Raw genomic sequence first — 576,716 nt, 5'->3', positions numbered from 1 at the left:
GCGCTAGCGGTCTTTTTTAACATTATTAACGGGTTTATCTGTCCACCACGTTTCATCTCATTATTTCACCATTATTAAGGGGAAAAAATGTGTTACCTTACTTTTCGGAAACCCCTCATGTTTTGCACACAGAAGTCAAGCTTAGAGCTCTATAATTACTCATTTTGCCTTTTGATCCCCCTTGAGTTTATCTGTCCACCACGTTTCATCTCATTATTTCACGATTATTAAGGGGAAAAAATGTGTTACCTTACTTTTCGGAAACCCCTCGTGTTTTGCACACAGAAGTCAAGCTTAGAGCTCTGTAATTACTCATTTTGCCTTTTGATCCCCCTTGAGATAAGAGGGACGTTTTCACTTGAATCTAAAGATGCGCTATATTTATTATCCCCCTTGAGATAAGAGGGACGTTTTCACTTGAATCTAAAGATGCGCTATATTTATTATTATTATTATTATTATTATATTACCCGTAATTCATTACACAAACCTCCTGCATTTGTCTGTAAAGTGCTATTAGCCCTCGATTTGCCTGTTTTGCTGGAGGAAAAAACCTTGCTATCTACGCCCGAGACCTATTAACTCAGCCACAAATTGAAAAAAGCCCATTAAAGTTCCTCGCGTCATTGAGGGGATTCGAACCTGGACCTTTTCCACCCGGTGTGTGGAGGACAGTGACAATGCCACTGTGCTACACGCGCAGACCGCCATTTTTATGGCTAACGATCTGCTTACCTTTCAATATAATTTCATACATTTCATCATCCCCAGGTGCCTTATTTAGTTTCGCATATTAATGTTAGAAATATTAGACTTGAACTTACTACAGAAACTGAATTCTAGTTCAATAAATCTTCCCATTTTAATTGGTGTAATTAACTCTATCACTCGGACCACCAAGAAACACGTTCTTTTTTTTATATGTCAGAACAAATCACTTTTATTATCAGTTCTTCAAAAGAATTGTGAGAATCATCAACAATAAAAGTTCAGATATATTTAATGAAACGGCCAATTTCAAAAATAGTGAGAAAATTTAATTTTTGATAAACTGAACAAGCAAAATGGTGGTATCTATAAGTTCCAGGGGCATTTCAATGCAGTAATTGAAATACTACTGCAACCTCAATCATACAGAGACTTCCAGCTCTCACAGAAGGCTGAGCGCTGAGTCCTAAGACTTGATCACTCAACTTAAAGACAAACAATAAATGCATCTTTGGCAGAACAGTGAAAATGGTTTTGCTTACGTTGTTAACATCTTTTTAAACTGCGTATCACATAATAGGTGAATCCTCTATACACTTAAAAATCTTAGATAGCACCAGGACGCTTTGCCTAAGCTCACTGGCTTTTCATCACCTGGATAGTGGTCTCTATTGTGCCGAACTGTAAAAAATGTATTTTGTCTAAGTGAACAGCCAAGCAGAGTATACACCGATGAGCCAAAACATTATGACCACCTACCTAATATGATGTTGGTCCTCCACGTGCAGTCAAATCAGCTCGTACCCGGCAAGGCATGGACGCTACAAGCTTTCTAAATGTTTTTTTGGTATCTGGTACCAACACGTAACCAATAGATCCTTTAACTCCTGTAAAGTCCATGGTTGAAACGGCGCAGATCGGAGTTGCTGTTCCAACAGAAACCACAGATGCTCGATGGGATTGATGTCTGGGGAATTTGAAGGCCAGGGCAATACCTAGAAGTCTTCCTCATGTTCTGTGAACCAGTCTCGAACAATCCGGGTGGTGAGGCATGGCACAATATTCTGCTGAAGGACGGCACTGCCAGAGGGGAAGGCCGTTGCCATGAAAGGGTGTACCTGGTCAGCAATGATGTTTAAGTAGGTGGTAGACATCAGAGTGCCTGGCACAGGGATTACTGGACCCAGGGTATCCCAGCAGAACATCACCCAAACATGACACCACTGCCACCAGCTTGTTTTCGTCCCACAGTGCATCCAGGCACCATTACTTCCCCAGGTAAACGATGCATACATACCTGGCTGTCCACATGGTGCAACGAGAAATGTGATTCATCGACCAGACGACCTTCCAATCACTCAAGGTCCAGTTTCGATGCTTGCGTGCCCATTGTAGGTGCTGTCACTGGTGAACCATGGTTAGCATGGGCACACGGAGCGGCCTGCGGCTACGCAGCCCCATTTTCAGCAGGATTCAAAGTACTGTGTTGTGACACATTACTCCCATCACCAGGATTCAAATTACCGCTCAGTCGTGCCACAGTCACCCTTCTGTTGCCATGTACCATCTGGGAGAGCCTTCGCACACCTCGAGCATCAATGAACCGTGGTCATCCAACACCTCGTTGGCAGTTCATGGGTTTCCCCTCCTAGGGCCACTTTCAGTAAGTACTAACCACATCTGACCTGTGAGCACCCCACAGCCATGCCATTTCGGATATGTTCTAACCCAGTCGTCTGGCCATTACAATTTGGCCTTCGTCAAACTCACTAAGTCTGCTGCTTTTCCCATCTGAAGAACAAGAGTAATACTGATTAATGGAGCTCGGTATCAGGTGTTTTTTATATGGTGCCCGACCTGCGCGAGCACTGTACTTCACGTACTGTTGCTTTGATTTCTATAACGACTCGCTGCTCATAATGTTTTGGCTCATTGGTGTAGGAGTAGAACATCCATTAGAAACACATAACAACTTCTATCTTTACTAGTAACTCCTTGAAATTGGGCAAATGTGGCCCAGTTCCTGGGGGATAAAGGCAGGGCCAGCTTCAGGGGCAATCAAGCGATGCGACCACACATGGCACCAAAATTTAGGGGCACAAAACACCCCACAAATTCATTCATTTTCTGTAAATCTCATGTCAAAATCTTCTGAAATTTGCGATATGAAGTCATTCTTACATTCCAATTCAAGCAATTCGGAAGAGTTTAAGAAAATATTAAAAATATAATGCATAAACCTAAAGAAGTTGGAGAGTGTGCACCAAAAAATCTCGCACAGAGCACTGATAGACCTGGGGCCAGTTCTAGATAAAGGTAACATGTTTGCTAATATAGACAGTCCTCAATTTGATGAGAATTCAGTTAAGTTTTGAAATAGATATCCTGATGACGTCTCAGATTTTTAAATGTATTGGTGATGCTGTACAATTTAAAAAGATATTAGCAACTCTGGCAGAGCAGAGTATAATAGTAGTTGTCTTCAAGTTGAACTTATACTCAAGTCTAAGTGCTCGGTCTACAGTGAGAGCAGAAAGTCTCTATGACAGAAATCGAACGCTAGTGACACTAATTTTGATTTGATATGTTACACTCCTTGAAGTTTGGCATTTACAGTATAGTAAATGGCAAACTAAAAAAGTACAAACTGATAAATCACTTTGATGTTTTTAGATATTTGTATTATGTTGTAGCATATTTGTAACTATTGTAAGGTTGCCTAAATATATGATATTGTATTCTATTGAGATAACTAAAAAAACAAAAAAATAGTATACATGATTCAGTATCATATATACCCTACCCTACCATTAATATCCAGACAACCATCCGATCGTAGTTGGCCATGTTCTGCCCAACACCAAGTGTCCCACACAACTATAAATACTTTGAGGCCTTCGAGGAGAGAGTAGTATCCCGGCACCTTGCCACGATACTGTTTTCTCCTCAAAGGTTTATCCATGGCTTTTCCTCCAAAAAACTTGGGTTTTTCGTCCAAAAAAAACAGAAAATCGACTTCAGAACACACGAAATTTACAGACAATATACACACAACAACATGGCTTTAGTCGTCGATGATGCCACAATTGATGAACAGACTTCCAGTACAGAATGATTAATAGGGTGCCATATAAGTAATTCATCTATGTGACATTTCAATGGCATTGATAATGCATAGGTGGATGACTGATAATGTAATCCACAGGTGGAAAAGTACTAGTGCTCAAACAATCACGAAATGAACCAGAAAACTTCCAAAGCTGACAGAACATGACAGGAGAGCCCTGAAAAGAATCATGTCATCCACTCAGAATGCAGATGATGGCTCACAAGTGTCCCATCATCTCAGTGAGATGATGGGACACTTGTGAGCACCAGTAGAGTGCACAGAATGGTGCATGAAATGAGTTAACACAGTCGTGCAGGTGCCCACTAACCACTCTAATTCCAGACACCAGCTTGCTTACCAGATGCTAGATTGGCATATGGCCCATCGTTCTTGGACTGTAGACCAGTGGTGTATTCAGGCCGAAACACACCAGTACTTTTTCTAAATGTCATAATCAAAGGGGAGGGAGAAATATCATTTTACCCATTGCTACTAAAAATATATATTAATAGTAATCTTTAAAATTAATAGATTTCTTTAAAAATTTATTTAAAAACAAAAAATTTTGCAATGAAACTTGAACGTTTCTTATTAAAATACAATGTGTTAGATAAATAGATCCAACAAATGAGATATTCTGTGATATATGCAAACACTGCATTTTGATTTGCCATGAGCTGAATGCTAGAACTGGTTGTTCTATGAACCGTGAATCTGAAGTCTGATTCAGTTACTGTACAGTTGATATGGCGTTATCATATAGTCTTCTGGAGAACGAGCGTTCCGGTACTATTTTTTTTTATTAAGAGCGTTCCAGTACTATTTTTTTTAGCAATACACCTCTGCTGTAGACCAATGGAAAGTGCTTTAGAGTGACAAGACAAGTACATGATCTTCTAGTCTGATGCTCATGTCTGGGTGTGTATAGCACACAATGTCCAGAGAAAGCTACCTGCCAGTCTGTACTGTCCCAAAAGAGAGTTTGGCAGAGGCAGCGTGATGGTTGGCTGTTCTTCATGGTTTGGCCTGAGACCATTGGTTGTTTTGGATAAAACCGTTGAATGATTAGGTCTATGTAGATGTTTTGATAATAATGTGTTATATCGTTTGTCAGCACAGTTGGTAGGATTGCCGTCCTCCCCACACTGGGTGGAAAAGTCCCAAGTTCGAATCTCTCGATGATGGGAGGAATTTTTATGGTGGGTCTTTTTCACAACATGGCTGTCAGTCAGTCTCAGGTAAGGGTACCATGGTTTTTCATAAAAAAAAAACAGAAAATCGACCTTAGAACACATGAAATTTACAGACAATGTACACGCAACAACATGGCTTTAGTTGTCGATGATCCTTAAACCCAATAACAGTAGCAGCAGGTAAATGCTCCAAGTCATAATACTTGCATTGTGATGGACTGGTGTGAAGACATGAGCATTGAGAAGTTGGACTAGCTAGCCTAGAGCATTGGCCTCAGTCCTATAGAGAACCTTTCTGATCAATTGGATCATCAGATGAGTGAATAAAGGCTGCCGAAAAAACATAGCCAAACTAGTTGCCAAGGGTATTTCCAGAAACTGGTGGTGTTCCATAGAGACTAGTTGTTGTTGTGTTTTAGGAGCATTGGCAACTAAGGCCATGCTGTTCAGTGTATATTTTCTGTAAATTGCATGTGTTCTGAGGTCGATTTTCTGTTTGCTGGACGAAAAACTTGAGTATCCAGGAGGAGAAAACCATGCTACCCTCGCCTGAAACCGACTAATTCAACCACATTGTGAAAAAAGCCTATAAAAATTCCTTCCATCATCAACAGGATTCAAACTCAGGCCTTTTCCACCCAGTGTGCGGAGGACAGTGATCCTACCAACTGTGCTACACACGAGGGCATGGAGACTAGAAGCTGTCATAAAGACTAAAGATTTCAGCATACATTATTAATTTTCCTGTAAATAAGTTATTTTTAATTATGTGTTCAGATATTAAGTGGATCAATGGTTGGTGGTTTAGGTTTCTTTGGTGCATTAACTACTTTGGTCACTGTAACCAATTCGTATGATACTATGTTTACTGCATTTACAATTGGTGGTCACCACGGCCATGTTATCATGGAAGTTCATGGATGGGGGCACCAACTCTTGGGGGTGCATCTTTTTGTGTAGGGAGGAAGTTTTCCCATTTGCATCCTAGCAATTGGCAAGCTTAACAGAGTTCTGGGTGCCATGCAGCTGGCTCAGTAGAACTAGTTAAAAATTTTATAAAAATGTCAGTCGACTATACAGTTCTTATTGCTATCTCTCTAAGTGGAATGGAACTATAAAAAAAAAAACTGGATGACTTTCCTTATATAAAAATGTGAACTGAGGTTGATTTTCATGTTGTGTGGGCTAAAAAGCTCAATAAATAGCAGCTATTACTTGTCTTAAATCACCTAACTTCCTCTGATTTGATGAGGCTTCTAAAAAGTTCTCCAGTCTGACAGGAATCAAATAAAGACCTCATCAAATTAGTGAGAAATGGCAAATGCACTATACTGCCAGGACCTAGATGAGCTTCTAATAGCCAACTTTTGACAATATATAGCATTAGAATTAGTAGAGGCATATGATGCAAAAAAGCAAGCTTATGCAGCATCAGCCAAAAAAAAAAAAAAAAGCTTCCACTTCACCCCTCCGATCGTTCAAAATACCTGTCCAGCTGAGCCTTAAATTTATTTAGGCTATCAACTTCCACAACAAGGGATGGAAGCCTGTTCCACCAAACAACCAACTACCCGCTGGCTAAAGGCAAATTTCCGCACATCTATCCTACATCTGTCTTTGCTCAATTTCAATTTATGCCCTCTCAGGCGATTATTCTGAGCAAGAAGCAGAATCCCATCAGCATTGAGCATGCTCAAACCATTCAAGGCTTTAAACACCTCTATCAGATCACTTTGCCGGTGCCTAGTTCCAGACACTGTAATTTGCAAAACTTAAGCCTTTCTTTGTAAGAGCAACCCTTTGTTCCATTCACTAATCTTGTTGCCCTTCTCTGTACTTGTTCCAGCAACTCTACATCCTTCTTGAAATGAGGCCTCCAGACCTGTATACAGTACTCAAGGTGTGGACTGACCATTGCCTTATACAAGGGAATAATCACCTCCTTATCCCTGCTAGAAAAATTCCTGTATATCATTGATAAGACACCATGAGCTACTCTTGCAGCCCGTCTGCACTGCTCAGAGAACTTCATATCTGCCTGCACAATTACCCCCAGGTCCTTTTCATTCTCTACTGTCAGTGTAGTACCACAGAGTTGATACATTGCTCTGGGTTGCTGTTTCCCATATGTAGTACTTTACATATGGGAAACAGCAATGTTAAACTTGTCAATGTTAAACTTCATTTGCCACCTCTCAGCCCATCTGCTCAACCTTTCCAGATGCTGTTGCAGCAGCTTAGCATCAGTAAAATATAGCACATGATGTTGTTTGTTTGTTTGTTATTTGGTTTTTAGGAGCATTAGCAACTAAGGCCATATTGCTCCGGGATATGCGGTGGTCATTCCCTGACCTTTCCGCATCCTCTGTATTTGGTGGTGACGGGCTCGAACCCCGGTCTAATCAAGAAGCGTGTGCTACGCACTGCTGCTCCTTCCCACCTGGCTACGGAGGCACCTAAAAATAATAAATAAAATAAAATAAAAATAAATAATAATAATAATAAAAATTAATAAAAGAAAAGGAAATAGACAACCTATGTGTTTCCCTCCTCCTGTAGGTAATTATCCAGCTGACCTCTGAATCTCCCCAACCATCAGCCTCTACCACCCATGTGGGTAACTTATTCCAGTAATTTATAACTCACTGGCTAAAATAAAACTTCCTGCAGTCCAGTCTAAACATCTCTCCCTAGAACTTGAAATTTGATCCCTTGTTCTAGGATCATTTATAACCGTGAAAAGTTTATCCTCATTCATTTTTCTTATACCTCTCAGAGCCCTAAACACATCAATCAAGTCTCCTCTAAGGTGCCTAGTTTCCAAGCTCTGCAAGCCAGAGCTTGGAAACTAGGCATCGTAAAGTGACAAAAACACTTTACAATGGACACTCCAAAACAAAATACCGTTCACTATATAATATGTGGCAAGCACTGGCCATTGTGATCATGTTTATGAATTGAATTTTAATTCTATTAACGGCGATTCTAATAAGCGAAAACAGGAAGAATATTATCCACAGGCTATAAAAGTAAAGATATAAAGAGATATAAAGCACAGATTTACATTTTATTACCTTACTAATTAACAAAATTAAATGATATGTGAAAATCAAAAGAATATTTTCCATAGGTTAACAAAAAAAAAAAAAACAGAAAGGAAGGCAAAAAGTCAATTTCACCAGGTAATCACCCTCCCCATTACTAACCGTGACTAATGCTGCTTAACTTAGTGATCACTAGAACCAGGGCATTTATCGTAATACAGTAGTTGGATGTTCTGAGTGCCTGTAATGCATTTACTTATGGTAATGGTCATATTTTCATTGCGTTTTTTGTCAATCCACGAACACAAGTTACTCCCATCTTAAAACTGCCTGGAGTGCGCCTAAAGAAGTTTCACTTAAAGTAAAAAACTCATTTATCCCACTGTCAGCTGAATACGGTATACAGCTTGAATGCTCTCAGCTGTTGACTGTTAGCTGAATACTTCTCTCTTTGGTGGATAGCTTCACCTTCCTCCAGTGATTTCTCGTAACTGGTTTTACCTGAGCCTGGAAGTTATTTAAACACAAACCGTAGGAAATCAGCATGACAATCAAAAAACTGCATAATCTTTTTTTTTTAATAAAAAAAAATTCCATGTGCCACATGGAACAGGGAATAGGAAGTTTGTTCTGAGAGCAGAAACACTTCAAATGAGCAGGCAGCTAATGCCAGGGAAGTGAGCTTAAATAACTTTAAGGGGTGTGTCAGGGTAGTTAACTATACAAGAACACTAAGTCTTCATTGTTTATACAGTAATGTCAGAAGTGTCATCAATAAAATTTGTGAATTCAAACTGCTGGTTAGGGCAGGTAATGCTGACATAATAGGGCTTACAGACCCGTGGTGCCACCTGGAGATAGGGGGTGATGAGTTTCAGTATGGTATGTATAATGTATTTAAGAAGGATAGGGAAGATAGAAGGGCTGATGGGGTCATGCTTCTTATCAAAAGCAGCCTGAGCACGATGGAAGCTTTCCCAGATTCAGATGTTTCGCATGCTAGTATAGAATCTGTATGGTGTGAGATAGTTGGAAGCAAAGGTATAATGAGAGTGGGAGTAATCTACAGGCCAGGTGATTGTGAAGATTATGATGAGAGCCTCTACATGCAAATGGAATGGGCAAGTAAGTGTGAATGTCTTATTATGGGTAATTTTAATTTGCCTTTAACTGATTGGAGAAAATGGGAAGGAAACTCCACATGGGGGACAAAATTTTTAAATTAACTAGATGATTGTTATTTGCATCAACATGTCTGGGAAAGTACTAGGGAAAAGAATATTCTAGACCTCCATCACTCATGAACCAGATGACAATAGGGCTGACAGTACAGGAACCAGTAGCAGGAAGTGATCACAGATTTCTATGATGGATGGATGTTGAAGAGAGAGATGGCAGTAGTTAAAGGCAAAGTAATGGGTTATAATTTCGGGAAAGGAAATTACCACAGCTTAAGATGCTACCTGGCCTCTTAATTGGGTAGATATCTTACAGAAAGCAAACACAATTGAATTATGGTATACCTTTAAAACATTAATCACAGAAGCAGCCTTGAATGCTTACATACCATTAAAAAAATACCCCAAGTTGGATGAATAATGAGGTTGCCAGATTACTTGAGCAGAAAAAGACTGCACAGAAAAGTTACAGAGCAATGAAAAGCATATAAGCCTATAACAGCTACAAATTGATCTGTAATAGTGCCATAGAAAACGTTATGCTGGCAAACAGGGGTGGGGGGAGGATAAGGAATTCTTGACATATATAAATGCAAAGAAGAGAAGGATAAACCAGATTGGACCGTTATGTAAAGGACTTGGGCTAGTATTAGATACCCCAGCTGAAATTGCAGATGACCTCAACAGTTACTTTGCATCGATATTTACAGAAGAAAAACCCTTTACGTCAATGGAAAATTATGGGAATGAAGTTGAAAAAAATGTAATTAATGATGTTGAAATTTCGCATGTTTAATGAAAAAACTTTCAAGCCTACAGGTCAGTAAGGCCCCTGGGGTTGATGACATATACCCTATAATCTTAAGGGAGGTGGCAAGTGAGTGCATTGAACCATTGAGGAGCTAATTATGAGAGCATCACTGGACTTGGGAGTGATTCCATTGGATTGGAAAAATGCCAATGTATCTCCAATACATAAGAGCTGTTCTAAGAATGGAGTGGGAAATTATTGGCTGGTTAGTCTAACTTCAGTAGTATTGAAAATCATGGAGACAATGATCAAGAGTGGAATTCAGGATCATTTAGATAGAAATAGAATTCTGAAGGATACTCAGCATGGTTCTGTAAAGGGAAAATCATGTTTAACTAATCTGGTTAGCTATTTTGACAGGGTCACTCAAGACCTGGACTTAGAGAATAATTTTGACATTATTTATTTGGATTTCAGTAAAGCATTTGACTAAGTCCCATATGAGCAGTTACTTTATAAGCTGGAACAGATTGGAATCACAGGGAAAATCCTTAGATGGATAGCTGGATGGCTTCAGGGTAGGAAGCAGAGGGTTGGGATAAATGGTTATTCCTCAGATTGGGTTGACGTAAGAAGTGGGGTTCCCCAAGGATCAGTTTTAGGACCACTATTGATTTTGATTTTCATAAATGACATCGATGAAGGGATAGGGGGCATGATGTCTAGATTTGCAGATGACATAAAGATTGGTAGAGTAGTTAATGATCACTGCCAAGTAGAGCTTCTTCTTCTACCTAGATAGACTTCAGGAATAGTCAGAAAAATGGCAGCTATGCTTTAAACCAGAAAAGTGTAAGGTATTGTACCTGGAGAACAGTAACCCCAAAATAACTTATACACTTGGCAGAGTTTAACTAAAGCTGGTAGTCAAAAAAAGGGACTTGGGAATTACGATATGGTCAGACATGAAGTTTGAACATTGTAGGCTGGTTACAAAGAAGGCCCATGGTATCCTATCGATGATTTATCAAACAATTTCGAGTAGAGATAAGGACGTCATAATTCCATTATATGTAAGGCTATTATTAGACCATACTTGGAATACTGTGTTCAAGTATGGAGACTGCACCTAAAGAAAGACATTGTGATTCTTCAAAGGGGCCAAAGACGGTTAACTCGCCTAGTGAGATCGGCAAAAGGGAGTCCATACGAGGAAAGACTGAATGTCTTTCAGTTTTTGTCATTCATCATGCTGTTGTATGTAATTTAATACAATGTTTGTTAAACTGTAACATGGCATCCCAATATATGCTCAAAAATTTCACATGAGTTTGTAAGGGTGCTGTACCTGAGAATTGAGATTTGAAGCAGCCTAGAAACCATGGAGAAGAAATATTCAGTAGAATTCCACAAATCTGACATCCTCAAGACCAAGCATATGATATGCTTAATTTTTGAAAATTAAAGTTTTTTAGAAGTTGTGAAGCCTAAATATTCAGGGGTAATTCATTAGTTGCCAGCATTAAGCAAAAATATTTACCTGCACTGCTGGATTGGTTCAGCAAGTAACATACCTGCCTAAGAATAAATGTAACAGATTCAAATGCTACCTCCAATATGGATGTTGTGATTGTTCAATACTTTTTAACAGGAGAAATTTAAAAAATTTCAACAATCAAACTGCCTTAAAAATAGTATGGTACACAGTACAGTACTTAACAATACTACTGTACTATACTGCACATTAGTATTAAATGTCTCACAAAAAGAATGATTTTATACATTGCAAATACAATGATATAGTCTAGGAAATTGGTAAAACAGAGAAAGTGGTGTTTGGAAATTATTAAAGGAACATAAAGCTAGTAGATGACTCTCATTGACTGGTGCAATACCACCACTTTGTTTATTGGAGGCTTGAAGTGGTGGAACCCATGTTTAGTCTCCAGAGCTAAGTTCCGGTCAACCCTTCCACATTTCTTCCATCATGCAGTATGACTGATGACTTTTGAGATTATGATGGACATTATGGCGAGATTAAATCTTCCTTACATTTCAAGGGTATAGCTCTAAAACGGCGTTCGCAGACCGGCCACTAGTTAGTACACCAGACCGAACGTATTGATAACTCTTTAGGAGGCTTCTGGATCAGCTAGTGTATAATCTTGCTACCTCTACTCTGCCAAATAGTGACTGGAGAGAGTCCGAGTAGTGTGTGTGCGGGGGACATTGTCGAGGCCACGTTATGTCAAGGATCTCGGTATATTCTTACCATGTGTACGCCGTATCCAAAACTTCCATTACTTCATACAGCATGTCCCGCCTAATTTTTTCTTACTATTGAATACACCATGAATTGTCAAACTAATAGAGTAAGCTTATCTGCGAAAAAATCTAAACCTCCCAAACACTTTATAGTCCATTTAACAAATATATGTCGTCTCAATTCTAATTTCAACGATGTCCATTTCCACTTGCAGTCTGCCAAACCCCATGTACTTTTTCTGACAGTCTCAGTTATCAGTTGATTCAACTACTGCTCATCTCAGTTGCCCAAATTATTCGATGTATGATTCCTTTCGTCTCAAAGATGGTACTTGTGCATGTGTCCGTTCAAATATTCCCTGTCAGAGACTTGGTAATTTGGAATCTCCGCTTTTCGATCTTCTCTGGCTTAAAATCTCTCTACCTCATTGCATCAAATTAATCTGTTGTCTCTACTGTTCTCCCAACTCCACTAATCACTTGAAGCTCTTTGACTTCCTCTCTTTGCAACTTGACTTTCTCCAGTCCAACTTTCCTAACAGTGAGGTAATTTTCTTTGGTGATTTTAATGTTCACAACTCCAGCTTGGTTCCGTTTTCCAGTGACACCAACTCAGCTGGTAGAGATGCTGAGGCTTTTGCAATTACTAATGACCTTGCCCAGATTGTTCATTTACCTACCAGAATACCGGACAATCTTAACCATACAGCCAATACACTTGATGTTTTTCTCACAAACAACCCTTCTAAGTACACGGTCGAAGTGAGTGGTCCATTAGGTACCTCAGACCACAACTCGGTGATTGTCTCTTCTCCAATGGAGCCTTTATCTCATGGCTATTCCCAACCTCGTATTGTTTGGCATTACAAGAATGCAAAATGGGATGACCTGAGAGATTTCTTTTCCTTGGTCAGATTACTGTTTCAAGACTTCTGATGACGTTTGTTCAGATCTTGTCAGTCAAATTATTCTTGTAGGAATGGAATCCTTTATTCCACACTCCACTTTAAAATCTCGTCCTTTAGCTAAACCTTGGTTTTCCAATAAATGTGCTAAGGCTGTTCAAGAAAAGAACGTTGCATATCGTAAATGGCCTTGTTTCCAATTCTTCAGTTTCATTTTCTGCTTACAGGAAACCGGTAACAATTGTAAAGCAGTTATTAATCAATCCAAACTAGATTCTGAACAGGCTAAGAGTAGAAAACATGCTTCTTGCCCTAATGGCAGCCGAGCATTCTGGTCTCTTGCCAAAGCTATTTGGCCACAAATTTTGCCCATCTCTGCTCCCACCTCTGTCAAAACCAGATAGTTCTGTTGTCACTTCAGCCAAGGATAAAGCTGATCTGCCAGCATCCTATTTTTCTTCCAACTCATGTATTAATGATCTTGGTAAAACACCTCCCACCATTCCCAATACGCTCCATTCAATGCCTCCTGTGGTCTTCTGTCAGAAGGATTTTGACGAATTTTGATGCTAAGAAAGCTCCAGGTCCTGATGGTATTTCTCCACTTGTTCTCAAAACCTGTGCTCCTGAACGTGCTCCTGTTATTTGCCACATTTTTTCACTTTCTTATTCTAAAGGTGTTTTTCCTTCTGCTTCGAAATTTGCTCATATCCAGCCAGTTCCTAAAAAGGATGACAAATCCCTCCCATCCAATTATCATCCCATTGCAATTACTTCTACTCTTTCTAAACTAATGGAGAAATCAATTAACTGCCAACTCTTAAACTACCTAGAAACCTTCCATCTGATCAACAATCGCCAGTATGAATTCCATCAGTGTTGATCCACTGGTGATATTCTGGCTTATGTTACCCATTTAATGGACAAATTCAATGGAAAAGTTCGGTGAAACACAAGCAGTTGCTATTAACATTTCAAAGGCTTTCGATTGTGTTTGTCATAAAGGTCTTCTAAACAAGCTTCCATCTTATGGTTTGCCAACTGTTTTTTGTAATTGGTTATCCAGTTTTCTCTCTGATTGCTCACTGAGGGTGATGGTAGATGGCTCTACCTTTTTGGTAGATGGCTCTGTCTTTTAACTTCTCCACTAGTGCTGGTGTCCCCCAAGGTTCAGTTCTTTCCTCCACTCTTTTCCTCTTGTATATTAATGACCTTCTTCCATTGACTGGAAATCCTATCCATAGTTTTGCCGATGATAGCATATTGCATTCCACTTTCCATTTTGAGAAACCTCGCCCTGCTCAATCAGCTTCAACTTCTCAAATATTTGCTACCAATTCCTTAAATGCCGATCTCCAGTGGGGCAAAGACAACTTAATTCTTCTAAAACTCAATCTTGTCTTATATCTCAGAAAAAGGATTCTTCTACTCCTATGCTTATCTTTGGTGACACTTCGATTTCTAGGCAAAATGATATATCTCTTTTGGGGATTACCATGACTTCTAATCTCTCTTGGCACAAGCACATTACAAATATTGCCTCCTCTGCATCTAAAAAACTTGGTTTTCTCTTTCGTTCTCAGCGTTAATTTTCTTTCCAAACAGCTGTTCACTCTGTACAAATTGCAAATCCGCCCTACCATGGAATATTGTTCCCACATCTGGGGCAGTGCCCCCAAAACCTCTCTTGGGCTTCTAGATTTCATTCCGAAGAGGGCAGTTAGGTTAATTAATGACTCATCTCTAACAGAGTTGAGATGAGTCATTAATCTACAGATACTTCAATGGGCACTGTTCTTCTGAATTGTCTTCTATAATTCCTGCTCTCTCTTTCAAAGCAGTCTGAACACATGTCACCACCAGCCAACATCCATTTACTGTCCAACTTCAAACTCACAGAACCAACTTTTCATCTTCCTTGTTTATTCATTCAATTGCCATTTTCTGGAACACCTGGAAACCTACTGAAGGAAACAGCTTCTCAATGCTGGTACTTATTGCGTTTCAAAGGTCAAACATGGAATTAGTATCAAATAATTCAAGTTGATTCATCATTTTGTAAATATGGAGGAGACTACCCTTCATACGTATTTCCTGAAAATTACAGTCTACAGAAGTTCAAGTTTAATGTCAACAAATATCTTCTTTCGTCTTCTCAACCTCCAACCCAAGCATGGTACTAATACCTCTCGTGTTTTGGGTTTTCACAAAAAATAAATAAATAAATAAAAATAAATCTGACATGGGTTTTTTTCTTCTTTTTTTTTTTTAAGCCTGGCTTTCAGCCTGTACAAAAGCAAATAGGTTAGCCAGCAACAGGGAAACTGGTGCTGCCGACAGCTCTTGAAGAAATATACAAGTGCTGGATTTTTGAATGCCAGATTTTTCTACTGTACTTAACTTTGTTGGATTGTGGAAAGGTAATCTGTTATACTTTCTTTTTGCTGCCACTTCAACCAGCACAATAACTATGACTGCCATTTTTCAGAGTAGTTTGTTCCACACCATGTGAAAGAGGACTGAGTTTGATTTCCATTGGATGGAACTTTCATGGAGATTTTAAAAAGAATGGCACAGTAAATCTTGGACAAGGTTGGATGGATTTGTGGGTGTTAGCTGGGAAGGGACTCTAGCTGAGTGACAATTCAACCCACTATAAAAAATCCATTTAAGTAAATTTTGTCCATATATTGTGTGCATTCTAAGATCAATTTTCACAATGTTCCTTGATTCACCATTCTTCAATGATGGGAATCTAATTCATTTCACTTGGCCACCACTGCATTATAATGAATAATAGATTTGCCTCTTTTGGTAATGTTACCAAATTAAAAACAATATAATTTTAGGTTGACTTAGTATAAGCAAAGCCAAATGATGCAAGGAAGCAGGTTTTTTCTGCATCAATCAAAAAAACAATAATACTAATAAAATAAAAAATAATAATAATCCTATAGAATATTCCTATTATTCTCATTTCCTCATCCAATTCTGCTTTAAACTTAACCAGACTCATTGCCACTAATGCACTAATTCAATAACCTGCTGCCCATAGATGAACTTTATGAGACTTGTGGACAATAATATCAGATGATCTCCAAGATATCAAGCCAGAACAACAGAAGACAGAGCAGCATTTATTATCTAACTAAGGGGTGCTCTTACCAAGAAGCTGTGCAAACTGCAGCATCTGGAGACTAAGCACTTGAGGGAATCTGATTGCATGGTTTGACAAAGCTCAATGCTGATAGGATTCTTCCTCTTGCTCAGATTACACACGTGAGGGGGCATAAATTCAAAATGAGGAAACACAGTTGCAGAATAGATATGTGCAAATTTGCCTTTAGCCAGCGAATGGTAGGTTGCTGCAACAAACTTTCATTTGTTGTTGTGGAAGTTGATAGCTTAAACAGATTCAAGGAAGAACTGGACAAACTTTTGGAGCGAATGGATAGGTGAAATGGGAAGGGGTTTTTTTTTTTTTTTTTTGATAATGCTCTATAAGCTTGCTTTCTTGTATCATATGCCACTACTAATACTACTGCTAAAAGCTTTAAACTTTTCCAGCGCTATTTGGATTAAAATAAAAATGAACATGAAGATTTCAAATATACTACAACCTTGTCTGATTTAACTGTTCTGCTGCTTGATGAAATTCAAAAAGTGTGCACTACTAACAACAATGATCTTTATAATCAATCTGGGGAGTTCTTAAGGTGGGAAAATGCTAAAACAACACAGTTTTGGCTTATGGATGTTGATTGAATTGCAGAATTTGGATGATTAGACCTAAAATATGTAATATGCAATACATCTCTTCAGTTTTTCTGTTTCTAACCAATAACTGATTGTTGTTTATGGAATCTTTCATACCTCTTAGGGATCTGTTGACTATTATAAACATTGTGATTCCCACAGAAATATGATCCTTCCAGAATATTTTATCAGTTCATTACACAGCACAGTGACAACTGTCTGCTGGTAGCACTGCAATAGTTGTGATTCCATTTGAGCTTTCAAATGGTATCAACTGTTGACGGCATACTGTCTTCACAAGTGTGATCAACGGCGTGAAGTATTGTCCGCAATTCAACTATTTGCAAAACAGAAGGAAATCTAAATTGAATACTTTTATTTTTGCTCAAATGTTCATTTAAGTCTAATAATTGCCAACTTTAATTCATTCTTTATACTGTTTCAAGCTGAAATGAGAGGGGGGGGGACAAGAGGACATGTCATCTATGGTACCATTTGGGATGGCCTTGTCAGAAGGTATAATAGTAGTAGTAGTAATAATGGCAAATGATGCATGAAAACAAGCTTATATAGCATTAGTGAAAAAAAAAACCTGAATAGTTCACCCATCTATACCCTCCAAGAATTTGTCTAGTTCTTCCTTGATTTTATTCAACCCATCCACTTCCACAACAACAGATGGAATTGTTGCAACAATCAATTGCACACTGGCTGAAGGCAAACTTCCACACATCTATCCTGCAACCACTCTTCCTCAACTTGAATTTATGCCCTCTCATTGTGTAGTCTCAGCAAGTGGAAGAATGCCATTAACATTCAGCTTACTCAGTCCAGTCAAGGCTTTGAACACCTCAATCAGATCTCTCAATAGGTGCCTAGTGTCTCAAGAAGCTGCAATATAACAAAACAAAAATATCAAAGAAAAAGAAACAAATATTCATTTATATCTTTGCCAGAGAATTTTACACAAAATTTAATTCTATATAAACTACCAAGGAAATACATATAACTACAAAGAAATTAGAAAACCAGAGCGTTTGTTTATATATCTAGTAGAAAATCATAGAAGCAAAATACAGTACTTTTAACATTGTAACATAAACTAAAAATATGCAATGAAGGTGTATTATTTTGATCGAATTTTTCTCGCTTTGAAGGAGCTTTTACAAGAAGCTACTGTTACAGGCAGGGTAAGAAAAATTCATAGCGTTATTTCTATTAGACAATACTCGTGAATGAACTGGAGAAGTTGTAAAGGGGTTACAGATTTTATATCCTGTAGAATTTATAAAACATGATTTTTCAAATATCTGTTGAAATATTAGCATTAGTAGAGGCATACGATGCAAGAAAGCAAGCTTACGCAGCATCAGCCAAAAAAAAAAAAAAAAAAAACTCCCATTTCACCCCTCCATTAGTTCCAAATGCCTGTCCAGCTCAGCCTTAAATTTATTTAGGCTATCAACTTCCACAACAAAATATGGAAGTCTGTTCCACCAATCAACTACCACTGGCTAAAGGCAAATTTCTGCACATTTATTCTACAACCGTCTTTCCTCAATTTGAACCTGAGCAAGAGGAAGAATCCCATCAGCATTCAGCCTGCTCAACCCATTCAAGGCCTTATACACCTCGATCAGATCACTTTGCAGGTGCTACTCTCCAGACGCTGCAATTTTCAGAACTTAAGCCTTTCTTGGTAAGAGGACCCCTTTGTTTCCAATCTTGTTGCTCTTCTTTGTACTCATTTTAGCAACTCTACATCCTTCTTAAAATGAGGCCTCCAGACCTGTACACAGTACTCTAGGTGTGGCCTAACCATTGCCTTGTATAATGGGATAATCACCTTCCTTTCCCAAAATTTTTCAAATATCAACAGATATTTGAAAAATTTTGTTTGTCTTCCAATGGTGAGCACTGGAGGACAAACCAAAAAGCTTAGAGGTGTGACGTCTCAAAACGGGTCATACTTTTTAGAAGTTTGTAATTGGAGTTTCTCTGTTATTTTCAAAATTTGTAAAACACTGTTCCTCCCTGATTTTTTTTTCAATAAGTGATTATAAATACCGAATTTATAATTTTTTTCACTCACAAATATTTCTGGAATCATAAGTAGCACGTACAAAGATAATGCAGTATTTCTACTAATAAAATTTTTATAGGTGGCTGTGTTTAAAGCAAACACAGCCACCTATAAATGTAAGCGGAACGTAAAATGTTCCACTTACATTTTGGAATGGTAATCCCTTTAATTCTTAATTTGCACTTTCTAATTGCTTATATTGCCTAAAGGCTAGAGGTGGAAACAAAGCATACAAAGTTAAGTCTCTCTTAATCCATTTGTAATATGGAAATTTTCTTCATTCTACAGAAACTTTTAAATGTAATTACCAAAAGGAATTCAAAAAATTCACTATAAAGAAGTTCGTTAAACACAGGTCCGGCTGTAATTAAATCAAAAATTAAGCCATTTTAAAATGTATAACTGGTCGAATGCGCCCTTAAAATGCTGCACCAGGGGCTGGCGCCCCAGTGTAGTTCCAGCTGTATGGTTCATAAAAATTTTACAGAAATAAACACTCAAGTCCACTACCACATTCCAGTAATCAGTGTAGACATGGCAATAAAATTGTCTCCTTATTCATATCTAACTCATCAGCCATCATTCTGAGGGTCAAACAATGATTTCTTTCCATAATTTCCCATACTTTTGCAACTTTGTCTTCATTTCAAGAGGTGACAGACACCCAGTACTTTGTTTATCAAGAACGTTTTCAATCTTTGAACTGCTTATACCATCCAAACATATTGGTAAGACGTAACGTTTCATCACCATAAACAATTTTTAACACATTGTATGTTTCTGTTGCATATTTTTCCACTTTAAAGCAAAATTTGATATTACTTTTTTGCTTCATTGCAAAATCATGACATGGAACATTAATGCTACTAACAAAACTGGTTCATCATCATCATCATCAGCCATTTTCAATCCACTGCAGGATGAAGGCCTCTCCAGCAACTTTCCAGGTCCTTCTGTTTTGAGCACTGGCCATCCATTTACTACTCAAAAACTCATGAATTTCATCTATCCATCTCCACCTTTGTCTTCCAGGTTTTCTTCTAGCTCCTCTTGGGTACCATTCTGTTATTTTCTTAGTCCATCTGTCATCATGTCTTCGAGCTATGTGTCCTGCCCAAGACCATTTCAGTTCTTTAGTTTTGATAAGAATGTCCTTTACTTGAGTTTGCTGCCTAATTCATGTGTTTCTCTTCTTATCTAACAGTCTGATTCCCAATATAATTCGTTCCATTCTTCGCTGTGTAGTTCTTAGCTTCTCTTCCATTCTTTTGGTGAGTGCCCAAGTTTCACTTCCATAAGTCATGGTGGGGAGTATACATTGATTCATTATTTTACGTTTCGGACAAACTGGGATATTGCTCTTCAGTATGTGACTATATTTCCTGAATGCTATCCATCCAAAATTTATTCTTCTCTTGACTTCCAGCCATTTATCATTATTACAGCTAATAACTTGTCCCAGATAAGTATATGACTCCACCTTTTCAATTACTGCTCCTTCAATCATTATTTCCCTTTCCGTGGCATACTTGTTCATCATTACTTTTGTTTTAGCCATATTCATCTTTAGTCCAAAATCCTTACTAACTGTGCATAACTGATTAAGATTTTCCTCTAATTCTTTGGGATCATGGCTTATGACCACAATGTCATCTGCAAATCATAAATGGTTTAGGTACTCTCCGTTCACATTGACTCCTTTCTGCGACCAGTCTAATCTTCTGAAAGCTTCCTCAAGGGCAGCAGTAAACAGCTTCGGAGATATTGTGTCTCCTTGTCGAACTCCTTTCTCGATTTTAAATTTGCTACTGTCTTTGTGTAGTCTGATAAAGGATGTAGCACTCTCATATATTTTCTTCAAAATCATAATATATGGAGTATCTATGTCTTGTCTTTCCAGGGCACGAAACATTGCCTTATGCTGTATGGAGTCAAATGCCTTTTCATAATCCACAAATGCCAGGCATAATGGTGTTTTATATTCATTTGCTTTCTCCATTAGCTGTGATATTACGTGAAGGTGATCCATAGTTGAGAATCCTGTCCTAAAGCCAGCTTGCTCTTTCGGTTGATTCTCATCAAGTATTTTTTCTAATCTGTTAGTAATGACCCTTGTGAACAACTTGTAGATATGGGATAACAAGCTAATTGGTCTATAATTTCCAATTTCTGATTTATCTCCTTTCTTATGCAGCAAAACTATGATTGCATTATTCCACTGCTTAGGCATCACACCTTTTCTAATGCACTTTGTGAAGAGCCTTGCCAGTTTTTGTGTTATGTCTCTTCCTCCCAATTTTAACAACTCTACAGTAACTTCATCTTCCCCCGGGGCTTTCCGATTCTTCATTTTCTTCAATGCATGTTCTACCTCATCAGGAAGAATATCGGGTATGTCGTATGTGTTGCTACTTTGCAATCCATGTTCCCCACTGCTGGTATCATTCCCTCGCTCCTTGTATAATTCTCTATAGTAGTCTTCTGCTATTTGAATTATGCCTTCTCTGCTGTTTATAAGTACACCATCGCTATTCTTCAGTTTCAGTATCATTTGTCTTTCTGTATTACTGCTCATGGCTGCTGATTTAAATCCTTTGTTTTCCCTTAATGCTTGTTCTACTTTTCTTGTGTTAAATCTTCTTATGTCCTCTCTGAGTCTCTTTCTAATGGCTTTGCATAACTCAGTATACTCAATTTTCTCCCTGTCAGTGTTTTTCTTGCTCTTCATTTGTCATCTTTGGTTCATCATGACAAGTGTTTCTTGACTAATTTTTTCTTCTTTGGATTTCTGTTTCCCTATAGGTTTCTTGGGCTTTATAACTTTCAGAAAGTTGTAATATTCCTCGTCGATATCTTGGTCCTGAGCAGTCTGCAGAAGCTCAAACTTGTTCTTAAGTTCCAGTACATACTGCTTTTCTCCTCCTCTGTTATTTCAAAGACCTTTGTATTATTTACTCGAGTCAGTTTTTTCCTTTCCTTTCCTACATCTATATCAAGTGTACATCTTACCATTCTGTGATCACTTCCAACATTTACCTTATTCAGGACGGTAACATCATTCACAATATATCTTCTGTTAGTGAGGATGAAGTCGATTTCATTAGTTGTTAATCCATTTGGACTCTTCCATGTCCACTTTCTGTTCACCCTTTTCTTGAAAAAAGTGTTCATTACTGACATTCCTTGAGATTCTGCAAATTCCACAAGTCTTTCACCTCTTTTATTTCTTTCACCAATTCCAAAATTTCCTATAGTTCCTCTTTCTGCGCTGTTTTGCCTTTTTCCAACCTTAGCATTGAAGTCCCCCATAATAATAGTATAGTGGGTTTTCTGCTCATCTAGAAGACTCTCAATTTCAGTGTACATTTCTTCAACCTCTTCATCATCATGGCTCGATGTTGGTGCATAAATCATTATAATCTTTAGCTTGTACCTCTTAGAAATCTTGAGTATTAGTCTTGACACCCTTGGTGATGTACTTTTGAATTCCAAAATGTTGTTTTTAAAATCTTTATGGACCAGAAACCCAACTCCACCTTCACTCCTTTCACTGTTTCCATTGGTGTACAGCAGATTTCCACTTGATAAACTTATAAGTGATTCATTTCTTCTTCTTGTTTCAGCCAAACCGATGATATTCCAATTCACATTTTCTAATTCCTTTTCCAGCTCTAATAACTGGTTATTACTTGCAATCTGTCAGCCGAGTGGACAATCTCTGTATCACTATCCGTTTGAACTACATCTTATTACGACACTTCCATTTATTTTCAAACTCATCAAATATGACTGCAACAGCACCATTCTGGAACTTTATTGTCACACCTCATATATATATATATATACACACCGATGAGCCAAAACATTATGACCAGCGAGTTGTTATACAAACTACGGCGCTTGCATAGGTCGGGACACGGTATAAAAAACACCTATTACTGAGCTCCGTTAATCAGTGTTAATCTTGTTTTTCAGATGGGAAAGACAGCGGACTTAAGCGAGTTTACAAAGGCCAAATTGTAATGGCCAGACGACTGGGTCAGAGCATATCCGAAATGGCTTGGCTGGTGGGATGCTTATGGTCAGCCATGATTAGTACCTACTGAAAGTGGTCCGAGGAGGGAAAATCCACGAATCATCGGCGAGGTGTTGGACGACCACAGCTCATGGATGCTCAAGGTGAGCGAAGGCTCTCCCGGATGGTAAATGGCAACAGAAGGGCGACTGTAGTGCAACTCGCCGGTAATTGGAATGCTGGTGATGGGAGTAAGTTGTTGTTTTTATTCGGTTTTTAGGAGCATTAGCAACTAAGGCCATATTGCTCCGGGGATATACAGTGGTAATTCCCTGACCTTTCCGCATCCTCCGTATTTGGTGGTCACGGGCTTGAACCCTGGTCTAATCAAGAAGCGTGTACTATGCACTGCCACTCCTGCCCACCTGGCTACAGAGGTGCCTGATGGGAGTAAGGTGGCACAACACACACACAGTAAATCGAACCCTGCTGAAAATGGGGGTGCATAGCCAAAGGCTGCTCCAAGTGCCCATGCTGACCACGGTTCACCGGCAACAGCACCTACAATGGGCACACAAGCATTGAAACTGGACCTTGAGTGATTGGAAGGTCGTCTGGTCCAATGAATCATGTTTCCTGTTGCACCATGTGGACGGCTGGGTACGTGTGCATTGTTTACCTGGGGAAGTGATGGCACCTGGATGCACCGTGGGACAAAATAAGCTGGTGGCAGCAGTGTCATGCTTTGGGCGGTGTTCTACTGGGATACCCTGGGTCTATTCATCCATGTGCCGGGCACTCTGACATCTACCACCTACCTAAACATCATTGCTGACTAAGTACACCCTTTCATGGCAATGGTCTTCCCCTCTGGCGGTGGTATCTTTCAGCAGGATAATGCACCATGCCACACTGCCCTGATTGTTCGAGACTAGTTTGCAGAACATGAGGAAGACTTCCAGGTATTGCCCTGGCCTCCAAATTCCCCAGACATCAATCCCATCAAGCATGTGATTTGTGTTGGAACAGCAACTCCGATCTGCGGCATCTCAACCACGGACCTTACAGGAGTTAAAGGATCTGCTGGTTACCAGATACCACAAGACACATTTAGAAATCTTGTATGGTCCATGCCTCGCCAGGTACGAGCTGTTTTGGCTGCACGTGGAGGACCAACATCATGTTAGGTAGGTGGTCATAATGTTTTGGCTCATCAGTGTATATATATAATTTATTGCCTTTAGTGAGTATGGGCTTGGAACACCCAGGGTCCTGAGCTGGATATCATTATTCTTTTTCTTGGTAATTCCCTTCTACTTTTCTCTCTCTCTCTCTCTCTTTCTCTGGGTAATTCAGAAAAATTTTTTTTTGGCTGGTGCAGCATAAGCCTCAGGCTTCCTTGCACCATATGGCTAATAATAATAATAAGTCCCAGCATTGAAATTCTCCATGATATAAACTGCAAAAGAGGAAATCCATTCACTCTATTGTTTAAGTGCTTCATCAGCCAGTCTATTGTCTTTTTTGCCATTGCACTGACACTGGTTTGATATGCAACTGCTGACATAATTGATGCCTGGAAAAAGCTGGGGGAAACTTTGACTTAAAATTTAACCACTTTGGAGATAAATATTCTATTCCCAAAATAGGCTTTGTCACAGAAGACCATATGATGGACCCATACAAAAATAATGAATCCATGAACAAGTTAAATACTTCATAATAGCTTGCAATCAGAGATTAAAACTTTTCACAGCAAAGTTTGGAATTCAATCTAAATCAATGGTGGAATTCTCTCTCAATGAATTAACCACCTGTTTTAAATTTTTATTCAAACCTCCACAACAGCATGAGAACAGTCAATAGACACATCAATATAACTGTCAATGTTAAATTCTGACAGAACAGGAGATTTTGCCTTATTTATCCATTCAATTAAATCAAAATCAAAAGAAGTACTTGATATTATCAGTAAAATCCCTCTTTACCCTTAGCAGCTTTTTATCAGCATACTCTTGAATTGCAGATTTCTTTGTAATATTAAAATTAACACAAGCCAAATAGAATCATATTCTGTTGATGTCCCTCCAACCAACCCTTCTGCAGCATTTGGTTTCTCTTTTGTTTTTTGTAAAAACAAAAGAAAACCATAAGATGGAAGCTTATTTAGTGGCTCTTTGTGCCAAATATGATGAAACGCATTAGGAACGTTGAAAGCAGCTGCTTGAATTTCTCTCAACTTTTCCAGGAAATACTAAGATGAATAACATAAGTCTGGGTATCATACTGAATGAATTCTGATTGACAGATCATTAACCTGACTGAGGGTTCCCAGGTAGTGTAGGAGTTGGCACTTGCTTTTAAATCAGTTCAGGTAAGTGCAATAGGACAACAATTTGAAGGGAAAAGTCTGTTAAGCTTTTAGGTGAAATGAATATTAGCAAATTTCAATAAAACACCAGTGGAAAAAAAGCAAGATAAAACAGGAGTTCTTGGCATCAAAAAAATATGTAAGTAACAAGTAAACGCTATCTATAGATGGAAATTGAAGAAAACCATTAGAACATAACAGCGGTATAAGTATGGCTGGATAGAAGTTGTAGCCAGTCCAATAGCCCTGGAAAGAAACCAGATGACCTGATTACCACTTGGACAAATAGCAAGTTTCCTACTCATAACCCTTTCAGAACAGGGTTTAAATTTATTAGACTTGTTTACAACTAGTGCAAGCTTTCGTGCAGGCAAAAAATTAAACCAGAGATTTGGGTACAAGCCATTTGAAGTATAATGTATTCCTATCTTCAATGGCCTTAGCACATTTATCAGAAAACATGGTTTAGATAAAGGATGAGCATTTAAGATGGAATGAGTAACAAAGGATTTCATTCCTACCAAACTACTTTCACTAATACAATCCAAGCAAATATTAGGATCAGAAGGCTTAAACAGCAATCCAATCAAAGAAAAGAGGAATGGAAATTGCACAGATCCCATTTGATACTCTTCTAATACCAAACAGAGGCTGAGAACAGCCATAGTATGGAAGCTCTACTTCAGGAGACCATCAAGTTGTGATCTAAGGTACCTAAAGAACTGCTACTACTAATAGTGTACTTTGAAGAGATCATGGTTAGGAAGACAAGAGTGTTCAGTGCATACACTCTGTTCACTCCTACATAAACAAATATACATCATCGAGTAAAGTTCTCACTGGTCAGTTTCTAAAAATATTATAGTGGTACTTCAGCAACTGATCAATTTGAGAGCTTAATCAAGGAAGTGTATTTGCTTGTCAGGATTAAAGATTTGATAGGTTGGTTGTTTTTAGTTTACAGGTGCAAAAGCTACTGAGACTTTGTACATTTCAAATGATTTTGCACAATACCAGAATTACACATTTTTCAGTCAGCTGATATTCCTACCAGATTTTCCAGTCATTTTTTAGGTACCTTTTTCTGTTTACTTCACTCTTCTTTGTTCTACATCATCTCTGCTGATAAAAATTTTACTTTAGGCATTTGAAAAGTTCTAGCACATTAGATTTGTCTTCTTTAAGTTTTTTTTGGGCGAGATCTGGTATTTTGGATAGGAAACTAAAAGCTATTCGCCGCATTCTCGTAAACCATGAATGAACTGTTCGTAGTGCATGGCTGCCACTGCACTGAGGTTAAATTAAGAGTGCCATTACTAATGATCTAATGCAACTTGTTCATTTACCTACTAGAATATCAGACAGTTCTAATGGCAAAAGCCTTTGCATGAATGCCAGCTGGGTTAGTCAACTGAAGCCTGCTATAGCTGGAACATTAAAATTGCTTCACTGTTAGGAAAGCTAGAGTAAAGAAAGTTCAGAAGTTCCAAGTGATTTGTTTTTTTTTTTTTTTTTTTTGTTTGGTAGTTGTTGGCACATCAGCTTCTGTGGCCATAGTGCACCTCCCAAGGTTTTTGCAGTACTTTGATCCAAGCCCGAGGCGGGATTCGAACCCACGACCTTTAGGTTGCCAGGCAGGCACTTTACCCACCCGGCTAGCCCGATCGGCTCCAAGTGATTTGTAGGGCTGAGAGAACAACAGGGGTATAAAATGGATCTGACAGAATGGAATTAAGAGCCAAAGAAAACAGAGAGATATCCCTGATAAGGAGTCTTCAACAAGATACATCAGAGCAAATATATGCATAAACACCACCCTTAAAGAAGAAAGCCCAGATTGAATGATTAGGATATATGAACAAAATTGTCATTGAGACAACTGACAAATGGGTCATGTGAAACTGTAGATGTAAATAGATAACATTAAGATTAGGACCAAGATAATGTATATTTGAGAAATAAATTAGAAATATTTTGGGAGGTTTGATTTTTTTCATAGATAAGTCTGTTCCATTTGTTTGACTATTAGTAATGAAATGATAAAATTGAAATTTTTGGATATTCCATACATACACAAGATATACTTAGCCCTTTAACCATACCTTGGCCTTGGCAACATTCCCTACTTATGTTGGTTCACACCATTTATTATAACTTATTTTCAAAGGCTTCCTTACAAAACCAAGCCACTAGTCTTTATCATTAATGCATTCATCAAATAAATTAAAATTGTCTTGCAATGGTAGAAAATGAGTACTTTCAAAAGTTTGATCTAGACTGGTGTGAAATAGTGTAATACTAGAAAAATTATGCATGAACTTGGCACATTATAGCTTTCAGTTGTCCATGCACCATAAGGCTTTTAACATCAAGCAATATATATATATTATCCACTTCATTTGGCCATTCCTTATAATTTGTCCAATTCCTCTTTAAACATATTCAAACAACCTACCACAACATTAACATGGAAATTTATTCGCAGTCATCTGCTGACATCAATTTCCATACATCTATTTTGCAACTATCCTTTTCCAATTTTAATTTGACTTGTATGTGCATCAACAAAGAAAGAGCAATGTTGCCATTGGCATCAGTTTACCAAACTATTTTAAAGCTTTAAATACTTCAATTAGATCTCCCTGTAGATGCCTAGTTTCTAGGTGCTGCAATTTATAGAACAAGTTATTTTTTAATTGGAATACCCATTTGTGTCCCCACCCAACTTGTTGCTCCTCTCTATACTATCCAGCAGATCTACACCTTTCCTAAAGCATTCAAACAATTAATTAGGCTGAACTCCTTCATTAAAACTGTATTCATTCTTTATAGGAACAGCCCTTGCAAATAACCAATCATGTTCAACAGAAATCAACCAAAGGATAGCATTTGTGCTCAGTGCAACAGAAGAATAACATTCACATGTTAATAGCACACAGTAATTAACACAGCTATGCACTATTGAAGAGAGTTTTGAATTTAGGTGTTGTTTCACATAAATGGTTATTTGCAAAAAAAAAAAAAAAAAAAAAAAAACAGTTTTAATAAAAGATTTCAGTCCAACTGCAATTGGAGCAGTACTGGTAAAATCATTTTAATAACTTTGACTACACTATTTCACACATTTGTTGAATCTCAGGCCATATTCATTGCCGTGGCCTAGCAAAACATTTTACGTTAACTTATCTTCTTAGCTTGCTAATGGGCAATTTGACTTGATACCCAGTTGGTATCAAGTCATCTGACATGGACAGCACAAAAATATTTAATCCTGGTGATTCACTACTTGTGGATTAACAGTTGTTACTTTTTGTACCTTTTAAGTCTTGTATGTGCTGTTTTTTTTTTTGTCTGCTTATATTGTTGTTCACTTTGTGTAAGCTGAGTGGACCTGTGAAGCAATGTGATATCATTTATGTTAACTCCACTGTATCCAGCCAATTACCTTCTGTTGTGTAGTGACACTGCTTTTCATAATGACATATTTCCACTATCCAAAAGCTTCTCATAGTTCACCAGTTGACTAAATAGGTATTCTCATAGAAAATAAGAGGAATTGTGGTAGTGTTTGTGGCCATGATAAATCAATTAACTCCAAGGAATTTTCACATAACACAAAAAATCTCAGGGGAAAAAAAAAAAATGTGAACGATTTCACATTACTATTTCATATTTATAATATCTGTTACATATACAGGGATCAATGGAAATTTATTATTTATTTTTTCATTGAAATACAATTTCAGTGTTTTTTCAATAAATATTGGCTTAATTTTTGTGTTGGTGTAATGCCTCTACAAACTTAAATTTGATAGAGATTGTTTCATATTTATATTTTGTGATACAAACATTTTTATGAAAATTTAAATATGATATTTTTTTTTTCATTAAACCTAACAAGTACTTTTAAAAATCAAAGAACAACTTTCCAAAATTAAATTATTATTAAAAAAATGATGAAATAAAATCACTATGCACTGCAATCTACTGATAAAAGGCCCAACATTAGTATGCTCCAAGTAATATTAAAAAAAAAAACTCTACTTTTTTACAAATATTAAAGTTAAAATCTGGGGCCTATCAGATGACACAATATCACAAGTTTAGAGGATACTGCATTATGTTTTAAAATGTTTTTATAGCCTTCTTTTCTTAAAATTCCTTCAATTCTGATGTCACCCATTCAAGAAAAATGGAAGCAACCCCAGTTCATGGAACCACCACTGTGCTTGACTTAGGCACCAAACAATGTGGCACTATTTTTTCTTCAGTTGATCATCTCGCAAACTATACTTGGATCCAAAAATTTTAAATTTGGATTCAACTATCTACAATATGTTTTTCCACTCTTCAATTGTCCATTACTGGCTCTTAGCCCAAGCCAACTGTTTCTTTTGATTTTCCTGTTTTAATAAGGGTTTTCAGAACACTATACAACCATGAAGTCCTTCCTGTTCAAGATGAAGTTTACAGTGGATGTAGATACAGGAGTTTCTCTGTTCCTATTGAACTCAGCTCAGATTTCAGGTTCAGTAAGTCATTGATTGCATTTAGAAATCAGTGTTATGGTCTTATCTTGTGCTTCCATTGTTATGTGCAGTCATCCTGTTTGTCCTTTAAACTGTCAGTCTCCTTGAATTGTTTGAATGGTAGTTCATATTCCTTTAAAACACCTAATTTTTTTGCCAATACTTCTGAAGGAATAACTTTTGTTTATACAGAATTATAATAACATTTCTTTTTTCAACACCCAGTTCCTTATTTCTTGCCACATTTATCATGAAACAAACTTACGCCAAACACTTTCTGAATGACAGGTGTTCCGATTTTTATAAGTTACAACTCTTACTCCTAAAGTTATATTATTGCAAAACACTCTAGACTCATCTACAATCTTCTATAATATTGAAATATTACTCCCACTTTCTGGACTATTCTGGAATCACCTACAATGCTCTACCACATTCAGGAATCTTCAACGTCTTCCTGGAATAGTCTTGAACATTCTAGAAATTGCCTGAATATTTCTTAAGTTTTTTGATTTTTATATATAACAAAATATTTAAATGGAAATTGGTAAACAAATTGGTTCTATTTTAATAAAAACTTTGTAAATTAAGAAAAATAAAATGTGATTGCAAATTTTTGGGTGGGAGTATACATGGAATAAACTTTTGAGGTTTGTTCTTATTTATAGCTCGGCTCAAAGGTGAGTGTTTGCTTTTAGCTATGAATTACAAACTTCCACTTTACACACTTCATTTATTTATAGGCAGATATTAAAGAAGTTACTTCTCAACATACCAAAAATTACAGCACATCAAATATACCCGATAAAATACAGGCTGTAGTGAATGTGTTAAAAGTTCATAGTTATTCACAGCAATTGCTCAGTACAATGTACAACAAGAGGAAGATCCTATGGAAACGCAAGTTTGGATTAGCTCACAAAATAATTCACTTACAAAGCAAAACTTGACCTTATAATAAATAATTACTTATATTTAGATGCTTGTTTACATAAAAATATACGACATGACTAAACTAAGACCACCATTATCCATATTATTTCCCCCATTCAGATGATTCTGCATGAAGAAAATCATCCTGTCTAGCAGGAATAAGTGAGGGTGAAATGTTTGGAACAGCTGCCAAAACTGGTAGCAGCTTGAAAGGAGGTGGGGGTTCTAGCGTTGGTTTCTTCTCTTTTTGTTTTTTCTCTTTCCATTTGTCTAACCATGTACTCAAGGAGACCTCACTAGCTTTCTTTTTTTTATTCTGCATGTTGATAGTATCTTGATACACTTGTTCCTGAAGTTGCCTTATATCTTCAGCTGTAAGGTGACCGTATTTACAACCAGAGCCATAATCACAGTTACCAGTTTGCTGAAATTTCCGACATGGTTTCTTTACTGTTTCTTCTTCCAAGATTGTGCCTGCATCTCTGAAGGTGTTATAATGAAGCTTGCGAAGTTTCTGGTGATATACTCCCTGCAGATGTTTTTTCCTATTTTCAGCACTGTCGGGAAACGCTCTGTCACAATAATCACAGTAATATCGCTTCCCCATTAATCTATGAAATTCTATATAAATGAAACAAAGTTGGTTAAAAATAAAAGCAGAATTTAAAACTAATATAAAAACTCAGAACTTCTTACTAGGAAACACATACAATTGCCAAAACAAGTGAAGTCCATTTACTCATACAACATTACCTAGAAAACGCATTCCATGCGACGCTAATCCCTCTAACAAAAATATTTTAAACCTAAATTATCTGCTTAACTTTCCCTGTTTACAAAATTAAATAAAAAATTATAAACAAATAAAATAACTAAACAAAAAATAATAATAATTTTTAAAATTTTAAAAAGCCATAAAAAATTCAATGATTTCTCATTGTTGTTACATATGAGGTAAAAACTAGAAAGTTCCAGTAATGACGTTATATTAGCATTAGTAGAGGCATTTGATGCAAGAAAGCAAGCTTATGCAGCATCAGCCAAAAAAAAAAAAAAAAAAAAAACAACTTCCACTTCACCCCTCTGTTCGTTCAAAATACCTGTCCAGCTGAGCCTTAAACTTATTTAGGCTATCAACTTCCACGATAAGGGATGGAAGTCTGCTCCACCAACCAACCACCCGCTGGCTAAAAGCAAATTTCCGCACATCTATCCTACATCTGTCTTTCCTCAATTTGAATTTATGCCCTCTCAGGTGATTATTCTGAGCGAGAGGAAGAATCCCATCAGCATTGAGCATGCTCAAACCATTCAAGGCTTTTACACCTCTATCAGATCACCTCGCTGGTGCCTAGTCTCCAGAGACTGTAATTAGCAAAACTTAAGCCTTTCTTCGTAAGAGCACCCCTTTCTTCTATTCACAATTCTTGTTGCCCTTCTCTGTACTCGTTCCAGCAGCTCTACATCCTTCTTGAAATGAGGCCTCCAGACCTGTACACAGTACTCTAGGTGTGGCCTGACAATTGCCTTATACAAGGGAATAATCACCTCCTTATCCCTGCTAGAAACATTCCTATATATCATTGACAATACACCATGAGCTACTCTTGCAACCCGTCTGCACTGCTCAGAGAACTTCATATCTGCCTGCACAACCACCCCCAGGTCCCTTTCATTCTCTACCACTGTCAGTGTAGTACCACAGAGTTGATACATTGCTCTGGGGTTGCTGTTTCCCATGTGTAGTACTTTACATTTGTCAATGTTAAACTTCATTTGCCACCTCTCAGCCTATCTGCTCAACCTTTCCAGATCCTGTTGCAGCAGCATAGTGTCAGTAGTGTCCTTGACAACCCTGCCTACCTTTGTATCGTCTGCAAACTTCGACATTAAGCTTGATATACCATCATCAATATCATTTATGAATACAGAAAACAATAATGGACCCAACACTGAGCCCTGAGGGACTCCACTAATAACATTAGTCCACGACGAGCAGTGTCCATTGATTACCACTCTCTGTCTTTCCCCTCTCAGCCACCCCTTTATCCACAGCAGCAATTTGCCTCCAATGTCACACTGCTCCAATTTGTGCAGCAGCCTTCCATGTGCAACAGTATCAAAAGCCCTTCTAAGATCCAAGTATATAATATCAAAGTTATTCCCTGCATCCAGTTCCTTTGTGACTGCATCATAGTATCCAATCAAATTGGTCAGGCAAGACTTCCCCTTAACAAAACCATGCTGTGTCCGAGCTATAACTGAAGTCTTGTCTAAATGATCCTGCAGTGCTTCTTTAACTAGTGCCTCCATTAATTTTCCTGGAACAGAAGTTAAACTCACAGGTCTATAATTACTTGTGTCAGCCTTTGATCCTCCTTTGTGAATTGGGGTGACATTTGCACATCTCCAATCTGTGGGTAACTCCCCTGAGTCCAAGGAAGCTCTCATAATTATGGATAATTACATGCTAATTACAACTCAAATTATTTATCATTGTCACCTTCAGTGTAGTTCCTTTGGGCATCTCTTCTGCCACGATTACAGGACTTTCTGGAGTTCTTTTATCGATATAATGTTTAGTGCCCACACACGTTGCTGGACTTCCTCTAAACACCAAAAAAGTGCCCCGTTCAGATTTTACACTTGGGAATAGAATGAAGTTAGATTGAACTAAATCGAAAGAGTACGGAAGCTATTTCAACTCAAAGACCCGTTTTTTCGTCAGAAATTGCTTCACCGATAATGCAGTGCGAGCTAGCACTACCTTGATGAGAAAAAACAAATAATTGATAAGTCAATTTTAAAGCACTTATTATAGTCATTCCTGGAAATTTTTGGCCATATTTTTTATCATACAACAGTTCAGTCTACGAACTGTTGCTTGAACTAAAAATGCGAATTAGCTGAGGTTATGAGATTATATACCGTATTATGGGTAACAAGTAACTACAGACCTGTCAGTTTAACTTGTGTTCCGGAGAAAATAATGGAGTCACTAGTTAAAAAAACATTGCAGGATCATATAGACAAGACTGCATTAATAGTTAAGACACAGCATGGGTTTGTTAAAGGAAGGTCTTGTCTGACCAATTTGATTGGATACTGTGATATGGGCTCAAAGGAACTGAATATCAAAAATAATTTTGATATCATATACTTAGATTCAGGAAAGCTTTGATACTGTTGCACATGGAAGACGGCTGTAAAAATTGGAGAGGTATGGCATTAAGGGTAAGTTGCTACAATGGATAAAGGGACAGTTGAGAGGAAGACGACAGAGAGTGCTAATCAATGGACACTGCTCTTCGTGGACAAACGTTATTAGTGGGGTTCCCCAGGGTTCGGTGCTGGCCCATTGTTATTTTGTGTATTCATCAATGATATTGATGAAGGTATATCAGAATTAATGTCCAAGTTTCTGATTGATACAAAGGTTGGCAAGGTTGTTAATGACAGTAAAGACAGTTTGCTACTTCAACTGGATCTAGATAAGTTGGGCAAATGGGCTGAGAAGTGGCAACAGAAGTTTAACATTGACAAATGCAAAGTACTGCATACGAGTAGCAATAAGAGAAACGAAGAAAATAAGAGAAACCCAAGAGAAACGTACCAACTGTGTGGTACTACAGTTGGAAAGTGAAAAAGACCTGGGGGTAATTGTGCAGTCAAATATGAAGTTTGCTGAGCAGTGCAGACGGGCTGCCAGGGCAGGTCATGGAGTCTTGTCAATGATATATAGGAATTTTGCTAGCAGGGACAGGGAGGTGATTAGCCAGTTGTACAAGGCAATGGTCAGACCACACCAAGAGTACTATGTACAGGTCTGGATGCCTCATTTTAGGAAAGATGTAGAGATGCCAGAACGAGTACAAAGAAGGGCAACAAGATTGGTGAGGGGAAGAAGGGGGTGCTCTTACCAAGAAAGGCTTAAGTTCTGCAAATTGCAGCACCTGGAGAGTAGGCACCTGCGAGATGATCTGATTGAGGTGTATAAGGCCTTGAATGGGTTAAGCAAGCTGAATGCTGATGGGAGTCTTTCTCTTGCTCAGATTAAGAACCTGAGTGGGCATAGATTTAAATTGAGGAAAGACTTGTAGAATGGATGTGCGGAAGTTTGCCTTTAGCCAGTGGGTGGTTGTTTGGTGAGACAGACTTCCATCTTTTATTGTAGAAGTTGATAGCCTAAATAAATTTAAGGTTGAGCTGGTCAGGCATTTGGAACGAATGGAGGGGTGAAATAGGAGGGGGGGGTTTGGCTGATGTTGCATAATCTTGCTTTCATGCATCGTATGCGTCTACTAATGCTAATGTCCCCAAGTCAGTTCATAACTCATGTCAGCTTCTAGGGAGGGAAGAATTGACGACTACAATTTTATCTGTCCAGGGTTTCTCATACATATTCAATGGGACTCGAGTCCAAAAACCCTGGGCGACAATCTATTCGGAAAATTTTTTCACTCCTTAAAAATTCTCAGCCAGTCAGTTTCGCTCTAAGAAGGAGAACATTGCATTCATTAGGAGGAACTATGGACCTACTACTCCTTTAATTTTTCAAATACAGAGTTCAGGATTCTTGCAGCACACAGCGCTTGCACTTCCTCTCGTAAGGAAGAACAGCTCTGTAGATGCACTGCGTATTATGCTTGTCCAGATTACTGCTTCTGAGCACTCTTTTTTTTAATTAATATTGATTGGTTGTTTCCAGCACTTCTCTTTCTCAGCAGCTACACGTAATAAGGGATGGATAGCGGGGCCTTCCTGTATGGACGACATTTCTGTTCGTGTTAAAAGAGATCCTATGGCAGCTGGCCGATATTAGCGAGTAATAGCAAATGTACCGATATCCACCATCGATTTTTCAACCACCCAGAAGAATATCAGAGCATGAGGACCGAATAATCAATTCGAATTTACAGCAACAAAGATGCAGAGATAGAGCCAGTCTGACTAAAGAATAGCTATTATCTTTGTAAAGGCTCTTCTTCGGAGAAATAACAGAAGAATTCGTGTATGATAACATTCTGGTGAAAGGTTTTCTGCACACAGGTGTTTGATTCCTCCAGTACGTTTTATTTTATATTATATAATTGTACAGTTACATGTTAGAGTTTATAAAATATTCTACACTGGTAGCTTATAAGCAACAAGTGAGGAACGGATGAGTTGTCATTGTTGTCGTTGCAGTAGGGTTTTAAAAGCATTAGCGACTAAGGCCATATTGCTCCGTGTATACCGTCTGTAAAGTGCATGTGTTCTGTGGTCGATTTTCTGTTTTCTGGACGAAAAACCCAAGTTTCAGGGGAAAAACCATGCTAGCCTCGTTTGACACCGACTACCTCAGCTACTTTTTGAAAAAGGTTCATAAAATTCCTCACGTCATTGACGGGACTTGAACTCAGATCTTTTTCACCTGTGTGGGGAGGACTGCGACTCTACCAACTGTGCTACCCATGAGGGCCAACGGATTAGTTCCCCTCCCCCCTCGCAAAAAAATTTGTGCGGGCCACTCTTCCTGCATGTAATCAACAAAGATTTGTAGACTGAACACCAGGAATCATAATTTGTCATACTATTTTTTAAGGTAGTTCTGACAGCCATTCACCACTGATTTTTGTTCAGTGCAATCTCACACGTCGACATTACAATAACTCCATCGGTTACGTTTTTAAAATGGGCTATGCTCGCCTCCTAACTTTTTCAGTTCCACTATAATATTAATACATTTCCTTGACACTGCCTTGAGTAACACAGTAATTACGGTCATGGTCCTATCACACCGTTCATTAGGAACACCCTGTGAGAACATTCATTATCATCCATTATAAGAGAGTCTGAGTTAATTGCGCATGCAATTAATCCAGAATTTTTTTTGATGGAAAACATAAATATTCAGGATCTCATCTCGATACCTTACAGCTAAGAGGGCTCCTCGCTTGGAAATCTCTACAGCGATTGAAGGTGATTTCGCCACCCCCCACTTAAAACACTACTTCCAATTCCCTCTTCATACGATTTTAGTACAATTGAATCTAGTTTTCCACTTCTTCCAGATGAAGGTGTATCGATAACCTGATTGAAGGCTGAATGGGCATCCAGATGATGGTGCATCGATAACCTGATTGAAGACTGAATGGGCATCCAGATGATGGTGCATCGACAATCTGATCCTAGCCATGTCGTCATAAAAAGCATTATTGCTTCTAGTACCCTGTACCGTACTTAGCAGCAATAAAGTGGGTTCTTTCCTGGAGAGGTGATAAAAATACATAGATACCTGATCATTCACATAACCCCATAAAGTTTTCCATAGGTGGTATGCCTAGATAAAGCCCTACTGATGATCCAACAAGCTCAGAATAAAGAGTTGAAATATTGTGAAATCTCTATCTCTCCTTGAAGTTAGGGTGAGAAAACAATATTTTTCCAATTAAATTTTAGGTTTTATTTTAATACTAGGATTAATTTACGTATAGTTAGTACTTCTTATTATAAATATAAAAATACTGAATTGTTAGTCATTACAACGAGATCAAATTGGTCCAGAGAATAACTTGTATAAGTTTTTCACAACGTTTCTTGGGCGAAAAGAAACTTGGAGAACATTTACATTCTGCTTGAAATCCGTTTTATAACTCCTACTGAGAATCCTGTAGCTACACTAGCACACTTTGATGCTTGTTTGATTGCTATACTCAATTTACCATTTCATTCTTCTTTATCAAAATGTTCAATCACGTTGAATACAATTTTCTTTGATATATACTTGTTTTCCTTTGATACAGACACTGGTTCATCCATTTATATATTTTTATGATACCAATCATTTGTGTATAATCATGTGCACACAATAACTTATACGACCATGGGTTTAAATCTCCCGCTATGACGTGGCACCGCCTATTTCGCCTCGTGAGTAGCACAGTTGGTATATTCACCGTCCTCCCCACACAGGGTGGAAAAAATTCTGAGTTTGAATTCTGTGAATGAAGCCAGAAATTTTAATGGATCTTTTTCACAACGTGGCTGAGTTAGTGGGTCTCAGGCGAGGATAGCATGGTTTTTTCTCCCCAAAACTCGGGTTTTCGTCCAGAAAAATGGCAAATCGATCACAGAATGCCAGCAATTTACAGACATGATATATATATACGCTGCAATATGACCTAAGTTGCTGATAAAACCCTACAACAACCTCTGTTTCACAAATGGAAATCCCTGGAACGTGGTGCCTAACTAAAGTGAGCACGCAGCGTGTATGCACCTTTTTGGTTGAACTATTTTGTTCTTCGTATACTGGCGCCATCTGCAGCTAAAAATATTCATCATTTATTTATATTTATTAACTGGAATAAGTCAAAATTACAGTATCTTCTGGTGTGTCCTACCCATACAGCCTACTTTAAATTAAACGTCACTGGGATGCCAGTTGACAGAAATTGGTTAATCATGCGCATGTACAATTCAGAACGGACAGCATTTTAAACTACGTCTGCCTTTCCCATGGTATACTTTTAAAACCCAACTAAAAGGTACAGTATCCAGGGCGGTGTTTATCCCGTCGGGACACCTTGTTACCTTTGCAGTGTTTCTTCGTTTCGTAATTAATATTTGTAATATTGTTTACAAAGAGCTCTCTACTGTGTTAACATGCAAACATTTAAGATTTTGTAACGAATTGTTATAATTGTTATATCAAAAAGATAATACAGTAAATTAAAATGTACGTGTATACACCAGAGCTTGGAAGGAACAGGTTCATATTATTATTATTATTATTATTATTATTATTATTAGCCATATGGTGCAAGGAAGTCTGAGGCTTTTGCTGCACCAGCCAAAAAAAAAAAAAAAAAAAAAATGAACTAGTTCCTTTCAGGCTTTTAAGTTGGAACGAGTTCATATCTTTACGAAGGAACTATTTTGAAACTAAGTTCCTTTCCAGTATGATTCCATAGTTCCAACTTGAACTATGTGTTTTTTAGCGTCAAGTTCCTGTTTGTTATCATTCGGAAAAATTTCTGCCAAAAGTTACCTACATTTCACCCTTTTTGCATTGTGTGATTGCCTTACGTGACATTCTGAAAGTGTTTGTGTTGCCAATCGTTTTGACTGCTAATGTGGTAAGGAGGGATTTTCACCGAAATGGGTAACTAACCAAGAGGTTAGTTACCCATTTCGGTGAAGGGTTGGCTCAGAGATAGGTTTAACAGGTGTCTCCTGAGTCAGCCTTCCGAGAACACTTTTTTGTCCTACGAAGGGTGATTCATAAGAAGTGTAAATCACGTACTTCAGACTACTTTTTTTTTTTTCTAGGTTAATATTTTGCACATCACGTAGCGAGCTCTTCCCAAATGGTCAGCGATGACATTCGCTTACCAGTACTATGAATGCATTAATGCGAACGTGAGTGGCATAAGTATCAAATGACAAATGTGGCTTCGAACCACAGAACAAGCTTTGTCTTCACAGTGAGTTTCCCAGATATTGCACAGGTTTCAAACACATTTGTTCTTAATTTTAAACTCTCTGCTGATTAACCTTTCGCATATGATATTAAATCGAAAAAAAAATAATAAATTTTCCATTTATCCCATTTTTTAAATAAAGGGAAGATTTCTTTCTATCTGTGATGCCATTTGTTTGAAAGTAATGCAATACCATTGCAACTCGTTGTGGAGGCAAAGTTTGTTCTGCTCTTAAAATTAAAATTGTTGCAGCACTATGCAATTTAAATCCTGTTGACCAATAAAAACAAAAAAGGCAGGACCGGATACTCTTCATAATTCCGTATAATTTAGTGATTATTTTATTTCATTTTTATTATATATTAAACTTGTAACTAATTAATATTGAAATATCTCTGCTATTAATTAATTAATTAAAAATAAATTGAATTGCATATCATTAATAAGATAATCTAACTATAATCTATACAACACGCAGGATGTGGCTTTACTATTACCTTATTCAATAATATAATGGCCTTCTTATCCCTACGGAAAAAATTCTTGCATATCCCAGAATAACATGCTAACTGTTTTACCACACAGTTGATTTGTTATTGTGGGATTTTTGCTTCCAATTGCCAGTATCTTGCATTTATCAATGTTTAACTTCAATTGCCACTTCTCAGCCCATTTGTCTAAATCTTTTTTGCAGTAGCACACCCTGATTACTGTGCTTAATCCCTCTGCCAACCTTCATACCATCTGCAAACTGTATGCCTGATATACCTCCATCAATATCATTAATAATTATATAAAACAACAATGGGCCGCACTGAACCTTGGGGGACTCCGCTAATAACATTAGTCCAAGGAGATCAGTGCCTATTGATAACCACTCTCTATATTCAACCCCCCTTTGTCCCATTCAACCCCCGCTTTGTCCATAGCAGCAACTCTTAATGCCACACTGCTTTAATTTGTATTGCAGTCTTTTAAGCGAAACAGTTTCAAAAACTGTTCTGAAATCTAAGTATAAATTATTTTTGGATCCAGTTTCTTTGTTACTGTGTCATAATATCCAATCAAATTGGTCAGACAAGATCGCTCCTTAACAAATCCATGCTGTGACCTTAGTATAAATGCATTCCTGTCTAGATGATCCTGCATTATATCTTTTATCAGCGATTCCATTATTTTCCTGGAAAAGAAGTCAGGCTAACAGGTCTGTAATTATTACTCATGTCTCCCTTTGATCCCGTTTGTGGATTTAGAATACTTTTTCACATCTCCAGACCACAGGTACCGGCTCTGAATCCAGATATGTTATCATAATTATGGCTAAGGGTTTGGTTGCCTCCTTTGCTGCTTCCCTTAATATAATTTGATAGATCCTATCCACCTCAGGCACTTTTTTTATGTTTAGCTCAACAATTTGCCTTCCACTTTCCTCTCAGTTGTCACAAAATCATTTAGCTCCCTATTAAAGTTTGATAAACTTTTGGCATTCCCTTCTCTAATGAATTTCTCATATGTGAATATAAATGCAAAATACCTATTCAGTTTGTTTGCTGATGATCCTGCAATATACCTTTGCAGGATCATCAACAATTAAACCATCGATATCAAGTGGACCAATGTGATTCAACCTTTTCCTTCTATTGTTAACACAAGTAAAGAAGTCTTTGCCAGAGACTTCTCGTAATATGCCTTGACTTGCTTAACCTCTTTTGTGACTTGATTGCAGATTAGTTTATATCTACCACAGGCTCCTGTACCACCTGATAATTTATAATCAACCCATGCATTTTTCTTCTCTGCGATAATCTCATTAGTTCATCTGACTCCATTTAGGTCTAAGCTTTGAACAGTATAGTCGAGTGGTCAGGAGCGAGGGTGCATAAGTACACGTGGTTTGAGTTACTGGGATTCAAGCTCGTGACTGCTAAATACGGTACCTCGCGAACTCCTCTGACCGTGTGGTTGATCTGGAGTATAAACAGAAAATGTATTTAGTTATGGTTAGTGATATTAAACAAATCATATAATAGTTAGCGATTTCAGTTATCATCTTAGTGGTATTAAATAAGTCACGTCAGCAATTGCCCAGATAAAATATAGCACTTGTTGCGCTACTAAACTGAACTGCAGAAAGTTATTTGAGAGGGATGTCGACTAAAAAAAAAAAATTTCTTTCTTTTACAGTTTTTCCAAAAATCATACACTTTACCTATAAATTGTTAAAATGGATAGACCATGGACTTAGGAAAGCGGACTTCCTTCATTAGTCATTATCTTTGATGTCACCTGCTGATGCCACTTCCGCATTGCTTTTTTTATTTTTTTTTTATCGTGAATTACATTCAGAGAAACTCATCACTCATTATTTTTTTTATCGTGAATTACACTCAAAGAAACTCGTGACATTTGTTGTTTACGCACTTCCTGTAGGAAGTTCGTAAACAATAAATTCTAAGAAAGTCACATCAAGCAAGTGTTTTAACTAAAAAAAAAAAATGTTTATATTCTGTTTATGGCTGCCACAATTAGTTCGGTAAACAATGGGCCTTTTAAAAAAATAAATAAATAAGTGAATACTGTAATAAAAAAAAAACGGTGTCGCTAAAAAAAAAAAATTTTGTGGACACCGTTTTGACGGGACGAAATAACCTCTCCAAAAAAAGTTTTGGGAACACTATTTTTCATACAGAGCTATAATCTCGAAATAAATATAAGTGATTAAAATTAATAATACATAAGTATGTTCATTTAACATAACAGTTAATATTATCACAATAAAGAGCAGACACACGTACATTTTACATCGATACGAACCATATATTCGCCTGATCATCCAATACTTATTGACATTGCATTGCATTATTTTCAAGACTAAAATACGGTATGTAGATGTATTTTATAATTATTATAAAAATAGAGGAAAATAAAAAAAATAATCTATAATAAAAGGACCTTTTATTGTATACATTTATATGGAGGTTTGAAACGCTGTTCCCACATAGATTGTGTGGCTGTAGTCCCCTGAAGAAGTTCCCTATTACACACTATCTTCCAATTTCCATTGTATTAACAACATACAGTAGTTTATTGTTTTAGAACAATTCCATTATTAAACCTAATAAAATCTTTATTTATATTAATTTATACGCAAATACTAACTCCTAATACATCTAACCATTAATTTGTATTTGATTTATGTAATTTAATTATTTCTATAACGTTTATTTCCCCTTTGGAAATAATTTACTGAAAACACTGCACCCCTTTTCCAATACTTTCTTAAGTTTGCATATATCTTATATTTAGTGCAGTGTTCTTAATTGCATAGTCTCTTGTTTTGCATTCATACATCCCTACAGAGATTTCAAAATACTCGAAACAATTTTCAAGGTCACTTTTTACTCGTATTTTAAAAAAAAAATATGGCATAACGACTGTAGCATCTACTATGTTCTCAAGAAACAGCTTTGCGCCTAATTTCAAAAAATAATTAATGTAGCAAAGCCTGTAGCAAATCATTGGCCCTGCAAAATTACGTGCCCTAGACAATTGCCTGACTTGACAAGGCATAAATTTATCCCTGAATACAGCCAATAAAAACATTGCAAGAAAGGAAGTTTAATTTTTTAAACTCAGAATTAATTTAAATAAATAAATAATATTTTAAATGTGTAAACAGCCATGGAGATCTCCTGCATCCCTTTTCTTGAAAACATGCATCCGCATCTAACTTATCTATTATCCAGTGCAACAGCTGAATAAATATTCAGTACGCAGTGGAAAAACAAGCTGACCAATGAGATTTGATAAGCTAGTTACACAAGTAACGCACAATTTAACAATAAAAATCTGAAGTGCCTACGAATAATGTCATCCTCCCTCCCCCCAAAAAGTAAAAAGAAATACAGAGAACTTACTCTAGACTATCGAGAAAGCAATCAGTACAGTCAGGAAAATCATTTGTTTGTAGTTAGAAAAGGCATTAATCCTATATATTAACTGCAACCTCAATGAGAATTGACATAACTTTTATATAAATAGTTTAAATTTAGTAGGTAAGTTTCTGAGAGAGTTTTGTAATCATATGTGCCTTTTCGTCACTGTCTTTATTCACCAAACTATGAATTCTTCCACTCCCTCCTTTTTAAAGAAAATGATGTACAGTAGACTTCCGATTATCCAGGGCTCGCTACGACCCGGAAGTCTAAGTATAAGTCAGATAACAGAAAGAATTATGCGGAATCTATTACAGGTGTTCTTTGTTTATATTTTTAATGTTTCTTACAATAAGTCCCTTGTATTTTTCTGAGAAACTGCATCACCCACCTTTGCTTTCTGTCTATTAGCTTGTCCTAGTCAAATTTCAGTAATCCTTCAGTTTTACTACCATACAGCTAATTTTAATATTCTTCTTCGAGTTTTCTTTAATTTATGTTCGTGTGCGTCCCTCATGTTAAAGAAGAAAAAGGGGTTTTCTTTCTATTGACCAAAAAATTCAACTTGTCAATAAACATGAAAAAAGTGTTACAGTGCGCACGTTAATGAGTCTCTACTCGACTACATGGAAAAAAGACATGTCGCGCTCACTGACAAGACAATGTTTCGAAATTTATGTAGTATCATTCGCAGGACGGCACACCAAAGGAAAAAGTACGAGGCACATTCAAAAAGTTCCCGGAATTTTATTTTTTGTGATTAGGTTAGTAAACAGTTGAGTTTACTGACCTGGTCACTTTCAAAGTACTTTCCATCTGCACGTGCCCGCGCGCGCGCGCACACACACACACATGCTCCAACGGTCTTCCCAAGCTTTGAAACATCCTTTTAAAATCGTGTTGTTTTAGTGCACGTAGGGTCGCTTCGGCGTTTTCTTTGATGCCATCCACTCTAGCGAAACGACGACCCGGAGCCCCATTTTCCGTTTAGGGAACAGCCAGAAGGGTACGCTGCTGCATGACCGATTTTTTCCCCCATGCCAATACACCCAATTGTGATTGGGTGTATTGGCATGGTGCAGAATCCAGCCATCCTACCATTTTGAGGTCATCTTGGTCTCACATTCTTACGCAAACGTGTCAAAACGTCAACGTAGTAAGCAGCAGTAACGCTTCTCCCCTAGTCACAAATTCGTCTTGCACTACGAATCATACGACCAGCATGGCTTCGATATTGGATTTTCTTACACGAGACTTCTCCGGCCGTGGGGACATTTTTGTGTGCAATTCGGATGATTTCACCTTGGTTTTGGGGACATAGGAGAACACCTAACTCTCATCCTCAATGACCACTTTTCTTAGGAAGCTCGGATCTTGTTATTATTATTATTTATTTATTATTATTTTTTTTAGCCATATGGTGCAAGGGAGCCTGAGGCATATGCTGCACCAGCCAAAAAAAAAAAAAAAAAAAAATTGAGTACCCTGAGAGAGAGAGAGAGAGAGAGGGGGGGTAGGAGGGAATCACCAAAAAAGAGAAGAATAATGATATCCAGCTCAGAACCCTGGGTGTGCCAAGCCCATACTCGCGAGATGTGAGCCCTGGAGTAGAGTTTCCGAACAAATCACCTGCGACGATTTTCCTGCAGTCCATTTGATCGACCGACAGCAAACGCGGAACAAACTTTGCATACAAGCGACGCATCTCTAAATCTTACGTCAGGATTGTGCGTACTGAGCCTACAGAGAGTCATTCGCCTATCAATTCTCACGAGTTCCTTCACTTTCGTGACATTTTCTTGTTTCGTGAAGTCCACTGCGAGGTTCATCTTCCAGTATTTTCTGTCTGTTTTTAAACTGATCAAGCCACTCGTAAATTGCTGTTTTCTTCAAAGCACCATCTCCATAAACTTTCTGCAATGCCTGTAGCTTCTATGTAGCACGTTTCCAAGTTTAAAGAAGAACTTGATGTTAGCACGCTGCACATTCCGCAATCAATCGGTTGTGACCAAGAGTAAAATTGTCGAGCCAGCTGCCACTTGGCATGCGTGTGCACCAAAGTCAACGTAAACGCCCCATGAAACCTTACGGCCGTAGCGCAACAATTTAAATACCAGTGTGCGATTCCAGGAACTTTTTGAATGTACTACTTAACTTCATTTTTTTGGTTTTTTTCAAAAAAATCATGTATGTAATAACATTAATTTGCCATCCACTCTGTATAATCGGGCGTCTACTGTACCCTCTTCCATAAAAATAATATATATGTTAGTACTGTATTAAATTTTATGTAAAATCTTCTCATGCCATGGTATATTTTTATAAATATGAACACGGTATTTACGTAAATAAATTTCCCTTTTTGTCACACGATTTTTTTAATTTTCTTTGCAGATTATCCGTAAAATTTATTTCTCGTATTATATGCGGATAATCGGGAGTCTAACTGTACTCTCCTCTAAAGTTGTTTCAATGAGTACAGAAAAAATCTGGGTTCCCAATCGTATTGTACATTACTCGGAGTGGACCGGTTTGGTTAAGTTTGACAATACTGTAATTCTCGTATGATGTCTTCACCATCCTCTCATATAGATGTTTTGTGCAGGCTACATTATAATGTAATGCAGTCGCCCGAGGGAAGAGCAGTAATTATCTACTAACGTAGATAATTACTCCCCCTATTGCTGATGTGATTGCCAGTTGCCGAACTAGCTGTTCATGTTTGCCAGCTCCACCAAGTGCCAAACTTAATACCTAGCGTTAAATTAGTATTGAGGTATTTGTTCGGTTACCACAGCACAAAGTTTAGTACGTGACGAACTAGAAGTATAACTGTAACCAGCATGGAAATTAAATAAATTACATTTGGGGTAGGCCTCGAAGAACAGCATGCGCTTAACCTTCCCAGTGCTGTGGTCAAGGCGTGTGGATATGTGTTGTCTCGTAGTATATTATAATAGAAGTCAGTTTAGAAGAGATTTATTTGTTAATTAAAATAAAACACATGTAATCTAATATGTGCAAGGGTACGTGTATGTAGGCATGTGCGTTCCAGCCTGGTTTGCTGTTGGAGGAAAGATAAAGATCTCTGAATAACTCATGGTGGAAAACTCCTCACCTCCTCATTAGAACCGAGTAACTCAAATGAGGAGACCATGAAAAATATTTTCGCCAGGATTCGAATTGAGTTCATTTCAGCTAGTACTAAGTTACTATACTGACAAGTAGGTCTTACTGCTATGGGCATATTTGCCTAATAAATGGATTTCTTTTTTTTTACTAAGAAACTAACAATAACTAACACTTTATGCTGCTCTGCTGAGTAAAATAAGTATCATAGTCATAATGTACCTCTTAGCTACCGTATATTTTTAATTTACTTTAAAAGGCAATCAAAGCAATACTGTATAATAAAATTTTGTCCTTTTTACCACTTAAAGCATATTTTTAGTAATAAAAATGTGGTGACATACTGTATTCAGAATATGGAATTTTTAATCTATGTTTAAGTAAATGAAGCAATCTCATTACGAAACATGGAATTTAACCAGTCAAGGTCCTGTTTACAAGGATACCAATGTCAATCATAAATAACTCGTAAGATTGTGTTCACAACAAAGACAAAAAACTAACTTAAATATAAAAATTCATTATTCATCACTGTAGTTCTAAATAATCATTATTGAATAATTTTTATTAACATCATATCAGCGAAATATTAATTTTAAATTGACATATTAAAAGACTTAATTAAAAAGGAACCGCTTTGAAATTTGTGGTTGGAACCTGTAGCTAATGCTTTTTTTTTTTTATAATGCAATTGGTTGACAATGATCATGTGACAATTCGTCTTGCTCTTCGATAGTTGCTTTGGGGAAATAAATGAACAAAAGCTCCCCCTCTCGGATGCATAGTGTAGCAAATTGTTTCATATCCTCTTTAGTATATATAATTCGAGGAAATGACCTCTTAGCTGCACTCTTGCTTCTAACTTTCCAAGCGCATGCGTATTGAATGTTTTCGTTCAAGAAGCCGCCTCAGTTTGGTGTGTTGCTTCGGTAGTGTGGGCATAATTCCGTGGAGGCGATAACGCTGTCAGCGAGTGAAACGACAGTACCAAACGATAAGGGAAGCGGCACGTACGGTACAGTGCCCGTCGACTTTGTAGTAAATTGGTTATTAGCATTTCATTATCGTGCTGCTAAGAAAGTATCCCTTCCCACCTCTCGAATGATATGATCATAACAAACGCCATAAAAATCTGAAAATCTTTGAGGAAATTGCAGTTTAAAGTACCCAGGAAAATAATAATAATAAGGAAAATGGGGAAGATGAGAGGATGCGCCCGGCACAGCGTTTGTTTCCTGTCCTTCGTGACGTGGGTGAGTACAGTTTTTTTTATTTAACATTATTATATACATACACCTCCAGACACTGGAGGTGTATGTATATAAAAGAATTGCCTCATAAACAACCTACGTTAATTGCTAAAAGGGTGAGTGCTAGTGAAGGGGGTATTAAAATTCGTGCGTCAACACCTTCCCGTGCTACTCAAAGCTGTTTTCTCCGACATCCTTGAAGTGTAGACAAGCTCTAGCTTATATCAGCTGTTCTGAGGAGCAACAAGTTCACCTACTGTATGTGGTTTTTTTTTTTTCTCTCTCTCTCCTTTCCTTCCGGATTTCAAGATTAGCAGGTCTCCCACCTCAAAATTTCGTTTTGTTTATTTACATGACGTAAGCACTCCGGGAGAAAAATTAGGACAGGTCTATTCCTCAGCTGCTTTTAGGATATTAATTAATCTTGTTAAGTATTTCTTAGGATGCATTCAAAAATAAAATAGCAAAATAACTTCCAAAATAAATTTACCGCGATTTTTAAAATTATGACATAATTAGTATAAACATATCTTGTAGTTTTTAACATTCTCAGTACTTTCTATTTTGTTTTAATACTTCGTTTTTGCCAAGAGATATCGCTGCTACTATGGCAACTTTAATATAAATAAGCCTATATTTTTTATGTTAAATAATTAAATGCAATTTTGCTTTCTTCATTTTAATAGTTAATAAACATACAGACACCGTTTTCTTTTTTCTGAGATTGTCTTCCAATTAAATTTTAAAATAGTAATACAACTTTAGTAAGAGTGGAAAAACGATTTCCGTTTCAGCTTTTACAAATGTCTTTTATAAAGTGTTTTTAGTTTTGTTGTTGGAAAAGGCTATTTGTATATTGATTCTAGTTTGGGGTTTCTGGGGGAAAGGTCTTGAAATATCGAGTTTTTTCTCTTAATTTTCCGTATTGTATTGAAGTGTAGACCTATAGCAGAGTTGATATCTTCAATACTTTTTGTAGATCAAAGTCGTTTGACTGTACTCTTGTTTAAGATTCAAAATTAAATTTAAAAAATAAATAAATTCAGAGACTTTATATATTAATTTTTAATAACCGATTTACGCTTGGAACTGACTACACTTTCGTGGCTATAGTTTGCTGTGTGAAACGTACTAAAATATAACAGAAAATATCAAAGAAAGGAAATTATGTGGTTATTGCACCATAATTAAATCAAAGTTAATTATTATTTTAACACTTTGAACGTATTGCTGAAACTACAGCAAGCGTTATATTTGTCCGGAATTGCTGTTATCTGTGTGCAAACAAAATTAATAACTTTCATAATTAATTCAGCTTTTCTATTATAATTAATTAATTACGTTCACCTGGTAATATAGTGATTTAATTAAATTAAGAAATATAACATTTCGACGTCTAGTAAAATATTTTTTTAGATTGTTCGCGATCCAAGTAGGTAGCAACTGAGGTGCGTCAGTAAATCTTGCTGTTCATCTCGGTAACATTTTTAAATCAAAGAAATAATAATTTAAACACGGGCACAAGTAAAGGGAGTTTCTGGTTCTGAATGCTTCAAATGCCTTATTTTGACTTGGCTTCTCTGAATTTCATGTGTTAAAAATAGGTCGCAATTCCCAGTGTTTGAAACGTATTCAGGCATTTTAAGATTTCGCATCTCGTCACCCTCTTGGTATTTGCTTTAGGCACGAACTCCGGTCACTCCATCACTTGTTAGCTGCCACCTTAACCATTCTCGATGCGTAGGTGCGTGTTTTTCCAGCATTCATTCAGTAATTTATATTTATTGTAATATTATTGTTTAGTATAAAATCTCTTTTTAAATACTGTAAGTTGTATTATTTAAATTCAGATTTACTTAAATTCGAATTGAAAGAAACAGAATACAGTATATCAGTTCTCCACATTTGGTGAGTTAGATCAAAGCAATCTTCGTAAGAAAAGGCAGTTCTGTACACGTAAATATCCAGGCTTTTGTAAAAAAACACATTTCTAAATGAAAGTTATTTTTGCTCTTTTCGAATTAATTTATACTGAGTTCATTTAGCCATAGCTGTTTTGTACATTTGGTAACTATTCAATATTGGGTACTGAATCTCGACCGTACATTTTAATTAGAATATCGTAATTTAACTACTGTAGTGTGTGTATGAGAAGTTGAATCGTTTCAATATATCATGTGAGTCTAAAGATTGTATCTTCCACCGTGGATGTAGGCATTTCCAAGGAAATGTGCCTGCTTCCCAACATTTACGAAATACCCCACCCAGTTACAATTTATATATATTTTTTCATCCGTATTTATATAATCTTAATTTAAATTAGGTGGGTTTATTGTTGTCTTGGTATGGAAATAAACTAAGCATCCTATTTATGTTATATATATATATATATATATATATATATATATCTGATAATTAAAATAAAATATGATATTTAAAATAAAAACATCAGCCAGTAGTACGGCAATAATGCAGAGCGAAACAAAACGCAAAATAATATAAAATAAACAAACAGGGAAGGGAAAGTAGAGATAATAGGACAAAAAGGTAGTCGATAATCCCCTATATAATTTAGTCAATTAAGTCATTAATCCCAATTAATAAAACATGATGTAAATTTAAAATAATGCCAATTATAAATAATTTAGCGGAACCCCCTCGAAGGTACCAGTTCCAAAAGACGTGAAATCTCACCAAAAAAGGGTTAAAGAAACTACCAAAAAACTAAAATATCAAAATAATAGACTGACCATCATGCCCCATATCGACAGAGGACCACGAGGCCAATAATGGTCATGGAATCGCTGCATTTCAACTACTACTGGCTGATGTTTTTATTTTAAATATCATATTTATTTTAATTATCAGATATAATTAGGCATCATGTGGAAGATGTGCATTTGCTGCCTCTAATGATAGCTACATAGCCATATTTATTTATTATTTATTACTTTTGCCTAATTTTTACTTCACATAATATATATATATATATATATATATATATATATATACTACAAAGAATTATTATTTTAAATTTGTTTTTACTTAATCGTTCATTTTTGTTTTTGAGTAAATTTATTATCCTGTTTAATGACTATATCGGGGTCTCCAGCCTTTTAATAAATAAATAAATATATATATATATATATATATATATATATATATATATATATATATATACTGTACTAATTTGTTGTCTTCAGGAACACGGGGTTCAACTTTTTTTTTCCTTTTTTTTTTTGTTGGCGTATTCTTTCAAGCGTTTTCGAAACGCTCCCCCCCCCTCTCGTATAGAGGGGAGCGTTTATAAAATCGCCTACAAAAGTGGGGGGAGCGTGTTAGAATTAAATAATAAATTAATTATTATGAATATGTATTCGAATTGCCTCCTTGCTTAGTTAAAACTTCTATACTTTTAGTAATCAAATAATAAGCATGCAATCTTTTATGTAAATTTGTATAATTTCTTTTGCCACCTGCAAAAAGGGTATACAGTATATAGATCTTTATTGCATATTTTAAACGAATAAAATTTTATTGTCACGTTTATAAACGCCTAAATAAAATTTCAAATTAACTAATTTTTTATTTCCAGCGCGTTTGCATGTTTAGGAACCTTGTCTTATCACATGATATGGAGATCCAAGAACACTCAAGAGTGCAATGTATGTCGATTGTAATGCTATCGGGGTAAAATCGCCAATATGGGTAGCTTATGACTCTCCCCATGCAACTAAACTATTTTTTATGGCCCTCGTTAGAGAGGGGTTGGAAAGGGTTAGTTAATTTCCCGCCTGGACTTTCAGTAACATACAAATAACTAAAAACATAAGAACTTGATTGAGATGTCCGTTATATCTCAAGAAAGACTCACTGACTAGTCTTCTTCTGTAAATCACAAGTAGTAGCAATAAAGAGCATTTAATTTTGTGATTAAGTAAGATTAAAATTAAATTAATTCTCACGGTTTAGAAACTGCTGTTCGCTTAAAGATTAGTGCATTCCTAGAACTAGAGGTTAGAACCAGGCTGGGGATATACACATCAGCTGTAATTTCCCTGTTAATCATGACGCATTAAGTAAACGACTCATCGGGCAGACTGACCTTCAAACTGCAAAGCGAGAAATGAGAGTAGCGCCGTTCCAGCTTTTTCAAAGAGATGCATTTCGTCTCTTTTTACTTCAGCCATTCAAAATTACTGATTATCCATGGCAGATCCATGTAACGGGATTAGTTGTAGTAATTACCCTTTATGATTATTCCAAATCATGTTCTTGCATGTTTTATTTTTTCATTATGTGTAAACAGAACAAATTTCCTCTGCCTTTACTCATTCTGTATCTCCCTCCACTAAAAGATGGCTTTATCTGCCCTTGTGTTTACCCTCACCAGTTCAAATCAGTTAATACAATCTGCACACATAAAATGATTGCCATGGCGAAAAAGTTTTCACCCATCTGAATTTAATTCTTTGTAAAACCGTCTTTTTGCATATTTTTGATGTTTCTTCAAAAAAGTTTAAACTTTACATTAATGTTATCTTTGTACAATATTTTAACATTTTGTAATAGATACAACAAAAAATAGTACGCAGTCTTTCGACTGCAATTCTTAAGTAATTACTTTTATTTCTTAAGGCTGGTTGTGGCCTGGGGGTGAGGTACGTAAACTACAATACGTACAGTATATTGCTAGTCTATTATGTGCATACGATGTTACAAAAAATGCACGGCCTAATGTTACTATTGCATCACTTCTCGGCCTTTTGGCTAAGATCAAAGTGTAGTGTTATTGTTGCATGCCATATTGGCTGCAATGAAACAGTTAAAAAATAAATTTCATTTTATTCTCTAGATGGCAGAGGCTTACGAGTTTACATATTCATTGTCTGCATACGTACTGAATTATTAAGGGCAGCTGTCTTTTTCAGTGCCACAGTTCACAATGGGCTGTGCATCTTTTGTGGCAGCGTAACGGCTGGAACCAGCAACCTCCTTACTTGCGACCGTGCACTCTAATCGAGACCAGAGGGGATTACAATAAAGTTGGAAGCTCCTTTGGTACTGGCCGTACAGCATACAAATGGAAATTTATTTAATTTTAATTAGTTTTAAAGATGTAAGATAGTTTTAATTATTGCTTTTACGGAGTGTCATATAGACTCATATTGATATTGGGTTTATTTCCTGGGCTCTCTCCGATTGGCTGTTGGGACTAGGCTCTATGGTCAGTGATAGTCATATCGCATGGTCGAATCATCGCACCACCACAAAAAAAAAAAAAAAAGAAAAAAAAAGCTGGGCTCTGTTATATCGACTGCCATAATTTGCAGTGACATGCCTAGTACAGGGCCTGCACATGGACAGAATAGTAGAGAAAAATTGCCATAAAAAAAGATATATACAGTATTATACACACACACACAGACTATATATATAACTCGACACGCGACGTTTTAACGAAATAAAGTGAGGTCAATTAGTGTACTAACTTTCTGTGATAGCACCCAACGTTCGCTGACCGGACAATTTACTGCAATTTGGCCTTAATCGCGGTTCTTCTTCTTCTTGTAAAGAAATGTTTCTCGGCATATGTTGACTCATCTCTTACAAAAAAAAAGAAGGGGGGGGGGGTGTTGAGAAAAGAAGCCCGATAGCATCTGTAGGGATTTTAAGCTTTTTTTCCCCTATCAATATTTGCAGAACAAGATCAAGTTCGCAAAGTTAATTAAGTGAAATTTAGTGCTTTTAGTGAAATTTAATTATATTGTAAGACAAAAAAAAACTGACTCCCAATCAAATTTATAGTCTGATATACCGATTATAGTGATTTACCGTTTTAATACAATATTTTACACTTAAAACTGACATGCAGATTTTTGTGTTTGGCACAGTTTGGATTCTAATCAAACTGCCTCATAAACATAATATTTGTGTTTATGAAGGATAGGTTCGTTTAACATGTCAGGTTTCTACTTTGGCAGAAACACTCATTGAACAAACGTAGAAGAGCTAATTAACATCTGCGCTCTGAAATAACGACACTAAATGTGACACGATCTTATCTATTTATAACAGTAAATCCGAAACCTTTCTGCCGCAAGGGGACAATGCCACGTGAAAAACTGCATTGCATAGAGGTCAAGGCCGTTACATTTGAAACATTTACTGAGAGCAAAGTCACCCACAGTGGAAGTTGAACAGTAACAATGGTGCAGTGTAATGTTTTACCATGTGCCATTTACGATTATCGAACGTTTTTACCAAAGGGTTCAAACATAAACGACACAAAGCAAGTGTCGTTTCTACACGTATACTTTCGCCTAAACGTTTGGAATCACGTTCCATTTTTCTTAATTTTCAAAAGATTTTATTAAAACAGGACAGACTTGTTTAACAATTTTTATTAAAATATTTTAAAGAAATTTCTAGAATATTCGAGACTATACCAGAAAGGTATAGAAGAGTATTAAATGTGGTAGAACGTTGTAGACGGGGTCGGCTCAAGGGTACTTTGCGCCACTAGGCCACATTGATTTTTCTTGCGAGCTTTGTTTTTGAGAGGAGGAGGAGACGGTGTTGGCGCCCTCTAAACCTTGCGACCCTAGGCCAGTGCTTATTCGACCTTACCCTAAAGCCGGCCCTTGTTGTAGATGATCTAGAGTCAGAGTATTGTTTCAATATTATAGACGGTTGTAGATTATTCTAGAATGTTTTGCAATAATATAAATTGAGATGTAAGAGCTGTAACTTATAAAATTGAACATAGTCATTCAGAAAGAGTGTTTGGTGGTGGTTTTGGGTGTTTCGTGATAAGCATGGCAAGAAATAAGGAACTGAGTGCCTTTTTTCTTGCCATGAAAAAAAAAAAAAAGGTACTATTATAACTCTGTATAAAGAAAGTTATTCCACGAGAAGTATTCTCAATAAACTAGGTGTTTCATTTAAAGGAGTAAAAACTACCATTCCGCGGTGTAAAGAATACACTGTAAACCACGATCAGGACGACCGCGCTTAACAACAAAAGCACAAGATAAAACCAAAACACTGATTTCTAAACGCAATCGACGACTTACTGCACCTACAATTCGAGTTCAGTTCAATTGGAACAGAGAAATTCTTGTTTCTACATCCACCGTAAAACTTCGTCGTGTAAGTGGTCCGAAAACCCTTATTAAAAACTGGAAAATCCAAAGAAACTGTTAGTTTGGGCTAAGAGCCAACAAAATTGGACAATTGAAGAGTGGAAAAACGTATGCTGGATGGACGAATACAAATTTGAAATTTGTAAATCCAAACGTAGTTTGTGACACGATCGATTAAAAAAAAAAAAAAATGGTGCCACTTTTTAGTGCATACAGTCACTCACGGTGGTGGTCCATCATTACCTTCAGTTGATTCTGTTTTTCTGGAGTGGATGACATCGTCGGGATTGAAGGAATTTTAAGAAATGAAGGCTATTAAAACATTCTTCAACACAATGCATTATCCTCTGGACTTGGACTTTGTGAAAGAAATTATATTGCAACACGATAATGACCTAAAGCACAAGTCTAAGCTGTGTATGGACTTTCTAGCAACTAAACAATAGGAGGGAGAGGCATTGCAAATTGTGGTGTGGCCGCCCCAATCACCTGACTTAAACCCAATTGAGCTTTTATAGGATCATCTAGAGTTCTAGACTGTCAAGTTCGTTAAAGGGCGGCTTCTGGAGCGTCAGTTCAAATCCCCCTGGTGTTTCTGTGAAGAATAGTAAAATGTTTTGTTCTGGCATCTTGGCTACCCAGAAGCGTCAGTCACCTGAAGAGATGATTCTGAGTACACGTCCACACCAGGGGAAGATGGGCCAGTCTCAGTTGTGCACGTACCGTCTCAATTCGAGACTCTGTCCGACCCGATGTTACCAAGCGGTGAGGAAGATTCCTCTCGGGGCCCCACTTCAGAGGGAAAAAAAATATAAATAAATTATATGGCGTTAGGTTAAAAAAAACTTGGGAGCATTCCCAAGGGAGGAAAAAATTATACGCTATTATAAAATTAATAGCCCGAATGCCAAGTCTGTGTAAGGCAGTGGTAAAATAGCAAGGGTATATTTTGATGAAAAATCAGTATAGTTATTAATATTAATCATTTCAGTATTTTTTTTTCTGTAAATTTTTCAGTGCTTAATAAAAAAAAAAAAAAAAGTTTTTTGTTTTTATATTCAACCGTACATTGTTATAGCTAATTTAAAAAAAAAAAATAACAAAAATCGTTGTCATACGCTGTGATTTCAAACTTTTAGGCATGAGTGTATGTTACATTTTTATTTGTGTTTTTTGACTTCAAATGATAAAGAATAAGAGAAAACTGTTGAAGCAACAGCTGGTTCAACAGACAAACCAGCTTCCGATTTATTCTGCCAGCCGGTGGGGACGCCGGGAAATTTCCCAGTAATTTCCACTACCCCTTCCCATGGTTTCTAAACAGCAAGATTACGTGTAGGCGGTTGATAGACCAAACTGAACGAACCCTGTATGGAATTTCCTACGAACCATGGACAGTTTCCTCTCATTCGCTATATACTAAGGAATTTTTTCTATGATTGTATAATAAAATAAACCTGAGTACCAAGAGAAACATGTGCAAAACTAGGGAACAGCATGTGGTAGCAATTAGAGTTACCAGGTGTTTGGTTTGACCCTGACAGACTGGCATTCAAAATTCAGTATTTACTCAGTTTGTAAAATAAATAAATCTTGGATCTACCGGACATATACGAAACAACTTTATTTTGTTATATTTTAAAAATACTGTACCTCTAAATTATTTGGGTATGCGAAAGATGTTTTTTTTTTTTTTTTTTTTCAATACAAAATTGATAAAAGTTGTGGAGCCAAATTAATTTATAAATTGTATATTATCATTTTGTACGCAGTTTCAATTTAGTGTCATTATATTTTAAATAACGGTTTCTTGCTATGATCTGTCCCCTTCCAATGAGTTTTCTTTTGCGTCAAATTTTTCTAATTTATCCGATATCTTACCTAAAAAAAAATCGTAAGCTGTAGATAGGTGAAACCGATAGTCACACATCTTTTTAGACGCTGTTTTCACCTTTACTAAAAGTGGTGATAACCATAGCTGTAATATATATATTTTTTTTTTATTTTTCTCTTGTTTGCGACTTTTTATAAAAATCCCAGTTTGAATCCTTCTTCGCGTGCTGCTTCAATAATCAGGGTCGGCGGAATCGAGCCTGCATTGAAGGCGGGCGCCGTTTCAAAGTGTTAGTATGAAGTTTGATATGTTTGGGGGCGCCCGCCTTGCAATGCAGGGGTGCCCATTTTCAGCTTTTCAGGTGGGCGACGTCCAGCCTAGCGCCCGCCCTGTCAATAATAATAGCTTAAAACAGTTTTTGCGTTTATTGCAATTATCAGTAACTATAATAATGGTTATTACGTGAACTAAATGCTGCCTGCGTCATGGCGATCTCTCTTCTTCTGTACCTCTTTGCCTTATTGACTTTCTGCTATCTTCATGCCATCTTTCTATTAGGATGTTCCCCACTAGTCGTTTCTTGTCCTCCTGCTCGTCTTTAGGACCCCCTCCCTGTGGTCTCAACCTTGTCTTACACTTTACTATCCCTATCCTCTTCCCCATTTCTTTTCGTTTCTCTCCCTCCTTGCTGTGCTGGGGGACATGCGTCCTTGTACTGATCTGCCCGGCTCCTCGTGCCGTGGACGGATGCTGGAATGCTCCTTCCTGGTGATGGGGCTTTCCAGTAACTAAGTGGCCAGTGGAACAATACTATTCACAATATCCACATTGCTCACACCCTCATCTGACCTTGGCAGATTTTGCTTCTTCAGAGTGACACACCTCGCGGTTTTGTGGGAACCACTGGGACCGCTTACAGATACACACAATGTTTACACAATGAACTAAAATACGTCAATTTAATCGATTTCTAAAGTGAATTTCTAAAATTTCTGTTAAATTTGATTGCAACATCTATTCTAACCACATCAAACCAAGTTGCAGTAATGACACCTCAGCATAAATTACGAACATAGTCAATTTAAAAATGGTATTTCGTACTGTTTTTATAAGGAAACTGAAAAAAAAAGCAAAGTTCGTTTTATATGAATTTATAAAATGTATAAATGGCCGCTGTAGCCGAGTGGTCAGGCACAAAGTACGTTAAGTACACGTGCTTTGAATAACCGGGGTTCAAGACCGTGACTGCTAAATACGGTGCTGTTACTTGTATTCCCTCTATTTTGTGATCTCCTTTGACCATGTGGTTGTCCCAGAGTATAAACAGAAAGTTTTTATTTATTATATACTGTTATTTTCATCACGAATGGAGGCACGTACGGAGTGACAAATCTCTTCAATAATTCGATACTCAGTGTGTAATGTCGGCTTTCAAATACTTCTGCAGAGACTAGTGATTGAATATTGGCTGCCTTGTATTGACAAGTCGATAAACCGTGTGTGTGTGTGTGTGTGTTATAATCGTTTTTAGCAGGTTATTATATACTGTATGTAATAAGCCTGTTGTAACACAATGTTCGTCAGTCCGCATGTAATAATTCGGCTCCTAGTGGATGGATTTTATGAAAATTTGTGCCTTTTTTAAAAATATTTGTCAAGCATCCCAAATTTCATTAAAATCGCACCAATAGAAATCAGACAGTTATTTCTTTGTCTGTCCGCATGTAATAACTCGACTCAGTCGGTGGATTTTTAGGAAATTGTATATTTCACCCTGTTAGAACTATATATGTCAAGCCTTCCCAGATTTCATTAAAACGGGAAACTTTTTTCATACATACTCCAGGGGCTCGCATCTGATTGAGTTATGGGTTTGGCACACCCAGGGTCCTGAGCTGGATATCATTATTTTTCTCTTTCTTGATGATTCCCTTCTCTCTCACTCAGGGTAACTCAGGAATTTTTTTTTTTTTTTTGGCTGGTGCAGCAAAAGCCTCAGGCTTCCTTGCACCATATGGCTAATTGTAATAATATCAGATTCGCAACGGTGTTCCATGGCTGAAAAAAGGTTGACAAATAATTATAAAATTATTAATAACGCGATTTCGCATCACACTTGGAGAGAAATATTTCTGTGTGTGTGTTTTAACTAGTTCTTTTAAGAAATTTATTTTAAAAAGATTTTTTTTTCCCACATTCTGACGTTAGTTCCCCGTTTCGTTTAGCGGTTCAATTTACCCTCCACCGTGCCTATCATGCTGACATCGATGCGTGAATGCTTACATTAGGAAATGGCGGTTTGCGATTCTGCCCTGAATACCTGAAATGCATCACGAACTATCAACGCCAGAGGAAACCGGGCCTTTCCTGGTTTTCAGTGATGCGAATAAGCTGATTATATTTGGACAAATCCTTCTGTAATCCGCACAAAGACAATACATTTCAAATGCTACTCGCCACTGGAACTATCAAGACATAAGTTAAATTCTGGCCGTTATGATAGCGTTTTCGGTAATTTGGTTTCATGATATGTGATGGAATTCACTTATAATATTTAAAGGACCAGGAAATTTATGAGAATGCCATTTTCATAAATCATGGTATCAAGCTTTACGACTATAGAAATAACCTTCAAAAATTTAAGTGGTAATCGTATAAAAACATTCATGCAGCTTTCTGCTGAAATCATAGAAGATTTATAAGAATCGTGCAAGGATAACCAAAATAAATGAACAATCTAGTCATAATTTAAATCTTAAGATGAGAAGTTCAAAAGACGTTTCGATTAAGTTTTTATAAAAGTTGGATTGTAATGATCTTTAAGTCTATTATTATTTTATTTTATTTTGATAAATAATCTTCATGTTAATATATTCAGAATATCCAGAAAAAAATGTAATATACACTACTTTGAAGGAAACAGCTTCTCAATGATGATACTTATTGTGTTTCAAAGGTCAGACATGGAATTAGCATCAAATAATTCAAGTCGATCCTTCATTTTGTAAATATGGAGGAGACTACCCTTCATACGTATTTCCTGAAAATTACAGTCTACAGAAGTTCAAGTCTAATGTCAATAAATATCTTCTTTAGTCCTCTCAACCTCCAATCCCAGCACAGTACTAAGTACTATAGGTTCTAATACCTCTCGTGTTTGGGGTTGTCCAACAATTAAACTATTGCGAGACATTGTTTTTCAGAAAATATAAATAAAAAATATGAAAAAATACCAGTGGTGAAACTAATGTTACAGAGATATCAATGAGTATGGGATGAGTAATCCTGATAGATTTTTCTTCGAATGCGCACATCTATATTTCAACTGATACAGATTAATGAGGACCACGCGAATACACTTTTTTCCAGCAAGATTACTCACCCTTCCCTCCCCCTTCTTCAAAGATCATAACGTAAGGGGTCCAAAGCGTTCCTGATCTGTACATGACCCCTGGTATGGTGCCGTGAAGGGTATTGTATGGTCGTGGTACCTGCGTGTACCGGTGAACTGTACAATAAAGATCTTATTTATTTACATGGCTGAAACGAACCAATGAAACCTCTTTAGCCCGTTAGCATATATCCATAACGCGCCTGTAGTCTTCACCATATCCTTCCGTCCCCGTGTGTCCGTCTACTCGACTCGACTCTCAGAGGATGGCTTTGCCTGAAATGTTATACTTGGCCCTTATATTTGTCGTGCCTTCTCAAACTTCATTAAAATCGGGTGAATAGAAATCTGAGTTTTGTTTTTTTTTTTCATATAGGCCCATATATTTTATAATGTGGCTGAAGCACTGATATTATGTTTGTTGCCGTGCACTGATTGGAGGAATGAATGTGCAATATGGCGAATGCCCAGAAGTAAAGTGTCATTTTCAAATGGATCTTGAAGATAAATTTGAGTAGACTTCTGTTTTCATTCCATACAGTAGTGTAATTAATTCATAGCGTTATTGGCTTTCGGCCGAAATAACGTTTAACAGTCTTGTTGACTGCGTAGTTGCTAAAAAAAAAAAAAAAAAAAAAAACGAAATGAATTTACTTGGAAACTTGTCTAAGCGCGTAAATTGTGCCACAAATTATATTTAATCAAAAGCCTTTCTGCCGACAGACCTGTTATTTAAAGGAAGTCTTCAAATTAACGAGCCGAAAGGAAGTTCCACTAAGATAAATTATATATATAATTAAATTTTTTTACTTATATGATACCTAGTAAATCGCATATTGTTTGTATTGTGTTTTGACAGAACGCTATACTTAGTGAGCCAATTTTGGTGGTAAATTAATTTCAATGCTTAGCATATTGCATAGTATGAACTTTATGCAAAGACCAGTGTTATTAAATTGCTACCTTAATCTTTCTGTCCCCCTTAACAATATCATTTTGCATCTCTGATTTGTGTGAAATAATTGGATGGGTGTTCCCAGCTGGACCGATTGTTGTTGGTGCCTATTTCCGTCCAGGAAATTGGACCTCATCTGATTACATGTAGGCCATCGACCTCTTTTCAGATAGGTCTACAAAAGGATGATAGTTGTCTAACGCTCTATATACTCAATTGTAACGGTTTTTTATTTTTTTATAATTTTAATTTTCGCCAGTTTTAACATTTTGTTATATTAAAATGTGTATATACAGTATATATTTTTTTATCTTATGTTATACGCATTCAGTTAACATCAAGACAGATGGAAAGTCCCGGAAAAAAATCCATGAACATTGCTTTCTGAGTGCTAAAGCTTCTGGTCATTTGACAATAGGTCTTTCGGACCATCATTTTGTAGAAACTGACTCCCTTCTAAAAGAAAATAAATAAGGCGGCCCCTGAAGGCTTCATACCCTTGTCACTTTACAATCGGCTATCTGTATATATATATGTGTATTTGTTCTCCTTTAATGAATGACCAGGTTATTCAAGTTTATTATGAAAAACAATACCTTCCTTACCAATATCGTGTTTCAGGCTAGCCTGGGATTTTCCAGCGGAAACTCTTGACACCAATTACAAAGCATGCTATGGGGTATCCCTTCCCCTCCACGTCTGCATACTTCCCACGTTCTTCTAAGGAGCCTGTCTCTGCGAAGACAATAAAAGACGTCATTGTTTGATGCGAAAGTTACTCTGAGTACTTTTTATATTACAACTTTGGTTGTAGAGTAGGACTTCTCTGATTTTGCATTTCTGAAAATCTTCAGAAAAGGTGATCGGCAAACTTGTTAGGATCGCAAGGTGTTGTGTTTTTTTTTTTTTGCATAAAATATTATTAATATTGTTTTTGTTTCATTCACACTAACTTTTCCAGGTATCTCGAATACAAATATAGAGAGATTAAGGACTATAGAGTTTATTTTATTATTCGTCGGAGATTTTTAATATTAGTGAGGTTTGTGAAATTCACATTTGATATTTTTCTTAAAATTGATTATTAAGGTAACAGCTTTATGTAATATATGGTTTATAAATAAAATAAAATATTAGTCACTCATTCTACATATTGCAGTGTATATTTATATATACTTTGTCCATGTTTTCTTCCACGGTGATTTCTACATCTGCTTTCCCTAAGTATTTATACTGTCGAGTTTCATGACTGTCTCAAGCTGCTACGAAGCACACAAGACTCCGTCACACCCTTAGTAACTATTAAGTTACTCCTTATGGGCCCCATAATTATAAACTCATTTCCCTTTCCCCTTCTTGTTGCCGAGAGAATTTACAGCATGGGTCATAAGCTTATAATAGGGGAAAAGGGAAACACAACGAATATCATTGTGTATTTTTAACGGGATAGTCTATATGATGACTGCTTACCATATTCAGCCCCAAAATCACGTTATATTACCGAATTCCTTTTCTAAATGTGCAGATTTATTTTTTGCATCAACACTATCAAATATACAACTTGGTTGTACGAAAAGCAAAGTTTGGCAGTATTGCAGACGATAAAGACGAATGTGAAGCTATGCGTAGTTATTACACTCAAGGGAGTCATTTGAGTAAGCTGCCAACCCAGTCGCCACCCAGGCTTTACCCCATATGCTACTAGTTCTCATCTGTGTCTTTAAACAGAAAACCAAACACAAAGACTCCACTTGGGTAAATTCAATTAACAAACAAAACGGAATTAATCTGCCTTAGAGCGACCATTTAGTTTCGCGGCGGGAATGAGCCACCCCCCCCCCCCCACTACATGAGGAGGAAGGTTTGTTTGTTATTTGGTTTTTAGGAGCATTAGCAACTAAGGCCATGTTGCTCCGGGGATATGCGGTGGTCATTCCCTGACCGTTCCGCATCCTCCGTATTTGGTGGTCACGGGCTAGAACCCCGGTCTAATCAAGAAGCGTGTGCTACACACTGCTGCTCCTGCCCACCTGGCTACGGAGGCGCAACGAAGAGGAAGGACACTACTGTCTAACCAAGTTTGTTCTTCTTTGAATAACATTAAACACAAATTCAGAAAATCTGAAAAACTCCAAGCTACCAAAGAGCTCAGCCAGAAGAGACTCTTGAAGAGCGAGCGTCCCTCACTCCTGAGTCCTCATAACAAGGACAATCAAGCACAATGTCGAGGCCAGTCTCTGGCTCCCCAAATAAGCAAATTTCTGAGGGAGCTAACCCCATCGATGCAGCCTCAAGCCATGCCCCGTCAGGAGCAGGCCAACAACACAAACTGAAGCCAGGGCCGTCGTCGTCGGTCAACGATGGAAACAGAGGAATAAAGGAGAATAAGTGTCTTCCTTTCCTAGAGTTGTTCCATTGGGTATAGTCTCCAGCTCATCGTTGACTCGCCTCCTCTCAGATGTTGAGGCCATTGGTCGCCGACACGACCGGATTCCCAAAATCTGTCTAGGTACTCCTTTTTTAAGAGCATATTGGAGGTAGGACCTCCCCACTACCAGTTCTGCGAGGATCATCCCTGCGAGAACACCAACGTTCCAGTGGCGACCGTTCTACAAGCCCTAGTGATGCCTAGCAAAGCGCTGAGTAGAGAGGACTATGGACGTGCGAGTTGTCAACACGTCCTCCCCAAGCCACAACCACGTAAGTCATGATTGGGACACAGGTGTTATCATAAAGGAGGTTGGGAGCATCTCTCCCTTTATGCCCCAATCAATGTGGGTGACTCGCTGGAGCTTGGCATATATCCGTTTCACCCTCTCTCTCGAATATAATTGGCATGCGCCAAAAAAAAAAAAGGTCGCGGGTTCGAATCCCGCCTCGGGCTTGGATCAAAGTACTGCAAAAAAAAAAAAAAAAACCTTGTTAGGTGCACTATGGTCACAGAAGCCGATGCGCCAACAACTACCAAAAAAAAAAAAAAAAAAAAATCAGCTGAGGCGCCCCATCGGTAGCACAGCCTCAGACTTTTGCGCAGAGACTTCCAGCTTATGCAAGTCTGCCCATGATAGCAGTTGGGAGAGGCAGGGAGTTTCCTTGCTTTCTAGCTCCCTGCGGGAGTGCCCCCACAAGGAACACTAGGTCATCCTTATAAGCCATGATGTCCATACTATGTTGTACCAGGTATTCATCTAGTACTCAGTTCCACAGTTATTCATGCTTCATGTCGCTACTATGCTCATTTCATCTACACATAGTAACGAGCATGTTGCAACAAGTCACAACTTTGCCACGATGTCGCTGTTTTAAGGTGCAAAGTCAGTTCCCGAACTTTTTGATTACATCTCGTATGAATAAAAATAAGTCCTTTTCGGCACACTGAGCAAGAAAGGAGTATATGTATTATATTATTTATAGGCGGGCCGCGAGACATTTTTATTGGTTGAGTCGTGTTATTAAAAAGATTAAATGCTGGTTTTAAGGATTTCCTGCATAAAATGCTTAATTTTAACACTATGATAGGATTTTTTACACTATGTCTACAAGATAGGATTTATACCATGTCTACAAGATAGATAGGATTTAAATAATAAAATATTGTGCAACTAAAATTATTAAATGATATAAAAGATTATTTAAATTTTATTATAAATTACGGTTACTAAAAAATAAAAATTGAAAAAGGGATGTTACTTGCTGGCGTACGAAACTGTCGCATTGATAACGATTGGGAATGTTCGTTATAGGCAGTAACAAGAGCAGACGAGTGGTCGTTGTTAGCACTACATCCTGCTCAAATATCCTTCGATATGTTTGAAAGAGGAAGGAGGGCAAAAAAAAAAAAATCGAAGCGACGTATTGAATACCAGTATCATAGTGATTCAAAACGTTACTAGCCACGAAATAATGCGCAATTCTTGTGACATTTATTTAAACTTTTAATGATGAGAAGATAAAGGGGGAAAAAAGTGCTATCGTAGTTTGAACAATGGAAATAAATGTCACGAGGAAGCGAAGCTATAATTTATTTCCAGTGTGTATTATCTTAATCAAAACTGCTATATAGGCGTGCGTGGTGTTTAATAACCCGATGTTAATAGAGAATGCTGTTTCAACAGCGTTTGAGATTGCTTTGGATAACTACGCTGGTGGACACAAGTTATCTTTGGCGTGTACGTGCAAAACAGATTCAAGTAAATAAAATTTGGTGTGGAAGTACGTCATATGACTTGAGAGCATCATTTGCGAACTTGTGGATAAGGCATTTCATTTCTGAAATATGCAAATTAGCTCATGCTTACCTGAAAATTATCTAGCAGAGAATGTTGTAGACATTGGCATGATTACCTCTGAAACATTTCCAATGGACTCGCATTCTGTTCATGAAAGTGCTTACGATCCTGAGTATTTCAGCCCATTCTTCCAAGGAAGCAGTTGGCGACTCATGGAACGTTCTGGCAGGGGAGAAAAGGGAAAATGGTGGTGACTCGAAATTTCTCATCAGAGCATGTCGTACATGCCCGATGGTATTGGACCCCAAGTTGTGTTCTACGGGTAGGAGAGGATGTAATCGTCCAAAGTTAACTGTATTTTAACTGTTTTCCATCATTTTAATAAAGTACACGTGCAAGGAACTTGTAACTACTATAAATTGCATTTTGTGGGAGGTTGCCTTTAGTGAATTGAAGTGCAGGAAACTCCAGAAGAAATATTCCTTAGTTTAGTATTGAGTGCAAGAATTCTAAAACAAAAATTCTGAGGCTTTGTAATCGGATTGGAACTTATTTCTTCCACGTATTAAGCACATGCACTACCGCTAATTTACTTTTCTTTCTCCAGAAAGAACAAAATGGTGACTGGTACAACATTATTCACTTATAAGACCACAAGCTAGAGGGGTATACATCAGTCAACAGTACATGAAATAGATTGTATATGTAAAATCCTTTATTGCCAAGTTAAGATTTAAAAAAAGAAAATATAAACAATGGATCCTAAAATATAAAAGTTAACATTACATCAAGGTACATTGAGCATGCTTACTACTCTCCAAAAATTATACCGCAGTCCACTGGACCTTCCCAGATGAACAAGTGATTCACGCCGGTATACAGTATAGGAGGCGTATGAACTATAAAAGTTACTCATCATGGCATGGAGAGTAGAGATGACTGATTTCGAAAAGGGCGCTATTATTGGCTTGTGGATTAGTGAAATTGCTGCTGCTGTGTACGCTATCTGAGGTCGATTGTCGATGATGGGTATCATGAAATTGAAGCGTGACAGGGCCACTACTGTCCACCACGCACAGGAAGGTCACAGAAGCTCATTCAATGGGACAATACGATATCTTAAAAGGTATAGTATGGCAATCTCTTCAGACATCCCTGCAAACATCAAACAAGAGTTTAAGGCGCCAACAATATATTGCATACGGAATTCCACAGCCTTGATTTTCATATAGAGCGGCCGCGCTGAAGACAAAGCTCACTAATTGCAATCGGCAGTCTCATCTTGCACCGTGCAACGAATGCCATAATTTGTCCATAGAACAGTGAAACTCTGTTCCGTGGAGTGACGAATCTAGCTATTCCGATCAGATATATGTTGGTGTGAAGGACACTTGAAGAACGCCAGTTGCTGGAGTGCATTGTGGCCAGCAATGAAGTTCAGAGGAGGTATGGTCCTGTTTCTCGTGGCATGACTAGGACTTTTGATAGCTGCGTGAGAATCCGTACATCTTTGTATGAATTTCATATTTTCATCTTAACAATGAGCTATTCCTTCTAAGATCAACGGTCGTATTGTAGAAGACATCAATTGTTTCTAGTCATATTTCACTTTTTATATGTTTATTCTTCAAACATATAATGTGCCTCAGTTTTATATTAGTAATATTTGTTTCACTGTTATGGAGTTTTCGCATCAGCAGCCTGCTCCTGAATTATCCAATGTTCGGAGCAATATTGGTTACACCTGATCTCGTAAATACTTTGCCCAATTATTATGTATTGGCGTGACCAGTTGGTTGTAGTATGGACAGGCCGCGTTAACGCTACGGCCAAACCGGCTATGGCCGGAAGCCTCATCGGAAGAGGGGCGCTTCATTTTTAGTGTAAATATTTTCCACAGAGTAGTGATAAAAATTTCTATTAATAATAAAAAACCAAGAAAACGTACGTGTAATATAAAAGAATACTTAACTTGTTAAGTGTTTAAATTTTATTCTTATACCTTTTCATTGTACAATAAATATGCTAAAAGTTTCTATTAAAATTGTTTTTATTATTACTTTATTTTTCAAGTTAAAAAAATAAAATTTCTGACCTCTTATTTTACATTTTTATCAAGGAATTATTATTCAAAATATAAATATAAAAAAACTATGTAGTACACTGGTGTTCAAAGAAAGTGCATCACCTATGAATTTCAAATTTCTAACCCTTTTTCGCGATGATATGTTACATTAATGACTAGCATAGAAATATAAACAAAAGATATTTATTAATAGTTAAGGCGAAGCTAAGTAATATTTTACAGGTGCGCTCAAAATATTACAAAATGAGCATTTGCAACCTTTATACAACAGTTTTGGTAAACACGGCAATTATGGCTGAAATGTTATCAGAAGCCCTCAGTTTGCTTCAGTTTATCATTTTAAATGGAAAACAAAATGAAAAGTTCACCAGGTGCAAACTAATATTTAGTTGAACCGCCACTGGCCCTGATGACAGCAGCACACAGTCGAGGCATTGACAGGATCAATTTCTGAAGATAATCAACTGATAGTTCGTGGTTCCAAACACGAATTACGGCTTCCTGAAGTTCACGAAGGGTCTTTAGTTTTTTTCTGACAACTGCAGATTCCATACGATGCCAACAGTTCTCTATAGGATACAGGTCCGGGCTGTTTCCTGGCCAGCTAAGAGTTGTAATGGACCGTTATTTCAAATATTTTTTCACCTGTAACAAATGTAAACACTTTACTGTCGAACCTCTAATGCAGAAATGAAGATAAAGTAACTACAAAAGTGCCTACTTACACTTTTCGCCCGATGACAAGGAGCAGAGTCGTCCTGAAAGATGCAGTTACTTGGCAGGTTGAAATGGACTCTAATGGTTGGCAGCAATTTGCCTTCCAGTATAGTCAGGAACCTTTTATAAACTGCAGGTAAACCACTGCACGATACGAAATGCACCCCCATATTATTTGGCTGGTAGGGAATTTCACTGTAGACACCATGTCTACGGCGAATCGTTTATCTTCCATCAGAGCCATGCAGGTTGAATTTCTTCTCATCCGAGAAAATAACTGACTTCCACTGCTCTGGGGGTCCATTTGACATGCTCCTTACACCAAATTAATCGGGCCTTTTTCATTTTTTTGTGTGAGGAGGGGACAATGGGCTAAAAGTCCATTTTTGAAGAGGCGTCTTCTGACTGTTACTGCACTTGCTACCACTCCTGTATGTTCTTCTCATTCTCTTTTCTTTTCAGCTCAGACGAAGAAGCTTTACGGTTTTTAAGGCATAAGCGCTTCAAAACGCGGTCCTCTTTTGGCGTAGACTCATTTGCGTCTGGTTCCTTTTTTTCCTATCAGCAGAACCAGTATTCTTGAGTTTGGAAAGAAATCTACTCACTGTCGACTGATTACAAGACACTCGATAAGCAATATGACGGGAAGAACATCCTTCCTCACGTACAGCAACAATAGCACTTTCTTCGTGGCGTCAACTGCACGTAACTCGCCATCCTGACACAGTCAAGGAATGACTGCAACTCTTGCAGAGCATGCTTATATAGCTGAAAGTAACAGCTGATGCAATATTGCGTCATCACCTATGCGTGTCAATCTTATCTGATGCAATCTGTAAGAAATATTGCCGCATACTTGCGTTATTCGGACGACAATTACAATTTTAAGGGGTGATGCACTTTCTTTGAACACCAGTGTACGATCGTCATGGACCGGTAATGAAAGAATCGTCGCAGACCGGCGCCGGACCACACTTTGTTTGAGTAGCACTGTTCTAGAGTAGTAGTCTCTTCAATCGAAGTTGTGGAGTAGATAATTTCAAATTCGGACTAAATCAGATTATCCACCCAGAATAACCCACCCCTTAAGTTATTCTGGATTTTCAATTCTCATAACATAAAAATTACCTACGAACACACTTGTACATAATGGTAGATTTTTGTTTTCTTTACTAGCTTAGAAAATCAATTGTAATATGTCTAGTACCATTCGTTAAACGACTAAATTCATATTTATTATGCCTTTCAATTATACTCGAAAGGAAAAGGTGTACTAATACAATTTGGCATTTAGCAACTATCGAAATAAAAAATTCAGAAAGTAAATTTTAAAAAATGCGCTTCAATTTAAATTTTCAATGAATGTTATAAATAGTCTTATAACCAATATTCTAGCGACGTCCCTTCACATTGTTATACAAGGCACAGAACGATAAGTACAACGAAGTTTTCAAATGTCTTTTTAGAGCTAATTGGAAACGATTCTCATTTTAAAATAAAGAAAACTGATGCCTTTCATAAAAAAAAGGGTTTTTTTCCCCCTCTAGCCCCTAGTCAGGGCTTGAAATTAATTTTACGAAACGGAACGCTCGTTAATGGTTTTTTTTTTTTTAATAATCACATTTTGCGATTACGTATTTGTCGATACATATTATTTTCAATAGACATTTCAAATACAGTACTGTAATTGTTTTCATATCTCATAAGCAACTATGAGATGTGAAAGTTAGCCTAAAGAGTCGCTATGAACATCGACTCTTTAGGCTAACTGTTATTTGTAATTATTTCGTTCTTGGGACCTATCGGCAGTTACAGTCCTAGTGAACTAAGACTACACCTTTTGTCGGCGCACTGAGCAAAATTTACGCTGTGTGCTTTTCCGCATATATCGAATTTTATAAATTCTTTTTTTTTTTTTTCTGTGTTGAATAGGTGTTGATATTAGGCGAGCTGCGTCTTCAATTATGGCATACAGTTGTCCTTGTATCATAAAAACTTAGCGCTTTGCGTGATAAGAATCGTGCAAGATTCCTCCCTGCGTGTCACCGTAATGGGAAGTCAAAGAAGCTCATCAACCGTATCATGTTGCAAGCGTGCCAGTTTAACACCTAAAGTTTAGGTAGAGTTTTTTGCGTGTTTGTAACCCTTCAACGGTCAAGTTTATTTGAAACGATGCACGGTTATTTTTTTTTTTTTGTGTCGTCTACAAAAAATGCGGTAGGGAAGTATGTCACACTGCCTGTCCAATTCTTTCTAAGATTAGGGTTTAAAAAAAAAAAAAGTACACGAACGCTGAAAGCAAACCACAGTTAGCTCACTTTGCCAAACAGTTGTCAAAGTATTTATGGAAATAGCATACGCAATGAGAATTATTTCGTTTCATAATTTACAATACTACATATAAAGAAAACTTGTTTTAAGCTATAGGACTCGTTTTCTGAGCTTTTCCAGAAACTCTATCCGAAGTACTGAACAGTAAGTTTGTCAGATTTCAGACTTTCCACAGAAGCGATAGCAGCGCTCTCTAGTAGTCGTTCAAAACGTTTCCATCTTGCTAAATTATTATTATTATTATTATTATTAGCCATGTGGTGCAAGGAAGCCTGGTGCTTCTGCTGCACCAGCCAAAAAAAAAAAAAAAAAAAAAAAAAAATAATAATAAATATTACAGAGAGAGAGAGAGAGAGAGAGAGAGAGAGAGAGAGAGAGATGATATCCAGCTCAGGACCCTGAGTGTGCCGAGCCCCTGGGGTTATATTCTTAATACTTGTTCCCTTAACGGTTGGTAATTTCAACTGCATTGAACTGAAAGTAGGCTTTGAGTTACATTTTTAGCACTTAAACTGAAAATCGGATATTCTGAATTTACAACGATCCCATAAACTATGATAATCTTAATGGCGACTTAAACGACCTCTCTTAAATTGGCGCAATGCTCTCCTTTATTAATCTTTTGTTGGGCGTTTCCTGTCTGGACTTATGTTCAGCTGTGTGTAAAAGATTTCCCCATATCTAATCTTGTCTCTTTTCTTTTCTTTTTAAAAATTAAATTAAGTTAGGATTAAAAAGGTCAACGAACACTTCATGTTGCTCTGAAATCAACAACAATATTAAAATAATAATACGAGTAAAATTAAATCACGTTGCCAAGCCTGACGGAACTACGTGGGGATTGGTTTGAGTTAGCAAACAATAAAATTAGAGATTGCTCAAGATACTCAAACATAATGGACTGTACATATTTAACGTACAGAAAAAAAAAAAAAAATCTCAGTCTAAGTTTGCAATGCGCATCTTTGTTATGACATGTAAATAACTACCATTTATTTAAAAGAGCTCACCTTACTAGGTGAGCTCTTTTAAATAAATGGTAGTTATTTATAATCGTCTCATCTGTTAATGAAAAGCAGGCTAACCTTTTGGCGATGCCATTTTGTTTGAAAGTAGTGCAATATCAGAACAACTCGTTGTGAAGGCAAGATTTATTGAATTAACGAGATGACAGTGCTAAACTGAAAATGTATTGTATGTGAGTATGGAATCTTCACCGGGATACTTGAAGACGCATTCGGCCGCCATAATCTAGAGCTCTGCTGAAATTGCGCACACGGTGTGATATGTTTGTAGATTGCATGCTTTCCCAGGTCGACTGGTACGTTGTGCCGGTTGAAAAATCTGGAATAACTGATGCATAACTCGATTCTCTCTTCCTGATATCGGCTAAACAGTCCTGTTTGAAGAGGCCTTTACGAATTTCTCCAGTTACCGACAAGATTTGACCCAGACATCTCCAAACGAGTGACAAGTAATAAAATTTCGGTACCGTTACGTAGGTCATTATTAATGATCATTTAGTGGGACAAGTGATCGATTTCCATTTTTAATAAATCAAAAAAGGATATGTGCACATGTTTACAAATTGATGCATATCCTATACACCGTAAGCAAGTAGTAATGATTTAGCATTAGTAGTGGTATGTGATGCTAGAAAGCAAGCTTATATCGAACTTGCTAGAAAGCAAGTTCGATAACCGGGCATCTCATTTTCCAGCACAGCCAAAAAAACCTTTTCATTTCACTTATCCATTCACTCCAGTAGCGTAGCCAGGGTAGGGTCAGCAGGTACAGTGTACCCCCTGACGCCAAAATATGATATCGTAGTGCTTTTTTTTTAGAAAAAAATTGGCGCTTTTTTGCTTTTTGTGAATGTACCTGCTGACAAATTCTGGCTACGCGACTGATTCACTCCAAAAGTCTGTCCAGTTCTTCTTTGAATTTATTTAAACTATCAACTTCCACAACGACAGATGGAAGTTTGTTCCAGCAATCAACCACTCGTAGGATAAAGACAAATTTCCGCAAATAAATTTTTCAACTATCCTTCCTCATTTTGAATTTATACCTTCAAGTGCGAAATCTGAGCAAGAGGAAGAATCCCATCAGCATTGCGCAAGTGATGTGAACTTTTACAAGCTGGCATGAGTGAAAGAGACGTTCCTTGGATCATTGCGAATAAGGTCAAGGATTCAAACATTCTTTTAATAAATTACATACAAGCTATACAGTGGTGGCGAACCTTGGCGAAATTTGTTACAAAGAAAATGCAACTAAAAAAAAAAACAAATCTTCGCTTGCCAATACAGTAATATAGTTGGAATCTCTACTGATACCAATGATTCTTCATTAAATACGAAGCTACTCTTCGGAGTCGGTGGTTCGCCAGTCGTATTGTACAACATGATGGTCATAATTCATATTTCCGGAACTATGTTGATATAAAATATTTGTATTGTCTACATATAAGGAACTCATTCCTAAAGTTATGCAGTGTATTTTTGAGACACCCTGTATACTGTAGTCTGTTGAACTCAAAAGTAAAAGCTGAACCTGTGTAATTTCAAATAATACAGTAAATTTCGATAACCGGGCATCTCATTTTCCAGAAAATCCGATATCTGAACTTGCAAACCAGCAATTTTATTCTTAGAAGTCTGGCATCCGATATGTTTCTGGTAGCGTGGCATTCCCAATCATTAGAGCCATAAAATTTCTTAGTGTTCCGTAGTAAACTACAATGTTTAAGGGGTGTAATTATGGTGGGTCATGAGATTTCCTTGCTATTTGTGAGCAAGATTAGTGATTAATAAATAGTACTAAAAAACTGTAAAGAGTTTCTCGGTCCTCCAGATCTTAGCATTAGGTTGATATAAGGCATTTCTTGAACACCGAACAAGTTTTTCAGTTTTCGCAATAATTGTGTTTTTAAACAACGCTATTGACTCTGGAACTGTTATACAGTTGTACGCATGTGGGATCATTTATACTGTTATACATTTATACTGTTATCTAGTTAATACAATGGCTGTATCGAAAACAGCAGAACAAACTTTGCCTTCACAACGAGTTGCCCTGTGTGCATTTTTTTAAAATAATTAGCATCGGCAAAGATTAATCCTTATTTATCTAAACGAAACTCTATTTATCTCATATCTTATGAGAGATGAATAAGTCACGAAACTGCTGCCAAAGCACCGTCTCATGGGCATTATTGAGAGGGCTATTCGAGTGATCTCGAATTAAGATCAAACGATTTTAATAATAGAATATTCGATTATGCTTATCACTAGTCTCACCTTTAAAATGAATAGTAGGTTAACCTTATGGCGATGCCATTGTTTGAAAGTAGTGCAAATCAGGGCAATTTGTTGTAAAAGCAAAATTTGTTTTGCTGTAAGCGATCACCATTGAAACAACAGTCTTCTCAACTTCATCTGATTTCAATTAGGCCAAAATAGCATTACTTATTTTATAATTTTAATGCTCCATCTGTGTTTATTTTAGTTGGAGCAGAATATCCAAAAATAAAATTTTATACTTTCTGAGATATTGCCCGTGCTAGTCATTCAGCGTGAGATAGTTATGGCCCAATTGAAATCTTATGAAACTTTTTTGCGTGTTTAATCTACCTCATTCGTTTATAACTACTGGCTCAATATTTATTTACTGTTATTATTTTTTTAAGATAAGATAATTCTATGGATACGACCAGGTCGCCTTTCAGTGGTGGTAGTATTGCGCCATGACGTAGTACAGTCCAAGGAAATGGTTCGTCCAAATAAAATCCAAGCATGTGCCTATTACAAAATGACCACTATTGTTGAGGATGGTTTGCATTATTAGAGAATGCTGGTATTAACTTCCGGTTAAACAGTATTACAGTACTTGTAAGCCTTTAGAATTGTCTGTGAGTGTAGTTTTCTTTATGGCTTAATAAAGACATTGAATGAATGTCTTTGGCAAGGTGTGTCCCCTCATGGGTGTACAGTGGGTACTCTCCGCCGCTGAGTGAAAATGGCCATGGCTTAATTCTGTAACCCTTTCCCTTAAGGAACGGAAGGACTTCTTTTGGACTATTTTCACTCAACGAGTACAACCCGAGCTACAGATTTCAACCATCCCCAAATCCCAACGAAGTGCCCCCTTCTGTCCAGGGAAGGAGATCTTTTAGTCCTCGCGGAATAGCACAGTAGTTATAATCATCGTTCTTCCCACACCTGGCCGAAAAGCCTCGGTTCAAATCCTGTCAGTGACGCGAGGAACTTTTATGGCTTTTTTTTTCTTTCCGTGGTTGAGTTAGTTATTATCGGGTGAGGATAGCAAGGTTGCCCTCCCCTCCGGAAACTCCTGTCGGTAGTGCCTGTTAGTTCGTCAGTATGAAGCCCATGCAATGGGCAAAGGGAGGCCCTGACTGAGTTTGAATGGGGAATGATTTGCTAAGCTAGAAAGGCGGGGGGCCACCATCTCATCAACTGCAAGAATTGTCGGATGTTCCGAGGGCCGCTGCAGTGAATATGGTAGGAATGGTCCGAAGAGGACCACATAACCGCCCAACGTACCGGGATGGGGAGACCACACTGGTTGACGTTAGAGATGAATGGTTGTTGGTATGTGCTGTCCCGGACAACAGACTGATTACGATCCCTCAGTTAATGGCCGACTATTACAAGCGCGCACACCATGCAGCGGATGCGCTTGTGGATAGGCCTCAGGAGTAAGCGACCTGTTCATGTGCACGTGTTGACCGACCATCATGGACACCTCCGCCTGCAGTGGGTATGGAAACACCGTCTCCGGACGACGTATACTATGTATTAATGTACGTCTGATCGGGACTTCATAAAAGTGATCACATTATCCATGACCACAATAAACGGTGTGCGCTGTTACATTTTAGTCAACACGTAATTTGTGGCAGTAGTACCTTTCTTGATTACTGCACTTGTAGTGCAGAAATATCATTCTAAGTTCGTAGAATATCATTCTAAGTTCTAAATTCACAAATTCATCACATTGTCGCGAATTAACTCGGCTTTGCACTACAAAAATAGTATTATTCCCTGATGATAAAGCATATTGCTATTTCTTTGTAATGTGTGATCTTTATGTCTGCACGCGTGGAACATGTACGGACATACGAAGCAGTGACCTGTGGTCCACTGCTTCGTATGTCCGTACTGTTGGTTTCATGATTAGCAGAACACTGCTAATCAATTAAGTGAAATCAACTTCGGTTTATTAAAGGTAGAAATAGTGCTACCACCCTGACTGCATTATCATTGACATGTCAAAAGACTCTCTCTCTCTCTCTCTCTCTCTCTCTCTCCAGATTTATGTAGTTTGGTTTAGTTCTGTAAATGAATTCATAACTTTGACTCTAGAACTTTTAAGAGTGCGTGGAGAGAGGCACATTCAAATGTGTCCACATAGTCATGGAGCATCTATGGGATCCGTTTTGGGCCCTCTTGTTTTTTCAGTGACCTTTACAATATTTACGTGATCACCAAAATTTATCTTGAGTATATCGTTCAGAGGCGAATTAGAATATGCAAATATTGTCCTGACCAGTTCTCCAAAAATTGAAATAACATTTGGAGAATGTTTTAACTGTCCATCCAGACCACTGAGACTGTTGAGGTCACGTTACTGAAATTATGAGTGACTGGAATAAATTCCTTATGTTTTTTTAAAACTGCCCTTGGATTTACTTCTATTGTTGCTCTGACTAGCATTCCTTTTATAAAATTCTTGCGTAGCAACAGAGACTAGATCCTGCTGACATAGTTTTTAAATAGGCTCGTTCCTAACGATATTGAAACCCAGTGAAGTCATTTCCAGATCTTTAACAGCCCATCCAGACCGCTGAGGCATGCTGCTCTTTTTGCTCAGTTGACTTTCTAAACTAATTACCTCTACTATGATTACTTCAACCGTGCTGCGATTTAAATGAAACAGATAATTCTCTCTACATCAGCCTTTAATAGAGAGTTAAGGCGACTTTATCCTGCTTCTGTCGTAAGTCAAGTCATGCTTTCTTAAATTCCTTTTCTTTTGCTCTTTGTTTCATTCATCCTATTTTTGTAGATTTATTTTTTATAGAATTGATATAGTTGATATTTTTATAGAATTTACACAGCATTTATGTTAATGTAAGTGCTGTGTCAATTGTGGTACACATTGTTCGTGGTAAATTGGGATTACCCTAGCAGGCACTAAAAAAAATAAAAATAAAAATATCCTCACTTAATACATTGAATAAAGATATTGTACTAAAATCCGTTAAAAAAGAACTACTAAGGTTGAAGAGTGATTTAGTCACTACGTTGAGTCGAAGTTTTACTAATGAATATCGCTTAAACTTGTTAGAAATAACCCATTATTTGTTCAAATAAATTCTGCTGCATTTTTCTAATATACAGGGTGTCCACAAACCCCTTTTACAAAACTTAAAACGTTATTACAAACCTCAAAACACGTCCAGTTGACAGTGGATATCTTCATGTTTTAATTAGAGATGTTATGGGTGCCTTTAGTTACCAGCAGATGTACCATGTATAATCCAATTCCTCCCATATTAGGCAAACATATTTCTGTCAACGCCGCCGGTTGCTTGAAAAAATGTGTTATTTAAGTTTCATAATGGTTCTGACATGGAACAATACCCGGTCTTTAATGAATGCTCAGAAAGTAAAATCTAAAAGAGCCGGGTTAGGGGATCGCGGGGGGCGGAGTCAAAGTTCGTACTCCTCTTCCAGTCCACTTTCTAGGCGTGTTTAGGCATGCACGAACTTCTTTGTAGTAATGTAGAGGAGCTGAGTCTTGAAAAATCAAGTCTCCATCAGTGTCATCCTACAGTTGGAGCATGTTAAGAAACTTCTGCCACATGTCCGGATACACGATGGCTGTGACTGTAGCTTCTTCAAAGAAGAAAGTCCATACCCTTTGCAGCAACTTTTTGTACACTCGCGCAAAAGCTATGATTGCAGTTTTGCGATCAAATGTACGCACTGCAGCGCGTACATTTTTTGGTGAATAAAAAATTGTAGAGATTCTCTATCACCTGGAAGCGGTTTTAAGTTTGCATCGTGTATCCTATCCACACAGCAATGTTTTAGTTTTGTAAAATAGTTTTCGTGTTCATGTTTCATTTTTAAGTGTATCAGCGACTTTGATCATATTGGGAAAGGTTTGTGGACTGTACAGAAGTAGCATTTTCCACTTCGTTTTAGTTAAACATCGACTTTAAAATAAATAATAAAATATGTACTAAAAAGTAAAAATTTGCTCAGAGATCGTTTCGAAAACATATAGTATTCATAAAAAATACTGTATCGTATAAAATTTTAATAATCCTCGCCTCCAGAAGTACAGTACCGTAAATATAACTTACTGTAATAATATGATCTTTATTGTAAGGTGCAAAGATACACGCAGGTACCCAGACTTGACAAACCCTTCACGGCACTAAGCCAGGAGTTACTTTACATGTATTAATATGTCAATTTTCGCTTTAAAAATATTTAATTTTTCCCCGCTCATTAATAAAAAAAATTCCACTTCAGTGCAATCAAAAATTTGTGGATTCTGGTTGCACTTAGTTAACTTAATTACCAATTCTAAGACTTATTACTTAAAGCCTTCCATAGCTGTATTCATAATATTCAGTATTCGCTGAACATATTTATTACATATTGATATTCAGTAAATACACAAATGGTCTTGTGTTTTTAAATACACTGATAACCGTCCTCAACTTTTCAACTTCAAGTAATTGTTCAGTGGTGCTAGCCGTCTGTATCTGAGTGGTCAGGTACCGAAGGCGACTTTGCCTGTTCCCATCTGTACGCGTGTTCGAATCTGCACGATTCCACAAAATACATTTTCTATTATTACCTACTGCACGTTGTGAAAACCAGTGCCGTATCCAGGTATCATCGTAACGGGGGACATGGCGACCATGTCCAGGTGTCATCGTAAGAAGAAGGGGGCATGGCGACCAGTGAGATTTTTAGAACGCAGGAGACGTTAAAAAAAAAAAAAATAGTGTTATGGAGGGGCATACGCCCCTGGTGAAAACTATAGTTGGAGATTTCTCTCGTCCTCTGTGGCTATTCCTGATTATAAATACAAAATTTACATGGTGGGAAATCCTGTAATTGCAAGTTGCTCTATCATGTTTTTGGCCTTCAGCTGAAAAGTTTCGCCTTGTGAGCCTGGACTTTTTGTGCATGCCTGCAAGGATGGTAAAGGGAGTAGGCAAGCAGTGATATTTTTTTATGGTGTTTTGGTTTGGGATAGTCTGGTTGGTACAAAATACAACAATCAAGCAAGCTTGGAAATGTATTAACTCTAAAAAAAAAAAAAAAAAAAAAAAAAAAAAAAAAAAAAACATGGATTCTCTTGTAGACCTGTTAAAACTGCTAATTTATACTGAATAAAAAATCTTACATTATTCAAAAGATTGAACTCCTGTTGATGATCCAGTCACCTTCAAGGTAAAAGATGTCGCTGATATTAAGAAAACATCTTGAAGCGAGTGTATTTATAGTCTGCACATAGTTCTTGCTTAATGTCCAAATGCTTTGATTAATTTAGGTCAATGTTTTCCTGTCTGGGATACACAGGTCTAACGCGTAAAAGTGAGAGGGGAAAACAGACACTTTGTAGCCATTTTCTAGATTTAATTGTACTTGTTTGGCATTCTTTATTAATTTTATGTTTCGTTTCAGGTTAGGTTACTTTAATTTACTTTGCTATGTCATATGCCTTTTATCTGAGTTAATTGCTCTTTAAATCGACCTCCACCATATAACCTTCATTGCTCGAATGCTTTTATTCTCTTGCAGTTATTCCTGATATAATAAAAACAATTTAGGTAATGTACTCATTGCGTTACATTTCAGGCGCGCCAATTTTTGTTATTAAATAAATTTGAACCTTTCCTTTTCTTTTTGTAAGTTTTATAGAAGTGAAAAATTTCAATTACAAATTAATTAATGTATAAAAGTATTCCTCTTCGCTGCACTTCACAACATAATAGTTATTCAACTTACTATAATGTACTTCACTTATTTTCTTGTGGATTTTTAATAATAATTGACATGTATTTCACGGATCTTCTGTGGTTAAAAGAATAAAATAGTAATTCATTATATATTACTATTAAAACAAAAAAAAAAAAAACATTTTAATATGCGCAGTGCTTAAACCAAGGATTTTTTCTTTCCTGCATATATTGCAGGAAAAAAATGGCAGTGGGGGGGGGTTTAAGTTTCTTTATTTTCTCTTTTTATCTTATATCTCACACAAGATTTTTCTTAGGTGCCCTCACACCTACAAACCCCCACCTTTTTTGCCACCTGACTGCTATACTCTGTATATATATCACAGAAGATTCTCAAGATCTTGAGGGTAATTTCTTTTGATTTCCCCTTAATCAGAGACCAGGATTCTCTCACTAATTTGTGTGAGAGCAAACTCTTAACTAGGCAAGCAAAGCGTGTGTTACTTAGAATAGCTAGACTCAAAGTGAAAACAAAACATGAAATTTATTACATACACATATACAATTGAATTAAAATAGCATACAGTCCTAATATTATTATTATTATTATTATTATTATTATTATTATTATCAGCTATATGGTGCAAGGAAGCCTGAGGCTTATGCTGCACCAGCCAAAAAAAAAAAAAAAAATTCCCAAGTTACCCTAAGAGAGAGAGAGAGAGAGAGAGAGAGAGAGAGAGAGAGAGAGAGAGAGAGAGAGAGTCAAAAGGGAATCACCAAGAAAGAGAAGAATGATGATATCCAGCTCAGGCAAAGTCAACTCACAGATACCTTGCATATATTATTCTAATTAGTTTCCATTCACTAGCTAATCTGAGTTGACCATTATATGAAAACACCTGATTCATTCTTCTAGCCCTAACTAACTTCTAACACTTGTACATTCACTATACTTATTTCATTTACTCCTGGATACAATTCTGTTTCAATATTAACAATTCAAATATGCTACATTCATCATTCAGCTCTGTGTTCTCACCACACTGTTACAATATACTTGTTAACCAATCTTCAGCATCCTAAAGTTCCTATTTGTTATTAATCGTTCAGATAAACCAACAAACCTTCATCAATTAAAACACTATATTCAGAGTTACTCATGTAACTTAATTATCTATAACTTTAACACATTCAGAATCCTTCTTTATAAGTTTTACTACCCTTCTAACACATATCAATTTCATCTATTACTCATTCCTTAGTTTCCCTTGCATTATACACTAACCCTTTTTAACATAATGTTAGTGTATCTACCTCAGAGATAATTTATCTTTCACTTTACTCTCTAGTGCTACCCCCTTTTCATTAATTACTATATTATTTCACTAACAGTCCTTCTTGCTAACTTAGTGTACTTAATATATTGCTCATCTACTTCTATCTTTTTCCTTTTCTTTTCTAGGGAGGTTTCAGGTTTCCATCTTAGGCTTCTCCAGGCTATCTTCTAAGGCTTCCCTTCATCTGCTTTCTCCTGAATCTGCTTCAGATGATTTTTCCGGAACTCTTGGCTGCATGGGTCTGGCATCCTTTCTCCTGCCTTGAATACACAACTCCTCCTTTAATACGGATCATTCGGATGTATCTTTCTCCAAGAGGTCGTTATCGTTCCTGGTTCACTTAACTGTCCTTCATAATCTTTTTCTTATCATCCTTAGCCTTCCCGTTACTTTTCTACTCTTAACTATTTTTCCCCTTTGTCTAGAGCCCTTTTTTTGGCACTCCCTACATTTCTGCACTGCCCGATTTTCTTTTCTCACTCTCTCTGCCATCCCCCTTTAGCCATACACACTCCCTCTTACACTTGCCACTTCTGTCCTTTCTCACCCTGTGTCTTTTTCCCACTGTCTCCTCACCCTGACGACCCTAACTTTTTTTTCTCCACCGTTTGAACCTCCTTCCTCATCCTCTCTACCTATCCCAGGAATTCACCTAATCGTCCGACCTTTCTATTCGTTAAAGAATTTACCATAATTATTTTGCTCCGTGTGCAAATCAAGTCTTGTTCCGTAATTTCCTTGTTTAGTTCTCAGGGTAGCACAATCCTTTCATGTCTACCGTCGTCTCCCAGGATAGCCATTTTCGTCCTTTCACATTTGCGAAAATGTTGACAACTTACCAAAAAGCCGCCACAGTGACCTGGTCTTTTTTCGATCCAAACGCTAGCCCATCGGGACTCATGTCCAGATAATGAACCATTTATTCACTTCCTCTGTAATTTGCATTTACTACGGAAAGCATCTCATTTATAGGAGACAACTGTTAATTGAGAAGAACTTTAGCTTTGGTACACTACTACATGCAGTTTATAAATAAATTTGTGCCAATTGGTAACGAGCATTATGCATCCTCGTTGGATGATGTCTGAAACTGGCTAAATGATGTTCTCGACCTTGAACTTACTGGAGGGGAAATTCCAATGTTGTTAGGAGAGACAGAAAGGGAAACGAGGGGGGACGGAGCGGTTATTGCTAATGCAAAACGATTGCGGTATGAAATGGATGGCATGTTAAATACTGTATGAATCAAGTGTTGGAAGATTATGACCTTTGGAGCCGTCTCTACATAGATTCGTTATACCTTGAAATAGCTAATTTAAATATCGGAAATGAGGCCTAATTTCTGACAAGCTCGTCTCCCATCCGGACGGAGAAACAATTTTGAAGCTCCGGTACAAAATGCAAGGACGAGGATATGTATAAGTTGTAAGTGGAAAATCTACTGTCCTTAGTGGTTCAGTCAATTTGTTACTCCCTATCCGTTTGGAAAGATCCTGGTTTTAATCTCTTTGATGAAAATAGGAATTTAGGATGGATTTTTTTTTTTTTTTTTCAAGGAGGGCAGAGGGGTTTTGTCCCCCTTTTTTTTTTTTTTTAAGGTTTTTTTTTTTTTATCCCATAAACTGGATTTAGGTCCGCTATCAGCCTGAGGCTTAAATTTGGTGTGTTCAAAGTGGATTTTTGACGCAATACCAAGTCTTAAAATGTCAAGTGTGCGTGCGTGTGTGCGCGCGTATCAATGCTTTAGATGTGCCTATGTTTGTGACACTTGTGTTCATTGCGTCCTCTGTACAAGTCATGATTCTGCCCTGCTCAGGATGCAGTTTTCAGATACGGAACATACATACATACATACATACATACACACACATGGAAAGCAAGCCGGAAAATGAATCGATGTCTTGAGGATGCAACAAACATTATGCGACTTTCGCTCTCCCTAAACAGTCGGCAAGGCTGATTATATTAGGAGAGGATAAAATAATTAGCAGCGTCTGTCAGAGATTGTCACTCTCGATTGCCTTGAAGTAAATGTTTCTATCATGGATTTGTAATCTGAAGTTTTGCAAACTTCACCTAGTGTTGACTGACTAGAACACAGACGACAAATTATTTAGATGTATACATAAAGCGGAAACTTGAGGGTCTAAAGGAGAACCTTGTAGGACTTGAAAGGAATCGAAGTCTTTCCTTCAACAACAGATAAATAATGATTGTTGAATCTGCTTGAACAGCTACTTAGTAAAGAAGGGGATTATACAAATGAACAGCATAAATTCCTCTATATATCTCTTGATGGATATCATCATTCTTTTTCTTGGTGATTCCCCTCTCTCTCTCTCTCTCTCTCTCTCTCTCTCTCTGGATAAATCGGGAATTTTTTTTTGCTGGTGCAGCAAAAGCTTCAGGCTTCCTTGCACCATATAGCTAATAATAATATATAGTGAATAAATATTGCAAGAATGAAGAGTCGATAAAAAAAATGGAGAGATACTTAGTTTGGTTTTTTTTTTTTTTTTTTTTTGGGACAGCCCTGAATAAAGTGTGTTGAGACCAGTTTTTTTTTAATCGGAATTATGAGGGTTTGCTTAAAAGCAAAAGGATGAACAGGAGAGTAGCTGATCAAAATGTTTAGAACAGTAGAGACGTTTTTTTTTTTTTAATTTAAGAATTAGGCAAAGCATCTGGATCAAGACCAGTAGAATATTGTAGTGACATGAATAAAAGTTATGCAGCATTATTTTATAATCCTTTGAAGGATAAAGTCCTGCTAGCAAAATCTTTTCACATTAATTTTCCATCAGTTTTTGTTGCAATCGACGACCCTTATACATGTTACTTTTGACTCGCACACGAAGACAGTTTTTATGTGTGTGTGTGTGTGTGGTGTTTTTTTTTTTTTTGTGAAAATCTTCACACAACACAGCTGTGAGATAAATAAACGTTATGTTCTTTTGAAGGTGATCTACAATCACAAAGGAACAGCCTTTCTTGTACGTAAATTTCTTCATTCAATCAGAAGCCTAACTTGGAATTTTGACACCTACGACGAAATATTAGAAATGCGCCTTTGTGAATCAATAATAAATCAACACTCGTCGACTAACTATTTTTCCACTCAAACAGAATATTTTTTAATTGGGCAGGTGATGTTGCTCTTTGCGGATAAACCCCCTTTCATGTATTTCTAATTCAACCTTAATGGTTCTGTTGGGTTCAGACTAACCTGTTTGAATCCTGAACCATCAAGTTTTTATTCTCCTTAAATGAAGGGATAACATACTGAGCCTTTGTGACTGGAGGCAGTTTCATCTTAAAAAAATACTTAAAATAATTTATTTGTACTGTGTATTAATAGAAAGAGTAAAGGTTGGCATAAAGATTTTTCATAAACGTACATGTTTATGATTTCACGAGAGTAAAATTGTTTCCAGCAACACTGTAATTGTAGTCACTTTGAACATTAGGTATATCAAAATATTATCTGTCTAAATTTAAAATTTTTGTTCTGTTATTAGGCCAGTACATTTTTTTTTAATCAAGATATTTATCTAAACGTGGGTATATTAATAATAGAAACAATTTTTCTTAGAGGAATGATTTCAACATAGTGTGGTTTTAATTATACGTGACTTGCTGTGAAACCTTATCCAACATCGATGTCTGTAGTTCAATTATCCAAAGCAAGTTTAACTTTTTTTAATCCTGGAAGGGTTGCAATTTTCAAATGACCTTAATCATTCTGTTAAAACTAATCACAAGCGTATCATCTCACTGCATACATACGAAATACTAGTGTCACACTCCATTATTTGGCGAACGGTATTATGGATGCATTATTTAACCTCGCATCCTGCCTCCACCAGGAACCTTGCAGGTACGGTTGCGGGTCAGTACACTGCAAGGTTCTTTCACAAAACGCTCTGTTTACGGAGCTAGTAAACAAACTGTTTTAGTAACTAACGTGTAAAATACCGTATTGTCAGGTGACCTTATGATTAAGCACTTTCCGAAGTGGGAAATTCAAAGTGCTTAGCGGGATTATTTTGGTACAGTTTTGGTCTAATAAGAAAATAGTAAAACCAGCGAATTTACTTTAAAATGTCAGTTGAAATTATACTTGCAACTTACACGTGTACTATACCTGCTTTCTTTTATGAATGGAGATCATTTCTTGGCTATCTAATTTTAATAAAATTTTCATTCTTAAGGTTCTGGTTTTAACAGTACTTTCAAAATCTTTGAAAGTATGTATTGTTCATAATACCAGCTTCTTTACGAAGTACAGTAACTTTTGTTCCTTAAGAACAGTTTCCTTAACGATATCCCTATTCCCTCTTATTTCTTTCAATGGCGCACGTAAGACCACAGCAACTAATTGATATGTTTGTTGCCTGTATGTTTATACATCATAAACTTAAATTGTGTATTATAAATTTAAGTTGTCCCGATTTTTAATTTCTCTTTTATAAAAATAAGAAACAATGTATAAATTAATCAATGTATAAATCACAACAAAAGTCCCATGGTTGAAATTTAGTATCATGTATGAAAAAAAGCTTTAAAAAAAGCTGAATGATTCTTTTACTCACCTTCATAATGTACAGGCTAACCTTTAAAGAAAGGCTTTAGTAGTGAAAGATTTCATGATAAATTCAGTTTGCTGGAATTGTATTAATAACCCTTGTCTACGTATGTAAGTAAAGCCTAGGCTACGCTGCTCCCGAGGCAACTGTTCAGAAGTATTCTCCTCCCTCCACTTCCCCAAATAAGTATGGCTTTAAGTTGTCCCGACTTTTGGTTCATAAAAATGAAAATTTAAACTTATCTAACCTTGTGTACTTCTTATTATTGTTTTTATGGAGAGTCGGCATCTTAGGATAAATTGCACTATATGTATATACCTGTATTAAGTGAAATCGGTAACAACATCCCCAATTGAAGAATCTTTAAGTCTCCTAGGATTAGAATCCGTACCTCTCTAAACGCGTGACAGGTGCTAAACCACTATGCTGTTACTGCTAGCCTTTCTGGAGTAGCTTGAGGTGTTTTTGCCTTTCGTTGCACAATAAGCTGATTTTATTATTTTTATTAGGGCTGTGATGAGACATTTTTCCATTTTTAGAAAATAAACTTAGTTGTCTTAAGTGCATTTTATTTTGTTGCCTCAAGCAGCAAAAGTTTTTCCTACTACAGTGATTTTTATTATGAAGTAGGGCCATTGTTCTCTACAAGATTTGCAGAACAGACCTGAAATGAAACCTCTGGCGATTGCAAAACTTTGTTCTTTTATGTAAGTTCTGATAGAGCAGTCCGAAAGATTTTCAAACTTGTTTGAAAATTGATGGATAAAATTAGCTGCTCTATAATTTTAGTTGCATTCTGTTGCGGTCGTGGCAGGCGTAACTGAAGGTGCAAAACGTGTATTTGCAAGGGCGGCAGCTTATGAGGGACGAAAATGTGTATTTTAAACCTGAAGTCAACCTTCAAGAACTGACTGGGGGGGGGGGAGCATTCAGAGGACGTCGAAACAGGTAGCACTGACAATGCTTCCTCTAAGTCTCCGAAGTGTAACGTGAACAACTTATTTTTTCTGGTAATTTTAATTGCTTTTTGATATTATAATAGGTCTATTATTATTTTAATTTCTGTGTAATTTTTGTATGGGCGATTTTAATGATAAACATTCCGCATTTCAGGAATTTTGTACCATATAAGAAATACATGAACATGAGTTTAATAATAAAACGGGAAATGTTTCAAAATTCGATTTTTTTTCCCCCATTTAAAAAAAAAATCTTTGTAAAGTGAAATTAGCAACAGTGCCTTTAAAACTAGTAAAGTTGGAAGTTAAGTTTGACGGCCGAAACCTGGGGATAGAAATACATGCTAGAAAATTTAAAGCAGTGGGGAGTAGCACTATGATGAAGTTAAACTTGTTCAGCAGATAGAAACACATTTTCAGCTGCAAGGAATAATTAAACATATGGAAATTCCAATCAGTGAGCGAGTGCAGTAGAAGCTCTGCCATTTTATAAATTTGCGTTTCTTTATCATGGAATCATAAGCCCCCTTACTCTCTTCAAAGTTTATTTTAAAAGCTCAGTACAATTATTAATCTCTTCACAATAAAATGAAGCTTTTTATTTTCGCTTGTCCAATGAAATTTAACTTTTCTTAACGTAGGAGGTTTGCAATAGTTAAGACGAAAAAGTTGAATCAGTTGCTAAGAATGTTTATCTGCACACTGGTTTCTCTTGTGTCCTTGGTGACAACTTAAGTAGTAGAATGGTGGCTAGACCACCTATCACCTATTTCAGCACGTCCAGATACAAATGTCATCAATTGTGAGAAGAATTTATGGAGGCATTTTCAAGCTGGAGTGATTTAATCTGCCTGAAGATATGTGCAAGTTATTTCCTAATACTGTATTGCCCTTTCCCTATTTTTGAACAGACATCTTAGAGGGCATGCAGTTTACGAAAACAGACTCCTCATAACCTTTTGTGTTCAATCAAAATAGCCCAAAATCGTTCTCCTACAATGCACTATAACAACACAAAGTACTGGGCTGAGTTGAACAAACTTAAGGGCTATTTGCTGGAAATTGGGTTTTCCCAGAACGGGATTGCCTTTATTTTATTTATTTTTTGATCTGGTACCATTGGTTGAACGCCAAATGGGGATTGCCGGCATTCATAAGTTTTGCACTACTTCATATATGAAGCATTTTGTCATGTCTTCCTAGAGGTCAGCAGGAATAGTTGTGGCCGGCATCCTGGTGGCATGGACGGGTGCCGGAAATTTGTAGCCTTCCTGGTAACAGTAGCTCTGCGACCCTATGTGCCGCTAGTAGGCGAAATAAAATTTGTCGCCCTAAACGTGAATACCGATAAACGTTAACCGATCAGAAAGCAATGTCAAAATTTTTTGGCTCTCCCTTGAAATGTCTCCCTCGCCTACCCACTTGAGGTGGCCCTGTCTGGTAATCGTTGCTCTCTGGTAGCAAAGCAGCCAGAAGAAACACTTTAAACACAACAATATACACACGACACAAACTTCTGGCCCTTTTACAGAGCTGTGTGTCATCCCAGAGAGTTGCAAGACGTTCAAGAGTTGCACACATGAAACAACTGAGATATTTCAAAGGTCGGCTGTGGTTCTGGGTAACGTAGGCGAAAATTAGTGGGCACATTGAGCTCGGACCCGTACTCAACACATCCTTTTTTATAATTCTCCGCAATCCTCTGACTGTATTAATTATTCTAGTAAAGTCTAAGTGAATTAATACAGTTAGAGGACTGCATTCAAGGTTTGTGTTAAACGCCAAAGCAACTAAGGCCACGAGGCGTAACAGTATATTTTGTCTGTAATTGCGTGTATGCTTTGTTCGGTTTGCTGGAAGAAAAATCATGTAACCCTCGCTTGAGATCGACTAATTCAGCCACGTTGTGAAAGAAACCATAAAAAATGCTTCGTGTCAGTTAACTCGACTAGTATCTACGTGAGAGTGAAAGACATTAGTTTTCTACCCGCCTCCTCACTGATGGCAGCGCGCATTTTTATACATTCATAAATTACGTAACACAAGCGGGGTATGAAAAAATGCTACTAGACTAGCAGTGAACCCCTGTAAGAACAAAATTCTTACACTTATCCTAGCGAATGTTATGTTATAAATATTATAACATAACAAGAAAACAATGTATATATTAAATAATATTATGTACATAGGATGATTTCAGCTTAGATTGCGATCGCTCTGTCCATACAGTCAAGTAGGGGAGGATTAACGTAACAACGGGAGGTAGCAGGACGGTACACAAGACAATGGGAGCACTGGAACACTAGTACAAAGGGAGCACCGCAAGGCCAGTTCATGGTCGCATAAACAGAAAGTGAGCAGCTCTTTGGAAGGAAAGAACAAGGGAACCGACTCCCCCTTGTGGAGAGGAAGATTTTAAGAACTAGGAGGGTGAAGAAAACCCTGGATGCGATATACACTATGTAGAAATGGCTGCCGCTATTTGAAACAGACCGACTCCTTGAGCACTTACTGATTTCAAGGAGCGGTAGAGAAGAAACAGAGTGGACTAATGGCGGTAAGTGAATCGGGAATGATCACAAGGAAATATCTAGAAATTGCTAGACGCCCTGTAGTTCATCGAAGTTGATGAAAATTTCGTAAACAGGAAGTTACCGCAGGAGAGGGAAGGGCCAAGAAAAACGGAAGAAGTGGGAGAGAGCGAATGAGAATAATGAGATGATGGAGAACGAACGACGATTGGATCAAAATACTGTAGAATGAGCGGCTGAAACAAAAGGCAGATGCAAGACAGGAAAGGAAAGTTTTTTGTGGGAGAGTGGTGAGTTTTGGCAGTGTGGAAGTTTGGAGAGTTCCCGTGGAGATGCCTGAGTGATGTGCGGCTGGAAAGAAATCCCGAGAAGTGCCGGGAGAATCGCCAGAAAGTAGCGGCCAGAGTAATGAGTTGTGGGAGATGCTGTTTAAGAGTTGTTGAAATAGGAAGGAGATAATCCTTGAAAGATGGAAACACCTATGCTGGAGCTGAGTAAAAAGGATCGAAAAGCCTCACCATAGAACGATAAGGAAGAGCTACATAGCCAGGCTTCTTAATAAAGCAGTAAGAAGAGTCCTGATAATCCTATTATGCTTCCCAGTTTCGTCGAACTGATCAGACGCCCAAAAAGCAGGCCGGAGCAACTTATTTAATAGCCGTATGTAAAGAAGAGCGAGTTCCTGAACGTAGGAGAATCCCTGTAGATGAACAGCAGTACTTTGCCGATGAATAATTCCAGTTGGAGCCTGATGATGCCCTATGCTGTCGATGATGAGTCGCCCCTGAACTGAGAAAAGGTAGTGTAAGGAGTGATTCCCTAAGTTAATATGTAAGTACGAGATAATAATTTTAAACTAGATTTGAAGAGAAGGACTTTAGAAAAATGTTTATTTAGTTGATAGTAGATTTGAAGAGAAGGACTTTAGAAAAATGTTTATTTAGTTGATAGTAGATTTGGTATTGATTAGTATAAAAGGGAGAAAAGGGTTCATAGATGTATGTACTTCATCTCAAGGATAAGTTAAAGCAAGGAAGATTTAGATACATGTACTTGAGACTGGTATGTTCTAAGTTAAGATGTAAAGGTGTTCTATGTACTTGAAACGTTACAAGATAATATGATTGAATTATTTTGGAAGGGATAAATTAATGAAAGATTACAGCGGGGATTTATAATCTAGGACATAGAGGTGTTAAGCCCACTGAGGTAATTCCAGTTGGGAAGTTTAACTGTTAGAAAATAAAAATAATGTTATGAGATGTAACCTAAACCAGAAGGAAAAAAGGCAGAAAGACACGAAGAGACATATTATATCATTTGCTATTAATTTTACATCTTAACACACATATAATGCCAGTTATTAACATTATACCAATTGATGTTGTATGATACAATTCTTTAATGTATATACTGTGAAATAAACAAATTTGTATATGTTTATCATGTGTAGTATTGAGTCATTCTGAATACTCAGCCAGTCCAGAGGAGACATACACGAACTATTATTCCCCCAGAATCTGTGATCTTCTGTGCAATATACAAGTCAGGTGTTAACGTGGAGGGGAGGTAAATTAAGGGGGAAATTTAATTAAGGAATACAAAGTTAAAAGAGGTGGGTCTGGAAGGATAACGTGATTTATTATTAAAGAAATTTATTAATAAGTAATAAATAAATAAAAAATAATAAATAATAAAAGAAAAATTATTATCCCCCCAGAATCTAACTTCCACAAACCACCCCCCACAATTGGCGAGCAAAGCCAGGATATATCCTCACGACGGAAGGCTGGTGTTCAGAACGACAGAATAAAAAGTAATTCAGTTGCTGAAACTGAGGAAAAAATTCAGCTGGCGAGCCAGAAAAAAGAATAGTAAGTATAATAGGTTGATTAATTTGAGGTAATGTGCATATAGTTGTGAATTGATTAAGATATATATATAATTTTGGAATTAAAGAGGAATTAGATTGTTAGTTAAGTTAAACCCCCAAAGATAAGTCATGGCTACAAGGAGAGCGAACAGCAGTAGGGATAGAGAAATGGAAAATAATAATGGACGGGAGACATCAGTAGAAACTATTATTTCCAGTGTAGGGAACGATAATAGGGGGACACTCAAACTAAGTAAGTTTTTAAAAACATTTAGGGGCGAGCCATCAGAAAGCATAGACTATTTTCTACGGAGACTAAAACTGATTAAAGAAAAGGAAGGCCTGTCTGAACTGGAAATAGTCATGATGGCGGAATTCAAGCTGGAGGGCAGGGCCCAGACTAAATATTTAGAGGAGACCCAAGCGATGGAGGTGGAAACCCTAGATGAATTTGAAAAGATATTAAGAAAGCTATTTTCCCCGAAAAACTCTTTTCTAGAAGGAATAGGTATATTAAATAACTACTCTCAAACAAGTCGGGAAACAGTAGAAGAGTATCATAAAAGATTTATAAATGTAAAATTAAATACAGAAGTATCGGAAAAAGAAAGTAGCGCTTTTGACAAAATCCTGATGGGGCAGTTTTTGATGGGGGTCAGGGATAAATACAAAAAAGAAATTTTGAGGAGAAAACCAAATTCATTAGCAGAGGCCCTGGTACTGGCTGTAGAAGAACAAAAATTAGATTTCCAAAGTCGGGGGGCAATAAGAGGGGACATAAATGCATTAGCGACAGGAGAAGAGACAAAACCGAAAGGTAATAAAGAAAGGGAAGGCGAAATTAAGCTAGAGGGGCTAGAGAGACAGATAGCTGGGATGGAAGTTAAATTAAATAGATTATTAGGTGAATTGAACACAAAAAAGAACTCTCAAGATCAAAATAATAGACAGTGGGGCGAAAACACTCAAACGGGGCAGATCACAAGAGGTGGATACAGCAGGGGGTGTAAAGGAGAAGTCAGAGAAGATAGGCGAAACGGGCAGAGGCGTTGTTACATCTGTGGGGGCAAGGAACACCTCGCAAGAGATTGTCCACACTGGAAAAGCCAGGGGAGATACTGGGGAGGTGGCAACTACCGCCATGAGCAAGACGCTGGGCGGCGTGAACAAGCCCTGAGAGTAGACCGTGATGGACTTGAAGGTGACGGAGTAGTAAACAGAGGTGGGGAAAGGAGATGGAAACATAGCGGCAGGGAAAGGGCTATCGATAAAAGAAATATAGAACAGAGGGATTTAAACTAAACAGGTCTCTCAAGAGCGCCCGCAATGGGAGACCAGTACCAGAAGCAAGTTCAGTTAAGACGGGTGAGTATTTGTTTGAAATGTTAAGTGACACAGATAGGATAAACGGCCTAATTTACATAAAGGGGAAGTTAAAGGGAATAAAAGGGAAATTCCTTATAGACACGGGAGCCTCTAGGTCCATATTAATGTGGCATTACTTCTCGCGATATTATAAAACATCCGGGAAAGGGGGAATAAAGCGGTGCCGGGAGTTTTCTTTGAAGGGTGTAGGTGAGGGGGAGATCCGCACTGATTACGTGGTCGAAGGCGAAACCCAACTAGAGGGGTGTAAAAGGAAGGTAGCACACACCTATTTGGTATCTGAAAGGATAGATAGCTATAAACACGATGCAATCTTAGGGATAGACCTACTCAAGAAGTTAGGCGTTAGGATAGATGTGAGGAGAGGCAGCATTAGTTTTGGCAAAGATGTTATAGTTGATACTGAAACAGAAGAGAATTCAGAGGAGTTGGATAGAGACAGCGTGAGAGATTGGGAGGAGGAATGCGCTGTAAACATGACGGAGATGGTGGAAGAACCACGGTTAAGAGCGTTAATAGAACAGTACCAGCAAGTGTTCGCTAAGAAAATGACTGATCTGCTATGTACTAAATTGGTAGAACATGAAGTGCACATCAGACAAGAAATCCCCATCTATACCCCGCAATACAGGATACCGCAATCACAACTGCCCGCATTAAAGGAAGAGATCGGGGAAATGGAAAGGGCTGGCATTATTGAGAAGTCTGTGTCTAAATGGAACAGCCCTTTACTAATGGTTAAGAAGGGGGATGGAGGCGTTAGAATAGTACTAGACCTACGAAAGGTAAATGCTGTCACTCATCCAATAGACTTTCCTTTGCCCAATATAACGGAACTGCTCTGCAGTCTGAAGGGAGCCAAGTACCTGTCTAAGCTGGATTTGCATTCAGGGTACTTCCAAATACCTCTTAGGAAGGAAGACAGGAAGTATTTTGCCTTTTCAACGCCCTTCGGCAAGTACAATATGACAAGGATGCCACAAGGAGCGAGAAACTCTGCCGCTTCTTTCCAGTGTCTGATGAACACCATCCTGGCAGACTTGCTGGAAAAAGGGGTGCTGTGCTTCCTGGATGATATTTTGGTATACTCGCGGACGTTAGAGGAACACTTGGAGCTATTAGAGGATATATTCCAAAGGTTAAACGAAGTAAACCTAAAGTTGAAAGGATCAAAATGCAGTTTCCTCGTGCCAGAGGTAGAGTATTTAGGCCACGTAATATCCGAAAGGGGGATAACGCCAAACGCAAAAAATACAGTAGCTATTAGCAAACTCAAGCCCCCTGCGAACGTAAGGGAAGTGCGCCGTCTACTAGGGATGGTTAATTACTATAAGAGATTCATCAGGGATAGGGCCCAGTTGATGAAGCCCCTAACTGATTTAACCAAGAAGGGTAGGAAATTTAGGTGGACCGAGGAGGCAGATAAATCTTTCATATCCCTAAAGCAAGTAATGATGAGCAAACCCCTGCTGAGACACCCAGATGGGGGGCAGCCTTTCCTTTTAACTTGTGATGCTTCGGGGGAAACTATAGCAGCAGTTTTAGAACAGGGGGAGGACACTGAAAGAGGAACCATTGGCTATTGCAGCAGACCACTGAACCCTCACGAAAAAAACTACTCTACTATAGAGCGTGAGGCATTGGCTATAGTCTTCGCCTTAGAACAATTCAGGTATCTAGTTTACGGCAGGAAGACAGTGGTGCTGTCAGATCACCAGCCTTTACAGATACTGAGGAGCATTAAAGATAGGAATAGCAGATTAATTAGGTGGAGCCTGCAGGTGCAGGAGTTTGATATAGAAGTGCGATACATTCCTGGGAAGAAAAACACTGTGGCTGATTTTTTTAGTAGAGCCAAGTATGAAATTATTAAAGAAGGGGAAGATAAGCAGGATAACAATACCGTACTTGAGGCATGCGTAGCAACGGAAAGAAATACAGGGCTAGTACGGGAAGTGGAAGAATTAAAAGGGGCCCAGGAGACTGACCCAGAGTGCTGCGACATCAGGAGAAATCTAATGCAAGCGACCAGGGCTAACCAGACCCAAGGTAGGGGTTACTCACTAGATGACAGGGGGATATTAGTGTGGGAAAGCGGGGCTAAGAAGGTGAGCAAGGCTAGAAAAAAAATTGTCTTACCAAAAATAATGCGCCTTGAGATCCTAAACGCATTTCATTCTAACAAGATGGCTGGGCACATGGGTTACAGGAAGACGCTGCAAAGAATTAGGGAGCGGTACACGTGGCGTGGGATGGATAAGGATATAGAACAGTTTTGCAAAACCTGCCACGAATGCCAGATGAGGGCCACGCACATTGGCAAAGCTCCTATGCAACAACACTTGGACCCAGGGAGCCCGTTTGAAGCGATTGCGTTAGATATCATAGGGCCCTTACCGGTCACACAAAAGGGGAACAGGTACATCCTAACCATAATAGACATGTTCACCAGATACCCTGAGGCTTTCCCCTTAAAAGATCAAACAGCACAAGCAATTGCTGAGGCCTATCTGAAGGGAGTAGTGTGCAGATATGGGTGCAGTAAACACATGTTAACTGACAATGCGGCTAATTTTCAGTCTGAGCTAGTATTACAGCTGTGTGAGATGCTGCAAGTAAAGAAACTCAGCACTGTGCCCTATAGGCCTGAGGCTAACGGGTTATGTGAGAGGTTCAACAGGACATTGAAGAGCGTGCTCTCTCACATTTCTGATACCTCTGCTAAAGATTGGGATGAACAATTGCCCTATGCTTTGTTCGCTGTACGGACTTGTGTACACAAAAGTGTAAAAGATACCCCGGCCTATCTGTTGATGGGTTTTGACCCAAAATTTCCGACAGACCTATGCCTCAAGGGAAATAGGGAAGAGTTCCCTGATATCACGGAGTATAAGGAGGAGATAATTAGGAATTTTGAAGAAGCACGATTAGATGCGAGGAAAGCGAGTTTGGAGGCAAGCAAAGGGAACAGAGCACGGCTAAATATGGGCAGGAAACACAAGACGCTGGAAGTAGGAGACTGGGTAGTACGGAAGAACCACAGGAAAGGGAAGGGGAAATGGAATAAACTATCCATAGGACCTTACCGTATAATGGAGAAACTGTCCCCTGTTAATTATAGGATAAAGCTAACTCGGCCCCCATACACTGTTAAAGTGGAACATGAGAATCATCTGAGACGATACCACCTGAGGGGGGGAGAATACTTGAATGACCAATCACCCAAGGATCTCAGAATGGGGAAGACACTGGCAACATCCCCTCAAGTCAGAGATGAGGGCAGAGGCGAGACTCTCACGAGCCTGGGAGAGGTGCTGAGAAGGAGAAAAAGAGTGGATTACCAAGGACTCCATAGAGGTAATTTTTGCGTAAGGGGGGAGTAAGGGAGTCGGAGGGTGCTTGGAGACAGATCAAAAGGGAATATACAGTTGTTGTTAATAAGTAGGCCATGGAAGAAGACGCACAAGCAGGGAACCTGTAGAAAATTTATAATGGGGATATAAATTTTAAAGGGAGGCGGAAGGAATGTAAGAACAAAATTCTTACACTTATCCTAGCGAATGTTATGTTATAAATATTATAACATAACAAGAAAACAATGTATATATTAAATAATATTATGTACATAGGATGATTTCAGCTTAGATTGCGATCGCTCTGTCCATACAGTCAAGTAGGGGAGGATTAACGTAACAACGGGAGGTAGCAGGACGGTACACAAGACAATGGGAGCACTGGAACACTAGTACAAAGGGAGCACCGCAAGGCCAGTTCATGGTCGCATAAACAGAAAGTGAGCAGCTCTTTGGAAGGAAAGAACAAGGGAACCGACTCCCCCTTGTGGAGAGGAAGATTTTAAGAACTAGGAGGGTGAAGAAAACCCTGGATGCGATATACACTATGTAGAAATGGCTGCCGCTATTTGAAACAGACCGACTCCTTGAGCACTTACTGATTTCAAGGAGCGGTAGAGAAGAAACAGAGTGGACTAATGGCGGTAAGTGAATCGGGAATGATCACAAGGAAATATCTAGAAATTGCTAGACGCCCTGTAGTTCATCGAAGTTGATGAAAATTTCGTAAACAGGAAGTTACCGCAGGAGAGGGAAGGGCCAAGAAAAACGGAAGAAGTGGGAGAGAGCGAATGAGAATAATGAGATGATGGAGAACGAACGACGATTGGATCAAAATACTGTAGAATGAGCGGCTGAAACAAAAGGCAGATGCAAGACAGGAAAGGAAAGTTTTTTGTGGGAGAGTGGTGAGTTTTGGCAGTGTGGAAGTTTGGAGAGTTCCCGTGGAGATGCCTGAGTGATGTGCGGCTGGAAAGAAATCCCGAGAAGTGCCGGGAGAATCGCCAGAAAGTAGCGGCCAGAGTAATGAGTTGTGGGAGATGCTGTTTAAGAGTTGTTGAAATAGGAAGGAGATAATCCTTGAAAGATGGAAACACCTATGCTGGAGCTGAGTAAAAAGGATCGAAAAGCCTCACCATAGAACGATAAGGAAGAGCTACATAGCCAGGCTTCTTAATAAAGCAGTAAGAAGAGTCCTGATAATCCTATTATGCTTCCCAGTTTCGTCGAACTGATCAGACGCCCAAAAAGCAGGCCGGAGCAACTTATTTAATAGCCGTATGTAAAGAAGAGCGAGTTCCTGAACGTAGGAGAATCCCTGTAGATGAACAGCAGTACTTTGCCGATGAATAATTCCAGTTGGAGCCTGATGATGCCCTATGCTGTCGATGATGAGTCGCCCCTGAACTGAGAAAAGGTAGTGTAAGGAGTGATTCCCTAAGTTAATATGTAAGTACGAGATAATAATTTTAAACTAGATTTGAAGAGAAGGACTTTAGAAAAATGTTTATTTAGTTGATAGTAGATTTGAAGAGAAGGACTTTAGAAAAATGTTTATTTAGTTGATAGTAGATTTGGTATTGATTAGTATAAAAGGGAGAAAAGGGTTCATAGATGTATGTACTTCATCTCAAGGATAAGTTAAAGCAAGGAAGATTTAGATACATGTACTTGAGACTGGTATGTTCTAAGTTAAGATGTAAAGGTGTTCTATGTACTTGAAACGTTACAAGATAATATGATTGAATTATTTTGGAAGGGATAAATTAATGAAAGATTACAGCGGGGATTTATAATCTAGGACATAGAGGTGTTAAGCCCACTGAGGTAATTCCAGTTGGGAAGTTTAACTGTTAGAAAATAAAAATAATGTTATGAGATGTAACCTAAACCAGAAGGAAAAAAGGCAGAAAGACACGAAGAGACATATTATATCATTTGCTATTAATTTTACATCTTAACACACATATAATGCCAGTTATTAACATTATACCAATTGATGTTGTATGATACAATTCTTTAATGTATATACTGTGAAATAAACAAATTTGTATATGTTTATCATGTGTAGTATTGAGTCATTCTGAATACTCAGCCAGTCCAGAGGAGACATACACGAACTATTATTCCCCCAGAATCTGTGATCTTCTGTGCAATATACAAGTCAGGTGTTAACGTGGAGGGGAGGTAAATTAAGGGGGAAATTTAATTAAGGAATACAAAGTTAAAAGAGGTGGGTCTGGAAGGATAACGTGATTTATTATTAAAGAAATTTATTAATAAGTAATAAATAAATAAAAAATAATAAATAATAAAAGAAAAATTATTATCCCCCCAGAATCTAACTTCCACAAACCACCCCCCACACCCCCATCCTTTTCTCACAGGCTATGTGATATGTAAATGACCTCACTTCCTCATACATCTCTTCTTAAAATTAGAAAGTTCATTTTATTCTTCCAATTTTTAATTAAATCGACATTGATAAGGAGAATTAAATGATTACTCAGCTATAATCAGTCTGTTATTTCTTAATCATTTAATTCATTTTTCAGGAGTCTAAAATTAATCAGTTTTTTGTTTATTTTTATAATTGTAATTTAAATTATCTTTGTAATATTCTATAATTTATAAAAGTTAATTAAACATATACTGACGAAGGAAGTTAAAATGACATTTCTTCTGATTTTTGTATTGAAGATTAACGCTTTTTTGGCATTTCAAATGGTTATTTCTTCTCGCTTGCTCAGTTTCTTCACAGATGTTTTGTTTTTTATTATTTTCACCCAATTTCCTTTTAGAGCACTCCCGATAATTCCAGTTCATTAGAACTGAAATTTCCAAACGAAATATACTGAACTTTGATACCTCTTAACCTTTTGCTAAACTGTGATCTTGTAACGCTTGTGCGATACTGACTGAATCTCGATCTGACTTTAATGGAACCTGTACGTGTAGGAGCTGCATTGGTTTGATTTTATGTGGGGGGGGGGGGGGGTTTAGCCGGTCTTTTAAAAAATAAATTTTCTGTTTATACTCCGGGACGACTACACGGTCAGAGGAATTTTTTGTTGCTCTTTTTTTTTTTTTTTTTTCCTTCTTGTAATTAAGTTTCTAATACGCAATTTTGCCCTAGCTACATGAGTGATTAATGTTGAATCACATTGCACAGAAACGAGCTTTCCCTCCCAGTGCTTAATCATTTATTCCTGTGCGGAATGGAGGGGAAAATACAGCTGGGAGAGGGCGGGTTGCACGAAAAAATTGCTACGAGTAGTATTTTGCTAAAGTATTACGAGGGGGGGGGGTACAAAGTTAAAACACGTTATGTAATTAATTGCCTATTAGTGTTTTAGATGTAATGAACGGGACCTCTAGAGAGGGAGGGGGAAGTATATTATACTGTGTAATATTGTCACCTGTTGATGTTTGTAAAAGCTATGAATGTCGAACGTTCGCTTCCCCACCACAAACTCAGGGTTGCACAACTGCCATAAATTACAGAAAATGGAGGGGAAAGGCGAACCCGTGCTGGCTTTCGACGCTTCTATATACAGTAGAACCCGGATAGGAATTTTTTCAAGGGACTGGAGGTTTAGAACTTCTTAGAAGGGAAAATGACCTAAGGATATGAAATATTAACTGCACATAAAAATTAAAAGATTTACATACATAACTTAAAGATCATTTTTAAGTACTATTTTAGAATTTATAAATATTTTATTCTGCCAATGAGAAATATTTTTAAACTGAGGATTTCTAATTGCTTTACATTCTGTTCATTAAACTCATTACCAAATTCGAAGAAAGCTCATTTGGAGTTTCAACATATCTTAAAATGTTACAAAAAGACAGAGCATCAGTCTACTAAGTAATTCAGAAAATTGTTCACAACCATCAGAACTTAACGCGGTCTACGTATCCGATTATGGATATCGATTAAAACAATTGCACTATGTCACTTCCATTATATCAAAATGTTTATACTAAAAAAGGTTTTAGGGCTGAAAGCTTCAGACTATGGAAAATTCACTAATCGAGCAAGTTAGTGCCAAGCATCATCTTAGTTCAAATAAACCACCGAAGTAGGTGAAATGGCATCGTTTTTGTGATCTCATATTGAGTGCCTTCACAACGAGTTGCCCTCATATTGAACTACCTCGAATAAGCAAAGCTCCGACAATGGATTCTTGAATAGGCGACACTTCGCCAATGAATTCTCCGCGGATATCATCACCCCACAACCACTGGGTGGTGGTATCCGCCGAGAATTCATTGGCGAAGCGTTGCTTATTGGATGTAGTGCAATATCAGGGCAACTCGTTGTGAAAATGAACAGACTGTTTTTGATTTGGAGAGGGGGGAATAAATAGTGGGGTATTTTCGTGTTTGGGGAAGAAGTGAGGCATTTTGTGGTTTGCATCTAGGCACTTGTTTTGACCCAGCCGTACCCAGCCTTATAACAAAAAGTCTGTGTTTGTTGGAAGGGGGTTTCTACAAACCAGCCCCACACCTGGGCTTCAAAATATTGCTGGGTCCTCTTATTTCTACCTTTTTTTTGCATTTGTAGAACTTTCTTTCAGTGAGAAATATGAACGGAAAAGAGTACTGCGATTTGGCACAGTTTAATTCCTTTCTAATCTATAGGGTGATAATGCTGATAATCATTATATTCGACCTTGAAGCCTAAAGGAAGAGCTACCAGTTATAAATGTAACTCAGGAAGTAATGACAGGGATGATAATGAAATCATTAACCAGCTGTAAAACAAGGAAATCGTAGTGTGTATGCTCTCTACCGGCTAACATGATTCCATGCTTTCCGCTCATGTGGGAATAAGGAAGTGGAGGTGGTGTTATGTATTCTAAGTGCTACTGTTGCGAGGATGCTTATATGGCTCGAGGATTACCTACGTCACCTTTGTTGGAGGACGCAGATCAGTGAGTACGTAAACCATTCGCGTGTAGTATTAGATACCTTCCGGATGGCGTTCACTATGTTTTGTTAAAGAGTTTGAATTCTATCGGAGGTTGGCAATATTGTTAAAAGAAAATTATTTTATTGAAATAACAATATTCAGATTTTAAAATTTGCGATTTGATTATGTCAAAACAACTTGGGTTTTGTTTAGGTTCAAGCCAATTAAACTATGAAAGAAAGGTTTTGCTGCCGAGATTATTTTGCTATAACATTCAAAATATAGCTGTGCAATGTTACGCTTCATTAACCTGTAAAATATGCAGTGGCCGATTAAGGATAGTTGGGCCCCCTAGCCAAATTATATTTGAAGGCCTCCCCAAAAAATAATAATAATAATAAAAAAAGACTAAAAAATAAAAGTTAGGTGGCAAATAAATGAAATTTTGTACTTTTGAATTTTTTGCTTAAATTTTCGCTTAAATTAATCAAGATTTTTATTATGTTTACTGAAAACAATCTATTTTAGAACACTATAGGAAAATGTCTTGGCTTGGGGGTCCCCCAAAGCCTGGGGCCCCGAGGCATGTGCCTCATTGCCTTAATGGGTAATCTGCCACTGAAAATATGCATCCATTTATTAATTTATGTACGTTTTTTGTGTGTGTTTGTGTGGCATATATTTTAGTGCAAGGCATGCCACTCATTATTATTATTATTATTATTAGCCATATGGTACAAGGAAGCCTGAGGCTTATGCTGCACCAGCCAAAAAAAAAATTCCCGAGTTACCCCCCCCCCCCCGTGTGTGTGAGAGAGAGAGAGAGAGAGAGAGAGAGAGAGAGAGAGAGAAGAAGTAGAAAGGCATCACCAAGAAAGAGAAGAATGATGATATCCAGCTCAGGACCCTGGGTTTGCTAAGCCCATACTCACCAGATGTGAGCCCCCGGGGTAAATTATAAATCACTTCATAATAATCCCTTGCAGTGCTTATTATCAGGTTATTAGAATGGGGTTATTTTATTATTATTAGCCATACAGTGCAAGAAAGCCTGAGGCTGATGCTGCACCAGCCAAAAAAAAAAAAATTTTTTTTTTTTTTCTGAATTTACGAGAGAGAGAGGCCAAGAAAAAGAAGAATGATGACATCCAGCTCAGGACCCTGGGTGTGCCAAGCCCATACTCACCAGATGGGAGCCCATGGGGTTAATATTAGTCACATATGAGAATCTTTTTTTTTTTTTTCATGTATCTAGAACAGAAATCAGTATATCATAAGAATTGAAAATATAGGAACTTCTGCCAGTAAACAGTATATTGATGTATGTTATTTAATTATGCTGTCACATTTTGACACTTGCAAAAGCTACCAAAAGCATGAGTCCCCTTCAAAAAAAATTATTGGTGCACCACTGGATGTTGTATACTTAATTAAACATTTGAAGATAAGGCTGGTCAGTGGTGGATTAAGGATAGTTGGGCCCCTAGGCAAATTATATTTGGGGCCCCCCAAAAAAGAATAAAAAATAAATAAAAGTTAGGTGGCAAATAAATGAAATTTGTACTTTTGAATTTTTTGCTTAAATTAATCAAGATTTTTTATGATGTTTACTGAAAAAACATTAATCTATTTTAGAACACTGTACGAAAATGTCTTGGCTTGGGGCCCCCCTAGGCACGTGCCTCATTGCCTTAATGGGTAATCCACCACCGAGGCTGGTCATTATGGTGGGTGAGGGGGAATTAGTTTATGATTACATGCCCTAATATTTGAAGTAGCATTAATCCTAGACCTGTGTGTGAGCCTGCACAAAGTGCTGTTTTTTTTTTTCTCCAGAATTTAATTCCGAAGTTGAATAAACTCAAAACCACGTGGTGCTAATTTTGATCAGTTGCAAGTTCATCCTGTAAGGGGAACACTTTACCCCTCACTTCCTCTTCCCCGTGAATTGAGCACATTCCATAATTCCAAGTCAATAATTACAGTCATAAACAGAAAATGGCAGATTTTATGGAATTTGTTCATTTTTTTTTTTTTTTTTTGTAAAAGTTGCTAATTTGAATTAACTTGCATAATTTACTTTTATAAACATTTTTAGTAAATTTTATTCACCAGGGTAGGATGGTTATTAATGATAGTCAAGATATGTTACTTCAACAAGAAGTCATAACAGTTGCAAAAAGAGGTCATATTACTGATAAATGCAACGTGCTGCATTTGGGTAGCAGTAATCCCAGGATAATACCATTTTGGATAGCAAAATAATTGATACTCAAGGTAATTGATAATGAAAATGACCTGAGGGTAATTGTACAGTGTGACATGTAAGTTTTCTGAACATTGCAGGCAGACTATTGAATTCTGTCAGTGGAACTTGTCCAGCAAGAACAGAGGTAATTATTCCATTATATAAAGTAGTGGTTAGGTCACCCTTTGAATTTATAATATTGCATGCAGGTTAGAAAACGTCATTTTAGGAAGAATGTAGATTTATTGAAAATGACGTACAGAAGAGCAAAATATTAATTGGAACACAAAAGGATATTCTTACCAAGAAAGGCTTTCAATACCTAAATTGTAATACCTGGAAACTAGGGATTTGCACGGAGACCTAATTGAGGTATTTTGAGGCTTTAAGAGGATTGAGTAAACTATGGGATCTTTACATTTTCTCATGTGACATGTGTGCAGAATAGATTTGCAATCTGCCAGAATAAAGTGGGTAAAAGTTTTTTTATTTTTTTGTTGAGCTATAATAGCTTGTTTTCTTACATATTTTTGTGATTACTAGTGCCATTTCTTATAGCCTGAAAAATTGCAAATAACCTTATAAGCAGTGTTTTGAAGTGGGATGCAGTCTCTTTTCAGAAGACCTCAATCATCTAGCTACCATTTTTATACACTTGACACTTCTCCAGAGCTTTTGCAGTTGTCTGAAACTATTTTCAAAAGCTCTGTTTTTATTCTCTTTATTAACAAGATGGACAGTATGATGAAATACTTTTTCCTCCCTCTCACCACACTTCCCAAAATTTTGTAACCTACTACCTAAGGCATATCACATTTTATTTATCACTTTTAATGGTAGTAAAAGTGATAAATAAATAAAATGCAGAAGAAATAGTTTTAAAATAACTATAAATAAATTTCTACAAAGGGAAATAGAAAAGTTGAAGTAATATTTGAAGGATGTAACTATATTTTTCTTAATTTTACATAAAGGCAGTGTAGGAACACAACAAAATTGTAAGCTGAATCAATATTATGATCTCCTAGAACCTAAAGAAGTTGCCATCTCATTTTTTGAAGGGAAGATTTCCATTAATTTTCCAAGTTCAAGAAATATACAACCCATCCCATAACTTCTTTTTCTCCCCTCAGATTTGAAAGAAGTTCATCATGTTTTCCCCTCCAACTTTATATACTACCTATATTTATATTAATAAACATTTTATAAATTCTGTATACTATTACCATCTACAGTCTCTGAACTCCATTTTTTTATAAGAATCTCAACCATTGCTTTCATCAACTGCTATTAATCTCACTTAAATAATTATTCTTTTATGTAGTACTAGTAATGACAAATGATGCAAGAAAGCAAGCTTATATAGCATCAGTAAAAGGAAAAAAAAAAAAACCTCACAGTTGACCTATCCATACCCCCCCAAGAATTTGCCTAGTTCTCCCTTGAATTTATTCAACCCATCCACTTCCACAACAACAGATGGAAGCTTGTTCCAACAATCAACCACTTGTTGGCTGAAGGCAAACTTCCGTACATCTATCCTGCAACCATCCTTCATCATGAACTCCCCCCCCCCCCACAAATGTGTGTAGTCTCAGCAAGTGAAAGAATACCATTTAACATTCAGCTTACTTAATCCATTCAAGGCTTTAAACACATCAGTCAAATCTCCCCGGAGCTGCCTGGTCTCGAGATGCTGCAATTTGCAGAACTGATGCCTTTCTAGGTAAGAGCACCCTTTTTGTTCCCTTCACCAATCTGGTTTTCCTTCTCTGCACCTATCCCAGTGAATCTACATCCTTCCTAAAGTGAGGCTTGTAAACCTGTATACAGTACTCAAGATGCAGCTTAACCATGGCCTTATACAAAGGGATAATCGCCTGCTCATCCCTGCTATCAAAGTTTCTGTATATCATTGACAAAACCCCATGATCTGTTCTGGCAGCATGTCTGCACTGCTTAAAGAAGTTCATATCTGACTGCTCAATTACCCCCAGGTCTGTTTCATTCTCCACTATCTTGAATGTAGTGCCACACAGTTGATAAGTTACTCTGGGGTTACTGCTGCCCCAGTACCTTGCATTTGTCAATGTTAGAAACTTCAGTTGCCATTTCTCAGCCCATCAACCCAATATTTCTAGATCTTGTTGCAGTAGCTCACCCTGATGACTGTCGTTAACCACCCTGCCAACATTTGTATCATCTGCAAAATGTATGTAAGTAATGCATGTAATTTAAAGAAATGATTTCTTTACTTACATTTTAAAAGCAGTATTTGTGTGTATGCTTGCTCTGATATTCCATGTCAGAGGCTTCTTAATTTAGAGTATTCCCCTTTTTGACCCTTGTTTAAAATTCTCTTACTCCATTCTTTCGTATTCATTTGGTGACCTTGTTGCTCTTCCATCACTAAAAATCATCATTCAACTTTGACTTGCTTTCCTTGATTCTCTTCTTTTCTCAGCTCAACTTCCCTAATAGTGAATTAATTTTCTCTGACTCCAGTATTAATTGCTCTAGTTGATGTAAATTAGCCAATTGTAGTGACTTAGCTTGTAGGGCTGCTGATAGTTCTGCTTTCCTAATGATCATAAGCATATTTTTTAATTACCTTGTAGAATACTAGACAGTTTAACTGCTCTCATACTTCTTTACAGCAACTCTTCTGGATTTATTTTAATTTAAATCAGACAAAACAAAAGAAAGCTATTGTACACACACACACAGCTGTATTCAGGCATGAGTGAATTGGGAGGCTGCCTGTGGCCCAAACAGTGGAGGGGGGCAAGGAGTAACAAGAATGAGAAAAAAAAAAGCTTTGCCAACTTGTGAGATCCAGTCACATCTTTATGGGTCACAGCTGGGTTATTACAAGTAAAAATGTGTGAACAAATAGTGTTGATCTCATTATTATATTTTAACTAAGGGGGCCAATAATAAGTGTCTGAGGCAAGCACCAGTCAGAACCTCAGTATTTCAATTAAAGGTTAATGTCAATGCATTGAGTGAAAAGCATGACTTAGAAATTAACAGTTAAAATGAATTAAAGTGCTTTAAGTTTTGATTAATTTTGGAGTGTTTTAATACTACACATTTGAAAAGCAACAATTTGCTTATTGACTCTGTATTGTTGAGAAACCTTACATCCAGAGTATTCAATATACTAAACTAATGCCAATTTATAAACATTTCTGAATCCAGTTTGGGATTCTATTATCAAGCAAGTCAAAATTTTGACTTTTCAGACAGAGGGAAGAAAGCTGTTTCCATTCCTTTCTTTTCCATTTTTGCTTTGATTTAATGACAGATTCTTAAAGTGGATTTAGGAATATTGTCTGTAAATAAGCAATTAGTTTAGAATATTGAGGAGTTTCTCAATAATACAGAGTCAAACGAATTGTTACTTTTTAAAATGTCTAGTTTTATTTTAATTTTAAAAGTTAATGTCAGCTGTCTTCTAGGTATTTTAGATCATAATTTGATTTCTACTCCAATGAAACCTTTTCTTTTGTGGCCATTCCCCTCTTGCCTTGTTGACTTCTGAAATCTAATGGACACTCCAAAACTCAATTTATTCAACTGTTTATTTTTTTCCTTTTTTTTTTTAAACCACCCATTATAATTATAAAAATAATTTAATTTCATGTGTTTAGCAAATTATTTAGCTGTAATTAATGCTTTAAAACATGTTTGTTTGTTTCTTTTGTAGCTTACCTACTTAAAATGATTTTTCTACTTTAAACCTAGTCATGAATATTTTAAGTTGATTGTTTTTCAATTGTCAGAAGGGCATAAGAAGCTAGTCCATTCCAAAAGCAACTGACTTTAATTTTTACATCTCTGCTTTCCACTAACTTAGAATTTGGACATCAAAAACAGTTTCATGAATTTTTATAAATAGATTACATGAACTTATTATATGATTTTAAGTAGGATAATCACTAAAACAGTTGGGGCTGTATTATAAGTAGGAACAAGTTCTCAGAAAGAAGATGACTAAGGGGGAAGGTAGTACACCATATTACTTTATATATCCCACTGAGCCATCTTAAGTGAACAACAATTTAAATATGATCCACTTTACTCTTTGTATATGTAATGCAGATTTTACTGGTTTGCAGTGCAAAAATGTAAAGGCTAAGTCAGAAAGTAAGGTCTCTAATGTTTTATTTTCAAAAGTTAGATACAGAAAAATTGTGTAGTTAAAAAGAGACATGTAGTCTATTTTTCAATGTAATCACCACATTCATTCACTTATATTTTTGAAACCCCATTACACTGGTAACATTGTCCCGCTACTGATGTAACTTCATTATTCTTAAGAAAATCTTTCCCTGTAAAATCCCACTTGAGGCAAAAAAAACAGATGAAAATCTGGAGTTGCAAAATCAGTGTAATATGGGGGATGCTTAAGATGTTCTATCATGTCTGTTCCAACAACTCTGCTGTCCGCTGTGTGGTGAGGCATTGTTATGCAAGAACTTGAATTTTTCTCGTGGCATTTTTCAGTGTCTATAGAGTTAGACCAAGGATTCTCAATGGGGCAAAAAAATCATGGGTATTACAATGGTTTGTGTCCCTCCAAAGTTCAACCCTACCCGACGACATCTTATTCTTTAATATTTAATTTCTCACATTGGGTTTTCTTTTCCCCTGAGGCAACTGATTTTTAACATACAGGTATATTATATTAGGAGTCAATGTGAAATTTTGATAAAAGGAAGATGGTGGGCATGATTTAATTCAATGATCTTTGCCTTTCGCAGGCGATAAATGCCTAAGTGCTTTCAGAGGTAGTCTCCACAATCCTTGGTGTTTGTGCCTTTCTGACAGCTGTGACGGTGTGGTGGGTGTTTGTTTATTTATTTTGTTTTTTTTTGGTCATTATGGGATGAGGAAATGTTTCAGTCTATTGTTTCTACTTTCTAAGTGACAATTACTATTGATTTATTGTTTCCTTGTGAAAGTTTATTTTTGATCTATGGTGCTTAGACACAAAATGGGCTATGAGAGTTAAACAAAAATATTATATTTAATTCTTTCTAGTTATTCAACCCATCATCAGTCATGTCAAGTTTTGAAAAGAAAGTGTCGACAGCATCTGGATGAATATCTAGCTTATGGTTTTATTGAAAGCCCACTCGACTCAAGCGCCTCCGTAGCCAGGTGGGAAGGAGCAGCAGTGCGTAGCACACGCTTCTTGATTAGACCGGGGTTCGAGCCCGTCACCACCAAATACGGAGGATGCGGAAAGGTCAGGGAATGACCACCGCATATCCCGGAGCAATATGGCCCTAGTTGCTAATGCTCCTAAAAAAAACCAAAAATAACAAAAAAAAAAAAAAACTCGACTCAAGACGCCTATGTGTCTTATGTGTAATAATTTTTTCTCAAATGAGGCTATGAAACCATCAAGATTTTTAGATCACTTAAAAAGGAAACATCCTGATTGGTAAACATATCGTATATTTTAAAAATTTTAAACACAATTTTGAGCAACATAACACTGTTACTTCCTTATTTGAGAAGAACATGCAAACAAATGATGATGAAATGATTGCATCTTATAAAATATCAGGAATCATTGCAAAAATGGTGCCTCCGTAGCCAGGTGGGCAGGAGCAGCAGTGCATAACACACGCTTCTTGATTAGATTGGGGTTCGAGCCCATGACCACCAAATATGGAGGATGTGGAAAAGCCAGGGAATGGCCACCGCATATCCCCGGAGCAATATGGCCTTAGTTGCTAATGCTCCTAAAAACCAAACAAACAACAACACCACTGCAAAAACTGATAGTGCTCATACAGTTTCTGAGACTGTTATACGACCTGCATTAGAGACTGTAATTTCAATAGTAATGCATCAAAATCCTTCCAGCATTTTAAAAGCATTGCCATTGAACAACGATTCAATTCGAAGACTAATCGATGAGATGTCAGTTAACATTGAAGAGCAGCTAGTTGACAAACTAAAAACGAGAAAATTTTCTATTCAGATTGATGAATCCACAGTTACTGACAATAAGGCCCTTTTAATGGCATATGTTTGTTATTTTGATGATGATTGTAAATTGAAAGAAGAGATGTTTGTAAAATCTATAGAAACTGACTGTACTGGAGCATCCATTTTTGCTGCTGTAAAAACATGGTTTGATGAAAATCGAGTACCATTTGAAAATATGGTATCCTGTGCTACCTCTGTGGTTGGAAGACAATGGTTTTATAGCCCTGCAACTGTTGAGACCTTGTTTTCTGATTTACTCTCATATTAATGGTTATCATTGATTAATAGTTCAAAATTTATTGATTGAAATTTGATTTACAGAAAATTATAAGATGTATTTGATATGATTATTTGTTAAATAATGTCATTTATTTTTTGCAGTTACTGGGCTGTGGTTTAATTGGAATTATATTATGGATTCTTGCTACCTCTCCAGCTGTACGGCAATTCTTTATAGGAACCACGGTATGCAAACAAATTTTTTTCCAGTAAAAAAAGTCCATGCCTTTATATGCTCAGTTAATATTTTTTATTTTATGAAAATCATGTATAATTACAACTACCATCGAGGAAAAAACCCAAATGTGAAAATAGGTTAGTGTTCTCTGTTCCACTTCATGGATAATTGAAACTGTCAGGAAATCCTCTAGACTGAAGGTTCATAGTAGGCAACTCTCTTTTTTGCATATCAGGTAATTGGAGTTTGTGGAAAAACAATGTGGTGTGGGTAAATCCTTCCTTTTCTTTAACACAATGAGTAGGACCTGCGTGTTTCCTACAGAAGCCACCATAATGACATTTCAGGGAAGTTAAAAGTTGCTGCTGCTGTGTGTGTCCTGCACAGTGTTATTAGTCATTGCAAGTTGGTATTCTCGACGTTCTGATTGCAGGGTTCCGTTAGTTTCTAATTTTCAGACCATCTTCTGGATAACAGTTGCTTTTGTTACGTTTGTGTTTGTATGGCAGCAACATCCAGATGTTCTGGATGTTGCAAACTGTTTGAATGAGCCCATCCCCTGGTACTAGCATACAGGGAACATGTGCTGTGCTGCATAATGGTATACATTCTGCACCATAATGTATTCACTAACAGACTGCAAGGAAATGATGTGAACTTGTGGGTTCCTGGTCAGTGTTGCCAATGTCAGAATACATATATCACATGTGTTTTCTCCAAGTTTCATTTGCTTTTATACAATATTGCATGACTTACTTGATTATCCATCAAGTAAGTCATGCAATACAACCAAAAGAAAAAAAAAATTGCAAGGTCCAGGAGTACAGCATTACACTGATTTGTGGATTACAAGCAACAAATTTGTTGAAAACCACAGGGAACATTTTAGATGCAGCCTACATGAAAACAAGGCATGTTTTGGGTTGGATTGAAGAACTGGGTGTGGAGATTCTTCTGGTGATCATTTTAAACACTAGTTTTTTTAAATGAATTATTGATGGAGTATGAAAGGGTCAAATGCTTTGGCTATTAGTATAGTTCACAGCTAGAGGTGGAAGTTAACATTTCCATGTAGCTCATTTCAGCAGCTGGTATTACGTGGCATATAACTGTTTCAGCATGATGATTGTTGCAGAGCTTCATAGCTTGGCACCACAGAGAATATTTTCATGAAATATGTTCTGATGGTAGTATATGATTTGATTGTTTTCATGCAGATAACAAATACTTGAATTATGGAAATACTAAACTGTATGTTGGTAATTTTTTAATGCACGCACTATTTTTATTTTGTCTTCTGCAGTTATTTAAAAATTACCTAACTAAGTTAATTCTTGTTAAATGACTAAAGCACAGTCCAGAAAAATCGGCACATGCACTGTCACATTTTGACTGCTATGTCACAGCATTTGACTAATAAAAACAAATATCTGAAGTTTTTGGTTTTTATGAGGGGAAAAATATCCTTTGTTTTCCAACTGCTAAGTAAATGCATTCTCCCTTGGGATTGCACAAAAAAGTGTTGATTATTTTTTGCCTTGATAAGCTATTGTAGGGTATGTAAGTCATAGTCAAAAATTGTTTTATAGACAGCCTTGAAGCTATGCAAAAAGGGGATGTAGTGGGGAAGTAAAACTGTATCTTGAATTAGTGAAAAAAATAATTTTGACATTATATGCTTAGATTTTGGAAAAGCTGTTTATTGTTCTGCATGAAAGACTGCTGTACAACTTGAAGCAGTGTGGCATTAGGGGCAAGTTACTGCTATGAATAAAGGATTGATTGAGTGGGAGGAGAAAGAGTGGTTATTAGTGGGCACTGTTTTTCTTAGACTGCGATTGAATGTAGTCCCTCAGGGTTCAGTGGTGATTTTCAACACTTATTAATGATATTGATGAAGATGTACTAGGTTTAATGTCTAAGCTTGTGCATGATAGAAAGGTTGGCTAATGACAGTAATCAGGGTATGCCAGAGCAACAAGATCTAGAAAAATTAGGCAAGTGGGCTGAGAAGTGACAGTTGAAGTTTTAATTTGAAAAATGCAAGGTGCTGCATATGGGAGCAGTATTCCCAGAATAACATACTAATTTTGTGGTGCAGCATTGAGGGTAGTGAAAGACAAAACTGAAGTTTTCTGAGCAGTGCAGACAGGTTGCTAGGACAGCTCATGTTACTTTTTCAATGATATACAGGAATTTTGCCAGTAGGGATGAAAAAGTGATTATCCCATTGTATAAAGCAGTGACCTGGAGTATTGCATAAAGGTTTGGAAGCCTCATTTTAGGAAGGATGTGGATCTCTTAGGAGTGCAGAGAAGATTAACAAGATAAATTAGGGAGAGCAAAAGGGTACTTTTACAAGAAAGACTTCAATTCTGCAAGTTGCAGAATGTCAAAACTAGGTACCTGCAAGGAATCAGGCTTTGAAGGGATTGAGTTACTAAATGTTGATGGCATCCTTACTCTTGCTCAGACAGCACACATAAAAGAACAAATTCAAATTGAAGGATGGATGCAGGCTAGATGCACAGACAATTTGCTTTCAGTTAGCAGGTAGTTGATTGTTGGAAGAAACTGCAATCTGATGTTGTGGAAGTGGGTAGTGCGAATAAATTTAAGAAAGAATTAGACAAATTATTAGGATGGGATGGACAGATGATGTGGAGAATTTTTTTTTTTTTTTTTTTTTTTTTTGCTGATACTGTATAAATTTGCTTCCTTGAACCACTTGCTACTACTAATACTAGACAGCCTCAAGCTGTACAAAGAAGGGATGTAGTGAGGAAAGAAGACCTGACCCTCAGAACTGAAGGTCCCTGAAAATTTTGTTAAATCATTATGACAAAAATTGGAACACCCCAAAACAAGCCATGATCCAAGATGCCATTGAATAGTTCTGGTCTACACATTAGTTGTGTTTATAATTATCTGAAAAACATGTAAAAAATTGCTATTCAAATTAGTTTGTAAAACTATATATTGGCTTTTATTTACTTATTGCATATGTAAATTTTTAAAGATTTATTTTTATTCGAGACCAAAAAGCACTGTATAAAGTATAAATTGTAAAATACTTCATTACATATATGCTTGATTGCAATAAATTACTAAATTTCTTTTTTTTCTTAACTATTTTTATTGCAGATTGTAACTTATGTTGTGCTTGTGCTTGGTACCTTGTTGTTTACTAATGGTAAGTAATGCAGCCATAAATATGAATCGTATAGTTTGCATTGCTAAAGTTTGTTATTCATTTATTTCTTAGGTGTAAAGTACATACAAGAAAAGCAGGGGAAAAAAGGCCATAAAGTTTAAAAGAATAAAGATTGAAATATAATTTTACTTAAGTTTTCAGTTTTCCCTTTTGTGTAATTACAGTATAAAAAAGAAACTGATATTAAAATTCATGTATGGATATACAGCATGGGAAAAATTTTTTTTTTTCTTTTAAATAGTTTATTCTATTTCTACTTTCCTATGCAAGTTTTCTCCTTAGTTTAACTGGAATATTTTTCTAAAATAGTTCTTTTCAACTCCAAAGGGATTTTTCCCAAAAAAAGAAAGAAAGAGGAATACTAATTCCATCACCTTGTCATCTAAGTGTGGAGATATGATCAGAAATGCATAGGAATACATCTTAGGCAAATAATTTTCCATATGCTGAAAAAAGGTGGCTATAAATGTAATGCATACTTGTATAATAGTAACCATGTAATGCATTGCAAATAATCAGGTAATATACCATTGTTTAATTTGCTAAAGTGCACTACATGTAAATTTTACAATATTATGTAAAAAAAATGGGTAATTGACAGACTAAACTTATTTGGTAAATAATGGATGAATAACTTCATTAGGTAAATAGTTGATAATGGACCAATGATGGATATGAATCTAAAGAAATGCTATGGGAATAGGACTGATGGGGGAAAAATACACATGGTATTTTTCCTGTTCATTTTGAAACAAAATGTTGGATCAGTTCAGTATGAAAGAACTGAAGGACAACAGTGAGAATGCAGGGATGAACAATTTGTAAAACAAATGCTACACTATATTGGAAAGACAATTTAGAAAATTAATTAAAATTTACTTGTAGATAAGCCAAATCTTTTAGAACTGTTTAGTTCCCTTTTCAGGCACAAATAACATCAAATGTAAAAGCAAGAGAAAAAAAAAGACAATCCCTTTCATGTTGCTAATCTGGAAAATATCAAGAAAAGTAAAGAATAACAATTCTAGAAAGTTATACAACAAAAAAGTCAGGTGATTTTTCACAATGAAATTTTATTAGCCAGCATGAGAAGCTTAAGGGTTGACTTGAAGGCAGGAGCACTCTAAGGTCCTCTTGGCTGCAAATCATGCCACCTAGGAAGGGAATGAAAGAGAACTTGGGAGACAATCAGCTCTGGCTATATTGGAATTTCCTGGGGGAGAATGTCTGTAGTTGGCAGAAGCTGGGAGATCTATCCACTGTATGTTCAGTATGCTGCTTGCCTTGTGCAGACAGAGCTATTCTATTCTTCTGGTAGAGAATGGAGTTTTTGTGTGTATACACATTTGTTTCCTCTGGAAGAGAGGGATAACCAAGCTGAGGATGGAATGGAAACTCTTACCTGAGTTTCTGTTGACTGTTTTAGCAGAAATCCATCTGTGGTGTGACTACTCACCACACAGAAGAATTTTTGCTAAAACAGTATATGGGGACATGGTGTTACAAACTGGATTTAGGTGTGGAAAATATTACATTGGGGATATTCTCATTTTTAATTTTACCCTTTGCAGATTAAGAATGAGAATAAAGAGCATGCAAACCACACAGAGGGAGGGAATGCCAAATGAAGTGATGCGGCACAAAAATTGCAAAGAATTGCAGCTTTAGCATCTCTAGTCTGAAGGTTCTGAATGTCGTGCCATAAGAGAGAGGACTTTTTGGATGCTAGTTGTACACAGATGGATTTTGGAAAAACAGTGAACAGAAACATAGTTCCCCCCCCCCCCCATTAATGAAGATATTTTAAATCTTGTGTATGGTATGCCTTCAAAAAGTCCCAGAGCTGGGTCTCCTTTTGGAAGTTCTAATTATTTATTCTAAGCACTGAAAATGTTTATCATAACCATTGGTTCTAAGTTTCTTTGATTGAACAAATCACTCACTTGACATTGCTCTGCACTATACAATAATTAAAATGATAAAATCCATTAAATGGCAGATAGCAATCACTGCCCTGCAGATTTGTTCTGTTTTTTTTTGCTTACTGATTTGAATGGATAGGTTATTGCTTATCTACTGTACAGTTTCCTTCTTACAGACTGAACGTTCTGACAACATAATACTCTTGGTATATTATTACTAAGGAAGTAATCTGTGGGTTTGCTGGCTGCTATGAAAGCACTGAGATCAGATAAAATAGCTGACAATTGGACTGGATATGAGTGTTTTTAGATGAAACTGATAAGGAAGTGTGGGCATTAGAGTTCAGAGTATGAGAGTGGGAGGTTGTGAAAACTGTGGGTGTCAGAGAATAATGGCATGGGAGTGACTGATGAGTGAGACTTTGTTCTTGGTTGGCTGTTAGCTGATATAATAAATAATTACTATAATAAATATAGTAATTATATTTATTACATCACATCAAGTATTTATATATACTGTATATAGTGACTATTGTATAATGCCAGTATATGTAAGTGAACATGGCAGTAATATTTTTATTAATTTGTTTTTAATTATCTTATTTTCATTGCTGTTAATTGTTTATTTGCAAATTTAAAAAATATTAAAGAAACCAATATAATGACATACTGAGTGATCACTGAATTATGATCACCCCTATGAAAACTGAATACGACCCGTTGACCATGTGAGGTACAAGAGTGCACAGTTAGTTGACCTACATAGCACAGATAAGGTGTCAGTGGATCAGTAGGTAGTAAAATTCTGAGCATGATGGGTAAAAGGAAGGATTCATTGGACTTTGATAAAGGACAGATTGTGGGAGTTCGAGCTGATGCCTCAATTTCCCAAACGGCTGAACTGGAGGGGTGTTCGAGAGACGCCATTGTTAAAATGTACCAGGACTGGTGTCAAAATGGTCAAACAACAAACAGATGACAAAACTGCAAAGGTCAGCGAAAGGTTGATATTAGAGGTGAGCGCCAGGTCCGACGACTCGAACAGGTGCAGTACTGTTGAAGACTTGAATACCCAATACAACATGGGCCAAACCAGAACAATATCTGGCATGACCATGTGTCGCATGCTTGTACATATGTGCTATACCCAGAGACGATCCCTACGGCATCCTCTCCTAACCAAGACTCATCAGCATAAAAGATGCCAGGTGCAAAGAGCATGCAAGTTGGACATTGGAAGAAGGTGTGGTGGTTGGATGAGTCACGTTATTTACTCCACACCATGGATGATTGTGTACGGATTTGGCGTCAACAACATGAGGCTCTTCATCCATCATGCATGGTATCAAAAGTGCAGGCCGGTGGAGGTAGTTGTATGGTGTGGGGCATGTTTCACTGGCAAGAACTTGGAGCCCTGGTGCATGTGGAACAATGTATCAGTGGTCTCTGCTATCGTCAACTGCTTGCTGACTGTGTACACCCTGCTATGTTACATTTTTTCCCGAATGGTGATGGTGTCTTCCAAGATGACAATGCGCTGAGCCATCGGGCACTTTGTGCAGGAATGGTTTGAGGAACACAGTTCTGACTTCCAGCATATCGATTGGCCTCAGAACTCCTCCAATATCAATCCCATAGAGCACTTGTGGGACATTATGGAAAGGCATATCAGATATCTGGATACACCAATCACCTCCATACCTGCATTGCTAGCTGCATTACACACAGCTTGGTTGGCCATACCTCCTGAACGCTTCCAACATCTTGTTGAATAAATGCCACGTTGGATAGCTGCTGTACTGAGGGCAAAAGAAGGATCTATGAAGTATTAGTATGTTGTCATAATTCAGTGATCACTCAGTGTAATATAATACAATAAGGAATAAAATAATGAGACAGTAAAATACAGTAGAACCTCATAAATCCTGCATCCTCAGAATGTAACACATGTTGGATTTTTGCAAATTTAAGTTTTTGAAAGTTATATACATAGCCTAAATATTTAGTGGTAATCCAGTAGCATAATTTATTGCAGTTATGATGGGCATTTGGAAAATTCATGGGCTGAGTATGAAGGGTTTATTTCAGGAGTCTGGTAACATGTTACTTTTCAACTTAGTTCCCCTTTGGAATCAATATACTTTTGCTGCATTTTGTTGATTCCAGCTGTGTAGAAGAAGTTAGCGAATATGGGGGATGGTCCAAGATTTTGCAGCTGTGCAATGACAGGCTTGTGGGCAGCTCATTGTCCTGGTGGAACAAGATTCCGTTGAGTTTTCCTCGGCACTTGTCTTTGTTTTCATGCAAATGCCTCACAAGGTATGTGTAATATACCCCTGTGACTGTCTGGCCCTTCCTGAAGCTAATCCACTAGCAACGCTCCATCGGCATCTCAAAAAACTGATGCTGTCACCTTGTCAGCAGAAAGAATTGACTTTGCTTCCTCTGGAGGGGAGAAGAGTTGTTTCCACTGTTTAAGCTGCTCCTTTATCTTTGGCTGAAAGTGATGGATCCATGTCTCATCTGTGGCCTTTCGAGAAATTTGCTGGATCATCTCGAAATGATGCAAATGTTCACTTGACAATTCTTGTGTGTTTTTGTGTGTGCCGACACCTTTTTTAAATATAAGAACTTCTGTTATTATGTGGTACACACATTCAGATGAATTGCCCAAGATGCTGGCAATGTATGAACTGTAACTTGTTGATCACCTCAACTTCTGGAGTGATGGACTTTGCAGGTCTTCCACAGTGTGGGTCATCTTCCAGATCTCCCTCTCTTGTTTAAATACTTCTTAACCATGGAATAGGAAGAGGCATCGTACCCCCAATGTTGTAACTATATCCTTATGCATTGCCTTTGGTGTTATCATTATCTTTTTCAGTCAGACTGTCAGTCTCTTATTTTCTCAAATAATGAATGAGTGCACAGTAACTGATTTTGTCCATCTTTCCTCATTCACATAACTTTGACTTCAGGACCTGTAATTAAAAAGATGTTACATAAACAATTCAGTACACCTGGTAAGAACAGCAACTAAGTTCAAGTAATAACAGGAACTTTCGAGATTAAGTATCTCTTTGTCAGCTGTGAGAATACATATATAAAATGTTGCAAAATGGAATATGCAGAGAGTGATCATGTTGAGTAGAAAGAGCATGTGCATGAGGATGTTAAACCTTTTTGTTGGGCAGAACTGGGTGATTGTTGTTGATGTATAGTGCGTACATGGGCTGAGTGCCAGTGTTTGTCATGCTGTAACACTGCAGACTCCATGAGTGGGTGTAGCAGCACACCTCTATTGCGATTTAAAATCCTACGACACCAGCTGTGTGCATTGACTCAAGCCACAGTCATTGATGGTAGTGGCAGGATTGGTCAACCACCTCACTACCGCATCTGTGATTGAGGTCCTGTTGCATCAACCAATAATGAACTGCAATTGTGCAGAGCCAGCTAATCAAATGGCCCTTTCATGTTCTGAGAGGTGATCCTTGGAGCCTTTTGGCAGTTTCTCCCACATAGTAGCTGCCACAATTGTGGCATGTGATGCTGGTATATTGCACCACTGCATAAAAGAGGGGGGAACGGGTGTCTTCACTCTCGAGACAAGAGATCGTAATCATCTACCTGGAAGTTGCAGGCACTTTATCTGGTACCCACGTAAGATCTTAGAAATGTGATCTGAAGTGTCTGGGTAATATGGGATGTAAGCACTAGATGTTGTCTCGTCGCTATGGGGGACCTCAGATGTGCGGAAAGCTCATGGGCTTGTAGGCCACACTTATCCTAGGCATAGGTAGGATAACCACAGTTGGTGAGGTTGGCTCTTATCTTAGATACTTTGTTGCACCTGGTGTCCATGGAACTGGAATGACTCCAATCTTGAGAGAGAGTAGTGCGTGCGCAGTACTGAATAGGTGGCAGGGGGCATACGCTGACCTGTTTTTGGTAAATTGGTTAGAGGATGTGGGCTTTCGGTTTACCGAAGTTTACAGATGTGAGCCTACACTCTTCACCAGAACATCCAGGAAAGAAAGGGTGTTGCTCGAATCTAATTTTATCCAATTCACAATAGAATTAGAACCATCTAATAAGAATGTTATTAGTGTCATATAATAATAGTGTTAGTTTTTTTATTAATTTAAATATTAATAAATAATTAAATGTTAAATATAAATGTTGATCAACAGAAATTAAATCCTATTTTGAAAAATGCATAATTAGTGATAAGGAGAACTGTTCATTTGGGCTGTGGCCCACCACTTAGGAGAATTCATGTAGCCTGTGACTTTTTAGCATTTTATCTGTTTTAACTGCTAGGGGGGGAAAAAAAGGTTGGATGTCCCTGCTTTAATGGAACCTGAGATAATTTAATAATTTTATATCTTTTATTGTTATTCTATTCAACATATATTTTATTTTTTTCATACATTACAGGAATGATTGGTTGGATTGGTTCCTACAGAAGAGGCAATTGCGTAATGAAATTTGTAAGTGCAGTGTAAACTAAAAATCAATATAGTGTATTTGTAACTAAAATACTAAAGTTTGTTTAAAGGAATCCTTCATATTTAGTTATTGCTTATTTTGTATTGAGATCTTTGTATCTAAATCACTTAAAATTGCCAATTTATTTCCTACTTTTCATTGCTTAGATTAGTATAACTTTGTTTAGGTTAGTTTTACTTTGTGCTTTCAAGACTGAAAGCACAAATGTGCAATGCATCGAATGAGTAGTATAGGCATTTTAACTTGAGGCTGTGAGGAAGGGAGGCCTAAAAACCTAATACTTTGTGTGAAAGTAGATAGCAGTATATATTTAGTTTACCTGTTTAGTATATTAAATAATATTAAATAATATAAAATTAAATAATAGTAAATAATATTAAATGATGCAAGAAATCATCAGAAAAAAAAAACAAAAAACAAACATACTTCCCACGTTTGTTTGTTATTTGTTTTTTAGGAGATTAGCAACTAAGGCCATATTGCTCCGGGATATGCGGTGGTCATTCCCTGACCTTTCCGTATCCTCCATATTTGGTGGTGACGGGCTCGAACCCCGGTCTAATCAAGAAGTGTGTGCTACGCACTGCTGTTCCTTCCCACCTGGCTACGGAGGTGCCATACTTCCCACATCACCTGTTTGAATCCTCCTAATAATTTCTCTACTTCCTCTTTAAATTTATCCACACTACCAATTTTCCACAATACTAGATGGAAATTTGTTCCAACAGTTGACTACCTGCTGGCTGAAAGCAAATTTCTGCACACCTGCAGCCATTCTTCCTAAATTTAAATTTATGTCCTCTAATGTGCATTGTCTCAGGAAGAGGAAGGATGGCATCAGCATTTATATCACTCAATCCATTCAAAACCTTAAACACCTCAGTCAGGTCTCCTTGCAGGTCCCTAGTTTCCAGATACTGAAACTTGCAGAACTGAAGCCTTTCTTGGTAAGAGTATCCTTTTATTCCCTCACTAATTTCATTGCTCTTCTCTGCACCCATTCGAACAAGTCCACATCCTTCCCAAATTGAGCCTTCTGAACCTGTATGCAGTACTTAAAATGTGGCCTAACCATTTGCCTTGTACAACAGGATAATTGCCTCCTTTTCCCTGCTGCAAAATTCCTGTGTATCATTGATGAAACCCCATCTGTCCTAGCAGCCTGTCTGCTCTGCTCAGAGAACTTCATGTGTAACTATACAGTTATCCCCAGGTGTTCTTTGTTTTCCACTGTCCTCAGGGTTGTATCACACAGTATGTTATTCTGAGATTGCTGCTACCCATATGCAATATCTCACAATTGTCAACGTTAAACTGCAATTGACACTTCTCAGCCTGTCTGCTTAATTTGTTTAGATTTTGTTGCAGTACATATCCTGATTAGTCACTAACCACTCTGTTAACCTTTGTATCATCTGCAAACTTAAACATTCAGCCTGATATGCTCAATTGTATTAATAAATATTGAAAACATTATGCCAGAACTGAATGCTGGGAGACTCCACTAATAACATCAGTCCAAAAAAAAGAGCAGTGCCCATTGATACCCTCTTTGTCTCCTGCTCAGCCATTCCTTATCCCTGACATAGCTGAGTGATCATGAGAAAAATTGCTGTAGCACATGCTCTTTGAGAGAATAGATGTATGTAGTTCAAGCTGTGACTACTAAATATGATTTAAAGTTTTTGTATTCATGATTTATTTTCAACTCCTCTGACCCCAGTGTCATGCTGGAGTACAAGCAAGAACATTTTTTCCCCCTTTATCCATAGTAGTAAGTTGCCCCTAATATCACATTGCTCCAATTTGTGTAGCAATCTTTAATGTGCAACAGTATCAAAAGCTTTTCTGAAATCTAAGTATGTGATGTCAAAGTTATTTTTTGCATCCAGCTACAGTTCCTGCATGGCTTCTCTAACCAGCGAGTCCATTATTTTCCCTGGAACAGAAGTCAAAATTTTAGGTCTGTAATTACAGTAGACATTCAGAATAACGGCACCTTCAGAGATTCAAGGTGCCATTATTTCATTTTTTCTGATATCTAGAAAGTTTTATTTTTAATATATTTAATGCAGAAATAATGAGTCTAAATAAGATAAAGAATGAAAATACAGAGATTAACAATTTTATTAACTCCACATCAAAAACATTAAACCTCTTGACGATCCAATGTTATATTCTGCCATTAATACACTCCTGCTTATGCCCTGTTCTATTTTCTTTATTATATCAAGGTTAGTCTGTGTGGTTACTCAACAGTGGCATTGTCACCATCCTCCCCATACCAGGTGGAAAAGGCCTGGGTTCGGATCTCGTCGATGACGTGAGAAACTTTCATGGATTTTTTTCACTCTGTGGCCGAGTTAGTTGGTCTCAGGTGTAGATAGCAAGGTTTTTTCCACAGAAACTGTGGTTTTTTTTTCTCCAACAAAACAGGAAAATTGACCAGAGAACACACACAATTTATGGACACAATACACATGGTTATATGAATTAACTTTCTGGGTGACCCTAATGTTGTAAGTTTGGATTATATAAAGTTTGTCAGTAAGCTTTAATGTTTTTCTTCTCTGTACGAGGTTTATTAACTTTAGAAGCCATAGTGAGGGATGTTTAATTTAAAATAAATGTAAAACAGTGTACAATCCATGATATCAGCACAGAATTCACTTTCAAAATGGTGAATGTAAACAAATAACAGTAATCACGTGACTTGCTGTTTTCTTTTTTGGGGCAATCAAGAAATCTGCGCTGTATGTAAATATCCGATCTGAATGTGCCATTAGCTCTCGGATGTTCCGTTATTTGGGGTGCTGTTATTTCGACAGTCAACTGTACTCACTTCAATCTTTGATCTCTCGTTTTGAATTAGGGATGCATATGCACATCTTTGGTCATAAAGACCACCTATGAATGCAAGGATACTCTCATAATTATAGCTAAAAGTTTGCTCACCTCTCTCTCTCTCAATATAACTGGATAGATCCAATCTGCCCCAGGCGCCATATTTACATTTAGTTTCAATTTTTCTTCCACTTGTTCCTCTCAGTTATCACAAAATAATTTAGCTCCTTGTAATTTGATATACTTCTGATATCCCTATGCCTAAAAAAAATTCCTCATGTGTGAATGTAGATCCAAAATAGTTGTTTACAAACTTCAGTTTGTCAGCAAACCTGAGCAGATTATTAACTGTTATACCATCCATATCTAGCTGACTAATGTGATTTTACTAGTCATTAGTCAGCATTACTAATGTAATGCTGACTAATAATTGTTATATCATCCCTTACCTTCTAGTGTTTATGTAAGTAAAGATGTCTTTGCTACTTTTCTTTGCCAGAAACTTCTTACAATCTGTCTTAGTTTGCCTAAGCCCCTTTTTTGACTTGATTGCAGACTAGTTTGTACCTATTTGCAGATAATGGAACGATTAGGTGACAGTGATCAAAGTGTACTGATGTGGGATTTGCTTAAATATGTAACTACTATCAGGGGTAAAGAGAAGGGTTTTTGTTTTCTTAAAGGTGACTACAGTGGTCTCAGACAGTTTTTAAAATGATGTTACTAAGAGCAAATTCTAAATGGGAAGCATTCAAGGAATTAGCCTTGGAAGCTATTAGGCTTTTCATACCAAGTAAGAAATACTGTTCAAGGTTTAGGCCTAAATGGATGTCAGATTAACTAATGGGACTCGTGGCAGAGAAGAAAAATGCATGGGATGCATATAAATTATGAGGCAACAGAGAAGTTTGTGGTAGATATAAGCTAGCCTGCAATCAAGTTACAAAGGAGGCTAGGGAAGCAAAGCCAGTTTACAAGAAATTCTTTGCAAAGGATGCAAAGAAAAACAACAGACTTCTTTATTTATGCAAACTCTAGAAGGAAGGGGATGAATCAAATTGGTCCACTTGATATTGATGGTTCGACTGGTGATGATCCTGTTCAGATAGCTGACAAACTGAATGGGTATTTTGCATCTACATTCACACAGGATGACTTTTATAGGGAAGTGGAGGATAGAAGCTTATTAAACTCTAACAGGGAGCTAAATGATTTTATAATAACCAAGAGCAAAGTGGAGGAGAGATTGTTGAAGTTAAACATAAGAAAGGCAATTGGGGTGGATGGGATCTATCCAGTTATATTAAAGGAGGCGGAAAAGGAAGTAAGCAAACAAACCCTTAGCCATAATTATGAGAGCATCCTTGGACTCAGGGGAGGTCCCCATGGAGATGTGCAAATGTAACCCCAATTCACAAAGGGTGGGACGAAGTATGGGGTTTGTTAAGGGGAAGTCTTTCTGGCCAATTTAATTGGATACTATGATGTGGTCACAAAGGAACTGGATGCAAACAATAATTTTGATATCAATACAGTCAATCTGAACTAATTGAGACCAAGGTGGTCCCAATATGAAACAAAGTATAATTAGGCCTACTATTAAATTATTGTACACAAGGTATTTTGAAATATGATACTGTATTTTGATATATGAAGTATTATAAAAAATAGATTTAGGAAATGGTTTGTAAATACATGTAATAACCAAAATGTTTTGGAGAAACATTTTGGTTATTACATGTATGTTATATTTATTTTGAACTTAATTGTTTTATGATTTCAACTATAAACTATACTTTTTTTTTTTTTACATAAACACAAGTAATTGCACACAAATAAGAGTATAATGAATCTTGGGAAGGTTTATTTTTTAAATTATGTAAACTTGACTTTTTCTTTGAACCATGCGAGATTGTCTTTTTGTGGCGAGATCTCATTCTCTTTAATAGCAGTATTTCTGTAGAACTGCATTCAGACTGTTACTCACACTATGCCATTGCAGTTTATAGCACAGTGAAGGGCTCCACATGAGTGGGCCTTCAAATGTCTTATAACGGCAGGAGTAATATTTCAGCATAACAACCGGTGCACTAAAACTAGATACTATAATTTTTTTATTGGGGGTGGCGGTGGTTTCGATAATTGACGGTTCGGATAATCTGCGTTCTACTGTACAGTCAGTCCTTATATAGCATGATAGTTGTGTTCCTAGAAACCCTCGTGCAATATAAATAACAGGCCCTATGGGGAAAAATAGGGTTAGGTGCCAACCACCCAAGATTGAACACACATTTGTAACCAAAACATTATCAAACACAATAAATAATCGTAATAAAAAATTAATAAATAAATAATCGTAATAAAAAATTGTAATATAGCAATATTTTATTATATAATAGTAGTAATAAAATACTTACATATTTTATTACTACTATTACGTAATAAAATATTGCTAATGCTTTTGCTTCTATCGTAAGCAAACTTGTTCTTTGTTTGATCTTCTATCCAAACAGACGTTCCATCTCTTATAATTCTTTGTGTCTTGATCTAATGGATTTTGTTATACTTTGAGTTGTTCCTGCTATGAAAGTTGTTTTTATTTTCTCTGCATTCTTTCTAATTCTCGGCATTGCCTCATTTAGGCCCATAGCACGTTCAATATCGCATGGTCTTTCATTTCGCTCAGAGTGTTTCACAATTTCATATTTTTTCTCTATCGACAGAGGCAGACTGGCCATAAGCTTTAATGGGGAAACCCCGGTGGGCCAGAAGACTATGGAGGCCAGTGTGATTTTGGCCATAAATTTTCCTGGGTAAGAATTTTTGACCCAGTCTGCCTGCCTGTGTGTATCCATAGTGTTTTTCTTTTTCTCTGTGAATCTGTAGTGTTTTCACCAGGAAGCTTCCTTTTCACACCTTTTTAAGTGTTTTACTCATTTTTTGGGTTAAAGTAAAGTAAACTGCAGCCATTATCAACCCACTGCAGGATGGAAGCCTCCTCAACAATTCATGCTGAGGGAAATGGACCATAATCTGCCAGTGTGGGTTGGCAGATTGACTGTATTTGACAGTCAGGGGCTTGAACCCCAGTCTACTTAAAGAGCGTGTGCTACTGCACTCCTGCTCCTGGCCACTCGGCTACAGTCTTTTTAGGGAATAAAGCTCAATTAAAAAATGAGGAGGCACACTTGATACACATAAACAAAGCCGTGCATGTGTAGCAACTGAATAAATAACACCATAAAAGCAGAGACACACTATTAACACCTCACTAGCTCACATTTTACTAAAGCACATTTCTGGCAGTTACTGCTATAAAACAATAAAAACAATTTCTAGTTGCATTTCTGCTAGTGGAATCTGTTACTGGTAGCAAACTCAATCTAATTGCATTTGCAATAATACCGATAGCTGGAATTGTGTGAGTTTTTACGTTATTATGGTGAAATGTAAATACATTTTCAGAATCTTCTCTTTATTCCTACCATGTTGCGTTCAGTTGGGGTGATTCCGTGTTCGACTACCGTTTCTTGTAAACACAAAGGCGAATCATGCATAACCAAATTCGGTCGCGTTATATATGATATCGTTCCCCTATATATAAATCGTGTATGATCGAATTCGTGTAATGTAAATACGTGTTATACGAGGACTGACTGTACTTGGATTTCAGGAAAGCTTATGATACCCTTGATGAAAGAGTATCAAAAGTGTTTAAGTATTAAAAGTGTTAAAGTGTGGCATCAAGGGCAAGTTGCTACAATGAATAAAGGGATGGTTGAGTGGGAAAAAGGTAGAGTGGTAATCAATGGACAATCTTTTGTATATTTATCAATGATATGATGAAGGTATATCGGGCTTAATGTCGAAGTTTGCAGATGACACAAAGGTTGGCAGGGTTGTTAATGACAGTTTGCTACTGCAGCAGGATCTAGAAAAGTTGGAAAGATGGGCTGAGAAGTGGCAACTGAAGTTTAACATTGACAAATGCAAAGTACTGCGTATGGGTAACAGTAGCCTCAGAGAAATGTACCAATTGTATGGTACTACACTCGGGATAGTAGAGACCTGGTTAAAGAAGTAACCAGGGGGTAATTGTGCAGTCAGATATGAAGTTTTCTGAGTGGTGCAGACAGGCTGCCATCAGGGCATGGGGTCTTGTCAGTGATATATAGAAATTTTGCTAGCAGGGATAAGGAGATGATTATCCCTTTGTATAAGGCAATGGTCAGGCCACACCTTGAGTATTGCATACAGGTTTGGAAGCCTTATTTTAGGAAGGATTTAGTGTTGCTAAGAAAAAGTACAGAGAAGGGCAACAAGATTGGTGAGGGGGGAAAAAAAAGAGGTGCTTTTACCAAGAAAGGCTTAAGTTCTGCAAATTGCAGCAGTTGGAGACTAGGCACCTGCAAGGTGATCTGATTGAGGTGCATAAGGCCTTGAATGGTTTGAGCAGGCTCAGTGCTGATGGTATTCTTCCTCTTGCTCAGATTACGAACCTGAGGGGGCATAAACTCAAATTGAGGAAAGACCATTGTAGAATAGATGTGCAGAAATTTGCCTTTAGTCAGAGGGTAGTTGATTGCTGGAATAAACTGTTGTTGTGGAAGTTGATAGCTTAAATAAATTCAAGGAAGAAGTGGACCATCTTTTGGAGTGAATAGATGGGTGAAATGGGAAGTTTTTTTTTTTTTTAGCAGATTCTGAATAAGCTTGCTTTCTTGTATCATGTCTCTGTTAATGCTATTCTAGGTTTCTGTATCCCCTGATAATTAATTTATATGCATCTCATGTATTTTTATCCTCTTTACTAGTCTCATCAGGTTGTCTGGCATCCATTTAGTTCTAAAACTTGAAGGGTGTCTTTTTTTGATATAAAAAGCCTAGTAGCTTCTATGATTACTTCCATGAATGCTTTCAATTTACAATTTAGTAATGTCATCAGTTGGTCTCACCAATTCTTAATGTGTGAATAGATTTTATAAACTGTGAAACTATTGTAGCCACCTTTATGAAAGCAAATGCCCTTCCCTTTGCTGTTGATAGTAGTTGTAGCTTTAACTCCCACATCAAGATACTGTGATCACTGCCACCTAGTGGGTCTCATAACTGCAGATTTTTAATGTATGAAAGGCTGTTGCTGATAATAAGATTAAGGGTATTGCTTTCTCTCTAACATGCTTTTGTAGAAAATCCAATAAATCCAGTAAAGACTTGGCTACTGTGTGAGTGACCAAACCACAAGTTCCAGTCTATATCTGGAAAGTTAAAATCCACCATTCTATAAGACATTCTGATTTACTGGTCTACTCTATATGTCAGGGCCGCCTCTGTAGCCAGGTGGGAAGGAGCAGCAGTGCGTAGCACACACTTCTTGATTAGACCAGGGTTCAAGCCCGCCACCACCAAATACGGAGGATGCGGAAAGGCCAGGGAATGACCACTGCATATTCTTGGAGCAATATGGCCTTAGTTGCTAATGCTCCTAAAAACCAAATAACAACAACTCTATATGTCTGTGTAGTTGTTGATTACGCTCATCACAGTCATTAGGCCTGCAACATGCTCCTACTTTCATTTTTGTTTTCTCAGTGGTTACATGACACCAAAGTTGATATGGAGAACAAAAACCATTTAAGGGAAACTAAGTTGTTGGGAACTCAAATGTTCCTAACGCAGTCAAAGCTTTTCAAACTTTTCTCCAAATCTGTTTTGGTTTAATGCATGAAAGTAAAGAATTAAACTATTAACTAGAAACCTAATATTATAAAATATTATCATTAACTGTTGCTGAAGGGGACACCTTTGCATGGTGGACTGTCATTGCTGTAAAATTAAAGTTGAACACTAAAATAATAAAAGTTGGTTTCTCTAAGTTTTTTAAATTGGATGTTTGGGAAGTGACAATCCACCAATGGTGGTATACCTTAATTAGGGAATTAGCTTTCTAGTAAATAGTTTATTTCTTCACTTTTATGCATTAAACAAAACAGCATCTGGAGGAGAGGTGGTTTTTTTTTTTTTTTTTAAATATATGAAGTTTTGGCAGAGTTAGTATAGATTAATAGTGTCATTTAATTTAAGTCTTACAGCTGAAAAATCTATACACTGAACTCAGTATAAAAAAAAAAAGTAATTCAAATCCTGACATCTAGGTTATCATGTTTGAAGTTTTTGATTTATATTTCCATAAGAAAAACAAACTCGGTGTTAAATGAGATCATCATTAGGTATTGATCTTCTTTTACTGGAAATGTGCTAATATCTCCCCAGTCCCTAAAGGAGGTGCAAAAGAAATGATATGCAATACGGACTAAATTTGAATTCTGTGGCGGGTAAGATCATGGAGTCTTTGGTTAAGGATACAGGACCATATGAATAAGAATGGTATTCTTAATGGAGCATAGCATGGATTTGTGAAGGGAGGTTTGCCTGATCAGTCTGGTTAATTACTATTACAAAGTCATAAAAGCAGTTAGATTAACCTTGACATGCTTTACCTCTTGATAGGTTTTCATGAATGTCTATTATATGAATTAAATCAAATTGGAATTACTGTTGAGATCCTTTTGATGGAATGTTCATTAATTTCCTATATATAAAAAAAATGCATTTTTATATATATGTTTCTATATATATGTATGAAACACATTAATCAGGATAATGAATTTCTTTAAAATTTGAGCTCACATATCAACTTATCTATTATAGTCTATTTCTATAATGAGTTTTCTGCCATTCTCAGATGTGTATAATTGAACAATAATCTTGACTTCATTATAATTTTCCTTTCTGTTTTTAGTTCCTGCTGACTTCTGTTTTAACTGTTGCTGCAGAAGTAGGAGGAACAATAGCGCTCAATATTTTGGACCTGAAGGTGAGAATTTTGATATGTGCTGTTTTATTTATAAAAGTTTTAATTATAAGATGGAACAAGATGCACAAATATGTTAAATCAATGTGTGTATTTTCCTTTTTTTTTATACTTAACATTTTTATTTGCATAAATTTAAGACCAAAATTTTTATTAGCAAAGAAAGCTTAATTTATTTATCATATATAGAAACCAATTTGTTTTAAAATCTTTGTTATTATAATAGTGTTCACTTTTAATGACACACAGAGGTACTTGATTTTGTTAATTGTGAATTTTACTAGAAGTGAGAATGTGTACTCCATAAAAATTGTTTCCTGGATTTATTTCATTAACAATTGGCATTGCTGCCATAACTACTGTGGTTACTACAGAATTCATTAATTTTTCATTTAGTTGAATATTTTAATGTCATCTCACCAAATATTCTTTTCTTGGTTATTGTGATGAATATTTTCATTACCTTTTATAATTCAAATACAATATATTATCACTAGAAATTAATGAATTCACTGTAACACTTCGTTGTTATATTATTTATTCATTAATCCAAAATGTGAACATATATTGAAACTGATGGTATTCTAGTAACCTGACTGGGTTGAACTGGGACTCCAGGAGAAACCTGTTATTGAACTTGAATTACTTAACAAATACACTTAATTACTTAATAAATACACCTAACAAATTTTGGTGTGCTATTCAAGTAAAATTCTTTCAGTTGAGATAACAACCCTCTCTTCATTGGTGATACATATGTTGCCTCAAATGTTCTTTTAAGCTTTGGGAATAAAAAAAAAAAAAAAAAAAAAAAAATCACTTGGGGTCAAATACGGAATATAGGGAGGATGCAGAACAACTTAAAATCCCAGCAACAAAATTCTTGCCAATTTTGTACAGGTGCAATGAGGCTTAATTAATGTATCGACAGACCTTACTCTTGATTCTCATTTGATTTTTTTTTTTTTTTTTTTTTTTTTTTTGAAGTTTTTCCAATGTCAGTGTACAAATCTGAATTGATTATGAGCCTTTTTCCAAAATATTGGTGTGTATATCACCTATAGGATAATTCAAACTCAATAATTGCATGTTCAAAGCAGTTTCCATTTAAAACAATTAATTTTTAAATACATTACACATATATGCTACTGTACAGATACAAACTAGAAACTACTAGCTATATGGAGAACCTAGTTGGAACTGAATTCTCTATAGTAATAGGGGCGCCTCCGTAGCCAGGTGGGAAGGAGCAGCAGTGCGTAGCACACGCTTCTTGATTAGACCGGGGTTCGAGCCCGTCACCACCAAATACGGAGGATGCGGAAAGGTCAGGGTATGACCACCGCATATCCCGGAGCAATATGGCCTTAGTTGCTAATGCTCCTAAAAACCAAATAACAACAACAACAACATCTATAGTAATAGAACAACATAGTGCTGAGATTATGAACTGTGAGTCGTTAGTTTGCAGCTTGCCCTGATATTTGTAGGAAAGGAATGCAATGTGAACTGAATATCTGTAATAGTGGATGGAACTAATGTTTACCATTTATATCAGCCTGTAAAATATAAATATATGCATCTAACTAATAGAGAATTAATATATGTAATTAGCTAAGCAAGTCATAAACTCTTACATGAGCAAAGAAAAAATTATGTTCATATTTCAGCAAATAAGTAACCAGTATGTGTGCTGAGATCCAAAGCAGTGCACAGAGCTCTGCATAAGAAAAAAAATAAAATCAATAAATTATACAGAGGCCAATTATAAATAGAATACATTGAATGGTATGTCAAGGGCTAGCTAAAATAGGCCTAAAAATTGGCCTCGTTTTGTATATGAGTAAATTAAGAGCAAATTTACTCCTATACAAAAGAGTACATGAGTAAATTATGCTACATTTACTGGCTTATGTCTTTTGTTTTCTGTTTCTATACTCCACAATCTCTTAGAGTACTCAAGGGAGAGCTGAATGTTATTTCTGTTCTACTTTTACCAATTATTTTATTTACTTTTGGCATTTGCTTATAACACCTTCCTCTTCTCCCATTCAGGATTTAGAATGGTGGTTGGCTCTAATTTGTAAATACAGTGCAAATATACTGCAGTTTCAGATATAATGTGAGTGGGATCATGTCCTTGAGAGGGATGTTAAAAAGTTGCAGTTATGGCAAAATATAAGTTTCACAATAGCTACTAGTGGAAGCAAACTCGATACCTTACAGAGTTGAACCAGCTAGTGCAATGGAACCACTGAGCAATTATATATTCTCTTCTGTGGTATATTCCCTCAGTGAGATGATTAAATTTTTATGAACAGTAGTTTTCCAAGAGTAATTACTGTAGATGCTTTCCTTCTCCCTTGTCTTGCTTCAATTAAAAATGCAATAAAAAAAATCAGTGAAATATTAATTGCAGATGGAACACTTGCAAATATAAACATTTTCCTCTGAGAGAGGATCCAGCTACCATATTTGTTTATTTTGATATATTCGGTTGTAAATTTTTCCGAACAGCAATATGTAACATTCCTTTCAAGGATGAAATCACATTTAGAATGGCAAAATTTAGAATAGCTAAAGGCATAATGAAAAATGTTTATGAATTGACAAATGTTTTATATATTTTTATAAGTTGCTGCTGCTATTATCCACAATTTTACTGCAGTACTGTAAAATTCACTTATGGTATCCTAAAGTAGTTCCATAGTCTGATCCAGAATGTAACCCAACCAATTACACTATTTTGTTTGTTTGTTATTTGGTTTTTAGGAGCATTAGCAACTAAGGCCATATTGCTCCGGGATATGCGGTGGTCATTCGCTGACCTTTCCACATCTTCCGTATTTGGTGGTGATCGGCTTGAACCCCAGTCTAATCAAGAAGCATATACTACGCACTGCTGCTCCTTCCCACCTGGCTACGGAGACACCACACTATTTTGTATGTAAAACAATTTGAGGGGTTGATTTTCACTTGCATGATTTCCAGAAATACCTTAATTGTGTAACTAGAGTACTTTTTAGAGGGGAAGAAGCTTTTTTTTTTTTTTTTACTCATGTATGACCACTCAGCTAAAGTGATTGTGGCCTGTGATTAATGTGGCTGAGTTGTTCCTTATTTCCTATTTATGTGCTATATGTGAATTAGATTCCCTGCAAATGTGTTTCATTTAGAAGCGTGAGATCATTATAAAAATATGACAGTTTTGAAATTTTATTTTTTTATGTATATGATTGTTATTTAATTTTAATGATTGTTAATAAGCATTGTTATTTAATATTTTGTATTTTACAGCATTATATTAAAAAAACTACAGTTGTGGTGCATTTGCCATTTAAAACAATTAACCCATTTTGTCCACTGACAGAAAAAATAGTAAAATAAAAAAAAACATAGTGACAAATGGGCCTGGAGTACTGGGGTCCATAGTTTAACAGATATTTATTTAAAGTATACCCAGTAAAATAAAATAAAATAAAATATTTCCAGAAGCTTTCGGAACTCGTGTCCCTTTCTCAACTGACAGAATTTTTTTTTTTAAATACATTACAAGCAAACTGTGGCACGTTACTCATTCGTCATTGTTGTAGCACGGACGTGTGCTGCCTTGCGCCAGTGATCATCCATCAATAAAACGGTTGTCTCCAGGATTGGATGTATACGCATGCCTTTCTGGCGATTTAATGCCTTAGGGTTGTTCATTATGTTTAGTGACTCTAGCCATAGGCGGTGGCGAAAGTGTCGCGCGTGGTCCACTATCTCAAAGTCGCGCTTGGGGTCAAGATCGTGGTTGGTAGCCCAAAAAATGTTCTGCAAGCGCGGACTGGTCAGTTTCGGCAAGCCGGATTGCTCTGTCGTGTTCCGTGAGGCGATCCTGGAGACGTCTCGATGTCTCACCTACGTAGCAACTGTTACAGGCCCTACAGGTGATACGGTACACTACATTGCTGCGTAAGACAGGTGTGACAGGGGTCTTCACACTGGAGACAAGTGAACGTAGGTTCCTACCTGGTAATTGTACACATTTTATGTTGTAACTTCTCAGGATCTTCGAGATACGTCCTGACACTCCTGGATAGTACGGAATGTAGGCGGATGATATGCCGACTTGCTTCGGAGGTCTTGGGTTGGAAGTAAGCTCTTGTGCCTGTAACAAGCATCTGTTTAGTACATGGGATGGATAACCGCATCTGGTTAAGTCCGCCTTCACACGGGAGATCTCGTTACGTCTAATTGTGTCGGTGCTGGAATGGCTCCAGGCCCTGGAGAACAGGGTGCGGGCAGTGCTATTGAGATGGCTTGGAGCGTGGCCGGACCCGTAGTTGGTGAATTGACCGCACCACATGGGTTTGCGGTATACTGAGGTCTCTAGATGTGGGCCTACGCGATGCACTAGCACGTCCAGAAACGGGAGCGAACCGTCCACCTCTGATTCTACGGTAAACTTGATGAAATTGGATAGAGAGTTGAGGTATTCTAGTAGTACCGTTTCAGAACCACGTGGTATTATGGTAAAAATATCGTCGACATATCTACACCACGTTGTAATAGGTGTAGGTGGGTTCTGGTGTATCTGCTTCTCCAGATCTTCCATGGCGATGTTAGCTACTACGGAACTGACAGGGGCACCCATAGCAGTGCCATGTACTTGTTTGTAGAGTGAGTCTTCAAAGGTGAAGATGCTGCTAGAGAGGCATAGGTTGAGGGCGGTACAGATGTCATCAGTGGATAGTGACGTCCTGGATTGGAGGCTTAAGTCGCTCTCAAGGAGCCTTCTGGCGCAGTGCACGGCCTGTTGGACGGGAATCGAGGTGAATAAAGAAACCACGTCAAATGATGCCATGACAGAGTTATCAGGGATTGAAATGTCCTTAATGGTGTTAATGAATTCACTGCTGTTTTTAACGGTGTGAGATGTATTACCTATAAGAGGCGAGAGGAGGCTCGCGATGTGTTTGGACAGTTCATACGTTGGGGCACTGCAGCAAGACACTATAGGTCTGAGAGGAATACCCGGTTTATGGATCTTTGGTAATCCGTAGAATTGTGGTAGTTGACAGCCAGTACCACGCAGAAGATGGTGAGTCGCGGTCGGGATCTTCTTATCTTTAAGCCATGCGTGGACAAGTTTATTAACATTTGCTTCCAGACGTTTCAAGACTTTAACGGGAGGATCAGGTAGAGGTTCATATACGTTAGGATCGAGTAATAGGGCCAAGGCTTTCTCTCGGTAGGCTGATCGGTCCAGCACAACAGTCCGGCGCCCTTTATCCGCAGGAAGTACAACGATGGAGTTGTCTTTTCTTATAGATGACAGGGCGGCACGTTGGCGGTGGTTGAGGTTTGAGCACGTTTTTCGAGTGTTGCGGAGGACTGCGGCAGTCTTGAATCGGATCTCGTTGGCAGTTTCTTCGGGAAGGTTGGTAATACTGGCTTCTATGCCCATAGCGAGCTGTGTGATGGGAGGTTTCGATGGTATAACGGCGAATTTCATACCGTTTGATAAAACACTCAGCTGCTCGTTGGACAGTTGTTTGTTACTTAGATTCAAGACGAAAGAAGTCGTGTCGTCTGAACGAGTGTTCGTCTTTAAGGAGTTGGTTTCTATGCTCAAGTTGAGCATAGAAACCAACTCCTTAAAAGACGAACACTCGTTCAGACGACACGACTTCTTTCGTCTTGAATCTAAGTAACAAACAACTGTCCAACGAGCAGCTGAGTGTTTTATCAAACGGTATGAAATTCGCCGTTATACCATCGAAACCTCCCATCACACAGCTCGCTATGGGCATAGAAGCCAGTATTACCAACCTTCCCGAAGAAACTGCCAACGAGATCCGATTCAAGACTGCCGCAGTCCTCCGCAACACTCGAAAAACGTGCTCAAACCTCAACCACCGCCAACGTGCCGCCCTGTCATCTATAAGAAAAGACAACTCCATCGTTGTACTTCCTGCGGATAAAGGGCGCCGGACTGTTGTGCTGGACCGATCAGCCTACCGAGAGAAAGCCTTGGCCCTATTACTCGATCCTAACGTATATGAACCTCTACCTGATCCTCCCGTTAAAGTCTTGAAACGTCTGGAAGCAAATGTTAATAAACTTGTCCACGCATGGCTTAAAGATAAGAAGATCCCGACCGCGACTCACCATCTTCTGCGTGGTACTGGCTGTCAACTACCACAATTCTACGGATTACCAAAGATCCATAAACCGGGTATTCCTCTCAGACCTATAGTGTCTTGCTGCAGTGCCCCAACGTATGAACTGTCCAAACACATCGCGAGCCTCCTCTCGCCTCTTATAGGTAATACATCTCACACCGTTAAAAACAGCAGTGAATTCATTAACACCATTAAGGACATTTCAATCCCTGATAACTCTGTCATGGCATCATTTGACGTGGTTTCTTTATTCACCTCGATTCCCGTCCAACAGGCCGTGCACTGCGCCAGAAGGCTCCTTGAGAGCGACTTAAGCCTCCAATCCAGGACGTCACTATCCACTGATGACATCTGTACCGCCCTCAACCTATGCCTCTCTAGCAGCATCTTCACCTTTGAAGACTCACTCTACAAACAAGTACATGGCACTGCTATGGGTGCCCCTGTCAGTTCCGTAGTAGCTAACATCGCCATGGAAGATCTGGAGAAGCAGATACACCAGAACCCACCTACACCTATTACAACGTGGTGTAGATATGTCGACGATATTTTTACCATAATACCACGTGGTTCTGAAACAGTACTACTAGAATACCTCAACTCTCTATCCAATTTCATCAAGTTTACCGTAGAATCAGAGGTGGACGGTTCGCTCCCGTTTCTGGACGTGCTAGTGCATCGCGTAGGCCCACATCTAGAGACCTCAGTATACCGCAAACCCATGTGGTGCGGTCAATTCACCAACTACGGGTCCGGCCACGCTCCAAGCCATCTCAATAGCACTGCCCGCACCCTGTTCTCCAGGGCCTGGAGCCATTCCAGCACCGACACAATTAGACGTAACGAGATCTCCCGTGTGAAGGCGGACTTAACCAGATGCGGTTATCCATCCCATGTACTAAACAGATGCTTGTTACAGGCACAAGAGCTTACTTCCAACCCAAGACCTCCGAAGCAAGTCGGCATATCATCCGCCTACATTCCGTACTATCCAGGAGTGTCAGGACGTATCTCGAAGATCCTGAGAAGTTACAACATAAAATGTGTACAATTACCAGGTAGGAACCTACGTTCACTTGTCTCCAGTGTGAAGACCCCTGTCACACCTGTCTTACGCAGCAATGTAGTGTACCGTATCACCTGTAGGGCCTGTAACAGTTGCTACGTAGGTGAGACATCGAGACGTCTCCAGGATCGCCTCACGGAACACGACAGAGCAATCCGGCTTGCCGAAACTGACCAGTCCGCGCTTGCAGAACATTTTTGGGCTACCAACCACGATCTTGACCCCAAGCGCGACTTTGAGATAGTGGACCACGCGCGACACTTTCGCCACCGCCTATGGCTAGAGTCACTAAACATAATGAACAACCCTAAGGCATTAAATCGCCAGAAAGGCATGCGTATACATCCAATCCTGGAGACAACCGTTTTATTGATGGATGATCACTGGCGCAAGGCAGCACACGTCCGTGCTACAACAATGACGAATGAGTAACGTGCCACAGTTTGCTTGTAATGTATTTAAAAAAAAAAAAAAAAAAAAAAAAATTCTGTCAGTTGAGAAAGGGACACGAGTTCCGAAAGCTTCTGGAAATATTTTATTTTATTTTATTTTACTGGGTATACTTTAAATAAATATCTGTTAAAAAAAAACATGTGAAATGAAATTTGATTATGTAAAAATGCTTGCGTAGTAGGTCATCTTTTTAGTTATTTTATATTCATGTTAAAATATTTTGGAAAAAAAAAAAAAAAAGCTGGTTAAATTTTATTTTTGACTGTAATATGCTTCACTTTTAACAAGGGTGTTAAAAGTTGTCCCCTTTGAGGGGACAACTTTATTGAGGTTGCATGTTGTATAGTTTTCTCTGGGTTTGGGCTAGTTGTTAGTGAGCTTCTAAATTGTTGCAAATAGAGTATATTTTATTCTTTATACAGAGCCAATCTTAGACCTAGTTATAAGTGGTAGATAGCAATCAGAAACAGATAGCTTTGGCTAATTGTGATTTTGATGTATTGAATGGCGCTAGCTCTTTATAACATATCATCCAACATATTCTATTTATAATTGGTCTTTTATGTATATAATTTATTGATTTTATTGTATTTTTTATTTTTTTTTATTTAACAATGGGCTCCGCACATTGTTTTGGATCATGGCACATATCTGGCTACTTATTTGCTCAAATGTGATCCTATTTCTCTTTGCTCATGTAAGAGCTTACTTCTTTCTTAGCTAATTACATATATTGCATACCAATGCCTAAAATGCATTGGTTTACAATGAAAGAAAAACTTGATTGGAAAATTATGAATGATACTATGCAGCCCAAATCATAAATATGGTACATCTGAGCAGATTCCCCTTGAATGCAGCATATAACTGCAGAGCTGCGTGCCATAGTTAGCCTTGAACCACATTAGAACTTGACAACACCAACAATTTATTATATATACAGATTCATTGAGTGTGCTACAGGTTTTATCAGTGATGAGACACACTACTCATCCAATCCTGTCCCAGGTTCTGCAGATGATACACACCCTCTATGAAGGTGGTTTCGATATCCGCAGCCACATTGGAATTAAAGGAAACAATTTGGCTGACAATTCAGACAACTTGTCAAATAATCTTAGCCTGTCAATCCCCTATACAGACTCCGTGCAAATAATCCATAATAAGATATATTTGCATTGAAAAGATTTGTGGCATGGGCAGGTAACAAACAAACTATATCAGATTAAGCCTGTAATCAAACCATGGCAGTCTTGTCTGTGCAGGGTTTGTAAAGAGGAAGTTGCTGTTACTCAGCTCCACATAGGACATAGTCATCAGGCACGTTTCTTTCTGCTGAGGGATGATGACCCTCCTGTGTGTGAGCAATGTGACACCATATTATCAATCAAGCATATTTTAACTGAATGTATTAATTTTAACAGTGAGTGTTTTAACACTTTTATCCATCTGACTGAGCCTTTTACATTTGGTCAGATTTTATCTGACAATGACCGTGTGTCAGCAGTTTTTAATTTGTTAAAAGCCGTCAACATGTATACATTTATTTTATGTAAATACCTTGCTTTTATTGCTGTACTAATTTTTATATATTGATGTAGATATATAACTTTTCGACGAGGTAACCTTTTTATAGGTTACCAAAATCTTCACCTTTTTTAAATTTAATTGTGACATAGAGCACTATAACCATAGTTGTTTTTGTGCCATAAAAATCTAAACCAACCAACCAATCAAAAATATGGCTATGGAAGAATTGGCTTAAAGGAAAATAGAAAATTCAAAACGATGCAGTAAAAGAATTCATTATAATGTCTTCATTTTTAATTTGAATTCATTCATTCATTTGAATGATTGTGGTTTAATTTTTTTTGAACTTCTCCAGTACCCACATTTTCAGTTTTATTGAAACCGAATTTTCATATTAATACAAAGGAAAAAGTTGTAAAGCATCACAAACAAGCTTGATGTATTGATTGGTAAAGTAACAAAAAAGTTGTATTTACTGTACCATATTTCTTATAAATAAAATATGCTTTCAAAACAACACTCTGAACAAAATATTTTTACTCTTGTAGTAGTGTATTAAATAATGATCTGTTGATGTAATTTTCATTGGTGATATTTATTAGAACAAAATGAATTGATTCATGCACCTTTAAGAAGTTCATTGTAATGGGATTCTACTATAAAATTTCACCAAGGAATAAAAATATATTTTCAAACATTGCACTGGTTTTACATCTCGCACATAATACACATTAAAACTTAAAAAAAATTAAAAAGCTTAGATATAGCATAGTGTAGCCCAACGCCCAGGCTAAACTGCAACAACAGGAATATATATGAATAATCATAGTTTTTCAGTATAAAAACCTGAACAGCTTTGTGCACTAGAACAGCTGTAATTTGCATCTGGTTGTTGCTAGTCTGTGATAAAGTAGCAGTTATGGGATGTAGTAAAGATATCACAGGGTTTCTGAAGGACGTGATCGTGGGAGTTTGTGCATTGGATGCTTCCATCAGAAATGGCATGTTTTGTCAGTTGCTCCTGGCCCACTGCAGTTAGGGTGTACAAAGAATGGTGACAAACAGGTCAAACCACCTCCTGCCAACAGAACTGTAAAGGATTGTGCAAGGTGTATGTTCATAGTGAGTGAAGGGTGCAGCACAATGTATGGGCTCAATGGCGACAGTTGACATCACAATACAATATGGGGAATGCAAGAATAATATCCAAAACGATGATGTGTCACACTCGGGCATATGGGGTTCCACAGCAGATGGCTCAAGGGACACCCTCTCCTCATTGCTGATCATCATCGATGGCAAATTCTCTAGCATCAACAACATGCTGGTTGGACACTGGAGGCTGGAAACAAGTGTCCTGGTCAGATGAGTTCAAATACTTGGTGCAACACACTGATGGATGCCTTCACGTGTAGTACAAGCAACTTGAGTCCATGGACCCATTGTGCATGGTGCCCACTATCCAGACAGGTAGCAGTTGTTCCTTAATATGGAGCATCTTTTTCTGGCAAGAACTAGGATCCTGCTGTGTATGGCCCAATGTTTCACTGGTGAAGTCTACTGGCAGCTCTTAGTAGACCATGTGCACCCTGCCACTCGGAACACAGTGAAGATATTGCTCATCTTGATTGGCCTCCAAATTCGCCTGATCTCAATCCAGTCTAACACCTGTGGGATGTTTTGGAATGGGAAGTGTGGCATATGGACAAGCACCAGTCATCTATTTTAACACTGTATTGCAGGCAGCATGGCTGCAGATCCCAACAGATGTCTTCAGACACCTAGTAGAGTCAATGCCTAGGCAAAAAGTGGCTATTATCTATGAGAATGGTGGCCCAACATGGTATTAGATTGGTGGTCATAATTCAGTGATCACTCAGTTTATGTATGCAAGTTATAGTGATACAATGTGTATACTGAGCCAGCAGAGACACACAAACTCAGACAAAAATGGATGTCAGCCAGGTACATGTGCCATGAGCTTAAACAATATGCTATAGCCCTGCCTAAGAAAAATAAAATAAATGCAATTTATTTAATTATCAAAGTAATGGTATGTTATCAAGGATTAACATCACTTGATATACCTAAACCATAATTGGCTGTAGATATCTGTTTTTAATTGCAATCTAACAGTTATAGCTAGTTTTTTAAAGATACATAGCTAGCAGGGTTCAGGAGTATATTATACTTTTAACGGTTTAGTAGTTTACTCGCAGAATAACAGGTAGCCCAGTAGATTGTAAACTATATGGGTATATACGAAGAAGAGACAATTTCAAGCTGTATATACATATATATATCTTCTCTTTATGGAGCTGTGATTGTTTTATTTAATTAACATTCAAATTAATATTTAAAAACTTATATACAATTTTAATTTTTTTCATAAAACTTAAATTCCATAAAAAAACTTATGCCACAGAGCCAGTCCCTAGTGGGAAACGCACTTCAAGTATACACATCTTGGAAACTTATTCTTGAAAGGATTAATGGTAATAGAAATCTAATTACATGAAATTTTATTCATTATAATAGTGTCTGAGTATTGAAAAGGTTGGTTTATAATATAATTGGATTAAAATGCTGTTACTCTTTTTTCTTCCCCCTTCAGATAACTGATATCCTGGAAAAGGCTTGGAATGAGATGAATCAGAATACTAGAAATATAATCCAAGAGCAGGTTTAAAACTCTTATTTTGATATTTAAAAAGTTTTTAGATAAAATATTGAAATGAGCAAGAGATGCTATTTTTAGCATCTCTGCTTATTTTGATTGAATTTTGATAAGAAACATGGGTGACACTAATTATTATTGAACTTATAAAATATCCTTTTATATAGTATGAGTGGTATTCAGAATCTTGCTCCAATAAAATATTAGAATTTAATGAGTGAAAGTTCAGTTGTGGTGTAGATCATCACTTAAACTATATTCTGTGGACTGCAGGAGATTCATGAATAATTTCAAGAATTCTTATTACTATTTAAAAACTTATAAAGAATTTAGTTTTTCTAAACATGGGTCTGTGTAAAGTTTTTAAAACAAAGGGGGAGTCAGGTCACTAACCTTTTAGAACAGGACATGATACATACAGAATTGCCAAAAATTTAGACAGGATACTGTCTGCATTTTTAGCATTTAGTCAGATAGTATCGAAATTTATAGTATTTCCTCCTTGTATTGAAAATATCCAGTATATGTTGGGAGTTAAAAATGGAGAATTGATTAGTAACAACAGAATGATGAAAGTTACACCAATAGAGAAAGAAGTGAAGTGAAGTGAAGTAAAGGTAGGTCTGGTTTGGAGTCAGGCAGCAGAAAGATGTAATTCTGTATGGAAAATAGTAAGTCTCCCAAATATTGGATTATGGATACCCAAACATTGCTGTTGGACTTTCTCCATGTTATTCAATTTCATTCAGAGTTGGACGTTGATTGGGACATTTGCAGGCCCGTGGATCATATGTTGAATTGTATGGAGTTTAGCAGTTGCTTGAGTTCATAAAAAAGTATGCTGTTGCTTAGTTGTAATTTTTACTTAAGATCTAAAGTTATATTTAAAATGGAAGTTTTGTTTTTCATTGTGATTTATTTTGAAAAGTTTTTTAATTAATTTTAAACTTTAATTTGTGAGCCAGATTTGCTCTTGCCATTTTCCATGCTTGATTGAATTTCAGCATTCAAGTGCATAATATAGGGTGTTCATTTTAAAAGTAAACCAACTTATTTGTATTATGTATAGTGCTACAAGTAATGATTTTTTGTAATTGTGCGGGGGCTCTAGTGGAGGATGCTGTGTAACTGAAAGAAGTGACAGTTTTGCATTTCAAGTGTTCAGTTTGTCATAGTGTGTGTTTTGAAGTTGCATGCATCATTACCAGTAAATAAATGTCATGTTGCATACTATTAAGCAATGCATTTTTTTAAATGGACTCTTATTTGGAAATGAAATCTTACAGTGAATATCTTTCTTAGAGTGAAAATTTATTTTACTGACAAACTGTGGTTTTACTTTTGTGGCAACAATGACAATCAAAAATTGGAGAAGATGGAGCACTGAGAATCTGCAAATTTTTTATAAGACCTTACATGCCCAAAAGATCAGTGGTTTGTATGGAATATCTTGATGGATAGTTGGGCCCATATTTCTTGAACTAACTGTCACCTCTTATATTTATGAAGGCATGATAATGCAGTTTATTGCACTGCTAAAGAAAAATGAGAGACATCTAGTTCTAATAGGATGGGGCAGTTTTCTTACTGCATGTGCAACTACTAAAATGTTGAGTTTTGAGGATTGAATCATATCACAAGGACTTTGGTTATATAGGTTTCCTGATTTAACATCCCCAGACTTCTTTTGTATGGGAGTTATTAAAACAGAATGCTTATGAGTAATCCATGAGGCATTCAGCAGCTTAGAATTAATATTGTAATTGAAAATATAGTCAGGAGTGCCTCAACACAAACTCTGTCATGCCACTTGTAACATGATAAAAAGAGTGAATTTATGTATAGCTAACAATAGAGGGCACTTCCAGCATTGTTTATAAACTATTATTTAATTATCCTGATAATTTGTATTTTCCTTTGATCGTTTTTGGATTTACTTTTAAAAAGAACATCCTATATTTGTGAATCAGATTACAAACAAAAATTGATAATGAATCTGAAAATTAAATAGATAATGGAATTTGATGTAATAATAAAAGTTTACTTCATTATTTTTTAGTACTAGTGACAATGATTGTGCATGGGGAATGGGACAATTACAAAATGATGGGATATCAGTTTTTGTATAACGATATGTTTAAAAAAAAAACCCACAAAGAGAGCCTAGTGTAGAGACAAGGTTTATTCATACTTTAACACAGAGTAAATCAGATAGGACCTTTGTACAGTGGAAATGGTACAATCATTAATAATCCAGTTAATGTGGCTGGGAATGAATAAATACTTTTCTGCTGATCTTCAGAGCAGAAAGACCCTTTGGGGCTAGATGACATTGTAAATGATATTTCTCTGTAATATTTACAATGATATTACATGACTTCCCAGGTACCTATGGTATTTACTTAGTTACACTGAAGGAGGATGCAAAGCAGTACATCACACTATTAGGGTTAATGGTGTGGCCATCCTTGTGGCCAAAAAAAACAAAAACGTAAACATAGTCAAACTATGTTTATCTTTTTTCATAAGAATTAAATTTTTGTCACATTGAAAATAGGAGTCAAAAAATACATAAATTTTTAACTAAAAACATAAAATTGCATTTAATAAGTATTGCAATTGATTTGTAAAAGGCCAAGTATTGGTATACCTGACAGAATTAAAAAAAAAATTTTTTTTTTTTGTAATTTGTTGGATGCTATGCTACTGTTTTTATTACATATGCAGCACCACAACTGATGGGCTAAGCTTATACACCACTTTCACTTTGTGGGTAGAAATTTTTTTTTTAACTGTTTTGTGGCAAGTACTGTATGAGAAACTAATTTTGGCTGCAAGTTTCTAAGGGAATTTTAAGGAGCTTGTTTGCAAATGCTGTATCAAACCATTATGCGTAATGCTAATCATTCAGATTTCCTGTTTCCCTAATTTTTTTTTTCTCTAATTTCCGAATGCTCTTCTTTCCTGGTGTGGTTTTTTTTTTTTGTCATGTGAATGCCATATTTAAGTTATTTTCATGAATGAATACACGGAATTAAAATAATTCCCTTAGACACATCTATACATGTTTCTTGTGGTGCCACCTCTATTTTATTGATGAATATACTTGTACATGAAATCTGATATTTTTGCATCTGCTCATTTCAGGTTTATAGCAATTCTGGTTGTCCCAACTAAATAATTGCCCTGTGCCTCCACAGAAGGCAATTCTTTGCCTTCTATGGAGTCATAACTTCCATATAGGACAATTCTATTGTCCTATATGGAAGTTTTAATAGACTTGTCTTAATTATTTTTCAATTATTTATGAATTAATAGACTTCTTTCAATTATTTTGCTGCCTGTTGTGTTTTACATTTATACTTTAACTTCTCTCCACTAGCTTATATAATTATGTATATATGCAGAAAAATATTGTTAAATATAATTATGTTAGCTTGGCTCATTTTAAATTCACTGCAGTTAATGTTGCCAGTCTGCCTTTTTATCAAGTGAATATTAATTTATTAAAATTAAGGGGCTAGCAAAGGGTCTTGTGCCATGAATTAATATAAGCGAAACAAGATATCCTTTCTTAGGAAACTGGCTAATATTTAAATTTATTTTTTTAATTTAAAGCATCACATCAGGTTACAAGTTACTTTTAGAGTATTTTCCTTTAAATATCTGTTCTGAGTGTGTTTAAACTTTTTTTTTTTTTTTCCCACACCAAAACTTCTTGTGTACCCATGGTAAATTATAATACTTTCCAAGAAAATATTTTTCTCAATTTCTTTCTTAAATTCTAGAAATCTTTATTGAATAACTTAAAACTGACCAAATATACCTGCAGTTTCACTTGAGGCAACTGCCTTACTACTTCTCCAGTACGGCCACTGCAGTTAATTGTCATTGTTATACTGCTGCTCCAAAAGAGGGAAGAATTGATCCATTTTCATTTCTTGTCTCAAACATGTGCAAAGCATCTTGGGAATTCATGATTCATTAATATAAAATTTATTACTTAGTTTATATATTAATGTAATTAATATAGAAATTAAGTGGTAGCTTTGCTCAAAAGAAAGGGATGAGATACTTATCTGTGATTATCCTATTTAGTATATCTTATTGCACAATACTTATATTATGTATATATTTTTTACAGTTACTTTGTTGTGGTTTTACTGGTCCTGAGGAGTTTGCTCATAACACAGAATCTATTCCTGACAGTTGCCGAAATAAATTGAGAGATGTAAATTCCACTGTGGAAGTGGGGAAACTAAATAGAGTATGTTAAAATTCTTTGATATATATATTTTTTTTATTCAAATTTTTTGGCTCCTGCAAATTTATTGGATACAATGTCCAGTAAATTAGAATAGACAGTATTTGCCTTTAGGAAGTATAACAAAGTAGATAATAAAATACTGGTATCAAATTATAAATATCTGGAATATGAACTGACAGTTATAAAAATGGCATTTACAGACACCAAAACACATTAAATGTTGTACTACAGTTATTGGCCACAATATTAGAAAGCCTTTGTAATTGCAGTCAAAAGATAAATGAAATGTTTGGTATGCAAATATAAGCTGTCACATTGTATGATCACAAGTTCTTGCATTAGATAAATATTGTTTGCTTTCTTGGGGCTTTGTTGATGTAGTTGTAAGGAAGACGGGTGATCTTTCTGATTTTCAAAAAGGTGTTATTGTTGTTGGAGTATTGTTTTTTTTTTCCAGTTTCCACAATTGAGAAAAACAAAGGAAATAAATAGTGGGTTGAAATAAATTCTCAACAGTATATAATGAAGATCCAGTGTGCATGTAAATGACCTGAAAAATTCAATCTGGGCAAAGAAAGACCCACTTCCAACTGAACTATGCAATGGAGTTGAAGAATCTAGGATTTGTTAGTCATATTCCTATATGAAAGTCACTTCTGTCTCGTGCTCCTTACTTACTGTACCACTCTCAGTTACTTGATGGCTATTCTTAGTATTAAAGATTTATCTAAAATTGCATTGTAGATGATTTGAAATTTTGAGAGGGAAGATGGGTCTACAAGTGCACAATTTTTTTTTTTTTTTTTTTTTAATATTATTTTTTTTAAACGTTAAGATGCTGATTTTTATTTTCCCTGTTGCAATTCATCTCAACAATTGGAAGAAAAATGAGTTTGACAGATGAACAAAGAATTGTGATATTCTTGGCCTTATGAGGAAAAAGAACAGCTGAGATACATAAGGAACTGAAGGTAATTTTGTGATGCAGCATTGCATGATAATGCAATGCTGCATCACAAATAATGCTTCTTGCAAATGAGTCAATCATTTTAAAGATTGCCAAACAATTTTTTGCTGATCAAAATACTATAAACACTAAAATATCACACTCATAAAGGTTGTATTTAAAATTACACTTATAAAAACAATTGTATGATGTATTTTTCAACCCAACTTCTAGAAGTTGGATATAAATATATAAATTTTTGCTCCCAGTCAATAAACTTATTCTTTTAAGTTTTTTTTTTTTAAACCAATTGAAATGATTTGATTTAAAAAAAAATAAAATAAAACAAAAAGCTTCTAATAAGTCTATCACTGGATATAAAGAAATATATTTTGCACTATAAAAACTTTTCACATTCATGTTTGTAGCCTTTGCAGCTTACATAGTGGTAATGTCCACTGATCTTTCCTTTCCACTGTGTGGAAAAGGCCAGAGTTCAAATCTTATATAAGAGGAATTTGACTTTATTTTTATACCAAGGTGAAGTTAATTCATCTCAAACAAGTGAGGACTGTATGGTTTCACCTCCAGAAAATTCATCGCAAATGGATCTTAAATGCAAATTGCTGATAGATACATTGATACTTCATGGCCTTAGTTTCTTTGTGCAAGTACAGAATAAGAAAACAAACATAAATTTAATAGAATTTTAAAAAACACCTCCATTCCCATCTTTAGAAACTTTTGGAGATTAAGAACTGATATTTTTTATACATTCTTTTATATGTTCAAATACACATGGACAAAGGAAACAGCATTATTTTCAAAAACTTTTTTGAAGTAATAAAAAATAATTGCCAATTTTTGGACTCATTTTAAGGAATCACTGTGTTAATATCTTGGGATTAAAAATCAAAATTTGATTTTTAATCCCAAGATTTTACCTGCAACTAGATACAGCTCTATTATAAAATAACCGCATTTCCTGCAGGAAATATAGCAGTAGTGACATGATGTAAGAAAGCATCATATGTCACTACATCATACCCTCCAAACATCTGTCTAGTTCTTCCTTGAATTTATTCAACCTATCCACTTTCACAACAACAGATTGAAGTCTGTGCCAACAATCAACCATTTGTTGGCTGAAGGTAAATTGCCACATGTTTCCTGCAACCATCCTTCCTCAACTTGAATTTATGTCCCCCCTCCTGTGTGTAGTCTCAGCAAGAGGAAAAATGCCATTCACATTCAGCTTACTCAATCCATTCAAGGAATTAAACACTTCAATCAGATTATCCTGCGGAAGCTGCAATTTGCAGAACTGAAGCCTTTCTAGGTAAGAGCACCCTTTTGTTCCTGACACCAATCTGGTTGACCTCTGCACCTGTTCCAGCAGATCTACATCCTTCCTAAATTGAAGCCTCCAGACCCGTATACAATACACAAAATGTGGCCTAACCATGACCTTGTACAAAGGAATAATCACCTCCTTATCCTGTTAGGAAAGTTTGTATATCATTGTAAACCCCATGACCTGTTCTGACAGCATGTCTGCACTGCCCAAAGAATTTCATATCTGATTGCATAATTACCCCCAGGTCTGTTTCATTTTCCATTCCCCTGTGTAAGTTACTCTGGTGTTACTGCACCCATATTCAATAACTTGCATTTGTCAATGTTAAACTTCAACTGTCATTCCTCAGCTTATTGACCCAATTTTCTTAGATCTTGTTGCAGTAGCTCACCCTGATTACTGTTGTTTACTACTCTGCCAGTGCTTATATCACACCAAACTGACTCCATGTTTCACTGGCTGGATGCACTGCCTTAGATTTAATATGCATCTTAACTAAAAGCATAATCCCTCCACCCTCCTATATGCATTTGTAATCCTCATAAAATTCAGCAACAGTCTGAGTGACACCATATCTCTGCTATTCCTACAATGTCTCCATTTAATGACTTAATTAGTACTTCAAATTTATTTACAATGCTCCTAGCATTAGTGTACATTCAAGTATACATGCGGTTGTTCTTACTTCTGCTTACCCTAATACAGCTTTTGTATATACTTTTTCTGTAATATCCCACAGCAGGGCGTGAAATTCCCAACACATTGCTTTCCATGCCACTGCTTGTTTCAATAAAGCAGTGCAAGAATCACTTTCACCTCTGCTTGCAGCCCTAGTCAATCTGTTTGCATTTTCCTCCAAACTAGCAGTCTTCTGATCCATCTATCACTACCTCAATAGCATCAGCAAATGATCTTGCACCCCTTCTATTTAAGTGTATCCCATCCGTGTAAAAACATCTCATCTGTTAACAAGAACAGACCAAGCTGAGAAAAATTCTCCCCCACAACCCTTGCACATTCTCTCCAGGGCTGAATTGATTGACAAGGCTCTCAACATGTATTACCTCCTATTGTCTGTGCAGAATTGCAGACACTTTCAAATTTAATCCAAACTTGCAACTTTTTCTCAACATTGCCCTGTACTTGTTAAGTCCTCTGATCTGCTATTCTTAATATCATTAGTGTCAATGTGTACAACAATATCACCTTTTGTTATTATTAGCCATATGGTGCAAGGAAGCAAGAGGCTTATGCTGCACCAGCCAAAAAAAAAAAAAAAAAAATCTGAATTACCCCGAGAGAGAAGTAGAAGGGAATCACCAAGAAAAAGAATGATGATATCCAGCTCAGAATCCTGGGTGTGCCAAGCCCATACTCACCAGATGTGAGCTCCTGGGGTAATTTGTTGTACATGTCATAGGTAATATTATTGTACCAACACTATCACACCACTTATGTCTCCCAGGGGCAAAAGTAGTGACACTATGTGGGGTGACTTAAATTTTTCAAGGCCATATCAGTTATAAATGTGAAATTAACTTTGATTACAGTACAATGAAAACAATTGGTTGACACCATAAGCAGATCTCCTTCTTTAATATGTACAACCTACATCCACAATATGCCTTGAAATGTTTGTCAGTTTCTTGCATTATTGTTGCTCCATTAAATAGAATTATGCTTCTGGTGAAAGAAGAAATCAGTGCCAGAAGATATACAAGCATTTAAGTCCCTGTGACCCTGGCTGTGTAGATGATATTACTCTTGCTGCCAATTTGTTCTTTTTGTTGTCCCTGAAGGTTAAGTAATCAAAGTTTCACTATGACTTTAGTGCAGGGGTTAACTACTATTGCTCACAGGTCAGCATCTATTGGGTTAAGTGTGTATGTAAATTTTTTATGGTTTTAATTATTGTCTAAAGACAAGATGATTTTGCATCAGTAATATTCTGCCTAGTACTTTGTCACCAAAGAAAGTGAAGAAACATCTGAGCACTGAGATCAAATTGTTTAAAATGGCTACTAAGCTTATTGGAGGATAATATTTTTACCTAATATCATAGTCGCAAAATATGCATGGCATAAATAAGTTATATTTGCAATTTTAAACACAGTCTATAGTATACTATCTGAATTTATAGAGTACATATTAAGTTACTAGCACATTTGTGTTGGCTGAATTAAGTTTTATATTTTATCACTTTGACTCAAAAGATTGCCATTTATCATGTTTAGGTTGGATGCAAAGAAACATTGCTGGATTGGTTTTATAGCAACAAGTATATCTGGATTTCAGCTCTGGGGGCAGTTCTTTTATTTCAGGTAATTGAGTTAAATTTTTAATATAATCATTAATGTAATCAAATGAGAAAGCATGCTGAATGAATATGGTTACTCCTAACCCTGCTGGGCAAATTACTAATAAGTGAATTAATCATAGCAAATAACTTTTTGAATTAAAGCACTCAACTCTCCATTACTTGCATCCCAAATTGAACAACAATTGCATGACCTCACTTTTATACCTTTTTTTTTTTTTAAATTTCAATTATATTAACCTTCAGATTTTTTTTACTGAATCAAAAACTATTATGATTTGCTAAATTACTATCAAACAAAATAATTTTGTTCGATAATTTAGCAAATTATTGAACAAAAATATAAGAGAAACAAATCATTTTCATTGTATATTTTTTAGAATTTATTTGTTCCCAAATTGAACAAATATTTTTTAATTATAAAAAATTAATCTTTAGATTTTTTTTTACTGAATTTAAAATTGTGTTCTATTATGATTTATTAAACTTAATTACAAAATTAAGGTTCTTTATTTATTTTTTCCAAAGTAGCCAAGATCTCTGCTTCAAGTAAACTTACCCTAAAGTGGGTTTTTTTTTTGGTGGAAGGTATTAACAAAAATATTGAGTTGCAATCTGCATGTACTGAGAAAGATTTTTATGCTTATAGGTTAATTTTTAGCAGAGGTGTTGCTCTTCTATTGGATGGAGATGCTAAAGCCAGATAATTTTTGAATGAAGGTTGAGGTCTCTAATTTGTACAGGTTCTGCTGCTTTAGAGTCACTACTTAAGCCTGAACAAGATGTTTTTTGTTCCTTGAACTCACCTGGGTACCTTGGCTAGTAACTGGCCAGTCTCCATCCTACTTATTGCTCACCATTCCAAATTGCTAAGTAAATATCATATAAAGGACAACAAAGAACACAAAAGATTCTGCAACAAATTGAACTTATTAAAACCACTCTGCCATTTCATTTGAAGCTAAAAAATATTCTCTGTGGAACTAATTATGGAATTGAACATATTTTACTCTACAGTATGCTGAAGTGCATGTATAAAATACAGTTTCCTGGGACTATCTTGTCTTCACTGCAGGTTGTCTCTAAAGTTTGCAAAATATAATAACATAAAAAATATAAAAGAGAATGTATTGTGGAAAAGAACTTAAATTTTATGTAAGGAAATACATGAATGGCTATGTTGTTGACAATTTCTTTTTTGAATGGCTGTTTTTGGCAATATAAGTTCAAATGCAGCACCCCTTCTTCATGATTCAATTTCAGAAGGGCTGAAATTGAATGCTACTTTTCAACATAAGTCCCCTATGGAGTCAATATGGTTTTGCTACCAATGTGTTTATTCCAGCTGTGAAGAAAGTTTTCTCTTGGGCCTCCACCAATGACATTACTGCCAGTGGGAAAATGGGTGCCAGTCCAAGATTTCAAAGCTGCACTCGTGCAGTATAGCCATGGCAGTGACAGACTTTTGAGTGGACAAGTTGTCCTGGACAGTCTCCTTTGCTCAGTTTTCCTTGGCATCTATCTTTGTTTTCATGCAAATGCCTCACACGGTCTACGTAATATGTCCCTGACTAGCTGGTCTTTCTGAAGGTAATCCACTAGCAACACTCCACCTTGCTAGCAGGAGTTGGCTTGACTTTTGTTGGAGGGGTGGAAGGGCTGCATTTACACTGGATGAAAGTAATTGACTTGCATCTCATCTATGGTCACAGTGGTGCCATCATGCTGACACCTTTTTCATAGAAAGAAACTCTGTTATTATGCAGTATACACACATTGAGATGAGATGCTGGCAGTGTACCAAACTAGCACTAGACCATGCACACTATCAACGACTAGAGTGATGGACATTGCAGGTCATCTTCTAGGCTCTTCCTCCTTTGTTTAAATTCTGTTGCTCACTTTTTAACCATGAAACGGGCATCCTCCCCAAAGTTGTAACCATATACTTGTGAATTGACTATGGTATTATTCCCCCCTTTTTTTCATATATTGGATAACTGCATGCTGACTCGTTTTGTTCCTCTTTTGACTTCAATCTCTGTTATTGATACCCACAAAACTCGGTGGATTATTATTTCAAGTGTAAGTTGGTTTGCCTGTGAATGTCCATTTATAGCTTGTTTAATTTCACTAAATTAAATCAGCTATAAACAATGTTCTTTAAAAAGAGTATATATGTTTATTTGCAATTTTTTCTTCCAGGTTGCAAGTGTTTTGTTTGCCGTATATTTGGTGAACCAGCGAAAGCGATCAGCTCACTCATCTTCACATTCACTTGCTATGGATAGCACAAGACATCCTCATCCATACTTTTAAGACTACTGTTGTATTTTCAAACATGCCCCTGGATCGATCTTGAAAACAAATGTTGCCCAAATGAAAAATTCCACAAAGAAAACGTTTCATTCCATCTAAAACTACCTCTGGCTATTTCTATCGGAACTTTTGCTAGAAATTGTGAATAACGATTTTATCAAAGTTAATTTTATGTAAATAGTATCTTTTTCTTTAATTGTTCTGTAGTGTTTGTCAAAGTGTATTGACGTTTTAAGTGCGTCATAATTAATGTAACTGATTGGATTACATCTCCAGGTTGCATTCATTTATGCATACTAGAGACTGTAAATTGTTTTATTATTTTTAAATATTAGTGTATTAGAAACTACCGTGTTTTATTTAAGAATATTTTGTAGATAGTGACAGGTTGACTAGAAGTGATATGCACATAGACTTCTTTTATAAATTGAGAATAAGTTTTCATATATACACTTCCATCTTTCTAAAACTTTTTTTTTTTAAATAGTAATCATAAAATAGTTATAATTTTAATAATAGTAACTGTATAAATTGCCAATTGCAAAAACACACAATTTTATAAAACAAATTGTATGTAATTTAGCAAAATCCAAACTATAAAGAAAAGTTGGACTAAATTTAAACATCTAATAAAAAAAGTGTTGGAGAGAGAGATTTCCTAGAGCAGTTATGTTTTTTAGTTTTGACTTTGCCTTCTAACATAATAAAACAGTTACCCATTAGATGCTACTAAAAATTATGTATGTTTTGAATATCTGGTTGTTTTTTGGAAGCACTTCTTGTCAATAAAATTAGCTTGGAAAAAAATACCAAATAAAAATTTTCTAATATGACCATAATTTACTTTTATAGAATGTCAGAGTTGTTCATTAGAAGTGTCTAATTTACCACTGTTGTAAAGTATATGTCAAACAAACTATATATTTTGTAAAGAAATGTTTCCAATCTAGTGTGTCTAAAGTTGAGAAATATTGAGATGTATTATATTACTGTAAAGAGAAGTTTATGTAATGTAATGTATCACTGTAAAGTGTTCAGAAGTTTTTTTTTTTTAAATAAGCCCTTTATTAAAAATGAATTTTTCTCAAAAAAATTGTAATGAGTTTTTTAAAAAAATGAATCAATATCAGTTAACTAATAGATTGCCTTTTGCTTATTCAGGCAAGAAATCTTTTAGTAATGATTAAAAAAAAGTGTGCGCTACCAATATCAATTTATTTCTAGAGTGGTTCAGGATTCATGCAACTCCAATTGTGTTACTTTATTGATGACAATATGATGGAACTTTGTTTGATAATAATGGTTCACTAGTCATTGCCAGAAGTTTGACAGCTGTTTTTATATTTTAATAAAAGGTTTTATGATATGTACCTCCCATTTTATAAGGAGTGTGGCATGTCTTTTTCACCAAGCAAAATTTATGGTAGCCATAGTCTCAAGATTCAACTTCCTCAAATTTTTATCTTTGGGGATACTTAAGAAGTCTATATATCAATAACCCTCACACATTGGAAAAATTTAAAGTATCAGAGCAGAAATTTCAAATATAACTACTAAAACACCCAAGTTTGAGTGTCAGGGACTTGAACCCAAGCCTTTGCACACAGTGTGGAAGGATGGCAATTATGTGCTAGCTGTGACACATCCTAAGAGAAACACAACATTTATTGTATTCTATATTATAATTAAATTTATGTAATAAATTGAATTATAATATAGGTTACAATAAATGTTAACCTATATTAAAATCACACAAACCATTAATATATAATGGGTTGTGATTTTTGAACTACCCTGTATTTGTATCACTTTCAAAGACTGCTATATTCATTACATTTTGTGTTAGGTGGGTCTAGCCACCATTTGGTTTCCCTGCCATCTGTCATACAAATCAATCACCAAGGTAGCACAATGAGCCATCATTCAGGTTCTGTCACTCACAACATACCCTGCTAATACTAATAATTTGTATTATTAGTATTAGTTGACTTTTGAACTACTCTGTATTTGTACCACTTTCAGAGACCATGATATTCTGTATTCGTTACATTTTGTGTTAGGTGGGTTGAACCAACTTGGTTTCCCTGCCATCTATCATACAAATCAATCAATACGGTAGCACAATGAATTATCATTCAGTCACTCAACATACCCCGCTAATACTAATAATTCGTATTAGCAGTAGTCAAATTTTTTATAGATCTAAGTATCACCTAAAAACTTAGGCACTGGGAAAAAAAATTCTATGTTCTGTGACATCATATGTTCATCAAAAAGAACCTTTGGTAGGTTTTTTTTTTTTTTGACAACTGTATACTTTAGTTCCCTGCTGCAATGTGTTTACCAGTGTCAGACTAAAACAGTAATATAATCAAAAATATACTATTTAGAAATGCAAAATTATGTTAATATCTATTAACAAATTCATATTAGAATTTTGTTTTTAAAGGATTTGTAACTACCAATTTCATAAGTTATGGACTCTTAAAAGGCATGCTGTCAATAATTTGTAGGTTCATAAGGTGTGGGACTCATGACTCTTATGAACACTTAAGTCAAAATAAAGTGCTGTAAGCTGGTGACAGCACTTTATTTTGGTTTTGAAAATAAGTGTATACAGTAAGAACCTTCAAGCTATGAGATGAGGTTGGATTTTAAATATGGAACAATGATTTGGTTTAGAAGGCTGATTCATACTAGTTGAGTATATGTTGGTGATGGGGACTAGACTCCACTCTTAATTTGCATTTTAATACTACAGTAGAAGAGACCAGAAACACTTCACATTTAGGAATAACACCAAATGTCACAGATGCTGCTTGAAAAAAGCAGTTTCAATCATAATTAAGTTAACATAAAGCTAAAGGCAGACATCTGGAATTGAATGTGGGACAACTGGTTGGTTATAATGCAACCACATTATAAGTAAATGTTTAGGTCATGAAAGTTATCTATTACCTAAACTTTAGAATGTGTGGTTATTTCTAGTAGAAATATAACTCAGAAGAAGCTATATTTCTGAGTAGATATGGGGAAAGATCCAAGGGGGAAAAAAGCTTGCAGGGGCCACTTCTCATGACAGAAGTTACAAGAGATTTTTTTGTAAAGTAGCACCTGCATACCATATATGATCTGTGACAGAGTTCCACTTGGCCCATGCATAAAAAAAAAGTAGTCCTTTGGCTAAGGTAACTCTTTTTTATAAAGAAAAGAGTGGAATAAAATCTTTAACATATCTATTTTTATAAACCCAACTGTATTGTTAGAAACTAACTCAGATTAAAGTGATCAGACACTTTCCCTCTTTTTTGTTAAACTAGAAAAAGGCTACAGTTACTACCAGCATTTAGTTTACTTAATACTTTTAAAGCCCGATACACCTCAATTAGGTGACCACATACTTTCCTAGTTTTCAGGGAATGCGATTTACAGAACTCCAATCTTACCTGGTAAGAATATCCTTATATTCCTCTAACCAATCTTGTTCTCCCTGAAAAGAGTTTCCAAACTTATATACAGTAATCTACCCTTCTCAGCCTGTTTGTATTTTCATATTGGCTACAATTACTCCTAGGTCTTTCTCATTATCAAGTGCCTTGAGTTTTGTGCTACCCAAATGCATTTATTACTGTCAAACCTCAACTGGCATCTTCTAGCCCACCTAGATTCTTCTGAAATAGTCCCTCCTACTATTACTGTCATTAACTACTGTGCCCATCTTTAAATCATTTATCCTAAAATAATAATAATGGGAAAGATTAGTAATTCCAGCTGAGCACATGGCAAGTCAACAGTTCAGGTCTAAGAAAACATTTTGCCTCTTTATCACGTCTGTTAATCTACAATGGGACATTGGAACAATGCCAATAAATGATGTTCAGATTGGCTGGCCATTGCTTTCCAGGCTTTGTCTCACTCTGTGTATCCTGCTTTAAATATTTGTTCAGGAGTTTTGAAATATTTGGGAAGTTTTTTTAAATAACTTTTGTAATGTAAAGGAGAAGATTTTATTTGAAACTAAATCGAGCATAAGTTTTATTTTCTTTGTGCAAGAATCAATGTAAATATAAGTACAATTATAAACTTCTCTTTCACATAGCTTATAGAGGGGCTATATGAAAATACAGGGTGTCCCCAAAAAGATGTAATCAATTTTAAATGTTTGTAACAAATGTAATTTTAGAAACACAACTTGTGCTAAATGTGAGAAAAACAGTTAAGTTTTTACTGACACTCAACATGTGCACCACTTGTCACATGAACAATATCTAATCGGTAATAAAGTTCATCCCATTTTTTTCAAGGATGTCATGCTTAATCATGGTAATTGCATTTGTAATCCTGTGCTTTAAGTCTGCAATGTCTGCTTGTTTGTTATTTGGTTTTTAGGAGCATTAGCAACTAAGGCCATATTGCTCAGGGGATATGCGGTGGTCATTCCCTGACCTTTCTGCATCCTCCGTATTTTGGTGGTCACGGGCTTGAACCCCGGTCTAATCAAGAAGCGTGTGCTACGCACTGCTGCACCTTGCTACGGAAGTGCCGCAATGTCTGCAACAGGGGTCTTAGACTGTCTTTAATGAATCCCCATAAGAAGAAATAACAAGGGGATAAATCTGGTGAACGTGGTGGCCATGCAATGGGACCATCACTCCCCATCCAACGGCCAGGAAACTTGTCATCAAGAGACCTCCTCACACTCAAAGCCCAATGTGGTGGTGCTCCATCCTGGTGGAAAATAATACCATTTGGCAGTTTAGTAGAAATCTTTGTGTATCCAATTGAGGATACACAAAACACAAGCATGTCCTGGTAATCATCTGCTCTCACAGTTGTTTCTTGAAAGAAAAAGGGTCAAACAACATGATCAACCATGATGCCACACCACACATTCACCTTTGGGCTATCTCGCTGATACTCCTGCACGCAGCGTGGGTTTTTAGTTCCCCCAAATTCTGACATTTTGCTTATTCACCTTTCCCGAAACACGAAATGTGCATTCGTCCATGAGACAAATAAGTGTCATTACATGTTCATCTTTTTCCATATTCTCCAACGTGTCTTCTGCAAATTTTCACACGGTCATCCCGGGTTATGTGCTGGAGAATCTGCAGTTGATAAGGGTGAATTTTCAATTTTATTTGCAACACTATGCACTGAAGTCTTGGGGATGGCCAGTTGCTGTGCTGCTGTTCTAACGGATTTTCGAGGACTACGAACGAATAAATCTCTCACAACTTCCACTCTTTCCTGCATCAATGCTGGTTGACCAGGGCTTTTCTTAGGATGGACGCTGCCTGTTTCCTTGAATAGCTGATACCACTTTCTGATGCTGTTACGGGTTGGTGGTTTTATCCCATATTTACTCCTGAAATTACGCTGAACATGTGTTTCAGACTGGGTTTCAATAAACCACTCCACTACCTGTGCTTTGGTCACTGGATCCATTTGTTACCTCTCTACTTAAACTTCAGGACAACCATCACAATCTGCAAAAGAAAAGAATGGATTATTAGTTTCCTATTGTTTGTATTGCTCATTTTAAATTGGTTACACCATTTTGGTCGTGTGACAAGTGGTGCACATATTGAATGTCAGTAAAAACCAACTGTTTTTCTCACATTTAGTGCAGGTTTTGTGTTTCTATCATTAAAATTACATTTGTTACATGGTTACACCTTTTTGGGACACCCTATAGATGTTCATTTACTGAAGTGTTATGTATTCTCCATTTTGGATATGATCTGTACAGTTTGGAATAGTTTCTGAGCTATCTAAATAAGAACAATCTGTATAATTGTAGGCTTCTTGACAACATTTTTCATCCACAGAATCTCTGGAGTGAGGGGATTCAAATTTTTGACCCAGAGGAGTGAATTATTTTGAGGGTGGATTAATACCAGCATATGCAATTCTGGTTAATATAAATGGCAATTAATACGTATACTTCCACAATTATTAATTAAATTTATTCATTAACAATAACTGAAGAAATTTGAAACAGATGATTAAAAAAAAAAAGACAAAATATGATTAAACTATAAGAGAAAATATAAAAATAAAATAGCAATAATAAAATTATGAAACTTAAGAAATCTCTTCTTAGACTTTGCTTATTCAGTGGTATGTATCCTGTTACACAATGTACTTAGCCGACCGGGCTAGCCGAGTGGGTAAAGTACCTGCCCGGCAACCCAAAGGTCGCGGGTTCGATTCCCGCCTCGGGCTTGGATCAAAGTACTGCAAAAACCTTGGGAGGTGCAATATGGCCATAGAAGCCGATGCGCCAACAACTACCAAATCAAAAAAAAAAAAAAAAACACAATGTACTTTGTCTACATACCATAGCTCATTGTGATGTCCTAATATCAATAATTAAAAGAATAATTTCCTGCTTCAATATTATTCCAAAGAGTGTGTGTCAACCATACTGAAGCAAACCCTTTACATTTCTAAAATAAGCCTGCTTTGCATTTTTCAGATTGAGAAATAATCTAGGTTTTCTGAATTTTATCTGAAATGGCATTGTGCAGTTCAATGGAGCTGTAACATATAATGGAATTTATATAGTGTACTAAATGCACTGTGTTTGGTGCTAAAGATATTGAAAACATAATTTTTTTAAGCATTAAGTACTTTTTCATTTTTTATCTATATCTTTTCCATAGTTCCAATTCCCATTATATGTTACATCTCCCCTGGAATGGTTTTCTTATATTTATAGTATACTGTAAAAAGCAAAGCAAATACAGGATTTCAATAAAAGAATGCCAGTATTGTAAAACTGAAATACTTATCCTACCCTATGATATAAATGTTCTCACCAGTCCTTTATGTGTATGCACATACCTTGCATGGCTATGCTGCTAGGCACTGTGGCAGTTAGTTTCAGCATGAAAATACAAAGAGTGAGTATACAATGTTTCATAGTATTCTAAATTTGTCTGTGATGAAAGTGCAGCAGAATTCAAGTTATGACTAATACACCTGATGTGGAAGAGGTAGTATAAGCAATTATAACAGACTGGAAGAACTTTGAAACATAACTCTACAGGATGGTCATGAACCACCCAAGAAAGTGTCACATTCATGAGACATTTTTACACAGTCCTAAGAAGTATGCTGTTCATGCAAGTAGAGTTCGGTATTCTTTGGTTTGCAGTTCATAAAGAGCTAATGAAAACAACGTCCTATAAGAGAGTTTCTGACCAATGTTTACAGATTTCTCCATCTCTTGCTACATTATGTATGAAGATAGATGACTGAGCAAAGTTATTTTTTGATGAATCACATTCCCTGTCAATAGGAAATCTGTCTTCTGTAAGTAGACAGAATTGTTGGATCTGATTATTCAAGAAATACTGAGCACATGAAAGAGATGGTCCTCAAAATGTTTGTCTATAGATACAAAAGTAAAAGGCCACTTTTATCCAGAGAGAGAGAGACACTAATGTTAATTTATATATGCTGATTTTCCACAATTTGAGAGATATTCAAAGAGCAAGAGGCCAAATAAGTGTCACCGTATAGTAATCACTGAGGGCTTAGTTTCTGATTCTGAATAAGTGGATGGATTTCCTCCACACTCTGTTCACTTGATGACTTGGTCTATTAGATTTATTTTTTGAGTTATGTAAATGCATACCCCCCCCACACTTTCACTATGAACAACTAAAAGGAGGAATATTAGATACAAGATATATTAGTGCAACCAGCTGAATTAAAGGTTCGATGTGTGATAAGCTACAGACGAAACTCTTACAGAAATAATACACTAAGAATTAAAAAAAAAAAAAAAAACCCTCTGTTACTAAGCATCACAGAATGCAAACCAAGTTGTGCACCAAGTATCAAAACTATACAAAAAGTAAATACTAATTTATTAAAATTAATAATACATTATACATCACTGCTAATAAGCACAATGTTAAACAATGAAAAATTTTGAAATGTTAATTATTGTTTAACACATGATGGCCTTTGCCCTCAATAAAATATTTCTTATTCAACAATTAAAATCAACAAAAGATTTTTTAACCAAACAATCATAATTAAGTGGAGTGAAATTTTTATATTTTAATTAAAAACTGTGCATATCAACATTATAAATAATTTTAACATTTCACACCATCTGGTTTATATAAACAAAAACATTAATATTAAATCTAAGAACTGTAAATTATGAATTTGCTTTATTTTTTATAGCAGAATTGGAGCAGAATTTATATAATTTACTGCCTGTAATATTTCTGAGAGATGAACCCTTGATAATAAAGACTGCCGTAACTGGAATTCCACAGGGATCATTTTTGTAACTTGATGTTTGGACTGTGCCTGACACACAGTTACAGCAGCTAAGTTAACTAACCATTGAACTATCACTTTGTGATTTGCAAAATCAGATATCTTCACTTGCGATGGTGCATGAAGTAACAGCTGACAAACTGTAGCAGCCAGTGCTGGATTTGGTCGCTATATGTTATAGATGAAGGGGGGAAAAAATAAAAACTTGTAAACACGTGAGAATAAATTTTTATTAAAATACACAGCCATGCTTACAAACGTAATTTAAAGAAAATACCCCAAAGGGAATCATTTAATATATCTGTAAAGAAAATTATATTAACTAGTTAAAGGAGTGGTTTTCAACTGGGGTGCCGCAACAACATTCCAGGGTAATTTGGGTTTAAGTTACTTAAACTTATTTTTTTTTAAATGTATATATTTATTTCATTATAAAAAGTTGCACAGTATCTTTTTAATTTTGTAAGCATCTATAATTGATGTTTATTTAATACCTCTATATAAAGAATAAAATTTTATATATATATATATACACAAAGGGTACTAGGAAAGTTTTGCAATACAGCTTTGTTTATTTAATTTTTTCAAAGTAATTTCCTCTACATTCAATACACCTCTCCATCCTCCGAAACCAATCTTTAAACCAGTTCTGCCAAGTTTCACTAGGGAGTAAAGCACACTCGTTGCCCCAAGCCCGTAGAAGGTCCTCATCACTGGAAAACCGCCTCCCTTTTAGCTTCATTTTCACATGCGGGAACAGTGCAAAGTCGCAGGGAGCAAGGTCTGGACTGTAGGGAGGGTGCTCGAGAAGTTTCAGTCCTGTCGTGGTCAAATATTCGGTGCAGGCTTTGGCGCGGTGAGCTGGAGCATTATCGTGATGGAGGTACCAGGTGTCCATTCTTGACTTTGGCCGCAGGTTCTTCATAGATCCAATGACTTTAGGCAGGCATTGTTCAGTATACCACTTAGTTGTGACTGTCTTCTGTGTGTCCAAAACGACACGTTCCACAATTCCACTCGATTTGAAAAATACAGTTATCATTTTCTTCTTTACAGATCGGGATTTTCTGACAATTACGGGTGTGTCGTCATCATCAAAGACCCAAACTTTGTTTTGAGCCTTGGTCAGCAGATCGTAATAGTACAGCCAAGTCTCGTCACCTGTCATGATGTTGTTCACATACCGAGATTGTCCCTTATCAAACTTTTTTAACATCTCTCGGCACCAAGTCACACGTCGTGTCATCTGCTCTTCAGTCAGTTGATGCGGCACCCAGAGAGAACAAAGTTTCTTCACGTGCAAATGATCCTGCAGAATCGAACGAATTGCTGGTGCATTTAGGCCCAAAGTATCCTCTATCTGTTGGTAGGTCACTCGCCTGTTTTCGTCAAGCATTTTCCTCACAGCAGTAACGTTTTCCTCCGTAACTGACATTCGTGGCCTTCCCGGCCTCTCAGAATCCTCCAGAGTGAAATTTCCCATTTGGAATTCTCTATACCACTTGAATATCGTTGTACGATGTGGACAATCATCATCTAGTGCAAGAGTCATTTCTTCTAAGCACTGGTCTATGGTTAAACCACGCATGAAATTATACCGCAAAACTGTCCTTATCTCATTTCGTGACCACGATGCCATCGCAAGCACTTTACACTCTCACTACTAATGAATAACTGAGCCCATCGACTTGGTGCGGCGGCTACTATGCACGTATGAACATGTCTCAACATGCAGCAACAAGCAGCTTCCTGTGATTCATTGTTGCGTCATATTGCAAAACTTTCCTAGTACCCTTTGTATATATATGCAGGGTGTCTCAAAAATATTGGTACAAACGTTTAGGGGAGGCAGGTAACATCTAAAGGAATGTGAATTGCATAGGAACCCATAACCGGAAACAGCACCATAAGTTGGTAGACGGTGCAGTAGTCGCCGCACAAAGAGCATGCATCAATATACAAACTGGGAGCTGGCAGACATGCACCTAGTGTGTGGATTAGCAGAGGGCAATGGACGAGCCACTCAACGAATTTATGGAGTACGCTTCCCAGACAGACATGTACCAGACCACCATTTGTTTGTGCGTGTGCATCAAAATTTGTGCAATTATGGGTCATTTAGAGGTAACAGGAGTAGTGCAGGCAGACCACGTTCAACGCGAACTCCCGCCATGGAAGAAAGTGTGTTGAATGTTGTCCAGAATAATCCTATTACCAGCACATGCGCCATTGCCTCTGCCTTAGGAGTGTCTCGTTGCAGTGTACAGCATGTCTGGCACGATGATTTCTTACACTACACCCCTTTCATCTCCAAAGGGTTCAGTTACTGCTCCCCCAAGATAATCCTGCACGTGTGACTTTTGCACAGTGGTTTCTCCAAGAAAGTGTTCAAGACTTGAATTTTCCAGCCTATGTTTTGTTCACGGATGAAGCTTATTTCACTCGGGAAGGCTTATTCAATCAGCACAATGCTCATGTGTGGGCTCACGACAACCCATGCGGCACAACATTGCTTTGCAATAAATGTGTGGGCAGGTATGGTTGGTGACTGCTTAGTCGGCCCATACCTGTTACCATCCCGCATGAACTCCACTAAATATTGGATCTTTCTTGAACAAGTTCTACCAGAGTTACTTGACGATGTTCCAGAAAATGTGAGACACAACATTTGGTTTCAACATGACGGGGCACCTGCCCATTATGGAAGGTGTGTTCATGACCATTTGAACAGGTGTTTTTGGCGTCGATGGATTGGCCATGGTGGACCTGTTGCCTGGTCCCCACACTCACCTGATTTATCGAGCCTTGATTTCTTTCTATGGGGGGGGCCCTCAAATCTATCGTGTATGAATTGCCTGTGGAGACAGAAATGGATCTCATGGCAAGACTCGTCTGCACTGCTGCTACTGTCAAAGAAACTTCACGTGTGTTCGACCGTGTCCGCCAATCCATGCTGCGTCGGTGTCACGCATGCATCGCGCCTCATGGTGGAACCTTCGAGCATCTGTTGTAACATCATGAAATGCATCCATCTTGTACTCCATTGTTAATATTATGTCAAATAAATGTTTGCCGCTAATTACTGTCGTGTGTCATTTCTGCTGCTTGTGCCTCTGCTACTATTTTCCTGCGATGTTTCCGGTTATGGGTTCCTATGCGATTCACATTCCTTTAGATTTTACCTACCTCCCCTAAACATTTGTACCAATATTTTTGAGACACCCTGTGTGTGTGTGTGTGTGTGTGTGTGTGTGTGTGTGTGTGTGTGTGTGTGTGTATATATATATATATATATATATATATATATATATAAAAAATTTGTATTATTAATTGTAATTTTGTTTATAGTTATATTATTGTAAAAAACTATCATATAACACATATTTTTAATATTAGATATATAAATACACAGAGAGAGAGAGAGAGAGAAAATCAGATCTAACAGATAGAAAATTGAGTAGGGGTGCCACAAAATAAAATAAATTACTTAGGGGTGCTGTTATTAAAAAAAGGTTGAAAACCACTGAATTAAAGCAACAATGCAAGTGATATGACTAAATGCAAATATAAATCTATTCACAATCACGTTACTAATCCAGATTAACTGGGGGAAGAGGTTAGCCGGATTAAGCGAAAATCTGAATTAGTGAAGCTTATTTATAAAGCATATCAAGTGTTGTTGGCATGCAACACCAATGACACTTGATCACTGCTGTGAATAGCACTTAAATACGGCTTCTTCCAGCAACACTTCTTTTGGCTTTTTTAATGTCCGTATGTTTTGATACTTGACAACATATTTTATGGATGACTGGCAGTTGACTGATAGATTGTTGGTAGGTAGGCTGAACACGAGTCACCAAGTCATCTATGACATTTTAACAGAGTATCTGGGAATGTGCAAAATTTGTGTTAAAGTGGTGCCAAAAAATCTTGCTGAAGGACAAGCAAAATTGGAAGAACATCTACCTCAGCCTTCTTAATCATGTTGAAAGTGAGCCAAAATTCCTTCAATGAGTGACAAAGAAAGCCTTCCTGCATGTGGTTCATCTTCAGTGGCTTTCTGTCCTTCCAAAAAGGCCTTGTGCCCAAGATGAAACTTGATCTCCATAAGCTTTGTTTCACATTTCCACCATGCTTCCATCACGTTTGATGCACAATTTGGTGGCATAATGTTGCTTGACATTCTTATACTCCATTTTTTGTGAAACAATCAGCAACCATGTCATTGCTTACTTCACAATGACCTTTGGTGCACTGAAAGCAACAATACACAACTACTTGCATCGTGTAGCAGGGGTACAAGCTACTATTTGGTATGCATGCTAAATGCTGCCATGTTGCATTTTATAAAATCAGTCTAATTTTACATAATGTACAATTTTAGTTATGTAGTCTGAAGAAATTAAATGTCTTTTCAAATCACTGAAAAGGGGATGCTGGGCATTTCTATACCAAACAAATTTGAGGATGAAGCCAACCATTAGTGAAGAGTCCCAAAAAAAAAAAAAAAAAAAAAAAATACACTACACAATGTCTTGAAAACACAAATAAAAGCCATAGAGGAGTGAGAAATTTATCATTCTGATTTAATGGCATAACCTTACAAGATACAGTTTCTCAATCTTTAACTGAAAAACATTTAAAGTGCTTTGTAATGAGATTGCCAACGTCTTTGGGAATGACCTACACATTAAAAGCAATAAAGTTTTCTGATGTTCAGTTTCATTTAGATAGTCATGTGAACAAACAAAAATGTTTTTATAGAATTTATAAAAGAACTTATTTATTTTGACCTTGCATTCTCAATGATATGTGCCATTCCTAGTTTTGGTATCTTTGCACCTGTGCTCTCAATGGTCATGGAGATGATGCCACTAAAACTTGGTTCTAAATAAGATGGTGCAAGGCCTCATCAATATTTTATTATACTCCAATATTAAGGAAGATTAGAAATGAGGGAATCCAGCATTGATTTGTGATGGCCCTCACTTGTTACATTAGCCTATTTGTAAGAACCTTCTTTCTCCTGTGCTTCCTTCTCTGTAATTCTAATCTACTACAGTTCACACAACATGCTCTTAGTGGGGGGGGGGATCATAAAAAATTTTGGTTTATACAACAAATTTTTTTGCATGTTTTATTGTCTTGCTAATTAATCACACTGATTAATTAAGACCTCCACTTCACAAATCCATACTGTGATTCTTTTAGTAGTCCATTCTTACCAATGTTATTTGGTAATGACACTGGCCTGAAACCAACTAACTCAGCCATGATGTGAAAAAGACCCATAAAAATTCCTTCTGTCATTGATGGAATTTTACCTCAGGTCTTTTCCACCCAATGTGATGATGACAAGGGATCCTACCAACTGTACTACCCACTAGGGCAGGTGACAAGGAAGGTGGGGTGAAGCTATAATGGGCAACAATATCTGGGATGATCACACTGACCACAAAAGATAAAGATGTTCAATATGAGGAGGGTTTCAACTTTTTTGTAATTTTTTTAGCTTGTTATTTACTTGTATAAAATATTAATAATACATTCTGTACAGAATGTGTTATTAATCTTTGATTATTAATCAAAACTAAGATATATCTGGTATCCATGTATGCAAATTTATACAGAAACACTAAGAAATGAATATAAAGAGAATGTTTTTGAAAATTCGTTGAATATTGTAATCAATGCATACTATTATGAATTTAGATGAATACATCATTTCCAAGCTGCTAAAATTTCTCAGTAAGTGTAAATGGTTAAAATGCACACTTTAAGTCCAAAATAATTAAAATCAATAAAACAATATCTTATTTTTCTCCAGGGATAGAAGCAGAGATGCATCTATCTTGTGGTGAAGATTCAAACTGTCATGAAACTCAGTTTACCAAACCTGAGTTGGATAAATTCCCAAGATATGAAAATTGATACTTTCCATTGTACCTCATCTTAGCAGTCTTTAACTGATGTTTTATCAGAGGTCTGAGTTTCCCTTTCCTGGCTTGAATACAGTAACTTCAGTGATTAACACATCCCATCAGCTTGCCTATTTAACTTCATCTGATTTCAGGATATTTATCTCAACTGAATATCTCTTTATATCTTTTATCCATTTAAATAATCTAAATAAGGCCTTGGTGGGGGGGGGGGAGTGGAATTGACAAGTTATTAGTCTTTCAAATACTCTTAAAGAAAAATTCACACACATTATGGAATGCAGACCCTTCACGTACTTGCCTCAAACATAACTGTTGCATTTGACTAGGTGTTGATAAATTCTATACTACAACAATTCTACCTAGTGAAATAAGTTAATATTAACTAACAGGATTCTTAATTTCAGAGCTAAGGATCAATAAACAAAAAACAGGAGGATTATTATCAGTACTTAGGATTATTATAGATTCCTGCAAAACTAACATTCCAGCCCATTTTGAGTCAGAAGGGCAAAAAAAGTCTATACTGCAATTGCAATATTTGACAGTTACCTTTCTTTCTTCAACTTCAAGTTGAATTCAGCAGAATCTCAATACATTGATTTCTCATTAACCTTGATACCACTTACTTTACCAATTTTTATACTGGACTAACCAGCATTCTCTAAAGTTACTTGGAATACACCTGGACCCAAAGCCCCCCCCCCCACAAATCCCATGTCAAGTTTCTTAACAAATGAATGCTGAGAAACTTTTCACTGGTCAAGTTATACTTAATTAAAGACAAAACAAAAAAAAAAAAAAACCTATCTTGAAATATATAAATGAGGAGAAATACATATTCAGATTCCTGTATGGAGCAGACATCTGCTGTCTTAAATCTTTTACGTATGTCAATTGAACTTTGCATTTTAAATGTGGGCTTCGAAACAAGCTGAATGTCCAATGATCCTGTCTAGATGATGGCTCTTAGAAGAATAACTTTCTCTCCATTGCCCATCACTTTTCACTAACTAAAATCAATTTTATGAAAGAAAAAAAAAAAAAAACAAATGATAAGGTTTCTCGATCATGCTATTGAAATCTTATCAGCACTGGAATACCTATGGCCACTCTGTAAATCATTGAATTTTGATAGGCTGACAATCTGATTGATTTTCATGAAATCATTGTCAAACTAATGACAGTGACTTGAATGCTGACTTTTGAACTCAACTCAGATTACAGAAAAATTTATTAACACTCACTCTACTCTGTCAACTTTGTCCGAACTATAGTTTTGTAATCTATTCCTTTCAACTCAGTCTCCTGTTTATTTTATGTGAGAGCTTTGCTGACCTCTGTTCTGGGGTCTCCACGTTGCTGTTTTGTATTCAGGTTGACATTACACATTATTATTATTAATAAAAATGGAAACCCACAATCATTACAGGATTTATTGTATTTTATCAACAGATAATGCATCACCCAGAAATTACGAGACAAGTATTGGACAAGCAGTTGGTAGGAAATTAGCACAACTGGATATATTTAGGATATATATATATATATATATATCTGGGTGCAGAAACTATGCTATATATCCAGATACCATAAGGTGTCTATGTGGAGATAATTTTGCATTTCCAAATCAGTTAACCTAATATTATATTTTTCTTCTTCTTTTTAGTTTTGGATGAACTGACAAACAGTTAGTGTACAAAACACTAGCAAAATATCAAATGAGTATATTATAAAGTGACCAGCAGAGGTGGAATAAAATAAATTGTAATGCAGTTAGAGGGACAGTGGATCCATGTCAATTCGTTGAACAATAGTTTAATGCAGGACAATTCAATGTATGCAACAATTTGGTGGATGACAGTTCAGTGTAAAAGACAATTGGTGACTATAACTATTTGGTGTATCACACATAGAAATAAGAAATTAATAAAATCAATGAATTAAAAGGTTTAGGAAACAAGAGAAATTTTGGCGACTTAGAAAGGAGGTATGTAGAAATTTAGAAAAAAGAAAAATTTTTTTATCCATTTATTTTGTATAAAAGGATTCATGCCAATCCTTCTCATAGGCAGGTTGGAAAGTGAGTACATGCCTATTTCAGCATGATTCCATGCAACACCTTTAATACCTTATTAACACCTTTAATCCAGATAAGATTATTTTTTATTTCTTTTTAACATACTTCCTCAGTTGCATCCTACGCTTTTCCAAGTGTAGGAGGGTTGGGAAGCTAGAAGAAAATTTCGGGCACAGAAACCAGGTTAAAAGGAACAGACCACTGTATCATCCCTTAGTCAGGAGTGTTAAAAACCGCCACAGGCCTAGTGAAAACGCCTCACTGGTCAAGAGTGCTTTTCCATGTAGGGGAAAAACTCCAATTCTGACCCATACAATCTCCAGGGAAGCTTACCCGCCTACCCTTAACTCATCCCCCTGTACTAACTTCTTTAAATAAAAACTACAGTGCAAGTTGCAAACAATATCAGAAGCTGTGTATTTTCGGTCTTTGGAAAACTACCACGTCTCCTAAAAAATGCAACTTACAGAAGCGAAAGTAAAGTGCAAACAAGGTTCTCTTGAATTCCAATCTTTAATGTGCCCATGGCATGTTTTAGCATTATCAGAGGCATATGATGCAAGAAAGCAAACTTATGCAGCATCAGCCAAAAAAAAAAAAAAAAAAAAACCCACTCCCATTTCACCCCTCCGTTCGTTCGAAATACCTGTCCAGCTGAGCGTTAAATTTATTTAGGCTATCAACTTCCACAACAAGGGATGGAAGTCTGTTCCATAAACCAACCACCCACTGGCTAAAGGCAAATTTCCGCACATCTATCCTACATCTGTCTTTCCTCAATTTGAATTTATGCCCTCTCAGGTGATTATTCTGAGCAAGAGGAAGAATCCCATCAGCATTGAGCATGCTCAAACTATTCATGGCTTTATACACCTCTATCAGATCACCTCGACGGTGTCTATTCTCCAGACACTGTAATTTGCAAAACTTAAGCCTTTCTTTGTAAGAGCAACCCTTTTTTTTTTTTTTTTTTGATTTGGTAGTTGTTGGCGCATCGGCTTCTGTGGCCATATTGCACCTCCCAAGGTTTTTGCAGTACTTTGATCCAAGCCCGAGGCGGGAATCGAACCCGCGACCTTTGGGTTGCCGGGCAGGTACTTTACCCACTCGGCTAGCCCGGTCGGCTCAGCAACCCTTTGTTCCAATCACTAATCATGTTGCCCTTCTCTGTACTCATTCCAGCAGCTCTACATCCTTCTTGAAATGAGGCCTCTAGACTTGTATACAGTACTCAAGGTGTGGCCTGACCATTGCCTTATACAACGGAATAATCACCTCCTTATCCCTGCTAGAAAAATTCCTGTATATCATTGACAAGACACCATGAGCTACTCTTGCAGCCCGTCTGCACTGCTCAGAAAACTTCATATCTGCCTGCACAATTACCCCCAGGTCCTTTTCTTTCTACAAGGAAAATTATCTTTTAGTCTGTGAATCCCCCCCCCCCAAACTAGCAGTTTTCTGACCAACCTAATACTGCCTCGATAGCATCAGCAAATATGCTTGCACCCTTTCTATTTAAGTATAATCTCATCCCTGTAGAAGCAGTCTCTCCTGTTAGCAAACACAGACCATGCTGAAAAAAATTCTACCCCATGAGCCTTGCACAAAATCTCCAGGGCAGAATTGATTGACAAGGCTCTCATCATATACTCCCTTCTATAGTGTCTGGGCAGAATTGCAGACGCTTTCAAATTTAACCCTAACTCGCGACTTTTTTTCAGCATTGACCTGTACATGTTAACTAAAAGTTAAGGTCATTAGTGACAATGTGTACAACAATATCATCTTTTGTGCCCTTAAAAGATGATATCTGCTCTATGTCATCAACTTTTGCCCCTGGCAGACATACCCTGGTCCTGTTCCACCTATCCTTTTACATACCATGTTCCCTGTTTCCCTGACAAACGAGTCCCCAACTACTAGTTCCTGCAGGACCAGCGCATTCTGCCTTAGGGGTTGCCATTGTGTTGCGTGATGATCAAGTGCAAGCTCTGGCATTGATGTGGGCAGCTGAGAGCTTGATGGGCCCCTCAATTTAGATCCTTCGAGGGCATCCACCCCATCCTTCAAGCCCTCCTCATATAGGCCCATAACAATGCTGAGTTGTCGCCTGATTTCCTTACACTCCTTACATCGCGCGCGCACACATAAAGGCATCCCCCATGGCAATATCATGTCTTGTACCCGATTGCTCCACAAACATCAAGCAAGCAAGCAGTGCATTTTAAAAGGTTGTGATTCAGAGGGCAACTGCCCCCCTCAGTTCTCCCCTGAGGCACAGCACTCCCATTAGCTTGAGCCTTTTGCTTTGCTGCTCTGGTCTGAGTCATGATTTCGATTTAATTTCAATAAAATTTCAATTTTGTTGGGATACAAGTTTAGGGTTATTACAAAATTATAACCCTAAACTTGTATCCCAACACAGTTATAACACTATATATCTATATATATTTTTCAGTATTGAGTATTATTTACGAGTTCCATTTATATAACTTCCATATAAAGTTATGTATTAATTAATTATATTACATTTGTAAAATCTAAGTCGTTATATGTATTTAGTTAAAAAGTACAATTTAATTGACAATGAAGTTTAACAAGATTAATAGATTTTACTGATTAATTGGCTATATTATATAATATACTATACTATACTAAGCTAACGCTATCTAGTTCGGGATATAACATATCGTATAATAATGGTGGCAAGTTACAAACGGTAAATCTACAGAACACTTAAGTATTAATTAACTTCCAAAATCTCGCTGTCTCAATTCAGAATAAACCAAGAATCTTGACTAGGTCAGAATAAACCAAGGATCTTGACTATAAGCTACTTATAGAAAATAATTTAATATAACAATTGGATTGTTTTTTAATAGGATCTCATATAAAAAAGTAGAATGTGCATTAAAAAAAAGGTGGATATTATGCTCTATCAAAAACATCTTGATATAAAATATCAAAGTATCATGATCATTAAATTCATCATTTACATTCACCGAATTGTTACGTACAGTGAATTGTCATGGACTGAATTGTCCATGACAATTCAGTCATACAACAAATTGACATGATCCTGAAGGGCAGTATATAACAGTGACCAAACAGGAGGCAGTGAGAAAGAAAAAAAAAAAAAGCAGAGAATGTGGTGGTACAAAGGAAATGAGGGCTGATGAAACAGTCAGAAAAGGCCTTAATAGGATGATGATAAAAAGTTTATTAACAAGCAATGCAATAGTTTTCTACTGCTGTATACTTTACTTATTATAATCTTAACTAAATGATTAACTTGACATGTTGGTTAAACATAAAATCAATTATGCTAATAATTTATTCCCAATAAAACTTTCCTGCTTAGTATACAAATGAAATGCACATTATATATCACTTAATTTTACCTTCTTAGGATTTCTATTCAACATATCTCTCACAAGTTTTGCCACAGCAGAAGGTACATAAGAGGGTAAAGATGGTAAGTCTTCATCCTTACAGGTATGGCTCTGTAAATGAAGTCCAGACTTATCATAGAAGGGGTTAGCTGCACCATATATTTCATAAGCAATTGTTCCCAGTGTCCACAAGTCTGCTTTGCTGTAATCAATCACAGAGAAAGATCCAGGTTTTGCTTCAAGTACCTAAAATTAAATCAATTCTATATAAAATAACCAAAAATACTTCATGCAATATATTCAAAGCTATCACTATTATGCTTTATATTGATTTAAAAAGGGGTTTAGGGCTGGAAGCCTCAGACTACGGGAAGTTTACTAGACAGACAAGTTAGTGGCAAGCATCATTTCAGTTTGTAGTAAATCACCAAAGTAAGTGAAATGGCATTGATTTTGTTACATCTCATATTGTGAACTAAAATGATGCTTTGGACTAACTTGTTTGGCTTTATTCTGATTTAATATTTTAATCAACTGAACCACAAAATAACTAGACAAATCACACTATTTAGATTTTAAAAATGCAGGAATTGAAGGACATAACAGTGAATGAAAGGATAAACAATATGACAGATAAACAACAAACTATACTGTTTCATAATTCAGTTCATTTTAATAATTTAATTTAATGGTAAATTAAGCAACCATATGTTTCAGAGGGGGGTCTTTGCTTCCTTCATTATAAGTTTAATAATAAATTTTAACAATAAAATAATAAGTTTCTGGTGTGAAGGCACTACATCTTCCACAAAACACAAAGAACATTATGAAAAGGCTGAAGGGAATACCGGGTTACATGTGATGGAATGGCCTGGTATTAGCATTAGTTGAGACATATGAGCAAGAAAGCAAGCTTATAGAGCATCAGCCAAAAAAAAAAAAAAAACACCTTCCCATTTCACCCACCCGGTCACTCCAAATGTTTGTTTAGTTCAGCCTTAAATTTATTTAAGCTATCAACTACCACAACAACAGATGGAAGTCTGTTCCAGCAATCAACTACCCACTGTCTATTCTACAACTGTCTTTCCTCGATTTGAATCTATGACCCCCTCAGGTTCTTAATCTGAGCAAGTGGAAGTATCCCACCAGCATTGTGCCTGCTCAAACCATTCAAGGCCTTGTACACCTCAATCAGATCACCTCGCAGGTGCCTAGTCTCCAGATGCTGCAACTTACAGAATTCAAGCCTCTCCTGGTAAGAGAACTCCCTTTGTTCCTCTCACCAATCTTGTTGCCCTTCTCTGTACTCATTCTAGTAACTCTACATCCTTCTTAAAATGAGGCTATAAAATAAAATGAGAGAATATTCTATTCTATTATTCTGCAGATGCCTAAGCATCTATGGGAGGGAAGAATATAGTGGGTGTCTACATTGGTTGCTCCCAGTTCACTGAATATATGTTGATGGGTATACAATTACAGTTGTTATTGTTGATTGGTGTTGAATAGTTTCTTCTTTGAGTAAATTTTAACAAAGCCTGTGAGCAAGTTGGTGATACTCCTGTGGAATGGTTTCCTCTAACTTTGAACAGGGTGAGTTCTGCAGGAGGAATAGTTACTCTGTTAATGTTCCCTATTGATGGTTTGCCATAATCCTTTTGTATATGGAAAGCTTTCATGAATACATGTCATTTTTAGTGGTGAGTTATAGTTAATATCTTGATATTAGTTCAAGAGAAAAGAAATTCAAGACAAAATCCCAAGGTATTAGATATAACTCATCACCAAAAATGGTCCAACATTATGGAAGTCTTCCATATACAAATGGATTACTGTAAAATCCATCAATAGGAACAAGGTAATCATCTCACAGCAGTATTATCAACCTACTCACAGGCTCAGTTAAAATTACATGAAGAAACAACCAATCAACAATAACAACACATTTGTACATCCATCAGTTAATCAATCAGAAGCAACCAGAGTGGACACGCACAACATACTCTCCGTGGTGAGGCTGGCTGCAAAGCAAAGGCTTCCTCTTGCAAATACAAAGGCATCTGCAAGATAAGAGAATGGAACATAAGGCCACCTCATTATATGATAAGTTACCAGGATACCATTGAACCTTTTTCTAGTGATCTTCATGTTCTGTGGAAGAAGATGTAGTGTCTTTGCACTGGAAACTTATTACTATATTACAGGCATACCTCGGTTAACGTTACCTCTGATAACGAAGCTTCGATATAACGAAGTCGGCAATTTCAAGCCCCATTTAACATTAAAAAAATATATTCCAGTTTAATCACCTGAAATCTAAACAAACTGAAGAAATTACGGAAACCTTTGGGGCTTCTCGTGGTTGGTTCGAGAAATTTAAAAAACGGGCCAGGATTCATAGTGTAAAATTAACAGGAGAAGCTGCAAATAAGTTTCCAGAAAAACTAAAGGAAATAATTGAACTTGAAATTTTCCAAATTTGGTGTTCAGTGTTGACGAAAGCGGTTTGTTCTGGAAACGGCTACCAACAAAAAGCTTAATTTCTATTGAAGAAAAATCAGCTGCTGGGTTCAAAGCAGCCAAAGACCGTTTAACGTTACTCTTTGGATCAAATGCCTCTGGCGATTATAAATTAAAATTGTTATTAGTTTACCATTCAGAAAATCCGAGGGCGTTAAAAGGTAACATAAAAATGAATTTACCTGTAATATGGAAAGCAAATAGAAAAGCGTGGGTTACCAAGGAGTTATTTACTGATTGGTTTGTTAACCACTTTTGTCCTGAAGTAAAACGGTATTGTCAAAAAAACAACTTTGAAGAAAAAGCTCTTTTGTTGTTAGACAATGCTCTGGGACATCCTACTGATCTTAACACATTGGACACATGCATTCCTGTCAAAGTTGTTTCTTCCAGCAAATACAACTTCCCTGATTCAACCATTGGATCAGGGAGTAATAGCATCATTTAAAGCTTATTATCTGCGTCGAACATTAAGCAGTTTAACTGAACTAGAGGATAAAGAGGAAATGACAGTTAAAACTTTTTGGAAAAACTACACCATTAAAAACGCAATTGAAAACATTGATAGTTCTTGGAAAGAAGTCACTAAGAAATGCTTAAATGGAGTTTGGCGCAAAGTATGGCCAGAAGTTGTACTAGAAGAAGAAAATAACATCCAAGAAATTAGAAATGAAGTTATCCAGATGGCTCAATCAATAGGTTTCGAAAATGTCGATGAGGAGGATGTTAGAAATTTATTGAATGCAGAAGATGATGGTTTTTCAGTGGAAGATTTAGTAAACCTTGTTAGCAACGAAGACAAAGATAATGAAGACGAAGTTAAAGAAGTTCCTGCCGAAAACGTGTTAACAACCAAAGATTTAAAAAGGTGCTTTAAATGACATTGAAAACGTTTTTAAATTTTTTTAGTGAAAATGATCCTGATTTAGGAAGAAGTGTTATTGTTAAGCGATCAGTGTTAAATGCAATAACTCCGTATAGGCAATTGTTAAATGAAAGAGAAAAAGAGCATAAACAATCAACTTTAGACTCGTATTTTAAAATGTGATTTCACTGTGTATGTAAGTTGACTGTTTATTTAATAAAACTTTTCTTTGTTCGAAAAAAAAGCTCTTCATTTTCTTTATGTAGGAACGTATCCCTATTCTGGCCATAGTATTTTTACCTCTGAAAACGAAGTTTCGCTTAACGAAGTAATTTCGTGGAACGCATCCTATTCGTTATTCGAGGTATGCCTGTATTGTTAAATTTATGCATTTTTATCATGAAAGGAGGCAGACTTCTGAAATGTAAGGTTGCTTAATATATTGTTAAATTTATTAAATTAATTTAAATTATGAAGAAATGCAGTGTAATGTGTTTATTTATCATATCTTATTTCATTTTAATGAACAGTTATGATAAAGTTAAATAAGTAATGTGATACACATATACCAGGAAATTTATGCAGGAACAATAAATGTTAGAACAGCATCTGTTATTCCTTTTTGCAATACTTTTATTTGTCACTTTAACGTCTTTTCTAATCATTCATGTCTGTTGGAGAACCAATAACAATGGACAGGTGCACTGTGGGCCTCCCTCAGTTTCCAATCCCTCACATATAAATAATAATCTAAGAACAACTTATTATTGTAGAATAGCATGCAGTAATTTATTTCACTGGAAAAACATCACACTTTAATTTATGTTTTAGTTGTCTTCATTAGGTAAATAGTCTCACAAATTGAACATCTTTTCAAATCTGCAAGATTTATATCCTTCTTTACCTTGATTGGATTACTGTTTTAAATCTTCATGTAAATATCTGCTCAGGTCATAATCAGTGCAATTATTTTTGTGGGGATAAAATCCTTTATTTCACACTCCACCTTAAAAATCTTGTCCTTTATCTAAACTTTGGTTTTCCAATAAATGTGCTAAGGCTGTTCAAAATAAGAATGTTGCACATTGCAATTCGCTCACATCCAAATTTCCAGGTTAATTTTTTGCCTACACTAAAGCTTGCAACAATTGTAAAGCAATTATTAATCAATCTAAACAAGATTTTGAACAGGCTAAGAGTAGAAAACTTGCTTCTTGTCTGTCCAATTGGTAGTCGAGCATTGAGGTCCCTTGAGAATGCTATTGGCCACAACTTTTACCCATTCTATACCTCACCTCTGTCAAAACCTGATGGTTCTATTGCCACCTAAGCTAAATAAAGCTGACTCACTAGCATTCTACTTTTCTTCTAATTCTTGTATTGTTGATCTTGATAAACCACCTCTTGCCATTCCCAAGTACACTTCACTCAAGGCTTCCTGTAGTCTTTGGTCAAAAGGATATCAAAAGAATTTTTAATAACCTTGATGCCAAGAAAGCTACAGTTCCTGATGGTATTTCTCCACTTGTCCCCAGAACGTAAGCTTCTGAGCTTGCTAGTAGCATAGAAAATGAGGATTCTAGGACAAATGTACTTTTATGAATGCAAAAAAACATGATTAAGAAACACCTCACCCCTTTCCTCTTAAAAGTCATCCAATTTACTAAAATAAATTGCTAAAATCAAAAAAATAAAATAAAATTATTTACATTTCCAATGAAATAACGTTTTTAAACTCACTTCTTAATTAAAAAACCATATTCTATTCCTATACATCTCTTTCTCTCTCAATCTTCTAATAATACAGTAACTCTACTGTTGCCCACATAACTTATAAAATAGACTTCTCTTATCACTAATAACATGTCTTTACTTCTGCCCATACAGGTAGTTCCCAATTTATGAGTTAATTCATTTCTAGCGCATGCTCGTAAAGCGGGAATTTCCCATAGACAATGTTAAAAACAGGGGTTACGTTCTCAACAATGAAATTAGTTAGCTAATTAATTTGTTTAAACAATGATTGATTTATCCAAAGAAATAAAAACGTAGCCTGTAAAACCAAGCAAATTATAATAATAAAGAAATTAATGACTTACAAATGTTAAAGAATATTTATTCTTCATCAATTAAATGCACACTTGTTGATCACTCATTATTGGCTCAGCACTCGGTTTGTTGAAGAAGGAGAAATGTTTCAAGAGGCATTTGTTTCCAAGATAATCTTCTCTTTTATTTATAAATTTCACAATTCCATAAGCATTTTTTGACGGCATACACAAATTGCAACTAACACGATTCGCACGAAGTAACAAGTTTACAAAGCTTAAAAAAAAAAAAATATGAAGAGAAGATTCTGAAAATTTATTTATCTGTTTTATACGATTGAAGATTTCAGTAAAGGAAACACATTTCACTACAAAAACATAGAAAACCACACAATTCCAGCTATCGGTATTTTCACAAATGCAATAACATCTAGTTTAGCATTAGCATAGGCATATGATGGAAGAAATCAAACTTATGCAGCATCAGCCAAAAAAAAAAAAAAAAAAAAAAAACATGCTCCCATTTCACCCCTCCGTTCGTTCCAAGTACCTGTCCAGCTCAGCCTTAAATTCATTTAGGCTATCAACTTCCACAACAAAGGATGGAAGTCTGTTCCACCAACCAACCACCCGCTGACTAAAGGCAAACTTCCACACATCTATCCTACATCTGTCTTTCCTCAATTTGAATTTATGCCCTCTCAAATGATTATTCTGAACAAGAGGAAGAATTCCATCAGTATTGAGCATGCTCAAACCATTCAAGGATTTATACACCTCAATCAGATCACCTCGCAGGTGCCTAGTCTCCAGACACTATAATCTGCAAAATTTAAGCCTTTCTGCGTAAGAGCAACCCTTTGTTCCATTCACTAATCTTGTTGCCCTTCTCTGTACTCGTTCCAACAGCTCTACATCCTTCTTAAAATGAGGTCTCCAGACCTGTATACAGTACTCAAGATGTGGCCTGACCATTGCCTTATATAAGGGGATAATCACCTCCTTATCCCTGCTAGAAAAATTCCTGTATATCATTGATAAGACACTATGAGCTACTCTTGCAGACCGTCTGCATTGCTCAGAAAACTTCATATCTGCCTGCACAATTACCCTCAGGTCCTTTTCATTCCCTACCACTGTCAGTGTAGTACCACAGAGTTGATACATCACTCTGGGGTTGCTGCTTCCCATATGTAGTAGAGTAAACCCCCCGCTATTTGCGGAAACTGTATTCGCGGTCGCTGATTTAATATAAAACGAAGCCTTAAAAAATGTGAATTTTAAAGCGCCATGAACATTTTCTGCCATAAAAAAACGTGGGCGTGGCTAAAATTATCTTTCCCAGTCAAAACAGCGCTCAGTGGGTGGGGGTGGGGGGTAACAAAATCGCAAGCATGGATGTTCCATGCTAATCCTTGTTCAGTATGTGTTATGCGCTTGTCATGGAAAGTTTCGTCATTTGCTTTTAATTTATATGCTTATAAATTGAATAAATTTATAAATTGATATGCTTACAAAAATGATAAATCTACCATTTTGCAGTGTAAAACAGACTTTTTCGAGTGTGTTAACGGAAGAAAGTGACTTTATTGTGGACAAATTCTTTCTAACCCATACAAAAATATGGCTACGAATAACAAGGGAAATATGAAAAGATCAAAGAAGGTGATGACATTGGTGAATAAAATTGAGTTATTAGACAAAATTTCTAATGGTGAAAGTGTCTCCACAGTGGCAAAACATTATAAAATCAATGAGTCAACGGTACAATCACTCAAAAGATCGGAAGAAAAAATCCGCCGTAGTGTCCATGAAAATGCGCTAATTGCTTCAAAATTTTGCTCTGTAACTCGTGATGTTAAATTAGAAAAAATGGAAAAAGCTTTAAATCTGTGGATAGAAGATCGAACTCAAAATAAAATTCTGTTAAGTTCACTCATCATTCATGAAAAGGTAAAACACCTTTATCAACACTTTAGCAAAACTGGTGATAGCACTGGCGGGATAAGTTTTTTAGCTAGCAAAAACGCTGGTTTGAAAGATTTGTTTGAAATTTCTAATAAATATTACATTTAATATTAAATTGTTTCTTATTTTCATTTTGATGCCATATGCTTGCATTTCACTATGTACTGTCTATGTACATAGTCATATTATGAAGGTACATATAATACATACATACATAGACAAAATTTTAGACTAGTTTTTCTTATATATTTCATACTTTGGAACGGAACCTCTTTATTACTATGGGAGCCATAACTCAGTATCCGCGGCATTTCTCAGGAACGTAACCCCCGCGAATAGCAGGGGGTTTACTGTACTTTACATTTGTCAATGTTAAACTTCATTTGCCACCTCTCAGCCCATCTGCTCAACTTTTCTAGATCCTGTTGCAGCAGCGTACTGTCATTAGTGTCCTTAACAACCGTGACAACCTTCATATCATCTGCAAACTTGGACATTAAGCTTGATATACCATCATCAATATCATTTATAAATACAGAAAACAATAATGGACCCAATACTGAACCCAAGGGACTCCACTAATAACATTAGTCTAAGATGAGCAGTGTCCATTGAAAAAAAAAAAAAAAAAAAAAAAAAAAAAACCCTCCCATTTCATCCGTCCATTTGCTCCAAATGGATGTCTAGTTCTGCCCTGAATTTATTTAAGCTGTCAACTTCTACAATAACAAATGGAAGTTTGTTCCAGCAGTCAACCACCCGCTGGCTAAAGGCAAATTTCTGCACATCTATTCTACAACTGTCTTTCCTCAATTTGAATGAATTTATGTTCCCTTAAGCGATTAATGTGGGCAAGAGGAAGAATCCCATCAGCACTGAGCATGCTCAAACCATACAAGGCCTTATACACTTCAATCAGATCACCTCGCAGGTGCCTAGTCTCCAGACACTGTAATTTGCAAAATTTAAGCCTTTCTTCATAAGAGCAACCCTTTTGTTTCTTCACAAATCTTGCTGCCCTTCTCTGTACTCATTCCAGCAGCCCTACATCCTTTCTAAAATGTGGCCTCCAGACAGTACTCAAGGTGTGGCCTGACCATTGCCTTATATGAGGGGATAATCACATCCTTTTCCCTGCTAGAAAAATTCCTGTATATCATTGACAAGACATGAGCTACTCTTGCAGACCATCTGCACTGCTTAGAAAACTTCATATCTGACTGCACAATTACCCCCAGGTCCTTTTCATTCTCTACCACCCTCAGTGTAGTACCACACATTTGATATGTTACTCTGGGGTTACTGCTACCCACGTGCAGTACTTTACATTTGTCATGTTAAACTTCAGCTGGCGCCTCTCAGCCCATCTGCCCAAATTCACCAGGACAGGTGATTTGATGTACATCATGGCATTCATGATGATGAATGTCATGATGATTCATTCAAAAGATAGAGAAACTCTATGATACCAACTCTAGCATAATGGCAAGATGGAAAAGGGATCAAATCGAGTGAAAAAGACATTCTCCTCAAATCCAGAGTTGGCAGCTATGCACATCAACAGATTATGATTATTATTATCTCATGGTTCTTTTATCTGGTGATTCTTGATGCACGAAGAGTCACTGCTGATAATCAGATCAAGAATAATGCTTTCTCTTGTTGCTTCTCTAACATGCCGGTGTAGAAAACAGTCATCCAATAAATCTAGAAAACTTTTGTTACTCTATGTACGGTGACCAACCCACAAGTTTGAGTCAATATCTAGAAAGTTAAAATCCCACATAAGACATTCTGGTGTACTGGTTCATTCTCTTTGTGTAGTTGTTCACTATACTCATCTTGATCATTTTACCTATAACATATTCCTAGTCCAATTTTTGTTTTCCCAGTGCTTGTCACACCAGATTGCCTCAATATGCACTGACCACTGAGAAGCATAACCACTGCATTCAAATTCTCCATGTCTGAGTGGCACCAAGTTTTTGATAACAAAGATGTAAAATATTTTTGTCACACATCCTCCCAAATTATGAACCTCAGTTAATAAATTATTTGTCAGGAATGTATGGTATTTATAAATCAAGACATCACTAAGTATTTATGATTTTTAGTGTATATTATCAGATTTTTCAACAAATAAAAACTACCTGATTATTATTATTATTTTTTTTGTGCCTCAGCATACACTTTCTACTGAGTACAATTTTAGTTTTCTATCTCCTAATTTCAATAATATTTTAAGTGAAGAGAAATTACAAAACATACCTCTGGAGCCATTAATGCCACATTTCCTCCCTTATCAGTCTCCTCTGTTGAAAAAGGAAGTGATAAACTTTCCAAACAGCAACCAAAATCAGTGATTGCGACCAATGGATTAGACATACCTGTAATTATTTGAAAGGATAACTTTCAAGAAAAATATTTAAGTGTTAGAAATAAAGTCATGTAGGACAAAATGTTGGCCAATTACGAAAAAAGTTAAGTAATAAAGAAAAAAAGTAATACATAATTATGAAAAATAAAAGAGTACACCACATATTGAAAAATGAAAGATTTTTAATTAAACCAAATGTTTCTAGAACTATTTACTTGGTATTTTCCTCAGTAGTATTAAGAAGAAAAATTAATGACAGGGTTAAATATCTATATATCATAAATTCTCTCATTGGTTTTTTGTAATTGACAAGGAGGTAGTGCTTTGTTTGGCTTATTATTTCTGGACTATCACCAATGAAAGTTAGGAATTGAAAATGTAATTCATTTTCATATAATTTTCATTTAATATCTTTACAAAAAACCAATGAAGGAGATATTGTTGCACAACCTTTGTTGTGTGCTATGCAACAATATCTCTTTCCTTAGTATTTTATTAGTATGTATTTTATCTTTTATTCCCTCTATTTTCTTTTCTATTGCTCTCCTACTTTTATTTTTGTCATTAAACTAATTTTACACCTTTTCTTTACGACTTTTATATATCCCTTCAATTTCTAATTTTTTTCCCCTTCTCCTCTAAACTAATTTCAAAACTAATACTCATGGTTGTTTGGTTTGTCTCTTTATCAGTAGCCCTAGTCTATGAATAATCTCTTTCCCCCTCCTTTTATTTATATTTATAAATAAACTTTATTTTATGTTTCATGTGCTATAAAGGAATAAACTGTTAATTTTCAGATTGGTGCTGTAGATATGCTATTGTAATAGTTATCAATTGAAAATTATATGCACATTATGTGACTGAAAGTTAATTTTATTTTATGTTTGGCCCTTACAGCAAACTGGGAGTGGAACCCAAAGTCCAACAGGTATGCAGCATAAAATACTGCAGTATTTACCTGAAATCTCTGAAAAACATTTTTTCTATCCCTATGGTGAACTGGAATCAATTTTTGACTATTTGGGAAAATCTATAATTAACCCCTTCATGGATTATCCCGAGATATCTCGTTTTAAGTTTTAAAAGTTATTTGGAACTACATGAAATATCACGGGATACAATAATACCCGAACCAAACAATACCTCCAAAATTAGGATTGAAACATATTTTCTCGGGCATTTATCTGGCTAATTTTGCATTAGCCAGATAAATCCCGAGATTTCTCGGGATTTTCTTACATCTGGCAGCAGACGACTGGCTTTCATTTTACTTATATTTACTTATTATACAGCAATGTCAGAACAGTAGCACGTGTTCCTGTGTCGCCAGTAAGCAAAATAAAATTTGCTATCCTAAAAGCTGAATACTGATAAGCGTTAACCAATTAGAAAACTATATCGAAAAATATTTTGGCACCCTCTTGAACTGCCGCCCGTAAGCGATGCTTACCTCGCCTATCCACTTGCGGCGGCCATGTGTCAGAATGTAGTTAGTTCATGATTATTGCTTGTGGTGGGAGGTTACCGCTTGTGCATTCCACTTGATTTTTTAAATTTATTTATATAATGAGTAATGAAGAGTGTTTTTCTGTTCCTTTCTTTTAGCTCAAGCACTAATTTATTAAAAAAAATCTGTATAATTTGCAAACTTTTTGGCATACACAAGATAACTTGGGATAGCCCAAATGGGTTAATTACTCCCATGTATTTTCTATTAAAAATGAGTATTTGCATTATGCATACTTTTAATCTGTGAAATAAAAAAAGACAATATGTTATGGCACATTTTCAGGAAAAAATGTTCCGGGAAGGGGTTAAACAGACTGAATTGAATAGTGGGATATTTAAGTTTATATATACATAAACTTAAATAAAATTTTTCTTTTTTATTCTTATTTATTATGTTAGCTTTTCTACTATTTTTACTTATTTTTTTTTATTACTTTTGCTTTTTACCCCACTATTTAATTTTTGGATTATATATATATATTACAAAAGAAATAAAATCTCTAATTTCTAAATGATATAAACGACTGAAAAATAAAATTGTCAGGACGAATTAATGCCATCATATTTGATTAAACATTACACACGCCTGCGAAAATATAAGAACTATGTTTTTATTTTTAACAATATAGCCTAAGATATGTGTGTAACCATAACCTACCAGGCCCCTAACAGTCACTATAATTAGCGAAGTTATACTAAATCAAAAATTAACAAAATAACAAATCAAAAGTATCAATGTTATTACTGCATAAGGCTTACATTAAAGGCACGTCAACTGGGGCTAACGCCTCTCAATATATGCCATCAATAACAACATGAGCCATCTGTTTCTGCAAGTTATATGCCAGTCTCACCTTATTAATATATACTAAATATAATATACATAATAGCTTTAAGATCAAATTTAAGATTAAATTTAAGTCAAGTTAAGAATAGCATAATATGCTAAACATGCAAAACATGACACTCGCAATAAAAAATATGAACAACTGACTGGAGAAATATAACTGCTAGCCCTACAGATAGCTTTACTCTTACATTATTAGAATATTTACATGAGCGTTTCTGTTTATGTAGCTTAATGGGCAGGAAAGAGCAAAGCAAAGCAAGGACTTAGGCCCAAGAAACAGGCAAAAGGAAAGGGCAACAAGAATAGTAGTAGTGCTTCAATTTCCCTCGAATTACTCTAATAGATTTTGAGGCATAAGATACGAGTTAGATAGCAAATATATAAAAGTAGAGGCAAAGACAGGACACTACTTCAGAAAATTACCGGGGGTGTAAATCCCAGTCCCTTAGTAGGGTTCCTGGTAATTTGTTGTGTAAAGAAACTTGTAACATTACAACTAAGATTAAACAACTTAAATGCATAAATCAACGTCATAGTAATAACTAGTATCAAGTACCGCAAGACAATCTTTCAGGAAAATGGAAAAATTTTACCGATACATCAGAGCTATCAAAACACGAACTGACCCGAGCTTCAGAGTGAGACACAGATCAACAGTTCTATGAGAAGTACCTAATGTTTACTTATATACATAAGCTCAACATAAGACATCTCTTTAGTGAAACCCCAAATTCTTAACTATATCTTGTAGGCAAATATTGACATGCCATAATTTTATGGCAATAAAAATAGTTCTACTTAGATACTTAAATATAAATTTAAGAGGGAAGCTATTTTTACATAGCTTGTTGATAAAATTGGTCAGTGATACTAAAATATTAACTCGACTATTACATATTCTTAATCCTTGTGATATAATTATATTGCTATGAATTCTAACGTGAGCTGTTTGAATGCCAATGTGTGAGGTTTCTAGTCTCAAATTTAAAATCTGTACGTTTGTCGTAAACATTAGTATCAACCTTCCCAGCTGTAATTTTTTTTATATCAATATCTAAAAATGTGGTAGTGATAAAACTATCATTATTGGTACATTCAAGCTCCAGATCTGAAGGATAAAAAACTGTCATTTCTTGCAAAAAATTTGGCTCATTAATTGGGATAAGGTCATCAATATATCTATAAAGTATGGCACTGTTATTAAACTTACTTTCAAAGTGGTGCAAATATATGCAGTAATGACATTATGATACTTTTGATTTGTTATTTTGTTAATTTTTGATTTAGTATGACTTCGATAGTTATAGTGACTATTAGGGGCATGGTAGGTTATGGTTACACACATACGTTAGGCTATATTGTTAAAAATAAAAAACATAGTTCTTATAATATACTGTAATACCTTGTGTAATGCAGTTTTGATACAATGCGATTTATAATTTTAAAACAAATCTAAATGTCAAAATCAGTTGTCGGCTGTAACCGCTACATTGCCGCATGCAACAACACTGCGTGTGGCAACGTTCCTGCATGCAGTTCACACTTCAGTGTTGTATTAGCATAGTTGGAGGACAGTTGTGTTTGCTCTTTATCGTCTCAGTTTCTCGTGGTTGTACTGACTATCTTGTGGTTTCTATTGTGAAAATTATTTTATTAATACAGTAATTATGAGTGAAAAAAGGAAAGGCCAACAAGATAGTGCATCAAACAAACATAAATGGTTATCACTAGAACAAAAACTTGAAATTATAAAGAGTTATGAAGATGGTGCATCATTTGCTAAAATAGCACGTGATAAAGGAATGATGAGTCATTAGTTAGAACTGTAATTAAAAACAAAACGAAAATTAAAGAACATGGAATAGCCACTTCATCATATATGGGAAAAGTGACTTTTAAACAAAGGACTTCTACTATGGATCATATGGAACGTCTTTTAATGATTTGGATCGAAGACTGAAACCAAAATAGGATCCCTTTAAGTCAAATGACCATTCAAGCCAAAGAATGGTAACCTATGGAAAGTGATAAAAGAAAATGAAAAAGACTGAGATCGTACTAATGAAATTTTTCTTGCAAGTCATGGATGGTTTTATAACTTTAAAAAAGTTATGGGACTTCACAATGTTCGAACTGCAGGCGAAAATGCGAGTGCAGACAATGATGCTGCTTCAAAATTCCCTAGTGAGTTAAAAGAAATTGTTGAAAAAGTGTTTCACAAGGATGAGCAAATATTCAACGCAGACGAAACAGAGTTATTCTGGAAGAAAATGTCTTTGAGAACTTATTTAACAGCAAATGAGAAGTCGCAGAAATTATATAAACCTTCAAAAGACCGGCTGACACTATTAGGAGGAAACGCATGTGGTTATTGTAAATTAAGGCCTATGTTTGTTTAACGTACAGAAAATCCACAAGCCCTCAAAGTATATGCAAAAAGAACTCTACCCGTTATATGCTGTTCAAATAAAAAAGTGTGGGTAATGTGTGCATTACTTTAAGATTGGTTCACAACTTATTTTTGTCCTGCAGTCAAACATTATTCCAGACTAATGACATAGATTTTAAAATTTCTCTTAGTTTCATTGGCAACTTGAATGAAAATGTTAAAATTGTTTTCCTACCACCCAATACATTATTATTGCAGCCAATGGACCAAGGAGTCATTGCTGCGTTTAAGGCCTATTATTTGAGCCTACCCTTTTCTCAAGCTACAAGGGCTACAACAAGAAATGGTGCAATAACATGACGGAATTTTGGAAGAATTACAGTATCAAAAATGCTATTTGACAGCACAAACCAGAGCTGTAATGCTCAAAACGAAAAAAATCGCAAATCTTACATTACAGAAAAAATAAAAAATAATTAAAACTCAATTGAACAATTGTGTTCAATTGAGTTTTAATTATTTTTTATTTTTTCTGTAATGTAAGATTTGCGATTTTTTTCGTTTTAATTGCTGGTGAGGGAAGTGTTCTACATATTATATTGAGGTAAACTTCTCTTATTATTTTACAAAAATGCTATTGAAAATATTGGTGACTCATGACTTGAAGTAATGGCAAGAAATAGGCGGGTTGTATGGCACCCGTGTTTTACCACACTGTGCTAAAGATTCTACAGAATTTGAAACGTAAATTAATAACATTTCTGAAAACGTCACTCAGCTTGGAAATGATCTCAGATTTGAGAATTTAAATGCCACAGATATGGCAATATGTGGAATCGCATTCACAAGAGCTTGACGATGAAACTCTTCTGCAAATTGAGGACCAGCGAGCATATGAAGATGAAGAAGAAAAAATGATGTTGTCCAGGTGTCTACAAGGGAATTTTTATTAAATGATCTTTCGATGTTGCTCAAGAAGGTTTAAGATGTTTCCGATTTTCTTATGAATGCTGATCCTAACATAGAACGAAGTTCTAGAGCTCGACATGCATAGTGAGAAACAGAAGAAAAAGTGTGTACAAACTTCATTGTTGAACTTTTTTTCAAAACAATAAAAAAAAAAAAAAAAAACTGGTGAAGGTAAAGAAAGCTCACATAGAAGCACACAAAAGTTCAATAAATTCACTGGTAAAAGTACTTTGCCGTAATGGCATTTGTATTGTTGCTCGCTTGGCAAACATACAGTGGGTGTTATCAGTCAGGAGGAGAAATTGAATCCCATTAGAGCTTGAACCCCTCCCGAAGTGGAGGGGTAACCTGACCTTTTTTCTTTAGAATCACTGGTGGACTAATGGATAAATTGTTTATTAAGAAAAAAAAAAGGCAAAAAGGTAAAGGAAGCCCACACGAGAAGCACAGCAAACTTCGAAAAATTTACTGTGCTTCCAGTGAAACTATGTTACGAACATTTTTTTACGATGCCAGAACTTCTGATATGATTCTGTTCGTGAGTCAATTAGTATTAGTGAATCTAAAGAAAAAAGATCAGGTTACCCCCCCTCCACTTTGGGAGGGTTTCAAGCGACCATGGGATTCAACTTCTACTCCAGACCGATAACACCCACCATCTGTTTACCGAGCAAGCAACAATACAAATGCCATTACGACAAAATACATTTTTACAGGTAAATTTCATTGAACTTTTGCGTGCTTTTTGTGTGGGCTTTCTCTACCTTAGCCAAAATTGATTCTGGCTTTCAGTAATAAACATTTCTAAAAATACATGTTTTTAATTTTTTGGTACCAAATAATAAATCGCCGGTAAGGCATAACAGTGTAATTAAAGGCCAGCAAGACTTACGTTTGGCAAAATAAAAAAAAAAAACAAAACAAACAAACAATAATCCATTGCATGCAATAATGTATTGATTAGTGCGGTACTTCTTGGAGCCAATTAACCATATTATACAAGGTATTACAGTATATACAGGGTGATTCACTACCAGTGCGACAAACTTGTAGGAGGTGTAGGGGGCAAAGACGAATCGGAATCACATAGCATTGCAGGGTCTGAAATGCCTGTCATGCGGTAGAGGACGTTGAACGGGAGGTCGCGTGAACAGCGATCCCGCTGGAAGTCAGCATTTGTGAACTGTTTCTGTTGAAGAAACCAAGTAGCAAAGTCCTCCGGAGTGGATAATCCGCAGGCTCCAATAATTGGACGCGTTGCAGATGGTATGAACTCATTTGGTTTGTCGACAGTATTCTCCATACAGTGGATTGGGAAATACCCAATCGTTGGCCTATGGCTCGAGTACTCGTACTCTGATTGCCTTCTGCAAGACGTAGGACATTCTCCTCATTGTCTGGCGTCCTCGTCGTTCGCTCTCGATTCATGGTACCTCTCGTGAAATAACCAGTCTCACATAACCTTCTGTGCACACGTGCGAAAATCGTATGATGAGGAGCACACCTGTGCGTGAAACGTTCCTGGTACAAGCGCAGAGCAGCACGCCTGTTACAGTCCGCAGCTCCATATGCGAGGTGCATGTCAGCCAGTTCAACATTTGAATACTCGTCCATACTACTGCCTCGGGAACTGGTTCGCAAATGCTGACTTCCAGCGGGATCGCTGTTCACACGACCTCCCGTTCAATGTCCTCTACTGCATGACGAAGGCATTTCGGACCCTGCAATGCTATGTGATTCCAATTCGTCTTTGTGCCTCCCTACACCTCCTGCAAGTTTGTCACACTGGTAGTGAATCACCCTGTATATACATATTAACTATATAATATCGGTGTAAATACACCATAGTTTACCCATAAATTTGAACTATGTATGTAGTGTAATTGGCATCGTTTTAATTGTATCTCATACTATGGTTGCCTTCACAACGAGATAGCTGCTATTGCATTACTTCAAATAAATAATGCTTCTCTAGTAGAGAAGACTGCTGTTATTTATTTTCAGCAGATACCACCACCCAACGATCGTTTTGAAGCTAGTGGGTTTCATCATCAACTGTGGCGGGCAGGTACCCTGGTAATGCAACATGGCATCACAGTTGCGAAGTTATTTTCACAATATGGGTGGTGGTATCCACTGAAAATAAATAACAGCAGTCTTCTCCACTAGAGAAGCGTTATTTATTTGAAGTAATGCAATAGCAGCTATCTCATTGTAAAGGCAACCATAATATGAGATACAATTAAAACGATGCCAATTACACTACATACGTAGTTCAAATTTATGGGTTAACTATGGTGTATTTACACCGATATTATATAGTTAATACTTAAACCCATAAGGAATTATGCCGTGCGCATTTATTTTTCTAATATATACATATATATAATACCGTTCCATAAACAGAAGCCATAATGAAGTACTCTGTGCCTCCCTTTCCAATGTCATGTTGCTTTGGCAAGCATTTTACACTGCCACTTATATATGTCGCATAGTATGATTAAACAATCATTGCCAAATATGACTGCCATATGTGATGCAAGTGGTTCTATTTAACTCTAAATTTTTCATTCATTTTTTTACCTATTCAATGATACATGTTGTTAAAAATAACATATTTAAAATGAGAGCAGTTTTTCTTTAAAAATTTTTTTAACCAAGTGATGATTTCTAGTATGCAGCTACATATGAATATTCCCATTTGAATTTTTATTTACTTATGCTATACTTGTTTGTTTGTTATTTGGTTTTTAGGAGCATTAGCAACTAATGCCATATTGCTCCTGGGAAATGCAGTGGTCATTCCCTGACCTTTCCGCATCCTCCGTATTTGGTGGTCACGGGCTCGAACCCCAGTCTAATCAAGAAGCATGTGCTACGCACTGCTGCTCCTGCCCACCTGGCTACCGAGGCACCTAGCATTAGCATTAGTAGAGGCATTGGATGCAAGAAAGCAAGCTTATGCAGCATCAGCCAAAAAAAAAAAAAAACCCACTTCCACTTCACCCCTCTGTTCGTTCAAAATACCTGTCCAGCTGAGCCTTAAACTTATTTAGGCTATCAATCTCCACCACAGGGGATGGCAGTCTGTTCCACCAACCAACCACCCGCTGGCTAAAGGCAAATTTCCGCACGTCTATCCTACATCTGTCTTTCCTCAATTTGAATTTATGCCCTCTCAGGTGATTTTTCTGAGCTAGAGGAAGAATCCCATCAGCATTGAGCATGCTTAAACCATTCAAGGCTTTATACACCTCTATCAGATCACCTCGCTGGTGCCTAGTCTCCAGACACTGTAATTTGCAAAACTTAAGCCTTTCTTCGTAAGAGCACCCCTTTGTTCCATTCACTAATCTTGTTGCCCTTCTCTGTACTCGTTCCAGCAGCTCTACATCCTTCTTGAAATGAGGCCTCCAGACCTGTATACAGTACTCTAGGTGTGGCCTGACCATTGCCTTATACAATGGAATAATCACCTCCTTATCCCTGCTGGAAAAATTCCTGTATATCATTGACAATACTCCATGAGCTACTCTTGCAGCCCGTCTGCACTGCTCAGAGAACTTCATATCTGCCTGCACAATCACCCCCAAGTCCCTTTCATTCTCTACCACTGTCAGTGTAGTACCACAGAGTTGATACGTTGCTCTGGGGTTGCTGTTTCCCATGTGTAGTACTTTACATTTGTCAATGTTAAACTTCATTTGCCACCTCTCAGCCCATCTGCTCAACATTTCCAGATCCTGTTGCAGCAGCATAGTGTCAGTAGTGTCCTTGACAACCCTGGCAACCTTTGTATCATCTGCAATCTTGGACATTAAGCTTGATATACCATCATCAATATCATTTATAAATACAGAAAACAATAATGGACCCAACACTGAGCCCTGAGGGACTCCACTAATAACATTAGTCCACGATGAGCAGTGTCCATTGATTACCACTCTCTGTCTTCTCCCCCTCAACCACCCCTTTATCCATAGCAGCAATTTGCCTCCAATGTCACACTGCTCCAATTTGTGTAGCAGTCTTCCATGTGCAACAGTATCAAAAGCCTTTCTAAGATCCAAGTATATAATATCAAAGTTATTCCCTGCATTCAGTTCTTTTGTGACTGCATCATAGTATCCAATCAAGTTGGTCAGGCAAGACTTCCCCTTAACAAAACCATGCTGTGTCTGAGCTATAACTGAAGTCTTGTCTAAATGATCCTGCAGTGCTTCTTTAACCAGTGCCTCCATTAATTTTCCTGCAACAGAAGTTAAGCTCACAGGTCTATAATTACTTGTGTCAGCCTTTGATCATCCTTTGTGAATTGGGGTCACATTTGCACATTTCCAGTCTATGGGTACCTCCCCCGAGTCCAAGGAAGCTCTCATAATTATGGCTAAGGGTTTGCTTACTTCCTTTGCTGCCTCCTTTAATATAACTGGATAGATCCCATCCACCCCGGGTGCCTTTCTTGTGTTTATCTTCAACAGTTTCTCCTCCACTTTACTCCCAGTTATTTCAAGATTCTGTAGCTTACTGCTAGAGTTGAATACACCTCTGGCATTCCCCTTGCTGAATAACTCCTCATGTGTGAATGTCGATGCAAAATATTCATTTAGTTTGCTAGCTACCTGAGCAGGATCATCAACAGTTGATCCATCAATATCAAGTGGACCAATCTGATTCATCCCCTTCCTTCTAGAGTTTACATAAGTAAAGAACTCTTTGCTGTTTTTCTTTGCATCCCTTGCCAAGGATTTCTCGTAATCTGCCTTCGCCTGCCTAACCTCCTTTGTAACTTGGTTGCATATCAACTTGTATCTATCATAGGCTTCTGTGTCATGTGTTAATTTGTAAGTATCCCATGCATTTTTCTTCTCTGCCATATGTCTCATTAGTTCATCTGACATCCACTTAGGACTAAACCTTGAACAATATTTCTTAGTTGGTATGTAAAGCCTAGTAGCTTCCAAGATAAGTTCTTTGAATGCTTCCCATTTTGAATTTGCTGTTGGTAATATCATCAGTTGGTCCCACTGTATAGAATTTAAATACTGTCTTAGTCCATCGTAGTCGCCTTTACGGAAGCAATAACCCTTCCCTTTACCCCTAATGGTAGTTACCTCTTTCAGTAAATCCCACTTCAGCACACTGTGATCACTGCCACCTAGTGGTTCATTTATCTGCAGATTCTTAATGCATGAAGAATCACTGCTGATAATCAAATCAAGAGTATTACTCCCTCTAGTTGCCTCCCGAACATGCTGATGTAGAAAACAATCATCCAATAAATCCACAAAAGCCCTGCTAGTGTGTGAGTAACCAGCCCCCAAATTCCAGTCAATATCTGGGAAATTAAAATCTCCCATTATAAGACTCTCTGATTTACTGGCCCACTCTATTTCCCTGTACAGTTCCTTATTATACTCATCAGAGTCATTAAGCCTGTAGCACACTCCTACTCTCAATTTTGATCTCCCAATGCTTATGTCACACCAAACTGACTCAACAGTGCACTGTCCGGCGATGTCGACTGGCTTCACTTCCTTGGTTTTTATGTGTTTCTTAACTAATAGCATAACCCCTCCCCCCTTCCTATCCTGTGTATCCTTTCTGTAGACGTTGTATTCCCCAAATTGCAGTTCTGCATCCCTTATATCTGTGTGACACCACGTCTCTGATATCCCAACAATATCTGCCTTTGATGTTTTGAGCAATACCTCAAATTCATCAAATTTATTTACTAAACTCCTAGCATTGGTGTACACGCAAGTATACCTGCACCTGTTTCTATTCTTAGCTACCCTAACACAACCCATGTGTTTACTTGTACCGCAATGGCTCCCAGCAGTCTCTGAAATACCATGCATCTTGTTTTCCAGGCTTCTGCTCATTCTAATAGAAGCAGTGCAAGAATCTCTTTCACCTCTGCTAGTGGCTACTGTCAATCTATTGGTCTTTGTCTCCCCCCAAGCATCCCTTGGGGGGGAGACAAAGACCCATGCTATACTCTGGAGGAATATTTTGTTGAGAATCAAAATCAAAGATTTTGAGCCCTTTGATACAAGTCCAACAAGCAATTAATAGTTATTTAGCTGTTGACCATCTTTTGAACACTCTAGATAATGCTGAAGATCAAATACAGTCATCAATTTTTTTCCCCTCAACATCAAAGCAAGCCTATAGAAAATGTGTTCCATATTGATGGAATTTGAACACAGGCTTTTTTTTTTTTTTTCACAGTGTGGAAGACAGTGATTGTAACCGCTGTATACTGACAAGGATATGCTATGGTATATTTTAGGCCACTGCCTGCAATCTGGACAGACCAAGCACTTTATTAAATGAATAGATTTTGATGAATTTACTTATTTATTTTTTTATAATCTTTAATAATGGAACTACTTCTCAAAATACAAGGATAAAACAGAAGCCATCTTGCCAGTACTCAACACTTCTGCATCATAGTGTGCCAATTGGCATAACGCTAGTCTAGCTTAGTGCTTATAACAGTGAAACCAAGTTTCTACTTCTTTTACAAAACAACTCAAACTAGTTAGCTATTTTTTGCTCATATGTGCGCGCGCACACACACACACACAGACACACATACTTATAGCCCTAAGATGGTTAGAGGAGTTTACATATTCAGTATAGCTAACTTTTGGTGGCCAATGAGCTCAATCTTATAATACATCGTAAGTTAGTGCAATTGCATCATTAAGCATATCTCATATTGTGAATACCCTCACAACAAGTTACCATAATATTGCACGACCTTGAATAAGTAACGCTTCACCACAGGAGAAGACTGTTACTTATTCTCAGCGGATACCATCACCCATATAGCACCATTTCGGAGCATATGGGCCCCTCATCAGTGGGTGGGCAGGTACCTTGGTATTGCAATGATGACAACCCAGTTGCAAAGTATAACTCCACAATATGAGAGATGCCTGATGCCGTGAAGTAATTTAGATTACAGAATAGTTTAGGGCTAAAGCCTCAGGTTACGTAAGGAGTTAACTAGCGTACAAGTTAGTGTAATTGCATAATTTCTGTACATAGCCAACTACTTTAGTAGTTATGAATTGGCATCATTAAGTATATCTCATTGTGAATACCTTCACAACAAGTTAACTATTCTGCAATCTAACTTACTCCACACTATCAGGCATCTCTCATATTGTGGAGTTATACTTTGCAACTGGGTTGTCATCACTGTAACACCAGGTACCTGCCCACCCACTAATGAGGGGCCAATAAGCTGTGAAACTATGCCGTATGGGTGATGGTATCTGCTGAAAATAAGTAACAATAGTCTTCTCCTATGGTGGCGTGCTACTTATTCAAGGTAGTGCAATATCATGGTAACTTGTTGTAAAGGTATTCACAATATAAGATACACTTAATGATGCCAATTCATAACTACTTAAATAGTTGGCTATGTACAGAAATGATTCAATTGCACTAATTTGTACACAAGTTAACTCTCTACATAACCTGAGGCTTTAGCTTTAAACTATTCTGTAATCTTATAATATATGTAATGGCAGCGACGTATGACAGTTGCCAGAACAGGTCACAAGACTGCAAATAAAAAATGCACTTTTTTCTGCTGCTGTTCTTACTTTAAAAAAATAAATAAAACTGCATTATTTCAGCATGATAAAAACATGGAAATATCCAACAATGAATCAACACTCACTGAATGCCTGATACGGTCTATCAATGGGGTTCAAAATACAGGCAAAGCATCTAGTGATATTGGCAAAAGGATGTTCTTATGAGGAAAAACTAAATATGTGGGCTACAGAGGCTGGTAATTGTCACCTTGAAGGAGACCTGACTGAAGTCTATATGGTGCTGAGAGAGGATATTAAAATGAATGAAGATGAAATCTTCAGTTATAAAAATAATATCAGAACTAGGGCAGTAAATTCAAATTACAGGGGTGGAGAAAGCTTAGACCAGATTGCAGAAAGTTCTCTTTCAGCCAGAAAGTTGTTAATTACTGAAACAAGTTGCTTTCATGGCTGGTGAGGCTGAAAGCTTGGAGAATTCAAAGGTCAGCTGGGTTGGTACCTATGTGAAGAAGAAACCACATAGGTACTTCATTTATTTATTTTTTGGCTGATGCAGCAAAAGCCTAGGACTTTCTACATTGTATGCCTAATAATAGTGAATTAATCTTTTATAATTCTGAGTTCATTTCCATTTTGCATATTAATACTCAAAAACTATATTAATAAGAAATGGAATCAATACTAACCATTTGTTAAATCCACTAAAATATTATCAACTTTCAAATCTCTGTGTGTTATCTGATGCTGGGAGAGATGTGCAAGCCCTTCTAATAACTGGGTCAATAATAATAATGACGTATGCAGAGTTGGTTTATGAGCATCAAGATACTGACGGAGTGAGCAGTGGTACCTATTATAGAAAATTAAAATTAGGAAAGAGATAACTTAATTAGAATTAATGAATGTAGGTATATTTTATAGACAGTAAAATCTTAATTTGAAGTTCAAGGAATCAGAATACACAGCCATTTCAATATAAAAAGGTTTAAAGTATCCATATAAACTTAGAATAAGGCAGTATTAAATAATGAAGAGAAATTTTCAGTCAGGTAATACTTGATAGTTAATACAATAACTTTTGTTATTTGTACAGAATTTTCATAATTCTCATTTAAAATATAAACATCTTTTAGTTTCATTGTAGTAAATATTTGTGAGTAGACAGTAAATGCATTAATTTGGTCAAACTGAGAAAGTTAATAAATGTGCTTTAGAGAAATTCAATGAATTTCTCATATGTAATAACAAGATTGTTAGGATTCATTTTTGGCACTGTAACTAGTCATACAGTTCAAGCTTGTACACACAAGCTGTATGCTAAAATAACCATTGTGTTATTCATTATGTGTAATTGTACATACTTGTTGCAGCTGGGGGGGGAGTTGTCTTAACCCCTTCATGGATTATCCTGAGATATCTCATTTTTAGTTTTAAATGTTAATTGGAACTACGCGAAATATCTCGGGATACAATAATACCCGAAGCAAACAATAATACCTGCAAATTTAGGACTGAAACGTATTTTCTCTGGTATTTATCTGGCTAATTTTGCATTAGGCAGGTAAATCCAGAGTTTTCTCAGGATTTTCCTATGCCTGGCAGCAAACAACTGGCTTTCATTTTACTTATATTGTACAGCAATGTCAGAACAGTAGCATGCGTTCCTGTGCCGCCAGTAAGCAAAATATAATTTGCCGTCCTAAATGCAGAATACTGAACCCACGAAAGTAATTCACAAAAACAATATCGAAAAATATTTTGGCACCCTCTTGAACTGCCGTCCGTAAGTGACGCTTACTTCGCCTGTCTACTTGTGGCAGCCGTGTGTCAGAATGTAGTTAGTTTGCGATTACTGCTTGTGCGTTCCACTTGATATTTTAATTTATTTATATAATGAGTAATGAAGACTTTTTCTGTGCCCTTCTTTTAGCTCAAGTGCTAATTTATTAAAAAAATCTGTATAATTTGCACACTTTTTTTTTGGCATACACGAAATAACTCGGGATAGCCCAAATGGGTTAATTACTCCCATGTATTTTCTACGAAAAAATTAATAAATAACACAAAAAACTATACAACAAGTATTCACATGATGCATACTTTTAATCTGTAAAATAAAAAAAAGTTGATCAGTTATGGCACATTTTCAGGAAAAAAAAATGTTCCGGAAAGGGGTTAATACTTGTAATCAAAGCACAAAATTCGATTATTGCTTTTTGTAAATTTCCTAAGTGCAAACTGCTCTTGCTAATTACACTACATGAGCTGGTGACAAGCTTGATGTCATTTTAGAACAGTAGTCAGAAAATGCCCACAGATGAAAAAAAAGTGTTTGATTATAGTTGGGAAATTTTACTTTGGCTGTGTGGAATTTCTGAAATTAACTCTTTTATTTATGAACATAGCTACTCATGGAAAAGATTAATTATGAAGCTGCTCAATTCATTGTGGAGGAAGTAAAATTTTTGTTAAAATCAAATGATGAATCAGTAATGTTTCTTTAACCAGTGACTGCATTATTTTCCACAGAACAGAAGTTAAACTAACTGGCCTGTAATTATTTTCATCACCCTTTGTTTCCACTTTGTGAATTGGGGCTACATTTGCACATCTCCATGGGGACCTCCCCTGAGTCCAAGGATGCTCTCATAATTATGGCTAAGGGTTTACTTACTTCCTTTGCTGTTTTCTTTAATATAACTGGATAGATCCCATCCACCCCAGGCATCTTCCTTATGTTTAACTTCAATTTCTCCTCCACTTTGCACTCAGCTATTACAAAATAATTTAGCTCCCTGTTAAGTTTAATAAGCTTCTGTCCTTCACTTCCCTACAGAATTCCTCATGCATGAATGTAGATGCAAAATACTCATTCAGCTTGTCAGCTATCTGAACAGGATCAACAACAGTCAAACCATCGATAAAAGTTGACCGATCTGATTCATCCCCTTCCTTCTAGAGTTTATATAAATAAAGAAGTCTTTGCTATTTTTCTTAGCATCCTTTGCCAAAAATTTCTTGTAATCTGCCTTCACTTGTCTAACCTCCTTTGTGACTTGATTACAGACTAGCTTATATCTACCATAAGCTTCTGTGTCGCCTGATAATTTATATGCATCCCACGCATTTTTCTTCTCTGCAACGAGTCTCAGTTTATCTAACATCGATTTAGGCCTAAACTTTGAACAGTATATCTTAGTTGGTATGAAAAGCCTAGTAGCTTCCGAGATTAATTTCTTAAATGCTTCCCATTTAGAATTTGTTGTAGATAACATCATCAGTTGGTCCCACTGTATAGAATTTGACCTTTACGAAAGAAAAAACCTTTCCCTTTACCCCTGATGTTACTTACATCTTTAAGAAAATCCCACATCAGTACACTGTGATCACTGCAACCTAGTGGTTCCTTTATCTGCAAATTCTTAATTTGCAGATAAAGAGCTATTTTCAGTTGAAAAAAAAAATAGTTATTGTAAATTAAAAAGGAAGTACATACCACAACCAATTTACAAACATGTTAAAAACATGTTAGCACTTATGTTCAATCTGTGCATATTATGAACAAAATGTATGCAACTTTTTCTCTAAATTATAAATCCTTGAATGATTCAATACTTCAAGAGGTTTAAGAGGATAAACCAATTTTTTATTTATTTTATTTTTTTTTTTTTTGTTAATTAACTGCATGAAGAAATTTCCAATTTTGCTGATAGTGAATTCTGATATCTAGTGTTAATAACTAGATAATGAATTCTATACATGTTTATGCACTGTGATATGTATTAGTTTTTGAAATAGCCTATACATCATATATTGTCCTTTGTATATGTAAAATTTTAAATTAATACAGTTGCTTTATTTACTCCTTACTGTCTCCTTGCTAATTGATTTACTGACACAGTATATTACAAGCAGAGGTGAACAGTCAGAGTTCAGATATACATATTCCTGTACAAACAGACGATGACTTGTTTATACTATTAATTTTATGAATCAAGTCCATGCCATTCCCACACATAGGTAAAGTTTATTATAAAATTTGCCTTGTTACTTTAAGGTTGCAACTTGTACGAATGGAATTTTTAAAATATCTGTCATTCCCTTTAAACCATTTGTAGGCAGACTATAAATTTCAATCAGAAACTGACATATAAATTTACCTTTTCATCACTAAAAAGAGTGTCATATTTCTCCCATAACCATCCTCAATAAGCCTAGGTGGTAGTGCCTGTGGATAATTACTAAAGGCTTCAGGCAAATTTGGCATCCAGTCAGCAAAGGCACAATACATTTCCACTATATTAGGATGAGGAGATAAATATTTTATTTTTCTTTTTGAGCTGTAAGAGAAAAACAATGCATTACAACAAAACAGAAGCAATCATACTAATTTAAAATTTCCAAAAAGTGAAAGTTTTTTTTTTTATGTGGTCATTAAACATTCTGGCACCTTTATTACTTATTATTTCTCATCCAATAAATTGCCAAATAAATGTCGAAAATGAAAAATATAATAATCTTTATCCTGTCAAAGTGCGATGTTAGTTCAATTACTTTATCATATCCAGAGTGGTATTAATCATTTTACAGGATATGTTAGCACTATCAGCTTAATTATCATTATCACTTCATATGACAGAAACCCTAACCACAACTTTATAGCAACTCAGAATTAGCAATGTTTTAGAGGATCTCTTTTTCTTTTGGATCATGCATAAGTGCCATGAACACCACCCTGAACTATACTAAGCTCTTCTTTATACATCCTCCATGGCAATACAGTGATTTTGCTACAGTGATTTTGAAACTGAATCACTTTAGAGAGATTCAATTTCAAATTGTTATAGACTGGAAAAATTCTTAAAGGAGTAGGGTTTCCCTGTAAGTTATTCTGGGTTTTTCAGCCTGCACACACATGATTGCACGCACACACACAGTGACAAATTGCAGGAAAGGGACTGGTACACTATGGCTGAAGTAGTTTATGCAACAAAAATGTTTAAAAAGACAAGACAACCTTTTGCATAGTAATTTTTAACCCCGATCCTAGAAATGACTAGACCTGAATCTGTTCTCTGTTCAAGGATAAATCTAATATCAGTCCACTATTTTTTAACGTTACCTGGTGAAAGAGAGGAGAGAGGTACCATCATTTGATATTCTTATGAATTTATTGTCTATGTTATTGAACCTATCGAAAAATTTGAAACCAGAGATGATCCATCTTCCATTACTGCCATTCATATTTAAAAATTTATCAATGCAATAAGCTTGTTTCATCTCTCTCCGTGTTTTTTTTTTATTAAGAATTTTTATAGTAATCCGATAAACAGCTCTAAAAAGCTCTAACAGGCTGTTCCCCCCCCCCTACTCCCATTCATATTTTAAAATTTATCAATGCAATAAGCTTGTTTCATCTCTCTCTCTCTCTCTGTGTTTTTTTTTATTAAGAATTTTTATAGTAATCCGATAAACAGCTCTAAAAAGCTCTAATAGGCTGTTTCCCCCCCATGACCAGTTCCTCTCTGTTTTACATGTAAAGCACTTTGAAACAATGATCATGAAATTAAATCTCATCCCCCTTTTCTAAAAACCTTATGGGAATAAATTTAAAACTGTTGTATATTTATTTCTATTAGCTTGGATGCAAGTAAAGGCTCACATAAAGATTAATGCAAAAGTTGTAAAAAAACAATTACTTTCCCTAGCTCTTCTTTTATTTTGTGCTGCCTTTCAATCAAACAGCAAACACTATATTTCTCACTGGCAGTCATGACATCACGATCAATACAGGTAGATAAAAAGTAGCTTCACACATTTGCACAAAATTTTGTCTATTAGGTATCTTATAATTTTTTATTATGTTTACCTAAAAATATATTATATTGGGAGAAAATTAGTACAAATCCAAAGTTGCAGTGGCAGTAACAGTTACATTTCAACAATGACTTCCAGCAGTAATGGAATACTCATCCTAATGGTAATCAACCTTTTGCTAAATATGCTCTAACATGGCTGGTGTAACCCTACAAAAAAGAAGTCCAAGAATGTGAAGCCTGGTAAGTTGGCCATCAAATTGGACCTGTGCATCCTATCCATCAACCTTGAAAACAGAGATGCAAACAGCCTCAAACGTCCTTATGAGGAAAATGGATGTACCATCTTGTTGGTCCATTAGATGGCATTGTGGTGAGTAGTCCACACAGCAGTGGCCCGCTTGTTTGTATATGGCAGCTGGACCCGAGTAGGTACCTTTTTTTATTCTGGAGTTAGCACTTGATGCTGATGGCAGACACTTCAACTAAGGTACGTATTGAAGACTATCAGGTAAGCATTACTAAGTGGATTCTTGTATTTATTTCTACACAGGGTGATAAACTTTTGCTGATTAGGTTAATAATTACAATCTTCATAAAGTTCCTAGCCAAATCTGGGCATTTCATTTCCTAGATGGTGGCAATGGCACCATCGATGATGACCTCCATTGTTATAGCACAGAAATTCTTTCTATTATTAGATTGCTTGCCTCACATGGCCACATTTTGCTGTAACTTAATGGAGACTACTGTTTTGATCTAGATACCACTAAAACTTGTTGCAATTTGTGTAAAACATGTAGTAATTGATTTGCAATGCTAGATATGATATCATCTAATTATTTTGCCCCTGGCTCCTTTTGCTGAACTTAGCTTACACACTGAAAGCCTGGTTGAACCCACCAACTTAGTTTTTTACCAGTTTCCTCTGGACTAGATCCAGACATTGCAGATACCACTGATATACTTAGTAAAACTATTTTATCATAAGTTTAAGAAAGAAAATTTGAAAATACCTTATCATGCAAGTAGTCCACAGATTCTGAGCTTGAACCACAGGACTTATACTCGGTTGTTCAAACAGAGAAGTTGAAAATGAAAGAAACACCCTCTCAGGTTGATTCAGAGGAGGAGGACAGCAGACCTACCCATGTTTCAAGCAAAGCTCAGAGGATAGTTGCTAGACCTAGGACAGAGTCTCCCCCCCCCCAAACCAGAAGAACTTTCTCAGGCAACTAACACAAGATAAAGATAATACTTCCAAGGAAAATGGACTTTCCAGACAGCTGGTTCTGCCTTGGATGAAATCATAAACATGCGAGTGCAACTTGAAAAACTCATGACAGACCAAACAGGAAGAATCATTGATGTAGATAGAAGGTAGGTCACTGAGTATTGGACCTGCCTTGAAAGAACGGTGACAGACCTCCATATTCAGAATGAAGTCTTGAGAGCTAAGCTCGAGGATAAGGAGGCAGAGTGTTAAACATAGATCCAGCACTCAAGGACATATTATGCTCAGGTGCTAAAGGTACCCCAACAGGGTCAAAAGACTAACAAACCACCAAATTTGACTAATAGGTAATACAAAGAGGATAATATTATACAGGCTGAGCGCATCATGCAAAACTGAAATGCGTTAATTGAATATAATAATCAATAGGAAAAATTATAATTAAATAAATAAATTTTCTGTTTATACTATGGGACGACCAAATGGTCAGGAGTTCACAAGATAGACAGAATACAAGAATCGGCACCATAATTAGCAGTGACGGGCTTGAATCCCGGTCACTCAAGACACGTGTACTTATGCAATTGGTCCGTGACCTTCAGGAACGTCCTTAAACAATTTTAAAAATACCTTTTAAATAACTTTTTAACTGTATACCATGTAAAAGATAATGAAAATAATTATAGAATAAAATGTTTATTGCATAAAACATACACAATGAAGAAACAATTTTTACGGAAATATTTGAATAGAGTCATTTGAACAGCGTTAGCTTTCTTTTTTTCATCAATCAATTTCCAATAGTCGACAACAATCTTCTCTAGGCCCTGGCGAAATAAATATCATAGAGAACCTCAAAAAAAAAAAAAAAAAAAAAAAAAAAAAAGGTTTGAGGTTCTCTGCAATATGAAAGATTTCATCTAGTTCTTTTACCATTATCTTCTTTGCAGTAACATTTTCATCTGACTCATTTAAAAATTAAAATTTTTTGTTTGCATTTAAAAATTAGAATTTTTAAATGCAAGTCTTTATTAGCATGACTTTATTAGCGGGAGGCAAACACGAGGTAAGCTTAGCAGGAAGTTCAAATATTTTTCAACTATCACATAAAAAAGATTGCATTAACTGGAAATTTGCATTGTTAAGTGAAAAGCGGTATAATTTTTTCAAATAATGGTAACTGAAAAACGCATTAATCAAACTCATGTTATGCAAGGCCTGGCTGTAATAATATAGCCCACAGAGGACAGTAACCTGAACTCTAGTGAGGCCATCAAGCAAGTTGTCACTAAAAAAATGGAAACTGAATTTAAAACAGTCAAAATTAAGGTACTGAGAAAAACAAGAAACATGGGCCTAGTTATTGAAGCTGCATCCACAAAAGATGCCGACAAGATAAGGAATAGCAGTGAAGCTGCAAACATAAGTTTGAAAGTAGTCAAATCTAAAACCAGATGCCCAAGTATCATATTTCACCTGGATGAAAATAAGAGAAAAGATGAAATTCTAAATTAAATCTATATGATAAAAACTTCTATAATCAAATGACTAAACACAAGCTAAGCAAGGAACTTATACTGAAATATTTGACTAGGGCAAAGTCTGGCCACACCCAAAATTGGATAGTTGAATTATCACCCAGGGTATGGCAGCTAATAACCAAACAAGACCGAATATATAAATGCTACAGGTGCTTCAAGTTCAGGCATACCTCGCCCACCTGTTCCCAAAAAGAACCAACCTGTGGTAGAGGCCATGATTATAATGTATGTAATAAAAAAAAAAAAAAAAGGAAGGGGGCAAAGTATCAAATGTGCCAATTGTAAGACTGCTGGGCTGACCTTTAATCACTCAGTTATGGACCACAAGTGCCCTACCTATATTAACGCAATAAAGCAGCAAAAACAGAAAACTGATTATGGATACTCCCCACAATCAATGCCAGGAGAGTCTGCACAGTTGCAGATCGGATCAAAATTATAATGGAAGAAAAAGAAATAGATACAGCCTGTATCCAAAAGTCCTACACCTATGGGGATAGGGTTCAGGGAAAACCCAAATCATACAGAATTACTGAGGCTACCCCATAGATACCACGTGGGTTGCCCTGATAATAAGGAATATGAGCCTAACAGTCAGTAATTTATGTTCCCCAACAGCAGCCTATATGCAAATTACTTCTCCCTAGGAAGCTTTCATGTAATATCATTATACTGCAAACCTGGCCAAGACACTGAACCAACCTTACATTACTTACAAACAGCTCTATCCATCCTACCTGACAGCAAAATTCTGGTCTCCATGGATGCAAATTGCAAGTCCCCAGTATGGCACAGTTACTCATCTGATAGACCTACGTCCAATAGATCAGACAGTGCAGGCACTCAAAGTGGGCATGACTTGGAGGACTTTATAGTTACTTCACCATTCCGAATCCTAAACCAGCCATATAGTCCAGTGACGTAGAATAGTATGCTACGTGAAAGTGTGATAGAAGTAACAATGGCTACAAATGCCATTCTACAAAAGTTTATAAATTGGAGAGTGCAGAAGAAATTTCCCCACATGATAACCAGCTACTACACCCTGATATCGGGTGACAAAATTTACTAACCTAATCATAAAGGCTGTTGAAGTCACGTTCAATAGCCTTTAGGATAAACAAACATCTGCAATGAGAATGAGGCATATGTACCTCCTGATACAGAACCCTCCACCCCATTAGAACAGAAGAGCTAACTAATGCACTCAGCAGAACTAAGACTTAATTGAACCAGAAATGATAAAAATTCTGGGCCCTGGGAAAACAATAATTCCGGGCCCAATGACAGAAGAAAGAAAGAAAAAAAAAAAAAACTGCATGTAGACTAATTGTTTTTTTATTTTTTCTGTAATATAATAATACGAAAATTGAATAATAGTGATACAATATTGGGTAAATACAAAGTAATAGTTGTTTAATAAAAAATAAATAAGGAAAAGACCAAACCCTCCAGCATACGACAGCACGACAAAACAAATGGCCCTCAGTCCCCAGCAGCTTTCACTCTCCCTCTTACGGCAGCGAGAGGATCAAAGTGTAAGCAGAGGGTGCTAAGAATCTCTGGGTACGACCAGGCTGCCATGCGCGGAAACTGAACTTGGCCTGTTATAACGTAAGATCACTCATCGGTGAAGACAGGATATTAGAGGTGGAAAAGGAATTAGAAAATGTGAATTGGAATATCATCGGTTTGGCTGAAACAAGAAGAAGAAATGAATCACTTATAAGTTTATCAAGTGGAAATCTGCTGTACACCAATGGAGTTGGAGTTGGGTTTCTGGTCCATAAAGATTTTAAAAACAACATTTTGGAATTCAAAAGTACATCAACCAAGGGCGTCAAGACTAATACTCAAGATTTCTAAGAGGTACAAGCTAAAGATTATAATGATTTATGCACCAACATCGGGCCATGATGATGAAGAGGTTGAAGAAATGTACACCGAAATTTAGAGTCTTCTAAATGAGCAGAAAACCCACTACACTATTATTATGGGGGACTTTAATGCTAAGGTTGGAAAAAGACAAAACAGCGCAGAAAGGGGAACTATAGGAAATTTTGAATTGGTGAAAGAAATGAAAGAGATGAAAGACTTGTGGAATTTGCAGAATCTCAAGGACTGTCAGTAATGAACACTTTTTTCAAGAAAAGGGTGAACAGAAAGCGTACATGGAAGAGTCCAAATGGATTAACAACTAATGAAACAGACTTCATCCTCACTAACAGAAGATATATTGTGAATGATGTTACCGTCCTGAATAAGGTAAATGTTGGAAGTGATCACAGAACGGAAAGATGTACACTTGATATAGACGTAGGAAAGGAAAGGAAAAAACTGACTCAAGTAAATAATATAAAGGTCTTTGAGATAACAGAAGAGGAGAAAAAGCAGTATGTACTGGAACTTAAGAACAAGTTTGAGTTTCTGCAGACTGTTCAGGACCAAGATATCGATGAAGAATATTACAACTTTCTGAAAGTGATAAAGCCCAAGAAACCTATAGGGAAACAGAAATCCAAAGAAGAAAAAATTAGTCAAGAAACACTTGTCATGATGAACTGAAGACGACAAATGAAGACCAAGAAAAACACTGACAGGGAGAAAATTGAGTATACTGAGTTATGCAAACCCATTAGAAAGAGACTCAGAGAGGGCATAAGATTTAACACAAGAAAAGTAGAACAAGCATTAAAGGAAAACAAAGGATTTAAATCAGCAGCCATGAGCAGTAATACAGAAAGACAAATGATACTGAAACTGAAGAATAGCGATGGTGTACTTATAAACAGCAGAGAAGGCATAATTCAAATAGCAGAAGACTACTATAGAGAATTAAACAAGGAGTGAGGGAATGATACCAGCAGTGGGGAAGATGGATTGCAAAGTAGCAACACATACGACATACCCGATATTCTTCCTGATGAGGTAGAACATGCATTGAAGAAAATGAAGAATCAGAAAGCTCAGGGGAAGATGAAGTTACTGTAGAGTTGTTAAAATTGGGAGGAAAAGACATAACACAAAAACTGGCAAGGTTCTTCACAAAGTGCAATAGAAAAGGTGTGACACCTAAGCAGCGGAATAATGCAATCATAGTTTTGCTGCATAAGAAAGGAGATAAATCAGAAATTGGAAATTATAGACCAATTAGCTTGTTATCCCACATCTACAAGTTGTTCACAAGGGTCATTACTAACAGATTAGAAAGAATACTTGATGAGAATCAACTGAAAGAGCAAGCTGGCTTTAGGACAGGATTCTCAACTATGGATCACATTCATGTAATATCACAGCTAATGGAGAAAGCAAATGAATATGAAACACCATTATGCCTGGCATTTGTGGATTATGAAAAGGCATTTGACTCCATACAGCATAAAGCAATGTTTCGGGCACTGGAAAGACAAGGCATAGATACCCCATATATTATGATTTTGAAGAAAATATATGAGAGTGCTACCTCCTTTATTAGACTAGACAAAGACAGCAGGAAATTTAAAATCGACAAAGGAGTTTGACAAGGAGACACAATATCTCTGAAGCTGTTTACTGCTTCCCTTGAGGAAGCTTTCAGAAGATTAGACTGGTCGCAGAAAGGAGTCAATGTGAACGGAGAGTACCTAAACCATTTACGATTTGCAGATGACATTGTGGTCATAAGCCACGATCCCAAAGAATTAGAGGAAAATCTTAATCAGTTATGCACAGTTAGTAAGGATTTTGGACTAAAGATGAATATGGCTAAAACAAAAGTAATGATGAACAAGTATGCCACAGAAAGGGAAATAATGATTGAAGGAGCAGTAATTGAAAAGGTGGAGTCATATACTTATTTGGGACAAGTCATTCAATAGCTGTAATAATGATAATTGGCTGGAAGTCAAGAGAAGAATAAATTTTGGATGGATAGCATTCAGGAAATATAGTCACATACTGAAGAGCAATATCCCAGTTTGTCTGAAACGTGAAATAATGAACCAATGTATACTCCCCACCATGACTTATGGAAGTGAAACTTGGGCACTCACCAAAAGAATGGAAGAGAAGCTGAGAACTACACAGCGAAGAATGGAACGAATTATATTGGGAATCAGACTGTTAGATAAGAAGAGAAACACATGGATTAGGCAGCAAACTCAAGTAAAGGACATTCTTATCAAATCTAAAGAACTAAAATGGTCTTGGGCAGGACACATAGCTCGAAGACATGATGACGGATGGACTAAGAAAATAACAGAATGGTACCCAAGAGGAGCTAGAAGAAAACCTGGAAGACAAAGGCGGAGACGGATAGATGAAATTCATGAGTTTGTGGGTAGTAAATGGATGGCCGGTGCTCAACACAGAAGGAACTGGAAATTTGCTGGAGAGGCCTTCATCCTGCAGTTGATTGAAAATGGCCGATGATGATGAATAAAAAATTTCCACTCATATAATAAGGTTAATCTCGATATACTATCACATCAGATCACAAAGTCAAAAAAAAATCACAGCTTAAGTCGTGGATTTAGACTAAATCACAAAGGTGCTTTGCAGGCCTCACGACTTGCAAATAACTCTATTACTTTTGAAAAATCAGTGTTGGGCTAGTTCCACCTCAACTGATAATAAGCCCAAAGACGAAAGTTGGTTTTGACCCATAGTTGATCGTAACACATTTTTAATCCTTGAGAGGCAACTAAAAGATCGTTCTGCTTGAGCCACAGTCACTGGTATTGTACAAAACAACCTTAAAGTAATAACAATATTGGGAAATAGGCGGTTTAAGATTCAGATGTTTTATTTTATTGAGCAACTGTATAGGTGAAAGATTTTTTTCCTGTATATTTGCATCATATATCTATTTCAGATGTATTAGTTCTTCAGAAAACTGCTCGCTAATATCATCTTCATATTTGTTTTGTAGTTTTCTGGCATTTTCTCGAATTTCTACCTCATTGTCATGAAATAATCACAGCACACTGAATGCAATGTTTATTTATTTCGCTACATCAAATCAAGTCATATTACTAATAACACTGTCTAAAAGAACATTAAACTTGAATATTTCAGTTGATGTTATTGTCGATTCTTCAGCATTTCGTTTCCTCTTCCTTTGTTATCGATCTGAAAATTCAGCCTGCATACTTAAATTTACAGCTACGAGCTTGCATTCGTTTAGGATTGCCTCCCAACTATTCCTAATCTTTTTCAAATTTGTCAGAAGACTAGAAAGATTTGCTACTTCGATGCCAATGGCGGTATTTTGAGCTTGTAAGACCGTGCTTCAGTAGTTTATGGCTGATAGAATTTTGAACCAAACTGTTACCATCAAGAGGCATTCAAATGACTCCGTCTCCATATATGTCTTTATACCATTCAAATCTGTTTGAGTGTCTGCAGTTAGATTTAATTCTAGCACTATGTCGATTGACTTCATTATTGAAGGAAGCTTTTGTGCAAATGGTTTCACACTCTCAATTCAAGCAGACCAATGTGAGTTGGACATGGAATGAAGTGAGCAGTTGGTGTTTTTTTTTTCAAAATTTCCCACCTCTGAGGACTACCACTAAACATTATACAGCTTCTGTATAACACCAAAAAATGTTATTACCTCAGGACAATATTCTGCTGCACAAACACCACAGAGATTCAAACTGTGACAAGCGCAAGGAGAAAAAATGGCCAGGGGATTAATTTCCAAAATTCGAGCTTGAATGCCCTTGCATGCTCCACTCATATTAGAGCCATTATAGCATCCTTGAGCGTGGCACTCACTTATTGGGATATTATGTTTTTTAAGTGTTTTAAGAATTAAATTTGCAATGGCCTCTCCTGAAATCTACAAATTCCATGAATCTTTCAAAGATTTCATATTCATTTGTTTCTTTGTTTGCAAGAACATAGAGCAAAATGAATTTCATTTGTTCCATATGAGCAGAATCTGGCATTGCATCTACAATTATAGAAAAGTATTTCGCAACTTCTCTTTCCTTTAAAATTCAGCTAAGAACATTTTCAGCACAGCATGAAATAAATTCATTCTGAATTTCGGCTGACAAATAATGAACCTTCAATCTTTTCAATTAGTGATTCTTTCACTTTTTTCAAATGCTCGTCAAGGAGAGGATCATAATGACTTATGATCTCTAGCATTCCTAAGAAATTTCCATTTCTTGAATCACAATCAAGTTGCTGCCCATAAAATCAAATCCACGTTCAGAAAAAAACAAAACTACATCCAGATATTCGGAGATGGCAATAAACAATGACCAGGCAGAGTAAAGCATCTACTTCAGTCACTTCAAAGCATGAAGTTTTGTAAAATTTATGGTTTTGAGGTTCATTTTCCCATTTTCACAACAACATTCTACCCTTGTCTACTGCTTTGTTTCTAAGCCAACAGGCCCCAGACTTTGCTGCTGGGCATGAATGTTACATTTTATAACTTTTTTATGTGTTATAATCAACTACACTGATGCTAAAAATCTAAGGAACGAGCATAAAGAAATATATTTTTAAATACAAATAAAAAGCAAAATATTCATTTATGAACATCACTGTCTAATCCCATTGCATCCAACCTGTTGCAAAGTGCAAATTGGAATACCAAGTAAAAACAATCTGACTTTCCATTATCAATTTAAATATAGCCAACACTGAGAAAATGTCACAAAAAAAGGATCATTCTCTGAGGTGGAGAGCAACAGGGAGAATGGAATAAGGACAAAGTCAAGTCAAGGCAGCTAGATGACTGAGTGACTCACAGCATTGTAAGCCTCTTTCTCTTGAAGACTAGTCCAAGGGTATCCTCATGTCACTTCCACACAAGCTAACCATTATCTGGCTATAACTATGCTGTTTCACAGCATCACAACTGGATTCAGTTGCATCAGTAACTTACTGGTTCTACAGAAGACCTTGTATTTGGGCATACAGCATCTACAGGTTTTATGAAAAGGGATTTTATGCCTAACAATAACCCGTTATCTGTATTCTCTTCACCTCCATACATAAAAAAAACCTGCCCAAATTGGTGAACCAAAGAGCAATGAATTGTAGTAGTGCTGTTCACTGATGAGTTAACAGTTTAATAGTTTATACAAGTGGAAAAGTTGGAGTCTTCAACTGGGATCTAAGCACTTGCATCTACAGCAGCAGTTCCCAACCTTTTTTGACTCGCAAACCCCTTTCAGCATAATATTTTTATCATGAACCACTAAGCCTATATTCTCTGAAATCGTATAATAGTTCTGAATTTTTATTATAAAATATTTCCAGTTCTAAGTTTTATAAGCAAATTGCATAATAATATAAAATTATTATTAGGTACCTATGCATAACAAGGGTCTTTGAGAATGATAAAAAAATTAGTATGGAAAACATTGTGTATTTAAACCGATATATTGTAAGATAGTAAACTAATTATAAGGAATTGTGGGAGATTTGGTTTCTTTCATTGGCAATTCTCTACTTTATATTTAATTTTATTTTATCTTTGTTTATTAATTATAATTTTTTATAACCCTTTTACCATAGACGAACAGTGCGATACATATTGGCATGTTCACACGTAATTTCCCCGAACCCCACACACACTAATATCCTGTTGTGCATGTTCACAATGTAAGGGCATGTGACTCAAACCACAACTAAATATAAATTTTGAACTGAACTGCACAAATTAATATTAAGCTATTTTCTACTTTACAAAAACATACCTATGTAAATCTAAGCAGACAGCATTGCAGAATTTTTAGTGTGAAACCCCCCCCAAAGGGTTTGTAAACCACTGGTCGGGAACCACTGATCTAGAGGAAACAGAACACCACATTCTATCTGCTTATATCATGGAAGGTGACGATTGCTGATTACGGTTTAATGGTATGGAATGGAATCACTTTCAATGATCATACACATCTCTGCATTCCCACAATGGCTGTAAGTATCAAGATTAGATTCTTGATCCATATGTTTGCCTCTTGCATAAGCAATTAGTCCACACATTCCTTCGATAGATGACAATGCATGTCTTCACAGAGATCTTCTAGTAAACCAATACCATCAGAGGAAGAGCACAGCTTGTGAGAATGGTTAATCAGATCCGCAGACTTCAATGCAATTCAGAATGCCTGGGATGCTCAGTGCAAGAGGGCTGCCAGTCACAGGTCCCTTCCTCCCCAGAAGCATCAGAGCTTGGTATCCTTATACAAGACTGTAAACTGATGCTTCTAGTACTAATTAATAGTCTCACTCATGAGGAGATGATTTATACCTGTATTACTATCCACAAAGATCACATCCCTTATTAGGGTGTTTCCTACAGATCGATAATGTCCTTTTTGGTTGTTCATGAACTCATTTGCATAATGCTACTTTCATCAAAATTTGTCCAGTCTTATGCCTTATTAAGACCAACTGAAACAAATGGTTTATTAATGTTTTATCATAATCTAATAAAAGATTGATTTATGTTTTTTGTGTTAGTTTTTAAGTTTTGAGTACTAGTGTAGTTGCCACTTGCATATGATAATTTATACAATAGTAAATGGAAAGTGAAGTTTCTCTGAAATGAACTGCATTCATATATTGTCTCACTAACTGTATATGTTAAAAACCACTGAGTTTTCACAAAACTGCTCCAGAAAATGCATTTTTATTCCTCCAGACATTCAAGTACAGTGTGAACCACAGTTTTGTGGTTATGGGCTATAGCTCATCCATAGAATTCTATGGATGAGCTTGTTATATGTGTAGAGCACTGGTTGGCCATGGTTCATTACTTTATATGCATATTGCCACTGTATATAGCATCACGCCTACCAATGGAATAAGCCACCTGTTTCAACCTATTATACTTCCACAGTGCATGGCTGCCCTCATTGATGTCAGTATCAGTATTAATAGCAGCAAGAAAGCAAGCAAGTTTATACAGTGTCAGCCAAAAAAAAAAAAAAAGACCTTCCCATATCACCTATTCTCTCCTCTAATAGTTCTTCCTTGACTTTATTTAAACTATCACTTCTAGAACACAATATGGAAGGTTGTTCCCACAATTAATTGCCCACTGGCTGAAGGTAATTTTCCACACATCTATCCTGCAAATATCCTTCCTCAATTTGAATTTAAGCTCTCTCATGTGTGTAGTCTGAGAAGGAAAGGATGCCACTGACATTGCGCTTACTCCATTCAGAACCTTAAACACCTCAATTAGATCTCCTTCAGTTCTGCGAATTGTAGCATCTGGAGACTAGGCACAGGTCTCCAGAGAGAGATGCCTAGTCTCCAGATGCTACAATTCGCAGAACTGAAGCCTTTCCAAGTAAGAGCACCCTTATGTTCCTTCTCATTAATCTTGTTGCTCTTTTCTGCACCCTTCCAACAGTCTCCATCCTTTCTAAAATGAGGCCTCCAGACCTATATGCAGAACTCAAGAAATGGCCTAACTACTGCCTTATACAATTTGATAATCACCTCTTATCCCTGATGGTAAAATTCCTGTATATCATTAACAAAATTCCATGAGCTGTCCTAGTATGTTATTACATCTAGCAATAGCTTATTTCAGAGATTGTGTTCCAATCTCTTTCTACCATAACGTATCATATAATATGAATAACTTGGCAAAATAACTTTTAAAATTAAACATCTTATTTTAAAACCAAATAGGCCTCTGAACATATTTCTGCACACTTGGACTGTACAGAATTGTTTGAATTATAAGAAAACACCAAATGGTGAACTAGTTTGACAATTCAGTGTCCAATATGATGTTTCTTATAATTCAAGTGTTCTTCATCTATGGATCAGCTATTATAATCAAATAGCAAATCTTATATTACCAGAACTGGAGGTTTATATTTACTCCTTTTGATTGCATAGTAAATCTAAAATAACAAATGAGCGTGTGGTATGTGTGTGACAGCACTATAGCTCTAAGACTATGAAACCTTGTACGAATAGTAAGGTGGGTGTGTGTGTGTGTGTGTGTGTGTGTGTGTGTGTGTGTGTGTGTGTGTGTGTGTGTGTGTGTGTGTGTTATTTTTTAACACATCAATTCTTTCTGAAAGTTATTAAAATTTCTATTTGGCATCTTTTATAAGAGAGCACCATTACAGGCTGACAAATATTTGTCAAAAGTAAAAATGCCTCTCTAAATAAATGAAAACAGATTGTATTACCTTTCATTAGGTCTATCAATATTTCATGTCTATAAATTAGAAGCTTTAATTCCATCTGGAAATTATGCAATCTTAATTAATGTTATAAATGAAAGAGTGGTGTTATGATTAAAAGATGAAGATTTAGCATTAGTTTCAAATGAACATGAACTCAGCCAGTAACAAATAAATAAAAACATGAAGGTTGCTCATTGTTATATCAATATTTTTCATGATAATTATGCATTTTTTTTTCTCCCCTTAGATAAGAAATTAATTCATAAAAACTGTTTAAAAATTTACAAGTTTTTTGGTTGTCTGGCTATCAATTCTCTTCTTGCTGGAATAGTTTCTTTATGCATGGCTTTCCAAATAGCAGCAGCATTTGACTCAGCACTGTAATTAAACATTATTTTGACAGCTAAATTGTAAGGAGACAGAGATCCTGCATGGAATCCTGGAGGGCTACAACTTTCACGAATAAATGCTGGAGCAGTTACAGCTGAAAACAAAATATAAGTTGTAAGAGTAAACTTAGTATCTAAACTTTATTTTTATTAAGGCACATAATATTATTTCCAATTTCTCTATATAAAAGTGCATATCATTTGATATTAAGCATGCAAGGTTCACCTACAGAATAAGTTCAGCTTTGGGATTTATTATAAAATGAGTATCGTGAAAATAAACTTTTGTGCACTATAATATATGATACAATATAATGATATTATTATTATATTAGCCATAAAGTGCAAGGAAGCCCAAGACTTTTGCTGCACCAGTCAAAAAAAAAAAAAAAAATTCTAAATTATTGAGAGAGAGAGAGAGAGAGAGAGAGAGAGACTTGAAAGGAATCACCAAGAACGATGATATCCAGCTCAGGACCCTGCATGTACCAAGCCCATACTCACCAGATGTGAGCCCCTGAAGTTAAATATATAAGCAACTTGGTGAAACTGGATTAATTTTTTAAAACAAACATGGAATAAAAATGAATTAATTGACATCTGATTAAATAAAATTAGTCATCAATAATCAATGATGTAACCATGTTATTAAGGAATTACTATCACGCACACATTTAAAAGTTAAAAAATTCATCATGAACTTGGTCCGGCGTAGGTCTTTTAAGACCTGTTCCGTTCTAGCTCTTGGAGGTGGTCTTGATCTCGCCATCGTTGTCTTGGTCAACCAACATCTTTCTTGCCTGTAGGTTTGTAGTTAAAGGCTAATTTTGGGATCCGGTCTGGGTTCATTCTTTCTATGTGGCTGATCCATTTTTCCTGATACCATTTTATGTCATTTACTATGTTATCTACTTTTAATTTCTCGTGGATATCTAAATTTCTTTGGTGGTCTAGCCTTGTAAAGCCTAATAATGGTCTTAAAAATCTCATTTGTAAAGCCTAATAATGGTCTTAAAAATCTCATTCTTCTAGTTTGTGTGCATCTTTCTTATTTATGACCCAAGTCTCACAGCTGTAGAAGAGGGCTGGTTTTGACGTGATGTTGTGAAGTCGTAATTTTGTTTCAGTTGTCATTTGTTTTCCGAAGTGGCATTTAATTGTTCCATTCATTTTATTATATTTTTGTTAGTTTAGTGTGGATGTCTTTCCCTTCATTTGATATTAAATTTCCCAAATAGGTGAAGTCAGATATTTGTTCTATTATTTTATCATCAATAACAATTTTGACTCTATGTTTTTTCCACATAATCCCATTGATTTTGTTTTTGAGGTGGAGATTTTCATCTCTTACTTTTTACCTATTTTATTAAGTTCATTTGCTGCTATCACCCTCTGTAGTGTTATCACCCTCAGCAGTGTTATCACCCTCTGTAGTTGTTAGGGTTATTTCTGGAGCTTTTTTGCGTAAATTGATTACTATTCCTGTTTCTCAATCTTTGGGTATCTGTTGCTTATGCCATATGACGTTAAATAATTTTAGTAGCGCGTTTTTTAGTAAGGTGCCCCATATTTAAATAGTTCTACATTCAAATTGTCTATGCCTGGGCTTTTTTGATTTTTGTAATATTAACTCTAGTTCTTCCATTGTTATATTTTCTTCATCTTTGGTTACAACAGATTTATCTTCCAATTCCCTAGTGTCTGGGTTATACCATAGTTTGGTATAGTGTTGCTTCCATTCTGCTTGGGAGATGGAGTTGGTTTTTATTTGATCATTTGTGTCTAGTTGTAATTTCTTAAAAATTTTAAATCCTCTTCTCTGTGGGCCTGTGATATCACGTTCTAAAGATTTAACAAATTTATCCCAGTCATCTTGTCGGATTCTTCTGGTTAGTTTTCTGACTTCTGCTCTAGGCTTTTTATATTTTATGTGTAGATGTAGGTCTTTAGTTTGTAGGAATAGTTTATAGGTCTTTTTTTTCTCACTGATTGCTTGTTTCAATTCTTCATTCCAAGTTCTTAGCCAGTTTTTATTTTTTTATAGGTTTGTATCCAAGATTTTCTTCAGCATCTCCCAGAATTGATTTTTTCATGTTTGACCAGATTTCCTCAACATTATCACTTTCATCTGATTTGAGTTTATCTTTCAATTGACTTTCATACAGGAATTTAGTGCTTTCATCTTCCAACAAATGTATTTTTAATTTCTTAGTAGTTTTTGTTGCTATTTTCTTCTTTTTATTAAGATAATTTCGTTTTATTTTGAAAGGGGAGGGCATTATCCAGCTGAAAGACGGCACCGCCAGAGAGGAAGACCGTTGCCACAAAAGGGCGTACCTGGTCAGCAATAATGTTTAGGTAGGTGGTAGACATCAGAGCGCCCCCAGCACATGGATGACTGGACTCAGAGTATCCCAGCAGAACATCGCCAAAGCATGACACCGCTGCCACCAATGCATTCAGGCAGCATCACTTCCCCAGGTAAACGACGCATATGTACCCGGCCGTCCACTTGGCCCCATTTTCAGCAGGGTTCGATGTACTGTCTGTTGTGACACATTAATCCTGTCACCAGCGAGTTGCACCACAGTTGCCCTTCTGTTGCCACATACCATCCAGGGAGAGCCTTCGCTTACCTCGAGTATCAATGAGCCATGGTTGTCCAACACCTCGCTGGCAATTTGTGGGTTCCACCTCCTCAGACCACTTTCAGTAGGTACTAACCACAGCTGACCACGAGAACTCCACCAGCTGTGCCGTTTCGGATACGCTCTGACCCAGTCATCTGGCCATTGCAATTTGGCCTTTGTCAAACTCGCTTAAGTCCTCTGCCAATCCCAGTTATTCATCAAGTCACAAGTTCATGGTACCAGTTGCGATGATCTCTGCGGTGGTTTGGGGTTAAAGGGATACAAAGCACTGGCTTCCTTGCATAGAGTTCACTTGAATCGAGCCTTCTTAACACAGTCCGGGTTGGAAATGTTTTCACCTGTGGCCGCAGAAACTTCAAGAGATAGTTGATGGACAGGATATCGCTCAGTTCAGTCTTGCTGTTAGAGCCACAGAGTGGTCTGTTTTAGTTGACATAGCTGGTGGGTAACCTTAGCCAGTTCTTCTTGCGATGGTTCTTATCTTCTGAAACTGCTTCAATAGCACCAAGACAACATTACGTGACACATTTAACCAACTTGCCACCTCTGCCTATGATTGCCTAGCTTCAAGTCATCCAACTGCCCACCATCACAAAGAATCATCTAAACAACCATTACTTGCCATTCAGACTATCCCACTGAGCAAGCCAAAAAATGGGAACGAAGTGATGTGGTCGCAACCCTTGTGTTTATAGGCATGAATAATTTACATAATGTTACATACAGTTCTATAAGATGAAAGTTTGATTTAGCATTAGTAGAGACTTATGATACAAGAAAACAAGCTTATGCAGCATCAGCCAAAAAGAACCCTCCCATTTCACACACCTATTCACTCCAAATGCATGTCTAGCTCAGCTTTAAATTTATTTAAGCTATCAATTTCCACAACAACCCAGATCAAAGTCTGTTCCAGCAATCAACTACCCTCTGGCTAAAAGCAAATTTCTGCACATCTATTCTACAATTCTTTTTTTCCAATTTGAATCTACGTCACCCCCTCAGATTCTTAATCTGAGAAAGAATCCCATCAGCATTAAACATGCTCAACCTATTCAAGGTCTTATACACCTCAATGATCACCTTTACTTAATCTAAATATGCTGCAATTTGCAGAACATAAGCCTTTCTTGGTAAGAGGACCCCTTCTTTCTTCTTCTTTCTGGAGACTAGGCACCTGCCTAGTCTCCAAACCTGTATGAAGTACTTGAGGTCTGGCCTGGCAGGTGCCTAGTCTCCAGACGCTGCAATTTTCAGAAATTAAGTCTTTTTTGGTAAGAGGACCCCTTCGTTCCCCCCCCAATCTTGTTGCCCTTCTCTGTACTTGCTCAAGCAACTCTACATCCTTCCTAAAATGAGATCTCCAGGCCTGTATGCAGTACTGAAGATGTGGCCTGACCACTGCCTTACACAAAGGGATAATCACCTCCTTTTCCCTAATAGCAAAATTCCTGTATATCATTGACAAGACCATATAACCTGTTGTGGCAGCTTCACAGACACAAGCTGGTACATTTCTCTGTGGTTATTGCTACTCATATGCAGTACTTTGCATTTGTCAATGTTAAACTTCAGTTGCCACTTCTAAGCCTATCTGCCTAACTTTTCTAGGTCCTCTGGCAGTAGTATACTGTCATTACTGTCATTAACAACCCTGCCAATCTTTGTACCATCAGCAAACTTCAACATTAAGCCTGATATCCCTTCATCAATGTCATTGATAAATATACAAAACAGCAATGGGCCCATCACCGAACTCTGGGGGACCGCACTAATAACATTAGTCCACAAAGGGCAGTGTCCATTGATTACCACTGTCTTCTCCCACTGAACCACCCTTTTATCCATTGTAGCAACTTGAACTTAATGACAGAGTGCTCCAATTTATACAGTAGTCTTCCAGGTGCAATAGTATCAAAAGATTTCCCGAAATTCAAGTATATGATATCAAAATTATTTTTTTGCATCCAGTTCCTCTGTGACCACATCATAATATCCAATCAAGTTGTTCAGACAAGACTTCCCCTTAACAAACCCATGCCATGTCTGAATTATTAATGCAGTCTTGTGTAAATGATCTTACAATGCTTCTTTAAGGGGCTCGCATGTGGTGAGTATGGGATTGGCAAACCCAGGGTCATGAGTTGGATGTCATCATTCTTCTCTTTCTTGGTGATTCCTTTCTACTCTCTCTCAGGATAATTTGGGATTTTTTTTTTTTTTTTTGTGGGCAGTGCAGCATAAGCCTCAGGCTTATGGCTAATAATATGGATAATAATAATAATAACAACTAGTGATTGAATTTTTTCCGGAACAGAAATTAAACTAACATGTCTGCAATTACTCGCTTCACCCTTTGTGAATTGGGATATATTTGCACTTCTCTAGTCCATTAGTCCATGGGGACTTCCCCGGAATCTAATGATGCTCTAATAATTATGCCTACAGATATGCTTATTTCCTTTGCCGCCTCCTTTAACATAACTGGATAGATCCCATCTACCCCAGGTACCTTTTATATGTTCACCTTCAACAATTTCTCCTCCACTTTGTTCTCAGTTATTACAAAATCATTAAGCTCCCTGTTAGAGTTTAATAAGCTTCTGACCTCCTCTTCCCTACAGAATTCCTCATGTGTGAATGTACATGTAAAATACTCATTCAGTTGGTCAGCTATCAGAGCAAGGTCATCAACAGTTGAGCTATTGATATCAAGTGGATCAACCTGATTCCTCCCTCTTCCTTCTAGAGTTTATATAAGTAAAGAGGTCTGCTGTTTTTCTTTGCATTCTTTTCCAAAGATTTCTCATAATCTGTCTTCGCTTGCCTAACCTCCTGTGTGACTTGATTCCAGACTGGCTTATATCTACCAAAGGCTTCCTTGTCATCTGATAATTTATATGCATCCCATGCATTTTTTTTCTCTGCCATGGGTCTCATTAGTTCATCTGACATGCTTTTAGGTCTAAACCTCGAACAGCATTTCTTAATTGGTATAAAAAGCCTAGTAGGTTCCAAGAATTTCTTCATTTCTTGATCACAAATTCCTTAATTTAATTCCTTGAATGCTTCACATTTAGAATTCACTGTTAGTAACATTATCAGTTTGTCCCTCTGTATAGAATTTAAAAAATCTGAGACCACTGTAGTCAGCTTACAAAAGCAAAAATCCTTCCCTTTACCCCTGATGGTAGTTACATCATTAAGTAAATCTCACATCAGTACACTGCCACCTAGTGGTTCCTTTATCTGTAAATTTTTTTTTTGTTAGTTGTTGGCACATCGGCTTCTGTGGCCATAATGTATCTCCCAAAGTTTTTTGCATTTTACTCTGATCCAAGGCAGAATTCGAACCCATGACCTTTGGGTTGCCAGGCAGGCATTTTACCTACTTGGCTAGACCGGTCTGCATCTGTAAGTTCTTAATGCATGAATAATCATTGCTGATAATCATATCAAGAGTGTTACTCCCTCTGGTTGCCTCTCTAACATGCTGCTGTAGAAAACAGTCATTCAATAAATTCACAAAAGCCTTGCTAGTGTGCAAATGACCAACCCACAAGTTCCAGTCAATATTTGGGAAGTTAAAATACCCCATTATAAGACACTCTGATTTACTGGCCCACTATTTCCCTGTACAGTTTCTTATTATACTCATCAGAGTCACTAGGCCTATAGCACACTGCTACTCTCATTATTGCTTTCACAGTGCTAATGTCACACCAAACTGATCCAACATTGCACTGTCCATCTATGTCAACTGGATGCACTTCCTTAGATTTTGTGTTTCTTAACTAACAACATAACCCCTCCTCCCTTCCTATTCTGTCTGTCCTTTCTGTACACATTGTACTCCCCATATTCCATTCTGCACTGCTTATATCTGTGTGACACTACATCTCTGATATCCCAACAATGTTCACCTTTGATGTCTTCACCAGCACTTCAAATTCATAAAATTTATTTACTGTACTCCTAGCATTGGTGTACATGTAAGTACACATGCATCTGTTCTTACTCTGGGTTACCCTAACACAGCCCATGTATTTACTTGTTCCGCAATGACTGACACCAGTTCTTGAAACCCCCAGCACCTTGCTTTCCAGGCTACTGCTCATTCTAATAGAAGCAGTGCAAGAATCACTTTCACCTCTGCCTGTGGCTACTGTTAATTTCTTTTGGATACTCAGAATTTGAATGTTTGGATGCATATTATATCAAATATTTGCCTTCAGCAACACTGTTCACAATAAAATATTCATGAAAAACATTTTGTTCTATTAATTTTGTTGAGCAGTGTATATATACATGGTTGGTGTCCAGTCTTTTTGAATAATTTTGTCTAAAATCTTAGTGTTTTCTTCAATGTACACAGACTTCGGTCTTCTGCAACTTGGATTGTTACAAATGTCATATGTTGTTGTTGTTGCTATTTGGCTTTTAGGAACATTAGCAACTAAGACCATATTGCTCCTGGAATATGCGGTGGTCAATCCCTGACCTTTCCGCATCCTCCGTATTTGGAGGTCACAGGCTCGAACCCCGGTCTAATCAAGAAATGTATGCTACGCACTGCTGCTCCTGCCCACCTGGCTACGGAGGTGCCACAAATGTCTTATATCTCCTCTTTAAGACGTGCAAGCCACCTATGTACATTGCTTATATGAATGCCTTGTTGGTATACTTACCTCAAATTTTGATAAAATTTGGCAGCAAAGTTTTCCTCTAACTTGAAAGGGAACTATCAACTGACCGTTGGCAGAAACGGGCATCGGTTTGACTTTCACAATTCAGATTTGTAATAGACAGAAACTCTTATTTTAGCATGTTTATGTCTTAATATGGATAGTAACCATAAAAAAAATTTCATGATGCTAACTTAATTACAAAAAATTTTGTCGTGCATTTTTTTTTTTTTTTTTTTTTTTTATGAAAACCCCAAACACGAAAGGTATCAAAACCTATAGTACTTAGTACCGTGCATGGGTTGAAAGAGAAGTACTGGGGGGCCGGAAACTTTGCTCTAGAGACTAAACATGGGTTTCACCACTTCAAGCCTCCAATAAGCAAAGTGGTGGTATTGCACCAGTTGATGAGTCATCTACCACCTGCTGGAGGCTTAATTTTAGGAAGGATGTAGAATTGCTAAAACGAGTACAAAGAAGGGTAACAAAGGGGTGCAGAACTTAAGCCTTTCTTCGTAAGAAAGGCTTAAGTTCTGCAAATTGCAGCACCTGGAGAGTAGGTACCTAGGATGTGATCTGATTGAGGTGTATAAGGCCTTGAATGGGTTGAGCAAGCTGAATGCTGATGGGATTCTTCCTCTTGCTCAGATTAAGAACCTGAGGGGGCATAGATTCAAACTGGGGAAAGACAGTCGTAGAATAGATGTGCAGAAATTTGCCTTTAGCCAGTAGGTGGTTGAGTGGTGGAACAGACTTCCATCTTTTGTTGTGGAAGTTGATAGCCTAAATAAATTTAAGGCTGAGCTGGTATGCATTACTTATGGACAAAACTTGTATATATTATTGAACATTCTAATATTAACTTTAAAGTTCACTTTCTTTTGAATTAAAGAACCAGCCATGGCAATATTTAATAACTTTAAGTGAGAAAATACATACCAGGAGCAACCTGATGAAACTCTTCATTCATATAATTTTCTCTCTGAGGTAAAATATACTGTGAAAGCAAGTCATCATCACTATCTATTAAAAGAAAAAGTCTGCTACATAATGGTATTAAGAGATAACTAATAATGTAAGCAATGTAAACAACAAAAGCTATTCAATAACACCTACTTAGTATTTCCCTTTAAACTATTATATATTGCTAACACTCAGTCATTGAGTGCTAGCAATGTATAGAATGAAAAGCGACAACAGAAAGTGCAGTATCAAGTTTTTTTTTTTTGTGTGAATCTAGGACTATGATTTAAAATGTGTTCAAACACTTTATTTAGTAACAATAAAAATGACAAATTAAAATAGTTTAATATAAAACAGCTATAGAATAATTCAATCAAATATAAAAATATTACAGCATTTTGTATAACTTCGTCAACTTTCATGAAATTAAAAAAATCTAGTTAGCATAGGACTTTTTAATAATAGTGACTTGGTTATTCAAAAGGAAGATAAAGGAGATTCAACTGTACTTTTGAATAAATCACTACTGAATTATTTAAAATACACAGAACTTAGTTATTTTATATTTTTATTTTTTTTGGTACCTTAATTTGTTCGGGCCAAAGGCATTATAGTTCTGATTTAATCGGGTTGTCTGGAACAACAAGAACTTGAAGATAACATCAAGAATTTAAGAGTTTAAAATTTGTATTGTGGTCAATGATGGTTTAGTAAACTGCAATTGCGGTTGGGCCATTGTAAGGCCTGAACAAGTTTCAGATTCATGTGTGGATCAACAATAGCACCGACAGGCCATATTCTCTTTTGTAATACAAATGATCATCACTATCATTTAAATGATTATAACTTGGGCATCGATGGATATTTCTTGTTGCAATTATTTTCAGTACAACTATAAGGAATGTAAATGTAAACACTATCCATAATGGCAGGTTTTTCCTTCTCAGTTTTGTAACCTAATTAGGACTATGATGAGGTCACATTGCCAGAATTCTGCGTACCATTCATAAGATGTTTATAATATGGCTATGAATGAATATTTCTCATTAATTATTATTTTTTTTTTGCTTCGTTTATCATTTTTTTCCCCCATAAAATAAATGATCAGGACATTTCTACTCCCCAATTTTTAGTGGCTTACAATACAGCTGCATGGTCTCTCAAGATTTTCTTTTTTTCCCTTAAAACTGTCTTTAAATATATGTCTATATATTTAAAGACAGTTTTTCTTTTTAAATTCATAATCTAATTTATTGTTCAATATACCTGCATACGAATACTTCTCATACATTTTTTCTCTAATCAATAGTGCACTATTCTTAAAATGAAATATAATATTCCAGAATTAAAAAAAAAAAAAACTCTTTTGTAAAAGTGATCATATTGGCCAATTTTTTTAAACTCCAATCTTCAGTGAGTCGTACCATACAGCTATATATTAATATGATTAACAACTTGGATGTAACACCAACTTATAATTACTGCCCACCTCAAGAATTTATTAATTTACTTTATGCAATAACCATAATCTCTAGATGTGACTTTAAAATATCAAATGCAAGATCATTCATTCTGTGAAAGGCACTGAAATCTCAGAATTTAATGTCTATTGTTTTGAGACAGTAACTGTTTCATATCTTGAAACACCTCAAGAATTCTTGTATTTCTTGAACTGCTTCCCCCCCCCCAATGAAGAGATGGGATTTCAAAGTATGAAGCAAGTTCAATCCTCCACTAAGATACAGCAAACAAACAGTATCACTTCATTTTATATAGCGATATCCAACCTTTTCTGTTAAAGAGTTGCATTACAAATTTTATGAGGTTCCACAAGCTATGTAAAGTTTGTTTAATGGCACCCTGTTTTGCTCCATAAGAGCTAAATGATGATGATGTCTTCCACAAAAAAATAACCAAACTGCAGAATATAAACTTAATAAAAAATATTTTAAATTTAATCATGAATCAGACCTAGAAGGATATTGCTTTTGTAAAGAAACTTCTGATAAATAAATTTTATTTCTTTCATCTTTAGTATATTTATTTGTGCTTTTCCCCATTTCCTTCTTTTTTATAGTTTATTCTAATAAATCTCTTATTTTTTTATGAAAGGTTATTCTGTCATATTTTTTATGAAAAATTATTCTGTTTATAATGACATATTGTTAAGCATATTTGTTCTTTATTACATATATAACAGGTCATTGAAATAGCAGCAAGCAAAATCATTCATTCATTTTGTGAAAGGCACTAAAATCTCAGAATTTAATGGCCATTGTTTTGAGACTCTTTTCATTTCATATTTTCAAACTCTTAAGAACTCTATTGTGGTATTTTTTTAACTGTCCCCCCACCTCAATGAAGAGATGGGATTTTAGATTATGAAGAATATGTCATATTTGATAAGAATGGTTTTGTGAAACTAAAGTGTTAGCATGGGAGAGGGGGATGAAAGGTTATTCTGTCTTATTTATAACAGGCAGCTAAGTGATTTTGTAATAACTGAGAGCAAAGTGGAGGAGAAATCGTTGAAGTTAAATATAAGGAAGGCACCTGGAGTGGGTAAGATCTATCCAGTTATATTAAAGGAGGCAGCAAAGGAAGTAAGCAAACCCTTAGCCATAATTACGAGAGCTTCCCGAGACTTAGGATAGATCCCCGTGGACTGGAGGTGTGCAAATGTATCCCTAATTCACATAAAAGGTGACACAAGTAACTATTAGTTTAACCCTTGTTCCGGGGAAAATAATGGAGTCACTGGTTAAAGAAGCACTGCAGGATCATCTAGCCAAGACAGCAGTAATAATTCAGAAACAGCATGGGTTTGTCAAGGGGAAGTCTTGTCTGACAAATGTGACTGGATACTATGATGTGGTCACAAAGGAACTAGGTGCAAAAAATAATTTTGATATCATATACTTTGATTTCAGGAAAGTTTTTGATACTATTGCACATGGAAGACTGCTGTACAAATTACAGCAATATGGCATTAAGAGCAAGTTGCTATAATGGATAAAGGGATGGTTGAGTGGGAGACGACAGAGAGTGGTAACCAATGGACATTGCTCTTCGTGGACTAATGTTATTAGTGGAGTTCCCCAGAGTTTGGTGCTGGGCCCATTGCTATTGTTTTGTGTATTCATCAAAAATACTGATTAGGGTATATCAGACTTTATGTCCAAGTTTGCAGATGATACAAAGGTTGGCAAGGTTGATAATGACAGTAAAGACAGTATGATACCGCAACTGGATCTAGATAAGTTGGGCAAATGGGCTGAGAAGTGGCAACTGAAGTTTAACATTGACAAATGCAAAGTACTGCATATCGGTAGCAGTAATCCAAGAATAACGTACCAACTGTGTGGTACTACACTCAGGGATGTGGAGAGTGAAAAAGATCTGGAGCAATTGTGCAGTCAGATATAAAGTTCGCTGACAGTGCAGACAGGCTGCTAGAGCAGGTCACAGAGTCTTGTCAATGATATATAGCAATTTTGCTAGCAGGGACAAGAAGGTGATTATCCTGTTATACATGGTACTGGTCAAGTCACACCTTAAATACTGTATCCAGGTCTGAAGGCCTCATTTTAGAAAGGATGTAGAGTTGCTAGAATATGTACAAAGAAGGGCAACAAGAATGGTGAGGGGGGAACAAAGGGGTGCTCTTACCAAGATAGGTTTCTTAAGTTCTGAAAATTGTAGTGCCTGGAGAGTAGGCACCTGATTGAGGTGTATAAGGCCTTGAATGGGTTAAGCAAGCTGAATGCTGATGGGATTGTTCCTCTTGCTCAGATTAAGAATCTGAGGGGGCAAAGATTCAAACTGAGGAAAGACAGTTGTAGAACATATGTGGGGAAATTTGCCTTTAGCCAGTGGGTAGTTGATTGCTGGAACAGACTTCCATCTCTTGTTGTGGAAGTTGATAAATATAAAGTATTTAAGGGCAAAGGCCTCATGCTATGAGGTAGAATGACTAATATGTAGGTTAGTGCAAATGCATCATTTTAACATAGCTATCTACCAAAGTAGTTAAATTAATTAATTAAATTGACATCGTTTTGGTTATATCTCATATTGTGACTGCCTTCACGAGTTGCCATAGTATTGTACTACCTCAAATAAATAACACTTCACCAGTGGAGAAGACTATTGTTATTTATTCTCAGCAGATACCACCACCCAGACGGCATGGTGGGTGGGCAGGAACCCTGGTGTTGCAATAGTTCTCACATTGTGAAGTATAACTTCACAATATGATAGTTGCCTGATGGTGCGTAGTGATATAGACTATAAAGCAGTGCTTTTTTTGTAAAAAAATAGGTGCCGGTACTCATTCTTTGCTATCGGGAAAAATTGAAAATTAAAAGGATATGAAAAGTACTCTAAAATCACCCCCCCCTCCCAATATTGTTACTTTAGTATTTTTTTTTTTTTTTTTTTTTTAGAATAAGAACAAGAAATTAAGTATATTAACACAGTTTATTAAGCATAAATTATTATTCAAGTATATAAAATAATAAGTAAAATGTGAGTAAAATAAGTAAAAAATAATTTCATAATAAAGTTTTTGTAGAATATTCCAAATTCTTATTAAGTTCTCATCCGACACCCTATGCTGACTTCTTTTCCTGCTCTTTGTATGCTCGGTTGCTGAATGACGTTTCTGAAGCAGCCACGAATCGACATATTTTGCTGGATCACAGCAGGTCAGTGGATGGCCCACAATTTTAAGAAACAGTATTTCTGAAAATCCTCGTTCACATTCACTCGGTGAAACTGGTATCGTACTCAGAGCGTTCATCAAATGTTTCAATTCTTCGGAAACCTTCTTATCAATTAGGTATCCATGAATTGCATTAACTCTAATTGACAATTTTCTAACTTCATTTTGACCAAATGCAAACAATTCGTGTTTAGAAGGTTTAATACCTTCGTTGTCCTTGTTTTCCTTCTCTCGTCATCGGTATTGTCACTAGTTCTTAAATTTAAATTTTTTTCTTTTCTTTTTTTTAAACTGTCCAAAATATCGGTATCATTCGGATATTCAGGCAAGGTAAAAAAAAAGTGTAAACAGAGATAGGGAAAATTTTCGGAAAAATGTGGATAACGCACTTCCGCGAAATAACAGATGATTATTTATGGGGTAAAAGAAAATCACTTTCTAATTCTCGAACAGGACGTTTACAGTTGATTCACAGAGGTATCCAACCTACGACCCACGAGGAAAGTGAACTAAAACAGCATTTTAAATTTTATTATCAAAAAATTCTCATTAAATGTTTTGTTCAGTAAATGTAATTGTGTATTGTACTTAATTAAATTTTTGAATATTTTCAATTTTACATGCAATAAGATATCGAAAATGAACACACTAAAGAAACTTTGAAATTTTTTGAATATGGCCCCGGTACGAAAAGGTTAGACACCACTGCAGTAGAAGGTGGGCCAGAGTCCATTGGGAATACCCCTTGATCTGCTCACTCTTGACCAGCGCGACTTCTCCGTATGTGGGACAGGTTTTACCAGGTACCGCTAAGTTATACAATACTAATCACTTTAGCTCTCTTAATTCACACAGCAGCACTAATTGCCTGAAGGCCAGAAATGCGAACAGGCCATACCAAGTTAATTCTCTTCTAATCCGTTAGCAATATGAAAACTTTCTTCCCTCAACTGAAACTATTTTAAATGTAGCTTCCAAGGGGAATTCAAAATAATTAAACAGAGGTCTGACTGAGTAATTTAGAATTATAACAATGGTTATACAGTTTTATATAGAAAATATCTTAACAATAGACAGTAAAAAATGGAAATTTAGTTAAATCATTTTAAGCTTATTTGAATAGTAGGTAAACATGTGAAAAAATTTACGGAACATCATAAATTTTGAAGTGCGTTGCATCCAAATGTCACACGCCACTGTTAATAAAGGTGCCGGTACGCCGTACCATTGGGTACCGTCACAAAAAAAGCACTGCTATAAAGTATTAAAGGGCAAAGGCCTCACATGCTACGAGGTAGCATGATTAATATGTAGGTTAGTGCAAATTCATCATTTTAACATAGCTATCTACCAAAGTAGTTAAATTAATTAATTAAGTTGGCATTGTTTTGGTTATATCTCATATTGTGACTGCCTTTGACAATATCATGCAGTCACAATATGATATATTGTGACTGCATGAGGCCTTTGCCCTTAAATACTTTATAGTCTATATCATTACGCACCATCAGGCATCTCTCATATTGTGAAGTTATACTTCATAACTTGGTTGTCACTATTGCAACACCAGAGTACCTGCCCACTCAACGAAGAGAAGCCAACAAGCTTTGAAACGGTGGCATCTGGGTGGTGGTATCCGCTGAGAATAAATAACAACAGTCTTCTCCAGTGGTGAAGTGTTATTTATTCGAGGTAGTCCAATACCATGGCAACTCGCTGCGAAGGCAGTCACAATATGAGATATAACCAAACGATGCCAATTTAATTAATTAATTTAACTACTTTGGTAGATAGCTATGTTAAAATGATGCATTTGCACTAACCTACATATTAGGAAGTTGATAGCTTAAATAAATTTAAGGCTGAGCTAGATAAGCATTTGGAGTGAAAAGACGAGTGAAATGGGAGGGGTTTTTTTTGGCTGAGGCTGCATAAGCTTGCTTTCTTATATCGTATGCCTATGCTAATGCTAATTTTTTATGAAAAATTATTCTGTTTATAATGACATATTGGTACACATATTTTTTCCTTATTACATATCTAACAGGTCTTGAAACTTTTCCTCCATTTCCTTCTTTACAGCTGAGCAGTTTTACTCAGCTCTAAAGTCAAAATAACATCAAAACAACAGGATTTTCCTTAAACACTAAATGTTCTTATTGATCACATTTCCTTAATAGTTGTTTTCTACTAGTAGATCTGAATAAAAGCAAAAAAAAAAAAAAAAAATGGATAATCTACTGTATTATTTTAGATGCATGTCATCCCCCTCCCCATGCTAACATTTTAATTTTATAAAACCATTCTTATCAAATACTTACATTATAAAATGCATCTGCTTTCTTTGGAAATGTTTTCATGCACAAATCACTTCTAAGTTTGCCCAAATAAAAATTAAAGGGAATTTCAAAAGTTTTTAGACAGTATTTAAGAATGCCACTATGCTAATAATAAAACATGCTATTAAGCAATGTATCAGACTAAAGGTCGACTACTGCAACATATTCCAAGGGTTAAAAATTGTTTAAGAAAACTTGTGAATCTAAGATCCAATGAAGTCTTTTTAAAAAGATTTGCAGGAAAGAAGTTTTCAAACCAACTTTCTTAGTAGAAAGCATGATTAAAAATAAGTTCTCAATGGCTCTAGCCAATTGGTTTAAACCCAGCAAACAGTGAATTTATTGCAATCTTTTCAATTATTGCATAACTAAAATCAGGCAATAATTGAAAAGTTTATTGAAATAGAATACAATTGTCTTTACAATGGTTAAATTACAGTGTAGCACCAAAAAAAAGTTCCGTATAACTACATTATTCAAGAAGTATAAATCAAATAGTCATATAAATAAGAAAAATATTCAAAAAACAAATTAATAGTATTATAAATAAAAAAATAATAATTGCTCCTAATCTTTCTAAAGATGAATTTAAATATATGAAACAGCAAAAAACAGTGACTTAGTTATCCAAGTTATCCAAAAATGACATTCAACTGCACTTCTTGAATAAGGCAGATTATGATTTAAGATTAACCAATTCACTGCATAGCACTAATACTTGTTTAGTAGCAGATAAAATGATGGACAATAACTTGCAAGCTGAATCGTTGGATACATAACAAAATCTCTCGAAATATTTTTGGTCACATGGTTACATAAAACAGATAGGACTTTGTAAGACCTACAGTAACTTTTAAGAACACTACAATGGCTAACTTAGTGAAATTCATTGTTAATATCCAAAAGCCTTTATTGAATTTATCCAAGTATTGCATTAGATAAATAAAATAATTCTATTCGCTGGTATATAGTGACACAAGTAGAAGGATTTGTTTGAAGTTACTCTTCTTTATAGTGGCATAAACGATCAAATAATGTCGGTTGTATGATGTTTAGACAGCAGCGGTACATACTGCTGTCTAAACATGCTTTCAAAAACAAGAATAAAATAATAATAAGAAGAAAAAAGTAAAAAAAAATAATAATAATAAAATAATAATTAATAAATAAGAGAAAAGGAGATGGACAACCTAAGCATTTCCCTCCTCCTGCAGGTAATTATCCAGCTGACCTCTGAATTTCCCCAAACTGTCAGCCTCTATCAACCATGTAGGTAACTTATTCCAGTAATTTATAACTCACTGGCTCAAATAAAACTTCCTGCAATCCAGTCTAAACATCTCCCCACCCCATACCATAACTTGAATTTATAACCGTGAAAATTTCGTTCTCATTCATTTTGCTTATGCCTCTCAGAGCCTTAAACACCTCAATCAAGTCTCCTCTAAGGTGGCTAGTTTCCAAGCTCTGCAACCCACATATTCAAAGTCTTTCCTTATATGGATGCCCTTTTGCTGATCTCACCAGGCGAGTTACCCATCTCTGGACCCTTTCAAGAAGAACAATGTCTTTCTTTAGGTGCGGTCTCCATACCTGAACACAGAATTCCAAGTGTGGTCTAACATTTGGAATAAACAAATAAACAAACTCAAGTAATTGCACTCAAATAAGAGCATAACGAATCTTGGGAAGGTTTATTTTTTAAAATATGTAATCTTGAATTTTTCTTTGAACCATGCGAGACTGTTTTTTTTCGTGGCAAGGTCTCATCCTCTCTAATAGCAGTTTCTCACAGCAAAGGCCTCCGGATGAGTGGACCCACTTCCTCTGTCATCAAAATCACCTTGGATAAAGTCGGCATGTTCTTTATCCCTGACTAATGCAATAATTTCTTCTTCAGTTAAAATATGATAATCAGGATCATGAGCATTGTTGTTTAACCATGCCTCTGCATCACCTTGCCCACACTCAGAAATTCAAGGAATCCCTTGAAATAAAGTTACAATCTCACCTACATCTTCATTCAAATCTTGCACATGTGTGACCATCTTTTCGGCAGCACCCCAAAGTTCTGCCATGCCTTTTTCAGATTTCCCTCCGACAAAATGTTCCAGGCATCTGCTACATGTAGCAAAAATTCTTAATGTTGAACTTCTTTTAAAACTCATCCACACTTTCTTCATCTCCATCTGGTAACAGCAAGGAATGCAAGATGTTTTTTGTACATATTTTTTAGTTTTTCTATAACACCGTGATCCATTGCAGCAGGGCTGTAACATTTGGTAGTAAAAACCTGACAATGAAGTTCTCGTCAATTGAATTCAGTTTTTCAAGAGGAGGGTGGGATGGTGCATTATCGATAATAAGCAAAACTTTACCAGCTTTACCCTCATTTTCTCAATGCCTCTTCACACTTTGAATAAAATGTTGGCTAAAACAATAAAAAAAAGTGTTGGAATTAATCCAAGCATTTTTCTGTGCTTTTTTATCATACTAGTAAGCAAGTTACACCTTTAAAGCATCTTGGATTTTTGCATTTTCCAATTACTGACAATGGTAAAACATGCTGTCCACTTACATTTGCACACACCTTAACTGTAACATGCTGTTTGTTAGTTTTGAAACCAGGAACAGCAATTTTCTGTCATGATGTAAGTGATTTAAGAGGGAGTGACTTCCAATTAAGACCCGTTTCCTTGTAAACGTCATCCTTGGAAAAATTTTCTTCCTCCACCATTTTCGGAAAAGACTTTAAAAGCTTTTTAACTCCTGTATTTATAATATCTTTAACTCATGTCATGACAAATTAGGATTATTTCTATGATATACTACATATATCTTCGAATAAATAATCAGAAATTAATGCATTAAGCGGCAGGAGTAATATTTCAGCATAATAATCAGTGTACTAAAAGTAAATACTGTAATTTTGGGGGGGGGGGTAGTGGTGGTTCAGATAATCGATGTTCTACTGTATTCAAATAAATGATATAATATAATAATATATTTAGATATACACTGCCCTACCATTAATATCCGGACACCCCCTCCATGGATGGGGAAACAGGTCCTATGCATGCAACACATCACAGAACCTGCTATAAATATGCACACTGGGCTTCAAACAGACAATTGCAAAAGTGGGCATGCAAGATGACACATTGAACAGAATTAATAGGCTTCCAACATAGAATGATAGTAGCATGCCACATAAGCAAGCATTCTGTACAAGACATCGCAGTCACTGGGGATCCCTAGGTCAACAGTTAGTGACATCATATGCAATTGGAAGAGGATTAGGTCTGAATCTGCCAAAAAAAAAACAGCCGGGTAAACCCCGAAAACTAACAAAACTGGACAAGAGAATTCTGTGAAGAATTGTGCGTGCAAATCGTAATTTGCCATTGTCTCAAGTCACACAAACCCTCTGTGAGAGTATTGGGACTAATGCCAGCACTAGTACAATATGAAGGACACTCCATGATATGGGTTACAATGGGTGTGCAGCTGTTCACAAGCCACTGATCACCCCCCCAAAAAATGCTAGATGCCGATTGATATGGTGTAGGAAGTGCGAATCCTGGGCTGTAGAGCAGTGGAAAGCAGTCCTATGGACAGACGAGTCGAGGTTTGCACTCTACCAGTCGGATGGCCGTTCCTGGGTGTGACGAATGTCAGGGGAACAGTTCCTTTCTGATTGTATCCTACCAACAATGAAGTTTGGTGGAGGCAGTGTCATGGTATGGGGCTGCTTTCCATGGTTTGGCTTGGGCCTGTTAGTTATCAACAAACCATGAATGCTGTGCAATACCAAGACAACCTGGACAATTATGCACTTCCAACGTTATGGTAATACTTCGGGGAAGGCCCATACCTGTAACAACAAGACAACATGCCAGGCCATACTGCTTGGGTCGTAACAGAGTGGTTTGAGAACATTTGTGTGTAAAAGTTGGATTGGCCAGTCCAGACAAATGTCAGGGGAACAGTTCCTTTCTGGTTGTATCCTACCAACAATGAAGTTTGGTGGAGGCAGTATCATGGTATGGGGCTGCTTTTCATGGTTTGGCTTGGGCCCGTTAGTTATCAACAAACCACGAATGCTGTGCAATACCAAGACAACCTGGACAATTATGCACTTCCAACATTATGGTAATACTTCGGGGAAGGCCCATACCTGTAACAACAAGACAACATGCCAGGCCATACTGCTTGGATAATAACAGAGTGGTCTGAGAACATTTGTGTGTAAAAGTTGGATTGGCCAGTCCAGAGTGCTGATCTGAACCCTATCGAGCATCTTTGGAATGTATTGGATTGTCGGGTACGTGCACGTCGAGATTGTCCAAAGAACAAGGCCAAACTGGTGACTGCGTTAAAGGCCAAGTGGAGGAACGTATCACCTGACATTTATAAAAAGCTAGTTGAGAGTATGCCACGAAGATTGAAGGCCATCATAAAAGCAAAAGGTTTCAGCACAAAATATTAAATGACACAATAAAAGCTTTTTTTTTGTCTAAAGGCAAGTGCCCAGATATTAATGGTAGGGCAGTGTATTTTTTAAGGGTGACCTAGGGTCTTCCTTGAAGCTCAGTCTTTCTGTAAAACATTAAGCCACATACACTAAAATAGTAATTTATCCAGTCACAAATGTGATTTAGTTAGAAAACACAATGTATGGAGAAAAGCACTATCTAACCTCCAGGCATTCTTTATCTATTTATTAGTACATTAAGAAACTGTTAAAAGATCGTAACTATCATTTCCACGTTTTATACAGTGGCTCCCACTGTCAATGATAAAAAGCAACATGGACTACAAGCTCCCTAGAGGAGTTTTATGATTTCAACTGTTCTGAAAAGGAAGAAATATAAATATACCTACTTTTGATATTTTTATCCTCAACGTCAGTTTTCCACTGGGCACTATAAACTGCTGCATTGCAACCTTTAGCCAAAAGTGTACCAAATTTCAGATTTTCAGTAGTTATAACTGGCAGTTCTGTTATATCATAAGGAAACTGAGGGTGAGCCAAGGATTCATACCAAGGAAGATGAGAAAACATTTCCTATTGAATTATAATAAAATTTATAATCACTAAACCATAATCAGTCAGAAAAAAATCTAAAACAAAAAGTTTTCCAGATTTTTGTGGTATTTCATATAACACTTCTAAAAAAATTTTCATATAAAACAGGGATTGAATACCATATAAAATCCTTTGGCTCGCTTGTGCTTGCGGCTGGTTAAATCAGTGTTCCACATTATTGTTTTTAAGTGGTGATGCTCCATAGTAGGAAATTTTTATATTGATAGAATCGAGATGTCATGTATGATCCAGTTCAAGTGCCTTCTGATATCTAGCTTGATCAGGTAATTTTTTATACCCATATTTGTTTCTAAATTCTCTATAAGGAAGCTCACATTCCTTCAACATGATAACTCTACTATAGCAGTTGGAACGATTGCCTGAAGGATTAACGTGCGAAAATGCTGCTTAAATAGTAAACAAACAGGAGTTGCGAGAACCTCCAATCAGAAGCCTGATTCCCCAGGCAGGAGAAAGAAATGCACCGACCAAAGAATGCAACACATCGGAGGAAGTGGCTATGCTGATCTCTCATCTCGTGCTGATACACAACACAGTGACCTGGGAAACAATGGAAGAAGTAATAATTTAGAAAATAATAAAGAAGATGAGAAAGATCATGAAAATTATAGCCATGAACGAACAAATGACTGTCTAAAGGATGGTAATGGGAAACACATGAGCTCAGGACTCAATTCTGACATTTTATACATCCTTGGTTGTGATACTTGTCCCGAGGACTGTCTTCGTGCAAATCCCCCCGTCAGCCCACAGGCAAACCCACCTAAGGCTATGGCTAATCAGCCTTTTTCAGTGGCATGATACATATGCTCAAAAGTGTAACAGATGATTTCTTAAACCTGTTGCAATCCAGGCTGAAGAATACATGCATAATTTAGAAGAAAAATTTCCCCGAATTTTCGAATGCTTATCCACCCTTCTCATTATCAACCAAGAACTCCGTGCAGAGAATGAAGAAATAAAACAGGAAATTTGCTCACTAATAGGCCAGATGACTGACCTGAAGAGCTGTATGATGCTATGGGGCAAGCGAGATTACCAAACAATACGGCAAGTGCCTCAAACCTCGGAGCCTGAACGTGAAGAGGATGGCGCTATACTCCATAGAAGCGGACGGGATGCTCCCTTCTTGGCTATTAATGCTGAACCATTAGTGGGACACAGACCAAAAGATGTTGTATTAAATATCCCTCCCATTACTGCCTATCAGTGAAACAGAGAAATTAGAGGATTTATCAAGCAACCACTGGCGATAGATAATCATGAGCAATAGCCCCTGGTAGAATATATGCACCAAGGATCTAAGGCCCCTATCCGAGTCACCCCATCTCCCTTACCACAGGACCTATCTAGCTCTTATTCTCTGGCCATATGTGAGGCTGATAGAGTGTGCCTGAAAAGTACTCCAGGCTCACATATGTGGAAATAACATCAAATGGGAATACAAGGAAAACCTTATCCCACAAGAATTATGGGAGAGAGCAGAATCAGAGTATGTCAAAGGATACCAACCGAAGAGTATCTTCCAAAACAAATGTACATAATAGCCAGATCTGGAATAATAACTCTTATCCCTCTACACAATCTCCAAACTACAATTTTAATGTAGATACAGCGCATGCAAACTTTCCAACAGATGGCCAATTGGTATGGAGGTTCAATATTACAGCCATTAGAACCCGAGAGAGTCTTTGTTACTAGGCTTGCCCCGAACACACAGGTGAATGACATAAAGGCCATGTTTGCTCAAGGATTCGAAGTCCACACAGAAGTAAGACAGCTGAAAACAAGGCATTCTTCATATGTGTCATTTGTGCTCACATGCTCCCCTGATGACCTAAATCTAATTTTTTTTTTTTTTTTTTTTTTTTTGTAGTTGTTGGCACATCAGCTTCTGTGACCATAATGCACCTCCCAAGGTTTTTGCAGTACTTTGATCCAAGCCTGAGGTGGGATTCGAACCCACGACCTTTGGGTTGGCAGGCAGGCACTTGCCTACTCCTTGAAGGAGTAAGCACTATGTGTATAGTGGAGACTTGGCTAAATTATAACAGGCAACTGGATCTGCTGGTACAATCCTCTAGTTACAGATTTAATTGGGACAGCAGAATAGATAAGCAGGGTGGAGGAGTTGCAATCCTTTATCACGAAAGTTTACATCCTACAAGAATTAAACAAAGTCAATCTGAAAACTTTGAAGCCATATCCGTGTCTTTCAGGAGGAAGGCTCAAGAAATCCAAGTCTGCCTTATCTATCTTCCACTGGAACACAGTGCAGATACCAGGACCGAGCTTCTTGTGTGGATTTCAGAGAATCTTGGCACTGATATTCCCATGATTGTAACTGGCGACTTTAATATGCCTAGCCCAAAGCAATCAAGTTAAAGAATACCTTGATGCAACCCTCCAAAGCTTAGGACTGACCCTAGTTGACACTCTTCCGACTAGGGTAAAGCAGCATTTAGATTTATTATATCATAATCTGATAAACATAAAAAAATGTCACCCCCTCAAACTAAATTCCAGTCAGATCACAACCCAATATGTTGTGAAATTTCCCTATCCAATAGTGCAGGTGAGCAATGCATTGATGAGCAAACCTGTCAAACCAAGAAGATATACTCTCTTAAGTTCATTAGATCTGAGATTATTTTAAAACATCTCAAGACCTACAACTGGAATGCTGTATACAATAAACTGGTGGAAAAAGCTATCAACTTGATTGAGAAAGAGCTCCTATTTATTGCTGACCTGGGTGCCTCAAAAGAGGTAAGGGTCACTGACAAAATTAAACCATGGTTCAACAAGTATTTAAAACAGGCATTTGTGGCCGAGCAAAAGACTTACAGGAAATGGAAAAATTCAGGATTGAAGACCTCATGGACTACAAGAAAAAAAAAACCCCATTTTCTTGAAAAAGAAATGACATTCACACTACAAAGAGGTTATTAGAAAGCTTCGACATTCGAAAAGAATTGTGAGCAAAAAAGGCTGCTAAATTTGATAAGGAAGAAACCACATTCAGACACTAGGCTAAGGAGTGCTTTGAAAGGTTGCCAGTTGAAGGTAAAGCAAAAAATGTCCAAGGATATCAGCTGGAGGATATGGCATAACATATTTTAGCAGGAGGAGGTGTTTGTGAGAATGCTTTATCCACAGTCACTATTTAAATAAATAAAATAAATTTTCTGTTTATACTCCGGGACGACCAAATGGTCAGAGGAGTTCACAAGATAGACAGAATACAAGAAACAGCACTGTATTCAGTAGTCACGGGCTTGAACCCTGGTCACTCAAGGCATGTGTACTTATGCATCCGCGCGCCTGACCACTAGGCTACGGCGGCCTAATTTCTAGAAAGATCTCATCAATGCCATTAATTCCTTGCCTAACAAATCTATGATTGGCCTCAACGGGTTCCCTATCTTTATTTTAAAAATATGCAGCACCTATATTGTTGATGTGTTGTTGCACATTTTTCAAAACATCCTGAAAGATGGGGTTCTCCCCAAGAGATGGAATCACTACTTTGTGCAGCTGGTGCCAAAAAAGAACCCTAAGGCCTCTTCAGACCTTCAATCTGTATCCATCAGTTGTTCTCTTTTAAAACTTTTTGAAAAAACCATCCTTCCTGCTTTAACCCAACGGTGTTTTGCACATAGCCCACCCCACCTCCATACCAAGATGATCCACTACTACTAATCTGTTGGAGACTCTCTTCAGAAAGCAACATGCATTAAATGAAAAATGCCCAAATTGACATCATATTCCTTGACATTAAGGCAGCTTTTGATAATGTTTCCTTATCTGCCCTTGAAAATATTTTGTTAGTTTACTTCAGCACTGAAGGAAAACTATCACAGATTATCAAGACCATCTTGAAGCCAAGGCACCTAATTGTACATCAAGAATTCCGTGCAGAATATACCCTCACTTGGGGCATCCCTCAGGGATGTGTTTTATCAGCTTTGCCATTCGCTGCTGCCCCTGGAGCTTTTTTAGCGTGGAACCAGAATTTTATTTCCTATGCCAATGATAAAAAATATTTTGTTGTCTCTAACGAAGGATCTCTGGTGTCTGATGTCAATTTCCATGCCAACGCTAAGTTGTATGAACTGGAGACATACCTACATAAAATCGGTTTATGGCTAAACTCAGACAAGTCAGCACAACTGACAATAACTAATAAGAAGATAAAAAATCAAATCAAGTTATCTATTAATGGAACACAGATTAAGAAAGTCAGCTCATACACCGACCTAGGAGTGACGTGGAATGAGGGCCTTACCTTCCAAAGGCACTTTCAGAACATGAGATCAAAAAACTCTTGCTGCCATATGGCTGCAAGACAGGAAATAACTGGGATTCGAAACGCAACTAGTGACCCAATACATCCAAAGATGTATCGTTCCAGTATCCTTATATGCTTTGACAATTTGGTCCTCTGCTCCAAATACTTATATTAGAAAATTTCTCAGCTTGGAATACCAGTTGTTCCAGTAGTTGAATAGGATTGCTGGGAAGCCCTTCACAATTTCAAAATCTATACTGTATGCAAACTTGAACACAGCTCCATGGATTCAGATGATCACAATACGTAACATCTGCACTCTAGCACAACTTCTGACTGGGAGTTTAGATGCCCCTCAAATTGAAAATCTTGTGGTCAGGCCCCGCCCTGGAACCTGCCTCCACAACCCTCATAGTCTCTGAAGTGCTCTCCATAATGGATTAAGACGGATGTTTCCTGCCAATACTCTGGAGCTCTTTAGAGGCTTCAAAATAGACTTACAGGAAGCTCATTGCAGCAGATCAGTATACGAAACTACAAATGTGATTAGCATTAGTAGAGGCATTTGATGCAAGAAAGCAAGCTTATGCAGCATCAGCCAAAAAAAAAAAAATAAATAAATAATAAATAAATAAATAAATAAATAAAAAATAACCACTTCCACTTCACCCCTCTGTTCGTTCGAAATACCTGTCCAGCTGAGCCTTAAACTTATTTAGGCTATCAACTTCCACAACAAGGGATGGAAGTTTATTCCACCAACCAACCACCCGCTGGCTAAAGGCAAATTTCCTCACGTCTATCCTACATCTGTCTTTCCTCAATTTGAACTTATGCCCTCTCAGGTGATTATTCTGAGCAAGAAGAAGAATCCCATCAGCATTGAGCATACTCAAACCATTCAAGGCTTTATACACCTCTATCAGATCACCTCGCCGGTGCCTAGTCTCCAGACACTGTAATTTGCAAAACTTAAGCCTTTCTTCGTAAGAGCACCCCTTTGTTCCATTCACTAATCTTGTTGCCCTTCTCTGTACTCGTTCCAGCATCTCTACATCCTTCTTGAAATGAGGCCTCCAGACCTGTATACAGTACTCTAGGTATGGTCTGACCATTGCCTTATACAATGGAATAATCACCTCCTTATCCCTGCTAGAAAAATTCCTATATATCATCGACAATACACCATGAACTACTCTTGCAGCCCGTCTGCACTGCTCAGAAAACTTCATATCTGCCTGCACAACCACCCCCAGGTCCCTTTCATTCTCTACCACTGTCAGTGTAGTACCACAGAGTTGATACGTTGCTCTGGGGTTGCTGTTTCCCATATGTAGTACTTTACATTTGTCAATGTTAAACTTCATTTGCCACCTCGAAGCCCATCTGCTCAACCTCTCCAGATCCTGTTGCAGTAGCATAGTGTCAGTAGTGTCCTTGACAACCCTGCCAACCTTCGTATCGTCTGCAAACTTGGACATTAAGCTTGATATACCATCATCGATATCATTTATAAATACAGAAAACAATAATGGACCCAATACTGAACCCTGAGGGACTCCACTAATAACATTAGTCCACGATGAGCAGTGTCCATTGATTACCACTCTGTCTCCTCCCCCTCAACCACCCCTTTATCCACAGCAGCAATTTGCCTCCAATGCCACACTACTCCAATTTGTGCAGCAGTCTTCCATGTGCAACACTATCAAAAGCCTTTCTAAGATCCAAGTATATAACATCAAAGTTATTCCCTGCATCCAGTTGTTTTGTGACTACATCATAGTATCCAATCAAATTGGTCAGGCAAGACTTCCCCTTAACAAAACCATGCTGTGTCTGAGCTATGACTGAAGTCTTGTCTAGATGATCCTGCAGTGCTTCTTTAACCAGTGCCCCCACTATTAATTTCACAGAAGTTAAACTAACAGGTCTATAATTATTTGTGTCGCCCTTTGATCCTCCTTTGTGAATTGGGGTTACATTTGCACATCTCCCGTCCATGGGTACTTCCCCTGAGTCCAAGGAAGCTCTCATAATTATGGCTAAGGATTTGCTTACTTCCTTTGCTGCTTCCTTTAATATAACTGGATAGATCCCATCCACCCCAGATGCCCTTCTTGTATTTATCTTCAACAATTTCTCCTCCACTTTACTCTCAGTTATTACAAAATTCTCTAGCTTACTACCAGAGTTGAATACACCTCTGGTATTCCCCTCGCTGAATAACTCCTCAAGTGTGAATGTCGATGCAAAATATTCATTCAGTTTGTTAGCTACCTGAGCAGGATCATCAACAGTTGACCCATCGATATCAAGTGGACCAATCTGATTCATCCCCTTCCTTCTAGAGTTTACATAAGTAAAGAACTCTTTGCTGTTTTTCTTTGCATCCCTTGCCAAAGATTTCTCGTAATCTGCCTTCGCCTGCCTAACCTCCTTTGTAACTTGGTTACAGATCAACTTATATCTATCATAAGCTTCTGTATCACGTGTTAATTTGTATGTATCCCATGCATTTTTCTTCTCTGCCATATGTCTCATTAGTTCATCTGACATCCACTTAGGACTAAACCTTGAACAATATTTCTTAGTTGGTATGTAAAGCCTAGTAGCTTCCAAGATACGTTCTTTGAATGCTTCCCATTTTGAATTTGCTGTTGGTAACATCATCAGTTGGTCCCACTGTATAGAATTTAAATACTGTCTCAGTCCATCGTAGTTGCCTTTACGAAAGCAAAAACCCCTCCCTTTACCCCTAATGGTAGTTACCTCTTTGAGTAAATCCCACTTCAGCATACTGTGATCACTGCCACCTAGTGGTTCATTTACATGCAGATTCTTAATGCATGAAGAATCACTACTGATAATCAAATCAAGAGTATTACTCTCTCTAGTTGCCTCCCAAACATACTGATGTAGAAAACAATCATCCAATAAATCCACAAAAGCCTTGCTAGTGTGTGAGTGACCACTCCCCAAATTCCAGTCAATATCTGGGAAATTAAAATCCCCCATTATAAGACTCTCTGATTTACTGGCCCACTCTATTTCCCTGTACAGTTTCTTATTATACTCATCAGAGTCATTAGGCCTATAGCACACTCCTACTCTCAATTTTGATCTCCCAATGCTTATGTCACACCAAACTGACTCGACACTGCACTGTCCAGCAATGTCGACTGGCTTCACTTCCTTGGATTTTATGCATTTCTTAATTAATAGCATAACCCCTCCTCCCTTCCTACCCTGTCTATCCTTTCTGTAGACATGTACTCCCCAAATTCCAGTTCTGCATTCCTTATATCTGTGTGACACCAAGTCTGTGAAATCCCCACAATATCTGCCTTTGATGTTTTGAGCAATACCTCAAATTCATCAAATTTATTTACTAAACTCCTAACATTGGTGTACACGCAAGTATACATGCACCTGTTCTTTTTCTTAGCTACCCTAACACAACCTATGTGTTTATTTGTACCCCAATGATTCCCAGCAGTCTCTGAACTATCCTGCATCTTATTTTCCAGGTTGCGGCTCATTCCAATAGAAGCAGTGCAAGAATCACTTTCACCTCTGCCAGTGGCTACTGTTAATCTGTTAGTCCTTGTATCCCCCCAATCTAGCAGTTTTCCGACCCACCTAACACTGCCTCGATAGCATCAGCAAACATTCTTGCACCCATTCTATTTAAGTGTATCCCATCCCTGTAGAAGCAGTCTCTCCTGTTAACAAGTAAAAGATGATGAAGACCATAATTCAAGAAAGACTTCAAGTGCCCTCGAACACACAAAAATCTGAAATGAACAATTTATAGTGTCTTCAAAAGACTCTTATAGGACTGAGGGTATTCCTTTTTGTTCAACAGAATGACAATCAGAATCAATTCATAGTGTAAATGATGATGTCATTTTTCTAGGTATGTATAATGTTTTGTAATTTTTATATGAATGTACGATTTCTATATCATATGTAATTTTATCTCTATATTTATTTATTTTATATATTTTCTGATATTTTATTCTATGTTACACTCTAAAAAGTTTAGTTGGATGTATATATGAGCCACCTTCCTAGATAATTTCTGTACAGGGGTGTTTGTTAAATAAACTGATAATAATAATAATACAGAAAAATGTAATAGAAAAAAAAACTGTAAATACAAAATTCTTCTTGAAAACTTTGTTTATATTCTTTAAAAACAAAATAAACTGTAAATCATGAATTAAATTTGTCAAAAAAAAAAAATGATATAAAACTATATATATACAGTATATATAAAACTATATATATACACAGATCATAGTCACAGATTAAAACATTGGTTTTGTAAAAAAAAAAAAAAAAAAAAAAAAAAAAAGAACATCAAGAGTAATAAATATAACAGTGTAAAATGACTGGTTTGAATCCCATATTTTTTTCCATATAAAATATACAACTAGGGATAAAATCAACTTCAAAACTCAAAATATAAATTCCTCTCTACATAAAATGTTAACATTAGCAAAGGATGCAAGCTTCTATAGCAAAAGCAAAAAAAAAAAAAAAGCCAACACTTTCCCATATCACCTGTATTTCAACACTTTCCCATATCACAATTTATTTAAGCCATCCCTCTGCAACACCTGATCGGAGTTTGTTCCAACAATCAACCACCCACTAACTGAAGACAAATCTCAGCAACATCTACTCTGCAACTATCCCTCCTCAGTTTGGATTTGTCTTTCCCCCCATTTTGTAGTCTGAGTAAGAGGAAGGATACCATCAGCATTGATGCTTACTCAATTAATTTAGGGCCTTAACACCTCATTATCAGATCTCCTCGCAAATGCCTAATATCCAAACAAACTAGCAAAATGAGGAATTCTTTAGGAGAGGGGTTGCCAGAACTTTATCAAACTCTAACAAGGAGCTAAATGACTATGATAACTGAAAGGAAAATTTACAGAATATACAAAGGTTGGCAGGGTAGTTAATGACAGTAATCAGGGTGAGCTATTGCAACAAGATCTAGGAAAATTAGATTGATGGACTGAGAAATGGCAATTGAAGTTTAACATTGACAAATGCAAGGTACTCCATACAAGTAGCAGTAATCCCAAAGTAATTAATCAACTGTGTGGTACTACACTCAGGGTAGTGGAAAATGAAAAATACCTGGAGGTAATTGTGCCATTGGTTGTGAATTTCTGAGCAGTGCAGGCGTGCATCAAGGGCAGCTCATGGGATTTTGTCAAAGATATACAGAAACTTTTCTAGCAAGGATAAGGAGGTGACTATTACTTTTTACAAAGCCATGGTTAGGCTACATCACGGGTTCTGATACAGGTCTGGAGGCCTCACCTTAGAAGGATGTAGGTTTGCTGGAATAGGTGCAGAGATGGGCAACCCAATTGGTGAAGGGAACAAAAGAGTGCTCTAACTTATAAAGGCTTCGGTTCTGCAAATTGCAGCATCTGGGGACTAGACACCTGTGAGGAGATCAGATTGAGGTGTTTAAGGCCTTGAATGGATTGAATAAGCTAAATGTTAATGGCATTCTTGATCTTGCTAAGACTACTCACTTGAAGGAGCATAAATTCAAGTTATGGTTTTAGGATAGATGTGTGGAAGTTTGCCTTTGGCCAGTGGATAGTTGGAACAAGCTTGCATCTGTCGTTGTGGAAGTGGTTGATTTAAATTAATTCAAGGAAGAACTAGACAAATTCTTGGAAGGTATGGATGGGTGAAGTTGTTACTGTTATTTGGTTTTTAGGAGCATTAGCAACTAAGGCCAAATTGCTCGGGGATATGCGATGGTCATTCCCTGACCTTTCCGCATCCTCCGTATTTGGTGGTGACGGGCGCGAACTTCGGTCTAATCAAGGAGCGTGTGCTACACACTGCTGCTCCTTTGCACCTGGCTACAGAGGTACCAGGATGGGTGTAGTGTGTAGTGTTTTTTGGCAGATGTTGTATAAGCTTGCTTGCAGTATTTCTCACTACTACTATACATAGGACAAACCTCATTTTAGGAAGGATGTTGGAATTGGGATATGTAAGTTTCTTCCAATAATCCTTATTAATTCTTTTCCCCGAGATGGGGTGAACAAGAAAACGTACAGTTTCGTCCAGACAATTTTCTACCTGAGACTATTGGGGGGGGGGGGGAAACATTTGTCTGTCAAAAGGTAAATTATTGTCCATACATTGACCCAGTGATATATTTTTAATGACAGAATGTATAATTTCGATTACTCTGTTAAATACAATATGTGGTTTTCATGGATATTAACTTGCATCTACTGTTAATAGCAGATGGAAAACCTAGCTTAATCAATAAATTAAACTGTTGAATAATGATTAGCAATTATCTTTTTTTGATTGTGTGATAAAATATATTAGATATTTACACAGAGAAATGTGACATAGAAAGCAACAGAATCAAAGCAGCAGAATCAGAACAGAATCACTTAAAAAAAAAAAAAAAAAAAGGAATTTATTTACGACCTATAATTGACATTTTTAATTAAAACATGGCTATTTCTTTGTTTTTGTACTGATTAATTTTATCCTTAAGATATTCTTCTCCATTTTGAGTAGCAACACTTAGGATGTGGGATTTATGTACACTTTGCAACTTGAGCTTGAAATGTTTGCTATTTCCATTTATTTAAACCCATAGATAACAAATTCAAGTTACGTGGGGAAATGTTTAGATTGGACTGCAGGAAGTTTTATTTTAGCCAGCGAGTTATAAATTACTGGAATAAGTTGCCTTCATGGGTGGTAGAGGCCGACAGTTTGGGGAAATTCAAAGGTCATCTGGATAGTACTTTCGGGTAAGGGAAGCGCATAGGATGATAGGATTAATTTCCTTTTTATTTAATTTTTAATTTCATTTTATTATTTTTATTTATTTATTAATTATTATTATTTATTTATTTAATTTTTGTTTTTATCATTGTTTTGTTCGGATTTTTTTTTTTTTTTTTTTTTTTTTTTGGCTGGTGCAGCATAAGCCATAGGCTTTCTTGCACCATACGGCCGTTACTAATACTAATACTAATATCAGTAAAGCTGTATTTCAAGTTATTAAGAGCACTTTCCCAGGTTACTAACACTTTTCTGCAGTCAACTTTTTCCACATTTTGTTAAGCAATGGACTAAATATGAAACACCACTGAACTACTAAACCTACAGTATGCAATACACTTAAATTTAAACAGAGTGGCAGTAAATCGCACCTCTCTCTCAAACTATTCACCTTAAGAGGATTTCCTAATCTGGACTAAACTGAAACCTAAACTATCACCTGCCAAACTGACCTATATGAAACTAAGTTGCATAAAATAATTTAAGCAAATTTTTTTAATTGGATGAAACTACAATTTCCCATTGCCCTTCTCTGCACTCGTTACAAGTGCAATGAGACTAGTGAAAGGCTTCAGTTCTGCAAATTTTGATGTCTGGAAACTCGACACCAGCAATGAGATCTGAATTATGTTGTTTAGGACTTTGAATGGAGTGAAAAATTAAATGCTGATGGCATCCTTCCTCTTGCTCAGAAAACATATGAGGGGACCTAAATTCAACTTGAGGATGGATGTTTGCAGGCTATATATGTGGGAATTTTGCTTTCAGCCAGCAGGCAATTGAATGTTGGAACAAATTTCCATCTAGTGCTGTGGAAGTGAGTATTATAAATAAATTTAAGGAGGATCAAGACAAATTACTAAAGGGGTCAGGTGATGTGGGAAGTGTTCTGAATGTGTACAAAGCTTGCTTTCTTGCATATTTACCACTACTAATACTAATGTTATAAGTGGGATACCACAGGGTTCAGTGTCAGGTCCCCAAAGCTGTTTTTAATATTTATTAATATTGATGTAGACATTTCAAGTTTAATGCACAAGTCAGTCAATGATACAAAGGTGGGCAAGGGTGGTTAATGACATTAATCAGTGTATGTCACTACAAATGTCTGGACAAACTAGATGAGCTGGAAAATGGCAACTGAGGTTTAACACTGTTAACCGAAAGATAGGCAGTTGTCAGAGTTAAACCTGGGCTAACTGTACTGAATGACAATTTTTTGAACAGTGAAAACAAGCTACTAGAACAGCTCATGAGTTCCTGTCATTGATATGCAGGAATTATGTCACTGAGGCAAGGATATCACTATCCTATTGTATAAGGTAATGGTTAAACCACTTCTGGAATACTGCATACAAGTTTGGAAACCCCATTTTAGGAAGGGCATAGATCTGTTGGAAAGAGTGCAGAGAAGGGCAACAAGCTTAGCTGATGGGCACAAAAGAAAATTCTGTACTTGTCTATTATCCTCCTACCAGTAGTTAAAATGTCACCACTCTAGCAGTGTAACCTTTGTTCTAAGTAAATATACATATGCATAAATAAATATGCAATGGTTGAGTTAGACTTCCTTGTACCTTACACTGGCAGGAGGATGGATAACAGACAAGTACCACACATTCTTACCAGGGAAGACTAGAGTTCTATAAATTGCAATCTCCGGGAGGTTTCTGCATAGCAAATGCATAAGGCTTTAAAAGGGTTCACTAAACTAAATACGATGGCACATTTGCCCAAGACAACCACAAGGTGGCATAAATTTAAATTGAAAAAAGGATGGATACAAAATAGATGTGGAGAAATATGCATTCATTGAGAGAGTGATTGTTGGAATAAACTTCCACCTCGAGTTGTGGAAGTGGATAGTTTGAAAAAATTTGCAGAAAGTTCACAAATTATTAGAATTATTTTTTTTTCTGCCTGGTGCTGTATAAGCTTTGCTTCCTTGCATGATGCTGCCAATACTAATAATGATTAAGTTTATTAACCATGATGTTGTATTATAAACAATAAATTCAAAAATTGCAGTAGTCACTAACTGCACCAAATGATAACATCAGCATACACACAGCCTCTTTAATTGATCAATCAGTTTCTTTTTTTAGGAGGGGAGGAGGGAAGAGCAAGAAATAGTTTAAATATTTAATCTGATACTATATTGTATAATATGATCCAAAAATATAATTTAAAATAATCTTGTTACCTAAAAAAATTATTTTCAAATTATACAACCAAAATCAGAGTGGCTAACAAAAGAAGGAAACCAAGATTCCATGTTAAGTTTCCATAGCAAGAGCATTTTTTGAAAGACATGGTGCAGTAAAAAAATTTTTTTACAACTGAACTTTTCCAATTAAAAATAATGATAGAAATCAAAAGTGAATATCATATTGGAGGAATACTAAAATTCACACTTATGTGATTCTAATAGTTATTTAAATTCATAAGTTTTATTTCTTTATTTTCTGGTGTATCAAATATAACAGGGTGACAGCTAGAGGATTAAGAAACAAATTGCTTGTTGAAGATAGGGCATCTTTATTCATATATGGCAATGAAATTTCTACATTATTTAGCTGGTGTCATGCCACTACATTTCTTGTAGTATAGTTTAATTTTAAGATGATCAAATACTAATTAAATTAAAGGTAAACTTTTAGCTTAAACTTAGCTTAAACTTTTAACTTAGCTCTCAAATGCTTTAGGCATTTGAGAGCTAATGTTATTAACTTTCATCTATGTAAAACTTTGGCTCTAAATTTACACAAGCTGTGAAATTTAATTTCATTCCATTTAAGTAAGCTTGCTTCAAGATGTCGCTTGGGCAATCAACTCATATTCATCTTAAACTTAATTTGCAATCTACTTCTAAAACATGTTAGTAGATTCAAACTAATTAACATTAAAAATTAAAAACAAGTTCAACACAGTGACCCACCAGTCAACTTAAATGAAACAAACAAACAAGTTATGAGAGCTTGGCCATTTGGCCTCACAGTCATAACGGGCACATAAATCACATCCCTCTACAAGTTTCCATCTCCACTACAAGGAGGCAGGCCTCTACTATCTGGCTGCTCTCCTTTGGCCCTTAAGCTCACAAAGAGCATCATCATAAAGAACAAGAGTTGCTAGTTCTAAGTGAGCATAAAGGTGGACAGTGTAACATAATATGGAGGTGTCTCCAGTTTGCCAAATGCATAAAGTTCTGATTTGGCTAACCCCAACTGATAAACTTTATCAGTTGGGGTTAGCCACATTGATAAAGTAGACGGACACCAGGCACGGTCTACAGTTAGAACAGAGTGCATAAAAGCACAAATGTGTTTTCCCTTCTCAGAATTAGTCCATTGCTACTGCCATATGATTATTAATTCATCATCAACATGTCTCTGTTCTGATTTCAAAGTCAGGCAACTTACCCAACTAAGCACAACTGGATGCCCATGACCTCCATGGAGATGCCCTGCCTGAGAGCATACCTAAAACAGGATCTCATTATAAGCAAATCTGCCAGCACCTTGTTAGCTACTACAGTCAAATCCCTCCAAAGAGACTGTCCTAAAAGTTCTGAAATAACATCCTATGACATATCTCATATTGTGGAAATATTTCATCACTGGATTATCCGGTCCTTCACTAATGATGCCCAGTTACCCACCTATGAGGAAACGATCTCTAAAACGGCCATCTGAATGTTAGCACACACTACTCTCATGAACAGCATGTGCAATTAAACAGCTAGGATCTTCTCCTTAAAGGACAGTGCTGTTTATATCAGTGCCAGATGGAGGCAAGCTGTAGTTATATGTTTCAAAATATAGACAAATTTTGTTGTAAACTTAGTTTGCTACACGTAGCTATGGCCATAACTGTACAGAGAAGGGCAATAAGATTGGCGAGGGGAACAAAGGGGTCCTCTTACCAAGGAAGACATAAGTTCTGCAAATTGCAGTGGCTGGAGATAGGAACTGGCAAGGGTGATCTCATTGAGGTGCATAAGGCCTTGAATGGTTTGAACAGGCTCAATGCTGCTTGCTTCATTCTTCCGCTTGCTCAGATTATGAACCTGAGAGGGCATAAATTGAAGAAAATAACGTGAATTCTACAACTAATTAATTGCTGGAAAAAACTTTCATCTGTCGTTGTGGAAGTTGATAGCTTAAATAAGCTCAAGGAAGTACTGGACAAATATTTAGAGGGAATGGATGTGCAAAAAAAAATTTTTTCCCTCTATGGCTGATGCTACATAAGTTCCTATATACTTGCTTTCTTGCATATGATGCAAGGAAGGAAGCATAAGCAACTATTACGACAACTCACATACACAATATTATCAATCTATAAAATCTCACCCTTATTTCCCAGCAAATGGTTTCTAACTCATCCTTTTCAGTAAGTAAAGTTGGGCCTTTAATAAGTGTGAAGCCCATAAAGCCCAAAAGAGGTGTTCCGCAAAATCCACTGCGAGAAGACTGTTGGGCAGCACTTCTTCTCAGGGTGGCTGCTAATGAATTTGACACCCATTTTGACACAATTCGCTTGACAAGAGATCGCAGGGTAGCACCCGCAGGAAACACATTTCTTAGGGATCTTACGTTACGAACTTCACGAGCAGAAAGATTCTCCAATTTAGTCGACTGGCAATCAAACCGCAAAGAAGTTGAATCCCCACAGCCATATTCAAACTTCTTCCGACGAAATAAGGCACGCAAAATCAAGCGGCCACGAATTAATGTTCGTTCAGCAACAGCTTTCAAAGACAAACTTCTAGTATCAGTTGCCCTCTGGACATTGAATGAACCAAATGGCCTAATGAATAATTTCATCATTTTTAATTGATTTATATCAGCATCCAGCAATAACTTCTATAGTCATTTTGACAGAAACCAAAACATAAACCAGCTGCGCATTTTATCATTCTTCGTTCGCCCTCTGGTTTCAAATTTGAGATTAAAAAGAAATCAGATTTCAATCTCAAATTTGAGATTGAAAAGAAATCAGATTTCTATTTATTCTCAGCTACAACCAAATGGAACCAGAGAGAGTTCATGATATCATCGAAACGAGGGACAGGAACAGGCCTCACATATAGGAAATCTGTGGGAATGGACCGAAGCAACGTTCTGATTTTCCACATGCATCGGTAATGGTATGTGTATACTTGATTATTAAAAAAAGAAGTCATTTTTATTAACGAGCATACCCTTTCGTAAAATTTTCCTTTTTCAACCCCTGTTCATAATCGCATTATGGCGCCTGAAACACCAGGCACAGAGTATGTATTTACTCAGTTATAACGATCGCAACAGTAAACAATGGGCGATACTTTTGTAGGAAGATACTTGCTTAATTTTTCAATGGGCATACTGCTGTCCACAGTGCTGTCCTGGTATGGTATTAAATAATACCATATTAAATAATACCATTATTATTTAATACCATTATATTAAACAATATAATGGTATTAAATATATATACGAGGGACAGGGACATTTTTATCTTCACAATAAATGGTGAGTCTAACATCGACCTGACTCTCACAACTGCAAACACCACTAACAAAATATCAAACTGGGCTGTGATTGAGGATCTAACATGTAGTGACTACCGTGCAATTTCATTTAAACTAACCACAAATTTACAAAATCGGAGGTTACCTCCTCAAGACTTGAGAAGATTTGCTATAAAGCATATAGAATGGCCACTGTTCTCGGAATCAGTTAAACATGACTTCCGTGATGAAATTTTAGATTCAAATTTTATCAGCTTAATGCCGAAGAACAAGCCTTCTATATTCAAACTTCCTTACTACGAGCAACTGAATGCTCGACTGAGAGAATAGCTCCAAAGAAATCATCTGTTCCCCGGTGGAATCCCTAGCTAACGGTTTTAAAAAGCCGTGTTCACAGGACAAGGAAACTGTATCAAAGACGACGCTCTTGGCCTCCCAATGAAGTACAAAGACTCAGAAATGAATACAGAACCATAAAACATCAGTATCATCTTGAAATCTCAAAACAAAAAATGATCACTGTCAAGCTGAGCTTCTTCAGAGAAACCTAGATAGACTCTAGAAATGGTCAGAAAAATGGCAGCTATGCTTTAATCCAACAAAGTGTAAGGTATTACACTTGGGAAACAGTAATCTCAAAATAACTTATTCACTTGGTGGAGTTCAACTAAACCCAGTACTGGAGGAAAGGGACTTGGGTGTTACGATACGGTCAGACATGAAATTCTCTGAGCATTGTAAACAGGTTGCAAGGAAGGCCCATGGTGTCCTATCGATGGTCTATCGAACTTTTGCAAGTAGAGATAGGGACGTGATAATCCCATTATATAAGGCTTAGGTACTACACTTACAGTGGTAGAGAATGAAAGGAACCTGGGGGTGGTTGTGCAGGCAGATATGAAGTTTTCTGAGCAGTGCAGACGGGCTGCAAGAGTAGCTCATGGTGTGTTGTCAATGATATATAGGAATTTTTCTAGCAGGGATAAGGAGGTGATTATTCCCTTGTATAAGGCAATGGTCAGGCCACACCTAGAGTACTGTATACAGGCCTGAAGACCTAATTTCAAGAAGGATGTAGAGCTGCTGGAACGAGTACAGAGAAGGGCAATAAGATTAGTGAATGGAACAAGGGGTACTCTTACGAAGAAAGGCTTAAGTTTTGCGAATTACAGTGTCTGGAGACTAGGCACCAGCAAGGTGATCTGATAGAGGTGTACAAAGCCTAGAATGGTTTGAGCATGCTCAATGCTAATGGGATTCTTCCTCTTGCTCAGAATAATCACCTGAGAGGGCATAAATTCAAATTGAGGAAAGATAGATGTAGGATAGATGTGCGGAAATTTGCCTTTAGCCAGCGGGTGGTTGGTAGGTGGAACAGACTTCCATCCCTTGTCGTGGAAGTTGATAGCCTAAATAAGTTTAAGGCTCGGCTGAACAGGTATTTCGAACGAACAGAGGGGTGAAGTGGAAGTGGTTATTTTTTATTTATTTATTTTACTTTAATTTTTTTGGCTGATGCTGCATAAGCTTGCTTTCTTGCATCAAATGCCTCTACTAATGCTAATGCTAATGCTAATGTTAGACCACACTTGGAATACTGTGTTCAAGTATGGAGACCGCACCTAAAGAAAGACATCGAGATTCTTGAAAGGGTGCCAATACGGGTAACTCGCCTGGTGAGATCGGCAAAAGGGCGTCCTTATGAAGAAAGACTTCGAATATGTGGGTTGTAGAGTTTGGAAACTAGACGCCTTAGAGGAGATTTGATTGAGGTGTTTAAGGATCTGAGAGGTATCAGTAAAATGAATGAGGACAAAATTTTCAAGATTATAAATGGTGCTAAAACTAGGGAACATAAATTCAAGTTACTGGGGGAAATGTTTAGATTGGACTGCAGGAAGTTTTATTTTAGCCAGCGAGTTATAAGTTACTGGAATAAGTTGCCTACGTGGGTGGTAGAGGCTGACAATTTGGGGAAATTCAAAGGTCATCTGGATAGTAGGTCCCTTGGGTGACAGAAGGGCATAGGATGATAGGTTTAATTTCCTTTTCTTTTATTAATTATTATTATTATTTATTTATTTTTATTTTTTTTATCATTGTTATATTCGGGTTTTTTTGGCTGGTGCAGCATAAGGCTTTCTTGCACCATGCGGCCGTTACTAATACTAATACTACTAATACCTCGGAAAGACGGAGGAAGGGCCGTGATAGACCTGATAGAGCAACAGAAAACAGCGATAGTTAACCTGAAGGATTACTTCGAGAACAACACAGCACCACTCCACCAGGCCTTAAGAAAGATAGATAAGTGGTATACCCCACTCAACCTAAGCGAGGAACCCGCACCCACCCAGACGGCACAAGAAACGAAGATAGAAAAATGGGCAAAGAAGACACTCCATGGCAGACACTACAATGACCTCCATCAAGATCATATCGATAACGTTGCTTTCAATGCATGGCTCACAAGTGGGACGCATTGCCCCTAGACTGAAGGAGTCATGCTGGCCATCCAAGACCAGGTAATCAACACGAGAAACTATAGGAAATACATCGCAAAGGAGCCCGGAATGTCAGATGACACATGTCGACGATGCCACCTGACCTCAAAAACGATCCAACACATCACCGCGGATTGGAAGGTGATCACCCAGACTGAGTACACTCATAGACACGACCAGGCATCCAGGATAATACATCAGAGGCTAGCGAGGAAATACCAATTGACCAAAGAAAGTGTACCGTATTACAAGTACGAACCCCAGACAATACTAGAGACCCGAACCCACAAGCTGTACTGGGACCGCGCCATAATAACGGAGAAGACCATCCCGCACAACAGACCGGACATAACCCTTGTGGACAAGATGAGAAAGGCTACCTACCTGATTGACATAGCGGTGCCCAAAACTAGCAATATCCAGAAAAACCCATGAGAAAAAAATTAGGAAATACACGAACCCGAGACATGAAGTCAAAGAGATGTGGCATATGCAAGAAGTATCGACCATCCCGATCATTGTGTCAAACACCAGTATGGTGGCAAAGACTCTACATATCAGTCTAGCAGCAATAGGTCTCCTAGAGAACACCTACAAGGAACTCCAGAAAGTCGTAATCCTGAACACCTGTAGGATAGTCAGAGATTTCCTCAAACAACAGTAACACCAGACATTACAACCACCCTGTGTACTTGGTAGCAGTACCCGTCACGGAGTGGAATCCCCCAATCAGGGAGAAATAATATAAGAGCAACAACAATAATAATAATCAATAATAATAATAATAATAATAAATATAGTGCTTATGACAGAAAAAACTGACTCACTCAACATTGCACTTTTTACCCATTTCGACTGGATGTGCTAACTTATATTTAAGATGCTTCTTAACTGAGAGTATATCCCATCCTCCCTCCTGTTCTTTCTCTACACATTGTATTCCACAAATTCATATTCTGTAGCCATTATGGCTGAGCGACACCATGTTTCCGATATCCCTACGCTGTCTGCATTTGATGACTTAATTATTACTTCACGTTCATAAAATGTATTTATTATGCCTCTAACATTACATGCAAGTATAGATACGCATCTTAGTAGTAGTAGTAGTAGTAGTGGCACATGATGCAAGAAAGCAAGTGTAGGAGCTTATGCAGCATCAGCCAAAAAAAAAAAAAAAAAAAATCACACCATTCCCTCCAAATGCCTGTCCAGTTCCTCCTTAAATTTATTTAACCTATCAACTTCCACAACGACAGATGGAAGTTTGTTCCAGCAATTAACCACCCGCTGGCTAAAGGCAAATTTCCGCACATCTATTCTACATCTGTCCTTTCTTAATTTGAACTTATGTCCCCGTAGGTTCGTAATCTGAACAAGTGGAAGGATCCCATCAGAATTCAGCGTGCTCAACCCATTCAAGGCCTTATAGACCTCAATCAAATCACAGCGCAGATGCCTAGTCTCCAGCCACTGCAATTTGCAGAACTTAAGCCTCTCTTGGTAAGAGAATCCCTTCATTCCCCTCACCAATCGTGTTGCTCTTCTCTGTACACGCTCAAGCAAATCTACATCCTTCCTAAAATGAGGCCTCCAGACCTGTACGCATACTCAAGGCGTGGCCTGACCATTGCCTTATACAGAGGGACAATCACCTCCTTTTCCCTGCTAGCAAAATTCCTATATATCATTGACAAAACCCCATGACCTGCCCTAGCAGCCTGTCTGCATTGCTCAGAAAACTTCATATCTGACTGCACAATTACTCCCAGGTCTTTTTCATTTTCTACCACCTTAAGTGTAGTACCACACAGTTGGTACGTTTCTCTGGGGTTACTTCTACCCATATGCAGTACTTTGCATTTGTCAAGGTTAAACTTCAGTTGCCACTTCTTAGCCCATCTGCCCAAATTATCTAGATCCTGTTGCAGTAGCACACTGCCATTACTGTCATTAACAACCCTGCCAAACTTTGTGTCATCTGCAAACTTCGACTTTAAGCCTGATATACCTTCATCAATATCATTGATAAATACACAAAACAACAGTGGACCCAACACCGAACCCTGTGGGACTCCACTAATAACATTAGTCCACGAAGAGCAGCACCCATTGATTACCACCCTCTGTCTTCTCCCACTTAACCATCCTTTTATCCATTGTAGCAACTTACCCTTAATACCATTCTGCTCCAATTTGTACAATAGTCTTCCATGCGCAACAGTGTCAAAAGCTTTCCTGAAATCCAAGTATATGATATCAAAATTATTTTTTGCATCCAGTTCCTTTGTGACCACATCATAATAACCAATCAAATTTGTCAGACAAGACTTTCCCTTAACAAACCCATGCTGTGTTTGAATTATTGCTGCAGTCTTGTCTAGATGATCCTGCAATGCATCTTTAACCAGTGACTCCATTATTTTACCCGGAACAGAAGTTAAACTAACTGGTCTGTAATTACTCGTGTCACCCTTCGATCCACCTTTGTGAATTGGGGACACATTTGCACATCTCCAGTCCGTGGGAATCTCCCCTGAGTCCAAGGATGCGCTCATAATTATGGCTAAGGGTTTGCTTAGTTGCTTTGCCGCCTCCTTTAAAATAACTGGATAGATCCCATCCACCCCAGGTGCCTTTCTTATGTTTAACTTCAACAATTTCTCCTCCACTTTGCTCTCAGTTATTACAAAATCATTAAGCACACTGCTACAATTTGATAACCTTCTTCCATTTTCAAACTGTAATAATTCCTCACGTGTGAATGTAGATGCAAAATACTCATTCAGTTTGTTTGCTATCTGAGCAGGATCATCAACAGTCGAACCATCGATGTCAAGTGGACCAATCATATTCATCCCCTTCCTTTTAGAGTTTATATAAGTAAAGAAATCCTTGCTGTTTTTCTTAGCATCATTTGCCAAAGATTTCTCGTAATCCGCCTTCGCCTGCCGAACCTCCTTTGTGACCTGATTACAGACTAGCTTATATCTGCCACAGGCTTCTGCGTCACCTGATAATTTATATGCATCCCATGCATTTTTCTTCTCTGTCACGAGTCTCATTAGTCTTACTTACTCTAACATAGCCCATCTTTTACTTGTTCTATGATGTACCACAGCAGGGCTTGATATCATCGTCGCCTTACTTTTCTTGTTGCTGTGAGTTCCAGTAGAAGCAGTGCAAGAATCATTTTCTCTTCTACCTGCAGCTTTAGTGAATGTATTGGTCCCTGTACCTCCAACCCCAAGCTAACAGTTTACTGGCCCAATTAACATTGCTTCGATAAGTCAGCAAATATTCTCACACCTTTATATTTAAGCGTATTCTATAAATCAGTAAGAGTAGTTTATCGGGGGCAATCGCCTATTCTACTCTTGGACTGTAGTTGTTTGATCAAAAACTTTTTGTTGTTTATCAAACAACTGCATATAAACAACTTTTGTTGTTTATCTTTGCTGATAAACAACTTTTGTTGTTTATCAGCAAAAAAAGTTGTCAGGGTTCAAATTTTAGTGAAAGTGAAATTTTGTGAAGCCTTTAGGGAAATGAAAACCCACTGGCTGTATATGCCTAACGCTTGCTCTAGCTATGGAATACTGTAATGAAATGTCAAAAATAAGCAATATTTTTAAAAAATAATTAAAATACAGTATGCGTTTTCGTTTATAGGCTATACACGGCTACTGCAATAAATTTTAAGACTTTGTTCGCTCATATAAAGCTAGCACTGAATCAGCGGTCAGTGTACACTCAATTTTGTTCAGAAGCATTCTACCTTGCAAATAAACAATAGGACACGTGTGCCAATCAGCATATAGAGATACTGTAGAGAGAGAGAGAATGTTACCTCTTTAACGAAATATCACGTGTTACTAAGTACGCATATGTTTTGTTTTTGGCTAGTTTTAGAACAGAATCTCGCGATCAGTGAAAAAAAAAAAAAATAATAATAATAATAGTTTATTTGTATCCATGCAAGTTCTCTTCAAATTATTAAACCTTCGGTTTAAAGTAAGATAGATTTAAAATTATTAAAATGTAACGACAATATATAGGTTCAAAGCTTTGAAAAGTATGTACAGTTTTAAAAATTTGGGCAGTATGGATTATCAGTAAATACGCTATAATATTTGAATATTGTTACATTTTTTTTATTAATTAATTAATGATCATATTTTCATTACATTGGCAACATGTGGAAAGCGATGGTTTACACACAGGAATCGAAATGGAAAATTTTGCAAAACAGATTCTCAATAAAAGATACTTGATTATCGAATATGTACACGATATTACAGATTGGTGTGAAACCGAAATGATCTTTCCGGTTCCTCACATGGCTATAACATATTTGCTGTTTACTGCTGTTTTTTTTTTTTTTAATGTAACAGGGTCCCCGACCCGAGCATTATGCAATATAATATTTCTTCCTTTCCAAAAGCATGCTGTTTGTTGGGTTTGGTAGAACACAGGAGTTTATTTAATTTTTTGAATAAATTTGGTTAATCAACGTAACGGTGTTATGGAAGAGATATTGCAATCTACTATATTTTTTACAAAGCCTGTGGTACCGCTGTGGATATATGTAAATTTAAAAATGACCAATTAACGATTAATAGAAAGTAATATGCATAATGAGGAAACAGGTTAAACCTGTTACCTCATTAAGATTAAGAAATACTGTTCAAGGTTTAGGCTGAAATGGATGTCAGATGAACTAATGAGACTCGTGGCAGAGAAAAAAAATGCATATAAATTATCAGGTGACACAGAAGCCTATGGTAGATATGTTAAGTCTGACCAACTGAATGAGTATTTTGCATCCACAATCACACATGAGGAATTCTGTAGGGAAGTGGAGGATAGAAGCTTATTAAATTCTAACAGGGAGCTTAAGGATTTCGTAAAAACAGAGCCGAGTGGAGGAGAAATTGTTGAAGTTAAACCTAAGGAAGGCACCTGGGATGGATGGGATCTATCCAGTTATATTAAATGAGGCGACAAAGAAACTAAGCAAACCCTTAGCCATAATTATGAAAGCATCCTTGGACTCAGTGGAGGTCCCCATTGAGATGTGGAAATGTATCTCCAATTCACAAATGGTGATACGAGTAATTACAGACCTGTTAGTTTAACTTCTGTTCTGGTGAAAATAGTGGAGTCACTGGTTAAAGATGCATTGCAGGATCATCTAGACAAGACTGCAGTAATAATTCAGACACAGCATGGGTTTGTTAAAGGAAAGTCTTGTCTGACAAATTTGATTGGATAATATGGTGTGGTTACTGGATGCAAAAAATAATTTTGATATCATATACTTGGATTTCAGAAAAGCTTTTGATACTGTTGCAAATGGAAGACTGCTGTACAAATTGGAGCAGTTGCACATGGAAGACTGCTGTACAAATTGGAGCAATTGCACATGGAAGACTGCTGTACAAATTGGAGCAGTATGTTATCAAGGGTGAGTTGCTACAATGGATAAAAGGGTGGTTGAGTGGGAGAAGACAGAGAGTGGTAATCAATGTACACTGCTGTTCATGGACTAAAGTGGAGTCCCCAGGGTTTAATGTTGGGCCCATTGTTTTGTACATTTATCAGTAATATTGATGAAGGTATATCAGCCTTAATGTCCAAGTATGCAGGTAATACAAAGTTTGGCAGGGTTGTTAGTGACAGTAATGGCAGTGTGCTACTACAACAGGATCTAGAAAAGCTGGGCAGATAGGCTGAGAAGTGGGAACTGAATAATAACATTGACAAATGCAAAGTACTGCATATGGGTAGAAGGAACCCCAGAGAAATGTACCAACTGTGGTACTACACTCAGGGTAGTGGAGAATGAAAAAAAAAAGGGGGGGGGTAATTGTGCAGTCAAATATGAAGGTTTCTGAGCAGTGCAGGCAGGCTGCCAGAGTAAGTCATGGGATCTTGTCAATGATATACAGGAATTTTGCTAGTAGGGAAAAGGAGATGATTATCCTTTTGTATAAGGCAATGGTCAGGCCACGTCTTGAGCACTGTGTACAGGCCTAGAGGCCTCATTTTAGGAAGGATGTAAAGTTGCTTGAGCAAGTACAAAGAAGGACAACAAGATTGGGGTGGAATGAGGGGCCCCTCTTACCATGAAAGGCTTAATTTCTGCAAATTGCAGCATCTGGAGACTAGGCACCTTGCAGGTGCCTAGTCTCCAGATTGAGATGTATTAGGCCTTGAATATGTTGAGCAGGCTTAATTCTGATGGGATTCTTCCTTTTGCTCAGATTATGAACCTGAGGGGTCATAAATTGAAATTTATGTAAGACAGTTGTAGAATAGATGTACTGATATTTGCCTTTAGCCAGCGGGTAGTTGATTGTTGGAACAACTTTGATCTATCATTGTGGAAGTTGATAAATTCAAGGAGGAACTGGACAAACTTTTAGAGGGAATGGATGTGCGAAATGTTTTTTTTTTTTTTTTGTCTGATGCTACATAAGCTTGCTTTCTTGCATCACATGCCGCTACTACTTCTGCTACTACCTCATTATGTATGTTAATGTTTGACATAATAAGGTCAACAGGCAGTTGATCTAATTATGCAGTTTAACTGCTTGCCAGCTCTTTTTTTACGTAAATATTGTGAAGGTAATAGTAGTGCCAGTAAGAGCATTTCCGCAGGAAATGAAACATGTTATCAGTTCTTTCTGTATGTGGCATAATAAAAATTGCTTCTCAAAAAATCACAGGTTGACTGTGTTATTATGATAACAACTTGGTTACCTGTGCAGCATACTGAAATTGCACAGAATGTTGACTTTGAACCTTTCTTGTAATAATAACTTGTTGCTAGTGTCAAACTGAAAATGTAGATGTCAGCATATCAATAACTCAGTTTATTGCCAAGAATATAGGTTGCCTTATCCTGATAGAACCAATCCAGTGATAAGAGGGGTTTAAACAAAATATAAAAAAAGGTATGTTAGGAAGGAAAAAAAAAAAGGATTAACAGAAAATACTTGTGATGTACAGTATACAATGTATAGTAATGCATTTTAGAATAGGAATAAGATATATATATATATATATATATATATATATATATATATATATATATGGAAATTTAAGTAATACTTTTTAATAGATTTTTTTTATTTCTACCACACACATTACTGTAACAGCCCAAAATCCCTTAAATCCTAGGATTTATCAGTTTTCATTGGTAAAAGCCTTAAATTTTAAGACTTTTGACTTTATTTCTGACTTTTACCACTCTAATATGGTAAACCAACAATTTAAAATAGCAATGTTATTTCTTTTTTATTTATTTTATTTTTTTTAAGAGTAGCACACGCTTCTTGATTAGACTGGGGTTTGAGCCCGTGACCACCAAATACGGACGATATGGAAAGGTCAGGGAATGACCACCGCATATCCCCGGAGCAATATGGCCTTAGTTGCTAATGCTCCTAAAAATCAAATAACAAACAAACATCTTTTTTAAGAAATAACATTGCTATTTTACGAATTCAAGTATAGAAACAAAAACCATAAACAGATATGACTGAATACCTTAATATGCTGAATAACGAATATAGTGAATATGTTACCCAGGCAACTTTTAAAGATAGCAGATATGTTCTTGTTATGCCGTTATCTAAAAATTGGAAAAGCGAATGATGCAGAAAATTATAATTTCTTCTCTTCTTGTATTGTGCCTAGTGGAATATGTCTGCTGTCTCCACGAGGTTATTTGGATAACATATTCACTCTGTTTGGGGTACCCAATATGCAGTACTTAAGTTATAATGGAAAAGAATCAGTGGTGTGTTATACCTTCATGGGGCCCAAGGCAAAATGGAATTTGGGGGCCCCATCTAAAGAAAAACTAATGATCATTTTCAATTTCATTTTATTGTGACAACAAAAGAAACAAATTATATGACATAAGAACTAAATATAAAATTTCATCAAAATCAGTAAAACCATTTTTGTAAAAAACGTAATTTTCAACTTAATCTTCAAGTAAAGTTCACTTTGGCAGGTAGAATGTTCAATCAAATTAATGTTCAAGTAAAGTTCATTGACTTTGGCAGGTAGAAAGTTCAGTTTCCAATAAAATTCACTTAAAAATATTATAAAAAACAGCAATGAGTTTTTGAAACAGTGATTTTGGGGCCCCCCTCTGATCGGGACTATCAAGCAAGTTTTTACAAATACAAATTGTTAAATATGTATTGAATATCAGAGCAGTAACAGTGTGAAATAATGTGAAATGTGTTGATATTTGGACTTTTACCAAAAAACTTTGGTAATAATAGTTTAAGTTTTAAAATTTTAAATGTTGAAATCTGGTAAATCCTAGGAGTCACTGGATTTTGGGCTTTTATAATAACCTCTTTCCCTCCACACACATTATAAAATAAACAGTCTAATAAGCAGTTTTCTTGCAAGCTCACAAATTGTCTATTGAGAGAAATGCTACATTTGGACAATTCTGGAAAAGCAACGGTTAAGATCTTTAAGTTAATAAGATCATTATGGTATAATAAACTGACCTGTAAGATTGACATCTGTTCAGGGGAATATTATCTAGTCACTGTTAAAGAATTAATACAGGACCATAGGAATGCAGCTATACTGTGGTTACAGCATGGATTTATTAAGGGGTAACATGATATAAGGGGTAAAAATAATAGAGGGTGTGATATAATATTGCTTTGCAAAGTCAATTCCCCCCCCCCCCACATACACACTTACGTTTTTTTGCCGTTCTGGCTAGCATAGTGGTGATTGCTATTTTTCACACCAAATGACAAAAGTGTGGATTTCAATTCAGTTAAGATAGAAGGGATTTAATATTAGCAGTGGCAAATGATGCAAGGAAACAAGTTTATACAGCAACACACATGCTTCCCATATTACATATCTAATTCCTCTAATCATTTATTCAAACTACCAAGTTCAACAATAAATGATGGAAGTTTGTTTCAACAATCAACCACTCTGACTGAAGGCAACTTTCCATACAACTATCCTCAATTTGAATTTATGCCCCCTCATAGTAGTAGTAGTAGTAATAATAGTGGCATGTGATGCAAGAAAGCAAGTGTATGAGCTTATGCAGCATCAGCCAAAAAAAAAAAAAAAAATCACACCATTCCCTCTAAATGCCTGTCCAGTTCCTCCTTAAATTTATTCAACCTATCAACTTCCACAATGACAGATGGAAGTTTGTTCCAGCAATTAACCACCCGCTGGCTTCCGCACATTTATTCTACATCTGTCCTTTCTTAATTTGAATTATGCTCCCTTAGGTTTGTAATCTGAACAAGTGGAAGGATCCCATCAGAATTCAGTGTGCTCAACCCATTCAAGGCCTTATACACCTCAATCAGATCACTGTGCAGGTGTCTAGTCTCTAGCCACTGCAATTTGCAGAACTTAAGCCTCTCTTGGTAAGAGGATCCCTTCATTCCCCTCACCAACCTTGTTGCCCTTCACTGTACACGCTCAAGCAAATCTACATCCTTCCTAAAATGAGGCCTCCAGACCTGTACGCAGTACTCAAGGCATGGCCTGACCATTGCCTTATACAGAGGGACAGTCACCTCCTTTTCCCTGCTAGCAAAATTCCTATATATCATTGACAAAACCCCATGACCTGCCCCAGCAGCCTGTCTGCATTGGTCAGAAAACTTCATATCTGACTGCACAATTACTCCCAGGTCTTTTTTATTTTCTACCACCTTAAGTGTAGTACAACACAACGACACAGTTGGGACGTTTCTGTGGGGTTACTTCTACCCATATGCAGTACTTTGCATTTGTCAATGTTATAATTCAGTTCCTACTTCTCACCCATCTGCCCAAATTATCTAGATCCTGTTGCAGTAGCACACTGTCATTAACAACCTGCCAACCTTTGTATCATCTGCAAACTTCGACATTAAGCCTGATATACCTTCATCAATATCATTGATAAATATACAAAACAACAGTGGACCCAACACCGAACCCTGTGGGACTCCACTAATAACATTAGTCCATGAAGAGCAGCACCCATTGATTACCACCGTCTGTCTTCTCCCACTTAACCATCCTTTTATCCATTCTAGCAACTTACCCTTAATACCATTCTTCTCCAATTTGTACAATAGTCTTCTATGCGCAACAGTGTCAAAAGCTTTCCTGAAATCCAAATATATAACATCAAAATTATTTTTTTGCATCCAGTTCCTTTGTAACCACATCATAATATCCTATCAAATATGTTAGACAAGACTTTCCCTTAATAAACCCATGCTGTGTCTGAATTATTGCTGCAGTCTTGGCTAGATGATCCTGCAATGCATCTTTAACCAGTGACTCCATTATTTTACCCAGAACAGAAGTTAAACTAACTGGTCTGTAATTACTCGTGTCACCCTTCGCTCTCCCCTTTGTGAATTGGGGATACATTTGCACATCTCCAAACCGTGGGAACCTCCCCCGAGTCCAAGGATGCTCTCATAATTATGGGTAAGGGTTTGCTTAGTTGCTTTGCCGCCTCATTTAATATAACTGGATAGATCCCATCCACCCCAGGTGCTTTTCTTATGTTTAACTTCAAAAGTTTCTCTTGCACTTTGCTCTCAGTTATTACAAAATCATTAAGTATCCTGCTACAATTTGATTACCTTCTGCCATTTTCAAACCTTAATAATTCCTCATGTGTGAATGTAGATGCAAAATACTCATTTAGTTTGTTTGCTATCTGAGGATCATCAACAGTCGAACCATCAATGCCAAGTGGACCAATTAGATTCATCCCGTTTCTTTTAGAGTTTATATAAGTAAAGAAATCCTTGCTGTTTTTCTTAGCATCTTTTGCCAAGGATTTCTCGTAAGCTGCCTTCGCCTGCCTAACCTCCTTTGTGACCAAATTACAGACTAGTTTATATCTGCCATAGGCTTCTGAGTCGCTGGATAATTTATATGCATCCCATGTATTTTTCTTCTCTGTTATGAGTCTCATTAGTTCATTAGATAACCATTTAGGCCTAAACCTTGAACAATAATAGGTATGAAACTTTTATTAGCATCCACGATTAATTCCTTGAATGCTTCCCACTTAGAATTTACTGTTGGTAACGTCGTCAGTTGATCCCACTGTGCAGAATTTAAAAACTTTCTGAGACCACTGTACTCACCTTTACAGAAGCAAAAACCCTTTCCTTTATCCCTGATGGTAATTAAATCTTTAAGTAAATCCCACATCAATACACTGTGATCACTGCCACCTAGTTTTTCCTTTATCTGCAAATTCTTAATACAGGAATGATCACTGCTGATAACCAGATCAAGAGTATTACTCTCTCTGGTTGCCTCTCGAACATGCTGCTGCAGAAAACAATCATCCAATAAATCCACAAAAGTCTGACTAGTGTGTGAGTGACCAACCCACAAGTTCCAGTCAATATCTGGGAAGTTAAAATCCCCCATTATAAGACATTCTGATTTACTATCCCACTCTATTTCTCTGTACAATTTTTCATTGTACTCGTTTGAGTCATTAGGCCTATAACACACTGCTACTCTTATTTTTGCTTTCGCAGTGCTTATGTCACACCAAACTGACTCAACAGTGCACTGTTCATCTATATCAACTGGGTGCACTTCTTTTGATTTTATGTTTTTCTTAATTAACAGCATAATACCTCCTCCCTTTCTATCCTGTCTATCCTTTCTGTACACATTGTACTCCCCAAATTCCAGTTCTGCATTCTTTATATCTGTGTGACACCACGTCTCTGCTATCCCAACAATATCTGCCTTTGATGTCTTGACCAACACTTCAAATTCATCAAATTTATTTACTATACTTCTAGCATTGGTGTACATGCAAGCATACATGCTCCTATTCCTAGTTACCCTAACACATCCCATATACCCACCTATTTCACGATGACTGCCATCCAACACTCCTCGCTCCAGGTCGCTACTTATTCTAATAGAAGTTGTGCAAGAATCACCTTCACCTCTGCCTGCGGCTACTGTTAAACTATTAGTCCTTGTATCCCCCCTAAGCTAGCAGTTTTCTGACCCACCTAACACTGCCTCGATAGCATCAGCAAATATTCTTGCTGATGTCTGTAACTAAGTAAAGAAAGATGCCATAAGCATTGAGCTTACTCAGTTGATTTCATCACATATATCTAGTCTCCTGATGCTGTAATTTGCAGAACTGAAGCCTTCCTGGTAAGAAAACCCTCACTATTCTCATTACTCTTCTCTGCACTTAAAATGAGGCCTCCAGACCCATATGCAGTACTCAAGAACAGCCTGACCATTGCCTCATACAATGGGATAATCACTTTATCCCTTCTAGCAAAATTTCCTGTATATCATTAACAAAACCCCACGAGCTGTCCAGCCTTTCTGCACTGCTTAGAGAACTTCATGTCTAACTGCACAATTACCTCAGGTCTTTTTCATTTTCCATTATGCTGAGTTAGATAGTATGAATCAGAGCTGTACTACTCAATATATTCTACGTTGATAATATTAGTAAAAAGTATTTTTACTAATATTATTATCAACGTAGAACATATTGAGTACCGGTAAGTTGTCGATTTTTTCGTTTTTTCCGTTTTAATTTCTGGAAGGTATCATACGGAAGTGTTCTACACACTATATTGAGGTAAACTCCTCTTATTTTTTTACTAATATTATGCTGAGTGTAGTACCACATAGTTGTTACATTAATCTGGGATTACTGCTACCCATATGCAGTACACTGCATTTGTCAATTTTAAACTTCAGTGCCATTTCTCAGCCCATCTGCCTAATTTTTATAGATTTTGTTGCAGTAGCTTATTTTGATTACTGTCATTAACTACCCTGGGCATCTAATGGCATTTTTGTATCATCTGTAAACTTATATAGCCTGATATACCTTCATCAGTATCATTAATAAATGTAGAAAAGAACCCTTGGTGAACTCTGTTAATAACGTTAGTCCAAGAAGAGCAGTGCCCATTGGTAACTAATCCCTATCTTCTCCCACTCCACCACCTCTTTATCCATAGCAGTAGCTTGTCCTTAATGCCACTCTGTGACAATTTGTTTAGCAGTATTTTATGTGCAATACTATCAAAAGCTTTTCTGAAATCTAAGTGTATTATGTCAAAATTATTTTTTGTTTCCAGTTCCTTTGTTACTGCATCATACTATCCAGCCAGATTGGTCTGCAAGAATATCCCTTAACAAATGCATACTGAGACTGCAGTAAAACTGCTTTCTTGTTTATATGATCCTGCATTACTTCAAACAGTGATTTCTTTATGTTGTGACCAGGGTAGTTTACCATGACTTATTCAGTGTAACTGTGTAATTTTTCTTACTGAAACATGAGTTTTTCATTCTGCAAAATTGTCAAGCTGATCAGATGATTTACAGAAAATACACTGACACTTTTTTTTTTTTTTTAATTTATTTGTTATTCATTAACATTATTGGTGATGAGTTTTAGACATGGCTAACAAAATTAATTGGGAGTTCCCACTAATCTCTTCTGATTTTCACATATTTCTTTAGCATTAGCATTAGCAAGGGCACATGATGCAAGAAAGCAAGCTTATATAGCATCAGCCAAAAAAATCTCCTTATTTCACCCATCCCCTCACTCCAAATGTTTGTAAAGTTCTGCCTTGAATCTATTTAAGCTATCAACTTCTACAACGACAGATGGAAGTTTCTTCCAGCAATCAACCACCTGCTGGCTAAAGTCAAACTTCCGCACATCTATCCTACAACCGTTTTTCCTCAGTTTGAATTTGTGCCCTCTCAGGTGATTATTCTGAGCAAGAGGAAGAATCCCATCAGCATTGAGCATGCACAAACCATTCAAGGCTTTATACACCTCAATCAGATCACCTCGCTGATGCCTAGTCTCCAGACACTGTAATTTGCAAAACTTAAGCCTTTCTTCGTAAGAGCACCCCTTTGTTCCATTCACTAATCTTGTTGCCCTTCTCTGTACTCGTTCCAGCAGCTCTACATCCTTCTTGAAATGAGGCCTCCAGACCTGTATACAGTACTCTAGGTGTGGCCTGACCATTGCCTTATATAAGGGAATAATCACCTCCTTATCCCTGCCAGAAAAATTCCTGTATATCATTGACAAGACACCATGAGCTACTCTTGCAGACCATCTGCACTGCTCAGAAAACTTCATATCTGCTTGCACAATTACCCCCAGGTCCTTTTCATTCTCTACCACTGTCAGTGTGGTACCACAGAGTTGATACGTTACTCTGGGATTATTGCTTCCCATATGTAGTACTTTACATTTGTCAATGTTAAACTTCATTTGCCACCTCTCAGCCTGTCTGCTCAACTTTTCTAGATAATGTTGCAGCAGGTGGTAGATGACTTTCATCAACCGGTGAAATAGCACCACTTTGTTTATTGGAGGCTTGAAGTGGCGAAACCCATGTTTAGACTCTAGAGCAAAGTTTCCGGCATCCCCCCCCCATACTTCTCCTTCAACCCATGCATGGTACTAAGTACTATAGGTTTTGATACCTTCGTGTTTGGGATTATCATAAAAAAAAAAAAAAAAAAAAAGCAGTGCACTGTCATTAACAACCCTGCCAACCTTCGTATTGTCTGCAAACTTGGACATTAAGCCTGATATACCATCATCATTATCATTTATAAATACAGAAAACAACAATGGGTCCAACACTGAACCTTGAGGGACTCCACTAATAATATTAGTTCACGAAGAGCAGTGTCCATTGATTACCACTCTCTGTCTTCTCCCACTAAATCATCCCTTTATCCATAGCAGCAATTTTCCTTCAATGCCACACTTCTCCAATTTGTGCAGCAGCTTCCATATGCAACAGTATCAAAGGTCTTTCTAAGATCCAAATATATGATATCAAAGTTATTCTTTGCATCCAGTTCCTTTGTGACTACATCATAGTATCCAATCAAATTAGTTAGACAAGACTTCCCCTTAACATAACCATGCTGTGTCCGAGCTATAACTGAAGTCTTGTCTAGATGCTCCTGCAGTGCTTCTTTAACCAGTGCCTCCATTAATTTTCCTGGAATAGAAGTTAAACTAACAGGTCTGTAATTACCTGTGTCTCCCTTTGATCCTCCTTTGTGGATTGGGGTGACATTTGCACATCTCCAGTCCATGGGTACCTCCCCTGAGTCCAGGGAAGCTCTCATAATTATGGGTAAGGGTTTGCTTACTTCCTTTGCCACCTCCTTTAATATAACTGGATAGATTCCATCCACCCCAGGTGCCTTTCTTATGTTTATCTTCAACAATTTCTCCTCCACTTTACTCTCAGTTATTACATGATTATCTAGCTTACTGCCAGATTTGAATACACCTCTGGCATTTCTCTTCCTGAATAACTCATGTGTGAATGTAGATGCAGAATATTCATTTAGTTTGTTAGCTACCTGAGCAGGATCATCAACAGTTGCACCATCGATATCAAGTGGACCAATCTGATTCATCCCCTTCCTTCTAGAGTTTACATAAGTAAAGAACTCATTGTTGCTTTTCTTTGCATCCTTTGCCAAAGATTTCTCGTAATCTGCCTTCGCCTCCCTAACCTCCTTTGTAACTTGGTTACAGACCGGCTTATACCTATCATAGGCTTCTGTGTCACATGTTAATTTATATGTATCCCATGCATTTTTCTTCTCTGTCACATGTCTAATTAGCATTAGCATTAGTAGAGGCATTTGATGCAAGAAAGCAAGCTTATGCAGCATCAGCCAAAAAAAAAAAAAAAAAAAAACCAACTTCCACTTCACCCCTCTGTTCGTTCAAAATACCTGTCCAGCTGAGCCTTAAACTTATTTAAGCTATCAACCTCCACCACAAGGGATGGAAGTCTGTTCCACCAACCAACCACCCGCTGGCTAAAGGCAAATTTCCGCACGTCTATCCTACATCTGTCTTTCCTCAATTTGAATTTATGCCCTCTCAGGTGATTTTTCTGAGCTAGAGGAAGAATCCCATCAGCATTGAGCATGCTTAAACCATTCAAGGCTTTATACACCTCTATCAGATCACCTCGCTGGTGCCTAGTCTCCAGACACTGTAATTTGCAAAACTTAAGCCTTTCTTCGTAAGAGCACCCCTTTGTTCCATTCACTAATCTTGTTGCCCTTCTCTGTACTCGTTCTAGCAGCTCTACATCCTTCTTGAAATGAGGCCTCCAGACCTGTATACAGTACTCTAGGTGTGGCCTGACCATTGCCTTATACAATGGAATAATCACCTCCTTATCCCTGCTGGAAAAATTCCTGTATATCATTGACAATACTCCATGAGCTACTCTTGCAGCCCGTCTGCACTTCTCAGAGAACTTCATATCTGCCTGCACAACAACCCCCAAGTCCCTTTCATTCTCTACCACTGTCAGTGTAGTACCACAGAGTTGATACGTTGCTCTGGGGTTGCTGTTTCCCATGTGTAGTACTTTACATTTGTCAATGTTAAACTTCATTTGCCACCTCTCAGCCCATCTGCTCAACCTTTCCAGATCCTGTTGCAGCAGCATAGTGTCAGTAGTGTCCTTGACAACCCTGCCAACCTTTGTATCGTCTGCAAACTTGGACATTAAGCTTGATATACCATCATCAATATCATTTATAAATACAGAAAACAATAATGGACCCAACACTGAGCCCTGAGGGACTCCACTAATAACATTAGTCCACGATGAGCAGTGTCCATTGATTACCACTCTCTGTCTTCTCCCCCTCAACCACCCCTTTATCCATAGCAGCAATTTGCCTCCAATGTCACACTGCTCCAATTTGTGTAGCAGTCTTCCATGTGCAAAAGTATCAAAAGCCTTTCTAAGATCCAAGTATATAATATCAAAGTTATTCCCTGCATCCAGTTCTTTTGTGACTGCATCATAGTATCCAATCAAGTTGGTCAGGCAAGACTTCCCCTTAACAAAACCATTCTGTGTCTGAGCTATAACTGAAGTCTTGTCTAAATGATCCTACAGTGCTTCTTTAACCAGTGCCTCCATTAATTTTCCTGGAAGAGAAGTTAAGCTTACAGGTCTATAATTACTTGTGTCAGCCTTTGATCCTCCTTTGTGAATTGGGGTCACATTTGCACATTTCCAGTCTATGGGTACCTCCCCTGAGTCCAAGGAAGCTCTCATAATTATGGCTAAGGGTTTGCTTACTTCCTTTGCTGCCTCCTTTAATATAACTGGATAGATCCCATCCACCCGGGTGTCTTTCTTGTGTTTATCTTCAACAGTTTCTCCTCCACTTTACTTCCAGTTATTTCAAGATTCTGTAGCTTACTGCTAGAGTTGAATACACCTCTGGCATTCCCCTTGCTGTATAACTCCTCATGTGTGAATGTCGATGCAAAATATTCATTTAGTTTGTTAGCTACCTGAGAAGGATCATCAACAGTTGACCCATCAATATCAAGTGGACCAATCTGATTCATCCCCTTCCTTCTAGAGTTTACATAAGTAAAGAACTCTTTGCTGTTTTTCTTTGCATCCCTTGCCAAGCATTTCTCGTAATCTGCCTTCGCCTGCCTAACCTCCTTTGTAACTTGGTTGCATATCAACTTGTGTCTATCATAGGCTTCTGTGTCATGTGTTAATTTGTAAGTATCCCATGCATTTTCTTCTCTGCCATATGCCTCATTAGTTCATCTGCCATCCATTTTGGCCTAAACCTTGAACAATATTTCTTAGTTGGTATGTAAATCCTAGTAGCTTCCAAGATAAGTTCTTTGAATGCTTCCCATTTTGAATTTGCTGTTGGTAACATCATCAGTTGGTCCCACTGTATAGAATTTAAATACTGTCTCAGTCCATCGTAGTTGCCTTTACGGAAGCAATAACCCTTCCCTTTACCCCTAATGGTAGTTACCTCTTTGAGTAAATCCCACTTCAGCACACTGTGATCACTGCCACCTAGTGGTTCATTTATCTGCATATTCTTAATGCATGAAGAATCACTGCTGATAATCAAATCAAGAGTATTACTCCCTCTAGTTGCCTCCCGAACATGCTGATGTAGAAAACAATCATCCAATAAATCCACAAAAGCCCTGCTAGTGCGTGAGTAACCAGCCCCCAAATTCCAGTCAATATCTGGGAAATTAAAATCTCCCATTATAAGACTCTCTGATTTACTGGCCCACTCTATTTCCCTGTACGGTTCCTTATTATACTCATCAGAGTCATTAGGCCTATAGCACACTCCTACTCTCAATTTTGATCTCCCAATGCTTATGTCACACCAAACTGACTCAACACTGCACTGTCCAGCGATGTCGACTGGCTTCACTTCCTTGGTTTTTATGTGTTTCTTAACTAATAGCATAACCCCTCCCCCCTTCCTATCCTGTCTATCCTTTCTGTAGACGTTGTACTCCCCAAATTGCAGTTCTGCATCCCTTATATCTATGTGACACCACGTCTCTGATATCCCAACAATATCTTCCTTTGATGTTTTGAGCAATACCTCAAATTCATCAAATTTATTTACTAAACTCCTAGCATTGGTGTACACACAAGTATACCTGCACCTGTTTCTATTCTTAGCTACCCTAACACAACCCATGTGTTTACTTGTACCGCAATGGCTCCCAGCAGTCTCTGAAATACCATGCATCTTGTTTTTCAGGCTTCTGCTCATTCTAATAGAAGCAGTGCAAGAATTTCTTTCACCTCTGCCAGTGGCTACTGTCAATCTATTGGTCTTTGTCTCCCCCCAAGCTAGCAGTTTTCCGACCCACTTAACACTGCCTCGATAGCATCACCAAATATTCTTGCACCCTTTCTATTTAAGTGTATCCCATCCCTGTAGAAGCAATCTCTCCTGTTAACAAGTACAGTCCAGGCTGAAAAAAATTCTACCCCTTGAGCCTTGCACAATCTTTCCAGGGCCGAATTGATCGACAAGGCTCTCATCATATACTCCCTCCTATCGCGTCTGGGCAGAATTGCAGACACTTTCAAATTCAACCCTAATTCTCGGGTTTTGTTCAGCAGTGACCTGTACTTGTTAAGTAATTCTGCCGGTCTCCTACTCTTAATATTATTAGTGCCATTGTGTACAACTATATCACCTTTTGTGCCCTTAATTAGATAATTAGTTCATCTGACATCCATTTAGGCTTAAATCTTGAACAATATTTCTTAATTCTTAATTAACCATTTTTAATTAACCATTCTTAATTCATCATTCTTTTATTCTTAATTATTTAATTAATCATTTAATTAATTATTCATTCTTTTATTCTTAATTATTTAATTAATCATTTAATTAATTATTCATTATTTTATTCTTAATTAACCATTTTATTAAAACAATATTTACAGAGTACTGATAATAAAGGAGGTTATCTGGGGTCTGACAATATTTTTATTATAGCGAATAGTACATAGTTAAAATGGTATTTATTATAATAGCATTTTACTGTGAATGGTTTGTGCTTTTATGGCATGTACAGTCATTGTATATATGTGTGTTTGTGTGAGTGGGTGATTGTGATGGAACTTTTTTTTAACTAGGAGTAGGAGGGGCCTACTCTTAGTTTAATATTAACTTATTTTAGTCTATTTCATAGGAAACTAAACTTCACATTATCTTTAAACCAAAAATAAAGTTAAAATTCTACGAATGAAAGGAGACCAAACTTCTCACTAGGACTGAACACTAATTTGAGGTTTTTGGCTCCAAATTATCTAAAACAAAAATGAAACTCATTATATTTAAATTTGAGAATTCCTGGTGCCCTATACAGAATTTACCAACATTTATGATTCAACTGAAATAAATTAGATGATTTATTTCAATTGAATATAAATTAGATGATCAAAGTTATTTTACTGAAAATACTTTCAAGGTCTTTTCTATTAGACTAAAATAATCATTATTGTGCTTAAACAAAACAGCTGATATTTATCACTGCTGTATTGATGGTACTATTTCTTGTTAATTAATTTTATAAGTTGTGTGCAGCTGAAAAAAGTTAAAATTGTAATTGTTTCTGAAATAACTTTAGTTGTTGATAAAATATTTTAATTTAAAATAGATATGATTATTTTATTTTTTTTATTGTTTTTATATTTTTGTTGACAGAAATTAACAACTAGACAACGTGTGCAACTTTTCTTCACCATGGCAGAGAATAGGTACTGTGTGGATTATGATAAACGAGGACAAGCTGGGTGTAAAAATTGTAAACAAAAGATTGAAAAGGGAAGTGTGCGGATTGGAAAAATTACTCCCAATCCTTTTACAGAGAGCGGAGGAGATATGAAACAGTGGTATCATGTTGAATGTATATTTGAACAATTATCCAGAGCAAGGGCAACCACAAAGAAAATAGAAGATGCTGATGATTTAGAAGGTTGGAATGATATTGAAGAAAAAGATCAGAAGAGGATTTTACAGTGCATAAAAGGTGAACTTAACATTAAGTGTGACACCACGTCTATTTTTTATGGAATTCTTCATTTATCAAAATTTCTATTCTTTTAATTCTCGGCACCTTTTTCTACCACAATCTCTATACATGAATATCATGATTTATTTTTGATTTACCAATTGGTCTGTAGAAAGAACTTTCCTTCAGATATATATAGTTTAGGGCTATTAATTCTGTACTGCCACTAAAGTTAGTGTAAGATTTCTTTAGGTATCCTCTATTTTGTTGCCTGATTTTAGTGCCTGATTAGAAAGTAGAAATATTGCTGCATTGGAAAAAAAAAAGTAATTGAGAGTTTATTTTTTTATAATTTTTTAAATTGTTTTTATATTTATAATTTTTTAACAATTAAAAGTTTTTTACAATTTATTTTTACTTTTTTTTACTGAAATTTGATTTGGATTTTATTTTTTACAGTAATAATCTTGCTCTAATGTTTCCCTGATAATAGAGTTGTTATCAATGGACATTGCTCTTTGTTTACTGATGTTATTAGTATAGTCCCCCAGGGTTCAGTGCTGGGCCCATTATTGTTTTCTATATTTATTAATGATATTGATGAAGGTATATTAGGCATAATGTTCAAGTTTGCAGATGATACAAAGTTGGCAGGGTGGTTAATGACAGTAATGATGGTATGCTACTGCAGTATAATCTAGAAAAATTAGACAGAGGGGGGCTGAGAAATGACAGTTGAAGTTTAACATTGACAAAAGCAAAATACTGCATATGGGTAGCAGCAACCCCAGAGTAACGTTCCAAATGTGTGGTACTATACTCAGGTTACTGGAAAATGAAAAAGACCTGGGAGTACTTGTGCAGTCAGATATGAAGTTCTCTGAGCAGTGCAGACATGCGGCCAGTACAGCCCATGGGATTTTGTCAATGATATACAGGAATATTACTATTAGGGATAAGTAGGTGATTATTCCATTGTATAAGGCAGGGGTGGCCAACAAATTGATCACGACCTACCAGTCGATCGCGGCTTTAATTTTGGTCAATCACGACAAATTTTAAATATATATAAAAATATATTAGTTAAAATCTAAATATTATTATTATGCTCCCCACCGCATTATTGTGCTGGTTATTACAAATACGTTGAACCACATGACTACTCTTGTTGGTGCGCAGCCACTAGGCTTGTCTAGTGAAAATGCATGCAGTTACGTTGTGGGGAACATAGTGTATGTGTCAAATTCTTATTTAGCTTACTTAATATTAATAACTGGACAGTACTTATATGTTAATTTAATAACCTTTGATTTAAAATTAATACTATGAAAAAGAGCAAAACGTATCATTTTCATCGAGAATGGGAACTAGAATACTTTTTTGTAATGATAAAAGAAAAATGTTGTTGTTTGATTTGCAATGCTTCCTTGGCTGTACCAAAAAAAAAAGGAAATTTAGAAAGGCACTTCAATTCTCTGATTAGTATTATTTCTGCATATAAATATCAATTTTTGGCAATGGCTAAGAATCTCAAAGAAATCTGATCATTTGCAAATATGCACGGTCATTTGCAAAAATATCCTGTTTTTGAATTTAATAGTGAGAAATATGTTTCTGAAATTGAGAAAGTTGGGGATGATTTTGAAACCAGATTCGGTGATTTTAAAATAATTGAAGACATTGTTCAGTATATTTCTTATCCATTTAATGTTGACTTAGATACAAAACAAATCGCAGAAAAAAATCGCTGAGATTTTTCACACGGAGAAAATATTACTTGAAAATGAAATTATTACATTGCGAAATGACATCTTCCTAAAAACCAGATCAGAAAAAGACTTGGAAATATATTTGCTGAGAAAAGTACCCAAATGTAAAAAAATGCAGCGAACTTTTAAATTCCTGTTTTGGTTCCACATATATATGTAAATCACCCTTTTCGTATTTGAAACAAAACAAAGACGAAGAATCGCTCTACTCTTACGGACTTGCATACAGAAGATTCTTTACGGTTGGCCTTATTATAGTATATCCCCGATTTTGAAAGCTTGGCAGATGACATGAAGACACAAACTTAGCATAAATTAAAATTTTAAATATGTATGAATTTAAAATAAGAATTCTGAATTGTATTTAATTTTAAAATTTACAAACAACATTTTTCAATATGTGTTAATTAACTTTTTTAATCATGTGCAATGAAATTCTTGAGATGGTAGATTGCGGCACATTTTGAGGAAAAAAAGTCGATCGCATCACAAATTAAGTTGGCCACCCCTGGTATAAGGCAATGGTCAGGCCACATCTTGAGTACTGCATACAGGTCTGGAGGCCTCATTTTAGGATGTTTGTTTGTTATTTGGTTTTTAGGAGCATTAGCAACTAAGGCCATATTGCTCCGGGAATGTGCGGTGGGCATTCCCTGACCTTTCCGCATCCTCCGTATTTGGTGGTGATGGGCTCGAACCCTGGTCTAATCAAGAAGTGTGTGCTACGCACTGCTGTTCCTTCCCACCTGGCTACGGAGGCGCCCTCATTTTAGGAGGATGTAGAACTTCTGGAATGGATACACAAGGGCAACTAGATTGATGAGGGGAACAAAGAGTTCTCTTACTAAGAAAGGCTTTAGTTCTGCAAATTGCAGCATCTGGAGACTAGGCACCTGCGAGATGATCTTATTGAGGTGTTTCAGGCTTTGAATGGATTGAGCAAATTGAGGAAGGATGGTTGCAGAATAGATATGTGTAAGTTTGCCTTTAACCAGTGGGTAGTTGATTGTTGGAGCAAACTTTCATACGTTGTTGTGGAAGTGGATAGCTTAAATAAATTCAAGAAAGAACTAGACAAACTATTGGAGGGAATGGATTGGTGAAATGGGAAGATTTTTTTTTTGGCTGATGCTGTATAAAGCTTGCTTTCCTGCATAATTTGCTACTACTAATACTAAAATAATAAAAAATGGAAATTTAAATGTATTTACATATGTAGTTCTTAAATTTTTATAAATTTCCAAATTCCTCAGAAAAACCTACTCCATACATGCCGTCTGGGAAACTCAATAAAGAAGGGGTTAAGAATTCAGCCTGGCCTTAATGTCTTTCTCCCTGTGTTTTTTTTTATTTCCTCCTTCAGACTGCTGTTCCATAATTCACTTTAATCATGACCGAATAAGTCTTTAACTTTGTGTCAGTTATCCATCATGATTAATTATAATTACTTAACTTTTTATACCACATTTTATTGTGGTGTATACATTGTAAGTTATCACCATTGCTTGTGATGCTGATAACCCACATGAAGATAATGATTTGACAGAGTTATGATTAAAGCAGTTTGTTTCCATTCCAAATATTCTTTCAAATCCTTGTGACAGTTTTATTACAAATTAACATTAATTCAATTTGTTTTGAATTTTGAAAAATCTATCTAAAATTTTATACAATTTGCATATATGTGAAAATGCATGCCTTTATTTGCATAATGCAAGGGATACCAGTACAGTATTATGTTAGTTATTTTGAGTTTGTCCCAGTACGTTATAATCAGTATCTGTTCTTGCACCAGTTCACAATAATACTTTGTTTCTATCCTGAGAAATATTTGCATTATTTGAAATCATTTCTGAATTTTTGGATCCATTCCTAACTACATTTATTTAATTATACTAATGGTTCCTACTTTGCTAAAATTATATATTGTGGTACACATTACTTCCATAGGCCTATGTATAGGGTATGCTAGGTGTTCCCAGGCACACCCTAATGTCTAAAAAAATTGGCTTTGCATTTTAATTTAATTGCATGATACGTTCTTTTAGTTTTAAAGTATGGATTGTTATATTATGCAATAAGTGTTGAATTGCATAATATAGATCTTATTAGAAATGTATAGAAAACCCATGTCCACTCACATCATGCATTTCCACTATTGCAGTGCTACATTATCTTGTACACTGAATAAGAATTAACTTCATCAGTTAATTACAATAATGTGATTGAGGAATTTAAGTTGATAACACCTGGTGAGCAATGTCTGATTCTCTAGAACAGGATGATGATGTAACCTTAATTTGTTTTTGTCAATTTGGATTAGCTCATTATCTGGTTAAAGATAAAATCATGAAAATTGACTGTATCTTTGCATATGCCTAGTTATCACTACAGCCAAATTTGGTATGTGTGTCTTTTTTTTTTTTTTAAGTTTGCATTTTCTTAATTAATATGGTTCCAAGAAACAAAAGGACTAAAATCAATAATTGATTATGTGATTATTAAACAGCAAAGCATGATTTTTGTCTGTGATGTTAGGACCCGGAGAGGAGCATATTGTGGCTCTGATCACTTTTTGGTGAAGGCTATGTTGTCATTCCCATGGATGTGCCAAAAAAGGAAGGAGAAAAGGAAGAAAGACCTTGAGAGGAGTGAACAACTTGACACCGAAAGTGTCAAATTGTTCGTTTTAGTGTGGATTCACCAAAAGATGAGAGCACTAGGGGCTTGTATCAATGAAGATTAGACCAAGAATTAGATGAAACCTATGGGGAGAGTGCAAAAGATATATATGAATACCTAAAGAAACAGTGAAGAAAATTGCTGGAGAGGCAATAGGAAAATCTCAAAAGATGAAACAAAATGATAGGCTGAACATGGAAATTAAGGAATTAATTAAGGAGAAAAGGGAAGCATCCCAAAGATGGCTAAGCTCAAAAAGTGAAGTTTGCAGAAAAATATATAAAGAAAAAAAATAAAGAAGTGAAAGTGGATGTCATCAAGGCAAAGAATGAGTCTTGGGATAGAATATGTGCCGAGGTGAACAGCAAACTAGGATGTACAAGATCTGCAGAGACGTGGAGAATATTGAAGAGTTTAAGGAAACCTCATACGCAAAATGCTAGACAGAAAGTTACTAGAGAAACATAAAACATGGGGACTGACAGTTAATTTTAATAGGACAGAGTACATGAATCAAAGTGGGGAGATTCTGGATTTAGATGGAATACAGGTGAAAACTGTACAGCAATTTAAATACCTGGGTGCAATTATCCAAGCTGATGGATCATCTGCACAGGAAATTGAGAGAAGACTGGGTGAAGGTAGAAAGGTCATAGGAATGCTTAATTCTGTGCTATGGAATAAAAATATTATTAACAAAACTAAACATCAAATATATAATGCAATATTACAAAGTGTTTTATTATATGGATTGGAGATTTGGACCTTAACTGAAAGACAAAAAAATTAAACTACTGGCCGTTGAAATAGATTTTTGGCGAAGATCGGGAAGAAAGTCTAGGACTGAAAAAGTTAGAAATGACGTCATAAGGAATATAATGAATGTCCAAAAAACCATCATTAATAAAATAGAGGAGAAAAGATTGGAGTGGTTTTGCCATGTGAAGAGAATGGAGGATGACAGATTGCCCAGAGAAGCCATGGAATGGATGCCATGGAGATGGAAAAAGAGAGGAAGACCAAGAAGGACGTGGATAGAAGGTGTGAGAGCAGCCATGAATAGAAGAGGACTGGTGGACGGAGATTGGGAAGATAGAAGAAAATGGAAAAAAAGAATAAAGGAATGATTTTTCAATGTTAGGTTGAGGAGAACCATTGTAATAACAGAATAAAACCTAGGAAGAAGAAGATTTTCTTAAGTAAAGTTTAGTTTGGTTAATGTAAAAAAAAAGTTTAGTTAAATTTGGTTTCTTAGTTTGTTTGATGAATAAAAATAGTGTCCTTTATGATTGAGTATTCAATAAATGTTCTCCTTTAAAAAAATAAAAAATAAAATTCCTTGTGTACGCACCCATGCCTATGATTACTTCTTAATTGTTTCCAGAATGGGAATAACTTTACAGTTTAAATTTTGTTTTTTCACTTTTCAGTTCCTTTTTTTGGAAAATGGTTGTATTCTCACTTTCTTTTAGTATATAAATGGATTAAATAAACTTAATGAGTGAAAATTTGCTTTCAGCCAGAGAGTAATTGATTGTCAGAATAAACTACCATCTGGTATTGTAAAAGCAGGTAGCTTGAATAAATTTAAGGAGGAACTAGACAAATAATTAAAGCTTGCTTCCTTGCATAATTTTCCAGTACACAAATAGAAATAATTATAATGGGAATTTCCCTTTTTCCAGTACTCCCTTATATATCTACTGTATGATTATGAGATGTAGTATTATGAGATGTAACAAGTGATGCAAGAAAGCAAGTTTATACAACATCACCAAAAAAAAAAAAAGGAGAAAGAAGAAGAATTTATTCAAACTACCCACTTTTACAAAACACCCAATGGAAGTTTGTTTGAAAGTTTCCATCCTGCAACCATGCAGTGTATACGATGCCTACTTTGTTCCTGCCTATGTTGATGACTGCTTGGAGAACAAAAAGTTGTAGCATAAGTAAAACTGTTTGAACTTGGCATTCTTGCAAACCAGAATGTTTTTGTCTTTATATATAGTGCATTGTTGATGGATAGTCAATTTGTTTAGCTCATTGCTTTGATTTGAGCTATTCTTATATGTGAAATTATACATTGCTAGACTTACATTTATTTTTAACAAAGATAGGCATTTCTCCAGTGAAGTTTTCAAAATAGTCAAATAAAAAAATGCATAAGGATATCTATCATTTAAATAGTATGATTTCCTTTATTATAATTTAAACATTTCTCTGAGAACAATTTGTTCCTTAATTAATTTATTTTTTAAAATTATTCTTTTAGCCTTCAAATCAAAAACAAATGCACAGAAAAAAACTCCCCAAAAAAAGAAAGTCCAAGGAACGAGTTCTCCAAAATCAGGTAGTAATTGCTTTAAATTATTTATGTTATATAAACTCTTGATTATAAGATAATTTCTTTTGTTTTATGTCCCCCACCCACACAGCAAGTCCCTGGGGCATCCCTATTAAATTACTCAAGAATTAAAACACATTGTTCGGAAGTGATCTTTTAGATAAAACAGGTATTCTCTGAACTTATTCGTGATCTTTACAATGGTTATGCCTATCAGCGTTGAGGCCATGAATTCTTAACTTTAAAACCCAGCATTTAGACATCAGTTTACAATTAAAAAATCTAAAGCATGCCATCATTATCCTAAAAAAAAAGTTTCACAACTTTTTCAGAAAAAAAAGTGACTAAAACATAATCAGTATACAGCAGAAAAGTTGACTGGCTATGTGATCAGTAGCAGTTTCAGTAATTAAAAGGAGCAGATTTCTACTGAATTTTCAGTACTCCTCCGTTTTCAGTAGAAAATGGAGGAGTACTGGAAGAGTCCATAATTGGAACAGGTTTATTCATTCATAATTGGGGTTCTGGCAAGGGTAAGTCTATACATACATTCAGTTACCACTTCTCCATATATCCCTATCCTTGTCCTCTGCTCATCTTTCCATATCCACCATCCCTTCTCAGTTCATTTATCAATCTTTTTCCTCAATCTTCCTCTGAGCCTCTTCCTTTCACCATTTCTCTCCATCACATCCTTAATGAATCCCTTATCTTGCAACACATGTCTGTTTCTCTTCCACCATCTAAAACAAATAACTCTTCTCAAAACCTCCTCATTTGTTACTTTATTCATCCATTTTATTTTTTCTGTACTCCTACATACCCACACCTCAGAACATTGTGATCTGCTAATAACTCTCATTCTCAATGGCTATGTGTCTGCTCCATAAGGTACATTATAAACATTATCACACCCCATACCAGACATCATACCAGTCTCTTCCTTAAACCAGTTACTAATCTCCCACATATTATTCTTTGCTTTTAAAAAAAAAATTTATGTATGTCTATTGGTATTCTTATTTTTCTGCTGCTCCTTGCTTTTTCCATTAGGCTTTCCAAATGCCTTACTTGCTCACCTGTTCTATATCTTTTCTCCCATTTCAGTATTTAATTCAGATTCTTAATGCATGAAGAATCACTGCTGATAACCAGGTGAAGAGTATTGCTTCCTCTTGTTGTCTCTCTAACATTCTGCTGTAAAAAAACAAGTCATCCAAGAAATCCACAAAAATCTTGCTTTTGTATGAGTGACCAACCCACAAATTCCATTGTAGGAATAGTGGAGTGAGAACATGGTGTCTGAGTGACACCACGTCTTTGCTACTTGTACACTGTCTGCATTCTGTGACATAATCAGTAGGTCAAATTCATCAAATTTATTTTCTATGCTCCTAGCTTTAGTGTACATGCACATGGCCTTACTCTTAGTTATCATTACGCAGCCCATGAATTCACTTGTTCCATGATGACCCCCACAGCTGGTCCTGATATCCCCAACACCTTGCTATCCAGGCTGCTGCATTTTCCAATAGAAGCAGTGTAAGAATCATCTTTACCTCTGCCTGCGGCTCTAATTAAAATATTAGTCTGTTTATCCCCACCAAGATAGCAGTTTTATCCCCACCAAGATAGCAGTTTTCCGACCCACCTATCACTTCCTCAACAGCATCAGCAAATATTCTTGCACCAATTCTATTGAAGTGTATTCCATCCCTGTAAAAACAGTCTCTCCTTTTAATAAGCATAGACCACTTGAGTAAAATTCTACTCCCTGAGCCTTGCACATTCTCTCCTAGGCTGAATTGATTGACAAGGCTCTCAACATGTATTCCCTCCTATCATGTCTGGGCAGAATTGTAGACACTTTCGAATTCAATCCTAACTCACAGCTATTTCCCAACATTGCCCTGTATTTGTTAAATAAGTCCTCAGATCTCCTACTGTTAATATCATTAGTGCCAATATGTACATCAATTACCTTTTGTGTCCTTAAAGATGATATTTGTTCTACAATGTCATCTACTTTTGCCTCTTGCAGATATACCCTGTCCTATTCCAGTCCTAGTCTTATATGTTTATACGAGCACAAAATTCTGCATCCTGGCACTTATAAGTCAACCATAATATGACTTTTGCATTTGTTTGTCCATTGTGTCTGCATGTAGAGACGGCATACTCTTTGCAATATTCTGGTCTGTAGATTACTCCCACCACTTGCATTATACTTTTTCTTCCAACTAATTCATGCCACACAGATTCTGTGCTGACAGATGTAACTTCACACTTAGCAAAAGTTCTTTTTGTGTTTAGGCTTCTTTTGATAAGAAGCATGACTCCTTCGCCTTTTCTATCTTCACTATCTTTCCTAAATATTTTATACATACTGTAGTGGAATTCATCTTCCCCATTTTCCTGGTGGCACCATGTTTCTGTTAGCCCTATTATGTCAGCATTAGTTTTCTTAACCAGCAGTTCAAATTCAGCCATTTTATTGACAATACTCTTGATAGTACTGTAGGCACAGTTGAGACTAAGTAATCTTCTATAGTTTTCTACCCTGGCACACCCATCGAAGTTATTTAGGTTTGTATCCCATGCTTTTTTCTTCCCCCTCATTTGAAATGTTGCTACCTTCAGAACATCTTATCAACGTCAGCTGTTGTGCCAACCAACAAAAATTCTTGAGGTGAATGCAAGCATTACTTTGACCCATATCATGAGATAAACATGGATCTAAATTACCCTTCTCATCCCTAACTAGCAGTTTTCTTGAACCTTTAATGTATCCTCAATGATACTGGCAAAAATCTTCGTACCATCTTTGTTTAAATGAATATCATTTCTACAAAATAGATTCCTTCTACCTACAGTGGGGGCGCCTCCGTAGCCAGGTGGGAAGGAGCAGCAGTGCGTAGCACACGCTTCTTGATTAGACCGGGGTTCGAGCCCGTTACCACCAAATACGGAGGATGTGGAAAGGTCAGGGAATGACCACCGCATATCCCCGGAGCAATATGGCCTTAGTTGCTAATGCTCCTAAAAACCAAATAACAAACAAACAAACCTACAGTGGGCCACACCGATAAAAATTCTCCCCCCACCAGAGCCTTGCAGATTCCCTCAAGTGTTGAGTTAATCCACAAGACTTTCAGCTTATAATCCCTCCTATTTTGTCTGAGTAGAATTGAAGACAAATACACTTTCCGATCTAACTCGCGACATTTTTTCAGCATGGTCCTGTATTTATCCAACAGATGGTCAGGTCATGCAAGTTTAATATCGTTAGTTCCCACATGAATAATAATGCTGTCCTTACCTCCTTTAAAATCTGACAGTCTGTTGGTAACCTCATCAGTTGTTGCACCTGCCAAACATACACTGGTTCTGGACTACTTATCTTTATTACAAAAAATGTTGCCCATTTCCTCGACAATAGATTCTTCAATAAAACTAGATCGCCTTCCACCAGAGCAGTCTGCACTTGACTGTTATTTTCTGGGACCTGAATTGGGGATCCATCACTTGGCAGGTCATGAGATATTGAGTCCCTGACAAGCACCCAATTACATTTGTTTCTAGGGCAAGAACTCATTTCTTCAGTGACTCAAATTCTTCTCATAATGCACCAGCTTCTAATATGAGATTGATAGATTCCTTACATTGGTTGGAAAGAAAAGAATTGTAGTTGAGCTGGGTCTGTCTAGACCAGCTTATAATACGTGCCACAGGTTATACAAATGATAAAGTTGCGACTCACACCAGAAATGCCTGCAGAAATTTCCATCTGAACCACAATATCCTAGGACTTTTTATTGTAAGTGGATCTTGTAGCAACCATTATTTAAATAGAATTTGAACTTTAGACAGATTATGAAATTTAAATTTACAATATCAGTAAGTCCCTGACATACATAAGAGATACGTTCCAGGACTTCTTATGTAAGTTGAGTTTTATGTTACCCGGGATTGACTAATAAATATTGCTGCTATATCCCGGATATGCCAAAATTACAAAAACCACATAATATCCTCAGAAGAATAAAGAAAAATAGTTATATATTTTTCAATTAATTAGTTATACTGTATATATAGAAAAATAGTTATATATTTTTAATTAGTTCAATTAAAAACTTTATCTAGGGACAGGGGTGAAGTAACCGGAGTGGCACATAAGAAAAGAAAACATAAAAGGAAGAAAAAATGCATGTTATTGTACTGTAAAAACTGATATGTATTTCGTAGAATGTTATAGTTGACTTCATTTGTGCTGATCCCTTCACTGCTTCTCTTATTCTGTTTTTGTCCTTTATTATTGTGTTCACTGTTGACACTGACAAATTTAAAGGTTAAAACTTAATGATGGGTACCCCAGCAGCCTCTGTAGCCGAGTGGTCATGAGCATGAGTGCAATAGCACACGCTCTTTGAGTAGACCAGGGTTCAAACCTCTGACTGCTAAATACGGTCTATCTGCCAACCCGCACTGTACCAGCGTGGCAAATTATGGTCTATTTCCCTCAATATGGATTGTTGAGGAGGCTTCCATCCTGCAGGGGATTAATAATGGCTGCTGCTTGTTTACTTACTTACTTTTTACCCCCTTCCAAAATGGCAGTGATTGACATGCCTAACCTGCTATGGTTAGTGTTAGTTAGAGTGTTTATCCCTCCTCCTCCTGTTGCTGTTTTAAAATCAGGAATTCATTTTACTTTGGTCATGCTCGTGGATGTTAGGCTTAGTTAATCATATTTAGCCTTGATTGTTAAAGTTGACTTCATTTGTGCTGATCCCTTCACCGCTTCTCTTATTTTGTCTTTGTTCTTTATTATTGTGTTCACCGTTGACACTGACAAATCTAAAGGTTAAAATTTAGTGATGGGTACCACCTTCCAAAATGGCTGTGATCGACATGCCTAATCCGCTATGATTAGTGTTAGTTAGGGTGTTTATCCCTCCCCCGCCACTGTTTTAAAATCGGGAACTCGTTTTCCTATGGTCATGCTCGTGGATGTTAGGCTTATTTGATCATATTTATGCCTAATAAAATGAAGACTTTTTAATGGAGAATATACATAATTAATGAGGGTTAAAATAGGGTGTTTATCTATCCCCTGCTGTTTTAAAATAGGAAAACGAGTTCCCGATTTTAAAACAGCATCGGGGGAATATAAACACCCTAACTAATACTAACTATAGCGGGGTAGGAATGCCAATCGCTGCCATTTTGGAAAGGGGTACCCTTCACTAAATTTTAACCGATCTAAATTCCGTGGGATACTTGTTAATGTTTGACCATTTTCAAACATCCTTGTTATTTTAATTTTCTGATCCAAATTGATCGCTTTCCTTTTCTTGGTAGAATTACTAGTACTGCTGTCACTTATTCTCTTGGTGGTGACGGGCTCGAACCCCAGTCTAAGCACACGCTTCTTGATTAGACCGGGGTTTGAGCCCATCACCACCAAATATGGAGGATGCGGAAAAGTCAGGGAGTGACCACCGCATATCCCGGAGCAATATGGCCTTAGTTGCTAATGCTCCTAAAAACCAAATAACAAACAAACAAACAACTTATTCTGTTAGTTGGCACTATGATAACGGCTAAAATGAAATTTTCTGTAAAGAACTTCACAGAGTTAAGCAGAAACACACTATTATCACCTCATATGAGCCCATGCCCATGTGCTCACGTTTATTAAAGCACATTTCTCTAGGTCACTACCATAAAACAATAAAAGCAATTTGCTGTTTCCAGTTTATTCGGCTTTTCTGTTAGTGCAAACAAGAATAAATGGGTAGTAAACTCGATCTTATTGCGTTTGTGATAATACCGATAGCTGGAATTCTGTGGATTTTTATGTTATTGTGGTGAAATGTGTGTCCCTTTCACTGAAATGATCATCCTTATAAAAAAAAGATAAATTTTCAGAATCTAGTCTTCATTCCTATTTAAGCTTTGGAAACTTGTTACTCTGTATCTCACTTGTGTGCAGTTTGTGCGGGCCGTGTTCGTTGTTATTGATTGCTTTTTTTTTTTTTTTTAGTTTTAAATTTTACAATCCTAAAAAAAAATTTTACCTAAGTTCGAAATTACGTAACTCGGGCTTATGTAAGTCGGAGAGACTTATTGTATTACAGAATATATGTTAACAAAATATTACCATAATTAAACTGTTTACAAAACTTTAACCACTAAAAAGGTTAAATTTAAGCTACTAAATGAAAGTTATGAAGTTCCACCAGAATATCGATAACAAAGGCTGTCTGAATATTAAGCTATAGCTTTCCAAATACAGGCACTCCCAGGCTTACATAATACTCGACTTACGGAAATTCAACTTTACGTAAGTTTTTGCTGGCTGGTGTAAACTTAAAAAAATCATGGAAATGTATTTTGCATCCCGTAGGAATAAATGGAGGTATCGTGAAAATGTAATACGAACCCAATAACATTATTTTTTTTTGTAATTTGTTCCAAGACCTCGGAAGTTTAAATTTTCACTATATAACTAAGCTATTTATCTCTCTCTAAAAGGCCATTTTTATAATGGAAATTACACTACACTTTCATCGTTGTCATATGTTCCATTATAAGAATCAATTTTGAATGACTTTGATTTTTTTCTAAAACACATTTCTGGAGGTCACTACCATAAAACAATAAAAACAGTTTAGGTTAGGTTAGACCGGGGGCATTAGAAAATAGTAATAGTAAAATATTACTATTTTCTAATGCCCTTGAAATTTAACACATTACATTCATTATCTAACTTGTAATTATTTGAATTCACTCAAAAGTTTGGATCACTTAAAATCATGACCTGAGATCAGAACCCTGTGAACCCATGCTTAAAGAAGACATTGTAGATGCTTCTTCCTTTTGAGTTAAAGATGTCTGCAGAAGAGGAATTCTTGAAAAGATTTAGGGCTAAAGCCTCAACTTATGGAAAATTCACTAAATGTAACAGGTTAGTGTATTAGCATCATGTTTGTACGTAGTGAATTACTGAAAATGGTAAAATGGCATTGTTTTAATCATATTGTGAATATGATTATCATATTGTGAATACCTTCACAATGAGTTGCCTGATATTGCGCTACCTCAAATAAGTAACGTTTCACCATTAGACGTGACTATTGTTAGTTAATCTCAGTGGATACTACCATTCAGACGGCTGTTTGAATAATAGCTCTACTATAGTTTGAAGAATAGGAAGTGGATAATAACTCTGTTATTCACTTGCCCCTATTAGACCTAGAAAAGCAAAAAGTAGAGGAAAGTAATAGTGGGAGAGGAAGAAGAAGAAAAATAGCATAGAAGAACGAAAGGGACAGTAACACCTCCAACTCACACCACTCAAACTCCTTGAATAGGCAACGCTTCCCCAGTAGGGAAGACTTGTTACCTGCTAAGTTTTCATTTATATTTAGTCGTTTTATTGACGTAATTGTTATACTGAATTATTTTCTATAAGTAGCTTTATAGTTCCAGCCAAGCTCCATGGTTTATTTTGAATTTAAAGAGCAATTTTGAAAGTTAATACTTAGTGTCCATAGATTTTAGGCGCCTCCGTAGCCAGGTGGGCAGGAGTGGCAGTGCGTAGCACACGCTTCTTGATTAGACTGGGGTTCGAGCCCATGACCACCAAATACAGAGGATGTGGAAAGGTCAGGGAATGACCACTGCATATCCGCAAAGCAATATGGCCTTAGTTGCTAATGCAGATTTTACTTTCATAACTTGCCGCCATTGTTATATGATATGGAATACCATATAACAATGGTATTATGTTATACCATAAGGTTTAACATAAAACTAGATAGCGAAATATGTAGCATTGAATTAGAAATCTGTTGGATAGGTATAGTATTATCAAAAACATTTATTAATCTTATTAAATTTCATTGTTAATTAAATTATACTTAAACAGAATCATGACCCAGACTAGAGCAGCAAAGCAGTGTTCACAGAATAGCCAGAGTGCTGTGGCTCGTGGGAGAACCAAAGGGGGATGATTCTCCCACACATCAGTAAAAAACAATGCAAAATGTGAAATGTTTGCAGACCTGTCTAGAACAGGACATGAGCTTGCCAAGGAGGATGTCTTTGAGTGCACTAGGTGCAGAGACTGTGAAGAAATTAGGTGCCATCTCAGTGTTCTGATGGGCTTCGAGGGTAAATGCCCTCGAAGAAATTAATATGAGGGGCCCATCAAGCTCTCAGCTGCTCAACTCAACGCCAGAGCTCACTCCTGTGCATCAGGTAACACAGCAGCAATCTCCAAGGCAGAATGCACTGGTCCTACAGGAACTAGTTATTGTCGGTGACTCTATCGTCATGGAGATGGGGAATATAGTATGCAAAAAGGATAGATGGAACAGGACCAGGGTATGTCTGCCGGGGGCAAAAGTTGATGACGTAGAGCAGATATCATCTTTTAAGAGCACAAAAGATGATATTGTTGTACACATTGGCACTAATGACTTTAACAGTAAGAGATCTGCATATTTACTTAACATGTACAGGTCAATGCTGAATAAAAGTTGCAAGTTAGGGTTAAATTTGAAAGTGTCTCCAATTCTGCCCAGACACAATAGAAGGGAGTATATGATGAGAGCCTTGTCAATCAGTTCATCCCTGGAGAGATTGTGCAAGGCTCATGGGGTAGAATTTTTTTCAGCGTGGTCTGTGCTTGCTAACAGGAGAGACTGCTTCTATAGGGATGAGATATACTTAAATAGAAAGGGTGCAAGATTATTTGCTGATGCTATCGAGGCAGTGTTAGGTTAGTCGGAAAACTGCTAGTTTGGGGGGATTCACAGACTAAAAGATTAACGGTAGCTGCAGGCAGAAATGAAAGTGATTCTTGCACTGCTTCTATTTATAATAATCAGCAGCCTAGAGAGAGCAAGTTGCTGGGGATTTCAAGAGCTGCTGGGAGTCATCATGGAAGAAGTAAATACATGGGTGTTAGGGTAACTAAGAGTAAGAACAAGTGCATGTATAATTGCATGTAAACTAATGCTAGAAGTGTAGTAAATAAAATCGATGAATTTGAAGTGCTGATCAAGACATCAAAGGCCGATATTCTTGGAAACTCTGGGTCACTGCTCATATCTGTGTGATGTCACACAGATATGAGCAGTGAAGAATTGGAATTTGGGGAGTACAATGTGTACAGAAAGGACAGACAAGGTAGGAAGGGAGGAGGGGTTATGCTGTTAGTTAAGAAACACATAAAATCTAAGGAAGTGCATCCAGTTGACACAGGTGGACAGTGCAATGTTGTGTCTGTTTGGTGTGACAAACACTGGGAAAGGGAAAATGAGAGTAGGAGTATGTTATCAGCCTAATGATGCTGATGAGTACAACGAACAGTTGTGCAGAGAAATAGAATGGGCCAGTAAATCAGAATGTCTTGTATTGGGGGATTTTAACTTTCCAGATATTGACTGGAACTTGTGGATTGGTCAGTCGCATGCTAGAAAGATTTTGTGGATTTATTAGAGGATTGTTTTCTACAGCAACATGTTTGAGGGGCAATCACAGGGAGCAATACCCTTGATCTGATTACCAGCAGCGATGACACATACATTAGGAATTTGCAAATAAAGGAACCACTAGGTGACAGTGATCACAGTGTACTGATGTGGGATTTACTTAAAGATGTAACTACGATCAAGGGTAAAGGGAAGGGTTTTTGTTTTCATAAAGGTGACTACAGAGATCTCAGACAGATTTTAAATTATATTGAGTGGGATAAACTGATGTTGTTACCACTGAAATCCAATAGTGAATTCTAAATGGGAAGCCTTCAGGGACTTAATATTGGAGGCTACTAGGCTTTTCATACCAACTAAGAAATACTGTTCAAAGTTCAGGCCTAAATGGATGTTGGATGAATTAATGAGGCTCGTGGTAGAGAAGAAAAATCAATGGATGCATATAAATTATCAGGTGACACAGAAGCCTCTGACAGATATAAGCTAGTCTGTAATCAAGTCACAAAGGAGATTAGGCAGGAGAAGGCAGATTATGAGAAATCTTTGGCAAAGGATGAAAAGAAAAACAGCAAAGAGTTTTTTACTTATGTAAACTGTAGAAGGAAGGGGATGAATCAGATTGGCTTAATTAACATAGATGATTCGATTATTTATGATCCTGCTCAAGTAGCTGATAAACTGAATGAGTATTTTGCATCTACATTCACACATGAGGAGTTATTCAAGGAGGGGAATGCCAGAAGTTTATCAAACTTGAACAGGGAACTAAGTGATTTTGTGATAACTCAGAGCAAAGTGGAGGAGAAATTGTTGAAGTTAAACATAAAAAAAGCACCTGGGGCAGATGGAATCTATCCAGTTATGGCCCTGGGTGCCAAGCGTATTTCGAGGCCAAGCTATATTCTTGTGATTCATAAAGTGCTCTTGATAAGCGACTGAAATTATATTTTACGTTCACATTTCTTTCAAAAGTCTTACTTTAAAAACAGTTCTATACTTGAAAAGTAACAAGTAGAACACAGAAAGGAAATACATCTTTCTTTACATTTTCCTCTATTTATATTTTTACTAATTAACTAACACTTCAACCTCCGCTTGAAGTGTTAGTTAATTAGTAAAAATAATCCCCGCTTGGCCTCCAAGTGGCACTGCTCCTGCCTCTCCGTGGCGGGGCCGGTAACCTGGAGGAAAAGTTATCCTCCAGGGCGAAAAGGAGTAACGATGGATATAAATGACTATCCACCACTAGAGCCTTCAAATTCAAGGCCAGACAAACCAAATGATGATGACCTGAACCAACCAAAAAGGCTCCGAAGAGAAGTGCAGTGCAATGAGATGCCAAACTTCCTTGTAATATATTCGCTCTCCAACCAGCCTGTCAGCAAATTATCACCATTTGTCATCCAAAGATTTTTGGAATCCATTGCTGGAACACCGAAAATGGTTAAATGACTGCAATCTGGAGACCTCCTAATCGAAACAGCCTCCTCAAAACATTCAGAATGGCTGCTTAAAACAACAACTTTTGCTGGGCTACCGGTATCTATCACTCCCCACAATATGTTAAACTTGTCAAAAGGTGTCATCATAGAGCGGGGCCTGATTACAGTATCTGAAGAGGAATTAGTGCAGGAACTGGGCAATCAAAAAGTAATTAGTGCAAAACGTATAAAGACCAAAAAAGATGGAAATCTTGTTCCAACCCGATTCATAATTTTAACATTCAGCACCCCAGATTTACCATCCTCAGTAAAAGCTGGCTATTTAAACTGACGAATACGGCGTTATATACCTAATCCCCTACGTTGCTTTAAATGCCAAAAATATGGACACTCGCAACAAGCATGTAGAGGTGATGCCATTTGTCCAATTTGTGGTTCCAAGGAGCATACACAAACCGACTGTTCAGCCTCAAATCCCATTTGCCCCAACTGCAAAGAAAGTCACCCAACCTTTTCCAAATCTTGTGAAATGTGGAAAACAGGGAAGAAAAATATAAAATAGAGCACAAAGTTACGTACCCCGAGGCATGCAGACAGGTTATGTCGACCATGCCCAGTCGTTCATATGCATCTCACACTCGAAGCTTTAATTCAACAGCAGCTCAAACAGATGTATCAATACCTCCCAGCACATCTCTAGCTAACTGGGTTAAAAACACATTATCAAACTCTGTAAAAGACACACATCAAATTAAAATCAGTGAGTTGACCAACACTCCAATTAGTATCCCAGTTGAGACTCGGACAGTCCCACATGAGAAAGAAAAACTAAAAACTAATAAAAACAACAAACCTGAATCATCCACCAGTAGTATGGAAGTAGATGTAAACCCAGATCATGAAGAACCATTACTAGAACTTCACGCAAACGATACTATGGATACTGGACGCCCTACCTTCCCGAAAAAAGACCGAAAAAATCCTCCTCAAACAAAAAACAGTCAGATGAATCATCCTCAACTAAACCAAAATGAACCACAGCATCTTACAATGGAATTGCAGAGGCTTTCGTTCCAACATAGACGATATTCAATACCTAATTAACCAATATTCTCCGGTTGCCTTTTGTTTACAGGAAACTTACCTAACCACACAAATTTCTCCTTCGATAAAGAACTATTGCATTTATCGAAGAGATCGAAATACCACTAATGCTGCCTATGGTGGTGTGGCAATCGTAGTAAATTCAAAGATCCCAACTAAACATATCCCACTCCAAACTAAAATAGAAGCTGTTGCTGTTCGTATAATTCTCCATAGTGCAATAACACTGGTCTCAATGTACCTACCACCAAACCGTAGTACCTCTTTAAAAGATCTTGAAGACCTTTTTACAGATACCTCCACCTCTCTGTATATTGGGGGACTTTAATGGGCACCACCCATTATGGGGCTCTCCTAAATTGGATAGACGGGGCCGACTAATTGAAAGTTTTTTGGAGGCACTAAATCTCACTATACTCAATACAGGTGCACCGACACACGTACAGCTCCCAACAGGACACACCTCAGCACTAGATCTCTCAATTTGTTCACCAGTACTAGTCCCAGCCATAGAGTGGTATGTAATAAACGATCCCACGGGCAGTGACCACTTTCCAATAGTATGCAACTTTCAGAAAGCAAAGACTCCTTCAATTCAACCCTGCAGAAAGTGGAAATTTGTCCGAGCAGACTGGGCAAAATTTCAATCATCAATCGATCTTGATGAGGAAAAAATCCGCCTCCAGCATATCGATGATGTGACAGATTACATCACGTCGCATCTTCTAAATGTGGCTAAAGACACAATACCACTATCAAATCCCCCGGACCGAAAACATTATAATTACTGGTGGAATGACAAATGCACCACAGCAAAGAGAGCAAAAAATAAAGCCTGGAATTTGTTTCGGTAATGTCCGAGCATAGTCAATCTCATTAATTATAAGAAATTAAGGGTAAAAGCACGCTTCATACAAAAGCAAGCAAATAAAGAATCCTGGACCCGTTTTGCATCCAGTTTTCACAGAAATACTGATCCCAAAATAATATGGAAAAAAATTAGACAGCTGTCTGGTAAGTTTCCTGCCATGCCTTCTCCAATCCTCTCCTGGAATGGGAAAGATCTCTCGAATCCTGTAGATATAGCTAATGCCTTAGGCAATACTTTTGCAAGAAAACTCAGCAACGTCAGCCTATACTACCTCATTCCAAAGAATTAAAAACACTAAAGAAAAGCATGCTATTCATTTTCAAACTGCACGTCTTCTCCCATATAACAAACCTCTGCAATATTCTGAACTTTTACATGTCATTAGAACAGCTCGCAATGATGCTGCTGGGCCAGATGGGATTTATTATGTAATGCTACAACATCTTGATGACAAAGCTTTGCGTCGCCTCCTCGTCTTTTACAATCGCATATTTATAGAAAATGTTTTTCCAGCATCTTGGCATCACTCTACAATTTTGGCATTCCTGAAGCCTAGAAGAGATCCATCCAACCCGAATAGCTATAGACCCATATCTTTCTCAAGCTGCCTCAGTAAAATCCTTGAGAAAATTATCCACAGAAGACTCATCTGGATCATTGAGTGGGAACAGCTAATGAGCCATAGTCAATATGGCTTTCGTCAAAACAGGTCATGCTTAGATCTTATGGTCAAGGCCGAATTTGCCATCCGTAATGCTTTTGTCAAACATGAACATCTAGTAATGGTTTCAATAGACATAGAGAAAGCTTTTGATACCACCTGGCGGTATGGTATACTTAGTGATCTTTACCTTCTCGGACTACGAGGCAACCTTCCTATATTCATTCAGAACTTTTTACATACTAGATCATTTCAAGTTCGATACCAGCATGCCCTTTCCGCAACTTTCATCCAGGAAGAAGGTGTTCCACAGGGATCAGTACTGAGTGCCACTCTTTTTGCTCTGAGAGTAGATTCTATCACTAAGCAGCTTCGAAATACAGTTGAGACTTATGCAGATGACCTTTCAATCTCCTGTCATTCTCAAAACATGAGGTCTATTGAAAGACAGCTTCAGATATCACTTAATAAAATTCGACAATGGGCGAGCCTCAACGGCTATCGGCTCTCGCAGCAGAAAACAGTTGCTATCCATTTCTTTAGACAATGCAAACTTCATCCAGATCCTGAACTTCAAATTTCTAACGTCTTTGTCCCGGTCACTAGCAACATCCGATTTCTAGGATTAATCCTTGACAATAAGTTAAATTTCCTAGATCATATTAAAATGTACGGACTTCATGTCTAAAAAAGTTAAACATGCTCAGAGCTTTATCTGCCCAAACATGGAGTGCACATTCTACCTCCCTTCTTCGGTTATACAGGGCATTAATCAGATCCCATCTCGATTATGGTGCTCCAATCTATGATTCTGCCAGAAAGAGTGCATTACGCTGGCTTGATCCTATTCAACACAGTGCTTTGAGAATTGCAGTTAGTGCATTCAGAACGTCGCCAGCACATAGTCTCTACATCGATGCTCACGAGCCCTCACTAACTTTATGCAGGAAAACACTGTTACTGAAATATGCTGGCAAGATACAAAGTTGTGCCTCTCATCCCGTTCAGTCATACCTTTTTAGCCCACCGTTAGAAATCTTATACAGAAACAAGCCTAGTATAGTAAAACCAGCTGGTCTTTGCCTTTTTGAACTGGTGCAAGTTTGGAATATTTCCATCCATTCCGTAAAGCAGGTAGCAACTTGTACTCAACCACCATGGACTCCTCCTTCTCTTCCAATCTGTGACACTTACCTCTGTCAATGGAGAAAGAATTCTTTGCAAGCATCAAATGTCAACCAAATTCATGCAGTTCACACTCAAAGATATACTGATTTCTCCCCAATTTATACAGATGGCTCTAAATCTAATTCAAATGTTGGAGCAGCTGCAGTGTTTCCGAATACAACTGTATCAGCTTCCCTTCCATCAGAATTTAGTATATTTACTGCTGAATTATACGCAATCAAACTAGCTTTAGAAAGTCTCTATTCTGACTGTTCCTTAAAATCTGTTATTTACACTGATTCCCTCAGCTCAATCATGTCGTTATGTAATTCCTCAGATAAAGTTCACCCTGTTCTAGATGAAATCAGAAGCTTATTACTGCAAATTAAAGAACGCAATCAACAGGTTACTTTTTGCTGGATTCCAGCACATTCTGGTATTTTAGGCAATGAACCTTAGATTTAACCAACATCCCTGTTCCAGCATCAGATTATGCACTAACCGTTCATGCTGCTTGCCTATCACAATGGACAGCACTCTGGCACTCTCAGACTAATAATAAACTCTTTCAGTTTAAACAAGACTCGAAAATTTGGCGCTCCAGTGTCCGTACATCAAGATGAGAAGTAGTCCTTTCAAGGACAAGAATAGGTTATACCTATCTGACCCACCTTCATTTACTCACTGGAGGTGATTCACCACAATGTACACATTGTTCTAACAATTTGACTGTATAACATATTCTTATTGGCTGCCCTTATTATAAACAAGACAGAACTTTATCCTTGATCTCACTGGTTAATCTTCATAAACCAATAACTCTTGAAAAATCTGATTGGTGATAAGGCAAATATTTCTGAATTTTTTGACTTTCTCAGACAAACTGGGCTTTTTAATTATTTCTGATTTATGGAAAACTCATGTTTAATATAATAAGTGAATAGGCACATAGCAGCTTATGTGCCATTAAGCCTCCATTATGTGCCATTAACCCAACAACAATATGGAGTTATAATGAAGGCGACAGCAAGGGAAGTAAACAAACCCTTAGCCATTAATATGAGAGCATCTTTAAAGTCAGGAGAGGTTCCCACGGACTGGAGAATTGCAAATGTATCTCCAATTCGCAAAGGCGGTTCAAAGGGTGACACAAATAATTATAGACCTGTTAGTTTAAGTTCTGTTCTGGGCAAAATAATGGAGTCACCGGTTAAAGAGGTGATACATGATCACCTAGACAAGAGAGCTGCAATGGTTCAGACACAGCATGGGTTTGTTAAGGGGAAGTCTTGTCTGACCAATTGGATTGGATACTACGATGTGGCCACAAAGGAACTGGATGCCAAAAAATAATTTTGATATCATATACTTGGATTTCAGAAAAGCTATTGATACTGTTGCACATGGAAGACTACTCTGTTGTCTTCCATGTGCAACAGTATTTGTCTTCCATGTTGCACGTGGAAGACAAATTGGAGCGGTATGATATTAAGGGCGAGTCACTGCAAAGGATAAAGGGATGGTCGATTGAGAGATGGGAGAGACTGGTAATAAATGGACCCTGCTCTACGTGGACTAATGTTATTAGCGGAGTCCCCCAGGGTTGGTTCTTAGGCTGTTGTTGTTTTGTGTATATATCAGTGATATCGATGAAGGTATATCAGGCTTAATGTCCAAGTTTGCAAAATGATACTAAGGATGGCAGGGTTGTTAATGACACTAAGGCGCCTCCGTAGCCAGGTGGGAAGGAGTAGCAGTGAGCAGCACACGCTTCTTGATTAGACCGGGGTTCGAGCCCATCACCACCAAATACGGAGGATGCAGAACGGTCAGGGAATGACCACTGCATATTCACGGAGCAATATGGCCTTAGTTGCTAATGCCCCTAAAAACCAAATAACAAACAAACAAAATAACAAATGACACTAAAGACAGTATACTACTGCAACAGGATCTAGAAAAGTTAGGCAGATGGGCTGAGAAGTGGCAACTGAAGTTTAACATTGACAAATGCAAAGTACTGCATATGGGTAGCAGTAATGCAAGAGAAACGTATCAACTCCGTGGTACTACACTGAGGGAGGTGGAGAATGAAAAATAGACCTGTAGTAATTGTGCAGTCAGATATGAACTTCTCTGAGCAGTGCAGACAGGCTGCCAGAGCGGGTCATGGAGTTTTGTCTATGATATATAGGAATTTTTCCTAGTGGATATAAGGACGTGATTATCACTTTGTATAAGGCAATGGTCAGACCACACCTTGAGTACTGTATACAAGTCTGGAGGCCTCATTTTTTGGAAGGAAGGATGTAGAGTTGCTAGAATGTGTACAGAGAAGGGCAACAAGATTGGTGAGAGGAACAAAGGGGTGCACTTATGAAGAAAGGCTTAAGTTCTGCAAGTTGCAACATCTGGAGACTAGGTACCTGCGAGGTAATCTGATTGAGGTGTATAAGGGCTTGAATGGTTTGAGCAGGCTTAATGCTGATGGGATACTTCCACTTCATCAGACTAAGAACCTGAGGAGGCAGATTCAAATTGAGGAAAGATGCTTGAAGAATAGATGTGCGGACGTTTGTCTTTAGCCAATGGGTAGTAGTAGCAGTAGTAGTGGCATGTGATGCAAGAAAGCAAGTGTATGAGCACCAGCCAAAAAAAAAAAAAAAAAATCACACCATTCCCTCCAAATGCCTGTCCAGTTCCTCCTTAAATTTATTTAACCTATCAACTTCCACGACAGATGGAAGTTTGTTCCAGCAATTAACCACCCGCTGGCTAAAGGCAAATTTCTGCACATCTATTCTACATCTGTCTTCCTTGATTTGAATTTATGCCCCCTTAGGTTCGTAATCTGAACAAGTGAAAGGATCCCATCAGAATTAAGCGTGCTGAACCCATTCAAAGCCTTATAAACCTCAGTCAGATCACCGCACAGGTGCCTAGTCTCCAGCCACTGCAATTTGCAGAACTGAAGCCTCTCTTGGTAAGAGGATCCCTTCATTCCCCTCACCAATCTTGTTGCCCTTCTCTGTACACGCTCAAGGCTGTCTACATCCTTCCTAAAATGAGACCTCCAGACCTGTACACAGTACTCAAGGCGTGGCCTGACCATTGCCTTATACAGAGGGACAATCACCTCCTTTTCCCTGCTAGCAAAATTCCTATATATCATTGACAAAACCTCATGACCTGCCCTGGCAGCCTGTCTGCATTGCTCAGAAAACTCCATATCTGACTGCACAATTACTCCCAGGTCTTTTTCATTTTCTACCACCTTAAGTGTAGTACCACACAGTTGGTACGTTTCTCTGGGGTTACTTCTACCCGTATGCAGTACTTTGCATTTGTCAAGGTTAGACTTCAGTTGCCACTTCTTAGCCCATCTGCCCAAATTATCTAGATCTTGTTGCAGTAGCACACTGCCATTACTGTCATTAATAACCCTGCCAACCTTTGTATCATCTGCAAACTTCGACATTAAGCCTGATATACCTTCATCAATATCATTGATAAATATACAAAACAACAGAGGACCCAACACCGAAACCTGTGGGACTCCACTAATAACATTAGTCCACGAAGAGCAGCACCCATTAATTACCACCCTCTGTCTTCTCCCACTCAACCATCCTTTTATCCATTGTAGCAACTTACCCTTAATACCATTCTGCTCCAATTTGTACAATAGTCTTCCATGCGCAACAGTGTCAAAAGCTTTCCTGAAATCCAAATATATGATATCAAAATTATGCATCCAGTTCCTTTGTAACCATATCATAATATCCTATCAAATATGTCAGACAAGACTTTCCCTTAACAAACCCATGCTGTGTCTGAATTATTGCTGCAGTCTTGTCTAGATGACCCTGCAATGCGTCTTTAACCAGTGACTCTATTATTTTACCCGGAACAAAAGTTAAACTAACTGGTCTGTAATTACTCGTGTCACCCTTCAATCCCCCCTTTGTGAATTGGGGATACATTTGTACATCTCCAGTCCGTGGGGACCTCCCTTGAGTCCAAGGATGCTCTCATAATTATGGCTAAGAGTTTGCTTAGTTGCTTTGCCATCTTCTTTAATATAACTGGATAGATCTCATCCACCCCAGGTGCCTTTCTTATGTTTAATTTCAACAATTTTTTCTTCCACTTTGCTCTCAGTTATTACAAAATCATTATGCACCCTGCTACAATTTGATAACCTTCTGCCATTTTCAAACCTTAATAACTCCTCATGTGTGAATGTAGGTGCAAAATACTCATTCAGTTTGTTTGCTATCTGAGCAGGATCATCAAAAGTCGAACCATCGATATCAAGTGGACCAATCAGATTCATTCCCTTCCTTTTAGAGTTTATATAAGTAAAGAAATCCTTGCTGTTTTTCTTAGCATCTTTTGCCAAAGATTTCTCGTAATCTGCCTTCGCCTGCCTAACCTCCTTTGTGACCTGATTTTAGACTAGCTTATATCTGCCATAGGCTTCTGAGTCGCTTGATAATTTATATGCATCCCATGCATTTTTCTTCTCTGTGACGAGTCTCATTAGTTCATTTGATAACCATTTAGGCCTAAACCTTGAACAGTATTTCTTAATAGGTATGAAACTTTTAGTAGCATCCACGATTAATTTCTTAAATGCTTCCCACTTAGAATTTACTGTTGGTAACATCGTCAGTTGATCCCACTGTACAGAATTTAAAAACTGTCTGAGATCACTGTACTCACCTTTATGGAAGCAAAAACCCTTTCCTTTACCCCTGAAGGTAATTATATCTTTAAGTAAATCCCACATCAGTACACTGTTTTTGTTTGTCTTTAGCCAATGGGTAGTTGATTGTTGGAACAGACATCTATTGCCGTGGGAGTAGATAGCTTAAATAAATTTAAGGCTGAACTAGACAAACATTTGGAGTGACCGGATGGGTGAAATGGGAAGGGTTTTTTTTGGCTGATGCTGTATAAGCTTGCTTTCTTGCATCATATGCCTCAACTAATGCTATTCTTAGAAACTCTGGGCAGCATCAAGCTCCCCCAGATGGCTCCTTTTTAAGGATATTTGGCCCCTCTTCAGTGAGTGGACAGGTGCTATGGTGTTGCAATAATGCATCCCAGTTATGAAGTATAACTTCACAATATGAGAGATGCCAGACGGTGTTCAACAGTATAAACTGAAAATATTTAGGGCTAAAGCCTCAGTTTATGGAAAATTCACCAGACTTATTCATATTTTAAAATTTTTATCTCTTTTTATCATTTTTATCAAAATTTTTTATCATTTTTATCAAATTTTTTATCATTTTTATTATATTTTTTATCGTATTTATAATTTTATTCACTGAGAATAAGTAACAATAGCCTTCTAAACTGGTGAAGCATTACTTATTCGAGGTAGTGCATATTAGGCAACTTATATTCACAATATGAGATATCATAAAAACGATGCCATTTTCTGTAATTCACTACATATAAACATGATATGAAGGCACTAACATGTTATGTTTAGCGAATTTTCTGTAAGTTGAGGCTTTAGCCCTAAATCTTTTCGGTTTATACTGTCGTACACCATCTGGTGTCTCTCACGTTGTGAAGTTATACTTATTTTATCACTTATTGCAACATCAGGGTATCTCCCAACCCACCGACAAGAGGACAGATAGCCTTTAAACAGAGCCATTTGGGGGAGCTGGAGCTTGATGATGTCTGGAGTTACTGAGAATAGGTTTGTATATGTGTAGGGTAATAGAAATATTATCCTACGCATGTACAAACAGCCTTGAAATGAAAATCTGGGTGGTGGTATCCACCGAGAATTAGTAACAGTAGTATTCTTCACAGTGAAGCATTAGTTATTCGAGGTAGTGCAATATCCGGCAACTCATTGTGAAAGTATTCATAATATGAGATATGATAAAAATTATGCCTTTTTTACCATTTTCGGTAATTCACTACGTATATATAAGAGCTTTTTAATTGAGACTGTAATTAACTGATCTCAGACATAGGGAGCAGGGTTTCCCACTGAGTTCCAGGTTTTTCAACTTGCAACAGTTTTGTATGTATGATGACAAATTTTTACATACACAACACACTATATGAACTGGTATGCTATTGCCTGGATTGGCGACACACTAAAATTTTTAAATGCAAGAACATACCTGGAGCAACAGTTATAAATTAACATCTTAACTACCAAAAAATGTGATGATTTTAAAGTTAAATATTCTAAACTGTTGGGAGGAAGAGTGCTAAGATAAAAATAATAGATAGAACTTTCTAAATCTCTTAGTTGAAGAATAGTGCTTAGTGTAGAATCTTAACATTAGTTTAATCTTAACATTATTTAAATAAACTAAAATTAGTTTAGTTTGTTTAAATACTAATTTATTTAAACAAATATAGTGTAAATTGGGTTAACTAATGCTTCCTAAGACCAATGGGAGAGAAGACAAGAACAGAGAAATTTAAATGTATATTTGGTTATTATTGATATCTGTTGACAATAAAGTATGTGTAACATTTTGCATTTAATTTAGGTAAAATTTGTAGACATATTCTATTTATTTATTTTTGAGGCTGTTGATGTAGATTTACAATTAAATTTTCTGTTGTCATAAAGATAGGATTTGCAGTCAAACTGTAATAGAAGAACAATACATTAATCATTAGTTTTATTGCAAGCAACTTATTTGCTTTTGATAAAATGTGAAGTTTGTTAGTATGATTGTTAAAAGTAATTAGTTGATAACATAGAAATCACAATTTACTTATTAAAACTTACAAGTGTTGGCTTATATCAATGTTTGACATAATTTAGCAGATAACAAGTTTCATTTGTATGTCTCTGTATGTATATATTTTTAAAGATACATCAGATAATCGATCTATAAAGAGTGCAAGACCTGGTCATTTTAGAGATGATAGTTTACGTGAATTTCGTCGTCTCTGTGCCAGTGTGGCTGACACTTCCAGCTATCTTGAAAAAACAAAAGTGATTTCAGAATTTATTCAGAAAGGTCCTGGTGGAGGTAAGTTGAATTGAAACTTTGTGCTGCCATATAATGAAACTAGTATAAAATCTTTCTTAAAAAAAAATACACACACACACATGGACTTTATTATACAAATATTTTTTATTATTACTATTACTTATTTTTACTATGAAATAATCCTATTTATTATGGATTGTTAGGAATGTGCTATTGATATGTGGCATTAATGCTGTTGTTACAGTTAACAATTATACATTACACGCACATGATTTGACTTTATTTCTTTAAATTGGATCCTGTATAATTTATTATGGATTTAATTTTGTGGAGCGAATGAAAGTATAATGTTGAATTTCAGGCATTTTTAGCCAAATGGTGCTGACTAATAATTTGTGTTAATAGCAACGTATAATTTAATCACCAATGCTAAATATATGCTGATCTAGACACTTAAAACTAAACTACTTAGAATTAACAAAAAGAAAAGAAAAAAGGAAAAGAAAGAGCAAATAAAAGAAAAAAGAAAGAAAGATCCATTCATCCACATGGTCATCTCTCTGCTACTCATTAGGAGCTTTGAATGGATAGATAGCCAAACGAAATGAATGGCTTATGCATACCCATTTCTCTTGTCCCAATAATATTTTTAGTAAATAATTTTAATTAATTTCATATTTAATGTAGTCAGAAATATAAATTTATGATAATTTGTGACTGAATGTTAATTTTTTCTTAACATATAATTGGTATTTACAGCACACTGGGATTGGAACCCAAAGTTCTATGGGTATGCATCAGCTAATTCAATAAAACACAGTACAGGCAACCCCTGTATAATACAGTACTTCAACAACACGGTTTCGCTCTAACACGATTGATAAATTGCGGAAATCCTTGCACAACACGGTACTTCTACAACAAGGTTTCGCTCTAACACGATTGATAAATTGCGGAAATCCTTGCACAACACGGTACTTCTACAACAAGGTTTCGCTCTAACATGGTTTGAGAATTGCTGGAAATCTTGCATAACACAGTATTTTTGAACTTTTTTGCTGGGGAAACCCTGCTGTTATGTTAGATGTAATTTTCAATGTTTTCATTCCTTTTTGTGAATCCTGCTGTTGACTTGCTAGTTGTTATTGCCTTCGTGATATTTTTCTGAAGCCCATTTCTGGAGGTCACTACCATAAAATAATAAAAACAATTTATAGTTTTCCAGTTTTATGGTCTTTTCTGTTAGTGTAATCAGTTATAAATGGGTAGTAAACTCAATCTTCTTGCATTTGCTATAGTACCGATAGCTGGAATTCTGTGGGTTTTCACGTTATTATGGTGAAATGTGTTTCCACTTCCATGAAACATTCAGTCATATAAAAAACATAAATAAATTTTCAGAAACTCATTACTCTGTATCTCACTTGTGTGTTTGTTGCAACTTGTGAGTCCCATGTTCTTTGTTATTAATTGCTTATTACTGTTTTAAATTTTACAACAAAAAAAAAAAAAAAAATTCAATTAACAGAAATATCAATTAGCATGTACATATTACAGTACGTATTAATTAAGCTATGTATGTAAGCATAAATTTATTTTTATTTTGCTAACTGGAAAATATTCTTCCGATTTTCACATACCATTTAAAGCGGGAGTTCACTGTATTTTGTTGGGAGATCCCTGGGTTAGTTTCTGTGCTGTTGAACTTGTGCTTGTTTGAGACCATAAAAAATAATTGTGACTTTTAAAGACAGCAGAAGGTACACGAAATCTAGATGCTGCAGAAGAGATTGTGCTTAGCAGCACTCTACGTTATTCCACATTAGCAGCACTAACTTGTTACTCCACGCAAATTGTGTTAGTTGAAATTTGTGTGTGCCGTTAAAAAATGCTTATTCATGCAATCATGAAATTTCTAATTAAAAGAGAAGATTATCTTGGAAACAAACGCCTCTTGAAACATTTCTGAAGAAGACGACTCCTTGCGCAACAAACCAACGAGTGCCGAGCCAATAATTAGTGATCAACGAGTGTGCATTTAGTCGATGATGACGAAGAATTAACATTCTTTAACATTTGTAAATAATTTCTCTAGTATTATAATTTGCTTGATTTTACAGGCTATGTTTTAATTTCTTTTGATAAATCAATCATTGTTTAAACATAAACTAATTAGCTAAGTAATTTCATTGTTGAGAACGTAACCCCTGTTTTTAACCTTATGTTTATGGGAAATAAATTCCAGCTTTATGAGTTTTCGCTTTACGAGCGCACGCTAGGAACGAATTAACTTGTAAAGTCGAGAATTGCCTGTATTATAATTCTGCAAGCTAGTACACCATGTTAAATTCTTTGAACTGTTAGATACGTTGTTTCCGTATCTTTTCTCCGTACAGGAGCACAAATATATATTGCAATAAAATAAAACAAAATAAGAACCCATAATGAGTAAGAAGTTAAATCAGAAAACATTTAAATTTAAACATTTAGATTCAAACATTTTTCATTATTATTTTTTTACATTGAATTATAATAAAATTGTTTTTTTTAAATTTGTTATTAAAACATTTTACTTTTTAAATAAAAAGTACCTTATTTGTTAAATTTAGTGTGTTTATGTATATGTGTTGGAATTTTCATTTTTCAGTTAAAAAATATAACACTAGACAATATAAAATTTTTTCAATGTTTGTTGCACAAATTATCATTAAATCAATGTAATGTTAAATTATGCAGTTCATTTCTGCTCTGGATTGCTTAAGTCACATTTATAAGCTTAAGTCACATTTATAAATAACAGAAAATTTTATAATATTGTGAAGTATTACACTTCCTTACCCAGCTATTTCATAATGCCACCCAGCTGGAAAAATTTTCTGGGGAGAACACTGTCTGCACTAAACTAACTCCTCATTGTACTGGCTACCAATGTTCACTACATGCACTTCCTTTGATTTTATGTGATACCTAACTAAGAGCATAGTTCCTTCCCTTGTGTCCTGTGTTTTCTTTCTCTGTACACATTCTACAACCAATATTCAAATTCTGAATCCTTTATATCTGATAACCCCACAATGTCCATTTGATGACTTTACCAATACTTTAAATTCATCCAATTTGTTAACTGTGCTCCTAGTATTAGTGTACATTCAACTGTTTCTACGCCTAGTAATCGTAGGGTTACAAAGCATAGTAACCCTAAGGTTACTAAGCATTACAAATAAGCAAATTACACAGCCCATGTAATTTGCTTATTTGATTAGATCCATTGTTTCAGCCATTAATTTAAAAATTTACTAATTATGCATTTGTGTATATTAATTTTTTATGTTCTGTAAGATATTGGGTTTTTTTTAAATCTTATTTTTGTCTTTTGTTGTTTGCACTGTTGAGTTTAAATTAAATGTTGGATTACTTTTTTTATGTTGTTATACATTATAATTGGGATTTTTCCCTGTTTCATACGAATAAAAAAATAAAAATAAATGTATCTAACTATTTTTTAATGTACTCTAAAGCACACATTTTACTTTTAATTTATTTGTTTATTTATTTTTTGACATTACAAATAATTGATCAATGTTTTCAGGCAAATTTCAAGGGGATTTATACCTCTGGATCAAAATGCTATTACCAGGTATAAATAAACGGATATACAACTTGCAGAGTAAACAGCTGGTGAAGCTTTTCAGCCAGGTACATATCCTTCTAACTGCACTGTTTCTGTATGTACTAATATAGTTTTTTTTCCAATAATATATTTATATATATGTGCATTATGACTAATCAAAAAGTATACAAATGAAGAATGACAAATAAGCTTGTACTCAGGTTTTATAGACATTTACATGTTAACTCAAGGCAAAATGAATAAATAGAATATGAATATACAGTAGAGTGTTGAAAATTTGAACATCAATAATTCGAAACGTCAGTAATCTGAATGAGCCAGCATTTATTTATTTGTTATGCTGGTGCCATAAAATAATAAGGCGCCTCCGTAGCCAGGTGGGAAGGAGCAGCAGTGCGTAGCACACACTTCTTATTTAGACCGGGGTTCGAACCCGTCACCACCAAATACGGAGGATGCGGAAAGGTCAGGGAATGACCACTGCATATTCTTGGAGCAATATGGCCTTAGTTGCTAATGCTCCTAAAAACCAAAAAAAAAAAAAAAAAAAAAAAAAGCCATAAAATAATTACAGTAAGTGCCAGTTATTGTGATCACGTTTGCAAATTGAATTTTGATTCTATTAAACAGCAATTCTAATAAGTGAAAATCGGAGGAGAAAATCCAGAGGCTATAAAAGTGAAAATATAAAGCACAAATTTGCACTTTTATTACCTTGCCAATTAACAAAATTAAATGATACTTGAAAATCGACAAACAAACTGAATGCTGTCCAACTCAACTACTCTTGCTGAAAAGAGTGAGAGCTCTGGCGGCAAAGAAACAAAGTTCGAAAATGGTGCAGAAAAAAATAAGTAATTATTTTTGTTAAAGGCCTATACATATGTTCTTGTTTATGATCTGGCACAACCACCAGTTCAGTGGAGTATACAATAAATCATCAATACAAACGTTAGTTGTATTTAGTAGTCACAGGCTCAAATCCTGGTCCACTCAAACAGCACGTGCTACTGTACTCTCACTCCTACCCACTCAGCTACGTCAGGCCTAATATGTATCATTGTGTCTGATAAAAATAATTAAGTACAACTTAGTGTTTTTATTTCTAAACTTATTAAATCTTTCTTTTTTAGTCTCCGGAACAGTATTTTTGAAAACTTCGAAAATCCAAACAAATTGGATACCAATTAGTTCAAATTATCGATGCTCTACTGTAACTGCATCAGTTTATCTTTATCTTTGCTTCCCTGTGCAAGACAAGACATGGTAGTCTGTGACACTGAATGTATGCAGGACACATAATTTAGACATATTGATGTGTGTGTGTGTGTACACTTACATATATAGGGGACTTCACAAACTGGCGAGTGCAATGAGTAGAGAGTTTCGGGAGGGATTGTCTTATATTATTTAAGGGTCTGGTATCTAAGAGGAGTTTTGGAATTAATTTCTTTTATCTTTCTATTAATTAATCTTTAATGTGCATCCTATAATTACTTAGTAAGTGGTGGTACGTAGTGGGTAGAAACACTTGCTGTTTCTAGTTGCTAAAGAAGGTCAATTAATTTATCTTCCATTTAATGGTATGCCTTATTTTGCTTAACTGCTCAGTCTTATCTGCTCATCAATGATCTGACATTCCTATTTAGATAGATATCTGTGTGATAGCAGGTACAACTTTGTATTTCTTTTGGTTCCATATTCTGGAAATTATCATTGAAGGAAAATGCATTTATGATGTAGTTATTAATAGTTCAGTCTGTCTGAATATTTTAGCAAAATATTTAGGAGTAGTAATATCAAAATAAATTCATTCACTTTTTAACTTACTTGTGACATGATTTTAATGCACAATCTAAATAAGATTGTGCCTTAAAATCATTACTATTTCTTACTAACATAGCCCACTGTTGATTACTCCTGTACTGTAGACTTGAAATGGCATGTTCTGGGTAACTATTTTTTACGGTGCAGGATCTGAGTGTGAGGTGTTTTATTTCTTTTCTAATGAACCAGAAACAAGGAAGAATGCATTGTATAGATTATATTGCGGAAACAGAATAATCTAACCTACTTGCTAACTAAAAAAAAGAATGGGCACCTAAATAGGGAACAAAAAAAAAATAAGTCATACAAGGAGGAAAGGAGAATAATAGCAGTTATAAACATGACTCATAGAAGTTATGTTTATAACTGCTACCAGATTGGATTCTTGGTAGAAAAATGTTTTACATGTTCCCCCCCTCTTCTTTTGGATTTTATATATTCCTCTTCCCTCTATTAAAAAAATATATTTTTTAATATTTGTCAAATTTAACCCTGAGCTGGGAGCATAGGGCCAATGAGCATCCAGACAATATTTCAGCAATTCATGCTCTTTTTATCTACTCTGTCTACACAGCTAAAACTCCTACTAGCTATTTTTAAAAATGTTTTCATTTATTTCTCCACAGAAAATTCCAGAAACCTCTGTTAGTTATCACGGAACTAGGGAAATTTAGGGACCAGGTTAGGCCTAATTTTTTTGCACATGCTGAGTGGCATGTGTCATCACGTACAATTATTGATACTGAGCTGTCTTTATTGACATTCACTTTCCTTTAATTGGTAATACGCTCTGACTTCATACCATTGAAACATCAAATTATTGGAATGCTCTTAGCATTAGCATTAGTAGGGCATATGATGGAAGAAAGCAAGCTTATATAGCATCAGCCAGAAAAACACCCTTCCCATTTCACCCATCCATTCACTCCAAATGTTTGTCTAGTTCTGTCTTGAAGTTGCTGACCTCCACTACAACAGATGAAAGTTTGTTCCAACTATCAACCACCCACTGGCTAAAGATGAATTTCTGCACATCTATTCTACAATTGTGTTTCCTCAGTTTGAAAATGTTTTCATTTATTTCTCCACAGAAAATTCCAGAAACCTCTGTTACTTATCACGGAACTAGGGAAAATTAGGGACCAGGTTAGGCCTAATTTTTTTGCACATGCTGAGTGGCATGTGTCATCACGTACAATTATTGATACTGAGCTGTCTTTATTGACATTCACTTTCCTTTAATTGGTAATACGCTCTGACTTCATACCATTGAAACATCAAATTATTGGAATGCTCTTAGCATTAGCATTAGTAGGGCATATGATGGAAGAAAGCAAGCTTATATAGCATCAGCCAGAAAAACACCCTTCCCATTTCACCCATCCATTCACTCCAAATGTTTGTCTAGTTCTGTCTTGAAGTTGCTGACCTCCACTACAACAGATGAAAGTTTGTTCCAACTATCAACCACCCGCTGGCTAAAGATGAATTTCTGCACATCTATTCTACAATTGTGTTTCCTCAGTTTGAATTTATTCCCCCTCAGGTGATTAATCTGGGGGGCATAAATTCTGAGGGGGCAAGAGGAAGAATCAATTTTGCTTTGAGCTTGCTCAATCCATTCAAGGCCTTATACACCTCAATTAGATCACCTCGTAGGTGCCTAGTCTCCAGAAGCTGCAAGTTGCAGAACTTAAACCTTTCTTGGTAACACCAACCCTTTGTTCTCCTCACCAATCTCGTTGCCCTTCTCTGTACTTGTTCCAGCAGCTCTACATCTTTCCTAAAATGAGGCCTCCAGACTTGTATACAGTACTCAAGATGTGACAAGAGGACAACCACCTTCCTATCTCTGCTAGCAAAATTTCTGTATATCATTGACAAGATATCATGAACTACTCTTGCAGCCTTTTTGCACTGCTCAGAAAACTTCATATCTGACTGCACAATTACCCCCAGGTCCTTTCCATTCTCTCTCAACTACCCTGAGTGTAGTACCGCCCAATTGATATGTTACTCTGGGGTTACTGCTACCCATATGCAGTATTTTACATTTGTCAATGATAAACTTCAGTTGCCACCTCTCAGCCCATTTGCTCAACTTTTCCAGATCCTGTTGCAGTGGTGTAATATCATTACTGTCATTAACAACTCTGCCAACCTTCGTATCATCTGCAAACTTAGACTTTAACCCCGATACACCTTCATCAATATCGTTGATAAATACCGAAAACAACAATGGGCCCAAAACCGAACCCCTGGGGACTCCACTAATAACATTAGTCCATGAAGTGCAGTGTCCATTGATAACCACTCTTTGTCTTCTTCCACTCACTCAACCATTCTTTTATCCATTGTAGCAACTTGCACTTAATGCCATACTGCTCCAATTTGTACAGTAGTCTTCCATGTGCCACAGTATTAAAATCTTTCGTAAAATCTAAGTATATGATATCAGAATTCTTTGCTTCCAATTCCTTTGTGACCACATCATAATATCCAATCAAATTTGTCAGACAAGACTTCCCCTTAACAAACCCATGCTGTGTCTGAACTATAACTGCAGCCTTGTCTAGATGATTCTACATCTCTTCCTTAACCAGTGACTCCATTATTTTCCTGGTTATTTTAACAAGTTTGTAATTACCCGTGTCACCATGTGATCTGTTGTGAATTGGGGACACCTTTTCACATCCCCAGTTCATGGGGACCTCCCCTGAGTCCAAGGAAGCTTTCATAATTATGGCTGAGGGGTTGCTTACTTCCTTTGCTGCCTCCTTTAATATAACTGGATAGATCCCATCCAACCCCAGTTGCCTTCTTTATGTTTAACTTCAACAATTTCTCTTCCACTTTGCTCTCAGTTATTACAAAATCAGTTAGCTCCCTGTTAGAGTTTGGTAAACTTCTGGAATTTCCCTCCTTGAATAACTCCTCATGTGTGAATGTAGATGCAATATAATCATTCAGTTTATCAGCTACCTGAGCATGATAATCAATTGTCAAACCAGCTATGTTAAGTTGACCAATCTGATTCATCCCTTTCCTTCTATCTAGAGTTTACATAAGTAAAGAACTCTTCACTGTTTTACTTTGCATCCTTTGCCAAAGATTTCTCATAATCTGCTTTCGCTCGCCTAACCTCCTTTGTGACTTCATTACAGACTAGCTTATATCTGTCATAGACTTCTGTGTTGCCTGATAATTTATATGCATCCCATGCATTTTTCTTCTCTGCCACAAGCCTCATTAATTCGTCTGACATCCATTTAGGCCTGAACCTTGAACAGTATTTCTTAGTTGGTATGAAAAGCCTAGTAGCCTCCAAGATTAAGTCCCTGAAGGCTTCCCATTTAGAATTCACCGTTGGTAACATCATCGGTTGATCCCACTCTATAGAATTTAAAAACTCTCTGAGACCTCTGTAGTCACTTGTATGAAAACAAAAGCTCTTCCCTTTGCCCTTGATCGTAGTTACATCTTAAAGTAAATCCGACATCAGTACACTGTGATCGCTGTCACCTAGTGGTTCCAGAGTATTACTCCCTCTGGTTGCCCCTCAAACATCTTGCTGTAGAAAACAGTCAACCAATAAATCCAAAAAAAGTCTTGCTAGTGTGCGAGTGACCAATTCACAAGTTCCAGTCAATATCTGGAAAGTTAATATACCCTGTTATAAGGAATTCTGATTTACTGGCCCACTCTATTTCTGTGCACAATTGTTTATTATATTTATCAGATTCATTAGGCCCATAACACACACCTACTCTCATTTTCCCTCCCCAGTGTTTATGTCACACCACATTGACTCAGCATTGCATTGTCCAGCAGTGTCAATTGGATGCACTTCCTTAGATTTTTTGTGTTTCTTAACTAACAGCATAACCCCTCTTGCCTTCCTGTCCTGTCTATCCTTTCTGTACACATTGTACTCCCCAAATTCCAATTCTGCATTCCTTATATCTGAATGACACGACATCTCTGATATCCCAACAATATCTGCCTTGGATGTCTTAACCAGCACTACAAATTCATGAAATTTATTTACTATACTGCTAGCATTGGTGTACATGCAAGTATACACACACCTATTCGTACTTTTAGTTACCCTAACAACCCATGTATTTACTTGTTTCACGATGACTCCCAGCTTGAAATATCCAGTACCTCGCTTTGCAGGCTGCTGCTCATTCTAATAGTAGCAGTGCAAGAATCACTTTCACCTCTGTCTTTGGCTACTGTTAATCCCCCCAAGCTAGCAGTTTTCCACCCACCAACACTGCCTTGATAGCATCAGCAAATATTCTCCTACCTTTTCTATTTAAGTTTATTCCATCCCTGTAGAAATAATCTCTCATGCTAACAAGCACTGACCATGCTGAGAAAAAGTTTACCCCACGAGCCTTGCACAATCTCTCCAGAGCCGAATTGATTAACAAGGTTTTCATCATATACTCCCTTCTATCATGTCTGTGCAGAATTGCACACACTTTCAAATTTAATCCTAACTTGTGACCTTTTTTCAACATTGACCTGTACTTGTTAAGTAAGTCCGCAGATCTCCTACTCTTAATGTCATTAGTGCCAATGTGTACAACAATATCACCCTTTGTGCCTTTAAAAGATGATATCTGCTCTACAACATCATCATCTTTTGACCCTGACAGGTATACTCTGGTCCTATTCCACCTATCCCTTTTGCACAATATATTTCCCATCTTCCTGACAATAGAGTCACCGACAATAACTAGCTCCTGTGGAACCAGCGCATTCTGCTGTGAAGGTTGCCGCTGTGTTACCTGATGATCAAGTGCAAGCTCTGGCATTGATGTGGGCAGCTGAGAGCTTGATGGGTCACCCAGTTTAAGTTCTTTAAGGGCATCTATCCCATCCTTCAAGCTCCCATGAAGGCTCATAACAATGCTGAGTTGGTGCCTAACTTCTTCACACTGCTTACATCATGCACACACAAAGACATCCCACTTGGCAGCAACATGTCTCTTCCCAGAAAACTCTGCAAATGTCTAACAAGTTGCACATTTCTTTAGGCTGTGAAGCATTGGAGAATCGTCCTCTTCAGTTCTCCCCTGAGCCACAGCACTCCTGTTACTTTGTGCATGTTGCTTTGCTGCTCTTGTCTGGGGCATGATATCCATTTAAATACAGTTTAATCAATTAACAATGAAAATTAATAAGGTTAATAAATTTAATTGAGTAATTACTAAACTATACTTGCATTTCTCTTTACATTTCCTTCAGCAGTGACAGTTATTGAAGGTTGACATCCAATAATACATGGTCATTGAAGCGTGTGGGTTTTTCAGTTTTTTCAGTTTGCATCTATGCCCCCTCAGGTTCATAATCTGAGCAAGAGGAAGAATCCCATTAGTATTAGTAGAGGCATATGATGCAAGAAAGCAAGCTTATTTAGCATCAGCCAAAAAAAACCCCAAAAAAAAAACTCTTCCTGTTTCACCCAATCCATTCACACCAAATGTTTGTCTAGTTCAGCCCTGAATTTATTTAAGCTGTCAACTTCCACAACAACAGATGGAAGTGTGTTCCAGCGATCAACCACCTGTTGGCTAAAGGCAAATTTCTGCACATCTGTTATACAACTGCCTTTCCTCAATTTGAATTTATGTCCTCTCAGGTGCAGAATCTGAGCAAGAGAAGAATCCCATCTGCATTAGCTTGCTCAAACCATTCTAGGCCTTATACACCTCAATAACATCACCTCGCAGGATGCCTAGTCTCCAGATGCTGCAGTTTGCAGAAGTTTAGCCTATCTTCATAACAGCAACCCTTTGTTCCCCTCACTAATCTCATTGCCCTTCTCTGTAGTCGTTCTGGTAGCTCAACATCTTTCCTAAAATGAGGCCTCCAGACCTGTATGCAGTACTCAAGGTGTGGCCTGACCATTGCCTTATATAAGGTAATAATCATCCCCTTATCCCTGCTAGCAAAATTCCTATATATCATTGACAAGACCCCATGAGCTACTCTTGCAGCCTGTCTGCGCTACTCAGAAAACTTCATATCTAACTGTTCGGCCCCGAGTGCCAAGCGAGTGACTATAGCGATTCCTAAGCGATTTTGAAAGCGATTTACTTAAAAGAGCGGTTGATTATAGAATAGTGTTATTTTTCTGAGCTTATTTAATTTTGCGCTTCTGAAGTAAAGAAGTTAGCGCACTTGACAGAAAGGCAAGACACCTTTCTTTTTGTATATAGGAATAACTTATTAACACACTAACAACTAATCTCTTTATCGCTTGGTCACTGGTGGCACCGCTCCTGCCTCCACGTGGCGGGGCTGGAAGTCTGGGAGAAGAAAACCACTCTCCCAGGGCTAAAAGGAGCAGTAATGGAAAACACAAAACAGTCTAGCCATGGATCTACTGATCCAGATGTAGATAGGCATGACCTAGATCATGACTTAAACCCATCCCATGCCAAGAGACAAAAAAAAGAAGGGACAGATTATTCTGCTCCTCTCTTTTTAATATTGCATTCCTCCACAGACCAACCACTGAGTAAGTTATCTCCATTTTTGATTCAGAAATGTCTCGAAAATGTGGCTGGCCCTCCAAAAATGGTTCGTCGATTAAGATCTGGAGATTTATTAGTGGAGATGAACGAACATAGACATGCAGAGAGACTCCTGAAAATTTCTACCTTTGGTGGAATTCCCACAAAGGTTACCCCACATGCCACCTTGAACTCCTCTAAAGGGGTAATATCAGAATGGGATCTCCTAAATGTATCGGAAGATGAACTTGTCCAGGAATTAAACAACCAAAATGTAATCCACGCCAAAAGAATTTTGATCAAAAGAGATGGAGAGCTTGTCCCTACTCGGACAGTTATACTGACTTTTAAAACACCAATTCTCCCCACAACTATAAAGGCTGGATACCTCAGATGTCATGTTAGACCATACATTCCCAATCCGGTACGGTGCTTCAAGTGCCAAAAATTTGGTCATTCACAAACGGTATGCAGAGGTGTAGTCACTTGTGCTGCTTGCGGTTCTAAAGAACACACACATACCGATTGTAACAAGGAAACTCAAAACTGTCCTAATTGCCATGGAAATCATTCTGCCTTCTCTAAGGACTGCGATCAATGGAAACGAGAGAAGAATATTCAGAAATATAAAATAGAGCATAAGGTGTCATATCAAGAGGCAAAAAAACAATTTACAACTCCTGTCAAATCATCTACGTATGCATCAATTACTCAACGACTACGCTCAATATCAACTCAAACTGACTGCTCAGTCCCTCCAAATATTTCTATATCTGGTTGGGCTAAATCAGTACTTTCTTCATCAAAGGAACACTCTCCCTCCAGATATGTAACAAAAGAAGTAAATACACCAGTAACAGTTCCTCCAGATAAGAATCCAAAACAGCAACAGAAAGAACAAATCAAGAGCTCTGAAAGAAGTGATAAATACAAACTCAGATCTGATACCATGGACATCGATGAAAAAGCAGGCGATGACGATACAATTCTTGAAATTCATCCAGAAGATGACATCGACACAGGCAGACCAGTATTCTCAAAGAAGGAAAAGGGGAAACTAGACAGGCGTAAGCAGACTACTTCACGGATGTTAGCAGACACCAGTTAAAACCAAACAATGAGTACAGTTATTCAGTGGAATTGCCGTGGGCTCCGTGGTAACGTAGATGACTTTTACGATCTATTAAGTAAATATAAGCCTGTTGCAGTGTGCCTTCAAGAAACCAATCTCACAAATACAGTGTCTATGACAATTAAACATTATACTATATATAGAAAAGATAGAAGTTCCTCTAACTCAGCTCATGGAGGAGTAGCAGTCATAGTGAACTCTGTAGTTCCCTGTAGACCTATCCCCATGCAAACATCTTTAGAGGCAGTTGCAGTTCGTGTCACCATTGGTATAACAGTAACATTAGTTTCGTTGTATCTATCGCCAAACCATTCATACAGCCTTGATGATTTAGATGATATAGTTAAGCAAATACCTGTTCCCTTTTGTATTATGGGTGACTGGAATGGCCATCACCCCCTATGGGGTTCCCAACATCTTGACTCTAGAGGACAGATAATAGAAAAATTTTTAGATAAACATAATCTAACTATTCTAAACACTGGTGATCACACATACATACACTCTCCATCTGGTTCAAGTTCAGCTATTGATCTTTCAATATGCTCCCCAACAATATTTCCTATCATAGACTGGACTGTTACTGACAACCCTTGTGGTAGCGATCACTTTCCTATCATCTGTACTTTTAGCTCAAGTTCTCCTCCCCAGAGAGAAATTAGGACAAGCTGGAAATTTGAAAAGGCTAACTGGACTAAATACCAGGAAATAGCTCGAATAGATACTGCCGTCATAACAACCCTCACAATTGATTCTGCAGTCAGGTATACTACACGAAAAATAATGAAAGCATCGGAGGCTGCTATTCCAAAATCTTCATCCAAAATCAGGCTTCATCCAAAAATGTGGTGGAATGAAGCATGTAACAATGCTAAAAAAGAAAGAAATAAGTACTGGAATCTGTTTCGAAAATATCCAACTACAGCCAACCTCCTACAGTTTAAGAGAGCCAGAGCTAAAGCTCGTCATATAAGACGAGAGAGTAAAAAAGAAGCATGGGCACGTTTCGCTTCCACCATAAACAGATCCACAGATACTTCTAAAATATGGAAAAAGATCAAACGAATTAATGGCAAATACACACAAACAATTTCTCCTATTCTACTCGTAAGAGGGAAGGAAATTTCTGAACCTCTGGAGATTGCCAATATCTTAGGTAATTCATTTGAAACACTTTCAGCTGTTGCCACATATGAACCAGCATTTCAATTGTTAAAATCCCGGACAGAAAAATACAAACTAAAATTTAATACTGCCGTCCCATATTCGTATAACCTACCTCTGACCATGATTGAATTGCGCAGTGCACTTTCCCAATTAAAGAATAGTGCTCCAGGCCCCGATGGAATTTTTTACACCATGATCTTTCATTTAAGTGAGGATTCATTAACTGCCCTATTACAACTGTATAACAGAATTTTTCTAGAGGAGTATTACCCTGCTAGCTGGTGCCATTCTTATGTGCTAGCTTTCCCGAAACCAGGAAAAGACCACACAGATCCCAGAAACTACCGCCCTATTTCTCTAACCAGTTGTCTGGGAAAAACATTAGAAAAAATAGTTAATGCTAGATTGACGTGGTTTCTAGAAACGGAAAACATTCTAAGTCCAAACCAACATGGCTTCCGGAGAAGAAGATCTACACTTGATCTCATTATCAAAGCAGAAACAAATATCCGGAACGCTTTCCTCAGAAACGAGCACCTAGTCATGATATGCGTTGACATAGAGAAAGCCTTCGATACAACTTGGCGATATGGGATTCTTCAGGACTTACATAAATGTGGACTTCGGGGTCATCTGCCGATATTCATTAAAAACTTTCTAGGCAATAGATCATTTCAAGTCCGATTCCATTCATCATTGTCTCGAGCATATGTACAAGAAGAGGGAGTTCCCCAAGGTTCAGTGTTGAGCGCTACACTCTTTGCCATTAGGATTGATGCCATAACCAAGTGTATACCTAATACAGTTGATGCATACCTATATGCTGACGATCTTGCCATCTCATGTCACTCTCAAAATATGCGACTAATTGAAAGACAACTACAAGGTACTATTAACAAAATAGTCTCTTGGGCCAAAAACAACGGATATCGACTTTCTAAACCAAAAACAACAGCAGTACACTTCTGTCGCAAACGTTCTTTACATCCTGATCCAGACCTACAGTTAGATTCTCATCGTATTACTTTCCAGCCTAGTATTAGATTCCTTGGTGTAATTTATGATAAAAAATTAAACTTCCTGGAGCATATAAAACATATCCGTACAAGTTGTCTTAGAAAACTAAATCTTCTGAGAGTAGTTTCCTCCATGTCATGGGGCGCAGATCGCTACATGTTGCTACAGCTATATCGATCGCTGATTAGATCCAGGTTAGACTACGGGTCTCCTGCATATGACTCGGCCAGACCGAGTGCACTTAAATGGCTCGATCCTGTACATCATAGTGCCCTACGAATTGCACTGGGGGCTTTTCGTACTTCACCAATCTTAAGTCTATATACCGAAGCCTATGAGCCACCGCTACATCTTCGACGACAAGTTCTGTTACTAAATTACGCAGCCAAAATCAGCAGTCTTCCACATCATCCCATATGGCAATATCTCTTTATACCCAAATGGAGTAAACTTTATGAAAGTAAACCACGGCTCAATAAACCATCTGGCATTAGGCTTCAAGCTCTTATCACAAGCTGGGGCCTGAATTTTACTAACATTCTTCAGGACACTAGCATGGAAACCCAGCCATGGCAAATGCCCCCGATACATATTGATAGACACTTTCAGCAATGGGGAAAGAATAACCTTCCAGATTCCAACATTAGACAAATTCATAAGACCCACTCCTCTGAGTTTAGCACTTTCATTCAAATATATACAGATGGATCCAAAATTGGTAGTAAAGTTGGTACCGCTGTAGTATTACCAAATATCACCATCTCCAGACAGCTTCCGTCTGAATGCAGTACTTATACCTCAGAACTATACGGCATTGTTCTAGCTCTAGAGAATATCAAAGAAGAGTCGTGTACCAAATCCATCATATATACGGACTCATTGAGTGCTGTTAATTCTCTACAGCGTCAATTCTTCCCTAGTCATCCGCTGGTACAAAAAATTTGGGCACAGCTACTAGAACTTCACGGACATGGACAGCTAGTAATATTTTGTTGGATCCCTGGACACGCTGGAATACTAGGAAACGAGCAGGCAGATCTAGCTGCTAAATGTGCTACAAATGTGATACCATCTAATTTCAGGACTCCTTATATTGACCATAAATCCATTATCAAACAGATGTATAAACAACAGTGGACACGCATGTGGCAAGGTCAAGCAAATAATAAACTTCTTGAAATCAAGAGAGAACCCAAGCAATGGCAATCCAGTCTGAGACGAAACAGAAAAGAAGAAACCATCCTAGCCAGATTACGCATTGGTCATACATTCCTCACACATAGCTACCTACTAACAAACGATGATCCTCCACAATGCAGCAACTGCTTATGTTCACTAACAGTAAAACATATCATCCTGGAATGCCCGCTATATCTGCAAGAACGGAAATCTGCTTTCTTCTCTCATTTTCATAACTCCAGCCGGTTATCATTACAGAATGTTCTAGGAGATCGTGAGGACATGAATGACATTTTTCTCTTTCTAAAATTGATAAATAAATATCACAATATATGAACCATATCATGTGTAAGACAAACTAAGAAGATATTAGACAGTAACCAGTGCATTATAGCCTAAGTTGCTGATGCACCAACAAATTTAACAACAACAACAACAACAACATCTAACTGTTCATTTACCCCCAGGTCTTTTTAATTCTCCACTACCCTGAATGTAGCACCGCACAGTTGGTGTGTTATTCTGGGGTTACTGGAACCCATATGCAGTACTTTGTATTTGTCAATGTTAGACTTGATTTGCCACCTCTCAGCCTATCTGCTCAATTACCTATCAGCTTACTGCAACCCATACGCAGTACTTTGTATTTGTCAATGTTAGACTTGATTTGCCACCTCTCAGCCTATCTGCTCAACTTTTCTAGATCCTATTGCAGTAGCATACTGTCCTTACTGTTATTAACAACCCTACCAACCTTCGTATTGTCTGCAAACTTGGACATTAAGCATGATATACCTTCATCAGTATCATTGATAAATACAGAAAACAATAATGGGCCCAACAGGACCCCTGGAGAACTCCACTAGTAATATTAGTTCATGAAGAGCAGTGTGAATTGGGGAAACATTTGCACGTCTCCAGTCTCTAGGGACCTCCTCTGAGTCCAAGGACACCCTCATAATGATTGCTAAGGATCTGCTTACTTCCTTTGCTGCCTCCTTTAATATAACTGGATAGATCCCATTCACCCCAGGTGCCTTCCATATGTTTAACTTCAGCAATTTCTCTACCACTTTGCTCTCAGTTATTATAAAATCATTTAGCTCCCGCTAGAGTTTGATAAACTTCTGGCCTCCACTTCCATACAGAATTTCTCATATGTGAATGTAGATGCAAAAATGCTGATTGAGTTTGTCAGCTACCTGAGCAGGATCATCAACAATCAAATCATCGATATCAAGTGGACCAATCTGATTCATCCCCTTCCTTCTGGCGTTTACATAAATAAAAAAGTCTTTACTGTTTTTCTTTGCATCCCTTGCCAAAAACTTTCGTAATCTGCCTTTGCTTGCCTAAGCTCCTTTGTCACTCGATTACAGACTATCTTATATCCGCTATAGGTTTCTGTGTCGCCTGATAATTTCTATGCATCTCATTCATTTTTCTTCTCTGCCGCGGGTCTCTTTAGTTCATCTGACATTCATTTAGACCAAAACTTTGAACAGTATTTCTTAGTTGGTATGAAGAGCCTAGTAGCTTCCAAGATTAATTCCTTGAATGCTTCTCATTTAGTTGCTATCAGTACATCATCAGTTGATTCCACTGTATAGAAATTAAAAACTGTCTGAGACCACTGTAGTCATCTGTACGAAAGCAAAAACCCTTCCCTTTACCCCTTGATAGTAGTTACATCTTTGATTAAATCCCACATCAGTACACTAATCACTTACACCTAGTGGTTCCTTTATCTGCTGATTTTTAACATATGAATAATCACTGCTGATAATCAGGTCAAGAGCATTACTCCCTCTGGTTGCCTCTCGAACATGTTGCTGTGGAAACGTCATCCAATAAATCCACAAAACCCTTGCTAGTGTGTGTGAGTAACCAACCCACAAGTTCCATCTATATCCTAATGGACCCACCTGATACTGTCTGGGCAGAATTGCAGGCACTTTCAAATTTAAGCCCTAACTCATGATTTTTGTTCAACATTGACCTGTACTTGTTAAGTAAACCAACAGATCTCCTACTGTTAATGTCATTAGTGCCAATATGTACAAAAATATCACTCTTTGTGCCCTTACAAGATGATATCTTACAACATCATCAACTTTTCCTCTGGCAGACATACCATATTCCATCCTTTTTTAGCCTTTCTTTGTAAGATGACCCCTTTGCTCCCCTCACCAATCTTGTTGCCCCTCTTTGTACTCTTTCTAGCAACTCCGCATCCTTCCTAAAATGAGGTCCAGACCTGTACACAGTACTCAAGGTGTAGCTTTTCCATTGCCTTATACAAAGGGATGAGAGAATGCTTTTACACAATGGGATGCACATAAATAGAAAGAGTGCAAGAATATTTGCTTATGCTATCAAGGCAATGTTAGATGGGTTGGAAAACTGCTAATCTTTCAATCTGTGAATCCCCCCCATTCATTTGATGGGGGGGATTCACAGACTGAAAGATTAACTGTAACCGCAGGCAGAGGTGAAAGTGATTCTTGCACTGCTTCTATTAGAATGAGCAGCATCCTGGAAAGGTGTTGGGAGATCAAGGACTGCTGGGAGTCATCATGGAGCAAGTAAATACATGGGCTGTGTTGGGGTAACTAAGAGTAAGAACAGGCTCATGTCGACTTGTGGCGCCTCCATAGCCAGGTGGGCAGGAGCGGCAGTGCGTAGCACACGCTTCTTGATTAGACCGGGGTTCGAGCCCGTGACCACCAAATACGGAGGATGTAGAAAGGTCAGGGAATGACCACCGCATATATCCCTGGAACAATATGGCCTTAGTTGCTAATGCTCCTAAAAACTAAACAACAACAACAACAACAACAACATGTCTACTTGCATGTACACCAATGCTAGAAGTATAATAAATGAATTTGATGAATTTGAAGTGCTGGTCAAGGTATCAAAGATGGATATTGTTGGGAGACGTGGGTCATACAGATATACTTAATGAGTTCAGAATTGGAATTTGGAGAGTACAGTGTTTACAGAAAGGGTAGACAAGATAGGAAGGTAGGAGGGGGTTATGCTCTTAGTTAAGAAACATAAAAAAAAAAATTTAAGGAAGTGCATCCTGTTGACATTGGTGTGCTGTGCAATGTTGAGTCAGTTTGGTGTGACATAAGCACTGCAAAAGGAAAATGAGAAGAGTGTGTTATATGCTTAATGACTCATGAGTGCAACGAACAGCTGTGTAGAGAAATAGAGTAGCCCAGTAAATCAGACTGTCTTTAAAAGGGTGATTTTAACTATCCAGATATTGACTGGAACTTGTGGATTGGTCACTTGCACACTAGCAAGACTTTTGTAGATTTATTATTATTATTACCTGAGAGTGAGGCTTTTTGTCTGAGGCTTTTTCTGCACCAGCCAAAAAAAAATTTCCAGGTTACCCTGAGAGAGAGAGAGAAAGTAGAAAGGAATCGACAAGAAAGAGAAGAATGATGATATCCAGCTCAGGACCCTGGGTGTGCCAAGCCCATACTCACCAGATGTGAGCCCCTGGGGTAGTTTCCAGTGGTAAAACTTCCTCTCCCCCCCCCATGCGAGATTTACAAACATGTGAGCCGTCCTCGTTAAAAATTCATACGATACTAGTCTTCGGGCAGATACGATACTAGTCCTTGCCCCCCCTCACCCACACAGTGGCGGACTTGGCAGTATGGTAAGTTAAGCAGTGGTGTAGTCTGAAAATAAGAATGCTGCAATTGCATAAACATCAATGTTAATTAGCATTAGCATTAGCATTAGTAGAGGCATTTGATGCAAGAAAGCAAGCTTATGCAGCATCAGCCAAAAAAAAAAAAAAAAAAACCACTTCCACTTCACCTCTTTGTTCGTTCAAAATACCTGTCCAGCTGAGCCTTAAACTTATTTAGGCTATCAACTCCCACAACAAGGGATGGAAGTCTGTTCCACCAACCAACCACCCGCTGGCTAAAGGCAAATTTTTGCATGGCTATCCTACATCTGTCTTTCCTCAATTTGAATTTATGCCCTCTCAGGTGATTATTCTGAGCGAGAGGAAGAATCCCATCAGCATTGAGGATGCTCAAACCATTCCAGGCTTTATACACCTCTATCAGATCACCTCGCTGGTGCCTAGTCTCCAGACACTGTAATTTGCAAAACTTAAGCCTTTCTTCGTAAGAGCACCCCTTTGTTCCATTCACTAATCTTGTTGCCCTTCTCTGTACTCGTTCCAGCAGCTCTACATCCTTCTTGAAATGAGGCCTCCAGCCCTGTATACAGTACTCTAGGTGTGGCCTGACCATTGCCTCTTACAAGGGAATAATCACTTCCTTGTCCCTGCTAGAAAAGTTCCTATATATCATTGACAGTACACCATGAGCTACTCTTGCAGCCTGTCTGCACTGCTCAGAGAACTTCATATCTGCCTGCACAACCACCCCCAGGTCCCTTTCATTCTCTACCACTGTCAGTGTAGTACCACAGAGTTGATACATTGCTCTGGGGTTGCTGTTACCCATGTGTAGTACTTTACATTTGTCAATGTTAAACTTCATTTGCCACCTCTCAGCCCATCTGCTCAACCTTTCCAGATTCTGTTGCAGCAGCATAGTGTCAGTAGTGTCCTTCACAACCCTGCCAACCTTTGTATCGTCTGCAAACTTGGACATTAAGCTTGATATACCATCATCAATATCATTTATAAATACAGAGAACAATAATGGACCCAACACTGAGCCCTGAGGGACTCCACTAATAACATTAGTCCACGATGAGCAGTGTCCATTGATTACCACTCTCTGTCTTCTCCCCCTCAACCATCCCTTTATCCATAGCAGCAATTTGCCTCCAATGTCACACTGCTCCAATTTGTGTAGCAGTCTTCTATGTGCAACAGTATCAAAACCCTTTCTAAGATCCAAGTATATAATATCAAAGCTATTCCCTGCATCCAGTTCTTTTGTGACTGCATCATAGTATCCAACCAAACTGGTCAGGCAAGACTTCCCCTTAACAAAACCATGCTGTGTCCGAGCTATAACTGAAGTCTTGTCTAAATGATCCTGCAGTGCTTCTTTAACCAGTGCCTCCATTAATTTTCCTGCAACAGAAGTTAAACTCACAGGTCTATAATTACTTGTGTCGCCCTTTGATCCTCCTTTGTGAATTGGGGTCACATTTGCGCATCTCCAGTCTGTGGGTACCTCCCCTGAGTCCAAGGAAGCTCTCATAATTATGGCTAAGGGTTTGCTTACTTCCTCTGCTGCCTCCTTTAATATAACTGGATAGATCCCATCCACCCCGGGTGCCTTTCTTGTGTTTATCTTCATCAATTTCTCCTCCACTTAACTCTCAGTTATTACAAGATTCTCTAGCTTACTGCTAGAGTTGAATACACCTCTGGCTTTCCCCTCGCTAAATAACTCCTCATGTGTGAATGTCGATGCAAAATATTCATTTAGTTTGTTAGCTACCTGAGCAGAATCATCAACAGTTGACCCATCGATATCAAGTGGACCAATCTGATTCATCCCCTTCCTTCTAGAGTTTACATAAGTAAAGAACTCTTTGCTATTTTCCTTTGCATCCCTTGCCAAAGATTTCTCGTAATCTGTCTTTGCCAGCCTAACCTCCTTTGTAACTTGGTTACAGATCAACTTGTATCTATCATAGGCTTCTGTGTCATGTGTTAATTTGTATGTATCCCATGCATGCTTCTTCTCTGCCATATGCCTCATCAGTTCATCTGATATCCATTTAGCCCTAAACCTTGAACAATATTTCTTAGTTGGTATGTAAAGCCTAGTAGCTTCCAAGATACGTTCTTTGACTGCTTCCCATTTTGAATTTGCTGTTGGTAACATCATCAGTTGGTCCCACTGTATAGAATTTAAATACTGTCTCAGTCCATCGTAGTCGCCTTTACGAAAGCAATAACCCTTCCCTTTACCCCTAATGGTAGTTACCTCTTTGAGTAAATCCCACTTCAGCACACTGTGATCACTGCCACCTAGTGGTACATTTATCTGCAGATTCTTAATGCATGAAGAATCACTGCTGATAATCAAATCAAGAGTATTCCTCCCTCTAGTTGCCTCCCGAACATGCTGATGTAGAAAACAATCATCCAATAAATCCACAAAAGCCTTGCTAGTGTGTGAGTGACCTGCCCCCAAATTCCAGTCGATATCTGGGAAATTAAAATCTCTCATTATAAGACTCTCTGATTTACTGTCCCCCTCTATTTCCCTGTACAGTTTCTTATTATACTCATCAGAGTCATTAGGCCTATAGCACACTCCTACTCTCAATTTTGATCTCCCAATGCTTATGTCACACCAAACTGACTCGACACTGCACTGTCCAGAGATGTCCACTGGCTTCACTTCCTTGGATTTTATGTATTTCTTAACTAATAGCATAACCCCTTCTCCCTTCCTATCCAGTCTATCCTTTCTGTAGACGTTGTATTCCCCAAATTCCAGTTCTGCATTCCTTATATCTGTGTGACACCACGTCTCTGATATCCCAACAATATCTGCCTTTGATGTTTTGAGCAATACCTCAAATTCATCAAATTTATTTACTAAACTCCTAGCATTGGTGTACACGCAAGTATACATGCACCTATTTCTGTTCTTAGCTATCCTAACACAACCCATGTGTTTACTTGTACTGCAATGACTCCCAGCAGTCTCTGGAATATCCTGCATCTTGTTTTTCAGGCTTCTGCTCATTCCAATAGAAGCAGTGCAAGAATCTCTTTCACCTCTGCCAGTGGCTACTGTTAATCTATTCATCTTTGTCTTCCCCCAAGTCAGCAGTTTTCCAACCCACCTAACACTGCCTCGATAGCATCAGCAAATATTCTTGCACCCTTTCTATTTAAGTGTATCCCATCCCTGTAGAAGCAATCTCTCCTGTTAACAAGTACAGTCCAGGCTGAAAAAAATTCTACCCCTTGAGCCTTGCACAATCTTTCCAGGGCCGATTTGATCGACAAGGCTCTCATCATATACTCCCTCCTATCGTGTCTGGGCAGAATTGCAGACACTTTCAAATTCAACCCTATTTCACGGCTTTTTTTTCAACAGTGACCTGTACTTGTTAAGCAATTCTGCCGGTCTCCTACTCTTGATATCATTAGTGCCAACGTGTACAACTATATCACCTTTTGTGCCCTTAAACGATGATATCTGCTATACAACGTCATCAACCTGTGCCCCTAGCAGACATACCCTGGTCCTGTTCCACCTATCCTTTTTAGAAAGCATGTTTCCCGTTTCCCTGACAATAGAGTCACCAACAACTACTAGTTCCTTTGGGACCAGTGCATTCTGCCTTGGGGGTTGCCGCTGTGTTGTGCGATGACCAAGTGCAAGCTCTGGCGTTGATGTGGGCAGCTGAGAGCTTGATGGGCCCCTCAATTTAGTTCCTTCGAGGGCATCCACCCTGTCCTTCAAGCTCTCATATAGGCCCATAAGAACGCTGAGTTGTCGCCTGATTTCGATACACTCCTTGCATCGCGCACACACAAAGACATCCCCCACGGCAATATCATGACCCGTACCTGAATGCTCCACAAACATCATGCAAGCTGTGCATTTTAGAAGGCTGTGATTTAGGATAGATGTGCGGAAATTTGCCTTTAGCCAGCGGGTGGTTGGTTGGTGGAACAGACTCCCATCACTTGTGGTGGAGGTTGATAGCCTAAATAAGTTGAAGGCTCAGCTGGACAGGTATTTTGAACGAACAGAGGGGTGAAGTGGAAGTGGGTTTTTTTTTTTTTTTGGCTGATGCTGCATAAGCTTGCTTTCTTGCATCAAATGCCTCTATTAATGCTAATGCTAATGGCAACTGTCCCCCTCAGTTCTCCTCTGAGCCACAGCACTTACATTAGCTCGAGCCTTTTGTTTTGCTGCTCTGGTCTGAGTCATGATTTCTTTTAATTTAAATAAAATTTCAATTTCAGTTTATAACCCTAACTTATCTCCCAACACAGTTATAACGGGATATATATTTTTTAGTGTCAAGTATTAATTATCTCCAAGTTCCCTTTATATAATTTCCGTATCAGTTATGTATTAATTAATTATGTTACGTTTGTAATCTAAGTCGGTATATGTATTTAGTTAAAAGTACAATTTAAGTGCCAACGAAGTTCAACAAGTTTAATAGATTTTACCGATCACTGAAAATATTATAACCTATACTATACTAACGCTAGCTAGGTTTGATATATAATGATCGTATGACAAAGACAAAGGCGGGAAGTTACGAATGGTAAATCTATGGACACTTAAGTATTAATTAACTTTCAAATCTTGCTGTCTCAATTCAGAATAAACTAATGATCCTTACTAGGTCTATAAGCTACTTACAAAAAATAATTTGATGTAAAAAATATTCAATAATCGGCTAAATATGGCTAAGAAACTTCTCATTCAGCGGAGTTGCGACTTGTAACACGTGGATACCCTTACCTTACCAATACTTTTATGCAATTGCAAGGCCGAGTAAAGAATAAATACACCAATTTATTCAGAAAATCACAAAATAATGCTATACTACTAAATTTAAATCAAAAGTTTTAGAAAAACAATAATTTCAAATCAATAAATAAGAAAAATCCATTTAGCGGCTTTGAACCCGTCTGGCCCCTACTAGCCTCGTCAGCCTCCTCTACTAGCCTCGTCAGCCTCCTATTGGATGATTGTTTTCTACAGTAACATGTTCAAGAGGCAAACAGAGGGAGTAATGCTCTTGATCTGATTATCAGCAGTGATTATTCATGCATTAAGAATTGCAGATAAAAGAAGCACTAGGTGGTTGTGATTGCAGTGTACTAGCATTAGCATTAGTAGAGGCATATGATGCAAAAAAGCAAGCTTATTCAGCATCAGCCAAAAAAAAAAAAAAACACACACCACTCCCATTTCACCCTTCCGTTCGTTTGAAATACCTGTCCAGTTGAGCTTTAAATTTGTTTAGGCTATCAACTTCAACAACAAGTGATGGAAGTCGGTTCCACCAACCAACCACCCGCTGGCCAAAGGCAAATTTCCGCACATCTATCCGACATCCGTCCTTCCTCAATTTGAATTTATGCCCTCTGAGGTGATTATTCTGAGCAAGATGAAGAATCCCATTGGCATTGAGCATGCTCAAACCATTCAAAGCCTTATACACCTCTATCGGATCACCTCGCCGGTGCCTAGTCTCCAGACTCTGTAATTTGCAAAACTTAAGCCTTTCTTCGTAAGAGCAACCCTTTGTTCCATTCACTAATCTTGTTGCCCTTCTCTGTACCCGTTCCAGCAGCTCTACATCCTTCTTGAAATGAGGCCTCCAGACCTGTATACAGTACTCAAGATGTGGCCTAACCATTGCCTTATACAAGGGAATAATCACCTCCTTATCCCTGCTAGAAAAATTCCTGTATATCATTGACAAGACACCATGAGCTACTCTTGCAGCTCGTCTGCACTGCTCAGAGAACTTCATATCTGCCTGCACAATTACCCCCAGGTCCTTTTCATTCTCCACCACTGTCAGTGTAGTACTGCAGAGTTGATACGTTGCTCCGGGATTGCTGTTTCCCATGTGTAGTATTTTACATTTGTCAATGTTAAACTTCATTTGCCACCTCTCAGCCCATCTGTTCAACCTTTCCAGATCCTGTTGCAGCAGCATAGCGTCAGTAGTGTCCTTAACAACCCTGCCAACCTTTGTATCATCTGCAAACTTGGACATTAAACTTGATATCCCATCATCAATATGATTCATAAACACCGAAAACAACAACGGACCCAACACTGAACCCTGAGGAACTCCACTAATAACATTAGTCCACGTTGAGCAGTGTCCATTGATTACCACTCTCTGTTTTCTGCCGCTCAACCATCCCCTTATCCATAGCAGCAATTTGCCTCCAATGCCACACTGCTCCAATTTGTGCAGCAGTCTTCCATGTGCAACAGTATCAAAAGCCTTTCTAAGATCCAAATATATAATATCAAAGTTATTCCCTGCATCCAGTTCTTTTGTGACTATATCATAGTATCCAATCAAATTGGTCAGGCAAGACCTGCCCTTAACAAAACCATGCTGCATCTTAGCTGTAACTGAATTCTTGTCTAGATGATCCTGCAGTGCTTCTTTAACCAGTGGCTCCATTAATTTATCTGTAACAGAAGTTAAACTAACAGGTCTATAATTACTTGTGTCAGCCTTTGATCCTCCTTTGTGAATTCGGGTTACATTTGCATATCTCCAGTCTATGGGTACCTCCCCTGAGTCCAAAGAAGCTCTCATAATTATAGCTAGGGGTTTGCTTACTTCCTTTGCTGCCTCCTTTAATATAACTGGATAGATCCCATCCACCCCAGGTGCCTTTTTTATGTTTATCCTCAACAATCTCTCCTCCACTTTCCTCTCAGTTATTACAAAATCATCCAGCTCACTGCCAATGTTTACTTTACCTACATCATTCTCCGTCCTGAATAACTCCTCATGCGTGAATGTAGATGCAAAATACTCGTTTAGATTGTTAGCCACCTGAGCAGGATCCTCAACTGTTGAACCATCAATATCCAGTGGACCAATCTGATTCATCCCTTTCCTTCTTGAGTTTAAATATGTAAAGAACTCTTTTCTGTTTTTCTTTGCATCCTTTGCCAAGGATTTTTCGTAGTCTGCCTTTGCCTGCCTAATCTCCTTTGTGACTTGGTTACAGACCAACTTATATCTATCATAGGCTTCCATGTCACCCATTAATTTGTATGTATCCCATGCATTTTTGTTCTCTGCCACATGTCTCATTAGTTCATCTGACAACCATTTAGGCCTAAACCTTGAACAATATTTCTTAGTTGGTATGTAAAGCCTGGTAGCCTCCAAGATTAGTTCCTTGAATGCTTCCCATTTTGAGTTTGCTGTTGGTAACATCATCAGTTGGTCCCACTGTATAGAATTTAAATACTGTCTCAGACCATCATAGTCGCCTTTACGAAAACAAAAACCCTTCCCTTTACCTCTGATGGTAGTTACCTCCTTGAGTAAATCCCACTTCAACACACTGTGTGCCACCTAGTGGTTCATTTATCTGCAGATTCTTAATGCATGAAGAATCACTACTGATAATCAGATCAAGAGTATTGCTCCCTCTTGTTGCCTCACGAACATGCTGATGTAGAAAACAATCATCCAATAAATCCACAAAAGCCTTGCTAGTGTGCGAGTGACCAACCCACAAATTCCAGTCAATATCTGGGAAATTAAAATCCCCCATTATAAGACTCTGATTTACCTGCCCACTCTATTTCCCTGTACAATATCTTATTATACTCATCAGAGTCATTAGGCCTATAGCACACTCCTACTCTCAATTTTGATTTCCCTATGCTTATGTCACACCAAACTGACTTGTCACTGCCCTGTCCATCGATGTCGACTGGCTTCACTTCCTTGGACTTTATGTGTTTCTTAATTAATAGCATAACCCCTCCTCCCCTCTTGTCCTGTCTATCCTTTCTATACACATTGTATTCCCCAAATTACAGTTCCGCATTACTTATATCTGTGTGACACCACGTCTCTGATATCCCAACAATATCTGCCTTTGATGTTTTGAGCAATACCTCAAATTCATCAAATTTATTTACGAAACTCCTAGCATTGGTGTACACGCAGGTATACATGCACCTGTTTCTATTCTTAGCTACCCTAACACAACCCATGTGCTTACTTGTACCGCAATGACTCCCAGCAGTCTCTGAAATATCCTGCATCTTGTTTTTCAGGCTTCTGCTCATTTCAATTGAAGCAGTGCAAGAATCACTTCCACCTCTGCCAGTGGCTACTGTTAATCTATTAGTCCTTGTATCCCCCCCCCAACTAGCAGTTTTCCGACCCACCTAACACTGCCTCGACAGCATCAGCAAAAATTCTTGCACCCTTTCTATTTAAGTGTATCCCATCCCTGTAGAAGCAATTTCTCCTGTTAACAAGTACAGTCCAGGCTGAAAAAAATTCTACCCCTTGAGCCTTGCACAATCCCTCCAGGGCCGAATTGATCGACAAGGCTCTCATCATATACTCCCTCCTATCGTGTCTGGCAGAATTGCAGACACTTTCAAATTCAACCCTAATTCGCGGCTTTTTTTCAACAGTGACCTGTACTTGCTAAGTAATTCCGCCGGTCTCCTACTCTTAATATCATTAGTGCCAATGTGTACAACCATATCACCTTTTGTGCCCTTAAAAGATGATATCCGCTCTACGTCATCGACTTTTGCCCCTGGCAGACATACCCTGGTCCTATTCCACCTATCCTTTTTACAAAGCATGTTCCCCGTTTCCCTGACAATAGAATCACCAACAACTACTAGTTCCTGTGGGACCAGCGCATTCTGCCTTGGGGGCTGCCTCTGTGTTGCCTGATGACCAAGTGCAAGCTCTGGCGTTGATGTGGGCAGCTGAGAGCTTGATGGCCCCCTCAATTTATTTCCTTCGAGGGCATCCACCCTGTCCTTCAAGCTCTCATAAAGGCCCATAACAAGGCTGAGTTGTCGCCTGATTTCCTTGCCTGATACCCACTAGGAAGTCTGGGTGCGAGTTAGCCTGTGCGGACGAAGCTCCTTGAAGCTCTTGGAACAGAGAAGTTTTTCCTGATTTATTTTCTGATTTATTAGCTTAAATTGTCATATTAACTTATTTTCTAGAGTAGCTTTATATTCCTAGTTACGATACTTAGTTTAAAGTTTAACTTAGAGATTTTGTAGGTATTACTTAGTATCGGTAACGGTATCAAATCCACGTGTTACAAATTGAACGAGAGGTCTTGTTTTTTTAACCAAATTTTTTTTAACCAAAAACCCCTCCTTCTACCCACAATAGTGGGTAGAAGGAGGGGTTTTTGCTTTTGTAAAGGTGGGCTCGCAAAGTTTTTACATTTTTCACAGTGGGACCAACGGATGATTTTACAAACAGCAAATCCTAAATGGGAAGACTTCATGGAATTAATCTTGGAAGCTACTAGGCTTTTCATACAAACTAAGAAACACTGTTCAAAGTTTAGGCCTAAACGGATGTCAGATGAACTAATGAGTCTCATGGCAGAGAAGAAAAATGCATGGGATGCATAAAAATTATGAAGCGACACAAAAGCCTATGGTAGATATAAGCTAGTCTGTAATCAAGTAACAAAGAAGGTTAGGCAAGCGAAGGCAGGTTACGAGAAATCTTGGCAAAGGATGCAAAGAAAAACAAAGAATTCTTTACTTATGTAAGCTCTAGAAGGAATAGATTGGATACTATGATGTGGTCATAAAGGAACTGGATACAAAAAATAATTTTGATATCATATACTAGGATTTTAGGAAAACATTTGATGTTGTTGCACCTGGAAGACTGCTGTACAAATCGGAGAAGTATGGCATTAACAGAAAGTTGCTACAATGTATAAAGGGATGGTTGAGTGGGAGAAACAGAGAGTGATAAATCAGTAGACACTGCTCTTCATGGACTAATGTTATTATTGGAGGCCCCCTTGGTTTGGTGTTGGGCCTGTTGTTTTGTGTACAGGCTTTACCCAGTTTACGTAATACTTAACTTATGGAAATTCGACTTGACATAAGTTTTTGCCTGCCTTTGCAAACTTAAAAAAAATCATGGAAATGTATTTTACATCCTGTAGGAATAAATAAAGGCATCATGAAAATATCGTAATGTGAACCGAATAACACATTATTTTATTATTATTTTTTTTTTTTGGTAATTCATTCCAAGACCTCTGAAAATTTCAGAAGCTGAAATTTTCGCTATATAATTAAGCTACTTATCTCTCTAAAAGGTCATTTTATAATGGAAATTACATTACACTTTCATTGTTATCATATGTCCCGTTATAAGAATCAATTTTGCATGCCTTTGTGATATTTTTCTAAAACGCATTTCTGGAGGTCACTACCATAAAACAATAAAAACAATTTGCAATTTCGGGTTTATTGGGCTTTTCTGTTAGTACAATCTATTATAAATGGGTAGTAAGCCGATCTTATTGCATTTGCGATAATACCAATAACTGGAATTCTGTGGGTTTTTATGTTATGGTATTATGGTGAAATGTGTTCCCCTTAACTGAAATCTTCACTCATATAAAAAACATAAATAAAATTTCAGAATCTTCTCTTCATTCCTATTTACTTATTACAATGGTGGGGGGAAAGCTACCAACGGAATGTGAAAGTTGTGGCAGAGCTAGGAAACGAAACAAAATTGATTTAGAAATGAAGATGATTAATTAAGAAGTATGAAGCAGGACAAAGTTTGTCATCTATTGCAAGAAATTAGGTCTCACTGCTTCAACAGTGAATACTATTTTAAGAGACAGTGCATGTATAAAAGAACATGTTAAAGGATCAATGCATTTAAGATCAACAGTGATCACAAAACTAGCATTCATGCTAGTTTTGTGATCACTTCGATATAGCACTTTTGTGCTGTATCGAAGATGGTAAAGCTATTAATAATGTGGATGGAAAATCAGATTCAGAAGCAAGTGCCCCTGAGTCTAATGACCATTCAAGAAAAAACAAGAAGTATTTATGAAGACATTAAGGATAAGTATGACAAACCTAAAGTCAAGTTCACGGCAAGCAAGGGTGGTTTAATAGGTTTAAGCATCATGCACTGTTTCCTTAACGTTAAAGTATGCAGTGAAGTCACCAGAGCCAATTCTGCAGTGGCAGAGAAATTTTGTGATGTGTTGGAAAAAACCACTTCTAAATTTCCACAGCCCTCAACCTCTGCAGTGGCATACTTTTCAGCTGGAGACATTGATTCTGGCAATAATGCTCGAAAGATAAAACTTGCTGACATTATGCCTGTCTTCGCCCTATTTTGTAATTTTTGTAATTTTGTACACTTTTGTAATTATATTACAAAATGATATTGATGATGGTATATCAAGCTTAATGTCCAAGTTTGCAGACGATACAAAGGTTGGCAGGGTTGTCAAGGACACTACTGACGCTATGCTGCTGCAACAGGATCTGGAAAGGTTGAGCAGATGGGCTGAGAGGTGGCAAATGAAGTTTAACATTGACAAATGTAAAGTACTACACATGGGAAACAGCAACCCCAGAGCAACGTATCAACTCTGTGGTACTACACTGACAGTGGTAGAGAATGAAAGGGACTTGGGGGTGGTTGTGCAGGCAGATATGAAGTTCTCTGAGCAGTGCAGACGGGCTGCAAGAGTAGCTCATGGAGTATTGTCAATGATATACAGGAATTTTTCCAGCAGGGATAAGGAGGTGATTATTCCATTGTATAAGGCAATGGTCAGGCCACATCTTGAGTACTGTATACAGGTCTGGAGGCCTCATTTCAAGAAGGATGTAGAGCTGCTGGAACGAGTACAGAGAAGGGCAACAAGATTAGTGAATGGAACAAAGGGGTGCTCTTACGAAGAAAGGCTTAAGTTTTGCAAATTACAGTGTCTGAAGACTAGGCACCAGCGAGGTGATCTGATAGAGGTGTATAAAGCCTTGAATGGTTTAAGCATGCTCAATGCTGATGGGATTCTTCCTCTAGCTCAGAAAAATCACCTGAGAGGGCATAAATTCAAATTGAGGAAAGACAGATGTAGGATAGACGTGCGGAAATTTGCCTTTAGCCAGCGGGTGGTTGGTTGGTGGAACAGACTTCCATCCCTTGTGGTGGAGGTTGATAGCCTAAATAAGTTTAGGCTCAGCTGGACAGGTATTTTGAACGAACAGAGGGGTGAAGTGGAGGTGGGTTTTTTTTTTTTTTTTTTTTTTGGCTGATGCTGCATAAGCTTGCTTTCTTGCATCAAATGCCTCTACTAATGCTAATGCTAATTTTTCCTGCACATGAGATAAAAAAATTGATTAAATTAATTTTGTTTACAAGTTCGTTGAACATTTCTTTTTTGCTTCAATCAAATTCAGCATGCGTAGTTGTGAGTGCTGCATAAGCATTTAGGGAAATTCCGACTTACATAAAATTCAACTCACGTACAGTTTAGTGGAATGCAACTCTTAAGTAAGTCAGGGAGTTCCTGTATTTATCAATGATATTGATGAAGGTATATCAGGCTTAATGTCCAAGTTTGCAGATGATGCAAGAGTAAAGACAGTACGCTACTTCAACAGGATATAGATAACTTGGGCAGATGGGCTGAGAAGTGGCAACTGAAGTTTAACATTGACAAATGCAAAGTACTGCATATGAATAGCAGTAAACCCAGAGAAACTTATCAACTGTATGGTATTACACTCTGGGAAGTGGAGAATGAGAAAGACCTGTGGGTAATTGTGCAGTCAGGTGCGAAATTCTCTGAGCAGATGGGCTGCCAGAGCAGGTCACGGAGCATGTCAGTAATATACAGGAATTTTGCTAGCAGGGTTAAGGAGGTGATTATCCCTTTGTACGAGGCAAAAGTCAGGACACACCTTGAGTATTGTGTACAGGTGTGTTGGCCTCATTTTAGGATGTAGAGTTGCTAGAATGAGTACAAAGAAGGACAAGATTGGTGAGGAGAACAAAAGGGTGCTCTTACCAAAAAAGGCTTAAGTTCTAAAAATTGCAGTCTGGAGACTAGGCACCTGCAAGTTGATCTGATTGAGGTGTATAAGGCCTTGAATAGTTTGAGCAGGCTCAAATGCTGATGGGATTCTTCCTCTTGCTCATATTATGAACTTAAGGGGGCATAGATTCAAATTGTGGTTGTAGAATAGATGTGCGATAATTTGCCTTTAGCCAGCGGGTAGTTGATTGTTGGAACAGACTTCCAACTGTTGTTTTGGAAGTTAATAGCGTAAATAAATTCAAGGCCTAACTATAGATGAACATTTGGAGTGAAATGGATGGGTGAAATGGGAAGGATTTTTTTTTGGCTGATGCTGTATAAGCTTGCTTTCTTGCATCATATGCCTCAAATAATGCTAATACTAATAATTACCTCCTTATCTCTATTAGCTAGCTAAATTCTTATATATCATTGATATGACCTGCTTTGGCAGCCTGTCTATACTGCTCAGAAAACTTTGTATCCGACTTCATAATTACCTCCAGGTCTTTTTCATTCTCTTCCATCCTGAGTTTAGTACCACACAGTTTCTGCCCTTCTCTGGAGTTATGGCTACTTGTTATTAATGATTATGTTGATATAATAATAACACATCCCCGAATGTTATTTATTAAATGCCTTTCATTATATACATTATGTACTGTTGAGGGTAATGATAGCCATGGCAAATAGTGTTAAAATGATAAGAAGAGAGATGACAAATGGTATATAAAAAAAAAAAAAAAATAGAAAAACCTAAGAAAAAATGAGTTAGCAAATAGATTCTGCCCACTTAGCCCAATGCACTGAATTAAAAAAAAAAAAAAAAAACAGGGCTTTTGTTATTTTTAATAGTTTACATTCCTTTTGCAACACACTCATCCAGAGATTTACAATTATTCCTTCCCCTTGGTGGGGTTGGGTGTAGGTCAACCCTGCAATTCTATATTTTCCCTTTTACTTTCTGAATATTTTCCCCTCCTCCTTCCATAATTTGGGCAGTTTCACTGATGTGCAAAGAAAATCTTTGTAATTGCCCATTTGTTGAGTTTGGTTATGGTATAGTTTTCACTGCAGGTATACTGCAGCTTGTGTGTGTGCATATATAAATGCTTACATAACACTTTGTATACTATTGATTGTGGCATTAGTAATTGACAAGTGACAGTCCTTTTGGACATCTGGATCCACTTATTGTTTGTTTCTGATATGTACAACCAAGAGCTGATCAGTTACTATCTTTTTCATGAAGGATGCTGCCCATCGTTTTAAACAAATTTATGTCAAGTATAGATTGATAGTTGTGGTCCTTTAATTATTGTAGCTACTACCACCATCATCAACAGACCACAACTACCGATAAAGTTGTTGCTGCCACAAGTTAGTTTTGGCAGTGCCATTTTCAATAACTCTTATGTCACACTTTTCAATGCTGTTATTTGTTGACTTTGTTTAGCAGATCAATAAAGTTGTCTGATTTTCTCTAAACAATGGGACAAATTATTTTTCTGTATCTCATTTACTTTTTTAAAAATTAGTTGTTCGGTTGTAAAGATAATTTATTGCCTTGTATATTGTACTGAATGATTTTTGTTAATAGAGATTAAATTTTACATGGCTTATCTGTTTTATGGTATTTAATATGATTGGTTGTTTTTATAATGCATATGAAAATTAATTTATAGATATTTGACACTAGTCTGGATGAAATGATTGAAGACCTCGAACAGGTAAGCTAAAAGTGAAAGTTGACCTACTGAATACTAACTTAACCTTATACTTCATATTCTTTCTCGCTCCATGCTAAATTTAGCCCTCTTAAAATCTATATCCAGTTTTTTTTTTTTTTTTTATTGGGCTCCAAATTTTGTGAATCTGGACTGTCTATTTCATATACTATATAATTTATATATTTGGCTACCACTTTTGGATTCGCTGGGTTATTACCACAAGCTGATGAAGAGTAATAAATTTTGAAGTAGCTGCTATTCTTTTTTTTTTTAACAGGTATGGATTATTGATATATAAACAATATATAAACGATAGCATCAGGAAAATAAAAGCTTGAAGCCAAAAAATAAATAAATCTTGTTTCAAAAACTTCAAGTTTCATTTTGTTAGAATTTTAACAAAATATTGTGTTTTAAAAATTGTCCTTAATTTATATAATGATGCACTTTTAAGAGCAGACAGCAATAACATATGCTAATAAAAAATCTTGCAATGTCTTCTTCAGCAAATTCCAACTTTAGGGCAGGATAGTTTGGCATATAGTAGTCATAATATATGAAATCTAATGAAAAACTTCCAATTTTTTTTTTTTTTTAAATTAGGGTGCATATAACATGTATATTAGTGGTCTCATAGTCCCCCCCCCCCCGATGATATGAGGTGCTTCAAGTGTTCCTGCCACTTTCTTCACTGTGTGCCATTTGAGTTCAGATGTCACATTCTCTTGGATGGTTACAATATCTTGAAATTCTTGTCCTTTCAGCTTCATTTTGAGTTTGAAGAAGAGAAAAAATTGCACAAGGAAAGTCAGGTGAATTTGGAGGGGGGAGGGATACTATAAGAATGTTTTTTTGGGCCAAAATTTCATGAATAGAGAGTGTGGTGTGTGGGCAGGAACATTTTCAGTGGTGAAGTTAAACATCTTGTAGTGTTTTTATCTCAATTTTTCTCTCAATCAAATTAGAACCTCTTTATAATAGCCTGGTTTGCTGCCTGCCCATTCTAAAAAATTCATAATGAATGATACACTGAATGTTGAAATGAACAAGCAACAATTGTTTTCATATGTGGCTAAACCTGATTTTTTTTTAACCAGGGTAGTTTTGACAATTTCCACTAGGATGATTGAAATTTTGTTTTGGGATTGCAGCCATGCACCATCACCAGTAACAACACAACTGGTGAAATTAGAATCAATTTCCACCCTTCCTTTCAGCTCCTTGTTTGGTTCTCTGGTGAACCTTTGTTCATCATTCAATAGTCTGTGAACCAATTTGGCTGATGCTTAATGCATGCCAAAGTTTTCAGTTCAAGTTACCGTGCGTGATCCAAAGGTGATTTACAGTTCATCAATGGTTTCTTGGATTGTTAATTGCTGATCGGAATGAATTTTTTTGTGCACTTTAAGCAATCATTTCATCACTGCTTGAAATTGAAAACAAAGCCGAATGTTGGTCATCTTTGACAGATTCCTCACCATTTTGGAAATGTTTCATCCACTAATATATGATGGTCTTACTTTAAGAAACATCACAAAATACAGCTCATAACTAAAGGGTTCCACTCTATTTTTCCTGTTATTCAAGAAAAACTTGTTCTGTTTTCATATCCATTACAGTTGTGACAGAGGCCTAAGACATTTCTGAACTTGAACATATGCTGCTCATTACTGGTTTTGTGGAGCAGGAAGCAACTGAAACCAGTAATGCAGTGACTACACCTCCTATTATTTTTGTCTACCTTTCTACCACCACGTTTCTTTTTTATTAATTTTTGATCTTACCTTGTATGCCCTATGATACTTAGAAGTATTTGAACATGGGTATTTTTCAAGAAAATGAACATTTATTAAAAAAATTAATTTGACCTAAATAAAACTGTAATCATTATGGGAATACTTTATTATTGGTGTGAAACTATTTATCTGGTACCCAGTAAAATGGCTAATCTTGAAAACTGGCTGTTTTTGAAAATAATTGCCCAAAATCTGCAAAATCATAATTTAAAATTGATGCATATTAGTTCATTTGAGATCATCACAATGGATGCTATGTATAGATGGATCTGGTAAAGCATAAGGAATAATTTGAGCAAGCAAAGTAAACCATTCTTGAGATGTGGAGCAGAACAAGTTTAAGAAATAGTACAGAATACTGTGACATGTCTTTTGTAAATGCCTTACAAAAAGCGAAACCTCTTTAAAGATATTGGTTACTGTCATTTGGATATTAAGCAGCTTTTATGTAACTCCAAATTAGCATTAGTAGAAGCATGTGATGCAAGAAAGCAAGTTTATACAGCATCAGCCAAAAAAAAAAAAAAAAAAAACTCCTTCCCATTTTGCTCATCCATTCACACCAAAAGTTAGCTGGCTAAAGGAAAATTTCTGCACATCTATTCTACAACTGTTTTTCTTCAATTTGAATTTATGACCCCTTAGGTTCATAATCTGAGCAAGATGAAGAATCCCATTAGCATTGAGCCTGCTCAAACCATTCAAAGTCTTATACACCTCAATCATCACCTCGCAGGTGCCTAGTCTCCAGCCACTGCAATTTGCAGAACTTCAGCCTTTCTTAGTAAGAGTACCCCTTTGTTCCCCTCACCAATCTTGTTGCCCTTCTCTGTACTCTTTCTAGCAACTCTACATCCTTCCTAAAATGAGGCTTCCAGACTACGCAGTACTCAAGGTGTGGCCTGACCATTGCTTTATACAAAGGGATAATAACCTCCTTATCCCTGCTAGCAAAATTCTTGTATATTATTGACAAGACCCCATGATCTGTTCTGGCAGCCTGTTTGCACAGATCAGAAAACTTCATATCTGACTGCACAATTACTCCCAGGTCTTGTTCATTTTCTACCACCCTAAATGTAGCACCACACATTTGGTATGTTTCTCTGGGGTTACTACCCATATACAGCAATTTGTATTTGTCAATGTTAAACTTCAGTTGCCACTTCTAAGTCCATCTGTTTAAGTTATCTGTATACTGTTGCAGTAGTGTACTACTGTTATTAACAACCCTGCCAACCTTCGTATCATCTGCAAACTTCGACATTAAGCCTGATATACTGTCATCAGTATCATTGATGAATACAGAAAACAACAATGGGCCCAACATTGAACCCTGGCAGACTCCACTAATAACATTAGTCCACAAAGAGCAGTGTACAGTAGTCTTCCATGTGCAACAGTATCAAAAGCTTTCCTGAAATCCGAGTATATGATATCAAAATTATTTTTTGACCACATCATAGTATCCAAACAAATTGGTGAGACGAGACTTCCCCCTAACAAACCCCTGCTGTGTCTGAATTATTACTGTAGTCCTGTCTAGATGATCCTGCAATGCCTATTTAACCAGTGACTCCACTATTTTCCCCAGAACAGAAGTTAAATTAACAGGTCTGTAATTACTTGGGGCACCCTTTGTCCCCCTTTCTAAATTGGGGATACATTTGCACATCTCCAGCCCTTGGGGATCTCTCCTGAGTCCAAGGATACTCTCAGATTATGGCTATGGGTTTGCTTACTTTCTTTGCTGCCTCTTTTAATATAAACTGGATAGATCCCATCTATCCCAGTTGCCTTTCTTATCTTTAACTTTGACAATTTCTCCTCCACTTTGCTCTCTGTTATTGCAAAATCCTTTAGCCCCCCCCTGTTAGAATTTAATAAGCTTCTGTCCACGTCCCTACAGAATTCCTCATGTATGAATGTAGATGCAAAATACTCATACAGTTTGTCAGCTTTCTGAGCAGGATCATCAAGTCAAACCATCGATATCAAGTGGACCAATGGATATCAAGTGAACAATAAAATTTTAATTGGGCTTCATAATCAGGTGAATAATTTACAGCCACCCTGTGTATACCATATATTAGTATCATTTGGGCTTTGATGAATGCCTGACTTTTCTTCAGCTGATCAGGTGAGGATTCACAGTAATTAAAAATTATTGTGAGGATTCCCAATAATTTTGAATTATTGTGAACCCCCTGCCTTGATTGTTTTTTTTCTTATTAGGTTGTATTTGACTTTATTTTTAAGAAACATTGTGAAATTTTATATGAATATAGTCATATACAGGGTTTTTCAAAAGTGATGGTCAATAATTTAAAGGTGAAGTGTACAGACTACAATATGCAAAAAAATCCTAGTAAACACGGGTCCTTAAGTGAATCATTTTCGAGATATTGCACATTTCTAGTTGGGATCTACCACTGACGTGTTTGTTTAGGTTAGGTTATGCTCATTCTCTCCCTTTCCCCTTTCTCAATGCTCTGAGACGTAGCTGGCATACTAGTACTTGTCAAAGGATAGTCAACATGGAAAGAGATTACAGCAACAAAGAGTATGCAGACATGCACTTCATGTATGGTAAAGCCAACGGCATTGCATTCGAGGCTGCACCTTTGTACCAAGAAGCATTTCCCCACCGAAAGGCCCAACAGGTGCACATTCATCAGGGTACATCAACGCCATAAAGAACAGGGGCACTTCACACATGGAGTATGAGCAGGTAGGCCCAGAAGCATAACACCTGATGTAGAGGAAAGGGTGTTAGAAAGAATAGAACAAAATCTAGGAATTTCGACAGGGAGGGTTGCTCTGCAAGAGTGTGTACTGAGTCAAAGCAGTGTGTGGTGAATTTTACATTGCCAATTACTGTACCCCTACTATATCCAGCTTGTACAAGGTCTCAGCAGTACAGACTGCCCTCCCAGAGTGCTCCCATAGTCAGTGGCAGATCTTAACAGAAAATGTGCATTATCTTGAAAATGGTTCATTTGCGGCCCGATGTTCACTAGGACATTTATGCTTATTTTAGTTTGTACTTTTCACCTTTAAATTATTGACCATCATCTTTTAAACACCCTGTATAAATATACAGGGTGTATCTAAATTATTCACCTGATTATGAAGCCCAATTAAAATTTTATTGTTGTAGGTATTGTAAAATGGTTTCCGCTCATCATAAAGTAACGTCACGAATTTCTTATCACACAACTGCACTTTGTTAAACCTCCACATGGGCACCATTGGTAGCATGTAGGATGTTAGACAGTAACCAATTACATTCCAAGCATTTTGAAGCATCTCTTGAGAAATATCACTGCCCTGTTCAATCCGATCTTTTAATTGTGTGATGTTGTTAACTTATTTTTTGCATACACTTTGTTATGTAGCCCCATATAAAGAAATCCATAGGTGTGACATCTGGAGAATGAAGAGACCATGGAATGGGACACCATCTCAACTGATCCATCGGTTAGGAAATTTTTTATTGAGGAAATTGCATATGTGAGCTCCAATGTGGTGGTGCTCCATCTTGCTGATGAAACACATGGCTGCATATCTTCCAACTGAGGTGCAGCATACAATTTGAGCATGTCTAGGTAATTTGCAGCGTTCATGGTGTTTTTGTGGAAGAAAGATGGCCCAGTCACCTGGCTGAAGGACAGTTTGCTCTACATGTTTATCTTGTGACTATTACATCCGTGTTCATAAACTGAGTGGGTATTTTCAGATCTTCATACAGTAATAGTTACAGTATTTGCCGTACAAGGGGGCACAAGGAAGCCAGATGCTTTTGCTGTACTGGCCAAAAAAAAAAAAAAAAAGTAGTAGATAAGAAAATACAAATTATGTGCTTTTCTCCTCACATAAGTAACTATCCAGTTGACCTTTGAATTTATTCAACTCTCAGCCTCAACTACCTGCAAAGGCAGTTCCACAATCAACGACTCACTGGCTAAAAGAAAATATATGACAATTGTGTCTGTTAATGTTACCAGACAGGTTGAATAATGTCACTTCATCAGTGAAAACAGCATTTTCCAGAAAGTGTTCATCTTCATCTATATGGTTGAGAAGGTACACAGCAAATTCCTCTCATTGTAAGGCTTAATTTCCTGGTTAATTTCCATTGTAAGGCTTAATTTTCTCTTGTGAACCACCCTGTACAATGTTGCTTGCAATGTTTGTAGCTGCAGGCTTGGCTGGCAGATTGATTTTGTAGGACTTCGGGTAAACACTTTCTGAATTTCCAAAACTTTATCTGCAGATACATTAGGCCTATTTGCTCCTTTCTGGTTCAACACTACTGGGTTCTTGAAACTGTTTCAACCATTACCTCATTGAGTGTTCTGTAGGTGGATCTCTCTGGAATTTCCATTGAAAACATCTCTTTACAGTCACTGGAGATTTGATATCCCACAGCCACAACATGCACATTGCATTTTCCTGTACTGTCACAATGCTTGCTGGGATCAAGGATGCTAACCAAATGTTATACCTATTACAATAAAATTTTAATCAAGCTTCATAATCACATATATAATTTATAAACACCCTGTATGTTAAATGGTAAATATGATAAATATATGTTGAGGACCACAACCATTGTGTAGAAGTTTTCCATAAATGCAACTAATCATTTCATCATCCATCAACCCATTTTTGCGATGCTTCTTTCTACCCTTCTCTCATTGGTCTTTAATAATTTATTGATATGGAGGGCAGTGATTTGGCTATTGGATAATATTTCACTTTCACTGCTGAGTGTATTATGTAGCATAACTATGATGGTTATGCATTTTCAGAGCATGTATGAACATTGTATGTACAGCTAATCCAGATTTTGTACTTTGCACCCGAGGCCTCAATTTGGTGGGTTTTTTTTTTTTTTTTTTGGGTAGTTGTTGGCGCATCAGCTTCTGTGGCCATAATGCACCTCCAAAGGTTTTTGCAGTACTTTGATCCAAGCCTGAGGCGCGATTCGAACCCACGACCTTTGGGTTGCTAGGCCAATTTGGTGGCATCAGCAAATTAGCAGAAAGAAACTAGTGACTACCATTTAGCAGTTTAGTAGCAGACTTGATCTCTAAAGTAAAGGATTCTTGAGAAAATATTTTTGTTTGGACCTATAAGTGTATGAGTGGTCTTAGCAAGCTCTCCTGAGATGTTCTTTGGTTCTCCTGGTACAGTCTGGCTCTATAGTAGCAAGCAACTTTGCAGCTGCTATTTGTCACTCTTAGCAGTGAAAGTGTTAAATAATATTTACTAAATTTACTTATTATTAAAAATTACAAGTCATGTAGCAATCAATAGATTTTTCTCTTGGTGTTTTTACAGCTGTCTTTATTACTTTTGCCCTTCTTTTATCACCTGCTGTTTAACTCTTTAATATTTTAAGAAAAACAGGCTAGCATGTTTACTAAAGGTTCCTTCAATATGGAGAAGTTTTCTCTTTTTTCCAGTGCTGTTCATTGAGTGCATTTAGCCAAGGTACAGTATTGGGTATATGAGGGGATAGCAAAAAGTTTGTACCCTGACCTAGAAGAAACACCAGTAGAAAGATGCCATTTTTAATATAAGTTGTCTACATATTCAATAACTAACATGTGAAATTTCATTCCTGTAGGTGATTGTACACCAGAGATGGAGCCTGGAATCTGAGGAAAGACGCTATGGTTGACAAAGTGGAGTATTGAGCAGTGATCAATTTCCTGCATTTGCAGGACAAGAAAGCTTAGGAAATTGACAAAGAAATGAAAGCTGTGTATGAGCAGAATTGTCCATCCTATGACTGTAAAAAAAAGTGGAAATAGGAGTTTGTGCAGTCTACAAGTGTCTTTGACAAGCCAAGAGAAGGAACACCATCAACATCCACAGACAGTGAGATGGCTGCAAAGGTTGAGCAGCTGGTGCTGAGTAATAGACGTGTGACAATTCATTTCATCACAAATGCAGTGGAAATTAGTTACGGGTCTGCCTACGGCATTTTACATGGCCATTTGCACATGTCTAAGGTCTCCGCATGATGGGTTCCAAGATTGCTGACACCTTTGCAGAAGCAGCGTTGAATACAATGTTCTCGCCAGCTGTTGGATTTGTGTAATGTGGATGTTGAGAACCTTTTTGATTGGTTGGTGACAAATGACAAATGCTGGGTGTACCAGTATGATCTGGAGACTAAAGACATTTCAAAGCAGTGGAAGCACAACTCCTAAAAAGGCAAAGACCACTCCATGTGCGAAGAAGGTGATGTTGTCCATGTTTTGGGACAGAAAAGGGATTATCCTGACAGATTACCTACTTTGTGGTTCCACACTTACCGGAGAATACTACAGAAATCTTTTGAAAAAGTTATGCAATGCTTTGAAGTTGAAAAGTCATGGAACATTAACCAAAGGTGTCTGTCTTCTCTAAGACAATACACCAGCTCACATGGCCATTTCCACTACCAACTTTGTTGCCTAGTGCGGCTTCGAACTACTGCAGCACCTACCCTATTCTCCTGACCTAGCACCATCAAACTTCTTGTTTCAAGAAATGAAGAAAACATTGTGTGGACACTGCTTCAGTTCATATCAGGAAGTCATCAATGAAGTGGAATTGTGATTTCAGGCAAAAAAAAGTGCTGATTTCTATGATCAAGGCATTAAACAACTGATCCATAGATGGGAGAAATGTGTTACTATACATGGAGAGTACATAGAAAAAGATTAAAGTTCCTGTGAAGTTTCACCTTTCTAGTGCTATTATTTCTAGGTAAGCATATGAACTTTTTGATAACCCCCTCGTATGTATTGTTGAGAATACTATAAAATCTGTAAGCCAGCATGTCTCATAAACCCAAGATTACTAGATAAAATGGGCTGATATCTGTATTTTGCTCCTTTTCATTAACAAAGCAGTTATTAGCTACAAGGGTGAAAAAGGACTCATTAGCTGTATCCTTACAATAAAATCACTGTAAAAAATTAAATAGAGATAGAATAGTTAAAATACCAATTTTTTTGTTTTTTTAACTATCTCGGAACATGTAACAACAGATTGAAAGATGGAATAAATTTTAATGCTCTTATCTCTGTTAATGCTGGGTGCAGAGCTTCTGTCACTTCAAAATTATCCATTGTATGGGCCATTAATAATTGTGACATCATGCAATCTTATTGATTAACTTATCTTATTCAAGTAACTGAAAGCCCTCTAAGCGGTTTTTTCTCCATCATTATGGGGATGGTTGTATTTTAATAACCATGAATTTTCGGCTCTGAATGAAAGAAAATGTTTTTAAAGCTCATTATTTTAAACAAAATTAATTGTGAAACGTGTAAAGCTAAATTTACAAATACTATAAATTAAAAATAAGAATATTTTGAATTTTATTTACACATATTTGTATTGCATTTTTTAAAAAAAATGCAAAAGTCAAGAAAAGGAATAGAGAGAGCTGGAATAACTTTGTCTCAAAATTAGAAAGAGACCTAATAAAACTAAACCCAGTTACTTATAAAATCTTAAATAACTTAAATCAGGAGACAAGAGAAAATATAAGAATTTATGTGATAGGTAAATCTACATGGTTGCAATACTTCCAGAACTTTGGACACATAGTATGAAACAATTAGAAATGCCAAAATCAAAAAAATAACTTAGAAGAAATTTCCATACAAGAATTAAATGGAGAATTAACAAGTTTTAAGAACAAAAATTCACCAGAAGATGATGGTATCAGCATAGAGTTGTTCAATTATGCTGACAATACTTTAAAATTGAGACTTATATGGCAAAAAAACCAAATATGGCACTGCAAAGCCCACCAGAATCTTGGCAGAAAGCCATAGTCATTCCAATATATAAAAAAGGCAATCACAAAGACTGTGAAAATTACAAAGGAATAAGTCTCCTTAATAGTGGCTATAAAATATTTGCAAAAATAACAAAAAACCAACTAGAGATTTACTATAGTGATAAAATTGGAGAACAAAATGGATTTAGGAAAGGTAGATCTTATGCAGATGGTTTTTTTAATCTGAAATTACTTATCAAAAAAACACAACGAGTTAAACAAATACACATAGCATTCATTGATTATAAGAAAGCCATTGACTGTGTGGAAGGAAATAAGCTTTTAGAAATATTAGTTGGTGATGAAACTCCCAACCAAATAATAGTTGCAATCTATAATATATATATAGAGAGAACTCAATCACAATTAAATTGGGAACAGAAATATCAAATTGGAAACCAAGGAATTGTGGTGTCCAACAAGGTTGCCCCCTAGTCTCCACTAATTTTCAATGTATACATCAGTGCCATTGTCAGACTGATACTGGAGACTGACAATACATGGAATTGTTATATTTCATTTCATTTCATTTCATTTCATTATATTACATTTACTATATGGTGATGACCAAGTACTGCTGGCCAATAATGAAGATGAGTTACAATACTCAGTACACCATCTAAATCTTACTGCAAAAGAATTTAACATGGAAATAGCAACTACAAAAACAAAAATTATGGCCTTTCAATGTTTAAGTAAAATTTGTATTGGTAATACAATTCTCGAACAAGTAAATTGCTTTCAATGTCTTGGTTGCAGCCTGACTTATGAAAAATAAAATGATATTAGTAACAAAATTCAACACTATAACAGAGCATTGAGAATAATCAATCAGTTTTTAACCCAACAAAAGTGCAGAGATATACTAGAATAAAAGTATATAAGACACTAGCCAGACCAATACTCATATATGGAAGTGATGAAGCCTGGATCATCAAAAAACAAGATGAACGGCAAATCACTTCAGCTGAAATGAAATTTATGAGAAAAACTAGGATTTGCATTAGACCACATAAAATAACAAAGACATACTATATCGAAATGACACTCATAACTGAATACATCCAAAATTACAGACAGAAATGACTACAAGATGTAAAAGGAATGGATAAAACCATGATACCTTGTCAAATTCTCTGATACATCCCTAGAGGAAGAAGGCCAACAAAGGCCTTCAATGAATGCCAGGAAGGCCAACCAAGATGTGGCTGGAGAAGCCACTAGGCCTACTACCTGATAGGATGATAATAATAATAAGTTAAACTCTGTTCGAATATCAGTAATATGCCTTCTCATTTAGATAATTTTATTTTGGTCAAAAAAAAAAAAATATTGGGTTTGGGTAGAACACTCAGTGTTCACATTTGGATTTGATCACATATACCAAGAGGCCTCCATAGCCCAGTGGTCAGGAACAGGAGTGCAGTAGCACACACTCTTTCAGTAGACCGGGGTTCAAGCCCCTGATTACTAAATACAGTTGATCTGCCAACTTGCACTGGAATAGCATGGCAGATTATGGTCCATTTCTCTCAACATGAATTGCTGAGGAGGTTTCTACTCTGCAGTGGGTTGATAATGGCTGCAGTTTACCTTTTTTTTTTTTTTTTTTTTTTTTTTTAAACCAAGAATTGACAGCCACACACAGAACTTACTTGTCTATCTGCCATAGCATACTGTAGAACCCATTGCTACAATGCTTATAATACACTTTCTGAGCCATTGTAGAAAATGGATCATGTTATGGTGTGGCAGTTGCTTTCATCAGCATACCAAAATAGTGAAACAGCCAAACTGTGCGACTTGGTGACAAAAGTGATTATTCAGTTATGTAATTTGAAATTAATTTAATTCTGGTTAATGTTAATTCTTCATTAAATATTTCAAATTATGTATGATCTTGCTTTGTAGATGGAAAATTCAATGGTAAAATCATGAATAAAGATATTTACAAGTTTAATATTATCTTGTTGAATAATTTATAGAAAAATAAATAGCGTTGAAATTCCAGAATGATTAGTTTTAGTTTCAGGGTTGGTTCTCTGTTGGAATGACTTCTGTATTCTTTTCAGTTAATTCATCTTTAACTTAACAATTTTACACCAATGAGCCAAAGCATTATGACCAGCGAGTCGTTATACAAATCGAAGCAACTGCAGGTGAACTATGGCACATGTGCGAGTTGGGACACGGTATAAAAAACACCTGATACTGAGCTCCGTTAATGAGTGTTACTCTTGTTCTTCAGATGGGAAAGGCAGTGGACTTAAGTGAGTTTGGCAAAGGCCAAATTGTAATGGCCAGACGACTAGGTCAGAGCATATCCAAAACGGCACGGCTGGTGGGGTGCTCACAGTAAGCTGTGGTTAGTACCTACTGAAAGTGGTCCGTGGAGGGGGAACCCATGAACTGCTGGCGAGGTGCTGAATGACCACGGCTCATCAATGCTTGAGGTGAGGTGAAGGCTTTCCCAGATGGTATGTGTCAACAGAAGGGCGACTGTGGCTCAACTCGCCGTTAATTGGAATGCTGGTGACGGGAGTAATGTGTCACAACACACACAGTACATCGAACCCTGCTGAAAATGGGGCTGCGTAGCCGCAGGCTGTTCTGAGTGCCCATGCTAACCAGGGTTCACTGGCAACAGCGCCTAAAATGGGCACACAAGTATCGAAACTGGACCTTGAGTGATTAGAAGAAAGTTGTCTGGTGTGATGAATCATGTTTCCTGTTGCACCATGTGGTAGGCCGGGTACGTGTGCATCGTTTACCTGGGGAAGTGATGACATCTGGATGCACCGTGAGACGAAAACAAGTCATGCTTTGGGTGATGTTCTGTTGGGATACCCTGGGTCTAGTCATCCATGTGCCAGGCACTCTGACATCTACTACCTACCTAAACATCATTGCTGACCAGGTACACCCTTTTGTGGCAACGGTCTTCCCCTCTGGTGGTGCCATCTTTCAGCAGGATAATGCGCCATGCCACACTGCCTGGATTGTTCAAGACTGGTTCGCGAAACATGAGGAAGACTTCCAGGTATTGCCCTGGCCTCCAAATTCGCCAGACATCAATCCCATCAAGCATCTGTGGTTTGTGTTGGAAAGGCAACTCCAATCTGCGGCATCTCAACCACGGACCTTACAGGAGTTAAAGGATCTGCTGGTTATGTGTTGGTACCAGATACCACAAGATGCATTTAGAAATCTTGTAGCATCCATGTCTCGCTGGGTACGAGCTGTTTTGGCTGCATGCGGAGGACCAACATCATATTAGGTAGGTGGTCATAATGTTTTGGCTCATCAGTGTATTTGTTTTATAATAAAATAGAAGTTTTTTGAATTCGCTCAAAAGAGTTGTTGTTGTTGTATTTGGGTTTTTTGGCACAAGGGTCTCTTGGGCCATATTGTGACTTACTCAAAAGAGCTATGTTGCTGTTAGTCACATTGTTAAAAATTATTTTTATTTTAAAGGGTGATGTGGCAGAAACAATCCGTGTGTTTTTTGAGGAATCTGAAACTTTTATGCCTAATAAGAAAAGTACTCTCACTCTTCAAGAGGTAATGTATAAAATTCACACACAAGTATTTACAATTTTCTTCTCTTATAATTTATGAATAGGTTATAAAATAATTTACTAAACTGTAGTTAATAAAGAATACAGTTCTGTTGTTGTCTACCTTGTATTTATATGAAATTTATAAAATATCATTAAATACTTATATAACATTTAAACAATTAATATATATTATTTAAATGAAATAGTTATTAAATTTATCAATATAGATTATTGTGTTTTTTTAGAATATACAGAAATTCAGTTTAATTTATATAAAATATTTTTGTTATGTTTTGGATACTAGTATTAGTATTAAGATGGCAGGATCATGCAAATAAGTAAAACTTATGTAACATCTGCTATGAAAAGAAAGTTTATCTATTAGTTTCATATTTTATCTAGCTTCTCCTCCCTTTCCCCCGAGGCGCCTCCGTAGCCAGGTGGGAAGGAGCAGAAGTGTGTAACACACGCTTCTTGATTAGACCGAGGTTCGAGCCTGTCACCACCAAATACGGAGGATGCGGAAAGGTCAGGGAATGACCACCGCATATTCCGGAGCAATATGGCCTTAGTTGCTAATACTCCTAAAAACCAAATAAACAACAAAACAACAAACCTTTCCCCCAAGTATTTATATAATCTCTCTCTCTTTAAATCTGTACAAGCCTTCTGACTTTGCAGAGCTGAATGATAACTTATTCCAAAGTTAAGAACTTAAAGGCATATTTTCTTAATGTCCATGGCCAGTGGTTATTTTTTAAAATTTGAAATCCTAGTTCATTGTTTGTATTGTTCTATAAACAGAAAATATACTCCAGTCATTAAGTGTGGTTTAAGACTTGAATATCTCAATCAGATCCTTACACAGATTTCTATAATATCTCTTTGAAATTGCTACTGCTGTTGTCCTCTTTATATCCTCTAAAGCAGGTTGATATCTTTCCTGAAATGTATCTTCCAGACCTATACATTATATTCAAGGCTTATTTATTCTGATCATTGATTTGAACAATGAGATAATTACTTCTTAATTATTTCTAGTGGCAAAATTCCTGATATCACTATATCTAGGATGGAACTCCATGTGTTCTCTTAGCAGCCTTTGCTGTACTGCTAAAAGAATTTCATGTCAGGTTTATTATTACCCCATACACCCTTTTAATCTTTATTCATAATGAGTGCATTTCAATCCCATCAAGCTACCTTCTTTCTTGGGATTTATGTCTCCGATACAGGAAGTTGCATTTACTAGCATGAAAATGTAATTGCTGTTTTTTTTTTTTTTTTTTTTTTTTCAGGCCTGTTGTGTAATTAATTTACATCTTGTTGTAGCAACATTCTCTGGTTATTGCCATTAACAGTTCTGCACACATTAATGTTGTCCAATTTTGACACAAAAATCTGATATTATTATCATTATTGTTGAAAATTAGAAACAACAAAGACCCTAACACGGAACTACGACAGAGTCCACTTATAACACTAGTCCACTTAGAGCATTGCCCATTTATAACCACTCTTTGCTTTCTACTAACTAATCACCTTTTCTTCTGTGGCAATCTGCCTCTAATCCCACTTTCTAGCTTATGTAAAAGACATTCATAGGCTTGTGTCAAATATTCTTTCTGACATATAACTAAATTATGACAAAATTGCATCCAGTTCTTTTGTAGCTATTTCATATTAACTTTACCAGATTAATGAGACAAGATCCTCTCTTAATAAAACCATCCTGTTTCTCCCTTATGTTGTCATTCATATAAAGATGATCCCGCATACATCTTTAATTATGGATTTTATAATTTTTCTTCAGAGAAGTCATACGTATAGGTCTATAATTACTCACGTCACTCTTAGAGCACTCTTTGTGTATGGAAGAGATATTTACACATTTCCAAATTTTTGTATCTTTGCATATGATGGTACCTTCACTATTGATGCCTCCACTATTATATATAAAGATTTATCACTTCTTTGGGCATTTCTTTCACTATAACTGGATAGATACCATCAAACTCTTGTACTTTCAATCAACTCTTGTACTATCAATGGATACTGCTCTTTGTGGACTAATGTTATTAGAGGAATCCCACAGGATTTGGTGCTGTGGGATTCCTCTAATAACAGAATATGCGGTGGTCAGGGAATGACCACCGCATATTCCGGAGCAATATGGCCTTAGTTGCTAATACTCCTAAAAACCAAATAAACAACAAAACAACAAACCTTTCCCCCAAGTATTTATATAATCTCTCTCTCTTTAAATCTGTACAAGCCTTCTGACTTTGCAGAGCTGAATGATAACTTATTCCAAAGTTAAGAACTTAAAGGCATATTTTCTTAATGTCCATGGCCAGTGGTTATTTTTTAAAATTTGAAATCCTAGTTCATTGTTTGTATTGTTCTATAAACAGAAAATATACTCCAGTCATTAAGTGTGGTTTAAGACTTGAATATCTCAATCAGATCCTTACACAGATTTCTATAATATCTCTTTGAAATTGCTACTGCTGTTGTCCTCTTTATATCCTCTAAAGCAGGTTGATATCTTTCCTGAAATGTATCTTCCAGACCTATACATTATATTCAAGGCTTATTTATTCTGATCATTGATTTGAACAATGAGATAATTACTTCTTAATTATTTCTAGTGGCAAAATTCCTGATATCACTATATCTAGGATGGAACTCCATGTGTTCTCTTAGCAGCCTTTGCTGTACTGCTAAAAGAATTTCATGTCAGGTTTATTATTACCCCATACACCCTTTTAATCTTTATTCATAATGAGTGCATTTCAATCCCATCAAGCTACCTTCTTTCTTGGGATTTATGTCTCCGATACAGGAAGTTGCATTTACTAGCATGAAAATGTAATTGCTGTTTTTTTTTTTTTTTTTTTTTTTTTTTCAGGCCTGTTGTGTAATTAATTTACATCTTGTTGTAGCAACATTCTCTGGTTATTGCCATTAACAGTTCTGCACACATTAATGTTGTCCAATTTTGACACAAAAATCTGATATTATTATCATTATTGTTGAAAATTAGAAACAACAAAGACCCTAACACAGAACTACGACAGAGTCCACTTATAACACTAGTCCACTTAGAGCATTGCCCATTTATAACCACTCTTTGCTTTCTACTAACTAATCACCTTTTCTTCTGTGGCAATCTGCCTCTAATCCCACTTTCTAGCTTATGTAAAAGACATTCATAGGCTTGTGTCAAATATTCTTTCTGACATATAACTAAATTATGACAAAATTGCATCCAGTTCTTTTGTAGCTATTTCATATTAACTTTACCAGATTAATGAGACAAGATCCTCTCTTAATAAAACCATCCTGTTTCTCCCTTATGTTGTCATTCATATAAAGATGATCCCGCATACATCTTTAATTATGGATTTTATAATTTTTCTTCAGAGAAGTCATACGTATAGGTCTATAATTACTCACGTCACTCTTAGAGCACTCTTTGTGTATGGAAGAGATATTTACACATTTCCAAATTTTTGTATCTTTGCATATGATGGTACCTTCACTATTGATGCCTCCACTATTATATATAAAGATTTATCACTTCTTTGGGCATTTCTTTCACTATAACTGGATAGATACCATCAAACTCTTGTACTTTCAATCAACTCTTGTACTATCAATGGATACTGCTCTTTGTGGACTAATGTTATTAGAGGAATCCCACAGGATTTGGTGCTGTGGGATTCCTCTAATAACAGAATATGCGGTGGTCAGGGAATGACCACCGCATATTCCGGAGCAATATGGCCTTAGTTGCTAATACTCCTAAAAACCAAATAAACAACAAAACAACAAACCTTTCCCCCAAGTATTTATATAATCTCTCTCTCTTTAAATCTGTACAAGCCTTCTGACTTTGCAGAGCTGAATGATAACTTATTCCAAAGTTAAGAACTTAAAGGCATATTTTCTTAATGTCCATGGCCAGTGGTTATTTTTTAAAATTTGAAATCCTAGTTCATTGTTTGTATTGTTCTATAAACAGAAAATATACTCCAGTCATTAAGTGTGGTTTAAGACTTGAATATCTCAATCAGATCCTTACACAGATTTCTATAATATCTCTTTGAAATTGCTACTGCTGTTGTCCTCTTTATATCCTCTAAAGCAGGTTGATATCTTTCCTGAAATGTATCTTCCAGACCTATACATTATATTCAAGGCTTATTTATTCTGATCATTGATTTGAACAATGAGATAATTACTTCTTAATTATTTCTAGTGGCAAAATTCCTGATATCACTATATCTAGGATGGAACTCCATGTGTTCTCTTAGCAGCCTTTGCTGTACTGCTAAAAGAATTTCATGTCAGGTTTATTATTACCCCATACACCCTTTTAATCTTTATTCATAATGAGTGCATTTCAATCCCATCAAGCTACCTTCTTTCTTGGGATTTATGTCTCCGATACAGGAAGTTGCATTTACTAGCATGAAAATGTAATTGCTGTTTTTTTTTTTTTTTTTTTTTTTTTTTTTTCAGGCCTGTTGTGTAATTAATTTACATCTTGTTGTAGCAACATTCTCTGGTTATTGCCATTAACAGTTCTGCACACATTAATGTTGTCCAATTTTGACACAAAAATCTGATATTATTATCATTATTGTTGAAAATTAGAAACAACAAAGACCCTAACACGGAACTACGACAGAGTCCACTTATAACACTAGTCCACTTAGAGCATTGCCCATTTATAACCACTCTTTGCTTTCTACTAACTAATCACCTTTTCTTCTGTGGCAATCTGCCTCTAATCCCACTTTCTAGCTTATGTAAAAGACATTCATAGGCTTGTGTCAAATATTCTTTCTGACATATAACTAAATTATGACAAAATTGCATCCAGTTCTTTTGTAGCTATTTCATATTAACTTTACCAGATTAATGAGACAAGATCCTCTCTTAATAAAACCATCCTGTTTCTCCCTTATGTTGTCATTCATATAAAGATGATCCCGCATACATCTTTAATTATGGATTTTATAATTTTTCTTCAGAGAAGTCATACGTATAGGTCTATAATTACTCACGTCACTCTTAGAGCACTCTTTGTGTATGGAAGAGATATTTACACATTTCCAAATTTTTGTATCTTTGCATATGATGGTACCTTCACTATTGATGCCTCCACTATTATATATAAAGATTTATCACTTCTTTGGGCATTTCTTTCACTATAACTGGATAGATACCATCAAACTCTTGTACTTTCAATCAACTCTTGTACTATCAATGGATACTGCTCTTTGTGGACTAATGTTATTAGAGGAATCCCACAGGATTTGGTGCTGTGGGATTCCTCTAATAACAGAATATGCGGTGGTCAGGGAATGACCACCGCATATTCCGGAGCAATATGGCCTTAGTTGCTAATACTCCTAAAAACCAAATAAACAACAAAACAACAAACCTTTCCCCCAAGTATTTATATAATCTCTCTCTCTTTAAATCTGTACAAGCCTTCTGACTTTGCAGAGCTGAATGATAACTTATTCCAAAGTTAAGAACTTAAAGGCATATTTTCTTAATGTCCATGGCCAGTGGTTATTTTTTAAAATTTGAAATCCTAGTTCATTGTTTGTATTGTTCTATAAACAGAAAATATACTCCAGTCATTAAGTGTGGTTTAAGACTTGAATATCTCAATCAGATCCTTACACAGATTTCTATAATATCTCTTTGAAATTGCTACTGCTGTTGTCCTCTTTATATCCTCTAAAGCAGGTTGATATCTTTCCTGAAATGTATCTTCCAGACCTATACATTATATTCAAGGCTTATTTATTCTGATCATTGATTTGAACAATGAGATAATTACTTCTTAATTATTTCTAGTGGCAAAATTCCTGATATCACTATATCTAGGATGGAACTCCATGTGTTCTCTTAGCAGCCTTTGCTGTACTGCTAAAAGAATTTCATGTCAGGTTTATTATTACCCCATACACCCTTTTAATCTTTATTCATAATGAGTGCATTTCAATCCCATCAAGCTACCTTCTTTCTTGGGATTTATGTCTCCGATACAGGAAGTTGCATTTACTAGCATGAAAATGTAATTGCTGTTTTTTTTTTTTTTTTTTTTTTCAGGCCTGTTGTGTAATTAATTTACATCTTGTTGTAGCAACATTCTCTGGTTATTGCCATTAACAGTTCTGCACACATTAATGTTGTCCAATTTTGACACAAAAATCTGATATTATTATCATTATTGTTGAAAATTAGAAACAACAAAGACCCTAACACGGAACTACGACAGAGTCCACTTATAACACTAGTCCACTTTGAGCATTGCCCATTTATAACCACTCTTTGCTTTCTACTAACTAATCACCTTTTCTTCTGTGGCAATCTGCCTCTAATCCCACTTTCTAGCTTATGTAAAAGACATTCATAGGCTTGTGTCAAATATTCTTTCTGACATATAACTAAATTATGACAAAATTGCATCCAGTTCTTTTGTAGCTATTTCATGTTAACTTTACCAGATTAATGAGACAAGATCCTCTCTTAATAAAACCATCCTGTTTCTCCCTTATGTTGTCATTCATATAAAGATGATCCCGCATACATCTTTAATTATGGATTTTATAATTTTTCTTCAGAGAAGTCATACGTATAGGTCTATAATTACTCACGTCACTCTTAGAGCACTCTTTGTGTATGGAAGAGATATTTACACATTTCCAAATTTTTGTATCTTTGCATATGATGGTACCTTCACTATTGATGCCTCCACTATTATATATAAAGATTTATCACTTCTTTGGGCATTTCTTTCACTATAACTGGATAGATACCATCAAACTCTTGTACTTTCAATCAACTCTTGTACTTTCAATCAACTCTTGTACTATCAATGGATACTGCTCTTTGTGGACTAATGTTATTAGAGGAATCCCACAGGATTTGGTGCTGGATGCATTGTTGTTTTCTATATTTCTTAATGATATCAATGAGGGTATATAAGCATTAGCAGAGGCATTTGATGCAAGAAAGCAAGCTTATGCAGCATCAGCCAAAAAAAAAAAAAAAAAAAAAAAAAAAGAAACCACTTCCACTTCACCCCTCTGTTCATTCAAAATACCTGTCCAGCTGAGCCTTAAACTTATTTAGGCTATCAACTTCCACGACAAGGGATGGAAGTCTGTTCCACCAACCAACCACCTGCTGGCAAAAGGCAAATTTCCGCACGTCTATCCTACATCTGTCTTTCCTCAATTTGAATTTATGCCCTCTCAGGTGATTATTCTGAGCGAGAGGAAGAATCCCATCAGCATTGAGCATGCTCAAACCATTCAAGGCTTTATACACCTCTATCAGGTCACCTCGCTGGTGCCTAGTCTCCAGACACTGTAATTTGCAAAACTTAAGCCTTTCTTCGTAAGAGCACCCCTTTGTTCCATTCACTAATCTTCTTGCCCTTCTCTGTACTCGTTCCAGCAGCTCTACATCCTTCTTGAAACAGCGCCTCGGTAGCCAGGTGGGAAGGAGCAGCAGTGCGTAGCACACGCTTCTTGATTAGACCGGGGTTTGAGCCCGTCAGGGCTCAAACCCCACCAAATACGGAGGATGCGGAAAGGTCAGGGAATGACCACTGCATATCCCGGAGCAATATGGCCTTAGTTGCTAATGCTCCTAAAAACCAAATAACAAACAAACCTTCTTGAAATGAGGCCTCCAGACCTGTATACAGTACTCTAGGTGTGGCCTGACCATTGCCTTATACAAGGGAATAATCACCTCCTTATCCCTGCTAGAAAAATTCCAATATATCATTGACAATACACCATGAGCTACTCTTGCAGCCCGTCTGCACTGCTCAGAGAACTTCATATCTGCCTGCACAACCACCCCCAAGTCCCTTTCATTCTCTACCACTGTCGGTGTATGCGGTACCACAGAGTTGATACGTTGCTCTGGGGTTGCTGTTTCCCATGTGTAGTACTTTACATTTGTCAATGTTAAACTTCATTTGCCACCTCTCAGCCCATCTGCTCAACCTTTCCAGATCCTGTTGCAGCAGCATAGTGTCAATAGTGTCCTCGACAACCCTGCCTACCTTTGTATCGTCTGCAAACTTGGACATTAAGCTTGATATACCATCATCAATATCATTTATGAATACAGAAAACAATAATGGACCCAACGCTGAGCCCTGAGGGACTCCACTAATAACATTAGTCCACGACGACCAGTGTCCATTGATTACCACTCTCTGTCTTCTCCCCCTCAACCACCCCTTTATCCACAGCAGAAATTTGCCTCCAATGTCACACTGCTCCAATTTGTGCAGCAGTCTTCCATGTGCAACAGTATCAAAAGCCTTTCTAAGATCCAAGTATATAATATCAAAGTTATTCCCTGCATCCAGTTCCTTTGTGACTGCATCATAGTATCCAATCAAATTGGTCAGGCAAGACTTCCCCTTAACAAAACCATGCTGTGTCCGAGCTATCAGGCGTAATGTCCATGTTTGCAGACGACAAAAAGGTTTGATCATAACAGTAAGGATGATAAGCTACTGCAACAGAATCTAGAAAGGTTGAGCAGATGGGCTGAGTGGCAACTGAAGTTTAACCTTGAGAAATGTAAATTACTGCATGTGGGTAACAGTAATCCCAGAATAACATACCAACTATGCGGTACTACACTCATGATAGTGCAGGATGAAAAACATGTCAGGTTATTGTGCAGTCAGTTTTGAAATTTTCCGGACAGTGCAGGCGGGCTGCCAGAGTAGGTCATGGGTTTTGTCAATGATATACAGGAATTTTGCGAGCAGCGATAAAATGGTGATTATCCCCTTGTAGAGTATAAGGCAATGGTCAGGCCACACCTTGAGTACTGTATACAGGTCTGGAGGAATCATTTTAGGAAGGATGTAGAGTTGCTAGAACATGTACAGAGAAGGACAACAAATCTGGAGAGGGGAAACAAAGAGGTGCCCTTATGAAGAAAGGCCTAGGTTCTGCAAATTGCAGCGTCTCGAGACTATGCACTTGTGAGATGTTGATGATCTGATTGAGGTGTATAAGGTCCTGAATTGGTTTACAAAGCAGGCTTAGGGCTGACAGGATTCTTTCTCTTGCTGTGATTACAAACCAGAGTGGGCATTAACTGAAATTGAGGAAAGACAGTTGTCGAATAGCTGAGCAGAAATTTGACTTTAGCCAGCGGGTAGTTGATTGCTAGAAGAAACTGCCATCTGTTGTTTTTGAGGTTGACAGCTTAAATAAATTCAAGAAACAATTGGACAAACTTTAGGTTCAAATGGATGGGTTTTTTTTTTTTGTTGTTTTTGTTGCTGCTGTATAACAAACCCAGGGCTCACATCTGGTACGGGCTTGGCACACCCAGGGTTCTGAGCTGAATATCATCATTCTTCTCTTTTTTAATGATTCGCTTCTGTTCTCTCTCTCTTTCTTGGTAATTCAGAATTTTTTTTTGGCTGGTGCAGCACAAGCCGCAGGCTCCCTTGTACTATATGGCTAATAATAATAAGCTTGTTTTATTGCACCATGTGCCTCTTAAATGCTAATGCTAACTTCATATCCAGGATTGAATATTTTACTAATGTGAACAGCTGCAGTCTGCGAGGGTAGCACAGTGGTATTGTTACTCTCTTCCCCACATCGAGTGGAAAAGGCCCCCGTTCGGATGACGCGAGAAGCTTTAATGGGCTTTTTTTTTACTCCGGGACTGAGTTAATCGGTCTCAGGCATAGATTGCAAGGTTTTTCCCCCAGAAACTGTTTTTTTTTTGGTCCAGCAAACAGGCAAATCGACCAGAGAATATACGCAATTTACAGACAAAATACATATATTGGTATATATTAGAAATAATGGGTGGCGCTAATATAATTATTTGAATTTGAATTTGTGCACAGCTGCACTTTGTCATATTGAAATAACGCTGCTGTGCTGCCAGCTCTTATTACACATTTGATTCTTTTATGAGCTTATCCAATTTCTGAATGTAGTCTGCACGAGTGGCATTGTCACCATCCTTCCCACAGCTGGTGGAAAAGGCAGAGGATCAAATCGTGTCAATGGCATCAGGGATTTTTATGGGCTTATTTTCGCTCTGTAGATGGGTTAGTCCAGTGGTTTTCAACCTATTTTTTAATAACGGCACCCCTAATTAATTAATTTTATTTTGCGGCATCCCTACTCAATTTTCTGCCTGCTAGATCTGATTCTCTCTCTGTATATATATATAATATTAAAACATTTATGCTATATGCTAGCTATTACAATAATATAATTATAAAAATTACATTTACATAATACAAATTATATATATACAGTATATAATGGTGCTCTTACGAAGAAAGGCTTAAGTTTTGCAAATTACAGTGTCTGGAGACTAGGCACCAGCGAGGTGATCTGATAGAGGTGTATAAAGCCTTGAATGGTTTGAGCATGCTCAATGCTGATGGGATTCTTCCTCTAGCTCAGAAAAATCACCTGAGAGGGCATAAATTCAAATTGAGGAAAGACAGATGTAGGATAGACGTGCGGAAATTTGCCTTTAGCCAGCGGGTGGTTTGGTGGAACAGACTTCCATCCCTTGTGGTGGAGGTTGATAGCCTAAATAAGTTTAAGGCTCAGCTGGACAGGTATTTTGAATGAACAGAGGGGTGAAGTGGAAGTGGGTTTTTTTTTTTTTTTTTTTTTTTGGCTGATGCTGCATAAGCTTGCTTTCTTGCATCAAATGCCTCTACTAATGCTAATGCTATAACTCCTTTTAAAGTAGAATTTAGTCTTTACTTGGGCCAGTAGAATTTGTTTTCTAATGACTCCTCCTAGAGGAGAAGCTTGAATACTCATTACATTCATTCATTCTTCAAGATTTTCAAATGATTTTGCTCAGTTGAAGTGACTGGAATGTCTTGTAATATAAGCAGTATGAATAAAGTATATTTTTCTCAAACTTAGCAACTAATGGTATGCCGATAACTATTAATGAACTTCTGCATGATGTTTAAAAGTTATGTAGAAACTATTTTTATGTTTTTACAGTCAGAGTGAGATAATCAAGCTTAATTAATGGAGGCAGTATGAATAAAGTATATTTTTCTGAAACTTAGTGACTGATGTAGTATTCTTTTAATTTTTAGTCAACTTCTGTATGACATTGAGAAATTATGCAGAAACAATCTCTGAAGTTTGATCTGTTTTTCAGCAGGAATGAGATATTCATGCTTAATTTCATTTTAGTTATTTCACTGTTACAGTTTCCCTTGGATGCAAGCATAACAGTATAAAGATAAGTTCCTTTTATCTTAGAATCTTTATATAGTTTTTTGTTCTAATGATCAAATGCAAAACTTTCAGTAACAGTAAATCTGTATGTTTGTATTATTTTGGTTTCAAAATAATACAAACTAAACATCTTGTCTAAATGATCCTGCAGTGCTTCTTTAACTAGTGCCTCCATTAATTTTCCTGGAACAGAAGTTAAACTCACAGGTCTATAATTACTTGTGTCAGCCTTTGATCCTCCTTTGTGAATTGGGGTCACATTTGCACATCTCCAGTCTGTGGGTACCTCCCCTGAGTCCAAGGAAGCTCTCATAATTATGGCTAAGGGTTTGCTTACTTCCTCTGCTGCCTCCTTTAATATAACTGGATAGATCCCATCCACCCCAGGTGCCTTTCTTGTGTTTATCTTCAACAATTTCTCCTCCACTTTACTCTCAGTTATTACAAGATTCTCTAGCTTACTGCCAGAGTTGAATACACCTCTGGCTTTCCCCTCTCTGAATAACTCCTCATGTGTGAATGTTGATGCAAAATATTCATTTAGTTTGTTAGCTACCTGAGCAGGATTATCAACAGTTGAACTATTGATATCAAGTGGGCCAATCTGATTCATCCCTTTCCTTCTAGAGTTTACATAAGTAAAGAACTCTTTGCTGTTTTTCTTTGCATCCCTTGCCAAAGATTTCTCGTAACCTGCCTTCGCCTGCCTAACCTCCTTTGTAACTTGGTTACAGATCAACTTGTATCTATCATAGGCTTCTGTGTCATGTGTTAATTTGTATGAGTCCCATGCATGTTTCTTCTCTGCCATATGCCTCATCAGTTTATCCGACATCCATTTAGGCCTAAACCTTGAACAATATTTCTTAGTTGGTATGTAAAGCCTAGTAGCTTCCAAGATAAGTTCTTTGAATGCTTCCCATTTTGCATTTGCTGTTGGTAACATCATCAGTTGGTCCCACTGTATAGAATTTAAATACTGTCTCAGTCCATCGTAGTCGCCTTTACGAAAGCAATAACCCTTCCCTTTACCCCTAATGGTAGTTACCTCTTTGAGTAAATCCCACTTCAGCACACTGTGATCACTGCCACCTAGTGGTTCATTTATCTGCAGATTCTTAATGCATGAAGAATCACTGCTGATAATCAAATCAAGAGTATTCCTCCCTCTAGTTGCCTCCCGAACATGCTGATGTAGAAAACAATCATCCAATAAATCCACAAAAGCCTTGCTAGTGTGTGAGTGACCTGCCCCCAAATTCCAGTCAATATCTGGGAAATTAAAATCTCTCATTATAAGACTCTCTGATTTACTGTCCCCTTCTATTTCCCTGTACAGTTTCTTATTATACTCATCAGAGTCACTAGGCCTATAGCACACTCCTACTCTCAATTTTGATCTCCCAATGCTTATGTCACACCAAACTGACTCGACACTGCACTGTCGAGCAATGTCCACTGGCTTCACTTCCTTGGATTTTATGTGTTTCTTAAGTAATATCATAACCCTTCCTCCCTTCCTATCCAGTCTATCCTTTCTGTAGACGTTGTGCTTCCCAAATTCCAGTTCTGCATTCCTTATATCTGTGTGACACCACGTCTCTGATATCCCAACAATATCTGTCTTTGATATTTTGAGCAATAGCACAAATTCATCAAGTATCAGACTTAATGTCTAAGTTTGCAGATGATATAAAGGTTGGCAGGGTTGTTAATGAGAGTAATGAAGGTATGCTGCTGCAACAAGATCTAGAAAAATTAGGCAGATGGACTGAGAAAGGGCAGTTGAAGTTTAACATTGACAAATGCAAGGTACTGCATATGGGTAGCAGAAATCCCATAGTAATGTATGAACTGTGTGGTGCTAAACTCAGGTAGTAGAAAATGAAAAAGACCTGGGGATAATTGTACATTCTGCTATGAATTTCTCTGAACAGTGCAGAAGGCTGCCAGGATAGCTCATGGGGTTTTGTCAATGATATACAAGAATTTTGCTAGCAGAGATAAGGAGATGATTATCTCATTGTATAAGGCAATGATCAGGCCACATCTTGAGTTCTGCATACAGGTCTGGAGTCCTCATTTTAGGAAGTATGCAGAGTTGTTGGAATGGGTACAGAGAAGGGAAACAAGATTGGTGAGGGGAACAAAGGCTTCACTTCTGCAATTTGTGGCATCTGGAAACTAGGCACCTGCAAGGTGGTGTTTAAGGCTTTTAATGACAAGCAAACTCAGTGCTGATGGGATTCTTCTTCTTGCTCAGACTATGAATGCACACAGGAGACATAATTCAAATTGAGGAAGGATGGTTGCAGAATAGATGTGCAGAAGTTTGCCTTCAGCCAACAGGCGCCTCCGTAGCCAGGTGGGAAGGAGCAGCAGCAGTGCGTAACACACGCTTCTTGATTAGACCGGGGTTCGAGCCCGTCACCACCAAATACGGAGGATGCGGAAAGGTCAGTGAATGACCACCGCATATCCCGGAGCAATATGGCCATAGTTGCTAATGCTCCTGAAAAAAAAAAAAAAAAAAACAAACAAGCCTTCAGCCAACATATGGTTCACGGCTGGAACAAGCTTCTGTCCACTTTTGTGGAAGTGGATAGTTTGAATAAATTCAAGGAAGAACTAAACAAACTATTGGAATGGATGGATAAGTGAAATGGGATTTTTTTTTTGGCTGTTGCTGTATAAGCTTGCTTTCTTTCATCCTTTGCCACTATTAATACTAATACTTTGTTCACTTTAAACTTGATAATTTCTCATCAATGGAGAGAGACTGTGTCCTTATTCACTTTTAAACATGATAATTTCCCCTCAATTGTTTTTTCATATCACAGATTTGTTCAGTTCCAAATAATTATTACATGAACTAATTGACTCTTTTTCTTTAAAAATACATATTTCTATGTGAATATTGATGCAAAACACCAATTCAACTCATCATCCAGCTGCATACGATAATCAGTACTGATCTCACTGCTCTTCTGCAGTAGGCCAACATGTGTTATTTCTTTCCTTTCACTGTTCATGTATGCAAAGAGTTTGCTATTTTTTTTGGACATTTTTGATAATTTCCTCTCATATTCTGCATGTCTCATCCCTGAATAACTTGATTACAAACTAGTTTACGAATTCCATATCAGTGTGCCTTGATAACCTTTAGATATCTCAAGCAGCCTTCTTTCTGATACTAATTTCAGTTTAAACTTTAAACCATATCTTTTTAAAGGTATTAAAGAGTTTCTAGAGTATCCCCCCCTCCTTTTAAAGTAGAATTTAGTCTTTACTTGGGCCAGTAGAATTTGTTTTCTAATGACTCCTCCTAGAGGAGAAGCTTGAATACTCATTACATTCATTCATTCTTCAAGATTTTCAAATGATTTTGCTCAGTTGAAGTGACTGGAATGTCTTGTAATATAAGCAGTATGAATAAAGTATATTTTTCTCAAACTTAGCAACTAATGGTATGCCGATAACTATTAATGAACTTCTGCATGATGTTTAAAAGTTATGTAGAAACTATTTTTATGTTTTTACAGTCAGAGTGAGATAATCAAGCTTAATTAATGGAGGCAGTATGAATAAAGTATATTTTTCTGAAACTTAGTGACTGATGTAGTATTCTTTTAATTTTTAGTCAACTTCTGTATGACATTGAGAAATTATGCAGAAACAATCTCTGAAGTTTGATCTGTTTTTCAGCAGGAATGAGATATTCATGCTTAATTTCATTTTAGTTATTTCACTGTTACAGTTTCCCTTGGATGCAAGCATAACAGTATAAAGATAAGTTCCTTTTATCTTAGAATCTTTATATAGTTTTTTGTTCTAATGATCAAATGCAAAACTTTCAGTAACAGTAAATCTGTATGTTTGTATTATTTTGGTTTCAAAGCACCCATATCTTCTGTATGAATACAGTTTATAAATCTTTTGGAGGAAAATGAGATAACATGCTTTAACAGACTAGTGAAGGGCCTGTCTTTTTGTCTTTTATCTCATTTGGCACAATCTTGCTGTCAGTTGTCATTTTCAATTAATTTTGAGAAATATATGCCTATTCTTATTTAAATCTTATGTCCTGTATCATTGGTTGCTATGCTTAGTTATTCAGATTGTCAATCTAGAATCATTTGTGAATACTTTGGAGCAAATCTGTAACCCCACATACAACTCTCGCAACTTCAATGTAATTTTTATGTACTTGTGTGATCACCAAATTCTTTTTTGGGTAAAGAATTTATTTACCGATTACACATTGGTTTTTATGAAATCAGCTATTTTTCATTATTACTGTGTCCCCCCCCCCAGTCCTGAAAGACAAATGAGAAGAAACCATTATTTAATTACCATCTTCAACACAGTTATACATTATTTAGAATATCTTTTGCTGTGCAATTTCATATATGATAAAAATTGGTGCTCACTGCTTACTGAATACACCTGCATAATTCCTGTAAAATGCTGAAGATGATTTGAACACTCATTTAAATTCATTATTAATCTGGTTGTATATTACAGGTTGACTTGCTATGTTATGGCCGAAATTACTAATGTATCATAAAAAACCAAACCAAACTAAACTACTGCAGGTTATTGAATTAACATTTTGTTAACACCATCAAGAATTCTCTCTGCTCACATAGAAAGTAAAACCGGTTGCTTGATATAATGAAAAAAACATCTATGGGTCTTTTATTTTTTTATTATTGAATTATTTATTTTATACATTAATAATTTTTTGTCATTTTTAAATGTCTTATTCATTTATAGGTGGACGATTATCTTGAACATCTTACCAAACTCACAAAGGAGGAAGATCAAAAGCATTTGTTAAAAACAGTAGCTCAAAGGTAAATCATCATCATTCAAATCATAGTGATTTGAATAGTGATTACCATAGTGATCTGCATACCCAATTGGTGTACAGGTCGTTATGGTAGAATCACCTCACATTGTTAACCTTCCATTCACTGCTTTACTGAATGCTGTACTGTTTCTTATTAGATCTTTAGTCCTAGCCAGAGTAAACCCCTGTTATCACTTCATATTGGTCTGCCTTCCTTTTGGTCTGCATCTGAACCTTTTACCATTCATTTTTGCTCAACTATCTGTTTAGTTAATCTCCTTTTCTCCATCTTTTCTATATGCCCATACCATCTTATGGTTGCTCCACGTTGCATTGATTAGATATTTGTTCCCCTAAGAATTTTTTTCTCCTCATTTGTAATATGTAATTTGATTTTGTCATTAGAATAGTTTCTAATTTTTTATCAATTCTTTTATTGCTTACCCAGCTGTTAGCTTGCCACAGGTTAAAATAGGTTTAAAAACTGTTATAAATAGCTAATTTCTTTTTTTTACAAACAAATTTGTCTAACTGACTTTCTGCACCTACTTCTTTAGTTATTTTATTGTTTATTTCCATGTTTAATCTTCCATCTTCATTAAAGTCTGTTCTTAGGTGTATAAAATTAATAATTTGGTTATTTAATGTAAATTTTTTTCATCTTCTCCCTGTTTCACAAGTTTTGTTTTTTGCGTAACTAAGTTTCATTCCAAATTCTCTACAACCTTTATCTATTTGATTTAGAAAGTCTTGAAGATCTTGCAAGTTACTATTTAACAGCACAATATCATCTGCATATAACAGTGATGCAATTTTTGCATCTCCCACACTACACATTAATTTAAGAAAAAAAATCTAATGTGCCTGAAATGTAATACACTGCATATATTAATTAACTTATAAATTTTCAAGTGCTATTAGTAAAAGAATGTAAGTTAGTGATAATGGTCTTGTTTATACTCCAGCATGACCACCAGGTCAGTGGAGTTTACAATAAATCATCAATATAAATGTTAATTGCAGTCATGGGCTTGAACCATGGTCCACTCAAAGAGCAAGTGCTACTGCACTCGTGCTCTTGACCACTCGGCTACGTGGACCAGGGTTCAAGTCCATGACTGCTAAATACAGTTAACGTTTATTTCATGATTTATTGTAAATTTCACTGACCTGGTGGTTGTGCTGTAGTATAAACAGGAACATTATCACTAACTTACATTCTTTTACTAATAGCCCTTGAAAATTTATAAGTTCATTAATGTATGCGGTGTATTACATTTCAGGCACATTAGATTTTATTTCTTAAATTAATTAAATTTTTTATTTTTGTGTGATTAATTTGAAGTATAAAGTGAAAATAACTAATTTTGCAGTTACTAATTGATTAACTAATAATATATAAAAGTAATTGTTTACATTTTACTGCACATGCTGTTCAATGTAATATTCACTCCATGATTTGCAATACTTTGTTATCAACAGTGTGTGAAATGCAACACATATTTTAGGATCTGTGATTTAATAAATTAATGTTTGTAGAAGAATCAGAGATATTTACCTCAATATGATACTCTCCAGAAATTAAAGAAATAAAAAATTAACACAAAAAGATTACAGTAAAAAATCAATTGAAAACAATTCAAAAATTAATTGAAAACAATTCAAAAATTAATTAAAAATTCAAAAACAATTAAAAAATTAAAATTAAATTAAAAAGTTTAACGTAAATTTTAAAAAAATGATTTTATGTTACACTTAAAATTTACATTAAACTTTTTATTTTATTTTAAATTTTTTAATTGTTTTTGAATTTTTAATAAATTTTTTAATTGTTTTCAATTCATTTTACTGTAATATTTTTGCATTAATTTTTATTCCTTTTAATTTCTGAAGAGTATCACACGGAAGTGTTCTACGTATCATATTGAGGTAAATTTCTCTGATTCTTCTACAAATATTGATATCAATGTAAAATGTATTGAGCATCATAGTTCTGTTATATACTATCAAATAAATTAATGTATACTGTCAACACTCATTAGCATTAGCAAGAAAGCAAGCTTATATAGCAAAAAAACCTATCCCTTTGCTCCAAATGTTTGTCAAGTTCTGCCTTGAATCTATTTAAGCTATCAACTTCTGCAACCACAGATGAAAGTTTGTTCCAGCAATCACCCACACGCTGGCTAAAGGCAAACTTCCACACATCTATCCTAAAACTGTCTGTCCTCAATTTGAATTCATGCCCTCTCAGGTGATTATTCTGAGCAAGAGGAAGAATCCCCTCAGCATTGAGCATGCTCAAACCATTCAAGGCTTTATACACCTCAATCAGATCACCTCGCAGGTGCCTAGTCTCCAGACACTGTAATTTGCAAAACTTAAGCCTTTCTTCGTGAAAGCAACCCTTTGTTCTGTTCACTAATCTTGTTGCCCTTCTCTGTACTCGTTCCAACAGCTCTGCATCCTTCTTAAAATGAGGCCTCCAGACCTGTATACAGTACTCAAGGTGTGGCCTGACCATTGCCTTATATGTGGGGATAATCACATCCTTTTCCCTGCTAGAAAAATTCCTGTATATCATTGACAAGACATGAGCTACTCTTGCAGACCATCTGCACTGCTCAGAAAACTTCATATCTGACTGCACAATTACCCCCAGGTCCTTTTCATTCTCTACCACCCTCAGTGTAGTACCACACAGTTGATATGTTACTCTGGAGTTACTGCAACCCATGTGCAGTACTTTACATTTGTCATGTTAAACTTCAGTTGCCACCTCTCAACCCATCTGTTCAACTTTTCTAGATACTGTTGCAGCAGTGTACTGTCATTAGTGTCATTAACAACCCTGCCAACCTTTGTATCGTCTGCAAACTTGGACATTGAGCCTGATATGCCATCATCAATATCATTTATAAATACAGAAAACAACAATGGACCAAACACTGAACCCTGAGGGACTCCACTAATAACATTAGTCCATGAACAGCAGTGTCCATTGATTACCATTCTCTGTCTTCTCTCACTCAACCATCCCTTTATCCATAGCAGCAATTTGCCTCCAATGCCACACTGCTCCAATTTGTGCAGCAGTCTTCCATGTGCAACGGTATCAAAGGCCCTTCTAAGATCCAAATATATGATATCAAAGTTATTCGTTGCATCCAGTTCCTTTGTGACTACATCATTGTATCCAATCAAATTAGTCAGACAAGACTTCCCCTTAACAAACCCATGTTGTGTCCGAGCTATAACTGAAGTCTCATCAAGATGATCCTGCAATGTTTCTTTAACCAGTGCCTCCATTAATTTCCCTGGAACAGAAGTTAAACTAACAGGTCTGTAATTACCTGTGTTTCCCTTTGATTCTCCTTTGTGGATTGGGGTCACATTTGCACATCTACAGTCCATGGGTACCTCCTCTGAGTCCAAGGAAGCTCTCATAATTATGGCTAAGGGTTTGCTGACTTCCCTTGCCGCCTCCTTTAATATAACTGGATAGATTCCATCCACCCCCAGGTATCTTTCTTATGTTTATCTTCAACAATTTCTCCTCCACTTTACTCTCAGTTATTACAAGATTATCTAGCTTACTGCCAGAGTTGCATACATCTCTGGCATTCCCCTCCCTGAATAACTCCTCATGTGTGAATGTAGATGCAAAATATTCATTTAATTTGTTATCTACCTGAGCAGGATAATCAACAGTTGAACCATTGATATCAAGTGGACCAATCTGATTCATCCTCTTCCTTCTAGAGTTTAAATAAGTAAAGAACTCTTTGCTGTTTTTCTTTGCATCGTTTGCCAAAGATTTCTTGTAATCTGCCTTTACCTGCCTAACCTCCTTTTGTAACTTGGTTACAGTTCAGCTTATATCTATCATAGGCTTCTGTGTCACAGGTTAATTTATATGTATCCCATGCGTTTTTCTTCTCTGTCACATGTCTAATTAGTTCATCTGACATCCATTTAGGCCTAAACCTTGAACAATATTTCTTTGTTGGTATGAAAAGCCTAGTAGCTTCCAAGATTAATTCTTTGAATGCTTCCCATTTGGAATTTGTTGTTGGTAACATCATCAGTTGGTTGCACCATATAGAATTTAAATATTGTCTCAGACCACCGTAGTCACCTTTACATAAGCAAAAACCTCCCTTTACCCTTGATGGTAGTTACCTCTTTGAATTAATCCCACTTCAGCACACTGTGATCACTGCCACCTAGTGGTTCCTTTATCTGCAGATTCTTGATGCATGAAGAATACTACTGATAATCAGATCAAGAGTATTACTCCCTCTAGTTGCTTCCCGAACATGCTGATGTAGAAAACAATCATCCAATAAATTCACAAAAGCCTTGTTAGTGTGAGAGTGACCAACCCACAAATTCCAGTCAATGTCTGGGAAATTAAAATCCTCCATTATAAGACTCTCTGATTTACTGGCCCACTCTATTTCTCTGCACAATTACTCATTATACTCATCAGATTCAATTGGCCTATAACACACACACACTCTCATTTTTCCTTTCCCAGTACTTATATTGCACCAAACAGACTCAACATTGCATTGTCCACCAATATCAATTGGATGCACTTCCTTAGATTTTATGTGTTTCTTAACTAACAGCATAACCCCTCCTCCCTTTATGTCCTGTCTATCCTTTATGTACACATTGTACTCCCCAAATTCCATTTCTGCACTGCTTATGTCTGTGTGACACCATGTCTCTGATATCCTAACAATATCTGCCTTTGATGTCTTGACTAGCACTTCAAGCTCATCGAATTTATTAACTATACTCCTAGCATTGGTGTACATGCAAGTATACATGCACCTGTTTCTACTCTTAGTTATCCTAACACAGCCCATGTATTTTCTTATTCCACTATGACTCCCAGCAGTCTTGGAAATCCCCATTGCCTTGCTTTCAAGGCTGCTGCTCAATTGCATTTCAATAGAAGTAGTGCAAGAGTCACTTTTACCTCTGTCAGCGGCTACCGTTAATCTTTTAGTCCGTGTATCCCCCCAAGCTAGCAGTTTTCCAACTCATCTAACTCTGCCTCGATAGCATCAGCAAATATTCTTGCACCCTTTCTATATAAGTGTATCCCATCCTTGTAGAAGCAGTCTCTCCTGTTAACAAGCACAGACCAGGCTGAGAAAAATTCTACCCATTGAGCCTTGCACAATCTCTCCAGGGCCAAATTGATCGACAAGGCTCTCATCATATTCTCCCTCCTATCGTGTCTGGGCAGAATTGCAGACACTTTCAAATTCAACCCTAACTCACGGCTTTTTTTCAGCATTGACTTGTACTTGTTAAGTAATTTCGCTGGTCTCCTACTGTTAATATCATGAGTGCTAACGTGTACAACAATATCACCCTTTGTGCCCTTAAAAGATGATATCTGCTCTACAACGTTATCAACCTTTGCCCCTGGCAAACATACAAACATACTCTGTTCTTGTTCCACCTATCCTTTTTGCACAATATGTTTCCCGTTTCCCTGACAATAGAGTTACCTACAACAACTGGTTACTTTGGGACCAGTGCATTCTGCCTTTGGGTTTGCTACTGTGTTGCTTGATGTTCAAGTGCAAGCTCTGGCATTGATGTGGACAGCTGAGAGCTTGATGGGCCCTCAATTTAAATCCTTCGAGGGCATCCACCCTGTCCTTCAAGCTCTCATAAAGGCCCATAACAACGCTGAGTTGTCGCCTGATTTCCTTGCACTCCTTACATCGTGAACACACAAAGACATTCCCCATGCCAATATCATGTCCCATTCCTAATTTCTGCACAAACGTCAAACAGGCAGTGCATTTCAATCGACTGTGATTCAGAGGACAACTGTCCCCCTCAGTTTTCCCCTGAGCCACAGCACTTCCATCAGTTTGAGACTTTTGCTTTGCTGCTCTGGTCTGAGTCATGATTTCTATTCAAGTTCAATTAATTCCAATACAAAACATAACCCTAAACTTATATCCCAATGCAGTTATAACACTATATATATATATATGTATTTCAGTATCGAATGTTATCTCCGAGTTACGTTATATGACTTTCTTATCCCCTGTCAACTTATATGTATTAATTTACGATGTTACGTTTGTAATAACTAGGTCGCTATACTTATTTAGTTAAAGTACAATTCAATTGACAATGAAATTTAATAAGATTAATAAATTTTACTGGTTAATTGATACTATTATATTCGCTATCTAGTTTTCCGTTAAACCTTACGCTATCTAGTTTTCCGTTAGCCCTTACGCTATCTAGTTTTCCGTTAGCCCTTACGCTATCTAGTTCACTACCTATAACACACACCTCATAATGCAGTTTACTTATTTCTTCCTGGAAAAAATGCACTGGCTTTTATGTGTGAACTGAGACCATTTTGTTTCTGCACAGCTACTATATTGGACATTCATTCCTCCAATCAGTGCACAACAACAAAAATAATATCCAGTGCTTCAACCACAATATATGGTATATGGTTAGCCTACACGCAATATGTATGAAACAAAGAAATAAATTGCCAGATTTTCAAGGAATGTAAGTTAGTGATAATGTTCTTGTTTATACTCTGGCACGACCACTCCACTGGGTGGTCGTGCTGGAGTATGGTTTAATAAGAAGTGAATATAATGGTTTAATAAGAAGTGAAATGAAGTGAAGTGGAATAAAAGAAATGATAACAGTTTAATGAGATTCGCCTCATTAAACCACTTTCTAATGTTTCCTCTAATCCTCACACAGACTTTCTATTTTTATACAAACATTTTATTCTTAAAAGATTCTCCTTGATGACATATTTTTCTAAAATTAGAAGGAGCTGATTTATAGGTACTTTGTTATATTTTTTTCAACATCAGAAAGCCTAAATACTTTGTGGTTATATTCCTATGACTTTTTTATAATTTTTATTAGTGAAAACGTTTGATCAATCTCAACATCCCTGTCTGGCATAAAACTTGAATGTTTTTACATAGGGTTATCAGAATTTTTAATAACTCCAACAAGTGGTATATGTTAAGATAAAATAAAAGATAAAAATAAAATTATAATGTATATTTATATTATTATTATATTATTTACACCAATGTAAATTTGCTCATAAAACTATTGATTTAAAATAAGGTAGAAGTAAGATAAAAAGATAAAAATAGGAAAAAGCATTGTAGCTTTTGAAATCCCAGGATGTCTGTCAACAATAAAATTATAAAACAATGCAACAAATAAGAAAGTAAATTAAGCAGTACCAGAGACTGGAGGATTATATGACCATTAATTACTCGTGCACCATCCTATGATGCCATCATAGACTGGACTGATATGAAGGTGGCGCCTCCATAGCCAGGTGGGCAGGAGCAGCAGTGCGTGGCACACGCTTCTTGATTAAACCGGGGTTCGAGCCCATGACCACCAAATACGGAGGATGTGGAAAGGTCAGGGAATGACCACTGCATATCCCCAGAGCAATATGGCCTTAGTTGCTAATGCTCCTAAAAACCAAATAACAAACAACAAACATATGAAGGTCTGAGCTGTGGTTGAAGTGAGTGAAATTGGTGGTGGTGGTGGTGGTGATATAAAGTGATTCCAAACAATGGCAGTGATATGGCTGATGTGCATGATCTACCACATAAACCTGATTTGGTCAGAAGTGTGTTCCATACTCTAAAAATGTTGAGCCAATGGGGAATCATCAACCTTCTCATAGAAGCTAATTGTTCATTTATATGGTCTTGTAGATGTCATTAGTTTGACTTGCATAACATTCATTGCACTCGGGGCAGTCTATACAGTGCCCTTACGGAAAGCACAGTTGATATAATCACCATCCACCATAAAAATGCACATCAATATGAAGTATGTCCTCCATGAATGGCAATACAAGTGACAAAGCATTGCGGTAGAGAGCGGTGAATGTTATCTTGATGAATGTTGAGCCATGCTTCTTGCACTTGTTCCGTAAGTTGAATATTATAAAACTCACAGCACAAGTGGGGGGGCTAAGAACCAGAGGTCAGTGAATATCCTGTCATCTCTAATAAGTGTAGTGACCTTGAGGCCATTCTATAGTGAGGTGAATGAAACTAGTTAATTTCAATACTTCTAAAACTCAGTCATGTTTTATTTCTCACAGAAAGGAGTACTGCTTCTATGCTCATTTTCAGTGGCACTCATTTGTATTTCTAGACAAGATCACATATCTCTATTAGGGATTACCCTGACTTTGGCATAAACACATCACAAATGTTGCTACATCTGTATAAAAAAAAAATGGATTTTTCTTTTTTGTTTGCAGCAGTACCTTTCTTCTAAACCAGTACTCAATCTCTGAAAATCTAAAATCTGCCTTGTTATGGAATATTGTTCCCATATCTAGGATGGTACCCCTAAAACCTCTTTTAACCTTCTAGATCCCATTCAGAAGAGAGCAGTCAGGTTAATTAATGATATGTCTCTTACTAAGTCTGCCCACTCTCTGTTTTATAGACTTCAGTTTTTGCTGTATGTGTTTTCTGTAGATACTTCCATGGATGCTCTTCTTCTGAATTAGTAGTAATAATAGTGCAAATGATGCAAGGAAGCAAGCTTATATCAACAAAAAAAAAAAAAAAAAACTCACACACACACACACACACACTTTGCCGATCCTTACCCTCCAAGCATTTGTCTAGTTCATGCTTGAATTTATGAGTGGTTGATTGTTGGAACAGGTGGAAGTGTGTTCCAACAATCAACAATTTCTTTTTTGTTTGCAGAATTACTTTTCTTCTAAACCAGTACTCAATCTCTGAAAATCTAACATTTGCCCTGTTATGGAATATTGTTCCCACATCTAGGATGGTACTCCTAAAACCTCTTTCAACCTTCTAGATCCCATTAGAAGAGAGCAATCAGGTTAATTAATGACATGTCCCTTACTAAGTCTAAGTCACTCACTGGCTGAAGGCAAACTTCTACATATCTATCCTGCAACCATCCTTCCTCGACTTAAATTTATGCCCCATCATGTGCAAGAGGAAGGATGCCATTCACATTCAGTTTACTCAATCCATTCGAGGCCTTAAACACCTCAATCAGATCACCCCACAGAAATCTAGTCTCCAGATGCTGTATTTCGCAGAACTAAAGCCGTCCCATCACCAATCTGGTTGCCCTTCTCTGTACCTGTTCCAGCAGATATACTGGGCAGTTATAAAATAAGTTTCCCTATTCAGGAGACCCTAGTGTCAAAACGGTTAGAGATAGCACTGTGAAAATCAGTGGGTATGTTATTTAGGGTATGTGGAAGCGATTTGTAGAATAAAAAAAATTAGTTCAAATTTCCGCCACCAGGGGAGAAACTCGCACTGTAAACATGAGATGGAATACTTAACTTAGGATTAGATTTTAATATCAGAACTTAGAAATCTACAGATATAGTTCTATGTGCCTTCCTTCACTTGAGATGACATTCTGAAAACGGAGGACTGTGTGCGACACAGTTTCGCGTTGTCGCACACAGCATTATGAGATGTTGACACAACATCTCATTGGGGATGTTGGCTACATGCTGTTTAATGCTTGCTTTAAAATCGACAAGCATCCGTATGCCACCATGGCAAACTCTGTCTTTCAGGTATCCCCATAGCCAGAAATCACAGGGATTGAGGGCTGGCCAGAACTATGGAACGTCTCTAGAAATGATGCGATCATTTCCAAATGGTGAACGGAGCAGTTCCTTCACTTGTTGACCAACTTAGGGAGGGGCACCATCTTGCATGAACACTGTGGTCTCCAAACATTGCCTTTCTTGCAGAGCGGGAATGATGTGATCTCTTAGAAGAGCACAGTATCGTGCACTAGTTACCATACACCTTACAGGGCCACGAGGTGTAGACTCTTCAAAGAAAAATGGTCCGATTATAAACTGCTATGAATCCACACCATACTGTAACGTATGGACTTTGTAGTGGTCTTTCATGCACATCAGATGGACGAGAAGTTCCCCATATTCGGCAGTTTTGTGCATTTACAGCCCTATGAAGAGTGAAATATGTTTCATCAGACACAAGATCATTTGAGCCCATGTATCGTCTAGTTCCATATGAGCCAGAAATCAAAGAGAAAAGTCTATTTGTTGTTGCTAATCACAAGACTTTAGTTCTTGCACTATGTGAATCTTGTATGGGAACCAGCATAAAATTATTCGAAGCACTTTACGGACAATAGGCCATGGAAGGTTCAAATCTCTTGACACACCTATGGCACTACTGACTGGTAGTGTTTCGCATTCTGATACATGGTTACCTACCTCCATTCTGATACGTGGTTGTCCCCTGCCTGGAATTACACCTAACTCCCCAGTTGCTTCAGATTTATTTATTAGTTTTTGAAGCCCCACTGACATCAAAGATCCTTTACGCAAACTTTAAGTTTCCGATATTCACATAGTGCTGCATTAGCATTACTATTATTCTGGTAGAACAGTTTTACTAAAACAGCACGTTCCTTTTTTGTAAGAGCCATAATGGTTATTTATGGTGGCATTGGCCTTTCTGCTTTTATATAACAGGATGTCATTTGCGTAAGCAGCATGTCTTGAAGTAAATGACAACTTTTACATATGTGCAGCACCGTTTTCCCCTGGTGGCAGAAATTCGAACTAATCTTTTTCTTCTACAAATTGCTTCTCCATACCCTAAACGACATACCCACCGATTTTCAGTGCTAACTCTTAACTGTTTTGACACAAGTCTCTGAATAGGGAAACTTATTTTATAACCACCTGGTACATCCTTTCTGAAGTGAGGCCTCCAGACCTGTATACAATACTCTAGATGAAACCTAACCATGGCCTTGTACAAAGGGATAATCACCTCCTTATCCTTACTAACAAAGTTTCTGTATATCATTGACAAAACCCCATGAGCTGTCCTGGCAGCATGTCTGCACTGCTGAGGGAATGTCATATCTGACTGCACAATTGCCCCTAGGCCTTTTTCATTTTCTACTACCCTGAATATAGATTGACACAGTTGATAATTTTCTCTGAGATTGCTGCTACTCACATGCAATACCTTGTATTTGTTAATGTTAAACTTCAACTACCATTTCTCAGCCCTTCAACCTAATTTTTCTAAAGCTTGTTCCAGTAGCATACTGTCATTACCTACCCTGCAAACTTAGACATTAAGCCCGATATACCTTCATCAATATCATTAATAAATACAGAAAGTAACATTGGGCCCTGCACTGGAACTTGTGGAACTCCACTAATAATATTACCCCACAAAAAGCAGCATCCATTGATAACCACTCTCTGTCTTCTTTCACTGAACCATCCCTTTATCCATAAGCAGTAATTGTCCCTAATTGCACACTGCTCCAATTTGTAGAGCAGTCTTTTATGTGCAACAGTGTCAAAAGCCTTCCTGAAATCCAAGTACAGTCAGTCCTCGTATAACAGTTGTTTACACTACACGAATTCGATCATACATGATTTATAAATAGGGGAACGATATCGTACATAACACAAACCGAATTCGATTATGCATGATTTGCCTTTGTGTCAAACGCAGAATCACCCTAATTGAACTTGTAATAGAGCCACAGAAAAGGTTCGACAGGCAAAGGCAGTTTATGAGAAATCACTAGCAAACAGAGCAAAGAGGGGGGATAAAGAATTCTTCACATATATAAATGCCAAGAAGAGCAGGACAAACCAGATCGGATCTTTACGTAAGGGAAAGGGGATAGTATTAAATACACCAGCTGCCATTGCAGATGAACTCAACAGTTATTTTGCATCGATATTTACAAATGAAAAACCTTTTGTGGTAATGGGAAATTGTGTGAGCGAAGTTAAAAAATATGTAATTAATGATATTGAAATTTTGCAAGATTATTTAATGAAAAAACTTTCGAACCTACAGGCCAATAAAGCTCTTGGAGTTGATGGAATATACCCTATAATCTTAAGGGAGGCGGCAAGCGAGTGCATTGAACCATTGAGGCTAATTATGTGAGCATCACCAGACTCTGTGGAGATTCCCTTGGATTGGAAAAGTGCAAATGTATCTCCCATACATAAGGGTGGCTCTAAAAGTGAAGTTGGAAATTATCGACCTCTCAGTCTGATTTCAGTAGTAGGGAAAATCATGGAGGCAATGATCAAGGGTGGAATTCAGGATCATTTGGATCGAATTGAAATTCTCAAGGATACTCAGCATGGTTTTAAAGGGAAAATCATGTTTAACAAATCTGGTTCGCTATTTCGAAAGGGTCACTGACGTGTTGAATTTAGGGAATAATTTCGACATTGTTTATTTAGATTTTAGCAAAGCTTTTGACTCAGTCCCACATGAGCGGTTGCTTTATAAGCTGGAACAGGTTGGAATCACTGGGAAAATCCTTAGATGGATAGAAGGATTGCTTCAGGGCAGGAGGCAGAGGGTTGTGATAAATGGCTATTCCTCAGATTGGGTTGATGTAAGAAGTGGGGTTCCCCAAGGATCAGTATTAGGACCACTGTTGTTTTTAATTTTCATAAACGACATTGATGAAGGGATAGAGGGCGTGATGTCTAAATTTGCAGATGATGTTAAAATTGGTAGAGTAATTAATGATCACTGTCAAGCTGAGCTTCTTCAGAGAGACCTAGATAGACTTCAGGAATGGTCAGAAAAATGGCAGCTATGCTTTAATCCAACAAAGTGTAAGGTATTACACCTGGGAAACAGTAATCCCAAAATAACTTATTCACTTGGTGGAGTTCAACTAAACCCAGTACTGGAGGAAAGGGACTTGGGTGTTATGATACGGTCAGACATGAAATTCTCTGAGCATTGTAAACAGGTTACAAGTAAGGCCCATGGTGTCCTATCGATGATCTATCAAACTTTTGCAAGTAGAGATAGGGACGTGATAATCCCATTATATAAGGCTTATGTTAGACCACACTTGGAATACTGTGTTCAAGTATGGAGACCGCACCTAAAGAAAGACATCGAGCTTCTTGAAAGGGTGCAAAGACGGGTAACTCGCCTGGTGAGATCGGCAAAAGGGAGTCCTTATGAAGAAAAACTTCGAATATGTGGGTTGCAGAGTTTGGAAACTAGATACCTTAGAGGAGATTTGATTGAGGTGTTTAAGGCTCTGAGAGGCATCAGTAAAATGAATGAGGTTGAAATTTTCAAGATTATAAATGATGCTAGAACTAGGACATAAATTCAAGTTACAGGGGGAAATGTTTAGATTGGACTGCAGGAAGTTTTATTTTAGCCAGCGAGTTATAAATTACTGGAATAAGTTGCCTTCATGGGTGGTAGAGGCTGACAGTTTGGGGAAATTCAAAGGTCATCTTGATAGTACTTTCGGGTAAGGGAAGTGCATAGGATGATAGGTTTAATTTCCTTTTTTTTTTTATTAATTATTATTATTTATTTTTTTTATTTATTTATTATTTTTTTTGTTTTTATTATTGTTTTGTTTGGATTTTTTTTTTTTTTTTTTTTTGGCTGGTGCAGCATAAACCATAGGCTTTCTTGCACCATGCGGCCATTACTAACACTAATACTGATACTAATGCAACACAATAGGAATGAAGGGACGATTCATAAAATGTATTTATGTTTTTTATATCAGTGAAGGGGAAACACATTTCACTATAATAACATAAAAACCCACACAATTCCAGCTATCGGTATTATCGCAAATGCAATTAGATCAAGTTTACTACCAGTTTATAACAGATTCCACTAGCAGAAATGCAACTGGAAATTGTTTTTATTGTTTTATGGTAGTAACCCCCAGAAATGTGCTTTAGTTAAATGTGAGCTAGTGAGGTGTTAATAGTGTGTCTCTGCCTTTATGGTATTTATTCAGTTGCTACACGCACACAGCTTTGTTTATGCCTATTCATTTTGTAATTGTGCTTTATTCCCTAAAAATGAGTAAAATACTTAAAAGGCATGAAAAGGAAGCATCCTGGTGAAGACTACAGATTCAGAGAGAAAAAGAAAAGCAATATTGATAGACAGAGGCCCAGTCCGCCTCTGGACTGGGTCAAAAATTCTTACCCGGGAAAATTTGTACCGGCCGCATACTAGCGTTTATGGCCAAAATCACATCAGCCTCCATCGTCTTCTGGCCTCCGGCCCACTGGGGTTTCCCCGGTAAGGCTTATGGCCAGTCCACCTCTGTCGATAGAAAAAAAATATGATATTGTGAAACACTTTGAGCAAAATGAAAGACCATGTGATATTGCACGTGCTATAGGCCTAAATGAGGCAATACCAAGAATTAGAAATAATGCAGAGAAAATAAAATCAACTTTCATAGCAAGAACAACTCAAAGTGTAACAAAATCCATTAGATCAAGACACAAAGAATTGGAAGAGATGGAACGGCTGTCATCTGTTTGGATAGAAGATCAAACAAAGAACAAGTTTACTTACAATAGAAGCCAAAGCATTAGCAATATTTTATTATGTAATAGTCGTAATAAAATACATAAGTATTTTATTACAATTATTTATTGTGTTTGGTAATATTTTGGTTACAAATGTGTGTTCAATCTTGGATGGTTGACACCTAACCCTATTTTTCCCATGGTGCCTGTTATTTATATTGCACGAGGGTTTCTAGGAACACAACTATTATGCTATACGAGGACTGACTGTATATGATATCAAAATTATTTTTTGCATCCAGTTCCTTGGTCACTGCATCATAGTAACCTATCAGATGTATTAGCATCTGCAATTCTCCTGTTCTCTTCCAAACCAGTTTGAACACCAGTCAGCATCCATTCTGTTGAATTCCAAACTCATAGTACCAACTTTTTTTCTTCATCATTTATCCCTTATATATATATATCTGTGTTCTGGCAAAACAGGTCAAAACAGGCAAACTTCTGACTGTAGAAAGTACCAGTATCAGATACTTTCTGATACTGGTACTTTCTACAGGTGCTTTCTGAAAATTATAATCTACAGAAATTAAATTCTAATTTCAACAAGTATCTTCTGTTAAGTGTCATCTTAACAAGTATCTTCTGTCGTCATAATCATAGGTGAACAGCTGTTTTAACTGATGGTTCCCCATTCCATGATTCCAGGTGTAGATCTGGTATGCTGTTCCATGGTGCATGCTGGATTACTTCTGTTCCTGGTGTGTTTCTAAAATGCATACAGCTGTTATTCAGTTCCAAACAAATGTGATTTACCATAAACAACTACATGGTGACTAAAAACTATAACATTTTTTGGCTCCAAGCAGCTTTCTTCCTGCACCAGTAGAGATGCTGACAATGAGGAGTTGGTGTTAGAGACAAATGAGGCAATGGACAGTGAGAAGAAGCTCTTTCCCACAGTTGTCTGCTGATCTTGCTTTCTGACACGGTGCAGACAGGGATAGTTTTACAATGTTGGAAATTAGTGAATTGTGACTTTTGTATCCTGTTTCTAGTTGGCAGACCTATCAATCCTCCCATTCTGACATTCTTAGAACCCCAGTGACATGTCCAATTAGCTTCCTATACCCATGTTCTTGGGTATAGTATCTGCCTGTACTTTGTCAATTGCTTCCAACTGTTTTGATATGAACACCCATGCAAATGGCAATTTGCCATCTTGAATGTTCAGCTTCTGACAATCCAATGATCTGTTTCAAAGTTCATCAACTGTATATAATGTTGTCTTTAGCATAATAAAGACATTTTTGCACTCTTAGCCTACCATTTACTCATTATTTTGTTGGCTTGTTAACATTTACATTCATTTTCATAGCACCTTCAGATTGTATGCCAAGGCAGTAGTAGACATATTATTATATGTCTACTTGATCAACTTGACATGCTAATCATTTTCATCTGTATACATCACTGTTATGCATGCAAATTATCAGATAAATCTACCCATTCTTTTTAAGTTGGGCAATTTCAATGATGAGCTGCGCATAAAAAGCAAATAAAAAGCTTGCTGTCACTTTGTAGGATTGCTGATGTCTGCATAATGTCTTATGTGTTCAAATCAAAACCCTTTAAATGAAAAGGGATATGTTGGGAAGTAAACTGTGACTTGAAATTCCCTAAAATTTTAACAGTAATTAACAAAATTTGAAAGAGGTAGTGAAGACATAAGTACACAGTGCACAAATATTTATTCAGTATGACTAGACAGCACAGAGAGAGAGAGAGAGAGAGGTGATTTTATTGATTATTATTTTTGCCACTAGCTTCAAGGCTAACTGTGAATCTTCAGTTTTTCTGATAAAAAATTTACCTGATAACTGAATATTAAACTACAATAGAGAGTTGATAATTCAAACTAATTGGGACCGGGGATAGTTTAGACTTCTGATTTGTTCTGATTTTTGAATTTATCAAAAATACTGTTCTGGAGACTCAAAAAAAAAAAAAAAAGTTTAATAAGTTTAGAAATAAAATCACTAATTTGCACTTAAGTATTTTTATTCTTAGGTAACAAAACAAATGGAACTTTCAGCCACAATAACACATATGTATAGGCTTTAACGAAAATAATTAATTATTTTTTCTGTATCATTTTTGAACTTTGTTTCTTTACTCTCTCACTCTTTTCAGCAAGGGCAGTTGAGTTGGAGAACTTGGTACAGTTTGTACCACGCCATTGCAGACTCTATGTGTCATCATTGTTGTCATCATTGTCGACATATGTAGCATTTTCAGGAGCTCCAGTTTCTTTTCTATTCATAATTTTGTTTTCATTTAAAACAGGAAACCCTGTAGTATCATTATCATTTTCCATCCATGCCCTTGCATCACTTTCGTCGCAATTTTCAAACCCAGGGATCGACTGAAACAAGTTGATCATCTCATTCAGTATTTGTCCCTCATCTCCTTCAGTTTGATTCTGCTCATCTCCTATGGATTCTTCTACAATAGCCACAGTTTTTTCCCAAGCATTTTTTAAATTCTGTGCAGTGAGTGGTTCCCACGCCAGCTGCTCCAGGACAGCTGTTAACATGTAGCAGCTGTCCTGGAGACTGAACTTTTTTAAAAAAGCTATGATCTTTTTTTTGCTAAAAGTAATCTTTCTGCTAAAAGTAAATGATGCAAGATCATCTGTTTTTGTTTTTGTAGATTTTCTTCAACTTTTCGATGACTCCCTGGTTCATCGGTTGGAGGAGTGCAGCAACGTTTGATGGAAGAAACATGACCTTGAATCTGTCGTCTATTTTGTTTAATGCTTTCACTGAAGGTTGTGATGGCATGTTGTCTAGGATAAGCAAGACCTTGCCCATTTTGCCTTCTCATTCAAGCTACTTCTTTACATTCAGAATAAAATCATTGATAAACCATATCAGATTACAAAGTGTGTTGAATAACAGATTACAAAGTGTTATGTTTAGTTAGTACTGTATATATTTGTATAGTTTGTGGATAATATTCCTCCAATTTTCGCTTATTAGAATTGCTGTTTAATAGAATCTAAATTCAATTAAAAAATGTGATCATAATAACCGGCGCTTACTGTAATTAGACGGCCTTCGTAGCCGAGTGGGCAGGAGCGGGAGTGCAGTAACACACGCTCTTTGAGTAGACCGGGGTTCAAGCCCCTGACTGCTGAATACGGTCGATCTGCCAAACCGCACTGGACCAGCGTGGCAGATTATGGTCCATTTCCCTCAGCATGAATTGTTGAGGAGGCTTCCGTCCTGTAGTGGGTTGATAATGGCTGCACTTTACTTTTACTTTTACTGTAATTATTTTATGGTGCCAGCATAATAAAAAAGTACGTGCTGGCTTATTAGGATTTTCGATGCTCTACTGTATTATTAAAATATAATTTTTTAAAAAAATATATTTATATATATAAATTTAATTTATTATATTTTTAATATATTTGGTTAAAAAAATGCTGTTGAAGCATACCTTCAATTTTCCTTGCCCCCGAACTTGACAATGATGTGCTTCAATAGCAGTTTTAGTCTAACTTTGAGGAACTTTTTAATTATTGAGCCATATTAATTAAAAGTCTGTTACAGTGAGGTTTACTTATTTTGTTATAAGCGATATATGCAATGAGTTTCTAAAGAAATTGTCTTTATATGCATCACACATGGGAAACAGGCTGGTTGCATATTTTCTTTTTCCGCAATATATTTTTTTATTTGATAATAAGTATACTCTGATTGATTAATTTTTAATGCTCTATCAAGAATTTCTCTCTGCAGCCATTTTTTTTTTTTTTTTTTGTTTGAGATATTTTAGATAATAATTTTTACTGTTTTTTTTCATTTTTTCTTCTGTTGAAGTTCATTCTAGGGAATTTAATATAGAAAATATTTTTCAGATGTACTGCTAATGATTTGAAAATTGTGATACGTTTAATCAAACATGACTTGAGAATTAATGCTGGAGCAAAACATGTGTGAGTATTGATATCTTACTGATTGTAACTTTGTTTGGGAAAAATTACTTGAATTACATTCTCTGTTATTGTTAATAGGCTTTAACATTTTTATTTTTTGCATTCATGTATAACTGCAAGAGCTATTTTTCATATCATAAAATTTGTATCCAGAAAGTGATAATATTAATTATACTGCTTATAGTATTTGGAGGGTAGATAAAAATTTAATGTTAGTACCTATGTCTCTGAATATGATATTTCTTTGAATCTGTAATTGATATTCAAGATTAAGTGAATATGCCACTTACCACATGTTTTGAATAATTCAGATTTTATTCATGTTGATTATGTATAATAGTTATAGAGATTAGGCAAAGATTTAACCCTGAGTGACATTACCTGCTCTAGAATCTTAAAACTAACCTTTGTGGAAACAGATTTATGGATGACAATGCAATTAACCCTGAGTATATCCCCCCCCCCCAATAAAAAATTGAGGTCTAAGAGATCTCCAATTTTAAAAACTCAATTGCATGTTGGCATAATACTCTCTGGTTAGGAAAACTGAAATATCTTATTAATGATCGCTGTATTATTTCATTTCATTTTCAATTTGAAGCCAGTTTTTGAAAGTGTATAACATAGCATCTAACAGAAAAATTTCCTTGAAATTTTGTTATCAAATATATATCAATGAAAGATTTTTAACAACACAGTTTTCAAAAAATTATCTGTTATGATCTGTTATCACATTTTTATTTTTGCACAAGGTAGGATGAGGCGCCTCCATAGCCAGGTGGGAAGGAGCAGCAGTGCGTAGCACACGCTTCTTGATTAGACCGGGGTTCGAGCCCGTCACCACCAAATACGGAGGATGCGGAAAGGTCAGGAAATGACCACCGCATATTCCCGGAGCAATATGGCCTTAGTTGCTAATGCTCCTAAAAAAAAAAAAAACCAAATAACAATAACAAGGTAGGATGGATGCAAAGGTTCTGCAAAGGTTTGTTTGACACTACTTTTTGGAAGTTTATAGCACTTCTGCCAATAGAGTTTTTTTTTTTTTTTCTTGAAATTCTGTTAAAACATCAAATACATGTGCAGAAAAGGTGCTGTAGCAGTATTTTGAAAAACAATTGTATGAGTCATGTAAATCTCTTTTTTTTTATCCAATCACACAATGTTATGTTTTCCATTTGACAATTTTACAATTTATAATGCAGCTAACAATAGATGAATTTCTTTGAAATTTTGCCAGTAGATGCAATACACACTGAAGAAAGAATATATAATAATAATTTTCTTTTCAAAAAATAATTGGTGAGGTACACACTTGTTTTTAATTAATTGTGAGGAGCCACTTTTTTTATTTGCATGCAAAGAAAAGCAAGTTGGAGCAAGCAGCTGCCTTATTTGAGTGAATCAGCTATGGCTGCCATGTCCTTAACTGTTCCCTCCCTCATGGTGGAATAATTCAGAAATGAAGTAGCTCCATTCAGAAGTGAGCCTTAGTGAGGGCACCTTTCACTTCTTTTCATCAGGAATAAACTAAAAAGGCTTAGTAGCATTTCACACTTGATCCTGCATTTTTCCTTTTTGCCCTTCAATTGATGGAGATTTTTTTGGAATGAATTTTAAATAGAGAAATCGAGGAAAATTCAGAACCAACTTTTCTTCTTTCTCATTTATTCCTTCAACTTCCTTTTTCTGGAACCTCCCTTCGTACTTATTTCCTGAAAATTACAATCTACAGAAATTCAAGTCTAATGTCAACAAGTATCTTCTTTTTGTTGAATGTATTCCATCTATTCCATCTTTGTTGCAGATGGAATAGATGAAGAGCACAAAATCACTAAAATTTGTGTGGGTTTCTGAGCATCCATTTTGGTTAAGGCAACCATTAATGACCGTTTTGAGGGTCAAGTTTTAGAATTTTATTCAGTGAATATTGAAAGTCTGCAGAAAAAATGAATAAATGCATTGAAATATGAGGAAATTATATTGAAAAATGAAATTATAACTGAAAGTAACCTGAACTGCAAAACTTTTTTGAATGCTAATTAAGTTAGAGAAGGACATTATTTTTATGTAGTAATAAAAAAGTTTTTAAGAACTCATACTGTGCCATATGAATATTCTTTTATTTAGTTTTTTGTTCGGAAAAAGATAAGATTATTACAAACTTTGCTCAAATCAGTCCCAACGTCCAAATTAAAAGCAACTACATTTCAAAATTCCACCTTTGTACCAAGTTTTTCTGAGTTCAGAAGGTACTTGTATGAGACCACTACTAGAAATCATACTTCACTGGGGGAGAACAAACTGGAGCCACCAGGAAGATAGAGCTGTGGTAAAGATCTTTACTATAGCTGTGTAAGTTTACAAGGTGTTATACATATTTGTTAGCAGAATAGCATATAAAAAATCAGTATGGCATATCCATCATTTCCATTCCTTCTTTATTTCTTTGTCGTAGCTCCTGAAAGAGTGAAATTGAATAATGCAGATGCAATCTGTTGGGTTCATTTGTAAATATACAAGTGCATCAAATGTATGTAATAACTCTGGAAAAAAATTGCATTGCAGCAGCTTATAGTCATGAACTTATGCTTGTTTTTTTTTTTTTTAATTTTGATATTTTTGTTTATAGTTTGGATGCATTACATCCAAATGCATACCAAGCTTTTCAGGCATCGAGGAACCTTAAAACAGTTGTAAAAAATTTTGGAGGACAAAGTAGTAGTCAGAGTCCAGACAGAAGTCAAGCGATAGGTGCTAAGCTAATGACTCCTGTGTTGCCAATGTTGGTAAGTGTAGACATTTTTAATTTTTATATCTCAAACATGTATCAAAAATACATTAAAGATATTCTTATTATGTAATCTGCACCATACAATCTATAGTGAATATCTTCAGTGATTCTGTTGAAAAGTAATACAGTCCTTGTCACTGTGTGTGTGTGTGTGTGTGTGTGTGTGTGTGTGTGTGTGTGTGTGTGTGTGTGTGTGTGTGTGTGTGCGTGCGTGTGCGTGTGTGTGTGCGTGCATGCTGTGCTAGTTATTACTATCACACCCTAAATTCTGGTTACTTCACATTCTCTACTTAATAAATAATCTTAATCTTTTAATAAATACATAAAAGTTATCCTTACTGTTATGTAATCCACACCATATACAATATTTTGTTACAATAAAAGCTGGTTAACTCAAAGTAAAAGGAACTGAAATATTTCCATTCAGATTTAAACAGTTTTGAAGTGTTCATCCAAGTTCAGAACATGTCTGTATCAAGTAATCAACAGAAATTTTCATAAATTCTCTTTTAAAATTTTAATAATCTTTTAGTTTTATTGAGGTAGACATTTGTGAACAAATGGATAATGCATTAATTTAGCCAAAATGAGAGAAGTAATAATTATACTGTGCAGAAATTTGCAAAATTTCTCATGCGTGATAACACAATTGCTAAGTTTCATTTTTGTCCCCCCATTACTAGTCATACAGCTCAATGTATACGTTACTGTAAAAGCTCAAAATCTGGTAAATTCAAGTATTTACCAATTTGCATTGGTAAAAGCTCTAAATTTGAAACTTTACCAAATCATTTCAATAAATCCTATGATTTATCAGTTTGTATTAGTAAAAGCCCAGAATATCAACACTTTCACTTTTTCTTTGAATAAACATGATTTTATACCTTATATATTGCTACCTTATTTATTGTTACATATTAAATAAACTTCTGTGGCTTTGAATTTCATAATTACATATCATGTTAGACGATCTGCACAAATATTTCTTGCAGAAACATTTTCATGTGCATTTGCATATTTGCAATCCTTGTCTTCCGAAGAGGAGACATGTCTCACAGCATTTGTTAATGCTAATTTCTTTGGATACTACATTCTCAGAAGAATGATATTAACAGGGCAAAAAGGGAAGCAGTGGTAATTTCCTGCTTCACTCACTTTTATGATTTTTAAACAAGGGTATAGGGGAGATATATCTCCTATCTGACAAAGAGATGTGGTGTCACACAGATATTAGGAATGCAGAATTTGAATTTGAGGAGTATGTGTAGAGAAAGGATAGGCAAAATAGGAAGGGAGGAGGGGTTATGCTGTTAGTTAAGAAACACATAAAATCTAAGGAAGTGCATCCAGTTGACATAGATGGACAGTGCAATATTGAGTCAGTTTGGTGTGGCATAAGCACTGGGAAAGCAAAAATTACGGTAGGAGTTTGTTATAGGCCTAATAACTCTGATGAGTACAGTGAACAGTTATACAGAGAAATAGAGTGGGCCAGTAAATCAGTGTCTTATAATGGGGGATTTTAACTTCCCAGATATTGACTGGAACTTGTGGTTGGTCACTTGCACGCTAGCAAGGCTTTTGTGGATTTATTGGATGATTGTTTTCTACAGCAGCATGTTACAGAGGTAACCAGAGGGAGCAACACTCTTGATCTGATTATCAGCAGTGATTATTCATTCATTAAGAATTTACAGATAAAGGAACCACAACGTGGCAGCAATCACAGTGTACCGATGTGGGATTTACTTAAAGATGTAACTACCATCAGAGGTAAAGGGAAGGATTTTTGCTTTCATAAAGGTGACTACAGTGGTCTCAGAGATTTTTTAAATTCTATACAATGGGACCAACTGATGATGTTACCAACAGCAAATTCTAAATGGGAAGCATTCAATGAAGTAATCTTGGAAGCCACTAGGCTTTTTGGTCCATCTAAGAAATACTGTTCTAAGTTTAGGCCCAAATGGATGTCAGATGAACTAATGAGACTCGTGGCAGAGAAAAAAAATGTATGATTATCAGGTGATACAGAAGCCTATGGTAGATATAAGCTAGTCTGTAATCAAGTCACAAAGGCGGTTAGGCAAGCAAAGGCAGATTATGAGAAATCTTTGACAAAGGATGCAAAAAAAAAAAAAAAAAACAGCAAAGATTTTTTTACTTATATAAAGTTTTTAACTATAAAAGGAAGGGGATGAATCAGATTGGTCCACTTGATATCAACAGTTTGACTGTAGATGATCATTCTCAGGTAGCTGCCAAACTAAATAGGTATTTTGTATCTACATTCACACTTGAGAAGTTATTCAAGGAGGAGAGGACCAGATGTTTATCAAACTCTAATAGAGAGTTAAATGATTTTGTAATAACCGAGAGCAAAGTGGAGGAGAAGTTGCTGAAGTTAAACATAAGAAAGGGGTGGATGGGATCTATCCAGTTATATTAAAGGAGGTGGCAAAGGAAGTAAGCAAATCCTTAGCCATAATTATGAGAGCATCCTTGGACTCGGGGGAAGTCCCCACGGACTGGAGATGTGCAAATGTATCTCCAATTCACAAAGGGGCGGGGAATCAAAGGGTGACACGAGTAATTACAGACCTATTAGTTTGACTTCTGTTCCAGGGAAAATAATGGAGTCATTGGTTAAAGAAGCATTGCAGGGTCATCTAGACAAGACTGCAGTAATAATTCAAACACAGCATGGGTTTGTTAAGGGGAAGTCTTGTCTGACCAATTTTATTGGATACTATGAAGTAGTCACAAAGGAGCTGGATGCAAAAATAATTTTGATATCATATACTTGGATTTCAGGAAAGCTTTTGATACTGTTGTACATGGAAGACTACTGTACAAATTGGAGCAGTATGGCATTAAGGGCAAGTTGCTACAATGGATAAAAGGATGATTGAGTGGGAGAACTACAGAGAGTGGTAATCAATGGACATAGCTCTTCGTGGACTAATGTTATTAGTGGTGTTCCCCCAAGGTTCAGTTTTGGGCCCATTGTTGTTTTGTATATTTATCAGTGATATTGATGAAGGTATATCAAGCTTAATGTCAAAGTTTGGGAGGTTGGGAGGGTTGTTAATAACGGTAATGACAGTATGCTGCTGCAACTGGATCTTAAAAAAGTTGGGCAGATGGGCTGAGAAGTGACAACTAAAGTTTAACATTGACAAATGCAAAGTACTGCATATGGGTAGCGGTAACTCCAGAGAAATGTACCAACTGGGTGGTGTTACACTCAAGGTAGTGGAGAATGAAAGAGACCTGGGGGTAATTGTGCAATGAGATATGAAGTTTTCTGAACAGTGCAGACAGGCTGCCAGAGTAGGTCATGGGGTCTTGTCAGTGATATACAGGAATTTTGTGAGTAGGGACAAGGAGGTGATTATTCCTTTGTATAAGGCAATGGTCAGGCCACACCTTGGGTGCTGCGTACAGGTCTGGAAGCCTCATTTTAGGAAGGATGTAGAATTGCAAGAACGAGTACAGAGAAGGGCAATAAGACTGGTGAGGGGAACAAAGGTGTGCTCTTATGAAGAAAGGCTTAAGTTCTGCAAATTGCATCTTCTGGAGACTAGTTACGTGCGAGGCGATCTGATTGAGGTGTATAAGGCCTTGAATGGATTGAGCAGGCAAAGTTCTGTTGGGATTCTTCCTCTTGCTCAGATTACAAACCTGATGGAGCATAGATTCAACCTGAGGGAAAAAAAAAGTAGAATAGATGTGCAGAAATTTGCCTTTAGCCAGTGGGTTGTTGATTGCTGGAACAAACTTCAGTCTGTTGTTGTGGAAGTTGATAGCTTAAATAAATTCAAGGCAGAGCTAGAGAAACATTTGGAACAATTGGATGAGTGAAATGGGAAGGGTGTGTTTTTTTTTTTTTTTTTTTGACTGATACTGTATAAGCTTGCTTTCTTTCATTATATGCCTGTACTAATGCTCTCACTAATTGCATTTCATGTGCCAGTGACCAGCTTAATAACAGTTTAGAAATTTGAAAATGTTAAGCAGAAAATACCCACTGTTTATACAAAACTAAAAAAATATCTTTGCTTATAGTTGCAAAATTTTACCTTAGCTCTGTTGAATAATTTTTTTTTTGTGCACATGAATAAGTTTATTTATGGAAAAGATTAACCACAGAAAAGATTATTTATGTATACTGCTTAATGAAAGGAAAATATTATAAGCAGCTACATTCTAAAATCAATGATGGATAAAAAAAAACATTGGTTTTTTTCAGGATATTAGAACTGTTTAATTTGAATGGGGTATGTGATGAAATTTTTATATCTTTCATTTTTTAATTTTGCTCAGCCATATAGTATTGAAAATGAGAGAAAAGCTCCTGGAGCAGGGTTTATGATTAATCTTTTCCATAAACAGTGGTCCAATTTGCATGCACCAAAAACAGATTTAGTTCCACGTAAACCAAGGTAACATTTTATAGCTGTAATGAAAAAAAATATATATTTTTCCAGTCATCTCTGCAAACTGGCCATTCTCTCTCTTAATGACTTCACAGAATTGCTCTCTAGGTAGCAATTGGTGCTCTAATTAGCACAATGTTATTAGCATTATCATTAGCATTATTAGAGGTATACGATGCAAGAAAGCAAGCTTATGCAGCATCAGCCAAAAAAAAAACTGTCCCATTTCACCCCTCCATTCGTTCCAAATGCCTGTCCAGCTCAGCCTTAAATTTATTTAGGCTATCAACTTCCACAACAAAAGATGGAAGTCCGTTTCACCAATCAACTACCCTCTGGCTAAAGGTAAATTTTTACACATTTATTCTACAACTGTCTTTCCTCAATTTGAAACTGTGCCCCCTCAGATTCTTAATCTGAGCAAGAGGAAGATTCCCATCAGCATTCAGCTCGCTCAACCCATTCAAGGTCTTATACACCTCAATCAGATCACCTCGCAGGTGCCTACTCTCCAGTGCTTATAAAGGTTACTGAACGAGTGCAGTATAAGAAGAGGGAAATGTCACTTTTTTTCATGGATTACAAACACTAATAGTAAATAATATCCTAAAATATGGATACTCTCTCTTTAGAAAATATATACAGTTATCCAATAAAACCAGACATTTATACAGAATAAATACAGCGCTCAATGTACATGCCAACTTGTATACATTGAGCTGCATATTCTTAAGCAGAATATGTAATTTTCTTTAAATTCTCCAAATTTAAATTTTTTTTTTCTCTGAATCACATTCACTGTCATTCTCTCAAATTGAGTGTGTACATGTGGCAACTAGAAGTTGCAAGGCACCTTTGTTGAGAGATTCTGCATTTTGTATCGTAGCTTTCAGTGCATATTTTTTTTTTCCAGTGATGTAAACCAAATGGTTACTTGTGCATCTGTAACTTACAGTTATGTGAATTCTTTACGATTCCACATGCAGTTCTTGGGAAGTGAATAGAAATGTAAAATTTAAAGTTGCTACATACTGTATAACATTACAAACAAATTTTTATTATAGCTCCATCTGATTTTAGGTAATCCTCTATTTTACCATTGTAAATTCCTAGTGTTCCTTGCACATCATCTGTGACCTGTAACAACCTGTGATTGCTCCAGTGGACACACTGTTATGAAAACTTGCTATTTGGAGTTTGTATGTCACTTACTCTATTTGCCCTTCTCTAAGGTGGGTTGTCGTAGTAATTGTTAATTTTTGTAACTAAGTTTTATTATAGGCACACAAGGAAACTGATGTGCTTATATGAGCCATTTATGATATATCATTTTCTTATCTTAAACAGTTATCAATAAGTGATATGCTTCAAAGTTATATTCTTGAAAAAGGAAGAACATTTAGTCTAGTCATGATGCCTGTCATATTTTTGAAAGATTGCCTTCATTATGTGGTAAAATGAAATGGATGAAGTAAGGAAATAAAGAAATTTATAACTTCCTTCTTTAGAGTTCAAAAAGGTGATTTTATCCACTTTGGACTTTCAATGAACCTAGCAGTTTTTTTTAAGCCAGAAGCTGAAAATCATCAATTAAATGCTGTTGTCTGTTCCGCCAAGAGGTTTAGCCTTTCCTTGTGGGGGTATTGTCACCACACTTCAGGATTCCATCCAGTATACTATACTAGACATAGATTACCCTTTTGCATTTGGAGATTTTTTTGCCACATTGATAGACTTATCACAGTCATTCCTGTTATTAACTTTGATTCTTTTTTTAATACAGCCTCTTATGGGATTCAAACCCATACCTCTCCAAACAAGTAATAGTGGCAAAAACCCACTACCCTAGATGTCATAGAGGACTAACCATTAGTTCGAATCTTGGGATTGGTGCCAATACTTCTTTTGAAAACTAGGGCATGTCAGCTGTCCTGTATGCACAGGGATGTGATGTGTGGGAGCAGAGACAATATATCATTCACAGGACATTGTGTACCAAGCTAGTACAACATAGCGTTATTCAGTTTTTTACAAATGAGGATGTTGCTCTACCATATGGAAAAAATGTGGGTCAACAACTGTAATGTTATGCCATGAGTGTACAAATAGGCAAATAGTTGCTATGAAGGAAGAAAAACTTAGGAGGATAATTCCCACTCAGGACAAGTTCATTGTCACAAAAGAAAATGTCCTGGCAACTAGTATCATCAGAGCAGATTGGTATACAGTAGTTGATGATGTGGCCTGGAAATTGGATATCAGTCATCAGTTTGCCTACACCATCCTTCAAAAAGACTGAAAGAAAATGGGATGACAAGTATTGTGAATTCCACATGGATGATGAGGGTGAAGAAAGTTTTCAGTGGTGCTAACAGTAACTTTTATATATATTTTTTTATACTCTGCTCATAAGTCTCTTATAAGCAGGGTATAAAAGATCTGGTTTACAGAAGGTATAAGTGCTTAAATTGTAGTGGAGATTTTTTTTTGAAAATTAAAGTAGTGGTTATTGTTAAAAAATAATTATTTTTTTCCATTTAACTCATAATCATAGAAATGATAGCTCATTTCATTTTCATAAAATTAAAAGAAAATAGTTTCTATAATTATTATTTTACATTAAGGAATATTATTCATGATAACATAATATGAATATATTTACAGGCACAGGCTTGTAAATCAGCAGAGGATGCTTTTCAAAAGTGTCCTGGAGGAGTCTTTGCTGAAATCAAGTATGATGGCGAGCGTGTCCAAGTACACAAACGAGGGAACCATTTTTCATATTTTAGTCGCAGTTTGAAACCTGTAATGCCACATAAGGTGAGAAAATTGAATTCATTAAAAACATAAATTATTTAAGCTTTTTGAGTATTATGGTATGCTAAAGACAGTCAAAGATTTATAGGGCAGAACTTCTTTAATTTAAGAAATTCACCCCTCAATATCTGCTTAGTTAAATTCTTATGTAGGAAGATTAATTTAAAAAAGAAATGAACTTACTATAGATAGATAAAGTTAACCTCTAGTTTTGGACCTCAGGAAGTCCAAAAATGTATTTACCTGTGTATAAGTTGACATTAGAAAATGTGCTTCGAGGGCATAGCTAGTGCTGACTGATTTTGTATATTTCAGCATAATGAAATAGATAAAGTGTGCAAAACTATTTGATCTAAAACCTTTTTTGATAGTAAATGAATGGGATATTTATATTAATAAAATCAACAATATTGTTTATCACTTACCTTAATATTAAATTATTAGCATGTTTGCTGCCTGCATCTGATGCATATAAGTATCATATGTACTACTACAACTGATGTGCTACAACTGATGTGCCATTACTACATATAAGCGAAAAAGGACCTAAGTTCTGTGCTGTAACTCATATAGGCAGTCATTATTAACCTGGCAATAGTTTTGGCCAAGTTTTATAACACAAGTGGTATGGAGTCCCATGACAAGGGATGGCATACGAACTTTAACCATAAGTTTTGAGAAAAGAAAAGTACTTTTCTCAAAACTTAAGCATTTTGAATTTTGCTTATATTTCACTAATGCTTGATATTTTATTAGTAGATTGCAATACTTATTACATTTATTATTTGTTATTTTTAATAATAATTCAACTTTTTTAAATGCTTTTTTAGCCAATAGAAATACTTCTTAACATTAATGAAACAAAATGTTTATTAATTATGCATAACCTTTTAAAAATAGGTTGGTACAACAAATAGAAACATGATAATATTAATTACTGCCAAATTTAAATTTGTAGAGATGTTCATTGCATGAAACTTTGATATTATTCCAACACTATAAATTATCCAGAAAACACCTTAAAGTGAACATATGAAAAAAATAATAAATTATTATTATTTATTCCTGTGTTGAACTAAATTGTAAATTTGAAATAATTATATAAAATCATTCATTTATATTCTTTTCAAGGCCTGTGACATTTTGCAGCCACATATCAGCGGTTTCCCCACAGACCTGGACTACCATGGTCCAGATATGCAGGATGAAATTACTGATAAAACTGCTTGTTTGTGGCCTGCTATAAATAAAAAAATATATGCTTTTCATTTTCAGTTTTTAAAGTTTTAAAAAATAATTATTTATCAAGAAATTACTGCACTTATTAAAACAGTGGTGGTCCAGATTTGTAGGGAAAATCAGTCATATGTGGCCCCCTATTTACTACATAAGAATTAGTTATTTGTATAATAACATTTGTATCAATAGTTGTATAATAATAAATAAATAAACAAATCATTTTAATTTAATAATTCAAATGTAAACCTGAAACTATGTAACTTAGCATTGGGATGAAAGAACAAGTTTCACTACTTGGGAAAGAACCAGCTTCACTGCTAAAAAAATGCATGCTGTAAGCCACAGTGGAGTAACATAAAGGGTTTGGCAGCCTATCACAGTTTATACAAAGTAAAAAATAATATAAATTAGTCCAAATTGCATCAAATACAAGACTAAAGATGCCAATAAGAAGGTACACAAAGTAACAACTACTTCCCAACCAGTGGGTTACCAACAATAAATATTTTTGCACTGGCCCTGTGAGGGGACAGGATGCTACTGCCAGGTTAAGCAGTCAATATATGAGTGGTGTAAAAGTAAAGGCATATGAAATGAACCGTTCAATTTTGTTGGCACGCTAATTGAACTTTGGGCTGTTAGCACCAACACTTCATTTTTGTTAGCACCAACACTTCATTTTTGTTTATAACTTGGTACACATTTTTATTTATTTTTTTTGCATGTGTCTAGGTTATTTTATGTATATGGAATAAACTTTTGATAACATTTAGAGTTTTATTCTGATTTACAGCTTAGCCCACAACTAAGTGTTTACTTTTAGCTACGAATTCTAGACTTTTACTTTTCAAAATGTTATTTATTTCTGAACATACCAAAAATTATGGCACATTGAATGCACTCTCTCAAACATAGGTGTAAGTGAACATATTAAGTAACTGTTTGAAAAATTATTGTACTGCAAAACTTCGAAAATGCAATTTTATTCAGCACTATGAAAGTTCTTATCTTTATCATCTTTGTTTACACCAAAAAGTTAGTTTAGCTGCTGCTTCTGTAATTTCTGGGCAATCATCACATGCATCAAATGAGTTATTGGTGTTAGTTTCAAACTCTCTTTCGTTATCTGATTCTTCAAAATATCATTGCCTAAATCCCTTTAGACATTGCCATAAATACCATCCATGGCATTACTAATTCCAGCATTATGTGTGTAGTGCATTTTAAAAATGCACATTTAATAATAATAAAAAAAAAGTAAAGTGCAGCCATTATCAACCCACTGCAGGATGGAAGCCTCCTCAACAATTCATGCTGAGGGAAATGGACCATAATCTGCCACACTGGTCCAGTGCGGGTTGGCAGATCGACCATATTCAGCTGTCAGGGGCTTGAACTCCGCTCTACTCAAAGAGCGTGTGCTACTGCACTCCCGCTCTTGACCACTCGGCTATGGAGGCCTACATTTAATAATATCAGAAGGTAAATCTTCCTATGCTAAATCTGTCCATTAATTGGGCTTCATTAAATTGCGTTTTTGTAATTTTGCCATCTCTGAAGTCATTCGCTGGATCCATTGCTTTTGAACACAGTCTTTAAATGGATTATTAATAGACACTTCAAATAGTTGAAAACTGAGGTTAAGCCTCTAGGTATAATGCATATATCCATGATTAGCAGCTCGTACATATTTTTAACCTCATCTGTCAAATGTGCATGGAACATATCTTACAACATCCCTATTTTCTTAGAGCTCCACATCACGTGTTCCAAATGTATCTTAATCATTTGTTTCTTTCATGTAGGCTCTGACAGTGACCCCTGTTGGAAATGATCTATCTTTAGGCAATTTCTTTCTTTTAAAAACTTCCAGTGGTTTTAATTTTGCTCCACTTGCCAAGCAACTAAGAACTACAGCAAAATGTATTTTTTTCATGTCCAGTTGTTCTTACCCAAATAGTTTTGTCTCCTTTAGCATTAACTGTCTTTTTAGAAGACAGGTCAAAGGTATCTCATCCATATTGCCTATTTGTTTCCACTCATAAGTGCTTTTCATGTTGGCTGATGACATATTTTAGGAACTGGTCTATATTATGTTCTAAAGCCTCAGGCAACTTTGGGGATATTTTCATGCACTGATGCAAGGCAAGCCTGTGTTGATCCATAAAACATGAACACCATCCAGCAGAAGCAAGAAATGGTTTACTGGCATTGATGATGAAACATTAATTAAACAATTTCAGTGCTTGCAGTTGAATAAAACTTCTTGTGACTATTAACCTGTTCTCCAGCTTTGAAAATGAAGCTTGAAGTCCTCACTGTGTGCTTTTTTGTTTTTGGGATTTCTTTCATCACATGTTTCTGTTTTTTGCAAATCTCTAATGAGTTTTTCTCAGAAATTTCATATTTACATGCAATTTGCAATTATTTGCCACCTTTGAATGATTAATTGACATCCATTTCTAAAATTATAGTGTGCAGCAGTTGCTTTTGTTTTCATTGACCCAGTAGTTATTTTTTATCAAAATATTCAATAAAGTTTATTTGTGTTTATCGATTAAGTTGAATAATACAAAGTATATGAGACTTTACATTTTTAATTTTCCTCTTTTTTTTCATGTGGTGGTGAGTAAATAAAATTTCTTTTACTTTTTTTTTTCTTGAAGACTGAAATTTCAAATTATTATTTTTTAGGTGGCTCATTTCAAAGATTATATTCCTAAAGCTTTTCCTGGTGGCAGTGATCTCATTTTAGATAGTGAAGTTCTGTTGGTGGATACTAAAACACATACACCACTTCCTTTTGGGACATTAGGAGTTCATAAAGTAAGCATATGCTCTGTGTCTAATACCTAATAAATATACTCTTTTATTTCGAAAAATCAAAGTAATAGGTTATAAGAAGAGATTATTCAGATTATCAAAGTATTTCCAACTTTACGAGTTAATTCATTCATTACCGCGCACTCATAAAGCGAAAACTCGTAAAGCGGGAATTTATTTTCCATAGACATAATGTTAAAAATAGGGGTTACATTATCAACAATGAAATTAGTTAGCTAATTAGTTTGTTTAAACAGTGATTGATTTATCCAAAGAAATGAAAACATAGCCTGTAAAATCAAGTAAATTATAATAATAGAGAAATTATTTATGCCTTCTTCTTCATCTTTAATGCTGCCGAATGGCGTTTGCGACTTCGTTTTGATATTGTTATCTGTCTAGCGCTGCGTATAGAATTTGTGCTGTTGTCATGTGAAGCCAGGTGTTGATGTTATCTAGCCATGCCATTTTCGGTCTGCCTGGGCGTTTCTTGCCTTCGATCTTTCCCTCCAGGATGAGTGGTAGTAGGTGATATTTTTGTTGGTTCCTAGCGATGTGACCTAGGTATTTGCATTTCCTGCTGATGATGGTTTTGAGCAGGTCCAGTTCCGTGTGCATGTCCTGCAGGACCTGTGCGTTGGTTATCTTGGCTGTCCACAGAATTTTCAGCATTCTTCGGTAGAGCCACATTTCGAAGGCCTGGAGCTTTTTTGTAGTGGCTGATGTTAGAGTCCAGGTTTCTACACCGTAGAGCAGTATTGGCCAGATGTAGCATTTCAATGTGCGTAATTTGAGCATGATGTTCAAGCTTCTGTCGGTGAGGAGGGTTCTCCATTTGGTGAATGCCTGCCTGGCTTGTTCAATTCTGCTTTTGATTTCGGCCTCATGGTTCAGCTGGTCATCAATGAGTACTCCGAGATACTTGAAGCGGTGTATTTGCTCTAATTTTTCGTTGTTTAGTTTGATCGCGATTTTGTTTGCAGTCCTGCTGACCTTCATCACCTTTGTTTTCTTTTTGTTGATTCGTAGCCCCCATGCTTGGCTTTCTATGTCCACTTCGTTCAAGATGGTCTGTAAATCTTGTTCTGAATCTGCTATTAGTGCTGTGTCATCGGCATATCTTAAGTTATTGATGTAGTGTCCGTTAACTTTTATGCCGATGTTCTTGTCAGCCAGTGTTTGGTCGAAGATCATTTCCGAATAGATGTTAAAAAGAATGGGAGATAATGGACAGCCTTGCCGGATGCCTTTTTTTATTGGAATTGGGTCTGTCAGGTCGTTGTCATAGCGAAGCCGGGCTGTTTGATTCCAGTAGAGAGTTGTAATAAAGTTGATATCATTGTTTTCAAGCCCAAGTTTTCTCAGTCGGTCAATTAGGCGGTCATGGTCTACTGAATCGAAGGCTTTCTCGTAGTCAGTAAAACATATATACACGTCTTTTTGATGTTCATAGCACCTTTGTAGCAATATTTGTAAACAGAAAATTGCTTCTCTGGTGCCTAGTCCCCTGCAGAATCTGAACTGTGTGTTTCCTAGTTCACTTTCGCACTTACATCTTATCCTTTGCTGAATCACCTTGAGGAAGACTTTTAGCACCTGGCTCATTAGACTGATCAGCCTGAAGTCTTTGCATTTCCGGCTGGTAGCCTTTTTTGGTAGGGCCACAAAGATGGATTGGAGCCATTCGGATGGAATGTTGTTGTTGTTGTAGATTTGATTGAACCATTTCGTTAGTTGTTGGATGTTGCTGTAGTCTAGTTGTTTCAGCAGTTCCACATGAATCTGATCAGGTCCACAGGCCTTGCCTGGCTTTGTTATTTATGCCTTACACATGTTAAAGAATGTTTATTCTTCATCATCATCGTCGACTAAATGCACACTTGTTTATCACTCATTATTGGCTTGGCACTCGTTGGTTTGTTGCACAAGGAGTTGTCTTCTTCAGAAATGCTTCAAGAGGCATTTATTTCCAAGATAATCTCTTTTCTTTATAAATTTCAATAGCATGCATAAGCATTTTTTAACAAAACGCACAAATTGCAGCTAACACGATTTGCGCAGAGTAACAAGTTTACGAAGCTTAAAAAAAAAAAAAAAGAATGAAGAGAAGATTCTGAAAATTTATTTATGTTTTTTATATGAATGAAGATTTCAGTAAAGGGGAAACATGTTTCACCAATGTAAAAAAACCACACAATTCCAGCTATTGGTATTTTCTCAAATGCAATAACATTGAGTTTACTACTTGTTTATAATTGCTTGCAGTAACAGAAAAGCCAAATAAACTGGAAAGTGCAAATTGTTTTTATTGTTTTATGGTTGTGACCTCCAGAAATGTGCTTTAGAAAAATATCACAAAGCCGTTCAAAATTAGTTCTTATAACAGAACATATGATAATGATGAAAGTAAAATTTTAACAGAACATGTGGTAACGATGAAAGTAAAAGTAATGAAAATTTTACCCTATAAAACAACCTTTTTATAGGGTAAAATTTTCACTACGTTTAGGGAGTTACGTAGTGAAAATTTCAACTTCCGAGGTCGTGCAACGAATTACCAAAATATGTTGTTGGGTTCACATTACAATATTTTCACGATACGATGGTAATGAATTAATATCATAAAGTGGGGTACACTGTATTGTATAGTTACGCATTTGGTATTTATGAATGGTTTAGGCCTGATTCTCATTCCATAGTCCCCTATAGTTTTTCCCTCTCTCCCAACACACAGAAACATTGCTAAATTTGGAACAACAGCTTTGTTCCTTTGCAAAATTTCAGAAATTATTTATGTAGAAAAGTTACAGACTTACTGCAATTTCAAACTTGATGAAGAAAACTTCTGTTACTCTATATTATGATATCATATTTCAACCATTATATTTTTCAGAAAGCAGAATTTAAGGATGCCTCTGTCTGCCTTTATGTATTTGATTGCATTCATTACAATGACCAGAGTTTGATGAACATGTATGTATGGTTATGTTCTCATTAGCTTTCTTAACATTGTCTTCTTTGTGATCCTGTTTACCTTATTAATTTTTTTTTACATTCTCCTTTTACTAAAGATTTATATAAGTGTATACAATTGCCATTGATAAATATATATATTATATATTTAGACTTAATAAAAAGTAAAAGTGAAAATGCTTGAATGGAATTGAAATAAAAGTATGAAAAGAGTCCCAGATCAGATTAATGCCATCAAATTATTGATTAAACATTACATCAGTCTGTAAAATAATTACAGTAGTATGTAAGATAAGGATTTAAGATAAAGGATTAGAATAGTGCTTAAAATACAATATTGTACAATAAAAGCTATACCATAGAGCCCTAAGGCCAAGTTAATATGCATAAAGAGTTAGCCTTTGGACCAAAAAGGAAGATAAGATTACAGCTATAGGGCTAGCTGTTATTTTGCCGGCCGACCAGGCTAGCTGGGTGGGTGAAGTGCCTGCTTGCAACCCAAAGGTCGCGGGTTCGAATCCCGCCTCGGGCTTGGATCAAAGTACCGCAAAAACCTTGGGAGGTGCACTATGGCCACAGAAGCCGATGCGCCAACAACTACAAAAAAAAGTTATTTTGCCAACTTGCTGCTGAATTTTAACATTTGGATAATTTTAGATCATTTGAACCTAGCTAAACTAGCAGATAAGAAACAGAAACAAATAGTCTTCAGTTATTGTTTGGATGTATTGAATGATGCTAGCTCTCATAAACATACCATTCAGTGTATCCTAATATCAATAATTTGCATCATTATCATCATTTTATTTTATTTTACTCTACTTGCATTTATTTTATAATTAATTATTTGTTTATTTATAGGGTATAACAAAATAAACTAGCCCAGACTATCTAGTCTTTTGGCCTCTAGGCTCACCGGGTATTCTTTTATAATGTATATTCTAAAATCTTACCTTTCTTTTTGGCCTAAAGACTAACTCTGTATACATATTAACTTGGCCTTAGGACTTTATGGTATAGCTTTTATTGTACAATATTGTACTTAAATACTGTTCTAGCTGTGAATGGAATCGAAGGTAAAGTATGAAAAGAGTCCCAAATCAGATTAATGCCATCAAATTATTGATTAAACATTACATCAGTCTGTAAAATAATTACAATAGTATGTAAGATAAGGATTCTAATCCTTTATCTTAAATCCTTATCTTATGTACTATTGTTATTATAGATATATATTAGATATTTTATTACATTTTTCATTTTTGTATACTTAATTTTATTATATATATTTTTTTCATATATCTGTATATTTTCTTTCTTGCATGTTTTTCACTGCATTTATTTATGTAATCTAATATAATAGATTAATTCCTATTTATAATGCTAATGATTTAAAATTACGTAAAAAGTTACCTAACATGAATGACTGCTTGGCACTTAATAAGGTTATTTGGTTAAAAAAAGTTCAATTTTTTAAAATATAAAGTTGAAAAATTTTTAATTTAAAAACTTAATATTGTTAAAATGCAGAACTAGTTGGGTAACAGTACCTTTGTTAATGTGGATAAAAATGTTTAATATCTTAACACTCATAAGAAGTGATAATTTTTCTTATGAGTGTTAAGAGAATTATATTCAAATAAAATATTATATCAGTATACTCTACTCACATAACATTGCTCTGCATTGAATAGACAGAGACAAGGTCATCCCAGTATGTGTACTTTCATATGGTTCCAAAAAAATTATTTCTTTCTGTTTCAATACAGAGCTGTGTTATGCGAGTAGATTGTAACTGCTGCATGTGTGTACTCTTCACCAATATACTTTTAGATTGCAAGTATATTGTATATCAATAATTACAAACATTATAAAATTTATAAGTTATATTTATAAATGTTATAAAATTTATAGAAGTTCAAAATCCCTTATTTTATTCAGACAGATCACTTTCAGTAAGCAAAAACTGTATGGTTATTCCATACCAAAATTTAAAGGATGTGAGTTGTAGTGTATTTACCTTATATAATTCTCAATTTGAAGTGTAGAACATGCTGATGGAATTTAGCTGAATAACAATTGAAATTAAAATTAAATCTTTAAAAACACAAGTAAATTTAGTTAGGTAAATTTCATTAATAACCATATTACACTGCATTGTTTTTTTCACAACTTAACATTTTGAATGTCTTTGTTTTCATCTTCCATGGTAAAATATACAATAACAGTAGATAACTAAACATTAGAATACTTGCAGTGCAGAAGCACACTATACCTTCACCTGAAAGCACAATCAATTAAATGCATAAGAGTTGTAAGGAATTCTGTAAGCTGCATATGATGCAGTGAGCTGAATTTGAGATTCATTGTTATTCTGTCTAGTGTTATCAGATGCCTGAGGGTCTATGGGAGGAAGCCCTCACTTTCCAGCCAATTTTGCTGATCACTTGGGTTGAAAATATCATGGTGTTCATGCTGTATTGTTTTTTGAAGCAGTATACTCTGTGTTCCAGGTGTTCTCTTAGTTGTTTATACTTTTGGTGCATCCAGACCAAGCCTCTGAATAGATAAAAAGTCTCATTGAAGGGTAGTTTATTCTTTCCTGAAACACTGTAATCCATACAGGAAGAATGGTTACCCTGAAAATATTAGGCATTTGTATGGGGACTTGTTTGAAGTGTTTAAGTCTTGAAATGGATTGAGTAAAAATTTAAATGATGATGGAATCCTTACCATCTCTTGGGCAACACACACACGCACGCACGCACGCGCACACACACACACACACGCGCGTCTGAAAATTTGCTTTCGGCCAGAGAGTAATTGATTATTGAAACAAAATTCCATTGGTGTTGTAGAAGTGGGTAGTTTGAAAAAATTAAGGAAGGATTAGACAAATTACTAGAGGTGAAGGCCAGATGAGGTGATTTTTTTTTGGCTAATGTACAACATTGCTTCCTTGCATCATTTGCCACTGCTGATACTAGATTCTCTTCCACTTTCCTCTCAGTTATCACAGAATCATTTGGCTTGGGTTATTATTTAGATGGGGCAGTTTTGAAGTTATGGATTTGTGTTTTTATGACTTTGTTAATAATTCTATTTGAGTATTTGATGTTGATCAGGATATTTCTGATGGTGCTTATGGTGGTTCATCTATAAGGATATCAGGGCATCATATTCTCAGGGCCGTGAAGGTCATATCCTTTATTATACCACCTTTTACAGGTGGGGGGGAGATGATTAGAGTGAAAGTTCAGTACGGAGATGGTATCTATTGGTTTTCTGTATGCTGACATGCTTAATCTGTTGGTGATGTCAGTGTAAACATCAAGGAAATGAAGGATTTTGTTGTCTCTTTTAGTGAAGAATTTTATGCTATTGTTGATTCTATTTATTTCCACAGAATGTAAAGAGATCCCTTTTGTCACAGTCCCATTATAGCACAAACCTGAGCCATAATTTGGGGGGCTATTGCTATCTGTTCAAATCTCAATACAAATGTGTATTTCCTAAGTGGGTAGGTACTGTGTCGAGGCCTCCTTTTTTTTGCACAAAAAAACTGGTCACTAAATTTGAAATAGGCAGGATATATGATGAGTTCCAAGGCTACTCTGATGTCATTGTTTAGAGGTTTGGGTACATTGGTAAAGATTTATTTTATTGAGAAGAGTGTTAGTCACTTCTGAATTCGAACTTCTGGTTCATTGGTGAACATCTCATCATAGTCAAAGCTAACTAGTTTGTCCTCCTCCACCTGGAAAAACAAACTGGATTTTATTAGCATTAGCATTAGTAGAGGCATATGATGCAAGAAAGCAAGCTTATGCAGCATCAGCCAGAAAAAAAAAAAAACTTCCACTTCACCCCTCCGTTCGTTCGAAATCCCTGTCCAGCTGAGCCTTAAATTTATTTAGGCTATCAACTTCCACAACAAGGGATGGAAGTCTGTTCCACCAACCAACTACCCGCTGGCTAAAGGCAAATTTCCAGACATCTGTCTTTCCTCAATTTGAATTTATGCCCTCTCAGGTGATTATTCTGAGCAAGAGGCAGAATCCCATCAGCATTGAGCATGCTCAAACCATTCAAGGCTTTATACACCTCTATCAGATCACCTCGCCGGTGCCTAGTCTCCAGACACTGTAATTTGCCTTTCTTCGTAAGAGCAACCCTTTATTCCATTCACTAACCTTGTTGCCCCTTCTCTGTACTCATTCCAGCAGCTCTACATCCTTCTTGAAATGAGGCCTCCAGACCTGTATACAGTACTCAAGGTGTGGCCTGACCATTGCCTTATACAAGGGAATAATCACCTCCTTATCCCTGCCAGAAAAATTCCTGTATATCATTGATAAGACACCATGAGCTACTCTTGCAGCCTGTCTGCACTGCTCAGAGAACTTCATATCTGCCTGCATAATTAACCCCAGGTCCTTTTCATTCTCTACCACTGTCAGTGTACTACTACACAGTTGATATGTTGCTCTGGGGTTGCTGTTTCCCATATGTAGTACTTTACATTTGTCAATGTTCATTTGCCACCTCTCAGCCCATCTGCTCAACCTTTCCAGATCCTGTTGCAGCAGCATAGTGTCAGTAGTGTCCTTAACAACCCTGCCAACCTTTGTATCGTCTGCAGACTTGGACATTAAGCTTGATATACCATCATCAATATTATTTATAAATACAGAAAACAATAATGGACCCAACACTGAACCCTGAGGGACTCCACTAATAACATTAGTCCAGGATGAGCAGTGTCCATTGATTACCACTCTCTGTCTTCTCCCCCTCAACCACCCCTTTATCCATAGCAGCAATTTGCCTCCAATGCCACACTGCTCCAATTTGTGCAGCAGTCTTCCATGTGCAACAGTATCAAAAGCCTTTCTAAGATCCAACTATATAATATCAAAGTTATTCCTTGCATCCAGTTCTTTTGTGACTGCATCATAGTATCCAATCAAATTGGTCAGGCAGGACTTCCACCTTAACAAAACCATGCTGTGCCCGAGCTATAACTGAAGTCTTGTCTAGATGCTCCTGCAGTGCTTCTTTAACCAGTGCCTCCATTAATTTTCCTGGAACAGAAGTTAAACTCACAGGTCTATAATTACTTGTGTCAGCCTTTGATCCTCCTTTGTGAATTGGGGTCACATTTGCACATCTCCAGTCTATGGGTACCTTCCCTGAGTCCAAGGAAGCTCTCATAATTATGGCCAAGGGTTTGCTTACTTCCTTTGCTGCCTCCTTTAATATAACTGGATAGATCCCATCCACCCTAGGTGCCTTTCTTGTGTTTATCTTTTACAATTTCTCCTCCACTTTACTATCAGTTATTACAAGATTATCTAGCTTACTGCCAGAGTTGAATACACCTCTGGCATTCCCCTTCCTGAATAACTCCTCATGTGTGAAAGTCGATGCAAAATATTCATTTAGTTTGTTAGCTATCTGAGCAGGATCATCAACAGATGAACCATCGATATCAAGTAGACCAATCTGATTCATCCCCTTCCTTCTAGAGTTTACATAAGTAAAAAACTCTTTGCTGTTTTACTTTGCATCCCTTGCCAAAGATTTCTCGTAATCTGCCTTCACCTGCCTAAGCTCCTTTGTAATTGGTTACAGATCAACTTATATCTATCATAGGCTTCTGTGTCACATGTTAATTTATATGTATCCTATGCATTTTTATTCTCTGCCATATGTCTTATTAGTTTATCTGACATCCATTTAGGCCTAAACCTTGAAGAATATTTCTTAGTTGGTATGTAAAGCCTAGTAGCTTCCAAGATAAGTTCTTTGAATGCTTCCCATTTTGAATTTGCTGTTGGTAACATCATCAGTTGGTCCCACTGTATAGAATTTAAATACTGTCTCAGACCATCGTAGTCATCTTTACGAAAGCAATAACCCTTCCCTTTACCCCTGATGGTAGTTACCTCTTTGAATAAATCCCACTTCAGCACACTGTGATCACTGCCACCTAGTGGTTCCTCTATCTGCAGATTCTGAATGCCTGAAGAACCACTACTGATAATCAAATAAAGAGTATTATTCCCTCTAGTTGCCTCCTGAACATGCTGATGTAGAAAACAATCATCCAATAAATCCACAAAAGCCTTGCTAGTGTGTGAGTGACCTGTCCCCAAATTCCAGTTAATATCTGGGAAATTAAAATCCCCCATTATAAGACTCTTTGATTTACTGGACTACTCTATTTCCCTGTACAGTTTCTTATTATACTCATCAGAGTCATTAGGCCTATAGCACACTCCTACTGTCAATTTTGATCTCTGAATGCTTATGTCACACCAAACTGACTCGACACTGCGCTGCACTGTCCAGCGATGTCGACTGGCTTCACTTCCTTGGATTTTATGTGTTTCTTAACTAATAGCATAACCCCCTGCTCCCTTCCTATCCTGTCTATTCATTCTGTACACATTGTACTCCCCAAATTCCAGTTCTGCCTTCCTTATATCTGTGTGACACCACATCTCTGATATCCCAACAATATCCGCCTTTGATGCTTGGAGCAATACCTCAAATTCATCAAATTTATTTACCAAACTCCCAGCATTGGTGTACACACAAGTATACATGCACCTGTTCTTTTTCTTAGCTACCCTAACACAACCCATGTGTTTACTTTTACCGCAATGACTCCCAGCAGTCTCTAAAATATCCTGCATCTTGTTTTCCAGGCTTCTGCTCATTCCAATAGAAGCAGTGCAAGAATCACTTTCCCCTCTGCCAGTGGCTACTGTTAATCTATTAGTCCTTGTATCTCCCAACCTAGCAGTTTTCTGTTAGTTGTGCTCAACTGCTCCTTAAAAGTATTTGTGAGCTCAGCTAACAAAGATGGCTATCTTGGCCTTGCTTTAATTCTGTGTTCCTATTGATCCCAAAGTATAATTGGTTAAATAGGATTGTATAATTTGGTTGAGACTAGAACTCTTCAATGTTTCCCTCAAACCATGTATTCACAATCCTTGTTTTGTGATATAGAGCATTATTATGTTGGAAGATAAAAGTGCTATTTCTATAAAATTGCCACAATGTAGGGCACATCAAAATGTCTAGAACACCATTGTGAGATGCAACATTCATGGTTCCTTGCATGGCATCCAGTGGACCTGATCCAGAAGAAACAACTCAAACTATGATACCTGCTCCCAATTCATAATTTTGACATCACACTCAGGTGGTAAGTGTTTTGCAGGTATCCTCCATACCTAAACACATCCATCAGACTGGAAGAGCAGTAGGATGTCTTATCACTTCACCAGATTTCCATTGATCCACAGTCCAGGTTTGATATGCCTACGACCATACTACCAGTCAAGAGTGTGTATTTGTTTTATTGTTATCAGATCCTTGTTGGCTGCAATTCGTGCATGAAAATCCATGACATGCAGTTCTCTGTGTGTTATGAGGGAAACAATTAGATATGTAACTATGACTCCTCACAGCTCCAAACTCAGATTCTCTGAAGTCTAAGGGTGAGATGAGGTATTCAGCTGTGTATATATGTGTCAGCTTCTGTTAGTCAATATTTTGTGCTCACCTGTTCATTTCTTAGGCTCAATGTTGCCTCTGAACTTCAGTTTTAATTATTTATGTCCCTTTGTTTGTGTCTCAGACTACAGACCCAAGGGGACATAAGTCGAAAAAGGATGCTTTCAGCTAGAGTAATTGATTGTTGGAACAAACTACCATCTGGCATTATGGAAGTGGGTAGTTGATTAAATGTAAGAAGAATTAGACATATTATTTAGAGGGGGGCCAGACAGATGAGGGAAGTGTGTTTTTTTTTCTACTTATGCTGTATAAGCAGCTTGCTTCCTTGTATCATTTGCCACTACTACTATTATTACCACTAATAATAATAATATTGTTGACTCATGAATATCTAATTTTTAAGTGATAACAAGCACAGGCATTTTCTCCACATAGCATCCACCCATCATTCCTTCTTAAAATCATTATCTATTTGAATGAATTCTGGACTCACCTTTACAGATGAGGACTTTATAGGTCAAAATATTTGCATATTTCATAGTCACACAATTTCCTGCAGTCAGAAGGGCATATTGTGTCTTTTGGTAGGATAGTGAAAGTCATGGAACACCTGTCAGTCATACATATACACAAAGTATAAACATCACTTTTTATATTTTGCATATGTAAAAGTACACACATTACCTTTGTAGGCCTGTTTACGTCACTTAATTATGTCTCTGCTGTATTTGTTCACAGTGAGACTCATTTTTATAGCCATTTCTATTCTTAATATCGATATGTGTATAATTATTTTCTTTTTCATTTTTTTTGTATAGGCCATTTTACGAAAGGCGTAAACTCTTAGAAAAGAATATAAAGAAAATTCCTAATCACGTTGTGCTTTCCGAGATTAAAGAAATGGAGGTATTTATGCTCATATTTTAATTATTTTATGTTAAACTAAGTTTCCTATTGGTTGTGTTCTCATTTTATAAGTTTTCATAATGTAATATATCTTGACTCAGCAATTGCTCTGCTAGTGTACAATTTTCAGAGACTGATTTATGAAAAACTTATCACTTTTTTTTGCTTCGTTTTAGCTTTTATGTTTATTTTAGTAGACAAACATAATCACAAAACTATTCTCATCTACAAAATCCCTGTATAATTTCTGCCTTTGTTAATGAATCCAAAATGCAGATTACTCGCTATTCTTTATGCATTAAACACGTTAAATAATTTGTCAAATGCAGTATTATACTCTCGGTTTAGACAGGTTAAATTGTATTTCACATGCCAAGTACAGGGTGTCCCAAAAAAGTGTAACCAATTTTAAATGTTTGTAACAAATGTAATTTTAATGATAGAAACACAAAACCTGCACTAAATGTGAGAAAAACAGTTGAAGTTTTTACTGACATTCAACCTGTGCACCACTTGTCACATGAACAATATCTAATTGGTAATAAAGTTCATCCCATGTTTTTTTCAATTTTCTTTGCAACACTATGCACTGACGTCTTGGGGATGGCCAGTTGCTGTACTGCTGTTCTAACAGATTTTCGAGGACTACAAACGAATGCATCTCTCACAACTTCCACTCTTTCCTGCATCAGTGCTGGTTGACCAGGGCTTTTCTTAGGATGGATGCTACCTGTTTCCTTGAATAGCTGATACCACTTTCTGATGCTGTTACAGGTTGGTGGCTTTATTCCGTATTTACTCCTGAAATTACGCTGAACCTGCGTTTCAGACTGGGTTTCAATAAACCACTCCACTACCTGTTCTTTGGTCACAGGATCCATTTGTTACCTCTCTACTTAAACTTTAGGACAACTGTCACAATCTGCAAAAGAAAAGAACGGATTATTAGTTTCCTATTGTTTGTATTGCTCATTTAAAATTGGTTACACTTTTTTGTTCTTGTGACAAGTGGTGCACATGTTGAATGTCAGTAAAAACTTCAACTGTTTTTCTCACATTTAGCGCAGGTTTTGTGTTTCTATCATTAAAATACATTGGTTACAAACATTTAAAATTGGTTACTCCTTTTTGGGATAACCTGTATATTCTGCATAAAATTAAAGTTGTAACTGGTAAGATTGTAAAAATTATCAAGTCTGTTTGGGGAATTAAATCAAATACTCTGAAATTATACTATAAATGTGTGGAATGTGTGGTCTTCCCATCGTCTGCTATGCAGCAGACACTTCGGGACATAAAATTAATCATACTTCAGTTAAAAAAAACACCTTTTGCAAGCACAAAGATCCTTTCTTTTGACTACCTCCCAAAATTATAGGACTACAGCTACTATAGTTGTCGAGGTTATTTGTGGTACAATTCCCATATATTTTGATGTAATAGCTCATTACTTTTTTTTTTTTTTTTTGTAAACCCCAAACACAAGAGGTATTAGAACCTATAGTACTTAGTACCATGCTTGGGTTGGAGGTTGAGAAGACGAAAGAAGATATTTGTTGACATTGGACTTGAACATCTGTAGACTGTAATTTTCAGGAAATACGTATGAAGGAAGGTTGTTCCAGAAAATGGCAGTTGAATGAATAAATGAGGAAGATGAAAAGTTGGTTCTGTGAGTTTGGAGTTGGACAGTAAATGGATGTTGGCTGGTGACGGCACGTGTTCGGACTGTTTTGAAAGAGAGAGAGCGGGAATTATAGAAGCCAATTCAGAAGAACAGTGCCCATGGAAGTATCTGTAGAAGAGGCACGCAGCAGAAACAGTACGTCTATGAGACAGCGAGTGGAGAGACTTTGTTAAAGATGAATCATTAATTAACCTAACTGCCCTCTTCTGAATGGAATCGAGAAGCCTGAGAGAGGTTTTGGGGGCACCACCCCAGATGTGGGAACAATATTCCATGGCAGGGCGGATTTGCGACTTATACAGAGTGAGCAGCTGTTTGGAAGAAAAGTAACACTGAGAACGAAAGAGAAAACCAAGTTTTTTAGATGCAGAGGAAGCAATATTTGTAATGTGCTTGTGCCAAGAGAGATTAGAAGTCAGGGTAATCCCCAAAAGAGATATATCATTTTGCCTAGAAATCGGAGTGTCACTAAAGATAAGCATAGGAGCAGAAGAATCCTTTTTGCGAGATATAAGACAAGACTGAGTTTTAGAAGAGTTGAAATCAACTAAGTTGTCTTTGCCCCACTGGAGAATTACTTGAAGATTGGCATTTAAGGAATTGGTAGCAGATTTTCGAAAAGTTGAAGCTGATTGAGCAGGACAAGGTTTCTCAAAATGGAAAGTGGAATGCAATGTGCTATCATTGGCAAAACTATGGATAGGATTTCCAGTCAATGGAAGAAGGTCATTAATATACAAGAGGAAAAGAGTAGAGAAAAGAACTGAACCTTGGGGGATATCAGCATTAGTGGAGAAGTTAGAAGACAGAGAGCCATCTACCATCACCCTCAGTGAGCGATCAGAGAGAAAACTGGATAACCAATTACTAAAAACAGTTGGCAAACCATAAGAGGGAAGCTTATTTAGAAGACCTTTATGCCAAACATGATCAAAAGCCTTTGAGATGTCAAGAGCAACTACTTGTGTTTCACCGAACCTTTCCATTGAATTAGTCCATAAATGGGTAACATAAGCCAGAATATCACCAGTGGATCGACACTGACGGAATCCATACTGGCGATCGTTGATCAGACAGAAGGTTTCTAGGTAGTTTAAGAGTTGGCGGTTAATTGATTTCTCCATTACTTTAGAAAGAGTAGAAGTAATTTCAATGGGACGATAATTGGATGGGAGGGATTTGTCACCCTTTTTAGGAACCAGCTGGATATGAGCAAATTTCCAAGCAGAAGGAAAAACACCTTTGGAATAAGAAAGTGAAAACAGGCGGCAAAGAATAGGAGTAAGTTCAGGAGCACAGGTTTTGAGAACAAGTGGAGAAATGCCATCAGGACCTGGAGCTTCCTTAGCATCAAGATTCGTCAAAATCCTTCTGACATCCTTTTGACGGAAGACCACAGTGGGGCATTGAATAGAGAATGTTGGGAATTGTTTTACCAAGATCATTAATACATGAGTTGGAAGAAAAATGGGATGCTAGCAGGTCAGCTTTATCCTTGGCTGAAGTGACAATAGAACCATCTGGTTTGGACAGAGGTGGGCAAAATTTGGGGCCAATAGCTTTGGCAAGAGACCAGAATGCTTGGCTACCATTAGGACAAGAAGCAAGTTTTCTACTCTCCAGCAAGAATTGATAATTATGTTTTATATCTAGCTGTGTCCGAAAAACAAGATATGACTTTTATCAAGAATGAGTTTGTTCCAAAAATGAGCAAGTTTTGCAAACAGAATAGTTTGCTGTCCCTTTGGGCAGAGTAATTTACAAATATATTCCTCATGTTTTTGAGTGTAGTAAACAGACAAAATGGTTCTGTCCTTGACGGGGGGGGGGGGATACACGGGCTAATAGATTAACAGTAGTTGCTGGCAGAGGTGAAAGTGATTCTTGCACTGCTTCTATTGGAATGAGCATCAGCCTGGAAAACAAGATGCAGGGGAATTTAGAGATTGCTGAGAGTCATTGCAGTACAAGTAAACACATCGGCTGTGTTAGGGTAGCTAAGAATAAGAACAGGTGCATGTATACTTGTGTGTACACCAATGCTAGGAGTTTGGTAAATAAATTTGATGAATTTGAGGTGTTTTGATCAAAACATCAAAGGTAGATATTGTTGGGATATCAGAGACATGGTGCCACACAGAAATAAGGAATGCAGAAATGGAATTTCCAGTACAACGTGTACTGGAAGGAGAAACAGGATAGGAAAGGAGGAGGGGTTATGCTATTAGTTAAACAAAACATAAAATCCAAGGAAGTACAGCCAGTCGACATGGCTGGACAGTGCAGTGTTGAGTCTGTTTGGTGTGACCTAAGCACTGGGAAATCAAAATTGAGAGTAGGAGTATGTTATAGGCCTAATGACTTTGATGAGTATAATAAACAGCTGTACAGGGAAATAGAGTTGGCCCATAAATCAGAGAGTCTTATAATGGGGGATTTTAATTTCCCAGATATTGACTGGAATTTGTGGATTGGTCACTCACACACTAGCAAGGCTTTTGTGGATTTATTGGATGATTGTTTTCTACATCAGCACGTTCGGGAGGCAATTAGAGGGAGTAATACTCTTGATTCGATTATCAGTAATAATTCTTCATGCATTAAGAATCTGCATAGAGGAACCATTAGGTGGCAGTGATCACAGTGTGCTGAAGTGGGATTAACTCCAAGAGGTAACTACCATCAAGGGTAAAGGGAAGGGTTTTTGCTTTCATAAAGGCAACCACAGAGGTAGTAGTAGTAGTAGTAGTAGTGGCATGTGATGCAAGAAAGCAAATGTATGAGCTTATGCAGCATCAGCCAAAAAAAAAAAAAAAAAACCACACCATTCCCTCCAAATGCCTGTCCAGTTCCTCCTTAAATTTATTCAACCTATCAACTTCCACAACGACAGATGGAAGTTTGTTCCAGCAATTAACCACCCGCTGGCTAAAGGCAAATTTCCACACATCTAATCTACATCTGTCTTTTCTTAATTTGAATTTATGCCCCCTTAGGTTCGTAATCTGAACAAGTGGAAGGATCCCATCAGAATTCAGCGTGCTGAACCCATTTAAGGCCTTATACACCTCAATCAGATCACTGCGCAGGTGCCTAGTGTCCAGCCACTGCAATTTGCAGAACTTAAGCCTCTCTTGATAAGAGGATCCCTTCATTTCCCTCACCAATCTTGTTGCCCTTCTCTGTACATGCTCAAGTAAATCTACATCCTTCCTAAAATGAGGCCTCCAGACCTGTACGCATTACTCAAGGCGTGGCCTGACCATTGCCTTATACAGAGGGATAATCACCTCCTTTTCCCTGCTAGCAAAATTCCTATATATCATTGACAAAACCCCATGACCTGCCCTGGCAGCCTGTCTGCATTGCTCAGAAAACTTCATATCTGCCTGCACAATTACTCCCAGGTCTTTTTCATTTTTACCACCTTAAGTGTAGTACCACACAGTTGGTACGTTTCTCTGGGGTTACTTCTACCCATATGCAGTACTTTGCATTTGTCAAGGTTAAACTTCAGTTGCCACTTCTTAGCCCATCTGCCCAAATTATCTAGATCCTGTTGCAGTAGCACACTGCCATTACTGTCATTAACAACCCTGCCAACCTTTGTATCACTGCAAACTTCGACACTAAGCCTGATATACCTTCATCAATATCATTGATAAATATACAAAACAACAGTGGACCCAACACCGAACCCTGTGGGACTCCACTAATAACATTAGTCCAAGAAGAGCAGCACCCATTGATTACCACCCTCTGTCTTCTCCCCCTTAAACATCCTTTTATCCATTGTAGCAACTTACCCTTAATACTATTCTGCTCCAATTTGTACAATAGTCTTCCATGCGCAACAGTGTCAAAAGCTTTCCTGAAATCCAAATATATGATATCAAAATTAATTTTTGCATCCAGTTTCTTTGTAACCACATCATAATATCCTATCAAATTTGTCAGACAAGACTTTCCCTTAACAAACCCATGCTGTGTCTGAATTATTGCTGCAGTCTTGTCTAGATGATCCTGCAATGCATCTTTAACCAGTGACTCCATTATTTTACCCGGAACAGAAGTTAAACTAACTGGTCTGTAATTACTCGTGCCACCCTTCGATCCCCCTTTGTGAATTGGGGATGCATTTGCACATCTCCAGTCAGTGGGAACCTCCCCTGAGTCCAAGGATGCTCTCATAATTATGGCTAAGGGTTTGCTTAGTTGCTTTGCCGCCCCCTTTAATATAACTGGATAGATACCATCCACCCCAGGTGCTTTTCTTACATTTAACTTCAACAGTTTCTCTTCCACTTTGCTCTCAGTTATTACAAAATCATTAAGTATCCTGCTACAATTTGATAACCTTCTGCCATTTTCAAACCTTAATAATTCCTAACGCGTGAATGTAGATGCAAAATACTCATTCAGTTTATCTGAGCAGGATCATCAACAGTTGAACCATCGATGTCAAGTGGACCAATCAGATTCATCCCCTTCCTTTTAGAGTTTATATAAATAAAGAAATCCTTGCTGTTTTTCTTAGCATCTTTTGCCAAAGATTTCTCGTAATCCGCCTTTGCCTGCCGAACCTCCTTTGTGACTGATTACAGACTAGCTTATATCTGCTACAGGCTTCTGCGTCGCCTGATAATTTATATGCATCCCATGCATTTTTCTTCTCTGTCACGAGTCTCATTAGTTCATTTGATAACCATTTAGGCCTAAACCTTGAACAATATTTCTTCATCGGTATGAAAAGTCTAGTAGCTTCCACGATTAATTCCTTGAATGCTTCCCACTTAGAATTTACTGTTTGTAACATCGTCAGTCGATCCCACTGTACAGAATTTAAAAACTGTCTGAGACCACTGTACTCCCCTTTACGGAAGCAAAAACCCTTTCCTTTACCCCTGACGGTAGTTACCTCTTTGAGTAAATCCCACTTCAGCACACTGTGATCACTGCCACCTAGTGGTTCCTTTATCTGCAAATTCTTAATACACGAATGATCACTGCTGATAACCAGATCAAGAGTATTACTTTCTCTGGTTGCCTCTCGAACATGCTGCTGCAGAAAACAATCATCCAATAAATCCACAAAAGTCTGACTAGTGTGTGAGTGACCAACCCACACGTTCCAGTCAATATCTGGGAAGTTAAAATCCCCCATTATAAGACATTCTGATTTACTGGCCCACTCTATTTCTCTGTACAATTGTTCATTGTACTCATTCGAGTCATTAGGCCTATAACACACTCCTACTCTTATTTTTGCTTTTGCAGTGCTTATGTCACACCAAACTGACTCAACAGTGCACTGTCCATCTATATCAACTGGATGCACTTCTTTTGATTTTATGTTTTTCTTAATTAACAGCATAACACCTCCTCCCTTTCTGTCCTGTCTATCCTTTCTGTACACATTGTACTCCCCAAATTCCAGTTCTGCATTCCTTATATCTGTGTGACACCACGTCTCTGCTATCCCAACAATATCCGCCTTTGATGTCTTGACCAACACTTCAAATTCATCAAATTTATTTACTATACTTCTAGCATTGGTATACATGCAAGCATACATGCTCCTATGCCTATTCCTTGTTACCCTAACACATCCCATATACCCAACTATTCCAGGATGACTGCCATCCGTCCCTGAAACCCCCAACACCCCTCGCTCCAGGTCGCTTCTTATTCTAATAGAAGTTGTGCAAGAATCACCTTCACCTCTGCCTGCGATTACTGTTAAACTATTAGTCTTTGTATCCCCCCAAGCTAGCAGTTTTCCGACCCACCTAACACTGCCTCGATAGCATCAGCAAATATTCTTGCACCCTTTCTATTTAAGTGTATCCCATCCCTGTAGAAGCAGTCTCTCCTGTTAACAAGTACAGTCCAGGCTGAAAAAAATTCTATCCCTTGAGCCTTGCACAATCTTTCCAGGGCCGAATTGATCGACAAGGCTCTCATCATATACTCCCTCCTATCGTGTCTGGGCAGAATTGCAGACACTTTCAAATTCAACCCTAATTCTCGGCTTTTTTTCAACAGTGACCTGTACTTGTTGAGTAATTCTGCCGGTCTCCTACTCTTAATATCATTAGTGCCAACGTGTACAACTATATCACCTTTTGTGCCCTTGAAAGATGATATCCGCTCTACAACGTCATCAACCTTTGCCCCTGGCAGACATACCCTGGTCCTGTTCCACCTCTCCTTTTTACATAGCATGTTCCCCGTTTCCCTGACAATAGAGTCACCAACAACTAATAGTTCCTGTGGGACCAGCGCATTCTGCCTTGGGGGTTGCCGCTGTGTTGCGTGATGACCAAGTGCAAGCTCTGGCGTTGATGTGGGCAGCTGAGAGCTTGATGGGCCCCTCAATTTATTTCCTTCGAGGGCATCCACATTCAGATCGGTGATGCATTTATTTGTTTAGTTTTCAAAATACAGTGATTCCTTGCCCACTGTTGCCCTCGTGGCCATCCAACGAAATGGGGCACAATGGTTAGTCTATTTTATTTTATTTTATTTTATTTTATTTTTGGTTATTATAAAATATAATAATATTTTATATTATTTTATTTTATTTTTAATCTATTTTATTTCATTTTTGTTTCACCCTGTTGGTCACATTACTGTGGTTGATTTCATCTCCATTTACAGTGATATTTCACACTATAAACATACAATAAAAATAGAATGCAAGTAGAGTGAGAATGTGGATTATGAATAAGGTAAATGTGTGTCTCTCCCAAACCCCCACCAGGCAAAGGTAGGAGATTACTCCCCCTTCAGCTGGTGGGTTCCCCACTGCAGGCAGTGAGAAAAGACTAAGGAGAAAATGATAAACACTTGGAGGATGCAAAGCAACATCAAAGCCAACCTCCAAAATGTATTTCACAACCGAGAAAACAGATTCTCTACCTGATTATGACTATCGCCAGTGGCGATCTAAACTAGGTCCCCAAGCCTGGTCCACTTTCAACCACACACCCTTGGCAGAAAGGAGAAGGAGATGGTTTCTGTCTCCATCTCCCTACCCCCACCCTTTTATCTGGTGGGGCTTGTCCCCACTGAATCTTTGGGGCTGCCTTCTCTATCATCCCCATATTTCTACCAGTCCTCCCCTTCAGTCTTTACATCTACCCAACTCATCACGATTTTTTTTTTTTGCTAGCAATAGACCCCTGCCACTGAAATCTTTGGAAACTGTGTCGAGGACTGCCAGAGTACTAATGCGATCTTGATCTCTCTCTCTCTCTCTATGTCTGCCCTGCCTCCTCAGGGCAAAGTGTGGGAAATGGGGGTCCCACTAGGGGCCCAATTGCTAAATGGTCAGAGGAAGCACATAACACGACACTACACATCACTAACATACACTTTACACTTTTTGAAAACCTCTGGAATTCACAGAGTTCTGTGGTACACAATGCAGAGATGGAGGAAGCCCTGGGGCCATTTGACAACTAACACTTTACCCTTTACTATAAACATACAAAAAAACATGAGCTTACGAACAGATCCAAAGACAGAAAGCATGTCTGGTGAAATTAGCAAAAGTATGCCCATATCAGGTGATACTTTTACTTTGAATATGTAGGTTACAGAACTTGGTGACCTTAGAGAGAGGATAAGACTAAACAACAAGTCTGATAAAATGAATGAAGGCAAAATTTTCACATATTAATGATGCTTGAGCCAGAAGGTATAAATTCCAACTAAAAAGGAACAGGTACAGAATGAATTGCAGGGAAACTTCCTTTAGTCAGAAAGTTGTTAATCACTGAAATATTTCCACCATGAGTAGTTGAAATCCAGCAACTTGACATAATTCAAAGATCAACATAGTTTTTTTGTTTGTTTGTTATTTGGTTTTTAGGAGCATTAGCAACTAAGGCCATATTGCTCCGGAATATGTGGTAGTCATTCCCTGACCTTTCCGCATCCTCCATATTTGGTGGTCACAGGCTCAAACCCCGGTCTAATCGAGAAGCGTGTGCTATGCACTGCTGCTCCTGCCCACCTGGCTACGGAGGCGCCGACCAACATAGATTGTTACTTACAATAGGAAGGAAATATGGGTTACAAGGGTTGTGGCTTTAATATATTTCTTATTTTTTTTTGGCTAATGCAGAAAAAGCCTGGCTTCCTTGCACTGTAAGCCAATATTAATAATTTAATTAATATTATAATTAACTCAAATAATTATAAATATTATTGTAAATCACAATATTATAATGTTAATATTTTATTAAATTGTTATTTAATAATTTAATAAATTAAATGTAATTATTAAATAATAATTTGGTAAACATTAATTAAAATAAAAGGTGCACTGGACCATAGATTCCAGAAGTCCTAATTATGCCTCTGAGTATTACAATCATTAAAACAAAATGGCACAAAAATATTGCTTTTCCATATTTCGATGAACTTTATCCACAGCAGCAATTTGCCTCCAATGCCACATTGCTCCAATTTGTGAAGCAGTCTTCCATGTGCAACAGTATCAAAAGCCTTTCTAAGATCCAAATATATGATATCAAAGTTATTCCCTGCATCCAGATCCTTTGTGCCAACATCATAGTATGCAATCAAATTGGTCAGACAATACTTCCCCTTAACAAAGCCATGCTGTGTCTGAACTATAACTGAAGTCTTGTCTAGTTGATGCTGCAGTGCTTCTTTAACCATACCTCCATTAATTTCCTGGAACAGAAGTTAAACTAACAGGTCTGTAATTACTTGTGTCACCCTTTGATCCTCCTTTGTGAATTGGAGTCACATTTGCACATCTCCAGTCCATAGGTACCTCCCTTGAGACCAAGGAAGCTCTCATAATTATGGCTAAGGATTTGCTTACTTCCATTGGAGCCTCCTTTAATATAACTGGATAGATTCCATCCACCCCAAGTGCCTTTCTTATGTTTAACTTCAACAGTTTCTCAACATTTTGCTCTGTTATTACAAAATCATTTAGCCCACTTAAAAATCAAAATACAAAATCATTTAGTTTAATTTACCTCTAGCATTCCCTCCCCAAATAACTCCTCATGTGTGGATGTAGATGCAAAATACTCATTTAGTTTGTTAGCTGCCTGAGGAAGACCATCAACAGTTGAACCATCGATATCCAATGGACAATCTGATTCATCCCTTTCCTTCTAGAATTTACATAATGAAAGAACTCTTTGCTGTTTTCTTTGTATCCTTTGCCAAAGATTTCTCGTAATCTGCCTTTGCCTGCCTAACCTCCTTTGTAACTTGGTTACAGACCAGCTTATATCTATAATAGGCTTCCATGTCACCCATTAATTTATATGTAGCAATGACTACCACATATTCCATGCATTTTTCTTCTTTGCCACATGTCTCATTAGTTCATCTGACATCCATTTAGGTCTAAACCTTGAATAATATTTCTTAGTTGGTATGAAAAGCCTAATAACATCCAAGATTAATTCTTTGAATGCTTCCCATTTTGAATTTGCTGTTGGTAACATCATTGGTTGGTCCCACCATACAGAATTTAAATACTGTCTCAGACCTAAGGTAGATCTAACGTATAATTATAGAAACAGTAATACGCTTCGCTGTTTCTACTAGATAGCATAGTATTGACATTTAATTAATTTAATTCATTGATTTTATTAATTTAAAGTATCATGCCCCGAACTAGATCAGCAAAGCAATGGGCACAAAGTGGCAGGAGTGCTGTGACTCGGGGGAGAACTGAGAGGGGTGATTCTCCAACGCATCACAGCCTAAAAAAATGTGTAACATGTGAAATGTTTGCTGAACTATCTGGAACGGAACATGATATTACCATGGGGGATGTCTTTGTGTGTGCACGATGTAAGGCGTTTAAGGAAATCAGGCGACAACTCAGCGTTGTTAGGGGCCTATATGAGAGTTTGAAGGACAGGGTGGATGCCCTCGAAAGATGCCCTCGAAAGAAAAATGGAAGAAGGTTATCAAATTGTAGCAGTGTGCTTAATGATTTTGTAATAACTGAGAGCAAAGTGGAGGAGAAATTGTTGAAGTTAAACATAAGAAAGGCACCTGGGGCGGATGGGATCTATCCAGTTATATTAAAGGAGGCGGCAAAGCAACTAAGCAAACCCTTAGCCATAATTATGAGAGCATCCTTGGATTCAGGGGAGGTTCCCACGGACTGGAGATGTGCAAATGTATCCCCAATTCACAAAGGAGGTTCGAAGGGTGACACGAATAATTACAGACCAGTTAGTTTAACTTCGGTTCCGGTTAAAATAATGGAGTCACTGGTTAAAGATGCATTGCAGGATCATCTAGACAAGACTGCAGCAATAATTCAGACACAGCATGGGTTTGTTAAGGGAAAGTCTTGTCTGACAAATTTGATTGGTTATTATGATGTGGTCACAAAGGAACTGGATGCAAAAAATAATTTTGATATCATATACTTGGATTTCAGGAAAGCTTTTGACACTGTTGCGCATGGAAGACTACTGTACAAATTGGAGCAGAATGGTATTAAGGGTAAGTTGCTACAATGGATAAAAGGATGGTTAAGTGGGAGAAGACAGAGGGTGGTAATCAATGGGTGCTGCTCTTCGTGGACTAATGTTATTAGTGGAGTCCCACAGGGTTCGGTGTTGGGTCCACTGTTGTTTTGTATATTTATCAATGATATTGATGAAGGTATATCAAGCTTAATGTCGAAGTTTGCAGATGACACAAAGGTTGGCAGGGTTGTTAATGACAGTAATGGCAGTGTGCTACTGCAACAGGATCTAGATAATTTGGGCAGATGGGCTAAGAAGTGGCAACTGAAGTTTAACCTTGACAAATGCAAAGTACTGCATATGGGTAGAATTAACCCCAGAGAAACGTACCAACTGTGTGGTACTACACTTAAGGTGGTAGAAAATGAAAAATACCTGGGAGTAATTGTGCAGTCAGATATGAAGTTTTCTGAGCAATGTAGACAGGCTGCTAGGGCAGGTCATGGGGTTTTGTCAATGATATATAGGAATTTTGCTAGCAGGGAAAAGGAGGTGATTATCCCTCTGTATAAGGCAATGGTCAGGCCACACCTTGAGTACTGCGTACAGGTCTGGAGGCCTCATTTTAGGAAGGATGTAGATTTGCTTGAGCGTGTACAGAGAAGAGCAACACGATTGGTGAGGGAATGAAGGGATCCTCTTACCAAGAGAGGCTTAAGTTCTGCAAATTGCAGTGGCTGGAGACTAGGCACCTGCGCGGTGATCTGATTGAGGTCTATAAGGCCTTGAATGGGTTGAGCACGCTGAATTCTGATGGGATCCTCCCACTTGTTCAGAATACGAACCTACGGGGACATAAGTTCAAATTAAGAAAGGACAGATGTAGAATAGATGTGCGGAAATTTGCCTTTAGCCAGCGGGTGGTTAATTGCTGGAACAAACTTCCATCTGTCGTTGTGGAAGTTGATAGGTTAAATAAATTTAAGGAGGAACTGGACAGGCAATTGGAGGGTATGGTGTGATTTTTTTTTTTTTTTTTTTGTTTTTTGGCTGATGCTGCATAAGCTCCTACACTTGCTTTCTTGCATCAAGTGCCACTACTACTACTACTACTAATATGCTAATCAACCTGTCAATGCAATAGACTTGAATAATGGTGGCCTTATGCAGCACAAAATTATATTATAATGGATCAGAGTACTTAAAGGCAACACCAAACTAATGACACAGAATAGCAGTTAAATAAGGGTACATGCAATATGCATATGAAATGCATGTCTTCCGTGACTTCAGCTTTCAAGTTATTCTGTGATTGTCCTGTAAAAAAAAACCAGACAAATTAATATATAATTTTGTTCCCTCAGGATAGTTCATATATATCAAATGAGCAATAAACCATGGTTAATAGAAATAATTTAAATTTTTAGCTTGTTTTTTATTTCCAGGAACAAAAGGATCTCGAAAAATATATGTTATATGTGATTTCTAAAGGTTTAGAAGGTCTAGTGTTGAAAGATAAAAAGGTAATTGAACTATTTTATAACTATATTTTAAAGATCATTATATACTTTGTACTGTATGTATTACATGTATAAATGCTTTAACCCGTGTCTACGATTATTAAAAAACTAAGATTTATTAGCAAACTGTCAATACTTATTATTTAATTGTCTATATCATATCTGACATTTTTTATCCACTATGTAAAATGTTATAAAGTAACATGTCATAAAGTATTTTATACTTGGTACTTATATTTTTGAGAGCTGCCTTTGTTGTCAGATAGTGGCTATGGTGCTTGCCACTGACTGTTTAGCTCCGTATTTTATCAGTGACTCAAGGAACTTATATTAAGGCTTTTTTTCAGAGTGAGTTGAGTTAGATCTGAGATTTTCCGTAGGTTTTATTGTCTACAGTAGGAAGAGACTAGCCTTAGAACCCCAACAGTTACCAGACAGCACCATTGTCATATTGCCTGAGTTTCTTCAGAAGTAATTCTGAACAATTCCATTCCCAAATAATCTTGGAAGATTTTAAAATGCAAAAAATAAACTTTGATATTTCATTTCATAACAGTTGATAGATTAACAGCAGCATCCTTAGATTCAGGGGAGTTCCCTATGGACTGGATATGTGCAAATGTATCTCCATTTCACAACTGGGTTCAAAGGGAGAATAAAGTAATTACCAACCTGTAAGCTTGATTTATCTTTTGGGGGGGGGAGTCAATGGTTAAAGAAGTAATGCAGGACCATCTAAACAGAAATACATTTATACGGCAGTCACAGCAACAAGGATTAGCAAGGGTAGTCTTGTCTGAACAATCTGATTGGTAACTGTAATTCAGTGAAAATGGGATTTGACTCAAACAATAATTTTAATATCATATGCCTCGATTTCAGAAGAGTCTTTGATATTGTTCCACATAAAAGACTGCTGTACAAATTGGAGTAATCTGACCTTAGGCATGGTTAAGTGGGATAAGACAGAGTGGTTATCAATAGGCACTGCTGGGAGAGGAGTTATGTTCTTAGTTAAGATGCACATTTAATCTAAGGCAGTGCATTGAGTTGACATGGGTGGCCATTGGAGTGTTGAGTCAGTTTGGTGTGACATAAGCACTGGGAAAACAAAAATGAGAGGAGTGTGTTATAGGCCTAATGACTGTGATGAGTACAATGAACAGCTATACAGAGAAATAGAGCAGGCAAGTAAATCAGAATGTCTTATAATGGGGGATTTCAACTTTCCTGATATTGACTGGAACTTGTGGGTTGGTCATTCAAATACTAGCAAGATTTTTTTGGATTTATTGAATGACTGTTTTCTACAGCAGCATGTTAGAGAGGCAACAAGAGGAAGCAGAACTCTTGATCTGGTTATCAGCAGTGATTCTTCATGCATTAAGAATCTGCAGATAAAAGAATCACTAGGTGGCAGTGATCATGGTGTATTGATGAGTTTACTTAAAGATGTTACTACCATCAAGGGATGTGGTCTCCTTTCATAAAGGAGACCACAGTGATCTCAGACAGTTATTAAATTATATACAATGGGATTAACTAATGATGTTACCAACAACAAATACTAAATGGGAAGCATTCAGGGAAAAAATCATAGAAGCTGCTAGGCTTTTCATACCAACTAAGAAATATCATTCCAGGCTTAGACCTAAATGGATGTCAGATGAACTGACGAGACTTGTGGCTGAGAAGGAAAATTGCATGGGATGCATATGAATTATTAGGTGGTACAGAAGCCTATGGTAGATATAAACTAGTCTGCAATCAAGTCACAAGGGAGGTTAGGCAAGTCAAGGCAGATTATGAGAAATCTTCAGCAAAGAATGCAAAGAAAAACAGCAGACTTCTGTACTTATTTAAACATCAGAAGGAAGGGGATGAATCACATTGGTCCACTTGATATTGATGGTTTAACTGTTAATGATCCTGCTTAGGTTGTTGACAAACTGAATAGGTATTTTGCATCTACATTCACACATGAGGACTTATTTAGGAAAGTGGATACCAGAAGGTTATAAAACTCTAAGAGGGAGCTAAATGACTTTGTAATTACTGAGAGAAATGTAGAAGAGAAATTGTCAAAGTTAAACATAAAACAGAACTGGAGTGGATGGGATCTATCCAATTATATGAAGGGAGGTAGCAAAAGAGGTAAGCAAATCCTTATTCATAATTATGAGAACATCTTTGAATTCAAGAGGGGTACCTATAGACTAGAGATATGCAAATATATTCCCAATTCACAAAAATGGATCAAAGTGATGCAGGACTATCTAGACAGGAGTGCAGTTATGCTGTATGAGGTCATGAAGGGGAGATCTTGTCTGACCAATTTGATTGGATACAATGATGCAGTGACAAAGGAACACTGGATGAAAAAGTAATTTTGGTATCATATACTTGGATTTCAGGAAAGCTTTTGATACTGTTGCACATAAAAGACTGCTCTACAAATTGGAGCAGTGTGAAATTAAGGGCAAGTTACTGCTTATGGATAAAGGGATGGTTGAGTGGGAGAAGACAGAGTGGTTGGTCAATGAATGCTGCTCTTTGTGGACTGACATTATTAATGGAGTTCCACAAGTTCTGGTGCTGGGCCCATTGTAGTTTTCTGTATTTATTAATGATATTGATGAACATGTATCAGGCTTAAGCTCTAAATTTACAGATGATCTAAAGGGTAGTTTATGGCATACCTGTCATAAACTACCCTTTAGTTATAATGAAAGTATGCTGCTGCAACAAGATCTTGAAAAAAATTATTAGGCAGATTAGCTGAGAAATGGCAATTCAAGTGTACATTGACAAATGCAAGGTACTGCATATGTGTAGCATTAATTCCAGAATAATGTACCAACTCTGTGTTATTACACTTAGCATAGTAGAAAATGAAATGGACCCATGCTAATTTTGCACTCAGATATGAAGTTCTCTGAGAGCAGTGCAGACATGGAATGACCACCACATATCCCGGAGCAATATGGCATTAGTTACTAATGCTCTTAAAAACCAAATAATAAATAAATAATAATCATTAATACAGGAGTTGGAAGAAAAATGAGATGCTAGCAGGTCAGCTTTATCCTTGGCTGAAGTGACAACAGAACCATCTAGTTTTGACAGAGGAAAGAGCAGAGATGGGCAAAAGTTGTGGCCAATAGCTTTGGCAAGAGACCAGAATGCTCTGCTACCATTAGCACAAGAAGCAAGTTTTCTACTCTTAGCCTGTGCAAAATCTAGTTTGAACTGATTAATAATTGCTTTACAATTGTTGCGAGCTTTAGTGTAGGCAGAAAATGAAATTGAAATATTGGAATCAAACCAATTACGATATGCAATGTTCTTCTCTTGAAGAGCCTTAGCACATTTATTGGAAAACCAAGGTTTAGGTAGAGGACGGGATTTTAAAGTGGAGTGTGGGATAAAGGATTCCATTCCTACAAGAATAATTTCACTGACACGATCTGAGCAAACATTGACATCCGAAGTTTTGAAACAGTAATCCGACCAAGGGAAAGAAGAAAAGAAATCTCACAGGTCATCCCATTTTGCATTCTTGTAATGCCAAACAATATGAGGTTGGGAATGGCCATGAGATAAAGGCTCCATTGGAGAAGAGACAATCACCAAGTTGTGATCTGAGGTGCTTAAAGGACCACTTACTTTGACCGTGTACTTAGAAGGATTGTTTTTGAGAAAAAGATTAAACGTATTGGCTGTACGGTTAGGATTGTCTGGTATTCTTGTAGGTAAATGAACAGTCTGTGCAAGGTCATTAGTAATTGCAAAAGCCTCAACATCTTGACCAGCTGGGTCAGTGTGATTATAAAATGGAAGCCAGCTAAAGTTGTGAACATTAAAATCACCAAGGAAAATTACGTCACTGTTAGGAAAGTTGGACTGGAGAAAGTCAAGTTGCACAGAGAGGAAGTCAAAGAGCTCCAAGTGATTAGTGGAGTTGGAAGAATGGTAGAGACAACAGATGAATTTGACACAATGAGATAGAGAGATTTTAAGCCAGAGAAGATTGAAAAGAGGAGATTCCAAATTACCAAGTCTCTGACAGGGAATACTGGAATGGACATATGCACAAGTACCACCTTTGAGGCGAAAGGAATCATACAGCGAATAGTTTGGGCAACTGTGATGAACAGTAGTTGAATCAACCGATAACTGAGATTCTGTCAGAAAAAGTACATGGGGTTTGGCAGACTGCAAGTGGAAATGGACATCATTGAGATTTGAATTGAGATCACGTATATTTCTGAAATGAACTAGGAAGTGTTTGGAAGGTTTAGATCTTTTTGCAGGTAAGCTTACTCTATTAGTTTGACAATTCATGGTGTATTTAATAGTAGGAAAAATCTGCTGTATGAAGTAATGAAATTTTTGGATATGGGGTACACATGGTAAGAATATACCCAGATCCTTGACATAACATGGCCTCGACAGTGCCCCCAAAATGCACACTACTCGGACCCCCTCCAGTCACTATCTGGCAGAGTAGAGGTAGCAAGATTATATGCTAACTGATCCGAAAGCCTCCTAAAGTTACCAATAGGTTTGGTCCGGTGTACTAACTAGCAGCTGGCCTGCGAACACCATTTTAGAGCTGTACCCTCAAAATGTAAGGAATATTGGATCTCGCCATGGTTTTCATTATAACCTCAAAAGTCATCAGTCATACTGCATGATGGAAGAGTGGAGAATGGTTGACTGGAACTTAGCTCTGGAGACTAAACATGGGTTCCACTACTTCAAGCCTCCAATAAGCAAAGTGGTGGTATTGCACTGGTTGATGAAAGTCATCTACCACTTAGTATTGCCTGGTAACACAGAGGGGCAGCATTCCTCCAAGTGGTGTGGCACCCACCGTGTGCTTGTACAAAGAGGTTATACCCAGGATTACTAACAGTCCCACCATCGTGAAGGTGCAAGGAGAGGATTTGGCTGACAAGACTGTCAGAACTTCACCAAAATTGGGTCTACTTGACTTGAATGTCACCCAAATATCAGTTCCATCAGCATTTTAGACTCCCAGGTAGTAAGTACAACTTGTCTGGCATATCTGAGAGAATGTCTGCGATAACTTCAAGAACCCTCTTGGTCTTGGCTATATGTTTCTTGTATCTTGGCTTCAGATTGATTTCTTTCAAGAAATCTTGAAAGGTTTCTTGAAAGAGAAACCTTTCAAGAAAACCTTCAAGATAGTCTCCGAGTGCCTTATCCTTTGGGTTAACTGCTCTGCCATGTGCTTATTTGTGCAAGTGAGCTTCTTGTACTTGTACTCACTAGTTGTGGGAGTTTCTGATCAACTATTTTACATCTTCATCCTGAATCTCCCCCTCTCTTATCTTTTGTACCGCCTTGGTTTTCTTCCATTCTAGTTCTCAGGTGGTCCATTTCCATCTTTTCCATCACCCCTGTAGAAGGCCCTTTGGTTCTCATTGAAGATTCGGTTGTTTATTTTCCTCTGGGAGCTGTTTATATCGGTGTAGTCTCTTGCTGAGTGTGAGGAAGGTATGCTTCAGTGTATCCAAGTATTCTCCTATTCTCTGATTTTTGGTCTCATGTTTGCTGTGGACGCTGTCTGTTTTGAGGATGCTCTTCACATTTTCAAGGAACTTCTTATACCTATTATCCTGTTGGTACTGGTCAATTGGCTTATCTTGATTCTTAATTCTTCTATCTTCTGCCGAAGTCTTCTTTCCCATGCTAGCAGTTCCTACTTTTTTCGGTTCTTCTGTTCTCATCTCTTGTTTCTCTTTCATTAATCCTAGTGGCTGCTATGGTAGCACAGTATATGGCTGTGTGGATGGCCTCTAGTGTTGCACCATTGTTGTTGAGGTAATGTGGCATTATTTACTGATTGAGGTGGTCTGTCACTTTGCAGGATTCTATTGGGTCTCATGCTTTGGTCACATGGGTCTTTGTGGGGTCCATTCCTTCAAATTCTGTTAGGTCTTTCTTTCACTCGTCTTCTGTTCTGGATATCATGACTTCATCTCTTTCCGCTTTAGCTGCTCTGGGTTGTCTCTTCTTGCTCTTCCTCCTCTGGTTCCATGTTTTCCATATTCTTTGTAGTTGATTGCTCAAGTCCTGCTTGATTTTTTTCAAGATTACAGGAGCTATCAGGTTCTTTGTGACAATGGTCCTTCTCTAGTCTGCTATTCACTGTACGGTGACCTGAATATCCGGGAATCGTTCCAACCACTTGGTATGTAGTCTCAACTTGCACTTTGTCATATTGGTCTCTAGCTTGGTTATTTCATTGTATTCTTGCATGATGTAAGTATTCATTTCAATGCTCCACTTCATGCGTTGGCATTTTCTTCCTTCCTGTGTGGTAACTAGTGCAGTTGCGCTGGAAGCATTTCCACTTGTTAGGATCTTGCCCTTCTCTTGTGGTAGCCTTATGGGAGACTGCTCCAATGTCTTTCTCGGGAGACTGTCTCTGACTTTACAAGCTGACCTCTCTGCCTAAGGCCTGAATGCGAGCGACTTTATTCTGCACCCCACTTGATGCAGTATGATTATTGTTTCTCTTCGATATCATCCATCTATGGAGGTGGTCCTGTTTAGCTTTGTCTTATGTCCAGTGGTAATGGAAGTTCTTGAGAGTGACACTAGATGGAGCCATTATCTGCCTTAGCTGTCAATCTGACCTTAGGGAAGGTACGTCTGCTGGAGCAACTTTCACGATGTTTATTTTTTTTATTATTATTATTAATTTTATTATCATTCAAATTTATTATTATTATTATACTTGTCTCCTAGTGTTGATGGAGGTGCGTTTGCTTTTGCCAAAGCGGGATGCCTATTCTTAATTAATTATTCATCTGAATTACATTGTTTTTTTCTTTTCACCACATCTTACAATCAAGTTTACAAAAAAATCCATTTCATCTGCTTGACCATTCTTAGCATACATGTCTTAAAAAAAACACTAACTATTCTTAGTGTACATATCTCCTGCAGCCAAAATATCATTTTCTCTGACTCGTTACAATTTATTTTCATTACCATTCATAGGACCCATTGTTTCATTCTAGAATCTCAGCAGAGCATCTGTTAATATAGGCTTACAAATAAATCATCATCTACAGTACAATGGTCCTTCAATGCAGCACTGGCTGTGGCATGAAGTCATGGTGATAGCTTCATGCCACTAGTCTTCTGTACCCATATCATCAAAAGTTATCTTCGTTTTCAATCAAAACAAAACCAGCTTCCCATAAACAGTTTTGCTCTGTAGATAAATGCCTTGCCCTGTCACAAGCATTTATTCTGCATGAACCCAGTGGCCATCTTCATATTATTCTTGGTTGTGAGCCTTTGTCTGGATTCAGAAGTAGGTGCTTTATTAACAATCATTGGTAATGGCATTTAAAGCTAGCAGTAGTCTAAGTAGTTGAAACCTTAGTCTAAGTAGTTGAATCTTTGGAATACTGTTTATTAGAGAAAACACTAATTTCACTACAGTTAACATCTTTCTGCAGAACGCAGTGTGTTGGCGCCTCCGTAGCCAGGTGGGAAGGAGCAGCAGCGCGTAGCACACACACTTCTTGATTAGACCGGGGTTCGAGCCCGTCACCACCAAATACGGAGGATGCGGAAAGGTCGGGGAATGACCACCGCATATCCCAGAGCAATATGGCCTTAGTTGCTAATGCTCCTAAAAACCAAATAACTAACTAACTAACACAGTGTGCTCTATAGTTGTTAGGCGCACTATAGCCAGTGTAGCTTATGCGCCATTAAACACCCATAATAACACACACACACACATTCTACAGTTGTTAAGCATCAACAGTAGTTTTATTTGTTTTATAACTATATTGTGATTAAATTCTACTAGAAATTTATTTGAATATGTATTTAAATTATATTTGTCTGTTTTTATTGAAATATGTAATGGGAAGCCCAGTAAAAACAATATATTTCCATTAAAATAATGAGGCACTGCGGATTTGTATATGATGAGTGGTTTCTTTTTATTGTTGCTGTCCACATTAATGCAAAAAAAATAAAAAAAAATAAGGCAGTTGAAATGTCTGGTAAACATTGACTACTTACAGTGAAGTCACAGTTTGAAATCAGTTCATTAGCAGTAGCTAGATTTGCTCTGTGATTCATCAGTCACAGCTTTACAGTGTCTGTATGTTGATCTTTGAATTGCTGCATTAAGCCAGTTCCTGATTCATACTTTTCACATCCTAAAGCTGACCCAAGATCATAGGATTTTGCTTATTGAATTGGTCCACTTACTGGTAAGTTTTGACTTCTTGCTGAGAAACACTGAAGAAGACCCTATTCAGCATCAGCATAACCTTTCTAATCTAATTTTTATAATTACTGTATACTAACATTATATTTAATATTATATATATATATGTATACAGAGTGTCTCAAAAATACACGGCATAACTTCAGGAATGAGTTCCTCATATGTAGACAAAAAAAAATTTTATATCAACATAGTTCCGGAAATGCTTGGTTCCTGAGTTATTAACCGGAATGTCTTATCTCCCGCAGGTGATTTCCTTCATCACAAGGTACTGACAGAATCTGGTGGTTTTCCATTCTGACCATATACTCAAATCAGGAGCAAGCGGGTATATGCTTTATGTACGGTTTGGTGGACGACAATGCTCTGGAGTCTCGTTGTTTGTACCACGAAAGGTTCCCAGGGCGAAGATGTCCAGACAGGAAAACGCTTGAAGGTATCCATTGCTGCTTTTGTGAACATGGGACCTTTACACCTTGTGCTGCCGACAGAGGACGACCAAGATCTACGACTCCTGAAGTAGAGGAGGAGATTTTGGATTTTGTGTATGCCACTCCTGGAATCAGCACATGCAGAATAGAAATGCAACTGGCTGTTCAACATTTGACTATTTGGAGAGTGTTGCAAGAACACCAACTGTATCCTTACCATCTGCAACGGGTACAGGCCTTGTCACCAGCAGATTACTCTGCACGAGTAATGTTCTGCCAGTGGTTCTTGCAGCAGTGTAGTACAACTCACTTTCCTGCCTTAGTGATATTCACAGATGAAGCATAATTCACACAAGACAGAATCCAAAACTTTCACAATCAGCATGTATAGGCTGAGGAAAACCCACATGCAATTTCTTCCATCACATCACATCATCAACAGTGGTTCACCCTCAACATCTGGGCTGGTGTTTTTGGTGATAAGTTATTTGGGCCCCATGTACTTCCAAACAAACTCACAGGGCAGGCGTACAGAAACTTTCTGGAAAACAACGTGCCTGATTTCTTGGACGACATGCCACTGATCATTCGTCAACAAGCACGCTTCATGCACGATGACGCTCCTGCACATTTCAGCTACCTAGCCTGCAATTACCTGAATCAAAGGTTTCCTGGTCAGTGGAGAGGTAGAGGTGGACCAGCTGCCTGGCCTCCATGCTCACTGATTTAAACCCATTAGATTTATTCTTGTGGGGCCATTTAAAGTCATTGGTGTATTCAACTCTGGTAGCTGATGTGGAAACTCTTCGCAATCGAATTGTGGCAGGTTGTGAGACAATACGAAACATGCCAGGAATTTGGCATTGTGTTTGCGAGTCCATGAGACGTCGATGTGAGGCCTGTATTCAGGCAGAAGGTGGATATTTTGAACAATTACTATAAGGTGATGTGAATGTCATAGACAGACCTTCAAAACTTGGAAACCAACATTTCTGGAACTATGTTGATATAAAATATTTTTATTGTCTACATATGAGGAACTCATTCCTGAAGTTATGCCGTGTATTTTTGAAACACCTTGTATATATATATATGTATATGTTTAATGATAAAAGTAATGGAGAAAAAGTGAAATAGATGAGTAAAGAGAAATAGAAAAAGAAATAAAGAAGTAGTAAGGAAATGAAATAAATCAAAGCATATAAAAATTATACAAATACTCTAGAAAAGAATATTGTCGCATAATTTACAAACTGTGATGCCTTCTTCAGGTGTCAACCATCGAGACTGTAGGTAAAGATGGCAATATTGTCTCTGTTTTGAATGTAAAGCAAAAAGGTGAGGTCAAAACGGAAGTAGAAAAATAAAATTTTGGAGCAAATTTAGATTAAATTTATTGAAATCCACAATAAGTATGTTAAAGCCAACATGGATGCTGAAAAGGAGGGAAATATTATGTGGAAGGTATGTTAGTTTAAAGTTTACACTACTTTAAAGTTTACAGTTTAAACTGATGCAGCTTTCTCAGTAGTGCTTATGCAATCTCAGTAGTATCAACAGCATGCCTCATGCCTTCTTCATAATATCCCCCCCCCCCCTTTCTATATCTGTTTTGGCTTTAACATACTTATTATGAATTTCATTAAATTTAATCCAAATTTATTTTTTTTACTTTTGTTTTGACCTCACCTTTTTGGCATGTATTTTGCATCCAAAACAGAGACACAATATTGCCATCTTTACCTACAGTCTTGATGGTTGACACTTGAAGAAGACACACAGGGTTGTAAGTTATGTGACATTCTTTTTTGAGTATTTATGTAATTTATTTTTTTTATACTTTGATTGATGTCATTTCCTTACTCCTTTATTTATTTTTCTCTTCAATCTTCTATTTCCTTTTCTTTCCATTATTTTTATCATTAAACTAATATTCATCATGGTCATAGGGGAAGAGCAACAAGATTGGTGAGGGAAACGAAGGGGTCCTCTTACCAAGAAAGGCATATTGCAGCATCTGGAGACTAGGCACCTGCAAGGTGATCTGAGCTGATTGAGGTGTATAAGGCTTTAATGGGTTGAGCAGGCTCAATTCTGATGGGATTCTTCCTCTTGCTCAGATTATGAACCTGAGGGGGCATAAATTCAAATTGAGGAAAGGCAGTTGTAGAATAGATGTGTGTGAATTTGCCTTTAGCCAGCGGGTTGTTGTGGAAATTGATAGCTTAAATAAATTCAAGGAGGAATTGGACAAACTTTTAGAGCGAATGCATGTGTGAATTTTTTTTTTTTTTTTTTTTTTTGGCTGATTCTACATAAGCTTGCTTTCTTGCATCACATGCCTCTACTACTACCTATTCCTTTTCTTATATATATATATATATATATATATATATATATATATATATATTTTTTTTTTTTTTTTTTTTTTACATATTTAGAGCATATATGAACCTGGGAAGAGACACTGGTTGAAAATGAAAAAAGATTATCTTAAGAAAGGAGCCATGGCAGATTCTGCAGATCTTGTAGTTTTGGGAGCTTATTTTGGTACTGGACATAAAGGTAAATTAAATTATAGTTAATATTTACAAGGAAAAAAAAATAATGTATTCAATGTGAAAATAATTAAATGTATAAGTACCATAATTCCTTGAATATTTCTCCATTACTGTATTTCCTCCATGGTCTGAATAAGCCATGTCATATACTCCATTTTTTAAGACATGGAAAAAAAAAAAATTGTGGATTTATTTTCTACCTGCAGTATGTTTTTTTTCCTGCTGCTTGAATTATATTAGGTTTTACCAATGATAAAAGATCATTACCACATGCCTTTAGTACTCGTGTTTAGGAGAACATATATACACTAGGGGACAAGAAAATTGTCAATCACAAAGCATATTATGGTTGACTGTGATGTACAGAAATAGAAATGTAATATAATTTTATGGAGAACACTAGTGCCAGAAATCTTGTTAATTGCTTGTATGATTTAGTTTTTAAGCATAGTTCAAAATTTTATCAACCTAATTTTTGTGATAAAAAATTATAATAATCCTGCCAGTGTATTTTATTTAAAATAAAGACATGCTTGTAAAAAATTATAATAAATCAATCGTGTGATTTTTTTTTTTTTAAGTACAGTTGACCTCTTGAACAACACGAGTTTGAACTGCGCGGGTCCAATTAATTTTTTTTTTCAATAAATAAAAAAAAAAAAACACAGATTTTTTTTCAATAAATATATTGGAAAATTTTTTGGAGATTTGCGACAATTTGAAAAAACTTGCAGATGAACTAGTATGAGATGAATTAACAACCTAATAATTGTATCCTGTTTTAAAAATGGGTAGCCTATTATAAAAAGTTGAAATTTATCAAAACTTACATACACAAACACTTACAGACTGTACATGGCACCATACACAGTCGAGAGAAATGTAAACAAACTTAAAGGTGCAGTATTAAATCATAACTGCATAAAATTAACTGTAGTACATATTGTACTACTGTAATAATTTTGTCGCCACCTCCTGTTGCTATTGCAATGAGCTCAAGTGTTGCAAGTATCCGCTTAAAATGCCGTGTGATGCTAATCATCTCTGCGTGAGCGGTTTGCCTCTCCAGTAAATTGCATATCACAGTAAAAAGTGATCTCTCACGGTTCTTGCATATTTTTTATTGTGTTTAGTGCAATACCATAAACTTTGAATAACACCATGGGACCCATATGAAGTGTCACTAGTGATGCTGAAAGTGCTTCCAAGAAGCAGAGAAAAGTCATGACATTACAAGAAAAAGTTGAAATTGCTTGATACATACCATAGATTGAGGTCTGCAGCTGTGGTTGCTCCCCATTTCAAGATAAATGAATCCAGCGTAAGGACCATCGTAAAAAAAGAAAAGGAAATTCGTGAAGCTGTCACTGCAGCTATGCTAGCAGGCGTGAAAACCTTGCACTTTTTGCAAAATACCTTTTTATCTCGTATTGAAAATGCAGCTTTTTTGTAGGTGCAGGATTGCTATAAGAAGGGCATACCTATAGACTCTAATATGATTCGAGAAAAAGTGGTCATTATATGACAACTTAAAGCAAAAGGAAGGTGAAGGATCTAAAGCTGGAGAATTTAATGCCAGCAAAGGATGGTTTGATAATTTTAGAAAGAGGTTTGGCTTAAAAAATGTCAAGATAACAGAAGCAGCTTCTGCCGACCAAGAGGCAGCAGACGAGTTCCCAGACGCCATTAAGAAAATCATCGAGGAGAAAGGATATCTGCCTGAACAGGTTTTTAATGCAGACAAAAGTGCCCTATTCTGGAAAAAAATGCCACAAAGGACATTTATTAGTAAGAAAGAGAAGCAAGCGAGGCACCAGGATTTAAGGTAGGAAGGGATAGGCTAACTCTACTGTTTTGTTCAAATGCAGTCGGGTTTATGATCAGGACTGCCCTTATCTATAAAGCTGCTAACCCCCGAGCCTTGAAGGGAAAATATAAACACTAGCTGCCAGTCTTTTGGTTGAACAACAAGAAGGTCTGGACAACGAGAATCCTTTTTCTGGATTGATTCCGTCGATGCTTTGTCCCTGAAGTCACGAAGTACCTTGCCAGTAAGGGACAGTCTTTTAAAGTCCTTTTGATATTGGACAATGCCCCTGGCCACCCAGAACCCCATGAGTTCAACACTGAAAGCATTGAAGTGGTCTACTTGCTCCCAAACACAATGTCTCTAATTCAACCTCTAGATCAGGGAGTCATTAATCCAATATTTGATATTGAATTAATAAATACATACCAGTAACCATGTTTTTGTTTTCACATTCTAGTAATGGATGGCAATGGATAATAATTTGTAGTAATTCATTAAAAATATAAAAATATTAAAATATAATAGCTTATAATATGTTATAAGCTATTATATTTTAGGATGCTAACAACACTACATTGAAAACTTTTTAACCATGTGATCTTGATTATTACAATACAATACAAGTCAGTCAAATTATTTATCTTACTATTAAAACATCTGAACTTTAAGCTGTTTTATGAGTATAGCACCAAAATTGAGTATTGTACTTTATAATATTGCAATTTAAAACTTAAGATTTGGATTACCTTGAAGGTTTTACACTAGTGAATAATTAACTTATTTTAAATAGTGGATGCCCAATTATTCAGAGGTGGATTAATCAGAATCTAATCTCTTAAGTCTCAGTTAATTCCACTTTGTCTCATGTGAAGTTTGCACTTGGCTATATGGGACAACAAGAAATTTGTTTTTGTCACATTTATGAGTTCTTTCATTTGGCAGATTATCCAGGAAAATTTATTTCTCGGCAACCTGCCTGACCAATTTGATTGGATACTATGATGTAGTCACAAAAGAACTGGATGCAGGGAATAACTTTGATATTATATATTTGGATCTTAGAAAGGCTTTTGATACTGTTGCACATGGAAGACTGCTGCACAAATTGGAGCAGTGTGGCATTGGAGGGAAATTGCTGCTATGGATAAGGGGATGGTTGAGTGGCAGAAGACAGAGAGTGGTAATCAATGGACACTGCTCAACGTGGACTAATGTTATTAGTGGAGTTCCTCAGGGTTCAGTGTTGGGTCCGTTGTTGTTTTCGGTGTTTATGAATGATATTGATGATGGGATATCAAGTTTAATGTCCAAGTTTGCAGATGATACAAAGGTTGGCAGGGTTGTTAAGGACACTACTGACGCTATGCTGCTGCAACAGGATCTGGAAAGGTTGAACAGATGGGCTGAGAGGTGGCAAATGAAGTTTAACATTGACAAATGTAAAGTACTACATATGGGAAACAGTAACCCCAGAGCAACGTATCAACTCTGCGGTACTACACTGACAGTGGTGGAGAATGAAAAGGACCTGGGGATAATTGTGCAGGCAGATATGAAGTTCTCTGAGCAGTGCAGACGAGCTGCAAGAGTAGCTCATGGTGTCTTGTCAATGATATACAGGAATTTTTCTAGCAGGGATAAGGAGGTGATTATTCCCTTGTATAAGGCAATGTTTAGGCCACATCTTGAGTACTGTATACAGGTCTGGAGGCCTCATTTCAGGAAGGATGTGGAGCTGCTGGAACGGGTACAGAGAAGGGCAACAAGATTAGTGAATGGAACAAAGGGTTGCTCTTACGAAGAAAGGCTTAAGTTTTGCAAATTACAGAGTCTGGAGACTAGGCACCGGAGAGGTGATCTGATAGAGGTGTATAAGGCTTTGAATGGTTTGAGCATGCTCAATGCCAATGGGATTCTTCATCTTGCTCAGAATAATCAGCTCAGAGGTCATAAATTCAAATTTAGGAAGGACGGATGTCGGATAGATGTGCGGAAATTTGCCTTTGGCCAGCGGGTGGTTGGTTGGTGGAACCGACTTCCATCACTTGTTGTTGAAGTTGATAGCCTAAACAAATTTAAAGCTCAACTGGACAGGTATTTCGAACGAACGGAGGGGTGAAATGGGAGTGGTGTGTGTGTGTGTGTGTGTTTTTTTTTTTTTTTGGCTGATGCTGAATAAGCTTGCTTTCTGGCATCATATGCCTCTTCTAATGCTAATGCTAATGCTAACCCCTATAATTGTAATATATTGTCAGCACAGAAAATTATAGTTTCTATAATTTCTGCATAACTGTTATACAGGAATCGTGCCAACTCTTATAGCATCTATTATGTTAACTTTTGTTTATATTAATGATTATTTTGGAATTCTTAATGTTTTATAATGAATTAAGTAAAAGGTATTAAAAATTTTAGCTAGATGACACACCAGCTAGCCTGAGATTTAAACTGCTGATTAACTTGCAATAAGTGGATATTTATTTATTGTTGAACAAAGCTATTTCTAATGTACCTGTGTATTTACAATGGAATTGTTTTTGCATAGGGTAGCAAGTACCTAAACTAATATTAGATTAAACAACATGGCGCCCCCTATGTAAACTCTTTAAAGGCATAAAAATGATCAAGTTTATTGAAATAAGCTGGGAAAAATGTTTTACCAAAAACATTCCAAAAAATAGTGTGGTGTTTGATATAACCATTTCTTACGATCACCTTATTTTTTCCTTTCTCTAGACATGACAATGATATATACAAAGATTTCGAAACTTCATCAAAATTGACCTGGATTGTTTTCTGTTTTTTTATTCCAGCTTATTCCAATAAATTAAATCATTTTTATGATTATAAAAAATTTACGTAGAGTGCAGCATCATTTAATCTGTTAAAGTTAGTTATTTTCCACATAGATCTTTCTCTCAAGAAATTAAATTAAGTACTTAAAATTTAAATTTAATAGTTATTGTTTAAAAAATTATCTTTTTTTTTTTTGATTCTTATATCCTACAAAATATATTATAGTTATATTTTGTAGTTTACGTTTATAATTGGCAAACTTTTTATTCAATATGATGTTGGTTTTCTTATAAAAATGTCTGTAGATTTCCATTTTATCTGTTGTTTAAGTTGCTCTAATTTGGTTATACATTATATGACTAAACATATTTGGACATATACACACAGGTAGTTGTGACAAATGACTTTTAATTCAAAAATCTAATATATATAACAGGGCCTGTGTGACAGTCTCAGCAGCTCTCTTGGATATATTTCCTTCCAACTTATAGTAGATGTTGGCCAAAATTTGCCTCTATTTATCTTAGAAAGCAATTAACAGAGCCAGTTTAGAAAAGGTCATTTGGCTGTAGTTTAATCCAGTGATCCAATTTGTTCCACATTTGTTTGGTATGGTTGAGGTTTAGGATTTGAGCGTGAAACTTTTCAATGTCATTATCCACAAAGCAGTCTTATATGCTGTGCACTTTTGCGCTGATAATGACATACCCATTTCTAGAGTACTTTCACAGTGTAGGTAGCATAGAACTGTCCAAAACGTCCAATTAGGTCATAAACTTCATAGTTTCAAGCATTACTCATGACATTATTCATGCAGATTGAATGCCTAGTAAGATGAATGCACCATTGAGTGATCGCAGTATGGATATCTTGGATTTTGTAAAAAGCAATTATAAGTCACTGAGTAGGAATTAAAAAGATTAGTCATTTTTTATCATTTGTGCAACACATTTATGTAGATGTAGATATTGTGCATAGTATTGTTAAGTTTTGAGATTACAGATATAATCTCAATACTTAATACTGCCCTGAATGAAAAGGGCTTCATGTCTAGATGAATTCCATAAAGGCCTTTTCATGTAGTACTGTTGTTAGGTGATCTCAGGTAGAGGTGTGAGGTTTCCCCTCTTTTGAAATATTTTGATTTTTTAATCCTGCAGTGTATGTAGATTGGTCCATGAATATATATGCTTCTGCAACTGACCTGTCTTTTTCTAGTTATGTAATGTATAAATAAAATACCAATTTTATGTTTGTATGGAGTATATACAATACACAATGAGTTAGTTATTGCAGTCCTAATATCATATGTCAGAAATGTCCAAGCTACGGAAATGACTTTATCATGTCTTTATCACTTCTGATATATTTATGCAATATATATTGCACGCTTGAGACAAAAAGAGAGAGAGAGAAAAAAAACAACAGTGGATAATGCCGGAATGGCAATACTAAATACTTTCTGTTAACCCATGTCTACCCCTCTTGCTGTAGTTTTTCACACTGGAGAAATACCACTTGCACATTGATTGATTACATAATCCCTAAAATTTCATCAAAGCAATTAGGATATTTAACTTATTTAATATAAATGGTAAGTGTGTATTTATTTTTACAGAGTAGACTTACTAATTTCAGGATTTTTATTTGTAGATTTGATTATTCAGTAAAAAAATTGAGTCCGTAACTTTCCCATCACAGTCCAGGCATTTATTTATTTGCAATTTGCCTTGAGAATGACATTCTGCTTCATTATTGGAACTGAGCACTAATATCTTATTACATATATGCTGTAAAATGTAAATATGTTGACCATAATGCACATGGAAATCCTGCAGAAGGTGCATATGTGGGTGCTGTTTGTTGTCTTATAATTAATTGTTGTTTTATTTTAGCTTCTTGTTATTTACAATTAATGTTTTAATTTAAATTATTTATTTATGAACTATATACATTATACTGAAAATTGCTTAAGAAATGGATGCACATGCTGAATAACAAACAAATTTAAAACCATACTTATCAATAATTTTATAATCTGTATAAATGTATTATAGAACAATAGAAAACAAAAAAAAAACATAGTCATTTAAATAAGTACAAATCCATATTATAATAATATATGAAATGTCAGTTAAAAATATCATACATCACAAATATGGGAATGTCATGGAGCTCTCCCCAGTATCATTAAATATAAAAAATGCTCTTACAAATATTCTAGCGGAGTCTATATTCAGGTGACCTCTTTATTTCTATTTAGAATACACCTTGAAGAATTAATTCTAGTTAATATGCCACTCTGGTTAAGTTTGCATTCCACAGAGGTGACATTTTTCAAATAGGCCTTGTGGATTGATAAAATAACCACTCATAATAACTGCAGTAAATACACTAAACCATATATATGACAAAATCTTTAATAAAATAAAAACTAGATACAGGATAAAACAGTATATTTAATATGAAATTAAAGGCAATAAAAATAAATATATATAAATATTACAGAGTTAAAAGTGTTTAACACAACACTGAAGCTTTCAAAGGTGACTACCTCCTTTGTGAACAGTGGATTTGTGAAATATGGAGAATAGGAAGAAGTAAGATTTTTACAGTCATAATACATCCTTAAAAAACACCAGACAGGAAGAAAATTGAGGCATTTGAAATGTGGTGTTACAGGAGAATACTGCGTATTTCTTACTTGGATCGAAGAACAAACGAGTGGGTATTGAATAAAATTGGCAGGCCTAAAATTCTTCTTCATAGCATCAACAAAAGAAAACTCAAATTTTTTGGTCATATAGTAAGAAGGGAAAACTTTCTGTTGAAGAATATAATGGAAAAACTGAGGGGAAGAGGTGCAGAGGAAGAACTGCAACTAGGTGGAAGGATGGGATCGTGAACTTCTGGACATGACACTTTGCAATGTTGTTCATATAGCACACGATCGATGAACTTCTGGGCATGACACTTTGCAATGTTGTTCATATAGCACACGATCGATGCATTTGGAGGAATTTGTTGATGGCCACAACAGCTCCTTATGGAGCTATGTGACTGGAAGAAGAAGATCCAGGCTTAAAGAATGGATCTTGAAGATATGGAGAATAGGAAGAAGTAACTGGAGGATGCGCATGGTTGTGTCAAGGGTAAAAGATCCTGTATTTACTAAGGGTACAAGCGGACCTATATAGGATCATATTTCTGGACTGTGGGGAGAGTTATGTAGGGGAGTCAGTGCATAAGTTTAAAGATCATATAAAAGCAGTAGAGTCCTCTGATTATGGGAAATCTGCTGTGGCTGAGCACTTTTGGGATGATGATCGTCAAATTTCTCTAGGTGGTGCAATTATTATTGATCATTCGCACAGGTATCAGTACCAGCAATGGCTCAAGAGCTTACAAATTTGTTATTCAGAACATAACACCAGTAATAGACATAGGGGAATCCATATTCATCCCCTGTTTGAGACTGTGATAGGTGGATGGGAAGAATGGTTCTGCTCAGATTGCTCCTGGATCATTCCTATTCTCCATGTACATGTGGAGGATAATTCCCATGCTCCTGTAACACATACTGAGTTGTGATCCTATTGGTGTTGTTTAAAGATGTGCGGTGACTGTAAAATTGTATATACTGTTGACAAAGGAGGCAGTCATCTTTGAAAGCTTTGTCATTGTTATTAATTTTAAACCCATAATATTTATGTATAAAGATTTGAGCCAAAAGTTTCCCGACTGGGATAATAAAATTAATATAGACTTATGTTTACATGTTGGCATTGTCCCATTCAAAGTAATCCCCTACAGGGTTATACATTGATCCGAATGCTTCTCCCACCATTTGAAGCATCTCTGGAATTCCTCTTTTGTGATGCTGTCCATCACTTTCTGCAATTCAGGTTTAATCTCCATGATGTTTTGAATCTTTATCTTTTTAATTGGATTTTCATTTTGGAGAATAGGAAGAAGTAACTGGGGACCAGGTCTGGAGAATAGGGAGGGTGTAGGGCCATCACCATTTAGTTTTTGGCTAAAAACTGCTGAACCAGCAAAGCCATGTGGATTGGCGAATTGTTGTGAAGCAGAAGCTTGGCATTTGATCTGACCTGCTTTGCATCTTGTGGGCATGGAGATTAAGGGCTTTTCCACTGGGTGAACTGCTGCTTTGTTTCTGAATCATACCATAAACCCAGCTTTTATGACCTTGAAAAGGAAGTTTCTGCTCTTTCCAGCCTGTGCTTGTAGGTCCCTGCATCAGAAAGCTGGTTCTGTTTCTGTTTGTCACTCATCAAATGGACACAAATTTTGCAGCAATCCACCTTAAATTTTCAATTAAAAGGCATGTACTGATAGGCTGAGAATGTCATCAGTATCATACACTGCCCCCATGGATAACTTGATGCACTTTCTCAACATTTTCATTAGTTCGACTTAATGATGGATGATCTGAGCTCTCAAAATCCTCAACCAAAGTTTGGCTGTCTTGGAAACACAAATACCATTGAAAATTTTGTGTTCTACCCACATCATCATCACTAAATGCTTGTTTAAGCATTTCATAAGTCTGCAACATAAGTTTATGACAAAATTTGATACAAATTCGCTGTTCCTTAATGTTTGCCATCTTACTCGGCTACAAAAGTTGCAAGACACACTCAGTAGAAACACACTTCAAACAGATATGGAGGATGCAGAAAGGTCATGAAATGACCACCACATATTCCCAGAGCAATATGGCCTTAGTTGCTAATGCTCCTAAAAACTAAATAACAACAACAACTTCAAACAAATTACACAAAAGAACATGTCCTATTGGTGTAATGTTTGCCCACACTAGCTCACAATGAATTAATCCAGCTGCATCTAACATTGCACTGCTATGCTGCATGTGGTTAGTGCTCCATGCAGCCAGTTCCAGAAATTTTTAACTTGAACCTTGTATGTTTTTATCATTTTTAACTTTGTAGTTTTATCATTTTATTAGTGTAGTATATGTGATGTTAAATATACAGTTTTATCATATATATATATATAATTTTTATTTTATTTTATTAAAGATTTTATCATATATATGGGTCGGTGTATTTATTGCAGTAATCATGAAAGGAGACACTTTACTCAGATTAAATAAATTTTTAAATTATTGACAAACTTCTTCTAAAGTACATGAAATCTTTCCCAGCACTCTCAGTTACTAAAAACATTTAGAGGCTATATTTTGAGTCTTCTGTGAGAAGTTTTTCAGGCAGCAAGGAAGTATGTGCAATGTTGAACAAGTTCCTAAAGACAGTAGCTATAGATGCAAACACCCACCTAATAGAAATAGTATTACAAAACTATCTAGTTGTAATTTGTTAGGTGGATGCATGCATCTACGGCTACTCTCATTTGAAAATTGTTCTGTCACATGTGTGGAGTACTACACTAGGATTACTCAGTCTCCTTACTATTGACAAAAAAGAAGAACCCCACAGAGGAGTTGAAATGTAAATGGAGGAGTTTAATCAAATTTGAAATGTAGCCTAAAGTAGTTAGGCTACATTTCAATGATGCAAGAAAGCAAGCTTATACAGCATCAGCCAAAAAAAAAAAAAAAAAACACCCTTCCCATTTCACTCATCCATTTGTTCCAAATGTTTGTCTAGTTCTGCCTTGAATTTAATTAAGTTATCAACTTTCACAATGACAGATGGAACTTTGTTCCAGCAATCAACTACCCACTGGCTAAAGGAAAATTTCTGCCCAACTTTTCCAGATCCTGTTGCAGTAGTGTACTATCATTAGTGTCATTACACAACCCTGCCAACCTTCGTATCATCTGGAAACTTGCACATTAAACCTGATACACCTTCATCAATATCATTGATAAATATACAAAACAACAATGGGCCCAACACTGAACCCTGGAGGACACCACTAATAACATTAGTCCACGAAGAGCAGGTGTCCATTGATTACCACTCTCTGTCATCTGGCGCATTATAGCCTTAGTAGCTAATGCGCCAATAAAATCAAAACCAACCAAAACCATCTCTGTCATCTCCAACTCAACCATCCTTTTATCCATTGTAGCAACTTGCCCTTAATGTCATACTGCTCCAATTTGTACAGTAGTTTTCCATGTGCCACAGTATCAAAAGCTTTCCTGAAATCCAAGTATATAATATCAAAATTATATTTTGCATCCATTTCCTTTGTGACCATGTCATAGTATCCAATCAAATTGGTCAGACAAGACTTCCCCTTAACAAACCCATGCTGTGTCTGAATTATTACTGCAGTCTTGTCTAGATGATCCTGCAATGCTTCTTTAACCAGTGACTCCATTATTTTCCCCCGAATGGAAGTTAAACTAACTGGTCTGTAATTACTCAAGTCACTCTTTGATCCCCCTTTGTGAATTGGGGATACATTTGCACATCTCCAAACCGTGGGAACCTCCCCCGAGTCCAAGGATGCTCTCATAATTATGGGTAAGGGTTTGTTTACTTCCTTTGCCACCTCCTTTAATATAATTGGATAGATCCCATCCACCCCGGGTGCCTTCATTATGTTTAACTTCAACAATTTCTCCTCCACTTTACTCTCAGTTATTACAAAATGATTTAACTCCCTGTTAGATTTTGATAAACATCTGGCCCTCTCCTCCTTGAATAACTTCTCATGTGTGAATGTAGATGCAAAATACTCATTTAGTTTGGCAGCTAAACTGAGCCAGACACTTTGATTTTCATTTCTAGTTTATTGTTAACTATAAATGAAAAGCAAAGTATCTGGCTCATTTTTTTAAGAAAAAGATTACTTCATTTATTTAAAGCAGCAGTTAAGAGTTTATTTTGAAATTTCACTGACACTATTGAAATAGGCTTCACTATATTTAATGCTGGTCAACAAAATAAATTTTTTTATCTCATCAAAGACGTAAACACACTTCTAAGCCAGCTTTGTGTGCTGATTTCAAATATGTTCATGGTTTTCACAGTTTGTGCAGTTTACATAATACAACTGCTGATAATATCAGTACAAGTTAAGACAATTTCATTACAAAACGTGAGATGGTTACAATTACATTTTTATCACTATTACAGTTTAAATCTAATACACTTTATGTACATAGGTAAAATAATATAGTACACTATTCTAAAACAAAAAAAAGTACAATTTAAAAATGTTGTATACCTTGGTACGCTTTTTCTTGAATGTTGTGATACAATCCATCAGTAGTCTGCTAACGTACATTCATTAGCAGAAACCTTTGTAATGCTTTTTCTATGATTGGAATTGTTTTCTCTGTTTTTGCAAAAGAAGTCTAATGCAAATGCACGAAATGAAGGTTCAGTGATATATGACATTCTATTTTTTTACATGCAGTAAGTAGTTTCTGAACTCTGTCTTTTTATGCAGGAGGCCTGTGGTTATCCAAAATGTTTCCATAGAGCCATTTGAAAGCCTGCTATGCTTTTAGCTTTTAGTTCTAATATGCACTGAGGCATTTTTCAAAGCTTTCATTCTGCAGAAGCTCTCTGATTTGAGGCCTCCCCAAAGATTCTCGCTTTCACTTTCATGACATTGACTGAAATTTCTAACTTAAGTAATGAACTCCTCAAATGCATCTTACCCATCACTTTCACTTTTCATCAGATCAACGAGGCACTTCATCAGATAGTTTAATGTGGAGAAGCAGAAGGAAAATTTTCACTGGATCCGCTAAGGGAACATAATGCACACTACTTCTTCCTGGCTCATACGTGCTTTTCTGAAGCCGGTCATGTCTGATGTAATGGTTTGGAGTAGATGTCCTTGCAACTCGGGAAATAACAATCTTTTATGAATCTTCCTTGCATGCCTATTAACATACCAGTGAGTTTGAGGTTACCACAGATATTCCATTGGGTGTTTTATTGAATTTTTTTGAGATAATGTCTTCATTCTAAGGAGATATAGTATATCTCCTTTAAATGAACGTAATGGGCAATGGGAATGGATGGTTTTAAGTTCCCATTATGCAAGAGAACAGCTTTCGAACTTTTCTGTTAGGAGTCACAGTGCTATTTGGATGTAATATGTACTTGTGACAGTTCCCTAAAAACTATATTGATGTCATGGCAGTAGCAGGGCAAACCATTTAGTGTAAAGATTGTCACCAAAACTTGGTTTCATTTTTGATAATGAGACACTTTAATGTTCTTCTTAACCAAGTGTTTCTGCTCTAGCCTTGAGGCAAGAAGCCCGGTTTGGAGAGGGTCTAAATCTCTAATGATGTCATTCTACTCATATTGGGTAAACTGTTCCAGCTCCAATATCTGTGAGGTGTGTATTTGGGATTGGTTGACGTTCTCAGGTCTCTCCCAGTTGCACCTTCATCACATTCCATTTTGTTTTCTGAAGAATCTAGTCTCCATGCTCTAAAGTTACCATAATTGGCATACTGTCATTGTGAAGATTTTAATTACTGATCCAGGTTTGGATAAACAATCTGGTGCTTATTCCCCACCAAGAATCCAGTTACATTCATGTTACAAAAGTAGCAATCATTATCAAGCCCTTTCGACTCCTTCCATATTATGGGTATGGCAAACAGCATTGCCTTTATCCCTTTATTGAACCAATTATGTAATCCATTCAAACAAGCTGTACAAATAACATGTGGTACCCACACCTTATTTTGGCCACCTAGAGGCAGTTAAAGTATAACTGATAACTTTTCTGACTGTCTATCGTGATTGTTTGCCTATGTGATTTAATTGGGAAGCAGTCAGTAGCTGCACACATAACAAAATTTGTTGGGGTGATTTTTTACACTTTTGATGCATAATGATGAATGTTCCAGTAATATACTGAATCTTACCAGAAAAAATTTATAATCAGATAATTAAATTATGACAAGGATATAGATATTCAAATAATTACATAAATCTTAATATAAACAATAATGATTATATTCAGGTAGGTTGGCTGTGAATAGGTAGTATAATCAGTGTCATCATGTTCATGTAATTGGTCTTATCACAAAAACTAGACATACTAAAGGAAAAACAAAAACAGATTTGGAATGGGTGTCTGAAGATCTGTCTAGTCTACATGTATATTTTCCAGTGAAAAAGAGAAATACTTGTTGATCTGTGTAATATTAAACACTACATGATCTATGTTTTATTCTACCAGCTGAGTTATTGCTACTTTTATAAGTTGATCTTTTAGGGAAGAGGTGATTTATTTTGTTGAGGTTTTCTAGGTTTGAGACTTGATACACATAGACAGTCTTCTTTGGGGGGGGAAGGCACTATAGCTGGCAGTTTTGATGATATTGATTTTGCAGTCGCAAGGAATTGCCTAGATCTGCCACACAGGTTTATGTACATGTTTGGTGTATTCTAATTTTTAAAAAGTAATTTTGTAAGAGTTGAAATAAAGTAGGTTGATTTTTGAGTGGTTGCCTGTAATTATTTTTAATTTTGTTCTGTGTTTTTGTATATTTTCTAGGAGGAATGATGTCTATTTTTCTTATGGGTTGCTTAGATGAACATACAAAGAAATGGTGTACTGTAACAAAAGTTGGTGGAGGCCATGATGATGCAACCTTAAAAAGGCTGCAGAAGGAGTTAAAGATGGTGAAAATTAGCAAGGTGAGATGATTTTCTAGTAGATTTATTAATTAATTTATTAATTATTTATTAAAGATTTTTTAATTTTATTCTACTATCAATTTCTGTTAATCTACATGGACTACTTCAGGCTATGACTATACTCCTACTTTGGACAGAAACTTTGAATCCATTAAAAACATAGTTGTAAAATAAGGAAAAAGAGAGAATATCATTCCAAAATTTTTTACTTCAATTTAGCAAATGATGATATTTGTTGCAACGTTGGTCAAACACTACATTAATATATAAATGAAAAATTTGTATTGTAATGTTTTTATTGCCTAATATTTTATGCATTGCCAATAATTTCTTGATAAAGCACAATGCTGATTTTAGTTTATATTTTTAGAATCTTTTAAGACTACAGTATTATATTTTACAGATAATCCTGTAGTTATTGGCTGTTTTGTTTATACTACTAATTACAAAGTCCTTGTGTACTTTTTTAATTTGCTTTTTAGTCAGTCTGACATTATACATATTATAGTGATATCTGATAACTTTAAGATGGGAATAAATAAATGTTCTTGTTTATACTCCGGCACGACCCCCAGGTCAGTGGAGTTTACAATAAATAAATATAAATGTTAATCGTATTTAGCAGTTATGGGCTTAAACTCCAGGTCCACTCAAAGAGTGTGTGCTACTGCACTCACACTCCTGACCACTCGGCTGTGTCAGGCCTTAGATATAGGTATATATCACCCCAACTGATAGCTGCTTAATAATAGCTAGTTGTTTGTAGAATGTCCCATCCAGAGTATTATACAGTGGGCCTCGACATACGATGACATCGACATCCAATATTCTCAGGAACCATATACCTTCCATATGATCGTTTATTTTAAGGAACAATGATATTTGCAGGTACTGATGGCTTTCTGACATAGCTGGAATGATACATGGATGAAAATTTTCAGGCGCATGTTGCACGGAACATCACTAATACGATTGTTCTCAACCAATTAGCATCTTTTTTTTTTTTTTTTTTTTTTTTTTTTAATTTGGTAGTTGTTGGCGCATCGGCTTCAGTGGCCATATTGCACCTCCCAAGGTTTTTGCAGTACTTTGATCCAAGCCCGAGGCGGGAATCGAACCCGCGACCTTTGGGTTGCCGGGCAGGTACTTTACCCACTCGGCTAGCCCGGTCGGCAATTAGCATCTTTTGTGATGTTCAACAACATTATTGTTCAACGCGTGGTGCGTGGAACATTACTCATACGATTGTTTCAGATCTATGACGATCTGAAACTTAAAGCTCCATCAGCCAGTGGCAGTGCTGTGCGCTTTGAAGACTTTAAAGCCAGCAGAGACTGGCTCGAGCGCTTCAAAAAAAAGGGTGAATATCAAAAGTGTTGAAAGGCATGGGGAGGCATCCAGTGCTGATAAAAAAGCAGCTGAGACCTTTAAAATTGAATTTCAAGAGCTTGTTGATTAGGAGGGTTATCTTCCCCAGCAGGTTTTTAACATTGACGAAACCAGCCTCTTCTGGAAGCGAATGCTCAGTGGAATATCAAGGATTGGAAAACAGTTGCTTGGTCTGACGAGTTGAAGTTCCTGGTGCATCATGTTGATGGAAGGCTCAGAATTTGGTGAAAACAACATGAATCCAAGGACCTGTCATGTCTTGACGACTACTGTGCAAGGTGGTGGGAGCAGTGTTATGGTGTGGGGAATGTTTTCTTGGCACACGTTGGGTTCATTGATACCCATAGATTCACGTCTAAATGCCACATCGTACCTAAACATCATTGCTGACCAAATGCATCCGTTCACATTGACAGTTTATCCTCAGTCAGATGGTTACTTCCAGCAGGATAATGCGCCGGTGCACAAAGCTCGAATCACTATGGAATGGTTCCAGGAACATGATAATGACTTTTTTTTGCTTCACGGATCTCAATCCTATTGAACATCTTTGGGATGAGCTGGAAAGGGCTGTTCGCTGCAGGCCTACACCTCCGTCGAATCTCAAGGAACTGCGTGGCACACTCATGTTTGCATGGTACTCCATTCCTGCACAACGTTTTTAGCATCTTGTTTAATCCATGCCTAGACAAATTCAGACTGTTTTGAAGGCTAAAGGAGGCTCAACACGCTACTAGGTAGATGTACCTAATAAAATGGCAGCACAGTGTATATTATAAAAGTAAAAAAAGTAAATTGCAGCCATTATCAACCCACTGCAGGATGGAAGCCTCTTCAACAATTCATGCTGAGGGAAATGGACCATAATCTGCCACGCTGGTCCAGTGCGGGTTGGCAGATCGATCGTATTTAGCAGTCAGGGGCTTGAACCCCGATCTACTCAAAGAGCGTGTGCCACTGCACTCCTGCTCCTGACCACTCGGCTACGGAGGCCTTCCTAATAACACTAAAATTATTGGTGTATGGTAACTGAAATAAGATATATAATTTTGACACTCAAATGATTCCTGAGTGAATACTCCATCGATTGTTGTTCCATTATGTGTAGTATTTACTAAAATATTTGACTTACTATCTAAATTGAAGACATCTTTCATAAATTTACAAAACTTCTTTCCAGCCTCAGAATTTATTCTAGATTGAAATCACTGGTGAGAACTATAGGTATACGATTCATTGGCTCTTCCAATAATTTTGCACCTTCAATGGAATACGGCATCAAATTCTTGTTTATGAATTTTTGAATTATATCTAACAACATCCCTGGAGTGATGTATATGGCAACGATGAAAATAGATTCACTATTGAATTTTCACAAAGATCCACAAATGTCTCCAATTTCATCTGATACCACTGTCGCTATTATGTTGTGCAAAGATATGTGGGGTACTGATGATAGTTGAACCTTCAAGTTGATATATCGCAACACCATCACTACCGAACATCTGACCTTTTAAATTGAGTCACACATTGGAATGGTTTAAGTAATATATGTTTATCATTATCCAACCACTTTTCACTTAATATCAATATTTTGGATTGCTGTAAGATTGTGTCTGTTTCGATATCTTGAACATGGTCCCGTAAACTTTGTACGTTCATTGACGATATAGATATACCACTTTGTATTAAATCTTGCAGTTCATCCTGTAGAGACGATAGCTTATTATTTTTCAAGCGATCTAGTTCAGCATGAATTTCTATATTACTAGTAGCTTTGCCCTGGCGAAATGTGAAATTGTTGTGGGGATTTGTAATATATAAACCTTGCAATGAGGTCACTCGAGATAACACCACGTATACAAGTTGCTGTTGATGATCTTTCTTATAATTATGTACAACTTTCTCGAAGGTCCCTCCTTGAGATTTATATATAGTCAAAGCACAGGCACATACTAAAGGAAGTTGTATACGTCTACATGTTAATTTCCTATTGTTCTTGAATGGGATCATAGTTGATCATTTTATAATAGGTATGGATTGACTAGGTAAATGTTTATCTTTCACATATTGTTTATAACGAGATTGAATATGTCCTATTTTTGACTCAGGAAATTTCATCCATACTTGTTTAACTGTTTCGGCGTCCTGAAATTCAAAATATACTAAAGTACCGATTGCACTGTTTACCGATCCATCAACCAAATCTATATTTGTAGTAATCATGTATGGTTTTCCTTTCAATAATGGTAGAATGTATGGAAGTCCTGCAGTTTCAGTCACTGACTTTTTTTTTTTTTTTTTTTTTGGCTGATGCTGCATAAATTCATACACTTGCTTTCTTGCATCACATGCCACTATTACTACATTCTATGAATTTTATTTTGCATACTTGCTAATTGTTCTTCAGAATCATATACGTGGTATAAATCTTGTGCAACCACTTCATGGGTTTCATCTGTAGATTTAAATGCAAGCATTTGTAGATTTAAATGAAATTTTCTGTGGTACACATTCGCATAATTTTAATTGCCATGTATAGCAAATGTTGGGGAGTTACTCCATGACAATCAGATCTACGAATTTCACTCAATGCCATCATAAAGGGAGTAATTTTCAATCCATTTTTAAATTTTCATGCATGTCCCAAATATTAGCATTAGCATTAGTAGAGGCATATGATGCCAGAAAGCAAGCTTATTCAGCATCAGCCAAAAAAAAAAAAAAAAAAAAACACACACACCACTCCCATTTCACCCCTCCGTTCGTTCGAAATACCTATCCAGTTGAGCTTTAAATTTGTTTAGGCTATCAACTTCAACAACAAGTGATGGAAGTCGGTTCCACCAACCAACCACCCGCTGGCCAAAGGCAAATTTCCGCACATCTATCCGACATCCGTCCTTCCTCAATTTGAATTTATGCCCTCTGTGGTGATTATTCTGAGCAAGATGAAGAATCCCATTGGCATTGAGCATGCTCAAACCATTCAAAGCCTTATACACCTCTATCAGATCACCTCGCCGGTGCCTGGTCTCCAGACTCTGTAATTTGCAAAACTTAAGCCTTTCTTCGTAAGAGCAACCCTTTGTTCCATTCACTAATCTTGTTGCCCCTCTCTGTACCCGTTCCAGCAGCTCTACATCCTTCTTGAAATGAGGCCTCCAGACCTGTATACAGTACTCAAGATGTGGCCTAACCATTGCCTTATACAAGGGAATAATCACCTCCTTATCCCTGCTAGAAAAATTCCTGTATATCATTGACAAGACACCATGAGCTACTCTTGCAGCTCGTCTGCACTGCTCAGAAAACTTCATATCTGCCTGCACAATTACCCCCAGGTCCTTTTCATTCTCCACCACTGTCAGTGTAGTACAGCAGAGTTGATACGTTGCTCTGGGGTTACTGTTTCCCATATGTAGTACTTTACATTTGTCAATGTTAAACTTCATTTGCCACCTCTCAGCCCATCTGTTCAACCTTTCCAGATCCTGTTGCAGCAGCATAGCGTCAGTAGTGTCCTTAACAACCCTGCCAACCTTTGTATCATCTGCAAACTTGGACATTAAACTTGATATCCCATCATCAATATCATTCATAAACACCGAAAACAACAACGGACCCAACACTGAACCCTGAGGAACTCCACTAATAACATTAGTCCACGTTGAGCAGTGTCCATTGATTACCACTCTCTGTCTTCTGCCACTCAACCATCCCCTTATCCATAGCAGCAATTTGCCTCCAATGCCACACTGCTCCAATTTGTGCAGCAGTCTTCCATGTGCAACAGTATCAAAAGCCTTTCTAAGATCCAAATATATAATATCAAAGTTATTCCCTGCATCCAATTCCTTTGTGACTACATCATAGTATCCAATCAAATTGGTCAGGCAAGACCTGCCCTTAACAAAACCATGCTGCGTCTGAGCTATAACTGAATTCTTGTCTAGATGATCCTGCAGTGCTTCTTTAACCAGTGCCTCCATTAATTTACCTGGAACAGAAGTTAAACTAACAGGTCTATAATTACTTGTGTCAGCCTTTGATCCTCCTTTGTGAATTGGGGTCACATTTGCACATCTCCAGTCTATGGGTACCTCCCCTGAGTCCAAAGAAGCTCTCATAATTATGGCTAGGGGTTCGCTTACTTCCTTTGCTGCCTCCTTTAATATAACTGGATAGATCCCATCCACCCCAGGTGCCTTTTTTATGTTTATCCTCAACAATCTCTCCTCCACTTTCCTCTCAGTTATTACAAAATCATCCAGATCACTGCCAATGTTTACTTTACCTACATCATTCTCCTTCCTGAATAACTCCTCATGTGTGAATGTAGATGCAAAATACTCGTTTAGATTGTTAGCCACCTGAGCAGGATCCTCAACTGTTGAACCATCAATATCCAGTGGACCAATCTGATTCATCCCTTTCCTTCTCGAGTTCAAATATGTAAAGAACTCTTTTCTGTTTTTCTTTGCATCCTTTGCCAAGGATTTTTCGTAGTCTGCCTTTGCCTGCCTAATCTCCTTTGTGACTTGGTTACAGACCAACTTATATCTATCATAGGCTTCCATGTCACCCATTAATTTGTATGTATCCCATGCATTTTTCTTCTCTGCCGCATGTCTCATTAGTTCATCTGACAACCATTTAGGCCTAAACCTTGAACAATATTTCTTAGTTGGTATGTAAAGCTTGGTAGCCTCCAATATTAGTTCCTTGAATGCTTCCCATTTTGAGTTTGCTGTTGGTAACATCATCAGTTGGTCCCACTGTATAGAATTTAAATACTGTCTCAGACCATCATAGTCGCCTTTACGAAAACAAAAACCCTTCCCTTTACCTCTGATGGTAGTTACCTCCTTGAGTAAATCCCACTTCAACACACTGTGTGCCACCTAGTGGTTCATTTATCTGCAGATTCTTAATGCATGAAGAATCACTACTGATAATCAGATCAAGAGTATTGCTCCCTCTTGTTGCCTCACGAACATGCTGATGTAGAAAACAATCATCCAATAAATCCACAAAAGCCTTGCTAGTGTGCGAGTGACCAACCTACAAATTCCAGTCAATATCTGGGAAATTAAAATCCCCCATTATAAGACTCTCTGATTTACTGGCCCACTCTATTTCCCTGTGCAATATCTTATTATACTCATCAGAGTCATTAGGCCTATAGCACACTCCTACTCTCAATTTTGATTTCCCTATGCTTATGTCACACCAAACTGACTCGACACTGCCCTGTCCATCGATGTCGACTGGCTTCACTTCCTTGGACTTTATGTGTTTCTTAATTAATAGCATAACCCCCTCCTCCCCTCCTGTCCTGTCTATCCTTTCTATACACATTGTATTCCCCAAATTACAGTTCCGCATTACTTATATCTGTGTGACACCACGTCTCTGATATCCCAACAATATCTGCCTTTGATGTTTTGAGCAATACCTCAAATTCATCAAATTTATTTACCAAACTCCTAGCATTGGTGTACACGCAGGTATACATGTACCTGTTTCTATTCTTAGCTACCCTAACACAACCCATGTGCTTACTTGTACTGCAATGACTACCAGCAGTCTCTGAAATATCCTGCATCTTGTTTTTCAGGCTTCTGCTCATTTCAATAGAAGCAGTGCAAGAATCACTTCCACCTCTGCCAGTGGCTACTGTTAATCTATTAGTCCTTGTATCTCCCCCAGCTAGCAGTTTTCCGACCCACCTAACACTGCCTCGACAGCATCAGCAAAAATTCTTGCACCCTTTCTATTTAAGTGTATCCCATCCCTGTAGAAGCAATCTCTCCTGTTAACAAGTACAGTCCAGGCTGAAAAAAATTCTACCCCTTGAGCCTTGCACAATCCCTCCAGGGCTGAATTGATCGACAAGGCTCTCATCATATACTCCCTCCTATCATGTCTGGGCAGAATTGCAGACACTTTCAAATCCAACCCTAATTCACGGCTTTTTTTCAACAGTGACCTGTACTTGCTAAGTAATTCCGCCGGTCTCCTACTCTTAATATCATTAGTGCCAACGTGTACAACTATATCACCTTTTGTGCCCTTAAAAGATGATATCCGCTCTACAACGTCATCAACCTTTGCCCCTGGCAGACATACCCTGGTCTTATTCCACCTATCCTTTTTACAAAGCATGTTCCCATGTACCCGTTTCCCTGACAATAGAGTCACCAACAACTACTAGTTCCTGTGGGACCAGCGCATTCTGCCTAGGGGGCTGCCTCTGTGTTGCCTGATGACCAAGTGCAAGCTCTGGCGTTGATGTGGGCAGCTGAGAGCTTGATGGGTCCCTCAATTTATTTCCTTCGAGGGCATCCACCCTGTCCTTCAAGCTCTCATAAAGGCCCATAAGAACGCTGAGTTGTTGCCTGATTTCCTTGCACTCCTTACATCGTGCACACACAAAGACATCCCCCTTGGCAGTATCATGTCCCGTAGCCGACTGCTCCGCAAACATCAAGCAAACAGTGCATTTTAAAAGACTGTGATTCAGAGGGCAACTGCCCCCCTCAGTTCTCCCCTGAACCACAGCACTCCCATTAGCTTGAGCCTTTTGATTTGCTGCTGTGGTCTGAGTCATGATTCTGATTTAATTCAATAAAATTTCAAAACAAAATTAAATCCTTAAGTTATATCCCAAAACAGTTATAACGCTATATTTATTTTTTCGGTATCTAGTGTTTTCTACGAGTTCCCTTTATACAACTTCCGTATCACGTGTACCACTATAGTTATGTATTAATTATTTGTTACGATTAAGTCGTTATATATATATAGAGTTAAAAATACAATTTAATTGACAATAAAGTTTATCAAGATTAATAGATTTACTGATTAATTGACAATATTATATTATGCACTATACTACACTAAGCTTATGCTATCGTGTAAAAATGGCGGGAATTCACGAACGGTATTTCTACGGACTCGTAAGTATTGATTAGCTTCCAAATCTCGCTATCTCAATTTAGAATAAACTAAGGATCCTAACTAGGTCTATAATCTACTTATAGAAGATAATTTGATATAACAATTGGTTAATAAATCGACTAAATTTGGTTAATAAAAAAGACCTCTCGTTCAATTTGTAACACGTGGATTTGATACTGTTACCGATACTAAGTAATACCTACAAAATCTCTGTCTAAGTTAAACTTTAAACTAAGTATCGTAACTAGGAATATAAAGCTACTCTAGAAAATAAGTTAATATGACAATTTAAGCTAATAAATCAGAAAATAAATCAGGAAAAACTTCTCTGTTCCAAGAGCTTCAAGGAGCTACAGCCGCACAGGCTAACCTCGCACCCAGACTATATAGCTGGAATAGAAAGTTCTGCATGTATATCAAATATGAAACTTGTTGGAGATGATTTCTGACCCAGTGCTATACATAAAATTTATCTTCAGACCATAATAATGTTTGTTGTTGAATTAACAATGGTTCATCATCATTGTTGACAGGTTTCACAGTTTCATCTGAATGTTCCTGTTCACTATCATCATTTGTGCCTAAAAAATCGTCACTCACTTTTATGCCGTAAAATTTATACAAAGGTGAATTTATCAAATACCGTAACCATATTTTCACTATTTTCTTCATACATCCTTGTAGATATGATGATTTAAGTATGAGTCTTCATTTTATATGTACATTAATGGCATAATCGTCATCTGATTCTCTAGGTAATTGATGAATCATCCTATTTACGTTAACTGGTACATTTATTACTTGTCCAATGATCCCATATTGTCCATGGTCATAATGTAAATGACGAATTTGCATAAAGGGCAATCGTAGTGATATCAAACGCTCAGTTACAACATCCAGTGGAGGCAAATGAGTAGGATATGTTGGATATGTAAATCCATTTGACGTGGCCATAGTTGGTATCTGTCCCTCTTTTAATGAAGTATAACATGTATGTCACATCGTGAAAGTACTCACTTCTTGTAAATGAAATTCATCTTGAAGTAATTCATATGAAGTTGTTGGAAATGGTTTCAAAAGGGTTTTTGTACACTAGTTTTTCAAACTCACTGTCAGCTCGTGTAGACACTATAGGGATGTAATTAGGAATCTCATTATTAGCCATTTCTAATTTCGCTTTTTTTCATGCACAATATTTCTTCATTTGTTCTGTTGGAGTTTTAGATTCCTGATAAGTATCAGACATGTTAGAACTCTGTGGTTGAATTTCATTATGATTTGGAATAGTTTGAATTTCTAATTTCCTTTTCTTCCGTTCATGATATTCCTTCATTATTTCAGCTCGCGTTTTTTGAATTTCATCTGGATTCACATTTCTGTCCAACTTCCTTTTCTTTGGGAAGCATTCAAAGAACTTATCTTGGAAGCTACTAGGCTTTACATACCAACTAAGAAATATTGTTCAAGGTTTAGGCCAAAATGGATGTCAGATGAACTAATGAGGCATATGGCAGAGAAGAAAAATGCATGGGATACTTACAAATTAACACATGACACAGAAGCCTATGATAGATATAAGTTGATATTCAACCAAGTTACAAAGGAGGTTAGGCAGGCGAAGGCAGGTTACGAGAAATCCTTGGCAAGGGATGCAAAGAAAAACAGCAGTGTTCTTTACTTATGTAAACTCTAGAAGGAAGGGGATGAATCAGATTGGTCCACTTGATATTGATGGGTCAACTGTTGATGATCCTGCTCAGGTAGCTAACAAACTAAATGAATATTTTGCATCGACATTCACACATGAGGAGTTATTCAGCGAGGGGAATGCCAGAGATGTATTCAACTCTAGCAGTAAGCTACAGAATCTTGAAATAACTGGGAGTAAAGTGGAGGAGAAACTGTTGAAGATAAACACAAGAAAGGCACCCGGGGTGGATGGGATCTATCCAGTTATATTAAAGGAGGCAGCAAAGGAAGTAAGCAAACCCTTAGCCATAATTATGAGAGCTTCCTTGGACTCAGGGGAGGTACCCATAGACTGGAAATGTGCAAATGTGACCCCAATTCACAAAGGAGGGTCAAAGGCTGACACAAGTAATTATAGACCTGTGAGCTTAACTTCTGTTCCAGGAAAATTAATGGAGGCACTGGTTAAAGAAGCACTGCAGGATCATTTAGACAAGACTTCAGTTATAGCTCAGACACAGCATGGTTTTGTTAAGGGGAAGTCTTGCCTGACCAATTTGATTGGATACTATGATGCAGTCACAAAAGAACTGGATGCAGGGAATAACTTTGATATTATATACTTGGATCTTAGAAAGGCTTTTGATACTGTTGCACATGGAAGACTGCTACACAAATTGGAGCAGTGTGACATTGGAGGCAAATTGCTGCTATGGATAAAGGGGTGGTTGAGGGAGAGAAGACAGAGAGTGGTAATCAATGGACACTGCTCATCGTGGACTAATGTTATTAGTGGAGTCCCTCAGGGCTCAGTGTTGGGTCCATTATTGTTTTCTGTATTTATAAATGATATTGATGATGGTATATCAAGCTTAATGTCCAAGTTTGCAGACGATACAAAGGTTGGCAGGGTTGTCAAGGACACTACTGACACTATGCTGCTGCAACAGGATCTGGAAAGGTTGAGCAGATGGGCTGAGAGGTGGCAAATGAAGTTTAACATTGACAAATGTAAAGTACTACACATGGGAAACAGCAACCCCAGAGCAACGTATCAACTCTGTGGTACTACACTGACAGTGGTAGAGAATGAAAGGGACTTGGGGGTGGTTGTGCAGGCAGATATGAAGTTCTCTGAGCAGTGCAGACGGGCTGCAAGAGTAGCTCATGGAGTATTGTCAATGATATACAGGAATTTTTCCAGCAGGGATAAGGAGGTGATTATTCCATTGTATAAGGCAATGGTCAGGCCACACCTAGAGTACTGTATACAGGTCTGGAGGCCTCATTTCAAGAAGGATGTAGAGCTGCTGGAACGCGTACAGAGAAGGGCAACAAGATTAGTGAATGGAACAAAGGGTTGCTCTTACAAAGAAAGGCTTAAGTTTTGCAAATTACAGTGTCTGGAGACTAGGCACCAGCGAGGTGATCTGATAGAGGCGTATAAAGCCTTGAATGGTTTAAGCATGCTCAATGCTGATGGGATTCTTCCTCTAGCTCAGAAAAATCACCTGAGAGGGCATAAATTCAAATTGAGGAAAGACAGATGTAGGATAGATGTGCGGAAATTTGCCTTTAGCCAGCGGGTGGTTGGTTGGTGGAACAGACTTCCATCCCTTGTAGTGGAGGTTGATAGCCTAAATAAGTTTAGGGCTCAGCTGGACAGGTATTTTGAACGAACAGTGGGGTGAAGTGGAAGTGGGTTTTTTTTTTTTTTTTGGCTGATGCTGCATAAGCTTGCTTTCTTGCATCAAATGCCTCTACTAATGCTAATGCTAATGCTTTCTTTCAAGATATTCCTTTGAACGCTGGGATGTAGAATTTGGCACAGTCACTCGCATATTAATCATTATGCAGATATAACCGTATAACGTAGTGCATCACTGCTCAATTGTACTTGTGTCACTGCACTTGTTGGGTACAATTGAGTTTTCTTGGGTGCATGCATTGTACTTGTTGTGTCACTGCACACAACAAGTACAACGCATGCGCATCGGGTTTCGTGATGATTTCTAGGTAACATAACGCTTTTTTCCAAATAACACTGGTAAAAACGTTTTTAAGATCAATAAGGGTATACAGGAATATATATAGAAAGCTAACATGTAATTTATGGTTGACACAACAGAGGAACAAAACAAAATATACAGAATGAAGATATATATACAGTTGAAAAACTAAATTAAAACAAAGAACTATTAATGTAGGATAGAGCCCACAGCAGCAAGCAGCTAGTGGTGGGAATAGTGGTAAGAAGCACATGGTAGTAATAACAGTAAGTAGCACATGGTAGAGGTATGCATTACTGAGAGAAAGGCAAATGAAACTAAAGAAAAATTAGGTTAAAAATGCCTTGGAATCTGGTATTTATGATAAAGGTAAAATTACTGTTTACTCCACATAAATGGAAAACAAATATGCTGTAGGTAGAACCCTTTAATAAGGTGAACTAAAGCAAAAACAAACAGATTAAAACAGAAGCTTTAAAGTTAAAGAGACTCTTCATCAGCTGAATATACGTTAGTACGAACACAAAGAATGTCTGGTCGAGGTCATGTGTGGCAAACAAAGCATGGCATGAGTGCAAGGAACAATTACTGGTTGGAGCTAGACTTTTGTGGCTGTGATTGCAAAGCACATACATGGGGGTGCCTGCCGATGTTCATCACACTGGAGGATAACTGCCTCCATAATAGGTGCTCCTTTATTGCGGTTAAAAGCACTATGGCAACCTGATATGTGGAGTGATTCTAGCCACAATCATTGGTGGTAATTTTGCAAGTGGTTAGTGACTTTGATGTCTCGGCGTGGGTCAAGATTGTGCTGAGATGACCAGTAATGCTCAGCAACCTCTTAGTGCTCCGAATCAGCAGACCGGATTGCTCTCTCATGCTCTGAGATCCAGTCTTGGAGTCTTCTGCTGGATTCCCCAATGTAACAACCACTGCAGTCATGTCAGGAAATGCAATATACCGAGCTGTTCCATAACAGGGAGGGGGATCGGTGTTTTTACTCTCTAGAGGAGGGATTGTTGTTTTTATTTATTTATTTATGTAGAATGCAGTAGACAGAATGTGAAATGGATAATTAAAACTAAAGAAAATATGGACTGTATGGTTATAGAAGAGAACTTATCTAGTATGGTAGAAACTAATCATAGGATGGGAACAAGGGTCAACAGAACCATGTGGGAGAAAGTGTTTCATATTTCGGCTACAGTGCTTGGCCAGGGCACCAGTCTAAATTATCTCTCCTTTATTGGCTATCATTTCAAGATACTTTTGCCTTATTATTTTTTTTTTTCCAAAAAATTTAATTTTAATTTGGATATATTTTCCTCCCATGCTCCGTTTTGACCACTTGAGGTTGCTACTATCTACATCCTTAAATAGCATATGTGCTACTTACTCTTGTTACTACCTCTCTTCCCACCACTGGCTGCTTGCTATCCTGGGCTCTATCCTACATTAATAGTTCTTTCTTTTAATTTAGTTTTTCAGCTGTATATATATATATATATATATATATATATTTATTCAGTATATTTTGTTTCTCTGTCATGTCAACTGTAAATTACATGCTGGCTTTCTATATATCCTCCCTTATACCCTTATTTTTACATATATTTTTACTTTGGATGTCACTAAATTTATTCCCTTCTTGTTTTACCTTAATTCTACTTTGCCATAACACGTACTTTATGTTAGAAACAGAGGAGACTATATTGTCGTTTTGTAGTGCAATTATGATGCACCTGAACAGATGTGAAAATTGTGCAATATGTGACAATATAATTATATATATATATATATATATATATTTATATATAATGGTGTTTAAAATGTATTATCTGTATCTGTATCTTTCTCGCTGTTCCAAACTAGGGATGGGTCAGGTGAATCAAAGCCTTCCATCTTTTTCTATCTTCCCAAATCTTATCTTCTGTCATTCTTTCTCACTCAATTCCCTTCGTTTCCACATCTTCCCTAATCTGATCTCTCCATCTTTTCTGGGGTCTTCTTCTCGGCCTCTTCTTGTCCATTTTCATCTCAAACATTCTTCTTGGTATTCTGTTCAAGTTCATTCTCTTCATGTGTCCAAACCATCTCAAATGTGATGCAGTCATCTTCTCCCTGAAACATTTAGAATGACCTTGGGAATCCTATTCCCAAGTTCATTCTAATGTCAATATTTCTAATTTTGTCTCTTCTAATTTTAGCTAGCATAGTCCTTAACACCTTCATTTCCATTGCTTTGATTCTGCTGGTATCCTTTTTGTTCATCCTTCTCATCTCAGCAGCATAGGTCAAAATAGGGACAAAATATGCCCTATTTATCAGCTTTTTACATCTCATTGGAACTTCCTTAGCCCATAACATGCTGTTAACGTTACAATAGAAACTCAGACTAGCTGCTATTCTCCTTGTTATTTCCATATATAGGCTGCCATCTTTTATTAATACAGGTACTTAAAATTAATTTAAGTATTTTAGTGAACAATTTTAAGTACCCTAGGTACTTAAAATTGTTCACCACTTCCAACATTTCATTCCCTAATTTTATCCCTTTTACACTCACTTCTCCCACACTGTCCATCACCATCTCTTTGCTTTTTTGGCTACTTATTTTTAGACCATACTCACTGACTACACTTTCTCAGTGTGTTAGTTTCTCTTAAAAGTTCTTCCTCCTTGTTTGTCCAGAGCATAACATCATCTGCAAACACAGCTGTTACACAAGCATATTGTCCATGACAATAATAAAAAGTAATGGTGACAGTGCACTACCCTGTCGAAGTCCACGCACTGCTGCTCCTTCCCACCTAAGTCAGACAATGGACTTAGACATTGTCTAAGTCCATTGTCTGACTTAGGTGGGAAGGAGCAGCAGCAGTGCGTAGCACACGCTTATTAATTAGACCAGGGTTCGAGCCCGTCACCACCATATACGGAGGATGCGGAAAGGTCAGGGAATGACCACCGCATATCCCGGAGCAATATGGCCTTAGTTGCTAATGCTCCTAAAAAAAACCAAATAACATAATAACAATTAGACAATGGAAATCAATCTGAGTTCTCAAATTTTGTCCTCACACAACTTTCACACTCTGAATACATATTTTTAATCATTACAGCCTCCTCCCTGTCTATTACCATTTTCTCCTGACATACCCACACCTTTTCTCTTTGAAAAGGCATATCATATGCCTTTTCAAAGTCTAAAAATACCAGAAAGAGGCTCTCAGCAAACTCCCAATGTCTTTCTAGCAATTCTCTTACAGCAAACATGTCAATCATTGACCCTCCTCTTCTAAATCCATACTGTTCTTCCATCATTCTCTCTTCTATTTTATTCCTTAATCTTGTCTTGAATATTTGTTCAAAAATTTTGGCACAGTGGCATAACAAAGTGATTCCCCCTATAGTTGTCACATTCTCTTCTAGACCCTTCCTTAAAAATTGATGATTCCCTTTGTCCAATCATCTGGTATTCTTTTCTCTATCCAAACTAGGCTGATAATATCATTCAGCCATTTTAATCCAATACTGCCAGCAGCCCTAATAACTTCAACTGTAACTCATCAACTCCAGGTGATTTTCCATTCTTCATCTTTTTCATTGCTTTTTGACCATTTTTTAAAAAAGTTGCTCTGTATTCCCACTGCGAATTCTTCTCTTCTTATACCATCTTACTTTCCATTCGCATTAGCATTAAATAGGGTTGTAAAATAGTCCTGCCACTGTTTCCTGATTTCCTTCTCATGTGTGAGAAGGAAATCAGGAAACATAATAACTAGGAACCCTGGTGCTTCATTGTTCCATTTCTTATTCCTCAACATCCCATATATCATCTTTCTATTTCCATTAATATCCTTCTCTAATTTTTGTGTAAACTCCATCCAACTTTCATTCTTTTCCTCTTTTACAATTCTCTTTGCTTCTTTTTTCTTCTCATTATATGCCTTTCTGTCCTCTGACAATTTTGTTTTCATGCATTTCCTGAAAGCATCATTCTTCAGTTTCACTGCCTTTTTAACTCTGTCATTCCACCAGTATGTCTCTCTTTCTTTTCTGATTCCTCCAGTTCTTCCACACACCTGTACAGCAGTTTGTTTCCTTCTTAAATTTTAAAATGTATTATTTTTTACTATTTTGCTTTTCACCTTTTTTAGTAGCTATACTAGCTACTCTCATCTTTCCTTTTTTTGTCTTCCCATTTTCCTTTTTCTTTTCTTTTCTTTTCTCAGATTATGGTCATTGGGTGCTTTCTGTATCAGTGGCCCTTCTCAATAAGTTTTCCCTCTTTCTTCCTTTTCCTTCCCCCCCCCCTTTTTTCTTTCTTCCTTTATATATATATATATATATATATATATTATTTTTTTTTTTTGTTGTTTTTTTTAAGGACCCTAGTAAAGTTCCTTTTTGGCTGAATGTCAACAAGAATTTGCTTCCTGATTTTGTTTCCAAAGATCCCAAGGTAATGTATTTTAAGGTTAACAATAGGGTTAATAATAATTATGTAGAATATAATAACATAGGATACAATAAATAAATGACTGTTACATAGTGATTATGTGTTGGCACAGTATGTTTTTTGTGTGTGATTATAAATGTTTTAGATATATTGGAAAAAAAAGTAAAAATTTAATTTGAGACATGGGAATATGATGAAGAGGGAAATTTTAATTGTGTAGCATTGCTTATTTTGTACCAATTTTTTTTTTCAATGTATTCAAGTTAAAATAAATAAATCAGTGTGGTAATGAAATAAAGTAACTCTTTCCTAGTTTCTGAGTCTTGAACTTTGAAAGTTCTAACAATAAATATATGAGAACTAGCTATTTTCTAGAAACCAAGAAATCTAGCTCTTATTGTATTAATCATGTTTGTTTTACTCATCTTATGCTAATTGATAGGTCTCATAGGAGAGGAAGCAGCTAGAAATTGCCAGAGCACCCGATAAAGAAAGTAGATTGCTTATTTATTAGACTCTTCCTTAAAGTAGTAGTAGTAGTAGTAGTAGTAGTAGTGGCACTTGATGCAAGAAAGCAAGTGTAGGAGCTTATGCAGCATCAGCCAAAAAAAAAAAAAAAAAAATCACACCATACCCTCCAATTGCCTGTCCAGTTCCTCCTTAAATTTATTTAACCTATCAACTTCCACAACGACAGATGGAAGTTTGTTCCAGCAATTAACCACCCGCTGGCTAAAGGCAAATTTCCGCACATCTATTCTACATCTATCCTTTCTTAATTTGAACTTATGTCCCCGTAGGTTCGTATTCTGAACAAGTGGGAGGATCCCATCAGAATTCAGCGTGCTCAACCCATTCAAGGCCTTATAGACCTCAATCAGATCACCGCGCAGGTGCCTAGTCTCCAGCCACTGCAATTTGCAGAACTTAAGCCTCTCTTGGTAAGAGGATCCCTTCATTCCCCTCACCAATCGTGTTGCTCTTCTCTGTACACGCTCAAGCAAATCTACATCCTTCCTAAAATGAGGCCTCCAGACCTGTACGCAGTACTCAAGGCGTGGCCTGACCATTGCCTTATAAAGAGGGACAATCACCTCCTTTTCCCTGCTAGCAAAATTCCTATATATCATTGACAAAACCCCATGACCTGCCCTAGCAGCCTATCTACATTGCTCAGAAAACTTCATATCTGACTGCACAATTACTCCCAGGTCTTTTTCATTTTCTACCACCTTAAGTGTAGTACCACACAGTTGGTACGTTTCTCTGGGGTTACTTCTACCCATATGCAGTACTTTGCATTTGTCAAGGTTAAACTTCAGTTGCCACTTCTTAGCCCATCTGCCCAAATTATCTAGATCCTGTTGCAGTAGCACACTGCCATTACTGTCATTAACAACCCTGCCAACCTTCGTGTCATCTGCAAACTTCGACATTAAGCCTGATATACCTTCATCAATATCATTGATAAATATACAAAACAACAGTGGACCCAACACCGAACCCTGTGGGACTCCACTAATAACATTAGTCCACGAAGAGCAACACCCATTGATTACCACCCTCTGTCTTCTCCCACTTAACCATCCTTTTATCCATTGTAGCAACTTACCCTTAATACCATTCTGCTCCAATTTGTACAGTAGTCTTCCATGCGCAACAGTGTCAAAAGCTTTCCTGAAATCCAAGTATATGATATCAAAATTATTTTTTGCATCCAGTTCCTTTGTGACCACATCATAATAACCAATCAAATTTGTCAGACAAGACTTTCCCTTAACAAACCCATGCTGTGTCTGAATTATTGCTGCAGTCTTGTCTAGATGATCCTGCACTGCATCTTTAACCAGTGACTCCATTATTTTACCCGGAACAGAAGTTAAACTAACTGGTCTGTAATTATTCGTGTCACCCTTCGAACCTCCTTTGTGAATTGGGGATACATTTGCACATCTCCAGTCCGTGGGAACCTCCCCTGAATCCAAGGATGCTCTCATAATTATGGCTAAGGGTTTGCTTAGTTGCTTTGCCGCCTCCTTTAATATAACTGGATAGATCCCATCCGCCCCAGGTGCCTTTCTTATGTTTAACTTCAACAATTTCTCCTCCACTTTGCTCTCAGTTATTACAAAATCATTAAGCACACTGCTACAATTTGATAACCTTCTTCCATTTTCAAACTGTAATGATTCCTCACGTGTGAATGTAGATGCAAAATACTCATTCAGTTTGTTTGCTATCTGAGCAGGATCATCAACAGTCGAACCATCGATGTCAAGTGGACCAATCATATTTAGCCCCTTCCTTTTAGAGTTTATATAAGTAAAGAAATCCTTGCTGTTTTTCTTAGCATCTTTTGCCAAAGATTTCTCGTAATCCGCCTTTGCCTGCCGAACCTCCTTTGTGACCTGATTACAGACTAGCTTATATCTGCTACAGGCTTCTGCGTCGCCTGATAATTTATATGCATCCCATGCATTTTTCTTCTCTGTCACGAGTCTCATTAGTTCATTTGATAACCATTTAGGCCTAAACCTTGAACAATATTTTTTCATCGGTATGAAAAGTCTAGTAGCTTCCACGATTAATTCCTTGAATGCTTCCCACTTAGAATTTACTGTTTGTAACATCGTCAGTCGATCCCACTGTACAGAATTTAAAAACTGTCTGAGACCACTGTACTCCCCTTTACGGAAGCAAAAACCCTTTCCTTTACCCCTGACGGTAGTTACCTCTTTGAGTAAATCCCACTTCAGCACACTGTGATCACTGCCTCCTAGTGGTTCCTTTATCTGCAAATTCTTAATACACGAATGATCACTGCTGATAACCAGATCAAGAGTATTACTTTCTCTGGTTGCCTCTCGAACATGCTGCTGCAGAAAACAATCATCCAATAAATCCACAAAAGTCTGACTAGTGTGTGAGTGACCAACCCACAAGTTCCAGTCAATATCTGGGAAGTTAAAATCCCCCATTATAAGACATTCTGATTTACTGGCCCACTCTATTTCTCTGTACAATTGTTCATTGTACTCATTCGAGTCATTAGGCCTATAACACACTCCTACTCTTATTTTTGCTTTTGCAGTGCTTATGTCACACCAAACTGACTCAACAGTGCACTGTCCATCTATATCAACTGGATGCACTTCTTTTGATTTTATGTTTTTCTTAATTAACAGCATAACACCTCCTCCCTTTCTGTCCTGTCTATCCTTTCTGTACACATTGTACTCCCCAAATTCCAGTTCTGCATTCCTTATATCTTTGTGACACCACGTCTCTGCTATCCCAACAATATCCGCCTTTGATGTCTTGACCAACACTTCAAATTCATCAAATTTATTTACTATACTTCTAGCATTGGTATACATGCAAGCATACATGCTCCTATGCCTATTCCTTGTTACGCTAACACATCCTATATACCCAACTATTCCAGGATGACTGCCATCCGTCCCTGAAACCCCCAACACCCCTCGCTCCAGGTCGCTACTTATTCTAATAGAAGTTGTGCAAGAATCACCTTCACCTCTGCCTGCGGTTACTGTTAAACTATTAGTCTTTGAATCCCCCCAAGCTAGCAGTTTTCCGACCCACCTAACACTGCCTCGATAGCATCAGCAAATATTCTTGCACCCTTTCTATTTAAGTGTATCCCATCCCTGTAGAAGCAATCTCTCCTGTTAACAAGTACAGTCCAGGCTGAAAAAAATTCTACCCCTTGAGCCTTGCACAATCTTTCCAGGGCCGAATTGATCGACAAGGCTCTCATCATATACTCCCTCCTATCGTGTCTGGGCAGAATTGCAGACACTTTTAAATTCAACCCTAATTCTCGGCTTTTTTTCAACAGTGACCTGTACTTGTTGAGTAATTCTGCCGGTCTCCTACTCTTAATATCATTAGTGCCAACGTGTACAACTATATCACCTTTTGTGCCCTTGAATCCAAGTATACCAGAATTATTATTTCCCCCCCCCCCCTTTGGTTCCTTAATGAACTAAAATTAAATACATAAGAGTAAACCCAAATTGAGGTAAATATCATGTTTATAGGAAGCATTTAACTGACAGAATGTACAGTGGAAAGTAATTTAACATACAGGAAAGAAAAGATACACATGCAATTGCTACATAAGGTGATTTAATTAACAGGGTAATTCATTTCAAAAGGTTTCACTTAAGCTTAGTTCTCATTTGAGACTAGCATTCTTAGCTTTAATTAACACAATATTTTGGATTATCTGGAATAATTGCTATTCAAAGAGCACCTTATTGAGCCAAGTTAACAGAATGTGCCACATTATCACGGTTAATGGCAAAGCTTCTATTCCTTATAATTGTATTTTAAGTAAACTATCTTCAAGGGCATTGGCTCTGTATTTCTTGTCAGTGCATAATTGAATGGGTCAGTTTGAAGGACATTGCTACAAGAACTTTGTGTTGGAACACAGAATTGGCATATGCATGATTTTGAAGCTTGCTCTAAAGCAATTTGGAAGTGAAATATTTTCCCTAATTCTGTGATTTACATACCGCAGTGATATTGACTTTGGGATATCAAGGCTGTTAGAGATGAGCTTTTTAATTTGCAAATAATATCTGAAATTATGATATATGTTACCTTTGTAGTGTGATATCAACAATTTTAAAGTGACTTTAGATTTAGCTACCTTATTATTCAAGTTCTAAGTGTGACCTTCAGTGTGTTGGTGGGAGGTGTGCCATCGATAAAAAGTAAAGCAGATGTGTGATCATTAGAGTTGTATGCTTGGCTTGAATCATTTTGCCAGTCAGCATCTAATAAAGGCAATGTTTATTACTTGTGTATTAGTAATTACCACATTTATTGTAGCTGATCTACATATAGATTTTTTTTTTTTACCTACTAAGATATTATACCTTTTCATGTAATGATTCTGCTAAATATATTTTATATGATATTTGTGACTGATTGAAATTTATATTAGCATTAGTAGAGGCATTTGATGCAAGAAAGCAAGCTTATTCAGCATCAGCCAAAAAAAAAAAAAAAAAAAAACCACTTCCACTTCACCCCTCTGTTCGTTCAAAATACCTGTCCAGCTGAGCCTTAAACTTATTTAGGCTATCAACCTCCACCACAAGGGATGGAAGTCTGTTCCACCAACCAACCACCCGCTGGCTAAAGGCAAATTTCCGCACATCTATCCTACATCTGTCTTTCCTCAATTTGAATTTATGCCCTCTCAGGTGATTTTTCTGAGCTAGAGGAAGAATCCCATCAGCATTGAGCATGCTTAAACCATTCAAGGCTTTATACACCTCTATCAGATCACCTCGCTGGTGCCTAGTCTCCAGACACTGTAATTTGCAAAACTTAAGCCTTTCTTTGTAAGAGCACCCCCTTTGTTCCATTCACTAATCTTGTTGCCCTTCTCTGTACTCGTTCCAGCAGCTCTACATCCTTCTTGAAATGAGGCCTCCAGACCTGTATACAGTACTCTAGGTGTGGCCTGACCATTGCCTTATACAATGGAATAATCACCTCCTTATCCCTGCTGGAAAAATCCCTGTATATCATTGACAATACTCCATGAGCTACTCTTGCAGCCCGTCTGCACTGTTCAGAGAACTTCATATCTGCCTGCACAACCACCCCCAAGTCCCTTTCATTCTCTACCACTGTCAGTGTAGTACCACAGAGTTGATACGTTGCTCTGGGGTTGCTGTTTCCCATGTGTAGTACTTTACATTTGTCAATGTTAAACTTCATTTGCCACCTCTCAGCCCATCTGCCCAACCTTTCCAGATCCTGTTGCAGCAGCATAGTGTCAGTAGTGTCCTTGACAACCCTGCCAACCTTTGTATTGTCTGCAAACTTGGACATTAAGCTTGATATACCATCATCAATATCATATATAAATACAGAAAACAATAATGGACCCAACACTGAGCCCTGAGGGACTCCACTAATAACATTAGTCCACGATGAGCAGTGTCCATTGATTACCACTCTCTGTCTTCTCTCCCTCAACCACCCCTTTATCCATAGCAGCAATTTGCCTCCAATGTCACACTGCTCCAATTTGTGTAGCCGTCTTCCATGTGCAACAGTATCAAAAGCCTTTCTAAGATCCAAGTATATAATATCAAAGTTATTCCCTGCATCCAGTTCTTTTGTGACTGCATCATAGTATCCAATCAAATTGGTCAGGCAAGACTTCCCCTTAACAAAACCATGCTGTGTCTGAGCTATAACTGAAGTCTTGTCTAAATGATCCTGCAGTGCTTCTTTAACCAGTGCCTCCATTAAATTTCCTGGAACAGAAGTTAAGCTCACAGGTCTATAATTACTTGTGTCAGCCTTTGAACCTCCTTTGTGATTGGGGTCACATTTGCACATTTCCAGTCTATGGGTACCTCCCCTGAGTCCAAGGAAGCTCTCATAATTATGGCTAAGGGTTTGCTTACTTCCTTTGCTGCCTCCTTTAATATAACTGGATAGATCCCATCCACCCCGGGTGCCTTTCTTGTATTTATCTTCAACAGTTTCTCCTCCACTTTACTCCCTGTTATTTCAAGATTCTGTAGCTTACTGCTAGAGTTGAATACACCTCTGGCATTCCCCTCGCTGAATAACTCCTCATGTGTGAATGTCGATGCAAAATATTCATTTAGTTTGTTAGCTACCTGAGCAGGATCATCAACAGTTGACCCATCAATATCAAGTGGACCAATCTGATTCATCCCCTTCCTTCTAGAGTTTACATAAATAAAGAACTCTTTGCTGTTTTTCTTTGCATCCCTTGCCAAGGATTTCTTGTAATCTGCCTTCGCCTGCCTAACCTCCTTTGTAACTTGGTTGCATATCAACTTGTATCTATCATAGGCTTCTGTGTCATGTGTTAATTTGTAAGTATCCCATGCATTTTTCTTCTCTGCCATATGCCTCATTAGTTCATCTGACATCCATTTTGGCCTAAACCTTGAACAATATTTCTTAGTTGGCATGTAAAGCCTAGTAGCTTCCAAGATAAGTTCTTTGAATGCTTCCCATTTTGAATTTTCTGTTGGTAACATCATCAGTTGGTCCCACTGTATAGAATTTAAATACTGTCTCAGTCCATCGTAGTCGCCTTTACGGAAGCAATAACCCTTCCCTTTACCCCTAATGGTAGTTACCTCTTTGAGTAAATCCCACTTCAACACACTGGATCACTGCCACCTAGTGGTTCATTTATCTGCAGATTCTTAATGCATGAAGAATCACTGCTGATAATCAAATCAAGAGTATTACTCCCTCTAGTTTCCTCCCGAACATGCTGATGTAGAAAACAATCATCCAATAAATCCATCCACAAAAGCCTTGCTAGTGTGTGAGTAACCAGCCCCCAAATTCCAGTCAATATCTGGGAAATTAAAATCCCCCATTATAAGACTCTCTGATTTACTGGCCCACTCTATTTCCCTGTACAGTTTCTTATTATACTCATCAGAGTCATTAGGCCTATAGCACACTCCTACTCTCAATTTTGATCTCCCAATGCTTATGTCACACCAAACTGACTCAACACTGCACTGTCCAGCGATATCGACTGGCTTCACTTCCTTGGTTTTTATGTGTTTCTTAACTAATAGTATAACCCCTCCCCCCTTCCTATCCTGTCTATCCTTTCTGTAGATGTTGTACTTCCCAAATTGCAGTTCTGCATCCCTTATATCTGTGTGACACCACGTCTCTGATATCCCAACAATATCTGCCTTCCTTTGATGGTTTGAGCAATATCTCAAATTCATCAAATTTATTTACTAAACTCCTAGCATTGGTGTACACGCAAGTATACCTGCACCTGTTTCTATTCTTAGCTACCCTAACACAACCCATGTGTTTACTTGTACTGCAATGGCTCCCAGCAGTCTCTGAAATACCATGCATCTTGTTTTTCAGGCTTCTGCTCATTCTAATAGAAGCAGTGCAAGAATCTCTTTCACCTCTGCCAGTGGCTACTGTCAATCTATTGGTCTTTGTCTCCCCCCAAGCTAGCTGTTTTCTGACCCACCTAACACTGCCTCGATAGCATCAGCAAATATTCTTGCACCCTTTCTATTTAAGTGTATCCCATCCCTGTAGAAGCAATCTCTCCTGTTAACAAGTACAGTCCAGGCTGAAAAAAATTCTATCCCTTGAGCCTTGCACAATCTTTCCAGGGCCGAATTGATCGACAAGGCTCTCATCATATACTCCCTCCTATCATGTCTGGGCAGAATTGCAGACACTTTCAAATTCAACCCTAATTCTCGGCTTTTGTTCAACAGTGACCTGTACTTGTTAAGTAATTCTGCTGGTCTCCTACTCTTAATATTATTAGTGCCAACGTGTACAACTATATCACCTTTTGTGCCCTTAAATATTGCTCCAATTGGCTTTCAATGTTTTCTTATTAAATATCACTGATCTATAGAGTGAATTAAATATTGCAAACTTGCATATCACAACCATTTTGAACTTAGTTTTAAACAACTTTTTCATTACATCTACATTAGATTAACATTCTTCATTTATGAGAAGTTGGGCTTCATATTTAAGAGAGATTGATCCTGAAATGTAAATAATCATAACTTAGTTTATTAAATTCCAAACCAAGTAGACTGTAATGTTGTGTAAGGCTAAATATTTAGGTTCTATAACCACCATCTTGGAAATGCATTCTGATTATCACCATTTAAGTTTTGATGATGTTATTCCATCACCAAAGTTACAATAAATTTAATTTTCAGCATTCTCTATAACTTCCAGGTTGCTACAAATTTCAACACTTGGAAACTAGTTATCGCTGAGGAGACATTAAAATGTTAAAAGCTTTAAATGGCTCAAATAAACCAAATGCTGATGACATCCTTACTCCTCTGACAATTCATATAAGGAGACAAGGGCTCCCTCTAACCTACATGGTTGTGCAATGGTTTTGGAAGTGCTATGCACTAAATCTTTTGACTGCAAATGCACAGTGGAGGGCTGTGTAATTTAAAGAGGGGGGGGGTCTACAGTATCCAGATGCAATCCTTCAAGGGGATTCCTTCCAGGAACCTAAATATTACATTTATAAAATAGCTAAATTAATTTTTAATAATCAGTAAAAAATTCTACAAACTTAAAATGATAAATGTTTTTATTTCATTAATTTTTTACCTTGTTGATTTATTATATGTTATAATTGACTTGTTGCTTTTTAACTCTCACAGCTACATGTGAACATATGTTGGTCCTTGAAGTTGTCACAGACATTCTCTCAGATATGCCAGACAAGCTGTACTTGCTACTGGGGAGTCTAAAACGTTGATGGAACTGATATTCGGGTGACACTCAAGTCAAGTGGATCCAATTTCGGCGAAGTCCGGATGGTCTGTGACAGCCAAATCCTCTGCTTGCACCTTCACGATGGTGGGACTGTTAGTAATCCTGGGTATAACCCCCATGCACAAGTACATGGTGGGTGACCACCCAGGTGTGAACCAACGTAAGCAGGGGTCGAGGTGTGGCGCCCACACCACATGGAGGAACGCCGCCCCTCTATGTTACCAGGCAGTACTAGGTGGAAGATGACTCTCATCAACCGGTGAAATACCACCACTTTGCTTATTGGAGGCTTGAAGTGGTGGAACCCATGTTTAGTCTCTAGAGCTAAGTTCCGGTCAACCCTTCCCTATCTCTTCCATCATGCAGTATGATTGATGACTTTTGAGGTTATGATGAACGTTGTGGCGAGATCCAATATTCCTTACATTTCGAGGGTGCAGCTCTAAAACGGTTTTCGCAGGCTGGCCGCTAGTTAGTACACTGGACCGGACCTATTGGTAACTCTCTAGGAGGCTTCCGGATCAGCTAGTGTATAATCTTGCTACCTCTACTCTGCCAGATAGTGACTGGAGGGAGTCCGAGTAGTGTGTATGCGGGGAGCATTGTCGAGGCCACGTTATGTCAAGGATCTGGGTATATTCTTACCACATGTACACTATATCCAAAAATTTTCATTACTTCATACAGCATGTCCCACCCACTTTTTCTTACTATTGAATACACCATGAATTGTCAAACTAAAAGAGCAAGCTTATCTGCGAAAAGATCTAAACCTCCCAAGGACTTTCTAATTCATTTCACAAATATACGTGATCTCAATTCTAATCTTAACGATGTCCATTTCCACTTGCAGTCTGCCAAACCTCATGTACTTTTTCTGACAGAATCTCAAGTTATTGGTTGATTCAACTACTGCTCATCTCAGATGCCCAAATTATTCGCTGTATGATTCCTTTCGCCTGAAAAGTGGTACTTGTGCATATGTCCGTTCTGATATTCCCTGTCAGAGACTTGGCAATTTGGAATCTCCTCTCTTTGATCTTCTCTGGCTTAAAATCTCTCTACCTCATTGTGTCAAATTCATCTGTTGTCTCTACCGTTCTCCCAACTCGACTAATCACTTGGAGCTCTTTGACTTCCTCTCGTTGTAACTTGACTTTCTCCAGTCCAACTCTCCTAATAGTGAGGTAATTTTCCTTGGTGATTTTAATGTTCACAACCCCAGCTGGCTTCCGTTTTCTAGTCACACCGACCCAGCAGGTCGAGATGCTGAAGCTTTTGCAATTACTAATGACCTAGCACAGATTGTTCATTTACCTACAAGAATACCGGACAATCCTAATCATACAGCCAATACGCTTGATCTTTTTCTCACAAACAACCCTTCTAAGTACACGGTCGAAGTGAGAGCTCCTTTAGGCACTTCAGATCACAACTTGGTGATTGTCTCTTCTCCAATGGAACCTTTATCTCATGGCTATTCCTAACCTCGTGTTGTTTGGCATTACAAGAATGCAAAATGGGATGACCTGCGAGACTTCTTTTCTTCTTTTCCTTGGTCGGATTACTGTTTCAAAAGTTCTGATGTCAACGTTTCCTCAGATCGTGTCAGTGAAATTATTCTTGCAGGAATGGAATCCTTTATCCCACACTCCACTTTAAAATCTCATCCTTTATCTAAACCTTGGTTTTCCAATAAATGTGCTAAGGCTCTCCAAGAGAAGAATGTTGCATATCGTAATTGGCTTGTTTCTAATTCTTCAGTTTCATTTTCTGCCTACACCAAAGCTCGCAACAATTGTAAAGCAGTTATTAATCAGTCCAAACTAGAGTTTGAACAGGCTAAGAGTAGAAAACTTGCTTCTTGCCCTAATGGTAGCCGAGCATTCTGGTCTCTTGCCAAAGCTATTTTGGCCGCAACTTTTGCCCATCTCTGCTCCCACCTTTGTCCAAACTAGATGGTTCTGTTGTCACTTCAGCCAAGGATAAAGCTGACCTGCTAGCATCCCATTTTTCTTCCAGCTCATGTATTAATGATCTTGGTAAAACACCTCCCACCATTCCCAACACACTCCATTCAATGCCTCCTGTGGTCTTCCGTCAAAAGGATATCAGAAGGATTTTGATGAATCGCGATGCTAAGAAAGGTCCAGGTCCTGATGGTATTTCTCCACTTGTTCACAAAACCTGTGCTCCTGAACTTACTCCTATTCTTTGCCACCTGATTTCACTTTCTTATTGCAAAGGTGTTTTTCCTTCTGCTTGGAAATTTGCTCATATCCAGCCAGTTCCTGAAAAGGGTGACAAATCCCTCCCATCCAATTATCGATCCATTGCAATTGCTTCTACTCTTTCTAAAGTAATGGAGAAATCAATTAACCGCCAACTCTTAAACTACCTAGAAACCTTCCGTCTGATCAATGATAACCAGTATGGATTCCATCAGTGTCAATCCACTGGTGATATTCTGGCTTATGTTACCCATTTATGGACTAATTCAATGGAAAGGTTCGGTGAAACACAAGTAGTTGTTCTTGACATCTCAAAGGGTTTTGATCGTGTTTGGCATAAAGGTCTTCTAAACAAGCTTCCATCTTATGGTTTGCCAACTGTTTTTAGTAATTGGTTATCCAGTTTTCTCTCTGATCGCTCACTGAGGGTGATGGTTGATGGCTCTCTGTCTTCTAACTTCTCCACTAATGCCGGTGTCCCCCAAGGTTCAGTTCTTTCCCCCACTCTTTTCCTCTTGTATATCAATGACCTTCTTCCATTGACTGGAAATCCTATCCATAGTTTTGCCGATGATAACACATTGCATTCAACTTTCCATTTTGGGAAACCTTGTCCTGCTCAATCAGCTTCAACTTCTCGAAAATCTGCTACCAATTCCTTAAAGCCAATCTTCAGGTAATTCTCCATTGGGGCAAAGACAACTTAGTTGATTTCAACCCTTCTAAAACTCAGTCTTGTCTTATATCTCACAAAAAGGATTCTTCTGCTCCTATGCTTATCTTTAGTGACACTCCAATTTCTAGGCAAAAGGATATATCTCTTTTGGGGATTACCCTGACTTCTAATCTCTCTTGGCACAAGCACATTACAAATATTGCTTCCTCTGCATCTAAAAAACTTGGTTTTCTCTTTCGCTCTCGGCGTTACTTTTCTTCCAAACAGCTGCTCACTCTGTATAAATCGCAAATCCACCCTGCCATGGAATATTGTTCCGACATCTGGGGTGGTGCCCCCAAAACCTCTCTCAGGCTTCTTGATTCCATTCAGAAGAGGGCAGTTAGGTTAATTAATGATTCATCTCTAACAGAGTCTCTCCACTCGCTGTCTCATAGACGCACTATTTCTGCTGCATGCCTCTTCTACAGATACTTCCATGGGCACTGTTCTTCTGAATTAGCTTCTATAATTCACGCTGTCTCTTTGAAAACAGTCCGAACACGTGCCGCCACCAGCCACCATCCATTTACTTTCCAACTTCAAACCCACAGAACCAACTTTTCATCTTCCTCATTTATTCATTCAACTGCCGTTTTCTGGAACAACCTTCCTTCATACGTATTTCCTGAACATTACAATCTACAGAAGTTGAAGTCCAATGTCAACAAATATCTTCTTTCGTCTTCTCAATCTCCAACCCAAGCACGGTACTAAGTACTATAGGTTCTAATACCTCTCGTGTTTGGGGTTTACATAAAAAAAAAAAAAATACACAAACATATATACAGACACAAGGCGAGGGATCTATTAATGCTAGGGAATCCCTCTCATGATGGTTTTGGAAGAATCACAATACAAACAATTCAAAGAAAATATTTTTTTTAGAAAATCTACCTCTTAACCCTTGCTTATAAGAGATTGCATTGTCTTACTGCCAGTAAAGGATATATGGGAGGCATATAAGGATAATTTTCCAAATATTTACTCACTAGTTTATACAATTTATTAAAACCATCAAGAATAGTGTTGATAAAGCTAGTTTTATATTTGTAAAATTGAATTTGTATTGTTTATTTTCCAATTCACATGTAAAAGTCGCACATAATTATTATTTATTAATTATTACGATCATTAATTGTTTTGTATGGTGACCAGCCATGCAACAGCAAAAGGTAAGAGCACAATTCATTCTACATACTGAGAAAAAAAAAATTAGAAGGCATTATGAAGGGAACATCAATTAATCTGAAAAAAGATGGTTGCAGAATAATATACAAAAATATGTTTTTTGCCAGAGAGTAATTGATCGTGGAATAAACTTCCATCTGCTGTTGTGGAAGTGGATAGTGAGAATAAATTTAAAGAAGGTTAGACAAATTGTTAGAGAGGATGTACAGATGAAGTGGGTCATTTTTTGGCTGAAGCTCTATAAGCTTGCTTCCTTGCATCATTTGCCACTATTAATACTAATATAAAATTGAGCAAGCATCTTTTATAAAAATTCTTCGTATAAACAGTAATAGTCTATTGCAGTAAAATGCTGTAAAGTTATTTTTAATGACTATATGAATTTGGTTAATTAAAAATTAATACAATGTAGGCTGAAAAATGCAGAATACAGATACAATTATTTTGTGTTTTTGTTAGGCACAAAAATTTAATGCACTGATATTTTAAGAATTATAATGCAAACCAGTGGTGAGAATGACAATCCTTAGGATGATGGAAATTAGTGTGATAATTATTATTAAATTAAATTAAAATAAAAAAATAGAAAATTTAGAAAAAAATTTAAAAAAAGAAAAATAAAAGATTAAAAAAATTAAATTAAATTAATGTTAAATTAAATTAGAAAAATTTAAAAATTATAAAAAATTAAAAAAAAAGAAAAATTTGAAAAAAAAAATAAATTAGAAAAGATTTAAAAAATTAAATTAAATTTTGTGTGTCCAGCATAGTTGTATTATATTAATTTTTGGTTAGTTAATAAATGCATAATGTTATTAAGAACATATCAGATCTACAAAAATTGGAGTTTTTTGTTTGCATGCATTTGCAATGTATCTAATAAATGACCATTAAAATAATGCAACCCTTCATAAGTGATATCTTTATATACATGTTCTTCAGTTTTCTGACTTATGATGGGCAGACAGCTCAAAAGTTTGTGTCCAAATTATCACAGTCCTTTTAACTATTATTATACATTTTTAAAAAGTATGACAACTAATAGAGGGTGTGTTTTTTTTTATTGAACCATTTTAATGTCATGTGTTTTACTATCCTTTCAGGCTCGAAACTGCAAATTTAAAAGATCATAGGTATTTGGAATTTTTTATTGTGAAAGAGTACTACAAAATGGATATTCAGCAATTAAAATACTGAGGAAATTGCATACAAAAACTGGCTTACATGATGCACCAAAAAAAAAAAAAGTCTTCCATAGTGGTTTCCTACTTGTTACTTATTGGAGAGATTTGGGTTTGAGACCTGTCATACACTGGAAAAGCTTCTTCAGTTGGGGTAGCAGTTAGCCATTCTCAGGCAGAGGGAATAGGGCTTTTTTTTTCTGTGAGTTATTCCAGGTTTTTTAGTCTGGACAACATTCACATCAGTCCATGAACACACAATTGTGCAGACATAATACACAATGGCACAATATGGTCTAATTCTCTGGCATACTTAAAACCCAATAGCACCAAAAAATTGGTGCTGTTCTTGTGCATGTCCCAAAAATGCTATTGGGACATGTAGTAGACTGGAAAGCAAGGTTTAGGGGATTACAAGGACTGCTGGGAGTCCTCATTTGAACAAACACAAATACATGGGCTGTGTTAGGGTTACTAAGATTGAAAACAGGAGCACATTTACTTGCGTGTACACTAATGCTAGAAGTATAGTAAACAAATTTGATGAAATTGAATTATGCTAAGTTGTTAAATGCAAACATTGTAGGAATATTAGAGACTTGGTGCCATTCAGACATAAGAGATATAGAATTTGAATATGGGGAATACAGTGTGCACAGAAAGGATATGTATGTTTGTATGTTTTTCTAATGTGTTCATCTGGGTGCGAGGTTAGCCTGTGCGGACATAAGAGATATAGAATTTGAATATGGGGAATACAGTGTGCACAGAAAGGATATGTATGTTTGTATGTTTTTCTAATGTGTTCATCTGGGTGCGAGGTTAGCCTGTGCGGCTGTTGCTCCTTAAAGCTCTTGAAACAGAGAAGTTTTTCCTGATTTATTTTCTGCTTTATTAGTTTAAATTGTCTGGGTGCGAGGTTAGCCTGTGCAGACGTTGCTCCTTAAAGCTCTTGAAACAGAGAAGTTTTTCCTGATTTATTTTCTGCTTTATTAGTTTAAATTGTCATATTAACTTATTTTCTAGAGTAGCTTTATATTCCTAGTTACGATACTTAGTTTAAAGTTTAACTTAGACAGAGATTTTGTAGATATTACTTAGTATCGGTAACGGTATCAAATCCACGTGTCACAAATTGAACGAGAGGTCTTTTTTTTTTTTTTTAACCAAATTTAGTCGATTTATTAACCAATTGTTATATCAAATTATCTTCTATAAGTAGATTATAGACCTAGTTAGGATCCTTAGTTTATTCTAAATTGAGATAGCGAGATTTGGAAGCTAATCAATACTTACGAGTCCGTAGAAATACCGTTCGTGAATTCCCGCCATTTTTACACGATAGCATAAGCTTAGTGTAGTATAGTGCATAATATAATATTGTCAATTAATCAGTAAATCTATTAATCTTGATAAACTTTATTGTCAATTAAATTGTATTTTTAACTCTATATATATATAACGACTTAATCGTAACAAATAATTAATACATAACTATAGTGGTACACGTGATACGGAAGTTGTATAAAGGGAACTCGTAGAAAACACTAGATACAGAAAAAATAAATATAGCGTTATAACTGTTTTGGGATATAACTTAAGGATTTAATTTTGTTTTGAAATTTTATTGAATTAAATCGGAATCATGACTCTGACCAGAGCAGCAAAGCAAAAGGCTCAAGCTAATGGGAGTGCTGTGGTTCAGGGGAGAACTGAGGGGGGCAGTTGCCCTCTGAATCACAGTCTTTTAAAATGCACTGTTTGCTTGATGTTTGCGGAGCAGTCGGGTACGGGACATGATACTGCCAAGGGGGATGTCTTTGTGTGTGCACGATGTAAGGAGTGCAAGGAAATCAGGCGACAACTCAGCGTTGTTATGGGCCTTTATGAGAGCTTGAAGGACAGGGTGGATGCCCTCGAAGGAAATAAATTGAGGGGCCCATCAAGCTCTCAGCTGCCCACATCAATGCCAGAGCTTGCACTTGGTCATCAGGCAACACAGAGGCAGCCCCCTAGGCAGAATGCGCTGGTCCCACAGGAACTAGTAGTTGTTGGTGACTCTATTGTCAGGGAAACGGGGAACATGCTTTGTAAAAAGGATAGGTGGAATAGGACCAGGGTATGTCTGCCAGGGGCAAAGGTGGATGATGTTGTAGAGCGGATATCATCTTTTAAGGGCACAAAAGGTGATATAGTTGTACACGTTGGCACTAATGATATTAAGAGTAGGAGACCGGCGGAATTACTTAGCAAGTACAGGTCACTGTTGAAAAAAAGCCGTGAATTAGGGTTGAACTTGAAAGTGTCTGCAATTCTGCCCAGACACGATAGGAGGGAGTATATGATGAGAGCCTTGTCGATCAATTCGGCCCTGGAGGGATTGTGCAAGGCTCAAGGGGTAGAATTTTTTTCAGCCTGGACTGTACTTGTTAACAGGAGAGATTGCTTCTACAGGGATGGGATACACCTAAATAGAAAGGGTGCAAGAATTTTTGCTGATGCTGTCGAGGCAGTGTTAGGTGGGTCGGAAAACTGCTAGTTGGGGGGATACAAGGACTAATAGATTAACAGTAGCCACTGGCAGAGGTGGAAGTGATTCTTGCACTGCTTCTATTGAAATGAGCAGAAGCCTGGAAAACAAGATGCAGGATATTTCAGAGACTGCTGGTAGTCATTGCGGTACAAGTAAACACATGGGTTGTGTTAGGGTAACTAAGAATAGAAACAGGTGCATGTATACCTGCGTGTACACCAATGCTAGGAGTTTGGTAAATAAATTTGATGAATTTGAGGTATTGCTCAAAACATCAAAGGCAGATATTGTTGGGATATCAGAGACGTGGTGTCACACAGATATAAGTAATGCGGAACTGGAATTTGGGGAATACAATGTGTATAGGAAGGATAGACAGGACAGGAGGGGAGGAGGGGTTATGCTATTAATTAAGAAACACATAAAGTCCAAGGAAGTGAAGCCAGTCGACATCGATGGACAGGGCAGTGTCGAGTCAGTTTGGTGTGACATAAGCATAGGGAAATCAAAATTGAGAGTAGGAATGTGCTATAGGCCTAATGACTCTGATGAGTATAATAAGATATTGTACAGGGAAATAGAGTGGGCCAGTAAATCAGAGAGTCTTATAATGGGGGATTTTAATTTCCCAGATATTGACTGGAATTTGTGGGTTGGTCACTCGCACACTAGCAAGGGTTTTGTGGATTTATTGGATGATTGTTTTCTACATCAGCATGTTCGTGAGGCAACAAGAGGGAGCAATACTCTTGATCTGATTATCAGTAGTGATTCTTCATGCATTAAGAATCTGCAGATAAATGAACCACTAGGTGGCAGTGATCACAGTGTGTTGAAGTGGGATTTACTCAAGGAGGTAACTACCATCAGAGGTAAAGGGAAGGGTTTTTGTTTTCGTAAAGGCGACTATGATGGTCTGAGACAGTATTTAAATTCTATACAGTGGGACCAACTGATGATGTTACCAACAGCAAACTCAAAATGGGAAGCATTCAAGGAACTAATCTTGGAGGCTACCAGGCTTTACATACCAACTAAGAAATATTGTTCAAGGTTTAGGCCTAAATGGTTGTCAGATGAATTAATGAGACATCTGGCAGAGAAGAAAAATGCATGGGATACATACAAATTAATGGGTGACATGGAAGCCTATGATAGATATAAGTTGGTCTGTAACCAAGTCACAAAGGAGATTAGGCAGGCAAAGGCAGATTACGAGAAATCCTTGGCAAAGGATGCAAAGAAAAACAGAAAAGAGTTCTTTACATATTTGAACTCGAGAAGGAAAGGGATGAATCAGATTGGTCCACTGGATATTGATGGTTCAACAGTTGAGGATCCTGCTCAGGTGGCTAACAATCTAAACGAGTATTTTGCATCTACATTCACGCATGAGGAGTTATTCAGGAAGGAGAATGATGTAGGTAAAGTAAACATTGGCAGTGAGCTGGATGATTTTGTAATAACTGAGAGGAAAGTGGAGGAGAGATTGTTGAGGATATACATAAAAAAGGCACCTGGGGTGGATGGGATCTATCCAGTTATATTAAAGGAGGCAGCAAAGTAAGTATGCAAACCCCTAGCCATAATTATGAGAGCTTCTTTGGACTCAGGGGAGGTACCCATAGACTGGAGGTGTGCAAATGTAACCCCAATTCACAAAGGAGGATCAAAGGCTGACACAAGTAATTATAGACCTGTTTGTTTAACTTCTGTTCCAGGTAAATTAATGAAGGCACTGGTTAAAGAAGCACTGCAGGATCATCTAGACAAGAATTCAGTTATAGCTCAGACACAGCATGGTTTTGTTAAGGGCAGGTCTTGCCTGACCAATTTGATTGGATACTATGATGTAGTCACAAAAGAACTGGATGCAGGGAATAACTTTGATATTATATATTTGGATCTTAGAAAGGCTTTTGATACTGTTGCACATGGAAGACTGCTGCATAAATTGGAGCAGTGTGGCATTGGAGGCAAATTGCTGCTATGGATAAGGGGATGGTTGAGTGGCAGAAGACAGAGAGTGGTAATCAATGCTCAACGTGGACTAATGTTATTAGTGGAGTTCCTCAAGGTTCAGTGTTGGGTCCGTTGTTGTTTTCCGTGTTTATGAATGATATTGATGATGGGATATCAAGTTTAATGTCCAAGTTTGCAGATGATACAAAGGTTGGCTGGGTCGTTAAGGACACTACTGACGCTATGCTGCTGCAACAGGATCTGGAAAGGTTGAACAGATGGGCTGAGAGGTGGCAAATGAAGTTTAACATTGAAAAATGTAAAGTACTACATATGGGAAACAGTAACCCCAGAGCAACGTATCAACTCTGCGGTACTACACTGACAGTGGTGGAGAATGAAAAGGACCTGGGGGTAATTGTGCAGGCAGATATGAAGTTCTCTGAGCAGTGCAGATGAGCTGCAAGAGTAGCTCATGGTGTCTTGTCAATGATATACAGGAATTTTTCTAGCAGGGATAAGGAGGTGATTATTCCCTTGTATAAGGCAATGGTTAGGCCACATCTTGAGTACTGTATACAGGTCTGGAGGCCTCATTTCAAGAAGGATGTAGAACTGCTGGAACGAGTACAGAGAAGGGCAACAAGATTAGTGAATGGAACAAAGGGTTGCTCTTACGAAGAAAGGCTTAAGTTTTGCAAATTACAGAGTCTGGAGACTAGGCACCGGCGAGGTGATCTGATAGAGGTGTATAAGGCTTTGAATGGTTTGAGCATGCTCAATGCCAATGGGATTCTTCATCTTGCTCAGAATAATCACCTCAGAGGGCATAAATTCAAATTGAGGAAGGACGGATGTCGGATAGATGTGCGGAAATTTGCCTTTGGCCAGCGGGTGGTTGGTTGGTGGAACCGACTTCCATCACTTGTTGTTGAAGCTGATAGCCTGAACAAATTTAAAGCTCAACTGGACAGGTATTTCGAACGAACAGAGGGGTGAAATGGGAGTGGGGTTTTTTTTTTTTTTTTTTTGGCTGATGCTGAATAAGCTTGCTTTCTTGCATCATATGCCTCTACTAATGCTAATGCTAATGCTAATCTGCATGTAATAACTCAACCCCCTAGCAGATAGATTGTCTATCTTTCGCAAATTTCATTACAATCAGTCAATTATTATTTATTTTTTTCATATATATCGCATAGGTTTTTTTATTTATCATATATTGTAGCTGAAGCACTGGATGTTATGTTTGGTGCCTTGTGCTGATTAGAGGAATGAACAGTCAATGTGGTGGATGTGCAGAAATTAAATTATCTTGGTTTGTGTATAAAAGTCATTGCTTTTTGCTCTGTTTTTTTGTTATAAAACATGAATTGTTAGTATTCCCTACTGAAGTATATGGCACTGCATACATTAACTAAATCGTTATGATATTAAATATGATTTCTAAGTTAAAAAAGGTCTATATATACATTAATTTAATTCAAAGTTTTGGTTGGATTTTGAATTAAACTTTAGAAACAAGGTACCCCTATAAAGTAATATAATTAAAAAAAATTATTGGATATTGTATATTTCTGTTTCTTAAAGGACTCTCCAGTTTGGGAAATTACAGCAGCAGAATTTACCAAGTCGGAAGCACATACAGCTAAAGGTATTTCTCTTAGATTTCCAAGGGTTACCCGGATCAGGCATGACAAGTCTTGGAAAGAAGCAACTACCCTACAAGAATTACAAGTATAGTGATTTTTAGCATGTTTCCTGAAAAATGTAATTTTATTAAATTTGACTATTATGAATTAATAGTCAAAAGGCCCAATGAAATCATTAGATTTCTAGTAATTTATTATTTTCATAAGTAAACAGTATGGGACCAGCAAACATTAATCTCTCTCTCTTTCTCTATTGTTCCACATTAATAGTAATGCAACTCAAACTAAACATATTTTGTTTTTATATATGAATTCACAAAATCATATTATGTAAATTAAATGCTACTCATCTGTTGGCAGTGTATCCTGTCATTTATCAAAAGATGCCCAAAAAGGATACTTTGCTTTAAAACATCCTCAAAGAAAAAAAGGCAACTGAGGATAAGACTGGGATAAGTGGAAATAAGTCCATGGAAATTATCCATTCACCAAAGAATTTGTGTAGTATTGCTATTGTCATAACAGTAATATGGGTTTTGCACCCCCGGTCACACACACACACACACACACACACACACACACACACACACACACACACACACACACACACACACACACACACACACACACACACACACATTATGAGAACTGCAATGGAATATTAAGTTGTGCATTTCTAATGTAACATGCAGAATTCAACTTTTTACATCCTTTGGCATTGCTCATATTATACACCAATTAGCCAAAACATTATGACCACCTAACTAATATGATGTTGGTCCTCCACATGCAGCCAAAACAGTTCGTACCCGGCGAGGCATGGATGCTACAAGATTTCTAAATTTGTCTTGTGGTATCTGGTACCAACACGTAACCAGAAGATCCTTTAACTCATGTAAGGTACGTGGTTGAGACACTGCAGATCAGAGTTGCTGTTCCAACACAATCCACAGATGCTTGATGGGATTGATGTTTGAGGAAATTTGCATCTACATTCACACATGAGGAGTTATTAAGGTTTGAAAATGGCAGAAGGTTATCAAATTGCAGCAGAGTGATTAATGATTTTGTAATAACTGAGAGCAAAGTGGAGGAGAAATTGTTGAAGTTAAACATAAGAAAGGCACCTGGGTAGGATGGGATCTATCCGGTTATATTAATGGAGGTGGCAAAGCAACTAAGCAAACCCTTAACCATAATTATGAAAGCATCCTTGACTCAGGGGAGGTCCCCACGGACTGGAGATGTGCAAATGTATCCCCAATTCACAAAGGGGGGATCGAAAAGTGACACAAGTAATTACAGACCAGTTAGTTTAACTTTTCCAGGTAAAATAACGGAGTTACTGGTTAAAAATGCATTGCAGGATCATCTAGACAAGACTGCAGCAATAATTCAGACACAGCATGGGTTTGTTAAGGGAAAGCCTTGTCTGACAAATTTGATAGGATATTATGATGTGGTTACAAAGGAAATGGATGCAAAAAATAATTTTGATATCATATATTTGGATTTCAGGAAAGCTTTTGACACTGTTGCGCATGGAAGACTATTGTACAAATTGGAGCAGAATGGTATTAAGGGTAAGTTGCTACAATGGATAAAAGGATGGTTGAGTGGGAGAAGACAGAGGGTGGTAATTAATGGGTGCTGCTCTTCGTGGACTAATGTTATTAGTGGAGTCCCATAGGGTTCAGTCCTCTGTTGTTTTGTATATTTATCAATGATATTGATGAAGGTATATCAGGCTTAGTGTTGAAGTTTGCAGATGATACAAAGGTTGGCAGGGTTGTTAATGACAGTAATGGCAGTGTGCTACTGCAACAGGATCTAGATAATTTGGGCAGATGGGCTAAGAAGTGGCAACTGAAGTTTAACCTTGACAAATGCAAAGTACTGCATATGGGTAGAATTAACCCCAGAGAAACGTACCAACTGTGTGGTACTACACTTAAGGTGGTAGAAAATGAAAAAGACCTGGGAGTAATTGTTCAGTTTCTGAGTAATGCAGACAGGCTGCCAGGGCAGGTCATGGGGTTTTGTCAAAGATATATAGGAATTTTGCTAGCAGGGAAAAGGAGGTGATTGTCCCTCTTAATAAGGCAATGGTCAGGCTACGCCTTGAGTACTGTGTTCAGGTCTGGAGGCCTCATTTTAGGAAGGATGTAGATTTGCTTGAGCATGTACAGAGAAGGGCAACAAGATTGGTGAGGGGAATGAAGGGATCCTCTTACCAAGAGAGAGGCTTAAGTTCTGCAAATTGCAGTGGCTGGAGACTAGGCACCTGTGTGGTGATCTGATTGAGGTGTATAAGGCCTTGAATGGGTTGAGCACGCCGAATTCTGATGGGATCCTCCCACTTGTTCAGAGTACGAACCTAAGGGGACATAAATTCAAATTAAGAAAAGACAGATGTAGAATAGATGTGCGGAAATCAGCCTTTAGCCAGCAGGTGGTTAATTGCCGGAACAAATTTCCATCTGTCATTGTGGAAGCTGATAGGTTAAATAAATTTAAGGAGGAACTGGACAGGCATTTGGAGGGAATGGTGTGATATTTTTTTTTTTTTTTTTTTTTTTTGGCTGATGCTACATAAGCTCATACATTTGCATTCTTGCATCACATTCCACTGCTACTATTTGGAGGCCAGGGCAATACCGTCTTCCTCATTCTCCGTGAACCTGTCTCGAACAATCGGGGGGGGGCATTGTGCATTATCCTGCTCAAAGACAGCACCGCCAGAGGAGAAGACTGTTTCCATGAAAGAGTGTACCTGGTCAGCAGTGATGTTTAGGTAGGTGGTAGGCATCAGAGTGCCTGGCACATGGATCACTGGACCCAAGGTATCCCAGCAGAACATTGCCCAAACATGACACCGCTGCCACCGGCTTGTTTCATCCCACGGTGCATCTAGATGCCATCACTTCCCCAGGTAAATGACGCACACGTACCCAGCTGTCCACGTGGTGAAACAGGAAACGTGATTCATCGGACCAGACGACCTTCTTCCAATCACTCAAGGTCCAGATTCGATGCTCGCATGCCCATTGTAGGCCCTGTCGCCGTTGAACCGTGGTTAGCATGGGCACTCGGAGTGGCCTGCAGCTATGTAGCCCCATTTTCAGCAGGGGTCAATGTACTGTGTGTTGTGACACATTACTCCCGTCACCAGCATTCCAATTACTGGTGAGTTACGCCATAGTTGCCCTTCTGTTGCCATGTACCATTCGGGAGAGCCTTCGCTCACCTGGAGTATCAATGAGCCGGGTTGTCCAACATCTCGCCAGCAGTTCGTGGGTTTCCCCTCCTCAAACTACTTTCGGTAGGTACTAACCACGGCTGACTCTGAGCGTCCCACCAGCCGTGCCATTTCGGATATTCTCTGACCCAGTCATCTGGCCATTACAATTTAGCCTTTGTCAAACTCTCTTAAATCCGCTGCCTTTCCCATCTGAGGAATAAGAGTAACACTGATTAACAGAGCTCAGTATCAGGTGTTTTTTATACCGTGTCCCGACCTATACACATGCCGTAGTTCACCTGCAGTTTCTTCGATTTGCATAATGACTCGCTGGTCATAATGTTTTGGCTCATCGGTGTAGAATCAATAAGGAGATGCAGTTAAGTTGCAAAAGTCATAATGCTGATAGTCGAAACATGAAATGGATCAAAATACCAATATATCAGAACGTTGACACATCAAAATGCTAGTAAGTCAAAACACCAACACTTCAAAACACCAAAATGTTAAAAATGCCAACTGATTGAAGCACCAACTAGTCAGAATGCCACAGGAAAATGCCATCAGTTTATAACATCTTAAAATGTCAACTGATTAGTCCATGGTTGATATTTTAGTTTATCTCAACTTATGTATCAGTTGTCCATTGACCTATTATATGTATTTGTCTGTGACACAGGAACCATGACAGAACACACTGGAATGCTCTTAATATACTTATATGGCATGCCTTTTTCTGTGCAGGACAACTTAATTGCTGCTTCAAGGCATTAAATTTTCTTTGTAAATAGTGAGCTATTTGTTACAATGCCTGGAGGTGGGTACAGTGAATCTGCACAGTAGGTGGTAGATGATTTTCATCAACCGGTGAAATACCACCACTTTGCTTATTGGAGGCTTGAAGTGATGAAACCCATGTTTAGTCTCTAGAGCAAAGTTTCCGACACCTCCTCCCCCCATACTTCTTCTTCAACCCATGCACGGTACTAAGTACTATAGGTTTTGATACCTTTCGTGTTTGGGATTTTCATAAAAAAAAAAAAAAAAAAATTAGGAATGAGCAGAAAGGGAAGAAAGAAAAGTTGGACGACTAGAAATGAGGTGGTAGTGTAAGTTGATTAAGATGATGTATGATATCCCTGCTCTTTGACTGTCATGCAAAGCTAACGTAAAGTTGTTGAATATCTGATTTCAGATGAACCTGTCTGTGATGGATGAAGGACTCTGGGGAATCTCTCCCAACCAGGGGATCCCACAACAGTGGTTGTATGGGTGTATGCTTAGGGGAGGGGGAAGGTGTAATATGCTGATGATAAGTTTTCCAACTGCTGTTATCTTAGGCTCTCTAATAGTGTTTGTTTGTTTGTTTTGGGTTTTTCAAAAACCGGATTAAGAACATTTATAAGAGATATTGCAAAATTTGTTTAATACTTTTTAGGGCTTAATTTTAAGGATTTTAAAATTCTGATAAAATCCTTTTCCCCATAAATGTAAAAATGAATAAATAAATAAATAAAATAACATTAAATTAAGAAGAGAGAATAAAAGAGCAAAAATTTATTAATTCCATGAAAACTAGGATAGATAAAAGACTATTTTGGTTCCCATATAATAATAATAATAATCAATTAGTAATACGTCCAAGTTTTTGGTAATGAAAACTTGGATTTATAGATAATAAGGCACTCCAACCTGAAGACACCCAAGCAGTTCTGGAACAACCTGTGGAGTACCGAAGTTTGCCATAAGGCCATGCCATCCCCCCCCTTCTGGATAGATCTAAGAAGATTAAAACCAAGGACATACAACAAATGATAATGGGAAATTCAGGAGGAAGAAGTACAATAATCAATGAGGAAGTCCCACAACTAGTGAACTCTGGGGATAGTTAACATCTACAACTACTGTTACAAGTTCAGCTGGCGCCTCCGTAGCCAGGTGGTCAGGAGCAGCATTGCGTAGCACGCATTTCTTGATTAGACTGGGGTTCGAGCCCATGACCACCAAATACAGAGGATGTGGAAAGGTCAGGGAATGACCACTGCATATCCCAGGAGCAATATGGCCTTAGTTGCTAATGCTCCTAAAAACCAAATAACAACAATAACAACAATAAGTTCAGCTGCGCACACACACTGGAACATAGCAGAGCAGTTCACCCAGATGATAAGGCACCCTGACAGGGGCAGGCCGTACTGAGGGTGCAAGGGGTGCTTGCACCTGGGCGCCAACGTTCAAGGGGAAACCTCAAAACCTGAAACTTTCATACACATATGAAGAAAATTTTAAAGGGGGTATGCCAAATTTTAATTGGCACCTGGGCATCAAATGCCCTAAGAATGCCCCTGCACCCGGACACAATCCCAGAGTCTCTGACCCAAGGATTCACCTGTCTGAAGACTAAGGACAAAGATATCACAATGAACCCAGTGAAGTAGAGACTGATTACCTGTCTCCAAACAATGTGCAGGATCCTGACCATCTGCATAGCCAAGAAGATAGCAAACCACTTGGGAGAGCCAGAACATCATGGATCAGCAGCAGAAGGGATGTGAGCAAAGGATGCAAGTAGCAATTGTCCATTGATGTGGCGGTTATGGAGCAAGCCTAACAGAAGCACTATGGGGCAATCGAGATTCAACTTTAACAGCTACTCTGGATCACTGAAGAGGTCAGTACTGACATCAGGATGCAATTTGGCCTAGACAAATGCAGGACCCGTGGATTACATCAGAGAAATACAATCAGCCAAAACTACCAACTGTAGACTGGTGAAGAGATGGAAACCATGACAGAGGGAGAGACTTACATGTATCTGGGGGTTGATGCAGGCTCAACGGTTAGAACACAAGGAGATCAATGCTTGCCTGACTGAGAAATATCATCAGAGACTGAGGAGCCTACTAAAAGCAAAGTTGAATTGAGGGAACATGATCAGCCATAAACACCTAAGCAGTTCTAGTACTAACATACTCCTTCAGGATTATAGATTGGACCAACACTGAGCTGGAGGAGATTATGAGACTGACCAGGGTGACCAAGAGCCGCCAACACCACCTGAAGTTAGCCATCGAGAGACTGACCATAGCCCAGTAAGGAGGGAGGGGGAATGACAGGTCTCATTTAATAATGGGAAAAGTTTAACTAATGTACATTTGCATCATTTCTTTACATAACCAACTACATAAGTAGTTATAAATTGGCATCATTAAGTATATCTCATATTGTGAATACATTCACAACGAGTTGCCATGATATTGCACTACCTTGAATAAGTAATGCTTCACCATAGGAGAAGACTCTTGTTACTTATTCTCAGCGGATACCATCACCCATACGGCACCATTTCAGAGCTTATTGGCTCCTCATCAGTGGATGGGCAGGTACCCTGGTGTTGCAATGATGACAACCCAGTTGCGAAGTATAAATACACAATATGAGAGATGCCTGATGTGTGGAGTAATTTAGATTATGGTAAGGAGGATTACCCACTGATGAGGAGCCAATAAGCTCCGAAACATTGCCATATGGGTGATGGTATCCGCTGAGAATAAGTAAAAATAGTCTTCTCCTATGGTGAAGCGTTACTTATTTGAGGTAGTGCAATATCATGGCAGGTATTCACAATATGAGATATACTTAATGATGCTAATTTATAACTACTTATGCGCCTCCGTAGCCAGGTGGGAAGGAGCAGCAGTGCGTAGCACATGCTTCTTGATTAGACCGGGGTTCGAGCCCGTCACCACCAAATACGGAGTATGCGGAAAGGTCAAGGAATGACCACCGCATATCCCGGAGCAATATGGCCTTAGTTGCTAATGCTCCTAAAAACCAAATAACGAACGAAATAACTACTTATGTAGTTGGCTATGTACAGAAATGATGCAAATGCATTAACTTGTACATTAGTTAAACTATTTACATAACCTGAGGCTTCTTTAGCCCTAAACTATACCGTAATGGGAGAAGACGACTAGGAACCTGACGAATTACTTCCAGTAAAACAAAGTACCAATCTACCAAGCCATAAGGAAGGCAAACAAACAGCATACACCTTTCAACTTTGACAAGGAAACAACTCACACAAGGAGAAGAAACAGACAGAAAGATTGGTGAAGAATGCACTCCATGGCAGACACTACAATGTCCTCCATCAAGACAAGACCTCCCCCTAACAAACCTATGCTGTGTCTGAACTATTATTGCAGTCTTGTCTAGATGATCCTACAGTGCTTCTTAAACCAGTGCCTCCATTAATTTCCCCGGAACAGAAGTTAGACTAACAGGTCTATAATTATTTGTGTTATCCTTTTATCATCCTTTGTGAATTTAAGTCACATTTGCACTTCTCCAGTCCATGAGGACCACCCTTTAGTCCACCGAAGCTCTCATAATTGTGGCTAAGGGTTTGCTTAATTCCTTTGGTGCCTCCTTTAATATAACTGGATAGATTCCATCCATCTGAGGTGCCTTATGTTTAACTTCAACAGTTTCTCCTCCATTTTGCTCTCAGTTATTACAAAATCATATAGCTCCCTGCCAGAGTTTGATAAACTTCTGAAATTCTACTCCCTGAATAACTCCTCATGTGTGAATGTAGATTCAAAATACTCATTCAGTTTGTCAGCTACCTGAGCAGGATCATCAACAGTCAAACCATGAATATCGAGTGGACCAATCTGATTCAACTCCTTCCTTCCAGAGTTTACATAAGTAAAGAACTCTTTGCATCCTTTGCCAAAGATTTCTCATAATCTGCTCTTGCCTGCCTAATCTCCTTTGTGACTTGATTACAGACCAGCTTATAATTGTCATAGGCTTCTGTGTTACCTGATAATTTTTATGCATCCCATGCATTTTTCTTCTCCGCCAAAAGTCTCATTAGTTCATCTGACATCCATTTAGGCCTAAACCTTGAACAATATTTCTTAGTTGGTATGAAAAGCCTAGCTTCCAAGATTAATTCTTTGAATGCTTCCCATTTAGAATTGGCTGTTGGTAACATCATCGGTTGGTCCCACTGTATAGAATTTAAAAACTGTCACAGACCACTGTAGTCACCTTTATTAAAGCAAAAACCCTTCCTTTTACCACCAATGGTAGTTACTTCTTAAGCAAATCCCACATTAGCACACTGTGATCACTGCCATCTAGTGGTTCCTTTATCTGCAGATTCTTAATGCATGAAGAATCACTACTAATAATCAGATCAAGAGTCTAACTCCCTCTGGTTGCTTCTCAAACATGCTGCTGTAGAAAACAGTCATCCAATAGATCCACAAAAGCCTTGCTAATGTGCGAGTGACCAACCCACAAGTTCCAGTCAATATCTGGGAAGTTAAAATCCCTCATTATAAGAGAATCTGATTTACTGGCCCACTCTATTTCTCTGTACAGTTATTCATTGTATTCATCAGAGTCATTAGGCCTATGACAGACTCCTACTCTCAATTTTGCTTTCCCAGTGCTTATGTTACACCAGACTGAATCAACGTTACACTGTTCACCCATGTCAACTGGATGCACTTCCTTAGATTTTGTGTTTCTTAACTACCAGCACCTATCCTGTCTGTACACATTGTATTCCCCAAATTCCAATTCTTCATTGCTTATATCTGTGTGACACCACGTCTCTGATATCCCAACAGTATCTGCCTTTGAAGTTTTGATCATCACATAAAATTCATCAAATTTATTTACTAAACTCCTAGTATTAGTGTACATGCAAATATACATGCACCTTTTCTAATTCTTAGCTATCCAAACACAACCCATATATTTACTTTTTCGACGATGACTCCAAGCAGTCCCTAAGATCCCCAGCACCTTGTTTTCCAGGCTGCTGCTCATCCCAATAAAAGTAGTGCAAGAATCACTTTCACCTCTGGCAGCAGCTACCTTTAACCTATTAGTCCATTTATTCCCCAAGCTAGCAGTTTTCCGACCAACGTAATGCTGCCTCAATTGCATCAACAAATATTCTTGCACCCTTTCTATTTAAGTGTATCTCATCCCTATAGAAGCAGTCTCTCCTGTTAACAAGCACAAACTACACTGAGAAAAATTGTACCCTGTGAGCTTTGCACAATTTCTCCAGAGCTGAATTGATTGGCATGACTTTCATCATATACTCCCTCCTATCATGTCTGGGCAGAATTGCAAACAATTTCAAATTCAACCCTAACTCGTAACTTTTTTATTTTAACATCATTGACCTGTACTTGTTAAGTGATTCTGCCATTCTCCTACTTTTAATGTCATTAGTGCCAACGTGTACAATAATATCACCTTTTGTGTCCTTAAAAGATGATAACTGCTCTACAATGTCATCAACTTTTGCCCCTGGCAGACACACCAACCCTGGTCCTGTTCCCCCTATCCTTTTTGCACAATATATTCTGTGTTTCCCTGACAGTAGAGTCACCAACAACAACTAGTTCCTGTGGGACCAGTGCATTCTGCCTGGGGATTGCCGCTGTGTTGCCTGATGTTCAAGGTCAAGCTCTGGCATTGATGTGGGCCGCTGAGAGCTTGATGGGCCCACCAATTTAATTCCTTCGAGGCATCTACTCTGTTCTTCAAGCTCTTATAAAGGCCCATAACAACACTGAGTTGTAGCCTAACTTCCTCATGCTCCTTACATTAGGCAAACACAAAGACATCCTTGGCAATATCATGTACTATTCCTGATAGGTCCACAAACATCAAACACGCAGTTCATTTTAACAGGCTATAATTCAGAGGACAACCACACCGCCTCAGTTCTCCCCTGAGCCACAGCAATCCCACTACCTTCAGCCTTTTGCTTTGCTGCTGTGGTCTGAGGCATGATTTCGATTCAATATCAATACAATTAAAAATATTACACTAAACTCATATCCCAATGTGGTAATAACACAATAATCCTATATATATTTCAGTATCAAGTTTAATCTCTTACCGAGTTAACATTATACGAATTTTGTATCTCCTATCGAATTTAAGTTATAACATTATGTTTGTAAAATATAAGTAATATAACTGGGATCTATCCAGTTATATTAAAGGAAGTGGCAAAGGAAATAAGCAAACCCTTAGCCATAATTATAAGAGCATCCTTGGACTCAGGGGAAGTCCCCATGGATTGGAGATATGCAAATGTATCCCCAATTCACAAAGGGGATATCTAAATGTGACACGAATAATTACAGACTAGTTAGTTTAACTTCCATTCCGGGGAAAATAATGGAGTCACTAGTTAAAGATGCATTGCACGATCATTGAGACAAGACTGAAGTAATAATTCAGACACAATATGGGTTTGTTAAGGGAAAGTCTTGTCTGACAAATTTGATTGGATACTATGATGTGGTCACAAAGGAACTAGATGCAAAAAATAATTTTGATATATCATATACTTGGATTTTAGGAAAGCTTTTGATACCGTTTTGCATGGAAGACTACTGTACAAATTGGAGCAGTATGGTATGAAGGGTAAGTTGCTACAATGGATAAAAGGATGGTTGAGTGGGAGAAGACAGAGGGTGGTAATTAATGGGTGCTGCTCTTCGTGGGCTAATGTTATTAGTGGAGTCCCACAGGGTTCGGTCCTCTGTTGTTTTGTATATTTATCAATGATATTGATGAAGGTATATCAGGCTTAGTGTTGAAGTTTGCAGATGATACAAAGGTTGGCAGGGTTGTTAATGACAGTAATGGCAGTGTGCTACTGCAACAGGATCTCGATAATTTGGGCAGATGGGCTGAGAAGTGGCACCAAAGGTCTGCATATGGGTAGTAGTAACCCAAGAGAAACATACCAACTGTGTGGTACTACACTTAGGATGGTGGAAAATTAAAAACATCTAGTAGTAATTGTTCAGTCAGATATGAAGTTTTCTGAGCATTGCAGTCAGCATTGCAATGAATTTCAAAATGCTGACATTCAGTAATTTGAATGTTAGCATTTTGAAATTCATTATTTTGTTGTTGGTAATCTGAATTAAACCTACCAATAAGGTGAGGACAATCTCTGATATGGTGTCTTCTGAGTGGTAATATTCAACTTCTCATAAAAGGTCAAGTATATATCATATACTTTACCTTTCAGGGGATGTGCTACTTATTCATGGTGCAAGAGTAATGGAGGAATTCACAAAGAAATGTGTTATAATGATGCATTTTCTGCAAATTCTGTTTGCCTTTGTACAACTGTTTACTTAAATGACACTGTTGCACTACTAGCATGTTACTTATATTCTGTTATATTCTGTGAGTTCCTGTTAGCTAAAAAATTGTAGTTTGGGTCCCATGACAGCAGTCACAAATGTGAACACACGCACACACTGGATGGCCAGTTTATTAGGTATACTGACATAACAGCAAGTAGCACCTCCCTTAGAACAGCTTCGTCAGGGCATGAATTCCATGTTTTCCAGATGCTCACTCAGGTTGAGATCCAGTAACTAAGCAGGCTAATGAAGTATGATAAAGTTATCTTGATACTTGACCATTCCTGAATGATCCATGCTTTTCAGCACGGTGTCTTATCCTACTAATCAGATGGATAATGGATAAACTGTGAACATCAAGGATTGTACCTGGCCAGTACCAGCTTTCAAGTAGGCTGTGATATTCAGATGTTGATCCACTGGTACAAAAGTTGTCAGGTATGTTTGCGACAAATTTAAATATGCTAGAAGATTGAAAGTTGGACTTACTTAGTAAGAAAGAGTCATTGCTAATTACGATAAGTATTTTTCTTATGGCCAAATCATGACAAAACAAGAAATAAAAAAAAAAAAAAAAAAAAAATAGCTGTTTGCATCCATATCAACTGAGTGTTATGCCAGTCACTGTTGTTGACTCAAAGTTTTCAAGGGTATACAGACTCTCTATCTCAGCTATATGAACTTCTGTGAGTATACTGTTTGCATTTCCATACATACTTTTTTTGTGAAATTTTGGAGTGCTGTTTGGAAACTTTTGGAGTGCTCCTGAGCATCTTGTGTTCTGTGCCTGTTCTTCTATTTCCTGTGTTTAGGAGGAGAAGTTTTGTGTTTGGGACTAAACTTTTTTTTTTTTTTTTTTTTGCTGGTACCATATAAGCTTTGCTTCCTTGCACATTTGCACATGTTACCAGTACTAATGCTAACTCCAAGAAGGAAAGCTTTCTGTACTGCCTCATATAGTCTTATACTTATCCTACATTTGATTTCTTCTTGCATTTGTCATATCATAAGATGATTTTCGCAAATACACAGATCATGGCCTTAGTCACTCATGTGTCATAAAAACCAAAATCAAATGCAATAGAGATTGGGCTGTCAGTTGACCCCCATATTTGAAGAACTCATGCAAATGCAATACAGTAATTATTGAAGGAAATCCAACCTAGGAGTGGTTCATAAGGTTCAGAGTATAAGGCACTTCCTTAGCTCTCTTAGTAGCCCACTTACAGAATCTCTTCCTGACTAATAGACACAAAGAATTTAACTGGCACAGCAGAAACCCCCAACAGAGTATGTAAGGAAACTCACATAGTATCTGATACATATCTAGTGAGGAAGAGGGTAAGGGTATGTGTCCTTAAATACTTTGGTTTGGATTGAGTAGTGTCTAAACGATATAAATGCAGTAATCCACTAGCCACAAAGTGGGGAAAAAAAAAAGGTAATGTGGGTTGCTTTTTAAAAATAACAAATTCCTAAATATGAGGGAATATATTAAATTGTTTTTGAAATTAATAGTTTTTTAGTGTCTAACTCATACGTGACCCTTAGCAAAGCAAAGTTCAGTTATTCTTCCCATCCAAAATACTTTTATCATAAATGTGGTTATTAAACTTATTTTTCAGAATTTCTGAAAAAAATTTTTTTGTTCCTGAAATGTTAATATTTTTTCCTTCAAAGAAGTTGATTTCTAAACTTACTGTATGTATACTGTACTTATATTCATAATGTAAAAATAAGAAAGCAGATTTATTTTAATAGTGTGCTCCTTCTTTTTCACAGAGTTTGTATGCAAATAGTAGTCGGACACCAGGAGTTGGTAAAAACAGTGGCCCGATTTGCATGAATTTAAATTCTGATGATGAACAAAACAAATCTAATTCATCAGATGTGGTAAGAAACTAATGGAGACATTTTTTTCTTATTTCTTATTCTACAAATAAATTAAAAGCATTAAAAAAGTATTTTAATAACTAATTTCTGAATCACACAAATGTGCATGCATTATATGTTAGGTGTACAAATAAATCAGTTTCACAGAGTTTGTATGCAAATAGTAGTTGGACACCAGCAGTTGATAAAAACGATGGTCATTTAAATTCTGATAATGAACAAAACAAATGTAATTCTTCAGATTTGGTAAGTAATGTAGACTTTTCTTTTTATTTCTTATTCTACAAATAATTAAAAGTATTAAAAAAAAGTATTTTAATAAATCTAATTTCTGAATCATAAAAATGAACCTTCTGTGCTCAGAAGGTTCATTTTAAATTGTGTTTAATGGGATGTATTACAACAGTAGCCTTATAAAAATTTTGATAATCATGAAATAATTACTACTTATGATTAATATGGATAGCCAACAGACGTACAAATTAAAAATGAGGTACTCACTAAGTTTTATACATGATAGCTACCAGTTGTAGTCACAGATTTAACTGTGTGATACTCTCACATTTAGTCTTCAGATTCATTATGCAAGAAAAACTAAGTAAGAATTTCTTTCAGTGTAAAAGGCCAATATTAATCTGTACTTCCAGCAATACAGATTCACTTACGTGTAATACTCTGTAATGGGGGAAGAGCTTCTCCAACCATGATGTAATTTGTTTTTATGCAGTTCTGTACTGATGGTCCAGATTTAGAAATGTATCAAAATGTTCTTGCATCAACAAGATTTTCACAGTTTTTTAAGGTTGAAATGTTTTATATTAGTCCTAGTATTAGTAAGGCCAAATGGAAGTGGACTTTTGTTATATCAGCCGTGGAAAAAAAAAACAGAATTATAATATAAAATAATGAAAAAAAAAAAAAAATCCAGAATATTCATACTGTTCCAATTCTTCTTCTTCTTCTTCTTCTTTGGTCCTTAGCTGGCAGCTGGGGGAGGCGGTTGGCCACACAACCAGTATGCTGCTGTAGGTGCCGCAGGGTTTCGGACTTGCTCTGTGATTCTTCCATACCTTACGATCCATGGTGTCAGTCCTGGCCTGGTTAAGGTCGAGACGTCGGCTCTTCAAGTCATTTTCCACTTGCTTGGCCCACGTTTTCCTAGGCGCGGTCCCGTTGGATGCTCCATTGGGTGGGTCGTTGTCTCCAAAGGAGTGTGGATGGTATTCTGTTCGTGCCCATTCTACATATGTGGCCAAACCATCTAAGCCTTCGCTTCTGGATTTGGTCGGCAATGGTTGGTAACTGTTCCAATTACCATAAGTAACTATTTAATTCTGCTCTGAATTTTGCCAGACTCTGCCTCTACAATCTTGGGAGGCAACTTATTCCAGTGTTTAACTGGAGATCCAGTTAATTTCATGAGATCCTGTCTTCTGTTATTCTCTGAGATTTTTTATTTATGTCCCCTGGTCTCACCTATGAGGGAGAATAAATCTTCCTCATTCACATCATTCATTTTATTCAATCCCTTCAGCACTTTTTGTACCTCTGTCAGATCTCCCTTTAGATGTCTAGTGGTCACACTTTGCAGTACACACCTTCAAAGCCATTCTTCATATGTGCACCAGTTCGCACTTGTAATTAATCTAGTTACCTTCTTCGAACTCTCTTCAGTGTTTTTTTTTTTTTTTTTTAGCATAACCTCCAGAGCTGAATACAACATTCAAAGTCTGACCATTATTTTGTATAGAGGAATAATGACATTCTTCTCCCTCCCAAAAAAGGTCCTATAAGTCATGGATAGAACACTGTGCGCTTTCCTAACTGCCTGTTTACACTGCATGGAAAATTTCATATAAATCATAACTCGTCTTTTTTTTTTTTTTTTTTTTTACCACTTTCAGCTACTCTCTCCCTAACTTATACATGCTCCAGGATTTCTGTTCCCCAAATTTTAATTTTTTTATCACTTATATTTTTTGAGCAATGTATTTAATGTAATAACCTAAATGCTAAGTGTAATGTGCGAAACTTAAATTTCAAGTGAATGACATCAAAGCTGAAGCTAATCAAATCTCTGTTGTAGGAGACTTAAACCTTTCAGTTAGCTTTTTTGTTATTCCCCTTTTATTTAAGAGAGCTTTTGTACCACTTTATTTTATAAGATTTAAAATAATGAATTAATAATATGGATAAACATTAGCATTGGCATACGATGCAAGAAAGCAAGCTTATGCAGCATCAGCCAAAAAAATGCTCCCATTTCACCCCTCCGTGCATTCCAAATACTTGTCCAGCTCAGCCTTAAATTTATTTAGGCTATCAACTTCCACAACAAAAGATGGAAGTCTGTCCCACCAATCAACTACCCACTGGCTAAAGGCAAACTTCCGCACATCTATCCTACAACTGTCTTTTCTCAATTTGAATTTATGTCCTTTCAAGTGATTCTGAGCAAAAGGAAGAATCCCATCAGCATTGGGCATGCTCAAACCATTCAAGGCTTTATACACCTCAATCAGATCACCTCGCAGGGGTCTAGTCTCCAGACACTGTAATCTGCAAACCTTAAGCCTTTCTTTGTAAGAGAAACCATTTGTTCTATTCACTAATCTTGTTGCCCTTCTCTGTACTCATTCCAACGGCTCTACATCCTTCTTAAAATGAGGCATCCAGACCTGTATACAGTACAAAAGGTGTGGCCAGACCATTGCCTTATACAAAGGGATAATCACCTCCTTATCCCTGCTAGAAAAATTCCTGTATATCATTGACAAGACACCATGAGCTATTCTTGCAGACCATCTGCACTGCTCAGAAAACTTCACATCTGCCTGCACAATTACCCCCAGGTCCTTTTCATTCTCTACCACTGTCAGTGAAGTACCACAGAGTTTATACGTTACTCTGGGGTTACTGCTTCCCATATGTAGTACTTTACATTTGTCAATGTTAACCTTCATTTGCCACCTCTCAGACCATCTGCTCAACTTTTCTACATCCTGTTGCAGCATCGTACTGTCAGTGTCCTTAACAACCTTGGCCAACCTTCGTATTGTCTGCAAACTTGGACATTAAACCTGATATACCATCATGAATATCATTTATAAATACAGGAAACAACAATGGACCCAACACTGAAACCTGAGGAATGCCACTAATAACATTAGTCCACGAAGAGCAGTGTCCATTGATTACCACTCTCTGTCTTCTCTCATTCAACCATCCCTTTATCCATAGCAGCGATTTGCCTCCAATGCTACACTACTCCAATTCGTGCAGCAGTCTTCCATGTGCAACAGTATCAGAAGCCTTTCTAAGATCCAAATATATGATATCAAAGTTATTCCCTGCATCCTTTGTATTCACAGTTCCTTTGTGACCACATCATAGTATCTAATCAGATTGGTCAGACAAGACTTCCCCTTAACAAAACCATGCTGTGTCCGAGCTATAAAAGTCTTGTCTAGATGATCCTGCAGTGCTTCTTTAACCAGTGCCTCCATTAATTTTCCTGGAGCAGAAGTTAAACTAACAGGTCTATAATTGTGTCGCCCTTTGATCCTCCTTTGTGAATTGTGGTCACATTTGCACATCTCCAGTCCATGGGTACCTCCCCTGAGTCCAAGGAAGCTCTCATAATTATGGCTAAGGGTTTGCTTACTTCCTTTGCTGCCTCCTTTAATATAACTGGATAGATCCCATCCACCCCAGGTGCCTTTTTTTATGTTTATCTTCAACAATTTCTCTTCCACTTTCCTCTCAGTTATTACGAAATCATCTAGCTCACTGCCAGAGTTGGTCCCGGGTGCCAAGCGTTTCCGTAGCCAAGCGATTCTTGTGCGATTAAAGAGTGTTTTTTGGTAAGCGACTAGGTTCTCTTTTGTTTTCTCCCTTACTTATTAAACCTTTTCGTTAAGTAGCTTCATTTTCTTAAAAACACTTAAGAAGTGAGCCCAGAAGAAGGAAAGTACCTTTTTCTTTAATTTAGTACTTCTACTAACTGTACTAACCTCTACGCTTGGCCACAAGCGGCACTGCTCCTGCCTCCCCTTGGCGGGGCCGGTAACCTGGGTGGTAAAGGTAAACCCCCAGGGCCAAAAGGAGCTAATATGGATACAAATAGTTTTCCACCTTTAGAGCCATTGAGCTCAAGACAAGAGACTTCCGACATTGACCATGACTGTGTTCACCCAAAAAGGCTTCGAAGGGAAGCAAAATGTCAAAATGATATACCGAATTTCTTGGTGGTACATTCGTTATCTGCCCAACCTGTAGGCAAGTTATCACCATTCTTGATACAAAAGTGTTTAGAGTCTATTGCAGGGTCACCAAAAATGGTGAAGCGACTACAATCCGGAGATCTCCTGATCGAAACAGCCACCTCAAAACATTCTGATCGGCTGTTAAATACAACATCATTTGGGGGGGCTGACAGTATCAGTTACTCCCCACAGAACCTTAAATTCATCAAGAGGTGTGATCAGTGAGTGGGATCTAATTACAGTCTCCGAAGAAGAACTACTCCAAGAACTTAGTAGTCAAAAGGTAACAAGTGTAAAAAGAATCATGAGTAAAAAAGATGGGAATCTAACTCCAACTAGAACCATCATTTTAACATTCAGTACTCCAGATTTACCATCCTCAATCAAAGCTGGCTATTTGAATTGCTGTATTAGACCATATATTCCGAATCCCGTTCGTTGCTTCAAATGCCAGAAATATGGTCATTCACAGCAGGCATGTAGAGGTGACTCCATCTGTCCCATATGCGGATCTAAAGAACATACTCAAGCTGATTGCTCAGCCGCAATCCCTGCATGTCCAAACTGCAAGGGAAGTCACCCTGCCTTTTCCAAATCTTGCAAGTTATGGATTACAGGGAAAAAAATTCAAAAATATAAAATAGAAAATAAAGTTACGTTTCCTGAGGCACGTAGGCAAGTTATGTTGAGCATGCCTAGCAGTTGATACTACGCTGTTCGCACTAGAAACTATGTATCTACTGGAGCACAAACAGATGTATCGATTCCGCCTAATACCTCAATGGCTAATTGCCTTAAATCTACTCTTTCAAATTCAAAAAAGAAAATCCTCAAAATAAAACTAGCGAAGCTACAAATACCCCAATCAGTATCCCTAGTGATACTCCATCTGACACAGGTTCAAAACAAATGGAAACTCCCACTGACAGTATGGAAGTAGATGAGCGTTTAGATAATGGGGAACCCATTTTGGAACTCCATGCAAATGACACCATGGATTCTGTACGCCCCTATTTCCCGAAAAAAGATAAAATAAAACAAGACAGACCGAAATGCTCCACTTCTAAAAAACAGTCAGACCAATCGACCACAACTAAACTCAAATAATGTCTAATATCATACAGTGGAACTGCAGAGGACTAAGAAGCAATTCTGATGACATAAAAGATTTACTGATTCAATATAATCCGATAGGAGATGTCTACAAGAAACTTTCTTATCATCTCAAGCTTCACCAAAATTTACAAACTATACAATATATAGAAAAGACAGGATTTCGGAGTCTCCTGCTCGCGGAGGAGTAGCTATGCTTATAAAATCAAACATACCGTCCAGGCAAATTCAGTTACAAACTAGTCTAGAAGCTGTGGCAGCACGTATTTCAATCGGTATATCAATTACCCTAACTTCTATATATATTTCCCCTTCTCAACCATTTTCAAATACAGAACTTGATAATTTGGTTATGCAACTACCATCTCCAATCTGCCTTTTCGGTGACTTCAATGGCCACCATCCATTATGGGGGTCACCTGCGATTGACACAAGAGGCAAATTAATCGAACCATTCATGAATAATAACAACCTAACTATACTAAAATTTTGGATCTCCCACTTATATTCACCTATCTACAGGATCTACTTCTGCAATAGACTTGTCAATCTGCTCACCACAATTCTCCCAAGTATGACATGGTCAGTGCTAAACTATCCTCTAAACAGTGATCACTTCCCAATCCTTTGCTCATTACAAACACGGGTAACTGCAAATCTCGAGCACCGATCCACCTGGAAGTTCAAGAAGGCAAACTGGGAGAGCTACTGTACCCAGGTCCAGTTAGACAGGAATTATGTTCAGCAACATCCAATTGAAGACGTAACTAACTACATTACCAATCAGATACTAAATGCAGCAAAAAATTCAATTCCGAAGTCACGACCTCACAAATGCTCCCACCATAACAACTGGTGGAACACAGACTGTTCTAATGCCAAGCGTGAGAAAAACCGTGCTTGGAACAAATTCCGTAAGTTTCCTACAACCAGTAATCTAATAGAATACAAAAGACTTAAAGCCAAAGCAAGGCAGATCAGGAGAAAAGCCAAACGTGACTCCTGGATCTCATTTGCCTCAACTATCACCAAAGACACTGACCCACGATTCATTTGGAGAAGAATTAAAGCGCTAAATGGAAAATTCACTCGACCACCCTCTCCAATACTCTGTTGGAATGGAAAAGATCTATCAGCATCTAAGGAAATCGCCAATGTGCTAGCAGAATCATTTTCTACAATATCTGCTTCTGCTTCCTACTCCATCTCCTTTCAGCACATCAAGGCAGATGCAGAACGCCGCAAAATTAACTTTTCCACACGGCTCTCACTTCCATACAATCAACCATTTAATATAACAGAACTCAAAGAATCCTTAAATAAATCTTCAAATAGTGCTGCCAGCCCAGACGACGTACATTACATCATGCTAAAACAATTACTTGAAGAGGACTTACGTACCCTATTGATCTTCTATAATCGAGTCTTCTCAGAAAATATGACTCAGACCAGAGCTTTGCTGCTCTGGTCTGAGTCATGATTTTGATTCAATTTCAATAAAATTTCAAATTCAGTACAAAATTATAACCCTAAACGTATATACCAATGCTGTTATAACACTATATATATATATATATATATATATATATTTTTTTTTTTTTTTTCCAGTATTGAGTATTATCTCTGAGTTTCATTATATAACTTACATATCAAGTTATGTATTAATTAATAATGTTATGTTTGTAAATCTAAGTCGTTATATGTATTTAGTTAAAAAAAAGTACAATTTACTTGACAATGAAGTTTAACATGATTAATTGATAATATTAAAATATGTACTATACTAAGCTAACGCTGTCTAGTATGGGATATAACGTTGTATCGTATAATAATGGCAACAAGTTGCTAACAGTAAATCTACGGACACTAAGTATTAATTAACATCCAAAATCTCGCTATCTAAACTCAGAATAAACCAAGGATGTTGACTAGGTCTATAAGCTACTTTTAGAAAATAATTTAATATAATAATTAAGTCAATAAAGTGGCTAAATATAGCTAAAAACTAGCGTTCGCCAGAGCTGCAAAACTTGTAAAACCCGTGGATTATAACATTTGAATCACAGCAGATATTTGTAGATAATAATAATAATAATAATAGTGATAATGTGGTGCCATATGTGCAATGTGGATGCTAGAAATTTTTTGATCATCAAGTCTGTTATACATTGAGGCTGTTTAATATGATTTTCTTCAAAGCTTCAGTTATTTGGAGTACAAGATTTCTTTGTTCAAAGAAGGATGTCATAATAAACATATGTTAAAATGCTTTTACATATGCCTCTAGTAAGAGACTACTTTTCATTGCTCAATGTGAGATAGAAGAAGCATATTTTCAAGGTCAGCTGCAAATAATTGAGGCCCTGACCCATGGGCAAGTTATAATTCAAATTTTATGGTAATATTAGATCTGCAAACTTATCGGTAAGCTCACAATTGTTAAAGTCCTGCTGCATTTTTTGCTTTTTCATTAGCTAGTACAAGTGGTAAGCCTTTAATGTTTTTATTTTTAATTCTAGAACTTAAGTTTCAGTGCTAGGATTAAATTAATGAGATATTGCTTAGAACTGACAGATTTTTTTTTTTTTTTCTTTTTGAGTCTTATCAGTCAGCACTGAATAAACCAATCTGTTGTGCTCATCCATATGTTTGGACACTACTTATCTCCTTTTGCAGTTAGATTCATCATTATATCAAAAAAAAGCCTAGTTAGTAATTTGTTTTAAGCAATAAACTGGATCAGGACTCTGCCCACTAAATCTATATGCACCTTTTCAGAGCATACAATCCGCAATGCCTCACAAAAGATAACTTGTACCTTTCAAGCACTTTATAAACCTAAACCATTGGTGTTGCTCACAGATTCTTGCTGTCCTCTGTGTTTCCCCATACCTACAAGTCAGTTAAAGTCATTGTCTCATTCATTCTATTGCTATACTGTTTTCCTGTGGCCATATACAGAATCTAGTGAATTGTGTCCTCCTTACATGAGACTACCTCCAATAATAAACAATTTCTCATTCCATAAAGAGAGGAAATTGTTTAGTTAAAAGAAAAAGAACAGTGATTGGGCCACACACTCACTCATTCACTCACTCACTCGCTTGACCGACCAACATCACATGACTGCTTTACAGTCATTAGAAATCATAAATACGTTACTTGGATGTTTTACTTGGCTGTTTTCACCATCATCACTGTAAAAAGATTTTACTGCTGATTATCCATCCCCTCAGTGTTTCTGAAAGATATTCAGGGTTATACCAAGTTCAGACACCAGTTTTTTGTGTAGGTGGTTTTAGCAATGAGGACCAAAATTCTGATTGATATTCCTACTGATGGGTTAAACCAATGATGCTCAACTAATTGTGGGTCAGGTGAGGCAGATTACATATATTTCTAAGCAATAAACTGGATTTAAGAGAGCTACTGTACCACTTTATTTCATAAGGTTTAAAATAATGAATTAATAATATGGATAAACATTACTGTGAATCACAGCAGATATTGATATGATTTACATACAGTAAAAATTACACCAGAACTTAATAATATTAAGTATTATTTCTTATTCATAGAAAAATTCATGAATTTTTTTTTATAGAAATTATTTGCTGCATCAGCCAGGAAAACTAAATCGAAAAAGCATACCAGTGTTTCTAATTCTGCAAGTTCTACGTCTGATGAAGAAAGCACATCATCACGAAAAAAGGCAAGGAAGTGTAACTTGGACCCTAAATATAATTTTATCTCTTACTCTATACAGGACTGTGCAGAGGTACTTAGGGGGATGCAAAAGGGGTTAAGGGGCCTTGTTTATTTATGTTGAAACTTTGATGGCTCCCTCGATTGGGACCGCTAGATTGGGATTCCTGATGCAGTACATGCAATGCACCCTCCATTTGCACGGCCCTGACTCTATATAAAACAAATTTTCAGAAAATGTTTTCAGACTCTATATAAAACAAATTTTCAGAAAATGTTTTTTAAATAAGTGATTTATTGTGCATATTTCTTTGTGATCCTAGTTAATGAAGGAAGTACTTGGCGTCATATAATTTTTTTTATATTACTAACAACAAACTACAGGTAACCAATTACCATATTTGAGAGCAGAACAGTAAGTAGAGCTGATAAACTATTTTAACAAATAATCGAACAGTAAGATAAATCATTTGGTTTAAAAAATAATCCAGCAGTAAGATAAACTATTAAACAAGGTTCAAAAAAGTAAAATTATATGTACATTAAGAACTGTTCATTCATTAAGTTTATTACTAGTTGAAGAAGGGGAAGGAAGAAAAGAAGAAAAGGGAAAAAATCATAAATTGCAGATTTAATTGCATTCTGTTCACTTTGTAGTCTAAATGAGGTAGCATACTTGTGGATGGAGTTTGTCAGAAATTGAGAGTTGCCAAAAGAGTCAGTTGAAGAAGGGAGGAGGGAGATGAAAAAAGTGTGCGATTCTTTACTTGTTTAGGAGGAGTGTGGAAGATGATTTTGCTTAAGATGTCAGTTGCTTTGAAATTCCAGTGATTGGCAAGAAAGCGATGTGAGCAGTAATTCTTCTGGTGCTTTGAGGTGTTAGATGAAAGTAATTGCACAGCAATTGATAATATACTGAATAACAAAATAGAAGGTAATGGAACATGAGATAACAGATAAAAAGGTTTTTTGGACTTCTGATTTGTTAAGTAAACTTTTAGTATGAGGATTCCAGATTGGAATTCAAGGATTGGCAGTTACATAAAGTAACAGCATATCTATAGATTTTAAACTTAACAGATGTTATTTTTTGATGGATTTCATTGTTTCTATGGCCATTGAATTAACTATATATTCCTGATTGATTAATTGTGAGGATTTGCAGGATGAGAAAGAAATTGACAATTTGAGGAGTTAATTGATAGACCATTCAGTTATAACCACAGGGAAAATTTATTGAGGATACTGAAGCTGCTGAGAATAGTTATATTCTTAACAGTTGAATTGATTTTGAGATCATCTTCATAGAGAGCAACTTGAACATCTGAGGTGTTGATGAAATAAGATAGATCATTAATAAGAGTGATGAAAAACAGAGGTCCAGGAGATGAACCTTATGTTTTTCCATTAAGTGAAATAAAAGGGTCTGAGTTCACTCGTTGATAACACTGTGTGAATGTTACATTATATAGCTTTGTACTGACAGGAGAGCAATGGGTCCCAGATACTACATATCTTTAGTTTCTTCAGTTAACTCTGATATTAGTCTTTCAGTTAGCTTTCACAAAGTACATGTTCATGAGGTATTTTGATCGAAATTGCTATCTTTCTGGCAGATGATTTCTGCCAGAAAGATAGCAATTAGTGATCACATTTTCCACGCAGAAACCATGTTGATTCTGATGAATATAAGGCCTGAAGAGTTTCTTATGTATTAATGTGCCAAATAGTTTAGCAAGAATTTTGCAAGGAAATGGATCTGTAATTAGATATAACAACTTTTCACCTTTTTTAAATGCTAGAACTATATTAACTTGCTTGGCATGTTTTGGGTAAATACCCTGTCTGAGGGATAAGTTGAAAATATAAAGATTGGTTTAAGAGTAGTGGCAGTCTTTTTTTCTAAAGTGAGGTCGGAATATCACTGGGACCTTTAGTGTAGTCATTGTTCATATTCTTCAGTGTTGAGTTTAGGTCATCATCTGTGATCAAGAGGTTGTTTAGGATATCATCTTTGACTAGTATGAAATCAGAAAATGAAGCAGATCATTTTGCAAAAGTAAGCAATCAGGCTCTCACCTGATTGCTTACTTTTTCCTATTGAAGGCTTTTGATTTAACCTTCTTATTAACTTACTGTTACACCAGTGCAGATAGGTAGAGCATGACATCAGATTGGATTGAGGAACAAGAATAGAGATAACTGAGTGGACAAGTTGATTAGGGTATTAGTAAGAACATCAATATCTTCAATAGCATTGAATAACTGCATGTCCATATTGCTGAGAGCTAGGCTGAGCAGTGGTCATTCAGCCTTCCTGAAATTGAACCTTAGAGAACTAGAATTGTTTTTGTAGTTATTATGAGCCACAGTTATGTTAAAGGTGAGTGGAGAATGATCATAGTGGAATATAGAGTGGCCTTTGTAGACATCTGGGTAGAGAAAAAAATTAAGATCAAGGTAGACAAACTTGTTCAAGGCCATAACTGTGAAGGATATCAAAGATGGTTCTGGTTTCTGTAGTTTTGGAGAAGTGATGAAGAAGAATTTGCACATTGGGAGTTTAAAATCTTCCAAAACCATTGCCAAGTTGGCAATTTGAATAAGAGGGAGGATAGAGTCAAGTGAGTTTTCTAAATTCTGAAGATTGTTATTAGATAGAGAAGGAAGAATATAAACTAATACCAGAATAAGCTGTAAATTTCTAAAATGGAGAAAGCAGTATAATGATTTACTGCTTTGTAAAATTTGAAGCAATTGCACAGAATATTTGGTTTGAGTGATCAAGTAATTTAATGAAGAAAACTCTTGACTTTGTATAATTAAAGTTTATTTCTTAAATTACTAGTGTTTCCCTTATACAATTTCACAAGTGCGTACATTAATTGTGAAATCCTGTTGAGGAGATGGGAAGGGAGGAAGTGTTAACTAATTAATGTTTGCTAGTTAAGTGAATCGCAACTATATCATGCTAAGCGGAGTGAGTGATGTGGGTGCAAACCCACACAGAAAGCATTAATTAGTTAACAGTTTAGAGCCACTCCCTCTCCTCCCCTCCCTTACCAGCCTGATTCTACTTTGAGACCAGAAAATCAGCAACATTTCAGTCTAACTTGATTTACTGTGTATGCAATTGTCAGTAATATAGTCATAAGCACTTGTAAAATCTTATCAGAGCAACTCAACTACTAATTCAGTTCTGCCTCCATAAATTTTGTAAGGCTTGTCAGAACTTTGCAGTTTCCATTTGAGCATGAGCACCAATAAAGTTGTTGATTGAGTATTAAAAATTATCAATCAATCAGTGCTGTTTTGTTCAAAGTACATGCCTTGTTGCTGCCTCTAAAAATTTAGCATAAGGCTTAATATATTCTAAAGGAAGAACTGTTGAAATTTCTACTTTCTCTCAGCAACTGACATAACTACAATAACGACAGTTCTCAATAAAATACTTAAACAAGATTCAACAACTGCTCTCAATAAAATACTAAGCAAGCTTTAACAACAGTTCATTTTCAGTATGTTTTACAAGGTATTGGATAGATATGATTTTCTTAGTTTATAATATTGGAGAAAAATAAAGTGCTAAAAGTGTCACATTTTTTGACAGACTAACTAGAAAAGATAATTAGTGATAAGTAAAGACTAACTGGCTTTGTTTCTAAATATTAAAACTAGAATTCGCCAAGAAAAAGAAAAAATACTTATGAGGATTTAGCACCAGCTAAAAAGGTATGCTTATTCAGACTTGATGTGATCCTAATATACAATTATGTAAAACAGTTTATTTTAATTTATATGTAAATCTTATGTGAAAAACACAAATCTTGTTTTGTGAATAAGGAAATGAGGTGATACAGTCTTAAGTTTCGAATGTTACATGAAACACAATGGCAAATATATTTTTAGATATATATACCTATATATTTATAAATACAGTAGAACGTTGGTTATCTGGAATAATTTGAAAGGCTGATTTTTTTGCTTCTTCTTTTCATTAATGGTAGTATTTGAGACAAATGTTTATTATGCTACAAAAGTATTTCTATCTGTTTTTTTACGTCATATATCTGGTGAAATATTGGATTGGGACTAATGGGTTTTCTCAGAAACCATGAGTGATAGAGTTTAGTCATTCGCTTCTGTGAACCCAATTTTCCAATGACATATTTTGTTCTCTTCATTTCACATTATGTTTAGTTTAGTTTAGTTTAGTTCTAAATTCGGTAAGAATAATATCAGCCCAAAACTGTGCGATTTATTATTTTTCTCGGTAAAATGTCAAAGAAAAGGAACAGCACTTAAATGGGCAGAAAACCAGGAAGAATGCAATATAATCAAATTGATATTATTAAGGAACTTGAGAGATTTAGCAGCAAAAAAAAAAAGTCACAACAAATTAAACAAAACATGATCAAACATTGTAAAAAATTACTTAAATTTTTTCCACATAAAATTTGCGGTAAAATACCTATCTGAATAAGACTATTTGCAGATGTCAACTGAAGTTTATCATAATTGGCCAATATCTCTTCAGAGATACCCTCCACAGCTGTTGTGATTTCACCTTAATAGTTATCATCTATCAGAGATGTTGCCCTTCAGGAATCTTCACAGAAAATAATCACAGACATTCAGATCTGATGAGCACAGTGACCAAAACCATCATCCTATATTGTCCAGAGCATTGATTAGAGATGCTTCTGTAATTAAAAGGTTTTTTCAGGAAATGAACTGCATTCACAGTTCATGTTCTTGCCCTGTCTTATTGATAAAATATTTCTTGCATGTTCACTCACATGCTTCAAAGAGCTTGACAAATTGTTTGTGAAAGAGTTTCAGATAGCATTATGCAGTAACTGTTGGAGTTTTGGGTAGCATTCTGCTATAATCGAACCAGGACAACATTGTGCTGTTATCTCAACATGTCCAATGAGGTAATAGTACTAGAGCAATAAACACCTTGGTATTTTGCCATTTAATCAACTTTTTATCTGACATAGTACCTTCCTTCCATTGCTCCAGTTTAAACAGATTTGTTCATGTGGGATTGTGTTAGAAACCCTCCTAAAGTCTAAATATACTACATTAAATTTATAAATTTATTATTTATTCTTTTGTTTTTTTTTTATGGCAACCTCATAATAACTGATCTGATTGGTTATCATTTCTCTTTTAAGAAGCCTATGCTGTGTGTTTCTAATGTTAATTCAGTTCCTGACCAAATGTTCTTACAGTTAATTTTTAACCTCAAGACAGACTCCTGGGACTGATGAGACTCCAAACATCAATTCATGTGCATCATCTGCTCAGGTCACACAATTGAAACTCCTTAAAGGGATCATGTGTGAGAATTCTCGCTATCCAAATATTTATAAAATGAATCACAAAAGGTGAATTGCTTTTCTTTGCCAACATCAGCTAGAGATTGTTTCATATGCATTTTGTAAGAAAACAATTTCAATTTTAATCTTTTTGAGCAGTGCTTAAAGCAAATGTTTGTTTTAAAAACAATTATTGCACAGATTTCCTTTGGCCACGAATAATCACTTCCTGTAAACATGCAATATTTTGGGGCATTCTCACAGATTTATATCTATTAGCAATATACTTCTTATTATCTGTCAGTTTTTGAGTTATCTGACTGTTTAGCCAGATTTTACTAACCTCAATTCCTGATCTCTCTCTCTGGGCCCTTTCTGTAACCAAATCTCACTTTAAATTATGCTGCAGACAACTGTCAGCTTGATAAAATATTTTGCAGATAAAAAAAAAAAAAAACATACTGCTGAGTAGCATATGCTATTTTGCTTGTAGAATTTTCTTGCTAGGGTGCATCACTAACTGATAAAACAAACTCCCTTGTCTTATCTGTTAAATGACACTAAACTTATAAGTGGCAGCTCAGTACATCAAAGGCGCCTCCGTAGCCAGGTGGGAAGGAGCAGCAATGTGTAGCACACGCTTCTTGATTAGACCGGGGTTCGAGCCCATCACCACCAAATACGGAGGATGCGGAAAGGTCAGGGAATGACCACCGCATATCCCGGAGCAATATGGCCTTAGTTGCTAATGCTCCTAAAATCCAAATAACAAACAACAAACAACATCAGTACATCAAAAAATGTAGGCATTTAAAAGTTGTGCTTTCTTAATGTCCCTATAGAATTTGTTATTGTGATTTAATCCAGTTGATTAAATGTTTATAACATTGAACTCAGTTACTGTGTTCATAATTACAGAAACAGAAAAAGAGTGCAAAAAAGAAGAAACGATCAACTGGCAGATAATTTTAAGACCGAGGAATGATAATTTTGTATTCTTTTAACTTTATAATGAACCTAATTTGATGTTTTAGCTCTTAGAACTTGCATTAAATTCTGCTGCTAGCTGTATATTTGTAAATGATAAATGTAATAAAGTAATTTTTTTGTAACTCTTGATGCATTTAATTTGGATATGGAAGTGGAAAATCTTTACAATTTGGTTAATAATTCATATAACTTAATATGTTATGAAGTATTTGTATATGTTGGCCACAGCCTCTTTCTGTATACATAGCTTTGAGTGAACTTAGTTTGCTCTTTAGTGCATCAGTTTCATATTGTGGAGGCACTTCTCGAGTTGCCTTGGTATTGCACTACTCAAAATAAAAAGCACTGCTGCAATGGAGCAGTGTTTTTTGTTTTGCTTTGTATATATGGTGTGTACCACTACTAAGACCAGTGTTTCACTCCTTGTCGGTATCTGTATCATGCTATTGGGTTGTTGGGGTCTTTGCTATATCTACCTGAACATCACTGAGATCCCAACAAGGATTGAAATGCAGGTGTGAGTACTTTTAATAATAAACAATATACTTCTCTATTGGAGCAGTGCTTTTTATTTAGAGTACTGCAATAGCAAGGCAACTCATGGTAAAGTGCTTCCACGGTGTGAGTTTGATGCACTAAGTAGCAAACCCAGTTTTTTGCAAAACTACTTAAGAAGTTATGCCCAGCATGTATGACTTTTTATAGCTTTCATAGCTTGAGGCTTTTGCCCTAAACTTAATTATATACAGTGTGATTTACTACCAGTGCGACAAACTTGCAGGAGGTGTAGAGGGCACAAAGACGAATCGGAATCACATAGCATTGCAGGGTCCGAAATGCCTTCATCATGTGGTAGAGGTCATTTAACGGGAGGTCGCGTGAACAGCGATCCCGCTGGAAGTCAGCATTTGCGAACCATTTCTGTTGAAGAAACTAAGTAGCAAAAGTCCTCCGGAGTGGATAATCTGCAGGCTCCAATGATTGGACGTGTTGCAGATGGTACGAACTCATTTGGTTTGTTGACAGTATCCTCCATACAGTGGATTGGGAAATACCCAATCATTGGCCTATTGCTCGAGTACTCATACTCGGATTGCCTTCTGCAAGACGTAGGACATTCTCCTCATTGTCTGGCGTCCTCGTCGTTTGCTCTCAATTCATGGTACCTCTCTTGAAACAACCAGTCTCACGTAACCTTCTGTGCACACGTGCGAAAATCATATGATGAGGAGCACACCTGTACGCGAAACGTTCCTGGTACAAGCGCAGAGCTGTGTGCCCATTACAGTCCGCAGCTCCATACGCGAAGTGCATGTCGGCCAGTTCAACGTTTGAATACTTGTCCATCCTACTGCCTCGAGAACCAGTTTGCAAATGCTGACTTCCAGCGGGATCGTTGTTCGCGCGACCTCCCGTTAAATGACCTCTACCGCATGATGAAGGCATTTCGGACCCTGCAATGCTATGTGATTCCGATTCGTCTTTGTGCCCCCTACACCTCCTGTAAGTTTGTTGCACTGGTAGTGAATCACCCTGTATAAGTAATAAAGTAATGAAATATTAGTAAGGTATTTAAGTCTTTAAAAGAATTGAGTAAATGAACTAGAAATATCTTTTTTTTTTTTTTTTTTCAGTTGATGTGAACTAAGGGACATAAATTTAAATTAAGGAAGGGTAATTGGAGATGGGATGTAAGAAAATTTTCTTTCAACTAAAGAGTAACTAATAACACTAGCCAACAAAGGAAAAAAATTTTTTTTGTACTTCTGGAGCAAAATTGCAGATTCTGAAGGGAATTGATCTGCTGATTCCAAAAATACTAAAATTGTGTCTCCATCACATCTGCATTGAACGATATACTGAAATTTTAATAACTTAATGAATGAATGATTTCAAATATCATACAATAATACTTATGCTATCTTAAACATAAGTCTTATTCATTTTAAAATACCTTAATCAAACATATATATATAATTTTTTATTATTATTATTATCATTATCAGCTATCTTAAGTTTGTGTCTTCCCAAGTAATAAGGTAATCTAGTATTATTATTACCCAAATGTAGAAAAATGGCAGTTAACAACAAAATATTGGTAAATGTAAGGGATCTTACATTTACTAATATTTTGTTGTTAACTGTCGTTTTTCAGACTATATAAATGACCGTCAGACTATCTAAATCAACTTGAAGCAGTGCACGATGGTTATTATTGTTTGCTCTTTTCCCAAGCTTTGTTTCATCTCAGGGCTTTGAAATTAAAAATTTTATGAACCAGAATGTTTAGCTTGTTTTTAATAATTAAGCATGACATTACTGATGCATATAATGAACCTGAATGGTGTTCTGGTATGGTCTGGTCTCCATTCCAAGCCCTGTTTCATCTGCAGACTGTGATGTCAGACCTTCAACAATGTCATTAATAGATATCAATGAGGTAATAGGACTAGAGCAATAAACACCTTGGTATTCTGCCATTTAATCAACTTTTTATCTGACATAGTACCTTCCTTCCATTGCTCCAGTTTAAACAGGTTTGTTCATGTGGGATTGTGTTAGAAACCCTCCTAAAGTTTAAATATACTACATTAAATTTATAAATTTATTATTTATTCTTTTGTTTTTTTTTTTATGGCAACCTCAATAACTGATCTGATTGGTTATCATTTCTCCATTAAGAAACCTATGCTGTGTTTCTAATGTTAATTCAGTTCCTGACCAAATGTTCTTACAGTTAATTTTTAACCTCAAGACAGAATCCTGGGACTGATGAGACTCCAAACAATAGTTCACAAACAATCTCCAAACAATTGAAGCACAGCAAACTTCAAAAAAGTTTACCGGTGAAACTACGTTACGAAAATTTTTTACGACGCCAGAACTTCCAATATGACTCTGTTCGTGATTCAATTAGTTATGGAAAATCCATTTTTATATACAAAAAACAGTCTTTTAAACAGTATTTTAATAATTTTCAAAAATAAAACTCCCTTTAGATCTGTTGGAAAACGAAATAGAAATTGAAAATCTCACATACTTCAACAATCAAACCACCAGCCTGTCAATAACACAAGCAATGCTGCAAGAAACACAAAGCACGTGTCAACAGTTGGATTCCAGATGATACTTCAATGTCATAAAGTCAGAAAGTAGTAGTAGTAGTAGTGGCATGTGATGCAAGAAAGCAAATGTATGAGCTTATGCAGCATCAGCCAAAAAAAAAAAAAAAAAAATCACATCATTCCCTCCAAATGCCTGTCCAGTTCCTCCTTAAATTTATTCAACCTATCAACTTCCACAATGACAGATGGAAGTTTGTTCCAGCAATTAACCACCCGCTGGCCAAAGGCAAATTTCCGCACATCTATTCTACATCTGTCCTTTCGTAATTTCAATTTATGCCCCCTTAGGCTCGTAATCTGAACAAGTGGAAGGATCCCATCAGAATTCAGCGTGCTGAACCCATTCAAGGCCTTATACACCTCAATCAGATCACTGCGCAGGTGCCCAGTCTCCAGCCACTGCAATTTGCAGAACTTAAGTGGTGCCTAGTCTCTCTTGATAAGAGGATCCCTTCATTCCCCTCACTAATCTTGTTGCCCTTCTCTGTACACGCTCAAGTAAATCTACATCCTTCCTAAAATGAGGCCTCCAGTCCTGTACACAGTACTCAAGGCATGGCCTGACCATTGCCTTATACAGAGGGATAATCACCTCCTTTTCCCTGCTAGCAAAATTCCTATATATCATTGACAAAACCCCATGACCTGCCCTGGCAGCCTGTCTGCATTGCTCAGAAAACTTCATATCTGCCTGCACAATTACTCCCAGGTCTTTTTCATTTTCTACCACCTTAAGTGTAGTACCACTTAAGTGTTAACTATAAAAGAAAAATGTGCTGTCAACAAAGCAAGCAGGCAAGCATACTGTCAATGAAACCAGTGTGCTGTGAATAACTGAATACAAGAGATACCACTGAATAATATTGTTCTCATTCTCTTGGTAATTCAGATTTTTTTTTTTTTTTTTTTGCTGGTGCAGTATATGCCTCAAGCTTCCTTGCACCTTATGGCTAATAATATTTTCAGTCAGAGAAGTAAGAATGTAGTTGGCGATAGTTTCTGATGGCTCATCGGGTAAACAATTAATCTTAAGAAGTTTAACTTGCATACCATTTTTCTCACTGAAATAATGCAATAACAATGGAAATACTTTCTCCAATTTGTGGTTGTTTGCATCGAGGGAAATTCCAAAGAATTCAGTACTACTGGCATATTTTAAATGAACATTTGAATTTTCTTTGACGAAGAAAAAGTTTCCAATGTGGATGATGATGATACACTTGCTTGAAATTTGATTGCGTGTTTTTTTAAAAAAATTTAAAAAAAATTTTTTTTTTTGTTAGTTATTGGCGCATCAGCTTCTGTGGCCATAATGCACCTCCCAAAGGTTTTGCATTTACTCTGATCCAAGCCCGAGGCGGGATTCGAGCCCACGACCTTCGGGTTGCCAGGCAGGCACTTTGCCCACCCGGCTAGCCCTGTACGGCTTTTTTAGAATTAACGTGATCTTTGATATCACATCTCTCACCCTAACTTATGTTGATAAAACATGAGCACATTCTGCATTCAGCCTCATTTTCGTTTCTTCCCTTTTTAATAAAACTCCATTCTTTCTGGGAGTTCTCATTGAAAACACATTTACGTTTAGGCGTTTTTTTAAAGTATTATACAGCTTAAACTAATTAAAAATCTGCTACAAAAATCTTCACTTATCTTTATCTATAAACTGATCGAACCAATTGCACAGAACACAAACAGGCCGTGGCTGACGACACGATTGAAGACAATGCTACGAACTCTGCTACTAATTTTTGATTGTGCACAAATGCATTTGTACAAATATATTCATAACAAGAAACCGGGACATTTAAACGTCCCGAAAAAAAGGTTTCGGGACACCTGGACAGTTTTTCATAAACAGGGACATTTGGACACCCTATGTTTATTGAAACATAGGGTGTCCAAACTATATAGGGTGTCATATCTTTATTGAAAGAGTAAAGGTGCTATCAACACTTAGTTTACTTAACCCCTTTAAATTTCCCATGTGTAAAGTACTACACATGGGAAACAGCAACCCCAGAGCAACGTATCAACTCTGTGGTACTACACTGACAGTGGTAGAGAATGAAAGGGACTTGGGGGTGGTTGTGCAGGCAGATATGAAGTTCTCTGAGCAGTGCAGATGGGCTGCAAGAGTAGCTCATGGAGTATTGTCAATGATATACAGGAATTTTTCCAGCAGGGATAAGGAGGTGATTATTCCATTGTATAAGGCAATGGTCAGGCTACACCTAGAGTACTGTATACAGGTCTGGAGGCCTCATTTCAAGAAGGATGTAGAGCTGCTGGAACGGGTACAGAGAAGGGCAACAAGATTAGTGAATGGAACAAAGGGGTGCTTTTACGAAGAAAGGCTTAAGTTTTGCAAATTACAGTGTCTGGAGACTAGGCACCAGCGAGGTGATCTGATAGAGGTGTATAAAGCCTTGAATGGTTTAAGCATGCTCAATGCTGATGGGATTCTTCCTCTAGCTCAGAAAAATCACCTGAGAGGGCATAAATTCAAATTGAGGAAAGACAGATGTAGGATAGACGTGCAGAAATTTGCCTTTAGCCAGCGGGTGGAACAGACTTCCATCCCTTGTGGTGGAGGTTGATAGTCTAAATAAGTTTAAGGCTCAGCTGGACAGGTATTTTGAACGAACAGAGGGATGAAGTGGGTTTTTTTTTTTTTGGCTGATGCTGCATAAGCTTGCTTTCTTGCATCAAATGCCTCTACTAATGCTAATGCTAATTTCGATTGAGTCACCATGCAGGTGCCTAGTTTCCATATGCTGCAAAATGAAGTAAGCAAAATAAACATACGTAAGGAACCATTCACATTACACGACAGAAAGGGAGTGTTAAAATGAAATTGTATAATGGTTATGAATGGGAGTTCGAATGTTATGTAACAGTTTTTTTTACCTAATAAATAAATAAATCGACGAATTGCAGCATTTTCCTTATACAATAGGAAGTAAGCAACCAAAAGATATTGTTATGAAGTGTAGGGGGAGGTTCAAAGTGAAAATCGCATTACATAATTTGTGAATGTCTCCTAGACAGATATACGTCATTCTCGAAAACTCAACGTTTAATTTTCTGAATTTACTATATACCGTATTTCCTAATTTGCTGTTTTTTATAAGTCGAAAATTATTAAGCAAAATAAATTTTTTACACAAATTTAATTTATTGAATAATTTTAACGAATTCTGTGCAACTCAAAATGCCTAAACAATACTGATTGAAATAATAATTTCAGTTTGGTTCTGTGATAGTTAACTTAAAAATAAAACAATGTTGATGCCTCCCATACACCGAAAGACTAAGCTGAACTCCCAAAGGACGTGAAAAATTGTGAAATCCGGATTTCGCAATTTTATGCAATCCAACTTCATGCGATTCGTTGGCAAAACGTACTAGTTGGAATTTGGCCCCATTTCATTTGATATAATTTGTAAATGCGGTTAAGCCATTGCCGTTCAACCGGTATGGTTGAACCGCTGATGGGATCATGTCATAAGGGTGGCATCTTCGAGGCTGGCATCTTACATTTCCGAGCATAAAAGCATTAACTTCATATTTTATATTGCCGTCTCCAATAAATCATTTCTCTCGAGATAGTTTTGAGAGATATTTTTTCTGCTCATACGGCTTGCATGCTCAAAAAGTGTGAGCATCCCTGTTGTAAATTGTCGGTGTTTTAGTTAATTTCAAATTTATTAGGGATATTTGTTAGTATTTTAAGGTGTTATAGGGTTATTAAATAAGAACAACAAAAAATTCAGTCGCTATCAGTGGCATAATGTATCGTTGCGGTGAGCAAACAAGTGCGTAGTTTTTCACGAAAGCTTCATCAACCGGCTAGTTATCATTAAACGTTGGTAATAACAAATATTAAATGAAATTCTCTTTTCTAAAACTACTGGTGGGTACTGCCACAATAATTATGCTTCTTATTAATTCAGTTATATACAAATATTACAAAAACGAGTTGAAAGTACTTAATATTTCAGTTATGCACGGTTTCTCGTTTCTATTCACATCCAGTCATTTCCATTAAGCAGTATCCTCTGGGACAAACTGGTCGTAAATAAAGCAAACAGTAGCGACCACTTATTATTTTGATTACAACAACTTGCTGTAATCAGATTTAATTCGGAGTCACTTCCCCCCTCCCCTTCAGATGTTATTGGATACTTGGCACATGTCTTGGGTTCATAATGAACGTTCTCGAGGGAACGTTCTTTTAAAATTGTGTAATTTAGAATAGTTTACTCTATTAATTTTGAATTCTCTGTAATATGCACTACATTTATTTTGTTTAGTGGATGCTACATCTCTGGTGTCAGGTTAGTATGTCATATTTCAATCTTGTGGTAATTGCCAAGACCTAGTTTCTTAATTTCGCTTATTACCTCTTGCGGAAATCTCTTATTTTGAACTGTAGGAGTTGCATGTTTATAATATGCTGCCCTTTAGTAACAGTAGTTGGCTTAATCTTGAATGTTGGAATTCTGAATACTCTGGGACAGTGATTTTCGACCAGTGACCTTTTTTTTTTTTTTTTTTTTTAAACAAATGGATTGGCATAAGGAAACAAGATGCATGCATTACTCATTTTCCCTAAATAGTAGCCGACCGGGCTAGCCGAGTGGGTAAAGTACCTGCCCGGCAACCCAAAGGTCGCGGGTTCGATTCCCGCCTCGGGCTTGGATCAAAGTACTGCAAAAACCTTGGGAGGTGCAATATGGCCACAGAAGCCGATGCGCCAACAACTACCAAATCAAAAAAAAAAAAAAAAAAACCCTAAATAGTAACTAGCCTTAATGTGGTACAGTAGTTGCATTTCGATTTTTGAAACTTTCTAGTTTCAAACGTTTTCAGCTGGTAGGAGCGTTGTACAGTCATTTATCTTTGCTGTGTTACAAAGGTAGGGAGTAATAGGGGCTCACCTCTGGTGAGTATGGGCTTGGCACACCAAGAAGAAGAAGAAGAAGAAATCTTTATTGTATACAAAATGCATATGCCGTACACAATACCCTTCACGGCTAGAAGCCAGGGGTTTACAGTAAAGGTTAACACAAGGTAAAAGTCTAATATAAAGGTTACAAAGGCTAATACACTGCAATAAACAAGGATGAGATAGGAGAAAAAATAATCTTATTACTAATTATACAAGTGTAATGAAATGAAAGCAAATGGAAAATTTACATATGAACGTAAATACACAACAGCATGCTATCATGCTAATTTATCCTCCAGGGAGCAGTCCTCTTACAGTGTTGGAGTCATCTGAGCAGGCGCAGAAAGTTGGAGTAATGTAGTGAGGGATCCATGGGAGTGATGGACAGGTCCTTGGGAGCAGGTTCTAATGCCCTCTGACATGGTCCTGAGAAGGAAGTCGATGGAGTAAGTTCTGCCTGTATTTTTTATCCAATGCGAACTTGTAGAGGTCGCCATCCAAGGAGTATACGTACTGCAGCATTTGCACGGGTATGAAGCGATCGGATAACTTTAACCGGTTTGGGGTGGCCTGGAGGACTGGATTGGCCCGAAGGCTTGGGACCGGGATCCTCCAACCGCAGTTGGCCCAGAAGTCTGGGTGCGAAATAATGCCAACCATCATTTTTACAGAAAAGACGAGTCTTCTCTCATGGATAATGGCAGGAAGACGTCTGATGTTTAGAGATGCTGCCATCTGGGTGGTCCTTCGTGCAGGGGGAAGTCGGAATTTCCATATAAGGTTCTGAGCTGGATATCATCATTATTCTCTTTCTTGGTGATTCCTTTCTACTTCTGATTCTTGCGCATGTGCTCTCTCACTCTCTCATGGTAACTTGGGAATTTTTTTTTTTTTTTTGGCTGGTGCAGCATAAGCCTCAGGCTTCCTTGCACCATATGGCTAATAATAATAGCAAAAACGTAGGACAAAGGAAGCCAAAACTTTTTATAGGTTCATTCCCGAGATTTTAAGATTTGTTTTGTGGCGTCAAGCAAACATTGGAACTTACATAGATGCGAAAGGTTAGAGGATAAACTGCTTTTAAACATTACTTAAAATTCCAATTTCTGTCAGCACACGATATATACAATTTATTTGTTTGAATTAAAAACAATAATTGAGCGATATATATACTGTTTTCGATCATAAAATATTGACTGCAAATATTTTTGAAACGTTATCTCAGACTAGATGTTTAAATACTTATCTTTGCATTCAGCGCAGTATCGCATGCTTTCGTAGAAATCCTGTCAAAACAGCCGAAAAATAGTAATAGCAGCACCTGATAGCTAAATTCTGACATATGATTTAATTCTCTCTCTCTCTCTCTCTCTCTCTCCCCCCCTCCCCCCCTCCAGTTTGCTGCGTGCTCTCGATGTTTTTAATAATGCGTTCGAAGCATCACCAAGAGTAATGCAAATAATATGCAGTCATATATTAAGGGAAGCACTTTTAATCTCCGTGAGATCTAAATATCTGTACTTTTTTTTTTTTTTTTTTTTTTTTTAACCCAGCATTTCTTCCTGCTATTTGATATTGCCTCGGACTTTGATCCTGCACACAATTTTCATACAGCTGAAAGAAAAACTCACAATTAGCAATTATTAAAAATTAAAAAGAACTTAATTCAGATCTCATCAGCCCATTGAACTTGTCAATCGTTGCTCCTCCCTAACTTTGGGAAGGTAAGGTCCTATTATAGTGGCGAAACTGCTGTAGTAGGCCTTTGCCACCTCCAGGTTTGCCACTGCTGGGTTCCTCACGGCTGGCTTGTTATGTTTCACATGGGGCCAAAATTTAATTTATAGTTTCGCCACTGCCCTACTATCTACATCTTTCTCTTTTTTCGCCGAGTTCATGAACGTAGCGAACAGTCTAAATTTACTATAAACTAACAATTTTAAAAGTACTGTACGTTCTATCGCATTAAGAAAGGAACATAAATGTTATCTTAATAGATACATCTCCACAGAACGTGCGTTGAATTTTCAAGTCCAAATTTGCACAAGGCCGAACCACCACCCTAATTAATATAACTTCTTATTAAATGGTCCATAACTTGTAAATCCTCCTCAGTGTCCACACTGCTTAGAACATCTACCAGTCAAACATATTCTGATTGACTGTCCACACTATCAACAACATCGAGCTTCAATACTTCAAAATCTGGCTAATCGTCGAGAACCATTGACATTGCATCATATCATTGGAGAGGACGCAAATGTTAACGAACTTTTCTGCTTTTTAAAACAAATTGGAGTGTATCATCTTTTATGAATAGGTTTCAGAACTGAAATTAATTTAAACTGGCTTCATTATTAATTATTTTCTAATATTCCTACGAATAGGCGCACTATAGCCATAGCAGCTAATGCGCCAATAAACAACCATACCCCCCCCCCCCACACACACACAACTTGTAAGAAAATAAAACACTGTTACTGTAGGTGAAACATGGTCTGACTTTACAATTAAAAACAAATGTCCTTAATAGGTTTATAGTTAATTAATTTATTAAAAACGGAGGTGAAAGGATAGTATGTATGTACAAAGGGTACTAGGAAAGTTTTGCAATACAGCTTTGTTTATTTAATTTTTTCAAAGTAATTTCCTCTACATTCAATACACCTCTCCATCCTCCGAAACCAATCTTTAAACCAGTTCTGCCAAGTTTCACTAGGGAGTAAAGCACACTCGTTGTCCCAAGCCCGTAGAAGGTCCTCATCACTGGAAAACCGCCTCCCTTTTAGCTTCATTTTCACATGCGGGAACAGTGCAAAGTCGCAGGGAGCAAGGTCTGGACTGTAGGGAGGGTGCTCGAGAAGTTTCAGTCTGTCGTGGTCAAATATTCGGTGCAAGCTTTGGCGCGGTTAGCTGGAGCATTATCGTGATGGAGGTACCAGGTATCCATTCTTGACTTTGGCCGCAGGTTCTTCATAGATCCAATGACTTTAGGCAGGCATTGTTCAGTATACCACTTAGCTGTGACTGTCTTCTGCGTGTCCAAAACGACACGTTCCACAATTCCACTCGATTTGAAAAATACAGCTAACATTTTCTTCTTTACAGATCGGGATTTTCTGACAATTACGGGTGTGTCGTCATCATCAAAGACCCAAACTTTGTTTTGAGCTTTGTTCGGCAGATCGTAATAGTACAGCCAAGTCTCGTCACCTGTCACGATGTTGTTCACATACCGAGATTGTCCCTTATCAAACTTTTTTAACATCTCCCGGCACCAAGTCACACGTCGTGTCATCTGCTCTTCAGTCAGTTGATGCGGCACCCAGAGAGAACAAAGTTTCTTCACGTGCAAATGATCTTGCAGAATCGAACGAATTGCTGGTGCATTTAGGCCCAAAGTATCCTCTATCTGTTGGTAGGTCACTCGCCTGTTTTCGTCAAGCATTTTCCTCACAGTAGTAACGTTTTCCTCCGTAACTGACGTTCGTGGCCTTCCCGGCCTCTCAGAATCCTCCAGAGTGAAATTTCCCCTTTGGAATTCTCTATACCACCTGAATATCGTTGTACGATGTGGACGATCATCATCTAGTGCAAGAGTCATTTCTTCTAAGCACTGGTCTATGGTTAAACCACGCACGAAATTATACCGCAAAACTGTCCTTATCTCATTTCGTGACCACGATGCCATCGCAAGCACTTTACACTCTCACTACTAATGAATAACTGAACCCATCGACTTGGCGCGGCGGCTACTATGCACGTATGAACATGTCTCAACATGCAGCAACAAGCAGCTTCCTGTGATTCATTGTTGCGTCATATTGCAAAACTTTCCTAGTACCCTTTGTATGTATGCAGAAAGTTATGATTACTGAATTTATAAAACGAAGTATATTTAACCTGGAATATGTTCTCTGAAATTATTTTATTGGTAAGCACAGTTCATTGTTTTTATGAATTAGTTTGATATAATTATATAACTTTGACTTCTTTAGGCTTTATTCAGGTATATTAATAACGTACTTGCTAGGTATTAAATGAATACATTCGTTAACCTTATTTAGCAGTCGCGGTTTTGAATCACTCAAGTTTTTGTGAATAATTGCACTCAGGCGCTTGACTACTAGGTATAGCTGCGTCAGGTATAAAATGATGCATTATGCCATCCTTCTCAGACAGATTTCAGCTTGCTATTTCACTTCCAGCTCTGGCCGGAGACGCTATCTCTCACTTTTTATTAAGTGCGGGCTGTATTCTTATCTCTAATTAGAATAAGGTATTCCCACGAGCTGGTATTTCTTTTCTGATTTTGATATTTGGGATATTTCTTTTCATATAATATTGTAAACTTTTCTAGATATAACCAAATTAATTGATTGCCTACCAGATAAAAGTATGTAGAGCACCATTAGAAACAGTTTTACACGTCTTTACAATTGCTAGTAATGTAAATCTCTGTGTTGCAATCAAATATTCAACTATCTACTGATCATAATATTAGCGACTGTCCCGAGGCAACAGTTGCGTATGCCATAGCAGGAACAAAACCACACTCATATAAAATGTCCAAGGGTCTACCTCTGACTCCCCATTCAACTTGAAATTCTTCTAAGCTTTGCAAAAGCAATCTTCATTTTCGTTCTATAACATACTTGACATATTTTACAAAAAAAAAAGGTAACTTCCCATATAAAAATTATATCAAAGTGTTTTTTTATATTTGTTAAGTGTGGATCTAATATTCCATTTGATCCAAGTACGAGTGGCCTTCCAGCACTATTTTTTTTCTTCACCAGTTCGCTTATTCCTTCTTCTGTATCTTTTCTGGACTCTCCACTAATAAACGCAAGGCGATTTCAGCATAAGCCGTTCAAGATCAGTGAGGAAATTGTATGAAGATAGATGGAGCGTTTGATAGATATCAAACGCTCCATGGTGTTCCTACAACTTCATAGGTTGCCATTCTCTTAATACGGTTATATTTACATTACCTACGCATCACGCCGCTCAAACAGCTGAGATCATCTTACGGAAATATGCAGTCTCGTTAAGAAGAATGTCAAAAATCGCACTATACTTTTAAAGAGGAGAAACTCGTGATCAATCTGATGTTGCCGTAAGCATAAGGTGTAACTTATTAAGGAAAACTTATTCAAAAAGCTTAAAAGCTTATCCAAGTAATGATAGGAGGATATCTTGTGATGGATGACTACATTTACGAAAGTATCACCTTTCGAGTATTAACTTCATGTTTGTACCAGAAGTAAATCCAGTGATTTATTTACTCATTTACTTTATTCAATGCCATATGAAGTATTAAATAGACAGGGTGTTGTTAAGCCGAGGTAGATAATGCGGAAAGTTTTATGCCTAGTGTTTTATATTCGTTAATTTCAGGCCATAGACTAATTTCTCCAAATTCATAAGAATCTAATATGACATTTTTGACGACTCATCCACCAAGAATTTCACAGTAACAACCCCTGTCCCAAGAATGAATGAGTGACATATATATATATTTTTTTTTTTTTTTTTTTTGTTAAGATTTTAGATTTATGACTTGTTGCATTACTTATAATAATTGCGAAAAATTACTTTAAAGTATTTTTTGTCATTTATCTTATACTCTGTCAATATCAAGATTGCTAACTCCATGTTTTCTGACGATACAGGCAAATTTCTCCCTGTCTTGTGCTATATAGTTGCTAAATCTAAGGGAAAGGCTTAAGAGAATTGTCCCATTTTACAATTAATACGGGTTAATACGCAAGTGGTCTTGAAAATGTGATTCATTTGTTGAAATTTATATGTATATGATTACGTTGTTACACAATGTATTTATATTGTGTAACAACATAATATAATTTATATTAAATATAATTTATATTTATATTAAAGAATACATTTTGTAATGGAACACTTATATTTATCTAATCTGATTGAGATTTTTATTAAAATGTTACAATAAAATTTAAAACTCTGTGAATATGTACACTTAGTAGAAAATTTGGCAACGCTCAAAATTTCTCCAATCTTGCCTTTGGGCCTAGTTTAAGCTGAAACAAAAGGCTAATGGAAACAAACCTCTCTTAATTGTTATCATTAGATTGCTCTAGCATAGTGTCCAATTGATGATTTGTCGGACATTTGCTTGTAGAAATATGGAGGTGGTTACCCCACTGTATATAAGTAGTTGTAAGATTGCACTCGGAATACTGTGTTCAAGTATAGAGCCCGCACCTAAAAAAAAGACACTGAACTTCTTGAAAGGGTCCAAAGACAATGCCTTTGGTGAGATTGGCAAAAGGGTGCCCATATGAGGAAAGACTCGAATATGTGGGCTACAGAACTTGGTAACTATACACCTTAGAAGGTGACCTAATAAAGGTGTATAAAGCTCTTGGGGGGGGGGGACAGATTTAGATTGGATTGCAGGAAGTTTTCTTTTAGCAGCGAAATTGTTAATTACTCGAATAAGTTGCATCGTGGTTGAGGGGAAATTCGAAAGTCAGCTGGATAGGTACTTACGGGAGGGAGTGTAAAATAGGCATTTTATTTATTATACATATTTTATTTATTTATTTTTTTTTTTGCTGACAGCAAAATCCTTGAACTTCCTTGCACCACCTTGAGGTTCTTGAACAACATTGGTTGGCAGCCTTTGTTTTTTTAGTTGATGTTTTTTTTTTTTTTTTTTTTTAATAATTTAAAGAAGTTTGTGTGACTTGAAGTTTGATTCACAGCAGCTGTCATTCATATTATGAAGACCCAATGAGAGGCTAATGTCATATGATTTGTTTATTAGCTAATCAAGCAAACGCGTGAAAATTACAGAAAAGTTTTTTCGTAGTGTACAAAAAAGACCCATTTAGGGAATGGTTGCCCAATTTATTTATTTTTTTTTTGTTTGTTTATTTGTTTCTTCAATTCATAGTTATTTGTATTAACCAATTTTTATAGAGATTGGTCTCGTCCCAGTAATGTGGGTATTGAATTAATGAATAAATCATTTGATTTGTCCTTGTATAAAAATAAGCCATTACTAATTGTTACGTGCGTTACGCTTTAATGCATGTCTTAATCTAATGAGATACAGGGGTGGATGAGGATGACAGAAGAAATATCCGTACATGGGTACCAGAGGGAAGTCCGAGAGAAAATTTAATGAAGCCCAAAATTTACTGGGTGAGCAGTATAAGTTTAGTATTACTCTCTCCTATGAGATTCTTGAACTGGGTCGTTTTAGATTAACATAAGGACACTCGGTGCATGAATTTACTTGACAGTCTACCGATTGTCAGTAAATTGCATGCAATCTAATGTGTAGCTGGCTGGTTTTACGAAGTTAATTTTTTTTTTTTTTTAAGCCCGTTTACATGCATATACCATAGGATAAACCATATGAACGGTGGGGCACTTTGACCAAAGTAATCGATGCGTTTAAAATTGGTTACAAACAGCAGCCTGATTCCCACAAGAAATAGAGGAGGGGATTTTAGCGACACTAGAAGTGGTGAACCATAAGCATGGAGCTGTTACCCATTGGTTGATAATAAATTTTTCCTTCAGCTAAGAGAGAGATTGGAAGTGTTGGATGTAGTTTCATTACAAACTCTGTTCCAGAAGCAAATAATGATTTCAGTATCATTATATAGGGTTGGGAGGAGGCGACTATCGTAGAGTCACGATAAGCGAAAATTGCTGCCGCCTATTCTTTTCCACATTCCAAAATATTCAGTCTTGTTTAGTGATCATCCACTTATAAAATTTAGGTAAATGTGCACAAGTTATCAAATGGAATTGACTCTTATCGAAATTTGCATTTTTAGTTTTGCAAACGTGAAAACTTTGGAATTCACCGTCGCATTTTAAGATTTATTTATAGGGCATGGAAAATCTGTTTGCTTTTCCGTAAACAAAAGGCAAAGGACAAAACGACAGTGACAAAATTTTTTATAGAAATACTGTATGTCTCCATATCGCGAGACCGTGAGAAAGTTTTCATTAAGTGGCCCTTTTTCTTTCGTTGATATATTCCGTAATGATGTATGATTTATTCTGGCTTTCTCTTTTTTTTTAAATCCTGTCAAAAATCAATAGCCACGAACTTCCTCGCCAATCTCCCTCCTCCACAAAAAAAAAAACTTTCGAATTACCTAAGATTATTCTAAAAGTCTCGGTTATGATTGGAACCTCGACTCAGGATATTATTAATAATATCATGATTATTAATATCCTTTGAAACAGCGATACACCAATTGTTATTGGCATTTTATAATACGCTGGTTGCTTTGAAGCTGGACATATGAAGTGGAGATTTCCTTTGCCCTTTTTTTTAGGTGCCTTCATTACAGAAAAATATCATAAATAAAGATGGAGATTGCTATTGGCATTGGACGGCCATTGTATGTCTGTGTAATGGGTTATTGCATTCTTAAATGCAGTTGGGCCCGTTTATAACGAATTTACGATTATAAGTTTCAGTTGCCTTTGATTTAGAGCTTAAAACATGCGTTGATGTGAAATTTCCAGTGGGAATTATTGGTAATGGCACCTATGTCTCTAGCGAAGAAGTTTTGTGGAACTTTGCGTGTTAATCCATTTTCACCCATAAAACAGCCATTCCCACTGGAGACTAATGGATCATTTTTTACAACATACAGTGCAAAAAAAAAAAAAAAAATTCGGTACCGCTTATCTGAACTATATTGTGCAACCCTATACAGTATTAACCATATGCTATTGACAAGTTCCGACAGTGACAAAAAATATTATAGAAGTACTGTATGTCTCCATATCGGGACCGTGAGAAAGTTTTCATTAAAAAATTTAAGAAAGAAAACCGAAAGTTGGTTGAATTAGCTAACAGTATTCGAAAACAGGCAGTTTTCGGTAATGTTCTGTGCAATGAAGTTGAAGTACTTGCAAATATTTTTAACATATCTCAGAAACATAAATAAGTTTTGCAGAATAATAACAAACTGTGATAATCCGGAAAAAATCAGTCGAAATCTAAAGACGCTACAAAGAGCAAAAAGATTCGCCCAGCCTCGTATTCTACACTGGTGTTCAAAGAAAGTGCATCACCCCTTAAAATTGTAATTGTCATCCGAATAATGTAAGTATATGGCAATATTTCTTACCAATTGCATCAGATAAGATTGGCACGCGTAGGTGATGACGTACTATTGCGTTAGCAGTTACTTTCAGCTTTATAATGACGCTCTGCAAGAGTTGCAGTCATTTCTGGCTTGTCAGGATGGCGAGTTACGTGCAGTTGACGCCACGAAGAAAGAGTGCTATTGTTGCTTTACTTGAGGAAGGATGTTCTTCCCGTCATATTGCTTATACAGTGTCTTGTAATCAGTGGACAGTGAGTAGATTTATTTCCAAACTCAAGAATACTGGTTCTGTTGATAGCAAAAAAAAAGAACTGGATGCAAACGAATCTCTACACTAAAATAGGACCGCGTTGTGAAGCGCTTATGCCTTAAAAATCGTAAAGCTTCTTCGTCTGAGCTGAAAAGAGAATGGGAAGAACATACAGGAGTGGTAACAAATGCAGTAACAGTCAGAAGACGCCTCTTCAAAAACGGACTTGTAGCCCGTCGTCCTAAGAAGAAGCCTTCCTCACACAAAAAATGAAAAAGGCCCGATTTATTTGGTGCAAGGAGCATGTCAAATGGACCCCCGAGCAGTGGGAGTCAGTTATTTTCTCGGATGAGAAGAAATTCAACCTGCATGACTCTGATGGGAGACAAACGATTCGGGGTAGACGTGTTGAAGAATACCATCCAGACTGTATGATGTCTAGAGTGAAATTCCCTACCAGCGAAATGATATGGGGATGCATTTCTTATCATCTGCAGTTTATAAAAGTTTCCGTAAATGCCAATGGATACCTGGCTATATTTGAAGGCAAATTGCTGCCAACCATTAGGGACCAGTTCAACCTGCCAAGTAACTGTATCTTTCAGGACGACTCTGCTCCTTGTTATCAGGTGAAAAGTGTAAGTAGACACTTCTGTAGTTACTTTAGCTTAATTTCTGCATTAGAGGTTCGACAGTAATGTGTTTATATTTGTTACAGGTGAAAAAATGGTTGGAAGAACGATCCATTGAAACTGTTAGCTGGTCAGGAAACAGCCCGGACATAAATCCTATAGAGAACTGTTGGCATCGTGTGGAATCTGCAGTTGCCAGAAAGAAACTAAAGACTCTTAGTGAACTTCAGGAAGCCATAATTCGTGTTCGGAACCACGAACTATCAGTTGATTATCTTCAGAAATTGATCTTGTCAATGCCTTGACGGTGTGCTGCTGTCATCAGGGCCAGAGGCGGTTCAACTAACCATTAGTTTGCACCTGGTGAACTTTTCATTTTGTTTTCCATTTAAAATGATAAACTGAAGCAAATTGGGGGCGTCTGATAACATTTCAGCCATAATTGTGGTGTTTACCAAAACTGTTGTATAATGGTTGCAAATGTTCATTTTGGAATATTTTGAGAGCACCTGTCAAATATTACTTAGCTTTTGCCTTAACTATTAATAATTAAATTTTGTTTATATTTCTATTTGTGATGCTAGTCATTAATGTAACATACCATCGCGAAAAGAGTTAGAAATGTAAAATTCCTAGGTGATGCCCTTTCTTTGAACACCAGTGTATATTTAATAGTCTTTTTCAGCGGTTCTCGAAAGGCGGAAGTCAAAACCTCTCGATCTGGGACTAGTTTTTCGAACGCGAAAACGTTGTACGCGGATTTGATTCGTTGCAGTGAATTAAAGATCGACATAGCATACACTGGAACCAAGACCAATTCAACCAGCGGATTTTAAACTGTGATCGTGTCATAAGTGGTTATTCGTAATTGGAGGTTTATAAAGCTGACGAAACAGGACGACTGTTTTATCAACTGTTAAATGTGAAAGGGATAACGCAAACACTGCCTTATGGTTCGCCAGTCTTTCATTGCTATATGGCGCCTACTAGAACGATCTCTGTGATTATTGAACACTATTGTTTTACTAAGTGCCATCATCTCTTCCCCCCCCCTCCTTGGTCCAAAGAAGGTTTCATAGCGGTCCCTAAACGTAGCCTATAAAGTTTTAGTATATTAAGAATAATGGATCAAGAACGTTGTACCTTCTGGTATGTTTCAATAAAACTAAAATTTTGTTACCAACACGTGGTTGTGTTTCTTCGTTTAAGGTACTTCCATGTAATGTTCATTAGTAATTGTATTAGAATGCGCTGACTAGCCTGAATGGAAAAACCGATTTTACCTCATGTGTTCTGATATAAGTGCAATTTTAATTACCGTATTTATTTGCTGAAAAACGTTGCTAAAATTTTCCTTGCGTTTTATGGCAGGAATATACATTAGGTGTATGCAGTGATATAGTTTTTTTTTTTTTTCTTAAATCAGGCTATATTGTTGTTACCTGGCATATCCAAGTGAAGCCTTCTCATGGCCCCCTATAACCCGTCAATATTTCCAAGAAAAAATATCAGTAAAATCCTACCTCTTTTTAGAAACCTCAAGTCTTTCAAGAAATTCGGAATTAGCAGTGCCCTTCATGGCATTGAACACAATGAACTCGATAAAGAAAGTGGAAGGTTCAGACCATAACATCTGTAATGTTGAATTCGCCTGTACCGAGTTTTTGAGACTATAACGAGTAAATTCGTACTACGCAAGTGTTGACCAAAATAAAGCTATTTTGTTTAGTAAGAATTTGTGATTTTGTGTCAGGCATATGCAATAAAATATTTCTTTCCCCAAAAATTAGCCTTCTAAAACCTGAACGTGTCTTATAGTCTGGAAAACACGGTAATTTGAAGCAAGGCAAACCTGCCGTACCGCCAGGTCCGCCAAGCTGTAGTGGCAAGGGAATCCGGACGATTGGTTTGGCATGGTTGTAAAAGAGCAGAGGGAGGGGGAGCCCTTTCGTGAATCTCATGGAACACCTGAATTAGTAGTTTTTGCTTATATGATAAATGTGTTTTTTCTTTTTTTTTTAATTCCGTTTTCTTTAAATTTGGATTCTTACTCATCTTTTTTATAAAGGCATTCCAGTCGGTTGCTGTCATTAATCCTTTCCGAAACGATTCATGCTAGTCACTTATTTTATGTAACTCATTTAACTTTCTTTGGTCATGTAGAATGGAATCGATTGACCTTATATTAGCCATAAAAAATAATAAATAAATAAAGTTCTTCGCCGAAGACTGCTACAGATCCTGGCATGCATGACAGTGGCACTAGAAACCGCCACTTTCTTGTTAATCTAATAATAAAAAGAAGAGGATTTGTGAGCCAAATAACTCAGACAACAGCGGACAAGTTAAGAACAGACAAATAACAAACCCGTTTATTAGTTAATATTATTGAATGGAACTGTCTTATTACTGTTGCATCGAACTGCCTTATTGTGTAGGTGTTTTAAGAATGTGAATGGAATATTGGATTACAAAATATTGATATGTCTCAGAAGAAATATATTGAGCTTAACATGTAATGTATTAGGGAACGTCTCAGTTATTTATGTTGTAATAACTAATAAAGCTAATCCCTCCTACTTGGACAGATGTTCAAAATCTTAAGATAGGAGTGCAAATATGAATCACTCTTTGCTATTGTGGTGTTTAGGATTCTTAACAATACTGATAATAGTGATGCATCTAGCTATTTCGGTTAATATTCATCTTACTTTGCTATAAATATGTAATATGTACTTATTTTATATGCAGCATGATCAGTATATAAAACAATTTATTGGTTTTATATGTTTTTTTTTTTAGATATTTTTCTATTTCTTTCCAGTTCCTTGAATATTTTTCCAGTTCATAACGATTAGTACGAATAAAATATAATACAGCAAATTCATTTCAAATTTTATTAAAATAAGATCCGAGGTGGTCGTTTATTTTTGTGCAATACTAAGGAAATTCTAACGGTGAGGCTACAGTATGACAGATCAATGCCATTACGGAGTTTTAAGCAACAGTTTAGGGAATTCACCATTGTCACTCTTTTGGAGAGTCTGGATTCAAATCTTCAAAGATTGGAATTCTTTTAAGGCCTCTTCAGGCGAGGCTGTACAGTAGTTTGAGGTATAGGGGTAGAGTATTTCAGCCGCACAACACGGAAATAACATTTGTTAATTTTTGGTAGCTTTCACTGATTAATATTACTGTTAGTATTAACCATACAGTGCAAGGAAGCCTCAGACTTTTGCTGCACTGACCGAAAAAAAAAGTAGATAAGAAAGTACAAATTATGTGCAAGCCGACCGGGCTAGCCGAGTGGGTAAAGTACCTGCCCGGCAACCCAAAGGTCGCGGGTTCGATTTCCGCCTCGGGCTTGGATCAAAGTACTGCAAAAACCTTGGGAGGTGCAATATGGCCACAGAAGCCGATGCGCCAACAACTACCAAATCAAAAAAAAAAAAAAAAAAACAAATTATGTGTTTCCCTCCTCATGTGGGTGACTATTCACTTTACTTTTGAATTTCTTCAAACCGTCAGTCTCAACTACCTGTGGATGCAACTTGTTCTGGTAATCACTGGCTAGTTGGCTAAAATAAAACTTACTACAATCTAATCTAAACTTTTTTTCCTGTAACTTGAGTTTATGATCTCCAGTTCCGGAATTCTTTATAACAGTGAAATTTTTTTTTTTTTTTTTGGCTGATGCTGTATAAGCTGGCTTTCTTGCATCATATGCCAATGCTAGTTCCGCCTTCATTCATTTTACCAACCCCTCTTAGAGTGTTATAAACCTCAGTCAGGTTCCCTCTAATGTGGGTGGTTGCCAAGCTCTGTAGCTCACCTAATTGGAATCTTTCCTCGTATGGTCGTCCTTTTGGCGATCTCAATATGCAAGTTGCCCGTCTTTGGACCCCTTCAAGAAATTGTCTTTTTTCTGATCGGGTCTTCATACTTGAACATAGTATTCCAATGAAATAAATAAAATGAAAAAAGAAAATATTATTTAGAATTTAGAAACTGATACGTGAGAGGTGTGATGATCATAAAGTTCGAGGACTGACATGAATATTACCCGTTTATTCAGTCAGTCTGAATTAGCGCTCGTTGAATCAGAGGTGTTTTATGTTTCGTCGCATTTTAAATTGAGTTTTACAGAGGAGCGAATTTGCTTAAAATTATGATTGAAAGTAACGAAAAGTGCAACAGAAACCCACGAAATGTTAAAAGCAGCTTTTGGAGAAGATGCCGTGTAGTTTTTAGTGGTTCGCTAAGTTGAGCGTCACTTGCTTGTCGACAAGGATCCGTTTGGTCACCTTTAGACTTCGAAAAACCAATGGATTAATTGCTCGTGATCTGATCAGGAATGATCAATATTTACTTATCCGCGAAGTTGTTAGTGAAACTGGTATTTTTTATGAGATATGTCAATTGTAAACGAAAAGAAAAGAAATTGGGAATGTGACGCGTTTCAGCCGATTTTGTGCCTCACATCCTCTTTGATGATCAGAGAGAGCAGAGAATTCTGGAATTGCAGGGTTTCGTCAGCGTGCTGCTTATTCAACCTTCACATTTGATCGAGAGTCTTGATTTTTGTGGGCCTTGGAGAAGACAGAATCTTCCACTGAGAGGACTGGAACTTTGTTTCTTTCAAAGACGGAAGGCTTCCTGTTCTCCAAGACCCCAAAACCAAGACAATCTTGATGAAATGTGACGCAACATGCATATCGTATTTTTTGACTCACGGAGTATTGTCCATTATGAATTTGTACGGCATTATCCAGTAATGAATAAGAAATATTGAAAAACAGTTCTGTGGTGATTGTGCTATAAAACTGTTTTAAGAACGATTGGCGCATGCATCATTACGACGTTCCCTGAACACTCGGCTCTTTCCATTCAATATTTTTTTTTTTCGAAACTTTCCATCACTGGGCCCCCATCCATACCGGATGGGGGACCAGTGATGGAACAACGAAAAAAAAATCACGGAAAGTTATATTCGTGAGTATACCACTCACGAATATAACTTTCCGTGATTTTTTTTTTTTTTTTTTCAGCCGCTTTGAAAAGGCACAGATTCGAAACGACTGAGCAAACTTTCTGAAAAAAAATTTCTTCCTGTGTCATTCTGAATGACACAGGAAGAAATATAAGCAATCAAACCCTTACGTCTTCATGAATGGGATAATTGAATGACTGGGTTATTCCCTCTGCATTAAAGAGTGAGATGCCTTTTTAAATGTTTGAGCTGCTGAAATTTTTATTTTTTGGGTTTTGCACCCATTAGTTAAATGTGAATGTACTATACTTCAGAACAACTTGCTTTCAACCAGTCGGTCTCAAAAAATAAAGAAGGTACTACAAAAAACAGATAATCTCGTTGTCTTTCAAACGAACTTTGCATTGAAATAGGAAAAAAACGTGCTCACCACGACAAAAAACGAAATCAAGAAACTGCCTTTTCCTGTAGAGTTCAAAGTTGTATTAACTTCGTTACATTAAAATATTGATTTCAGCAAGAACTTGTATGAATTTAAAGATGATTATTTACATTTATACTCGTGCGGTTATACGTCACTTTGGAGATCAAATGTTGAATTTTTACGGTATAGTGGTTTCGTCATTTGTCTATCGTGTGGAGAGGTCAGGATTCGAGTCTCATTGCGCACTGCAAGAATTTCTGAAGGTCCTTTCAATCAGAACTGGATTGGCCACACCACAATGATAAACATTGTACCCCTGTAAAAAATGCATTTATTTACTTCTTTTTCTTATTTTTTTCCTGGTTCAGGCCTTTTCGGACTTAGGCCCTACAACAGCTGTTGTGGCTCTGGTAAAAGTAATAAAAAGACAACCAGGTAATAATTGTATGGTAGAGATAAATTTTTTTCGTTACGACACATTTTCAGAATTGCACTAGGTATCGTTCTTCGCTGTTTGAAATTGCGAGAAAGAAAATAAATCAGTTTTTGTAATTATCTATCTTTTACCACAGAAATTTCTATGCGGTAAAAGAGTGGTTCATTACAAAAATTAACCTATGGATAATACCACGTGGCGTCATTTCCAAATTATATTAGGGGGTAAAAAATGCTTTGCAGCATTTATGAGTTATATTGAACAAGAATGAAATATGTTTGAAATATATATGGGATTTGTGCCGTCCTCACTGTGGCGTCATTTATCACATCACGAAAAACAAATCAAAACAGGATCAAACTTATTAATTAATTCTCGCTTAGATTCAATAACTAAAATTTAAATAGGATAAACGGATTTAATGTGCTCATGTTTTCCAAGGTCTTTTTCTGCAAGCTGTTAGTTCAATATCTTTTTAATAAATAGCGCATCTGTTGCAATGAACACCTGATATATCTTGTGATAATGTTCAATAATAATGCGCTTAAATGGTCACTGATTTGGGGTTCTGTCATTTATGTGATCGAGAGCTGTGTCATAGGAGTAGTTACCCCTTGACACATACGTAATAAATACTTGTATTGGTGATCAGTGTGTTCCGCCCATCGATACATTTGCGACTGATTGAATGTATGTCAGCTAAGGCACAAAATGTGTAATTTCTCACGATACTTTGTCCACCCTAACTTTAATCCTGACATAACGAAATACGTAATCCAATAAAGATCTCTCATTGGTTAGTTGACGAAATATCAATGTATTGTGTAACAATTGATCAATGAGAGTTTTACTCAATGACGTAATTTGTGTTTTTATTAATAATTTATTAATGATTTAATAATTGTTTTTAATTTATTAATATTCATGCTTATGGCAGATAAAATAATACTCTGTGCATTGCGCACATCTGAATTTTAAACTTTGCATTGAAAGAAAATCAAGAACTAGTATGTTACCCGTATTCTATGCTGCATTTTAAATGTAAAATTTGCGTTGTAGGCTAGCGTGGTTTAAATTACAGTACTTAACGTTGAACATACACTACCAGGCTACTTTATAATGATGTGCAGATAATTGCAACAATCTATGGAAAATTGTGTAAACAATACGAATTGTATAAATCTATGAGGAAAAAATATTTAAACAGAGGAAGGGAAAGCGCTGTAAAGTTGTGTGACTACTCGTGAGCAAACAATTTTCCGGAAATTGGGAACGGACAGGATTTCACAGATTTCTAAAGAGGTGTGACTGTTGGCGTTCAGCGATCGGTTACACTTCTTCAGTTCAAAGTGAAGTATCATTTGAATCGTTAACGAATGGAAAACTTCCGTAAAACATTGGTGAACAGACTTAACTGCGGCTGAAAATGTAAGTTGGTGGAGCCGATGTGCTCGACGGTCTGCAGTGTATTATCATGTGGGGTCGTCGCTAAAAGACGGAGCATTTATCCTCTGCATTTAATAGAGGAAATCCAAGTAATTTCAAGGTGACAGTGCAACCGTCCACCAGCTGAGGTGGGTGGTTGCATCTCTCCTAGCCAACCACTCTTCAGATCTGCATCCCATTGAGCACACATAGGATGAACTGAAAAGACGTGTTCGTCAGCACAATCCTCTGCTGTCAGTCCAGTTACATGACTGGCCCAATGTTTCTCGTATCACCTTTTTACACCTTGTTGACTCAGTGCCGTATCGGACTAATGGAAGTACAGTAATCTGTTTCATCATGTTCCTAATAAAGTATTCAGGAAGTGTATATTATAATAATTTTGCATATACTGCCCTTGTTTGAAAATGAAGCGTCTCAACCAGAATATTCAAAACACTTGATTTTTTCGGAAATATTGACAATTTTTGAATATATTTATCTCCATGTTTACGGGCTTGTAATTCTTAATGTTGAGTTTATTTTGTAGCCTAACACATTATTTATGAAAAAGAAAAAGTTTGGCGCATGTATTTCAATATGCATTCTCCTCAGAGATTTTTGGAACTTAAGTATGTATTAGCTGGAAGCAAAAGCGTATTTCTGATAGCCTTATGTAAACGTGTTTACACAAGATTGTCAGAAACACTTTTTATCAAGATATTCTCACTCGTATATACACAATGTATATGCTTTATTTCTATGGTTGCCTTAAAATTATATGCTTTATTATAATGGTTACCTTAATTTAGTCTCTCAAGAGAAGTGTTCAGTAAATGTTTACTTTTCATCCTTGAAATAAATATTTTAAATATATATTTAATGCAGTCTTTTATAATTGTAGTTACTTCCTGATGTCTTCACCAACATGAAGCTGTATTTACCAGAAACAGTGGACCAGTTCAGTCTCCTACGAAGATATGTTATAGCGTATCCTTTTCAGGTTTTTACTGATAGTCAGAATAAATGTGTTATACCCGTAGGTAATTTAAAATGATAAATAATTGCCGGTGTGTGTTTTATCAGAAAGCGTTCTCAGAAAATGTGGGAAGTTGCTAAAGATGGTAGATCAAGTGACCTAGTATAGAATCAACTGAAAACAACGTTTTATTTAAACAAAACAAAACAAAAATGAAAGCACTTCTGCTGTTATCAATGTTGGTTTTACTCTTGTTTCTTGTCTTACTGTACTTCTTAATCTCCTAGTTCTTAACTCTAATAGCTTCAGTTAAGAACACAAACAGGGAAAAATCTGGAACAAGGTCTTAATTATGTGTAGAATGCGCAAACACTTCAAAATTGAACATCATTAACAAAGTGGCTTTCCTTTTTTAACATGTAATTTGTATCTTTGTCGGCTTCGAAAGACATGGAACATTTTAAAATTAGGATGCTCTTCTTTCTCATAACTGTCTCTTTTGTAATTCAGTAAGACACTTTTCGTACTGTCAGTCTGGTTAACATAAACTGCGGATATCGAGGCTGACTGATGCGTAATAGGCAGGAAGGGATTGAAGTCGGATTATTTCCCTAATCGTAAATTACTTACGTATAACAGCAGGGTTTCAATGGTTGAATGGAACTAAAGAAATGATAATAATTCGGCTATTCCGTAAGATAAGCAAGAAGTCATGTTTTTTTATCCTCCAGTATCGGGCATATATTCTGAATTTCAGAATAGCTGGTTTGAGTTGTGATTCTGTATAAAGTATTATTTTTTCGCAAAATAAATTGGAATATATTTCCCAGTTTGGAATATCCTTGTCCGCGGTGTTTGGAGTTTTTTTTTTGTTTTTTTTTTTTTTTTTGTAAGTGGTTTAGGTAGCTGTTTTGGAATTTGTAAATTTCAAATACTTAACTGCATTTACTTTTTTCCGTTTCTTTTGTCGATGTGCAGATACGGTTTTATATAAATGAGAGAAGAAGGCCTGTGATGGACTGTAGATGTTTTGGCGGTCGATTTGAATACAAAGATGTAAATCTTTCTTTGAATTTAAAAATGTCATAATGCCACTATGCTACGCAGCCACCTTTATGGTTAATACATCATTTTAGTAATAATGGATAACGGTACAGTATTGTCCACGATCGCATACTTCAGCATACCAGGAGAAGATTTCTTAGCCTATCCTCTTGACCTGCTTTTTTTCTGTCAAGTAGCTGTCGCATAAACCAGTCGCATTCTTATGAACCCAGTGTGTTAATGAAGTTTACATAATCTGTGGAGACAATGTTTTATGCAGCTCATGTTTTTCAGAAGACCGTATTGATTTCTCAGTTGCATTTGTTTTTTCAAGTAGTTTACTCGTTGCTATCGTTGAGCCTGGTTTGCTTGTAGGCTGGCGTGATTGGACAGGTCTTTAATTTAGATTGTAATTCTCAATAAATCCGTTCCCCAAAATTCTTAGAATAAGCGGAGGATAGTTACACACCAAAATGTTTGATCGATTGTTAAGGTATTTCCTTTAAACACTCGATCAAACATTTGAGCATGGAATAATGAATCATGAGACGGTTCAGTCGAGCCACAGATTACCCTTCTTACCATATCCAAACCGATTCTCCTATTCAATCCTGAAAGCATCTCATGGACCCAATTAGTTAATGAATAACCTCACTCACTTGTAAACTTGATGCAGGGAAATTTGTTATTGTTGATTCGAATATCTTTCGGCAACCCAGATACACAAGAAACTTTCAGGGTGATAGATTAGTGCCACATCACCCGTTTTTCAAAAACTCGGCTGAACTCGTAAGATTATTTCCATTCAATACGTTTGGATCTTACATTCATTCTCTTCATTTTTATTTTCAGTTGTTTTCAAAGACAAGGAATACAGAATGAAATAAAACCAACAATTGTGTCTATACCAGGAGTTTTCAAACTGTGGGTCGCGGGCAACTTAGAGGGGGTTTGCAATTTTTTTTAAAATTTTGCCTCAGGTTTTAAATGAGTTATTTATTTTTTATTTATTTCCATTGTAACGGGTTTATTTTATAATATTATTAGGTTCCGTAATTTTATTTGATATATAGATTTTTTTTATGGACAACCCAAGCACGAAAGATATTAGAACACATAGTACTTAGTACTATATGTTCTAATATATAGTGTATGGTGTATACTATAGTGTATGGGTTGAAGGCCGAGAAGAACAGGAGAGATTTGTTATATTGATTATAATTCAGTTATTAAAAGTAAGCGGTATATTTATTTTTGCCCATTTCTAACCCAAATTAAATCATTAATTTTATTTATGGGAAGAGAAGAGGGGGTTGCACAAATTCATTTATCATTTAGGGAGGCGCGATGATGTCAAGTTTGAGGACCTCTGATCTATACGCGAATTTTTGAGCCTCTAAGTGACCTTATCAAGTAAGACATCCGTTCCGTTTATAAAACTTGTTGTTTCAATTGAAAGAATTTTGACATGTACCAAAATGTACGGATGGTGTTTTGCATGTAACCTGTAAAATGCACCTACTGATGTCTGTCCCATTAGAGCAGTTTATAATAAATGTGTCAGTATTGATTCAGAAAATTGATGTCAACTGATGTGCTGTAGCAAATCCAATCATACCTAACGTAGCCTTCTCTGTGACAATATAATCGTTTTTCCCCTTGTCACTCCTTTGGAGAAGGCCTAGGTTCGAATCCTGTTAGAGACTGGAGTCAATCTGGGCTGCAGTTTACCGATCTCAGGCAGTGGAGTAGGGTTTCCCCGTGAGTTATTCCACGTTTTTCAGCCATCAACATACATATCGGCTGGTGAACACACACACACTCTGGTCATCACACACACACAATGCACTATATGGATAACAACAACAATACAGTAATCATACTTCGTTATTACTACTCCAAATCATTCCCAGCTACTAATGCCTCTTAGATTCTATTTGGAGGATTGGTTTCCCCAATCTTCTCCATTTGTTTCATTCCAGCCTTTACTTACGCTGATTAAAAAATTCGTCGTGATTTTCAGAAACAGCATTTGGTCCCTTGGCATTTCGTTAGCGTCCAATGAAAGAATCTTCTGTTTATTGATCAGTTTGGAATTCAAATCAAAGTAAATTTAATAAAAATCATAATTTATATAACAAAAATAATAAATGTTGCTCTTACACAATTGTTCGGTATTTTTGTTGATAGCGCAGTCATAGTTCGCAGTTATCTAAAATGTATAGTTCAAAAAATGACTTATTATTATTATTATCCTTTTATTAACCACAAGAAACTGTAGGTCACCCCGGGACGGCAATGTGCCAGGAGGATGTTTTTTTTTTTTTTTTTTTTTTTTCTCCAAGAAATCAGTGCAAGTATACATTTATTAATGCTCTGTAAAGAAAGCAGCATAATCTCATTCATCTGATGTTTCTTGACCCTGCAAAATTTATAATTATATACTTATTTTTGTTTGTGTATTTATTGAATAAATTTATCACTTTCAAAAATTATCGATTTTTCTACGGTTGAAAGTCTAATTTAGGAAAACTACCAGAGAACTGAACATTATACTAGATCATTAACTCATATGCTCTTGTCTAGCAGTTCGCATTTTGGGAACGCCTCAGCTATTCCGGAGTGTAAAAATGTAATAAAAAAAAAAGTTAATGCTTTCCTCACTTTTTTTTATATATAAATATACCGATAAACGCCATCTGTTATCTCCAGAACGGTATTTTAGAGAGTTGGCAAGCGTACCGGATAGTGGCAAGTATTTTCTTATCTCCCTGAATTGTGTTTCACAAGGCTAGCAAACCTGATACTGCTACTGCTCTTATTAGAAGGTTGCCGGTATGGTTATGCGTTTTTTCCTTTCGTGTTTTTTTTTTTTTTTTTTTTTATAGCTTCACTATTTTGATAACTGACTGCCCTGCGAAACACTTTGGTTGATATTTTACCCTTCAGTTTCTCGCAAAAATGCTTTAACAGAGATATCCACATTATGTTTTTTTTTCCCCCAACAAAAAATTCCTTTAATAAAGATCAACTTTCGTTAATTGAAGCTGTTTCTTCTTTCTGTGCTTATTCTTGTATTTTCTGAATTAATGGCGTATTTCATTTCTACCTTATGTTTATAACCATGGTTGCCGAGCTAATCTTCAGTGTTTATTCATTCAATGGTCTGTACATGTATTTGTTTTCTATATTCGTTCCTTCCTTGTCAGAAGAGGAAGGAGTAAGGGAAGAATGTAAAATAGATGGAAGTAGTGTCATAATTGTGTATTCCGATGAGCGAGTTGGGCTTACCGATCTGCTTTGGAACATTCGTTTTATACATCTCAACGTTGAGAAGATCTCCACAGTTTATATCCTTCTTGGTATTCGCTACATGTAGTGGAATATTTGTTGCCTTTTATTATTTTGTAAGCGGGTGGTGTGATCACTCTTTCTGCTAGAAGAGTAAGGCAAGAAAAGTCAAACGTAGAAGACCGATCCTAGCGACACCTTGCGTGACATTGTTTTGTAGAGGTGTCTCATTAATTTGAATATGGTGCATATAGTTAGCCATTGGCTGACCGAAGTCGTTGTCATAAATTGCAGACGACAATTACAAATTTAAACAGTCTCACTTCTGATTTGTTCTTATTTTTGTTTTTTATGACAGCAATGGTATTTTTGCTTTAACATTTTATTATATATTTTTAACATTTTAATGTGCAATTAGACTACTGATGTAAGTCCAATTGCACATTAAAAGATGAATTATTATTATTTTTTTAATGTTAAGCTAAGAGGCTAGAACTATATTTAAATTACAATTTGGCAGACTTCTAATTCTTTACTTATCCTTTCATGATATGTAACGATGTTTATCTGAAGCTTATCGATTTTGTTCGCATTCTGTTGGTTGCGCTGAATTTGGCGTAATCCATCCTCGTAAACTTGACATTAAAAATGTTAACTCTTCTCGCTTAATTAAGTAGGTTTTACTGGATCAGCTAGAAAAATCCTAATTGGTCCAAAAATGCATAATTTAGTAGTTGTTGCTTGTGAAGCTGTCCGTATAGTAATTCCAGTAGAAATTTATCTCTGTCCTCGGAGAAACTGGTCATTTCAGTTTGTATGAGAACCCACTAACGTGGATTCTCATACCTGTGAATTTGTAGAAGTGTATGTTCTGAGGTTGATTTGCATTTTGTACCGACTGAAAACCGCAGAATAACTTAATTCACAGAAAGTCGTATTCCGTCCTAAGATCGGCTGATTGAAGTTTATACTCGCATGATGTTCCAGATAATGTGAAAGGCCTGTGTGCAACTATGTGAAGAATTTTGATTTATTTAGGTTGCTAATTTTATGAATTGTGATATTTTACAAGCTGGTCAAATTTGATTTAGCACAGTAGGTCATTATGCATGTATGGAGTAGTTAAGATGAAATCGGACTTTAATGCTACATGGGACGTAGAAAGCCTTAAGTGCAGTTGCAGCAGGTAAAAAGGCAATTAGAAACCGTACAAGAAGAAGAATTTCTTCAGTGCATCGTTATCGAAGAGTTTGAAATAAAGCAAGCTGTTAACTATCCCAATTTATTGTTGAGTGAACTCGACAATAAATTGTGATTAGGTTCTTACCACAGTAATATTTTTCTCTTTAGCTGATACATATGGAACATTGCCAAATCTCACTTTAGGGATTGACGAATACTTTTATGGGCAACTTATTAGCGGTGTGGTCAGTTTTATTGCCGAAGGTTCTGATGAAGAAAAATGGCAGTAACTACTCATGATATTATTGTTTTCTCGATTTGTGGGCTATATTTAGCTTGTTTATCTGTCTGAAGACGGGCAAATGGAGAACCATTACGTTAAGTGGGAATGCATCCACCAAGTGAAATTAGGACGTGAAAATTTTTTTTTTTTGTTCTTACAAAACACAAGTAAACAATTAAGACTAATTTAACTAATTGAATGTTTCAAAACAGTTGAAATCTAAGAAACTTCAATATCAGTTGCTTTTTCTTGTCCAAAAGTAATCGAAAAAATCTGTGGATTACAGATCAGTCCGACTGGACTACATTTTAATCCACTTTAGAAAGTTATTGTACACCGGATTATCTTCATTTATAATTTAATTTTAATATTATGATAATTTTATTAATTTGAATGATAGTTAATTCATTTCTTATAAAAGTGATAACGAGTTTTTTTTTTCCCTTCTTACAAACAAACAAACAGGCCATAGAACTGAAGCGAATTTCTGTAGATTATTTGATTATATTCAGTGAGGATACCAAATCGTGCTATTCCAGTTCCATCAAATGATGTGTAATTCTGGGAAGTTCAAGAAATATCTTTAGTGTAATTGGCAGTGTAGGCTTATGAAATAATATTCATAAAGAGTTGCGCACAAAATATAATGTTGGTGTGTTCTCTTCAGCTTTGCTTGCCCTTACTGTTACCAGAGATTAAGGTGGCTGGCCTTTAAACCGTATCCACGTGAGTAGCACAGTTGGTCGAATTGCCGTCCTCTCCACACCGAGTGGAAAAGACCCGAGTTCGAGTCCCGTCGATGACGAGAGGAATTTTTATGGCCTTTTTCACAACGTTGCTGAGTTAGTCGGTCTCAAGCGAGGGTTGCATGGCTTTTTCTCCCGGAAACGCGGGGTTTTTTTTTATCCAGCAAACAGAAAATCGACCTCAGAACACACGCAATTTACAGACAATATACACGGTGCAATATGGCCTTAGTTGTCAGTGATGTTCCTAAAACCGTACTACAACAACATCTTTAAACGGTGTAGAAAAGGCCTGGGTTCGAATCCCGTCGAGATGGAAGAAACGTTGCATATAGTCATCTCTTGGCATTGGCACTTTGAAACACCCAGCCATTTCGTCTGTTTCTTCTCATGAATGTATATCGTATGAATTTGAAGTTCATTTTGACAGAAATGCTATTAAATAGGAAAACTAGAGCTCTGTCAGAATTATTACATATTGCCATCTTTACTGTTGAAGAAAAAAGGTTTGTTGACCATTATGAAACTATTAAGAGTAACCTTATTTCTGACACACACATATCGAAAGATATTCGACCACACGAGCGGAGTAGTATCTAATCTACTTTCACTCGCTACCTACAGAACGATATAGTGCTTTGGCCAGTTTTCACTCTTTTGGTGAGATCTAGTCTAATCCATTCGTAAAACGAAGAAATTCTTGAAAGCCTATTCAGTTGGACTGTAGTTTGCTGATTTCGAGCGGAGGGATTAGCCCTCCCCTACCTTGAGTTATTTCGAGGTATATAGCCCGCACAACATGGAAATCAGCTCGTGAACACCCACTTTTACCCAGTACACACAGTGCATATGGCCCTGTACTGATGCGTTGTAAACGAAAAACTAGCTGAACCACTGACGTATGAAACACTTAAAAAAGTTCATGACGTGGATGGGTACGAAACACTTTCGTCCTGTTACGTCATATTTGCGTTGAAACTTTCTCTTTAATACTGAAACTAGTTGTATGCCTTGAAGCTTGTTTTAACTGACTACATCGATTCGTTTTTTGGTGTCGGAATAGTTGGAAGATGTATTAGTACCAACTTTTAAACAGTTTTTCTTATCGCCTACTACCACGTTAACTATCTGGCTTTTCCTTTCCTCTGGGAAATTCTGCCTCGCGAGGTGCTTTTTCCAATCGACTTCCGCCTTCGAAAAATGATATAATTTTTATCACTGATTCTGCACATTGCTATCAGTCAATATTTTGAATGAGTCAATATTTTGAATGTCTGTTAGCTGTCTGATAATTTGTTTGGGATGGAACTATTCTGTAAATAGCGATCACCACTTTCTGTCTTGTACGTCGTAGCTTACGTACAGCTTAATGCCTCGTTTTGCAGTTGTTATGTTAATAATATAAGATTAATATTCTTTTCACTCCGACTTCATTTATGCACCGACTCTTTAAATTTCTAAATTACTATTCACTAATTGCATTCTTGATTTCTCTGTTTTTTGTTGTTTTTAATTACCGCGGAACGAGAAAAGAGTTCCAAGTAATAGAATCTTCGACTAAGATGAGCAGATTTCTCCTTCGGAGAAGTACTTAACTGGTTGCCATGGCACTGTTACTTACGTAGCCGCAGTGGTGTGAAAGATAGGGGAAGTTTTTCATTAAATCTAATGGGGACTGAGTTGTGGCAGTTAGACTATGCTCCGTTACTTCTTAACAGTGGCTGGTCGCGACTCTATGAAGAGCTACTGTTTGTGGTCACTGGTCTCTTGTGGCTAATGGATGGAACGTGGTATTACGTGAAGTTTCTTTCACCCAGTTCTTTTCCTGGAAAGAAAAATGGGGGTGGGCGAGAAGGATTGGCATTTGTTTTTGGCTAGTCGAATAATAACAGAACAGATCTTTTTACTTGCGCATTCCTTATGCAGTACCTTACTCTTATTACGGTACAGTTAAATTAACATTCATTTAAAATCTAAATCAACATTTCATTATTGCAGTTCGTTTCTTTTCAATAGAGCCTTCCAGAAAGTGACTTTATAGATGATAATATAAATCATTGACTCTGAAAATTGTGGATGCTTGTCGAGATGACTTTTCTAGGCACTCGTTCTGTTTTAATAAGTTTAACGCTTGATGTTTATTACGTTCTGTAAATGAGGTTTTCGATTTACAGAGTAAGCATTTGTTTGTTGAGTAGTTTCAGACTTTTGAAATTAGGATAGATTCATGTTCTTTGATCTGTAGCGACTTTGTATAAGAGATGATCATAAATAGGCCTCACAGCTGAATAATTAGGTTCACATGGTGGAACTGAAATTATGGATTTACCTTTTATCTTTATATATTTTTTTGCTTATATTTTAATCCACGAATTGTTGATTTCTTAAAATCTTATATATTTCTTCATTTATTTCTAATTTTCCCTGTTTAGAGATAACCATTTGTTTTATGAACAGATATGAATATTATGTTATTTTGGTCTTGATTTAAATACGAATATTATGTTTTAAGTTTTAAAGGTAATTTTAGTGATTAAAATCCCCCAATGAAGTTTTATCTTCTTAACGAAGTCTAAAATGTTTTAGAAAAGTACAAATTGTCTTTTGTGCATTTTTCTATAGTATTAACATTGACCATAGTGCGCAAAGAAGCCAAATATTTTTGCTGCACCAGCCAAAAATAAATAACAAATAATATAATATAATCGAGCGACTGGCTAGCCATATTGAGATGTATCTTGTAAGATTTATTTTAACGCTGAGTGCTTAATACCTAAAAGGGAAATTTGAAACGTATCGGATTCTTGGCTTCCTCCCCGTGGCGAAACTACTATACCTCCACGTCCTCAGTGTGGGTTGAAGAGTCAGAAGGCACAACGGTTGGTTTGGTATGGCTAAAGAGCACGGTCGGGGGCAGAAAAATTCGAAGTTTCGTTTCTGCTTCCTCCCCTTTCTCCTTATGCATGTACTATGTTTTTCCTATTCTTACTTCAGTTTGAAAACCGAGATAGCTGCTTTATAAAAGAAAGTGTTAAGAAAATGTTAATGAACAACAAATTATGTGTGAAATAGAATTTATGCGAATGAATATTTACTATTCATATTTATTTTTCATTTACTTTTTTTTTTATTATAAGGGAGGGAAAGTAGAGTCCCCCAATGATTATTCCAGGTTTTACAGTCCGCACAACGCGAAAATCAGCTGTGAAGGTACCCATTGTACAGAAAATTACACATAGCCGTTCCGTTACTAGCATACGAACTGATTCACTTTGGACCAGTGCAGACGGATAAAAACTATTAGACAGAGTTAAATTATGTAATCCAGACAGTGTGTATTGAGATTCTATCTGTGTCATGAAGTGTACCGGTGTAATTTTGGTATAATTGAGTTTGCACAAATTTCCAGTAAGTCGAAATGAAATTGTGTCCATAAATCAAGATCTGATTTAAATGACCACATGTTTCATCGTTCTAATATGCAGATATTAGTAGTTTTAAAGCGACTGGCCTGATCGTGCGTAGATGCCAAACATATCTGATTTCGTGGTCTAGTGGCATAGGGCCTTTGCAGGGAATTGTTACATAAGTGGACTATATATTCCACTTTATACAGCAATTCAAGATATATAATCACGAAAAAGTCTAAATTCAGTCTACACTACAATTTTCGACATATCCGCATATTTCGTATCGACATATTTCATCTGGAAAGAGGGAACTGAAAAGGGCGCCGCCCATTATTATCAGGGGAAAGATGTTTACGAAGTAAGTGGTTTAAGCAGGCATAATCTGCAATGCTTTCACCTCTTCAGTGGTGAAACTGTGATTGTTGGGAGGTGCTAAACAGAATCTTTGAACCCTGTTTCAGTGTATTTAGAGGTACTATTTGTTCTCAACTCATCTTGTGGACGATGCTTTCCCCCATATAGAACAACTGGTGGACTGTCATCAGAATAAAGATATTTTCCGAATGCAATGGCCACCGAGGTGTCCAGCAGAATCTCATCGGGCATGTGTGGTACGATCTGAGGTGACAAATTTCAAGTCCTCAACTTACCAGCGGTAACTGCCAGAAACAGTCCTACACCATTCCTTCTTTGAACTTCATTGTCGGGAACATGCACTGAGGAAGTTTCACCCTCCATGCATTCTCGAAATCTGACACTCTGTCATATCTCTTACTGGCTGCAGCAGTGGCATAACTCAAAAATCGTAATTCTGAGATAATTAATGTGGAAAATTTGGCTTTTAAAATTAGTTTGTTTAGAATTGAAGAAATTATGTGATTGTTGAAATATATTGTGATTCATCTCATCATACCCAGTGGTGCTCAAAATTAGGCTGGTTTGATCAACATTCCCTTATGGGTAACCAGAATACTCGAAAATTTACCCCCTCCCCCCTTTGAGTTGTGCCACTATTGCACCAACAAACACTCAAAATTTTTGACTTGAGTCTCCTAAAGAAAGTAATTAGGATGAAGAACGAAAAAAAAAAAAAAAACACATTAACAAGCGCTTTATTTATATTCATAAACTCAGTAACATGTATGAACTACATTTTAATCTTTGAGAACATAATTGTGGTAAATCATAAATAAGAACAAGAAGTTAGTACGTAATTATTGGTGTACAAACAAGCAAAATGAAAGAATTTAAGTCTTTCTTAGAAAAATTTATTCCTTCCGCAAATTAACTGTTAGACTTATAAAAGCCAGCATGACATTTGGGAATTGTGTTATTGTTCAACAAAGAGTGGTGCTCGCTGTGCTTATTTTTCGAAATCGGAATGGAACTCTTGTAGCCTTTTTTCAATTCGAAATTTACAAATGTCTCCAAAGGTTTTCTTGTTTTACTAGCTTTAGCATTAACTGATTTATAATCATCCTGTTTGTATGATGTTTTATAAAATAAAGAGTCCAAATGCTGCTTTTCTGCTTTAAAGTTAGCAATGCCATTGAATTTCACTTCATCAGTATTTTCATTAAATTTCATAGAAGTGCGTCGGGCGAAATCTTTCAGGTAAAAATTGCAATGACTCGTCTCTGTCACCTTGAAAGGGGACTAATGGTAAAAATGGATATGGTAAGAAGGACCAGACTTTAGCGATCTTTTAATATTTTTCTATAATAATGAGTTGCACAGTCACCATCGTTTTGTGTATGACCTACAACAAGAAATTTGCATTGCGTTACACTCCAATACTGGCACAACTCAGAAAGGATCACTATTGCACACAGCCGCGCTCCATTCAGTCCCAAGGGTGGGGCACACTGAAGAAGTGCCACCGTTGACGCTTCTCGGTGCAGTAAAAACTCAGATGGCATAACGACACTTGTGTCACCTAGCGAGATAATATTGATCTCACTTTGTACTGTTATTGCATAAATGTAGAGTTCACTGTCCCAACCTCATCAGTTGTATTAACTCAAAAATTAAGACTTTTGAGTTATGCCACTACTACAGCCAGTGAGCGATATAATCACGTAATTTAGTTTTGGTCGTGGTTGTATGTTGTTATGTAGGACAGCACCCGGAACTGCAGTTCAACTCTGCCAATTACCTCTGGGGGTGAAACAAAACGGTGTAAAACAGGCCAATTGTGAATAGGATGTTGTTTGTGCAGTGTAATGTCATGTTATGTTGTGTTTGGCCTCATCGGCACCAGATACGTAAGATACTATACATGTCTACCCCGACCACATTGTTTATACCGCAATTCTCAAAACAAAAAGTAGAAAAGGATAGATTAAAAATTTCTTCTTAAATTTTTTACACATCAGTCATAATGCAAAAATAAACATGTGCAAAATTAATTACGTCGTGAAAATATATTCACAACGTAATTAATTTTGCACATTTCTACTATATACAAAGAGGACAATCCTCAGTAGTCCTAGGCTCATCTTTATTTCTCTCTGAAAATAAAACAAAAATTTTTTTTCTCACCACTTCAAAATTTAAATCTTCAACAAGTTATATGCTTCCTTTGGAATCGGCAATAGCATGTTAAGTTTGTCACCAATGCTTGTTTATTCGAACCTGAGTGACACCAGTTCGAACAGTTTTTATGTATTTTGTTGAACAATCCGAGCTAGTTGTCTCAGCTCGTTGATCACAGATTTTTTATCGTCACCTTTACTCAGTCTAATACTAAGGTGCTATATCTATGAATGAAATATAGCTGACTTTAAAAGGTGCCGACCATCAATCCGGACCCACATATTACTCATCTGGGTTATTATTACAAGCATTGCGTGTTCCTAATGGAAGAAAGCGAATGTTTAACACTCTTGATTATTGTAATATAGTCTACAAGTATCACTCCAGCTTCCAATTCTTATTGTCTTTTTGGGACTTGCTTGAATTTTTATTAGTGTTATCTGATTTCAATTGGTCATGGAAGGAATGCTTACAAGGACACGCCCTCAAGTGTTAAAAAAATATCTTGAACTGCTTCCTCGAAGTGCTCCGGGATTCCATTCTGGTCCTCTTTGCTTTCGAGGTTTGCTTTCAGCAGCCTCTATAGAAAGTTGTCGAGCAACGCGTACTATCACGGCTTCACACCAGTGCACAGCTTTTCCGTTTCATTCAGCCTTGCCTTAGGCGGAGTATCTGCATATGCTCACTTGGAGGTGGCGATATGCTCCCATCAGACCATTCTTTTGATGTGGCAAGTGGGCCATGAAATTAATTCGCTTGTGTCTGAATCTGTGGATTACCGATGTGTTAATGCGTGACAGTGCTACTCGGCATAGTAATGAGCAAATACTAGACCACAGCTTTTCGTTGTCTCGATGCCGATACGTGTGATTGATGGAGTTTGCCAATTTCACCTTCTGATTCATTTGCAAAGTATCCCTCTCCCTCCCAGGATCCACATGCAAATAAGTTATCTCTTCTTTGCACAACTCTATTTCGCATTTATTGTATGGATATCAACATTTCTAAATTCAACAGGTTTTTGAAATGAATGAGATTCATGAAAATGCATTCATTCGTATTTGATAGATAAAACTAGAATTCCATGCAAGAACTGTTAATCTTGTAGTTCCAGATAATTCGTTATGCAGCAGTTTATTGATTGACTATGTGTAGAATTGGTCTGTATTTTTTGTAATAATAAATATATTCTTATGATGAGGATTTTTTTTTGGTGTGTGGTAAATTTGTTGTGTAGTTAATAAGAAAAGGCAAACGTTTATTTATTAGTCACCAAATTTGAGTCCCCTTCCTCCCTTTTTCCTTTGCTACACACGAAGACTGCAGAACGGAACAAACATGTGTGAGACTCATCATTAATTCTTTCTCAAATAATACCTCTTCTGATTCTTGCACTTCTCATAAGGTTGGTAGTGATATGTATCAACAGAAAAGTATGAGTAATTCAGGAATGCTCTCCTCTGCCAAAAGCTGATCGGAGCAGTCCCGAATATTGCAAGCAGCCCAACTTAAATTAAAGACAAAAGAAAAACGAAACAAGTTGTATAAAAAGAAGCCTGCATTATTAAAGGTTTCAGTTCAAACCATTTTTTTTTTTAAATTCAGTTTCATTTCTGATTTGAACTGAAACAGAACTTTTTTCCCCCCTGTAATGGAAAAGAAAAGAGACACAACCCAGCAGAAATACACAAACCAAGCAAAGAATGTTACTGCATATTTTGTGGTGGAAAATATGAAGGCTGATTTTATAGGGACTGGACTGTGTGTTCACTATGCCTGCAATGGTGCCATGAAACTTAAAAATAAGTCACACTTGTTTAAATGATTTAAATAAATTGAGGCATTGTTTTTGTATTATTTATTTAAAAATACAATAAAAATTTTTCTTAAGATTTTAAAATGTATACGTTATTATATACTCCATTGTTCACGTATGTGCAAAGTGGTTGGCCAGAGTTTTTTTCCTAAATGAAAAAGACTGGGCTGGACATCCACGTCCCATCTTGCTACTAGCGTAAGGGGCAAAATGGGACAAAGACTGATTTTTATTTTTCGCACATAATTAATTTTATATTAGAAAACTACTTTTTCGTGATGTAAAAGATGTTTTTCGTAACTCCAATATTGCACTTAAACATAATTGCAATTAATTTCTACAACAGATCAAAATGAAATTTAGTGCTGCCCACTTTCCTCTACAGATAAAATCATAACGTTTTTTTTTAGACATTAGTTTAGGCATATTTATAATAAATTTGTGTAAGGGTGAGACTTGTTTTTTTATATAGTGTATTGCATATTGAATATATGATTAAATTAGTAGGCTGTTTTATCCTTAATGACTTCAGATATGATGGTGAACTCCTTAAGGATCATGAGAAATCGCAAGCTACACATTTCGTGACAAGCTCAGAGGTAAAAGGAATTCATGTGCTAATCCGAAATCATTGAATATCATATATCCAAATTGTCACTAGGTTGTTTTTTTTTTGGCTTTCTCAAATAATAGTTTTGCTTAGGACAGTTGAAAATATTCTAGTACTAATAAGGGGAAATACTCTCTATCGAATGCTTAGTTTCATGCTGATTATTTTCTTTAGGACTGTTAATTCTACATGTCGAAAAGAACGTTTATGTAATGTTATGCACAGGGTGAACAAAAATTAACTTCTTTTGATAAATTTAATTTTTTTTTAGATTGATATCTGCTAACCATTGTGCAGAAATCCATGAAAAAAAATGTAAATCTTACGTAGGCGGTTGCGTATAAATTAAGAAACCTGATGATTGATTCGATCGGCATTGTATGTATTATTTAATCGTTCTGTCGTTCTTGCAATGACTCTTAACAAATGAAGAACTTGTTGATCTGCGCGTTAATATTCACACATTATTCCGAAATATTTGGTTTCCTATTGTGCCGAACAACAACACAATAAATCAGAGCTCTGTGAGTCCTAATTTAAATCCCTGCGACTTCTTTTTGCATTTTGGGAGTTCTTGAAAGCTGTTTACAAAGCTTAAATTTCTTTGTAAATAACCTTTCTTTAATTATAATAAATTGGCTAACCAATTTATTAAAATTGAAAGTAATTAAAAGAGAGATTTTCAAAATTGATCCGGAACACTTTACTAACACAAACTTTTTTTTGACGATCCTTAACTGACAATGAAGGTGATCATTATCGAACACTTGAATTGAGATTTTGATGACGGATTCTGCAGCGTCTTGCATTCACTTAAAGTAATGAATGCACTGAAAGGACATGAAATTGGACCCTTACTCTAATGGGAGAAAGTAGACTGCACCACGGGAATACATTCTCGGCATGGTGAACGAAGTCAATATCCGATACGTACGTATGTGTGTGTGTGCAACTGGGACGCACATACGTATCGGATACCTGTTTCCACATAACCACATGGTTATGTGGAAACAGGCCGCGATATGACGGACTTTCCACGAAGTATAATAGTTGCGCAGGTGTGCCTGTCTCCGAGACAATTCATCTAATGGACCGTTTCCAACCTGCTGTTTTGCAAGTGTCTTATGAGTGGCAGAGGTCTAAAGCAGCTTGCACAAAATCTGTGGTGCTTAATTGATGGTAGGAGTGAACCTGGTGAAAAACTTATTGCGACTGCTTGCGCTGACCAACAGGATGGCCACGGTGGACAACTGATCATAGCTACAACTTCTCTAATATCAACTATCAGTTCGTTTGATGCTAATCTCCGGGCGATTCTTGAGTTAATTTTAGAATAAAATTCAGTTAACTTTAATAATCATCCTAAACCCCGATCATATCTTATTTGTTCCAAGAAAGAGCTTGCTGCTTCAATGCAGATCTATAGACAATGTAAAATACGTTTATTAATGGTATTTTGGCACAACCATAACAAAAATATTGCTTCCGCTGTATCACAAAAAACCAAAAAAAAAAAAAAATCCACCAGGCTTTTATTTTCACTCTCGGCGTTACTTTGTTTTTTTTAAACAACTGCTGCTAACCTAAACAAGTAACAAATTCCCCCTTCCTTGAAATATTTTTCCCACATCTGTGATGATGTGGGGAAACCTCTGTCAAACTCGTTGACTGTATCCAAAAGAGACCACTCAAGTTAATGATCTTTCTTGTACAAAATACCCCACTCCTTATCATGCAAACATTAAGTTTCTGCCGCTTTTTTTTTTTTTTTTTTTCAGATATTTCTATGTGCACGATTCCTCCGAACCAGCATCTCTAATTATTTCTTTCTTCCAAACGCATTTATCAACAAATCAACATTCATTCGCAGTTTAACTCCAAGGCCAATAAGCGAACTATTTGCCTTCATTTATCTTATACAGTACTTCTCTTCTTTACAGTAACCTTCCTAATGTGCCGTGCTGTTGCATTAACGATACTTATACTGTACGAGTATATTGTCATACCAAATTCCATTGATTTGTATTACTTGACAAACTATTGCACCTCGATCATCTCTACCTTAACTTTTGTCTCTTAATATATTAAATCTTGGACTCATAATCGAAATCAACATAAAAACTGAACTGAAGCAAATGCAATGTGTTTGTGAAATCTGAAAATATGAAACCCCCTCCCTTTTTTTTTTTTTTTTTTTTGGTACTATAGTAAAACGTAATTAATGTATTTCTGAGCAGTAACCGAGGCAATATTTATGAAATAAAAAAAACTTCTCAGTCATAGGCAACCTGTGTCCCTGTATATGAGAGATAGAGCTACAAAGAAAAATAAACTTCTTTTTAAATTGAAATCAAGTTTACTTAGGCCACTAAGCTTATTAATTTTTAAGTTAATTAACTCAACACGACTGAAGTCCTGCCGCAGTTTTAATTATCTTAAAAATTAATAGAAGTATTAATCACAAAAAGCATAGATGAGAAGTGCTAATTGTGTTTTGGCTTTATCATGCATTCACTTTCTTAAAAAAATTATTTTTTTATCTATAGAAACAGTAGGGGAGGTGTGACGTGAGGTATATATTCACAGTGAGAATAACTGATATGTGTTTGGATATCTTAATGTTTTAAGCTGTTATTTTCATGAATTTTGGAGATTGTAATTTTCTACTTCTTGTTTGTTATTTAATATTTAATTTGATTATGTGTTTATTATTATTTTGTGTAATAACACATCGAAATTTTTGTTTAATATTTTCTGAAATGAATTAGGGCTAATGCGGCTGCAGTTTAATGTGCAGGTAACGGGTATAGTTCAGTAATGTTTGTACTTTATTGAGGAATTTAGTGGGTTAAGTTGTAATTAAATATATATTTGGAATTGTATACCAGATTTCATAGTTTTCGCAATGTACCGTTGTTTTATAAGAGCAATTTGAATGAAGGATGCCGTCAGAGGACTAAAAAATGAAACTAGTTGATATATCGAAAAGAAGAAAAAATATTTTAAACTCGTTTGAAAAAGTCGCCCAATATGAAATATTGGACCATTACATAATGATAAAAGCATGGTTTGTAAACGAGCATCATATTTACCTCCATAAGCAGTGCCATGACTTTGCAAAGGCGGTGTAGACAAAGCCACGGTAATGGATTTCTTGGATGCTGAGGGAATTGCCCTTCTTGATTTCATTAAGAGGTCTACCATCACTGACAACTATTGTGCACACTTAATTGAAAAATTAGTTTACGTTATCATGATAAAAAGTAGCAATATTCCATAACCCATCACGGTTACTAACATCCAAAGTAACACGCGGAATTTTGCCATAATAGCCCTTGCGCCATTAAATCCCACTCCAACAACAACGGTCACGCTTACTGAATTACTGCATACAGTGTCCTTTTATCAGAACATTGAGAACTTTTATCAGAACTCGCCCACCCACACGATTATTGTGTGTGGGTGGGCGAGTTTTTTCAAGTTAACCTCTAGTTACATGCAGTGATGTATGTAGTATTGCACAACACAACATAGTTTTTTTTTTTTTTTTTTTTTAGAGAATGGCAACGTACAGTAAATACTGTACTGTATAGCAAAAATAATATTATTTTCTCTTTCAAATTATACCGTATTGTGTACGGTGTGTTTTGAAAGTGGCAAAGCAAAAAGTTTAAATCGCTTCACTATAGTTTCAGTTTTGAGCGTCTTTGACAATACCATTTCCACAATAGATGTCGATTTTTGTATGCTTTTTGAAAGGCCGCAATCCTCTGCGCAACTTAAATTTCTTTAGGGAAGCAGCATACAAGTAAATAAATATGGATAAAGTTGCATTGTCAAAGTTGTTTGCGAACGACAATCTACAATTTCTAAAAACATTCATTAAACAGTAAATTTAGTGAATCGTTATCCTAATATAAGATTTATATATAAATCCTGAAACTCAGGAATGGAGTGATCCATATATTATTATCAATCGAACCGTTTGTCCGCATGGGCCTACCCGACTGTGTCTGAGTAGCCCACCGATTGTAGGGGAGAGTCCCAAAAGTAGATATTATAGTTGACAGCTAAGCTAGCTAGCTAGTCTTAACGATCGTCTGAAGGTTAAGTATTTTGAGGGGGGTTACTTAGAAAATATGCATTTAATTTTAATATTTTCAAAGATCATAATAATAGATTTGTTTATAAACGATTATGGCTAAAAGAGAAACCCCTCAAAGGACCCGAGTGCTGGGGCCACCGATGATATAAAGAGACGGCCCTGTTATTAGTGAGTCGCTAATCTTGTTTATGAATAAGAATTAAACGGTTCCGTGACCTAGCAAATTTCTCGACATCACTGGAGTTTTGTAAAAACTTTTTTCTGTGAGATGAAACCTCCACCTTCACCATTTTTATAAGCATAGCCGAATAATGAATTGCCGGATTTGGGCGGTTCGACTGTATACGCTCGTTCGAATATATGCGAACCTTTTGAACGACCTTCGGATAAGTGAACCTCGTCCAGAATTTGAGCGTCTGTGTCAATATTTGTTGATGAAGGATTATTTTTCAGTCCTAACCCTTTGGAAATCTGCACTTTGCGATTTTCCAAAACGGACATTTTAGTAGTTGTAACCAACGTTTTCTCGACCTGGTATGTATAGTATTAAAAAGAGAAAGTTGGGGGAAGGGGACCTTAATCGTGTGTATACCTTAAACACACACACACACACACAGGCTTTTATTTTTAGATTTAGGCTATTTTTTGTTTGAAACTTTCTTGTAATATTTTGTTGGACTAAGTATTACCATTTAGATTTTGCGATTTCTAAATATAAATTTTTGCTGAACAACTGCGTTTTTCTTTTTTTTAATGGTAACATTGTTTTCCGTCCTCGGTTTAGTCTAAACACGTCATTAGTGTGCTTCTGAAACGAACGTAAGCCGAATTTGTTTGAAATAAAATAACACAATAGCCTCTGTGATTTTCGCTCTTCGGTACTCGCTTTTAGCCTTTTGATTTTAATTCATATCTCCTCATGCTTACAATCATTATGTGTACTGTATATATATATATATATATATATATATATTTTTTTTTTACTCCCTTTGGACCACTCGTTAAATTAATTTAAAAATTTAACCACTCTTTATTATATATTATTTATTTATTATTTATTTATTTTTTTATTAGGATGACTTTGGAGCTGACGATTATGGAAATGGTATCACTCCCATACCAGTAGCTTTACTGTGGCAGTCCATCAGGGAGGGTCGTCTAGTGAAACCTGCCCGCAGTTAAAGGGACGACTTCGATTTTTGGTCATACGTGCAGAGTGCATTTGCACGCTTTTGGTATTATAATTTTTTTAATCACAGTCACCAATTGCACTTGTGATATTAAATCAACATGCAACAGAATTAGTGGAAACAAGTGTTTCCACCATTTTGTTACACAGTTTATAGTAGAAACAAAACAAAAAAAAAAAATCTGCTGTGTAGTAAAAGAAAAATTATGTGCAAATTTATAGCTTTGTAGTCATTATGAATTGTGTTAGAACTGATTACTTTCGTTTTTTTTTTAAATGAACCTCAAGAAAATAAAAAAAAAATCCAAAATGATGTCGCCTTATATTCCAATTGGTTTGTAGTTTTGATCACAAGCTAATTGGATAAATGTTGTACTTCAATTGAGAGATAATGTAATATAAACAGCTGATATCGTCATTCCTGTTTTTGACCAAAGATCTTGTATATTTATTGTTTCCCAGTTTTTTGTAAGTAAAAATTTAAAATTTTCAACATTTATATTTGTGCATTATATTGAAAAAACGATAGTTTTACTGATTGCTTTGAATTTAATAGTTCACCAATGGTCAAAGGCTAATATAAACAGGGATATAAATATTACAAAAGTTTCACTCATATTCTCAAGCATAATAATTTAGATTTGGTTTTTAGCATAATTGAATTCTCCCAGTTACACACACTTTATTGGACATTATTAGACGTTGTTAAAATAAATAAATAAATTTACGTGGCAAATTTCGTTTCCATTTAAAAGTATGAGAGATAAAAAAAATATATTATTTTTTCCATATCAATTGACAAAATCGTATTACATGGGTCAGACCATCCCATCTCAAATGGGTTATCTCTACCTTCGAGGAGAAAATTTCAGTTCTCGAAATTTCTCAGCTTGTATGGCGATGTACGAACGAATCCGTTCTTGTCGTACAAAGACTGTTGAAGAAAGTCAAGTATAATTTGAAGAAAGTCTTGTGTTTAAATCCCGTAGACTGGGGCCATTCTTAAACGTCTCTTCAATGAAAGCTATAGTTAGTCGATCTTAGGCAGAGGGAGTAGGACCTTAGGTAGAGGGAGTGGTCCTCTACCTTCCTCCCAGAGTTCACCGCTAAAAATATGCGAACAGACCTGTGATACATTTGTACCGACGTAATAAATCAGAAACTGAAATTGGGATCAGTGTAAATTTTCCATTCATTCCTCCAATGAGCGCGCAGCAACAAACTAATAGCCAATGCTTTAGCTACAATATACAGTAGACAGATTGCTTATGTGATATATATGAAAAAAAAAAAGAAGAAATAACTGCCAGATTTCTATTGATCCGATTTTAATAAAATTTGAAAAGGCTCGACAGATCGCTCTAAAACTGCCAAATATAAAATTTCATGAAAATCCGTCCACTGAAAGGCGATTATTGCACGCGGACGGATGGGTAGGATGAAGACAATATGCGCTTTACGCATATATACTTACGCGCCTAAAAGAAAGAACCAATGGTCACAACCACTCTTTCGACATAATCTCTTTCTTTCTTTTTCTATATTCCCTCTGTTTTGCGCATTTGGTCCAAGTTGTCAAAGTGCCATTTAACACCAAATAACCCTCGGTCTTGTCGAGCTACTTAAAGAACGTAGTGTATTACACAGGCGTAATCAATTTGCCCACACCAAACATCAGAATCGCCAATGGCAATGTACTCCTGACAACTGACTGAAATGACTAATGTGTGGTGAGGATCAATTATTAGCTTCACGTCCATCAAGCGCGACCAAGAATGTGAAGAGTACAGATGAATGGATAAACAGAAATATGAAAATGTTAACATTAATTTGAATATGCCTCACTCTGAAAAAGAAAAAACTAAAATAAATGATCAGAAAAACTTTCTAAAATCGTGATGGCTAACAACAAATATCTATTCCTCTAAGAATAAGGATTTTTTTTTTTGTTTGCTGTGTAATACTACTTTTTTGTAAATGTGATCATTTGTCATCATTGCCCACACACAGTCCCTTCTATAAAAAAATATATATATTTCTATCTCCATAGAAATATATAAACAAAACTTTCAAGTAGTACAATATACAATTTACATTTTATGTAGTCTGGTTAGTTGATTGTAGGGTTTTAGGCGCATCAGAAACATGGGGCATATTGCGTCGTATATAATATATCTGTAAATTGCGTGTGTCTGTGGTCGATTTGCTGTTTACTAGACGAAAAACCCGTTTCCTGGAGAGAAAACCATTCGCCTGAGACCGACTAACTCAGCCACATTGTGCAAAATACCCATAAAAGTTCGTCCCCTCATTAACGGGATTCAAACTCTCATCGCCTGGAAATTACCTCAACATATATAAACATTTAAAGCTCATATGAACATTTCCCAGACCGTATGCACTCCCATCAGTACTGAGATAGCAGACTTTTTTAAACGAATCCGCTCTTCGGATTCATGATGGATGGCTTTGTGTATCGATGTAGTAAGACTTCTCAATTGGACACATTAAACACCGAATGATCATCTGTCAGCAACTTGATACTTATAAACTTTATAATTCCAATCCATTTAAATTCTAAGATGAAGACGAGGCCAACATAAATTCATTGCTCACTTACACAAGTGTTATTACTATCGTCTAAATTTCTCCGTTTGTCGCTCGTTTGGAGAGGTCTGGTTTCGCGTCCACCGGAGTTCGGAGGACTTTTTAAAGTCCTGTTCAGTTGGGGTTGTAGTTAGCCAGTCTCAAGCAGAGGGAACAGTGTTTACTCCCGTGAGTTATTCTGGGATTTTTAGCCTGCAAATCGGGCCATGAGCACACACTTGAACTTAATACATTAGCTGGTTGTAGTTGGATTTTAGGAGTACCAGCAACTAAGGCCATGTTGCTCTGTGTATATTGTCTGTAAATTGCCTGTGTTCTGAGGTCGATTTTTTGTTTTATGGACGAAAAACCATGCTGCCCTCTCCTGAGACCGACTAACCCAGCCACGTTGTGAAAAAGGTCCATAAAAATTCCTCCCGTCCTCGGCAGGATTTGAACTTAGGTCTTTTCCACCCGGTGTGGGGAGGACAGTGATCTTATCAACTGTTCTATCCATGAGGACAATACATTAGCGCAATTTGGTCTGAGATTCTGCTGTGCTGTAAAACCAATAACAATTACCACCATATAGGTTTAGAAATAGGAGTTGAGAAACGTTCATTGCATCTAGATCTTGGTCCTGCTGTACAGATCGTGGGCAAAAGTATAGTTTTGTTTTTTTCCATTCCTAATAACTGGTTTTTCATCACGGAAGCAGATAGGCCCATAGACGGATGAACATTTTTTTTAAAAAAATTCAGCATTAATGTATTAGAAATCATCTCCTAGTCGGATTGAAGAAAAGGCGATAAATATAGCTGGCAAAATAGTCATAATCACTGTTCTTCCACATTGTGTGAAAAAAAGCCAGGAGTAGTCTTCTAATTCCATCTCAATTGATAATTTTTATGATTTTTTCACATTAGCTGAGTTAGATGGGTTGAATTTCTTTTATCCCTTCTAGGATCTAGAGTTTTTCTTCACGCAAAACAAGTAATCCAGTCTAGAACATATAATGTATAGACATGCGCCTCATGCCTTAGTTACCTAGATATGAAATTCAAACTCACAAATAAAAATGGATTTTCTGGTTGTAATGGTTTTGCGAGACTGAGACCTTTCATTTCATTGATTCCAGCAATTTAGGCATTTTCAAGTAGAACTAAGCTAACCGCCCTTGTTCTGTGGATTAGTTAATAACGTTAATAGCGTTGCTGCTCACAATATTGAAAAGATTTTGATTATATTTCTGGTAAACACGGTTTCGAAGATGAGAAATAATTTCTTTCGTGAAGGAAGGTAATTTTATGGGATGATTTCACGGCATGACTAAGTTATTAGTTCTCAGAGGAAGGTTATATCTTCTCTCCCTCGCTCGAAAACGCTGATTTCTTTTGTCCCGAAAAAGGTTACTCAATGGAATATGATTGCTTCGATTGCCCCAACGTAAATGGTAAACAACCGAACCTAAGAAACTTTTCATTACGTTGTTTGATCCTTGTAATAGATATACAGCTTTAAATTTTATCTACATTCACTATATTTGCGTCTCATGATCTTGAATTGCCTTAATACTCAAGCCCAAAATTGTCATTCATGAAGTTTTGTGTAGCTTTTATAGTGGTCATCTGTTATTGAGCCTCCTTTTGGTCATTGAAAGTCGTTAATCCTATTTGTTTCAGATGATTAGAGGAATTTATGAAGGTCTTGAATCGTTATAGTTATCCGACCTCAGACAGAGGGAGTTGGGTTTATACCCTGTGAGGTTTCGGGTTTTTCAGCCCGCATAACACGTACAGACTGTACAGACATAATACACAACACAGCAATATGCTCTAAGTATCTGTTGCTCCTAATAATCAAGAGTAACAACAATAATAATCTTGTTTGTATGTTGTACGTTTTTGTTTCTCTAAGATATTTGTGTCTTTTATGCTTCGCGAAATTAGATAATTTTTTCCAAGAGTTGCTGTGAGATTTTATTGCAATTTTTTCCTGTTGTGTACTAAATTAGTATTTTTATATACACTCCCCATCGACTGCACATCGTTGAAAATTTATTTCCCATTCCTAATGCCAAACGAATTAGCTGTTTATTTTACTGAAGTGCTTCTAAACTCGAAATTTGAGCCATTTTTTACCTGTGGCTTATAAAAGAGCAAGTTGTTAGATTTTATTTTGTACTTTTTATTGTGATACACATCGAAAAACTATTTGGCATCACTGACACTTTGTGAATGTATACATCTATTGATGAGTTTAAGTATGCATTAAATAAACTCAAATTTTGAGTCTATGTTCGCTAATGGTTTACGTATAAAAGAGAAAATTGTTGTTAGATTTCATGATTGTTTATTTTTATAATTTTTATTGTGTTATGCATTATAAAACTAATTGACATCAGTGACACTTTCTGAATGCATGCCTGTATTTAATTATTTGAACGTGTACAGTACATATGAGCTAAACTAGAAAAGTTATTCGGAATATGAAAGTGTATGGTACTCGTAAAACTCTCATTAGGATCACACGTAAAAGTGAGGCTGCGAGTAAGATAGAATTGATAGAATTAATAAGTTTAGAATTGCTTGATCACATTTTCGAAAAAATATGGGTACTCATAGTCTTCCCCAGAGAGTGCAACCTCTATACAAGGTACGGCTAAAAATGAGCGTTATGTTCTTATGCATGTCTGCTAAGTCCTCAAATCGTTTTCCTTTGTGGTGGATTTTAATTTTCGGGAACAGAAAAAAAGTCGCACTGCGCCAGATCTGCCGAATAAGGCGGGTACTCCAATGTGATCTTGTTTTTCGTTAAAAACTCTTTCATTGCGACAGAGGAATGACACGGCGCATTCCGCGCACACCTTTCTCATGCCCAGCCACTCTGTCAAAATTGTTCTTACTGTTTCTTTATTAATGTGTAATTGTCCTGCGATTAGTCGAATGCTCATCCGACGGTCTTGGCGAACTATCTCTAATTTTTTGAACATTCTCGTTTCATTTTAGCCTCACCTTGTATGGTGGATTAAGGAACATCATGATCTATTTACTCTTCTATATTTAAGCAAACTCCATAGGGAAATAATAGGGAGCTGTCAAATATGTGTAAAGTGTAAAGTGTGTTTGGGGTCAAACGGCACCAGGGGTTTCCCCTATCTCCGCATGTCAAATATGTAGTAGGTTTTAAATAGCCGTGAGTTAGGGCTGCCATTTGGAACCTAGCACATGTTTAATAGTTGCAGTGGTCTATGCAGCCATCGCCAAATTAATCGTAGCAGAATCCGAATTCTGAATATTTGATGCAACCATTTCAGCCCTTTGTATGTAAACTGCTACTCAGGTGCCGACAACGAACTTTGCTTTAGTTGCCTCGGTGCTTACTGTTAACAACTCAATGCATATGAAGATTTGCTCTTTGGCTCGTCAAAAAGTCTGTGAAAGAAGGTGGGATAGGTTTTGCTGCTAACAAGGATATCTATAAAGAGAGTTATTTTAAAAAATTCCTACACTTTCTGTAGTCAGAGATAATTGCAATGACTGCGTTAGTAGGATTAAAGATTATCAAATTGTTGTTTCTTTTGGTTCGTACAATTTTTTCTCAATGTTCGTTTTTATTTTTTGTGCTGAGGATTGATTACTTTTTTGATGAATCTAAAAGGGAATAAATTCTCAAATGCAGTAATCAGTTCTTTTATAGAGGTCTCAGTTTCATTCCTGATTCCTTTTCATGGACTTTCGCAAATTCAGTTTAAGTATCAATAAGTTTTCTGATCTTTCCAAACCCCCAGAAAGAAGCTAGGTTCAAGAATTTCTTCCAACAATGAAGAAACTATAATGGCAAAAAGGTGTAGCTTTCAATCTTAAAGAAGACCAGCTTATTTATATCGCGGACCGCATAAGATTAGCTCCGTAATGAGCCCTGGTGGATATCACAGTTGGTGGAATCGCCGTTCGCCCCACACCAGGTGGAAAAGACACGAGTTCCATTCCCGTCGATGACGTGAGGAATTTTTATGGGACTTTTTCACAACATGGCTGAGTTAGCCGGTCTCAGGCGAGGGTGGCATGGTTTTTTCTCCCGGAAACTCGGATTTTTCGTTTAGCGAACAGAAAATCGACCACAGAACACACGCAATTTACAAACAATATACATGGAGCAATATGGCCTTAGTGGCTGATGCTCCTAAAACCTTACTACAGGGATGGCGAACCTATGGCACGCGTGCCCAAAGTCGCACACATATAAATTTTTTAGGCATGCAGAATTCAGAGCGTCCCAAAAAAAAAAAAAAAAAAATTCAAACTTCGAAACAACAACAATAGCGGAGATTAGGGAACCCCCGGCGCCGTTTGACACAAAATACACTTCGAAACAACATCACTCCAGGAATCCACTTTGAGTCGTGACCTGCGCACGCTCGTTCTCTCTGCCAGGCATGTAGTGAAATCACACCATTCAGTAAATAGCTGCATTCATGCAGTGATTTGCTTGAAGATTTGCTTTAGCCTACTCGCTTGAATCTGATGTATGGTCAAATGATCCGGCTTCTGCCTGTAAGGGCTGCCGCGGGTATAGTGTGTTTAGGGTCTAACGGCACCAGGGGTTTCCCCTATTTCCGCGTAGTATACATTGTGGTGTGTTGCAGAACACTGTAGAGGCCAGAGGTTTAAAGGTGTATGGATATTGTGCTGTGTAATGGTCTGTACAGTTGTTCGTCTGGCCTTTTAGCCGTTGGGCCCCTAACACGCAAACAATATATGTAAGGTGCAATATGGTCTAAGTCGCTGATGCGCCTAAAATCATATAACAAGTGCCCTGAAAGAGACAAAGTTGGAAAATATTTACTGAGTAAAAGATACTACAAGGTTTGTTTGATCTGTTCTTCGTCGTCGAAATCGAAATTACTTCTGAAATCCTATGGAAATTGGTTCTTGATAACATGTATTCCATTATTTTATTTTATTTCCTTTGTATCGTATTATTTGCCCCTAGTCATGTGATAGACTTGCTGTATTTGCAATAAATGAACATTTATTTATTTATTATTAGCGACTATTAACAGCTGGAGGCCATTAACAGCTCAAGGATTCCGCATGCTTTGCATAAGTCAGATGAGGCCGTTCCTAATTAAAGATTAAAAAGATAGAAGTGACATAAGTTATGCTAATTCCTAATGGTTATTAAATTTATTAATAATTTAATAAATTATTTAATTTTACCCTTAGGACTTGTGACGATTATGTTAGGTGTATGTTAAATGCTAAAGCAATTAAGGCTATGAGGCGCCAGCATATTATGTCTAACTGCGTGTATTCTTCAATCAGTTTGTTGTTTGTTGGACGAAAAATCCGAGTTTTCTGAAGGAAAACCATGCAATCCTTCGGCTGAGACGGACTAACTCAGTCACTTTGCGAAAAAAAAATCCATAAAGATTCCTTGCGTCATTGAGGAGATTCAAAGTTAGGCCTTTTTCACCCAGTGCGGGAGATCGGTAATTATAACCTATTCTACTCATGAGGGGACATAAGTTATGAATCGCTTGATAAAAACCAGACTGTAACTCATTATTGAAAACTATATACTCTATGTACAAAAGAATTGATTTAGGAAGGCAAAGTAATACAGTACGTACAAAAAATATTCAGAATATAAATAAGATTTGTTAATTCACTGCTTTCACTGATAAAGAGCTATTCTGTATATAGTTTCAAACGTTTGAACTTCATTAAATTATTCAAGTGGTTTTTCGCCTTATTCAGACTTAAACTTCCATCTCATTCATATTCCTGTAGACTTTTCTGTTGATGCTCGTGCTGAATATACTGTATATTATTTACTAGAATTGTTTGGCTAGAATAAGTTGTTGATAAATATTTTAGATATACTATTATTACATTTTATTGTTATTTTATATATATATTTATTTTAATGTTGTAAGTACGCCTAATCGAGAAAGGTGTCGATTTAATATCTCATATTCATAAATTTGTGACTTATTATAATTCAAATATGAATTAATGCCATATGTCAGGCGGCATTAACTAATATTTGGTAAGGTCTATATTTGATTAACTCATATTTGCTATTATTAATTAATTCACTTGTATAAATTAGTAAAGATGTTTAATATCCTTACTATCCTATGTCTGTTTTTGGAACTGAAACAAACAGGAGTTCTTCCTTAATTTGATGAATAACACTATATTTTACATTTATCAAAGCCAGTTTCTAATGTCTGTGTTAAATGTCTGGGTTGTTATTGATAGTATTCAAATAACATCAGGACAGAAGTGGACGCAATTTCTATCTCCACAATATGCTTTAGTTTTGTAAATGTATAAAACTTAAATATGTATACTCTTTGTATATATGTGAATAAAGATAAAATATCTTTATCTACATATCACTTTATCCATGTGTACAAATATAGAGGGACAAGTTAAATTTAATCCCTTTAGAAGTTAAGGAAAATAGATTAAATATGTCTGCAATCTTTATTATGAAAATTTTTTGAACCACTGACGTGATTTTTTTTATCCTATCTTTTTTTTAATGTTTAAGTAGTCATGTCCCAAGAGTAATGTTCACACTTTTTACCGTCTTTTCTGCTCTAGTACATATAAATATATTTTGTAGCATGTCGTCCAAAAAAATATGTCTGCAATTCAAAAATGCTTTATTTCACTACGTATAGTATATTTATCTAGGTTAAAAATTCCTGAAACATTCACTGAAAAAGAGGGGAGTAACTTTTGTTCACGTCACTTAAAAATGAATTTAATAATTTAATAAATTATTTAATTTTATCCTTAGGACTTGTGCAGATTACATGTAGGTGCTCATCTGTATATTTTATTTACAAGTGTCTGCTTTTTATTTTGAACACGTAGAAGATCCATAATTATTTCGTTACGAGTGTCTTGCTTTATTATGCACTCTTTTGTGCTATGAGAAATCAGATTTTTGCCATTTATTTTAGATTGTTTACAAATCTTAATTTACATTAATTATAAACTTTGTTTGCAATATTAACTTCTGTACAATATAAAATAATGATATTTTCTTGAATAAAATTTTCTTTTATGATAATTCTTCTTTTCCGTTACTTTTCCCAACCACACTTGTATACATAAATCTTACATTCAGAATTCTGTATTTGCATTACCATGAAACCAATGACAGCTTGAGACTCAGTAATAAAATCATATTTTATGTAGGCCATTGGTTCCCAGATCAGTCTACCGGCCAACACTGATTCGTTTTTGAATAAAAGATATTAGATACTTTTATATTTTAAAGTTGGTTCAACCATTCCCCGAAACTTTTATTTGAATTTTAGAGTAAATCCGAGGGTTTAGTTACCGCTGATCTGGATGGCACTGCAGGTAGAAATTCAAAGGAAATTCAGCAGCATTCCTAAATGGTTTAATTATAGTTCAAAGTAAAATGTTCTGATAAAAATCAGCGTCGAAGACGCCAGGAAGGAAGTTATACACCATTCATTTTAAACAGAAACCCAAGAAAATGCGAATAACGTCGAGTAAAATAGTGCCAGTGGCGTGAGTTTTACAAGTAACATTCTTTTCTTTTGCGTATGGATTCGCCATCTGCCAACAACGTGGGAAACTACCAATGCATATGCGCAGTGTAAGTAAGCAGTAAATGAATAATAATTCAACATGAACCTTCGTTCATTGTGGAACAAACTCAACAACCACATTCTCACTTTCCCCTGATATTTTCACTAGCTCTCATATAGCATTATATATATTCTGATATAGATTCTGATGGTGTCTTAGGACATCGAAATTGCCTCCAAAAATCACGTTGAATAATTTTAAACAATTGTTTTGATGCTTTCACCCCAATTACATTCCTCTATGCCGAATGGCATGTTCCTTTACTGTTTGCACTGCCCATGCGCATTCATAGTTTTATACGTTATATGTTGATGATAGATGGCAACACTATGCACACATAATAAAGAACGTTACTTGTAATTTTTATTCTAAGTCGATCGCATTTTCATAGGGTCTTATTTCATAAGGTCTGGAAATTCAAAAACAGGAAATTATTATTTTTTTATCATTATTATTATTCTTTGTAATAGTAGTAGTATTTTGATATAATATATATATAATGATTTTTGATTGGAAATTACTACGTCTTTTTCTTGAAATTACGATAATCTGCGTTATGACACAGAAACGACCCATTTTTCCTAAATAGACGACGCTATTAGAATATCCTCAGCTCCACAAAAGTTTGTTGCATGAGCACCATGCTACTGCGCGTTCGTTAAATTCAGTAGAAGAGATCCACGAATAGTAAATGCAGATTCTACGAAACAAGTCGAATACTAATTATCAAGAATAAAAAAAAAAAAAAATCCACTTCGCTCTACGCTAAGAAGTAACTATGTTTATTCTGTATATGATTACAGAAAAAACCATGACGGTCTCCATGATCACTTAACTAAGCTTTTATAGACTTAACTGCAATGTACACAAATTTGATTGTCAAATGAAGAAGTTGGGTATTCTCTGTGATCACATTCCAAGTGGATGGTGGTGTCTGTGTGGCATTAATTTTAAGGAGCCATATTGTTATATTTCAAAGTGAAGTTGATAATTGCTTATATGCTGTATATTTGTTCTGAAAATCCAAGGAACAAACATAAAAATATAAATAAGGCAAAAATCGTTTATTGTATTATGAACGATTATATGGCAAAACATTAGTGAGTTCGTGAGTGGACAAAAATGTCATGTGATAATCCCTTGAAACGTATCCTAATTAGGTGCGTGATCTCCGTCGATAGCAACAGGAACATGATTATAAACTCTTAGAATGAGACTTAATTAGTGCCAGAGGTGTCAATTCCTATTTTTGAGTAAGGGCTCACTCAAGCTCACTGAGGTTTTTCGGAAGGGGTACGCGAATAGCAACTCTCCTAAAGAATCCCAGACATGTTATATTGAATTGAGGTCTGGGAATCTGGCTAGCCGTTCCATACAGACTATAGTCTCCCTCTGAAAATGGTCACCTGGCCTCTTCAGCTTCAGTTTGTCCAGTCTTAATTCTCTTTATTGCTCTCCACCTCAGAGTCATACAAGCAGTCTTTGTGACGTTTTCTCAATGAAAGTTGTCTTGAAATCGACAGTGCCTACGAAAAAAGTGAACATATGTTTCAAAAACAGGCTACTTTTATCTGGTTAGCCGATTTTCTTTCTGTCTTTCTTATTGCTTGCTACCTTTCTTATTCACTTCCAGTATCCTTTATATCCTTGTTATTTCAGTACCGTTTGTTAACTCTGGTAATTACCCCTTACTAATATATATTGTCATAATCTGGCTAATAGTGTGGATGTCTTATATTTGGCCTTTGTTTCGTTATAATCTATTAGGTAATATTATATTTATTAACCTTATTAACATTATGAGCTTTTATAACGCAAATAATAATATTATACTATGTCGGTCGCATAGGATAAACTGTACCGCGGATTCCACTGAGGCTCTGGGTGGTCTGATAAGTAATGCAACTAGCCCAGCGTTTAATGTTTAGGTTCTCAGGAAGACCCTATTATTGAGACATGCTGCCAAAGTACAGATAATATGATTAATTCAAAATTTGAATATAGACTATAACTTCTTTTTACTCAGCATGAGCAGCACAATAATCAAATTTTTTTTTTAAATTTAAAACCTGTGGAAATCAACTTTGTCTAATTTTGTCCAGTGATGTACCCAATTCATAACACATTAAATGCAGATACTCCATTTTTTTGCCACGCTAGCGGTGTTGTTTACCTTATTAAATGCAAGGAATGTAAAGCTAAAAAAAAAAGGACAAACTAGTGGACAATTGCACTTTAGAATAAATGTACATAGATTTTTTATTAACGAAACTTTTTATAAAATTTTATACAAGAGTTAAAAATACTGATAAAAAACACATACAGCTAATAATTTAGGTAAACTTCAGAACTGTTAAAATCATGGGAGAGCCGAATCATAAATGTTAAGCAAATTCATGACATTATTTTTGGTTTGAAGAATAGTAAGCTCAAAGCCTTATTAAAATTCATTTTTACCCATAACTTTAAAAACCAGCACTTAAATAATTTATTGAATGATAGTTTTAGATTTAAATTGGGTAATAAGTTCATAGCCTCCAAAGAATATCTCAATTTTAAATTTCAAAGTTTAGTGATGGACAACATTCATACGAAACAAATAATCATAAATATGCTCTTCCTATTACTAACCTATTCGTATTATTTGTTCATAAGTATAAGTTCATAGATTATCTCAATTTTAAATTTCAAAATTTAGTAATGGACAACATTCATACGGAACAAATAATCAACCAATTTAAATATGCTCTTCCTATTACTAACTCATATATCAGTACATGTTTTAGATACATTTTCAACAACAAACATCAAACCTTTATTTGAACTATTTTGAAAGAAAACTAAATAAAAACTTAATACTTTACCGCTACATGATGAACTTATTGTCCTAAATGAACAAAACTTTCAGAAAGGCATAGCTTCGCATTATCTCCCTGAGTTATAATTAGAAAGTATCATTAAAAATAGTACTATAGCAACATCTTATCTAGATATAGATATTTATAAAGCAGATAATAAATTATACACTAAAGTATATGACAAATGTAAGGGCTTTAATTTTGAAACCATTAGCGTAACACATTGGCATTCTAATATTTCAAAAAGAATTCACAGTAATATCATTATTTTGCAGAGCTTTAGACTTCTGAAAATATGTAATAACATCAATAGAATCAATTAGAGACTTGAAGCTAAGCTGGTTAAGAATAACTTTCCATCTAAATTTATCTCTAAACATCTTAACAAAGCTGTTATTATTGTAATTAATTAATTTTAGTTTATGGTCATTTCATTTCATTTTAATCTGTATTCATTTGTATATTGACATTTCAACCGAATTTTGAGAACCAAGTATTATCTTTCATTGGGTATTAATCTTAATATATTTAAGAAATATAGAGGGCGCTATTTTCTACTATTTTCAGTCATTTAAGTACTGTATTTATTTATTTTGTCTTAAAATAGCTTAAACTGAGGGAGCGCTACTATTTTTGTTTTATAATAGGTAACATTCTGATTTATAATTCATTTTAATCATGTTTCTATCGGGATAAGGTGGTCAAGTTCACATTATATTTATTCCTTTTGATCACACTTGGAATACTGTGTTCAAGTATGGAGACTGCACCTAAAGAAAGACATTCTTCTTCTTGAAAGGGTCCAAAGACGGGTAACTTGCCTGGTGAGATCGGCAAAAGGTCGTCCATATGAGGAAAGACTTCGAATATGTGGGTTGCCGAGCTTGGAAACTAGGCACCTTAGAGAAAACTTGATTGAGGTGTTTAAGGCTCTGAGAGGCATAAGAAAAATGAATGAGGACGAAATTTTCACGGTTCTAAATGATTTTAGAACAAGGGGCCATAATTTCAAGTTACGGGGGGAAATGTTTAGATTGGACTGCAGGAAGTTTTATTTTAGCCAGCGAGTTATAAATTACTGGAATAAGTTACCTGCATGGGTGGTAGAGGCTGACAGTTTGGGGAAATTCAAAGGTCAGCTGGATAACTACCCACAGGAGGAGGGAAACGCGTAGGCTGTCTATTTTCTTCTCTTATTAATTATTTATTATATTTTTTAATTTCCTTCTTATTATTATTTTCTTTTTTTGGCTGGTGCAGCATGAGCCATAGGCTTACTTGCACCATGTTACTACTAATACTATTTACTATTCCAGAAATGTTGATTTATTATTTCAGAAAGGTTGAATTATTTTTATTTTTATTCTAAATGTTTCTATTCTAAATATTTTAGTAACATGTATAATATTCTTTAATATACTGCTTCTGCTATTTCATTCCTTTAATATACCACCACTGGTATTACATTATTTCTTTATGATATTCTAACATCTTATTTTTACCCCTTATTTTAATTTTCCTACATTCAAAATTTGAAGACCTTTTGACTATGTCAAGAACTACCTACTGAAATACCAGGATTCCTGCTAAATTTAGGATGGGCAGCTACGCTCCGGGTATATCTTTATTATAAGCTATTTTTCTTTGCTTTTTGCTGTCTACTTGCCAACTCTAAATTTTATACCTCAAAATCTATTAGAGTAATTCGAGG

The 576,716-nt window shown here is 36.8% G+C and overlaps 4 protein-coding genes and 1 pseudogene across 4 annotated transcripts; 3 read left to right on the top strand and 2 right to left on the bottom strand.

Moving 5' to 3' along the window:
• Nucleotides 1-30,672: 30,672 nt before the first annotated feature.
• Nucleotides 30,673-31,604, bottom strand: LOC150085426 (zinc finger matrin-type protein 5). The gene is made up of 2 exons (XM_090373226.1): nucleotides 31,551-31,604; nucleotides 30,673-31,461 (listed from the first exon to the last, which is right to left on the bottom strand). Exon 2 carries the CDS (start codon nucleotides 31,445-31,447, stop codon nucleotides 30,944-30,946), a length of 504 nt encoding a protein of 167 aa, XP_090229352.1. The 5' UTR covers nucleotides 31,448-31,461; nucleotides 31,551-31,604; the 3' UTR covers nucleotides 30,673-30,943.
• Nucleotides 31,605-47,221: 15,617 nt separating this feature from the next.
• LOC150085424 (tetraspanin-9-like) lies at nucleotides 47,222-151,828 on the top strand. Its single transcript, XM_090373225.1, has 9 exons — nucleotides 47,222-47,622; nucleotides 108,899-108,982; nucleotides 112,119-112,167; nucleotides 118,551-118,603; nucleotides 128,269-128,343; nucleotides 140,171-140,239; nucleotides 144,378-144,500; nucleotides 149,038-149,124; nucleotides 151,326-151,828. Exons 1-9 carry the CDS (start codon nucleotides 47,563-47,565, stop codon nucleotides 151,437-151,439), a joined length of 714 nt encoding a protein of 237 aa, XP_090229351.1. The 5' UTR covers nucleotides 47,222-47,562; the 3' UTR covers nucleotides 151,440-151,828.
• LOC150085425 (U2 spliceosomal RNA) lies at nucleotides 52,370-52,530 on the top strand (annotated as a pseudogene).
• A 7,740-nt stretch (nucleotides 151,829-159,568) lies between the features above and the next one.
• Pink1 (PTEN-induced putative kinase 1) lies at nucleotides 159,569-249,919 on the bottom strand. The gene is made up of 9 exons (XM_090374035.1): nucleotides 249,351-249,919; nucleotides 233,624-233,807; nucleotides 221,654-221,737; nucleotides 213,275-213,473; nucleotides 198,399-198,578; nucleotides 194,925-195,088; nucleotides 180,833-180,951; nucleotides 171,170-171,406; nucleotides 159,569-159,911 (listed from the first exon to the last, which is right to left on the bottom strand). Exons 1-9 carry the CDS (start codon nucleotides 249,825-249,827, stop codon nucleotides 159,639-159,641), a joined length of 1,917 nt encoding a protein of 638 aa, XP_090230161.1. The 5' UTR covers nucleotides 249,828-249,919; the 3' UTR covers nucleotides 159,569-159,638.
• A 6,873-nt stretch (nucleotides 249,920-256,792) lies between these two features.
• Nucleotides 256,793-562,010, top strand: DNAlig3 (DNA ligase 3). The gene is made up of 25 exons (XM_090374562.1): nucleotides 256,793-256,893; nucleotides 273,151-273,475; nucleotides 280,181-280,258; nucleotides 301,867-302,028; nucleotides 305,579-305,685; nucleotides 336,737-336,781; nucleotides 349,901-349,987; nucleotides 366,075-366,154; nucleotides 384,489-384,566; nucleotides 387,199-387,355; nucleotides 394,464-394,619; nucleotides 398,550-398,681; nucleotides 401,572-401,651; nucleotides 410,000-410,087; nucleotides 423,704-423,781; nucleotides 434,941-435,064; nucleotides 449,156-449,298; nucleotides 465,742-465,816; nucleotides 486,562-486,708; nucleotides 499,860-499,970; nucleotides 508,953-509,060; nucleotides 512,732-512,785; nucleotides 541,633-541,718; nucleotides 556,547-556,613; nucleotides 561,804-562,010. Exons 2-25 carry the CDS (start codon nucleotides 273,190-273,192, stop codon nucleotides 561,909-561,911), a joined length of 2,637 nt encoding a protein of 878 aa, XP_090230688.1. The 5' UTR covers nucleotides 256,793-256,893; nucleotides 273,151-273,189; the 3' UTR covers nucleotides 561,912-562,010.
• Nucleotides 562,011-576,716: the final 14,706 nt, after the last annotated feature.

This window comes from Mastigoproctus giganteus, chromosome 5 (genome assembly GCF_048544385.1).
Source record: "Mastigoproctus giganteus isolate SK-2022 chromosome 5, ASM4854438v1, whole genome shotgun sequence".
Taxonomy (NCBI): domain Eukaryota; kingdom Metazoa; phylum Arthropoda; class Arachnida; order Uropygi; family Thelyphonidae; genus Mastigoproctus; species Mastigoproctus giganteus.
This window is presented reverse-complemented; position numbering and strand designations above follow the sequence as displayed.

Bases quoted from the DNA above. Each gene is read 5' to 3' on its own strand.
- LOC150085424 (XM_090373225.1), top strand. From the start codon at position 47,563: ATGGGGAAGATGAGAGGATGCGCCCGGCACAGCGTTTGTTTCCTGTCC. The intron at 128,344-140,170 runs GTGAGAATTTTG...TTCCCCCTTCAG, and splicing joins TCAATATTTTGGACCTGAAG to ATAACTGATATCCTGGAAAA. The intron at 144,501-149,037 runs GTATGTTAAAAT...TATCATGTTTAG, and splicing joins AAGTGGGGAAACTAAATAGA to GTTGGATGCAAAGAAACATT.
- DNAlig3 (XM_090374562.1), top strand. From the start codon at position 273,190: ATGGCAGAGAATAGGTACTGTGTGGATTATGATAAACGAGGACAAGCT. The intron at 280,259-301,866 runs GTAGTAATTGCT...ATATTTTTAAAG, and splicing joins AACGAGTTCTCCAAAATCAG to ATACATCAGATAATCGATCT. The intron at 423,782-434,940 runs GTAATTGAACTA...TTACATATTTAG, and splicing joins TAGTGTTGAAAGATAAAAAG to AGCATATATGAACCTGGGAA.
- Pink1 (XM_090374035.1), bottom strand. From the start codon at position 249,827: ATGATGAAATTATTCATTAGGCCATTTGGTTCATTCAATGTCCAGAGG. The intron at 180,952-194,924 runs GTTAGTATTGAT...AAATAATTACAG, and splicing joins TTTAGTGGATTTAACAAATG to GTATGTCTAATCCATTGGTC. The intron at 171,407-180,832 runs GTATGTTTTGTA...ATTTAATTTTAG, and splicing joins TGGCATTAATGGCTCCAGAG to GTACTTGAAGCAAAACCTGG.
- LOC150085426 (XM_090373226.1), bottom strand. From the start codon at position 31,447: ATGGGGAAGCGATATTACTGTGATTATTGTGACAGAGCGTTTCCCGAC.